Source organism: Grampus griseus (assembly GCF_964374135.1).
Source record: "Grampus griseus genome assembly, chromosome: 19".
Classification (NCBI taxonomy): Eukaryota; Metazoa; Chordata; class Mammalia; order Artiodactyla; family Delphinidae; genus Grampus; species Grampus griseus.
Genome location: NC_139013.1, coordinates 58,001,912 through 58,479,389, shown reverse-complemented (window position 1 = coordinate 58,479,389; position 477,478 = coordinate 58,001,912). Strand labels below are relative to the sequence as shown.

General features: G+C 55.1%; 9 protein-coding genes and 1 pseudogene across 13 annotated transcripts; 4 read left to right on the top strand and 6 right to left on the bottom strand.

Moving 5' to 3' along the window:
* Window positions 1-12,821: 12,821 nt before the first annotated feature.
* Window positions 12,822-19,695, top strand: CHMP1A (charged multivesicular body protein 1A). The gene is made up of 7 exons (XM_082676595.1): window positions 12,822-12,950; window positions 14,678-14,697; window positions 16,399-16,476; window positions 17,078-17,224; window positions 17,481-17,609; window positions 17,882-18,069; window positions 18,320-19,695. Exons 1-7 carry the CDS (start codon window positions 12,944-12,946, stop codon window positions 18,339-18,341), a joined length of 591 nt encoding a protein of 196 aa, XP_082532721.1. The 5' UTR covers window positions 12,822-12,943; the 3' UTR covers window positions 18,342-19,695.
* A 2,674-nt stretch (window positions 19,696-22,369) lies between these two features.
* On the bottom strand, window positions 22,370-28,421 carry DPEP1 (dipeptidase 1; the record flags this gene model as incomplete). Its single annotated transcript, XM_082676192.1, has 10 exons — window positions 22,370-22,537; window positions 22,614-22,749; window positions 22,851-22,926; window positions 23,000-23,084; window positions 23,174-23,350; window positions 23,670-23,739; window positions 23,884-24,034; window positions 24,185-24,317; window positions 24,533-24,665; window positions 28,318-28,421. 10 exons carry the CDS (start codon window positions 28,419-28,421, stop codon window positions 22,370-22,372), a joined length of 1,233 nt encoding a protein of 410 aa, XP_082532318.1.
* Window positions 28,422-53,918: 25,497 nt separating this feature from the next.
* On the bottom strand, window positions 53,919-65,487 carry CPNE7 (copine 7; the record flags this gene model as incomplete). Its single annotated transcript, XM_082677847.1, is given in 22 exon segments — window positions 53,919-53,984; window positions 54,502-54,513; window positions 54,517-54,541; window positions 54,543-54,733; window positions 57,248-57,393; window positions 57,514-57,565; window positions 58,004-58,058; window positions 58,447-58,494; window positions 58,496-58,578; window positions 59,194-59,244; window positions 59,619-59,705; window positions 59,990-60,088; window positions 60,314-60,403; window positions 61,065-61,148; window positions 61,652-61,726; window positions 61,869-61,943; window positions 64,345-64,373; window positions 64,376-64,618; window positions 64,621-64,748; window positions 64,750-64,788; window positions 64,790-64,814; window positions 65,295-65,487. Coding segments are annotated over 22 exon segments (1,896 nt in total).
* Window positions 65,488-67,578: 2,091 nt separating this feature from the next.
* Window positions 67,579-69,835, bottom strand: RPL13 (ribosomal protein L13). Its single transcript, XM_082677786.1, has 6 exons — window positions 69,771-69,835; window positions 69,474-69,594; window positions 69,207-69,348; window positions 68,833-69,006; window positions 68,291-68,347; window positions 67,579-67,762 (listed from the first exon to the last, which is right to left on the bottom strand). The coding sequence occupies exons 2-6, from the start codon at window positions 69,575-69,577 to the stop codon at window positions 67,604-67,606; spliced, it is 636 nt and encodes a 211-aa protein (XP_082533912.1). The 5' UTR covers window positions 69,578-69,594; window positions 69,771-69,835; the 3' UTR covers window positions 67,579-67,603.
* A 5,109-nt stretch (window positions 69,836-74,944) lies between these two features.
* On the bottom strand, window positions 74,945-105,695 carry SPG7 (SPG7 matrix AAA peptidase subunit, paraplegin). Its single transcript, XM_082677410.1, has 17 exons — window positions 105,503-105,695; window positions 103,294-103,396; window positions 101,910-101,999; window positions 94,808-95,049; window positions 92,425-92,564; window positions 91,320-91,422; window positions 90,092-90,217; window positions 89,679-89,841; window positions 89,274-89,447; window positions 83,147-83,271; window positions 81,934-82,036; window positions 81,258-81,368; window positions 79,925-80,040; window positions 78,632-78,788; window positions 77,698-77,864; window positions 77,115-77,192; window positions 74,945-75,632 (listed from the first exon to the last, which is right to left on the bottom strand). Exons 1-17 carry the CDS (start codon window positions 105,683-105,685, stop codon window positions 75,354-75,356), a joined length of 2,460 nt encoding a protein of 819 aa, XP_082533536.1. The 5' UTR covers window positions 105,686-105,695; the 3' UTR covers window positions 74,945-75,353.
* A 14,566-nt stretch (window positions 105,696-120,261) lies between these two features.
* ANKRD11 (ankyrin repeat domain containing 11) lies at window positions 120,262-291,375 on the top strand. 4 transcript variants are annotated; one of them, XM_082677112.1, is made up of 14 exons: window positions 120,262-120,294; window positions 190,817-190,898; window positions 259,994-260,135; window positions 266,229-266,367; window positions 273,227-273,323; window positions 273,748-273,918; window positions 274,032-274,235; window positions 274,927-275,069; window positions 277,635-277,782; window positions 278,108-284,568; window positions 286,743-286,841; window positions 286,913-287,056; window positions 288,378-288,470; window positions 290,463-291,375. In XM_082677112.1, the coding sequence occupies exons 4-14, from the start codon at window positions 266,341-266,343 to the stop codon at window positions 290,646-290,648; spliced, it is 7,773 nt and encodes a 2,590-aa protein (XP_082533238.1). In that variant the 5' UTR covers window positions 120,262-120,294; window positions 190,817-190,898; window positions 259,994-260,135; window positions 266,229-266,340; the 3' UTR covers window positions 290,649-291,375. The 4 variants fall into 4 exon arrangements, with proteins under 4 accessions (XP_082533238.1, XP_082533235.1, XP_082533236.1 ...); XM_082677109.1 differs by lacking the exon at window positions 273,227-273,323; XM_082677110.1 differs by lacking the exons at window positions 120,262-120,294; window positions 190,817-190,898; window positions 273,227-273,323 and adding exons at window positions 204,196-204,208; window positions 206,364-206,658 and having other exon boundaries at window positions 259,991-260,135.
* A 5,250-nt stretch (window positions 291,376-296,625) lies between these two features.
* LOC309837160 (small ribosomal subunit protein eS6-like) lies at window positions 296,626-297,934 on the top strand (annotated as a pseudogene). Its single transcript has 2 exons — window positions 296,626-297,092; window positions 297,617-297,934. The product of its transcript is annotated as a small ribosomal subunit protein eS6-like (transcript).
* A 23,158-nt stretch (window positions 297,935-321,092) lies between these two features.
* Window positions 321,093-344,781, top strand: SLC22A31 (solute carrier family 22 member 31; the record flags this gene model as incomplete). Its single annotated transcript, XM_082677846.1, is given in 16 exon segments — window positions 321,093-321,117; window positions 339,900-340,040; window positions 340,161-340,681; window positions 341,996-342,099; window positions 342,189-342,218; window positions 342,220-342,350; window positions 342,606-342,644; window positions 342,647-342,773; window positions 342,956-343,101; window positions 343,201-343,212; window positions 343,215-343,308; window positions 343,417-343,424; window positions 343,427-343,630; window positions 343,991-344,102; window positions 344,476-344,549; window positions 344,552-344,781. Coding segments are annotated over 16 exon segments (1,998 nt in total).
* A 371-nt stretch (window positions 344,782-345,152) lies between these two features.
* CDH15 (cadherin 15) lies at window positions 345,153-366,307 on the bottom strand. The gene is made up of 14 exons (XM_082676594.1): window positions 366,184-366,307; window positions 359,471-359,629; window positions 359,170-359,325; window positions 357,956-358,100; window positions 350,682-350,842; window positions 349,828-349,956; window positions 349,229-349,414; window positions 348,063-348,316; window positions 347,267-347,409; window positions 346,870-347,106; window positions 346,423-346,662; window positions 346,178-346,314; window positions 345,901-346,068; window positions 345,153-345,680 (listed from the first exon to the last, which is right to left on the bottom strand). The coding sequence occupies exons 1-14, from the start codon at window positions 366,223-366,225 to the stop codon at window positions 345,456-345,458; spliced, it is 2,382 nt and encodes a 793-aa protein (XP_082532720.1). The 5' UTR covers window positions 366,226-366,307; the 3' UTR covers window positions 345,153-345,455.
* Window positions 366,308-377,735: 11,428 nt separating this feature from the next.
* Window positions 377,736-435,145, bottom strand: ACSF3 (acyl-CoA synthetase family member 3). The gene is given in 11 exon segments (XM_082677979.1): window positions 377,736-377,948; window positions 377,950-378,076; window positions 381,273-381,384; window positions 381,825-381,959; window positions 389,285-389,411; window positions 405,053-405,165; window positions 412,891-413,036; window positions 414,605-414,759; window positions 426,718-426,873; window positions 428,028-428,727; window positions 435,101-435,145. Coding segments are annotated over 10 exon segments (1,920 nt in total). The 5' UTR covers window positions 428,682-428,727; window positions 435,101-435,145; the 3' UTR covers window positions 377,736-377,753.
* Between the last annotated feature and the right edge of the window lie 42,333 nt (window positions 435,146-477,478).

The following is a 477,478-nucleotide window of genomic DNA, read 5'->3' as shown; positions in this document are numbered from 1 at the left end:
CCCAAGGGCTGCCGGTGAGGATGGACAGCTGAGGCTGGGGGTCCCCTGAACAGCCCCTCCCCACCAGGAGCCCTCAAACACAGCCAGAAAGAGGGGAAGTTGTCAGTTCAACTCACCTTCTCCCAGGGCACTCTGACAAAGCCACTTCCACAGTTCTAAGTGCCATGGCTGCCACCACTCCTGCATCCACATTCTTCTTCTGGATCCTATAATACCTTGCATCCCTAATACTCAAGCTAGGAGCCCTTGGACCCTCCAAAGTGACTGTGCACTTCCCTGTTCTGGGACCTAACCACCTTAAGGTTTCATCCTCAGAGTCCGACCTTTTGTTCAAGGGTGGGGGACACCTCCTCCACTATAACTGCTGAGTGCTTACACCATGCTCCTTCAGAAGCGAACAGGAAGGGTTCTAATGCGCATCCAGAGTCAGCAAGAGATGCTGCCTGCTACCAGTTCATCACTCTGCACAGCCAGACAGCTCCGACAGGGTCATCTCTTCACCGATGACCCCAGAGTCACTCTTGCCCTCTGCCAAGCTGCCTGCGGCTTTGGAGAAGCTGGGGAGAGCCTTGTTTACTGAAGGGGCACCTGCAGCCCTTTGCCATCACCTCTGAGACTCAGAGCACAGGGAGTGACTGCAGCTACTGGGGTGCCTGTTTATTCTTCGGTCTGTGAATTATAGGCGTCTACCGTACTGGGGTTCCTGTGTCGGTAGAAGGGGCCCGGTTCAGCCCTTTCCCGAATGGTCCTCTGCTCCTCCATTCCTGTGGAACCGTAGCTGATCAGAGTCTCTTTTGAGGCTGTGGTGATGACAATCCGGGGGATGGCAAATTTCTTCTCTTCTGAATTTACATCAGGTTTCTCTAGAAGGAAGGAAACATCCGGGTATTTCATAAGTCTGTGGAAAAACTCTTCTGTAAAACAGACAATGTCTGTGTTAGGGCCAGAGCAAAGGAATTAGGTTCGTGGCTCAGGAAAAGAAATGGGTGAGGTTGAAAGCAGTCAAAACCGTGAGTGAACATTCCAAAGCTTACACCAACCGGCAACGCAGCCACGCAGTGGTGACCCTAGAGGCCTCCTTCCAGGAGGGGAACGGACAGACACCCGCACCATCCCCGTGGAAAGCCTGAGGTGCCGGGCAGCCAGGGTGACAGACGCAGGAGCGAGACCTGGGAAAGGCAGGGTCTGCCCCAGAGGTGAAGGTTCAGACACACAGTGTGCAAAGGATTCTCTGCACAGAGCTTTATCAGGCAGGGCACTCTAGAAACGGACACCACAGCGTTTTCTCAAACTTGTCAGGATTACCAGGAACACACGGGACGTGTGAAACGTTACAAAGTACAAAAGCAGAAGCCCCTTCACTGCCTCCACCGCCTCACTTCCCGGCCTGCTCCCTCCGTTCAGGCCTGTGTGTGCCCGTGTGCACACACGTGTACTGCACAGAATTAGAACACTGAACACCCCAGGAACTCAGCTATACGGGGGATGAGCAGGTGCCCGTCCCGTGCTAGGCGTTGCTCTGAGCCCTAGAATAACCACCGCACGTTTCTGAGGTAGGTCCTCTTAAGACCTACGTTTTACAGACGGAGGAACTGAGGCACAGAGGGTTGGTTCAGTCACATGCCCAGGGCTGGTGGGAGAGGGAGACGCCGGGTCCCAGGCAGTCGGGTCCAGAGCCACCTCGACCTTCAGCGCTGCAAGCATGGCTTCAGTCGTTCTAACCCGCTGCCGATGGCCCACGGCCTGCACTGAGCACTGACAGTATCCTTTCTTTTCGTTTTTATCATTAAGCCAAATGTGCATTTCATCGTATTTTGGATTTAATTTATTTTTTTAAATTTATTTATTTAATTTATTTTTTGCCGTGTTGGGTCTTTGTTGCTGCACGCGGGCTTTCTCTAGTTGTGGTGAGCAGGGGCTACTCTTCGTTGCGGTGCATGGGCTTCCCATTGCGGTGGCTTCTCTTGTTGCGGAGCACGGGCTCTAGGCGTGCAGGCTTCAGTAGTTGTGGCACAGGGGCTCAGTAGTGGTGGCACACGGGCTGTAGAACACAGGCTCAGTAGTTGTGGCTCATGGGCTTAGTTGCTCCGTGGCACGTGGGATCTTCCCAGACCAGGATTTGAACCTGCGTCCCCTGCGTTGGCAGGCGGATTCTTAACCACTGTGCCACCAGGGAAGTCCCTTTTGAATTTAACTTAAATTGAGATCATTTTTTCATGTTGATTTACACAAGCATTTTTATATGTTAAGACTACTTAAAAGGTTATGAATATTTAATTTAAAAATAATACATGTTGGTTAAATGGGGGAAAGTGATGGGGGTGGGATGGACTGGGAGACTGGGATTGACATATATACACTAATATGCATAAAACAGATAACTAATAAGAACCTGCTGTATAAAAAATAAAGTTAAAAAAATAATTTAAAAATAAAAGTAATACATGTTGGTTAGAGACTGCACATGGAATGACGCTTCTCCTTGCGGACACTTCATACGCACACGCATACGTGCAGCTGGGATCACGCTGTGCAAGGCTGAGTGTTGCAGTGACCACGCAGTAGGCTGAGCCCCACATCCACACAGGTGCGGCCCCTCCTCCACGGCAGCCTGCAGTTCACTGTCGGAGGCCCTTCATGTGCGTAACCAGCTCCCTTTGATGGACATAATTTAGGTCATTTCCAATTTTCTTCTTTGGACAATGCTGCAATGAACATTCCTGCATTTATGTATTTATACACTTGTGGAGCTTTATCTGTCAGGTAAGTTACTAGGAAAATTTTGGCAAATATTGTCAAACTGTTTTCCATAACGATTATATCAATTTTGGGACTTGCCTGGTGGTCCAGTGGCTAAGACTCCACGCTCCCGATGCAGGGGGCCCAGGTTCAATCCCTGGTCAGGGAACTAGATCCCACATGCTGCAACTAAGAGTCCACATGCTGCAACTAAGTGTTCACATGCTACAGCAAAGATCCCATGTGCCTCAACTAAGACCCCGTGCAGGACTTCCCTGGTGGCGCAGTGGTTAAGAATCCGCCTGCCAGTGCAGGGGACACGGGTTCGAGTCCTGGTCTGGGAAGATCCCACATGCCGCGGAGCAACTAAGCCCGTGAGCCACAACTACTGAGCCTGTGCTCTAGAGCCTGTGTGCCGCAACTACTGAGCCCCTGTGCCACAACTACTGAAGGCTGCGTGCAGCAACGAGGACCCAACACAGCGAAAAATAAATAAACAAGATAAATACATTTATTTTAAAAAAGACCCTGTGCAGCCAAAAGATTATATAAATTTATCTTTCCTCTAGGAGGCTATCAGCAGAACTTCCCTCCACACTCTCCTGCTTCTCACTTTTCTAAACCTTTTCCCAGGTTACACTGACAGTGGAAGTGCTGACTCCGCCCCCGCTGGTCACCGGTCACCGCCAGCTTCCCTGAGCCTTGGGCACCCTCGCCATGGGGAGGCTGAGCATCTCATCTCGTTGTCACTCGTTCATGGGCCCGTGGCACGTATCCTCCTGTGAATGCATGTCATTCTGCATTTTCTACATTGACTGTTTTTTTTTTCTTTGGTGAGCTTTTTTATATTTGGGAAATTCACCCTTAGTGACTTATACTACAAGTAGCCCCTGGCTTTTAGCTTCCTTTGTTGCTTTCTGCAACAGATTCATCCATCATTCCTTAATGGCCTTTAGAGTTTGTCAGACTGGAAAAGGCATCCCCTGCTCCAAACTTATAAAAACATTTACTCATTTCCATTTCATACTTTCATAGTTTTACTTTCCATGTTTAACTGTTTGTTTTCTCAGTTGTCGACTGAGTTGCCCCAGCACTCGGGGAACATCCGTCTTTCCCCCATGTCTGCAACATGGCACTCCTCTGGGACCCCATGCACGCATGCTGTGCTACGTGTTCACCACTGTGAGACACCCTTCCATGTCAGAGGACTCGATCCCTCTGCTTTTCCAGATGTTTCCTGCCATTCTTACATTTTTATCCTCTTAGGTGACCTTTGGGATAATTTGGTCTGGCTCCCAAATCGACCTGTGCTCTTTTGTTTGGGGTCATACTGATTTGTTAGAATCAGGGAGAATTAACAACTTTATGTTACTGAGACTTTCTAATCCAAAACAAGACTCCTTTTATCTTCCTCAGAGGTTTAAAGCTTCTTCATTTAGAAACATGAATCTTTGGGGACTTCCCTGGTGGTCCAGTGGTAAAGAATCTGCCTTCTGGGCTTCCCTGGTGGCGCAGTGGTTGGGGGTCTGCCTGCCAGTGCAAGGGACACGGGTTCGATCCCTGGTCTGGGAAGATCCTACATAACGTTGAGCAACTAAGCCCATGCACCACAACTACTGAGCCTGTGCTCTAGAGCCCGTAAGCCACAACTACTGAGCCTGCGTGCTGCAACTACTGAAGCCCGCACGCCTAGAGCCGGTGCTCCGCAACAAGAGAAGCCACCGCAATGAGAAGCCCGCGCACCGCAATGAAGAGTAGCCCCCTCTCGCTGCAACTAGAGGAAGCCCACACGCAGCAACAAAGACCCGACACAGCCAAATATAAATAAATAAAATAAATTAATTTATTTAAAAAAAGAAACATGAATCTTTTGGGACTTCCCTGGTGGTCCAGTGGTAAAGAATCCGCCTTCTGGGCTTCCCTGGTGGCGCAGTGGTTGGGGGTCTGCCTGCCAGTGCAGGGGACACGGGTTCGAGCCCTGGTCCGGGAAGATCCCACATGCTGCAGAGCGGCTGAGCCCGTGCGCCACAACTACTGAGCCCACGAGCCACAACTACTGAAGCCAGCGCCACTAGAGCCCGTGCTCCACAACATGAGAAGCCACCGCAGTGAGAGGCCTGCGCACCTCGGCGAAGAGTAGCCCCCGCTCGCCGCAACTGGAGATGGCCCGTGCGCAGCAACGAAGACCCAACACAGCCAAAATTAAATAAATAAATTTTTAAAAAATTAAAAAAAAAAAGACAAAAAAAAAAAAAAAGAATCCGCCTTCCAATGCAGGGGACGCGGGTTCGATCCCTGGTCGGGGAACTAAGATCCCACATGCCACGGGGCAACTAAGCCCACGTGCTGCAAACTACAGAGCCCATGCACCCTGGAACCCGTGCACCACAACTAGAGAGAAGCCCGCGTGCCACCGCGAAGATCCCGCGTGTCGCAACTAAGACCTGACACAGCCAAAAATAAAAACAAAAATTAAATAAATAAATATAAAAAGTAAAAATAAAATAAGAAACATGAATCCTTTTAGGGTTCTTAATACACAGGACGTGTTCTATTTTTCAATTACTGCCTAATAAGTTACCTTATTTTAGTGGCCAACTTAAAACAGCGCACACATCACCTCTGGCTCCACGTGTCTGGAGTCTAAGCTACAATCCAGCTGTCGGCCCGGCCGTGCCCTCATCTGGACCTGGGGACCTTCCACGGCCACTCAGGTTGTAGGCAGAGTTCCTTTCTTTGTGTGCCAAGGACGAAGCCCCTTTCCTTGCTGGCTGGCGGCTCTCACATCATGGGAGCCGACTTCTTCACAGCCACGTCTCTGACACTTTCACCTTTTTCAAAGGCTTCTCTGATGAGGTCAGGCATGCTCAGGAGAAGCTCCATTTTGATTAAGTCAAAACCAACGGGTTACTACCCTGATCCCAGGAGCCCAGCCCATTCCTACTCACAGGCTCTGCCCACATGTAAGGGAGAGGCTCCTACAGCCTTGTTCAGAGGGCAGTGATGGGGCTCTGGAATGCTGCCTTCCATGCTACCACACTGCCTTCAGGAAGGAGTCTGACTTCCACCAACAGTGTGTCCAGGCTCTCCGTCTATCATGTGTTATTCTCTGGCCTCTCGTTTTTGTTGCAAATACTTTTTGAGCTTACCATTCGTTTTACATTTGTTTATAGAGGGCTTAGGGAGATGTTTTACATTTTAATGTAGGCAAATCCTTCAACATTGCTCTGTAATATCTTTGCTTTGAGGAATCAGAATAAAATTTACGTCTTATTTTTTGCAGCCACCTTTTTTTTCCAGCAAGGAAATTTTTTTTTTAGATGACCACACACTGTCATCTGGAAGATGGTTCTAGCCGTTCTTTCCCTCTACCCTTTGAGTCACCTGTATCAGCTGATAGTAAGTCTACCTTTTTAAAAAATTTAAGTATAGTTGATGTACATGTAATCACTTTTTATATCCACTCTTAAACCATCTGGAATTTATCAGAGCATATAGCAGGAGGTTACAATCCAGCTTACGTTTTCTCTTAAAACGTTACGCCGTTTTTCTAGCACAATTTATTATATAATCCTTCCTTTTCCCACTTACTTTTGGTGCCAGGTGTATTGTACTCTGATTATATATAAACATACATAATGTTCATACACACACACTCTTGTCCATGTTTTCTATTTCAATGACCTGCTATTCTTATATGGGAATCATGTTATTTTAATTATTATAATTTCTGATGTATTTTTATTTATTTATTTATTTATTTATTTTTAAAGAATCATCTTTTTTAAAAAATTTATTTTTGGCTGCATTGGGTCTTCTTTGCTGCACACAGACTTTGTCTAGTTGCGGGGAGTGGGGTCTAGTCTTCGTTGCACTATGTGGGCTTCTCATTGCAGTGGCTTCTCTTGTTGTGGAGCACAGGCTCTAGGAGTGTGGGCTTCAGTAGTTGTGGCACACGGGCTCAGTAGTTGTGGCTCGCAGGCTCAGTAGTTGTGGCTCGCGGGCTCTAGAGTGCAGGCTCAGTAGTTGTGGCTCACGGGTTTAGTTGCTCTGCGGCGTGTGGGATCCTCCCAGACTGGGGCACGAACCCATGTCCCCCGCATTGGCAGGCGGATTCTTAACCACGGTGCCACCAGGGAAGTCCCTGATGTATTTTAAAACATTTTACTTTAATATTATAAATGCAGAGAAAGTTGCAAAAGTAGTCCAGAGAGATCCCCGTACCTCCGTCCATTTTCCCTCAGTGGTAGCACCATAAGTAACTGCAGTAGAATAAGGCTCCGTGTGGCACAGTGTGTGTTCTGTGCCATGTGATCACATGTCACCACCACCACGATCCAGACACAGGACTGCTCCAGCATCACAACGATCACGTTCATGCTATACTTTGAAGTCACACCCCCGGCCCCCGCCATCCCTAACCCTGGCAGTCGCTAGTCTGTTCTTATCTGTATCATTTCGTCATTTGGAGAATGTTACATGAATAAACTCGTACAGCATGTGGCCTTTTGAGATTGGCTTTCTTCAGCATAGTTTTTGACAGTTAAAAATGAAAGGATAAAGAAGATGTGGCGCATATACACAATGGAATATTACTCAGCCATAAAAAGAGACGAAATTGAGCTATTTGTAATGAGGTGCATAGACCTAGAGTCTGTCATACAGAGTGAAGTAAGTCAGAAAGAGAGAGACAAATACCGTATGCTAACACATATATATGGAATTTAAGAAAAAAAAATGTCATGAAAAACCTAGGGGTGAAACAGGAATAAAGACACACACTTACTAGAGAATGGACTTGAGGCTATGGGGAGGGGGAAGGGTAAACGGTGACAAAGCGATAAAGAGGCATGGACATATATACACTACCAAACGTAAGGTAGATAGCTAGTGGGAAGCAGCCGCATAGCACAGGGAGATCAGCTCGGTGCTTTGTGACCGCCTGGAGGGGTGGGATAGGGAGGGTGGGAGGGAGGGAGACGCAAGCGGGAAGAGATATGGGAACATATGTATATATGTAACTGATTCATTTTGTTGTGAAGCTGAAACTAACATACCATTGTAAAGCAATTATACTCCAATAAAGATGTTTTAAAAAAAAAAAAAAAAATGCAGTACTTCGGGCTTCCCTGGTGGCGCAGTTGTTGAGAGTCCACCTGCTGATGCAGGGGACGCGGGTTTGTGCCCTGGTCCGAGAAGATCCCACATGCCATGGAGCAGCTGGTCCCTTGAGCCATGGCCGCTGAGCCTGCGCGTCCGGAGCCTGTGCTCCGCAACAGGAGAGGCCACAACGGTGAGAAGCCTGTGTACCGCAAAAAAAAAAAAAAAAAATGCAGTACTTCTTCAGAAAGAGAAAAACAAATATCGTATACTAACGCAGGTATGTGGAACCTAGAAAAATGGTACAGATGAACCGGTTTGCAGGGCAGAAGTTGAGACACAGATGTAGAGAACCAATGTATGGACACCAAGGGGGGAAAGCTGCGGGGGGGGGTGGGGATGGTGGTGTGCTGAAACGGGCGATTGGGACTGACATGTATACACTGATGTGTATAAAACTGATGACTAATAAGAACCTGCTGTATAAAAAACCAAACACACAAACAAACAAGAAATGCAGTACTTCTATCAGATGAGGATACTTCTTAGCATAACCACAACAGCACTGTCACATCTCAGGATATTATCGTCAACTCTTTGTTATCACCTAATACCCAATTGGATTTTCTCCAGAATGACTCAGCCCAGACACACACACGGCTTTCTGCTCATAGGTCTCCCAAGGCTCCTTCTAACAGTCCTCTCTGCTGTGACTGAAAGGCTGTATCCCCCGAATTCATATGTTGAAGGCCTAGTCCCCAGTGTGCTGGTATTTAGAAGTGGGGCCTTTGGGAATTAATCAGGTTTAGATGAGGCCATGGCCACGTGAGGACACAGCAATCGGGCAGCTGTCTGCGGGCCAGGGAGGGGTTCTCACAGGAGCACAGCCAGACTGAGGGCCTCCCCAGCCTCCAGAACGAGGAGAAACAAAGTCTGTTGTTTAAGCCCCCCAGCCCATGGTATTTGGTTTTTTTTTCTTTCTTTTGTGTTTTTTGCGGTACGCGGGCCTCTCAGTGTTGTGGCCTCTCCCGCTGCGGAGCACAGGCTCCGGACGCGCAGGTTCAGCGGCCATGGCTCACGGGCCCAGCCGCTCCGCGGCATGTGGGATCCTCCCGGACCGGGCACGAACCCGTGTCCCCTGCATCGGCAGGCGGACTCTCAACCACTGCGCCACCAGGGAAGCCCAAGACACCACCTTTTTTACAAGTCATTTATTTGTAGCAAAATCAGTTCTTTTTTCAGAAGAATCCGCAGCGCTTTGGAATTGGCTGACTGCCAGCTCGTGGTGTTCGGTCTGTATAATGTATGTTCGTGGGTTCTGCAATGCGAAATTTGAAGCACAGACAGAAGCAGTGGGAATAGGACAATACAACTCATCGCCCAGCTGCCGAACTCCTCGCAAACCCCAGGCAGAGCTGACCTCACTCCAGCTCTGCCCCTGTGTGCTGCTTACTACGGCTGAGTAGTGGCTCACCCCAGACCGCAGCAGCTTGAAACCACCATTTTCTTACCGTTTTATGGCTCAGGAATTCAGGAAAGGTTCTACTGCAGTTGTCACCTGTGGTTTCCCAGGGGCTGCAGTCAGATGCTGTCTGAAGGCTCAGCTGGGCTGGACACGTGGATGTCCACTCGCAGGGCTGCTACGTGCTGTGCAGTGGCTCGGCTAGGGAGACTCCAAGCCTGGGGCTGGAGTCACGACAAGCTCGTCACAAGCCCGGCACCTGGGCTGGACGGGCTGCGAGATCAGGACCGCGGGCTGCGGCTCCCCTGTGGCCTGCCCAGCAGCCGAGCACTTCCCAGCACAGTGGCTCCCAGCACAGCCAGCGTCCCCGTGAGCCCGGCCAGGCCGCCCAGCCCACAAGTCACTTCCACCACTCCACTGGTTACAGGAGAGTGTCAGGCCTTCAGAGATTTGGAGATGGGACGTAGACCCCCAGGTCACACCACAGGACCCGTGGGCTGAGAGGGGCTGTAGCACCTGCAGAGACAGGTGCACCCCTTCCCGTGGCAGCAAATCCCCACCCAGCACGTCCATTTGCCCTTAAAATACTTCGGGTGCGGCTCTAAGAGACAAGGGCTCATGCGTATTCCATGCTGTCCACGGCATAACTCACACTAGACAAAACGCAGGGTCCTTACTCTTCAGCGGGAGAGTTTTCCACAACTGTACGCACCCGTGTCATCACGCAAACGAGATGCAGAACTTTCCTCCACCCCACAAAGCTCCCACGGGCCCTGTTCCAGTCAGCTAGCCTGCCCCGGCCCCAGCCCAGCAATCATTTTCTGATTTCTACCCAACAGTGGTAAAACCTACTTTTTAAATTGTATAACACACAGAATTTTTGACTTGTTGACCTTTCTATTTCTCTGAGGCTTTTATGGCATTAGGATGACTTAAAGAAACGTGACTTCCGAAAGTTGTCACTTTCCCAAATCTAATAGGGGAATTCCTCAGCTTTAAAACCAGAATGTGGAAGAGAAGATGCTCCTGCCCTACTTGAGGTGTTGCTCCTGGCAGACCAGGTCCTGTCCTCACTCCTGACTCCCAGTGCCTCTCGCTGCAAGGCCAGCAAGACCAGCTGCTGGTCTCATTCGACAGTCTTCTCTGAGTTTACCACCTCGCTGCAGCATTCAACACTGCCAGCTAGTTCTCCTTTCTTAACAGCTTTCTTCAGTACAATTTAAATACCACAAAATTTACCTGTTTAAAGCATGCAATTAAATGGAATTCAGTAAACTTTCAAAGTTGGGCAACCATTGATTCAGTTTTGAGACTACTTCCATCACCCTCAAAAGGGCCCTTGTGCCCTCTTGTGACCGATCCCTGTGCCCACCCTTAGCCCAGGCTTCCCTCCATATGGATTTGCCTTTGCAGGACTTTTCATATAAATGGAATAGGAATCTATATCTGGCTTCTTTCACTCGCATCATGCTTTCGGGCGTCGTACACAGGGCGGCACATTCCTTGTGACTGCAGTCTCCACTCGCTTTCTTGAAACTCCATCCTCGCTCCACCCCCGAAGTGAGAGTATGACACACACTGTTGGTGGAGTCCCCTGCCCACACCTTCCCTTGCTGGCAGAGGTCCAGCCCATCCTGGAGACACCGGGCACACAAGGCTTCTGGGGGAAGATTCTCCTTGCTGACACGAAGCAAGAAGTAACGCCTCTCACAAACTAGACGCAGTCCGACGTGTGTGACACCAAGAGCCGTCCAGCCCTCTGCGGACCGTGGACACAGAGGATGGCAGAGTGTAGACACACAGCCCGTGATGCTGCCACGCCGAGGGCCCTACCTCTGACCTCGCCTCTGTTTGGGGGGTACCGAGCCCCTCAGCACTAAAGCTGTGTCTGGATGGCTTTTCTGTGACTGACAGCCAAAAGCCTCCCGACAGACTAGTAGCAGTTTTCCAAACGTCCCCCCAGGACTCTGGCCCTTCCTGCACTCTTCAGCCCTCAAGTAAGGGCTCTTAAGTCGGGATCTGAAGTCCAGGCCTTGCCCCCAAGGCAAACGCCCTCATCTCAAACGTTTCCTGCCCTTGGTGACCCTCAGGGGGCTCGGTCTGAAGCTGTCTGTGCCCAGCTCCTCTCCCCTGCCAGGCGGGCATCCATCCTGCCCTTCCTTGTCTGACCCACCGGCCATGCGTCCTCACAGTCACCGAAGCCCACGGCCATGGCTCCCTGCTTTGCCCTCACACCCTATCACTCGGCAATTCCCGCCGCCGCAGCCTCACTGGTTCCTACCCAGTTACAGCAATGGGCCTGTGAGAGGCCTCTGTGCTGGAGACACAAACCCCATCGTTCCTCCCTTGGTTTAATTACCTAACAATTCCGTTTCCACGACCGACATGATAAAACTGATGAACGACTTCACATTCTGCTGCTTCTGTGGCTTCAACCCCGACCCACACCCAAAGGCTGTTACGGTGAGTAACTCTGCCCAGCTGTTTCACCAACATCCTATCCCCTCCGTGATCTCTGTGGCCAGGCAGAGGGCTCCCACGGGACCGTGCTCCGCAGGGGAGCAGCTTCCCAGGCTCTGTCCCAGTCTGTGGAATGCCGAAGGAACGACACTGGGGCCAAAGGCGTCCAGCCCTCGGGAGGACAGCAGCCCTGCTTGGGATCTGCGCACTGCTTAGCCCTCTTGACTGTGTGTTCCGCATCTACCACGTGGGAACTCACCTAAACCTTGACTAAACTTATTACATCTTCCAACTAGAACTCTGATATTAAAGGTCCTAAAACCCCCTCCACCGTTAGGGCACGCCCCCTGCTACTAGCATCCCACCACAGGCTCCTGTGCGCCCCATCCCCAAACGCACCTCAGGTTCTGTACCCTCCTGGGTGTGTCCTACCTTCCGCTTCAGATGAAGGCCACTGCCGCTTGGCTGCCCCTTTCTTCTCATGGAAGCTCTCTGCAGGCTTGGTGTCTAGAGGCTTCTCAGACTCTTGTGAAGGCCTGTCCACCGGCCTTTCCGTAGCCTCTGGGATTGAACAGGTGCGCCCCGACTTTGGCTCCTCACCTGAAATATATGGGTAATTAATTAGACCTATATTTTACTGAGTCTAGGGCAAAGGATTCCATCCTTCTTCAGTTGCCTGCTTTGGTCCGGAATGAAGTAAGATAGCGTGAAAGACTTGGGTCACTCCATTTCCCTACACGTGGATATTCCCCGGATGAAAAGGTCCCCGAGGCAAGATCATCAGAGAGGACCCGGCGCAGGAGGATTTGTGGGGGCGGGGCCGCGCCGTGGAGACCGCGGGGCGGCGGCCCTTTACCTCTCCGGAGTTTGTGTTTGCTTTTGGAAAGTCCCATAGGTGACTGCCCCGCGACGCAGGCGCGGACCCTGCACCTCAGTGGGAGCCCAGCCCACTGACTCACAAAAGGCCCGGCCGCCGCCTCCCTGGCCCGCGCGGTCGCCACGGCAACGCCACCGCCCGCGATACCGAACCGTCCTCTCGCGAGAGCTCCCGGCCGCCGGAAGCGGCAGCGACCCGGCAGTACCTGCCCTCCAGCCCGCCAGCCCGCGCCGGTCGGTTCGGTTGACGCCGCCGGGAGATCCAGTCCGTCCGCCTCTGCCAGGGCTGCCGCTGCCGGACCGGCCATGGACGGTGAGAGGCCGCCGCCCTCAGGGGCCGCGCGGGGCGGGGCCGCCTCTCCCGTGGGCGGGGCTCAGGCGGGTGCCCCTGGCCTCGATCCCGGACCCTGGGCCCTGATCCCCGGTACCGGATCCCGGGGTCTCCACCCGGGACCCCGATCCCCGACACCATACCCCGGGACCCAGGACCCCGACCTCGACCCCGGGGCCTCGACCCAGGACTCCGATCCCCTTCCCTGATCCCCGACCCCCTTCCCCGGCCCTCCTCAGCCACCGTCTGCCCCTGCCCCACCTGCCCCTGCGGTACTGGTGAGGGACATCGGCCTTTGGGGGCCCTGGGATGCCGGGTCAGAGGGCACCCGAAAAGGAGACAGTTGCACCACTGCCCCCAGAACACCGCTAAGAGAAATAAGAGCTCTGGCAGAAAGCCCTCACTACGTACAGGCACAACAGCTCTTGAGATAGGAACCGTATGCGCCCATTCTGCAGATGGGAAAACAGGTTGAGGAGTCCGTGCAGGCACAGGCCCCAGGAGCCCTGGTCCTCCACTGCCTGCAGCACCCCCTCAGGGCCCTCTGCCCTGCTCTCCTCCAGAACAGGAGGCATCAGTGATAAAATGAAGATACCGACATTTGCCAGGATATGTAAGTGCTAGTGTGGTAGAAAGGCTGTGCGGCGTTATTGTCATGAAGGAAGTCCTATGCAGATTGCCGCAGGGAGAAGAGGAACAGCTATACCCCCACCCCACGCGCGCGCACCTTGGGTTTTGCCTCACAGCTCACTCGGCTTCAGCTCTCCAGGGAATTGTTTTGCCTGTATCCCTTTTCTCCGGGGTTAGGTTTTGCCCTTCAGAGTCTGTGCTTCCCACTCAAGTCTGGGCCACACCCAGCCCAGCCTTGCTTTCCCGGCAGTGAGCACACTGCCTGCCACCTGTTTCTCCAGAGATGCAGACAGCTCTGGCCTTGACTAGGGCCCGCAGTGACAGGTGAGAGCTGCACGGAGCTCCACTGGGCTCGCAGCTGGGAGCCTTCACATACCTTTGTGGTCCTGGATTCTGGTTGCAGGACTTCGTTTCTTCATTCCGGGCTAGTGTGGTACACCCTTTCAGAAATCATTCCCCCAATTTAGGAATGGGATATACACTGAGATAGTTTTAAGATGAAGGAGAATCTACCGAGCTCTTGAGTTTGGGCAAGTGAGCAGCAAGTTCAGGTACCGAGGGACTTAGCCAGTAACACACACAGGTCTCCAGTTCCTCATTGAGGGTAGGGGGGCACCTGAGCCTGATTCGATGGCTCAGAAATGGCAGCTCCCATGGAGAGCGGTCTCTGTGGGCCAGCTCTTTTATGGCGTAAGAGTCATCGCCGTGCTGTTTTATCCGTAAAGAATAGACTGTCGAGTACTAAACCTCGTTAAATTGGGGAGGGCTCCCAAGGGTCCTTTGGAAAGCTGCACTGATTACAAACCATCTCGAGTTTTCATCATGGGCCACACGCTGCACCCATGACATTCCCCCGCACGCTAACCCTTAAGGTCAGCTGGTACTATCCTGGTGTTTTCCTGAATCGGAGAGTCAGGGAGGCTAAGGAGGGGCAGAGCTGGTGTGAGCAGGCCTCCCTGAAGGCCCCAGTTCTGTTCCAGCTCTTCACGTCCAGGAGGGTCGTAGTGCCCCCACCAGCTGGTTAGGAGCGTTGCTTCTCACATTTCTTAAAATCCTCAAACCATCTCCTCTCTTTGCAGATACCCTGTTCCAGCTGAAGGTATGTACTGAGTGGCCCTTCACCCCATCCCGGCCTGCTGGTTGTCAGTGGGGACAGATGGTGTGAGTCACACTCAGGATCGTGCTCAGCCAGACTGATGACCGAGGGGTCAGGGAGGTGGTGTGCTAGCTTGTCTCGGGCTGAGCGGAAGCAGATCATTTGGCCTCATTCATGAGCGCGCGCGTGTGTGCGTCCCTTAATGTTCCACGAGGCGTTTAAAACGGTTGCCTCAAGTCCTTCAGAAACACGTGCAGGAGAGCATTCCGGGCAGCTGAGCAGTCCCCCTGCCCGGGGTGGTGTCGGCAAGCCCCTGCCCCAGTTCCCGTAGGGCCCTCCTAGGTGCCCATCCATGGTGGGTTCCGAAGGACGGGAGGAGTGCCGGGCATCGGCCCCCGACTGTAGCAGCTGCACTGCCTCTGCTGTGGGGCCTCCAGGCCAGATTCCCAGGTCAGGAAAATCTGGACTTTTCCCTGAGGAACGTAGCTGGTCGGGGTGGACAGACAAGAAAGCTTTTTTCCACAACAAAACGTCCCAAGTGCATGGGGGCACCCAGGGCTGTGGGAGGGGCCCGAGGGCTGGGGACCCTCCCAGGTCGGTGAGTGACGTTGGCCGAGAGAACAGTGTTGACAGGACCAGAGTTAGGAAACTGGCCTCTGGAAGGCTGCTGTTCCCTTGGGTCATCTGAGTCTTCTCCCTGCCAGCTTCTGGTCACCTGAGGCCTGTGGAGGGCCACTGACCAGGGCTGGGGTGTGCGAGGTCATGCCAGGCGGTCCCTGCTGCAGCTGAGCAGCGGGTCCCAGGGCACCTGGCCAGAGTGGTGGACTTTGTTTAGAGGTGGCGGATGGTGGCCCAGTGTGTACTTCAGGCTGTGTGTGGAGGGCAGTGAGCGGGGGGCTGGGCAAGCCTGGACGCAGAAGGCAGAGGACAGAGCAGGCCACGGAGCCTCTGACATGAGCGGCCCCGTGTGGGTGGGGCAGGAGTGGGGCTCTGGGCGCAGAGCCGGGCTAGGGTAGCCCGACATGGCGACGCCTGACACCGGCCCCATCAGACACCTGGAATGTGGCTTGCGGGACTGAATTTTTACTTTCACTTAATTTTAGGTAATTTAAGTAGCTACGTGTGTCTAGTAGCTACTGCACTGGACCGTGCAGGAAGAAAAAAAGGTCAGCGAGTCAGGTGCTGCAGACATTGATTTAAAGGCCCCTCAGAATTGTGTCTGATGACCGGGAATCGGGGATGACTTTGGAGAGAGCGCCCTGTGCCCGTGAGCCTGAGGTTAGGGAAGCGTTGATCTGCACAGAGGCTGGACCACGGGAGCAGGGGAGACATTAGCCTGAGGCCTGGACACCAAGGCGGTCAAAGAGGGAGGGGTTTACGGTGGCAGCATCTGTGTGACGCTGGCCAAGGCCTGTGGGCAGTTTCTCAGTGTGCCCCCAGCTGCTGACCCGTGGAACAGGGAGCCGGTGTGTCGTGCTTCAGGCTGGTGGAAGGAGGGGCTGAGGCCGCTGGGAGCTGGGCTGTGTAGAGGGGGCACAAGCGCACGGACGGGCACCGACGTCCTAGTGGGCAGCGGATTGTCCAGCAGAGGCAGCAGTCGTGAGGGATCAGTGATGTCCACCCTCGGAACGAACTTACAGCCCAGGAGGGCGGGGAGCAGGATGGGGGGTAGGCCGGGTGGTGACCCAGCCTCCTGTCCGTCAGTTCACTGCAAAGCAGCTGGAGAAGCTGGCCAAGAAGGCGGAGAAGGACTCCAAGGCGGAGCAGGCCAAGGTGAAGAAGGTGAGTGCAGGCGCTGCCGCAGGGCCGGGCCCTTCCTCCTGTGGGTCCTGTGCTCCTCGGGCCTGGGCAGAGGCCGAACCCCTCTGTGGGGCGGGGCAGGGCTGGAGGCTCCTGGGGTTGCTGTGCTCTCCGTGGGGGGCTTTCTTACAGCTGGTTAGCGGCTAGAGTAGCTCCTGGGGTGCTGGGTTTGGATGACTCCTCAGCCAGACTGAGGCTCCCAGGGCAGAAGGGGAACGCAGCCGACATCCCAGTCTGAAGCCACGTCACCGCCATAGTCGTGATTCCTTTGGAATCAGCATTGCCTGCGCTGGCTTTTCCAGCTCTGCTGCTTCCAGGCGGAGCTATGTCGTGTGAGGGCAGCTGAGTGTGTCGGTGGGAGTGGAGAGGCCTGGAAAGGTGGCCGTGTTTTCCTGAGCCCGGCTCTCTCGTCTGACTTCCTCTGAGGGCTGGTCGGGGGCCCTGCCCCTGGACACCCTCACTCCCGAGACATTTCTGATGAGAAAACCTGCAGAGAGGCTGAGAAGGGGCTGCCCCACAGCAGCAGACGGCGCCCCAGGACTGGCCGGGGCCGGCCCCAGCTGGCATTCCCCCTGCATTTCAGGCCCTTCAGCAGAAGAATGTGGAGTGTGCGCGGGTGTACGCCGAGAATGCCATTCGCAAGAAGAACGAAGGTGTGAACTGGCTCCGCATGGCGTCCCGCGTGGATGCCGTGGCCTCCAAGGTGCAGACGGCCGTGACCATGAAGGGGGTGAGTGCTAGGCCGGGCGCCACGTGCCCGGGGCCGGCTCCTGCTGGCAGAGTCGAGGGGGTGGCCCGGCGCAAGCGGTCAGGCCGGCATTCCCTCCCTACGGTAAGGGCGGTGCTAGAGCGGCAGACGCACCCCAAAGGCTCTCTCCAGTGTCCGTCCTTCCATTGACGGCGCCATCTGGGGACGTGCCGTGCCGGGGGCGGGGGTGCGGGGGCCCTGAGGGCCCTGCCTGCCTCCTCACTCCTGCCTCTGCCAGGTGACCAAGAACATGGCGCAGGTGACCAAAGCCCTGGACCGGGCCCTCAGCACCATGGACCTGCAGAAGGTCTCTGCGGTGATGGACAGATTTGAGCAGCAGGTGCAGAACCTGGACGTGCACACGTCGGTACGTCGGCCCAGGGCCCGGGTGTGCGGGTGACGGCCAGGCGTGTGGCCCCTTCCCCTCCCGGTAACCTGGCTCCTCGTGGGGAGTCCAGACCGGCCCGCAGAGGTCCAGCAGGGGAGAGGGGGGCCTGGGGCCGGGGATGGGTGCGCGTGCAGGCAGCTGTGCCCCAGGACCAGCACGCCAGAGGGAGTGCGCTGGAGAGAGCGCCACAAGGGGGCTGGCGGGGGGAGGGAGCCACAGGAAGCCCTGACCGCCCGGCACACAACCCCCAGGTGATGGAGGACTCCATGAGCTCGGCCACCACGCTGACCACACCACAGGAGCAGGTGGACAGCCTCATCATGCAAATCGCCGAGGAGAATGGCCTAGAGGTCCTGGACCAGCTCAGCCAGCTGCCCGAGGGCGCCTCTGCCGTGGGCGAGAGCTCCGTGCGCAGCCAGGAGGACCAGCTGTCTCGGAGGTGGGCCAGGGGCACCTGTGCTGGGCGGGCAGAGTGCTGGGCGGGAGCTTGGGAGGGACGCAGAAACCCCGGCCTCGGTGCCTGCAGGCCCAGGAGCAGCTCAGTCCCCGCCCCTGGTTCAGACCCTGCTCACCGTCTATAGCTCCCCCTAGAAGGCGGGGGACAGGACTACGCCGGCCTGGAAAAGGGCCTGGGAAAGCCGGGGTGGAGCCATTGCCGGGGCCTCAGGGAATCCTGTTGTCCTTTGCAGGTTGGCCGCCCTGAGGAATTAGCGGAGCCAAGCGGCAGCGTGCTCCCTCCCGGCCTCATAGGGGAAGGGCTGGGAAGGCCGCCTCTGCCCCCTCCCCACTGCTCTCCCCCTCTCACCTGCCAGGCCTGGGACTCTGCCTCTTCTCTGAGCACGGGTGTGGGTCTGTGTCCGGCTGGGCGAGTTTGCACAAACTTCTGACTTCTGTGGGTAATTTCTGTGACTCCGGGCCACCAGCTGGGCGATCTGCAGGCTCCCCTCCGTCCACCACCACTGAGAAACCCCCAGGGACTGGCTGGTGGCTGCCACGTCGATATGGGGGCTTTCAGACTCCATGTGATGGCACATGCACTGGAAGTGGTCAGCCAGTGGGGGTCAGGGCTGCAGGCTGTTGCTAGGGACCCCTGGAGGCCCCCCGACTCCATTTAGAACCTGGTCCTGCCAGCTGCACGGGCCCCGCTCGGGCTCCCCAGTGTAAGGCGCCTAGCTCCCAGTCCAGCGGGCCCCCGGGGGTCTGCATCCTCTCTCCCCTGCGCCTCTGGAGGGCTCGGGCCCTGTGGACTCTCTAGGGAGCCAGAGTCTACGCTGAGGCCCCTCCCAGCCAAGGAGCAGGCGCCTCCCCCTCCTGGGTGGGATGCTTTGCTCCTGTCACTATAAATGATGGGGTGCCTCCCCCATCTGGCTCTCGCTGCCTTGTGGGCTCACGCTGTTGACCTTGAAGCTGGAGCAGCTGATGGAAGAGCCGCCCTCAGTGGGGCCAGCAGTGGCAGTGCTTCTGACGCCGTGCTGGGCTGGCCTGAGGGGAGCTTCAGACAGGCTGCACTTTTCTGTTTCCTCCAATTACTGAAGTTTACTTCGTTTTCCTGAAGCTTCCAGGGATTTTTTTTTTTTTTTTTTGCCAAAAAGAAGGAGCAAGTAGATCGGGAGCATTTGGTATGAGCCCCTCCCCAGCGTCAGCTGGAGAGCACTGCTTGTCGGTGCTGACCAGAGGCCTCTGGCTGGCCGCTGGCTGTCACGGACAGAAACGTGGGAGAACTTTCCCTGGCTCTCTGCGTTGGATTCTTCCTGGACTTGGAGCCCTTGGGTGCTCTGTACAGTAAGTTGTGCTGTGGGCTGCCTGGGGCTCTGGACTGTGGTGTGAGGCCGGAGAGAATGGGCTTCAAGAGCCACCTGGTTTTTCTTCTGTGATGCCGACCTCGCCTTACTCCCTGGCCATCATCCCTTGGGGCTCCCACGTGCCGGGGGTTCAGAGAAGGTCCCCAGGGGGTGCAGAGCTCCACGGAGACGCCCGCTGGGGGCAGAGGCCACACTGCATCAAAGGGCAGCAGGCGAAGTTTGCCTTTTCCTGAAATGCTGTTGTGAATAAAGAGGTTGATGCCCGAGAACTGTCTCCATCTTTGCTTTAGTGGCCTGGGGTGGGGTGGGGGCCTTAAGGGGACGGTCGGCTTGCAGTCCAGCCCGCCAGTAGGAGGCTGACGGGTTCCTGAAGGAGGGCAGCTGGGGTGCTGTGAGGAGTGGGATCCCCAGGCCCTGCTCGGTGAGGCCGAATCAGATCCACAGTCCCTCTACGACTTTACCTTGAAATACTTTTAAACTCATGTAACAGCTGCGAGCCAAGTACACAACTTCTGTATACTTCCCTGTGGGAGCTTCCCTCACGTCAACCTAGTTACCGTAGAACCGACCAGATCAGGAAACAGCCCTCACGTTATTACCCTGTGGTCCCTCCAGCCCCGAACGTGGCACAGGCCCTCCCATTTCTCTACGTGACCGGGACGGTCTCGAGGCCAGTGGGTCTGCACCGGTGTGCTCGTGGGAACTACGTCCGGGCGCCCCCCACCCCGTGTGCCCCAGAAACCGCTTCCGGGCAACCTATGTGTGCGCCAGAAACCAAGTCCCGGTGCCCCGCTGTGTGCACCAGAAACTACATCCGTGCGCACCCCTATGTGCCCCCAGAAACTACCACCGGGCGCCCCTCTGTACTCACGGGAACCACATCTGGTCACCCCGCTGTGTGCACTGGAAACCACGTCGGTGCGCCCCTCTCTGGACACGTGAGCCACGTCAGCGCGCCCCCTCTGTGCGCGCCGGAACCATGTTGGTGCACCACCCTATGTGCACCAGAAAGTACGTCCGGCCACCTTCCCCACAACCCACCGCTCACACGAAGCACGTCTGTGGGCCCCCCTCTGTGCTCACGGGAACTACGTCCGGGCACCCCACTGTGTGCACCAGAAACTATGTCCGGACACACACCGACACATACACACACACACATGCCCCGTGGGCACGGGGACCACAGGTTTGCACTTGTCAGGCCTCCCCCTCTGGGTTACTCCTTGGGCAGGGAAAACCCCGTTTTCAGGTTCTCAGCCCCTGCTCCCCACACAAAGTTCTAGTTTCGGCACTGCTGGCTGCCCCCACCCCCGAGAGACGCCCTTGCCCACCAGAGGACTGGGTTTGTCGCAGGCCTTGCTGGGCCCCTCGATGTGTCGTCTCTGTTAGATTATTTGCCTTGTGTTTCACGCTGGTGCTTCGCGGCCTGGATGGTCTTGACCAGGGTTTTGGGGCGTGTGATCCGTGGCCAGGGTTGTAGAGTCGGAACCACAGTGGGGTCCATGCCCCTTGTGCCCAGCCCGCCTGTCAGAGTGACCACCTGTGGCTCTGGGCCCCCCTTGTCCCCTCAGAGCACGTCTGGGTTTGAACAGGGCCTGGGGCCGCTTGTTGCCTGGTTGGAGAACCGCTGATGTGGGCCCTGCCTGGGGAGACAGCCCTCCAGGGGCTCCTGAGCAGGCTCCACGCTGCTGGGTGGGCCCGGGTGTGGCACCCGCCTCCCTGGAGCCCCTTACCAGGCCCCCCAGGAAAGGCCTGCAGGCCTGTGTCTCCCAGGGTGAATGAGGGGTGAGCAGAAGGGTCCCCAGAACCAGATGCTGGGGATGACACGTGAGGTGTGGCCTCGGGTGTGATTCTAACGTGGTTAAGATTATTTCAGACGAATATTACAGCGTTTCTTATGGGAAAATCCCTCCCAGTTAGCAAACTCAGGCGTGCCCGCCTGCGGCCCACCAGGGGGCCCTCCAGCCCTGATAAATCAGCCAGCCATGGCAGGCTGGCGTGCTGGGCAGGGTTCAGCCAACTCAGGACAGAAACCCTTTCTTCTCCTTTAACGTTAAACTGATCCTAAGTGATCAGCAAATACCCACAGTGTCCCTGCTGGTGGCTTTAGGTATCCCTGGAGAGAGTGCCTGCTGGGAGCGAGAGGCAGGGCCACAGCCCAGAGGCCCTCGCTGGCTCCCACGGCCCAGGCTGGCAGGCACCAGTGGGTAACGGCGCAGAGGGGCATCCTCAGGGGCTCTGGCCTGGAAAGGGGCCAGGAGGGATGCGTTGGGGGTCTTGTCCAGGGTCTGTCACCAAGTTATTCATCTCAAGACACATGCACCGGATGACCGGTGGCAGGGGGAACGCTACTGAGCCCCCCTTGGGCGGAGCCCTGCCCTGCAGGGTCCTTGTTCATGGTGTGTGAGGACACCCTGCAGGGCTGGGTTCCTCCCTGCTCCGGACCTTGCTTTCCTGTTTGCCAAGGGAGGCTGGCCCAAGGGGTGGGCCGTGGGCACAAGCGTGTGTGTGTGTGTGTGTGTGTATATGTGAGAGCATGGGTGTGCACCGGTATGAGGATATGGGGTGCAGGTGTGCACACGTGTGCATGCCTGTGTGTGTGCACGCACCTGTGTACAGATGTGCGTGGGGAGGTGGCAGCCGGAGCCTGGACTGTGTGTTATTTTAAAGACCCTCCAGCAACGTCCACGCAAAGCCTCTCAGACCCTGACCCCTCTGGCCCTGACCTTCAGGACTCAGGCACTCCTGTGTCTGGTGTCCAGCCAGGAGCCCCCTCCAGGGCCAGGGTGCTGATGACACAAGACTCAAAGGATCGGCGACTTTATTGAGGGTCCCGCCGTGCCTGTGTTTTGTGCCGCCCAGGGGAGCGCAGGTGCCTGCCCAGGACAGGCCAGTCTGAGCGCACGGGAAGTCGCTGCCGTTCTAGCACCCAGGGTGTCAGAGGCGACACAGGCAGAGGACGAGGAGTGCAAGGGAGGCCAGCAGGGCCCCCGGCTGGAGGTGGAGGCTGGGGGCCCCTGAGTAGCCGTAGCTGGTCCTGCAGGAGGCCTCCAGCTGGCCCAAGGGGATGGGCTCCTCGCCGGGAGCCTGTGTGTGACTGCGCGCCTGGGGAAAGATGCAGGTCAGCTGCCTGCCTGAGGGCAGGAGGTGGTCGGCGGCGCGGGGATTGCGGGCCGCTCACCTGCTCCACCGCCTCGAAGACCCTCAGCAGGTTGTCTGCCAGGACGCCCTTGACCTCTGCCTCGGTCCACTGTCTCCTCAGCAGCTCGGCGGCCAGGTCTGGATACTTGGACACGTCCTCAAGCCCCGAGGGAAGCCTGAGATGCGGGTGGAGAAAGCCAGGCTCGGCATCCCGGGGGGCAGGGCCTGGGCGCCCCCACCCCGCCCCTCACAGCACGTGGAGGGGGTGTCGCCTCACCTGGACACACCATCGTAGTCCCCACCCAAGCCCACGGCTCCGGCCCCCGCCACCTTCTTGATGTGGTCCAGGTGATCTGCGGAGAGGCGGCACGTGAGGGCCCTGAGAGAGGCCCCGGCCTGGAGCCCCGGCCGCTCAGCCCCGCCCACCTGCCACTTGGGACAAGTTGGCCTCCGCTCTGCAGGAAACGTAGTCACTGTAGAAGTTCACCATCACCAGGCTGCCCGTCTCCTTCTGCTTGGGAGAGAGGGCGGCACCGTGGGCAGGGCGGCCAGGCCGCGGGGGCCAGCCCAGGAGCGGACGGCCCCGGCCCAGCCTCTCACCACCAGCTGGAGCACGTCGTCGGGCACGTTGCGCCGGTGCTGGCACACACTGTAGGCCGAGGAGTGGCTGAAGACCACGGGGGCCTTGGACAGCTGCAGCACAGCCTTCATGGTGGCCATGGACGCGTGGGCCAAGTCGATGATGATACCCAGTCGGTTCATCTCCTTCACGACACTCTGAGGGGGGACGGGGCTCAGGGGACCCGCACAGCCTGGAGGGTCTCAGCCAGCACCCTGGGACCAGGCAGGCTGTGCCGTGCACGCTTGGGTTCACACGACCTTCTGGGGTTTCTGGCGGCCGCCTGGGAAGTCCAGGTGTGGGGAAGGGCACTGGCCAGGTGTCAACAAGCCCTTCAGGGGCTGAAAGACTGGAGGCCACTCTAATGACCAGTGGGTTCCAGTGGAAGGCCCGTCCTGCTGGCCCATCTCACAGTTGAGGAAACAGGTGACATGCCGGGTCCTCTGAGGGTGACCGAGGCCCCGCCCCCCCACTCACCTGCCCAAAGAGTGACAGGCCTTGGCTGCGGGCCTCGTCCTCTCCCGTGTCCACCAGCCAGTTGTCGGCCCTGGGAGAGCAGAGGGCAGGCGCCCGAGGGGCAGAGTGGTTGCCCGGGCCCACCCACCTCAGGACCCTCAGGAGGAGAGACAGGTGCCGGGGCGGTCCCTGCTCTGAGACCCTCCCGCCCGGCCGGCCCCCCGGGGCTGCTCACCAGGGCGTGTTGCAGCTGTGGGTGAGAGTCAGGTACCGCATGCCCAGGTGGTAGAGCGCCCGCAGGACGCCCAGGCTGCTGTCGATGGAGTGGCCGCCCTCCACGCCAACCAGACTGGCCACCTTTCCCTCCCGGAAGGCCCGCCGGATGCCTGCAAGGAGAGCCCGGCCAGGGGCAGTGGGCACCGGGCGACACGTGTGCCTGGGTGTCGGGTGTGGGGACTGGCTTCCACGTGAAACAAACCGCAGAGCAGTGCAGCAGCCCCTGCTCAGGACCGGGGCTGGTGGGCGCTGGCACCCACCTGTGCTGTCGGTGACACACAGGAAGGTCTCGGGGTACAACTGGCACATGCGGTGGATGACGTCGATCTGCTCCAGCGTCCTCTTCACGGCATCCTTGTTCTGGGTGTCGCAGGGCGTGTACGCAGACCAGAACTGGGGGGGTCACGGGGGGGAGGCGCTGGGAGCTCAGGAGCTGGGCCCCAGGCACACGAGCTCTGGCTTCCCTCTAGCCACGGAAGCCCTCCCCGCAGCCTGAGTGGCTATCGGAGCCCCCTCTAAGGGCCCGGGGCCGTACGCCGCCACCAGGGAGGGGCAGCAAGAGAGGAGGCGATAGGCTCCAGCGCCTCAGGCTCCGGGCCCGACCATACCTGGGCACCCACAAAGCCAGCCCTCAGCTTGGGGATGTTGGTGTGCGTGTGGGCCAGGCTGGTCAGGTTGGCCCTCGGGTCCTGAAGCTGATTGTTGAACAGTTTCAGCAGTTGCCAGGGCAGGTCATTGTGCCTGGAGGGGCCAGGCGGAGGGGTCAGGGGCAGGTCAGGAGGCCCCTTGGACCCGGGCCCCCCGAGCTGCCTCCCGGGCAGGCTGTGCCTTCTCCAGCTCCTCTTCTCATGGGCTGAAGACTAGGGAGGTCGCAGGGTGACTGCTGTCATCTGAGCACACCTGAGCACAGGTGAGCTTCTCAGCTGGCTGCACCCCCAGACCAGGCCACTGAACTGAGCCCTAAGTGGACAGGTCTTCCCTCCCGGAGCCTTTCACTGGGGGGAGAGGGAGGGCAGATGCCGGCTTGGCTTCAAAATCGTGGAGGGAGGGGGAGCTTGGGGTTGAGACAATCTCCACGAACAAGGCTGTTGGCGTGGGGCTGCTGAGCGCAGGCCTGGGGGGATTCACAGATGAAAGATGGAATCCCGGGCTGCCCCGGTGGCGCAGTGCTTGAGAGTCCGCCTGCCGATGCAGGGGATGCGGGTTCGTGCCCCGGTCCGGGAAGATCCCACGTGCCGCGGAGCGGCTGGGCCCGTGAGCCATGGCCGCTGAGCCTGCGCGTCCGGAGCCTGTGCTCCGCAACGGGAGAGGCCACAACGGTGAGAGGCCCGCGTACGGCAAAAAAAAAAAAAAAAAGATGAAATGCTTCTGCTGCAGGGAGAGGGTGGGGAAGTGTGGGGCGTGGCCTACCCTGGGGGGCAGCCATGGGAGCAGGGCACCAGTGCGGGATTTGGGGGCCCCAGAAGCCCTCTGCTGCCTCTGTCCCTGGGGACAGTCCTGCACCATTTCCAAGAAGATCCCTCTGTGCTTCCAAAGGACAGGCCCTCTGAAGTTCTCCCAGGAGCTGGTAGGCGGTGAGTGCATTGGAGGAGGAGGTGAGGTGCGGGGAGAGGAGAGGAGGGGACTAGACGGGCAGGACGAGGGGCAGGGGACAGGGAGGGCTCTCAACAGCTGCTGGGGGTCTTCCGGGGCAGGACCCGTGGGGCACGTTCCTCCCTGCATCCAGGAGCAGCCCCAAGGGGAGAGACTGCTGGGAGCCATGAGCTCCAGGTGCCGGCAGGGGCCTCGGCCCCTGGGAGCTGATTAGAATTTCAGAGTCTCAGGCCCAGCCCTGGCCCACCAGTCGGCATCTGGCTTTTACCAGCCAACGGGCACACACGCCCGGGACGTGCAGGGAGCCGACCAGCGGATCCCTAGCCTGGTGACAAAGGGGCTGTGAGGACAGCCTGGAGGGGGCTTTGCTCCCACTGCGGGCCCTCCCATCCACCCCTCCTCCCCAGCCCAGCAGCCATGCCCACTCTCCCCAGGACCCTCGCCCACACCTAGTTCCCACCCCCAGCCCTGGCTCCCTCCCCGGTGTCTGTTTCCTCATCTGTAACACACACACACACACACACACACACGGGGCTGCCTTGTGAGGCTCACTGACAATGTTAACGCCGTGACGGCCTAGGTCGTCCGGCCCCCTGGGGTGGGCTCTTCCACAGCAAGGTGGCCATGGCCCCCGGTGTGAGGTTTGACTGCTGGGCATGGGCTGGTGGTCAGGACGCCTTTGCTGACTGAGGGGTGGATGAGCTCCAGGGAGGCGAGGTCACTGCCTCACTGCAGAGTTGGGGGGGGCTGGCCCTGGTCACTGTCCCCAAGGCAGCGCTGAGCAGGACTTCACTCCTTTGCCCCTCTAGGAAATCCGGCCCCACGCTCCAGCTGCCTCCGCTTTGCTCTTCCCTCCTCGCCTCAGCCTGTCCTCCCTTTGTAGGTATCCGCGCTAAGGTCAACACCACATCTTGGAGTCTGTTCTGGAGGCTGATGGATCTGCCCTCCTTATCTGTGTGGCCTGGGTAGCATCCTCAGCTGTGACAGAGGACCCTGCCACCCTACCCAAAGATGAGAGGGGAGGATTCCGAGTGCTGGGAAGTGCTAGAAACGACAGCCAAACACACACTGAGGCCAGCTACGGCTTACAGATGTGATGGCTGGAGCTGGTGCAGCCATATTAAATCATGAGGTAACTGTGGGAATGGTGGCCACACCATTATGGAATGCCATGCCAGGACTCCGTCCGGACTGCTCTGTTGTTGAAGCTACTTATTTGGGTCTCTCTTACCCACAGGAGTAGCTAATACTAACTGGTTTTGATTCTGTCAGCCTAGTCTTGGCCTTCTAAGACTTTGGATAATCCCAGCTCCCCAAATCCCAGCTTCCTGAGTACTCCTGGCTGTCTGGGCTCTTTGAGCCATCTTACCCTCACATGGACATCTGGACAGCTCCCAGCACCTAAACTCGGAGCCCCTCTCCGTGTGCCCAGCCACCCTGAGTCCCCCGGAAGGAAGGAACATTCATTTTGTTGGCATATTCTACCTGCCCTTGCTGACCTGGGATGCCCGGTCCCTGAGCCCAGACCTGCCAGACAGCAGGGCCTCCCGGATGCGAGCAAAGGACAGCGGCCTCTGCAGCAAACTTCTTATGCCTGTGAGGAGACCCAGCCATGTGAGGACCCTCAGAGGCAGGCAGGGGGATGGGAGGTCCAGGAAGGAGGGGGAGGGGAGGGACCAGGGGAGGACTGAGGGAGGGAGGGAAGGGTGCACTCTGACCCCTGATGGCCGCTTCCTTATCTAGGGCTGCCCCTCATTTCCCTGCCAGTCTTATGTGATGAGACACCTGTTTTCTCTGCTTTTCTTGCAGAGCTTTTGTCCCATAAAGCCTGGGCAAGTGGGTACCCCAACTTTCCCAGCACCCGGTGGGAAAGAGCAGGTGGGGCGGGAGTGTGTGTGTACAGGTGGCGTCCTTCCCAGGGCTGGGAGAGCCCCGAGGAGTTGGGGGCGGGAGCGGCAAGGGCAGTGCCAGGCCTGCCTGCAGCGTCGAGGGGCCCTGGGGGCCGCTGGAAGGACTCCGGCTACTGCTCTGAGCTCTGTGGGAGTTGGAGCTGGAAGGGCAGGGGCTGGTACTTGTGTCTCCAAGACTTCCTCTGGCTGCAGTGCGGAGACCTGACCTCAGGCCAGGGGCAGGAGGGGGCAGTCAGAGGCACAGGGGCGGGGGTGGAGGGTAAGTGAAGGGGGCAGGCGTGGCCAGGTTGGCTGTGACATCAGGGAGAGAGTGACAAGGTGTCACCAGGGTCTTGGCTGGAAGAGGGGCAGGGGGAGTGGGCACCCAGGAGCTTGGCCTGGGGCACTGAAGCGTGAGATGCCTCGGTGAGGTCAGGCCGGGCGCACAGGCCTGATGGGGTCACCCCAGGTGGATGGAGCGAGGGGTGGGCTTGACGAGAGGGTCCCCCAAGGGCCACAGCAGACACCACCCTCCCCTGCACTTCCTGTGACACAGGACCCTGGGCCAGGCCCCAACGGCCCCCAGCCCCAGCCCCACTCTGAGCTGGGATCCAGCCCCCAGGGGTCCAGGCTGTGGGCTGTCCCGGGAGATGCTGAGGCCTTGGGGGCCTCACTATTCACCTCCTTCCTGCCGCGTTCCCCACAGGCCCTCATGTACTGAAGTCTCTGGGGCCCTGAGAGAGCCCACAAAAAAACTGAGTCCAGCAAAGGGCAAAGGCCATAGTGCAGTTGGAGAAACTGAGTCCCATTGGAGACAGGGCAGCTCCTGTCTCAGGTCAAGGGCACATGAGCCTCGACCCTAGCGCCCCCCGCCCGGACCCCCGGGGCCGTCACACGGGGGGGCTGCTTACCCGTCAATGACAGGCGTGCCCTGCATGATCCTCTCCGCTGTGTTCCGGAACTGGTCCGCAGTGCAGACGGCCACCAGGGGCCAGAACCACCAGCTGGCCCACATGGCGCGGTCCCCAGGGATGCGCTCCCCTGCTGCTCCTGTGCGTGTGTCCTGACCCGCCGTCCTGGGCGCCACAAGACAGAGGGCTTTGGTCCAGGTGATTGCTGCCAGGACCTCCCCTGTTTATCAGTAATCAGCACATTCCCCGCGAGGGTGGATCCATGGGAGTTCCTAGCCCCTGAGGCTGGGCGCCGCTGTCTGGGCCAGGCCAAGTGTGGTAAAACCCCAGGGGCGGGACTGGTGCCCAGAAGTGGGGCAGAGGATGGGCGAGCGCAGGGAAAGGGGCCGCCAGTGTTTGTCGTGTCCTGCCCCCAGGACCCGGTGTCTGAGGTCTACAAACGAGATTCAGTTTTGTGTACTTGAATGTATCCCTTTGTTTGCCTGGAGTTTTTTGTTACTTTTCTTGCAAGGTGGAGCACAGCCCGGCAGGGGCACTCCTGCCACACTCCACTGCAGTGCTGGGGGCGTCTGCACACTGACCCGCGCTCCGGCTGCAGGCTTCTGACCGAGCCTGTTGGATGCTGGGGCTTGGGGTCGGAAGCTTAGAGCGTTTGCATTTCCTTAGAGCTGGGGGCGCACACTCAGGTCTCCCGGAGGAGGCAGGGGCTGGAGGGTGGGGGGCACGGTTCTGAGAACCCGATGCCCAGGCAGCGCCGGGCCCAGTGAATCGTGAATCCCGGCCCCAGGGCTGGGCCAGCATCCAGGGTTCTGCTGGGCACCTGGGTGACCCCAGCCCACTCTGGATCCTCAGGGCAGCTGAGCTGTGGAGACCCTACCCCCTCGCTGGGCTCCCTGGCACCTCTGTCCCTGGATGGCTTTGGACCCTCACGCAGAACTGCCCTGTGGAGCCCAGGTCCCAGGCCGGTGGCCTCCCCGAGCCCCGACCTGGCCCCAAGGACAGGACGGGCCCAGCTCCAGGCCCTTCCTCCCGCCTGGGAAGGGGTCACGTCCGAACCCTGGCTCTGCCGTCATTAGCTCTGCATCCCGGGGCCTGGGCCTCCAGCCCCGTTTCCCTCCTGTTGAAACGGCAGCTCTCAGGGGAGACTGCGCAGAGCGGGGAGCTGTCTACCTTCCCTCCCTCCACCCACCATCACCCCGGGGGGAGGGGCTCCAGGGCGTCCTCCACCCAGATGCTCGGGGACGAGGCCACCGGCCCCAGACCCCATCGAGGACTTGCCCCCGCTCCCCACAGGGGCATCCTCAGTGCCAGGCCCTGGGATTCCACCCTCTTCACCACTCTGTGCACAAAAGACCCCCTTGAAGAGTGAGGAATCCAGGACTCTGCCCACGCTGCCTGGGAACCGTGGCCCAGCAGGTGCTGGGCCAGGACACGGGCTTTAAAGCCGAGTGTGTCCCTCTGCCCCCCCGAGCCAGGACCCCGTCTGCCCTTCGCACTGTCCCCATGGCCCCAGCACCTCGGCGGTCCTCCGTGCTCTGTGTCCAGCCCCCTCCACCTCCCCGGCCTGTCTCTGCGACCCGACGCTGCTGCTTTGTGGCGGGCGATGCCCGTCTGCAGCTGGGGGGCTTCTCCCCGGAACCCTCCTCTCTGACATGGCTGTGAGCACACGTCCCCCCTTGTTCACACCGGCCTGCTCCATTTGACTCTCCGTATTTTCAACCTTTTCCCCTTATCGTTTTTGTTTCAGAGTTGGCTTTTTTTAAGAGCATGTAATTGTATATTTTTTAATTTTCTTTTTTTTTTCATGTGGACCGTTTTTAAGGTCTTTATGGAATTTGTTACAATGTTGCTTCTGTCTTCCATTTTGCTTTTTCGGCTGCGAGGCTCGTGGGCTCTTAGCTCCCGGACTGGGGATGGAACCAGCACCCCCTGCGCTGGAAGGCGAAGTCTTAACCCCTTGACCGCCAGGGAAGTTGCAAGAGCGTATAACTGTATTTTATTTCTTCACCTCATCTGAGCGCCTCTGTCTGTAAACGTGACCGTTTCAGCCAGTACGACGGTGACAGCACTGCATCCCCCCTTGGCCTCGCTGCTTCCCAAGCGCCGGCCGGCCGTGCTCCCCCGTTTCTTGCTTCTGCCGTGCTCTTCGTGTTACTTCCACCCCTTTCCTACCGTGGTCAGGAAGTGCCTCATGGAGGTAACTAATATTTTAACGCAATATTTTTAAAAATCAAAAATTCCTGCCCCCCCATGAGGAACGAAATGTGAAACTTTTAGATAGAGTCAAGGCCACATCTGACCTTTCCTCTGGTCCCAGCTCCCCCCGCGGTTCCGCACAGCTGGTCTCACCGGGCCATTCACATTAGGTTTCGTGACATCAGCTGCAGGACTCTCTTGCAAGTTGGTGACAGAGGCCGGCGTTTCTAGGAGCTAAGCTGAGGGCGTGACCACACTTCCCAGGGTGACCCGAGCATGAGAAGACTCAAGGCTGGGTGCACCCTTGTTCAAACAGGAGAGGATGTCCAGGACGACGGCCCCGGAACATGACACCCAGAGGGCCCAAGTCCACGTCCAGGAGGGCTCGGGCCGTGCAGCGTCTGTCCCACACACTCTCCGGTGACTCACAGCCTGCGGCTGGCCGGGGCGCGCAGGGTCGGGCTGCTGTGTAAGTGCTCACGCTCCTCAGCCGCAGCGTCTGTCTGGAACACAAGTCACCGTGGTACCTCCTGCTGGGATCGTCACCCTATGGACTCGCGGGTCAGGCCCCCGAAATCACCCTTGAACCTGTGTGCTCTGGAGTCTGGGGTCTCTGGTTGCCTTTTTCTCCTTCCACTGGGTGCTGTTACCATGTCCTCACAATCTTCCAAGCTCTGGGCCTCCTACCTCACCGCCCCTGGCTTCGGATCTGTGGTTCCCACTTGATTTCTGCCCTGAGCCCTCTGCCTTTCAGTTTATGTCCTTTTTGGTAGAGCTGGTCCCCAAACCACCGCTAGCAGTGGGTGTGCGGGAAGTGGATTTCCAAGTCCTGGCGCGTTTGCACGTGCCATTATTATGCCCTCATAACTGAGCAGCAGTTTTACCGGCCATGCAGTTCAGGGTCATAAACCGTTTCCTCTCAGAAAGTGAACGTTCTGGGGCCGTCCGCACCGCACTGCTGTCGGGAACCCAGTTCTTTGTAGGCGGCGTGTTGCTTTCTTGCACAATCTCCTTGAATCCCCTCTTTCTCCGTGGGCTCTGCACTTTCTCAGTGTCGTGCCTCCTTGGAGACTCTGTTTCATCCGACCGCCCTGCACCCACGTTCACCAGCTCTGCCTCTGGTCCCGGGACACGCCCTGGAATCCCTTCTCTCCTGCATCCTCTTTGCCCACTCTCCTGGGCACGGCGCTCAGTCAGATGCTGGACATCCCACGTTGATCCTTTTTGTCTCTTGTGTTTTTCTCTCCTATTTTAGGTTTCCTCGTGCTTTTATTCTATGCGTTTCTGTTCTGTGAATTTATGAATAGAATAGAGATTCTGTTCTTTGAATTTATTCTATGAATTTCCTCAGTTCTGAATTCGAGCACTTTTATCCAAAGTTTTCTTTCAGGAATTATATACTTAATCTCCCAAGAGTGCTTTCTTGTGTTTCTGTTGGTGGTGGGTTTTTTTTTTCCTTTGCACCTTGTTCTTGTTACAGAAGCCATATTGTCTGATATCAGTGAGAAGTTTTGTTTCCTCTGGACCTTTTTTTCTTTCCATTGTTTATCTGGACCTTTTGTTGCATGTGCAGGCTGGAGGTCTTTGTCACTTCAAACGTAATAATTAAGGATGTAGCAGTAGCGAGGCTGCGGTGCTGTGGATACACGGGCAGCCTCCCAGGTTCAAGAGGGGGGCCGCCATTACAGTGGGGGCCCTTAATGTCAGCATCTAACATGACCATGTCAATAGCAGCCCTGATTCTCAAAACAAATGGTCTTTTAGGGAAGGACCCACTGGTGCCTTTTCCCCCAGAGTCAGCCTGGCCGTGGGCCAACCAGGGTTGTGCGTTTGGGTACTTGGGCGCTGGGGGTCAGCTGGTCCACGATCCAGCCGTCCACAAGCCCGATTTCAGCCACGTATCTCACTCCCACCCCCTCTCGTGACGTCTGAACCGAGTTCCTCTCCGATTTCTGCTGGGTGGCTGCCCCCTGTCCACCTGCCGCCCCCTCTGTACATGTTCCCGAAGGGGCCACCTCCGTCCCGCTTCTTATCCCCAGAGACAGGCTGAACCTGACTGCTGAGGGTCCTGCCTTTCTCTGACACAGCAGGTTCTGCTTGAGTCAAGTCCTCCCACCTTGACAGACATGGCGAGGAAATGTCCATCCCAGGCCGACCTTCTGACCTAGAGGATGCAGTGGGTGTCGCTATGGAGGATTCTCACAGGGCTTCTGCTTCTAATTCCTGTTTCTTCCTCTTGTGCTGGTAGCTGGCACCCAGGGACGTGAGCCTCAGGGACAGAGCCGCGGCCCGACGGCCTGGCCCAGGTCCTTTGATTTCAGAGACTGGCTCTCAGGAGGTGGGAACAGGCTTTGTTAAGAGCACGAGCTTGGAAACCAGGCCACCCTGGGTTCAAACTCCCGTGTGGCCAGCTGCGTTTTCCGGAGCCGGCAGCCCCCACGTCTCCATCCATGCGCCCTCCTAATTGTCCGCCAAGAGGGGGGACACTTGGCTTGACGCGCAGAGAGAAGGCGGCAGGCGTGACTTCCATGCTGCCGCCTGGCTCCTGTGCTGGACACTCCGTCGGGAAGGCAGCCACCAGCCCAGCTCCCTGCCGGCTGGCTGACCGCCGGCCCCCCTGCCAGCTCCTGGCTGAGGCCGGATCCGCGGGCCAGAGACCAGCTGGCCCCGCCGGGCCCGGAAACGTGAGCGATGGGAGCCCGCCGAGGACGTATTGTGCGGCGGCGGGGAGCTGACCTGCTGGCCCTTCTTCCACTGCCGGTGACCAGTGTCCTGGTCTGTAAAACGGGGTGAGTAAGCCGAACCGCCTCGGCCTCCTGGAGGTGGCTGCACCCCACTGTCGCCTTAGTAACAAGAAGCCCCACATGGGTGGCGGCCGAGGACACGTGCTCTCCCCGGCGGGTCCCTGGGAGGACGCCCGAGGCTTGCAGCCAGCTCAGCTCTCAGCGGGGCCACTTAATAGTTTGCTTTAAAGCATTATCACTTTTTACTTAAATAAGGAGAATAATATTATTAACTGGAAACATCAACGTCACTTGCCGTAAACAGAAGGAACACAGGAAAATAAACACACAAAAACTAAACAGTGCTGTTCAGTTTTGCCCAGAGCCACAGAGAGGCGGCAGATTCCGCGTCCAGGGAGCAGTCAGGGCCCAGCTGCATCCTCACACACCCGAGGCCCCTGCACGGCAGGCCAGGCGCTCACCCGAGCTCCCAGGACCAAGATTGGGTCCACCGAAACTGCCCCCACCCACGTGGGCCGTGCTGTCAACCAGCCAGGAGGGACCAGAGCCCAGGCCCCGGCACAGCCCAGAGCAGCACGGAGGGCCTGAGTCCACAGCCCACATCCCTCAGGAATACACACGCTATGTGCGTGAGCAAACACACAGAGAGACGTGCAAACACAGCCAACCACACACCCACCCAGGCTACAGAGCACACCCACATCCAATGCACACACAGGTGTACACGCACAACCACCTGCGTGCAGACGCCTGTGCCCCCAGAGACACCAACACAGAGAACGTGCAGACACACCTACCCGTGACCCCCATACCTGCACACGTACGCACCTGAACGTCGCACACGAGAATGCTCAGACATGTCCCACACCTGCGTGTGCAGACACAGCACATGCTTACAAGTACACACATGAAGACTTGTACATGTGATCAGCACATATGCAGACGTTCACATACAGACACGCATACTTAGCATGTAAATATAAGTGCACACACTCAGACATAAGTACAAAGATGTGACACACACACACTCAGACATAAGTACACAGATGTGATCACACAAACACTCAGATGTAAGTACAAAGATGTGATCACACACTCAGACACACACTCAGACATAAGTACAAAGATGTGATCACACACTCACACACACACACACTCTTACCAGGCCTGTCCTGTCACATACGCAGCACACAACACACATGCTTAGCCTTGCAGACGCCCTTGTATCTGTGTCATTGTGCCCACCCGGCCCCCACGCCCACCTCGGGGCCGGCAGCCATGCCCTCAGCCCGTGACCACCCACAGAGCCTGGCACACGACCCGGCTACATCTGGGTTGGGCTGTCCCCAGGCCCCTCAACCTTCCATGCCCAGCCATGAAGCCACCACCGGGACCTCTGCCCCCAGATCTTCACTGCCCAGTTTCCTCACGGACGACACCCCGTCCACCCAGCCCCCAGAAGTGGCCTTCAGGCTCGTGGCTTCTCCACCAGCTTCTCCACAGCTCCCTGACCCAGGCGGCCCGCGGTGGCAGGAGGAGACGGCCATCCTGCAGCCCAGACAGCACTGCGCCGGGCTCCCCGCGAGGCCTGGGGCTTTGTTTCTGTTTTTCTCAAGTTCCATCTACCCCTGAGTTCCGCAGGCGGCCTCACCTCCCTCACACAGAACAGCAGCTCCCCCGGGGGCCTTCTCGACACACCTCAGAGCACGGGACAGAGGGCCGAATGCCGCACACGTGTCAGCTGGTCCGCGTTTCCGCAGACACGTGAGCCAGGCGTGCCCGGCACACACGGCCCACCGGGTCTCAGCGCCCTCTGACCCTCGGGCTGGGCCTCGGGCCTCGGGCCGGGCGGTCGGGGGTGGGGGCCGCCTCCGGCAGGCTGCTGGCATCGGTGGGAGGGCTGAGTTAGGAGCTGTGGGGAGGAGGCTCACGGGGGACACCTGGGCCCCGGGTCCCTCCCGCCTGGCGCACAGCATCCCAGGCAGAGGGCAGCCTGTCACCTGAGGGCCCGGGGTTCCACCCCTGCCCACCGCCCTCACTGCTGGGGGAACACCGCTGTGTCTCAGGGCTGGAAGGCATCCTCGGCCGCAGCGGGGCCCAGAGGCTGGGGGCCCTGGTTTCTATATATGTAACATCCCCAGCTACAGGAGCGTCAGAAGCAGTCAGGGATCGGAATGTCCTCTGGCAGAGACACGGGACTTCCAAACCCAGGGGAAGGTCTGGGTGGTGACCCAGCCCAGCTGGGGGCTGGCTGCGCTAATTGGTTTCAGGGTTCTGCGGTTAGCATGGGAGGTGGGGAAGAGCCCGGTCGGCACTGGCAGGCACCTGGCAGTCCCATCGCCATCCGGGGAGGGCACACACAGCTGGGCGCACCCTGGCTCCCCGAAGCCCGGGCGGGGGCACAGTGGGGCGTGCACAGCCGCACTCCCGCCTGCCCTCTGCCCTGGCCCCCTCCTGGGCCGCAGACGCCGACTCTGAGTGGGGACAGCCCCCTAGTCGGGGCAGTGCTGTGATGAGCTCAGATACCAGAACTGTGAGGAAGGGGACGTGGCCGTGGGGCCCGGGTCGGGGGCTCTCCCCACCTCGAAGTTCAAGGAGATCCAGAGTGTGAGGAGGGGGTGGGGATCTAAGCAGAGGCTGCGGAGCTAGGAGGCCCCCTGCTGAGGCTCTGGAAGCAATCCACTCCCTCGACCCTCCCCTTCCCGGGTGCAGGGTGAACGGCACCGGGAGGGGAGGGCCCGGGAGGAGAGCCGGGTCAGGGTGGCGAAGGGCTGAGTGGCCCCCCGGGCACTGCGGACCAGGGCCGGGGGAGGCAGCCAGGTGCAGGCCCTCCCTGGAGGACGACGCCCCAGTTCCACCACTCTGGGGGCACCAAGGCTGGAGAGCAGAGCTTCCCCACTGGGTCTGCCCGGGTCCTGGCATAGCCGGACGGCCGGAGGGCCAGAGGCACTGAGGACAGGGTGTGGGAGGGAGAGTTCTGCTTTTGATGTTATTACTCTTTGTACTGTTTGAAAATGTTAGCATGTGCATTAACATGGAAAAATCAAATTAATTAAACCAGAAACAGAGGGTTCAAGCGGGCTCTGCACAGAGATGGGGGTCTGGGCACCTTAGGGCCCCAACCCAGCCCTGAGCCCTCCGTTCACGGGGGTGTCAGGTGAGACCCTACAGGCAGGCTCAGGCTCCCCCCTCCCCCCACCCCCCCCCCCCCCCCCCCCCCCCGTGCAGCTGACCGGTCAGGAGTCCCCAAGGGAGGAGGCCCAGGGACTGCCAGCAAGTGTGTGGAGCCACGTCTACTACACTGCACCCTTCCTGCTTCCACACCTGTGACCCTGGGGGACACATCCGTCCTTCTGAACGTCCCCAGAGAGAAACCACGCCTAGTCAGGCTGAGCCTGGGGAACATAACGTTCAGATGGGTGAGTCAGCAGTGATCTCCGGGGGACGCCCCTCAGGGAGGCTTCTTCAGGAGGCCTGGGGTCAAAGGGCGCACACCGCCACGGCCGGCTGCCCTTCCTTCTGAGGTTGGGGTGCCCTGGGCCCCCAAACGCTGGCCAGCATGGTCCAGCTCACCGAGCCGGCACCTGGGCCTGGCAGGGGGACATCTCCATCTGTCCCAGGGTGGCTGCTGGGGCCTGGGAAGGGCTGCCAGGCTCAGACAGAGGCCGCGTGGCTCGCAGTCAGAAACAGGCTGTGTGACGCTCGCTGACATTCTTAGTCTTGCCTTTGCCACGGTCTGGCAGGATGTGTGATGGGCAGGGACTCCCCGTTTGTTGCCCCCGAGGCCCCATCCTCACTAGGTTTGGTTTGTCTCACTCTCTGGTGTGTCCCCAGCTTCCAAGACAAGCCAGGACCACAGAGTGTGCGGCAAAGCAAAGGCGGGCACAGGGGTGGGGGCAGACTCCAGTGGGCTCCCTCCTCCAGGCTGGCCTCCGGGCTCCTCCCCTCCTGCGCCTGTGGCCACTGGATGAGCTCCTGTGAGGGACACCGGGTCTCCTGTTGGCTGGTGGGCTTCTGTATTTGAGCATGAGACATCCCAGGAACATTTAGACAGTGCCCGAGGGCCCTGCCCGGGGCTGCCAGGCCACCCTCCCTGTGGGCCTCACAGGCAATCCCGAGGCTGGGAGCGCCTTCCGCAAGGGGGGTAGGTCTGGGGGCCCCGCCAGCTGTTCCTTCAGCAGATCCCTGTCCCTGCAGAGGCCCCCGTCCTGGGGTGCCGCCCGTTTACACCCCCTGTCCAGCATGGCAATAGGGAAGCCGTGGCCCGGCCGCCCCGCCCCAGGGCAGGGTAGTCACTGGGCTGAACCTGGGCAGGGCAGGGCAGGGCAGGCGAGGGCCTCCCGCTGGGGCCGGCGCCTCCCTCCCTGAACTGTAGGATGGGGAGAATGGTGCCCGGCACAGGGACCCTCTAGATTTGAAGGAGACGCTCGTGTGAAAATGCTCAGGCTCTCTTAAGCGCTGTGTGAGGGCCGCCCTGTCCTGTCTGTGAAACAGGCCAGGAGCCCCAAGCTCAGCCTGAGGCTGGTGGACGCTCGGGGGTGAGGCCAGGGGCTCGGGTCCCCCTAGGGCCTCCCGTGGTCCTCAGACCCACACCCCGTGACATGGGCCCCAGGTGGCCCTGGCAGCTGTCCCCACCCCGCCCCTCCACTGCTGCCCTCTGGTGGCCGGTCGGGCCATGTGGTGTTGCCCGGAGGTCATGCCTGTGGAGCAGCCCCCTGCATACTCTGAGGGTCCGGAGGGCAGCACAGGTGTGGCCCCCCTTTCCCAGCCCTGGAAACTGAGGTGCGGGCGGCACGCACCCAGGCCATATGGCTCGGAGCTGCAGGTTCCTGGATGGCAGTGGGTAGGGCAGACAGCAGGGCAGCCAGGCAAAATTGCAGAGCAGGAAGGCTTCCTGGAGGAGGAGACAAGCTAGCTGAATCTCGAAGGGCAGGTGGCCAGGGAGGAAGGCTCTAGGCAGAGGACAGCAGAGATGTGGGAGAGAGAAAGCTGCAGAGGCCGGCAGGGGCCTCACAGGTCTCAGTGGGTCTGGACCAAACCCTAAGGACAGCAGAGGGCCTACTGACTCAAGCCCGCTTTGTCAGGCGTAGGGGGGATGTGCATAAACATTCAGTGCATAGCAGACAGCACGCGAGCTGCATCGCAACAAAGCGGTCACAACCGTAGCACAGGGGGCAGCTGACACCTCCACCCCTAGGCGAACGGACCCACAGATTACGGCGCGCCCACGCGTGCAGCGTGACACAGAATGAACGGGAACCGTGGACACACATCAACATGGCTGAATGCCGTGAAGAAGGACACTCAGCCTTGGTCCCTGGGTGCCGGGTCCTGGGATGGGTAACCCGGGCGGTGGGATGGTCGGGAGGGGCTGTGGGTTGGTGAGGGCGCAAGGGAAGTTTCTGGGGGAGACGTGTCATGTCTCATCTACGTAATGGTCGCGTCATGTGTGAACAAGTGAAAACTCAGAGAACTGGACTTGTGTCGCTGGAGCTTTGAGGGTCACGGGCTGATTTTCTCTAGGAAAATGTGAAGGACAGCGCTCAGGAGGCAGCAGCCAGGTCAGGATGCACTTTGCAGTCTGGCGGACAAGGAAGACAAAGCCTGGAGCCCTGCGCCTGCCCTGCGCACCGGGAGGCCAGGGGCCAGCTGCGGGCCACGCCAGCCAGGGGGAGAAAGGGCCCACACGAGGCAGAGCGGCTCTGGACTTGGGCCCCGCCCCAGGGCTGCTTGCAGGTCCAGTCAGAGCCCAAGTCCTCCCCTGCTACCCGCCCCCCGCAGCCCCTCGCAAGGCTGGCCTCCTCCCACCCCACAAACCCAGTCACCCGCCCCCTCCCTCCCCACCAGCCAGGCCCCCAGGGATGCCCGTGCCAGCCTGATTACACCTGCATTTTCCCAAACACAGTCACATTCACAGGCCTGGAGGTCACACCTCTGGAGGCGACCATCCCACCCACTGCAGGTGGGTCTAATTAGTGCCCCATTTCACAGATGGGCTCATGGGTGCCAAATGCCCTGCAGAGGTCACCCAGCTGGCAGGGGAGCTTCAGACCAGGCGGTGCAGAGACCAGTGCAGGGACCCCCCTCGCGGGGACGTGTGCCTCATCCAGGAGGGGCACGAGGGGGCTGTGTGCCCTGAGGTCACCCTGGGACACTGCCCTGCCCTCCACGCAGGAGGGCGTCACACGGAAATGCCAGGCCCAGGAGACTCCTGACACGTCCTTCTCATGGGAGGAAGATGTGACAGGAAAAGGGCAAAGCAGCATGACAGAGGGGAGGGGTGGCAGCCACCGATGGGGGACAGAACTTGCTGAGACCCCGGGAAGCCTCGGAGGCCGGCCTGCACTGGCACCGCCATCGCAGAGCTGGGCTGTCCGAGGCGCCGCATGGACCAGCCCGGGCTGGGTGTCAGGGATCTGGGGGTGGGGGCCGGCAATCGGGGGGCTTCTCTCCAGGAGCCAAGAGCTAGGCTGCCGCCCACACCTCCCGAGGGAAGCCCTGCAGCCAGGCCAGAGAGCCGGGCAACCCTGTCCCCCCGCTTGCTCTGGGGACTTTCTGTTTCTTTTCCTTTTGTCCCGGAAAGTTGCCATCAGATTCCACCTTTTATCTCAGATAATTCTTCCCGAGCACTTCGGCTCCCCAGGACACCTGAGGACGGGGGTGCTGGACGCGCCTGTGGCCGCTCTGTCTGTGAAGATGAGGGTGGGCGGGGGAGGGCGGCACTGTCCCCGCTGGGGGCCCGGAGGGGACAAACCCCCACCCGCTGCTCGCAGGGCCCAGCTGGTGAGACTGTCCAGGCCCAGGAGTGACTTATCCGAGCCACACTGCGAGCTAGTGATCCAGGCGGGGCCAGGGGCTGGCTCTCTGGGGTCACTACAGGAGGGTCGGTTCAGGAAAAATAAGGCTGGAATGGAATTCGGCCTCCAGGCCCTTTAAATGGAAACAGCTGGACTGAATCCGAGTCAGCGGGGCACCAACCGACTGTGGAGGCCAGATTTCAATCAGTGATAACTATTGCGAAAGGGCAAGGATACCACGTTGCAGTTACTGCATTTGTGCCGAGCAAGGGGGCTGGGGGGTGAGCCGGGCTCAGCCACTGGGGGCGCAGGAATCTACAAAAGCGGGAAGGGGCCCCCAGGCACTGGCCTTGGGAGCGGGCAAGGGGCAGGGTGTTTGGGGTGCAAGAATGAGGTACTGCTCCCCAGCCGGACCTCTCCACATCAAAGCAATTCTTGTCTGCTTTGCTCTCCAGACAGTAGAGCATAGCAAACGCCACCGCTCAACAGGGATCTTGACCTCTGACTCCACAGACCCGAGGTTCCCTCAAACTCCTTGGTGAGCGTCTGCTACTGTGGCCTGACCCCCCTTCGCTGGCGAGCCCCCCAAAGTCACGGGCAGTATTTGGTCACAACTGTATCTCTAAACCGGGCACACAGTATACATCCCAGAAGCATCAGTGGACAGACTGCCAACAGCTTTGGTCACCACTCCATCACGTGGAAGAATAGCTGTGGGAAAATGTGTGCTATTCTTTATCCGCCAAACGTCCAACAGTGAGGGAAGGGGTTGGGGGATGGACCCAGCGTTTTCTTTTCTTTTCTTATAAATTTATTTATTTGTTTTATTTCTGGCTGCGTTGGGTCTTCGTTGCTGCGTGCGGGCTTTCTCTAGTTGCGGCGAGCAGGGGCTACGCTTCGTTGCGGTGCGCGGGCTTCTCATTGTGGTGGCTTCTCTTGTTGAGGAGCATGGGCTCTGGGCGCGCGGTCTTCAGTAGTTGTGGCACGTGGGCTCAGTAGTTGTGGCTCGCAGGCTCTAGAGCACAGGCTCAGTAGTTGTGGCGCACAGGCTTAGTTGCCCCGCAGCATGTGGGATCTTCCCGGACCGGGGCTCGAACCCGTGTCCCCTGTGTTGGCAGGCGGATTCTCAACCACCGCGCCACCAGGGAACCCCAGACCCAGCGCTTGCCTCTTTAACGAGCGCCGTGCTGCGTGAGAGAGCTGGGTGGGTGCTGGCTGGGCAGCGGCAGCTCACGACTCACTGCCCTGCTTAGAACACGCGAGAAGGGTCAGCCCATGGAGACAGCAGCCCATCAATCCCGTGGGATTTTAGTAAATTGTATTCAGACAAGGATAGAACCATCCGAAAAACAGGTCAGGTTGGACTCCCCGCCTCATATTCTACAAATCAGAAAGCACTGGAAGGGAGCAGATAGACGGCATTAGAGAAAAATACAGACGCACGGCCAGCACACCCCAGGGGAGCATCAAAGACCAGTGACAAACTAGGAAAACACATTTCTAATAATGCTTACAGCACAAAAGGCCTTAATAAGTCATTTTTTAAAAAGAAGCAATCCAACAGAAAAACGGGGGAAGGGCATGAACGAAGAGATGACCAAACAGACAAAAAAAAGCTGAATGAGAAAAAGGCAGCTTAAACCATGGCAAGATTCTTGTACCAATCTGACTGGCAAACTCCAAACGTCAGCTAAAATCAAACTGCATTTGCCCTGTGAACGAGGAGCCCCACTTTGGGAAACTGACCCCACGGACACACGGCACACACACACACAAGATAGTGTCTCTGCCACACGGTTCATTGCCCCATGTCCACCTGGACCAGAATGATTTAAAAACTGAGGTATTCTCTGCAGCTGTTGAGACTGTAGACTGATGAGCAGAAGTCAGCAGGACGTCCGGAGGGAGGGGTGGACGCACCTGTAATCAGTTACTGCAGATGATGGTACCTGGCTGGATGCCCAAAGTGGCAGGAAGGCCACCAGTAGGACGTCCAGACACACCTCGCCAGGACTCGGATTTCTTTGTACCACGTGAGGGTGTTACTGTGCTCACTGCTTACAACAAATATGTCTTTTAATTAGCTGACAGCCATGGTTTTAGTTGGTAAAGACGTGTCTGTCCTCTCCTGTTCTGGAGACCAACAGGGCAGCTGGCTCTGTGCCCATCCCCCCCGCACAGCACTTCGTGACGGGAAAGCGAAGCCACGGTTCCCTTCTCAATCATCCTCAAGAAGGGGCTGCAGGCTCTTTTGGTCCTGGTGGGGTCGGGGTTGGCCCTTTCCCACCTCCCCTGCAGAGCAGAGTCCACACCCAGGGGGCCGGAGGGGGGCTGTTGGGTGACCCGCCTCTGTCATCTGACCCCAAATACAGCTCAGTCCCAGGCCCCTGGCTGCAAGCCCAGAATTTTCCAGTTTGGTGCCTTTCTGGGCCAACCTGAGTGGGTAAGCCGTCCTCCAAGGCTGGCAGACAGGCAGAGCCAGGAGAGTTGCCTGGTGGGTGGGGTCTCGGACAGTTTGGGGGTGCCCGGGGCTTCCGTCTTCCCCCTGGAGCTACAGAGGGTGTGCGGGCCTCTCAGGGACCCCAGACCCAGGGAGCGCCCTTCATGCTCCCAGACTTCTGTCTTTATGGTGGGCTACTCATGCTGGGGGTCGTGAGACAGGACGAAAAAGACTCATCTTAGCCCCTTCAGCGGGATCTCAGGACCCACCACTCCCCTGCTGAGCCGTGTACAGAAACTCTTGTTATAAATGTTCCTTAAAGACTTCTGACGGGCACAATTATATTGTCCTGTGTTTCGAGCGCGGTCAACGTTGAGCATAAACATTAAAGCCCCTGCTTCTCCTCCTTGGCCGGCCTGGGAAGTGTAGGCTCTTGCCCTCTGAGGGCACCTCGTGGCTGTAACGGGACTGGTCCTGGCCCCGGAACCGCCCCCTCACCAGCCTGTCTCAGGGCCTTGAGCAGACGCCCTGCCCTGCGAGCTCCTCTGCCTGGTCCAGAGTTCACTTCCACCCTTCCCTTAGGGCTCCCCAGACCTCACCCTGGGCTGGGAGCTGCCCCTGAGCCACACTCACCCTCCGCAGGTGTAGAAGCTCACGCGCACGCACACACACGTGCACTAATACACGTGCTCGCAAACAAACATCGGCGGGTTGGGCCGGGTGGTCAGGCCCCCCGGCCTCGAGGGCGACCTGGCTGCTGGAGGAGACCGAGGGGGTGGTACAGGCTGGCTGGAGGGCTCTGCCCGGTCAGTGGGGCCTCTGGGCAAAACGTCCCAGAGCTGCTACCCCCATGCCCACTGCCACCACCGCTTCGGGGTAACCACCGGAGTTCAGTGCCAGCGTGGGTCCTACCGGCGGCCACGGGAGGGAGACTCCAGGAGGACTCTGCTGGGAGGGCCCCACGGCTCAGAGCACCAGCGCCCCCTCCTCCGCAGGGCTTCCCCTTTTAATTTTGGCTTTTGTGTTTGGCTCTTTTGTTTCGAACGGGCAATACATTCACAGGATTCCAAAAAATCAAGATGATTTTAAACGGTACCTGCAGGTGTCTTCTATTGCCGCCGAAAAACCACCACAAACGCTGAGGCTGCCAGAACCTGGTTCTGTGGGTCCGAGTCCGGGGGGCACTGGCCGGCTCTCCCGCCCGCCCTGGGTCTCACAGGCCAAACCAAGGCGGCCCAGACCCGGAGGCCCTGGGGAAGAGCAGCGAGTTCGGTCCCGCTCCGCGGCTGGGCGGGAGTCGACTCCCGATTTCCAGCTGGAGGAAGTGCTCGGTTAACGATGTGCGATTCCATCCGGCCCACCTGGGGCTCCTGCGCCAGGTTCTGCGGATCAGGGGTGGCAGCTCTGGGGGCCGTTCTGTCCCCACGGACATCCCGGGAAGTCGCGCCCCCGTCCCTGGTGCCACAGCGCCCTCACTCCCCGCCTGGCACGTGCACTTCATCCGTACACGCGCTTTGCGTGTGCTCTCTTCCTGTGTTTCTTCAGCCAGGCGCACGTGCGTGTGTGTGCGCGTGCGCGCGCGTGTGTGTGCGCGCCCTCACGCACCCTGCTGTCGGGACGGTGGGTGCTGGGTGTTTGCAGCATACGTACGGAGTGGCTTGGAGCCCCGAGTCGGGCTCCGTCTCACCGGCGCCCGAGGGCGGCTGACAGCGTTTTCTACGTGTGCCCTTACCTGCCTGGTCAGCTCCCAGCGCTATTCTGTGGGTCACACGTGACTGCCGAGACCCTCCAGAAGGCTGCCCCCGAGCGGCGACATCCACGGACCGTTTTGCCATACCTCCTGCGCGTTTGCCAGGCACGCTGAACTTGGACGTCTCCCCCTTCACACGGGGCACCGCCGCCCTGCCCCCACGCACCTGAAGACAGAGGGTCTCCAGGCAGCGTCCACATTTCCTTGGCCTCGATCGAGGCCCCTCAGGGGGTGGGGTGAGGTTTCCGGGTAGCCCGCGAGGTGCGGGCAGGACTCAGGAGTCCGCCAGGAGGGCGGAAGCCGCCGCCAGCCGGCCCGGAGCTGCCCTTGGCCTGTCTCCCAGTCGGCAGACATCTCCACGGGCAAAGAAGGCCCCAGGCGGAGCAGCGATAGGACCCTGGGGCCTGCCCAGCATGCACGGCCCCAGTCCTCACCCCCACCCCCCACCCCGCCGCTGCTGGACCCTCCTGACATCGCCTGCTCACTACCTACCTCCAGTAGGGCCCTGGCCCTGCTCTGAAGGAGTCCAAGGCTGGGGAAGGGGCCGGCCTCCGAGCGGCCCAATCAGAGCCGAGTCTGGGGGTTCTGGGGTCTCACTTCATCCACAAGTCCCAGAAGACAGGGGCTTGGGGGGCGAACATGCAGAAACCTGACCTCAGAGGCAGGGTCCATGCAGGAGCCCCTGCTTTGGCTGCCAGTTCATTGGGTGGGGGGTAAAGGCCTGAGTCCCTTGTCCTGGGAAAGGGATGGTTCCAGCTCCCGAAACTGATGTCAGCTGTGAGAGTTGGTGGCTTTCATGTGGTTCACTGTGCCTTTTACCATTTAATAAAATCCAGTTTATTAATGATACAAACTTTCAACCCCAGTTTCTTACACATTCAGTCTATGAAGTTTAATATTCTATTTATTCATCACTTTTAAAGTCTTTGATTCACGTTTGATTCCATTTATAAACCTAGTCAAGCTCCTATAAACATGTTTAATTGTATTAATACATTCACTCCGTTTGACTTTCTTTTTAGCTCCTACAGTTGTCTCACAGAACAAACAGAAACTTGTACATCTAGCAAATTACACTTGTGAAGCTGGAGCCCCCAAAGCTCTCTGAGCTGGTCCAATATTGTATGTACCCAGTAAGATTTCAACTTTAAATCACACGTTGAAATCAATTTCTCAATCACATGTTTTAAATTGGTTTTACAAGGCTGACCTTTCAGATGTCCACAATCCCTCATCCCAAGCTCTTGGAAACAACTGTGTTTAGGAATTGGGAGTTTACCCATTTCCACAGCTACTGAAATGCCCAGTGGGGAATGAGCAGCAGCTACCACCAGACAACACACATGACTGTTTCTGCCTTGAGATGCTGGAATACTCACTCTGAGACAAAAATTATTATAAATTTTCCCTATAGGAAAAAGAAAAAAAAAAATCCCATTTGTAATAGCATCAAAAACAATAAAAACACCCAGGAATAAATTTAATCAAGAAGGTGAAAGACCTGTACACTGAAAACTATGAGGCACTGATGAAAGAAACTGAAGACACAAATAAATGGAAAGGTATCCCATGTTCATAAATCATAAGAATTCATATTGTTAAAATGTCTATACTACCCAAAGCCATCTACAGATTCAATGCAATCCCCATCAAAATTCCAATGGCATTTTTCACAGAAATATATATAAAAAAAGTAATCCTAAAACTTGTATGGAACTACAAAAGACCTTGAATAGCCAAAACAATCCTAAGAAAGGAGATCAAAGCTGGAGGCATCACACGGCCTGATTTCAAACTATATTACAAAGCTACAGTAATCAAAACAGTATGGTATTGGCCTAAAAACAGATACATAGACCAACGAACAGAATACAGAGCCCAGAAATAAACCCCTGCATATCTGGTCAACTAACATTTGACAAGGGAGCCAAGAATACTCAATGAAGAAAAGATGGTCTCTTCAATAAATGGTGTTGGTAAAACTGGACAGCTACATGCAAAACAGTGAAACTGGACTGCTATCTTACACCACTCACAAAAGTTAACTCAAAATGAATTAAAGCCTTAAATGTAAGACCTGAAGCCACAAAACCCTGAAAAGAAAACAGAGAAAAAGCTCCTTGACATTGGTCTCAGCAACGATTTTTTGGATATGAAACCAAAAGCACAAACAACAAAAGCAAAAAGAAATGAGTGGGACTGCATACAACTATAAAGCTTCTGCACAACAAAAGAAACCATTAACAAAATGAAAATGAAACCTACAGAAGGGAGAAAATATTTGCAAACCATTCATCTGATAAGGGATTAATATCCAAAATATATAAGGAACTCATACAACTCAATAGCAAAAAAAGAGCAAATAACCCAATTAAAAAGTGGGCAGAGGACCTGACTAGACATTTTCCGAAAGAAGACATACAGATGGTAACCAGGGACATGAAAAGGTGCTCAACGTCACTAATCATCAGGGAAATGCACATCAAAACCACAGTGAGATATTCCCTCACACCCGTCAGAATAGCTGTTATCAAAAAGACAAGAAAAAACAAGTGGTGGTGAGGATGTGGAGAAAAAGGAACCCTCCTGCACTGTTGGTGGGAATGTAAATTGGTGCAGCCACTATGGAAACAGTATGGAGTTTCCTCAAGAAATTAAAAATAGGACTACCATATGATCCAGCAATTCCACTCCTGGGTGGAATTTCATTTCCTTTTCCAAAGGAAATGAAATCACCCTCGAAGGGACATCTCCCACTTCCACAGCAGCACTATTCACAATAGCCAAGGCATGGAAGCAACCTAAGTGTCCATCAGTGGATAATGGATAAAGAGGATTGTCTCGCCCACCCCCACCCTCTCTCTCTCTCTCTCTCTCTCACACACACACACACACACACACACACACGAAGAGGAATAGCATTCAGCATAGAAAAGAAGGAAATCCTGCCATTTCTGGAACAAGGATGAACCTAGAGGGCATTATGCTCAGCGAAATAAGCCACACAGAAAAGGACTCTCTGTTCTCACTGTATGATCTCAGTTACACGTGGACTCTAAAAGCCAAACTCATAAAAACAGGCAGTAGAGGGTGGTGGCCGGGGACTGTGGGGGAGGGGAAACGGGGAGGTGTCGGTCAAATGGCAGAAATTTCCAGTCGTGAGTAAGCTCTGGGATCTGATGTATAGCACGGTGACTGCAGCGCACAGCACTGTGTGTATAGCTGCAAGCTGCTCAGAGTCATCTTACGTCTCATCGCCACACACAAAGAACAGGTGGTTACGGGAGGTGATGCTGGTGGTCTAGCCTTGCTGTGGGAATTGTCCCAAAATGTGTAAGTGTATCAAATCATCACATCGCACGCCTTAAACTCACACATATTACCTGCCAGTTGCGTCTCAGTAAAGCTGGGGAAGAAGCTGCCGATTTGCTGTCAGCGCGGAACGGGGTCCCGTGAGCGCCTGGTTTGGGGCGCCCCCTAGTGGAAGCCAGCGTCCTGACACCTCGCGCTCCGTGCAGCGTTGAGGGCAGGGGTGGACGGAGCTCCTGAGGGACCCCAGGCCCTGGACTCCAGGAGGTGGCCGCCCCCCAGGGCCGGCAGGGCTGGGAGGGAGAGTCGGTCATAACTGGTCCCCATCACAGCTCCGCATGCCTGGTATGAGAAAACAGTGTATCAAAACAAAGTGTGGTTATGGGGTCCTTCTGTTTAAACAATAAACTATTTTAGAAAATTTGAAAAATAAGACAAAATGCAGATGTCCCTCGACGCCTCTGACGCACCAAAGCCCAGGCGGCCCCTGGGTCCCCAGCCTCCCCACTTCCTGGGAGCTGCTGCACAAAACCACAAGCAACAGGAGTTCACTCTTTCCCGGTCCTGGAGCCGGAAGTCCAAAACCAAAGTGTCGGGGCACGCTCCCTGTGCAGCCTGCCATGGCGGGGGGGGGGGGACAGCACCTGTCCCATCATTGGCACTTTCCTCCTCTTATGGCGACACCAATCCCTGGACTCAGGGGCCATCCTATGACCTCATTTGACCTTGATCACACCTGCAAAGATCTATTTCCCAAGAAGGCCCCATCTGCGGGACCGGGGTTAGGACTTGATCGTGTCCCCTAAGGACGGGGGAGACGGTTGCTGGCCTTCCCCTCGAGGAGCCCAGGGGCCCCCAGGACCACGGAGCTTTCTCCTCCATCTGCTCTCCCTCCTGACTCTGTGGGGCCTGAACACATTACTCCAGCACAAGCTCGAAACTCAGTGCTGTCTAAAGGCCAAGATGGACGACCCGGCCTCCACCTCCCCTGGACGTTAGACTGACCCCCTCCCTGACCCTCAACCTGCTTCTTCCTGGCCTGCCCTTGGCCACCCAGCCAGGGCCTTCAGTGCTGGCCTGCACCTGGGCCTGACAGTAGGAGGGGGGGCCTGCTCTGAGGACCCCACCCTCTCCACTGTCACCCATGGGAAGCTCACCCCTCATGGAACCAAGGCCCAACCTCTTTTCTGCAGGACAGGACACTGTGGTGATGTCACCTTCAAGATCTGGGGCCACCAGTACAGCTGCGTCAGCCTGGAGGCGTGTAAGAGGGAAGAGCCTTTACTCTATTATGAGTTAATCACTCTGAGGGATATTGCCAGACTTCCCTGGTGGCACAGTGGATAAGAATCCACCTACCAATGCAGGGGACACGGATTCGAGCCCTGGTCTGGGAAGATCCCACGTGCCGCGGAGCAACTAAGCCCATGTGCCACAACTACTGAGCCTGCGCTCTAGAGCCCGTGAGCCACAACTACTGAGCCCACGTGCCACAACTACTGAAGCCCGCGTGCCTAGAGCCTGTGGTCCATGACAAGAGAAGCCACCATAATGAGAACCCCATGCACTGCAACGAAGAGTAGAGTAGCCCCCGCTCGCCGCAACTAGTGAAAGCCCGTGCAGAGCAACGAAGACCCAACGCAGCCAAAAAATATACATATAAATAAATAAATAAATTTATTTAAAAAAATAAAAGAGGGACATTGCCTATAGCTTAAATTATACACGATGGCCCATCCCAGGGAACCCTGCCTCCCAGGTAATGAGCGTTAAGGTAAAATACCTTTGTTTAGCTCCCAGGAAACCTCCTGACCAGCCCACCTGTGAGGAAAGAAATTCACATCCCTCCCGAGCCTGGCCTGCCAGGGTGGGATGGGAGCTGGGATCCTCGCTGGGACCACCTGAGCCTGCATCTGGCCAGCTGCCCCCTCTCGGGGTCCCAGGCTTCTAGGAGCCTCCACGGAGCATCAGACACGAGGGCCCCTGGAAGTTAAATCCCCGGAGAGAGGCTGCCTAGGGCGCCACAGCGCGGTGTCTCCTCTGATTTTCCTGGGTGAGAATCCAGATATAGGTTCCTGTCCAGCTCTGCTGGTCCAGCTGAAGGGTCAGAATGACCAGAATGGCCATGTCCGGGGATAGGGCCTGGGAGGGGGCTGGCCAGCACCCAGGGCCGGGCCGTGGCTGGCAGGGAGGGACTTCTGTTCCTTAAGACGTAACTTGCAATTCCCTGGCTTGGTTCGACCTGGCATTGGGCTCTGTCCAGTGTCCGAAGCCAAATTCCTGGGTCTCACCTCAGCCACATGGCAAGGGAGGGAGGGAGGCCGGGTCTGGCCATCCTGCCCCCTGGGACACGGAGCCTGGGGCACTGTTCCGGAGCCCCTCCCAGGACCGGAAAAAGTTATCACATCTCATGTTCTCAGGGACATCCTGGTCAACGCTGAGTGACAAGTGTCCATGCTGGGCAGGGCACAGAGCTCCAAAGACACGCTCACGGCCACCAGCCCACACCCTGGACTGAATGACTCCCAGCTCGGCGACCAGACAGAGGCAGGGCCCACAGAGCGAGGCTGACACACACACACACACACACACACACACACACACACACACACACGACCCCCCCCCGACCCCTCCCCATGTCCCCAGGAACACACAGACACACACACACACAGACACACAGACACACACACACACAGCTGAGGCCTATTGGCTGTGGGCTTCGGGTCCTGAGAACCAGGCTGGGTGGCCCAACTCAGGACCCTGCTCCAGTGCACCCCAGGCCCAATGACTTCACGTCTCTGAGCTCAGTCCCCTTCTGCGAGATGCCAGCCACCGCGGTCTGGCCCGGGGCTGCTGCTAGGGTCTGAGCCACGCTCGGCAGGCGGCCAAGACCAAGCCCTCACGGCCGGGGCTCAGCAGCTGCTGCAGATCTGCGAGGGTCCAGGGTGCCCTTGCCCTGGGGCAGACGCCAAAGCAGGGGAAGCTTTCGCCCAGAGCCCCCTGGGCCCAAGGCCGCACGCCTGGCATCTGACAGCCCTGCCGTCCATGTCAGTTACGGCACTCACAGCTGCCTGCTGCCGCTTCCCCTCCACAGCAGAGGAGAGAGCAGCCTGGCTGCCAAGCGGCCCCTGTCCCGCTGCCTCAGCCCACAGCTGCCTCTGAGGACACTGGAGGGGAGGGGCCCAGGGCGAGGCAGATGACCAGCAGGCTGGGGCACCTCCACAATCAGGGTCGCACAGAATGAGGAAGAGGCACCCCGCTCCCCCAGGAGACCGATATTTATTGACCAACAGGTGTTTTGTGCCAGGCCCTGTGCACGCTCTCCCATGCAGTCTTTACGAGAGGGTGCAGAGTTATACCAAAACGCGGTGGCTTAGAACAGGGGCAAACAAGGATGAACTCACCCCGTTTCTGTGGGCCGGCCGGCTCCCTCCTGAAAGTGCAGGAAGGTGTCGTGGGAGCTGGGGAGCCCCTACCCAGGCAGCAAGGGACCAGGGCAGTCCTGTGATGTGTTCATGACAGAGCCTTGGAGACACACAGGACCAAGGCCGCCTGGACTCCAGGAGAAGCGGCAGCCACCCCACCTCTCGAGGGGAGGGGCGGCCAAGAACTCTAGGGCCGTGATTTAAAGCTGCCGCGTCCCCAGGTGACAGCAGGGGCTCACGTGCAGGCTGAGGAGACTGTCCAATGAGCACTGGGCCAGGCGTTCGCCTGACTCTGGACCAGTGCTTAAGTCAGTGACCATTGCAGGCTTTTGCAAATCCCAAACCCACCCTCCGAGAATGGGGGCTGCTCCGAGCAGTGTGCTGCAGGCGACTTCGAAAGACAATGAGGCCCACGTGCCTCCGTGGGGGCCCCAGGCCACGGCGCACCTTCTGGGTCCGCCTGCTGAGAACCCCACGTGCAGTGCTGAAGAGCTGGGGGCTGGCCGGCCGCCGGGGTTTCAGCCCAGCCCTTCCTGGGCTTCCCTCCCTGGGATCCCATCTGGATTCCAGAGCCCTTGATGGAGAACCTTGTACTGAAAAGTACAAGGACTTGTACCTCCAGGAATTGCAAGAGGCTGGCGGGTCCTGCTTCTGCCACTGGCCAGCTGTATGACCCTGGGCAAGTCACTTAACTGTTCTGAGCCCTGCTTTTCTTGTCTGTGAACTGGGCGTATTTGCCATCCTTCTGGGCCAGAATCTTCGGGTGGCAAGGGACAGAAGCCCCACCCCCAGCCCCAGCTGGCCTGCGCAGAAAGGGAAGAGCGGATCCACGTGCCCCCAGCATCATTTCTCTGTCCACCTCCTCTATGCCGGCTTCCTCCTCAGGCAGGCCTTGTCCATGTGGCGGCAGTGGTCACCAGCTGCTCCTGGGTCCCATCCCATCAGCTTAGCAACCTGCAGGAAAGTCTCAGGACCCAGTCTCATTGGCCAGCCAGGTGGAGCGCCCACCCAGAGCCAATCACAGTGGCCAGGGAACAGCACACTCGCTGATTGGCCAGGCCTGGGTCGTGTCCACCCTGGGATTTGGACAGTGGTCCAGGCCCATGAAATACATGGACTGAGAGACGGCCCCCAAAGGAAGGAGGTGGGAACGGATGCCGGGGTGCCCGCCTGAACCGCCCCTGGGGCAGTAATCACTTTATTATTCTACTGCCTGTGGGCAGAGCTGGCCACCTTCTCAGGCTGGGCACCGGCTGGTACAATCACCACATCTGTGCAGCTGAGCCAGCTGATACCTTCCTGCCCCCACCTCCCTCGGCGGCCCCCCTACACCTGCACGTGCCCGGCCGAACCACCCACTGGCCAGGCCCCACGACTGCCCCCGTCGTCCTCGCGTCCACACCTGCTCTGGCCCCAGGAGGGCATCCTCTGAGGGCTGCCCCCCACCCCCCTTGACGCCCGACTGCTCTCTGCTTCTTGTTGGCCAGAGGTGAGAGGCTGGGGCCTCACACCTCGGCCCCCTCCCTGCTCCACGTGCTCTGGGAGGGGCTACAGCCCACCAAGGCGACAGCTCCCGGGGCCATCACGGCTGCCCCCGTGCTGTGCATGGACCCCTCCCATTCCTCTTGGCTTCTGCCTCCCCAGGGAGCTCAGCTGACCAGCCTCTGCTGGCTTCACCCCTGAGCCGGGCCCAGGAACTGTCCACGGCTTTCTGCCGCTGAAATGGCAACCCACTCCCACAGGACTCAGCGGCTGGGCTGCTGCTGGCTCACCCTCCTGCTTGGACCACGTCACCGCCGCTCTGCAGCCCTGCTGCCTCCCAGATGTGGATGGAAGGGCTGCTGCTTGGGTGTCCTCGCATCCCCGAAGAGACCAGTATCGGCCCTTCTGGAATTCAGCAGTAGCCAGGTTACCATGGCGATGCCCACTATCCCCGCTGAACGTGAGATGAATCAGGAGCTAAAAATAGGCCCCCAGAGTGGATGGATGGAAGGGTGGGTAGGCCTGGATTCAGGGTCGGAACAGTTTGTTTCTCCCCGACAAGATAATTTAGGGGAAATCTCAATTGGAAATCCACCCCCAGAGTGCTGGGAGGCGCTGGCAGGTGGTGACCCTCCCCTGACAGAGCCCATAGCACGCAGCCCCCAGTGGGTTCTCGTAGAGCCCAGTGTAGGCAGCCGCTCCCCACCCGAGCCTGGCCAAGAGGAGGCTGCTTGGGGCGGGGCGGCCATCGCACCGTCTGGCCCTTCCCACGGTCAAGCAATGGCCCCCCGCACCCTTTCATTCCTGGGAGGGCCCTTGGTTCAGTCCAGGAAGGAGCTGGTGAGCCTGACGAGAAGCTCCCGGCTCCAGTGTGGGAGCTGCAGGGCACACGTGCACCGCTCCATCCCTCCAGGGGTTGCAGGCCTCTGCTGGGGGGACAGTAAAGGCACAGAGCCGCTGCAAGGACAAGATGACACTTTATTCTGCCTAACCCTCCTGCCCGCACCCCCAGAGACCCCACAGACACAGAGAGACATGGGGATGCAGCTGGGACAAAGAGGGATCTGGCTATAGGGATGGGTGTCCGGGGGGGGGTCTGGGTTTTCTCAGAGACAGGACGCTGCCTGCTGCCCCCTCCCCCATGAAGATCAGATGCAAAAGCAGGAATCCCCCAGACCCCCCCACCCACCCACCCGGCTCAGGCAGGGTCAGGCGTGCCCAGGGGGACCTGTCCCTCCTTCAGCCCTGGGGCCCGGAGGGAGGCTGGCCCACCGGGCAGCAGGGTCACAGGAGCCAATGGTGGGTGTGGGCTGGGGGAAGGAAGGCCCCTGGGCAGTCGGGGTGGAGGGTGCTAGAAACAGATGGTGGACACAGTCCTGGCCGGCCCCCTACCGTGTGTCCTCACGGAGTGGAGCCCGGGCTGGTCTCGCCGAGGTCTCTCAGAGGCATTCCTTGTGTCTAATACTCAACCAGCTGCCTGGGCACCTCGGCAAGCACACTCTTGGCCAGCGCCACGGGGGACGCCTGTGGGTGGGGACAGCGTGCCTCCAGCCGGTTTCCCAGCCCCCAGCCCCTCCCCTAGAGCCGCCATTCACACCGTGACCTCCACCCCCTATGGCTTGTGCACCAGCTCCTGGGACCACGACCAGGAATTCACCCAGTGGGCGGCTGGGTGAGCTTGCACTAACGATGAGAACGCGGTCGCTGGGCAGTCCGTCCGCGCTGGCACTGCGGGTGGCACAGGGGGGCCCCTCTGGATCGGTGTGACCCTGCTCTGGGCACAGGGCAAAGTGGCTGAGGCAGGAGGGAAGCCCAGGTCCCCAGTGAAGCTGTGAGTGTGTGTCCACGGGACAGGCAGTTCTTTCCACGTCACAAAGGGAGCGGGGAGCTGCCTGAGAGGAGCCCTGCCCTCCAGGGCACCCATGTGACACTTCTCTCTTGCAAAAGTTTCTAGGGGCCGAAAGCTGCTCAGAACGGCGAGGGGCCCGGGGCCCCAGTGCGCTGCCCGAGGGGCCCGCCCGACCACCCGCCCAGCACTCACGCTCTTGAGCTCCTAGAAGGGCACAAACTTCAAGATGTGAGAGGGCAGGCTCGCCCCGTGGGGAGCACAGGACACCGCTGTCGCCGTCGAGGACCTGCATGTCGGTGAAGTCGGCGTTGCCCACCCCCACGATGATAGACACGGGCAGGTGGGAGGCGCGCATGATGGCCTCGCGTGTGTCCGCCATGTTGGTCGCCACGCCGTTTGTCAGGATCAGCAGGATGTAGTATTGCTGGGGCCACAGGGACCCTTCAGGGCAGCTGCGTCTCCCCCTACTCAAACTCCAAGTCCACCAACCAGATGGCCTGGGGGTGACCATGGTTTCCAAGCTTTTCTAAAAGCGTATTTGCTGAAGCGTAACCCACACACGCACGCACGCGCGCACACACACACACACACACACACACGTAATCACAATGAACTGTGAACACATGCTCTCTTTGACCCTGAAGCAGATACTGGAACGGCCACACCTTATAGATGGGGAGACCGCAGCTGGGGGAGCCGGGGTTGACCCAGGTCTGAGGCCAGAGGAGGAGAGGTCTGTGGGCCCTGGGTAGGAAGGGGCTCCCACACCCTGAAGAGTCGCTGAGATTCAAGGAACAGAGTTTGGAAAGGACACAGTCTGGTCCAGCCTGGCCCGGTGCCCAGTGCATCTGCAGAAGACAGACTGGGACTTGTTTCAAATAAAGGTCCATTTCCAGTGTGAAAAAAACAAAACGACTCAGAAATCGTTACTAAAAATCTGGATGAGAGAAAACATACAAGAGAAGAAGGAATCACCCTGGAGGTGCAGCCCCTGGAAGGCCGGCCGGGCTGTCCACCAGTTGGCCCAGTCCCTGGCCCAGTGGGCACCCAGCACCGTGATGTCTCCAGAGAAAAGGAGCCAACCGAGAGCGCAACAGGGGCACCCTCTCCCAGAGGGCTCCTCTCTGAGCCTGCAGACCAGGGGGATGGGCAGTCTCCTGTCCACGGCTGGAGCACCCCTGCAGTGCCCAGCCCAGCCCTCAGCCCTACATGCCCTCCTCCTGCCCCCCAGAGTAGGGCCAGTTCTCCATTAACATCTCACAGCCCTGCGTTTGCCAGTAGCGCAAACTCCACACCCTCACCGCCTGGAACAGAAGCTTCACCTGAGCCCGGGGACCACTGCAGTCAGGGTCCCCGGAAGCATCAGCAAGGAAGGACAGGGCTTCTCCGTGGGACAGAAAGACGGGTGGGGGCAAACTTCAGGTGGAGGCGCAGGGAAGTGGGTCCCGCGACACGCGCCCAGCATCCACCCGCATCCACCTTGCTCGGCTAAGATGAGGGGTCCGAGCCCCAGCAAGGACAGAGGCAGGCCTGAGTGCCCCCAGAGCCTGGCAGCCCCCCCCCCAGGGGAATGAGAGGGGATATGGAGGCCACCACAAGGGCAAGGTCAGCAGACTCCAGCCAGGGGCCCTACTAGACACACACGCGGGTTTCTTCAGCAAGGGGACCGCGTGAGAGAAGGCAGGGGTCCCCAGCAGGACGGCCACACCCACTGTCAGGTGGAGGCCCTTATCTTAACCCTGTTCCTCCTGGAAAAGCCACCAGGACGTGGACGAGGCAGCTGGACACTTAATACTCGGGAATGGACATCGTCTTTAAGTGTGATGATGGCATTGGAACCCTACTGCTTCTCTTTCAGAGATTTATACTGATGTTTACAGATGAAATTATGTGTCTGGGACTTGGTTCAAAACAATAGGAGAACATGACAACTGAATGTAACCCTTAACTCCAGACTGGATTCTGTGATAGAAGTAATATTGTGATAGACTTATTATGGGGGCAATGCGTGAAATTGGAGTATATTCTATAGGTTAAAGTATTGGATCTAAATTAAACTACCTGAAATTGATATTTGTGTCGCGGTTATAGAAGAGAACTCCCGGATCTGAGGTATAAAGGGCAATGCTGCAACCCTGGCTTTGGGGCTCCATGCCGGGGAGAGCTGCCCCCACGCAGGGCGAGGGACAGTCGGACAACCGGACCACGGGCGATCAGAGGCTGGGCGATGGCAAGTCACGAAGATGGAGCAAGGCTGAGCGGAAGAGCCCAGATCAGGAGACCAGGACAGAGGATGGGCAGGTCCTGGGACGGCAGGGAACGTGGACACGCGGGGACAGATGGACGTGGGGGAGAGACAAGAGGACGGGGTCGCCTGCAACGTGGGGCTCGAAAGCTGGACCGTGGTCATGCACAGAGTGTCCTGGCCGCGAGCAGACCAACGTGGAGAACGTGGGGCGGGGGCGTTCAGGTCAGCAGCCTGCTCTCAAATGGTTCAGAAAGAAGACAATAGTAGCAAACATAGGTGGAGGCGGGAGGTGGGGGGAGAAAGAGAGAAGAGGAGGAGGAAACAGGGCAGGGAGTCAATGATGGATGAGTCTAGGGAAGCAGGTGCCAAAGGTGCTGTACTGAAATTATTCTTCCATAAATTTGATGCTTTTTTTCAAAATAAAGTTAAAAGAAGGCAACAGGGTAGCCGTGCCTACAGCAGCATGAACAGGTCTACAGAAGGTTCTGCAGCAGAATGCAGCCTGTAGCACAGTATTATTTGTGTAAATTAAAAATACAGGGAAGTCCCTGGCAAAGCAAACAAAATGACAATATATGTACGACAGAACTGTGAAGAGCAAATCAGCTTCCAGGGTGAGAATTCTGTGCCTGAGAGCAGAGCTCAGCCGCTGGCTCTGGGGCCCTTGGCATCTCCCAGCCGGGTCCTCACTCGGTCCAGACACACCGGCCTCCTGCCCGCTGCCCCGGTTCCCTCAGCCTCCTTGCCGCCACTCCCCATCTCGCCCACAGTGGACCCTGGCCCTGCCCTGTCCCCCAGCAGCAGGCAGCCCTTCCTCATGCGCCCAGCCCCGGCACCTAGAGCTGGACCCTGGGCAGGCAGTTCCAGCAGGCTTCCTCCACGCCCCGGATTCCGGCGGGGGAGGGGGGTGAGCCCAGCCCCGCTGCAGCCCCACCCTGGGCGCCTCGCGCTCCTACCTTCACACTCATCATCCTCAGGGCTGAAACTGATGGCAAAGTCATGGGACACCTGGGCAGGCACAGAAGGGACTGGTCAGTGGGTCCCCCTCCCAGGACCCCACACCCCCACCTACTGGGAGAGGTAGGTCTGGAGCCACCAGGGCCACCACGTCAAAGATCCTTCGCACAGAGGGCGGAAGGACAGACCAGTGCCGGGCATCGCTCCAGCCCTGGATCCAGGGGGACCTGAAGCTTCTGAGTTGCATTAGCCAATAAGTCCGCCCCCCGCCCCCAAGTTTTCTGCTTAAGCCAGTTGAATGTCCTTTCTAGCTGGAAGGTTCCAGACTAATGATCCCCTCTGCCTGACAGGGCTGCAGTGCTGGGAGGTCAAAGGTCAGCCCTCTGGCCAGCAGGCGGTCCCTGCAACCTGCCCACCGCCGGTCACATGGTAGCTGGTTCCCAGCAGGAGAGGCAGCAGCCAGGGGTCCTGGGACCCGGGCTCTCCTACCTCACATTTGGGAGGGATCCGGGCTCCGAACCCCAAAGCAGAGAGCCTCTTGTCGCTGGAAGAGAGACGGCCCCATCAGCCAGGGTCCCTGATCTCCCTCGGGGTGGGTGCGGGTACTTTGGAGAGATACCGACAGAGCCAGGAGACCAGGATGAAACTCTACGGGGTCCAGGCCCCGCCCCGAGCCACATGGGGGAAACTGAGGGCCAGAGCCGTGAAGAAGCCACCCAGCGTGCAGGCCCCCATCACCTCCCAGGCGAGGGCTCCGCCCTGCCACAGTTCACGGTCTGTGAAGTGGGATTCGGACGGCATGTCTGTGTGAAGGACCAAGGGGACCACGGTTGGGGAGCGGCCCCACCTCCCATCTCAGGCCCGGCAGCAGCTGACCCACACTCCACGCAGAGCCTGGGAGGCGGTGGGCTGGGGGCGCTGGGATGGCGCACCTGTCGTAGTCCTGGCAGGTCTCGCCCACAGCCGCCAGGGCCTGCAGTACTCGTGGGGCTGGAAGGGTTGATGTAGTGCAGGGAGCAGCTGTTCCTGGGGTCCCCAGTGGAGGCTGTGAAGCCAACGGCCACCTGCAGGGGCCACAGTGCGAAGACCCAGGAACCCCTCCCTCCTGGGCTGGGGTGGGCACCTGCACCCCCATATGACAGGTAAGGGAAACTGAGGCCTGGGGAGCCACTCGCCCAGGGCTGCAGGGAAACCCGGAGGTATGAGCCCGAGGGCCCAGCGCTGTGTTGGCGGGATCACAGAAGGGACGTGCCAACCCCAAAGCTCCTGGGTCCCCAGGGTTGGCCAGCGCCTCAGGGCAATACCAGCCAGCAGCTGCAGGGAGCCAGTGTGGTCACAGCGGACCCTCGGCACCTCCTTCTACAGCGGGGGCTGTGGAGGCGGGGTGGGGGAGGGGCTAGGCAGGGCTGGGGAGGAGCAAGCCCTGAGCTGGGGTCCCTGTGTGCCCCCCGCCCAGTCACTTTCCTCAGGGCATTCTGGCTGTCACGAGAAGGAGTGCAGAGGCCACACAGAAGGGACCTGTAGGCCCTGCCGAAGGGCCTTTTCTGCGCCCATCCACCCTGGGTGCCAGACAGGCTCTGAGTTACACCCAGGGTGGGGAGGGGCTGCTGGGAGCCCTGGCGTGGGGCCCGGGCGCTGACACCCATCCAGCAGGCTGTGCAGACAGTCCGTGGACTCACCGTCTGGCAACCGCCCATGATGTAGTCCTGGAACAAGTACGCCCTGTAGAACATCCGGGATCCCCACCCTGCGAAGACTGAGGCCAGGGCTTCAGGGTCGGGACCTCTGGGGCTCCTGGGACATGCCCTCCTCCAGGAGCCCAGCAGTCTCAGTCCCCTCCTCTCAGGCCCTCAGGCCGCCTGAATGCCCATCTTCCCCCAACCATCTATTCTCTTCTGTCTCCCCCTCCCCTCCATCCCTCCCACCTCCACACACTGGGGGCACCAGACCTCTGGGATGGGGGCCCTTGAAGGTCCATCTGACTACAGGGGGTTCCAGGCAGTGGCCGGCCACCCCAGCCCGGATCACTCTCTGCAGAGCTGAGGCAGGAGCACCCCCTCCACCCACTGCGGGGGGAGGGGCTGCAGGCTGGGCCGAGGCTCACCTTCAGGTCTGCCAGGATGACCACCCCAGAGTTCTTGGAACTGCGCTTCTCCTGCGTGTACTTGAGGTTTACACAGTCCCACTGGGCCTGGGGGACAGGGACAAGCAGAGACCCCCACCCCAGAATGCCAGCACCCAACACCCACCCCAAGGGGCAGGGGAGGACTGAAAGCCCTGCCCCACCGGCATTTGTCACTTCAACTTTAACACAGGCTGGTGGTCCCTACTCCAGCCACCTGGTGGGTGTGGGTGTCCTGCTCTGCCACCATCTTTAGCCTCTCTAAAACCATCACAACAATTTCTGGGGCAACCCAGCGCAGGGCCAGCGCCCCAGCGCATTCTGGGGGACAGGCGGGCCCTTCCTGCTGTCACCTGGTCCTCCCGGAAGGCATTCTGCATCTCCACGAAGGTGGTAGAGAATTCTGCGATGAAGTCGTGCTTCCCGCGGGAGTCATAACCCCAGACGAGGCCCTGGGGACCCCGGGACCCCTCAGCCCGCCTGCCCCTCTGAGGCCCCCAGCCTGGGTGTCTCCATGCCCCTGCAGCAAGGCCGCCCCCTTCCCACCATCCTTCCCCACGTACCTCAACTCCAGGAAGGTGTGGTCTGGGGGGACTCGCCCCACCCCAGCCCCGCCCCCAGCCGCCCCATCCCCTCCCCAGCACCCACCCTCCGCCAGCCGGCCCCGCCCCGCCCACCTTCAGAGGCCGAGGCTCCTCACAGCTGCACAGGCTGCTCAGAGACACCTTGAAAGGCTGCCAGGTGGGGCTCAGGTCGTTCTTCACCACCTGCGGACCGGGAGGGGCGGCTCAGGCGGCCCTGCCTCAGGCTCCGGGCAGGACCCTGCGAGCCCAGAGCTGCATCTCCGAAGCTCGTTCCTTCCAGAGCCACCTTCCTAACCTCCCACATTCCTGGACCACCTGAACTTCTTTTTCCTTAAATAGCCTATTTTTTACTCAAATTAATTTATCTCAAAAAGAAACGCCTTCCGGGGCTTCCCTGGTGGCGCAGTGGTTGAGAGTGCACCTGCCGATGCAGGGGACATGGGTTCGTGCCCCGGTCCGGGAGGATCCCACATGCCGCGGAGCGGCTGGGCCCGTGAGCCATGGCTGCTGAGCCTGCGCGTCCAGATCCTGTGCTCCGCAACGGGAGAGGCCACAACAGTGAGAGGCCCGCATACCGCAAAAAAAAAAAAAAAAAAAGAAATGCCTTTCCACTGGTGTAACTGAAATCTTGTTTTACGGGCAGGTAGTGACAGCAAATCCGGATTCTTGATTCTAGGACGGAAGCTCCATGCTCACCTGGCCGCTCTCTGTTCAAAGGGGTATGGCGGTTTTGGAGGTCAAGATGCTACAGCCGTGGGGGGCCAGGGAGGTGCAGGGAGGGCCGGGGTGACTCCTTCCCCTGTCCTTTCATGCTCTCCCTGGGTGCTGGCCAGGGACCCCTCACCTCCGTCCTGTACACCAGCTGCTTGCTCTGATCATCGTTGATCCGGTGCAGCTCCAGGAGGGGGTCCGGCTTGCTGAAGAGGCCCTGCAGGAGGAGCAGAGGGTGTGCTTGGCAAGCGGTGGGGTCCAGGCTCTGCCACCTCCTGGCTGTGAGGGCAACGGCCTCCCCTCTGGAGCGTCCCTGCCTCCCCAGTGCCCAGCGCCCAGTTCCCATCCTGCCCCCCACCTGCCCCACCCCCACTTCAGTTTCCGTCCAGGGGAGGCAGCAGGCAATGCCAGGTCAGACCCCTGCTCTGTGCCCCTACCCCACGTGAGAAGCCAGCAGGACCAGAACCGAGTTCAGATCCAGTTCCTCCACTGTCTGGACGGGGACCTCCCTGAGTGCCCGTCACAGGGAGCTGAGGATGAGCTGACGGCAGCGACACATACAGGACCCTGACAGCAGCACAACCGCCTGGACGGGCAGCCCCACCCACGGCTCTGAGTGCGTCCCACTCCTCAGCTACCTGTCTCCCTGTGGACACAGTGTAGCTCTGTCTACACCTCCTCACAGGAGGGAAAGCTGGGCCCCAGGGGGGCGCCCCTCACCTTGTCATCCAGCTTCATGGCACAGAGGGCGAGCTCTGCATGGCCTTTATTCCCAGAGATGTCTCTGGCTATCACCTGGGCGAAGGGAGAGCGCCAAGGCTCCCGGCTGGGCAGGAGGGGTCTGACCCCACCCTTCCCTGCCCAGCTGCAGCCCAGCCTCGGGGAGGAATGGGAGGGGGTCTGCAGGGGGCGGGGCTGGTGGAAGGCGGGGCCTCACCGTGCTGGGGGACTTGCCAGCGTTCCTGCTGACCTTCAGCAACAGTGCTGGGGTCACCTTCTTCTGGGCCACGATCTGGAAGTCAGAGGCTCAGGGAGGGGTACGCACCTGCTCCCCTGAGGACCCTAACCCCGTCCTGGGTCTCCCTGTCTCCTCCCCAACGCCCCCACTCACCCTCGGTGGCCAGGTTCCCCAAACCTACCCCCCAGGGCACCACGCCCTCGGCGCCTGGCAGCAGCCAGCCCGTGACCCTCTCGCTCCACCAGGCCCTCAGCTCCACCAGGCCCTCAGCTCCGCACACCTCACCGCCTCCTAGGCCCTCCCACCGCCCACGCATCAGGTGAGGAAAGGGAGGCTCGGGAGGAGGGAGTCACGCTGGTGAGCGCGTGTGTGCAACCTGCAGCAGAAGCCGCGCCCTGGGAACCCATCACCCTCTACGGACCAGGCCGAGGACAGCACAGCCCCTACCACAGCCCAAGGCCAGCGAGCGAGCGGCCATGGGGCTTCCCAGCCCCATCCAGGACCCCCAGGCTGCTCCCTCCCTGGGGTCTCAGCCCCCTGCCCAACCCTCCCCCTCCTCTCAACAATCTCCCCGGGGGCTGCATTCCTCATTGGCCTATAAGCCCCTGACTGGGCTAAGAGTTGACCCGGGAATGCCGTCTGCAGCCAGCAACACCGGCTCACCAGGGGCAGCTCTCAGACTGGTCTGCATACAAGACAGAGAACGACCACCCTCATGGCTGCTGGACGACCAGGTACTTTGTATGTGTGGGGACTGCCTCCTTCCACTGGCCAGCGAGTCCTCAGCTGTGGCCGTGGTGGGTGAGGGCAGTGCTGACCCTCTTCGCCCTGCCCCACACAGGATCCTGTCTGACAAGCTGAGACAGAGGGACAGAAGACACCCCCCCGCCCAACAGGAGGTGCCTGGCTAACAGCTCAGAGCACACAGGAACATTCTGTGCAGAAGAGAAACCCATCCCAGGTGGGGGAAGTGGAGGCCAAAAAGGGCCACGTGCCAGGCCCCCCAGATTCTCCCATTTGCAGACTCACTTCTGGGCTCTCCTGTTCTGAGTAATGGGATAGTTGCTTTAGCTGGTTTGACAAGTGACCATGCTTCCTGAGAGCCCCGCAGTTCCCACGGAGGTGGCCTTGTCACGGTCCCAGTTTCCCATATGAGGAAGCAGAGGTCAGGGACTCGCTCAAGGGCGCACCACTGGAATCTGAAGACAAGGTCCTAGCCTTTGGCCACTGATGGTAGCGCCCCTGACGGCCCCACAGATCTGGCAGTCCTGGGGGGGGCCCTTCCCTAAAGTTTACGTGTATGTCCAGATGTGTGTCCATACATGTATCTGTGTATCCATGGATCTGCACCCACATGTGCATGCATGCCGATACACGTGTGTCCGTGCATGTGTGTCCCTGTGTGTTGTCCTCTTCCACGCTCATGAGAGCAGGTAAGAGGCCAACACTGGGTAGAAGCCTTCCCTGTTGCTTTCACGTGGGGCTCTGCCCTGCCTAAATCTTGGTCCTCTTAACTGATGGAAGGCTCTACCCTGCTGGCTCCAACCCAGGCAGCGATGGGGATGTCACACACAGGCTTCACGCTGGGTGAAAGGAGTTGGACACAAATGAGAACACACTGTGTGATTCACGGACATGAAATTCGAGAACAGGCAAAACTATTGGGGGAGGGGATTGAGAGGAACAGGGGACCTGCTGGATGACAAAAATGTCCTGTGTGATCTGGGTGATGGTCAGGTGTATACAACTGTCTAAACCCATCGATCCCAACCCTCGAGGTCTACACATCTTACTGTACGTAAATTACACCTCAATAAAAGACAGGCACCCCAGAGCACTCACGAGAATCTAACGTGACACATCGAGTGTTCGGCTCAGAACCTGCGCTAAGCTGTCCGGCTGGTGGCTGGTGGCAAGAGCTCCCGTTACACTGACCACGGTAGAGCTAATTGGGAACGACCTCACCAGAGCATGCAGTGTCCCTCGGGTGGCAGCTGGACCTCAGACCGGTCACTGCCATGGGGAGAGACGAGGGAAGGGCTCCCTTATGTCATGGAAGTGAAAAAAAGCGAACTGCAGAACAGTATATGCCGTTTGTGTTTTTAAAAGTGTATCTACAGAGAAAAAACTATGTTCCTTTGCTCAGTGAAGAATAAATCTCTCCAGAAGGATGTAACGAACCTGGGGACGGGGCACGAGGGAGATATGTGGTCCAGGGTGTACCTGTTATACTTTCTGAATTTAGACCCATATGAACGTATTACCCAGTTCAAAATTACATTTTTTTAAGTAAAAAATGTTTTACGAGAAGGAGCTATGGAGTCAGAGCAGCTGGTACACGGTCTGTGTGTAATCACGCTGTCCCCAGGCCACCGCCATCGCACCGGCCCTCAGGACCAGCTGAGGTCTCCATGCTGCCCTCCTCCCTCTCCCTCCCAAGGGGACGGGCGCCCACCTGCCCCGAGGTGCACTCCATGCCCCCCAGAAGTCGTCATCCTGGCAGCTGAGGCTGCTGGGCCCGTGGGTGTCGTAGACCTCAAAGCACAGCTTCTGCACCTCCTCAAAGTAGTCCAGTGTGAAGACCTTGGAGAAGGCCGGATGCAGGCCGCTCCGGACCACCTCGGTTCTGTCCACCTGCAAGCAGCCCTGGGTGAGCAGACCCCCGGGGTGGGGGTGGGATCTGTCCAGCTGAGCACTCCCCAAGGCCCTGTGCCCCGGCTCTATACCTCAGGGTCCCCCCTCTCCCACCCATCTGCCCTCGGGTGGTCTTGAAGGACTTGCTTCCAGGACCTGCTGCGGGAAGACAACCCCTCCCCCTCGCCCCACCCGCCACCTGCTGCTGCGATGCCCCAGGGGGGCATTGCCCAGACCCCTGGGCACCTCCCTCCCTGAGACAAAGGCAGTTCTCTGGCCCCCACAGAGGGCCTGCTCCATCCCCACACCACGGATGCGCAGGCAGGCTTAGAGGGGAGGGCGTGTCCAAGGGCCTTTGTGAGGTCACTCACTCAGCAGGGGGATTCCACCTGGACCCCCGTCTCCACCCAGAAACCAGTACTCTCACCTCCCTTGACCCTCCAGGCCCCAGGTGTCTCTGCAGCTTTGCTACACCAACCCCTCCCCTCCCAAGTTGGCAGGGCCACCCGAGCCCCTGTGAAGTCATAGTCAGGACACCTGCCCAGGGCCAGATGGAACAAGGGACACTGTCCAAGTCTGGCTGTCCCCCTCCTAGGTTCCCCTGACCAGGAGCCACTCTGCACAGGGCTGGCCCTGGGCACCCAATACTGCTGCTCCCAGGATGGTGGCCTGCTTCCCTGGGGGAGTGAAATCTTTCATAACCCAACCTCAGCCCCCGATCCTTCACTTCTGTTCCACTCAGGCAGAAACAAGCTGCTGGGTCCAGCCCACACTTCATGGACCGCACAGACAAGGACACAAAGGTGGGACCTCGGGCCAGGGCAGGAGGGGGAGACCACGAGGACAGCTGCCCAAAGTCCCCAAAGGGGTGATGGCAGTGCAGCCAGGGAGGCAGGTGGCAGCAGTGTCCACCGGGTGGGCGGTCCAGCTGAGGGAGGCCTGGTTTTACTCGTGCCTGGCTCATCTGGGGGCTCTGAGGATACCCTTGGCAGGAGCCGCCTGGATGCTGCGCCCAGCCCCTCCACCCTCAGTCCCTTTCAACAGTGACCCAGCTTTACCTCCTCTGCCGGAGGCACCATCCTTCCTGGGGAAATTTTCAAAAGGGCAGGAACTTACCACGCAGCACCGTTTCATCAGTTCGTCCCCCAGCACTGTACAACTGGGGCTTACAAAGGAGGGGAGCCCAGCTGAGGCACCACAGTTGGAGGGTGGGGACCAAGGCCTAACACACACCTTCCCACTGCCCCTCAGGTCCTCAGGCTCCCCAGATGTAACCCCCGAGAAAGCTCTGAGTCGTTCCCAGGAGGGTGGGCCCAGAGGTGAATCTGGAAGGCCAGCCCTCTCTTCCTGGGCTGCAGGCCTTCACCAGGCCCTGGACCATGGTCCTCCTGTTGAGCAGTCCTCACCGCTACCCGAGGCTGACACGCACCCAACACGCTGCAGTGAGAGCCAGAGATCTTTCAGAAAGAAATCTCCACAAAGGTAAGATAGTTTGTTTTGGTTACTGCCATGTCCCTGCAACCTGGGACTGTGCCTGGCCCACAGCAGATGCTCAATAAATACTTGAACAAGTGCCCGTTCTCTCTTCATCCATTTGTTCTGAGACGATTCCCCGCACATCGCTTTCTACCTTCCCTGGCCCACCCACACCTGCTCCATCATCAGCTTCCACCATCCAGGTCCTCAGGACGGTCACGCCAGGCAGGCCCTGGGCCAGAAGTGGGTCAGCTCATTCAGTTTCCTCTGGTCTGGTTCTAAGCAACTGAGAACTGAGTCTAGCTGAGGGAACAAAAAAGAACAAAGACACCGGGAAATTCCTGGAATTGGGCATGAACTGCCCTGGACAGAGGCTGCCGTTAGGAAAGGGAGGTCCTTGCCTCTCCTTTCCTCTGGACCTTTTGTGACGCAAAGACTGTGTTTTCCTCTTGTAACGCCCAGAAAACATACAAGGAGAAAAAAGGCAAGTGCAACCACCTACGCGAGACATCAAGGAAAGAGGACTGTTCGCCCTTTGCGCAGCTGCCCCTTAGTCTACTCTTTGGCTTGAACTAAGTTGAGTAAAGTGGGAAAAAAACCGAAATAACCTAAAATGACTACAGTTTCCCTGTAAACTACAACAATTTGAATCAACTGGGAGTTAGAATTTCCATTTTTTAGAAAAATATCACAATTATCTACATTTTAACAAAGCAACTACAGGATACAAAATCAAATTAAAATTCACTCTGGAGGGGTGACACTCCCATGGGTTAAAATGCAGTGATGTATACCTTCCCTCCAAAATAAAAAATACCATGTAACTTGAATATTAAACAAAAATTATTTGCAACTACCCAGACCGACGCTAGTCTCCTACAAATGCCCCAGCACTCCCTGGTGGCCACTGCAGGCACTGCGGGTGACACCAGCACACGTACTTTGGTATCTGTCCAGGAGATGCACCTACAACCCACAAACAGCTCTGCCCAGATGGACACTGGCACAGTAGACCCTGGCCCCGCACACCCAGCCAGAGGCCTCTCTGCCCCCCCAGCCTGTGAGCACCTCAGCCGGGGCTCCAGCAGACGGGCAGCTACCCTGCCCTCGGGTAGCTTAACTCCTTGCCAGGTCTCTGAGCACAAAGCAAATGAACCAGTGTCTCCAGGCTGTCCAGAGGCAGCCCCCCATGTGCCCTCTCTCACAGATGGCCCATCAGGCTCCAACCCCCAGGCCTCCACACCAGCTGACCTTTCTATGGCTCATGACTTCCAATACACAAAGTGAGCATGGACGTCAAATCAGTACCTCATAAACTGTTAGCTTTAGAGATGAGAACAGTGGTTTAATAGTCCTCCAAATTGCCTGAGGTAGTTGGTACCGAACGCACAGCACCTGCAGGGGTGGAGGGTTCCGACAAGGAAACTCACTGAGCACCTGCCTCCCAGGCCCCGAACCTGCTCCCCTCACAGCAGGCCTGCTGCGACGAGGGACAAGGACGTGCTCCAGGTTCCCCTCAAGGAGGAGGCTCTCCAGGCCCCAGTTCCTTACACAACGAAGGTCACATGGACACTGCAGGTTTATCACAAGTTACCAACAGCACTTTATTTTTTCTTTTCAACATCCTGTTCTGCAGCTTCCTTGGCCCTTTTTGCCCGGATGCCAAAAAGCCGGGCGTTGGCACGGGCCATGCGGAGACTGGCGAACGCCTTGAAGTTCTTCTCTTCCTCTGTGATGACTCTGGCTTTCTCCTTCTTGTAGACCTGGAAGGGAGCACAGGCCCAGGAGCAGCTGTCAGCAAACTGAGAGGCCTTGGAGGGGCATCTGCCCACCCAAGAAAGGCTACAGGGAAGGCCACCAAAAGATTGTAACAATCCCCTGTGGATTTAAAACAACCCCAAGTCATGTGAAGGGTGGGCGGGGCACTGTGCTTGGACAGGACCTGGGGAAGGGGAGGCTCAGGCCCACGCCCCACTCGCAGGAGCCTCAAGGGCCTGGTCAGTTGCCACTCAGGTTACAGGATCACCAAACATCCAGGGCTGCCTACAGCCTGGCCTTTCCAAATAGGAGAGAAAAAGAGCCCAACAGAGGGAGTGGTGACAAGTAAGGGTCCACAAAGCTTCCCTCAAGGAGTCCATCTGTTAAGATGCAGGAGGCTCTCTCCAGGGTGGAAGGAAGGTCCTTTCCACAAACTTGTAAATCTCAACATGGGCCCCAGATGCCAGGCTGACTCCCTCCGACCCAACCCCCGCCCTGTCATTCAGTTGCTCCCTCCAAACATGCCCACTTACGTTCCGTATGGGCATGACTGGTCCGGTCAGCTGGGTGGCCAATTTGAGCTCTTCAGCCTGTGTGCAGTGAGAAGGGAGTTAGGTGGGTTCAGCTCATCTGCCCAAGCCTGTAACCCCTGGCTGGGTGTCTGCCAACGGATCCCTGTCCGTCTAGCCGATGGCAGGCACAGGCAGATGAAAAAGCGCCAACCACGTGTGCAGCAGAGACACAGGTAGAACAACTCTCAGAAACCCATAGCGATGGACTGTTAATTTGACACAAAGGTCAGTAACAGGAAAAACACTTTCCCAATTCTACAACAGCTGGCTCCGAGTCCCACAGCTCTTGCCCACGGTGAATCTCGGCAGTCCTAGTAATTAGTTTGTGGACTCTCAGAGGCTTTCTTCTAGTTATCTACCAATTCTCTACTACCCTGCATGCAGACCCAGCTTTGGATGATAAAAAGCTACAGACAAATACGTGCTCTTCTCAAGGCAGCTAAACCCACAGTGAGACCTCCACGCCCTCACCCGGCTGGGCACAGAGGGACCCCGGTACTCACAGAGCTGTCTCCCTTCTTGGGGGCCGAGGGCTTCCTGGGGAAGAGGATGAGCTTGGAGCGGTACTCCTTGAGCCGCTGCACGTTAGCCTGCAGGGACTCCGTGCACTTGTTCCGCCGCCTCGGGTCCACCGAGATCCCAATGGTCCGGGCCACCTTTTTGTGGATGCCGGCCACCTGCCCCGAGACAGACACAGATGAAGACCCGAGGGCTCCCCGGTCCCCACCCCCTGCCGGGAAAGCCCAGCCGTCAGATGGAAAAGGGTTCAAGCACACTTTCATCACAGCGGTGCAGCGATTCCGGAGAATGTCATCACTTGGCTGTGGGCCACGAGGGACAACCCGTGGGACTCAGGACGCGGGCTGGCGACACTCACCCTCAGCTCCTCCAGGCTGAAGCCCCTGCCGGCGCGCACCTTGGTGTGGTACCTGACCGTGGGGCATCTCACCACCGGCCGGAGCGGGCCGGACGCGGGGCGCGGGGCAATGCGGCGCGCCTTGGCCTGCCGGGCCTTGCGTCTGCGCAGACAGAAGCCGAGCGGCGGTCACCGGCCGCCCCTCCCGCAGCGGGCCGGGAGCGCGAGTCCCGGCCGCCCTCCGCGCGCGGGGAGAGAAGGGGGCGCGCTCGCCTCGGGGCGGCTCACCTGCGTATCTTGCGCGCCGGCTGGTTGAACCATGTCGCCACGCGCCGCTGCCAGTCCTTGTGGAAGTGGGGCTTCAGGATCATGCCATTCCGGCTGGGCGCCATGGCTGAGGCCGACTGGCCTAGGGAGCAGGGAGGACGCGGAGCGAATTAGGGCCCGGGCACGGTGGCCCGCCGGCGCGCGCACAGAGCCCGGGCCACGGCCCAACGCCGACGGCGGCCGGCGGATCCCAGGAACGATAGATGGGGCCGGATGGTGTCGGATAGCAATGATAGCGCCACGCTCGGGTATACTTACCTCCTCCGCGGGTTCACGGACGCGGAAAAGAAAGGGGACCGCAGAGCACCCTGGGATGGTACTGGGCCCGGCCAATCAGAAGCGACGGAGCGTTCTGACCAATCAGAGCCAGGGCCTCCGAGTGACGTACAGGCCCCACCCCCACCCCGGCGGCCCTAGCTGCACGGACAGACATGGCGCCGCGTTTCCCGTGTTACGGGAGTCCCGCGCCCCCGCCCCCGGCAACGCCCGCGCCCCCGGCCCGCGGACGGTCTGGGTCTCGCGAAGCCTGGGCCGGCTGGCCGGCCTGCTTGTGCATCACGGTAGGCCTCGCCCTCCGCGTCCTGGTCTGCGGCCCCGGCCACCACGTGGAGCCTGCTTGCCCTCCCTGTGGGCGGAGCACACACTTAGGAGCGGGCCTTCCAGAGCGCCCTGCGCGTGTCGCACGGAGGTCTGCGGTCGGGCCGTTGGTGGCGAGTACCCGGCAGTGAGTGTGGAACTAAGAACCGCGTGGCGGGTCGCGGCTGTCCCGCGCTCCGCTGTGCACACTGCCACCCACGCAGCTGAGCGTCGTGAAAACACCAAGTAGCCAGGCCACCTGGGCTGTGGCGCCTCCAGTTCCCGGGACAGCCTGGGACGACGCCAACACATCCTGCCATCTTAAGCCTTGACACCCAGCAACCCCTTTACGTTCCCAGCCTCACCCCAGTCACCAGGCTTCCTCCCCTGAAACCTAATCAACGTTTTATGAATTTCATGACAAAATAAGAAATTTGGAGGCCTGTGTCCTACACTGAGTAAACAGGTAGCTGATACTAATGCTGATAGCTTTCTGCCCTACTGAGACACCCCCGGGTATTAGAAAAATCAGGGACTCATTGAGGAATTACAGGGTTATGGTTGGGGAGACCAGAACATGTGAAAGGGCAGAGGAGGATTTTTAACACATAAGTGCCAAGGCTGTGTGGAAGGTTGGAGCCCTGCCACCTAATAGGTACCCGCTCAGCTCTGACGCAAGGGCTGTATCAGTCCTGCTTGGCCGACAGTTGTTAGCAAATGCAAGAAAGCACTTTTCGGTAAACTCGGAAGTGGTGTTTATCTGTGAAGTTAGGGTCATAAACTTTTATTTTGGAATACTTTTAGATACACAGCAAAGTTGCAAAAGTAGTAGAGAGTTCCATTATATTATCTACCCAGGTCCTTTTAATATTAACATCCTACGTAGCAATGGTAAGGTTGGCAGAGCTAAGAAATTAGCATTGGGACTTCCCTGGTGGCTCAGTGGCTAAGAATCTGCCTCCCAATGCAGGGGACACGGGTTCGAGCCCTGGCCCGGGAGGATCCCACATGCCACGGAGCACCTAAGCCCGTGCACCACAACTACTAAAGCCCATGCACCTATAGCCCGTGCTCCGCAACAAGAGAAGCCACCGCAATGAGAAGCCCCCGCACTGCAACGAAGATGGCCCCTGCTCGCCACAACTAGAGGAAAACCCACGCACAGCAATGAAGACCCAATGCAGCCAAAAATTAAAATTAAAAAAAAAAAATCTGTGCATCCTTTCACAGACACAGACGGCTAAACTGGAAGGTCAGTGACCCACAGTTAAGTGGCTGTGGAATTAGCTAGTATAAAATCTTTGTACTAGTTTTGAGACTTTGGGCAAGTTATTGGTGTGAAATGGGAGGAGCTGCTGTTAGGACACAGAACACAGCGCAGTGCCCGGTGCATGGTAAGTCAAGGTCACACAGCTCTGCTTCCAGGTGACAGGGAAGGGAAGGCAGTGCAGGCGAGAAGGGAGCGGGGGAGAGCGAGGGGTCATCATCTGCCTTGCAAGTCACTTTGTCCATTGGAACTGAACCCACGCTCACCCCACCTGGCAGCCTAACTGCAGCAGAGAGGCCCTGGAGGAGATGTCTGTTGAATACACGGTTGCCTTGGCCTGGGACGTATTTCTTCGGACACAGACGTTAGCCCACACCTCCCATGTCTATCTCAGACGCCTTTCAGTAATCCCGCTATGGACCAGGATACCTTGCTATTTTCTAATCTCAAACACATTCCTGTCCCCATCCCCCCTTTCAGACCCACAGACTCATGCAGCTCAGTCTGCTCATAGGGTGCTGCCCGGGGTACCGGGGGAGGGTTTGAAGTCTGGAGTTAGTGGTAAGAAGCTGAAGCTGCAGTTCGAGGACCTCGGTCTGCTGCATACAACCCGGCAACCCGGCCACACAGTTTTTCGACACCTGAATGGTCCATACTTACATCCTTGAGGAATGTGCAGAATTAGCAAGGCCCGAAGTTCCCATGTGATGTTCTGCTGAGAGCTGTTTCCCAGCTGGGAAGATGAAAGAAGTGAACTGTTATGTAGGCATCCTTCTTGACACACAGACTTGTTGGCTCAGGGTTTTAAAAGTCTTCAGCTAGGGACTTCTATGGTGGTGCAGTGGTTAAGAATCCGCCTGCCAATGCAGGGGACACGGGTTCGATCCCTGGTCTGGGAAGATCCCCTGTGCGCCACAACTACTGAGCCTGTGCTCTACAGCCCAGGAGCCACAACTACTGAGCCCACATGCCTAGAGCCCATGCTCCGCAACAAGAGAAGCCACTGCAATAAGCCTGTGCACCGCAATGAAGAGTAGCCCCTGCTCACCACAACTAGAGAAAGCCCACGTGCAGCAACGAGGACCCAACGACAAAGAGCCAACGGAGCCAAAAATAAATTAAAAATAAAAAAGTCTTCAGCTAGAGGGACAGCCCCTGCCTCCTTGCCACAGAACTCCACGGCACAACTCTGCAGAGGGGCTTTTGTCCCGGGCTTGGGCCTGCAAAGGCCACTGAAAGGACTGGCTAATGCCGCTGGACTTAGCACTCACTGGGGTCAGGGTTCCTGGAGGAGCGCCCTGGAGGGGTGGGGTATGCACAGCCTCCCAGAATTTCCTTTTAATTGTGCCCCAATTGCTTGCCCCACACCTACACCTGACTGGCCCCCTCCAAAGATAGTCAACGCTAGCTCCTGGAGCCCTCTGACACACAGTCTTTATTTATTTATTTATTTGACAGCACCAGGTCTTAGCTGTGGCACATGGCATCTTTAGTTGTGGCATGTGAATTCTTAGTTGCAGCATGTGGGATCTAGTTCCCTGACTGGGGATTGAACCTAGGCCCCCTGCATTGGGAGCACCGAGTCTTAGCCATTGGACCACCAGGAAAGTCCCTGACACACAGTCTTGATTTTTAAAATTAATCTTAGGGAATTCCCTGGCGGTCCAGCGGTTAGGACTGTGTGCTTTCACTGCCGAAGGCCCAGGTTCAATCCCTGGTGGGGGAACTAAGATCCCACAAGCCGCTGGGCACAGCCAAAAAAAATTAGTTGATAAAAAAAAATTAATCTCACAGCGGCAACGTGTTTTTATTGTGTTTTGACACACACACAAGTCATGTTCCTAGAGCACTTTGCAAAAATTAGCACGCTGTCATAAATATGGGCTGCTGGTTGAATTAGGAAAAGCAGGAGCCGAACAACTCAGCAAGGACAGGATAATTTTACGGTGTTTCATCACAGAACTCAACCACCCGGCCTCTCAACTTACCAAAGTCGCAGCCAGCACGTAAACCTGATAGAGGCTGAGAGAGTCCTGTAATATGAGGGACACCTAATGTAAGTGAGCACCTGGAAGTACGTTATTATAATCACAAGTATCTTATCTGAAAGTTGCTAAGAGTGGATCTTTTTAAATTAATTATCTATTTATCTTTGGCTGTGTTGGGTCCTCGCTGCTGCGCACGGGCCCTCTCCAACTGAGGTGAGCAGTGGCCCCTCCTCGCCACGGTACGAGGCCCTTTCATTGCAGTGGCCTCTCCTGCTGCAGAGCACGGGCTGCAGGCGCACAGGCCTCAGTAATTGCGGCACTTGGGCTCAGCAGTTGTGGCTCGTGGGCTCCGGAGCGTTGGCCCAGCAGTTGTGGCACATGGGCCCGGCTGCTCCGTGGCATGTGGGGTCTTCCCGGACCAGGGACCGAATCCGTGTCCCCTGCTTTGGCAGGTGGACCCTCAACCACTGCACCACCAGGGAAGTCCCAAGAGAGTGGATCTTTAAAGTTCTCATCACAAAACAAAGCTTCCGTAACTATGTGTGGTGACCAGTGTTACCTGACTAACCGTGGTGATCAGGGCACAAACAAATAGGAGCCGCTGTGTTGCACACCTGAGACGAATACGAAGTACCCCAACAATGAAAGCGCACGTTTACGTGGGCACAGGCGGGGGGGGCGCCTTGTGTGGTGATGTAAGAGCTCTAAGTTACTTCATCTAACAGTCGCCACTGGCCTTCTGGGGCTCTGATTGCATTAAATGTACATTTACCGTCAGGCCACGATGTACCCGCTCTGCTGGGCAGGGGCAGGTTGCCCAGCGCGGTCTGGCTGCTCCAGGGGACCACGAGCTGCTATTGGGAGAATCCCCTTCACCTCCGGGAGCCCTGTAAGGGAGGCGTGAGAGGCAGCAGAGGTGCACAGGCCCTGTGCCCAGTGCGCCCTGCGGGTGCCATGCCTGAGGACTGGCAGGCCACGTCACCTAGGACAACTCCCTTCTGTCCATCAGAGCACCGTCCCCGCAGCCCTCCCTGCTGGGCGGCCGTGAGCCCACTCGCTGGCCAGCCCTGGGAAGCCAGGCTGCACCTTCCTCCACTATAGCAAGGCAGCCCGCTTCACGCCACTTCCATCCTATTCCTGGCTAAGCGTCACCAGACGTGGGCCATTTTAATGGTAAACCACGAGGGGCTGAGCACAGCCACATCCGTGTGAGATTACAGAGGCCGCCCCATGGCGAAGACGCCAGCCTCACCCTCTGAACCCTCGGCCGATCTTTGGGAAGGAACCTGGGGAACTGGGGCAGATGGTGAAGCATCTCTTGGGCCGCTCGCCCCCATGAGCTTCCTCGGGGCACCGATGCACAGGGGAGGTGGAAGCAACGAGGAGCAGGTGGGAGCCCCCAAGTGGGTCACACCGCCGGGGACTCGGGGGCCGACTGCAACCCGTCCATCTGTCCCACACCCTCCCTCCCAGAGTCCTACAAGAGGGAGGGGTCCCAACTGGTCACCTCGCAGCTGACATCACACCGTGTGAATATAGTATCCGTGACCCAGGACGGCCCTCGGGGCAGAGCTGACCACGCAGGAAACAGAGGCCTCCATCCACAGCATTTATTAGTGGTCACAGTTCCCAGGTGTCCCCCCAGGGCCCCTTGTGTGCACCCGTCCACGCGGCAGCAGGTGACGGTGCTTCACTCCTCCAGGCCCAGTGCCTGTCCCTGTGACCCACTGATGAGCGAGCCCAGGACAGGGCCCCGTGGAGGACAAGCAATGAGGGGCTTGGAGGCCCTGTCACGGCGGAGCCCTGAGCATCCTGACCAAGTCTCAGGAGCCGGGAGGAGCCCGGCCCAGGCCCCGCACCACGAGGCTGTTCAGGGCCCCCACAAGATGGGGCGCTCCGTGCGCACCGGTGACCCTCCCACAGGCAAGAACGACCCACAAACATGAATGAAACCGTGCGTCTCTGCAGAGACATTTACTTATCCCGGGCAGGGAAGTCAACAAATAGATCTCAGGGGCCTTGAGCTGAGACCTGCGAGGGCTGAGAGGAGGGACCGTCTCGGGCGGCCAGCAAGGTGGTCCAGCTATCGGGGCCAGGACTGCTCCTCCCCCTGCAGGAGCTGCTGCCGGCCGCCTCCGCCTCCGCCTCCCCCGCCTCCCGCTTCTCCCTCTGGGCGTCGCTCCACCTCTGCGGTGCAATCCTCTTCTTGGGCCCATGGGGGGGCGGGCCGATGAGGGCCTCGATGTCCTCGTAGTTGATCACTTCCTTTTCCAGCAGGGCGTTCGACAGCTGCAAGAACAAGAGGCCAGTGTGAGCAGCTGACGAGCGCCCGGACAAGAGCCCTTTGAGAGCAGGGCACGGTGGAGGGAGGGCCCAGCCCCCGGACCCGCCAGCCGGGCGGGCGGCTGAGAGCGCAGAACCGCTCCCTGACTCTGCCTTGGAGAAAAGGCCAGCTGCCAGCCTCATTAAGCTTTCTGCTTCCCTTCCCAACCCGTTTATTTGGGGCAACTTCAACTTCTTTCACAAACACGCGTGAGCGTCAGCATGAGGGCAGTGGAGCTGGCGGGCAGGACCGCCTCGATGGGACCAGGGGAGGGGCCCACGAAGAGCCGCCACACCCGCTGCTGAGGGGTTCCCATCGCCCCCACGCCGGCCGCTCCGACAGCTGGCCCTGGGCAACACGGGCTTGAAGTGTGCGGGTCCGCTCCTACGCGGATTTCTTCAGTGAACGTGACTGCAGGACTATGAGACCCACGACCCGCAGATGCAGAATCGCGGGCAGGGAGGGCCGGCTGTGAAGGTGGCGCTCGGGGGCCAGCTCTATGGTGCTCAGCCCAGGCACGCCCGGACGGCGCAAGCAGGTCCCAGCGCACACAGGAGCCCCACACGGCAGCGGGCCGGTCCTGGTGGGTTCCGCACGGCTCCCGGCGGGCAGGCGCTGCTGCTCTCGGGGCCCCACAACACGACGCCCACAACATCACGCTGAAGGAACAGTGTCCTTCACAGGACGGCCCGTCCACAGAGAGCTGCACCCCCTCCGGGTCCACGGAAGCTTCACCTCTGTGGTCGCCTCCAAACCCAACAGCTCAGGCTGGCGATGAGGACACCAGACAGAGCCCAACTGGGGGACGTTCCACACACACCAGCCCAGCCCTCCTGCACTGCCATCAGCAACAGGAGGGAGCCGTGCCAGCCAGGAGGGCCTGACGGACATGACGACCAACCGGAAGGCGGGGTAAGCGCTGGGCGAGGCGGCTGAAGCGTGGACTGCGGTTAACGCCGCCGTGTCCGCGTCGGCTGGTCACTGTGTTGTGGGGAACGCGCCCCACTGATGGGAGATGTTAACACAAGGGGATCAGCTGGGGGCAGAGGGCTCTGTGCTGTATCTGGCGCTTCCATGGGCACCTAAAACTATGCTAAGCTTTACAATTTAGTTTAAAAGTTCCAGGAGAAGGGTAAGAGCTGGAAAAGGACTACACAGCGTCGACCAGACCCCACTACTGGCTGAAACTGGGTAACGGCCCAGGAGGGTTGGCGATGTCCCTCCGTCTCCTCTGAAGGAACTGGCCTGAGAGGTTCAATGATACAAAGCTAAACGAGGTACAAAAGGTGCTACGTTCAGTTGAGGTGGGTGGGCCTCGCTGGTTATGTCGTTTTCTGGAGTGCTGTGCACGGGAGGGGTGAGCGGCTGCGTCAGCAGGGCAGTGACGGCAGGCCCAGCTCCTGGCGGGACAGGCAGGCACAGGGCCCCGGGGAGTGGTGGGGGCTCACCGCCTGCAGCTTGTCCAGGTTGTCCCGAAGCACCTTCTCAGTGTGCCTGTAGGCCGTGGCCACCAGCAGCCTCGCTTCCTGCAAAGGGAAGAGAAGGGCCTGTGATGGGCCAGGGCGGCTGGCCACCACGCGCGGGGTCCCCTGCAGCCCGGCCCTGGCGCTAAGGTACACAGAAGAAACACAGGTTCAGGAACACGGCCTTTCGTGTCTTACAACGAACAGGAGAGCAAGGCTGTCAAGGGCCTCCTGCCCCCACCCCAGCCCCGGGAATGCCCTGTTCAAGGGGCCTGCCCAGCAGACAGCCCACCAGCTCCTGGAGCCCCGAACCCACGTCTGTCCTCCACGCCCACGGCTGCCTACGTGCCAGCGACACTGCGGTCATCTCCCGTGGGCAGCTGCAGGGCTCACAGGTGCTGGCTCCATCACTGGAGACATATACTTATTTGACGTCCCTCACAGTCCTGTGTTGTCTACGGTCCCACTGGGCGCCAGCAGGCCCTTGCACAACTTCACTGGGCACACAGCCAGCACACACGAGGCCTGTCTCCCACCCGCATGCAGCTCAGGACCAGGGAGGACTCACATGGTCCATCATCTGCTGGAGGCCCTGGCTGAAGGGACGCCGTCCGATGCCTGGGATGCCGTCCTGGGCCTCAGGGAAGGAGATAGGCCCGATGCTGGGCGCCATCCCGAACTGCTTCACCATGGAGTAGGCGATGCGCGTGACCTTCCTCAGGTCGTCCTGTGCCGCTGGAGTGAGGGGTCAGAAAAGGGGGTTCTTTCCTGGAGGTGTAGGTCGAGGCACCCGGGGCCCTGCCGACCCCTGAGAGCAGAGCAGGGTACCCGGGGACAACTGTATCCTGTCACTGGTCCTTAAAAGTTAAAAAAATGCTCTTTTATTTAAAAAACAACTCCTCAGGGGCTTCCGCAAAAAAAGCAAAAACAACAAAAACAACTCCTCGGGGTGCATCTCTGGATTCATGGCGCCGGCAGTGACCTGGCAACATCCAGGTCCGTGGGGCCCCGAGTCTCCCAGAACCTCCTCCACCTCCTGACGGCCCAGCGAGACCACCTAGCTCCGCTTACAGTCTGCACGTGGGGAAAAGCTTTTTCTTTTTTTTCCGCTGTGTGGGCCTCTCACTGTTGTGGCCTCTCCCGTTGCAGAGCACAGGCTCCGGACGCGCAGGCCCAGTGGCCATGGCTCACGGGCCCAGCCGCTCCGCGGCATGTGGGATCTTCCCGGACCGGGGCACGAACCCGTGTCCCCTGCATCGGCAGGCGGACTCTCAACCACTGCGTCACCAGGGAAGCCTGGGAAAAGCTTTTGTAACAACTAAATCATCTAGAAAGTCTTGCTTAGTTCCAAACATCCTTTGACCACAGCTCATCTTTTAGAAACACTTAATGGAATTCAAAACTGCATTTGCACCTGCTACTCAGACCCCTCCATCGGATTCACCACCCCTCACGCAGAATGGCTGCAGGGTGTGGAAGTCGTGTGGGCGCCAGCCCCTCACCGGAAGTGACCCTGTTGAAGGAGATGGACTCGGACGCACGGCCGCCGAGGGCCATGCACATCCGCTCAAACAGCTGCTCCCTGGTGAAGAGGTGCTGGTCTCTTGGGAGAATCTGAGTGAAGCCCAGGGCTGCGTTGGTCCGCGGCGTGATGGACACCTGCAGAACAGAGGTGGCCCCAGTTAGTGGGCAGGATGTAGGCCTCAGAGATTGGGGGGTGCAGTAAGACACTCTTCAATCAGAGGGTTCAAAGCAGGGAGCAAATGTGACTGTCCCCATGTTTATAACAGCATCACGGAGAAGGGCTCCCACACTGTTGGGGCGTGAAGCAGCTGCACCCAACCACGCGTCCGCGAGGGAAGGAAAGGTGACGAGGACGGGACAGCCCGCCAAGGGCCCTGCGCTGCCCATGCTCCCACCCACAGCCCGCGCCTGGTGAGCCCATGGGGCAGGGTTCTGGCAGCAGGAGGCCACCCTGAGGCTCCGAGGAGGACACGTCCCCACCTCGCCTGGCGGAGTGCCGAGCATGGGCAAGGGGCTTTCTCGGCACGACTAGTCTGCCTGACTCTCTGTCGTCGAATGGAAAACCCTAAGAACAGGCAATTTTAAATTAGGGTATTTACTTCACCATGGACTTTCCCATGTTAATTTTTTGAGATACTGCATGAAAACATTTATCTTGATCCCTGAGTCTTCTCGGCGGGCAGCTCCTGCACACACAGGCCTTCGCCACAGCACTCTGCCCAGGACACAGCGGGGACCGGCCTGAGCAGCAGGACACCGGCCGACGAAGCCCGACTGGCAACGTGCCGCTGCAGCCGTCACCCCCGGGGAAACACCACACGCGGGCTGCAGCTGCCGCACAGCCCCGTCTTCGGGGGTCACGGAACAAGGAGCAAGGCAGCTCCTCCTCAGCTGGGGGGACCAAGCCCCCGGCTCAGGCCCCTGTGGAGGGCACAGTTACAACCCTCCACATGGGGCACCCACGTCCCAAACACGGGCCCCGTCCGCAGGGGCCACTCAGGGACCCCTGGTCACGAAAGCACACAGCTGAGGGGGCGTTACGACGGTACGCCTGCCAAATACACGATGTGTGCTCACCTCACTCCTTTCTAAACTCAGGAGTCACGAAATCAGCACGTCCCGGAGCTGACGGCAACCCTGGCAATCCTCAGCTCCACGGGCGACCGCGGCCACCCCGCCCCGTGCCTGGGCCGCCGACCCTGCACCCCCTCCACGCACAAGCGTGTGGGCCTTCCACAGCGGGCTTGGCCAGGCCCAGGCGCCGCACCCACCTTCCCCACGGCCTCCGTGTGCTCCAGCAGCCAGCCCACCAGGGCGTGGCCTGACTCGTGCAGCGCAACCACCTTCTGCTCTTCCTTGGAAAGCACCTGGCTCTTCTTGGCGGCCCCTGAAAGAACACCCAGGAAGGTGAGCTCAGGCGCGCGGCCACCCCGGATACGCGGCCAGGCGCGTGCTCTTGGCACCAAAGCGAGGCCTCGCTCGCCCCACTTGTGTATATGCTGCCAACAGCAGCCCCTCAGGCAAGGCCCTCACAGGGCTGCGGGGCCGACGGCACGAGCTCGGGTCTCCTGCCGGCCCCCAGACCTGGCAGGGCAGCCGCAGCCCCCGCTCTCCGGTCCCCCTTACCTCGCAACCTTACAGGCATCCCCCTCAAGTCACTGCTGAGGTCCTGCCCGCTGTCCCCAACCGTCCACACAGCCGCATGTTTCCACCTCTGCACCCTGAACAAGCTCTAGGCTCAGGGTACTTGGTAAATCACGCGACCGGGACTACCCCCAGCACCCGCTGTGAGGGGACACGTCCTGAGACGCACTGGCTGTGGCAGTCGGATCGCCCCACCCAGAGCCGGGCCCAGGAGCAGCCGCTGCAGCTCGGGAGTACCCTGCTCGAGGCACCACACACCCAGGCAGGACTCTGGACGGGTTTTCTCTAGTCTTTCCCGTTCGGATACTCTCGCTGTAAGCGCGTCACTTTCCACGTAAAAGAAATGGCTTACACAAAACGTAATTTACAGCGAGAAACTGTGACGCTGGCTTGTGCCCAGGCTGCAGAGGCACCTGTCCTAGGTCTGAACTCAAACTGCGGGTGGCGGGCCCACCTGTGGGAGGGGCCTGCTCCTTGGTGCCACCCTCAATGACTTGCTCTAAACCCTGCGGGAGGACGAGGCGCACTGATGGCCTCTGGTGTTGCCCCCGGGCTGTGGGAGCTCGTCCTGCTCTCCTCACAGAAGGCCAAGGACCCCTCCTACGGCAGCAGGTGAGCACAGCTGCAGGCGCCGGCCCCGCCCAACACAGAGCACAGAGCCTCCTGCAGAGCAGGCCTCCTCCTCGCCCGGGGCGCAGCTGCCAACCCCTGGCGATGTGGGCAGGGGCCTGTCCGGCGCTCAGGCCCCGCACGTTGGCCGATGGGCTGAGGACACTCACATTTGAGCTTGTGACACCCTATGATATTTCTGTTTGCACAGTATCTTAAACTAACGAGAGTAAGTCACACTGTTAAGGCCTGACGTAAAAACAGGAACTCTTGACCTGTCTTCCCTCTTGGGCAGTAATTCTGTCGCGCGGCGTCTAGGTCTGCCCCCCACCCGTGGGCGGGTCCATGTACCGGCAAAGACGCGTTCCACCGCGTAGTCCAGGTTGGACGTGTGCACGGCCGTGTGCCCCTCCCGCGCAGCGTGCAGTGCGGCCTCGTTACAGATGTTGGCGATGTCAGCGCCTGTGGGCACGGGGGTGGCACTCAAGCAGACGCAGAGAGATGGGGGGCGGGAGGAGGGGGCTGCCCCATTCCCCTCGAGCGGCCACAGGGCTGAGGTCAGCCGCCTCTCTGGACCCCTGCTGGTTCCTTCCACCTAGTGTTCCACACAGACGTCGAGGGATGAGAAAGGCTCTCTGACACCCATGAGGTTCTAGTTCAGAACGTTAAACAAAGTCCAAAGGGAAGAAATTTATACCACGATAAAAGGGGTTTCTACTTATATTACCCTGTAAAACGAGAGCCATACAGAAAAGAAACCTGATTTGTGACAACACGGAGACCGTGGGGGAGGGCAGTGGGGGGCCCGGGAGGAGACGTGGCCTTGCAGGTCAGCCCCCAGTGGGGAGGAGCGGAACAAAGGCAGGACCACCAGGACTGCCGGGGGTGGGGGGGCGTGCACAGGCGACAGAACCTCGGGGAGGAGAGTCCTCTTACCTCTGCCTGCTGCGTGTACACCTCACTCCCACCCCGGCTGTGCTGGCCCCCTCCGCCCTCTCCAGCCCCAGACAGAGACCCGTGCCCCTACCGCTGAAGCCCGGCGTCAGCTCCGCCAGCCGCTGGGAGTAAAAGCTGCTGGCCCGCGTCAGCTTCAGGCTCCTCAGGTGCTGCTCAAAGATCTCCCTCCTTTCCTGCGGGACACGGGACAGGGGACACGGGTCAAAGGACACGGGTGCAGGCTCCCGCCAGCTGACACTCGGGAGCCACCGGCCGAGAGGTCAGCTTTTGCTCCGAGAAACCAACTCAGGGCTGCAGGCAGCGTTTCAAAACCGGAAGGAAAAAAGGAGACAAGAGAAGATAAAGCACGTCACACATCACAGGTAGCAAAGGTTATTTTGTATCCTGTGTGACACGTCAGGAAGACGGGAATCCAGGCCTTCGGAAGCAGTGGCAGGCCACAACCTACGACAGGACAAAGCTGGGTGTTCCCAGGCCCGGCCCTGACCCCCACGTCGGTCTTTGCAGGAACGTTAACCCACCAGCCACCTGCCACGCTCACCCTCCAAACCCTCCCCTGCCCCTGCTGGGTCCTCAGCCACGCTAGGCTCCTGCTCCCTGGGCGGCCACCACAAAGGCCCAACCCCCTGGAGGTGGACGTCCGAGCAGAGGCCTGAGGAAGTGTGGCCAGAGGGGCCGAGAGGTCCCTGGGGCTCACACCCTCCACCCCGTCAAGGCAGCCGTGCAGCTCGTGCTCCAAAGCCATGCAGCACACGGCTCTGAGGCTCTGCGAAGACTGTGCCGCAGGACTCGGCCCAGACGTTTCAGGATAAAGAGGAAAACAACAAGGATCAAAACCAGGAGAAGAGGGGCTTCCCCAGTGGCGCAGCGGTTAGGAATCTGCCTACCAGTGCAGGGGACACGGGTTCCAGCCCTGATCCAGAAAGATCCCACACGCCGCGGAGCAGCTAAGCCCGTGCGCCACGACTACTGAGCCTGCGCTCTAGAGCCCGCGAGCCGCAACTACTGAGGCCATGCGCCACAACTACTGAAGCCCGCGCGTCACAACTACTGAAGCCCATGCACCTAGAGCCCGTGCTCCTCAACAAGAGAAGCCACTGCAATGAGAAGCCTGCGCACTGCACGAAGAGTAGCCCCTGCTTGCCGCAACTAGAGAAAGCCCGCGCGCAGCAACGAGGAACCAACACAGCCAAAAAATATGAATAAATAAATAAAATTTAAAACAAAAAAACCCAGAAGAGCAGGGAGCCGAGGCCCGGAAAGGCCAGCCAGGCCGCACTGACCTGCAGCGTGGGAAGGTCGATGAACACGTGTCGGTCCAGTCGGCCTGGCCTCAGCAGAGCGTTGTCCAAAATGTCAGCTCGGTTGGTGGCCGCAAGGACGATGACATGGTCGGTGGTGCCCATTCCTGAAGGAACAGACAGCAGCTGTTAGGGTGGGGCCCCCAGCCCGGAAGCTTCCCCACAGGCCCCCTTGAGGGACATGGGGCGGGAGAGGTGGGGCACCTGAACGCAGAGCTGTGGACCCACCCGGGCCCGTCCCTCCTGAGCGCTTCCACCAAAACCACAAGAGCAAGAACCCACCACTTCCTTCCCAGGCCGCGGCCCAGAGGCAGAATCGCAGGTCAGAACTCGGTTCTGCCCTCCAAGGCCATCCTCCACATCCAGGAAGAGTGTTCCCGGGGTGCAAGGGGCACCTCCCCACACCACTGCCAGGGACATCGGGGACATGTCCCCTCCAACACTGGGACTGAGGGCCCCAGGTCTCTCATGAGAATTTAAAAGCAAGTCCAGAAACCATCACTAACGGCCCACACCTATGTGTGAACCTGGGCTGGATGCTAATTTGAATAAAGCAATTGCAAAAACGCCCCACGAAGCAGCCGGGGGGATCTGACCCCGACTGGATGTTAGATGCTAGTAAGAACAAGTGTCACAATGATAGGGAGTTATTTCTCCTAGTGAAGGTGCAGAACTCTGGGTCTGCTTTAACCCACGGGGGAAGAGGCAGGGGTGTTGGCAGACAGAACTGGCCGTAGTTACGACAGGCACCGAGGCTGGGCTGGGGCACGGCACTCAAAGCAGGCTCTCCCCAGCTTCGGAAAAGTTCCATGACACAAAGTTTAAAAAATAAAGATGCCAGGATCCATCTTTTGCTAACTTAATCTGTAATAAACTGACATTGACAAATACAATTTCAAATCACCTGTACAAAGTCTTTCAACGGAAGTGAAATCAGAGTCCTTCACTCTACTGCACGATCCCAGGACAGCGGCCAGGGGCCCAGGTAGCCCCGACCCAGGGAGGGCACCCACCTCGTCCAGGGGTTGACACCACCAGGACAGCCCAAACCACACCCAGCCCCAAGGAAATCACTCCAGAACTTCAAAGAAATGTCTCCCAGAGACCAGGCTCCCAGCCTGGGCTCTGCATTTTGGGATGTGGTGAGCCCAGACACCTCATGGAGCCTGGGCCCACTCACATCTCGAGAGTGGACAGTGCAGAAAAGCGTCTGCTTCCCAACACAAAGGCAGCATCTTAAAATAACTCAGACTTTTGAAATAAACTCGGACAAAAGCAAGCACCCCCCAGCATACGTGATGCACCAGCCCCTCTGCCCCGACTGCCTATGCTCAATTTTAGGAAAAGCGAAACTCTGAAATGGAAATGAGACGCCTGCTGGAGGGAGGGGCCCTGGGCAGAGCTGGCCGGGTCCACTTTCCGGGACACCTGGGGATGGAGGAGCCCCTCCACCTCGAGTCCCAGAGCGCTACCTGGGACACCTGCCGGGGCTCCCCACTCAGATTCCCCAAACGCCTGCCTGCCATAGGCCGGGGCTGTGAACACAGAATCCTGAGATTATACAACAGTGAAATAACGTTGAAAAACAGTAGGAATAACGGGTGCAGAAGACAGCAGCAGCCGGGCCAGGGTGAGCGTGAGCCCGGAGCTCCAGGCGGGGACTCCCGCAGGACGGCCATGGCCTCTGCGTCAGCAAGCAGGGACTGGCATAGCTCTGGGCACACCGCAAGTGGCAGAAACTGTACAGATGTCCCCGTGGCTGCGTGTCAGGTTTGCTCCCACGTGGAGCTGAAGCTGCCGCAACCCCGTCTGACGGGCACGCATCTCTCTGCGCGGTGCCCGGCCTCCACCCCAGACGGAGGCAGATCCCACCGCCACAAAGATCTCCCTGCACAGCCTCGTCCCCTCCTCGCCACTCGCGTGTTCTCCTTCCCAGAACTGTCATTTACACGGTCTCATATAAATTGAAGCAGACCTGTAACCTTTTGAGGCTGGCCTTTTCACTCAGCATAAACCCCGAGACCCAGCCAGGCAGTCGGGCATAACAACAGCGAGCGTCTCTTCACTGCTGCCTGGTACCCCCATGAGAACACATCAGGGCGTAGGCACGCACCCACCGCAGAACACACGGCCTCTTTCCAGGTTTCAGCTGTTACAAGCGAGTGAACACTGGTGCACGCGTGTTTTGCGGACACCGGGTCAACGTGCCGTGTGTGTCCAGCGTGTTCAGAGCCGGCCGAGCTGTCTCCCGGGAGGCTGCACGTTCTCCCTCTCCCGCCGCAGGGGGTCAGGTTCGCTTCCCCTGCTGCTTCACAGATGCGTCATCACAGCTGCTTCACTCAAATCAGAGTCCAGGTTCACGCACAGACCTGGGATCCAGTCTCTTCACATCCTCCCCATGTCTGCTCTTGCCACTATTTTGAATGAAGTGAGAGGAATGACTCTACCTTCAGGAATGAGTGCTCAGCTAAGTAACAGGGACGTGTGCGTGAGGAGGACAGAGTCGTGGACCAGCAGCCGGGGGCCGAGAACATGCTCTCCAGAGGCGCCCGGCTGGGCTCACGCAACGCTGAAGGCTCAGCGCAGGAAGGACAGCACTTCAACAAGAGGTGCTGGAGCGGCTGGACGTCCACACACAAAGTGAGCTGTGACCAAGCCTCACACCTCACACAGAAATTCACTTAACACGGGTCACAGACTAACACGGAAAAGGCCGTGTGAGCGCTACCTGCGGTTTCCTCTTTTTCCTTAATTAATTTTCGCTTTCTTAATGAAGTATAGCTTATTTATAGTGCTTCAGGTGTAGCACTGAATCACAGCGCAGTGATTCAACTATTCTTTCGTATATACGTATACATATTCTTTTTCAGATTCTTTCCCATCAGAAGTTGTTACAAGATGCTGACTACAGCTCCCTGCGCTGTACAGGAGGTCCTTGGGGGTTAGGTACCCAGGCCTTTCTACAGACTCCAGGCGGAATCGAGGCCACGGGGGTGTGGACGGAGACGCCCATGGTGGGGGGCGAGGAGCGAAGGCCTCCTTGCGCCCACTGGGCTGTGAGAGGGAGCGCAGGCGCCCCGCCCCTGCCGGCTTCCCACTGCAGCACCAGGTCTACTGCATGCTCTGCACTTGGTGCATGCGCTGCACTTGGATGAGCAGACACTGCTCCTCCCTGAGGGGTGACAAAGGCTCCTCAATGCTCAGCTATGTCTGTGCACAAAGGCCCGCGGGCGGCGGTCCAGCCCTGCCAGGGCCTCTGAGGGGTGCTCCACGGCCTGGGGGGCGGGTCCTGGGGGGCCCACGGCTGCAGCAAAGCCGGTGGAAGCTGTTCCTCTCCTGGCGGCACAGAGGGGCCCGTCAGAGAAGGCGCCAGCTGGGAACGCTTCCTGGGGGTGCACATCACCCGGAAGGGTGGTCTCTGGCTTCAAGCGCAAAAAGCAGCAGGAGCAGAGAGAGGGGGGTACTGCTCCCGGGGCCCAGGTGCTCGGCCACAGCGGGCCACGAGGGAGCCCCACCGTCACGCACACACGGTCACAACTATGGGTGAGGTCGCGCATCAGCCTTACTCGACACGTCAGGAAACCCCGGCTCGGAGGACGGGAGGGGAGGAGGGGCGCGCACCCCGCCGCGTCCCCCCATGGCCCACAAGCCCCCCGGGGCCAGCACTCGGGCGGGCAGCCGCAGGACAACATGAGTCTGGCACGGCCGCCAGGGCCGTGGAGCTTGACGGTGGCTTCCAGACACGCTCTGCCGTATCCCGCGGCATCACCAAGGTTCCCCACGGCTGAGATGCAGCACTTCTGACAGTACGCTCATCTAACTCTGCGATGGGGTTTCTGGAGACTCGGAGTCTAACTTGCAGACGACCAGACGGGGCGCTCAGGGTCCAGCTGCTCACAGCCCAGCACACGGGGAGGGGCTGCTCAGAGCGGGGAGCAGCGGGGGTGGGTGAGGGGCCCCAGGAGGGCCCATCTCCAGGGAGCGACCCCCAGAGCTTCATCTCAGCTGCACAGACACCGAGTTCCCAGGCATGTCCTCCCCAGGAAGCTTGCTCCTCAGACCCTGACCACGGGGCAGAGTCCCTGAGCCATCCTGACGGACATCCGGACGAGAGGGAGACGCAGGTCGCCAGGGGCAGCTCCAGATGCAAACCATCCTCAGGACCTAACGAGGCAGCCCTTTCCTCTGCCGTGAGAAACCACACTTTGATTTCTCACACATCTGAAAAGATGACGAAATGCCTCCCCTGCATCAGCGCCCGACCTGCCCAGCGCTGCAGGCCCGCGTCCCAGCACCAGAGTCGGGGCACGGGGGCACCGCCGTGCACAGTGATGCCACCAAGGCTGTTGAGCGGCTCCTGCCACACACGCGGGGCTCAACCTCACTCGGAGGACACAGCAGCCTCACAGGGGGTGTCCCTTCCAGGGCCTGGCCTGGAAGAAGTGCCACAGTCACGAGGACAAGGACATAAAGACAGGCCCAGGCTGGAGACCAAGGAGACAGGACAAGTAAGCAACGCGAGGCTGGGCTGGACCCTGGGCCAGAAAGGGCACATCTGCAGGCCAGAGGCAGCTGCTGGACACCTGTGTCAGGCCTCATCCACGTCGGCCTCTGGGCTGCGTGGGGTAAGGGAATAGTCATAGGAACTCTGACTGCTTTTCCATTGTTTTTGTAAGTCTGAAACTCTTTGAAAATGAGAGGCTAAATAAAAAAGTTTCACCCTTAGCCACACACAATCAGATTCCACTGCCCACACGCTGGCCACCAGATCCACCATCCCAAACGCTGAGAATACTTTAAAGAGGAACATAAATACACGAATAGGGACTTCCTGGTGGTCCAGTGGGTAAGACTGCGCTCCCAATGCAGGGGGCCTGGGTTCGATCCCTGGTCAGAGAACTAGATCCCTCACGCACGCCACAACTAAGAGCCCACATGCCGCAACTAAGACTGGCGCAGCCAAAATAAAAGATAAATATTAAAAAAAAAATACAAATAAATGGTTCTCTTAGACCAAAACTACTTTGAGAAAAAAGTGTTTTCCTTACCTACAATACCTAAAACAGCACTGGAATTCTGATGAAAGAAAAATTAAAACTGGGTCCTACGCGGCTGGGACTTGAAAAGAGATCTGTGTGCCCATGTTCACAGCAGCATCATTCACAACAGCCAACAGAGTCCATCGAGAGACGAGCGGATAAGCCAACCGTGGTCCATCCGCACCTGGGAACATTACTCAACCTTAAAAAGGAAGGGAATTCTGAGACTTCCTGGCGGTCCACTGGTTAAGGCACTGTGCTTCCAATGCAGGGGGTGTGGGTTCGATCCCTGGTCAGGGAACTAAGACCCTGTGAACCTTGAGGACATGATGCTGAGTGAAATAAGCCAGTCACAACAGGACAAACCCTGTACGTTCCCACTAAAATCAGACACCGATGGGAGGATGGTGGGGCCAGCGGCTGGGGGAGGGGAGAATGCCGAGTCGGTACTTAATGGGGACAATTTGTGTTTGGGAAGATGAGAAAGGTCTGGAGACGGATGGTGGTGATGGTCATACAACAATGGGAATGTACTTACTGCCACTAAACACTGCATTTAAAAATGGTTAAAACGGTAAAATTTATGTTTCGTATATTTTACCACAATGAAAACAAACACAATATCTACACACACGCGCACGCGCACACACACAGACACACACACACACACACACACTCCAAAGAGGATCTTACAGGAGTAGCTCAAAAAAAACCAATTCCGTTAAAAAAAAAAAGAAATTGTGTGGAAGCCAGTCCACAGGTCATCTCAAGGGCAGCAGACACAGCACCCCCGGCCGTGCATCTGAGGCACCGGCCGCACCCACGCCGGGCACAGAGACTCTCACAGCAGCAAGACTCCCTGGGCTCCTCTGAGACTGACCACCACCGTCGTGACCCAGCCCGACACGGCATCCCCACCTTTCTTCCTTTTTCTTTCTGAACTACTGCCCTGACTTTGGGAAAGTGAAAGCTGTGTTTCTGGTGATCACCTGCCGGAGGAAGAGTTCCCAGTGCTGACAAACCCTCAGGGCGCACAAGCAGCCCTGCGACCCGGCCCGAGCAGCGCTCACCGTCCATCTCCACCAGCAGCTGGTTGAGCGTCTGCTCCTCCTCCGTGTTGGAGAAGCCGGACACGGTGGTGGAGCGCCTCTTGCCCACAGCGTCGATCTCGTCGATGTACACGATGCAGGGGGCCCGGGCACGGGCTTCCTTGAAGAGGCTCCGCACACGGGCCGCGCCGAGGCCTGAGGACACAGGGGATGGGGAAGCGGGCAGGTCAGGGGCATGGACCCTGCTCTCGGGGAAGCCCCAGCAGGCGGACCCTGCTGCACGTGTGCCGGCCCACTCCCTCCTGGACCCCCCAGACCACGGCTCCCCAGAACGTCAGCGCCCCGTTCCCTCCACGCCCACGACCCCCTAAGGCAACCAGCCACTGCAGAAGGAGCGCGCCCTGGACACGTGGTCAGGGGGCCCACCTCCAATGACCTCTACGAACTCCGGGCCAGCCATCGCGAGGAAGGGCACCTGGGCCTCTGTGGCCACCGCCTTGGCCAGCAGCGTCTTCCCACAGCCGGGGGGGCCGAGCAGCAGTGCGCCCTTCGGGACCTTGGCTCCGAGCTGAAGGAAGCGCTCTGGGCTCTAGAAAAGCAGCAGAGGACACACACTGACCCCTGGCGCTCCAGAGAACCTTCGGGACATGACTGTCGGGGGCCTCGGGCGATGTCCACGTGGCTCTGGGAAAGCAGAGTGCTCTGCGGTGACGGGTGACAAGCAGCGCAGGGCACCGTGGTCACGGAAGCCACCACTTAGGTGCCGGCCAAGCAGGGGCAGCGCGGCACCGGCCAGGCAGTCCGCCCCGCCCCCTGCGCTGCAGCCGCCACCCACTCACCTTCAGATAATCCACAAACTCCTTAACCTCCAGCTTGGCCTCATGCATTCCTGCCACATCTTTGAAGCTGACTCCTTTCCCCGTCTTGCCATCCACAATCGTGAAGCGAGCCATTTTAAGCTGATTCTGGGCAGAAAGACAAAGGGCGGAGCCCTGTGCAGCCCAGTAGGACATGGCGGAGGAGCCCTGGGCGCCGGCTCACCTGCACGTCCTGCCCCACCGTCCCCACTCACTCAGACGGCAGCTAAGGGCACGGTCCAGACACACGAGGGCGCTGACAGCTAGAAAGCCGCCCGGCGCCCAGAAATCTGCCTTAAAGGAAAACACTCCCCGCGTCAACTAGGTGACTCAACGTCTCTGCATGAGCCATCTTACTTCTCCGTGTGACCTTCCCCACTACCGTGTGACTTCTTTTTCTGATTATAAAAGTTATGTAACAACACGCAGTTCCGGGGAGTGGTGGTAAAAAAGTTGCTTGGTCAATTTCTGGAGCGCAATCTGGCTGGACAGACAAGCTCTTGGCGAGGAGCTCAACCTCGGCCACGATCTCCTTCAGGACAGGCTCAAAAGATGCAGCTGCGTGGGATTTGCCCCAGCACTATCTAAATACAACGATAAACAGCCCACAGTGTGCAAGAACTACCAAACTGGCTGAGCCAGGTCCGGCGCACCCCATGAGACACCATGCTGCTGCTGACAGTGTGCGTGCACGTCCTGAGCTACCGAGGGCCCCAGTCCAGGGGGAAACTGGGGCGCTCTGTCCCCCCGGCCGGTTCCCAGGAGGGGCTCCTCCGCGGCCCTCTGCTGATGCGGCTGACAGGCCAGGTACGACTTGAGGGGGAGGGAAAGTGCACGTTACAGTGAATGCCATGACAACAGAAGAATACTTCTGAAGTCCATAAAGGTCGTCCTTTTCCAGACAACCTTTAAAGCTGTCTCGGCTAGCAGGGGAAACCCCCCAGAGAGCCAGGTCCAGCCGAGAGTGCAGAACGCAGGACACAGTGCAGAGGAAACCCCTGGGCTCGGCCACCCACGTGCCGGGAGCGAGGCCTCAGCTGGAGCCAGTGCGACGCCCCCCAGGTCAGCCAAGCGGAAGGAAAGAGGAGCTGCCGGACGACGTCCAGGCGGACGTCCACTGTGCACTCATCCTGCAGGTGACGGGAAAGGGTCAGCACAAACAGACGAACCCCAGGACCACAAGCTTGGGGAGACGGTAAGTACAACTTACAAAGGCACTGAATCCGCCTTCCCGTCCTGTCATTCCAGCCAGACGGAAAACATACCACAGGATGGCCAGGCCCACGGCTGTCATCCCCAGGGCGTAGAGGGCGCTAGCATGAGAGAGAAAGGGGGGCACAGCCTCAGGCCCGGCCGCCGGGCAGCCGACACACACGCCTCACACAGGCTGGGGCCCGCAGACACTCCCAAGATGAGAAGGGCTCCCTCACTCTGAGATCAGCCTGTGGAACCAGCACTGAAAACGGGCTTCCTTGTCCCATTCGCACCAACCACTCCTCCTGCGTCAAGTGCTCCCGAAGCCTCAGACCCGGCGCACAGCAGCGCTGGGCACGCAGACCCTGACCGTGGCATGAAGCCAGAGTGCCCCCCGCCTTCCAGAGCCCCGGGGAACTCATGCCTGCCGAGAGCAGCTCTTCACCTTCCACGTATTTTGTTTTCAAAAGTGGGCCGTCAATTTTGCTCACTAAGGCAAAATCGGTGGAACAGTGAAGAGAGAAAACCGTAGGGCATCACCCCCCAGATGAAGAGGGGGACCCATCCAGGTGTGCCCCCCCATTCCCTACAACAAGCAGAGGTGCAGCCTAGGGGCCCTGCACCCTCAGGAGCCAGAGGCTGTGGGACAGACACACAGCACTTCACAGTCGCCGCTGGTCACCACGAGGGGACGCAGACCTCTGCACACAGTAGCGTCCAGATACATGGCCTGCGACCCGCTGATGAATGTGCTCCCACCAAGGAGTCTGCAGGCCCTGCCACCCACAGGCCCTGCATGGTCTCTATGTCTCTCTTCAGCACGGAACCAAGAAGTTCCACTGGACACCCTGCTTCTCCCTTTCCTGCCTCATCTTCCTGTTTGCAGGCAACAGCAAACCCAACCTGGGCTGAATTCGGAAACACCACACACAGCGGAAGTGGTGCCTAAAAGTGACTCCAAGCTGTCCCACCTCATGCCACCCCTCACGCGCCCGCCTCCCACGAGGGGCTCCAGGCTCACTGCAGGCACAGCCAGTGTGAGATTTTTATTGGGGTTTGTTTCTCACATTACAAAGTCAAGCCTGGTTTAGTTTAGAGGCATACAGAAATGACCAACCTACTTTCCAAAGAATCCCGTCCGCTTATAGGAAACCGGAATCCTGTCCTTGCCTTCGATATTCAGCTCATCCTCAGCTGCTCGAAGCTTCTCTTCAAACTTGTCGATATTTGCCACCTGCATTCGGTACATCAAGGCCAGCCGCTGGGGGCAGAAAGCAGAGGGACCGCGAGAATGATGTACAGGTCAGACCACTGACCCTGAGGACAGAGAACGGTGCCCCAGCCACAGTGTGTGGACAACTGCAGGACTTCAGAAGCAGAGGCCTGCCACTCAGAGACCCTCTCCACGTCTAGGGAGTTTTCGTTCTCTCAAACACAATTACAGTGACACGTTCACGAAAAAACATTTTAAGCAAACGAAGGGCAGCACGTGCATCTTAAACTCAGCACCCGGGTCGCACTCCGCTGTGAGGGCACAGCAGAGCCTCGGCAAGGAACCCGCAGTGCGGGACCAAACCCACAGTCACCCTGAGAAGGGTCCCTGTTTAACCATCGGCTGGATCTGACAGTCAACCGAGTGCGCTCCTCCGTCCTCAGGCAGACGAGAAACTAAGGAATAGGGAGCAGGCGGCGTCTCCCGGAAGTTGGTGGGACAGTCTCATCGCCTCCACCCCAGTCCCACGTCAGTCATGGTTCTGGCAGCCGGGCCCATGCTTTCCAGAGTTAAACTGTTCCAGGCTCAGATTCTAAGCACACTCTCGGAATCTAAATGGAGCAACCAGATTTCCCCCGCTCTGAAGTCTCTTGAAAGTCTTGCGGGTCAGGCTCCACTTTGTGGGCTGAGAAGGCCAGATGGAGGGCACACAGGGGACCCACCAGTCACAACCAAGCTTTGCACTGGAACGCCTCTTGGCCTTAGTGGCTGGATTAACCTAACGCACCCCAAACACTTGTTCTGAACTTCATCGATCCTTGATCACTCAAACACCTGCCCTGGCCAATTTGGATGCAAGGGAAAAACGTAGAAAGGACCCTCTTTCTATTTCAACATCCAAAGGCAAAAGGCGTGACCCCAGAAGTCCCTTCAACCCCGCGCCTTGTGAAGCCTTCTCTGATCCCCTGGGCCCCTATCAGCCGCTGCAGCAGCAGCCACCAGGCCCCTCACCCTGGGGCCGGCAGCGGCTACCATTGCCCCTGGCCTGTCAAGCGCACTGGAATTTCACTTCTACCATCTGCCCAGCTGTGCAGACGGAGAGGCTCGCAGGGCTGGGCTGCGCCCATGGCCGCACTTGCTCGGGCAGGATGAGCCCCCTCACCCCAGCACCCGCCCAGCCCAGAAGCACAGCAGCGCCTGGGGCGCCTGTGGGGCATGCTCTGGGGCACCGTGTGAGTGAGCCATCAGGGAGCAGGCACTCCGCCCACAGGAGCAAACCTGGGCTCCCGCGAGCAGAGCGAGTGCAACCAGAAAGCCCTGTCTCCTGGCGTGGAGAAAGGTGCCTGCTTTTCCCACTGTCTAAACTGTTAACAGAAGACGGGAAGGATGCTAAAGTCAGAATCCTTGATTGGATCCTGGATTAAAAGTATTAGCACAAAAGGCTCTCAGGCCAGTATAGAGGCACCTGGGAAACACAAACAGGATAAGTGTGTTAGAAAATATTCTGGGGGACTTCTCTGGTGGTGCAGTGGATAAGACTCCACACTCCCAATGCAGGGGGCCCGGGTTCGATCCCTGGTCGGGGAACTAGATACCACATGCATGCTGTAAATAAGAGTTCACATGCCACAACTAAGGAGCCCACCTGCCACAACTAAGACCTGGTACAACCAGATAAATAAATAAATAAAATATTAAAGAAAAAAGAAAATATTCTGGTATGGATGTCACCTTTCCAGGGCCTCAGGCTGGCATCGTGTTCCTGGGGGTAAATGAGAGGGGTCGGAGATGGGAAGGCAGGCGGGACAGTGACTCCTCCTCACAGGAGGGTCTACACAGCAGCTCTCCTTGCGCCCACCCACCTGCTTTGCTGGGCGTGTCTCCCCCTCCCTGACGCCCAACCCTCTACCTGGCACAAGCCTGCAGCCTCCCCTCCCCCTCGCAGGGCCCCTCTCCTCCGCCCCCTTTCTTTCCTCCTCCTGCCCAGGGCCGGCCCTTGCCCACCGGTCTCTCAGCCACCTACTCCGGCCCCAAGGGGTTTCCACCAGCACAGTCCCAGCCCCTCCCTCCCCCGCCTGCTGGGCTCCAGCCAGCCACATGCCGGCCAGAGCCTGGACGCCCGCTGCCCCCTCTCCCTCAGCCCAGAGCCCCTGTCGCCCTCCCACCTCCTCTCTGCACAGACCCCGCTGGGACCACACTGCCTCGCCCCCTTCTCAAAGCCTCCAGGCCTCCTCCTTAAATCAAGACACTCACAGCTTGCTCTAAGCAACCCCACCAGGCCCGGTACTCACAGGCCGCCCGAATACCACGGCGCCGGGGTGCAGGTACACCTCCACCACGTCGCTCTCGGGCACCACCTGCACCCGCTGCACCTCGCCCTTGGCCAGCATCTCGTGCACGAAGTCGCTCCAGGAGATGCTGCCGCCGCTGGAGCCGAGCGCGTTGAGCAGGCTCATGACCACGGCGATGACAAAGAGCGTGCGCAGCCGCTCGCGGTACATCTGGTCCTCGCGCTCCCGGCGCCGCCGCGCCTCTGTGGGGTGGGGGGGGGCGGGTGTAAGACCAGGGTGGAGCCCCCGCCCCTGCCCCGCCCCCCCACGTCAGGGGGCTCGACGTCCCCGCACGCCGTTCAAGGTCACCAACATCCCATTCCTGGGGTCCCACCTGCTGGGATAACATGAAACCATTTTTAAAGTCAAAAGCTTCCCAGGACCAGCACAGCTCCACAGTGATGCCACATCTCACTGACAGCACATCTGCCCCACTACGACCCTCGCTGGCCTTCCAGGCTCGACCAGATACCGACCCATCCCCAGTGCTTGTGGCTCACGCCCAGGTCCCTGTTAACAACAACCTCTCCACCACCACCTGCCCTCCCCCCACACAACCACCTGGGACTGACACTCAAGCGAGCTGCACAGCATTCATCACAGAAACACTGGACAAGCAGCACACTTCGAAGTGTAAAACAGTCTGGAGACCCGCTCTTTATCAGAACCATGAGATAAATTCCCCGGATTCACACCTGACATAGGAGCTCCTGGGGGCGGCACCTCCCTCCAGCGCACAGCACAGACGGGAAAGAGTCCCAGCAAAGGCAAGGCCACAGTGCTCCTCCCACCAATCACACGGGGGCAGGGGCTGCGTCTTACTGACACAGGGCTGTCGACCCAGCACTTCACATGGTCTCGCTAGCCCACCGCCCCCAGGAGCCCACCTCCCCAGTCCTTGCACGCACCGGACACCTCATCCACACCCCAGGAGGCCCTGGAACAACCCGGCCTCGCTCACCTGTGCAGGGTGGGCCCATCCTTCCTAACACTCCACGCAGCTTTTGCAAGACCTGCAGTTAACAACGCCTTTTGAGAAATGTGTGTGCAATTCTTCACCAGCTCTGCCCAAGACAGACCTGTCTCAGCGACCAAAGCTTCCACCGTTCACTCACCCTCCCCAGAGGCCATGCCGGCACACACAGCAGAGCTGGCCATGGTCACCTCTCCAAGGACAGACTGTGGAGGGACTCAGGGCCCCCTGCCCTCTGCACAGCCTGGAGGTGCAGCCACCCACACATACCACCTGCTTCTCCAACGGGCGGCCTGGAAGAATTCGAAAGCATTTTAAATCGGTTTAGAAACCTGAGGCCTGAGGGACTTCCCTGGTGGTCCAATGGCTAAGACTCCGCGCTCCCAACACAGGGGGCCCAGATTCGATCCTGGTCAGGAAACTAGATCCCACATGCTGCAACTGAAGATCCCGCGTGTCGCAACTGAGACCCGAAGGAGCCAAATAAATATTTAAAAAATAAAAAATAAATAAAAGGAAAAAGCTGAAGCCTGAGAGACCGTCACAGCAGCCATTTTGAAAACACATTTTAGGTATCAGCCCATCTTACGATAGCGTACAACAGTGTATCCGATATTTCAAGCTCATAAAGGTGACCACTTGTGATTGTGGACAGCAGATTCATGTTCGCAGGTGAGAAGCCGTCTCTCTCAAATATTTAACCTTCAGCCTTGCTAACAACCCAGTGGGGGGCAATCAACGCTGGCAGCCGCACCGCCCCACAGCCCTGCCGCGCCAGCCTGAACTGGTTGAACTAGTTCTGTTTCTGAAACTTTAACATAAGGAAACCAAATGTAACAAAACATGTATCCGTAGTACTGACCAGGTATGAGATCATGAGGGCCGCTCCAAGAAAGACAACGGGAAAGCAGTAAGGGAAGATACGGAAGTGAGACGTAGGATGGGCTAAGCAGATGGAAGCTTCCTGAGCTCTAGGAGATGAAACGAGATCTGACCCTGAGACTCTATAGAGAAAAGGCATGTGAACACCCTGGGCAGAAAGGACATTCCCTCCACTCCGAAGGCCCCGTCTCCTGCCCACCAAGTCCATCATCCCCACAGACTCGGGGACACGAGGCTGCCGACTGGTGCCTCTGCCTGTGCCCTGTCTGCGGGGAGTGAACCCGCCTTCGTGAGCACAGCTCCTCCCGCCGGCTGCTCCTCGTATATCCAGCTCACGGAGAGCTGAGGGTCACCCCAAAATCTCTACTGCCTGGGGCACCCAGGAAAGGCTGCTGCCTCCTAAGCCGTTAGACTGTCTACCCGCTGGGCAGCAGCCTGCGGGACCGCTGGAAAACTATGGTCCCACGAGTCCTTCTTGGGGGTCGGAGGATGTCAGCTGCTGCGGTGAGTCACCTGAACCAGCCACCTGAAGACAAATGAACGAGTTACGACGCTGCTGAACGTGCAGGAGACCACGGCAGGAGCCCTCCAGGTGTTCACCCCAGCCGTGAGCACTGTGCCGTGAACACTGGGAGGATGCGGCGATACCCCGGCTCTCGTTAATACCACCACGGGGCTGGTCCTGACCCTCAGCCCGGAGAGAAACGTGAAGATGGAGACGAGGTGCACCTCACAGAGGATAAAGGGGCACCATCCACAAAACGTGTTCTGGAAATGCCAGCCATCGCTGTTTGTTAACCTTTCACGACGAGGTAACTGTAGGCGCCACGTACTCGTGAGAAGTAACAGAGGCCCCTCTTCCGCGTCTACTGGGCTCAGGGCCTTCCAACAGTCAATCTGACAAAACCGGGAACAACATCACAACCCAAACGTGGACAACACTGACACAGCCACCCCTTGCGACCCGCGCTCCTGTGTGGCTCTAGTTCTGTGCAATTTCACCACAGGTCAACGTCTGCGTATCCATCACCAGTCAAGCCACGACAACTCCATCACTCCAACCGCTAATCTGTGCTCCAGCTCTGTAATCTTGGGTTTGGAGAAGCGAACGTATATAATCTCTCAGGACTGGCCTTTCTCATTCAAGGCTCTCAGAGGGCAGGTCTGAGCGTGACGCTGGGCTGTGCTGCCTGCATGCAGTCCACAGAGCTGAGAGCTCACGGGCCAGTCAACTCCCTCACAGTCCAGAAGACGCCCTCATGGAAAAAAAACCTTTGGTTTAGCAAGCAATTATCGTCTAATGCAAATATAACGGACATGAACTTTATCCCGCTTTCTCGAGGCAAGCTATAGTTCACCCCAAAATGAACAAATATACAACCAGCACGTGAAGGAGGCGGGGAGGCGCAGACCCGGCCCAGGGCCGCCACCTCATCGGGTGTGCGCCAGGCGTGCAGGTGTGTGGCACGGGCGGAGGGAAGGAGCCGGCGCGACCCTTTCTCCAGACTGACTCTGCCTCTGGTCCCCGGCGCTACAGTGCCCGATGGTAACTTGCGATGGGATTCAGCGGGGGGAGCACGTGTCCGCAGCCACGGCAGGTTAGAAGCTGCAGAAAGAAAGTGGCCATGGCCACTCCTCCCAGAATCAGTATCCGCAGGACCATGCACCAGCTTGAGCGATGGGACACGGGCCAGGCAGACGCAGAAGCTGCTCCGGCCCACCTACCTTCTCCTTCTAAGAAAAGGCTTTACCCGTTTCAAGTTAAGGAACGGTCCTCTCTGTTTTCTCCTAATTCTTTTCCAATTCTGTTTTTTAAATTTAATGATTCAATCCACTCAGAATTTATGTTGGTATATGAAATGAGAGTCTAATTTAATCTCCTTCCAAACAACTAAGCAACGGTTCCAAACCATTTCTCATACAATCCACCCTTTCTGCCACCGTGTGAAATGCCACTTTAGTTACTTGCTAATTCTTAGACAAACTAGACTCTGCTTCTGGATTTCCTACTTTGTTCCATTAAACTACATGTTACTGAACCCAGAATTGACTTGTTGGGAGGAAACAACGTTCACATCTGCCAGTATCCGCCTCCTCAGGGTTTCTTTTCCGTATTTTCTCAGGAAGCAAAAGCCCTCACCTTCCTCCTCCAGCTCAGAATGTCTCTGAAATGAATGACACACTTCAAGACACATCACATATCTCAGAACATGAAGACACATGTGTTCAAACAATCAGCTTTAAAGGAAAACTATGATCTCGGTGATAAACTACAAGTTATTACTATTAAAGTGCTGCTTGCCAAACGCCGAGCAGAGGGCACCTGACTGGGACCTCCTTCAACAGTCAGGTGCCTACAAACCTCAGGGAAAGCTGGGACTGCCAGCACTACACCCCAGGAAGGTAGAAGAAGGAAATCTACAAAGTAAATTCACATGGAAACGTGTGGAGTAAGAGACCTGGAACTGCTGACAAGACCAATGAAACTGTAGGAAAAATATAAAAACATAGTATCAAAAAAAATTGTAGGAGGGAATTCCCTGGCCCTCCCAGTGCAGGGGCCACTGGTTCGATTCCTGGTCTGGGAACTAAGATCTCACATGCCGCACGGTGCGGCCGGGGGGAAAAAAAGTAGGCAAAATAAAGAAAGATACCTATGGTCAAAGGTCATGCAGTGAAATGCTTAAAAATGCATGGGGGGGACTTCCCTGGTGGCACAATGGTTAAGAATCCGCCTGCCATCGCAGGGTACATGGGTTCGATCCGTGGTCCGGGAAGATCCCACATGCCGTGGAGCAACTAAGCCCGTGTGCCACAACTACTTAGCCTGTGCTCTAGAGCCCGCAAGCCACAACTACTGAGCCCATGAGCCACAACTACTGAAGCCTGCACGCCTAGAGCTCATGCTCCACAACTAAAGAAGCCACCGCAATGAGAAGCCCACGCGCTGCCATGAAGAGTAGCCCCTGCTGGGCTTCCCTGGTGGCGCAGTGGTTGAGAGTCCGCCTGCCGATGCAGGGGACACGGGGTCGTGCCCTGGTCCGGGAAGATCCTACATGCTGCGGAGCGGCTGGGCCTGTGAGCCATGGCTGCTGGGCCTGCGCGTCCAGAGCCTGTGCTCTGCAACGGGAGAGGCCACAACAGTGAGAGGCCCACGTACCGCAAAAAAAAAAAAAAAAAAGAGTAGCCCCTGCTCGCCGCAACTAGTGAAAAGCCCGTGCACAGCAATAAAGACCCAATACAGCCAAAAATAAACAAATAAATAAAATAAAAAAGAAAAATACCCATGGTCAAAGGTCATGCAGTGAAATGCTTAGGAATGCATGGGGGTGGGGTGGGGAACTTTCCTGGTGGTCCAGTGGTTACGACTCTGCATTCCCAATGCAAGGGACTCAGGTTCGATCCCTGGTCAGGGAACTAAATCCCGCATGCCGCAACTAAAAGATCCCACATGCCGCAACTAAGACCCAGCACAGCCAAAGAAACAAATAAATTAAAAGAAAAAAAAAAAGAATGCATCGGGGTACCTCCCTGGTGGCGCAGTGGTTAAGAATCCGCCTGCCAATGCAGGGAACATGGGTTCGATCTCTGGTCTGGCAAGATCCCAGACGCCAGGGAGCAACTAAGCCCGCGTGCCACAACTACTGAGCCTGCACTCTAGAGCCCGCGAGCCACAGCTGCTGAGCCCACATGACACAACTCCTGAAACCCGCGGGCCTAGAGCCCATGCTCCGCAGCAGGAGAGGCCACCTCAATGAGAAGCCCGCTCGCCGCAACTAGAGAAAGCCTGCGCGCGGCAATGAAGACCCAACACAGCCAAAAATAAATAAATAAATTTATAAAAAGAAAAAAACAAGAAGAGCCAAGTCCCCTGGGGGCTCTCCCCCGGGGTGATGATGAAGGAGGCCTGCAGCACACACACTGCCTGAGCCTGCAGCCAGGAGGTCGACAGCCAGAAACATCTAATCTGAACCCAGTCAAGGGCACCATGGGAGTCGAGACCAATGGAAAGTTACAGCTCCTCTCAAGGTAAACGAAGGGGCCGCCAGCGAAGGATGGACATGAGCATCAGGAAAACGCAGCCCCTCCTAGAAAGTCGAGCACAAGGGGCTTCACCCCATAACCAGGGGGCTCTGGGGCCGAACCTCCAGACCCCCAGCTCCTGAAGACGTTTCTGGACCAGACTAGGGAGGAAGGTCCTCCCCACGGTTACCAAAACCTGGTCGGGAAGCCGTCTTGTTCCAACTAAGCTGCCAGGGTGGCTGCGCCCTTCTGGAAAGATGAGGCCTGGGGAACGGGACCAGTCTGTGTGCAGCTCTGGTGACAGGCCCAGGGTCCGATAAAGAAAGCGTTTCTCAGGCTGCCGTCCCCCCTGAGGCGTCTGGGGCTCACAGGAGCCTGGTTCTGAGCATGGCTGGCCTTTGGGTAAAGTACCTCCTCCAGGGCCCCCGGGCCTCGGGTCCCGCACCACAACCCTCTGCAGCCACATCAAAATCAGCGCCACAACCCCACGCATGTGTCCCTCCCTGGACCAGGCAAAGAGCAGGCATCCAGCGTCCTCATATGTAGAAAGGGCCAGTGACAGGGTCACTCTGAAGAGAGAGTGCACAAATCACTGAGCACAGTGCTGGGCACGCTCCAACCATTCCTAAGGCCTAGCGAGTTCCATGTGTATCAGCTGCCTGCAGCCAGCTGTCATCTTAGAGGTCAATTCAGTCCAAAGTTCCCTTTTCATTTCCCTCCCCTTCACACAATCATCGAGTCCTAATTCCAGAGTCCAGAGGAGACTTGCAAGTGAGTTCGCTGTGCCCCGGGGCTTGGGGCCCCACTCCTTCCCCAAGGTCATGCCCCGTACCATCCTGTCCTCTGGGGCTGCTCCTCAGGCCTGGAGGCAGTGCCAACACCAGTCAGGTGTGCACGAGAGCAGGGCTTCGGCCGGGGAGTCCTGGAGCCTTCCTCCCCCAGAGCTCTGAGTCCAGGGCGGATCCGAGGTCCACCCTCTCCACACAGAGCACAGCAGCCCCACCCGCCTTCAGGTACCCTGAACAAGGGACACAGGTGCTGATGATGCCGTCCCTAAAAGGATGGGCAGGAAGAATCCAGCAACTGCATTAGGGACGGGGGGCAGGTGTGATCCCAGGATGGGCTTCCTGTTCCTTAGACTAGAGCACACGTGTGCAGGCAGCGCTTAAGATCTCATGGATATACCTTCGTCATCTTCAGGGCTCCTCCCTTTGGCTTTATCGCTGCCTTTAGTCTTCTGCTTCCACCCTGAGGTGTTAAAGTAGTGCATGCCTCCTATGAGGAAGAGGGAAAGTGTTTAACGACAATCAGGCTTGCAGGGGAACCCTCAGGAGAAGGGGTATTCCCAGACAACCAAAACAAAACAGAAGCTATCTGAAAGCTACGTGCACAGGATCTAGAAGCTGGGGTAATCATTCTTACTCTAATAGCTACTCATTGTAAACAATGAACTACTTCAACTGAAGTAAGTATTTCTGTAATTTAAATTAGCCAACGTGAGGGAATAAAGATGATGAACACAGGGCTTCCCTGGTGGCGCAGTGGTTGAGAGTCCGCCTGCCGACGCAGGGGACACGGGTTCTGTGCCCCGGTCCGGGAAGATCTCACATGCCGCGGAGCGGCTAGGCCCGTGAGCCACAGCAATGTCCCCTGCGTTGGCAGGCAGATTCTCAACCACAGCGGCACCAGGGAAGCCCTTGACATGCAGTCACTTTAAATGAATTTAAACAAATGAACAGCGGGAAGCGGCTTCCGCACGATGCAGCAGCAGCGGCCCCGGGCCACCACCTTCACCCAGACGCGCCCCGGACCACTCCTCACACCAAAGGCTCTGACTTGTCCAAGGTCTGAACCAACCACCGCTTAAAACGGGGGAAAGCGTCTCACAACGTGACTGGCTGCACCCTTCTTCACACACATTAAGAGAATCACAAATAAAACTGCCTCGATGTCCACCTGACACGGGGGTGTCTGGAGGTGACGGCTGTGCCACTGGGGGTACGTGTAGGCTGCTATGACCGGGGGTGGGTACGTATGTAGCAGTGGGAGATTTCACCTTTTCCCTGTTCCAACTGAATAAAGGGGGGAGTAAAAGTACAGGTGTCAACCCTTACGATCCTTTGACCTAAGATCAAAAGAGACAGCCGGATGTCACAAGATCTCAATATACGGTGCGACTCCAGTGTAAGAGCACATTATCTGCAGGCTGTGTTTACTTGCCTTCTGTACGCAAGACATACACAGCCAGTTTGCAGCTCCTTACTAAACGTTCCTGGAGTTGGGTACAGCACATGGAAAACCTTTGTCAAGCAGCCCAATTATTACCAGAATTAAAGAGAAAAAAGAGAGAGACAACTCAAAAGAAGCAAAAATGGCTTGTTCAGACCTCAGACAAATTTCCTCCTCATAAACCTCATTTCAGAGCATCTGAGGGCTCACAGCGAGTAGCAGCCGAAGGTCCTCTTCGCGATTTCGTTTTTCTGATGACGTCAAACAAGCAACATTCTCTGAATTTACTCACAAATGCCATAGGCTCTGCCTGTCACCTCTGTCTTCAAAAGATACACACCTAGAAGTTTCCAGAGTCCGACTGGATTCTGGACGAGATGCTGTTTCACCAACAATCTGCTGATCCCTTCGAATGTAGGGGTTAGCAGTCGCAACTGGAAACTCTGCAAAGAGCGATAGAGAGAATCAGTCCCACCAACACCACAGCACCCCAGGCAATGCAGACTAATTCCCTGCTGCACAGTCTCTCCTAAAAGCTCTGGTATTTATTCGCTTGTAAGATTAACACCGCCCTGACATGTGAAGCAATAGTCTGCGCATTACTGCAAAGTTCTAACATAACATCAAAACCTTAAAAGCAGTGCTCGCTTCGGCAGCACATCCACTAGAGTTGGGACGATACAGAGAAGATTAGCATGGCCCCTGCGCGAGGATGGCACGCAAATTCGTGAAGTGTTCCATATTTTTTGGACTTGAGGACACGGGAGGGGGAAGGGTTAGGTGGGACGAAGTGAGAGAGAGGCATGGACATATATACACCACCAAATGTAAAATAGAGAGCTAGTGGGAAGCAGCCGCAGAGCACAGGGAGGTCAGCTCGTGCTTTGTGGCCGCCTAGAGGGGTGGGAGGGAGACGCAAGAGGAAGGGGATATGGCGATACATGTACACACATAGCTGATTCACTTTGTTACACAGCAGCAGCTAACACAACAATGTGAAGCATTATACTCCAATAAAGATGTTAAAAAACAGTTTAAAAAAAACTAACTAAAATAAAATGGGGATGTTGATTAAAAAACAAAACAAAACAAAAAGCTTAAAAGCAAGCGAGCAAGTCAAAGAAATGCTGAACTCAAGGTGCGGAACACTGGCTGCCATTCTGTGAGCCGAGGCTCACAACTGTCCTGCAGGACCCAAGGAGCAAAGGCCACAGTGGCTGCCTAAACCCTTTGCTCCCCACAACTGCAGACGACTATTCCCTGTAGAACGTTCCCAGGTAGTCCACCAGTTTCCCGCCTGAATGTGTTTTATGTTATGGTCAACGGTGCATCTTAATTTCTTCTATCTCTGTGGCGGCAATTTCTTCATTTGTTTTATTTACTTATTTATTTTTAATTTTTTTTCCCTTAGTTCATCCTTGGTCTGCTGTTATTACGGAGAAAAGTAACTCCTTACTAAAGGAGTACGTTACATGTAATTTCCTGTTAGCAGCAGGTTAAAAATTCCTCGTCCATACAATTACTGTCCCATTTAATTAATACCACTATTCTTGGCTCAGTGATGACCAGGAGGCATATAAGGGAGGACCATAGAGTGTGGACTGGGCCCAGTAACTGAGAAACGTCAGCGTGTTAGATCGAGTGGGGGGAAAAAGTCATTCTTCAAAGTCAGCTCTAAACACTGCTTGTTTAAACCAGATGACTTTCTTTAATTACTATTATAGCCACTGGTGAGGTTATCTGTTTAGACTTCACAAGTATGTGTGAATTGCCTACTTCAGTCCTTATTTATTTTCATAGAATAATCAAAGAATCTGATTAAAAATAATAAATTATGATTTTCCTTCTCAATAGAACTAAACAGCAAAAACAAAAACAAGTGTAATGCAGCTATAGTTGTCCTCAGACTCAGGAAATGTGGCCAGGAATCTAGAATAGGATTATGATATGAAATTGGTTCTCAAGTTATGGTAAAATACAATAACAATAATACATTATAACCTAAAATGTGAGAGTCGAGGTCCTAAGAGAGGGCTAAAAAAAATCGGCGAAAAAGGCTGATTTTTCAGCTTAGAACTTAGGGTCTTTGTTTTCAGAGTGAAATGTTAACATTAACAGTGCCTGGAACACACCCTTCACACAGAGGGTCTCTGAATTTGAATCCATAACATGTCAAGCTACACGACAAAAGTAAAACACAGTTGCAAGGTACTTTGCTCACACGAAAAACTTTCTGACAGCCCACTTCGAGCATCTGGAAGGTGCTGGAATTCATCTGGGTGGGATCTGATCTATATGAGCTAATAGTTCTCTGCCAGAAATTGATGAAACTCTTACTCGATTCAATTTCAAAACGCCAGGAAGACGGGCAGAAAATACCAACACACGAAACAAGGACTAGAAAAGTCCAAGCAGGAACTGTGCGGCCTCGCCCCCCGCCCCTCCCTCCGGCTGCCCGCCCGCCTCGGCCCCCGCTCCTCCGCCGGCAGCCCGGGGCCTCTCGGACGACGAAGACCCGGCGGCGGGAGGGCATCTTCCCCACACATTACTTGCAGGACTCGGCCTCCAGGCCCGACGACACCCATGAGAGGCCTGTGGACAACATACGGCCACCTCCACCCGGTCTTGGCGGAGCTGCCTGGACTCCAGCCAGAGTAGGGGCCCCGCAGCCGCCCCGGCCCTGGCCCGGGACCCAGGCGGAGGGCCCGCAGCAGCAGACACGCAGCCGCCATGTTGACTCAGAAGCGGCGCCTGCGCGGTCGGGGCCTCTTCGGGGCGCCTGCGCGGTCGGGCGGGGCGGGGTGGTGGTGGAGGGTTTCCTCGGAGCGCCTGCGCTGTGCGGGCCTCGTTGCGGCACCTGCGCGGTCAAGCTTGCCAAGCCTCAGTCCCCTGCTCGCGGATTCCGGCGCCGCGCGCGGCGTCAGCGGCACCCCTAATCCGACTGGCGTTCTCTAGCGGTTTGAGGTGCCACCTTGTGCGGAGCGCCTCGAGTACAGCTGAAGCTAAGGAGGGCATCGGAACGCCGCGCCGAGCCGCCGCTCCCGTAGGGACTTGGCGCAGCGGGTCCCGGGACTTCAGAGCGAGCGAGGGAGCCCGAGGGGCGCGGAGCGTGCGCAGATGGCAGGGCCGCCCGCGGCCCTGACCCCGACTTCGACCCTCAGACCCGGATCCTGACCCCGACTCCGACCCTCAGACCTGGACCCTAACCCCTACTCCGACCCTTGGACCCCGGCGCGGTCTGGGCGCGAAGAGGGTGCTGCCGAGGGGAGGAGGGCTTCGCTGGTCCGGGCTCTGGCCGCAGAGCCTGCCCGGGTGGTGCCCGGAGGGTCCTGCGGACGGAGCGGACGAGGAAGGGGCTTAGGGTAAGAGCAAGGACTCCAGGAGAGGGTATCTGAGCCCCCCGGCGCAGGCGGCTGGCAATCTTGGCCTACAGATGCTTAATTTTGGAGAGGTAACCATCTCGTCCACTGTTATTTTCTCCTGGAGGCAGGCTGACTCCCTCTGGAAGTCGTGCCCAGCTCTGGAGACCAGGATCACAGCCCGGGGGACTTAGTCCGCTCTATCCCTGGGAGGCGGGGTGGAGGTGGGGGGCTGTGGTTTTATCCCTGGGATTCCGGACCCCAGGGTCCCCGCCTCTTTCCCAGCCCCCCGGAGGTCTGGTGCTTGAACCCTTAGCCTTGAGACTGCTGATTGTGTTATGGTGACTTAAGTTTGTTTGTGTGTTTTTCCGTAATCCCCAAATTCCTAAGGTCATTAGATGATAACCAGTCTTACTGAGGGCCAGCTAGTGCCTGACTGTGTATCAAACATACGTTTAATCTTCACAAGTGTGCAAAGTAAATGCTTTTACATCTATTTTACAGGTAAGGAAACAGACTCAGAACACTTTAAAGTAACCTTTCCAAGGTCACAGCTAAGAATTAATGGCACAGAGTTTCAGAGATGGTCTGACTGGTTTCAGGGCCTGTGCTCTTCGCCCTATGGCTGTAAAGGTCATATGTGTCCCCCCCCCCCCCGTCGGTCCTGAAGCTGCAAAGGTTTAGGGACTTTTTTTTAATGCAGCGTCCTGATTATAGGTCCCCCCCTGGCAGCCAGGTTCTCGAGTGTGGTTGATTGTGGAGAGGGGGCTGCCCCTGTCCTGCACAGCTGGACTGCCTGCCTTCTCACTTTCTCTCTCAACAATCCATCCATCCTCCCCGGTGTCCTCCTTCACTGTTTCACTGTTTTTCTTTCACTGGTTAAACTGTCCCACCCACATTCTCCCGTCCACTCTCCCCAGACCAGTCCCGTAACCATGACCAGGCTTCCCAGTAGTTTCTGGCCCCCTTACACCCTATCAGAGCTTGTGCAACGCCGCCCTAACAGGAAGTGGCTGAGCCCCACCCTCACCCGGTTCCCTTCTCACCCAGCACAGAGAATTTGTGACTCACAGCCTCTGACAAATTTGAACGTGTTTCGGGAGAGTGTAAGATGCAGTCCTGTTAACACTGTTTGAAGTAAAAAGTGGTATTGGAATCTAAGCTCTTTGCAGGAGGTTCATTTGGAAGCAGTGCAGGGTGATAGCAGGAGCTGGGCTTTGGGAAAGTAGTGCGGGCTTCTGTCCTTCTGAGTCTGTGGCCTTGAGCAAGTGATTACCTTCTCCAAGCCTCAGTTTTCTCATCAGTAAAATGGGGATAAAGTTATCTGCAGAGTGAGGCTGATACTGGGTGTCCCACGGGGTTGTTGTAAAGATAAAATGCAATGAAAATACATGAAAGCGGCTCATCAGCTGGGAAGCCGTCCACATCCAGGATGTCGTGGGAAATGAGGTTCTGGGAAACATGAATTCACTCATCCAAACACATTTACTGAACAACTGTGCTTTGAGAGCTGGCTGCAACCCAGGCCTCAGGTGAGAGGTGGACCTTGACTCTGAACCCCGCCCTGCTCAGTCCCGCCACTGCAGTGGCCTCGGGCGATGGGGGTTCAGTTAGAGAATTCAGATGCCCAGTGGCCTCAACCCTGGCAGAGAAGGACCTGGGTGGGGGGAGACCGGCTCCTCCCGGGCCCCACTCCTGAGGCACCGCCTTCACTTTCCTGAGCCACTCCTGTCCGTCACCTGCTCTCTGTTCTTTCTGTACCTTGTGACTTGTGTTTACTCCGTTCTGCTTCCTCAGCTCTCGGAACCCTGTGCACATCAGGACCTTTGGGCTTGGCTTCCCTTAACTGTGTCAGAGGCCATCGTGGTGAACTGACTGCGGCCCAGGCTTGTCTGGGCCTCTGTATCACCTCCCTGTCACCAGGCGGGAAGGGCAGGGGAGCAAGGCGCCTCGTCCTGCTGCCGTCCCTGTGGCCCTTGCTGGGCTCCTGTGCCGCCAGCTGGCAGCCGAGGGGCTTCAGGCGGCTGCTCTGAGGACATCTGTCCGTCCCCTTGTCTGTAAAATAGGAGTGACACTTCAGCAGTCCGGGACAGAGGTTGGTCTTTTGGGCCGTCTTTGGTTTTCAGATACAAGCTCTGTTATTAATATCAGAAAAAATGATTTTTTGCTTCTTCACAAATTAGGCAGCTTGGCTGCAACTAAAGTGCTACACTTTTTATTTAAATCACAGTTCCAATAAGGAGCTACTGTATAGCACAGGGAACTATATTCAGTAACTCGTAATAGCCTATAATGGAAAAGAATCTAAAAAAAGAATAGATAGGGACTTCCCTGGTGGTCTAGTGGTTTAGAATCCACCTTCCAATGCAGGGGGTGGGGGTTCAATCCCTGGTTGGGGAACTAGATCCCACATGCCTCGGGGCCACTAAGCCCGCGGGCTCTGGAGCCTGAGTGCCACCACGAACACTAAGACCCGACGCAGCCAAATAAATAAATATGAAAACAATAAAAATAGAAAAGAATGTATATACATATACATATATATTTATATATACACGTGTATGTATAACTTTGCTGTGCACCTGAAACTAACACAACATTGTAAATCAACTATATTTCAATAAAAATTTTTAAAAAAGCACAGTGACTCCACACTCGGGCCTGGTCTTTGGAACCCTCTGGCTGTTGCATAAGGTAATGACTAACTGTACCCATAATGGTGAGCTGCTGGGCTGAGGCTGTCTTGCAGCTTTGAATGACCTGGCCTATACCTAGATCTTTGCAAAATGTTAGGTTGTCATCTATAAAATACACTCCCCTGTGGAATGTTTGAACAAAGTCATCTGCATTTTGGTAAATTTTGTTTCTGGACTGCACATCTTTCTTAGGAAACGATTTCTTCTCGTGTGGCTCACTAATTGGGTTTTACTCACACGTACAACAAGATTTCATAATATCAGATTTGTTCTTGAAAGGAGAAAAGTCCATTATTATTAGCAAAAAACCTGTCCAGGAACTCGCACATGACTAAGTAGCTATGTATTCCTCAATAGTTCTCCAGACGTGGGCGTGGGATTCTGGACAGACATTTAGGAGGGGCCTGGAAAGGGCAGGTCTGTGCTAACACCCAGAGTTCTGGACACACATGCCAAATTCATTAATTTAACCACTTGCTCTGTTGATTACATCAGTTATCCATTGCTGTGTAACAAATTACCCTAAACTCAGCAAGTTAGAACAACCAGAGTTTATTGCCACATGGTTCCTGAGTGCTTGGCCTCTCACCAGGCTGCAGTGCAGGTGACGCCTGGGGTTGTGGTCACCTGAAACTTGCCAAGTGTCCAAGGTAACGCCCTTGCCTGGCTCCTGGCCCGTGGCAGCAGCTCCTCACCGTGTGACTCCATGGGCTTCTCACGTAATGAGGTGCCACATGGCAGGGACAACCCAAGGGTATGAATCCCAGGGGGCAGGGGTCATCGAGGGCCAGCTTGGAGGCCGCTGCCCGCAGTGATGGTTGGAGAAGATGTCTGCTGTTCATACCTCTCAGTAAAGCCCATCCGCTGGGTTCCTCACTACCCATCGTGTGGCCCTAGCCCTTTGCAGCGTCACGCTAGTCACCACATTGGGTAGTTCAGGGAGAGGACAGTCATCCCCCAAGTCCTTCCTTAGGACTCATAGGTTTTTTTTTGGCCGAGCCACATGGCTTGCGGGATCTTAGTTCCCCAACCGGGGATTGAACCTGGGCCCCGGCAGGGAGAGTGCCACATCGTAAGCACTGGACCGTGAGGGAGTTCCTAGGACTCGTGTTTGCAAACGGGGAGAGGACTTTGCCTTTGGGGTCACGGAGTAGAGGCGTGAGTTGACAGTGCTGCCAGCACCCTCCGAGCTGTGGTTGGAGCGGGCGTGGCCACAGCAAAGGGGGAGACTGCAAGGGAGCCTCCAGATCCATTCGCAGCGAGTGGGCACCCCCATCGTTCCCCTGTCAGGGGCCAACCCCTTTCCTACAGTGTGAGTTTGCAGTGGCTTTTCTGTCTGTTCACATTGGGGTTTGCCTGTCCAGGTCCTTTAGCCACTTGGGAGCCACAACCAGACACCCAATGTTCACCTCCACGCCCTGGCACCTGTTCAGAAGCCTTGTCTGGGTCCCGCTGGCAGGAAAGAGGGATCGTGTCTGGATGAAAGTTACAGGCTTGATATGTCTCTGGTCCCTCGGGTTACCTGTTAGGGGGATGACAGGATAAGGAAAGAAGGAAGGCCTCACTGTTCTGTGTTTTGTCTCCTGGGAGCTCCCCATTGGAGGTGCCCTGCAGCCAACAGGATGCTCTGGGATCCTGTAGCCACTAGTCAGATTGTGTGCCCACAACACACAGCTAGCAGCTGTCACGGAGAGGCTCCGTTTCACCCACTGGACAGAGCATGCCGTCTCCCAGAAGGAGGACGGTCCTAGGCCTTCGTGCTTTTCCATATTAAGACACAGAGTGGCCACCGGCTGGCTGCTTCTGGACCCCAGAGGTCTGTGGCTGTTAACGGTTTATCAGCACATCAGTGGTGGGCCTGCCTCTGCAGATGTTCCACAAACCGCATTGAAGTTGGACAGTCACAGCAAAACGGGGAAAAGACAGTGACAAGCGAGTGCTTGCAGAGGTCCTGGCCTTTCCTGCCAGCCCACTGAGGAAAACCCACCTTCCTCCGAACTCCTGTCCCGTTCCCTCAAACTCAGAGGTGGCTGGCCCATTCTCGATATTCTGTAGGGCAGAACAGAAAGACAAAGGGCAAAAATAGCTCAAAAGAAAGGATGAAAGAGGCAGAGGATGGGGAAAACACACCAGTGCTGTTACTGGTCCAAAGCAAAGCTGATGGGGAGATGGGGTGGGAGGCTGGAGTTTCTGGGGGCGAGTTTTGGGGAGATTGGTGACAGGCCTGCAAAGAAGTTGCAGAGAAGGAGGGAACTGGAGAGAAAGGGAGATTTTTGTGGTATAAACTGAAGTTGCCTTTGACAGATGTTGCATGGCTGTGTCCTGGGTGCTGAGGACACACCCATGTCCTCACACTCCCAGGCGGGAGCTGGGAGTGTGCAGGTGTAACGTAAATTCTGCTCTCGTGGAGGGGGAGGGGAAGGCGGGAGCTGGGAGTGTGCAGGTGGGACACGCTCTGTGGCCAGGTTGGGTGGAGGGAGGTGGAGGGAGGCAGGGCTGGGCTCAGGCCAGGGTCAGAATGCCCAGTGGTCAGGACCCTTCCTCTGTGCTGGAGCGGCTGGAGGGCTTTGAGCCCAGGACCAACTGCTCTGTTTTATAAGCATGATTTGGACTGCTTCGTGGAGAGCAGACTCTAGGCAGATGGGAGGTGGGGAAGGGGAGGGCAGGAAGACCCTGCGTGGGCGGATGGGAGGTGCGGTGACAGGGGTTGGTCTCCAGGAGGCCCTGGAAACCTGGGGAGCTTCCAGTTTCCCCCAGTGGCTGGCCGCTTGGCTTGCCTCGCAGTCCCAGGGAGGCCAGGCTGGCCGAGCACAGCGTTAGCACACAGGACAGACTCAGCGCAGATGCGGTGCAAGGCGAGGGCTGAGCGCTCAGACAGGCCTCCTTCCAGGACAAGCTGCTGCGGCAGTGGCCACGAGGCTCAGGGGTGCAGGCACGGCTGCCTTTTCTCTGTGATTGACGGGGTTGATTTGACAGAGGAAGAGGTGGCCGCTTCTACATAGAATTTCAACCATGGCTCACATACTCCGCCCTCTCCCGTGGATCGTTGAAAAGATAGACCAGCACAGGCGGCTGGGCACCAGGATCTCCCAGCAGCTTCCCCCAAGGGGTCCTGTGTTTCCGGAATTCCTCTTGTGGCCCCTCCAGCCAGCCCTGGTTGGAGAGGGCACAAGAGTTGGTCAGGTCAAGCTGGAGATTATTCGGAGACAGGAGGATACTTGGCTTCACAGATGCCTCAGATCACAGCGTGCAATTTGGGTTTTGCCGTCGCCACCCCTGCTGCTTTATGTTTTATTTCGTTTGACAGTTTATTTGTTTCTTGGGCCCTAAGGCAATCCTATGTGAGGTTACAGTTTAATAAACAGAATAAACAAAACAAATCCCGTAGACTGTGCTTACAATCCGTCTCTACTGGCAGAAGGGAAGAACTGAAGCACCGTGAGGATGGACGGGGAGAAGCTGGCCTGGCCGGAACTCGCGGTTGCCACAGGGGTCACAGCCCCGAACACAGGAGCCCAGGGGCAGCTAGAGCACTTCTACGTGCACGTCGGTCCTTTTAGAACCCCTTTAAAGTTGGGACGTAAATCTGGGTTTCAGTGACAAACTGTATTAATTCCTGTAACACCGAATGCCCACGCTGTCCCCAGATTACCATATCGTGGGAGTTAGGTGCACGAGCACAGCACCCGCCCAGGACCCCGAGAAGCAGGCAGGGACTGGTTCTTAGGCTGAGGTCAGTGCAGGAGCTGGGCGGCTGGCGTCCAGGCCCTGCAGCCCGGGCCTGGGCAGGGCACGTCCTCCACAGCAAACCCATCGGCAGGTGCCTGAGTGATGTGCGGGACAGCTCCGGGGCCATGTGCGAGCCCACGAGCCCCTGAGGCTGGGCTGAGCTCCATCTGTATGCGCTGCTTCACCTTTTCCCATCTCCCCGTGATCTCCAGGGCCGAGCCTCCTCTCTCCCTCCTTGCTGTGTTCCCGCCCGCCCATGTGGTGGCACACAGCTCCGTCTTCTGGACCGCGGCACTGTGGGAACAGCAGTCCCCACAGCCCAGCCACGGCCCCCAGGCTGCCGAGCATCTGTGCACCCTGCTCGCTCCTGTGGGCATTCAAGAACTGGAGCTCGATGCAGGGCAACTCTAGAAATCAAATACGGGAAGGACGATCCCAGCACTAATGTGAGCATTTCCTTAGGTTTGTGGTCACGGTTAACAGGTGTCGGCTGCGTTGTGCAAACCGTGCTGGGTGGGTTATTCTTCGTGAGAATCCGGCCAGGTAGGTTCTCTCATCCCCCATTGCAGGTGGGGAAACCGAGGCCCTGAGTGAACGCGCTGCCCTGGGTCACAGTTAATAGGGGCAGAGCTGGGGTCTGAACCCAAGCAGTCTGGTGCCAGAGTGTGTGCTCTTAACGACTACTGTCGTGGGAGAGGGATCCGTGGGATCTTGTCTACAAAAGATGGAGCACACGCCCGCTCTGGAGTCCGTAGTCATGGTCATCTTGCTGTTCATGTATTAAATACACATTATGCATTATTTTATTTAATTAATTAATTTATTTATTTTTGGCTGCGTTGGGTCTTCGTTGCTGCACGCGGGCTTTCTCTAGTTGTGGCAAGCGGGGGCTACTCTTCGTTGAGGTGCGTGGGCTTCTCACTGCGGTGGCTTCTCTCGTGGAGCAGAGGCTCTAGGCACGCGGACTTCAGCAGTTGTGGCACATGGGCTCTAGAGCACAGGCTCAGTAGTTGTGGCGCACGGGCTTAGTTGCTCCCTGGCATGTGGGATCATCCCGGACCAGGGCTCGAACCCACGTCCCCTGCATTGGCAGGCGGATTCTTAACCGCTGTGCCACCAGGGAAGTCCCTATGCATTATTTTAAAATGTTTTGATATTCTTTGGGACTTGACCTTGGCATGACTGGTGCTTGGTCAGTGCAGGCCTGGCGCGTTCACAGCTGCACCACCCTCTCCTCCAGCCAAGCCTTTAAATATGTAGATTCTGCTACGTAAGAGCCCAAGACTTTTTGATTATGTGGGTTGTATCTATTGATGTTTACCATGTTCATATCAAAACCGAGAAATGTTTAAGACACAGGAAGGCATGTTCCTCAGCTGTCAGAGGGACGTCGTTGTCTCACGTCACGCGTGTGCACTCAGGAGCAGAGGGAAACAGACACCTCCTAGTATTGTCAGGAAGAGAGTTTTACCTTGCTGACACCCACAAAGAGTCTTGGGGACCTCCCCCGAACCTCTCTTTGCAAGCTGTGGTCTAAGGCAAACGTGGCATTTCTTTTTTTTTTTTTTGGCGGTACGCAGGCCTCTCACTGCTGTTGCGTCTCCCGTTGCGGAGCACAGGCTCCGGACGCGCAGGCTCAGCGGCCATGGCTCACGGGCCCAGCCACTCCGCGGCGTGTGGGACCTTCCCGGACCGGGGCACGAACCTGTGTCCCCTGCATCGGCAGGTGGACTCTCAACCACTGCGCCACCAGGGAAGCCCAAACATGGCAATTCTTATGTAACTAGAATTATTTTTTTACCAAAGATATCTATGAGTGTCATACTTTTTTCTTTTTTTTTTTTTTTAGCCACACCGTGTAGCTTGCAGAGTCTTAGTTTCCTGATCAAGGATTGAACCCGGGCCTGGGGCAGTGAGAGCGTGGAGTCCTAACCACTGGACCACCCGGGAATTCCCCATGAGCATCATACATTTAACAAGGGAACTTAGATTCAAGATTATTCTTTGGATGGACCTAGAGATTATCATATTAAGTGAAGGAAGTCAAACAGAGAAAGACGAACATCATGTGATATCACTTATATGTGAAATCTAAAAAATGATACAAATAAACTTATTTACAAAACGAAAACAAGACTCCTAGACATAGAAGACAAACTTACTGTTACCAAAGGGGCTGGGGGGGGGAGGGAGAGATAAATTAGGAGTTTGGGATTAACACATACACACTACTGTATATAAAATATCTTGTAATAATCTTTAATGGAAGAGAATCTGAAAAAGAATATGTATATGTATATATATGTATACCGAATTACTCTGCTGTACACTTGAAACCAACACAACATTGTAAATTAACCATACTTCAATTAAAAAAAAAAGAAGACCATTAAAAAAAAAAAAAGATTATTCCTTTTGGGCCCTTCTCCAGCTAAGACAACTTCAAGTACCAAGGGACAATTTGGGGAGTTTGTTTTTAATATAGTCTTTACTGAATTCAGCATTACTAAAAGTTTCTGAATTTACCATCCTGGAAAATAAGCACTGTAGTTAGTTGCAGAACTGGTACCAGCCAGCGGGCTGCTGTCCTATCCACCATCACCAGCAGAGCTCAGCTGCATCTCCAAGGGCTGCTTTCCAGGGATGGCGAGGAACACGGCCTCCCTGAAGGGACGTCCATGGCTCTTTCACAAATCCAAGGAGAGGGGCTGCAGGCGGTGTCATGTCACTTACTTGAACGTGTCTGCCTAGCATAGCTTCTGGCATATTCTACTCCAGTTACGTTATCACCAAACGGTGCTTCAAGTCCTGACTGACTGTGAAAGTGTTAAGAGATCTTCGTGTTTTGTTGTGGCTGTGACACTGTCCAGCACACAGCAGGCACCTAGTTGTTTGCTGAATGAGTTCACGTTCACCTCCCAGCTGAGCAAGGCCCCAGCCTTCTGCAGGCTGAAATTCATCACATAAAACATTGTGCAAGTGTGGGACAGCCTTACTAGGAACAAAGTCTTAGGAAGACATTTTTACCCTCAAGCTTCCTACTTGGATTTGTGATGAATTCATGAAAGAAAAGAATACATCATGACATTTCGACTCTAACATGACATCAAAACAGGTAGGACTGCAGGAAAAGTACTGGGTACAGAGTTTTACAAATTGGCGGGTGGTTCTGGTGGTCCCAAGGTCGGGGACCCCAGGAATACCTGAGTGCTGCTTTTTGCCACAGTTCCTCTTCCTCCTGAGGTTTTGGGGAAAACACACCACAGAGCTATGGTAACTGGAAATCAAAACGCATAATAATTTACTGTGAAATGAGCTTGGGCTCCAAATTCTAGTGCTGAGAATGCTGGCAAGCTGGGGTCGAGCACAGGGCTGAGGCTGGGCCAGCTGGGCCCAAACCCAGATGTCAGTTCTTATCACATGGCCGCAGGGAAGAGAAAGAAGCGAGGTGCCAGACTGTGGGCCTGCTCTGGCCACTCGGCAAGGGAGAGAGGAGCCCAGCAGGTGCAGCAGCCCTGCGGCTCTCCCAGGCCACGGCACAGGGGTGTGGGTGGGCAGGGGAGCGTGGAGAGGTGATCTGTGCCATCGCCCAGGGGGGGACCAGGTAGGACGCATCATTTCTAATGCGGGAGGGCATCCAGCATTACCGGGCCTTTCTGGAGCCATGAATGGCTTGTGTCTGGTCAACAATTAGCTCCTTTTGGTTCCAGGGACACGGACATGCTGGAGCGTGAGTGCCTTTGGCAGGAACCTGGTTTTGTTCATGGCTAAATCCACAGCTCCCAGGTCAGTGCCTAGCAAACAGTAGGCCCTGTACGAGTGTTTGCAGGATGAATCCAGGTGCTCTGTGTGGGGTGCGGATGGGCCGTGATGAATCCAGTCGAGGAGCAGTATCAGAGGAGATGTCCAAGCGCAGGCACTGTCGGGGCCAGGCCTTCCTCACTGGGCTGGGGGACGCTCTGGGGACGGAGGATGGCCCCTGGACTATGTGGGTGCACGCTCTGGATTTCGCTCCAGAGCTTCCGAGTCAGAACCTCGGGGTATGCGCAGGTAACTGCACTAAGGAAAGCAGGCTTCCCAGGCAAGGGCTGGAGAACTACCCTTTAGGGATCAAAATCAGGAATTTGTAGATCTAATGTTTTGCTTGGCCACACGATGTTTGGCAAATTAAGTCCTTTTGTTGAAATGTCCAATAAAAATTTAATTTCCAATAAAAAACTGGAAGATGTGGCAATGCTGGCTCTGGCAGCCCCCTTCTGTCCCCCTGGCCCAGCAGGCGGTTGGCCCCTGACCCCTGTCCCACCACCCTGCCATCGTCCGCCTTCACTAGGTCCCTGTTATTCTTCCTGTGTCTCTTTTCTCTGGAACTGCTGTGACAGCTCCCCTGTTGGCGTCCTGTCCTGTTCACACTGTTTCAGCAGGGCTGCTGCTGAGCCGTTCACTGCAGGGGCTGCTTGCAGGCTAAGACACACCCCTGTGCCCGGACGCCTTGCAGGTCCTGGTCAACTCTCTGCTGCTATCCCCCTAGAGCCCCACAAGGAGGCCCAAGCATCTCAGACTTAACTGTACAAAACTAAGCTCTCCCCCGCCACGTCTTTCCTGCCAATGTCGATTCCATCCCAGACATCTCTCTTTCTCTTACAGCCCACAAAATCTTGCCTACTCTATCTTCAAAACACATGCCAGATCACACTGTCTCACCAGTCCAGACGTCACTGCCATCTCTTGCCAGCTCCTCTGGGCTCCCATCATCTCCAGAGAGACTCTTTCTTTCTCTCTTTCTTTGGCTGAGCCAGGTCTTAGCTGTGGCCCGCAGGATCTTCGTTGCAGCACGTGGGAGTCTTAGTTGCGGCATGTGGGATAGAGTTCCCTGACCAGAGATGGAACCCGGACTCCTGCATTGGGAGCGCGGAGCCTTACCCACTGGGCCACAGGGAAGTCTGGCGACCCTTTCAACAGTAGGTCCCTTCACCTCCCTGGGACCTGCTGTGGCTTACTTTACATTCAGAGTGAAATCCTAACTCTGAACTGGGACCCTCACCAGCCACTTCCCTCATCTCATTTGCTTCAACTTTGCTCTGTGCTTGTCGGGGCTCCTTCCTGCCCCCTCCTGGGGTGCTCTTCCTCAATTCACTTGCCTTCTCCCCCACTCTGTGATTCAGCTCAAAGGTCATCTTATCTGAGTCCTTCCCCAGCCCCCATTACTCCACATTTAATACAGGCCTTAGAATGGTGCCAGGCACACAGTAGGCACTTAAAAGCCCTCAATGTGTTCTGAACCAATGAGTGCTATCCCTCCAGACACCACGAGAGGAGAGGTGCTGTCCCTCTCTCCACCTTCAGGACATGGGTTAGTCTGCCCCTTTGCCCAGGGCTGTCCAACAGAAACAGAATGCAGCCAGTGTATGATTTAAAATTTCCCAGTGGCCACAATTAAAAAGAAAAAAGAAACAGGTAAAATTAATTTCAACACTATATTTTATTTAATGCAACTGTCTCAGATACTATCATTTCCACATGTTGTAAATACAAAAAATTTACTTTTTTTTTTGTGGTACGCGGGCCTCTCACCGCTGTGGCCTCTCCCGTTGCGGAGAACAGGCTCCAGATGTGCAGGCCCAGCAGCCATGGCCCACGGGCCCAGCCGCTCCCCGACATGTGGGATCTTCCCGGACTGGGGCATGAACCCATGTCCCCTGCATCGGCAGGCGGACTCTCAACCACTGTGCCACCAGGGAAGCCCTACTTTTTCTTTTTTTAAAATTTATTTTATTTACTTTTGGCTGCGTTGGGTCTTCGTTGCTGTATGTGGGCTTTCTCTAGTTGCGGCGAGCGGGGGCTACTCTTCATTGCAGTACGTGGGCTTCTCATTGCAGTGGCTTCTCTTGTTGTGATGCGTGGGCTCTAGAGAGCAGGCTCAGTAGTTGTGGCGCATGGGCTTAGTTGCTCCGCAGCATGTGGGATCTTCCCGGACCAGGGGTTGAACCCGTGTTCCCTGCACTGGCAGACGGATTCTTAACCACTGCGCCACCAGGGAAGTCCCCAAAATTTACTTTTTTACATTTTACATTCTTTTCTTCTTAGTACTAAGTCTTCCAAATCCAGTATTTTATATTCACAGCCCATGTCAACCTGGACTTGTCACATGTGACTGGGGCGGCCTCACTGGATGTTCTGCACCACATCTTACTTGGTAGTTCTTCTTTAACCTTCTGTCAGCACTTTGAGTGTCAATACTTAAGTAGGGAAACCTGCAAGCCAGACAAGACCTGATTTTCACTCAGTATTTTTAACTCCCCACACTGCTCTTTCAAAGCACTTATCATAGCCTGTAATTAGATCCCTGTATGGCTATTTGATGAACTACCTTCTGTTCCTGGTCGTTCTCAGTGCCTGATTTAGTGCCTGGCCCATAGCAGACACTCAGTAAACATTTGTGCATTAATGTATTCAGTGGCTTAATTCTTTCCTTTTCTCTACTGTATATTTTTACCACATAGGTTCTGCTTCTGTGGAACTTCGCTTTGCTTTTGCCTTAGTATGTTTTCAGATTATTTCAAAGCAAATTGCCTCCTTATTCGTATTTCCTACTTTCAATTCTCTATTTGGTTGAGGTCAGTGTTTTTCTTTTTGTTTTTTAGGCCGCGCCGCGCGGCTTGCGGATCTTAGTTTCCTGTAAGGAAGCAGGTCTGAGAGCTGACTAGGTTGGCGGACGGTTGGTCCAGCACCCCTTGGACAGCGGCAGGTGCAGCCAACGCAAGACGGACTCGTTGTGAGCGGACAGAGCACCGATGGCCCCAGCCCCGGGCCCTCTCTTCGCGGGCGCGCCTCCGGACCAGCTGGCGCCGCGGCTGCACCGCAACACCGCGCCTGCACCGCAACACCGCGCCTTCAGGCGCCTTCCGCCCAGACCCGCTCCCGACCATTCCCCTCGCCGCTTCCGGCACTTGGGACGGCCAATCGTCACGTCTGAGAACAAAAGACCCGCCTCCTCCGCCAGGCAGGTAGCCAATCCGGCTGCTCGCTACCCCAGCGTCCCGTGCGCCAGGACGCAAGACCTTGCCCAATCCGTCCGCGGACGTGCTTCTGGTCCCGCCCCTGCCTGTGGTAGAAGCTGTCAATCTCGGCGTCCCCCGTGGCCCCGCGCGCACTTCCTTCCCGACGCCGTGACGTGCGCAGCCCTGTGCCCGACGGCGGCGGGCCAATGGCGGTGGTGGATACGGCGGGCCAATGGGAGGTAACGTCTCATGCGGCCCGCGCCGCCGCAGCCGCCGCCGGGTCCCGGAGCCAGAGGCCGCCCGAGCCGGAGCGCGATGGAGCGAGGGCCCCAGGCGGGGAGGCGCGGCCGAGCGCGCGGCCCGACGCCCCCTCAGTGAGCGCCCGACCGCCGCGGCGCAGCCCGAGGGCGGGCTCGCGTCTGCCCGCCTCGCCGCCGCGCCGGCGCTTGGAGCCCGCGCCGCCTTCCCGCTCGGGCCGCGGGCCGGGGACGGCCCGGGGCTGCATGGCCTCGCCCGCGCGCCGCCGCTGAGCCCTGGGCCGGAGACGGAGCCGGAGCCGGTGAGAGCCGCGGTCGCGCCGGGGTTGGGGCGGGCGCGGGGCGTGGGGTGGCCTTGGGGCCTGCAGGCCTTCCGCGCCGGGCGGAGCAGCGCAGTGGGCTTCGGCGGGCCTGGGGGCCGGGGTCCGGGGCAGCCGTGACGGGCCTCCAGGGCCTCCGGGCGGGCTTGTGGGGGGGATCCGGGTGGGCCTGAGAGCCTGGGGGGTAACCGGGAGGGACGACGGCGGGTTTCGGACGGGCCTGGGGGCCGGGGGCAGACGGGGGTTTCAGGCTGGACTGGGGGGCAGACAGGGGCTGAGGGTGGGCTCTGGGTGGGCCTGGGAGGCCCAGAGGGCCGACGGGGGACTCCGGGTGGGCCTCGGGCCCTGGGGGCCCTACCGGGGTCCTGGGACAGCCTTGAGGGGCAGAGGGAGGGCTCTGGACGGGCGGGGGCCGACGGGGGTCTTCGAGGGGCCTGAGGAGCCGACGGGGGCTCTGGGCAGGCCTGGGGGGCCGACACGGGGCTGAGGGTGGGTTCTGGGTGAGCCTGGGGAGCCGGAGGGGCCACGGTGGGCGTGGGGACCTTGGGGTCCCGGGGCAGCAGTGAGGGGCAGACGGGGGGCTGCTGGGGGCTCCGGGCGGGCCTGGGGGGCCCGGGAAGCCTTGAGAGGCCGGCCGTGGGCTGTGCAGGGCCCCGGGCACCTGGGGAGCGGGGCGCCGACCTCTGACCCGCGGGAGGGGCGCCTTCGCGGTGTAGGCTGTAGTTGTTATTCCCAGCGTCCTATTATTATCGCTGTTTTGAAATGGGAGCAGGCGGCTTCGGGCTCTAAGCCGGAGGGGGAGGGCGAGCCGGGGCCCTGGAGGGAGAGGGGGCGTTGGGGCCGCAGGAGGCGCGTGGGCCCGCGGAGGGGCAGGAATGCGGGGCAGCGGTGCGGGGGTGTTTCGGGGGGAGGGTAGGCGGGACTGGGGGGCGGGTGGGAGGGAAGCGGCGGCGGCGGCTGCAACAGCAGCCCTTGGCCTCAAGGAACAATGTGAGACGTTGCCTGAAATGTTAATTTCCGTTCCTCATTTCATCATCCCCTGGCAGGGCGGTAGCTGTGAGAGCGCGTGCGTGTGTGTGGTGTGTTTGTGTGTGTGGTGTGGTGTGTGTGTGTGGGGGGTGTGTGTGTGTGTGTGTGTGTGTGTGTGTGTGTGTGTGTGTAGGGTTGGCCCTGCCACATGGATTCAGTCCCCTTTCAAAGAGGGATCGTGTTGTTGAATCTTGTGTCTCTGCCGTTTTGGGGGGAGTCTTAATTTTTCTTGAGGGCTGCTCTTTTCCTGGTGTCCCATCAAGGTTTTCTGCTTCTGTTGTGTTGTGAAAGCTAGTCTTGTATCCCAACTTCCGAAGAGTTTTGGAAGAGGCTTTGGGAGATTAAGCTGTCCTAAGAGGGCCCCGTGCTTCCAAAACCATTTTCTTTCTAACAGTTCAGATGCAGCAGGCTTAGGTTTCATGGTTTCTGTAGGTTATGAGAAGTTTTATGTTCGTTTGCAAGAACAGGATTTCTCAGCAGAGAAGTCAAATTTCAGGCTTTCTTATATGGGGAGAGAGTATTCTGAAGTGATTTTGCACAATGTCCTTAACATTCCTTTTCCACTGAGCAGTGAGAGTGTGCGCAGTTGTTGAATTGGGGGGTGATGAAATGCCCTCAGCCAGAAGATGTAAGATGATACTGCTTGTAGAAGAAGTGCCATTGAAACAGTTGCTATTCTTGGTTTGTGCAAACCCAGTCAATGGCATAACTTGGATAGTTCTAAATCAGAGACCCTGAGACTGTGTTTGATGCCTTTAGGACCTTGATTGCGCTTACTCAGTGTTGCTGTCCTGGAAGACCTGGAGTTCTGTTTGTGTTTTTTAGAATGATTGCACAAGTACTCTGGTATTACTTTGAAACTGTAGTTAGAAAGGAAAAAGGGAACACATCTTGCTCAACTTAGATTGTGACCCTTCATCCCCCGCCCTCCATTCAGCTGTTGTCCTCCCTCTGCGGTGTCACGCTCAGGAGCGGGCTCGCCTTTGATAGGCTGGCTCTCTGAACGGAGGAAACAAAGACCAAGTTGCTGTGACATTTTCCTCTGTTCTTTGTGTGTGCCTCTTGAGTTAGTTAAAAAGCTACCCACAGATAGTGCCAAATTTGACCCAGCTTTGAAACTTTGAAAAGATCTTTTCCTTCTAAACGTTTTTTTTTATCGTGGGAAAATATACATAACAAAATTTACCAGAAGTTTGTTTTTAAAGGTGTCACATAGTCTTGAATTCCTCCTTTGCAGTTGTACCTTTGTGCTGCCACTGTTGGATGTTTTCCGTTGGGCGTGCTGTGGGCCAGCCATGATAATCACACTGCACAGCAGGCCTTTCATCTCTCCAAACCAGATGGGCTGCTTGTGACTAGTGGCTGTCATCTTAGCTCTAATTACAGTGTTGATACAGTGACAAGTAGAACTTTCTACAAATAGAGTTAAAGAAGCTGTGCTATTGGTACTGGAGAATATTTTTCAAGAGGCGTTGCGTTGCGTGCCTTGAGTTTTTAAGTACATTTGACACAGTAAGGTTACGTTTCATCCAATATGAGAGGAGAGTTACTTTGCATAGGTTGGCAATGAGCCCATCATCAACTAAATAACATAATTAGAGAGCGTCAGTAAATGCTGGTTCAGAGCATGGTCTGCATTTGTTGCCAAAATAAGTGTTTTGATCTGTCCATTAGTCCATGTAAGTCCCTTCATCTCTCATATGTAAGTATAATGGATGAGCTTCCTTGAAGAGCATGATACTTGCTAGTTAATAGGTGCGAATGACGCTGCACTGCTTGCCTGGCTGTGTGCTGGGTCAGTTCACTATTGCTGTTCAGTCAGTGCTCTGTGGGGACTGAGTTTGGCCTGTTTGATAAACTTTGTACAAAAAATCGAATGAACGCAAATAAAAGTTACTGTCTTGAAATGTTTTCATGTGTGTTCTGTTAATTTGAATTTCAAATGGAATTTCTATGCAATTCAACTTTTTCAGTTTTATCTTAAACTCTGTGAAAGATGGCGTCAATCCCCAGCACCTGGAACGCAGGCAGTTAGAGATAATTGGTATAGAAAGCCTTTTTAAAAAGGCTTAGGAAATGATCCACTTCAACAACTCTCTGTTAATTCTTTTTTGTTGTTGTTGTTAATTCTTATAGAGATGTTTCTGTTTCTAAGCGGTTCTGTTTTTTGTTGTTTGATGCATCTTACTCTTGATATCTTTTAAGCCAGAGTCAGACTCAGCTGTGTGCGTAAGTGTATGTTTTTGTTAGTGTTCTTCTGTGCTTTTCTTAACTCCCGCTCCTTTCTCCCCATGTTAAAAATTTTCTTTAACTTCACCTTTCAACCAAATAGTGTTTTATATATATGCTAGAACTACAAGTATTATTATTATTATTACTTTTGCGGTACGCGGGCCTCTCACTGCTGTGGCCTCTCCCGGTGCGGAGCACAGGCTCCGGACGCGCAGGCTCAGCGGCCATGGCTCACGGGCCCAGCCGCTCCGCGGCATGCGGGATCTTCCCAGACCGGGGCACGAACCCGTGTCCCCTGCATCGGCAGGCGGACTCTCAACCACTGCGCCACCAGGGAAGCTCTACAAGTATTATTTTTATAAAAGTGTCCCAAAGGATTATTAACTGGCCTAACCCTGATTGTGTGACCCCCTGCCCCCACCCATGTCCTTCACTCAAGTCGTCTCAACTCTTCATGCTCCGGTTCCATTGGCCTTTCATTTCCTAGGTGACCCTCTGCCTGGACCAGGGTCTTGCTGAATGTCCATCATTGTCTCCCTTGCAAATCCTCACCGCCCCCCCCCCCCATCAACACAGTTGATCAAATGTGTGATCACAGGGCTCTAAGCTGAATGAAGAGAGGCACGGTCTCTTTGTCACCCAGGGCCCAGCCTAGGCATGACCCTGGGCTTAGAATTGGCTCAGGAAGTATTTGTTGAATTGTTTAAAGGCAGTGTATGGAAGTGTTTGAGAAATTTTGAAAGGACATACTTAGTATCATGAACATTTATTTGATTGACTAGGAATTACACTATGTACATTTTAGCCATTTTCCTATTTGTTGTTATTACAGGTTTACTTGCGAAAGGTGTGGGGCATGGCTTTTAAAATTGGCACAGAACGAGAGATAAAGGAAATAAAGTAACGGTTGTCTTTGTGGAAGAAAAAGAATGCTTTCTGTGAAAGCAGCTTTAGTAGGACTGCGGTGCGGGGGCCACAGTCAGAGGCTCGCCAAGTGTGGTTTGCTGCTGCTGCTCATGGTGATGAGTACTTCGGGCACCTTCTGGCCGCGTGTCATGTGAGCAGTGTGGAGTCCTGTGAAAGGTTTAGAATTTTTTGATTTATGTTTTTTATTTCCTAAACGGTTGTAATAAAGAAGGCCAAAGCAATATAAATTCTCCAGAATGGAGGCAGGCCCCTTAACATTATTTATTTATTTTTGGCTGCATTGGGTCTTCGTTGCTGTGCGTGGGCTTTACGTTGGGGAGAGCGGGGGCTACTCTTCGTTGCGGTGTGCGGGCTTCTCTTTATGGTTGTTTCTCTTGTTGTGGAGAATGGGCTCTAGGCACACAGGCTTCCGTAGTTGTGGTGCATGGGCTCAGTAGTTGTGGCTCGCGGGCTCTAGAGCACAGGCTCAGTAGTTGTGGCACACGGGCTTAGTTGCTCCCCGGCATGTGGGATCTTCCCGAACCAGGGCTCAAACCTGGGTCCCCTGTGTTGGTAGGCGGATTCTTAACCAGTGCGCCACCAGGGAAGTCCCTAGTTTTGGCATTTTAATGAAGAAAAAAAAATCTCTTTGGAGGGAATACACCAAAATGGAGTTGTGTTTTATTTTTTTCCCCCTTATGTTTGTGTTTTCTAAAATTTTAAAAATGAAACTTATGTATTTGGGAAAAGGTTGTTATTGAAAAGCCTAATCGTGGGCATAATTTGGGTGATAAAGACTTGAGTTCTTGGTTTAGATAACAGTAGATTTGTGTGGTTTTTTTTAACATTTTAGGTGGTAAGAGGTGAGGGGAATTGGTGGTTGTCAAAAACGTTTAAAGACATCATTCTAGAACTTGAGAAATCCTGCAGTTCACACTCTGGTCCTTTGAATAAAGAGTTAAGTGGGTTTTCAATGTGAAAATAGAAGAAGTCTGGCCTATTAATATAGCTCAGATTTTTCCAAGGCTGAAAGGACTGAAAATCCTTCTGTGATGCCCCCTCCGCAGCCAGGATGGAGGTAGGTGGCCGTTGGGAGCGGTGCTGAGTTAGAGCGTCCTTGCTGCTGGCTGAGGGCGAGACCCACGTGTCCAGTCTTGCCTTTGGCATCTGTGCAGTGAATTATTTATTATCCTGAAAATCTGTGGGTGCTCTTTTTCCACTTGCAAAGAAACCAATGTGCACCTCTTCACAAAATAAGAATGTTGGTCTTTGCTCAACTGAAAACTTTTTTTTTTGCAGTACGCGGGCCTCTCACTGTTGTGGCCTCTCCTGTTGCGGAGCACAGGCTCTGGACGCACAGGCTCAGCGGCCATGGCTCACGGGCCCAGCCGCTCCGCGGCATGTGGGATCTTCCCGGACCGGGGCACGAACCCGTGTCCCCTGCATCGGCAGGCGGACTCTCAACCAGTGCACCACCAGGGAAGCCCTCAACTTAAAACATTTTTGATCACTTAGGTCAAAGAAAAGTATTTTGTCAAGGTTAAATAAAATTCATAAAATCCCCCCTTTTTCAGTTACTTGTTTAAAAAAAAACGTGACCTTTAAGAATGGCTGGGGTTGAAATTTAACTTGTAAATGCTTAATAACTTTGTGATATCAGAGATTACTTTTCATCTAAAATGTAGCAAATAGACTTCTTTTCTCAGCTCATTAGTAGTTAAGTGTCCCTTCCTCTCCCCCTTCCAGTGGCAGTCTTCAGACCCAGAATGCGAATGTCCTGGAATAAAGAACATTTCTAAATAGTGAGAACATTTTGGGAAGGTGCTTTGTTCATAAGGTTTGGGGTAAAGTTATGAATAGTGGGCTTTTTTTCTTTTAACTGCATTCATATCCAGTAAAATAAAAAAGACTTTCATTTAATTCTCGGTGATAATGTAGACTTGAGAATATTATGGCTGTACTGTGTAAACTTATCTAAAATAGAGAGCATGAGAAAAGCAGAGAAGAACCTTATTACTCTTAAGAAATTAAGCCTTGCTGGTATGTACCATGTTTCTAAATGCGGTTGTACATCCTGTAAAACAGGAAGTAAGAATAAAAAACAGCAAAACCCCAAAGCAGCACTCTTGAAGGAATTAACTTTAAAAAAAGTTACTAAAACACTGGACTAATTAAAGGATGTGCAGAACACTGTAAGAAATCTTGGCCTTTTTGGATGCTTACAGAGGAGAAAAGCCAGTCTTTTTTTTAAAAAATAACTTTATTTATTTTTGGCTGCGTTGGGTCTTCGTTGCTGCGCGCGGGCTTTCTCTAGTTGCAGCGAGCGGGGGCTACTCTTCATTGAGGTGCACGGGCTTCTCATTGCGATGGCTTCTCCTTGCGGAGCACGGGCTCTAGGCGCGTGGGCTTCAGTAGTTGTGGCTCGTGGGCTCTAGAGCGCAGGCTCAGTACTCAGTAGTTGTGGCGCACGGGCTTAGTTGCTTCGCAGCATGTGGGATCTTTCCAGACCAGGGCTCAAACCCATGTCCCCTGCATTGGCAGGCAGATTCTTAACTACTGTGCCACCAGGGAAGTCCCGAAAAGCCATTCTTTAGGGGTCTGAAACTGTAGCCCTCAGGTGATTCTGATTTCAAAGAATTTATAGACTTTGTGAATTCTTTCTTTGCTGAGGTGTATGATTTGTTCCGTTTAGCTTTAGCTTACCTCCATAGGTATTTCCATTACCTTGAGAAGAGTCCATCTGGAATTTGAAGTGTTTTAGTCTAGAGGTTAGTATGTTACATATGCTAAAGCTCAGAATGTTTTCCCCTCAATACTTGGGAAAGGTGATCTTTGAATTGTGTCTCTTATCTTTTAGTATGAAGTTTAGAAAAGGGATCTGTGCTTTCACTCACAGCTGAAGTAATTTTCAGCAGATATACCCTTAATGAGATTTACGTGTGAACTTTGTTTTTCTTTGGTGAAGTGATTAGATCTGATTCTGCTGAACCTGGGTTCTCATCAGATGACTAACTTTTTAAAGAAGACAGTTTAAGCAATAACTCTAATCTTTAAAAAAAAAAGATACTAAATTAAAGACTAAGGGCACAATGAAGTTTTAGAACACTGGGGAGGGAATCTCTTAGAATTTAACCCACAGCATCTCGTTTTCCTCGCCTTGACAGTTTTCTTCTAGGCTCCAAATATGTTGTCTAGAGGGAGATGGGAAACAGGGGAGACGGAGGATTTGAAGAGGTACCACAGGAGGGTGTGAAGGTTGGAAGGAAGGCATGCTCTCACAATCTGGAGAAACCCTTGTGGTTTTTATATTTCAGTGCTGTTACTATTTTCTATGGCTGCTGTAACAAATGACCAGAAATTTAAAGGCTTACAACAATACAGATTTTTTCTTACTTACAGTCCTGCAGTTTAGAAGCCTGGCATGGATCGTGCTGGGCTGAAGGCAAGGTGTCAGCAGGGCTGGTTCCTTCTGAAGGCTCCGTGGAGACTTCATTTCCTTGCATCTTCCATCTTTGGGAGGCTCTTCACATGACCCCTTCCTCCGTGTTTGAAGCCAGCAACCTTGTGTCTCTCTGACCTTCCAAGGTGGATTTGTTTTGTTTTGTTTTTTTTAAAACACAGGACGTTTATTTAAACTGTTACTTTTCATAATTCATTGAAACTTATCACAATATCTTCATTCTGTTACCTTATTGGGTACATTCATTAGTGTTATATAAACCTCCATATAAAATGAAAGAACTAAAAGTACAGCTAAGAACGTAGCTCTTCTTCTGACTGTCTTCGGCCTCCATCTTCCACTGTTAAACACACTTGTGATTATGTGGGGTTCACCTGGATGATGCAGACTCGTCCCCCGTCTGCTGATGAGTAGCCTGAGATATCTAGAGGCTCCAGGGATTAGGTCGTGGAGCCCTTGGGGACGTTATTCTGCCAGCCACACCGGGAGTGCATGGCGCTGTCGTAACACGTGAGGTTGGGCCGGGTCCGTGTGCAGCAGGCTCTGGTGCTTGGCATTGGTTCCCCAGAACTGCCTTGGCTCTCGGAGAGACTCAGTGCTGTCCGTCAGCCAGCAGAACTTGGCATTGATAGGGGATTAGTGGATATGCTGGAAACACATGTCCTGGACAAGGTTTTGTTTTATTTTTTATTTTATTCTTTTAAATTTTTATTTAATTGTTTTTGGCTGCACCACATGGCATGGGGGATCTTAGTTCCCTGACCAAGGATTGAATCCGCACCCCCTGAAGTGGAACTGTGGAGTCTTTACCTTTGAACTGCCGGGGAGGTCCCAAGGTCTTGTTTTAAATAAATTTTTATTTTGGAATAATTTTAGATATACAGCAAAGTTGCAAAAGTAGTACAGAGAGTTCCGTTATATTCTTTACCCAGGTCCTCTAAGGTTAACATCTTACATAGCAGTGGTAATTTTGGCAAAACTAAGAAATTAGCATTGGGACTTCCCAGGTGGCGCAGTGGTTAAGAATCCGCCTGTCAATGCAGGGGACACAGGTTTGAGCCCTGGTCCAGGAGGATCCCACATGCCGTGGAGCAACTAAGCCCTGCGCTACAACTAGTGAGCCTGAGCTCTAGAGCCCTCGAGCCACAACTACTGAGACTGCGAGCTGCAACTACTGAAGCCCATGCACCTAGAGCCCATGCTCTGCAACAAGAGAAGCCACCGCAGTGAGAAAGCCCGCACGCAGCAACAATGACCCAGCAACGATGACCCAACGTGGCTGAAAATAAAAAAAAAAATTAGCATTGATGCGTTATACTGTTAATTGAATCCCAGATTCGTTTAGATTTCATTCCCACTAATGTCCTTTCACTGCTCCAGGATCACACATGGCATTTAGTTGCCTGTCTCTTTGGTTTCCTATCTGTAACAGGTTTTCGGTCTTTTCCTTGTTTTTCATGACCTTGGCAGTTGTGAAGAGTACAGTCTTTGTTTTTTCTGTCTTTGTAACCATTCACCCATTTGGCACAGTTGTAAAGCAACTGTGTATAGGCAGTTGTGTAGCTGACTTCTGGTTTCTTTGACTGTTTTCCTGAATGTGGCCTGCTGTGTACGGGGAGAACAGTTTGGTGTCTTTTTGTAACTGGAATGCGTAACATGCTTTAGGGAGGGGCTTCTAAGACTACACAGACAGCTTTCCCCACGTTCCACTGATTTAGTCAGATGTTTGTTGGTTGCTCACTGTGTGCAGGACTGTGTGGGGGAAGCACAGAGATGAAAGCAAGGTGTGGGGCAGGAGCTGCACGCAGGGACGAGGGCATTTCTGGCTCCGGGTCTGGGGGTTGATGCAGGAAGTGCTCTGGAAGCATGGTGGGCGTCGGTGGGTGTGCAGAGAGCAGGGTCAGGCCGGCAGACTGCCGGAAGGCTCTGGACAAGGACCACGAGGGCGGGTTGTAACGTGAGAATGTCAGCTTGGCTTGTTTGAACACGGAGCCCATGAAAGAAGGTGGTAGCAGATGAAGCCAGGGAAACGGAGTACAGCCGAGTGTGTGGGACTCAGGATGAGGGCCCTGGCCATGGCCTGCTGAGGGACGGCAGCGGCCGTGCGTGGGCTCTGCTGGTGCCAGCGGAAGGCCAGTGCCTGGTGATGCGTGAATCTGGGCTGCCAGGAGAGGGGTGGCGTTTAGGGCTTGGGTGGAGGGAGTGAGTGCCAGCCAGGGTGGCCACTGCTCATGAGAGCCCCCTGCCTTGTCTTCTAGCCTGTTCTTTCAGCCCCGCCATCCTCTGCTTTTGGATGATGTCTGGTTTAGAAAGGTCTCAGTGGAAACTGTTACAGGAAGTGGGAACACCATTTTCTAGGGAAATGTACGGTGAGTGGTAGAAATGGATGATGGGATTGAGATTTTGTTGTCGGAATGATGCCTGAGTTTAAATGACTGGCAGAGGTGCTGTCCCAGGGAAGTGGCTGAGGAGCGAAGTGTGTCTGCTGGAGCCTGGCCTGAGGCGAGGCTGGGAGGGCCTCCCATCGAGGCCGCCCTCAGAGCACCTGGGGATCTTGAGAGTGGGCTGCCTGGACAAGATGCGAAGACTATTCATTTGGTTGCACCGGGTCTTAGTTGTGGCAGGCGGGTTCCTCAGTTGTGGCTCCAGGGCTTCTTAGTTGCGGCAGGTGGGCTCCTCAGCTCTGGCATGCGGACTCTTAGTTGCGGCATGCATGTGGGATCTAGTTCCCTGACCAGGGATTGAACCCGGGCCCCCTGCATTGGGAGCGTGGAGTCCTATCCACTGTGCCACCTGGGAAGTCCCTGCTGACAAGTGTTGATGTAAATACTTGAGGGTCAGCTGAGAGGGATGGCCAGTTATATAAAAGGTCCCCTGCCTTGTGGAGCTGTGACAGACCCAGCCCCAGTCTCTGGTGCTTGCCCCCTGCAGGGAGGGGTGGGCACCTCCCCAGGAGCCTGTGATTGGCTCCTACACGTCTTATTCCCAGACAGTTAAACTGCAGGCCAAGGAGAGTAGCTCTGAGTCTGGGTAGGAGGGGCTAGAGAACTTGAAGCTGGAGAAGCAGCCTGCGATGAAGGCGGGTGGGTGGAGAGGAGAAAGGCCACGATATCTCAGGCTTCTCTTGCACGCCGTCTGTTTTGTATTTCCCATAGTTCTATGCACATGTTGTGCACGTATGATCAGATACCTAGTCAGTATTTGCCTGAAAGACGGATCTTAAAAGTTAGGCTTGGGCTTCTCTGGTGGCGCAGTGGTTGAGAGTCCGCCTGCCGATGCAGGGGACACGGGTTCGTGCCTCGGTCCGGGAGGATCCCACATGCCGCGAAGCGGCTGGGCCCGTGAGCCATGGATGCTGAGCCTCTGCGTCTGGAGCCTGTGCTCCGCAACGGGAGAGGCCACAACAGTGAGAGGCCCGTGTACCGCAAAAGAAAAAAAAAAAAAGTTAGGCTCTAGGCTGAGGAAGGAGTGGCACCTGGCAGGAGATACACAGCCCTGTGTGCCTGGAGCTCGTCGTCCAGTGAAGCTGCGCCGGTGTCTGCTCGCGTGAGAGTCGGTGCGGTTTGCTTCAGGCCGTCAGAACGGAGCCTCTGACCTGCTCTGTCACTGCATGCTTGTCATGTGCTGTGTCACGAGGACTTTGTCCTTTGGTCGGACTGTGGGCGGCAGCAGTTACGCTCAGGGCGTCTGGCCCTGGAGCCTTCAGCGGGGGATGGCTTTACTGGGCCAGCAGTACAGTCAGGGCCCCGAATTGCATGCAGTCTAATTGCAGATGGAGAGATAAACGGAGAGCAGAAGTGGATGTTTTGGGCCGCTTGGCTGTGTGGTGCTTGGCTTTGAACGTTCACTCTCACTTAAACGCTCGTAGCTCTGCCAAGTCCCTTTGTTACCACCCCTCCATAACATTAAAGCGTTTCACCATTTTACTGGCTGACAACCGCCCTGCACCTGAGGGAGAGAACAAGTTGCTATAGTTGTTTTTGTGACCCTGACTGCAGTGTTTGATGGCTGCACCATTATCACGGGGGTGGGGGATCCGGGATGGGGCAGGGACTCAAGTGGCTGTGCTAGTCTCTGGCCTTTTCTTACCCTCCCCGAGGCTGGCCTGGTACTGTTTCTTTGTCCAGGGATGCTTTTTTTTTTTTTTAAAGTATTTATTTATTTATGGCTGTGTTGGGTCTTCGTTTCTGTGCGAGGGCTTTCTCTAGTTGTGGCAAGCGGGGGCCACTCTTCATCGCTGTGCGCGGGCCTCTCACTATCACGGTCTCCCTTGTTGCGGAGCACAGGCTCTAGACACGCATGCTCAGTAATTGTGGCTCACGGGCCCAGCTGCTCCGCGGCACGTGGGATCTTCCCAGACCAGGGCTCGAACCCGTGTCCCCTGCATTGGCAGGCAGATTCTCAACCACTGCACCACCAGGGAAGCCCCAGGGATGCTTTTGAGAGCTAAGAGGGTTCTGTAAAAATAACTTAAGATTAACGGGCGAAGGCTACTTCGTTTCCAGGTGTTTGCAAGTGGGCTGTTGGTTTAAGAAGAGAAACAGTCTGTGCTCCCCTCATTCTCAGACTCTGCTCTTTCTGAGTTGCTTGCAGGTTGCAGTCCTGAGAGCAGTAAATAACAGCTGCAGGGGTGCCAGGTATCTACTACTGGGGGACCAAGCTTCGCTGCATCCCTCTTAGGGGAGGCTGGAAGTGGGTTGTGGGCCTCTAAAAGGAGGCGGAGAGATTTGTAGCAAACAGACTAATGTTGATGAGTTTATTTCCTGCGTGGCCTGGTGTCTGCGTGTTTAACTCCAACCCACACCTCTGTTTACAAGGCAGCCGCTTGAGAGTTGGAACGGGGACCTGTGTCCTCATCAAAATCTAGGGTACTTTCTAAACTTCCCACACAAATAATATCTTTCGTTAGTGGCTACATTTCCTAAGCTGTAGCTTTACGGCTGAAAATATAACTAACTTGTCACCTAATAAGATTTAGAGGTGATAGTCACATAGATGAGACTCAGCGCACATGCTTTTTTTCCCTTGAAATAAATTCACAATTGGTCTTGGAAGCCTAGCATGTCATTCAGAGAAGTAAGCCCTCATTGTAAATTGTTGATATTGTCTGCTGAATAGATTCTCCTGGTATTGTCACTGCATCAAAGGGGAGAAAAGGTTCTCCTGGCCCCCCTCACAGGGGAGAGCACGCCAGTTTCCTCGTCCAGAGGCCCCTGTGCGCTGGGGGCCCAGGTAGGTAGAACGTGGTGTGGGTGAGGCGGTGCTGGTAGGTTTCATGCCCATGGGCCTCTCTTGCAAATGTTACAAACTGATTACATAACGAAAACTACTCTTTGGGATGTAAAATGTAAAAGTCACGTTCATTCTAGATGATAGTGAATTTATATTAATAATTCGATTAACAAAAGAAAACCATTACCAAAGTGAACAAAACCTCTGGAGTTGGGAGACAATACTTGTAAACCATGTATCTGATAAGGAGTTAATATCCAAAATACAAAAAAGAGCTCATACAACTCAATAGCAAAAAGCCAAATAACCCAAATAAAAAAATGGGAAGGGACCTGAGTGGACATTTTCCCAAAGAATATAATGAATGACGAACAGATAACATGAAAAGGTGCTCGTCATCACTAATCGTCAGGGAAATGCCAATCACAACCACAGTGAGATCATCTCACACCTGTCAGAGTGGCTGTTATCAAAACGACAACAAATAAGTATTGGCGAGGATGTGGAGAAAAAGGAACCCTCGTACAATGTTGGTGGGAATGTAAATTGGTGCAGCCACTATGGAAACAATATGGAGGTTCCTCAAAAAATTAAAAATAGAACTACCATATGGGGACTTGCCTGGTGGTCCACTGGGTTAGAATCTGCGCTCCCAATTCGGGTGGCCCGGGTTCGATCCCTGGTTGGGGAACTAGATCCCATATGCATGCCGCAACTAAGAAGTCTGTGTGCTGCAAGTAAAAGATCCTGCGTGCTGCAACTAAGACCTAAATCAATCAATCAGTCAGTCAGTCACATAACTGCCGTATGATCCAGCAGTTTCACTCCTGGGTACTTATCCTAAGGAAATGAAAACTCTAGTTTGAAAAGATCTGTAACCTCCATGTTCATTGAAGCATTATTTACAACAGCCAAGGTATAGAAACAACTTAAATGTCTGTTGATAGATGAATGGGTAAGGGAAATGTGGTACATATATACAATGGAATATTATTCAGCCCATAAAAAGGAGGAAATCTTGCTGTTTGCAACCACATGGATGAACCTTGAGGGTATTATATACGGGAAGTAAGTCAGAGAAAGACAAACATTGTATGATCTTACTTATATGTGGCATCTAAAACAAAACAAAACACTAAAGTCATAGAAAAAGAGATGAGACCAGAGGCAGAGAGTGAGGAGAGGAGAATTAGAGGAAGGTGGTCAAAAGGCACAGACTTGCAGCTACGAGACAAATAGGCCCTGGGGGTGGGGTGCACCACTTGGTAGCTATAGCTGCCACTGCTGCACAGTGTGCAGGAGAGTTGTTAGGAGACTAAATCCTCAGGGTCCTTCTGAAAAGGAGAAAGGTGGTTTTCCTTTTCTCTCCTTTTGTTTTTATTGTGTCTATGAGAAGACGGATGTCAGCCGAACCTGTGGCAATCATTTCACAATGTATGTTAATCCACCCATCTGGCTATACACCTTAAATTTATACAGTGATGGAAGTCAATCATTTTTCAGTAAAACGGGAAGAGAATACAGAAGTTCACTACAAGATGTAGTCTGGGGGTACCGTTGAAACCTCCTGCACAGGGTGAGGCCCTTCAGCGCTCTGCTGCCCCCCACTGTCCCTGTGGTGCCCCACGACCACTCTGCCCCTGCCCAGTCCTTGTTGCTGGCATGTTAGTATATCTGTACATGCATTCACTTAAAAAAGTAAAAGGTAAACACAAGTAGTTCATAAACTGAGTTTATACAAAAGCAAATATCAAGTGCTGATTAATGTAGGGAAGTAGGCTGCTTTAAATAGCCTTCAGGTTCATTAAAGTCACTTCTGAGTAGTGAGATATTTTTGTATCAGGTTATATTTGTTTCTTGCAGGAGCAAACCTGCCTTCTAGTGACCCTACACTTTCCCGAGGTTGGTTATCTGACACCAAAACCCTTAAGGACTGATCCTCCAGGGACTGAGTGTTGGGTGGGGGACACACGGGGAGCAGGGGACGCGGTATCCATGCAGTTACCAGTGGTGGGATGTTTATCTGCTTGGAGTCACTGAATGCGAGGGCTCAAGTGTGTCACTGTGGGATGTCTCAGTTCAGGCACGTTGAGCTTTCCAGGCTACCTCATCCTGGAAAACTTCAGAATAACCAAGGTTTCGTTCTGTTGAGGTGTGGTCCTTTGAGGTTAGAGTTATAGTTACAATAAGGGGTTTTCACTAAGCATCCAGGATTGTCGATGACAAAGGTAGGAAGCAGCTGCTGCTTGTTGGCAGACTTCACCAGGAGTGGGTGCGCGTGAGCGCCGCTCTCCACCAGCCGCGGTGGAAGGGGAGTGGGCCAGGGTGCAGCTCCCCGAGGTGTGACTGTCCTGTCAGCAAGGATGCTGCTCGTGGGGGCAGGACACCCAGGTTGCTTCCAGGGGGCAGCCAGGTCATGAGTTCCCATGTGGGATGCAGGCAGCAGGTTGGTTAAGGGTGTAGGGTCTGTCTTTTCTACTGAGATATTTGGGATAGGATGTCTTATTTTTAGACAGATTTGAGGGATTTCAAAAGAAAAACCAACTCTAGAACTTTGGTTTTACTTATCTTCCAGTTTTTGTCTATCCCTCTCTTTCATTTTTGCAGTCAGAGTGTGCGTTAGGGTGATTGTTCATAGGTGCCCGCCGGTTTGTCAGACTTGGCCATAAAAATAAGGCCCTCAAGTCACGGGGACCTGCCGGCCCTGAGGGCCCCGCATGTGCTGCTCCCCAGAGTCCACATCCAGGCTGGCCAAGCAGGCCACCGCTGCTGCTGTGCTGTGTCCTTGGTGTCTTAATAAAGACTGAAGTTAGGTTAGGAACTCTTCCTGAAAGAGGAAGATGCAGAACCAGTTTATCAAGCACTCCCCGTAATGAGCCATTTCCGCCCCTCTTTCCTTGGATTCTTTTGAAGCCATAATAAATTTGAAATAGAAGAATACATACCAAGAAGCGAATATGAGGTCTAATTTTTTTTTTAAATTAATTTTTGGCTGCATTGGGTCTTCGCTGTACGAGGGCTTCTCATTGCGGTGGCTTCTCTTGTTGCAGAGCACGGGCTCCAGGTGCGCGGCCTTCAGTAGTTGTGGCACACGGGCCCAGTTACTCCGCGGCATGTGGGATCTTCCTAGACCAGGTTTCGAACCCGTGTCCCCTACGTTGGCAGGTGGATTCCTAACCATTGTGCCACCAGGGAAGTCCCGAGGTCTAATTTTTAACATTTAAAATATATCAGCCATATTTAATATTTCCAAAACTATTTTACTGTGACCTGTTTTGCCATGGAGCCCAATTAATCACATTCAAAGATGTACAGTCACCAGTGTTCTGAAAACTTGGTGAAGGAAAAAGAAAAGAAATGAAAGTTGGAGAGAGAAAGGAGTTCTGGCTCTGCCCACAGTTCCGCTACATCCAGGGAGGTCAGGGTACAGTGACTGTAGGCAGTCATTCCTGGTCCTCCGTATCAAGGATGTTTTCATGTTTCCTACTCGTGGGTGAGCACTTTGTATCTGGCGTGCGGATTCAGTGAAGAAGTATCTTCAGCTGCAGTGGAAACAAGCTTGTTAGGAAAGGGGCGGCCCTCGTCTTGGGTACTGTAGCACTGAACCGTGTTTTCTGGGAGTGGCTTAGGAAGCTCTTGCATACTGTGTTGAGTTTGCCTTTTATGTGTTCATATCTAGCTGCAGTCCTCTCTAGGCACTCTTTGGTGTAGAGTTGGGGGTGTTACCTTGATCTATATGTTCTTAAACTTTTCTCATCCTTCTTTTATTGTGATAAAATGTAAATAACATAAAATTGACCATTTTAACCACTTTTAAGTGTCCAATTCAGTGGCATTAATTACATCCGCACTGTTCCTATGACCATTACTCCTATCCGTTTCAGACTCTTGCGCCTTCCCTCACGGAAGCAGTCTGTCCACAGAGACCCCTGGACATGGACTCTGCACATTTACCCGTTTGTGCCTGGCCTCTTTCGCTTAGCGGGATGTTTTCATGGTTCATCCATATCGTAGCATTATGTCCTTCCTTGTTAAGGCTGAACTGTATGTATATCACAAGTTTTGTTTATCCATTTCTCCGTTGATGCATGGTTAGGTTTCCATGTTTTGGCTGTTGTAATGCTGCTGTGAACATGGGTGTGCGAATATCTGTTCAAGTTCCTGCTTTCAGTTCTTTTGGGTGCACACCCACAAGTGGGATGGGTGGATCATATGGTGATTCTATGTTTAACTTCGTGAGGAACTGCCGGAGTGTTTTCCACAGCAGCTGTACCAGTAACACTTTTTTTTTTAAAAGGAACACTCGTTTTTGACTTTTTGCTATAAAGTGCAGAAAAGAGGACAGAATGGTAAAATGAACATCCTGTGTATCAGATTTAATAGGTAACATTTTGCCATGTTTGCTTTATTATTATTTTGTTGAAGTATTTTACCCTTTTTAAAAAAATCTTTTTGGGCACGCCGTGGCATGTGGGATCTTAGTTCCCTGACCAGGAATTGAACCCGTGCCCCATGCGTTAGAAGCGCAGAGCCTTTTTTTAAAAAAAATACATATGTATTTATTTATTTGGCTGTGTCGGGTCTTAGTTGCGGTACGTGGGATCTTCGTCGTGGCATGCGAGATCTTTTGTTGCAGCATGCAGGCTCTTCTCTGTGGCGCACGGGCTTCTCTAGTTGCGGCGAGCTTCTCTAGTTGCGACATGCGGGCTTCTCTCTAGTTGTGGTGTGTGGGTTTTCTCTCTGTAGTTGTGGCTCGTGGGCTCCAGGGCACGTGGGCTCTGTAGTTCGCGGCATGAGGGCTTTCTAGTTGAGGCACACGGGCTTAGTTGCCCCGTGGCATGTGGGATCCCCAACCAGGGATCGAACCCGGGTGCCCTGCATTGGGAGCATGGATTCTTACCCACTGGACCACCAGGGAAGTCCCTAATACCTAGCGTAAAGAGTATTTTTAGTTGATTTTGTAAGTACCTCTTATTAGTCCTGCAAACTTGAGCACAAAAAACGAAGGTTTTAGTTGTTCTCCAGTTTTTTAACATGACAATTTTCAGAACTATGGAGAGGCAGGAAGAGCACCGTGATCACCCACGTGCTACCATCTGGGTTCAGCGCTTGCTAAGTTTGCCCTGTTTGCTTCGTCTGGGGGTGTGCGCGCTACCCGACAATTTGGAAGCAAGATGTAGCCTCCTGACATGTCCCCCTCAGGAGCGCCTTCAAAAAATGACAGTCTCCTGCGAGCAGCAGCGTTGTGCGCCGTGGGGCAGGCTGCGGGGCCGCGCTCAGGACCTGACAGACTCCGTGCTGTGTTTGCCCCTTTCCTTTGGGTCTTTAGCGTCAGCCTCCCCCTTTGTTTCTTCTTCCTGAATTGAGACCAGTCACCCATAGATGGAAGGGCATTCTTTTTTGTTTGTTTTGCGGGCCTCTCACTGTTGTGGCCTCTCCCGTTGCGGAGCACAGGCTCCGGACGCGCAGGCTCAGCAGCCATGGCTCACGGGCCCAGCCGCTCCGCGGCATGTGGGATCTTCCCGGACCGGGGCACCAACCCCTGTCCCCTGCATCGGCAGGCAGACTCTCAACCACTGTGCCACCAGGGAAGCCCCTGGAAGGGCATTCTTGAGTTGTCTGGCTTTGTCCGGGTTCTGGGGTCTTAACTGGTTCCTCCTCTGTCCTGTGTTTCCTGTTAACTGGAAGTTAGGTTGAAAGGCTGGATTAGAGTTGGATTAAACCTTTTTACCTTCGTGGGTAAAATTTTTGGTTCAAAGTATTCATGTACTGACAAAGGGTCACCCCATCGATGACTTCTTGGTTGTAGAAGGACTCATGTGTCGGTATAGTAGGAAGACCTGCTGGTCCCACCTTAGCCAGGTGATCTAACTCAGCATCACTAATGCCAACTCTCGGCTTTGTCTGTGAGCTGTTCTAACTGATGTTTATCCTGCATCTGTGTTAGTGACCACAGGCACTGAGGAAACCTTGCTTGGATCCTGGTTTGGAGGGAGCGGGCAAAAGGGCTTAAAAAAAAATGTTTTGGGCTATGTGTCAGATCTCAATTTAAAAAAGTGTTTTGGGGGCTTCCCTGGTGGCGCAGTGGTTGAGAGTCCACCTGCCGATGCAGGGGACACGGGTTCGTGCCCTGGTCCGGGAAGATCCCACATGCCGCAGAGCGACTGGGCCCGTGAGCCATGGCCGCTGAGCCTGCGCTCCGCAACGGGAGAGGCCTGCGTACCGCAAAAAAAAAAAAAAAAGTGTTTTGGGGACACTTGGACATATAAATATGAACCAGATGTCAGGTGGTAATGGGAATTGTTAATCTGCTTAGGTGTGAGAATGATTTCGTGGTTTGTAGATTACTCTTTGCCGCCATGATTTGTAGGCGGGGAAGTCTGGCAGGGGACTGTGCAGTGTGTGTGTGGGCCTTGCTGGCCTCTCGTGTTGGAAAAACCCTTTGTAGGTGATGCTTGTCCACGTCATGTTGCATCCACATCCTGCGACATCCTTTGTGCTGACCTGCTGCCCCCTCTGTGGTGGAGGAGGCCAGGGAAGACACTTAGGGGGCAGACTTGCACCTGTTTGACTGGCTTTGTGTGGTGCAGGTTGCCAGCCTGTGCACCCATGTGCGTGCGTGTTGTGTCTGCCCAAAGAGGCTCTGGGGACTTCCCTGGTGGTGCAGTGGTTAAGAATCCGCCCACCAATGCAGGGGACATGGCTTTGATCCCTGGTCTGGGAAGATCCCACATGCCGTGGAGCAACGGAGCCCGTGCGCCACAACTACTGAGCCTGCGCTCTAGAGCCCGCGAGCCACAACTACTGAGCCCACGTGCCACAACTACTGAAGCCCACGCGCCTAGAGCCCCGTGCTCCACAACAAGAGAAGCCACCATAATGAGAAGCCCGTGCACCGCAACAAAGAGTATCCCCTGCTCGCCGCAACTAGAGAAAGCCCGCACGCAGCAACGAAGACGCAGCGCAGCCATAAATGAATGAATGAATGAATGAATGACTCTGAAGTGCATACCCACATTTGGTCTCCACCCAGCTCTGCTAATGCCCTGAGAGACTCCGGTTCACTGGGACTTGAGGCCCGCTCTGCTGTGAGCACAGTGAGTGAGGAGCTGGGGACACTTCCAGAGTGTGTGTCAGGTGTGTCATTAGAGGGAACATGTAAGTAACTCCAGCAGTTGGACAGATAGAGGTGGCTAGGGTTTTCAGATCAAATAGGAGAAAACAAAAATTTCTCTGCTTCGGACTGTTAAGATCCATGGTGATGGAGTAGATTGATCCTGCTGTGATGACTTAAAACTGTACATTCTTTTATCCTCCCACAGTTTGTTTTGCTTTTGTCTTTATGCTTGGTTTTCCACTGAAAACAGTGGTTTTGTCTGTAGGCTGGCATGGGAAGCCTTGGCTCCTGGCCCCCAGTGCCGAGCTCCAGGCCACTTCCTTCCCATCCCTTGGGTGTCCTTACAGGGGTGGCTCTGCGTATACAAGTGTATGAGTCTGTGCAGAGTGGTTTACATGAGTGGCAGATATATGTTCTTCTGTACTTTGCTTTTTTCCACTTATTCTTTGAGTTTGTTCTGTGTTAATACTTGTGGAGCTGCTTCAAGTTTTTCCATCATCATAACACATATGTGCCACAATTAGCTAACCTGCCTGTTCCTGACGGACATTTTCTTGTCTCCAGCATATCACTGTGACAGAATGGCATCCTTGTGCATCCATCTGGTGTAAGTGTCATCTGTTGGTTCCGTCCCTAGGATTCCATGGTCAGGGTTATGGGCATTTGATGTTTTGGTTGCCCTCTGCTGAGCCTGTGCTGGCTCACGCTCACCAGTGAGGTCTGAGTGCTTCTGATTTGTTTTAAAGCAGCACAATTCTGACCTTTTGAGAGGAGCGTCGGGGTGGCCAGCCTTTCTGAATAGGTGGAAAGCTTTCATACATTGAGGGGCTGCTGTTTGGTGGGTGTTGGTATCTTACAGAGATTTCTCTTTCTGTCTAGAAAAGGCTGAAAAAGTTACTGGTTAGACAGTTAATCTTATTAAAAGTCGTCATGGTTTTAGTTTGTAGTTACGCCTGGCAGCATCTGCACATGTGTCAGATCGTGAAAGTCCTTTTGGACCACAAAGAGCATGTAACCATGGTGAGTGGTGTGTGGTTCATCCTCTCCCAGATTTGGTCCCCTTTAAACCAGCATGTCGGTCAGGAGGAAGGGGAAGGCATCTCGCAGGTACCTTGTTCTCTTTGGGTCAGGGAGTTTGCAGAGGCGCAGGTGGGTCTGGGGGAGGAATACCAGTCAAGGAGGGGTGGTGGGCCTTGTGTTTGGTAAGGGGGTTGTGGGTGGCCCTGGCCTCTTCTCTGGCCTGTGTGAGGACTGGCAGTGGTCACGGTGCTCTTGGCAGGCGAGATGCTAGAACCTCTTTCCGGAAGGATCGGTCACCCCCAGTCAGGTGGGGATTGGGGAGAAGAGTCTTTCTGGGCAGCCCAGTCGCCCGTCAGCCGCCGCAGTGGGGAGGGCTGCTTGGAGGCAGGCGTGGCCCAGCAGGGCCTGGACCCCTTTCCTGGTGTGCCTGGGTGTTGCTTTGTAGTTCTTCCTCATGTTAACATGTAAATAATCATTTTATCGTTACAAAACAAATCACTTTCTGTTCTGTGAACAACCTAAGAACAGAGGATACTGTGAAATACTAGCGTTCTGATCTCTTTCCAGGACGGCGTGACTGTCCCCACTGTGCTGAGTTCCTCAGATTGTGACACGTTAGCAGTAGCTTTAGGGATGGCGAAGACAGGGGCTTTTGAATTTGATTCCAGTTTTTGAAAATGGGTTGATGCGCCTCAGTTGGATTTGGAATTTGGTGGTTTTGATGTGAGGAGGCCTTGGCTAAGGGGGTTTTGTTCTCAGAATTTACTTGTTTCTATCTTTTCGTCTTTGTGTTGCTCAGCTGTTTTTATGTTCCTGATCTTTCTTCAGACTTCTGAGGGTATTTCTTGCTTGGTGTAGATATTAGAGCAAAGATCAGAACTTTGATTTGATTGTATTTTTGTACTTGTTGACTTGCTCTTGTGCTATCTTCTGCCACTTTTTCCTGATTTAAAGATGGAAGACCCAGCGTGCTTTAATTAATTAATTCATTTATTTGCGGTGCGCGGGCCTCTCACTGCTGCGGCCCCTCCCGTTGCGGAGCACAGGCTCCAGACGCGCAGGCTCAGCGGCCATGGCTCTCAGGCCCAGCCACTCCGCAGCATGTGGGATCTTCCCGGACCGGGGCACGAACCCGCGTCCCCCGCATCGGCAGGCGGACGCCCAACCACTGCGCCACCAGGGAAGCCCCCAGCGTGCTTTATTGATGGTAATATTTAGTGCTCATAAAATAGCTTTCAAACTTCTGGTGTGAATAATATAAAGTAATTTTAGAATTTAAGGAAAAGTTGTACGGATGGTGAATAAATAATTAGCATTAATGTTATTGATGTTGCCTACCTAGTTTGTCAAAATGCTTTTCCTGATTGCAGTATTTTATTGTAATGGAGAATAATTTCCATGCAAAACCGGTTGACTTAGAGGTCCTCTCTGGTTGCTTTGGAAACAGTCCAGCTTGGTAGTGAGTACTAGTCGAGTGCCGAGTTGCCAGGCCTTCATTACGGGCTCTCCGCAGCCATGGCGCAGCTCCGTGGGGAGGGCCCTGGATTGTCTGCTGTTCTCGTTTGGTCATGAGAGCATCAGGTTCTGGAGGTTAGAAGGGCGTGACTTTCTTTCTCTCCAGCTTAAGTGCCAGAGGCTTTTGTTATTCAGCTGAGTGGTCATGGATTTCCTCCCTACCTGAATTGATCTGTGCGACCCCACCTGCTGCCCAAGACCCCTCCAGCCTCTCGGCCTGGCCTGGAAGATTGACTCCCAGGGAGCATTCAGTGATTTCTTGAACAAGAAGTGTTCACATCTGTCCTGAATTGTGCAGGTTCCCCTGCTGAGCCCTCACTGAGGTCCTTGTGCCACTGCAGCAGCGGGCAGGAGGTGAGGGCAGGGATGGCCTCCCGCACTGCTGGGGTGGCAGTGGGGGAGACCGCCTGACAGCACCAGCGCGGCTACACTGGAGACGTAAGCTGGGTTCACTGGGGTTTCTGTGGACTACGGGTGTGTATATTTCGGCCTGTCACGTGTCACTCTGTGGTTGGAGGTGGTGGCCCGCTTCCCCCGGAGAGCAGTGTTCTGTTCTGTTACACACAGCTTGAAGTGTGGTCGCCATTGGAAGCTATGAGGTCAGTTGTAAAGACCTTGGTCTCCCTTTGAATGACAGCCTGTCGAGAATACTTTTGGTTCTGACGTTCTGGTCTTGAACTTAGCGTCCGAGAGGCCCGCACGCTTCTGGCAGCACCTGCCTGGTCATTTGCGTGTGTGAGCAGGTGGCAGCTGCAGATACTGGCTTGCTTGCTGCACGGTGTCTGGGATCCTCTGCTTGGGCCTCACCTGGTCCTGGGCCGGGCAGCGTGGGGAGCGGTCCCCTCCCTGTGTCTGAGAAGTCCCTGCTTCTGTGCCGCCTCTCCCTGTAGGCTCCTGGCCCTGGAGCCCCCCTCCCGAGCCCGTAGCTCGAGCCTCAGGCCTGCCGCCTTGCCCCAGGAGGAGTCCACACCAGTCCCGGCCATGTGCTGGGCTCTCTGCCCCTGGTGGCCCCTGGGATGGGGGCCTTTGAGAGCCCATCCCAGGGGCATCCTGGGATCTGACTGTGGCCTTGGTGCCTGTTCTCACTGCCCTCTTGGGCCTGCTGACACACGTGGGATTGGGCGGCTTGAGTGTGCACCTCGCAGGGCCGGTGGAGACGGGTGGGTGATGGGGTGTGTCAGGGAACCCTGGGCAGGGCTCTGGACTGAACCCTCCTCTGTTCTCCTGGCTGCGGTTGGTCCTTTTCCGGAGTCAGTGGAGGGTGATTGCCCGGCCGTGGCTCTCAGACCTCCCGCTCCTCCAGCTGGGGTCGGCGCAGGGCGTTCTCTGAAACCTCTCTCTGTTCTCCCTCGTAAACACCTTCCTTCCCGTCTGTCCACCTAGGTCTGTCCCCATCGTCCCTCTGTTACTGTTGGTCCTTTTTTCCCTTTTGTCACCAGTCACTGGCACTTCCACACAATTTGCACAGTGATTTTCTAAAATGAAGATCTGACTCTGTTACTCCCTTCCTTAAGGAAACTGCCCTCTTCCAGGTCTTAAAAGGGCTGCTTCCTGCCCGGGAGTCCCTTCTCCCCAGTTTCCCTGGTGCCTGACGCTGCCCGCTCACCCCCAGGCCTCTCACGGCTGCCCCTTTGTCGGGTGTGCCCTTGGCCCCTGTTGGCTAGATTCTCATCCTCCGTTTCCAGGGGGATGTCTCTGGTCATAGTTTATTGTCCTATGTTGTAATTGTCCTCTACTTAGCTGTCTTCCCACCCGATGAAGCTGTCTTGGCGAGCGCGGTGGGTTCCTGCTGGAGCAGGTGCCTGCAGCTCCTGGCCATGCCAGCTGCAGCTCCTGGCCATGCCAGCTGCTGTGCCTGTCGACTCTGGCTGTCTGGACCCGCCGTGCCTCTCACTCGCTTCGTGTGTCAGTTAGGCTCCTTGTTTCATTGCTGGGTTTGTTGTGTGAGTCCAAAATGATTTCTTCTTTTAGATATTGTCCGCATCTTCTAAATATTGCACCCAACTTAGAGATGTTGGTACCCTCTTCCCACCTCTGTGCAAAAATAAGAACGTGTTTTGTGCTCAGACTTGGCACGTGGAGAAGGGAGCTCATGGCCTTCGGGCTTCCTGCTGAGCTGTCGCTTCTGTGCCCTGGGTGTGTTCACGTGGCAGCTTCAGCCTCAGAAAGAAGGTGGGAAACCTGCCGTTGGATCTGGAGCAGGTGCCTTTTTCCATCTCTGTCCCCATCCCCGTGCTCACTCCTGCTTGGGCAGGTGGCACAGCTGGAGGAGGCCTCAGCCTGGGTCCTCCGGCCTCTTGTTTTACAGAGATTTGTCTCTCTTTCTGTGAGTGATGACGTACGCCTGGTAAGTGGGAAACAGTGCTAATTATTTTCAGTTTACCACTCAGCCATGTTTTGGCAGAGAGTTTAAAAAATCAAGATAGGGCTTCTTTGGTGGCGCAGTGGTTAGGAATCTGCCTGCCAATGCAGGGGACGTGAAGCCCTGGTCTGGGAAGATCCCACATGCTGCGGAGCAGCTAAGCCCGTGCGCCATAACTACTGAGCCTGTGCTCTAGAGCCCACGAGCCACAGCTGCTGAAGCCCATACGCCTAGAACCCGTGCTCTACAAGAGAAGCCACCGTAGTGAGAAGCCCCGCACATTGCAACGAAGAGTAGACCCCGCTCCCCGCAACTAGAGAAAGCTCGTGCGCAGCAACGAAAACTCAGTGCAGCAAAAAATAAATAAAAAAATTAATTAAGAAAAATTATTATAAAAATCAAGATAAAGTGAGATGTCCTAGCGCTTGGCAGGGACCTGTGTACACCGCCAGCTGCCCCATGCGTGGTGGACAGGGACCGGCAGTTAGGGTGCCAAGTCCTTAAAATACACGGTGAGAGGAGTGTTTCCTTTTTCCCTCTTCTGTGTGGTGCTGCATGGGAGTTGAGTGTGTGACTTGGATGGTGAGTTGTACCTTTAGCACCTCCCCGGTGGCTTCATCGTGACTGCACGCTTTGCTCAGAGCAGCCTCTGGCAGAGTCCCTTCCCGCAGGGCTCCTTCAGGCCTCTGGGGCAGTTTGCTGCCTTCTTGCTGTCTTGTGAGCTTTCCCTGACTTGCTGTAATCACCTGTCTCCGATGAGTGTTTCTGAGGGTATGAAATATGGGCACTCAGGGACTCAGGTTACCAGTCCTTTCAGTTTTGTGTTCAGCTGCTCGAAGGCTATGATGGGACATCGTTAGCATTTCCATCGAGTCTCTGGTTTGGAGTTCAGTAGTGCTTTTAAGTTTAGGATGTAGAGGAGAGATGATTGGTCCTCAGAGGCTGCTGTTCTGCCTTTGCTTTTCCAGCTCGCAGACTAACCAGTTTCCCTCACCTACGTTTAGTCTGGACACACAAAGCCCATGGCTGCCTGGCCACAGCCTGGCCACTCGGTGCCCTCGCCTAAGACTGCCGTGCGCCAGCTGTGGCTGGAATCGCGGCGTGTGTTTGCCCTGTGCCGCGTGCCGTGGCATCTCGGCCTTCTTGTGAAGGAGTTAGAGGCAGGGTCAGAGCCAGGACTGAGAGCAAGTCACTGCATCTCTCTTGTTGTTGTTATGAGAATTGAGATTACATCTGCCTCTCAGGGCTTTTTTATTTTTCTTTCTCTGATTCAGTGAGCTGATGACTGTTAAAGCAACCAGCACAGTGACTAGCACATAAGCCCTAAACAATAATTTTACTTATTTTCCCCCCATTTTGCTTGGCCAAGGGTGACATTTGATGCCTGGTAACTGCTATTTTTTTTTTCTCCAGCTTTAGTTTGGTGTTACTGACATACAATAAACTGTACTTATTAAAGTGTACAATTTGATACATTTTGGCACACTCAAGATAACGGATGTATCTACCACCCTCCCGAAGTTTAGGACCCCTTCATAATCCCCCCTGCCGCAGCCCTCCCTTGCTCCTGATTTTCTGTAGCGTACTTTGCATATTCTAGAATTTTATATAAATGTAATCTTTTTTCTTCACTGACTCGGTATCTTTGTAGAGAATCGGTTGTCTGTGTGTGGGTGGGTCTGTTTTTGGACTCTGTTCTGTCACATTGATCTCTTCGTCTGTCCCCGCACCACAGCACCCGTCACGACGGTTCCTGTAGGTGTACAGTGAGGCCTGCCGTCCTGGGGTGTCAGTACTGCAGACTCGTTTTTCTTTTTTCAGACTTGTTTTGGTTATTTTCTGTCTTATGTCACATTGCACAGAGAAGCCTGCTGTTTTTTTTTTTTCTTTTTCTTTTAAAATTCATTTTATTTACTTATTTTTGGCTGCATTGGGTCTTCATAGCTGTGCGCGGGCTTCCTCTAGTTGCATCGCGAGGGCTTCTCGTTGCGGTGGCTTCTCTTGTTGGGGAGCTTGGGCTCTAGGTGTGCGGCCTTCAGTAGTTGTGGCACGAGGGCTCAGTAGTTGTGGCACGTGGGCTTAGCTGCTCCGTGGCATGTGGGATTTTCTTGGACCAGGGCTCGAACCCATGTCCCCTGCATTGGCAGGCGCATTCATAACCACTGCGCCACCAGGGAAGCCTGCCTGCTGGGGTTTTGGTTGGGGTCGCATTGGCTCTCGGGTGAGCAGACCAGAGTCTCCCGGCCTTGGACACTGGATCTCTCTCTGCTGGCTTTGTCCTGCAGTCTCCCTCAGCAGGGCTTCACTTGTCAGGGTTAGAATACTGTACATCTTTTGTCAGATTTTCCCCTAAAGTAGTTCGTATTTTGATGCTGTTGTAAATGTTTTTTTTTGTTTGTTTCTTTTTTGCTGTGGGGGCTGTCTTGTGTGCTGTAGGACTTTTTTTTTATATGTATATAAATTTATTTATTTATTTTTGGCTGCGTTGGGTCTTCGTTGCTGCGCAAGGCTTTCTCTAGTTGCGGCGAGCGGGGGCTACTCTTCATTGCCGTACGCGGGCTTCTCATTGCGGTGGCTTCTCTTGTTGTGGAGCATGGGCTCTAGGAGCGTGGGCTTCAGCAGTTGTGGCTCGTGGGCTCAGTAGTTGAGGCTCGCGGGCTCAGTAGTTGTGGTGCACAGGCTTCGTTGCTCCGCGGCATGTGGGATCTTCCTGGACCAGGGCTCGAACCCGTGTCCCCTGCATTGGCAGGTGGATTCTCGACCACTGCGCCACCAGGGAAGTCCATAAATGTTGTTTTTAAAAAATTTCTTTCTTTTTTTTTTTTTTTTTTAAATTCGCTGCTCCACACGGTTTGTAGGATCTTAGTTCCCTGACCAAAGATCGAACCTGGGCCCTCGGCAGTGAAAGCGTGGAGTCCTTACCACTAGACCACCAGGGAATTCCCAAAATTTCTATATTTTGTAATAGTAGAGATGTCAAAATTTTTTTATTAACCTTGTATCCTACAGCCATGCTAAACCTCACTTGCTAGTTCTGATGTCTCTTTGCTAGGTTTGGTTGGCTTGTCTCTGTACATAGATGATGATGCTGTCAACATGTGAAGTCAGCTTTACTCCTTCCTCTCTACTCTGATACCTTTTCTTTCTTTTCTCTTGGTCTGACTACCCTGAACAGACCCTCCAGTGCAGTGATGAAAAGAAGGGGGAGAGTAGCTTCCCGTCTGAGGCTTGTTTCTTTTTTTCTTTTTTTCTTTTTTTTTTTTTGCGGTACGCGGGCCTCTCACGGTTGTGGCCTCTCCCGTTGCGGAGCACAGGCTCCGGACACGCAGGCTCAGCGGCCATGGCTCACGGGCCCAGCCGCTCCGTGGCATGTGGGATCTTCCCGGACCGGGGCACGAACCCGTGTCCCCTGCATCGGCAGGTGGACTCTCAACCACTGCGCCACCAGGGAATCCCTGAGGCTTGTTTCTGACTGGGGAAGCCGTCAGTTTTCACCGTTAACGGGGTTTTCATAGGTTGAGGAAGTTCCCTTTTACTCCAGATTTGCTGAGTTTTTATCGGGAATGAATGGTGGATTTTAGCAAAAACTTTCTGCACCAGTCGAGTTGGTCCTACGGTTTTGCTGCTTTAGTTTGTAAATTCTGTGGATTACACGGATTGTTTCTCGAGCGTGAAACCAGTCTTGTATTCTAGGGTTAAAGCCTTGGTTCCGTGTGCTGCTAGGCCATCTTGGTGGCTGGCTGACAGGTGACTGGGCTGCGCCTCTCATCACCCTGCCCAGGACAGTGGACTAGAGGGCAGGCACGGCGTGACCCCTGAGGCCCAGAGCTGCACGATGTCACTTGTGCCCCGTCCTGCTGGGCCCAGCTCATCGTGAGGCCAGCCCAGGTTTATGGGGTGTGAAATAGCTGTGGCCACGCAGCCTCTTGACGGGAGGAGCTGGGAGTCACCCTGCAGGTGTGGATGGCGAGGCAGGGAAGGTGCACTGTGCACAGTCCACTGTGGGGCACAGTCGTTTGGACGGCCCACACCCAGATCCTCTCATTTTTGCTGTAGTTTTCCTAACAGCTGTCTAGTTCTCTGCTTTGGTTTTCCTTTTCAGGTTAACACTAATGGTTCCTTCTTGCCAGGTTTCGTGACTACAGAGTCAGGGGTGTTAAAGAACATGAGTTAGCGGGACTTCCCTGGCGGTCCAGCGGTTAGGACTCGGCGCTCTCACTGCCAGAGACCGGGTTCAGTCCCTGGTTGGGGAACTAAGATCCCACAGGCTGTGCGGCATGGCCAAAAGAACATGGGTAGTAAGTAACTCAGTTGTTGGGTGTGACTTTTATAAACATACAGTATTATCCTGCATTGTGTATCCATGTGTGGATATGTGTATATCTGCACATGTGTGTGTGTGCAGGTGGGCTGGTGGGGACAGGCGCTGTTCATGGCCCTGTGCAAGGCTCACTGTTACTTCTAATCTGATAGCTGCTTTGATGCTGAATTTATCGAGGTCAGAATGTTCATAGAGGGCCTTGGTCTGGCTCTCCAAAGCTTAGGGAGCAGTTAAGCTTTGTTTTTTTCCCTTTGATGTCAGTGTGATTTTCTTCCAAAATTTACTTAGCTTTTAGCCAACACATAATGCTAGCGTTTGTCAGGTGCTTTGTTGTTTGTGTGCCGGGCATCATCCAGGTACTCTGTATCCCGCGATGATCTTGTGTGGTTGGCAGGATGATTTCTGCTTGACTGACGACCAAACCGAGGCTTAGTGAAGAGGTTAAGGAGTAAGGCTTTCAGGTTTTAGATAAATCAGAGAATCATTTCTTCTTCAGACAATTGAACTGTCAGCAAAGTTGGGCTCGTTACAGAAAGAGCATGAGGGTGTCCTTTGTGTAGCGACATGATGTGGCTGCCCCACAGCCAGCGGGAGGCTCTGCCGGCATCTTGCCAGGCTCAGGTACAGGCTCATTCTCCTGGTCCCTGCTGTCGTTGGCATCCTGACATTTCTGAGAGTGTGGCTGGTGACTGGAGCTGTCACCAGGAGCCACGTGGTTGTTGCTGGATCTGGGCAACCTGGAGGAGCGTGGAGCGGGAGCGCGGCTGCCCGCCCGCCTGCTGGGGCGGCTGTTCTCCGGGCCAGCACGAGGCTGTGCGGCCCCAAGTGGCTGAGCACCGGTACCCTGAACGTCAGAGCTTTCCAGACCCCTGTTCTGTGTCATGTGGCATCTGACACCAGTCTGATTCATGATCCTCTGTAGGTAACCTTTTAGGATTTTATGGTAGCTTGTAGGGTTTTCTGCCTTTTTGTGGGAGTCTGAAATTTCACTTATTTGTTAGGGTTTGGATTGGACTTTTTCATCTTGTCAGTATTTAGTAGCTCTTTGAATATGCAAACTTGTCTTAATTTATTTCTCTCTCCAAGGTTTTCTATAAGGGGCCTGATAGTAACTTGCAGACTTTGGGGCTGCATGGTCTCCACTGCACCTGCTCAGCTCTGCCATGAAGGAACCATAGACCATATGTAACAAAGGAGCCTGGCTGTGTTCCAGTAAGACTTTATTTATTGACACGGAAATTTGAATTTCATGTCATTTTCTGTTGCCACAAAATATTCTCTTCTATTTCAATCAGATACAAATATAAAACCATTCTTAGATTGTGGACTGTGTCAAAAGCAGCAGTGGGACAGATTTGGCCTTCTGGCGCCAGTGTGCAGAGAGCCCTGTCACACCAGATGAATTTGGAAGTGCATAAATTCACTGAGTTTTGTCCTTGCAGCTTTCTTTTAACTGCAGCAGTGTCTTGACTTTGGTCTTTCTATATAGTTTGATCTGTGGTTTCCCTAGATGTGGGTTATTTGTCCGTCTGATCTGGTCAGCTACTGATACATCATTGTTTTTCAGTGCTGTTTTAGATTTATTTTTTCTACGATGTTTGTCACTTTTAAGAAATTTTAGGCTAAGGGGATACATTCCACCATCGTGATCTACTGGTATTGATCTTTTTGTAAACACAATTGCGCTCTGAACAGGAAGCACTTTCCCCAAGTGTGTTTTGACTTGTACAGAAGAAATGAATTTTTTCCTTAAGTAGAAAGCTGGGGGAATATTAAACTTAACAGTCATCATGCATGTATGCCAGCCTAAGGAATTAATTTTGAATTAAATGTGAACTGAACACTTTGCTGTGGAGTAACACATTGGGATGAAGTATTTATGGTGATTGAGTTGGTACTAACGAGGCTGCTTGTGAAGTGAAGCTGTGATGAGTGGAGTATCCCACTGATGACAGAGATGCTGAGGGGCCTTTGCACATCCTGGGTGGCGCCTCACGACTGGACGGCGGTGGGGGAGGGGCTGGGACTTGGTCCCTCTGGCATCCAGGAGCTGCACTGCTGGTCAGTGACCATGGCGTAGAGGAGACCCTAGTGTTCACAGCTTTATAGTGTAGTAGAAATGACCATGGTAATTAGTTAGAGGAGGCATTTGTCCTTATTTTCCTAGATTAGGGGAAAAAGTTTGGAGAATTTAGGCAACTAAAATAGGATGGTACTGTTCATGGTTCCGTGAATTTTTCTTTATTTAGTAAAACTGCATTAAAGTTGGATTATTGCCAACTTGAGTTTTCTTTTTATTGTGGTACAGTACACGTAACATAACCCATTTTAGCCATTTTTTAAAAAAATTTATTTTTGGCTGCATTGGGTCTCCGCTGCTGCACTTGGCCTTTCCCTAGTTGTGGCCAGCGGGGGCCACTCCTCGTTGCGGTACTTGGGCCTCTCATTGAGGTGGCCTCTCCTGTTGTGGCTCTCGGGCTCTAGGCTTGCAGGCCTCAGTAGTTGTGGTGCACGGGCTTAGTTGCTCTGCGGCTTGTGGGCTCCTCCCGGACCAGGGCTCGAACCCGTGTCCCCTGCATTGGCAGGTGGATTCCTAACCACTGCGCCACCAGGGAAGCCCCATTTTAGCCATTTGTAAGTGTACAGTCTTGTGTCCTCATATTGTTGTGCAGCTCTCGTCACCACCCTCCATTTCCAGAACTTTTTCATCTTCCCTGACTGAAGCTCTGTCCCCAGGACACTGTCAACTTGCCCCCCGCCCCGGCCCCCACGCTGCTTTGCGTCTGTGAACGTGACTCCTCCAGGGACCTTGTGTGAGTGGGGTCACATGGCATTGTCCTGTGTCTGGCTCGCCTCACCAAGTGTACTGTCGTTAAGGCTCGTCCAGGCTGTAGCATACCGTTCTCTTGCGCGGATGGACCGCGTGGAGTGTGTGTGTCGTCCATCTGTGGGCCGTCGGTGTTGTGAGCAGTGCTTCTACTGCTCTTGTGTGCTGTACTTCATTCTTCCCCTCTAGGTCTCTGTGTTATTGCTGTGACACATCTTCTACATGTTATAGAATACATGCTACATTATTTTTACTTTAATGGTTAATTTTCTTCTAAGTAGATTTAAATAATAAGTTGAAAAAACTTTAAAACCTAGACTTGAAGAGTTTTTTAGACAACCTAAATCATATGGTATAGTTTGCAGATTTGTAAGTTTAAGGAGTAAAACTGCTTAGAAACTGGGTGGTTTCTGTTTTTTGGTGTTCTTCATTCCTCTGTGTGGTATTCTCACAGTGGACTCAGGCATGAGCTCTTCCAGCTTCTGTCTGCCTCACCGTGTGTTTCTTCTGCCATTGTTTTGAGAGGTGTTTTGCAGGCTGACCCTGTGTTCCGAGTGCTTTAGTCCTGTCACTTCACTGATTGTGACTTGTACTGTTTACAGCCAGAAATCTGCTGTCCCCCTGGTACTCAGACCTCTGTGTGGAATGTGGCTGTTTCCTCTGAAGCTGTTGAGAGTTCAAGTCACTTGGTTTCTGATGCAGCGTAGAGCAAGTTTTATTCATGTTTCTTGTGCTTGGGGTTTGTTGAGCTTTGTGGGTCTGTGGGTTTATAGTGTCCATCAATTCTTGGCCGTTATTTGTTCAGATAACTTTCTTTCCCTCCCTCGCTTTTGGAGACTCCATTTTCCTTCCTATGGGATTGCCTAAAATGTCACCCAGCGCGGTGTGCCCCGTGCCCCCTCTCTCGTTCGGGGCGCTTGCTGTTGCTGTGTCTCTCAGCTCACTGCTTTCCTTCTGTGATGTCTACTGTGACACACATTCTCGTCTCAGGAAAGTTTACCTCATACATTGTAGTTTTATTTTGTCAAGAAGTTGGATTCGTTTTAGATCTTCATCTGTCTGATCAGCACATGGGTCTTCAGCATCCAGGTCCGTGTCCATCCGGCGTGGCTGTCCTCTCACTTGTGCGTGGCTGCTGTCCTCTGTTGTTGCCCACACTCTCCTGCTCCTCTGCGTGGTCATTTTTGATTGTGTGCCAGGCATTGTTAATGGTACCTTGTCGTTGCTGGATATTTTCGTGTTACTGTAAACATCCTTGGGCTTTGTTCTTGGGGGTAGTTAAGCTCCTTTGAAGCAGTTACTTCTTTCAGTTCTTTACTTGCAGCTTTGCTAGGTGGGACCAGAGCAGCGTTCAGTCCAGGGCTGGTTTTTCTGCTCCTTGGAGCTCTGTCCCTGTACAGGTCCCCCATGTGCCCACCCGGACCCAGCTCCGTCCTCTTCAGGCTCTCCTGCCCCTGCCGCGCCCTCTCCCTCTCCCCACTTCTCATCTCTTGGGGGGTCACTCCTCACCACCTGGTGTCCAGAGTCTGGAAACTGTACTTTTGTCCAGGGCTGAGGGGATGGTGAATGTGTTCCTTTTATGCCATCTTGGTCAGAGTGGAAGCTGGCATAGAAATTTTCCAGAATTTTAATATTTTTTGCTTAAAAGCTTAGATTTTATCATTGACAACAGATACTGACAACAGTTGTTTACTTGAAAAACTAGAGTTTGTCAGTTGTTTGTTGGAGTCAGATTGGGCTCCCCACAAGTAGTTGCAGCTCAGACAGCAGCACGAGGGCCTGGTTCAGGGAACCCTTGTCCTGTGTCTTCAGTAGGTGTGCTTCATGCCCTCTTTAGTTCTGTCACAGTATTAAGCCAGTGTGTAGCTCAGTGTCGAAGTTTAACAAAGTGAAGGTTTACTGATTGATCCAGAAGAGGAAGTGTTGTTACTGTAAAGTGACACTGCACGTAGAGTTGCGACTGCGGAGCAGCAGTGCTGCACCCGCCTTGCAGGTGTCGGCTCCGGGAAGACGTCTAGTCCTTTCTGCTCTGACCTAGTTCTGATCTCAGAGCTCCCGCCTGCTGCACATGGGTGAGACCGTGTCTAGAGGCAGTAATGGTGGAACTGGACCATGGAGGGCTGGTGGTACAGCCGAGGGACTGGATGGATTTGAGATATTTTTAAGATGGAGAAGATACACTGTAGGTTTATTTCCCTTTGTGGGAATTTTAATCAAGTTTTGCTACCTTAGGTAAGACAAGTCTGGATTTTGTGGAAAGAAGTGTTGTTGAATGCAGCGGCTTCTTTGTGGCGGCAGCTTTGGAGATGAGTGGGAGACGTCTGAACCCAGCAGGGTGATGGTGTGTCTTCTAGGGGAATTGTGACATCAGTGAAAGCCCTGTCGCAGACCTGAATTACGTAACATGAGTGCTAAATTCATGCAGGAGCGGGGGATATACTTTGAAGAACGAAGTTGACTGGAATTTATTTTGAATAAACTTTAAAAAATACATCATTTCAGGACTTCCCTGGTGGTCCAGTGGTTAAGAATTTGCGCTTCCAATGCAGGGGGCCCGGGTTTGATCCCTGGTCAGGGAACTAAGATCCCACATGCTGCAACCAAGCCCACGCGCCGCCACTATAGAAGCCTGCGCGCTACAACGAAGATCCAGCAGAGCCCCAAAACCCCAAAACAGCAACTTTTCAGAAAACTCTTTTCTGTTAGCATCACTGTCTTCCCTTGGTTGCCTTGCAGCAGTGGTGTCCCTCTCAGGACAGACAGCAGCTGTGCTGGTGGGCTGTCTTCCAGGGAGGAGAGTCTCCAAGGCTCTGGCGGGGGGCATTCTGTGGGAGCAGCCGTTCTTAGGTGGGGCCTCTGGCCCTTCACTTGATCCGACGTTAACCAGAGTGTGTCATTTCTCATGTCCATCCGGCACGTGTTTGTGTTGCTCAGGGTAATCACTAGTGTGCCTGTGATGGTTTTAGTGACATTTCCATGGGTATAGTCTCGACAGTAACAGTGCTGGTTCTAAAATCTATATAGGTGTGTTTTTTTTAAAATAAATTAATTTATTTATTTTTGGTTGCGTTGGGTCTTCATTGCTGTACGTGGGCTTTCTCTGGTTGCTGCGAGCGGGGGCTACTCTTCATTGCGGTGTGCGGGCTTCTCATTGTGGTGGCTTCTCTTGTTGCGGAGCACGGGCTCTAGGCATGTGGGCTTCATTAGTTGTGGCACGCAGGCTCAGTAGTTGTGGCGCACGGGCTTAGTTGCTCTGTGGCATGTGGGATCGTCCGGAACCAGGGCTCGAACCCGTGTCCACTGTGTTGGCAGGCGGATTCTTAACCACTGTGCCACCAGGGAAGCCCGGCTAGGTGCATTTTGACAGTTGTATTACCCCATGTGGCCAACAGTCAAAATTGATGTAGAACATGTCTGTCACCCCCAAAAGTTCCTTGTCACACTTAATGCCCCAGGCCCCGCTCAAGCCACCACCTATTCCGCTTTTGGCATAGATTAGTTTTGCCCGTTTTAGGGTTTCCCATAAACAGTCACTCTTCATGCTCCCCTCCCCCAGCCCCTCACAACCACTCACGTCCTTTGGTTCTCTGTGGATTTGCCTGTTCTAGACATTCCATGTCAAGGGAATCTTACAAGGTTGGTCTTTTGCATCTGGGTGTTTTCAGGGCTCATCCTTGTTGTAGCAGGTAGTGGAACGCCATTCTTTTACATGTTTGGAAAGCATTTCATTGTACTGATATAGACATTTTGTTTACGTTTATCTGTTGATGGGCATGTGGGCTCTTTCCACCTTCTGGCTATAATGAGTAGTGCTGATGTGAGCAAATGTGTATAAGGTTTTGTTTGAACACCTCGTAGGTGTGTGACTGGGAGTGGAATTGTCGGGTGATGCGACAGTTCTGTGATTGATTTTTTTAACTTAATTTTTATTTATTTATTTATTGGCTGTGCCGAGTGGCATATGGGATCTTAGCTCCCCGACCAGGGATTGAACCCGCAACCCCTGCAGTGGAAGCGTGGAGTCTTAACCACTGGACCACCAGGGAAGTCCCTAGTGATTAAAAAAAATTTTTTTTTAATTTGTTATAGATCTGTTATTAACTTTTTGAGGAATCACCAAACTCTTTTGCACAACAGGTGCACCGTTTTACATTCCTACCATACAGGTCAGAAGCACAACCACAGTCCTTTGGGGATCGGGTGTGCGGTGCCCTGTCTGGCGTCAGCCGCCTGCACGAAGAGTGTGGTGAGTGGGTCCGTCCCACCACTGTCAGTGCTCTGCCACAAAAATCAGGAGCTTTCTCGGTATGTGTCCCCGTGGATGGAAGCTTTTGATTGGATCCCATGGTTACATAGTTGTGAAGAAGTTGATACTGATGGTTTTTGCCACCTTGTCCACTGCTTTCTTTTGAGGGAGGGACTTGTTGGGTTCCCTGTTCTGCCTTTGTGGTGACATCTTCACCTGGCCTGTGTTCTGAGATGCGTCTGTGTTGGTACTTTGTGACTTTTTCTTGTTGAGGAGACACACATAGCTGTGTGGCTCACGTGGAGCCGATTTGAGGACCCTGTGATCCTGGTCATTGCTGAGGAGTCTTGCCTGGAGCGTTTTTCTGTAGAGGCTGGTTTAAGCAGGTTGGGTTATGGTTTGTGAAGAGTGCTCATGGAAGGATCGGGCTCTGGTCTGGGTGAAGTGCGGCTCTCAGGTGCTGCCAGTGCCGGGCCAGGTGCAGGCCCACTCCCCACACAGTGCCGCCTGCTCCATCTGCCCCCGGTGGCACTGCGCTACATCCTGACCTCTGGCCCCTGGACGTGGGTGGCTGAGAGCAGCTCTCCATGTGTCCGCGTGGCAGCCTGCGTCCAGGCCTTTGTGAAGCGGCGTACCTTGTGCATTTAGTGAGCACATCATTTCCATTCGTTATCGAAGGAACAGTTATAAAACATGCGCTCCTTGCCGGGGGCTGTTCTGCGTGCTTCGCAAGATCAACTCATTTACTCCTGGTAACTCCTGAGGCATAGGTAGACCTACTCATCTCTCTGTTGTTGAGGTGAGTAAACTGAGGCACAGAGAGGCTGGACCACATGCCTGGGGTTACACAGGTCATGAGTAGCAAGGCCGGCATTGGGCCCTGGGCAGCCTGGCTCCAGAGCCCCACCTCTGGCCACGTTCTGTAATAAGCCACCCCACTCCCCGCACTGTTTTGGACGGGTAGATAGCGTATGTTGTGTTGGCAGCTGTATCTCCAGCAGGTAGTAGAGCGCCGAGTGAACGTCTTCTCACAACATTGTGGTCTCGTGCTTTCCCACTTACACTCTTGCTGGCGGAAGGACGACTTGTGCTCTTACAGAAGTAACGTAACATCTCTTTTGGCTCCTGGGTTGGCTATGCTTGTGGACGTAGCCATGCTGCTGCCCTGAGCTGCTGGGGACACTGGCTCAGGGGGTCCTCAGCAGCCGGTTCCTGCTCAGGGGAAGGCAGCTTGGCTTGTAGAAGGGTCTTTTTGTAGAGGGAGAGAACTTATTGGGCTGATTAGGACTTCAACTCAGCTATAAGTTGTTTTTAGAAATGTTAGCAGGGATGTAGGTGCTGTTTGAGGGCTTCCTGCCTCAGTTTGTTTATTTATTTGAACTGTAGTTGATTTACAATAGTGTGTGAGTTTCAGGTGTGCAGCAAAGTGTTGCAGATATGTATATATATATCAGATTCTTTTCCATTATAGGGTGTTACAAGATACTGAATATAGTGCCCTGTGCTATGCAGTAGGTTCTTGTTGATTATCTATTTTATATATAGTAGTGTGTATCTGTTAATACCAAACTCCTAATTTATCCCTCCCCCCTTCTCTTTTGGTAATAATAAATTTGCTGTCTATGAGTCTGTTTTTGTTTTGTAAACAAGTTCAGTTGTATTAATTAATTAATTAATCAATTAATTTTGGCCATGCTGCACAGCATGCTGGATCTTAGTTCCCTGACCCGGGATCAAACCCATGCCCCCTGCAGTGGAAGCTCGGAGTCTTTAACCACTGGTCTGCCAGGGAAGTCCCTGTATTAATTTTTAGATTGCACATATAAGTGATATCATATGGTATTTGTCTTTCTCTGACTTAGTATGATAATCTCTAGGTCCATCCATGTTGCTGCAAACGGCATTATTTCATTCTTTTTTATGGCTGAGTAATATTCCATCGTGTGTATAAATACCACATATTCTTCATCCATTCATCTGTTGATGGACCCTTAGGTTGCTTCCATGTCTTGGGTATTGTAAATAGTGCTGCTATGGACATTGGGGTACATGTATCTTTTCAAATTAGAATTTTCATTTTTTCCAGATATATGCCCAGGAATGGGATTGCTGGATCACATGGTAACTCTGTTTTTAGTTTTTTAAGGAACCTCCATACTGTTCTCCACAGTGGCTACACCAATTTACATTCCCACCAACAGTGTAGAAGGGTTCCCTTTTCTCCACACCCTCTCCAGCATTTGCTGTTTTTAGACTTTTTGATAATGGCCATTTTGACCTTTGTGAGGTGATACCTCATTGTAGTTTTTCTACATTTCTCTCATAATTAGCATTGTTGATCATCTTTTCATGTGCCTCTTGGCCATCTGTATGTCTTCTTTGGAGAAATGTCTATTTAGGTCTTCTGCCCTTTTTTTTTTGCAGTATGCAGGCCTCTCACTGTTGTGGCCTCTCCCGTTGTGGAGCACAGGCTCCGGACGCGCAGGCTCAGCGGACATGGCTCACGGGCCCAGCCGCTCCGCGGCATGTGGGATCTTCCCAGACCGGGGCACGAACCCGTGTACCCTGCATCGGCAGGCGGACTCTCAACCACTGCGCCACCAGGGAAGCCCTTCTGCACATTTTTTGATTTTTTTTTTTTGTTTGTTATTGAGTTGTATGAGCTGCTTGAATCTTTTGGAAATTAAGCCCTTGTTGGTCGCATCGTTTGCAAATATTTTCTTCCATTCTGTAGGTTGTCTTTTCGTTTTATTTACAGTTTCCTTTGCTGTGCAAAAGCTTGTAAGTTTGATTAGGTCAAGTTAGTTTATTTTTGCTTTTATTTCTTTTGCCTTGGGACACTGATCTAAGAAAACATTGGGACAGATTTAAAAAAAAAATTTTATTTGTTTATTTGGCTGCACCGGGTCTTAGTTGCCGCACTTGGGATCTTTAGTCGTGGCATGCGAACTCTTAGTTGTGGCATGCATGTGGGATCTAGTTCCCTGACCAGGGATTGAACCCCGGCCCCCTGTATTGGGAGCACGGAGCCTTAGGCACTGGACCACCAGGGAAGTCCCAATATTGGTACCATTTGTGTCAGAGAATGTTTGACCTGTGTTATTTTCCAGGAGTTTTATGGTGTCATGTCTTATGCTTTAAGTCTTTAAGCCATTTGAGTTTATTTTTGTGCGTGGTGTGAGGGAGTGTTCTAACTTCATTGATTTACATGTGGTTGTCCACCTTTCCCAGCACCGCTTGCTGAAGAGACTCTCTTTTCTCCATTGTATTTTCTTGCCTCCTTTGTCATAGGTTAATTGACCGTAGAGGTGTGGGCCTGCTTCAGTTTTAAGTTAGAATTTTTTTGATATAAAAGTGGAGTATTGGGGGACTTCCCTGGTGGTCCAGTGGTTAAGACTTTGCCTTCCAATGCAGAGGGCGTGGGTTCAGTCCCTGGTGGGGGAGCTAAGATCACACATGCCTTGCGGACAAAAAAACCAAAACATAAAACAGAAGCAATATTGTAACAAATTCAATAAAGACTTAAAAAAAAATGGAGTTTTGGGACTTCCCTGACTGTCCAGTGATTGAGACTCCACATTTCCACCGCAAGGGGCGTGGGTTCAATCCCTGGTTGATGAACTAAGATCCCATATCCCACATGCCAAGCAACGTGACCAAAAAGAAAAAAAAAAAAGTGTAGTATTTACCTTTAATGATAATCATCTTATTTCCTGGATTTGAAACATTGATGTCAGCAAAGTAAAACAAAATTTGATGACAAAGGATGATTTTTTAACTACTAACATAGTAGAGGATATTTAAAATGTGCTGAAGATGTGTTTCTCCTGACGAAGTATTCTTGACTTGTGACAGCTAAACGGCTGTGTTTACCTCTGTGGTTACTAAGAGCGAGGCGTTATTTGGTTAAGCCAGGTCCAGAACGTGGACACCCTAGCCCTCGAGCACTCGGGTGGGTGGAGGGTGGAGAACTGGGGGTTCACGGCGGCACTGGACACCGGGGTGGACCATGCGCAGGCTGCCTGGCCGGGATGAGGGCGCACGTGTGCTCCTGTCCCTCCAGCCACAGTGAGCTGCGTGCTGTCACAGGGTTAAGTTTTAGGACACATGTTTGGGAGGAATCTGTAGAGAATTACTGTGAATTGCACCCTGAGCTTCAGTCTTAGATGACAAAAAGCACGGTTATACAGATAACTAACTTAAAATTTTTCTTTAATTTATTGAGTTGTAATTTTCATAGCATAAATTGACTCATATTAAGTGTATAATTTAGTGATTTTTCCTGAGTTTACTGAGTAAGATCCCTCTTACCTATTTCCAGTTAGTTCCTGTTTCTGCCCCCACCCCCAGGCAGTTGCTAACCTACTTCCCATCTCTATAGATTTGTCTTTACAGATAATTAACTTTGAAAATGAAAACCCTTAAACACCCTTAAAAGCAGCAGTAGCACCTTCCTCAGTTGTCTGTATGAAGACACACTTTATCTTTGGTTGAGTAAAACCTTGGGATCTGACATAGAGGACCAGATGCTCAGTATTTTGGACTATGTGGGCCACAGGTGTCTGTCAAAGGTACCCAGCTTTGCCGTTGAACCACGAGGATAGCCGTGGGTAACGGGGGAGGGAAAGAGTGTGGCCGTGTTCCAGGAAAACCCTTTACAGAGCCAGGCCCTGGCTCCCCCTGATCGTGGTCACACGTCCGAGATGGAATGGGCCAGCAGGACTTCCCGCAGAAGCTGAGCTTGGACCTTTCTCCAGTCATGTGACATGCTGGTGGCTGATGGAGAGCGTACTTGGTTTCTGGGGGATATATGAAATTGTGTAACATGTGAGGATATCTGGGAAGATAAAGCAAGCATTTAGATGGTCCTGATGATTCAGAGAAATGAGGAATTTAGGAGTGCATGTATAGTAGTAAGTTTTAGAAAGAGAATTTGTAAATGATAATCAAGAGAAAGGATTTGGGTTTTGTAGGATCATAAGCAAGCATTCATCAGCAGTAAATGTGAAAATGACTGGGTTTGGAACATAAAACCTGTTAATTTTATTATTAATTAATTAATTTGGCTGCGCCATGTGGCATATGGGGTCTTAATTTCCTGACCAGGGATCGAACCCCGCGCTCCGTGCAGTGGAAGCGCAGAATCTTAATCACTGGACCGCCAGGGACGTCCCCCAAACTTGTTAATTTTGAATATTGCTTAGTCACATTTAACTGGGAGAACGAGCCCTTCTGTGCTGTCAAGTGTGGGTTTGGGCCTGCAGCCCCTCTTCCCGGGGGAGTGTGGTTGCTGTGGGAGTTGCCCCACCAGCCGGGTGTGCTCTTGGTCTGTCTCAGAGTCTTCAGTTTATATTTACTTTTTTATAAAGTGGAAAAATTCCCTTCTCCAATTTGTGAAAGTGCTGTGTTCTGAGCAACAGTGAGGCGTATATCGCACATACCGGATCTGCACACGTGGTCCCACCACAGAGGGCGCAGAGGGGGGTTGGTTGTGTCTTCCTGTGGAGGCTGCAGTGCCCATCCCGGGCCTGTGAGAATAGGTGTGTGTATATGTTAAAATGTAAGTTTAAAAATGTGAACGAAAGTCACAGGCCTTTGTATGCTAAGACACCCTGTTTTCTCTTTTTTCCAATCTTACTATATTGTGCACATCTCTTCACCACATATTGAATTGCTAGACATTCAGTTGGGATCTGAGGAAAGAATGCAGAAGTTTCCCAGGATAGCATTAAAAACAGGATGATTTTTTTAAAGTCAGGGAGGGCAGCGTGCCCCTCCTCACCTCACAGGTGTCTCCCGTTGCAGGTTGCTGGGGCAGCGACCCCGCTTGCAGGGAGCTGGGTCCTTGAGGAGGTCTCCCCAACTCTGTGATCCTCCCACCCCTGCCTGGTGGCTCCTGGGACACACAGGCCATGGGACATGACTTAGGCTTTAATGCACACGCTTACGCTTTCCCCGGTGCTGGGGCTCTTTGCAGCCGCTTCCTGCAGGAGTGCTTTGCTGAGCTGTGTTTATAGAGAGGTTTTTGATGAAGGTGGAAGTGAAGTGAGAGTGTAGACCTCCGAGTTCGTCACCCCCCCCCCCCCATCATTTCAGGGTGTTAGGTTTCTGGCCTTTGTTTTTCTTAATGTGGCGTTTGGAGGACGTTGGGAGTATCACTAACAGCGAGGACGCTGTGTAAGTCGGCTTCCACTTTGTGACTAGAGACCTGGGTGGTTTCCTGACTGACTTTGATTTGTTTCTGCTCTTTAATGCATAATGCAGCATTGGGTGGGACTTAGGGCAGTTGGCTGTGTGCTGTAGAATTGAGACTTGCTTTGGGATTTTCTGGGTCTTCTTTGGGGGCAGAATTTAATTATATTCTGATGCAATTCAAATATTTTAACTTTTCCCTTCTGATAAGTTCTTGTGTCTAAGGAACTGCGCGAAGAAGATGAAGTGATCTTCATCCGTTTTTATCTATACCTGAATTTCTATAAAAACACGTAAGTAGTCATCTTGGGCACCTGCAGTGATTCCACTTCTCACCAAAGTAGAGCTTTTTGTGATGTGTGCACTACTCGTAGGTCCTCTGGCATCAACCAGCGCCCTCTCAGAGTTGATGCTGACTGTCCCTGGAAGACAGCACAAGTGAGGAAGGTTTGTGATTCTGTCAGCACAATAAGATGGGATTATCTTACTGTTAATCAGTGAATTAGAGGTAAGTTGTGTAGAACCCATAATGCAAGGAAACAGGAAAGTGAGGCATGGAACTGAAAAATGGCTTTGACAGATACTGAGAGGCCTGATCCCGGCCCCACAGTGTTTGTAATAAGTTTAAGTTTGATATGTAACAGTGTAACTTCTGGGTGAATTTTTTAAGTATTGGAATTTCAGATGTTTAAAAATAATTTACTTCATGTCCTTCAGGTAAAAATTTTCGTGATAGCTCAGTGACTGAGATGTGTGGGGCTGGGTCACGGTGAGGGATCTGCCGTGATTGTGTGATGCAAGATTTGGGCGTGGAGCGGGAGAGGAAAGGGATCAAGTTAGAATCGCCCGCTGTTTTATCAGCCGTCTGCTTTCCCTGTAACAAGGAGGGAATAAATGCACGAGTGTGGACCAAGCCTGCAGTCAGGTGCTTCCCACCCCCATGGCAGGGGTCACCCTGTGGGTCAGCAGGTGGAGGGAGCCAGGAGGGCTCCTCACGCAGCCTGGTCAGCCCGTCCCTGGGACTGAACCCGCCACCTGCTCCCTCTGCTTCACTTCATGCCTGACCTTGTGCAGGAGATGTGCTGTGCCTTAAAAGATGCTCACTTCCTTTCCAACATGTAACACGTGTGTGGGTGTACATGCAACACATGTGAGTGTTTATGTAACACTTGTGGGTGTATATATGACATACATGTGTGGGGTTTATATGCGATGTGAGTGTATACGCAACGTGTGGATGTACGTGTAACACATCTGTGCAAGTAAATGACGTAACGTGTTGGCACACGTAATGTGTGCAGGTGTATATGGAACACGTGTATGTAACACGTGTAGCGCATGTGTGGGTGTATATGGAACACACGTGGGGTATGTAACATGTGAGTGTATATGTACCGTGTGTGCAGTACAGTTTTATTATTTATTTACTTATTTTTAAAAGAATCAGTTTCATTCATTTATTTATTTATCATCATGAGTCAGTTTTATTTATTTATTTTTGGTTGCACTGGGTCTTCGTTACTGTGTGTGGGCTTTCTCTAGTTGCGTTGAGCAGGGGCTACTCTTCATTGTGGTGTGCAGGCCTGTCGCTGCAGTGGCTTCTCGTTGCGGAGCATGGGCTCTAGCCATGTGGGCTTCAGTAGTTGTGACATGCGGGCTCAGTAGTTGTGGCTCACGGGCTCTAGAGCGCAGGCTCAGTAGTTGTGGCTCACGGGCTTAGTTGCTCCATGGCATGTGGGATCTTCCCGGACCAGGGCTCGAACCCGTGTCTCCTGCATTGGCAGGTGGATTCTTAACCACTGCACCACCAGGGAAGTCCCATATCTAGTATTTTCTAGATATTATTATATATATTTTTAATTTCAATGTTTGGTTTGAGAGGACTGTGTATGTTAGTTTTGTGGTTGAGAAGGTCTTAAGGAGACTGTCTTGGTTTGTGTTTTCTGTGCAGTATATGCACGTATTTGCTACCTAAGTCCAAAGGTAACCCGGCATGAGTCCCTGGGCACCTGTAGGGTGGATGTTCTGTCGGTGGGCCCGCCTGGACTCGCGCAGTGGGGCATCAGGCCCATGTGGCTGTGCCATGCTTCAGCGTGGGGACCTCTGAGAGGGGAGGCCCAGTTTTCCACCTGCAGGAGTTGGCTGCCTGTCTGTGGAGACGCACTTGATACCAGACAGCTGGAAGGTTTGGGAAGGATGAGGAGAGACGTGCACAGGGCTGTGGGGACCCCTGGGCCGGTTGGGTGAGTCTTGGAGGCCCACATGCCTTTGCCACCTGGGCACTGTGTGTGGTGGTGATGGGGGCCTAGGGCTCAGCAGCCCTGCACTCCTTCCTGCAGCTCTGGAGCGTGCTGAGGCCGTGCCGGGGCGTGGAGGTTCTGGGGCCTGGGGCCAAGGGGCTCACCTGAAGGGAACGGGAGGGCTCTCAGGGCTGCTGCCAAGTAGGGGGCGCGGCTGTGAAGGTGAGGCGCACGGCACAGTGTAGAGTTCCGTCTCTGTACAGAGTGGTGCTCGTTTCCCATTCATCATGGCACGCTTATGAAAGGAAAGTTACTTTCGTTAAAATAAGAAATTTATTCTATTTAAAGAAAATACTAGATATGGGATTTCCCTGGTGGCACAGTGGTTAAGAATCCGCCTGCCAGTGCAGGGGGTCACGGGTTCGAGCCCTGGTCCGGGAGGATCCCACATGCCGCGGAGCAACTAAGCCCATGCGCCACAACTACTGAGCCTGCCCTCTGGAGCCCACAAGCCACAACTACTGAGCCCACGAGCCACAACTACTGAAGCCCTAGAGCCTGTGCTCCACAACGAGAGAAGCCCGCGCACCGCAATGAAGAGTAGCCCCCGCTCGCTGCAACTAGGGAAAGCCCGTGCACAGCAACAAAGACCCAATGCAGCAAAAAAAACCCACAAAAAACCACAACTAGATAAATGGTGGCATGGGTAATGAATGCATGATTATGGCAAAAACTTAGGGATACGGTACCTAGATGAGTGAGTTTGCAAACATTGACTGCGTAGGGCAGAGGATAGCACAGCTGAGTGGGTCTTGCCAGTTTTTAAAAATTTAAGGTAATAGACTAGAAAACATCAGAGTGTCACACATACTGTATGGAAATAATGTCTCTATTTTTGTTTTGCTTGGGCGTGGTATATCCTGGGTCAGGGTGTCAGTTGTGTTTCTCACCATTGATTGTGTGTGGAAAAGTATGAGAGCTCCTGGTCTGAGTGACCTTGAAGGGACTTTCCACCTCTTGAGATTCTGCTTTGCTTAGCTTCTCATCAAGTATGTATTCAAAGCCCACTAGGTGCTCAGGTGCTGCCCTTAAGGAGCTCTTTGCCTGTTATCAGAAAACAGTTTTTATAAATCCATCACTGCTGTTTTTTCATGTTGATTCCAAGATGTGTGATTTTTTTACAACTCTGGAAGGGGATGTCTTGGACATCAGCAGCGATCCTAACTAGTTGTAATTCCCTGCACTTGGCTGGACCTCGTCATTGCTGTTTAAACAGCTTAAATTTAGTTGTTATGTATATTTTGGTAGTAAAAGTCTTGGTACAGTTGATGTTGGAATGTCTTCTGAAAGATGACACGAATATTGGGCCTGGAGGCGGGAAGTTCCTGTGCGTGCAGAAAGGCGCCGGTTCCTGCCAGCAAGGCACCGGGCAGCGCTGGCCTGATGGCGGCAGTTCTCTGTGTCTTACAAAGCAGCGATTGAGCGCTTTATGGAGCCCATTAACCAATGTTTGCTGAACTTTGTAACTGAAGAGTGCCCGTGACACCCCAGGACCACCACCATGGACAGGAGGAGACAGCCGCTTCCCTCGGGGCGGGTGAGGGGAGCAGAGGCTCAACGGGACTGTCCTGAGGGCACGGTTGCGCGTGTTTGGCAGCCACATCCTCCATGGAATCTTCAGACAGATGCATGTGGTGTGTGACATTAGAAACGTCCTAGAAATGAGCATAAGGCAGAGTAGTGGCCCAAGGCAGGGGCGATCACCTCAGCTTAGGGGCTGTCCACATGTGTCCTGAGGAAAGGGGCTCCTGACCTGGGCTCTGTGGGATGAGTAAGGAGGTGACCGGTGGACAGAATGGCCGAGGGGCCTAAGCATGCAGAGGGACCAGGGTTGGTCAGCGTGGAAAAGAGGACAGTGTGGTGAGCGCTAAGGGGGGCGGGGGAGGCGTACAAGGCAAAGCAGCGGGCTCTGAGGACTGTGGGGAGGATGGAGTTAGTTACAGAGGCCCTGGTGCCACGCGTTAGGGTGGTGTACGTGTAGCACGAGGTACAGAAGGCGAAGCTTGGCAGAGGAGGCTGCTGGGGAGGCTTGGCCTCAGGCAGGAAGGGTCCCTGTCCTTCCTGGAAGAGCACAGGGCGAGCCATCATGGAAGCGAGGGGCCTGCATGCCGCTTGCTTAGGAAGAAGGAGAGGAGGCGGCGCCTGGGCTGAGTAGGGCGACGCCCCTGGGACTTCCTGGGGTGTGACAGGGGCCCTGGGGCCAGCAGGAGTCCTGCTGTGTGGGTGCCCGCACGGTGTGGACGCTGCAGTCTGCACTTGTGTGACGTTCCTGCAGCCCTTTGCCAGGCCCTGTTGTTGACATTCGTGCCAGTTCAGTGACAGGCAGAGGAGACCTCGGGGTGTTTGCTGGTAAGGGTCCCCCGGGGTAAAGGGCATGGGTGATGCTGGGTCGGAGGGCGGGAGCGTGGACTGGAGGTGGGCGGGTCACCGGAGTTGAGCACGGAGCATGTGGTGGCCAGCTGGACGTGCCTTTCCTGTGGGGACAGCTCAGGCCAAGCTGGGGCCAGGCCCAGTCGGGTGCTGTCGTCGGTGGCAGCTGGACTGTGGGCCGGGCCTCACGTTGTGTTCTTCCCAAACTCTGCTCCCCGGAGGCCTTAACCAGGATGAGGGCCAGGAGGAGGGGCCACTGGCGGCGCACACGTGCGCGCACAGGCGCAGAGCATGGGTGTGGGCAAAGGCCGCGTGCAGGGCCCGGTGTGGGGGGCTCTGCCTGGGCAGAGCTTCGGGGGTGCCCTCAGTGTACCTCCAGGTTCCTGCTAGAGGATTTCATGAGCTCATTTGAAGCCCTTAGTGACCTGGTTGCTGGATTGACTTTGTCTTAAAAGTTCCTTTTAGGCGCGAGTGCCAAGGAAAACCTCACCTCTTTTTCCTTATTCTCACCACTCGTGATTCTGGCCCAAGCTTTAGGGGACTGTTCAGAGCTCATGTGTTAGACCTTTTCTACATCTCAGCTGTTGTTGTACCTGGAAACCTCAGGTCTGGCTTCTGGTGCCCCCTCCAGGGTCAGTGCAGCCTGGGGGGCCTCTGCCTGCTTCCCCTTGGCTCTCCGTCCTGGCGGTGCATTCTTTAAGATCATGTCTGACTAGGAGCTGAGCACGCGCTTCTTACATCCTCCACAAATGTGGTTAGGAGGCCCTTTGAAAATTACTGTAAAGCTGTAAGGGCATCATTGTTCCTCAGGACAGAGGTTTTAGGTAGACTCTTCTCAAAAACAAAACGTCATATTCTCTTTGCTGTTCACTTGTTGCAGAACATATGCTAGGTTAGGCTAGTCCTTCCTTTTTAAAAATATTTTAAAAAATCTTTCTTTTTTTAAAAAAATGGGGACTTCCCTGGTGGCGCAGTGGTTGGGAATCTGCCTGCCAATGCAGGGGACACGGGTTCGAGCCCTGGTCTGGGAAGATCCCACATGCCACAGAGCACCTAAGCCCGTGTGCCACAACTACTGAGCCTGTGCTCTAGAGCCCACGGGCCACAACTACTGAGCCTGTGAGCCACAACTCCTGAGCCCGTGTGCCACAACTACTGAAGCCCATGCGCCTAGAGCCTCTGCTCCGCAACAAGAGAAGCTACCGCAATGAGAAGCCCGCGCACCGCAACTAGAGTAGCCCCTGCTCGCTGCAACCAGAGAAAGCCCACGTGCAGCAACGAAGACTCGACACAGCCAGAATACATACATACATACATACATACGTACATACATACACACACACACCTGTTTACTGATTTTAGTCAAGAGGCTGTCAGGATATCAGCCTAAGAGTGGGGATGGGATGTGAGGCGACATGTCGTCACTGTGCCTATGATGACTTCTCTTTTGTTTCTGGCAGTTGGAGGAGGTGGGGGTGATCACTGGGGGCTCGGGCAGTGGTCTTAGGGAGGCTTGGGGGGTTAGGGCTGCCTGTGCGTAGTAGGCCATGGCTCCAGGGGCAGCATCTTGGGCTCCACAGAGCTGGCCGGTTCTTCCCTGGGCTTGCGGAGTCAGCGTGGGACTTGCGTGGCGGCCCTGGAGCCGTCTTATGCTGGGGCCTCCCTCCGTGACTCCCATTGTTGTTCCCCGTGTTGTGTCCTGGCGTTGGCCCCACATCCTGTCCACCTGGGTCCCTGCCTGTCCCCGTGTTTGACCGAAGAGGCTGTGTCGTCGCTGCTTGGGGTGTGGGGAGATGCGTCCCCAGCTGGCAGGTGCGGGGGGCAGCGGCCTGGCCGTGTGGGCGCAGGCGCGTATGGGGTGTGTGCTCCCTGTGCATGTGGGCCTGCGAGGCTGGCGCTCCGGGCGTGGGGTTGGGCGGCTGGAGCGCTCGAGCCAAAGCAGGCGCTGGGTGTCCGGTGGAATCGTGGTGCTCCTTGCCCTGTCCAAGCAGCCGGGTTTCCTTTGGCGAGCAAGCCACACAGATAGGGTCTCAGCTTACCAGGGAGGAGTCAGTTGTTTGCATTCTCCTTCGCTGGGCCCAGCCCACTGTGCAGAGATACTGGTTCGAGAAGCTAGAGCCTGGGCGCCCCGTGCCGCGTCCCGGCCTCGGAGCTCGGCCGGTGCCGTGCGGGTGCCTGCGTGGTCCGGGGCCTGTCTTCCCATGGACGCCCTGAGGACCCACTCGGCCAGCCCGATGCGTGCCTTGCAGGGACAAGTCTAGCCGGGGTCTCCGGTCGGTGCTCAGTGGTTGATTTCTGTTTGTTAGAGTTCGGGAAAGAGGGCTTGCGTGCTGGTGAGTCCCCTGGCGGCCCACACCAACCGGCCTCCTCTTTTACCGCGTTTGGGAGAAGAGGCAGTGGACAGAGGGTGGTTGCTTGGCTCCTTTGGTGCTCTCGGTCTGGTCGGATTTCAGGTGCAGTCCAGAGACGGACGGGGTTCTGGGCCGAGGTCCAGGCTTTCGTAGTGGGTAAAGCTGCTGATGCTGGCAGCTGGCCCCCCTGCACCCCGCCTCCCAGAAGTAGGCTGTCTGAAGAAAGCATGTTTTCACGCTCAGCTGCCCTTTCCAGCAGAAAGCCTTTTATGCACAACAAATGTCGGGCAGGCAGCCACTTGCAGTTTTCCGTCTGTTCAGAGTTACATTTCAGGGGGAGTTATAACTAGAGTATCTCTAGGCATGAAAACCTTTTTTACTGATATTCTTGTGCTCACTGCTTTTTGACGTGGAGGCTTGCAGTACAGTGTGTTGTTTATTTTGTTTGTAATTTAAAAAGTTGCACAGTCCTATTTCTCTTTTTCGAGTCTTGTTACTATTTGATGCAGGAGTATAAAGCTTATTAAACTACTTTCCTTGGTAAAATAAGCGAGTTATTACTGATTTCAGATTTAAACTTTCCATCAACTTTTGACCCAGCCTTGGTGCCCTTGAATGTCTCCGTAAGGCCGTGTACCTGACCCTGAGACTGGATCACCTGTCCAGCCCGGCAGGTGCTGTGTCCTTGCTTACTCCCTGCACAGCAGTTACACGTTAGCACAGTTTTGTTTCATACTGTCCTCCAGGGACAGACCTCTGTTCTCAAAGTGCGTTCACTCTGCACCCATGTGGTTCAAGGTCCATCCCTCACCAGCTTCTGAACTTGTCTAGGTAATAGGTCATTGTTTTGTGCCCCCATTTAATTCGTCCCATTTGTATATCTTTACATGTAAAAAAGGGTGTTTCTCACTCATCCCTACAGTGTCCTTAATTCATTTCTCTTGGTTGTAAAGCTTGTTGAAAGGTCTTAACAGGTCTCGTTGGCCCTGGGTGGGGAGGGTGTTGCTTACAGAGTTTCCCCGCGCAGTGGGCAGGTAGGGAGGGTGTGTGGCTGCGTCCTCACACACGTGCGGGGTGGTGCTGGGGAAGGGTGTATGCCTTGGGGACCCACCTGCTCCCTGGGTGTCAGCCCCCGCTGACTGGAGGGCACCTGATGCCCTGGCGTGCCAGGTGCCTGTTCGTTTTTGCTGACTAAGGACAAGCCTAGTAGCAGATGCTTCACCTTTGACACGTTTCCCGGCTAGAGTGAAAATTCCTATTTATCCTTCCAGTGAAAGAGGGGGAGACTGGCTCTTGTGGTGAGGTGCTGCTAACAGTGGCCAAGAGCCAGCGGCGAGGAGTGGTGGTGACAGCTTGGAGGCTGCTGGGAGCCCAGGCCTTCGTGCTGCTAGGGGTGGGGTGGCGCGGGCACACGCCAGCACCGCAGAGCGGTCTCCTGTGAGAATCTGGAATCCACCAGCAATCCTGGTAGATGGGGTGGGGGGAGGGGCTGAAGCAGCCCCAGTGTGCCCTTTTTAAGATGCAGGCTTCTCTCCGCGAGCTGCTGACAAACGTCTTTTGGAAGCAAGTCTTAGGGTGTGTAAAACCGCTGCTGAATGACACGCTCCAGCTCAGTAAAAATGGATTTGTTTTGGCCAAAAACCTAGAGGAATTGAGAGAGAGAGATGAAGACAGCCTTGCAGGATCTTAGTTCCCCGACCAGGGATTGAACCCTGGCCATGGCAGTGAAAGCGCTGAGTCCTAACCACTGGACCACGAGGGAATTCCCTAGAATTTTCTATATGCAGCATCAGTTTTGAGCAAAACTCTAGGGAAAGGAAAAGGAAGAGTCCTAGAAGTCTTGGTCTCTTGTTAACAGGCAGCTTTCTGAGATAGTTTACAAAGTGTTGTCTAGATAAGATCTATCATGTCCAAAAACATAGTTTTAAAGAGTTAGAGGAGAATGTAGACTGTTGAGATTCAGCCCCGGTGAGAAGGACGGAGGCAGGGCCTGGCACCTTCCCCCGGCACCACTGTCTGTAGGTGTCACTTGGGCCCTGCGTCTGCCCAGCCACCTCCCTCCCTGCTCTGTCCTTTACGGTCCCTGCACCCCTTGTCCTGTGCTGTGCCCTCGTGGTGTCCACCAAGGACATTCAGGCCTATCTAACCCTTCACAGATCGGTGAATTAATGCTTTATCACCTTAAAAAAAATGTATTTCTAGGCTCTTAGTCACAACTCATCTTGATTTTGCTTCTAGTGCAAGGATTTGTAACTGACAGACTTTCAATTTGGAGTTATTTAAACTAGAATAAATTGTTTTGAAATCTTCCAACAAATGCACTGTCAGACTGAGATCTCGGCTGATTTTAGGAAAGCATTTTGCAGGGAGGATGTGGGAAAGGCAGCTTTCCGTGAGTGGCTGTAATTGGCCAGCGCCAAGGGCTCACTATGGCAACACTGGGTTACATAGATTGCTGCGTGCGGCTTCTGTTTAATTATGCAGGGTAGGTTTAATTTTTTAGAATCAGATTTGCACATCTTTGAAATAATTCTTCGTTTGAAGATTGATTCTTTTTATGACTTTGCATTTGTTATTGGGTGGCAGAATGTATTCTGACATTGGATTTGCAAGATATTAAAAAAAAATCTGTAATAGACTCTGTTTTGAGAATTTCTTTAGTCTCTTCAGAATGAAAACTCATTTAAATATTTTAGGACTTGCCTCCCAGGGAGTTTTAGCACATGCACAGTGCTCTGGCGAGACTACAGGAAGTGCTGGCGGGACTCGCAGCCCCCAGAATGGGCAGCCCTCTCCAGGGCTTTGCCCCTGTGGCTATTTGGGTCCGACTTTTATGGGCCCTTAGTTTGGCTTGCTGTTGTCTGGTGGTTGTCTTTTCTCAGTTCTCTGTTCCCATTTGCCCCTCCCCTGGGACCATTGACATTTATTATTGATTGATTGATTGATTGATTGCGGTATGCGGGCCTCTCACTGTTGTGGCCTCTCCCGTTGCAGAGCACAGGCTCCGGACGCGCAGGCTCAGCGGCCATGGCTCACGGGCCCAGCCGCTCCTCGGCGTGTGGGATCCTCCCGGACCGGGGCACGAACCCGTGTCCCCTGCATCGGCAGGCGGACTCTCAACCACTGCGCCACCAGGGAAGCCCCTAATATTAATTGTTATTATTATTTTTTTAACATCTTTATTGGAGTATTAGTTTCTGCTTTATAACAAAGTGAATCAGTTATACATATGCATATGTTCCCACATTTTATATTAACGTATTTGTTAGCTGCCCGTTGTTCAACAAGGGCACGCTGGATTCTTTGGAGGAGGCCTGTGGTGTGAATCATTCCATTGTCCCCTTGAGGACCAGAGAGTAGAAGGAGGCTGGGAGAATGACGTAGGAGAAAGAACGCAGGGCTGGAAGCGAGGGTACTTTTACGTTGCGGACCTTGGTCCTGGTTTGCAGTGAATCCCTCTGCGGCTCTTTTTCTGAGAGTAAAGTCACAGATCACAGAGTTGAAATGGTGGACTTGACGCAGCTCCCAAACCAAGGACAAGCAGAGGGCGTGGGCCATGGTGCCGTGTCAGAAAGCCGTGTGCGGTGCCGCACAGCCTGCCTCCTTAGGCTGGCTGTGGGTCCAGACCCAGCTGACCTCTGCCGTGGTTACTGCTCAGCTTGCCTGGGGTCCGTGTGTATCAACGTGGCGTGGACGTTGCACAGGGCTGGCTTTGCCTTTGGTGCTGCGTGTGGCCGATGTGGGTGCCGAGTAGGACAGGTACTCCTTCGTGGACGGTGTGGTCATTTTCACAGTCCTGCGTACTGACGCTCTCTCCTGTAGGTTTCAACTTCATGTTGCTCTGCATTTCAGATGAGTTTTCGCATCTCCACCCCCACCCCACCCCGCTTTTTAAAATTTTATTACTAACAATTTAATAACCATGTCAACCCAAACTTGGGCCAGCAGCGAAACCCCGCCCTCCCACCGTGGCACTGCGTAGCTTATGGGATCTTAGTTCCCCCAGCAGGGATTGAACCTGGGCCCCTGGCAGTGAGAGTGCCAAGTCCTAACCCCTGGACCTCCAGGAAATTCCCCTCACTTATATCTGTAAATCACTGTTTTACATGGAGACCTTCATCACTTGTTTTTCCCTTTGGTGCAGTTTTTAGCACTAAAAGGGCATATGTATTTGATTCTGTCTTCTTAGAAATAAATCCATTCACTTAGTGTTATATATTCAGAGGTCGTATATCATTGTGCTCATGACTCATACATAGAGATGCTTATACCTAAATACTGTCCATTTTTTCAAAAATCTTTTCTGTTTACCAAAAACAATGGGACTTACTTGAACCTTCAGTGCTGAGTAGGAAAGATAAGAGTTTTGTTGTTGTTGTGCCTATACGTGCATTTTGAACAACACCTGTCATGCATTAAGGTGATGTTCTGTCGTGATATTTACCCCTGAGATAAACAGAAAAATGTACTTAGATTTGTTGCCTAAGATATTGGCAACAATACTGAATCCTTTTATTTAGAAGGATCTGTGCCACATCCTCTAGGACAGTGTCTTCAAACTGTGGATCATGAACCATCACTCCTATTTAAGAAATGTTTTCCTGTGCCAAGGACATAGAGGTAGCTTCCTGCACCTTCTGAAAACTTTGAACTTCTGCTCTTTACACCGAAGCCTTTAATCTGTCCCGGACTGAGGTCTGCGTACGAGCCGGCTGCTCGCAGTCTTCCCTGCGGAAGCCAGCTGGCCCAGCCTTGTCCTTGACTGGGCTGTTCTTTGCTCGCTGACCTGCATTGCTTACTGTCACGAATCAGGTCTCCCCATGTGTGCCCACGTGGTGTTGGAGCTTTTGTGTGTCCCATTGGTCAGCTTGTCTATCCTGGTGACACTGTCCCCTGTCTTCATCATAAGTTTTGATTGTTGCTGGTGTCTAGAAATGCAGTTGGCTTGTGTATATTCATTTTATATGTTGTATCCAGGAACTTCTCTTTCTACAGATGAGAAAACTTAAGAATGACAGAGGCTGTTAGAATGTACCCAAGGTCACTGCCAAAACAGTGACAGGGTCAGAATTTTAACGACAGCCATCACACTCCACTGTCCCTGGTCTGAGCTTGGCCCACGTGGATCTTCAGGAAATTAAGCTGGCTGCAGCATGAAGGGGCATCGGAAGGCGCCTTGTAGGAAGGGTACAAACTGGCGCCCGCAGAGGTGTCAGGGGCAGTAGAGGCAGCAGAGCCATGGAAGTGAAGCCCACAGGCCGGGAGGCCTGGGTACGAGCTCTGTGTCCGCAGAGCCAGTGGAGGTGTGTAGCCGGACTGGGAGGGACTGGGACCTCCCAGGAGGGGCTGCTTGCTCAGAGGTGCCAGTGGGGACTTGGTTGGGGGGGTGCGGGGGCTGGTGGAGGAGAGAGCAGTTGCTGGGAGGAGGCCCTGGGGGAAGCGCTTCACTTCCGGGCCTGGTGCCTGCTGCTGGGGAGGAAGGTAGGCACCAAGGCAAACAGTGCTCCGGTTTCGGTGTATAATGGAAGACTTCGGGCGGACTTTCTCTTGGATTCTCGCTCACAGGATCCATAAGTGTCATTTTTGGTTTTGTTTAGTTAATTTATTTTATTTATTTTTGGCTGTGTTGGGTCTTCGTTGCTGTGCGCAGGCTTCCTCTTGTTGCGGTGCGCGGGGGCTACTCTTCACTGAGGTGCGCGGACATCTCATTGTGGTGGCTTCTCCTGTTGCGGTGCATGGGCTCTAGGCACACGGGCTTCAGTAGTTGTGGCTCGCGGGCTCCAGAGCACAGGCTCAGTAGTTGTGGCGCACGGGCTTAGCTGCTCCGTGGCATGTGGGATCTTCCCGGACCAGGGCTTGAACCCGTGTCTCCTGCATTGGCAGGTGGATTCTTAACCACTGTGCCACCAGGGCAGCCCTTGTAGGTTTATTCTTGCTGGATGATCATCCTGAGGTCTGAGTAATACTTCTCGTTAGGAAACAGTGTGTGTTTTCTACTGGAGTTTCTCTTGTCGATGAGGGTCATCTACCAGGAAAGAAACTTGGATTTTTATGTTTTAACAGAAGAAAAGTTGACTCCGCTTTTCAGAATGGAGACTCTTTGCTTGAGGGGTTTCCTGCGAGACTGGGGTGGTGGGCGAGGGCCAGCGTCTCCCTGCTTGGTAGCAGGCCCTGCTGGCTGGTGAGCATATCACTGTAACAGTTCAGCACTGTCACTGGAACAGAGCTGTTCTTCTGGAAATTAGAGGTGGTTTAGAGATGAAGAACAGCGCCAGCACACTGAATTAAACGTAGAAAATGAAGTAAGGAAGACGCCTCACTCCTTGACTTGACAAGTGGAAAGCACGTTTGTGCAGGGATGGTGACCAGGGGCTGGCGGGAGGGTGTTGGGCTCCCGGGGGCGGGTCAGCCTGCTCACGCACACACCCGCTGATTAGACCGCACCCGTACCCTGCAGGCCTGTGCAGAGGCGTTTCAGGGTGCTCTTGCTGTGCTTGTGTGTCTGTGCAGTCATCAGGGTGGGGACACCCTCTCGTGCCCGGGATCACAGCGTAGATCACTCATCACACATTGAATCACTGGAAACCCAAAGTTGATCTCGATTCAAGTCCTAACTTCACAGGAGTGGTTTGGCCATAAGGAGTCTATTTAGCCCGTCCACATTCCACCCTTTAATAAGGAAGGATTGGATCTTGCCCCTCAAAGCAGATTTTGGGCCCAGGAGATGTCTGTCGTGCATGTATAGTGTTAGGCTGTTGGATACGCCTTTGTTTGGCCAAGCAGCATGGTCGGTGGACCGGCAACTAGCAGCCCTGTGTCCTTGTGTTGACAAACGGGGCTGTGGCTTACCTCTGAGCTCGGGGCAGCCTGGGCTCTGTGGGTGTGTGGATTCTCACAGCCCTGCTACTCCTGCTTCAATGACTTCTGTGGAACCTTCTCATTTCTGTGGTCTTCCTTCTTAAACTAGTCCTCTCCAACTTACTTTAGAGGGTGAGGGTGGTAAGAATTCTCAAGGCTAAGAAACACTGCTTTCTGGTGGCCGTCTCCACAGTTTTGTAATTGGGGTTTGGATGGGCAAATGAGACTAGATCAGTGATTATTTATTAGGTTTGCTTGGAAAGCATTAAAAACAAAACAGTACAGTTTGGCAACGCTTACCCCAGACACACAAAAGCTGAAGCATCTTTCGGGGGTGGGAATGTGTAAGAGACAAGTCACGGGTGATTTAAGTCTTTGAAATACAAGGGCGTATCTTCCGAGCAGCCCTGTTCTTTCTTCTGGGCCATGTGTTTACACTTGGAGTGTGGAAGAGGTCAGGTGGTGGTAGGATCTTAAATTCCTGGTGGGTGAGATGCAGTATAAGTGGTGGGAGCGGAGACTCCTGCCTTTAGAGGCCAGTGTCCTGTTTGTGTCATTCGCCCCAGGTGCTATGGTTAAAGAAGAGAACAGGTATATATTAAGTAGCTGTTTTCTTACCCAGTCCTTGCAGGCCGAGCCGGAGGTGGTGTCCCCTTGCCTCACACCACCCCTCACTGCTCCCTGAGGGACAGCTGTCAATCTGAGCGTTTAATCTTGCTTGAATTGGGGCTAGTGAACAAAACTTGTTTTGCATTAGAGAATAATCTAGTTTGGAAGGCTCATGGCAGTAGTGAGGTGGAGGAGGGATGTAGTGTGTGGGGTGGCATACAGGGAGGGCTGTGCAGTGCAGTCAGGGATTGGTGAGTGTGCGAAGGAGAACGTGGACGCTTCATCCTGGAAGCGCACTGATGTGGAGGAGAGGCAGCACTGAGCCAGCGACCTCGAGCGGCTGCTCGGGAGCCCACCAGGCATGGCCGCTCGGCTGGGGCTCGCAGGGACACACGCTGGCCGGGGAGGGCTTCTTATTGTCCGTATTTTTACCTCTGATTAATTTTGTCCGTAAACCACATGGATTTGAGGTGAATTTTTATCTGTGTCAAAGGGTGACTGTGAGCTGGGTGGATTGAGAGGGCACAGATGCTTGGAGGTGCGGGGCCGAGCACTTGACCGTGCCTCTGGGAAGCGGCCTCCTTTCCACACCCGCTTGCCCACTGATCAGCTGTGCTCTTCCGGTGCCCCTGAGGCCCACGGTCTCCTCCACACGGGGCCTCCCGTTGCGTGCCTGCCGGTGACCAGGGTGCAGCGTGGGGCCTGCAGCATGATCGTGACATGACGTAAAGACAGAAAGCCGGCCTGGACAGTAGCGACAGGTTAAGGAAGAAAGTGAGGGCCTGAGTATGCTGTTGGAGGGTGGAGAGGAACCTGCCCAGATGGGCAGCGGGGGAGAGGCAGCCTCCTGTGAGTGACACGGGATGTTTCCAAGAAACTTGGAGAGATTTGGAGTTGCCAGGGTGGCAGCTGGGGACAGCATCCTTCAGCACCTGTGTCCCTGGGGCTGTCCACCAGGGTGGTGGCACTGATGGGCTGTGAGGTCATCTTTAGTGGGTGCACCTGCAGCAAGAGCTGACCCCCACCAGCTCCGGGAGCGCGGCAGGAAACGCTGGGGTGCCTGCCGTGCAGGACGGAGCTTCTGTCCCATGAGGCCTTTTCCTCAGCTGTGTGTGTGCATGTACGTGTGTGCTCTGCCATGATGGTCTGAAGTTTGAACACGAATCTGTTCCTCGTGAGCTCAGTGACTCCCGTGGGCAGAGTGAGGTGTGCATAGGGATGAATCTAATGTGCCACGTTCACTTCTCAGCAGTGCGGTGGGAAGTGGAGAGAATCAGGTTGTTGTGATGACACAGGTGGAGAAATACTGCACCTGAGTCAGGAGTTGGGCCAGTGCGGAGGGAGGGGGAGAGAGTGATGACTTGGAGCTGGAATGGACTGGGTTTCGATTGTGAGGGGGGCATGCCAGGTTGCTGGCTTGGAGGATCGATCGTCTAGAAAGTGGTACCCTGAACCAGGGCAGGAAATATAGTCATAATTCCCTTGGGGCTCCATCTGTGCACTTGTGTGTGCTGTGGATGTGTCTGTGGTGTGGCTGGACTTTGTGAGTTCCGTGGGGAGCTCTGAGCTGGAGAATGGGGATTGAGATCTACCCATATGGTTGTTAGAGCCTCAGAGGCAGGTTGGATGGCCCCGGGAGAGCCGGGAAGACCCACACCGCAGGAGCGGGTGGAGTGACAGCAGAGAGGCTGGGTGGGGTGCTGCCTGACGGGATGGGTGCTGCCCAGAGGCCAAGGCAGGGCAGCATCAGTTATGATCCTGGCTTGGAGGGAGGAGGAGCTCAGCGTGCCCTGGGTTTCTGAGCTGAGAACTCTCTTGTGAATACCAGCCTTGTGTCTGTATTTTGGGTCAGAAGGGCTTGGTCACTTTTAGACTTCAGCTGCGTCCCAGAAGCTGTGAGTGCACAGTGGGGTTGGGGGTGGTAGTGTGAGTGACCTTCGTGGATACAGGCTCTGCAGCCTGACTTTGATCCTGACTTTGAGGCAAATGATTCAACATCTCAGAATCTGGTTTCTCAACAGAAAAAAGGAGCCGATCCTGTTACTGTCAGGGTTGTCATGAGGGTTAAATGAGCCAGTGTAGGGAGAGCAGGTGCAGGGCAGGGGTGGGCAGCTGTGGGGTGGCAGGGCTACCCTTCTGTGCAGGACGCGTGCCAGAGTGTGTGCGGACGGCACAGAGACATGCTAGGCGCGTGGCCAGCTGGCCCCTCCGCCCACCGTTGCTGCTCGAGAGCTCTGTGACCACTGCGGGTTCCTGGGAGGACAGGATTGGGTGTCAGTCCGCCGTCGGGAAAGCTCTCCTGAGAGGCTGGGCTGGGGCTGGGTTCCTGCCTACGCCTCCCTGCCCAGCGGCTGCAGGTCCCCTGCTTGTGATGCCCGCGAACATGGGAAGGTGTGGTGGGCACCGGCTCCCGTCCTGATCTCCAGAGAGACGCTGGAGAGCTTCCAGACAGTGTGCACTGCCTTCTGTCTGTCTGAAGAGAGCTGTTCATTTGGGTGCTGTCCCTTTCTTTCCTGTCTGGGCAGCTGGTGCATTGGTGGAACTGGCAGAGGGTGGGCCTTCCAGCAGGACTGGGGTGGGGCCTGCAGTGTGGGACACCTGGTACTAAGTCATCCATTCAGCAGTTCCTAGACTTGGTCCTTGTTCTGTGCTGGGCCGCCTGCCCCCGCTGCATCTTGGTTCTACAGTGTTAGGGCTGCTCATCCCTGCCAGCTCCATACCGCCCCCCCAATCAGATTCGTTGCATTTTAGATGTTAACCTGTACAGATTATTGGTGTGAGCTCACATTCTCCATGAAAAGAGTAGCACACATTTAGGGAAAATGATGTATTTTTAAAGGAAACAATTTTACATTGGATATCGAAGAACCTTAAACTTTTCAAATGAAAGGTGTGTTAGGGATTATCAAACCTAATCCCCTTGTTTTATGGATTAATAATCTCAGGGTTGTTTCCTGGTATTTTTTTTTTTGAATTTTATTTTGTTTTGTTTTGTTTTATTTTATTTATTTATTTATTTTGCGGTACGCGGGCCTCTCACTGTTGTGGCCTCTCCCGTTGCGGAGCACAGGTTCCGGACGCTCAGGCTCAGTGGCTGTGGCTCATGGGCCCAGCCGCTCTGCGGCACGTGGGATCCTCCCGGACCGGGGCACGAACCCATGTCCCCTGCATAGGCAGGCGGACTCTCAACCACTGCGCCACCAGGAAAGCCCTTGAATTTTATTTAATTTATTTTTTTATACAGCTGGTTCTTATTAGTCATCAATTTTATACACTTAAGTGTATACATGTCAGTCCCAATCGCCCAATTCAGCACACCACCATCCCCACCCCCCCGCGGCTTTCCCCCCTTGGTGTCCATACGTTTGTTCTCTACATCTGTGTCTCAACTTCTGCCCTGCAAACCGGTTCATTTGTACCATTTTTCTAGGTTCCACATACATGCGTTAATATACGATATTTGTTTTTCTCTTTCTGACTTACTTCACTCTGTATGACAGCCTCTAGATCCATCTGCGTCTCAACAAATGACCCAATTTCGATCCTTTTTATGGCTGAGTAATATTCCGTTGTACATATGTACCACATCTTCTTTATCCATTCGTCTGCCGACGGGCATTTAGGTTGCTTCCATGACCTGGCTGTTGTAAATAGTGCTGCGGTGAACATTGGAGTGCATATGTCTTTTTGAATTATGGTTTTCTCTGGGTATATGCCCAGTAGTGGGATTGCTGGATCATATGGTAGTTCTATTTTTAGTTTTTTAAGGAACCTCCATAATGTTCTCCCTAGTGGCTGTATCAATTTACATTCCTACCAACAGTGCAAGAGGGTTCCCTTTTCTCCACACCCTCTCCAGCATTTGTTGTTTGTAGATTTTTTGATGATGCCCATTCTAACTGGTGTGAGGTGATATCTCATTGTAGTTTTGACTTGCATTTCTCTAATAATTAGTGATGTTGAGCAGCTTTTCATGTGCTTCTTGGCCATCTGTATGTCATCTTTGGAGAAATGTCTGTTTAGGTCTTCTGCCCATTTTTGGATTGGGTTGTTTGTTTTTTTAGTATTGAGCTGGATGAGCTGTTTATATATTTTGGAGATTAATCCTTTGTCCGTTGATTCGTTTGCAAATATTTTCTCCCATTCTGAGGGTTGTCTTTTCGTCTTGTTTATGGTTTCCTTTGCTTTGTAAAAGCTTTTAATTAGGTCTCATTTGTTTATTTTTGTTTTTATTTCCATTACTCTAGGAGGTGGATCAAAAAAGATCTTTCTGTGATTTATGTCATAGAGTGTTCTTACTATGTTTTCCTTACTATGTTTATAGTGTCCATCTTACATTTAGGTCTCTAATCCATTTTGAGTTTATTTTTGTGTATGGTGTTAGGGAGTGTTCTAATTTCATTCTTATACATGGAGCTGTCCAGTTTTCCCAGCACCACTTATTGAAGAGACTGTCTTTTCTCCACTGTATATCCTTGCCTTCTTTGTCATAGATTAGTTGACCATAGGTGCTTGGGTTTATCTCTGGGCTTTCTGTCTTGTTCCATTGATCTATGTTTCTATTTTTGTGCCAGTACCATATTGTCTTGATTACTGTAGCTTTGTAGTATAGTCTGAAGTCAGGGAGTCTGATTCCTCCATCTCCGTTTTTTTCCCTCAAGACTGCTTTGGCTATTTGGGGTCTTTTGTGTCTCCATACAAATTTTAAGATTTTTTGTTCTACTTCTGTAAAAAATGCCATTGGTAATTTGATAGGGATTGCATTGAATCTGTAGATTGCTTTGGGTAGTATAGTCATTTTCACAATATTGATTCTTCCAATCCAAGAACATGGTATATCTCTCCATCTGCTGGTATCATCTTTAATTTCTTTCATCAGGGTCTTATAGTTTTCTGCATACAGGTCTTTTGTCTCCCTAGGTAGCTTTATTCCTAGGTATTTTATTATTTTTGTTGCAATGGTAAATGGGAGTGTTGCCTTAATTTCTCTTTCAGATTTTTATCATTAGTGTATAGGAATGCCAGAGATTTCTGTGCATTAATTTTGTATCCTACTACTTCACCAAACTCATTGATTAGCTCTAGTAGTTTTCTGGTGGCATTTTTAGGATTCTCTATGTATAGTATCATGTCATCTGCAAACAGTGACAGTTTTACTTCTCTTTTCCAATTTGTATTCCTCTTATTTCTTTTTCTTCTCTGATTGTCATGGCTGGGACTTCCAAAACTATGTTGAATAATAGTGGTGAGAGTGGACATCCTTGTCTTGTTCCTGATCTTAGTGGAAATGCTTTCAGTTTTTCACCATTGAGCATGATGTTTGCTGTGGGTTTGTCATATCTGGCCTTTATTATGTTGAGGTAGGTTCCCTCTGTGCCCTCTTTCTGGAGAGTTTTTAACATAAATGGGTGTTGAATTTTGTCAAAAGCTTTTTCTGCATCTATTGAGATGATCATATGGTTTTTATTCTTCAGTTTGTTAATATGGTGTGTCACATTGACTAATTTGCATATATTGAAGAATCCTTGCATCCCTGGGATAAATCCCACTTGATCATGGTGTATGATCCTTTTAATGTGTTGTTGGATCCTGTTTGCTAGTATTTTGTTGAGGATTTTTGCATCTATATTCATCAGTGATATTGGTCTGTAATTTTCTTTTTTTGTAGTATCTTTGTCTGGTTTTGGTATCAAGGTGATGGTGGCCTCGTAGAATGAGTGTGGGAACGTTCCTTCCTGTGAAATTTTTTGGAAGAGTTTGAGAAGGATGGGTGTTGGCTCTTCTGTAAATGTTTGATAGAATTCACCTGTGAAGCCATCTGGTCCTGGACTTTTGTTTGTTGGAAGATTTTTAATCACAGTTTCAATTTCACTACTTGTGATTGGTCTGTTCATATTTTCTGTTTCTTCCTGGTTCAGTCTTGGAAGGTTATACCTTTCTAAGAATTTGTCAGTTTTTGTTTTTTTAAATCACCCTTTTAGGGAGAAAAACTGGCAACTCAGGAGTACTAGACGTTTCAGCTGTGTCTTCCTTGCCTGCTCTCAAAAATCCTTTCACAGAACTTTTGTACATCTGTAAGTTGCAAGCGTCTGAGATATTTAAAGGAAAGAAAGCATTGATGACACTTGGGTGTGGCTGTGAGGACCTGGGCCAGCTTTGGGAGAGGCCGTGTGGGCTCCTCCTTGGCGAGGGCTGCCCTTGTAACTGTCTTGTCTCCCAGCCCAGACACAGGGCTTTCCCACTTGTTCAGGTCGTCTGTAATTTCTTTCACGAGTATTTTGTGGGTTTTCATTCAGTGTACAAGTGTTGCATCGCTTTGGTTAAATCCATTCCTATATATTTTATTTTTTTTTGATGCTGTTGTAAATGATGTTGTTTTCTTAATTTCTCTTTCAGAGTGTTCCCTGCTGGCATGTTAGAAGTACCTCTGATTTTGCACATTGATCTTGTGTCCTGCAGCTTTGCTCTGCTGCACTCTATTGTTAGCTCTCATGGTTTCTTGTAGATTCTCTAGGGTTTTATATTCTTTTTTTAAAAAAAATATTTATTTATTTATTTTTTGGCTGCGTCGGGTCTTAGCTGCAGCACGCAGGATCTTTCTTTGAGGTGCGTGGGCTTCTCTGGTTGTGGTGCGCAGGCTTAGTTGCCCCACGGCATGTGGGATCTTAGTTTTCTAACCAGGGATGGAACCGGCATCCCCTGCATTTCAAGACGGATTCTTAACCACTGGACCACCAGGGAAGTCTCTGTGTTCCTTTTTAAGGTCAGTTTTCTAGCTGGACAACCTGGTTGAGTTCAGGCTTTAGTTGTGTCCTGTTGTGGTAGGTTGTGATTTCTGTCTGCGTTCCTGAGTGGTCGGTGGACCGCTTCTGTTAAGCACTGTCATGTGGATGCTTGCGGTGAGACTCGTGGGGCACGGGGATGGCGACTTCATGGAGCTGGACTGATGCTGCGCTCCCGTTAACAGAAGACAGGGTGGTGCCCAGTGTCCTGTGGTCTGTCCTCCTTGGACTGTTCCTTTTGGAGAAGTGAAGCAGATGGGAGTGGTGAGAGCCTGAGATCGATCAGTCGTGATTGTTGACACGAGTGAAGTGGGGAAGCCACAGCCCTGATTCCTGTGACCTTGCGTGTATCCATTGCTGGGGTCCCAGTGCACCCCGACCACGGTGGGTGACAGCATCCTGTTGTCTCTGGAGAGCATGATGCTGACTGGGAAGTCTGAGTTTGCTGAGAGCTAGAGACATCGGTCATCTGTTTCCTGACTTAGACCCTCAGGAAAGGAGTCTTCGTCTTGTTAGTCAGGATTTCAAGTGTGTCTGTGATGTCCGAAGGACTGCTCTCCATGTGGATTGTTGTGTGGACGGTGCGTAGGGAGCGAGGAGCCTGTGAACTTGAGTGTGGACTTGCTGACCCAGAGGCAGGCTGGTGAAGGTTCGGTGGTGTCCATGTCACTCCTGCCGCGAATGGACAGCTTGTTTAGCCAGGCGCAGCACTGTCCCCTGCTCCAGTCGTTAGGGGCCTGCTTTCCCAGTCTGCTCCCACTTCCCCTAGTTTGATTCTGTGCTCTTATCCCAGCTTTCAGGAGTTGCCCAGGCCCTGGTTTACAGTTTCCCTGGGGTTTCTCTTCATAGCTGTGTGGCTTGATATCTGAGAAACCCCTTTCTGTCCTCCCCTAGGTTTGGCGGCTCAGTGGGCACTGGTCCCTGGACAGCAGCTCAGGCTCTCCCGCCTCCCCGTGTGCCCGTGTCTGTTCATTCTGCGCTTTCTTCTGTTCAGGGGCAAAAAGCGAATTCTCTGGAAACATTAATTTCCTGTTTCCTGCTTGCTTTGTCCTCTGGTGAAAAGAAGCATCTGAGTTGAAGAGAGAAGTTGTACATGGGGCGTTCGTTTTCCCTCCAGCTCCTTCCCCACCTGCCTCAGCTATGCCCCGCGCCCCCCCCCGCCCCCCTTGTTCTCTTGAGCCTTCTCTCCAATCTAGCCAAGGAAGCAGTGACAGATAGCACCCATCCTAAAACAACACCAAAAATCAGCCCTCCCTCCCGCCCCCCGGCAGAGTGAGACTCTGGGCACTGTGGCGGGCCGGGGTGGGGAGGCTTTGTAACTCTGCAGATAGAGCTCAGTCTGTCCTGTCCTTCTGTGACTGAGACCCGGCTGCCTCTGCGTTCTTCAAACAGTGCCGTCAGTCCTCTTGGTTACATTTTAAGGTTTATTTCTGTTTTGTTTTTAATTAACGTTTTTTTGTTTTTGGCTGTGTTGGGTCTTCATTGCTGTGCGCGGGCTTTCTCTAGTTGCGGCGAGCGGGCGCTGCTCTTCGTTGCGGTGTGCGGGCTTCTCATTGCGGTGGCTTCTCTTGTTGCAGAGCACGGGCTCTAGGCGCCAGGGCTTCAGTAGTTGTGGCACGCGGGCTTCAGTAGTTGTGGCTCGCGGGCTCTGGAGCGCAGGCTCAGCGGCCATGGCTCACGGGCTTAGTTGCTCCATGGCGTGTGGGATCTTCCCGGACCAGGGCTCGAACCCGTGTCCCCTGCATTGGTAGGTGGATTCGTAACCACTGCACCACCAGGGAAGTCCTTAAGGGGGTTTTTAAAGCTTCAGTGAGAACAGCAGGGACACGTGTTCTCCGTTTCCAGTTTCAGGGAGGTGGTGGTTGAGTGTGGGCTCTGGAGTCAGCCTGGGTCTGAGACCTGGCCCCCCATTCGGGGTGACCTTGGTGAGGCTGTGCACCTTCACAGGGCCTCAGAGATGAGGTTAGGCCAAACAATATGAAATTGTTAATATGAGACTTTTTTAAAATCGAGATCATTGTAGATTCACATGCAATTGTAAGAAATAATACAGAGAGACCCCTTGGCTACTTTGCCTAGTTTCTTGCGATGGGAACATTTTGTCAAATTGTAGTATAATATCACAACCAGAGTACTGACATGGATACAGCCGATGAATCTTAATCTTATTCAGGTGGGCCTTCCTTGTACCGTGTGTGCGCACAGTTCTGTGCATCTCCATCACATCTAGGTCCCTGTATCCACTGTCCCCACCAGAGACTCTCCTGTTTGCTTTTTCATAATCACACCCACTTCCCTTCTGCTTCATTGCCTCACCCTTGTCCTTAACCCTGACAACCACCAATCTGTCCTCGATTTCTAAAATTTTGTCTCTGAGAACGTCATGGGAATGGAATCATGAATGTAACCTTTTGGGGTTGGCTCAGTACAAGCCCCTTGAGATCCATCAGAGTTGTTGCCACACTGGTAACAACTTTCTTTCCTTTGTGTTTCTGAGTGTTGTTCCCCGCAGACCACAGTTTGTTCACCATTCACCTGTTGCAGGACATCTGTGCTAATTCCAGTTTTGGGGAATTATGAATAAAACTGCTATGAACATTCTGTGGAGGCTACTGGACCATTTCTGACGTACCAAAATGGCGGTCTCTGACAACGCAGTCCAGTACCCAGAGGCGCCCTGCGCTCTGCTGGGTGTGTGGATGTGTGGACCTAGCTGGTCTGTGCACAGACCTCAAGACACATCCTGCCTCCTCCGTGCCATTGTCTGAACTACGGAAGAAGTTCCTGCTCTGGAAGGCTGAGCTCTGTGCTGGCCGCCCGCACCCGGCCCCGTGCCCCTTGACCTGGAGCGTTACCACAGGAGCCCGCGGCTGCTGTCTCTGGGGAGCAGGGAAGGGAAGGCAGACATGCACTCAGCCCCACCGCCCTGTGGGTATGACCACCCTCCAGCACCTTGGTGTCCTGGCGCTGGTTCTGTCCACGGTGTGTGTGGAGCATCTGCCCACACGGGGCTCCGCTGTCACTCGCATCCACACTCCAGCTTCTGCCAGGGAGCGTTGTGGTCCCTGGGAGCTTGGGCTTGGAGAACTGGTCTGTGTCTTCAGACCTCCGGCTGAGGCCAGTGCAGCAAGACCAGGCTTTGGCTACTTGGGGCTCCTGGGATCTGGGGCCTCTGGAAAGGCCGCACAGGAGGGCGGTCAAGGAGGCCAGGGCGGTGCTCGGTGCTTTAAAACCCAGAGTGTGGGCCAGCCGAGGGGACCGTGCTTTCCGTGGGACTGATTACAACTGTCTAGTGCTCATCTCATGCTGAACGGAAACTGCGATTAGCAGTCACAGGCCTTTGAAAAATTAATTAATTAATTAATTGGGCGGCATTGGGTCTTTTTAAAAATAAATTTATTTATTTAATTAATTTATTTTTGGCTGCGTTGGGTCTTCGTTGCTGCACCGGGGCTAATCTTCATTGCGGTGTGTGGGCTTCTCATTGCAGTGGCTTCTCTTGTTGCGGAGCACGGGCTCTAGGCGCACGGGCTTCAGTAGTTGTGGCACGTGGGCTCAGTAGTTGTGGCTTGCGGGCTCTGGAGCGCAGGCTCAGTAGTTGTGGCGCACGGGCTTAGCTGTGGTTGACACTGGCTTCATGTTGCCAGGGTCTGCGTCTGCACTCTGTCCCCACTGGTCTCTACTTCTGGGCTGGGAACGTGCTCTTTGAATGCTGTCGTTCTGACAGTAAAGTGTAGTCTGCTGTGTTTCCTTGTGAATATGTGGCTTGATTATAGTTGTGTGTTGGTTCTGATGTGAACGTGTGTGCAACACGAAGCGTTTTTCATATTTTTAGGGTGTTTCTTCAATGTGCATTCCCCAGAAATGGGATTACTCTGTCACAAGGTATAAATATTTTAGAGGCTCTTAATTTGTGTTGTCTTCTAGGAGTAATTGAGTCAATTACTAAGTATTTTCTCTTAAAATGAAAAGACCTTTAGACTAGAATTTAGAAGCCCTGGATTTTGTTTCCAACTGGCTTTTAATTCCCTGCATGACCTCAGACAACTTGAAAATATATTATTTTTTAACGTCACTTAACTTGGGCCCAGTAGAGCACTGGTTCTCTACCCATGTGATTTTGCCCTTCAGGGGACTTGGGACAGTGTCTGGAGATGTTCTAGCTGTCACAGCTTGGGGAGGTGCTCCCGGCATGCAGTGGGTAGAGGCCGGGATACTCAGCACCCTGCGGTGCCCAGGACAGCACAGGATGATGTGGCTCCAGGTGGTAAGTTGTGCTGGGTTTGAGAAACTCAAGTTTCCTTCAAAACTGAATAGTAGTTGTATAATTTGTTGCATTCCGAGTGTAGACATTCATCATAAACTCTGCGTTGTTCCGTCACTGCCTTTATAGGAAAATTGAAAAGCTTAGTGAGTTGTTGCTTTTCAGTAAAACCAAGGTGTGGTGATTGGAAGCTGCTTTTCTAGTCCTTGAGGTTAATAATGTCAGCTTCAAAAAGTCCTGTACCAGCAACATAAGGACAGAAAAATCTAAAACCATCTTTGCAAAACACACATACACATCTGTAAGCACAGGTCAGGAAACCACTTAGATCTTTTGGAAACCGAGTGCAGACCTTGGAAATCTGCTCTCCATAAGCACTGTGTCCTGGCAGCTGTGCTTGTCTCCTGTGTGCCTGTGCGTGTCCGGTCCTGATGCTGCACGGCTGGTGCGTTCGGAGGTGGGAGCGAGCTTGATGGGATTGTGGAACAATAGGTGTGAATGGAATAATGCTGGTTGTTTTGTTCTTGGGATCTCAGTTCTCTTCAGGACCCTGCAGCGTCACTGTGTTCACATGGCCAGGCCGCAGCCTTGCTTGATTGGTTGATTGATTTCGGACATGGAGGTCTTTGGAGACGCTTTGCAATAAAAGCTCTTCTTTTTATAATGATTTTGGAAGATTGTATATTGTGCCATTTGCTTTTCTTTTGATACTGTACTTTGGGTTTACTTTCAAAGAGTTGAAATTGCTACATTTTGATGTAAAAATATTTGATGGATGAAAAGATGTTTTTAGTTGTCTCTGTACCTTTAAACTCCTAGTTTTGAATGATGGAAATAAATTATTTCAATTAATGACAAAATGGAAGGGTGCCCAGTTACACAGTTCCAGGAGCGGGCATGGTCCTCTCATCTTCCTCTCCGGTCCTTGTCAGGGCAGCAGAGGGGGCGAGGTCGCTGCTGGACCCGGGGAAGACTCACGGTGTAAACGTGAGAACCAGCTCTCCAGGCCCTGGGCCCTGGCCTGCCTAGCTTGAGCAGTACTGCTTAGACTTCGGGTGTGCTTCCTGGTTGCTATCCACCCCACCCCGACTTCCAAGAGGAACCGTTATTTTGAAATTTATAGTTTATGATTATTTGCTTTTCATTGATTTTTTTTTAAGATTTAGTTTTATTTATTTTTGGCTGCATTATGTCTTCGTTGCTGTGCGCGGGCTTCCTCTGGTTGCAGCGAGCGGGGACTGCTCTTCGTTGTGGTGCACAGGCTTCTCATTGCGGTGGCTTCTCACTGCAGAGCATGGGCTTTAGCTCGCGGGCTTCAGTAGTTGTGGCTCGCGGGCTCAGTAGTTGTGGCTCGCGGGCTCTAGAGCACAGGCTCAGTAGCTGTGGCACATGGGCTTAGTTGCTCTGCGGCATGTGGGATCTTCCCGGACCAGGGCTCGAACCCGTGTCCCCTGCGTTGGCAGGCGGATTCTGAACCACTGCGCCACCAGGGAAGTCCCTTTTCATTGATTTTTACTGTATACATAGTAAATCGAATATATTAAGTTTCATGTACTTTTGAAAGACACATACATTCAATATATTCCTCTGAGACCTTTTCTCACTCACTGTTAACGGTTTTTGAGATTTGCTGATGTTGATACGTGTAGCTGCAGCTTACTCATGAGTAACGGGGTTGTTTGCCCATGGCGGGCCTGCCCACGAGGCCCCTGTGTGCTGCCACCCCCAGACGATATCTCTTAGTCATGTTGGCGAAGTGTGCCAGCCCTTGTGGGGCCGCCCCAAACCTCTGGTTTCTCCTGCCATGGACGCTGGAGGCATGTCTCCGACCTGGGATCCCGGGAAGCTTATGTGGTCTGAGTTACGGTCCTTTGCCTTTGAGGATGGATCCCTAGGTGGATAGAGAGAGGAGTGGAGAGGATACAGGGTGGCCGGGACCAAGCCCATCTGGGCGCCGCAGGAGCACAGCTTGAGGCTGGGAGAGGGCCTCCAGGCGGAGCGAGGCGGACGGGCCAGCCGTCGGGGCTTTGTGAGCCAAAGGAGAGTTCACACTTTACTCTGAGTGTGACGGGGGTCCGTAGGAGACGCAAGTGCATAACGTCGACAAAGGTTTACTGTCAAACTCCAAGTAAGGTGAAAGTCTGTGGACGGCCCTTCCAGGGCCCCAGTCCTCAAGCCCCTTCTCTGGGGAGAATGACCGGCCCATCGGAGTGTTCTTTCCTTAACTGGGCCTTTCTGGGCACTGCCGTCCAGGAACCATGATCAAGAACAGAGACTTCCACCTGGGTAGCGTCCTCCCACAAACCACCAGGTGTGAGTGCCTCTCCTGGTGTCCTCTCCCTTTATAGCCCAAACCAGCCAGCCAGACATCCTAAAAACCTCTTGCTTGTCTGGAGTTCCGTGAAGTAAAGGAAGGTTGTAGTGTGGTCCAAATGGAGAGAGACTGACATTATAAAATGAACTGAGTAGAAATTATTATTTACATGAGCTAACTTTACTCTCTTCTTTCAGAATACCCTCAGTGCTGCTCTGGGACACGCCTCTGTTGGATTTAATTTACAGTCATCAACCTCGGCTTTTAGCGATGGACTCGGTAAATATTTTATTGTATTGCCTCTCTCATCAGTTTGTGTTATTTTCATTGGTTTGTAAAAAGAAGTATCAAAATATTTCTTAAGTCTTCACATTGGTTTTCTTGAGCTTGATAGAGCTTTGGCTAAGTGTTCTGGGTTTTGTCCTGGATTTCACTTAACTGAGGGTGCTTCAGGGCGGTGGTGAGCTGCGTGGTGTCCCAGCGAGAGGCGTTCTGTGGACAAATTAAGACAGGTTGGCAGCCTGGTCTGTGAAAGAAGTTGGTTTCTTGTCAACTTCTGTTGTCTTACTGGCTCTGTCCCCAAGTGGTCTGGAGCCTGTAGGACCTGCTTGCGGTGCCTGTTTTGTGCTCTGGGCGTGTTGCACACACACCATCTGAGAACTGCCCCTCCTCCTCTGGGGAGGCAGGCTGCCTGGCTGTGCTCTGCTCTGTGTCCCGTGTGTGGGCCAGCTGGTAGCCACACGTGGTTTTCTTGAAGTCCGAGGCCAGCGTGTGTGGGTGTGGAGTGGGCTCCTGGCTCGTTTGCCCTGAGCCCTGTGTCCCGCTGGGAATTCCTAGCACGGCTGTGCCCGGAGGGGCAGCTGCCCTCCTGCAGCCTGGGGCCCGACTGGCACTCGTTGCTCTAGGACAGAGCCCTCCTCCCCTGGGACACGTTGGAAAGAAAACTCTTGGCTCCTTTGCATGTTTCCTACCGTGGCCAGGTATTAGTGTTTTAAAGCGAACAGTGCCAAAGTGTATTTTCTATTTTGTGTTGTTTCTAGCAGACAGGAAAGAAACCTTTCCTGCTACTTAATCTCACAGACCCCGTCCTCTATCTCAGCCGTCATTGTATCCGGCCACTTTGAAATGCACCTGGCTGGACTCTTTGACTTGAGGAAGTGTTTCCTTGGAAATGGGGGTGAGGTATGATGGAAAGATCTTAGTCTGCAGGGTGGTCTGGGATTAGAAAGAAGCCAGCCTGGCCAGTGGGGTGTGGTAGTGAGGGGCCGTGGTGGGCCCTGTAGCATGCTGGGAGCGCTCCCACGGCCGTCTTCCAGGATGAGCCCATGCATTCAGCTTGGCTGTCACGGGCTGTGGGGCAGCCATTGAGAGACTCAGCCCAGCAGGGGGTGAGCTGGGCGTGGAGGGGCAGCCAGGCCCACCCACACTGCAGGCTTGAGCCTGGCCTTTGTTTGGAAATGATAACATTGGCCTTAATTTATAACGAGGAAAAAAAATGCTGCTTAAATTAGGTTATTAACAAGCATTTGGTGATTGCTGCTTAAAAGGAAAGAAGTTATCAGCAGCTCTGCTGAGAGATCTGGGGCTGGCCCAGTTGTTCTGGTGGATTGTGAGCAGTAGGTGTGTTAACGTTGGCAAAGTTTCCTGACACGTGAAGGGCTGGCTGTTTGACGGTAAGTCCCATGGCAGTAATCCACGGTGTCTAATGCCGTTTATCACTTTTGTGAACCATAAATATTCAGTTAATATTGACTGTAATTGTCTTTAAAAAATCCACAGTGTATGGAAGGAATAGAGATAAAGGTGCTACTTTGACTGATCACCAGGGGGCCCCTCCCGGGTCCGGGGCCTGCGTGTGTGGGCACAGGTGCCGGGGTCTACGATCCATGACCTTTCCTGGCATCAGAAGGCACAAATATAAAAACAGAATAATTTTGCAGGCTCTCTAATAATTGTTCATTGTTATTTATATCATTCATTATTTTATTTTACTTTTTTTGCGGTACGTGGGCCTCTCACCGTTGTGGCCTCTCCCGTTGCGGAGCACAGGCTCCGGACGCGCAGGCTCAGCGGCCATGGCTCACGGGCCCAGCCGCTCTGCGGCATGTGGGATCTTCCCGGACTGGGGCATGAACCCGTGTCCCCTGCATAGGCAGGCGGGCTCTCAACCACTGCACCACCAGGGAAGCCCCATTCATTATTTTTAATTTTCATTTTGACCACGTAAGGTAGAACAGGAAGCATTTAGATCACATCTGAGATCACTGTTTCTGACAGAGGTGGGCTTGTTAAATATCCTTCAGTGCACACTGCTGTGCTCTCGGCCCTGCCCTAAGGTGATCCAGGTGTGGTTGTGGCTCCAGGGTCCGGGAGGGGGCGGGCCGATGCCAGCTCTGCACGTGGGCCCAGGTCCTGCTGGGCCTCGGCTCCCCTGCCCTGTGAGGCGGTGATGGCCATACTCATCCGAAAGATTTCCCGAGAGCTTAAGTGACCCTGTTTATGGAGGTAAAGCTCAATGAAAATAGAAGCTTTAAAATAGTTACTTTCCTTTCTCGAGCATAAAACACTAGTTTCACCTGATGGCTGGTGTAATTCTCGCTGTGTTAACATCTTTCTTGGTAAAGCGCAAGGGTCGGGGCAGAGGTGAGCCTTAAATGGCTCTCGATGGCACGCGTTCCGCCAGGGTTCGGTGCGGGTGTGGCTGCTTCCGCCGAGGGTTGTCAGCAGCAGGGACCCCAGGGCAGCGCAGGGTGGTACCGTCGCTTCCTATGGACAGGAGTTCTGAGTGATGTTTCCAAAAACAGAGTGGCTTCTGGAAGTGGCTGTTAGAGTAATAAAGGCAGTGTGTCTATTTGAATGGAGGCTTGGATCTAATGGTTTATGTTTCTAATTGAACACCTCCATAAAAAATAGAAAAGTGATCACTTTCTAAAATTGAAGTACAGTTGATGTGTAGTATATAAAACTTACGTAGTAAGTTACAGTATAGTGATGCGCAGATTTAAATGTTACATTACAGTTACTGCAGAGTGATCACTTTTGACTTGCTGGGGTGTGCAGAGCAGTGACACGCCCTGTCTGTGGCATCCTGGCGCCCGGAGCAGGCTGTGCTCACTGTGGAGCTGTGAGCGCGAGAACTGCAGGTCTTGTTAGCGGCAGAACCAAGTCCCCCTCCACCTGCTGTCCGGATGCGGGCTGGGGGCGTGGGGGAGGGCGTCCTGTGCCTGGGGCCCCTCGTGATGGGGAATGTGTTGCCGTTTGGTGATGCAGCTCTTCTGGGTAGGTCTCTCTGTGCCCCTCACGTGGCAGGAGTGGCGATTTGCTGACCCTGCCACCACCCAGCTAGTGGTGGCCACTAGTGACTGTGGCACTTCACAGTCACAGCACACGTGGCTGGGGGGGGCTACCGTCTTGTGCCTTGGCTGCAGGGCGGAAGGCTGGGTTGGATTTGCAGGTGGTAAGAAGCTTGTAGATACTAATGCTAATGATACGTTTGCCTTTTTAACAAGGATATTTGTCAGGATTTAAAAATAGGTAACAAAGCACACTTTTGCTTCTTTCTCTAAGAAATATGTCTAGCTAATTACACCAATAAAACTTATGTATTCCGGATTTTTGAGTATAGTAAATTTTTATTGTAATTTTAGAGTTCTGGGGAATATTCATTGTCTAGGCTCCCTTAAAATACATACAAAGTATGGAATATTAGATGTCATTTAAATTAGATTTCATTAAATGCATGCTTTTTGTTCATATAAAAATTGGCAGTTGTGTTCACACACCTCCCCAGAAGGCTCTCGCTCTCCCCACCACAGCCCTTGTTGGTCAGTAGGACTTGGGTCCTTTTATTCCAGGACACGGGAGTTGCCTGGAGAGTGCACATGCCCAAGAACAGGGTTTGGAAAATAGGCAGGGCAGAGCAGAAGGGACGGTCTGAGCCCAGGCTGTGCCCCAGCTCCTTTCCCTCTGGACGTTTCTAGCTGAACTGGCCTCTGGGCTCTGGTGCCTCAGCTGTGCTGGGCAGGAAGGCATGTGGAGATTCTGCTTGCGACTGGAAGGGTTTGTCGGCTGTTTGTAGCACCACATTTGTTGCCTATAATATTGCCAGTGTTTTCCCTCCATCGTTAGCTACAGGGATTCTCATGGAGCCAGTGTTCATTTTATTTTTTTAACTTATTTTTTATGTTTTTATTTTTCTGCTTGTACCGCGAAAGCTTGCAGAATCTCAGTGCCTGGACCAGGGCTTGAACCTGGGCCACGGCAGTGAAAGTGCCGAATCCTAACCACTAGACCACCAGGGAACCCCCCATTTTATTTTTTTAAATATTTATTTATTTGTTTATTCATTTTTGGCTGCGTTGGGTCTTCATTGCTGCACAAGGGCTTTTCTGTAGTTGCGGCGAGCGGGGACTACTCTTCGTTGCAGTGCGTGGGCTTCTCATTGCGGTGGCTTCTCTTGTTGCAGAGCACAGGCTCTAGGCACACGGGCTTCAGTAGTTGTGGCTCACGGGCTCTAGAGCGCAGGCTCAGTGGGTGTGGCGCATGGGCTTAGTTGCTCCGCGGCATGTGGGATCTTCCCGGACCAGGGCTCGAACCCATGTCCCCTCTATTGGCAGGCGGATTCTTAACGACTGTGCCACCAGGGAAGCCCATCCCCATTTTACTTTTAATACCTTCAAATTTTAAAAGCTGGCTAAAGGGATTTCCTCCAAGTTTTATATTTGAGGGTGAAGAGATTTGCCTGTATCTGGCTCAGAGTAGAGCTCCACAGGTTGTTAAAACTGAGCTGAACTTGACTGCTGGACCAACCTGAAATCCCACCTTCCCTCCTGCTGCTCCTTGCTGGGCCTCACGGGACGAGGGCTCTGTGCAGTTACGGATGTTTGCTGCGGGGGGGATTCCTGTGCAGCCCACTTGGATCTTGGTGGGGGGAAGAAGAAGGCAGGGGAAAGGCGATGCAGGGCTGTGGGCCGGTGGGCTGTTCTGTGGGGTCGACCAGGACAGAATTGGGGAGGCGCCTTCATGGCTTGGCCTTGTGCACTCTAGGTTAGGTACCTTTTTTTTAAAATTAATTTGTATTGGAGTATAGTTGATTTACAATGTTGTGTTAGTTTCTGCTGTACATCAGAGTGAATCAGTTATACATATACATATCCATTCTTTTTTAGATTCTATTTCTGTATAGGTCATTACAGAGTACTGAGTAGAGCTCCTGGTGCTATACGGTAGGTCCTTATTAGTTATCTCTTTTATATATAGTACTGTGTGTATATCATAGAATATGTACCTTGATCATTATTTGTGTTGCCCGTTGGGAATAGGGATTTGGGTATTCTTAGTGCCAAAAAAAGAAGGGTGATAGTGAGGTTTCCGGTGAGGTTTGCAGTGTACTGCGTTCTGAGAGTGAGGATGCGGTGTTTGGTCCGGCAGGGTCGTCTGCACCATCTCGTGGTTGCCACTGAGGCTCTTCCAAGCTGTGTGGGGAACCCTGCAGATGGAGCTGAGGGCTGGCCAGGGTAGTGAGTTTGAAAGGGGAGCAGAGCAGCAGTCTGGTCCCTGCCCAGGGCGGGGCAGAGTCTGCTCCCATGGCCCTGGATGTGTACACAGCCGTGGCCCGGGGCAGCGTGGGCCCCAGGGCTTGCCGGCAGGAAGGCAGGGAAGGCAGTGCACACTCACCTCCCATCTCAGCCCCGTGCCCACTCCCTGCTTCTGTCCACGCAGAGGCCCTGGGGCGGGAGCCCGGAGCACAGGGGAGGAAGGGAGGGAACAAGAATGGGGTCTTGGGGAATCACATGACACTTACCGTTTCTGACTTTGTGGACCTTTTGTGGATGGGTAGTTTGCTTATTGGAAGAAAGAAGCCCCGGGGCCCTCATCCACCTCAGAGGGCGTTGTCACACGTGAAGACCAGGGCCTCCAGGGCCGCTGTCTGGATCCTGGGTGTTTGTGGGGGTGGGCCCCGGAAGGGGGTGGGGCCCGGAACTGCGTGGGCAGCGCATCTGCATCTGGCTTGTGGCCCCACCTTCTGATCCTAGCACACCCTTCACACGTCTTCTTTTTCTCCATCTCCTGGTTGTGGTCGACCTCTGTTGAAAATTTGTTCTTGTGGTTTTTTAAAAAATTAATTTATTTGGCTGCGTTGGGTCTTCGTTGCTGCGCGTGGGCTTTCTCTAGTTGCGGCGAGCGGGGGCTACTCTTCGTTGCGGTGCGCGGGCTTCTCATTGTGGTGGCTTCTCTTGTTGCGGCAGAGCACGGGCTCTAGAGCGCACGAGCTCAGTAGTTGTGACTCGCGGGCTGTAGAGCGCAGGCTCAGCGGCCATGGCTCACGGGCTTAGTTGTTCTGCGGCATGTGGGATCTTCCTGGAGCAGGGCTCGAACCCGTGTCCCCTGCTTTTGCCAGGTGGATTCTTAACCGCTGCACCACCAGGGAAGTCCCTGTGCTTGTTAATTTTTTGAACAAGGATTTTTTTTAGATTTTGAATTTTCCTGTTCTTTTGAAAAGTTTACCATCTAGCTCACCCGCCCCCGCCCCCGTGCCCTGCACCCCCGTGTATTTTCATCTTGGGCAGAGTGGTGACTTATGGAGGAGCCGCACGGGCTGCAGAAGTCGGATGGTGAGGCCCCGCCCCCGTGTTTGGGGGAGGGGGTCTCTGGCAGAGTGTGTGTGAGTTGGGTGCTGGAGCCTGTGGAGTTGGGCTTTATTGCAGCCCAGTCTCACACTAGCATCCCAGATACAGTCTTTGGGCTTGAGGCCCATGGAGATAGGTGGGTCGGGGGTAGGACAAAGGTTTGCAGCCAAACCTGGGGTGGTACAGCTGGGAATGCTCAACCCTCTTTTGAGCATTTTTTATGGGAAAAGCTATAATCAGGTGTGTAAGCTCATCTAACCTCCTTAAGCTAACACCTCACTTTTCTTTAAAAATCCCTTTTCTTTGTGTTTGAGCCTCTTCTTTTTACCCTGCCTCACAGGACGTCTCTCAGGCATTCTTCATCTAGTGACGGCTGCTCTTCTAGGTCTCTGTGCAGAGGGTCTCTGGGGGGCCCCTGTCTTCACGTGTGACAACGCCCTCTGAGGTGGATGAGGGCCCCGGGGCTTCTTTCTTCCAATAAGCAAACTACCCATTCACAAAAGGTCCACAAAATCAGAAACGGTAAGTGTCATGCGATTCCCCAAGACCCCATTCTTGTTCCCTTCCTTCCTCCCCTGTGCTTCGGGCTCCCACTCCAGGGCCTCTGCGTGGACAGAAGCAGGGAGTGGGCACGGGGCTGAGACGGGAGGTGCGTGTGCACTGCCTTCCCTGCCTTCCTGCCGGCAAGCCCTGGGGCCCACGCTGCCCTGGGCCACGAGGAAGGGATCCCACTCGGGAACTGGCTGCTGGGTTGCATCTTCCAGGAACGCTGAAGGTCTGTGAGAGGCACGAGAGGCACGGGCTCTCCACATGCTTTCACTTACATTCTTTTTCTTCCCCTACGAAACGCAAGAAAGTAGGTGGCATTTTCCGCATTTTTATTAAAAGATTCTAGGCGTCGAAGATGTTGAATAGTAGGGTTTTCCAGGTTCCATAGCTGATCAGCGGCAGACTGAGTACGTCCTGGGGTCCTTCTTACACTAAGGCAGGAGATCCCTGTGCTGGCGTCTGACTTGAGGAAAGGGGCAGGAAGTGAATGAAGTAGCGTGCTGGTGTATCACCTCCGGGCGATGGCACTCCCTGGGCCCCCCTTTACACTCGTACCATGATTGTGCTGCAGGGAGTATGGGGGTGTGTGGTGGGTGGGTGAGTGAGTGTGGGTTTATGGTGGACTGTGTGCGGCGGGGTGTAGTGTGGCACTGGCGTGTGTGGGGTGGGGGGGGGGGCGCCTCTGGCCATCACCCAGTGCTTGGCTCCGGGGCAGAGGTCATGTGCTTGAACTGTGCCGGGTGCAGGGCGAGGCCTGGGCACAGTACAGACAGGACTGGGTCCACTGCTCTGGGTCGACAGCAGAGCCTGTTTTCTAGATTCCTCGCACCTGCCATCCTTGTCCTTTTCTTGTCCAAGGAAGAAGTTGCTGTTCTGTTCACTCTCGACCCTTTCACACTTTTTCCTGAGACTTAAGTGAACTGCGGTCTGTGTCCCGAGGGTAGTGGCCTCAGAGGGGTCGTGGGGCCTGCATCCCCCGGGGAAGGTGGCCAGTAGAGGCTTGCCAGCTGGTGACCACTCGGGGCTGCTTGGCCACCAGTGTGTGAGGCCCGGCGCCTTGGCAGTGGGGCAGTGCCAGGGAACCCTGCTGGGGTGGCCAGGAAAGGACAGCCACAACTCCCAGGCCGCTGTTGGTGCCCTCGTTTGTGACCTGATAAGTTGTCAGCTCGGCGGAAGATGGAGTTGTATAGTATGCACAAAGGATATGGGCTTGGTACTCTCGTGCTGCCCGGTGGCCCAGACGCTGGCGAGGTGGACACTGCCGCCCTTGGGGTTGGGGCAGGAGTGGGGCTGTGGCTGGCGGGCAGGCTTGCTGGTCTCCCGGGGAGCTCCGAGAGACGTGGAGGCCTGTCTTCAAGGAAGGCTCTGTCCTTCTTCTCCATCCAGGCAGACTCTCCGCCTGGGGACTCCGCGCCTGCTCTCCTCGTCTGTTCTGTCCCCCAGGCCCCCCGCGCCGGAGCGCATCTGTCTCCGTCTCTGCAGCTGTCCTCTTACCATGGCTCATGTGGCACCTTAGCCCCTCGGCTTCTTCTGGGCACTGCGAACCTTCACTTCTCCAGGACCACCTGCAAGTGCCTATGGCCTGGGCCTTCTGGACTGGGGCCCCTCCCCGCAAGGAGTACCAGTGTGACATGTGTGTAGCCTGGGGACAGTTCTGCTTGGTGCTTAGAGTGGGCATGAACGTGTGTGCCTGGAGCCCATCACGCGGGAGCTGCAGTCCAGAGCACCTGGTCTTGAAGGGTGTCCTGCTCACAGCGTTCACCCGTCCTGTGCTTTAGAGTCAGGAAAGGGGAAGCGAAGTGCATGACTGGGGTCAGGACCTTGGTGATTGTCTGGCTGAAGTTTTGCTGGAGATCCGTTGAGGTTCACTGTGGTGCATCGTGTGCGTCGAGCAGTCCTGGGAGATCATGTGAGGAATTTGAGCCCTGGGTGCGGGCTCTGTGTGGGTCCTGAGGACTCTCTGGAATTCCAGTAGTGCATTTCCTGATAAGGAACTCAGGGCAGCCTGGCCTTGGACGTAATCAAGTCTGTACTCGGGAAGCTGCTTGGAAAGTCACTGTGTGAGGACAGGCTCCTGCCAAGGGCTGTTTTGCAAGTGTGTGCTACAAAATATTTTCTCTTCCCCTTATTACTTAAGTAGGGCACCTGTCATAAGCTAGTGAAAGTTATTTGAGAGCACAGATTCTGGCGGGAAGAACTTCTCCGAAACTCGTTTAGAAATAGCCATAGAGAAGTATTAAATGAGAGCGTTTTTCCCAGCAGCCTCACCAGGCCTACCTGTGGGTGGTCGTGCCCGAGAGCCTGTGACAGTGGCCTCGGGCTGTGGTCTTAACCGTGACCCTGGGCTGGTGTGTGGAGAGGAGAGACCGTGAGATGTTTCTTTTTGGAAGTTCGATTTCGGTTTTATTTAAAACAACAAACTGTGTTTATGGTGTGTGGTTTCCACTCGGTGGCTCACGACTTCGGTTCCCCCTCCCAGTGGGCCCGTGGGCAGGCGTTGGCGGTGCGAGCACAGGGCGGCTGTTGGTGGGCTGCGCTTTGAGGAGTGCATCTGCACAGGGCTGCACAGAGTCTTGGGTCCTAGGACAGCCCCCCGAGGTTGGGAGAGGGGTGCTGGCTTGGCTTTCGTTCTCTGGAAGCGCTCCCCAGGGAAGGGTGTGGTGACCGCCCCGGACTGAGGCTCAGCGGCTCAGGGCTGCTGCCATTCGCTTCCCTGTCACCCAGACCCTTCGAGCTGAGGCTGCGGTTTCTGCAGGACACTAGGAGGACAGCGTAGTGTTTTATGACTATTAACGTTTACATGGGAGGCTGCGGGGAGGGACCACACCCGTGGGCACGGGGTCAGCCTGGCAGAGCGCATGCTCGGTCCCGGAGGCCATGCGCTGTTAGATATTGCAGGATGGACAGCTCTGAGACCGGCCAGGTGGTGGGCTGAGCTCACCCGGCAGACATTTTTCCTGTCTGCGGTCTGATGCGGAAGGGGTGAGGGCTCCGCCTCTCAGCGTGGGGCTGCCTCGAGGTGCTTGACCTGGGAGGATGACGGCGCTTGAGCATGTGCCGCGCAGGGATCCGCGTGGCCTGAGGGGCAGGTCCCCCCCTTCAGGTGCCCGTTCACGGCCGTTGGGGGTCTTCTCGGCCGGTGCCCAGTCACAGAGGCTCAGCTGAGAGTTGCTGGGGGTTTAGTGGGGAGCGAGCAGGACCCTCAGTGGGCCTCCCCCTTCCCTGACGCCGCTCCCATCCCTCTCCAGGGGCGCCGTTTGGGCCGCGCTTGGCCTCATCTCAGCTCTCGAGGCTCCTTTCTCACGTGCTGGGGCCTGGGGCCTTTGGAGTTTGCCCAGGCTGTTCCCAGTTGTTACGCGTTTAAAACAAATAAGTTTTTGGCTACTGTTGGGAGGTTGGGGGTGAGTGGAGTCTGGGGCAGAAGGAGGACTTGGGGTTCGCGGGAGCAGAACTGCTCCCAGTAATGAGCTCTGTCTTTTCACCAAACAGCTGACACACTCCCCTGCACACACCTGCCTGTCAGTTGACAGCAGCCTCGCTCTCGGGCTGTGTTGCACTCTGAGGTTGCAGGGAAACTACTGTCAACAAGAGAACCCCTACCTTTTCTACAAAGAGCGGATTAAAGTAAAGTGTAGGTCACCGAACATAATTGTACACGATGTTGCTTTCTTTTGTTGAAAGGGTAGTTTCTTAGTGCAGTGAAGTGTAGAAATCTTTCCTTTATTCTAAGAGTTACGCTATTCGGTGTCTTAGAGAAAAGTTAGGGCTCCCATGATTCAAGTAGTTCGTGCACATTATCCAAAACTCAGTGTCAGTTCGCTGGGGCGGCCGCAACAAACCCACAGAGACAGACTCCTCCACAGCCCCGGAGGCCAGAAGTCCGAGACCGAGGGGCCGGCCGGGCTGGTCCCTGCCGGGCCGAGGGAGAATCTGCCCCAGGCCTCTCCCAGCTGCCGCATCTGCTGGCGCCTCTGATGTTCTGTGGCTCGCGGAAGCGTCACGCCCTTCTCTGCTTCCATCTTCACGTGTGCGTGTCTGTGTCCGTGTCCAAATTTCCCCTTTTTATAAGGGCACCAGTCGTACTGGGTGAGGACCCACCCTGATGATCCCGACAACATCCGCAAAGACCCTGTTTCCAGATGAGGCCGCATTCGGAGGTACTTGGGGGTTACGATCCCAAAATAACGTTTTTTGGGGGGGACACAATTTAGATAATAACACCAGTAAATAAAGTTAAATATAAAGAATAAAATAAAAATCATGTGTAATCCTATCCCTCAAAGATAAACATACAAATTAAAAATTGTGAATATGTTACATTTCACAAAACAGGGATCAGATTGTATATAAACTTTCGTGTTCTGCACTTTAAAACCTAGCATTAACTTCCGATGACGTGAAACTTCAAACTGTGACTTTTAGTGACTACATAGTCTAGAGAGCAGTGTATATGATGTGCCTGATGAAGTTATGATTTTCACGTTTTCTGGAAAAGGGGCCTTGTCCCCTTGCACACTGTCCGCCCTCACACAGCAGGGGGTCCTGCTGAGCGGAGCCTGGGGACTGGGTGGGGAGCAGGTGAGGTGGGAGGGGCCTCAGGAGGTGGGAGACTGGGCTGGAGGTTGGCGGCCCAGCCTGATGTGGCCGCCTTTGTTTCATAAACCAGGCGCTCTGTTCCTGGGAGCCTCCCGGCCCAGCATGGTGAGCTTGTGGCAGTTCAGTCACCTTTTTTATTAAGCAGACTTTATTTTTTAGATCAGGTTTAGGCTCACAGCAGAATCAAGCAGCAGGGTACAGAGATTTCCCATATACACTCCACCCCCACCCACCCAACCCGGCGGAGTGGTTGATCTATTGAAAGCAGTGAACCTGCACAGACACGGTGTCACCCAGAGTCCACGGTGTGCATTCTGCTTCCCTCTCGGTGCTGTCGGTCCTGTGGGTTTGGACGAGTGTGTGATGATGCGTCTCTGCCATCACAGCCTCACACAGACTCGTCTCACTGCCCTGAAACCCTCTCCCTCCACCTGTTCACCCTTCCATCTCTTCACTGTCTCCACAGTTTTGCCTTTTCCAGAATATCATGTGGTTGGGCTCGTACCGCCTTTTCAGATGGGCTCCTTTCACGTAGGAATGTGCATTTAAGGTGCCTCCGTGTCTTTTCATGGCTTGATAGCTCATTTCTCTTTTTTTTTTTAGCGCTGAATAATAGTCCATCGTCTGGATGTCCCACAGTTTATTTATCCATTCACCTACTGAAGGGCATCTTGGATCACTTTTAATTGTCTCTCTGGTCTTCTCTGATGGGAAGTAGACAGTAAACAAAGCCAGCTGCTGACCTCTGACCTCTCTGTGAATTGCCTGGAAGAGGGGGTGTTGCCGCCCGGATGCTTGTGCCGTGTTGTCCCCCAGTTCCGAGAGCCCTGGACTGTGCAGGACGTTGCTCCAGAACGATGCAGCCTTCTGTTCAGGGAGCACCTGAAACACTTCGCGTGGAAACCATCCCCACAGCGGTGACACTGCGGAGTTGGTGATGGGCGGCAGGGAGAAGGATGGCCTCGGGCTGTGGTCTCCTGGGGTCCGAGGGTGCGCACCCCAGTCCAGAGGCGGTGCAAGGCCCTCGCTGGGCTCCTTGGGAAGTCTGTGTGCCCATCCAGCCAATGCGCCTTTGCCCACACCACTTAATTTTCCTTTCAGAGACAAGACCAGTAATTCTTAACCTGGGCTTAGAACACATAGAGTGTCATGGGGTCTGTAGCTATTTCAGAATGCCGCCAAATTCTCCACACGCAACCCACACCCTGCATTTTTGAGAGTGAGCTCTGCCCCTGGACTCAGCAGTAGGATTGACGCTCAGGGCCCTGTTCTGAAGCAGAGCCCCGCCCGGAGGTTCTGGTAGCCAGCTTGGGGGCTGCTTGGACCTGGACCTGGTCTGTTCACCCCTGTGCTGCAGCCTCACCGCTAGGCCTTCATTTCCCCATCTGTAAATGGCATGATTTTGGATCCTTTTCATCTTGACATTCAGAGGATAGTACTGGGTCAGGGTCTACAAAAGATTGCTGTAAAATCTGGAATAGTGCATCTTACTCTTGCCGAGCAAAAAGGACCAAGTCCCAGTCATGCCCCAGCCCGGGGCGCATGGGCCCCGCGTGTCGGTGTCCGCGTCCCGCAGCCGGCGGGCACTCTCAGCTGGCCTCCACGAGTCTCCGGTGGAGCTGAATGGACAGACAGGCCCACCAGGCGGGCCAGGCCCTCCACCCTGCTCCAGTCTCCTCTGTGCTCCTGAGGTGGGACCACACGGCCCTGGGCGTCGGCTGCCACCAGGGAGACAGACAGAAAGCCAGTGCCTCTTTGAGAGAAACGCTCAGACTTTTATATGTTCATCTTTTCTCTCTTCTCATCTAGTTGACGGTGATCATGGTGGGATCCAGGGAGTGGGGCACACGGATTAAAGGGTCTTGTGGGTGAGGTCTTGGCGGGGTCTGTGATAGAGCAGGGGCCTGGAGTAGCTGTCTCTCCTGCACGCCCATGTTCCTGGGCCCTGTCACGTCAGGAACTCCTCATGTTGTAAACACGGAGGGGCTCAGAAAACTTCTGTCTGTATAGGGGCATCTGTCAATAAAATGCTTATTTACTAATTTCATTTAAAAGTAGGAGGAATAAACCCATTGCATGTTACTCTAAATCACTGTACTTTCCAAAATGAAAAACTGTCATGTGTTGCTTTGGTTAAAGTATACCGCCCCCCCTCCCAAAAAAAATGTAGTTGGAATAGGGAAGAATATTTGAATAGCTTTTTTTTTTGGGGGCCTCACCGCGCAGCTTGCGGGACCTTAGTTCCCTGACCAGGGGTTGAACCCAGGCACCGGCAGTGAAAGCGCCGAGTCCTAACCACTGGATGGCCAGGGAAGTCCCTTCAATAGCTTTTTGATAAAATTTTGGAGGTTTTATTTGATATGACACTGAAACCCAACAAATGGTCATGTGGTGATGGTCACTGGCAGTGTGCGTCCTCCATTGGGTCACACGCGTTTCTTCTCAGCTGTATTCGACCCACTGGTCTTTCTTGCACTGTAACTGGACCTTTTTACCTGTGTTGGATTTTGCAGCATTGTGCATTGGCAGTTGGTCAACTGTGGTTTGCTCAGTTATTTCCGTCTTCCAGATGCTGATGTATTTTATTTTGCTACTTTTGTTTCTGTTACCACCAGTCTCATCAGAAGAGCCTTTAAGCCATCAAAAGCTATCTGCTCATGGCGTTTTCCAAAATTCTAATATTTGACCAAATGCTTGAATTTTAGCGTTGGCAATAAAATAGGTCAGGTGCTGGGACTTCCCTGGCGGTCCAGTGGTTGGGACTCTGAGCTTCCGGTGCTGAGGGCCTGGGTTCGATCCCTCGTTGGGGAACTAAGGTTCCGCATGCTGCACGTCGTGGCCAAAGATCAATAAATTAGGTCAGGTGTTTTCCTTGAAGTGGCAGTCTCATTTTGTTCATTTGCTAGAAACACTCTGCCACATCCCCTCGTTTGTAGAGCTTGTATATCAGTCACTCTTCCATATAAAAATGCCTTTGCTGGGGACAGCTGTTGTTTGGTACACAGCAGAAATGCTTCATGTACGTTTCACATTTTGTTACATAGAATATGAAAAAGACAAGTACGGAAAGGCTTGGTATTTAATGAAATTAATAATTCATTAATTAGTGGTTCATCATGAAGGTTCTTAAGCAAATTGGGCCATCACCTTTGCATCATGAGTGCAAATACCACCCCAGCTAAAAAGGCAGTGTTGCTATGAAAAAAGTTTCAAAAGGGCTGCAGGAATTCCTAAGGGTCCTTGGACCACATTTTGTAAACAGCTGTACTAACAAGCACTTCAGCATGTATGAGAAATCGTAGTTGAACAAATCAAGTCAGCCTACATGCTTATCGGTCTCTCAAAATTCCACAGCCTTAGGAGAATCCGATGGTGTCCATGACCTCTCCCTAGTGCGTAAGCTCACGAGTTCGTGTGCATTTTCAGAGGGCTCCTGATTTGGTGGACCCTTGGTAGTAAGCACCCCTCCTGTAGTTCTCACAGAAATGTGAACATTGCCCCCCCCCCCCCCTTAAAGTAGGTCTGTCTGTGCATGTCTTCTGGCGCATGCTCACAGACTCAGCACACATCCTCAGCTGTGTGTCGGTGCCCTAAGCTGCTTCCCCTTCCTCTGATTTCCTCTTCCGGAGCAGACCAGCAGCAGAAGGCAGTGCTGTGCGGCCAGGCTTCCTGTGTGCCAGCTGCTCTTGGGGGTGTGGACTCTGCTCCCAGGACAGGTTGCTGGGCGAGGTCCAGCCCACTCCTCTGGCAGCACACAGCCCTTCCCTGGGCCTCATCTAGTTTCCTTGCGTAATTCTTCCTGCTGAGACGCTGCCTCCAAACTGATGGTGCATCTCGTAGTTTTAGACCCTGATTCTCTTGGATCATTTGAGCCATGTAGCTTCCTCTGGGGTCACTTTGGTTTTGTCTTCTGTAGTTCAGCCTGGTCACTTGATCTAAAAATCTGTCTTTGTTTTTCCAAATTTTGCAGACCTTTTAAGATGATCTGGATTGCAGTGACTCGAAATATATCGATTGGTACACATTTGCTGGTTTGGAGAACTTTTTAAAGTTATGGAGTTCTGTATACTCAACTTTTATTAGTCTTCTAAAAATTGCTGTCTCTGAATTGACTGTGAAGGGACCTTGAGACTGACGTTCTAATAATGCTGGGGCCGATCTGCTTTAATTGGAAGTGAGGACGCTGGGCCTTTTCCCAATAACTCAGTAACCTCCTGGATGTAACTCTGCAGGCCGTTTACTATGAAACTCTGATGTACAACCCGGTAAGCATCTTTAATGAAGTTCTTTATCATAAAACATGACTTCCGTATGTGAAAGTGATCTTTTTCAGGTTTTATTGAGATGAGGAGGGGAAAATACTCTTAATTGTCTGTCAGAGAGATTTTTGTATCGGGAGGCGTCTCCTGATTATTGAGAGGAGTACAGCAAGCTTGGTGGAGTCGAGGCCCTTTGTGTCCAGGGACGCGGAAGCCGGTTGGACTGTAGTCTGAGAGCGCGCCTGCGCTGGGGACAGCCGGGCTGGGAGCACCTCACTGCGCGCGGGCCCTGCCCGGCGCTTTCTGCTCTGGACTGGCTCCTGCTCTGTGGGCTGTGGCTTTGCTGGACCTGTGTGACCACAGCTGTGTGTCAGGACCCACTGCCACTTTTGACACATTGTGGTTGGAGCTTCCCTTATTTTTGGCCCTCAGAATTAAATCGGTCTGTGCCATAACTTTCTTGGTGATTCTTTTTTGGCATAAACTTCAAACTTATGCAAATCAGAATGGTACTTCTCACTGTCTGACGTATTTCCTTTTATTTAGTAAATATTTAGCGTTTGTATGTGCAAGATGCCATGTTAACACTCAGCTGGATTTCCAGCATGAAGGGTAATGGCCTAGCTGGACTGCTTACTGCCCATCAGCACTGGGCCAGCTGCTCCCCCTTTTAATCCGGAAAGGCCCCCTGTGGTGGGCGTTCTCGCTTTGCCTGCAGAAGGAAGGTGGAGTCTCGTGTGTGCGTGGGACTCTAGCGGCTCCGGCGGGTGCTCTTCCATGAGGCTGTGTCGTCACCAGTGAGCACGAGTGAATCTCAAGGCATTTGAGTCTCGCAGAAAGATGTCAGACGCACAGAGAGATCCCCTAGAGGCACGTGTGGGAAGGGGGAGACTGTTTCTCTTGTGGCTCGAGCTTGCCCAAAGCTCCGCGGAGGAGGTAGCTTTGGGTGGGCTTTGAGTAATAAGTATAATTAGAACAAATGGCCGTGGTGTTTAAAACAGGGCTTTCGGGTGAAGGAATCAGAGTGAGTCTGGAGCTGCGAGTCCAGTGTGTCTCAAGGTTGGGGTGCAGGTGAGGTTGGGCTACCAGACCAAGGGGTGTCTTGGAAGGGGGGCGGGGAGGAAGCCCAGCGAGCGGGCGTGGACCCATCCCTGTGGCTGCTCTGGGGCTTGGGAAGTGGGGAACCAGATCCTCAACTCGGTAACTGGAGGGATGGCAGCGTCGCTGCAGAGACAGGGGACGCAGAGAGAAGGGGCTGATGGGAGGAGGTATGTTTGGGCACGAGGGACTCGAGGTGCTGGGAGGAGAGTGACTGGGATACCCAGCAGGCAGCTGAGGCCGGGGGTCCCCCTGGGTGCGGGTGTGTGCGCACCGGGAGAAGGGCGGGCAGGAAGAAGGAAGCTGCACGGAGCAGAGCAGCAGAAGCCCCCGAGCGCAGCGCAGTAGTCTTCAGCGGGCAGGCTTGCTCTGTATAAGACAGGAAATGGAGAGAACATCTATAGAAGTGACTTCTCCACTGGAAGCCGTAGGTCCTTTGAATGGATGACGTGTGGTTGTCTAGGTCACGTTCCTGTTTTGGGAAATAAGGTGCCTTATGTTCTAATCTGTACATTATTATGTATTTAAACCTCATAGTAAGCATAGCTCACATGGACTGCGTGTTACTTTTTTTACTAGCAATTTTTGGGATTTTAAATGGTCTGAAGGACCAATAACAATGAGGTGCTTTAGACTGAAGCCTTCACAGAAGAATCCAACAAGTGTGGTTTAATTTCTAGATATTTGTGGTGAGGCTTAAGCAGTTTGGAACCCCCATGTACTGGTTGCTGTTTGCTTCAACTTGAAATGGGTTTGTACTCTTTATCAAGCACCTCCCTGCCTCTGTAAAGCTCCGGTAAAGCTGACCTCCTTCAGTTTGGGGGAGTGTGAAGGGTGAGACGAGGTGAGCCAGAAAACAGCAAAACTAGTGAACGCGAGCACTCGCAGGCAGGTAGGACCAGAGGCCTGAGAGCGCTGCCCCGAAACCTGGAGCCTGCAGGTTTACCGGGCTCTCCCCTGGGCCGCCGTGCCAGGTGGAGCGGGTGGCCGCAGAGCAGAGCGCACTCGGCCTCCAGTCCCCACGGCTCTGCCAGGGCTGCTTTAGACCTTAGGGGACGTCCCTTTTCTAATTCAGTTGGCACATTTGTGTGTCACCAAGAACAGATGTTAGTTTTTTTTTACAGAGCCGTGTAGATTAAGGTACACTTTCACTCGTCCTCTCCGTGATGCCGGCTCGAGCAGCGTGGGCACCGGAAGGGCTGGACAGGGCTGTGCAGCGGGGTGGGCATCCGGAATCGGGTGCCTCTGCCTGACTGGGGCTTGGGCACCACTGCCTCTCGGGTCTTCACAGTTGATGTGGGAGCATTTTGTAGATTTCTTGGCTTTAAACTTTGTGAGCTGGGGACAAGGGAAGGACTCCGTGGACAGGAAGGTGCCCAGGTCAACTGGGTGAGGGTGATGGGGAGGGTCACCGGTGGGGATTCGACACAGGCTCACTCAAAGAGGTTTCCTTTCTTCTGCAGTGGAATTGCTTAGAATCTGTTTCCGGTGTTCCTCGTCTCTGACATGATATTCAGAAGAAAGCAGCCCCGGGCAGTTTACTGCTCCAGGAGTTTGATGGTTCAGAGGCGCAGGCTCTGGGCTCCTTGGCAGCCCTGCACACGGGGCTGTCGACGGGCCTGTTTGCATCGTCGGGTCGGCGCTGCCAGTCTGTCCTCCCGGAACTGGCCCTGGTGCGTTGTATTAACTCGCACTCCGACTGTTCAGCCTCACTCCTTGCCCAACGCCCCCTCTGTCCCAGGGCCCTGCCCAGCACACCCCATCGCATTCAGTGGTCCTGTCACCTCAGTCTCTTCTGTTCTTCTGTGACCTGGGCAGTTTCGAGGACCACCAGTGAGGTGTTTCTTAGAGAATGTCCTCCATGTGGGTTTCTCTGATGTTTTCTCCTTAGACGGGATTGTGGTTTGGGAGGCATATGGCCGCAGAGGAGAAGTGCCTGCTCATCATGTCCAGTCGGGGTGCTGGCTGGCCCCGCGGCCGCGTGGGTGAGGAACGCCTGCAGTCCCGTCGGGGTGGAAGCGTCTCCAGGCTTCCATTTTACGAAGCGTTCATTGCATCATGTGAGAACGTCTGAAGCGTTTGTTTTGCTCGATGTCATCCATGCTGTCAAGATTATTATTTTCTTAAATGAACGTTTTATCACTTGGGAAACGATCTGCTTTCTCCACTCACCAGAGGTAAGAGGTAAACTGTTTCAGGTCATGACTTGCAGTTTTATCACTATTATTTGTGTCCTGAAGTTCTTTCAGATATACTGTTCCCTGGCAGGTACCTTTTGGGATAACAGTGTCAGCAGCTCTGAGCCCCCCTCCCCGAATTGCAGCCCTCCTTCTGCGGGGGCCATCTAGACTAGACCATGGTCTCAGAAAGCCTCGCCCTGCCCGGGAGCTGTGCTGTGCTGTCACAGCCCAGAAGAGAGGCCGGGCTGCGAGCGTCCAGAGTGGCTGTGTGTGGCTGTGACCTCCTGGCCAGGCCTTCCTGGGGTGGAGGGTGGAGTGGCTGCCTTGCACGCTGCGTCTGGGGAACTGGCTGTGCGGCTGTGACGAGGCGGACAGGCTCCATGGACCGTCCTGCTCGTCACACTGTTAACAGTGCGACGCCCTGCTTTGCTGTACAGCAGACATTAACACAACGTTGTGAATCAACTATAGTTGAGTAAAGTTTTAAAAAATGTGACTTTCTAGGGCTTCCCTGGTGGTGCAGTGGTTAAGAATCCGCCTGCCAATGCAGGGGACATGGGTTCGAGCCCTGGTCCGGAAAGATCCCACATGCCGCGGAGCAGCTAAGCCTGTGCGCCACAACTACTGAGCCTGTGCTCTGGAGCCCACGTGCCACAACTACTGAAGCCTGCTCTCCTAGAGCCCGTGCTCCACAAGAGAAGCCACCACAATGAGAAGCCTGCGCACCGCAACAAAGACTCAACGCAGCCAAAACTAAATAAATAAATTTATTAAAAAAAAATAAAGTCCCACATTATGTTTTCCAATCAGTAAGGGCTTTACTTCAACAATTATAATCCGAGAAATAGGAGAGACCCCGGCAGCCTCTTTGCTTCTTTTGCTGACAAATACGACTGTGTTCCTTAAGTTTTTAAAGTCGATTGAGAGCTTAGAGTGACTTCTCTCCTTAAATAAGATGGGTTAAGTATTTTTTATAATTTTTTTATTATCTAATTTATACATGTGAGTGTCTCTATGTCAATCCCAGTTTCCCAAGGATTAGTTATTAAAATTTACCGTCCATGGTTTGTCGATGCAGGTTTGGGGCCCAGGCGGTAGCTCGGGGGATACGACAGCTGCCTATTAAGTGGACCGGTGTCCCCATGCGTGATGGCCTGGAGGAGGGCTTCCTGTGACACGGACGGACAGCGCCGCCGCCACAGGGGGTGGTCTTCTTTCCAGGCTGTGGTTGGTAGGCTGTACCTAAAGTGAATGTAATTGCTGAGGAGTGAAGACCTGGTCCTTTGGTTTTGTTTTCTTGTCGGGACTGGTCGCTCTGCCTCCTTTCTCACCACGGAGGGCGGCCCTCGGCCAGCCCAGGACACGCGGGCCGTTCCGAGCTTCCTCGCTGTGGGTGGGGACTTCTCCGTCTCCGGGCCGGCGGGGAGGGCTCTGCTGGGCTCCGAAGGCCGAGACCTTGCAGTGCGAGTGCCACCTGCGTTGCCGTAGCGGCCGTGGTCACTGGGAAAGTTCTTGGTCCTTGTGTCTGTAATGGTGCCGTCTACTCAGGCCTTCTGAGTCTCGGCCATGGAGAATTGGAATTTCTTAGAAGCTTCTCTTGGAACCTGTTTTCATAAAAGCTACAGCAGAAGAATGATAGAAAGGTTTTGTTTATAAGGTTTTAGCTTCAGGGCTGCCTACAAGGCATTTAGTTGGAGTTTTCTCAGTTCAGTGGTCCGATTAAAAAAAATGAAGAGATAGCATAAAACATCTGTTTTGTTTGTTGCTTAATAGCTGGGAGTTAACTGCATTTCTGCAGGCAGAATTGGGGGTGGCTTTGGGTGCTGTCGCCTTCCCTTACTTGGTTCATCTCTTGCTGGAAACCAGCCCGACTTCCTGGGAAGGCGGGTCCTCACCATGGGGAGGGCTCTGGCCACGCTAATTCCCACGTCACACGCTTCCCTGGTGCTGGAGGACGTGAACACGGGACTGTGCTCGTTTTGTGAAGACTGATGAGCAGACAAGTCCCGAGTTTCCTTTTTAGGGCCTGGAAGCTCTCTTCTCTCTTACAGACTCTGCCGTGAAAAGCTGCCTCTTGCTGTGCACTCATGTGTATGTGCTCACATGTGTGCTCACACACAGGCACTCACATATATGCCAACAAACTCCTCACTGACCCTCCCTGATTCTGCCACCACGGGGCTGTCGTTAGGATTGAATTCTGTTGATATTAAGTGTGGGTTACCGTAAAATGTTGTAAGATCAAAAGGCCACCTGATTGAGGTAAAAGGAAGGAAAAAATCATTGCCTGTCCCTTTCTAATTTTAAAAATTTTTATGTTTTATTTCCCCCCCAGTGTGATTGAGACATAATTGACGCGCGCGCACGCGTGTGTGTATAGATAGACGTTGTGTTCTGGATCTCAGCTCGATTTCGATACAGAGCTGAGCCTCACTGGCTCAGAACAACTTCAGAGCAGGTGGCCTCCTGCACGTGAGGGGAAGATGTTGCAGGCAGGATTCGCCTGCTTCCTGAGGTGTGCTTGGCCTTCTGTCCTGCGTGAACCGGCAGCCCTGCAGCCTGCAAGCCTGTGCCTGGTGACTCCCTGACCCTTACAGGCAGGCTTTGTGTTTGGCTCAGGGCTAGATTTGCAAACGGGTCCAGCCGTGGGCCTGGTCCCTCTGTAAGCCCCCTGTCCCAGGGTCTGAGGGTGTGGGACAGGCCTCAGCTTAGAGAATACTCTCTTTCCGGAGGGGGGAGTTCAGGACTCAGGACAGAGGAGGGTGTTTTAGATTCTTTACGGTGGAGCACCTCCCTCCACGGGAGCGGAGTTCCTGCAGGGTGCTGGCGGGTATGACCACAGCCCCCTTTCCCCGTGGCCGCCGAGCGCGGAGGACGGAGGAGGGTGGAGGCAGCTCTCCAGGGTCAGTGCGGTCCACGCACGTGCCCACTTCGTGTCAGGTCCTTGACTCTCGTCCATGGGGCTGTCCACCCGCTGCATCTGGCCTGTGCTGCTTCTCATGCACCTTGTTCCATGGCGACTCTGTCACTGCAGACACACAGTAATCAGCAGGTGTCCACGGAGCGGGACGCAAAGGTTTGGAATCAGACAGAAAGCAGCTCTCAGGGCCGATGCAGTGCCGTCTTGTCCCCGCTGTTCCAGCAGAGGTGGCGACGTCCGTGGTCCCTCAGGAAGCAGTAAGGGGAGGACTCACTGCTGGCACCTTTCTGTTCTGTTGAACCTTTCGTCCACAGACTAATCCTTTCCTCTGTGGCTCCTCCCCACTCCCATTCCCGGAGACCTTGGTCCTCAGCCTGTCTCGGACCTTAGCACCATGGTGTCTTTTTTGCCTTAGGTCATAGGTATGCATTTCCAGGGGGCAGAGGCTGCTGGCCCGTCTCATTTAGCAGCTGCCCACAGAGAAGAGAATCAGAACGGGTCGGGGGTGGTGGTCCCAGGAGGGAGGGCTGGGCTTGTGCAGCCCGCGTGCCCCCTTCCCTGGGAGGAAGTGTTCCCTGAGGTGGTCATTCTGGATTGACTGTTGCGCCCTCTGCTCTGCAAGGCAGGAGGTGAGCGCCGTCTGTGACTTGCCGCTTTTCTGCTCCTAAACAGAGCAGTAGGGGAAGATGGGCTCTGATTACAGGTCCTGCAGTTTTATAAGTTATTGTGGGACCATGCACAGCAGGTTTGGGGAATCAATCGTGGGTTTCTGTGTTAAGTTAGGGAAAGTTTGCTCATGGGTAACACTTGTAATCTTAAACGGAGGCGGGGGAGTATTGATTCAGTGTTTGGCTGGAGACCCGATGGTAGGGGCTTGTCTTTAGTTTTGTTTTGTCTTTAGTTACTTTTAAACTTTCTTTTAGGGTATCAGTGTTATCTAAACTTTTGCAAGAAAAACATGCTGCTCACATTATGGTTGTTTAAAAAAAGACAGACCCTGCCTCACCCCTCGTCCTGTCCCCAACCCCTGAGCCCGGAGCCTGGACTGTGGTGCAGGGGGAAGGGGTCCAGAGTCATGCCTGAGTTAGTGTGTCCATCGAATGTATTTTAGTAACTTTTATTAACTGTTTTAAAATAACTGACAGTGGTATGAAAGTTGAAAATCTGGACAAGAAACAGTTATTTGACAGGGCATAGTTGAATAAATACATGGCCTTGTGTGTGTGTGTGTTTTAATAAATTTATTTTTATTTTTTTAATTTTTGGCTGCGTTGGGTCTTTGTTGCTGCGTGCGGGCTTTCTCTAGTTGTGGCGAGCGGGGGCTACTCTTCGTTGTGGAGCGCGGACTTCTCCTTGCAGTGGCTTCTCTTGTTGGGAACACGGGCTCTAGGCGCATGGGGTTCAGTAGTTGTGGCTCGCGGGCTCTAGAGCGCAGGCTCAGTAGTTGTGGCGCACGGGCTTAGTTGCTCCGTGGCATGTGGGATCTTCCCGGACCAGGGCTCGAACCCGTGTCCCCTGCATTGGCAGGTGGATTCTTAACCACTGTGGTACCAGGGAAGCCCTGGACTTGTGTTTTAAAGACTGTACTTTTTATTTCTTTGTTAGGCTGTAAGGCAGGGACAAACTGTTGATTTCTAGCCTTTGAGAGCCCTGGTGTGCAGAGGCGGAAGTAACAAATTGCTTTCAGCTTTGCCTGGGCCTCCCCTGCACTGGGCACTGTCTGAAGCTTTTGGGCTAGCTTGCTGGGTTCCAGGGGCCGGAGGAGGTGGGTCAGAGCAGGGGGCCTCTGCCTACCGCTGCCTTCCTGGTCCTCCACAGTACTGCTGCACGGCACTTGGACTTGAAAGGTCTCGAGTTGTCTGGGGGAAGAGAACAGACACGGTGTGAGCACTGCTGGGAGGCCACGGCCCAGAGAGCTTGCGTGGCTGCATTGTGGTCACCAAGTGAAGGACCCAGGCCGGCCAACAGTATGCCCTGAGCCCAGTCTTCTCCCCCCGCCCTGTCACATCCATTTGTGGGGCTGAAAAATGTTCACTAAACTCTGGATGATAAAGTGAGTAAATACGGGGTGTGTGTGTACGTACATACATGTATACTGACAGATATCCTCCAGGCTGAATTTGACTAGCTGAAGGCCATTCGTTTCTTGCCATGAGAGTTCTGAAGGTCTGGCTCTGTGGACCGTGTGTCCTGACGAGCCTGTGGGCAGGGTTCCGTCTGGTTGGGACGGGGGCCGAGGTTGTCCGGAGGGCCCCTCGGACTCTCGTATGCAAGCAGACCGTGGGGGCCGGGCTTCAGGCCCTTCGCTGTGTGCAGTTTCAAACCCGAGTCCTGCTGGCCACACTGGAGCGAGTCCCTGGTTTGGGCGCTCGGCAGTCGAGGGCAGCGGATCTGGGTTCAGGTGCGGTTTCCCCTTTGCCCGAAAGGCTTCTTCTGGACACATCCTGAGGCTGCTTCATTCACATGGAACCAGCTGCCAATGCAGGGGAGCTGTGGAGATTAGACGGACAGGACCGAGGGCAGAGGGGCTGTGGGCGGGCGTCCGCCATCTCTTGGAAGCCGGGGCTCTGTGCTGACTGTCCCCCATGGGCCTCGGCGCAGGATTAAGTCCATCTTTTTCTTAGAGTTGGCAGCGGGTCACCCCATGGAGTCCTCTCACCTGGTTTATAGGCAGAACGCTTGTCACATGTGGCTTCTTGTTGATGGCTTAGGGTTCGGGGTCGTGCAGCGTGGGAGACGCTGCCCCTTCGGGCCGCACGCCCAGGCGTGTTGGCAGTTTCTCGGTGGCTTTCCTCCTGCGGTCCCTGCTGTTAAGGTTGATGGCTTGCCCTCTGTTCGGGGCTGGGCCCTGGGAGCCGTCAGTGCCGGGCTTGGCGTGTCTGTGCCGAGCTCTCCTCTGGAGCCTGCGCAGGGGAGCTGCGGGCATTTGTCACTAGGGGGACGTTTGGGGCCAGAACCTCACAGCCTCTCTCCTCCTTTAGACACCAGGCCTCGTGCTGGTCACTTGGCATGGAGACTGGCGGGCGTGTTTCCCGGGTTCTGTGCTCCTCCCTGGAAAGCACGCTGGGCGGCACCTGCAGCGTCAGTTCAGTGCCCTGTTCACGGCTGCGGTCATCTTCTCTAGATTGCCTGCTAGTGAGCCCGTGTGCACCGGGTCGTTGCCCTTCAGCAAAGACGGCTTTGGCTTCCAGCACCCACGCTGACTCTCCACCACCCAGAGCGCCTCCCTCCGGGGCCCCCGAGGACGCAGGTGTGGCCATGAGGGCCCTGGAATAGCCCGTGGCCCGGCCCTGGAGGTCGTGGCACTCGAGCAACCTGGGAGCAGAGGAGCTAAAACCGCATTGGCATTCTGCACCTGGGGTGCCAGAAATAACATCTCTTCAGAGTGAATTTCTTGGTAGAAAGGAGGAGTTTTTTATACACCCATTTATATTTGGACTTGAGTTGAGTAGTTTCGAGATGCAGGGTTTGGTGAATAAAGATGAAAGTGTGTGTTTTTGAGCGACGAGGAAACTGTGACATGGCAAGCGTCTGTAGCAGGCTTCTTCCTAAAGGTTGTGTTTTCTGTATTTACAAAAAGTTTTGATGAATACTTCTTGGGCAGTTACTGAAAACAGTTACAATGTGAGTGGAACAAACAAATGACGCCTCGTTTGCCCTCCACCTTGGTGCCCGCTTCCTGAAGCGTGAGTGCGCACACCGCACATACACCCGGGCCAGCAGCGATGCAGCGGCCTGCCCTGCTCAGAGGCCGAGCGTCTGGAGTGCTTGGTCAGCGCGTCCAGGCTGTGCCTGTCCGGTCTGGCGGCCTCCTAACCCCACGTTCAGTGTTCAGGTCATATCGGGAGCCCCGTTCACTGTTGACATTTGATCTGTTTTTTTTTTTTTTTTTCCATTTCACTTAGAAACTGCTAGTCCCCCTATGTGCCCCGCCGACTGCAGGCACTCCTTGAACTGCCTCATGGCTAGTGTGGGGCAGGTGTGGGAGCTGCCCCACCTTCCTGTACCCAGTCGGAAAGCCTTTCCAGACATGTCCTGCCTTTGCACGTTTTGGGGCCAGCTGTTTTAAGGACACTGGTGGGCACGGATGAGCCCCCGCGTTGAGTCTGTCTCTGTGTGTTGGTCATTGTCAAGGAGCACCAGGGTTCTCAGTGATGCTGTTCAGTGAGCGCCGCCACCCCACCCGGGTCTGGGCTTGGCTGTGGCTACACGGGCGCCTCGACACTCCTGGGTGCCGTCCACGCCCTTCACGATGATCTGGTTCTGAACAGACTTTAAACTTTACACAATCCTTCCCCACCCACTACCCCTCCCAAAAAAACATGTGCCAAAGGAAAAAAACCAAAACAGCGCCTAAGAATGCCTCCTCCGTCCTCCTGTGTCTCCCGACTGCACCTTCTCTCCTGTGCTCTGCTTTTCCAAGTTGTGCTTGTCGCACAAGTGATTCCTAACCATAGCGGGGTGGCCACAGATCAGAGGCTGTGGCATGCGTGGTCCCTGCCCTGTGCGTGACGGGGAGCCCCGGGGGTGCTGTGCACACGGAGGCTCAGCGGGGCGTAGTCCTCATAAAAGTGATTCAGCGGTGGGTTGGTTGAGCCTCTCTGAGCTTCTAGCCACTTCTGAGCTCCGACTGTTTCTGCATATTTTTAGGCTTGTAACTCAGGCTTATAAATAAATTTAGATGCATTTCGCTTGGCCTGTTAATATTCAGGATCTTTGTATACAGCAGTGTCTTAAAGAAAGCCTGAGAAAATATGCTAGTTAACCAGGCTTTATAATCCTGTTACTGTTATTTTCAACGTGCTTTATCTGTGGCCTAATAACACACAAACTTAGTTTGATATCTTCTTAAGCTCTACATTTTTGTGATTTTCTATGGAGGTCATTATGGTGGTCAAGCTTAAGTGTCGTGATTTGAAATTGGTATCAAGAATTGGGGCTAAATCACTGTGATCAAGATGGTAGGCTTACTTTTCCAGTAAAATCGTTATACACATGCATGTATACATGTTAATCATGTGGTTGTAAACGTGAAAGGATAGGTGTTTGCCCGTGCCTTATCCGGACGAAGCTCCTGAAGGGCTCTTCTCATCTAAGCCGAATGACCTGAGTGATGGTTTTCTTGGTTAGGGTGCTGCCGGGATGGCATGGTCTGGAAGCATACGGAGAAGTTAGCTCATTACACACGGTGGTGTCTGATTCTCTCACGGAACTGCGTTGAGGAAGGCAGCCCTGAGCAGGCCCGGCAGGCTCTTCCGTCTGGGCCAGTTGGCTTTGCTGGCCGAAGAGCCTCTGTTGGTGCAGAACAAAAGTGGCCACGGCGATGTGTGTGCTAGTGAGCACTGTCACTTGGAGCCGTGCTCACAGATGGGCACGGCGGCCAGGGTTGCGGGCCCTGCTCTCGAGGGGCCTTACTTGGTGAAGAGAATGTCTAGGATCAGAAGCACAAGATCTGGAGGATTTCTGTTAAAATCCTCTTACGTTTGCAAAATCTGATATTAGTGTTTTACAGAGTTTTTATGTTTAAAGGATGTCACGGGGAGGAGAGAAGGTGAAGGCAGTTACCAGTAAAATAATTATTTACAAGTTTTGTCTTTCTTGCACCCCCTGCCCCCATCATTCACTTGTAAGCAAATGAGTCTCTCACTGCAGCTTTGTAGAAGTGTGGGTAGAAAAACGACCATGTATCAGTCCAAGTTTGTTGCAAAGCCCAAAGAAGTAAGAGGGTCCAAGAGGACCGGCACCCAGGACTTGTGTTGTGTAGCCTTCAGTCATCAAGTGTGTTCTTTTCTTGAATACTTGCTGAGTGTTAAGTGCCGTGTTAAGTATTTCTTGAGGCCCCGGATTCTCACGCTTCAACAGATTAGTTCATGAAATGAGACATAAAATACCAGCACTACAGGTATGTAAATAAGTACACTAATAGTAAACACGGTTAATAGAAGAGGTTCAGAGGAAAGGGGTTTCCAGAGAGCTCCTGAGGGCTTGGGGAGGGACCGGCGGGGGTGAGAGAGCACGTTGGGGCACTTCGGACCCGGAAGCCCTAGCCACCAGAGGCGCGCATCTTGCCCCGTGGGTGAGGCCGGGAGGGCGCAGGCTGGAAGTAGGCAGGGGTTTGGGGGATGGCTCGCACAGCCCTCCTTTTTAGATGGGAACGCGTAGAGCCCTGCCGGGAAGCAGGAGTGGTCACCTTTGGTGTGCCCCCTGGGTCTGGATGGACAGGTGTGAGGGCCTTGGTGGCAGCAGAGCTCACCCTGAGCCCCCTTAGTTTCAAGACCCTGAACTTGGGTGCCCCATGTCCTGGTTCAGCCTTTCTGGCACGGGATGGAGAAAAGGTGTCTGTGGCTGAAAGGTGGGAGGTTGGTCGGGGAGCACTGCGCCCTCGGGGACGTGTCCTAGGTCAGCAGGTGCTTGCTTGCCGCGAAGGCGTCTGTCCAGGGCGGGGAAGAGGCCCTGACGCTCTCCTCCAGAGGCTGATGGGCCTGCATGGGCAGTCAGGCCGCTTGGGCCGGGACTCAGGCCTCCTGCCCAGCTGGTACCACCTCCCGAGACTTGAGCCCCACCTCTGTTTCTGTGAAACGCATGGAATCAACAGACTTCATCACAAGTAACTGTACTGACCGTGTCGATCTGGTCACTGTAAGAGGTGTACAGACAGCTGGACACGTGTGTGTTCCGAGCTGCCTGTGGCTCTTGGGTGAACGTGAGAGTTACTCAGTGTTTTGATTTTTGCTAAGTGAAGCACCTCATGGGAACACAAATGTCAGGTGCTGGTATGGTCTCGCACCAGTTTCTTTCTTTCCGGAGTGGCTGGTTTCTGGCAAGGCCATGTCTTCTGTCGGTGGCCGTGGTGTTGCCCCGTGACCAGGAGGGCAGTTCAGCATCCCTCCCCCCCGCCCCCAGTTACGCGCCTGGACTTGGCAACTGAGGTTCCCGTATCTGCAGATTACCCTCCTCCTGCTCTCCAGGAAGCCCCTGGGGGGAGCATGGCCGTGGTCGTGGTGCCCATGGCAGGTACAGGTGCCACTTGTCCACGCATGTGTTATAGGGACCAGAACACACTCCTGCGGCCGCTGCTGTCAGTGCCACTGCGGCGCACAGGGCTGGCCCGTGAGGGTTCCGGCGGCCCAGACCCAGGGTTGACGTGATGTGGGTGTTGTCGTTTACCTCACAGCCACATGACTGACTTTGGTGTGATTTTGGAAGTACGGTTTTTCTGTTCAGGCTAACCATTAGCTTGCTTTAGGATCGTGGGAAAGTAACTGAACTGTTTTGGGTTAGACCGAATGACCTTTGAAGGCCTTCTCCACCCACACTGTGTGACAGTGCCTTGTCCCCTGCCCGTGATCTGGTGGCGGGGCAGGAGAGCCCTTTAGGGTTGTGATGTTGAGGGAGGGCATGGCTGGGACCTCAGAGTTCATTTCCTGTAGTGAGAACATCGACTGGTTTCTCTGGTCCTCCAGAGGCGTGCACACGTGTGTGTGCATGCGTGTGCACGTGCGTGGAGGAGCGTGCATGCGGCCATTCTGTGAATGACTCTGAAGGTGACTGGGTCGTTCAGGAAAAGTCTAGGGATGGACAGACAGCTCTCGCCGCCTGAGGGTGGACGGCGCATTGTCAGGAGCCCCGGCATGTGCGGTCTCACGGCACACGTAAAGGTAACATTTTTATTTCACCTTCCGTTTCCCAACACTCCCAGAACCTGAGACAGTCATACACACTCTGTGTACAGTTTCAGCAATTACCAGCATTTGGTTCTCTTTCTTCCCCTGCTTGTGTACGTCTTTGTTTTCCTTCTTTTTAAAAAATTTTTAAATTTTAGTATTTTAAAGTAAATCTGTGATGTCATATCACTTTACCTGCACATACTTCAGTAGTAAGTCTCATAATTAAAGACTTAAAATCTTTCCCTTGGATCTTGTAGCGATGGCTGGTGAGAGTGGCTGGTGTCGGTGATTCCGTCCTTGCAGACTGCTGGCGCTGTGCTGCGGGCCCACAGACGGCGTGCAGGGCTTTTTCCTTAGACTTCGAGTGTTATGGTCTGTCTTGCAATGCATGTAGTTGCTTTTTCCTCATAAGGGTGTGAACTCTAGTGGTAATTTTTCTCAGAACTGAATTTAAAATCTTTTATTTACGTGAGAGTCAGGTGCCATCATTGGTGGTCTTCGTGTTCCTTCAGTTTGCGGCAGGAGTCGGTGGGAGGGGCCCTGGGCTCCGTGCAGACCCTCACTCCTGCCTTTGCGTTCGTGAGTCCATCATCCCTCTGGTTTCACCTTTAGAGCTTTAATAGGATTTTTGAAAAAGTGGTTTTCAGTGACCCACCTTTGGCGTTGCGTATGGCCCGGTTTGTAGGGCGTGGGAATGCCGATGAGACCCCACAGCGGCTGTTGAGGGGCTCCAGGGTGATGGCTGGACCACCTGGAGACTCGGCATCGCTCCCTGGGCTGGGGCAGGAGCTGCTGTCCCACGAGCACCCTTAGGCCAGGGAGCGGATCGGACTGCCGGATGTGGCAACAGGCCCTTCGGGAAACGTCTCCACGTGGGCCCCCACGGCTGTACGCATGTCCTCAGAGCTGCTGTGGGGATGCACGCTGGCCACCCTGGGATGCAGGTCCTTTCATTTGAGTGTGCTGAGCCCTGAGAAGAAAGCCTGTGATGGAGCACACAGATTCTTTTTTTTTTTTAATCGTTTTATTCTGCTTTTCTTTCTTTCTTTTTTAATTGTTGGGTCTTCGTTGCTGTGCGTGGGCTTTCTCTAGTTGTGGCTAGTGGGGCCTGCTCTTGGTTGCAGTGCGTGGACTACTCATTGCGGTGGCTTCTCGTTGCGGAGCACGGGCTCTAGGCATGTGGGCTCAGTAGTTGTGGCACGTGGGCTCAGTAGTTGTGGCTCACAGGCTCTAGAGCGCAGGCTCAGTAGATGTGGCGCACGGGCTTAGTTGCTCCGTGGCATGTGGGATCTTCCTGGACCAGGGCTTGAACCCATGTCCCTATTGGCAGGCAGGTTGGCAGGCAGGTTCTTAACCATGTCCCTGTTGGCAGGCAGGTTCTTAACCACTGTGCCACCAGGGAAGCCCAAGCACACGGATTCTTGCAAAGCGAGAGAAACTGGTTTTACTGATTATAGCACTTTGACCACCAGTCCCTTCTCACCACACCTGATTGAAACGGCCCCTCCCTTTCCCTGCTCTTCCTGATGCTTGAATCTAAACAAGGTTTGCTTTCTGCTCATGAGAGCCTCTCAGAGCTCCAGACCCCACCTGGGACCTATCGGTGGGGCTGGGGGTTGTGCGCTCGTGGTGCCTGGGTGTTGAGATGGGCTGGCTCCTTGTGGCTTGTGTGTGTGTGTGTGTGTGTGTGTGTGTGTGTGTGTGTGGATTTTCTTGAGATCTTTGTAGAGTCACATGCAGGTGTAGGAAATAACACAGAGAGCCTTGTACAGTTGGCCTGGTTTCTCTCACGGTAACATTTTGCAAAACTGGACAGCATCACAGCCAGGGTAGCATACCGGCTTCGGTCAAATCCCCTGATTACACTCAGACTGCCTTGTTTACCTAGATGTGTGTGTGTCCTGGGCTCCCTGCATGCAGCACCGCAGGCGGGACACGAGAACAGCGGCCGCACCATGAGGGCCTCCTGATGTTGTTTGTCACCTGTAACCGCTGACGCACTTCCCGTCTCTGTGCATTTGCCCATAAACGTCCTCTGTGTCTGGGAGCTTCCACGAGCATCGTGTTTGTCGTTCACCCGCATCTCGTGTAGCGGCCGCCGTTCCTTTTTGTGGCCGACTCATAGTTCACCGTGTGGCAGTACCCACATCTTGGTGATCCATTCGTGAGTCGACAGACCCCTGAATCGTCTCCTCCCCTTGGCGACTGTGAACCGTGCAGCTGCAGACGCGAGCACTTAGGTTTGTGTGTGCGTGTGTTTGTCTCAGGCTACGCCAGGAGTGGACATGTTGCTCTGCTCTTTGCTGTGACTGGAGCCTTTGGCGGTGAGAGAGTCACATTCTCTTTGGGGAAGCCCGTGGAGGTTGGGGTGCCTGCTCACGTTGCCGAGTCCGGCGTGGGCTGCCAGGGCCGAGGGGGCTGAGGGAGGCCTTCAGGGGATCTCCCGCCGGTGCTCGCGTCCTCCTGGAAGACGCTAGGGCGCTCTGCTGCCATCCTGCTCTGAAGCATTGTACAGTACATCCGTTGCTCTGAATTCTCCTGTTGAGCAAGAAATTAATTTGAGAGCAAGAGAAAGTGCTGAAGAGAGACGCCTGGACAAGATGTGTGCTGAAGGGGTGTTGGAAGCTGGTTCGAGGGCCTGCTGGCGACACCGCTGAGCGCAGGCCTTGTGAGCAGGGCTGGGAGCCAGGGAGGGGCGGCCCCTTGGTAGACAGAGACATTTGCTGCAGGTGCAGCATCTTCCAGAGAGACCTCTCCACGTGGGGCTCACTTTTGGGCCCCAGGGGGCTGCCCAGTAGCAGATGAGGAACATCTAACACACGGCAAGTCTGTCTGCTTCCATATGAATGAAACAGGGAATTTACAAGTGCTCTCTAGCTTTGGATTACTGTTTTAATGTTACTTCCCTCAAAGAGAACTGGTTTTAGTCCAAAATAAGGAGTGAGTAGTAGCATACAATGTGTGTCTAGGAGGTGTTTTCTAAGCTCTGGACTGGGGTCTGAGGGAGGTGGCATGGGGGCGTGGCATGTGCGTGGCCACCGGCCATCATCAGGACGTTGGTGGGCGGGGAGGCACGACTGAAGGCAGCGTGCAGGGGCCGTGGGTTGCCTCAGGCAGCCACGCTTCTGGGGGGTATGTTTTGAAAGCCGGAGCCCGCTCTGGTTTCCTTGGGTTGCCGTGCAGGGCGGTCTCAGGTTTGGCCCCCAAGGAAGCTCGCTCTGCAGAGCAGGGACCCTGGACTCAGCCTCGGCCCGTGAGTCTGGGGAGCCCGCACACTCTGGGACCCCAGGGTCATGTTGGATGTTGGGCCGGGCTGAGTGCTCTCAGTGTCCCTGCGCACGGTGCCGGGAGTGAGGTGCCCCTGGTCATCGGGAGGCCCACGGTGGCAGTGGGCTCTGTTGGGTCTCCTGGTGGAGGGCCCCGGTGGGGTCGGGGGGGCGAGGGATTTGGGCTGCACGCTAGTTGGCCACAGGCCAGCGTTTGTATTTGTGGCCTGAGTTTGTACAGCCAGATTGATGAGGGTGGTTTCCACGTTTGTAACGAGTTCTTCACAACAGCGCAGCTTGCAGAGGCCAAAGGCCCTCCATCTGGCCCTCCCCAGGGTCAGCCTCCTGGGACCAGGCTTGGCACGTGGGGTGCCCGGAGCTGGGGGGCCAGCTCCGGGGGCTTGCCCTGTTGAACTGACGTCGTGGGTTCTGTCCCGTTAAGTGCCCCTGGCCTACCTGTGAGCACGTGGCCCAGCTGGGACGGGGCTGGGCTGGGGCTGCAAGTAGCAGCCGATTTGCCATGAAGGCGGGGTTGTGCTGTGTTGGGCTCCCCTGAGCACAGCCCCCTGTGTCCGCGGGCGCAGAGCGGGAGGGGTTGGGGCAGCACAGTGCGCACGAGCTTGGGGTGTTTGGGAAGGCAAGTTCCGGAAAGTCCGGTAGCCACCGCGCATTGCAGGGCCTCTTGGCCGGCAGACACCCGCCCTCCCGAAAGGTCACCCCACCTGGGTGGTCTTTCCGCTGGTCCTGCCAGAGGTCACTGCAGCGACAGAAAGCTGGTGGGTTGCCCGGAGTGTCCCCCGAGACCTCTGGGGCCCAGGCGCTGGGGAAGAGGCTCCCTTCCCTCCGTGATGGGCAGGGGTGGGAACCTGGTGGCCCGTTACCCAGACTATGCTGGGGTGTGTGACGGAAGTAAGTGCAGGCTGTTTGGTGTGTAGAAGTACTGAGCCAGGCTTGGCACAGAGATTGCATGTGAATTTAATAGAATGCAAAGAGATTTTGGGTTGATTTCCCTAAATTCTGGACATAGAATTGTAGACAACGTAAGCGTGGTTTTCCTTTCTTTCTTTCTTTTTCTTTCTTTCTTTCTTTTTTTTTAAAAGAGATTTCAAAACTTAATAAGACTGTCTTAACCCTTGCCTGGCATTTAAGCATATTAACAAATTTGTACGCATTGTCAAATTACAAGGTAAATTTAGAGATTTTTTCATTCACTGTACAATGCTTCAGATTGTAGAGTGAGTGAAAAACGTTGGAATGAAAATCTACCTTTTTTTTTTTTAAGTTTTTAAAAAGTTATTTATTTTTGGCTGCGTTGGGTCTTTGTTGCTGCAGGCGGGCTTTCTCTAGTTGCGGCAAGTGGGGGGCTACTGTTCGTTGTGGTGTTGCGGGCTTCTCATTGCGCTGGCTTCTCTTGTTGCAGAGCATGGGCTCTAGAGTGCAGCCTCAGTAGTTGTGGCATGTGGGCTCAGTAGTTGTGGCTCATGGGCTCTAGAGTGCAGGCTTAGTAGCTGTGGCACGCAGGCTCAGTAGTTGTGGCTTGCGGGTTCTAGAGCGCAGGCTCAGTAGTTGTGGTGCACGGGCTTAGTTGCTCCGCGGCATGTGGGATCTTCCCGGACCAGGGCTCGAACCCGTGTCCCCTGCATTGGCAGGTGGATTCTTAACCACTGCGCCCCCATGGAAATCCCGACAATCTACCTATTTCTGACCAGAATTCTTTAGCCTGGAAATATGGTATGTCTTAAAGAAATATCGATAGATATATTTTCCCAGCTTGGATTTGGGTCACGTTTGGCGAATATTTATTGTGTTTCATTTCCTTCAGGGCTCAGCATTGTGCTTCATTTTGCAACTGTTATCTCTTTGATTTGGTTCTAAATAGACACGGGACACTGCCCTGGTGCTGCTGGGTGGAGCCTTCCGGTGGTGGGCGCTTCCCTGCTGACGAGGAGACCATGGGATTTGACCTGTGTATAACCAAAGAAGATAACACCTTCAGTGTTTTCAGCTGTAACTATGGGGGTGTGCCCTGGGGCCTGGGTGGGCCTCAGGCGGGGCTCCCCACCTGTGCGGAGAGGGCCTCAGACTTGGAGGAAGAAGGCAAGGCCCAAGGGGGTCTTCAGGGAAGAGGTGGGTGGCTGGTGCTGAGCAGCACAGGCAGGGCGCCCAGCTTTGGAATAACTCAGTCTGTGCCGTAGTGGGCTGCATGGCCCTGGGAGGCCTAGCCCAGGGCGCCCCAGGCCGGCCACGGGCCTTGCCATGTGGGTCAGGCTCTAGGCCAGCTGAGCAGCATGCTTCACTACCTGGGCCTCTCCTGTGGGAGTTCTTGGTGTATGTGACTCTGTTCCTCTTCTCTCCATAGCCCCTCAGCGCACACACGCACGTGGGCGCACGTGCGCGCGCGTGCGCGTGCAAAGGGGGCCCTTGTCCATTAGATGAGGCAGCTGAATGTTGGTGACATGCATACTCTAGGCTGTGTGCAGTTCATTTTGCCCAAGGGTGGCTGTCCCTGGAAGCCTTTTCACTGCCATTCATGCTGTGTTGCTGTTGTACCCAGAGGGGTGGGAATTCTTGGAGCGCCAGCGCTGGCAGGAGGCGGGCCCAGGCCTGTGGGCCTTTGGTTTAAGACACGCAGCTCTAGAGTCTCGTTGCACAGCACAAGTGCCGCTCACGCCAGGCTTGTTGGTCAGGTGACGAAAGTCCGTGATGCTGTTTTTGGCATCTGTGACACGCACTTCGGGATTTTGTAGCTTTTACGCAAAACCGTGCTGAATGCCGTCCCATCTTCCTCTCTGCACCACTGAGGGTGTGCTGTGCCTTTCATTGTGGGTGTGAAGGTGGATGCAGGTGGCGCTTGCGAAATTACCTTCCAGCTACACTTTCAGGATGAGGGGCGGAGGGGCGGACGGTGGCCTTTGTGGCATAGAAGGCACTGAAACACAAAGACGGGTTCTGGCGGCCTGGCCTCGGGGTGTGGGCTTAGCGGACTGTCCAGACGCTGGACCCGAGGGAGGAGGTGGGAGGCCCTTGTCAGGGAAGGTCTGGTGCGGTGTCCGCAGCAGCGGGCTCCTGGGTGATCTTATTTGGTCTTTGCTGAAAATAAGAAAGAATCCTGAGCCCTCGGCGCCTGGCACTCGCTTCCTGGCGGCACGGTGGTATGTGTGGGCTGCGCCCGTGGTCTGCTTTCTAGGCTGTGTTTTCCGGAGGCGTCCTCAAGGGAGGACGCGGGCAGTGGCGCTGTGGGGACCTCGGGGCGCGTGGAGCAGAGGACGCGCGGAGAAGGGCTCGTGTGCGGGACACGGGACTCCTGCCTGTGGACGGACAGCTGGGCGGGTGTTGTGTTGCAGGTGGAGGGGGTGCCGTGTGCTGCCTGTGAGGGTCGCGTAATCCGGTCGCTGTTGTCCCCATGTGTGCCGTGTCTGGTCGTCTGCGGTATTCCGGAGAAGCAGAGTCGATGGCACCTGCATCCTCATTCAGCTGCCCGTCCTCTTGTGTTTTACTAGCAGAGATTTAAAAGGCTGTGAACAATGTTCCAGAATCTTAGTCTAAAAAAAGGAGGGGGGCGCAGATACTAACCCTAAAAGTAAAACTCTCAGAGAGACGTGGAGTTCGGTGGGTCAAGGAGGCTGGCATCCAGGCCTGCCGCGTGCTCTCCAGTGTCGGCCGCGAGCGCCCGTCTCGGGCAGAGCGCTCCTGGCACTTTTGATGGCTGTGAAGTTGGCTGCAGGCGGCACCCTGTGTCCAGGTAGTTAAGCTGGCGATTGCCCCGGGAAAGTGCCTTGGTGTCAGGCCGTCTGGTTGTCCATTGTCCGAGGCTGCCTTTCTTCTTCACCCTCTGGGGCTTTCAGAGCATCCCCTTCTGAGACCTGCAGGGAGCGAGCGTTGGTGTCAGCGGGGGCGGGGGCGCGGCGCCCTCCTAGCACGGAAGCCTCTGGGCCTGGCTGCTCTTGCTTAAGAGATGAAGTTTAGAGAATGTCCACGCAGGTACCCCTGCTGGTAAAGCCGAGGCGGCTCCAGGTGCTGCGTGTTCTGACCTTTCTGAACACCCGCTTCAGCTGAAACAGAACCTCTGAGCGAGGCCCACGGGAACAGTCGTTACGGGGAGGTCTTACCCAGGTCGCTCCCAGGTGTCGGTGACGAACCCAGCGTGGAAACCCGGTACCCGTGGCCGAGGCATGCCTGCACTGCCGCCTGTGCTGTTGCTGCGCTACACACGCGTAGAAGCAGGAAGTGGGTGTGGGTGACGTGAAACCCGCGCTGACGTGGGCAAGAGCTCGGCCCTTCATAGTGACCCGTGATAAGGGGTTAAAAGTTGCATCTGGGGCTTCCCTGGTGGCGCAGTGGTTGAGAGTCCGCCTGCCGATGCAGGGGACACGGGTTCGTGCCCCGGTGCGGGAAGATCCCACACGCTGCGGAGTGGCTGGGCCCGTGAGCCATGGCCGCTGAGCCTGCGCGACTGAAGCCTGTGCTCTGCAACAGGAGAGGCCACAACAGTGAGAGGCCCGCGTACCGCAAAAAAAAAGAAAGAAAAAAAAAAGTTGTATCTGATCCCTCAGTTTCTTCGTCGCTAAAACCAGCGGTGGACAGGGGTGGGGGTGGCGGTCTTTGGGACCCAAGGCTGTGGATGTGCTTGTCCCTGGTGGTGTTCGAGGAGGGCACATAGCTCCGGGCGCCCTGCCTGGGGAAGCCCCCGGGGGCCTGTGATTGTGGGAGTGGGCCTGGTCTCACAGGAGGAAAAGGACTAGCCACAGGACCGGTTTTTGCTTGGGTTTTTGTTTTAATGTTTATTTATTTACTTGGTTGCTTGGGCTCTTAGTCACAGGCGTGCAGGATCTAGTTCCCTGACCAGGGCTTGAACCGAGGCCTGCTGCATTAGGAGTGTGGAGTCTTACCCACTGGACCACCAGGGAAGTCCACAGGACCATTTTTAAAGATAGATGTCAGAAGTTGAGCATAGTAATGATGCCTGACTTGTGTTATAAAGACTTCCTGCTTCTCGTTACTTTCACTGCAGTGTTGTTCTTTTTTTTTAGATTCATTTTATTTATTTATTTATTTTGGGTGCATTGGGTCTTCATTGCTACGTGCAGGCTTTCTCTAGTTGCGGTGTGCGGGCTTTTTCTTGTTGCGGAGCACGGGCTCTAGGCATGCGGGCTTCAGTCGTTGTGGCGTGTGGGCTCAGTAGTTGTGGCACATAGGCTCTAGAGCGTAGGCTCAGTAGTTGTGGCGCACGGGCTTAGTTGCTCCCTGGCATATGGGATCTTCCCGGACCAGGGATCGAACCCGTGTTCCCTGCATTGGCAGGCGGACTCGTAACCACTGCGCCACCAGGGAAGTCCCATCACCCCAGTGTTCTTTACAAAATTAATAGAAAGGAAGGTTTCCCTGAATGGAGCCTCCAGCTTGGCGAGCAGGAGAGGGCTGCTGGGGGAGGGCTGCTGGGGGAGGGTGGGGGTGTCGTCGGCCCCACCCCAGGGCCCCCCTCCCCTGGAGTGCCGGCAAGGCGTGCTCTCCGCTCTGCCCTCCCAGATGCCGCCACAAGCAGGAACAGCCGTGGGCCCTCCCCAAAGAGGGGTCCAGGGGGCTGGCTGCGGTGACCCCCTGGTTTACTCTGTCACGGGCATGGCCCCTTCCTGCCTCCCTTGCAGGGGTCACCCTGGTGAGGACCTGGGGCCGGAGGACCTGGGCTTGGGTACAGCGGGCCTTTGCCTGGCGTTTGTGCTTCCCCTCTGAGGAGGAGAGGGCCATCTGTTTGGTGGGGGGGGGCGGGGAGGAGGCGGGCCGGGATCGGCTGTGATGCCAGCGGTTACAGACGGCCCCTTGTCATCCCCTCTACTGTGTGTCTCTGTGGGTTTGACACTTCCAAGGACCTCATATCCGTGGAATCTTATAGTATTTGTCTTTCTGTGACTGGCGTATTTCACTGAGCATAATGTCCTCAGTGTTCTGAAGTCTGTGTGGTAGCATATTGCAGAATTTCCTTCCTTTTTAAGGCCGAATAATGAATATTCCATTGTAGAGATAAACCACGTTTTTTTCCATCCATTCATTTGTCGATGGACACTTGGGTTGCTTCCATGTTGTGTTTGACTCTTGTGAGTAATGCTGCTGTGAACATGGCGGAGCAAATATCGCTTTGAAACCCTGCTCTCGTTTGGGGGAGGGTGTATGCGCAGAAGTGGAGTTGCTGGGTCACATGGTGACTCTCAGTTGCACTGTTGGAGGCCTTGCCATATTGTTTTGCACAGCAGCTGTACTGTTGTACGTTCTCACCAGCAGTGTACCGGGGTCCAGGAGTTGACCCCTTGGAGATGATGGCTGAAGGGCCTCGGAGCAGCCCTGGGAGGTGACACCCTGGCTTCTCTTGACGTTTATTATGTGCAAAATGTCCTTTTGGGGAGGTCCCCAAAACTGCACTGTACCTTTCTCACAGAGCTGGCCCTTGACTCAGCAGTGTCGTTCCGGGAACGTGCTCCTGACTCCTGACTGAGTCCTGGCTGTAAGGCCTGTTCTGCTCCTTCCAGCTTCCTGAGGTTGTTTCCTCTTCTGACCAAGGTCAGCTGACAGCCAGTGTCCCCGGGGCCAGTCGATGGCGGCCTGGGGAGCCTGTGCTCATCACTGGAAGTTTCCATTTCACTCCCTTCACAGGAGACGTCTCATGTGGAGTTGTTGAGAATCAATGATGAATACTTTTAAAAAATTCACAACAGACTGGTATTTGCAATCTATAATGTCATATTTTTTAAAAGGTAAGGATCAGAAACTTGAGAATAAAAAAAATACTGTGCTTTGTTAGTGAAAAGCAGCCCCAGCTCATGGTAAGGTTTTCCAAATGCTTTTGCAGTCATCTGTTTGCTCTCTGCAGTAGTAACATGAGGGGCCTTGAATTATTTATCAAAAGCTCACCACACAGGCTCACACTGGCTGTGTCCCTCTGGTGGGTGGGGCCGTCCCTCCAGTGGGCGGGGTCAGTCTGGCTGTCGTCTTTGCCCTGGGCCTGCCCAGGCCAGTGCACACCAGCTCCGGGTGCGGAGGGATTAGGTAGGAGAGGCCTCGCAGCTTCTCTGGGTTCCGTTTCTTGTGATCTTGGGCAAGTCACGGATCTCCCTGCTGTGGATGAGAATGATGTGTTTGTTCCCTGTCTCCTTACTGCTCGGGGTTATTTAATGGCTCCGTGAGGCAGCTCCACAAGGGACCTTGCCTCCCATTGAGTGGAGCACGAGTGCTCATGGTGAATCGGTCCTTAAGAAACCACCCACCCTCAGTGTGTCTCTGCGTATTCCAAGACTAAGTAAAAATAAGCATCTTTGCGTTTTCTTTTGTTCATTATGGAACAAAACAAAAACAAACCTTTGCTTTTAAAATCCCAGAAGTGGGACCGTCAGCTCTTCCCTGCTGTGGCTGCTCCTGTGTGTGTCATCCTTGCAGGCTTGTCGAGGGTGGCAGCAAGGCCCGCTTGGGCTGGGAGGAAGCTGGGAGCGAGTGAAAGGGTTGGGGGGGGGGGTGTCCCAGACCCCCTGCCGTGTGGTCCGGACAGGTGGGGCAGAGGTGGCCTCGGCCACAGATTTGGTGCTGGCCTTGGGCTCACAGGCAGCTACACACACAGCCAGTGTCCCTCTGCCTGGGAAGACTTGGTAACCTTTAGATTTTTCTAATGTCGTTAGATGGAAACAAACTGCAACCCCGAGCTTTCCTTCATGTATTCTAGTGAATCTGCAGCGCGTTGCTCTCTGAACCCCTTGGAACTCTGAGGGTCCATCCCCCACTGCCCCCTCCTGCCACCAGGGCTTTTCATTCTTAAAGGAAGTAGAACGGACCTTGCCATGTCACCCCGCCACAGCTAGATGACAGAACAGCTGCAGATTGATCAACCACCTGGTTCCTGCAGCCCCGCGGTGGGCTGCCCGGGCCCACCCGGCCCTCTGTCCGAGCTTGTGGTGGCCCCGGCACCTTCCCTGATGCTGGGGCTGCTGGTGCAGGAGACCGGCTGCCTCACAGGGTCGGTGCTGCTCGGCCAGGCTCCGCCTGCTGAAATACTGACCGTCTTCAGCCTCTTAAGCATTTGGTGACTTGTCTAATATTCATGAAGTCATGAAGTCATTTCTCAGAGTTTCCTTTCACTGAAATTCAGAGGGAGCAGGCAGCAGGACGCTGTCAAATCTTAGGGTGAGATACTGTGCTTCAACAAGAGCATTTTTTTGTTTGCTGCACGTAAGGTTAATTCTTCAAGATGCATATGCCTCGCAAGACGTGCGGGAGGGGAGCTGTGTGTTTCAGCCACTGTGCCACGTGTTACTGAAAAGCAGTGAAATGACGCGGCGGGTGCACCGTGAGGGCGGGGCGGGCTGTCCCCCGGCGGGGGCGGCGCGGGGCCCTGCCTGTCCTTACGGGGGGGCGCCCAGCTGAGGAGGCTACGCCCGGCCCCCCGCACATCCTGCCGGCCTGGCAGCGCGCTCAGGGCCTTGTTGTGGCGTCGCAGTGCCGCCGGGTGTGCCGTTGTGTTGGCCGTGTGTCTGTCATTAGAAGCGCTATCTGTACCCAGCTCCGTCCAGCTGCCCGGGACTGGTGTTCGTTTGTGAGGAGTCTTCCTGCTAATGCTTATGACCCTTCGAGATGCTCTTCAGAGACAGGTAGAAGCTTCCTGTTTACTTTCTCTTGTTTTATAACTTTACGTGTGTGTTCACGTGAAGTAAATAAGCCCTGTAACAGTAGTATTTCCATACTGAAGGTTTAATCATTCCACCTCCTTCCTCCAAACTCGGGATTAAAAGTAAGCGGGTTCCGATGGTCCCCTTTGCTGAGCAGCCGCAGGGCGTGAAAGAGGCTTGGGGTCCGGGGGTGGGGTGGGGGTAGCCACCCAGCGTGCTCCTCTGAGCGCCTGGCACCCCGTGCGGCCCGGCGGGGCTCGGCGTGCAGGCTGGGTCATTCGGTGGACGGGCCACCACGGGAGGCATCCGTGCTGAGGAGTGGCGTGGCCGGAGTTGGGCTTTCCTTGGGCTTTCCGAAGATAATAAGCTGCCGTGTGGTCCCGACAGGTGGGGCAGAGGTGGCCACGGCCCCGGGGCGGGGCGGCCCTGATGGCAGGGGCTGCGGGCGCCGGGGCTCTGCTGAGGTGCGCGGTGGCCCACCTGTCACAAGGCCCTGTCTCTTTGACCCATCCATCTCTAGGGACCCTCGTCTCATGGTTATTTTTGAAGAAGGTAACAGCTTTGCTGAGATACAGTCGGCACACCACACAGCCCCGCCTAGCCTCTGTGTCCCCACAGCTGCCTGCGCACATTCTCACCACCTCAGCAAGAAGCCACGCCCCTTGGTCATGGCCGCCCCCCACCCCCCACCCCGGGCAAGCCACCCACCTGCTCTCCGTCTCCGAGGATTTGCCCCTTCTGGACCGTGTGTGTGCTGGAATCATACACTCTGCTCCCACGGAGAAACACGCACGTGTGCACCTGGGCACGTGTCAGGAACGCGTTGTCTGTGACGGCAGAAACATGGAAAGAACCCAGATGTGCTGAATGTAACTTGCAGGCATGTTAAAGAGATTATATCTGATGTTTCATTTAAGAACTGTGGTCTGATCCTGTTTAAGTGAGACTGCATGTGTGCTCGTAGCACCAGCCATTCACTTGCTGAGCTGAGAGAGGCGGCCTCCTTCCCAGCCCCCCAGGCCTCGGCCGGGCCTCTGCTGTGCCCCGGACCCCGGCTCCCGCTCCTGTGGGGCTTCCAGGAGACCCCCTCCCCGAGCCCCCTGCTTGTCGCTGGAGGGCTGAGCCTGGAGTGCGCATGGGCACGCAAGCTGCTGTCCTTTCCCCTTCTTTACCGAACCCTCCAAACCCACTGTACTGCCAGCTATACCCTGTTTCTTTGCTCCCCTCCACAGCAAAAGTCCTCTTCAAGAAGTGGTTGGACCTTTGTCTTCAGAGCCTCTCCTGCCCCAGCTCTTTGAACGCTTTGTGGAGACAGAGTTTAAATATAACGAAATGCACCAGTTTTAAGTATACAGTGCGCAGAGTTTAACAAATCATCGGAGCCACGTTCCTACCACCACAATCCTGACGCAGAAATCGCTGTCATCCCAAAGTGCCTCTTCAAAGCCAACACCTTCGTCCCATCCCCTGGGCCCAGGAGACGACTGGTGTGCTTTGGTCACTATAGGTTTTCTTTCTCTAGACTTTGCTGTGAACGGAACCACACCGCTCCATTCATCCTTCCACTCAGCGCCCATCCCATGGGTTCCATGCAGCACCTGTCAATGTCTACAGACATTGCACTGTTTCCAGTTCTTACCTCTTATGATCAGAGCTGCTATGAACAGCTGTGTACAGACACTGTGCCTGTGTTTTCCTTTCATTTTGGTTAGTGCCCAGAGCTGGGATTTCCGGTAGGGGAATGGTTAACTTTTAAAGAACCTGTGAGACTGTTTTTCAAAGTGACTGTACAATTTTGTGTTCCCACTGGCAGTGAATGAGAGTCCATCCAGTTGCTCGTAGCCTCACCGTCACTGGGTATGGTCGTTCTTTCTAATTTTGGCCATTCTAGTGGTATACTGTTGTGGGTTTAATTTCTGTTTCTGTAATGACAAATGATGTTGACTGTCTTTTCTTGTGTGTGTGTGTGTGTGTGTTCCTTGTATGCTGTTTTGGTGAAGTATCTATTCCTTCATATCAATTTTATTTGGTCCATTTAAGAACTGGGTTGTCTTACTGAGAATCCTCTCTAATTCTATACTTTAGAGAGTTCTTTATATATTTTAGACACAAGTCCATTACCAGATTTATGTCATGCAAATATTTTCTCCCAGTTTGTGTCTTGTCTTTTCATTCTCAAGTATCTTTTGAAGAGCCAAAGTTTTTATTTTAGTCCAAGCTAACAGTTTTTTTCCCGATACTTCATGCTTTTGGGGTCTTAAATTTTTGTCTAACCCGGTGTCACAAGATTTTCTCTTATGTTTTCTTTTAGAAGTTAGGTAGTTTTGGCTCTTATATTCAGTTCTACAATCCATTTTGAGATCCTTTTTGTATAAGGTTAAAGGTTGTTTGTTTTTGTTCTTTTTCTTTTTTTTTTGCACGTGAGGATATCCAGTTATTCCAGCACCACCTGCCGACCAGCTGACTGTTTGCCACGCGGTGGCTGTACCTTTACTGAAGATTAGCTGCATGTATATGTGGGTCCATTTCTGGGCTCCCCGTTGTGTCCCACTGATCTGCATGTCAGCCCTTAGGTCAGTGTTACACCGTCCTCATGACTGTAGCTTTGTAGTAAGTCTTGAAATGAGGTAGTGTACGTCTTTCCACATTGCTCTTTTTCAACACTGCTGAGGCTACGCTGTGTGCTTTTCTTTTCCATGTTCATTTCAGAATCAGGTCATCAGTTTCTACCAAAAAAAAAAAAGTCAGCTGGGATTTTGATTGAGGCTGTGTTAAGTCTGTAGATGAGTTTGGAGAGAATCAGTATCTTAACAACATGGAATGTTACGTGTATTTAGAGAGGACTTGCACATATTTTATCCCTAAGTAATTTCGGGGTGCTATTGTAATTGTCTTTTATCTATCTATCTATCTATTTATTTATTTATTTTTCATTATTATTTTTTCTTTTGCGGTACGCGGGCCTCTCACTGTTGTGGCCTCTCCCGTTGCAGAGCACAGGCTCCGGACGCGCAGGCTCAGCGGCCATGGCTCACGGGCCCAGCCGCTCCGTGACATGTGGGATCTTCCCGGACCGGGGCACAAACCCGTGTCCCCTGCATCGGCAGGCGGACTCTCAACCACTGTGCCACCAGTGAAGCCCCCATCTTGCTTTTTTAAAATTTCAGTTTTCTAATGTTGATTGGTACTGCATATACATATAATTGATTTTTTTTTTTTTTTACAGTAGCGACCTGTTTTACATATTTGCTAAATTCAGTTATTGTGATAGGTTTAAAAAAAAAAAAATATGTTCGGGCTTCCCTTGTGGCGCAGTGGTTGCGAGTCCGCCTGCCGATGCAGGGGACATGGGTTCGTGCCCCGGTCCGGGAAGATCCCACGTGCCGCGGAGCGGCTGGGCCCGTGAGCCATGGCCTCTGAGCCTGCGCGTCCGGAGCCTGTGCTCCACGATGGGAGAGGCCACAACACTGAGAGGCCCGCGTACTGCGCAAAAAAAAAAAACCACATTCTATAGAATTTTCTGTGTGGTTATGTTCATCACGTGAGTGGAGACGGTTTTACGTTTTCCTTTCCATTCTGTGTACCTTGTATTTCTTGTCTGACTGCACTGTCTAGTACTGAAGCCCAGTACTGAAGGGAAGTCTTGAGAGTGGGCACTCTTGGTGTGTGCAGTCTTTCACAGTTCAGTGGGTTACTGTTGAGTTTTAGTAGGTTCCCTTTATCAGGTTGATGAGGTTTTCTTCTTTTCTTAGTTTGCTCAGAGTGTTTAAGGCAAACAGGAGTAGAGTTTTGTCCTATGCTCTTTTTACCTATCAAGATGATAATTTTTGCAAACGCAATAGAGAAAATTCAGTGAAACCAAAAGTTGGTTCTTTGAAAAGAAATAAAATGGATAGACTTCTAGTGAAACTGATCAGGGAAAAAAGAGGACACAGATTTTCAATATGAAGCATGAGAGAGGGGCCGTCACTGTGATCCTGTGGCTGTTGAAAGGGTGAGGGAAGGCTATGAACAACTTTATCCCAATAAATTTGACAACTTCGATGAAATGCACAAATTCCTTAAAAGACAGAGACTACCTCAGCTCACTCAAGAAGAAATGGATCACCTTAGTAGCCCTGTATCTATTAAAGAAATTGAATTTTTAATTAAAATCTTGACGCAAAGAGACCTTCAATCCCCGGTGACCTCACTGGTGATTTCTGCCACCCCTCAGGGAACAGGAAATGTCTGTCATACACAGGCTTCTCCACCTGTCCGTGAGGAGGATGTGATGAGAAAACTACAAGCCAGTTCCCACGTCAATATGGCTGTAAAAATCCTTGCTTTGGAGCAAAATTGATTTAGCAATTTAAAAGGATAATAATGCAGGTAGGGTTTATCTCAGAAACTCACATTTGGATTAACATTCAAAAATCAATTGCTGTAAGGTGCCATATTGACGCAATGAAAAAGAAAAACCGTAAGATCTTCTCGAAAGCTGCAAAAAAAAAAAAGAAAAGAAAGTGACAAAATTCCATACCCCTTCACAATAAAAAACAGTACAAAGTGAGAACGGAAGGCGCTCCCTCAGCCTGATGAGCAGGTGTTAGGGGTCCCCGCAGTGGCTGCAGGTACTGCAGTGTGAACAGCTGAGTCCTCTCCTAATGCCAAGTGCAAGTAGGTTGCTGCTGGCATCTCTTTTGTTCTCTTTTTAGAAATAACCTTTACTGCTGAAGCAATACTCTGCGTTGTGGAAAGTTAGGAAACACTGATAAGAAAAAATAAAGCATACAACACCACGTTTTCACTGCCGAGAAAAGAGATCTTCTGTGTGTGTGTGTGCTTACACGTGTGCATGCATGCATTGTGTGTGGGAGGCTCTGGGGCCCAGGTAGCCCACGTGGTCCAGGTGCTGCTGTGGGGCACTTGCCCCGTGGCCAGTGGTCAGTGGCTGGAGTAAAGGTGGCTTGATCCCACGGAGGGGCCGTGTTTGCCGGCCTGCGAGCTGATTGCTTGCAGTAAGTCTCTTAGTATGTGTGTCTGTGTCTCTGGCTGACCCTGACTGACCTGATACGAGTGTGTAATGTATACTTATTAATTTTATAGAATCCCCTCTTTACAGTCAGTGACTGCCGCCTTCCGTGTCAGTGAGCCCTGTCTTATCCACTGCGTGGACCACAGAGAGACCTCCTGCCCCTGCTCCTGCCCACGGAGCCGCCCTTTCTGGTCCTGCCTTCATGCTCTCCTGTTGCACGAGTACCTCGTCCTGTGCCGTTCAGTTTGCCTTTTTTATGGGTCATTAAAATGAAAATCCAGGGGCTTCCCTGGTGGCGCAGTGGTTGAGAGTCCGCCTGCCGATGCAGGGGACGCGGGTTCGTGCCCCGGTCCGGGAAGATGCCACATGCCGCGGAGCGGCTGGGCCCGTGAGCCATGGCCGCTGAGCCTGCGCGTCCGGAGCCTGTGCTCCGCAACGGGAGAGGCCACAACACTGAGAGGCCCGCGTACCACAAAAAAAGAAGAAAATGCTCCTTTGACTTTGTCTGGGCTCTGTTACACGTTTGCTTTCTATTGGTTTTGTGTAATTACCTTTATCACATGTTCCTTCTGTGCTTTGAGGTATATTCTGATTTGAAAGCCTCTTTATCGAGATACCTTTTGAAAATAAATACATTTTCCTTTAAGAACTACTATGCTGCTGTTTCCCAGTTTACTGTGTAGCGTTTTGTCATCCCCAGTTTTGAAGGCTTTTAGTTCCCACTCTGATTTCCTTTCTGACCCTCATCCTTAGAAGTGCATTTCTTAATTCTCAGATTTAAGGTGTCCGTGGTCTCTCCGCCCCCCATCTAAACTGTATTGTGGTGTAAGAAGTTGGTCCTTTCAGATGTTAGACTGCTCTCTGGGCTGTGTGTGGCCATTTTTCATGACCAGTTGTCCTGTGTCCTTGAAAAGAATGGGCACTGAGCGATTACTGACCGGGATGTTTTGTATGTGCTCATTGGATCAAGCTGGCTATTGTGTTCCAGTCTCTTGTGTTCTAGTGTTTGCTGGGCTTGTCTCCTTGGCCCGTTAGCTACTGAAAGGTGCTTTAAAGCCTGTTCCTGTGATTGTGGCTCTGTCTGCCCTGTGGTGTCAGTTTTTGCTCTTTACTCTGAGGCTGTCTTCTGTGTTTCGTGAAAGGAGCCTCTGCTGTGAGGTAGTGACATACCTCATCACCTCCTGGGTTGGGTCGTGTAGCAGCCTCAGTTCCTCTGCTCACCATTTAAGCAATGTATCTTTTCTCTCCTTCTCTCGAAATCCTTCTAGGTTGTTATGTTCTTGATATCCCTTGCTCATTCTGAGCTAGGTGGATTGCTTTTTCCTTTCCAGTCTGACAGACTTCGTCTTTTAGCTGTATTTCTTAGTCCTCTTACTTCTGTACTTAATAAACATGTAGTTCTTTCACATTGTACTTGTTTATTCTGACTTTTCTGTCTCTTTTTCTCTCTTATTTTGCCTTTTTAGATCTTCTTCGGTTCCCTTTCTATTTCCTCTACGGGTTTGGGAATTACACGCGGTCACCTTGGACGTGAGAGTGGTGTGTAGCAAGCCAGCCTTTTCAGACCGCCTGGGACACCCCCCAGGTTGCCTGTCCTCGGCTTCGTGTCCATTCTTGTTTCGACTGCGTTGTGCGTGTGTTTATATATTTTCACCTGTAACTGCCACTTCTTCCGAGTGGTCTTCTTCACTGGGTTCTCTCATGAGGACCTTCGTGATGAAACCGGAGAAATGGACCTCGGTGTTTCCTTGCAGGTGAAGACAGGGCCGAGGGTCGGGGCATCTGTTGTGTGCAGGCCTTGGCCGAGCCTCCGCCGGCCCACGACCCTCGCTCCCCGCTGTGGTTCTCGATGTCTCCCAGACACCTTCTCCGGACTGCGGAGAAGTGCCCGCCTTTGTCCTCAAGACGCTGAGGCAGCTTGTAGACGAGGGAAGGACGCCACTCCTTTTGTTCAGGGGCCGTCTGGGAAGATGGAAGCATTTTACCCCTGAGAGGGTAAAATCTGTGTGGGTTGGCTCACTCGGAGCCGCTGACCCTGTGGCCGCGGCCCTGCGAGACGGCCCTCCGAGGCCCTGCCGGGCACCCCCGTGATTGTCTGAGCCCTGCCTGCCTTTGTAAAGTGGAGACAATACCATCTGTTCAACTGAGGCTAGGTAGGGCTCTAAATAAAATGACATATGAGAGTAAAGCACCGTGCAGATGTAATTGGAAATGGATCACTAAACCCAGTCCCTTACTGAAGGGGGTGGGGCGTGGTCGTTAATTACAGTTGCTGTGTGTACCGGGCACTTGCCTGGGTTCCATGTGGCCCTGCAGGACAGTGGTTCTTTTCCTGATTTATACACAGGGAGACCGAGATTGCTCACGATTTCAGCCAGTGCGCACGGGTTGTTTGCCGCGTGGTCCACGGCCACACCACGCCACAGGTTGTGAGGGTCTGACTTGCAGGTGCCCTGGCTGGAAACAGCCCTGTCATTGTAGTTTCCCGGAGGCCTGCCTTCCCTCTACTACATCAGCTTTGGGGCAAGAACGGGGGGAGGGGGAGCCTTCCGTGGCCCTGGGGTCCCTTTCTCAGGGCCCAGGGCGCTTCCTTGAACACCAGGAGCAGTGAGCTTTGGGAATGACGCTGGTGCAGGGCTTATCGACGCTTCTCGTCAGGCAGCACCTATGGACACGTCTTCACTCACGTGAGTTTACTCCCTGGAGTGGATTCGGGGCCAGGTCCTCTCTCTGTAGCAGGCTGTCGAGAGGAGACACAGGGCTTGCCTGCACCCGCCCCCTTTCCCCAGCCCTGGGCAGAAGAATACCTGCGTACCGTGGCTTTTAAGGAAGTTCACAAAAGAGACAAATCTGAGTTGGTATTTACTTTGAAAGAATTTGCCACAGATGCAGGATCTTTAAAACAGAGCACTGGAGTTTATAAATGTTGTTGTGTGTATCTGTTCAGGAACTTAGATTTGCACACGGATGTGACTGCAGTTTCTCCTGGTTTTGCATCCTGAGTCCAGGATTCTAAACATGTGATGGCCCAGGCCTCCTCGCCTCGCACCTGCTCCCTTTCTTCCACCCCTTCGCCATGTGGGTGGAATCAGTGCGGGGGACGCTCCGAGTAAACGAAAGTTTGCTTATTCTGTAAAAACAATTTCTCGGAACATTTTTAACATCTCTGTTTTAACTTGCAATTGTTTTTTTCCTTGGAATATTTAGTATTTAATTTTAATAATGACTGTCCTGAGAAGTGTATCTGTAGGGCCCATAAATAGATTGTTGTAACACAAAATATCAAGTTTGTTTTTTCTCTTAAAAATGTCAGCTCATGATTGGGGATTTAGTTGCCTAGTTTTCTGTACGATGGTTTAAAAATATGGTAGGAAGAAAAAGGGGAAAAGCATGTTCTTCTCACCGCGTCCCGTGCTGGAAGAAGACCAGAGGTGGTGGGGTGAATGCTGACAGTCCCAGAGATGGCGCTGCAGCCCTGCCAAGTCACGCCCTCACACCTTCGGCTGGGCTCACGTCAGCCGTCTCTCTGCAGGCCTGTCAAGCGCACACCTCCTCATGCTGCTGCTTTATCCTGGACTGCACGATTTGCTTCCAGAGTCTCAAACTCGCCAAAGATGAAATGGACTGTGTTCTTCAAACCAAGTTGGAACTGGGTTCTGAGGCCGGAAATCTTGGACTGTCTGGCCTGGACCCTCCCTCGGGTCTCCTCCGGCTGCGGGCCTGCCCCCACTTCCACCTCTTCCTTTGAAGCCAGGTCTGAGTCAGTCCTAGGAACCTTGGCCCCGAGGGCCCCGGGGAGGCTCAGGTGACCGTGTGGGGAGGACCCAGAGATCCCTGAGGTGACTGCAGCCACTGTGGGCTCACGCCCTCTGCTGTAGACGCTGCCGTCTCGTGGCCACTTCATGTCCGTACACGAGTTTGCACAAAGCTGATTAATCCGGGGGCCTTATATTTTGCTTCTCTAGGTACATAATTTTGCAGTGTTTGGTATATCCGGAGATTAAAAGCACGTTTGCATACATGGAATTGCTCTGAGAGGTACCAGTGGGATTTAAGCCGTGGGCAGGGTAGTGAGGGGAGGGGGTGGGTGGTCCTTGCTTTAATCTGGAATTTTTATGCCATTATCCTCTATTTACAGCTTTCAGGAATCATCTGGTATCACTGCACATATGTTTAGAGCTGTTGCCAAGGTGACGAGCCTCGTCTCGCTGCCCACACAGTCCTTCCGGGCGGGGGGACGCTTGGCGGGATCTGTTCACACAAGGGTCCCCAGGCTGTCCCATTGCAGTCACGTTGTCTGCCCCCTTGTAGCTTGATTGCCTGGTTGCTTTCCCTGCAGTGTGTTTCCCATGGAGAGAAGGGGACCCGCTTTGTTTCTGTGGTTGTTTTCAGCCGACCTCCTTAGAGATACAATGACCAACTCGGGCTTCATATGTTTTTCAGTGGAAATATCCATTTAAACATTTTTACAGTAGTGCATATAAACAGCTGTAGTCATATGACCTGGGTTATGATTTATGGGTTTTTCCGCTGGGTTAAAGAAGTCTGAAGTCACGTATGTTATAGTGGTGCTCCTCCGGGTGTGTTGGTAACTTCTCCGTCTCTCTGAAGGTTGAATTTGTACAGTGAAGCGTCCTCGTGTTTCATTCGGGGCCGCCTTCTATTCACCTGCCATGTCACTGTGCACTTTCAGGAAGAGAAAACTGTCAACCTTCTTTGGGTCATGGACTCCCTGGGGATCGGTTAAAGCTGTGGATCCTCTCACTTTTCCTGCACGGTTTCTGGAGCCTCAGGGCTCTCCAGACCCTTGTCCCTTCACCTCAGCTGTCCCTGAACTTCGTCTCAGAGGTTTGGCCCAGGAAGAGTCTCATATCATCACTCGAATTTACAGTTTCTATTTAGATGAAAGTTCCTGGTTATTGACTTTTGGGGTAGAGCCTAGTCACGTTCCACAGATGACTCTGTCACATGCAGGGTACCTTTCCCCCTTTCTCTGTCAAGATCTCTTGATAATTTTACAACTGAAGACGTATGCCACCATCAGAAGTGACAGGGCATGGTGTGAATGACTGTGCAGTGTGAAGCTGCATCAGGTTTTTAAAAAGAATTTAGTTAGTTTCTTGCAGTTCCATTTCTAGTTGTGAACCCTAAAAGAAAGTCTTAGGTATACATGTACAGAAGCGTGAAGACAAATGTTCATTGTAGCACTGTTTGTACTGCCAAAGAGCTGGAACAAAATAAATGCCAGTCAATAAGAGAATTTTTTTTTTCCTTTCAGACAATGAACACCACACTGCAGTTGTAATAAAGCAGAGCTGCATTGAACAGAAGCATAGATAAATCCCCAAAGCATAATCTGGGGGGAAACGGTTTATGAAGGTCCGCGCAACGTGTTTCTTGTAAAGATATCCCGTATCATGTTTACAGGTGTACAGTGTAGCATGTAGCACGAGTGTGAGAACATGTATGGTGATGATTAGCATCAAAATCCAAAATCTGGGCTTCCCTGCTGGCGCAGTGGTTGAGAGTCCACCTGCCGATGCAGGGGACGCGGGTTCGTGCCCCGGTCCGGGAAGATCCCACATGCCGCGGAGCGGCTGGGCCCGTGAGCCATGGCCGCTGAGCCTGCGCGTCCAGAGCCTGTGCTCCGCAGCGGGAGAGGCCACAACAGTGAGAGGCCCGCGTACCGCCAAAAAAAAAAAAAAAAAAAAAAAAATCCACAATCTTCGGAGAGGAGGAGGAGGAGGGATGATAGCAGGATTCATAGGGGCTCCAACTATGTATGTAATATTTTTATATAAAAAAATTCCAAACCAAATATGGCAAAATGAACAGGCGATGGGATACATGAATGTTTCTTACATTATTTCTCATACTTTTCTGTATGTTTCTACATTTTAATGAAACTTTTAGCCATTGTTACTTTGTTATAAAATGCCAAGGATAGAAAATATTTGCTGTGAGGACATCATAAAATGTAATAACCCATTTTAAACATATTTAGGGGCCTCCGGATTCCTGGAATGGTTTGAAAAGGAACTGCTTTTCCCCTCGACACTGTGAAAACATGACTCAAACAACGTGTGCCATGCGTGGGCTTTGGGGATTTAGAACTTGACCTCAGTTGGCTGCTGTTGACTGGCCTGCCCAGTCTGTAATGTTTTCATTACAGTTTCATTGGTGAGGTTTTTTGTTTGTGATTGTTTTTTGTGTTTAATTGGCAGATGGTAGGGTTCGAACTGAGCTGGCCACTTGTCATGCCTTTGGTTGTGTCCAGGGGAAGCCCACTGGGTCCTTTCATGATCCAGTCCAGGCTTTCACCACAGTGGTCAGATGTCACCTTCTGTTCTGATCCTTAGTGGACGGGACTTGTGACAGTGGCCCTGGAGGGAGTTTCTAGGTGGGACGTGGGTTCTACTCCGGACTCTCCAAGCATCCTGCTTGCTAGTTCTGGGCGTGTCATTCCCACCATGGGGATTTTGGTTTTCACCCTGTAAAATATCTGTCCTAGGACAAAACTCGTAGGGTTTTTCCAGATCATATAGGTAAAGTGATTAGTAGAACATGAAATGTTAAATAAGGTTTGTGGATGCAGTTTGCAATTCCCTATGTCTGATTCCGTAATCAGATGATAGAGGCAGTGTATGTGCATGGTGGAAAATCATAAAATACAAAGAAGACTGAAAGCACATTCCCGCGGGCGTCCCTGTGTTACTAGCTTCTGGAATCTTGTTTCGTGGATTAATTGTATTTTATTATCACATGGTATATTTTAGCAAAAATTAGAGCCTCCTATCTTGTAACTGGTTTTACCTTTCCTTTCAGATCTCAGAGCTGTTGTGTGGAAAAAGGCTTTTTCTCCGCGACTGCTGATATGACCTGCTCTTTACTGTGTCTGCCAGTGCCTTGGTTTAGCACAGCGTTGGCTGTCTTTTTCTTAAAGGGCCAGAGAGTAAATACTTCAGGCATCGCAACCTTAAGGGGCAGTGTTGAGGGTGTCACGTGGGTACTTGTATCGCTGTTCACAGGTGTCAGCACTGTCGGTGGCTCCGGGGTGGGCCCAGCAGGGAGGAAAGCCTGCGCTGGCAGTGCGAGGACTGTTAGGAGGGCCCCTCTGGGTCCCCTCCCAGCCATCCTCCTCTCCAGGGAGGGGCAGCAAGTGCCCACCAGCTTTTTGCCTTGGGCTCAACTGAGCCTTGTTGAGTTTACTGTGAACAAATCCCGGTTTCTGTGATGAGCATTCCCTGGCGTGGAGCCACCACGCTCAGAGTCCATTCCCCTGGGTGAGGGGAGCAGCCAGCGACCCAGGCCTGGGGCCCTTCCTCGCGGTGGAGGTGACCCCTGAAGCTGGTGTGCCGCCTTCCCTTAGGGGTCCGAGGGGCCACACCACGCAGGGTGGAGAGCGGGGTGCAGCCTCTGTTGGTCTGGAGGACACAGCAGGAGGTCGTTTATCTTGGCTTTGGGGAGCAAGTGGCCAGTCGTAGGACACTCCACGAGTTTATCTTGCGTAGGTGTTGTGTTAGTTCCTAGGGCTGCTGTAAGTCACCACGCACTGGCTGGTGTAGGCAGCAGAGGTGCGTCCTCACAGTTCTGGAGGCCAGAATTTTAGGCTGCGGTGCTGGCAGGACACTCCCTCCCCAGACCCCTGGGCAGCACCCCCGGGGTGCTGGTCTCCTCCAGCTCCTGGCGGCCCACGCCTTCGTCGGCTCGGGGCCGCGGCACTGTCTCCCTTCTGTCACGGGGACGCTTGCCGTCGGGGTGAGGGTCTGCCCCGAGTATCCAGGAAGGGCTCCTCTTGAGGTCCTTCACTTAGTTACCTTATCCCAAATAAGGTCACACGCACAAGTGCTGCGTGGCAAGATCTTCGGGAGTGGGCCTGCCGTTCAGCCCACTGCTGCTGCTTCCTTGAGGCAACCGTGCAGCTTTTCTCTTTCCTCTTTCAGATGTAATGTAGCCATGAACAAATGCACAGGTCTTAGGTGTACAGTGTAAGTGTGCCCACCCCTGGGGCTCTCAGCGCCCCTGAGAGGGCACTTCTGTGACGTGGCGGGGACCCCACTGGGGGGGGCCTGCCTCTGAGCAGCGCTGCCCTGTGGGCACGGTGCACCCGGCGCCGCTCGCTCGTGGACACGTGCTTTGCAGTTCGCGGCTGTCGTGCACAAGGCTCCCTCCCACAGGAAGTAGGGTGTCTGGGTAAATGCATTTTCAATATATTCTCTCAGTGCCCTCTTGCTAAGGAGAGGCCGCTCAGTTTCTCCAGGAGCCCTGCTGCTCCACCCAGGAGAGGATTTTTGTTGGGTTTTGCCAAAGTGAGCAGTACAGGGAGGAGGTGGGTCCAGGGCGAGTGTCAGCGTGTGTTGCGCTCCGAGTGGGCGGTGCCAGTGCCCAGGAAGGGCTGGGAGACCTGGGAGTGGTGCCCTGTGCTCCCGGGACCCTGGAGGCGGCAGGCCACGACCTCCACCTGCCCGCCGTGGGGCCCACGCCCCCCGTTGTCACAAAGGCACCCAGCAACAGCGCGTGAAATGTGGCCGACCATCACTACAAACAGGACTTGCGACTGGGGTGTGTGTTTAGAGTTACTTGTTTCTGGTGCGTGGAAACCTGTTTAGAAGAAGGTCGCAGTGAGTGTAGTTGCCCCGAGCAGTTACCGGAACGTCCCTCTGCTCAGGTTCCAAGGTGAAGCGTCGGGAACCGTGGACACGCGTGCCTCCCTGGTTTTTCATTCCCAAGTCGGATGAGACTTCGGGCACAGGCCAGGTGATGGTGACTTCTGGGGCAAAGGAGGTGGCTTCATGATGGGTTTATTTCTGGATGACTTTGTTACTAATTTAAACTTGTTTTGCTCCAAACATCCCCTTGGCAAACTTGCCATTCAAAGAGGGAAATTACCAGCTGATTACTTAAACGTAAGGGAAGTGGAGAGGATCGTTCTTTTGGTAGCCTTTTTCTGCAAAAGACTTTCTGTTTCAGGAACCAGAGAGTATGGTGGACACAGTGTCGCCAGCACAGACAGGTCTTTTCCAGGCTGCTGTGTGAGTTTAGCCGCTGTGTCCCCTGTGACAGATGACCGGGCTGGGGTGGGCTGTGTCCCCGGGAACCTCAGCAGCACACGATGGGGTGAGCGGCCTCGGCGGTGCCCGGCCCGGGCAGGTGGACGTGCAGGGCTACAGGGGACAGTGTGCCATGGGGAGCAGCGGAGGACGCGTCTGGGGACGTCGCCCACCCTGAGGCGGGTGCTGGTGGTTGTCCTGTGTCACTGTGGGGCCATGTTGTGACGCTGCTGCACTGAGCATGTCCGGCGGCAGGTGCGCCTCAGAGGCTGCGGTCTCTGGGCCCGGGCTTGTGCTGTGGGCTGAGAACAGAGGGAAGGGGAGGAGGCCTTCTCTGGCTCTGGTGGCCGGCCAGGGCGCCCTCCTGGGCTGGCTCAGAGGCTGAGCTGCAGTCCTTCCTAAGACGCTGCGAGTGCGCGCACACACCCGCGCCTGCGCATGCGGAGCCGATAACCAGCTGCCGGGCCGCCAGCCACACGGGCCACGTGCGCCCGTAAGAGCGTGTGGCCCAGCAGGCTGATGTGAACAAGCTTTTTTAAAAAGCAGTTTTGGAGGAGCAGGGCCTGGGCGCCTCACGTCCTCGGTGAGGATGTGCTGTGGGACACACTGCGGGGCGTGGGCTGCAGGACAGGACATGTGGCGCCCCGGTCTCCTGAAACGAGCCCCTGCTCAGAGTTGCCCGTGTGTGGGCACCGGGCCGAGACCGGAGGAGGAAGGAGACAGCCGGGGTCCCTCTCCTGGATGCATCTGCGCAGCAGGAGGTGTGCGAGCACCTCGACTTTGACCTTGATGCTCTGCTTGGTGTCTCCATCCATCTGTCCGGTGTCCTGATGGGAAGATGTCCCTTTATATGCAAAACGTTACACTTGTACGAAATCCTTTTGTCACCTGTCCTTTGGTTTTTCTGGCCACATAGACCATCCTGGGGGGACACAGAGGTGCTGAGGGTTGTGCAGAGTGGGAGGGCTCCCAGGGCCACGTCAGCCACGGCCCCCTCCCTTTCCTGGGGAGGCACCTTTGTAGGCAGGGTGCCCCCAGCCTCATGGAAGTTTGGGTTCCCACGGTGGGGGTGGCTGTTATTTGAGCTCTGTGTGACGGTGCCGGGAAGTGGGGAGGGGGTAGCATTTTCACACGGGGCCTGGCTCTCCAGCCTTCAGGGGTGAGTGTGCTGTGTGCTCCTGCGTGTGTGTGTGTTCAGCCAGGCTGCTTCAGGCTCTGGTGGAGGCAGTGTCCTTGGCCTGGGCCTTCACCGCCCTGAGAATGGTGGTTCTGTGTCTTCAAGCCTCCTGGCTGCATGGTCACGTGGCCAGAAACCCATTATCGAAGTAACAATTAAGGCCTTTTCGAACCAACTGGCAGGAAAAGTGTCGAGTTTCCTGTGATGTTGCCATCACTTCTTAATTTAGAAACTGATAAAAGATCTACCCACGGGTGTCATCAGGCAGAGGGGGACGTGTCCATGGTTGCATTCACAGAGATGCACGGCAGAGGCAGCGTCCAGCCACCGGCTGCTGCGTGTCTGCTCCCCACCATCTGTAGGTGCAGGCCTGGGGCAGACACGGGCGATAAACCACCGTGAGGGCAGTGGGCGGAGCCTGTGCCTGCCCGCCCCTTGTCACTGCCGCGGCTGTGGCTCTTCGAGGAAGTGACGGGACCTCGCCCTTTGGGGGCAGGGAGGTGATGGCAGGAGGAGACTGGTTCCTCAGAGAGGGGGGCACACCTTGGCTCTCAGGCAGAAGCCTATAACCGGGTGTTCCTTCAGGAGAAGCATCTGAAGTGCCCTGGAGGAACACTGGCTTCAAGGGCTCCATCCTCAGCCCCCACCTCCCCAGCCTGAGAGACTCAAGGGCCACTGATAAGAGCCCTGGGCAGGTGTCAGGTATCATCCTGAGCTCTTAACATGAGGAAGGTTTACTTCCATATTTTACAGATAGAGAAACAGATATATCCAACCACAAACCCAGGGCTCTTTTTTTTCTTCATTGAAGTATTATCGTTGATTTGCTGTGCTATATATATTTCAGGTGATTCAGTATTTTTGCAGATTACACTCCAGTTAAAGTTATTATAAGATACTGGCTCTAATTTCCTGTGCCGTCCAATATATCCTCGTAGCTTATTTATTTTATACATAGTAGTTTGTGTTTCTTAATCCCCTCTCCCTGTCTTTCCCCTCTCCCTTCCCGCTCCCAACTGGTAATCACTGGTTCGTTCTCTGTATCTGTGAGTTTGCTTCTTTTTTGTTATAGTCACTAGTTTGTTGTATTTTTTAGATTCCACATGTAAGTGATCTCATACAGTGTGTGTTTTTGTCTGTCTGACTTATTTCACTTAGCATAGTGCCCTCCAAATCCATCCATGTTGCTGCACATGGCAAAACTGCATTCTTCTTTATGGCTGAGTAATAGTCCATTGTGTGTATAAACACCACATCTTCTTTACCCATTCATCTATTGATGGACACTTAGGTTGCTTCCATGTCTTGGGTATTGTAAATAGTGCTGCTATGAACATTGGGGTGCATGTATCTTTTCAAATTAGAGTTTTCATTTTTTCCAGATATATGCCCAGGAGTGGAATTGCTGGATCATATGGTAGCTCTATTCTTGTTTGTTTTTTGTTTTTCTTTGCGGTACGCGGGCCTCTCACTGTTGTGGCCTCTCCCATTGCGGAGCACAGGCTCCAGACGCACAGGCTCAGCGGCCATGGCTCACGGGCCTAGCCGCTCCGCGGCATGTGGGGTCCTCCCGGACCGGGGCATGAACCCGTGTCCCTTGCATCGGCAGGCGGACTCTCAACCACTGCGCCACCAGGGAAGCCCTATTCTTAGTTTTTTAAGGAACCTCCATACTGTTCTCCATAGTGGCTGCACCAATTTACATTCCCACCAACCCTGTAAAGAGGGTTCCCTTTTCTCCACACCGCCAGCGTTTGTAATTTGTAGGCTTTGGTGACGGCCATTCTGACCGGTGTGAGGAGATACCTCATTGTGGTTTTGATTTGCATTTCTCTAATAATTAGAGATGTTGAGCATCTTTTCATGTGCCTGTTGGCTATCTATGTGTCTTCTTTGGAAAAATGTCTGTTCAGGTCTTTTGCTCATTTTTTGATTGGGTTGGTTTGTTTTTTTGATATTTAAGTGTGTGAGCTGTATCTACATGGTGTGTGTGTGTGTGTGTGTGTGTGTGAGTGCATGCATGCATTCACGCACACACGTATTTTTTTGCCGCGTCATGAGGCTTGTGGGATCTTAGTTTCCCGACCAGGGATTGAACCCACGCTCTCAGCAGTGAAAGCGCAGAGTCCTAACCCCTGGACTGCAAGGGAGTTCATGTTTATATATTTTGGATATTAACCTCTTTTCAGTTGTATCATTTGCAAGTTTTCTCCCACTCAGTAGGTTGTCTTTTTAATGGTTTCTTTTGTTACACAAAAGCTTTTAAGTTTAGTTAGATCCCCTTTGTTTATTTTTGCTTTTATTTCTTTTGCCTTTAGAGACAGATCCAAAAAAAATATTGCTATGATTTATGTCAAAGAAAGTTCTGTCTATGTTTTCTTCCAGGAGTTTTATGGTTTGTGGTCTTAGGCTTAGATCTTTTAATCCATATTTAGTTTATTTTTATATATGGTGTGGGGAAATGTTCTAATCTTTCATCTTTTATGTGTAGCTGTCCAGCTTTTCTAGCGCCATTTATTGAAGAGGCTGTCCTTTCTCCATTTATATTCTTGTCCCCTTTGTGGTAGATTGATTGGCCATAGGTGCATGGGTCTCTATCCTGTTCCATTGATCTAAGTGTCTATTTTTTAAAAATCAATTTATTTTTGTCTGTGTTGGGTCTTTGTTGCTGCGCACGGGCTTTCTCTAGTTGTGGCGAGCGGGGGCTACTCTTCATTGTTGTGCGTGGGCTTCTCATTGCAGTGGCTTCTGTTGTTGTGGAGCACTCACTCTAGGTGCGCAGGCTTCAGTAGTTGTGGCACGCAGGCTCAGTAGTTGTGGCTCGTGGGCTCTAGAGCACAGGCTCAGTAGTTGTGGTGCACGTGCTTAGTTGCTCTGCAGTATGTGGCATCTTCCCAGACCAGGACTCAAACTTGTGTCCCCTGCATTGGTCGGCAGATTCTTAACCACTGCCCCACCAGGGAAGTCCCTAAGTGTCTGTTTTTGTGTCAGCACCGTACTGTTTTGATTACTGGAGCCTTATAGTATGGTCTCAAGTCAGGGAGCATGATACCTCCCACTTTGTTCTTTTTTCCCTCAAGATTGCTTTGGCAATGAGGCAAGACTTGTGGTTCCATGTAATTTTTAGGATTGGGTTATTTTAGTTCTGTGGAAACTGTCATGCATATTTCGACAGGGATTGCATTGAATCTGTAGATTGCTTTGGGTAATGTGGCCATTTTAACAGTACTAATTCTTCCAGCCCAAGAGCATGGGATATCCTTCCATTTCTTTGCATCATCTTCAAATTTCCTTTATCAGTGTTCTGTAGTTTTCAGAGTATAGATCTTTCACCTACACAGTTAAGTTTATGCCTAGGTATTGGATTGGCCAAAAAGTTCGTTCGGGTTTTTCTGTAAGATGTTATGGAAAAACCTGAATGAACTTCTTGGTCAACCCAGTATTTTATTCTCTTTGATGCAATTCAAAATGGGATTTTTGTTTTCTTTCTCTTTCTGATAGTTCATTATTAGTGTATAGAAAAGCAACAGATTTGTGTCCTTCACTACTTAGGCCAGTGTTTCTGAAGTGTCCTGACAGCTTCTCATAATTTAGGAAAACAGTCTATTTCTGTCTTTGCCCTTAACACACACCCTGGAAACATGTTCACAAAATAACTCTTCATGAGATGGTGTGTGTGATGCCTCCTGATATTTTCTGTTCTGTGTTATTTCACTTTCTAACAAGTGGCTATTGAACATGCTAAAACAATTGTGGGACTGAGTGTGGTTTTGGAAACCCCCAGTAGGTGAGCTGTGTCTGCAGGGCACGTTCCCAGAGTTGCTCTCACTCTCATGTTTCTCCTTTGATGAAATGTCTCTGCACGTCTTTTGTCCATTTTCTAATTGGATGTTTGTTGTTTACAGTTGTTTTGATTGTTGTTTATTTTTTATTCATACGAGTCCTTTGACTTGTGATTTGCAGTTTGCCTTTTCATCCTGTGAACTAGGTCTTTCATTGAGCAGAAGGTTTTAATTTTGCTGAGATACAGTTGACCAGTTTTTCCCTTTGTGAATGGACGGTACTTCTGGTGTCATGTCTTAAGAACTGTTTGCCTAGCTTGAGGTCTTAAAGATTTTCTTCTTCTTTTTTCTTTTCCTACAATTTGTACAGGTTTTCATACTTTTTTTAAATTTAGATTTGTACCTGAGCATTTCAGTTTTATTTGGCGCACTTGTAAATGGTATTGTGTTTTAATTCTATTTCCACGTGTTCTTGCTATTCGTAGACATGTGGTGGGTTTTCGTGTGTCAATCTGGTATTCTGCAACCTTGTTGAGCTCACTGTTTCCAGGAGTTTGGTAGATTCCTTGCAGTTTTTTAGATAGACAGTCACATCATTATCACATAGCAAGTTTTATTTCTTCCCTTCCAGTCTGTTTGCCTTTTATTTCCTTTCTTCCTCATTCACTGGATAGTGCTTCCAGTAAGATGTCCAGAAGCAGTGGTGGGAGGGCAGCCGTGTCCCGTGTCTCACTGTTCGGGGTGATGCTGGCCGACGATGCTGTCCACCCTCCTGCTCACTCTGAGGGGTTCCCTGGACCCCTCTTGTGCCGAGAGTCTTCATCATGAGGCTTGATGTGTGTTAAACACTTTTTCTGCACCGGTTGTTAGGACTGTGTGATTCTTCTTCTTTGGCCTGTTAATGTGGTGGATTGCGTGCATCGGTTTTCAGACACAGAGCCAGGTTTGCATGTTTCTGACACAAGCATAGCTGCACCGGCCTCTCTAGTCGCTTTCTCCATGTGGTGACCCTGTGGGGCCCCCGCTGGTCCCAGTGCTGGGTCTTCCCCCCTTTTGTCCTGCAGCCGCCTGGTGGGTGGGTGTAGTGCCCGCCCAGGGCCACTTTTCCTATCCTGTCCCTCCGCAGGGCTGTCCTCCTCTGGGTTCTCAGTCTGCTCTTTCTCTGGCTTGTGCTTTTGTCTCCGTGGAGCAGCCATGGAGGCGTGTGGACTCGTCCCGTGCTGTGCTCTTGGTCACCACGTCGTGGGGCTCTCAGGGTGCCGGCCTGTCCCTGTCTTCTCCTCTCATTTATTCTGCAGCTTGGTCCCTTCTCTGTAAGACATCTTTTTCCTCCTGTTTTAACCATCCCCTCCTCCAACCTTCCTAGTTCACCGTTAATTGATCAGGTTTTCATTTCCATTCTGGCCGCGCAGTTCCAGTGGCTTGTGTGCTCTGTGCAAGGGAGGGTGGGTCTCGCCACAGGCTGGCAGCCTTGAGCTGCTGCCCCATAGTGTCCAGGGAGCTGCATTTCTGCACAGGGCATGGGGCCCCGTGAAGGGAGACTGTCCTGGGACAGGGTCTGGTAATTAGCCCTCCACTTTCTAAGCGCCTGCCAGGGTGTAGCAGGTACATACCCCGTGGTGTTTTTTTTTTTTTTTTCCGGTACGCGGGCCTCTCACTGTTGTGGCCTCTCCTGCTGCGGTGCACAGGCTCCGGACGCGCAGGCTCAGCGGCCATGGCTCACGTGCCCAGCCGCTCCGCGGCATGCGGGATCTTCCCGGACCGGGGCACGAACCTGCGTCCCCTGCATCGGCAGGCGGACTCCCAACCACTGCGCCACCAGGGAAGCCCTACCCAGTGTTTTAAACTTTACTATTGTGAAATGTAACATAATATCCAAAAGTCTGCAAAATAAAAATGTACAATTTCATTCTCACAAAGAACACACGCATGTGACTTTTGTGTAGAAAACTCCAGGTCACACTCCCAGGCATGACTGCCCATCCCACCCTCCTTCAGACTTTTACTTACAATAGTCACCGCTTGATGTTTTTAATAGTCTTGTCAGCTGAGCAGTGCATCCCTCAGCACTGTTTTCAGAAACTTAGGGAAACATACAGTGTAACTTTTTTTTGCCTTGACTTGTGAGATGGTTGGGTTGTTGCAGGCTCCCACAGGGGCTGCTGGCGTGTGCGGTACAGGCCTGCGTCCTGCGCTGGCGTGGCCTCTGGGTGTCGCCCCAGGCGCTGTGGGCTGTTGGGCGCGCGTGCGCGGTGGGTCCGTGGCTCCGCTCGCGCTCCCATCAGGATGCGTCGTTTCCTCTGTTCTGCATCTTCGCTGATGTTCTATAGCTTATTTTGGTTTTCGTTTGCATTGTCCTGTTGGTTAAAGAAGCTGATCAGTTTTTCATCTGGATTTCCTCTTTTGTGAAAGGCCTGAGTCTCACTTCCATCTTTTGTAGTGGACGTTTTCTCTTTTCCTTATTGATTTGTGGGAGCTCTTTATAGATGCTGGATAAGAGATTTTTGTCAGTTATGTGTGTAGAAAATTCTTCTCTTTTGTGGGAAGGTGACCTTTAATGAACAAAACTTGTTGTTTTTAAAGTGTTAGAATCTGGGCTTCCCTGGTGGCGCAGTGGTTAAGAATCCGCCTGCCAACGCAGGGGACACGGGTTCGAGCCCTGGTCCGGGAAGATCCCACATGCCACAGAGCAGTGAAGCCCGTGAGCTACAGCTACTGAGCCTGTGCTCTAGAGCCCACGAGCCACAACTGCTGAGCCCACGTGCCACAACTACTGAAGCCCGCATGCCTAGAACCCGTGCTCTGCAACACAGGTTCTAGGCATGAGAAGCCCGCGCACCACAACGAAGAGTAGCCCCCGCTCGCCGCCACTAGAGAAAGCGCGCGCGCAGCAACGAAGACTCAACGCGGCCAAAAATAAATAAATAAAATTTAAAAATAAAGTGTCAGAATTTTCAGACTTTGCCGTTATGGTTAGTGTTTCCGGTTTTGCGGGCTCTTTCTTTACCTTGAGGTTGTGAAGGTGTTCTCTACCCTGTTGTCCAGCAGCCTGTTCTCCTCTGGTCTGCAGTGTCTGGACTTGGGTTCTGTGTGGGGGTGAGTGGGAATCACCTTCATGTCTCTGCATGGACTCTGCCGGGGGGCTCAGGTCGGGGGCTCCTTGGTCGGAACGTGGGTCACCGTGCACGTGCGCTTGGCCTGCTGGTTGGCCCTTGTCAGCATCAGGCGGTGTCAGTACTGTTCTTCAGCTTTTTAACTTTGACTTTAATTTTTTAAATTAATATTTATTTATGCAATTTGAAGTCCTTCCCTTTTCATTTTAAGTTTATTAGCATGAGTTCTTTTTTTCTTTCTGCTTTTTTGGAAGGAAGATTTATTTATTTATTTGTTTGTTTTTGGCTGCGTTGGGTCTTTGTTGCAGTGCGCGGGCTTCTCATTGGGGTGGCTTCTTGTTGCGGATCACAGGCTCTAGGTTCGTGGACTTCAGTAGTTTGTGGGCAGTAGAGCATAGGCTCAGTAGTTGTGGCACATGGGCTCAGTGGTTGTGGCTCCCGGGCTCAGTGGTTGTGGCTCACGGGCTCTAGCGCACAGGCTCAGTAGTTGTGGCACATGGGCTTAGTTGCTCTGCGGCATGTGGGATCTTCCCGGACCAGGGCTCGAACCCGTGTCCCCTGCGTTGGCAGGCGGATTCTTAACCACTGCACCACCAGGGAATTTCCAAGTTCTTTCTTTTTTAAAGACCTTTTCCTTTTTTTTCTTATGCCAATTTGGGCTTCTGTACAGGAGTCATTTTATGGTTCCCAGCCCCTGCTCCTGGTTTGCACTCATTGTTTCCTGACAGCAAGTACTTCCATCTGGGTTCCCTCTGCCCAGGAGCCTCTCTGTACTGGTGCTCAGCTGCTGGGCCCTGAGTCCCTTACACACCTGGGGGTTTGCAGTGAGGACCCCACAGTAAACTTTACTGAACTTTTACTGAAAAGTAACTATTTTATAAAAGAAAACAGAAGTTTAGTGAGAAGAGTGGCATTGTTTCATATAGCTGCAGCTCTTTCTAATACCTGGCACCTTTACTCCATCTGTTGCATTCTGCGGTTTTGCTTAAAGTGTGTGAAAACGATCCAGCCTCTCACAGACATGTATAGGGAACAGGGAGTCGCCTGGGAGCCTCCACGTGAGGGTGGGTTCTCCTCCGACTGGACTCGGGGGATCTGAAGACCCTGGGGGCTCCCTTGTGAAGCATTGGTCCCCTGAGGTGTGTGGGTCTCCCAAATGTGGACGGTCCATGATCACCACCAACCTCATTTGACCCGTCTTCAGGCTGGGTGCTAGGAAGCTAATGGAAGGGATACAAGTTTCCCAGAATTCATGTGAAAGCTCAAATTTTATTGCTGGCCACAACTACTGTTAGTTTTCCTTGAAGCGATGGCCTCATTTTGTTCATTTTTGAGAAAACACGTACCAGTCCTTAATAATCATAGCTTGTCTGAGAGAGTCTTTCAAGTAGCCGTTGTGCCCCATGAAAACGCAGCCGGCGTGGCCACAGCCCCGCCGCAGGGGCTTTTCCAGAGCCCAGTGCAGTCCCGCCAGCCCCACCGTCCATCTGCTCAGTGTCAGGAGGGCAGGGAGTAGGGTTTGCAGAGCGACAGAGTGGACGACGTTTGCTGCTTTATCGAGGCAGCGCTAGGGACGCCGGCTGGCTCACCGCGGCCACGTGCCAGCGGGTGCATGGCCACGCCGGCCGGAGAGGGCTTGGGGCGTCTTGGCGCCCTCAGGTGACACCGATAGGCCACAGTGTCCCTTGTGGAGCCCACGATAGTGCTCTGGGTGTGGTCTCTGTCCAGGGAGACCTTACTTATGGACACAGAAATTCTAATTCCATGCAGTTTTCCTGGTTTACAAAATATTAGTCTTGATTTTCTTTGTCCCCCAAGGATTTAAATTCAGACCATTCTTGGAGCTCAGCTCTGACCCCACAGGAGAGGCCGGGCTGTGCCGCCTGCGGCTGCCCTTGCCCAACACCCCCCCCCCCCCCCCCCCCCCCGCCAAGGCCCGCAGGAGGGGGAGGGCCGGAGGACTTTGCTGCAGGCTCGCAAGTGCCTTTCTTTTGCCGTTACCCTGGTCGCCAGTGTGGCTACATTTGGTGTTTGAGTCTGGAAATCGTTTTTCGGGACCGTTGCTGCGCTGTGTCCGCGTCCCCTGCACAGAGGCCCCCGTGCGGGAGAGGCGGGGCTCAGTGGGCTCCTGCCCTTTGGCTGGGGTCCTGTCCTGGGCCGTTGTCTCTGGTTCCTCCTCGGGCAGCGTCTTTGCCTTGCTGTGACAGCGGGCTTTCTGGATTGCTTCTCTAGGACTTAGCGTATCCTCTCGTTTTAAAATTTGTGAGTCTTTTCTTCTGTCTCTGAATTTTTCTAGACTCTCCTGAAGCCCAGGTTGCTGCTGACCCGGTCTCTCTCTAGCCCCTGCTCACCCTGCTCCTGTGTGTGTTGTCCCTCCGGGCCCTGCTCTGAGCCTCCCTCTCAACTGCCTTCTCTGCCCCTGTGGTTGCAGCTTGCGGGGATGAGGCCGCTGGGGTGGGGGTGGCTGGCACAGGTCGGCAGGCGGTGGGCCCTCGTCCCGCCCCATTGCGCCTTCCCTCCTGGAGCTGCGGGGCCGGGCTCTCCCTGTCCGTGGATTTGGGGCCCACGGTGCTGTGGCCTTTTCCACTCAGGTTCCAGCTTTGATCCCCACGAGGCCAGTAAAGTTGCCTTCAGGTTCCCCCTCGTGTCTTGCTTTTAGCTTGTCACTCGCAAAGGCAGGAGTTTGCTGAACGGCGGGTGTGGCAGGGGTGCAGCCACCCACCTTCCTCAGGGTTAGTTTGGAGGGAGCCTCTCCTCCGAGAGTTGCGCCTCTTGCCCACGGAGAGGGACTCGCAGGGCCGAGTTGTGTCGGGAAGGAGGAGGGTGCCGTGGTCGGGGCAGTCGCTTGCTGCGGTGCCCGCGGGGCTAGGTCTGCCCATGGTGCTCAGAGCGCCTTTGGGGAGGGACACGCCTCGTTGTGACACGAGGTCTCTTGACAAGGATGTCTGTCCCGCCAGCCCCTGTGAATGGACGTCTCCCTGGGCCCAGGACAGGCAGGCGGGAAGGAGAGGCTGCCCAGCGGAGGGGTGCAGGGTGGTGTGGAGCCCGAGGGACTGGGCAGCCTCAGGGAGGGTCCTGCTGGGCACGTAGGGGAGAGGACAGAAGTGTGCCTGTGAGACCGGGACACAGCTGGGGCGGACCTGGACCCATCGAGCCCTGTCGCTCCTCAGGAATGAGTGGAGACCTGGCACTCGGGGCCAGCTGCCAACACAGACATCCTGGTGAGGCGCGGGCCTCCTCCGTCAGCTAGTGGATTGCGCCCAAAATGACGGCAGTGGCGAGTGTCTCCTGGTGGCAGGGACGTGCCAGAGCCCGGGTCGGAGACATGCACGCGGGTGTAGTGTTGAAATTTCACGTCGACGACAGCAGCGGAGCAGGAGGCGCTAGAGGAGCTGCAGGGTCTGCCGGTGTTTCCAGAAGCTGGGGGTGCGCCTTGGGGGGCCGCCGTGGGCACCGAGGCCCTGGAGGAGCGGGCCCCCCTCTTGCCCCCAGCCTCTGGGCAGCTCGTGCAGGGCTTCCCAGGAAAGGCCAGAGCTGCCGTGGGGCACTTGGTGACATCAGCTTTTGCGGCCTGGGCTGGCCGTCCACGCGCCCTCCTGGTTTGGATGCGGCAAGGTCGGGGTCCGGGACTCGTGGGTCCGCCCGGCGTGCGCTGCCTGGCTCCACACACTCGGGGATTCGCGTCTGGGGGTGCGAGCGTCGCGCGTCCACGGCTCCGTGGCCTGAGTTTCCATCTTGGGAGCAGGCAGTCAGGAGGTTTTCAAAACATTAACTTCGGATAATCTTTAAATTTCTGTGGAAACATTGCTGATGAGTTCCCAGGTAGCCCTGAGATTCAGCAGCTGTCCTGAGTCAGGCTCTGACATGCCATTCCTCAGGCTGAGACAGCCCAGTTTGGTCGTGGAAAACTGGAAGAGAGCTTGGCGTTCACAGTTTCAAGCGCAGATAGGAACCATCATTTACGGCCGCAGCCACGGGGAACGTGTGGAGGCAGAGCCCGGCCCACCTGCGTGGTGTGCTGCGGAGGCGGTGTCAGGAGGTGGTGTGGTCCCTCCACTGACTACAGTTAGATGTGTGTTGGCCAGTGAATAAGCAAGGGGACACTCGGGGAACCTTTGATCTGTTAATGTGGAAAAGGAGACAGGTTCTCCAGAGGCTGGTGAAGAGCAGGTCGGAGCTGCCACTCCAGAACGCTTCTGAACAGCGTGTTTCCAAAACCATACAGGGTAGAGGCTGTTTAATTCCAGGTGAGCTATTTACAAAACCCCTCGTCCAACATGGCAAGGCGCCAGAGGTGTGATTCGGTTTGTGTGAACTGTTCTCTGACCCTGTGAGGAGGATGTCTGCGAGGAAGGCTTTCAGGAGGACGGAGCAGACGCGCTTTTCCCTGTTCCCTCTGCTGAGCGCAGCACGCACCCTGGATGTGATTCGTGGAGCAAGCACAGGAGGACCGGGGGGGTGGGGGGAGAGCTGTCCACATCGGGCAGGGGCGGGTCGGGTCAGTGTGGCCACAGGCAGAGACGACTCCACGCACAGGTGCAGAGCGCCTGGCTGTGCCGGCACGGCCGCCAGGGAAGCACCGGGCTTGTTGGGAGCAGCAGACAGGATTGAGAGGCGAGTCGGCCAGCATCTCCCCTGGGGTCTCCATGGGGAAGGCGGTGGGTGGAGTGGACAGTTCCGCGGGCTGTGGGGTGGTCTCTGGTTACGTGGTACCTGGGATGCGTTATGTTCGGGGGAGTCGGCGGCTTGTGTGTGAGAGGTAGGTGGGGTGGTGGGTGGTTTTGTGGGGGGTTCTTGGCCATTGCCAAGAAAGGGCTGGCCCTGGTGGGAGGGCGGTCTGTCCCCAGAAAGCAAACTGAAGATGCCAAAACATAAAATACAGAAAACACGATAACCACAGCATGTGTCCTGGGAAATGCAGGGGCGCAGGCCTCAGGCCCACGTGCAGGAGTGGGCGCCACAGCTACCTGACATCCTCCGGGCGTTCCCCAGCGGCGTCACTTGCCTACCTTCTGGACATTTGACTTGCGGGAGTTGGGGAGTTCGGGGTGCTGGGTGCTTTCTGAGTGGCAGAGTAGCCCTCATCCTGACCTTCTGTTGGGGGTGGGGGCAGGGGGCCGAGAGGGTGGTGGGCGTGATCCCCTGGACCTCGAGGTATGACCCTGCCCGTGGGCAGAGGGTGCTGCCACCAAGCGTGTGTGGCGCCTGACGCCCGGAGCAGGGCCCCGCGTGCACCCCGGGGTTCTGCTGTTCTCCCTCGTGGAGGGGGACGTGCCGCTGCCGGGGCTGCCAGCCGGGCCGGTGCCTCAGGAGCGGCCCCTCAGAAGGCTGCTGCGTCCATGCATCGTGCATCACTGACTGGAGGCGGCACCTGGGTTTCATGTGGGGTCACTGGATCTTAACCCCTGTCCTCTGTTTTTAAGCAGACGGTTGACGATGAAGCGATGGCGGCGTGAATGAAGGCCTGGTGAGGAGGAAACGATGCCCAAGGGTGGGTGTTCTAGAACCCCACAGCAGGAGGAGCGTTCCCTGAGCAGCGACATGGTGGAGAAGCAGCCCGGGAAAAAGGTGAGCTCGTCCTCCCCCCCCCACTCCGCGTGGGCCTCTTCCGGGCCCGGGGGAGGGCTGGGGGTGTCACTGTCGCTTGTCCCTCTGCAGTGGGCGACGTCTGTGCCGCGAGACCCTCTTCGGGCGGCAGTGGAGGAACTGCTGTGCTGGGTGGCTGTGGAGGACACGTCTGGCTTTTTTTAAGGATGTTTGTTATTTGGGGGCCAAAGTGGAGCTTTAACCACTAGGTCCGTGGACGGAAATTGCTGTCTGAGAGAACCCCAGTTCGGCCCCCCCGTCTGTCCCTCAGGACCATGGGTTCCTGCCATATGGTTGCTGGCAGACCAAATCTGACGGTAGCCGTGCGAGTGGTCCTGACTTGAAACGCTGCTGGGTAATTGTACTCCCCGTTTGCTTGTTGCCAGTGTGAATAGGAAAATGGGTTGTAAATCTGCCTCGTTGTGTCCTGTTAATGTGCTGGCGCCCTGGGCTCGGGGTGTGTGCTGTGTGCTCCACAAGCTGTGACACCCAGTGTTCCCTCCAGACTGTTCTTAGCGGGACCCCCACGCTGGTCTGTAGGAGTTACAGACTCACAGGCTTCCTGAGGGAGGGCCCACCTGCAAAGGTGGCCTCGCCCGTGCTCTGCGTGGGGTGCTGTGGCCTGTGCCCGGCCCCCCTTGATCCAGGAGGAGGACGTTCAGAGAAGCCCTCCGTGTGGAAGCTGGATGTGTGGCTCGTTGCTGCTTTGCCCCGTGGTTTTACGAGCAGGTCTGGGAAGAGGCCTCGGGCTCCATGCTCCTCCCAGCGCTGGGAAACTCTGGGAGCGCTGGTTCCCGGAATCCCAGAGGAATCCACCGAGGAGAGAGTAGGAGGCCGCGTCCAGATGCTGAATTCCCAGGAAGGGTGGCAGGGGTCCATGGATCCAAAGCCCCTGGGAGCCCCCGCTCCTCTCGGGGCTCCAGACAGGCCTTCTGGTGGCAGTGAAGGGGTCGGGGTATTGCCGTCCCAGGTGGACTCCTGCGGTCCCAGTGACGCTGGGGATTGCAGAGAGGGAGATAGAGAAAAAGGGCCGAGGAACAAGCTGTGCCTGGCCGAGGAGCCAGCCCCGCGCCCTGCCCCGCTCTCTGCGGGACGCCGGCTGAAGCACACGCCACCCGCTGCGACCCCCTCCCCTCCACAGGATGCTCCCCGGGCATGGCTGTGTGACACCACAGGTGTCCACGCAGGTTTCGCAGGGGAGGGACAGGTCAGGCCTTGAGAGAGAGGAGCACCCTGACTGGAGCAGGGAGGGCAGCTGCGTTCCCCCAGACGACAGGGCCGTCTGTAGAGGAGGCCCAGGAGGTGTGCGCAGAAGCGGCGGGGTGCAAGGCCTGCGGAGCGAGGCTGTGGCCGGAGCAGCGTGCAGAGTGCCTTTTCTGAGCGCTGTTAGCCAGCGGTCGGGTGTGTAAGTTTAAAAACACGTGTGGGGCTTCCCTGGTGGCGCAGTGGTTGAGAGTCCGCCTGCCGATGCAGGGGACATGGGTTCGTGCCCTGGTCCGGGAGGATCCCACATGCTGCGGAGCGGCTGGGCCCGTGAGCCGTGGCCGCTGGGCCTGCGCATCCGGAGCCTGTGCTCCGCAACGGGAGAGGCCACAACAGTGAGAGGCCCGCGTACCGCAAAAAAAAAAAAGGCTACAGACTGTTTAGGGATTAATTTGATGAAAGATGTGCACCCTGAAACCTGCAGAACTTTGCTGTGGGAAACTCAGGCAGTGCTGAGCCGCTGGAGAGGACCAGGGCCTACGGGCCGAGGGTGTCTCCATAGTGTTCAGATACCAGCGCCCCCCAAGCCAGTCTCATAGAGCCGTCGCGATGCAGGTCCAAGCCCCTGAGGGCTCTTGGGGAGAAACCGATAAGCTGCTTCCAAAGTGTGTTTGGAAATTCAAAGGACCTGGCGCAGCAACAGCCACCTTGAAAAGGCAGGAGGGAGTCGGAGGCCCTCGGCCTTGGCCGTGAAGCTGCGGGGCAGTGGAGACAGGCGCACACCTGTCCTGGGGAGCAGGGTCCCCACAGGCACCCACGTGTGTGCTCAGCTGCTTGTCTACAAGATGCTGAGGCTGCTTCGTTGCGAAAGGATCATCTTTTCAGCAGACGAAGGTGGGACAGTCAGATCAACCTATTTGTGCTGTTTTTGGTGGCTGATAGAGTCCTCATTCCTACTGGCTTCTGTCGTTGTTGGTCATTCACAGATAAGACTCAGTTAGTCATAGTCGAGGGGGTTCCAGGGCAGGTGTGTGGGGTGCGGGTTAAGAGCCAGCCCTCCTGTCTCTGTACGTGGTGTGTGGGAGCTGGCTGAGCGTCCGTAGGGGACGCTGGTTGCTGGGCCACAGCAGTTTTCAGGGTGTGCCACGGTCTGACATGGAGGTTGAACTGATAGAGGTTGAACCCGATAGAGGTTGAACTTGACGTCTAGACATCCTGTTAGCATTGAGGAAGTAAACACACTGTGGAGTGTGTACGGTTGGTCCCTGTGACGGTGCCTGGGTACTAGTGAGGGAGGCTCAGCGAGGTCTGCCCTGCTCTGCTCTGGCTGAGGGTTAAAAGCTTTCTGTGAGCACTTTTAGTGAAGTAGAAATGCACATTTCCTTTCTAGAACCTGGGATCACGATGATCCAGACCAGGCTCTCGGGACACCCCCCTCCCCCGCGAGCAGTCCCCACGGTAACACCCCACCCCCACCCACAGGGGATGCGGACTCATGGTGGGGATCTCTGCTTCCTTTCGATGGACAGGCCCTTGCTGTTGGAAGGAGGCTCTTCCTCTGTGGCTGTGTGGTGTCCATCGGATGGACGTTCAAGCAGCTTCTCTGCCGATTCCTGTGCTGATACACATCTGGGTTCTTTCCAGTCCAGGTGTGACATGAACATACATACATTGGGGTTTTTCTATGGAGGCAGCAGATAGGGTTTAACGGTTCGTCAAAGTGACTGCACAGTTCTGCACCCCCAAAGCCTAGGTCAGGCGGACCCATCCGTGCTAACACTTGGGGATGTCAGTTTAATTTGCCTTTTTCTGTCGTCTACTGGTCTCCTGTACCGTCCTCTGCAAGCTGTCCGTCTGTGATCCATCTGGACTCATTTTGTGTTTCGTGCTGTAAGGGAGGGTCAAGGTTTATTTTCTTCCCTGTGGATGTCCACATGGTCATTGTCACTGGGAAGACTGTCCTTTCCTGCTGGGTTGTAGCGGAGCCCTTGTCACCAGTCAGGTGGGGCTCAGCTTCTGCTCTTTGCTCTGAACCTTTGGCCCTTGGGTCCAGGACTACCTGTTGTGACTATAATTGTACAGTCTTGATACCTGGCAGTTTAATTTGCCCATCTTCGTTGTTCTTCAGAATTGTCCTTGCTACTTGTGACCCTCTGCGTTTCCATGTACATTTTGGAAAAAGCTGGTTGATCTCCACGCAAAGCCTGCTGGGTTTTGATTGGATTGCTTTGAATGTAGAGACGAGTTGGGGGAGATATGCTGTGCTAACAGTATTGAACAGTGTCCCGTAAGTGGGCCTGCATTTTTATCAGTCTAATTTCTGTTCTCTCAGTAATGTTTGTAATTGTCTATGTAGAGGGCTTGAACACCTTCTGTTAGATTCATTCCTGTGTATTTAATGTCTTTGGATATGAATATGTAATATTTCAGCATGATTTCCTAATGGTTTATAGTATATAGAAACCAGTCACTTTCCGTGTGATTGAGCTTCTCATTCACTTACTAATTTGAAGAGTTTAATCGTAAATTCCTCTGGATTTTCTCCTGTGTAAAAACACAGCGTCGTAAGATAAATTACTCCTTGTTATCCCTCAGGAAGAAGAGGGGGGCGGGGCTGGCCTGGTCTGACCGTGGAGGAGACCGCCCCCCTGAGGCGTGTTGTCACGGTGGGGCGCAGCCCGCCGGCATCTTCCCGCAGCTGTGGAATGTTCCGTCTACGGCTGCACTGGAGTGGATGCACCCATTTGCCTTTTGATGGGCGGTTGCTCTTTCTTTTACTGTTATGAACAAAACTGTGAGTTCGTGTGGCATGTCACTCACTCCCCGGACTTTGTTAGAAACTCTGAGTGGCCCCAAGCAGCGTCCGAGGCCCACTGCTCTGCCGGTCCAGTCAGCGATTCTTGTGAGAGTACTGGTGTTGCCTCCTGGTTTTAATTTGCATTTTCCCAACGCCGAACACCTTTCCAAACGTTAACTGGCTGTATGGATATTTTTTTCTGACAAGTGCGTGTTCAGATCTTTTGCTCATTAAGAAATAGGTTTAGTTTTTCAGTAGATGTGGTGAGTATAGGCATTCCTGCCTTGAACCCCCTCTCGGGGGTGGCACCCAATCTTCTGCACCAAACCTGTGTCAGGTGGGGGACGTCCCTCCCCACAGTGTGCTGGGAGTTGGTCTCAGGACCTCAGGGCTTTTCTGCAGCTGTGGAGATGATCATAATTTTCCATCCTTTTTTTTTAAAAAAAAGCATTTTTAAAATACTTATTCATTTGGCCGCGCTGACTCTTAGTTGCAGCATGCGGGATCTTTAGTTGCAGCATGCGAACTCTTAGTTGCGGCATGTGGGATCTAGTTCCCTGACCAAGGATCGAAGCTGGGCCCACTGCATTGGGAGTGTGGAGTCTTAGCCACTGGACCACCAGGAAAGTCCCCGTCCTTTATTTTCTTAGTGTGGTGAATTACATTGATTTTTTAATTTCTTGCATTTCTGAATGCGTTGTTAGTGTGATTTGTGTTATCTTTTTTTGTGTCTGTCGATCAGATTAACGAACTGGACCAGGAGTTTTTTTGGTGGCAGGTTGCTTATTACAGTTTGGGGCTTTCACTGGTGGGTGCTGTTCTCCTGGCAGGGGCGGCGGGGGGCGGGGCGGAGGTGCGTGCAGGTGGTGACAAGCGGGCCTGTGTCCTGGTGCCTCTGGCACTGGCTCGGCCGAGGCTCGGGCTCTGCCTGCTGGTCCCTCTTCGCGCTCCGGGTGCCCTCGGAGCTGGCGGTGTGTTGTGGCGGGGTCTCCCTGGTCACCCAAGGGTGTCTCGTTGCCTGCTGAGACTGGAGGGCACGGCGTGGCAGTCAAGTGGAGGACTCTCAGGGCCCCGGGAGACAGGACTTGCGCCGCTCAGGGTTGGGCGTCCCCTCCCAGGAGCACCCGACGCCCCAGTGCCGTGAGGGCTGCTGTGAGGGCCGTGTGTTTGCCTCCGCCTCCCCGGGGTGGATTCCAGAAAGGAAGCCTGCTGCTGGAGAAGGGGCCGCCTGGCGGTAGCAGTGCCGTCCTCCATGTCAGCAACGCAAATTGGCTGGCCCGTGTGGTGCGGTGCGCTGCGGGCAGACGAGCCGGGGCGCTGGTTAGCCTGAGGCTCTGCTGAGCGCCCGCACCCCACCCTCAGGGCTCTGTGTGCTGCCCTTTCTGTGAGGGGCGTGTCACATCCCGATCCCCCCGCGCCCCCCCCCCCCCCAAGGTGGCGCTTCCCCCGGTTCTGCAGACGGTGGCAGGCGAGGCAGACGCCCGGCTGGACCTCCCAGTTTGAGGCTGGAGTTCGGGCTCCCGGGTCCTTACAGGTCAGCAGGGCTGGGAGCGATGGCCACACCCGGCCGCCCTCTAGCCAGCTCCTGCTCTGGGCTGGGTCGCCCGCACTGGGCTCTGCTCCGGGGCTGCTGCGGCTGCAAGATCCGTCCCAAAGACGGCCCTGCAGTGTCACAGGCCTGTGGTGACCAGAGGTGGCTCAGGCCCCGGGCAGGCGAGGGACGACACGCTGGAGGGGAGCCAGCGTCTCAGGGCAGACATTCTCTCCCGTTCGGTGCGAGGCCGGGCCCCTTCATTCACGGTCACGGGGAGAGTTTCCAGTAGAGGGCAGGTTCCGTCTGTCAGCAGGCCCCTCTGAAGGTGCGTTTTCCCCGTTACTGAGTCCATCTCTGGGAACACGAGGCAGGAGGCAGCGAGGTGGTAGGGCCGTGGGTGCCTCTGAGCCTGGTGGGCAGGAGCGGTGTCCATTGCCCAGATAAGAGACTTGCTTTCCGGGCACGTGAAGTCCTGCTAGACCTAAGGACTTTGAGAGTCTAACTTGGGGCCAGCGTCTGAAAGCGTCACTCTCTTTTCCAGGATAAAGATAAAGTTTCTCTAACCAAGACCCCAAAGCTGGACCGCACTGATGGTGGGAAGGAGGTGAGAGAGCGAACGACCAAGCGGAAGCTGCCCTTCACTGTGGGCGCCAATGGAGAGCAGAAGGACTCGGACACAGGTACCCACCCGCCCCCGGCGCCCCAGTTCTGCTGCACGGACCCGGGAGGGGGTGACTCACAGCTGACAGGGCAGATTCCCAGGCAGAGGATTCCCGCAAGTGTGCACAGAAGCCACGTTCCCCCAGCCCCAGCCTGCCCAGGGGCCTCCCGTGCGTGTGAGCACGGGCTCCTCTCTCTCAAGGAGAGCCTCTGGAGAACTTCACATGGGAGGATAAACGTGTTTCCCCTCAGGGCTGCAGAAGCACATAAATTAAACCCAGTTGTTTGAAATGGAGGCCAGAGGGAGCTGTGAGAATGAGCAGGAGGCACGCAGTCCCCCTGCGCGTGCGCTGCGGGTGTGCCACTCACCACCACGTGGCGCGTGCGCGTTCAGGTTGGTTCCATCCGAGCTGCCTGCAGGGACATGTGCTGGGTCCAGGCAAGAACCCGGCCCCTTTGCCAGCCGGCTCACACTCCTCCTCTTGGTCCTGGTGTGCTGGGCCTTCCCCGCCTGCCGGTCATCTGACTGCAGACCCCCTAAGCCAGGGGCAGGTGTGGGGTGGATCCACAGAGCCGCGAGGGGGCCTGGGTCCCCCAGGATGCAGCCACGGGGGACGGAGCAGAGGTCCTGCCAGGATCGGGCGGAGGGCAGGGGGCTTTGCTGCACATGAGGGTTTGTGTCAGGTCTCAGGAAAATGGCAGGTACGGGAATGACATAAATGTGAGAGAATTGGGAGAAATGGCAGGGGGAACAGCCTGAAATGAACGTCTTCACTCACAGCGCCTCCTGCACGGGGCGACCCCCAGGCGGGTGCGCCCCGGGCTCGCAGCCACTGAGCATGACCTGGGGTAGTTGCAGGCTGGTGAAGCAGGTTGGCGGGGTTGGTGGTGCCGGCTGGGGTATGGCTGGGGTCCGGGGCAGGCGGCTCGACCTCCGCGGGGTCCTCCGCAAGGGGAGGGGTTGGGCCGGGGAGGAGGGCAGAGGAGGTGGGAGTCCTCGCAGGGACCCTGTGCCTCAGGCTCTGGGTGCAGAAGAGACAGGCCCAGCTCAAGCTTGGGTGCCCGAGCCAGCTCTGGTACTGGAGGGCGTGGCGTCGCTGTTGGGTGCGGCTTCCTGGGTGCTGGGGGCCTGCAGGTCGGTGTCGTCCTCTGGGATGTCCCTGCCCGAGCACAGGCGGGCGCGGCGTCCTCGGGGGTGTCTGCGGGGTGCTGGCCGTGAAGGGGACGGTTGGCATCTCAGCACGGGGCGCCAGGCAGGTGGGAAACTGAAGAACGTTTTGCAAGTGGGATTTTCCAGGCAGGGACAAAGTCTAAATACATGGAAAGTCCAGCATTTGTCCTCTTACTGTTGAGTGGCTATCCCTTTGGGGGCCAGTTTTGCTGTACCATTGACCCTTGAACAGCACGACTGTGAGCTGCATGGCTCCGCTTACGTGCCAGCTTTTTCAGTAGTACACAGTGTGGGAGGAGGGGGGCCTTCGACTGGGTGACTGTGTCCTGCCCACCCCACCCCCCGCCCCCGGGGTTCAGGGGCTGACCCTGCAGCTTTCTTGTACACCTGCTTTGGTCATGTGGCAGAACTCGTCTCCAGTAACTGGGAGCGTCTCATCCTTCGGGCCAGGACTGGGCACCTCGCCTGCAGCCCTGGTCACTGACCCCTCCCTGCCCTTCCTGGTGAGCGGCCGCCTGGCCAGGCAGAGTGAAGCTCTTCCTCTGAGAGGCCTCGCTTCCACCAGGTGCCGCCTGCCCACCCGCCCCAGGGCAGATGGGGAGGCTCTTGTACAGAAGTGCCAACTCTGGTGAGCACCAAGCTAGGGAGGCTGAAGGTCCCCGTGTTCCCACGTCCCCTCCCTGCCTGCTGGCTCCTGCCGTGTCCCTCCAGCGCCCCCTGCTGGGAAGATGCAGCCTGGCACTCACGGGACGGTTGCAAGTGGCCAGTAGTTTCTCCGGCTGTGCTCCCTGAGCGGGGGAGGCTGGTGAGCATCCCCCAGAGACCCTCGGGCTCCCTGGGAGCACCCTCCTGTTTCCCGGTCCCCAGGAGGCCCGCAGCGCTTAGTCAGGGCTGGGGCGTCCTCCCTGGAGCTCAGGCCACCAGCGGGCGGGTGCCTGCAGGCAGGGAGAGGGGGCCCTCCTGCCCGGTGCCAGTCTTGGTGGGACCAGGACCTGCTTCAAATTATACTCTGCTGTCTGCTTCTTATGTGTTTAATTTCCCCGCAACGTAAGTGTACGCACACCTCCTGCTGAGGTCCGTGTGGATGAAGCCCTGCAGGCTTCTTGCTCAGTCTGACAGCAGCCTTCCCGCCTCCCACCTGGAGCCCCCAGGGCCCTTCAGAGAGGGGCCTGTTCTCAGCTCCCAACGTTTCTTTGCTTCTACTTTGTGCTGGCTCTGCAGTGAGGATGTGTGAGCAGCTCACCCGTCTAGGGCTGGGATTTGGGGACGGAGGCGGCGGGCACGCAGCTTCCCTGGTGGGCAGGGCCTGTCGGGACTCCTGCTCAAGGCTGCCCTGTGTGCGGGGATTCACTGGCGCTGGGCTCTGAGCATGCCCCCTGCCAAATGCTGGAGGTCACGTGGGTGACCATGCAGGGGCTTGGCCGCCTGCCAGGCGTGACACGCTGTGAGTCGCTGGTTGGGAGGGCACATGCCACCCACACTGTGACCCTGGAGCTCTGGGGACCCCAGAGCGGGCAGGACTGGTGTAGTACGCTGGCCACCTCCATCCCAGGCCAAGTCGAGAGGGCGTGGCTGGGCCCGCTTCTCTCTGGTCTGGGTCAGGGTGGCCGCTCCACCCGGTGAACTCCCGGGTCTGGGTGTGGGGAGCTCGAGGGGTGGTCAGAGGCCCCCAGGCAGGCTGGGGCCGGCGGGATGGATGCTGCTGTTCGTGCGCTGCTGGCGGTCTGGATTATGATTCACTGCTGTCGTGAAAGTTGGGGTCAGTGGTTGGGAACCCCTGTTGTCCAGGCCCTTTATGCCCACCTCACCTCCATGGATTCTGGCCTCCTGATCACGGTCACCTGGGGGACGGCTCTGTGGTCGCCCTTACCTGGAGCTGGAGCAGCCTCTGCCGGGGGAGTGAGACGTGGGGGGTCCAGCCTGTCCCTCTCAGGCCGGGGACTTGCTGAAGGCCACACAGACCGCTCTTTCTTTAAACGATCAATGCTGGAAATTTTTTTTAAAAAGGAAAAGGAGGAGACACAGAGCAGGAAACCGGAAGGGAAGCCGTTTGTCACCACAGCCTGAATGATGGTGCCCATGTGGGTCCAGTGGCGCTTGGAGGGTCGGAGTGTAATGCGGGGAGGACCCCGTGCAGCACGTCACCTGACGGGGTATCTGTCACATGTGGACTGTGCCTGGGCCGGCTCCTTGGTCAGAAGCCTGTGTTTGTGACTGATCGTGGAGGTCAGACCCTGTGTGGTGTGGGAGGTGTGCTCTGAGGCCAAGGGACGGGCCGCTCTTGGGACAGCAGGTCCCAGTGCCGACCACCCACCTCCCATCAGCCTGCCGTGGGCCGAGCCCTGCAACTTCATGGGAGACCGAGGACCTCCTCCGCCCCCTCCCCACCACAGGGCGGAGCCCTGACGATGGTGACATCTGAGGAGAGTCTTAGATTTCCCACTTTCGGCAACGTGGTACGCCCTGGTTGTCAGCCACGGGGCGTCTGGTGGCAGTGGACGGGCTGAGGGCAGCCGTGCCTGCCGACACCTCCGGCTGGAAGATGCCATCCTCCCGCCTGGGGGCCGAGAGGGCTCCCCAGGCTCACGCCGTCCTGCCCCCATGGGGCTGGCCCTCCCTGGGCCTCTGGGCGCCTTCCTAGCCCCAGAGCGGAGACGAGGATTGGACCCAGAGATGGCCGCCACAGGAGGAAGACACCCGAGCAGACACAGAACAGCGTCCAGAAGATCAGGCAGGGTTTTCACAGTGTAAAACAGAGCATGAGGCAGCAGAAACGATTGCTGAAACGAAGCATTCGGGCGGGGGACGGGTTCTAGCGCTTACTGGGTCCACCATGAGCAGAGTGAGTGAGCTGGAAGCTGCTGAACCTGAAGACGCCGCCTCGGCTGACGCACAGAAGGAAGAGGGGAGTTGCCGACCGGGGTCCAGGAGGAGCACACGGGGCCGCCGGTGTCTGCGCAGGGTGCAGGCTCCACGCAGCGCGTCGTGTGGAACCACGGGACCGCCCGAGGGGACACAGAAGGCGGCCGGGAGAGTGTCTGCAGACCACGTCCCGGAAGCCAGAGGAGACCTTCTCCCAGAAGCTCACTCTGTGTCTCTGCTGCCAGGATTCGCCGTGACTCGGGGAAGTTCTCCACTGGACGCCGTCAGTTTTGCTGGGGAGTGAAACTCCCCAGGAGGAGTGGACTCTGGGTGCTGGGTCCTGAAACAGAGGCCCTCAGGGCTGCGCCCTCCGCAGGCCCAGCCCCAGCAGAGGCCACGGGGGCTGTGGGAGGAGAGCAGAGGCGTGTTCCGGGGGAGACAGGAACGCATTTAGGGGGAAACGCAGGGATGGCCTGGGGGGCTGGGGATCCTTGCATCTGCTAGCTGGGTGACCGTGTCCCAGGAAGAGATGATAAACGTGGCCCCGATTTCACGGAGGACCAGCGAGGTGATTGAGCGTGAGAATCAAGGCGCCAGGGACATACAGGCCGAGTCACACGGCTGTGCTTTGCTTTCCTCACGGCGAGGGGACTGTCCAGGCTCGTGAGACTGCCTTCCCCCCGTTACCCTGGGAAGATGGCACGGCTGGCGTCCCCGGAGAGCGAGGGGGCAGGGTGTGCCCCAGCCCCCGCGCCCCCACAGCGCCCTCTGGCCTTGCTCGCCGCTCGCACGGACCTGCCGGTTTTCCGGCCTACAGCTTGACACGCCGCCTGGGCCTCGTGTACCTTCTGTTCTGCTTCCGGTTGGATGTGAGAGACAAAATGCCGGCAGAGCGCTGAGGGAGCTGGGCCGTTGCCCGGGCACCTCCTCTGCCGTGCCCCCATCCCAGCGCTGGCAGGTGGGGCCGTGGCCCACCTCAGGGCAGGGCAGGAAGGACGTTCTGCAGGTCTCACCTGGGTTGACCCCCGGCTTGGCCCCTGCCGACAGGACGCAGTGGCTGGGCAGGAAGGCCCTTCAGCAGCACCAGCGCCCCGGCCTCCGCTCCTCTGTGGCCCGGGTTCCGTGGGCAGCCGCTCCACCTGCGACGCCCAGCCCGGCCAGACGTGGGCTCTCCAGATCCCGGCAGCCGCGGCACCTGTAGAGAAGTACACTCCACCACCGAGAAGTTGGCGTCTCAGGAGATGGGATTACATTTGGGGTTTTTCCCTGTGTTAAGCCTGGGGAGACCAGAGGGTTGGGTTAGTCTGTTCTCCTCCACGTGTGGGGTGAGCAGGGCCCCTAGGCAGGTGTGGACTCGTGCTGGGGTTGCCTGAGCCTTACAGCTCTCCCAGCCCCTTCCTGAGACCACAGGCCGGTGCCACAGGGCCCAGCTCTGCCGCCGACATCAGAGTCTCTGGGTAGAAGTTGCTTCTTCGCTGCCACTCAACAGCAGCGCAGGCAAGACCCTCGAGGCACCTCCCTGGTCCTGGGCGTCCACTGGCTGCACGGTCACTTGAAGACAGAGGTGGCTGTGGCCCTTCTGCCGGGCTCCTCTGGCATCTTAAATCACGGGCGCGTCTGTCCTGGAGACCCGTGCGCCGCGGAGAGGGGGCTGCGCTGCTTGCTTCCACCCCCGAGGTGACCCAGTGTACTCGGCAGGTGCCGCCCACAGCCCGCGGGAGGCCGCGGGGTCACGCGCTTCGCTGAGGTTCTGCTTCCGTCCTCTCCTCTGGAGGCTTCGTGTCTCCACCGCCCCTGAGAGGCCAGACACCCCAATTGTCTGAGGCCAGGCTGTGCTTCCCAGGAGGTTGGGCAGAGCAGGGCCCCACGGCCTCCCCCTGCCCCGACCCCCAGACCCATCCGTGTGGCGCTCAGCTGTGGGAGAGCTTCTGAGCCAGGCTCCTGCCCAGGCCCGGCCACTGCCCCAGCGTGGCTTCGTTTCTCGGGGCTCCTTGAAGCTGCTGGGTGCCAGCTGTGCCCTGTGCAGAGGCCTCCTCGAAGAGCCGGGGCCATGTGCCGCCCTTTCCTCACTGCTTTTGCCGGGTCGTGGGGGAATTGGGGGCGGGGGAGAAGGCGAGCGGGGTCCTTGGTCACCCCTAGAGGAGCGTCCTTTCTGAGTTTCCTCCTTGCTTGGGCCTATGCCTCGTGCGTTGGTTAGAAAGCAGTTGTTGCTGGCGGGGTGGTGTGTGGTGCTCGGGGGTCATCACCTAAGATGCACGGATCACCGTTGTCAGCAGATCGCAACTTCAGTTTTTAAAAAGGCAGTTTAAGGTACTTTTTAAGGAAATAACTGTTTACAGAAAACGCTTTGTAAGAAAATGGAAAGCGTGACACGCTTGTGGGGCCTGAGGTGGAGAGCAGCCCAGGGTTGTAGTTGTGGGAGTGGAGAGGTCGCCCCAGCCCGGGGACGCGGAGGTCAGGGAGAGCCCCTCAGACACCCGGGCCCCGTGGCGACCCAGCTTCCCTCCCCGTGGTCCGCACCCGTGACCTAGGCCCCCCCATCCCCGGGCTCCCCAGAGCACACAGGGCAGCAGGGGAGGGGTCTGAGACTCGACGGAGCCCCAGTTCCTGTGAGTAGGAGGGTGAGTGTGGAGCAAGGTGAGCTTTTGGCTCCTGGTCCGTGGAGTGGGGGGTGTCTCTTCTCTCCGCCCCCCCTGCCCCTGTGAAAGACACGCGCAGTGTTTCTGCCTGAGGCCGGCAGGGTGTTAGGTGAGGGGCCAGAGGAGCACAGTATGCTTGTCGTGAGGAGGCTGAGGGGCGCCGGGCCGGCGCCGTATCTCGTTAGTGCTCTGTGTTGATGCCTTTAGATGCCTCCAGCTCAGTCCACGCCGTGGTACTGCAAGGCTGGTTCGCTCCTCGAAGCGCCGTGGCATGAGATGGAGGCTCCTAGAAGCAAGAAGAAAGGTACAGTACCGCCCAGCCAGCCTTGGCCTCCCCGCGGGTCTCCAAGCTGCGCTTGCGTTTACATCTGAACTCTTCGGAGGCGGGGTGGGGAGGAGGACCTGGACCACAGACACTAGGAGTTGCTAGACCGAGGCCCGTCCTGAGGGAGCCGGGACTCGGGGTCGTCCGTCCCTCCGCCTGGCGCGCAGGGCACGGTCTGGGGAGGCACCTGGAGCGGTGGACGGTCGGTGGGGGCCAGGCTTGGCTTCAGTGGCTGGTGCCGAGGTGTCGGAATCGTGTCCCCAGCACAGCTACTGCCGGAAGAGGTGATGACGGGCAGCGTGCGTGCTGCCAGCTGTCCCTCCCCTCCCCCGCAGGCTGTGCGGCCCCGGAGTCAGAGGGCTCCGTGGCATGAAGTCTCCCCTCTCTCCTCCACGCCTCACAGAGAAGCAGGGTCCCGAGCGGAAGAGGATCAAGAAGGAGCCTGTCGCCCGCAAGGCCGGGCTGCTGTTCGGCATGGGGCTGTCCGGGATCCGCGCCGGCTACCCGCTCTCGGAGCGCCAGCAGGTGGCTCTCCTCATGCAGATGACGGCCGAGGAGTCTGCCAACAGCCCAGGTGAGCCCTGGGGGCAGGTGGTCCTGGGGCCTGGGAGGCCCTCCTTTGGGACGGTGGCCCAGCCCCGCAGGTCCCTCCCGGTAACCTCCGCCCATCCTCTCCTCGGCCTGCAGTGGACACGACACCAAAGCACCCCTCCCAGTCGACAGTGTGTCAGAAGGGGACGCCCAATTCTGCCTCAAAAACCAAAGATAAAGTGAACAAGAGAAATGAGCGTGGAGAGACCCGCCTACACCGGGCGGCCATCCGGGGGGACGCCCGGCGTATCAAGGAGCTCATCAGCGAGGGGGCGGACGTCAACGTCAAGGACTTCGCAGGTGAGAGCTCGGAGGGAGGGCCGTGGGGCAGACCCCCTTTTACGTAGGATGATTTGCTCTTTTTGTGTGTCCAGAGCTGTGCACTGAGAGAGGAGTGTTTGTGAGACCAGGAGGCCTTCCTGTGTGGAATCCTAGGTTTTCCCACGGCCCTGGGTGTTGGACCCAAACCTAGTTTAGCACCTTTTTTTTTTTTTTAAAGGAAAAAAAAAAAGCGATTTTCCTAAGTTGCATTTTTCCAAAGCCCTGGGATCTGTCCACGGGGCAGCTCTGTGTGCGTGCCGACGTGAGCAGCTGCTCCCCGAGAGGCCTCAGCGCATGCTCACGGAGGCCCTTCCAGACCTGCGGCCGTGGCCACGCCCTGCCTGCTTCCCTGTCTGCAGACAGGGCACATCCTCCCTGTGTGTTGACAGGTGACTTGGGCTGAGGCTGCCCCTTGTGACCCTGTGTTCATTGATCCTGTACCCTTGTCAGCTCGGTGGGCCACGTCACCCTCTCAGATTCTTAGTCTGTAAGGTTAACCGCTAGAGGTCACGAGCAACCCAGAGGCGCCCAAGTAAAGACCACTCGGCATTTCTAGTCTGGGTGCCCACCAGGCCTCTGTCCCGTCCTTAGCGCTTCCTGAGTGCCACCCAGCAGCGGGAGTGACCTTCCTGAGGGTTAAATCACGTACGTGCTGAGTGTCTGTTTCCAGGCTGGACTGCGCTGCACGAGGCCTGTAACCGGGGCTACTACGATGTCGCGAAGCAGCTGCTGGCCGCCGGCGCAGAGGTGAACACCAAGGGCCTGGATGATGACACCCCCTTGCACGACGCCGCCAACAATGGGCACTACAAGGTGGGCGCCTCCCCGCAGACCCCACGGTAGGCCTGCCATTAGACTGTGCACTGGTCCGCAGCCACCTGTTTCTCTGTCCTTCCTGTGTGCGGGGTGACCAGGAAGTGAATCTTTGACAGGCCCCGCCTCCCCCCCAGCCCAGCTTTCTCACTCTGGGTCAGCACCTGGGTGGCCTCTCGCGCCGTCTGTGGCTTGTGTGTCAGGGCCCTGCTCTGGCCACTCAGGTGTGGTCAGCCATTAGGAGGTGAGTGGTCATACCCAGAGGCAGGGGGGCTCTGCCTGTCCTCGGCCCTGTGCTGCCGCCAGACCCGGCAGCCTGGACGGGGGTAGACAACATGGGGTGAGCAGCCCAGGAGCCGCGAGCACCTGGGGCACGGCCCCTCAGGTCCAATGCAGGAGCCGCACGTGTAGGTGAGGACCTGGCTGCGGTCACCACCACACTGTCCAAGAGGCCCCTGGCCAGAGCTGGGGTGGTGCGTGATGAGGACACGTGGCAGCTGTTTGAGTGCATCTGGTCTGTCGTGGCGGCCCCGCTGGTCACTGTAGGAAGGTGTCAGGGAACCGGGCAGTGTGGCCAGTGTGAAAATGACGCATTGGCGCAGGGAGAGATTGGGAGGTGCTCTGAGCTCAGGATGCCGAGACACCTGGGACACCCGAGTGCTGATCGCAGAGCTGACGTCAGGAATTAGTTAACGTTTTAGGGAAGACGATGGCATTATGGGGTTTTCGTTGTTACTGCTTTTTAAGAGCCGTTTTAGAGAAGAAGTATGCTGAAAAACTTTATGAAATATCTGGGATTTGCTAAAAAAAAAACCAGGGCAGGCAGGGACTTCCCTGGTGGTCAGTGCTTAAGAATCCGCCTTCCAACGCAGGGGATGCAGGTTTGATCCCTGGTCAAGGAACTAAGATCCCACATGCCATGGGGCAACTAAGCCCGCGCGCCGCAACTAGAGAGAAGCCCACGCACCGCAACGAAGAGCCCACACACCGCAACGAAAGGTCCCGCCTGCCACAGCTAAGACACGACACAGCCAAAAATTAAAAAACAAAAAGATACCCGGGGCAGTGGGCAGGTATGGGGTATGGGTGAAATGAGGCTGGCTGGCTGGTTGGTAGGTGATGGAGCTGGGAGGGAGAGGACCGCCGCCTGAATCCCCGCTTGTGTAATTGTCTTTAAACAACTTGTTATTAGGGAGCAGTGAGAGACAATGGACACGTGGCCTCAGGTGTGGGCTCTGCAGAGGGGAGAAGGCTGAGGGCCAGGAGATGGGAGATGACCCAGGACTGTCCGGGTGGGCTGGTGGCCTTCGGGGCTGCATACGGCAGAGACCGTTTCTCGGCCGGAGGGAGGACGGCATTGAGGGGACTTAACCTGCGTTGCTGGTCTCAGAGGGAGGGGCCGTAGCCAGGGAACGTGGTGGCCTGAAGCAGCTGGGGTGTTCGTCGGCTGGCAGACAGCAAGGACACGGGACCAGAGCCCTGACTCTGGCCCCAGGACTGTCCAGCACCGTGGTGATTTGCCAGAGGGCAGGGGAGCGCCTGCCCAGGAAGCAGTGTCCTGCTCCCGCCATGCAGACCCAGGTACACCTGCGTGCAGCCCGGGCTGAAGTGGAGGCCGCCGTCCCGTTTGCCAGGCACCTGGGGGAGGCTGTCGGTTCCGCCCCGGCCACCCGAGTGAAGCGAGGATCGAGATGGAGTGAGTCACACAGAATTCTTTGGTTTCCTGGTGCATCTGAACGTTGTCTGCACCGGACAGTTGCCGTTGGGTGTGCAACAGCCGTATCTATAAACAAGTTGCACTCCTTCGTTAAGAAATACATTATCGCGGGACTTCCCTGGCGGTCCAGTGGCTAAGACTGCACGCTTCCGCTGCAGGGGACACGGGTTCAATCCCTGGTTAGAGAACTAAGAGCCTGCATGCTGTGCCATGCGGCCTTAAAAAAAAAAAAGAAATACATCAGTGCTAAAAAATGTAACTGTCACCTGAAGCTCCAGGAGTCGTGATCTTTTTGCTGGTGGAGGGTCTGAAATACCGCGAGAACTACCAAAATGTGACACACAGACACCAAGTGAGCAAATGCTGTCGGGGAAATGGCGCCAGTAGACTTGCTGGGTGCAGGCTAGGGTCGCCGCAGACCCTCCGTCTGTAGACAACACGGCATCTGAAGCGCAGTAAAGTGAGGTCTGCTGTCCTTGCGTTCAGTGGGTCCTGGGCACGGATTAGCGACAGGTGATCTTACTTTCCTGCAATAAACAAACATGCAATAAACCTGCTTGCACAAGCTTGGTCTTTGTTTTCTGTACTGTGTAACACGCCCCCGCCCCCACCCCCCACCCCCCCCATAAAAGCCTTCCCCGCAAGTTGCGGGAACCCGGCGGCTCGAGAGGAGCAGCCTGTTTTGAGTGGTGGGTCTTTGGTGGGAGAGGCCTCGCGGGCAGCGTGAACAGCCTCCAGCCCTTGGCCTGGTCGTGCTCAGGCCCTGTGAAGGGGCCGCAGTCGCGCATCAGCGTGGCGGCCGCTCTGTGTTTCTCAGGGTCCCTGACGGGCCTCTCACTGCTCCGCAGGTGGTGAAGCTGCTGCTCCGGTATGGAGGGAACCCTCAGCAGAGCAACAGGAAGGGCGAGACGCCGCTCAAGGTGGCCAGCTCCCCAACCATGGTGAACCTGCTGCTGGGCAAGGGCACCTACACGTCCAGCGAGGAGAGCTCGGCCGGTCAGTGCTGCGGGGGCGCGGGCTGGGCAGGTGGCGTCACCGCGGTCAGCAGGGCTCTCCCGGCAGCCTCCTTGGATGCCTGCTGCTGACGGGAGCTTCTGGCCCGTGAGGAGTCCCCCACCCTGAGCCGGGATGGGGCGCTTCCGTGCGGGGTCTCCAGCCGCGTGTCTGTGCAGACCTCTCTGTAGCCCCTCTGCCCGGGGCCAGCCTCAACCTGAACTAAGCCAGGTGACGCGCCTGTTGGACGGGCGCCTTCCCCTCCCCTCCCCAGGTGCCCGCAGCCCCTGCCTGAAGCACCTCTGACCTCCTGCCCCTGTCCCCGCAGAGAGCTCCGAGGAGGAGGACGACGCCCCATCGTGCGCACCTTCCAGCTCAGTCGACGGCAATAACACGGACTCCGAGTTTGAGAAAGGTCTGAAGCGCAAGACTAAGAACCCGGAGCCCCAGAAAACGGCGACCCCCGCCAAGGACGAGTATGAGTTCGACGAGGACGACGAGCAGGACAGAATCCCTCCCGTGGACGACAAACACTTGCTGAAAAAGGACTACAGGAAGGAGACTAAGCCAAATAGTTCTATTTCTATACCCAAAATGGAAGTGAAAAGCTACGCTAAAAACAGCACGGTTGCACCAAAGAAGGCGTCTCACCGCATCTTGTCGGACACGTCAGACGAGGAGGCCGTCGGCGTCGCCGTGGGGACCGGGGGGAAGCTGAGACTCTCGGCTCCCACGATGCTGCCTGGCAGCAAGACACGGGAGCCTTCCAACTGCAAGCAGCAGCAGGAGAAAAATAAAGTGAAAAAGAAGCGAAAGAAAGAAATCAAGGGCAAAGAGGTGCGGTTTGGCAAGAGGAGCGACAAGTTCTGCTCCTCCGAGTCCGAGAGCGAGTCTTCGGAGAGCGGCGAGGACGCTGGGGGCTCGGCGGGGAGCCCCGGCTGCCTCAAGGAGTCCCCGCTGGTGCTGAAGGACCCTGCCCTGTTCAGCTCCCTGTCCGCCTCCTCCACCTCGTCCCACGGCAGCTCCGCCCCCCAGAAGCATAACCCCAGCCACGCGGACCCGCACGCCAAGCACTGGCGGACAGACAACTGGAAAACCATCTCCTCTCCAGCCTGGTCCGAGGTCAGCTCCTTATCAGACTCCACGAGGACGAGACTGAGCAGCGAGTCTGATGGCTCCTCCGAGGGCTCCAGCGTGGAGTCACTGAAGCCGGTCAGGAAGAGGCAGGAGCACAGGAAGAGGGCCGGCCTGCAGGGCGCGCTGCCCGATAGGAAGAACTCCTTCCATCCTGGCGGGGACGGCGCCATCCCCAAGCTGGACAAGGAGGGCAAAGTCGTCAAGAAACACAAGACGAAACATAAACACAAAAGCAAGGAGAAGGGGCTGTGCTCCGTCAGCCAGGAGCTGAAGCTGAAGAGCTTCACCTACGAGTACGAGGACTCCAAGCAGAGGGCAGACAAGGCGATCCTCCTGGACGACGTGCCGGCTGAGGGCAAGCTGAAAGGCCTGAGGCACGAGAGAGACCCCTGTAAGAAGGAGGAGAAGCTCAGCAAAATGAAGGCGGAGGAGAAGGAGTGGCTCTTCAAGGACGAGATGATCAAGGTCTCCAGAGAGGAGAAGTCGCTCAAGAGAATCAGGGAGCTGAACAAGGACGGGGGCAGGGCCTTCCGGGAGGAGAAGGACCGGTGCAGCAAAGCCGACAAGGAGAAGCTGCTGAAGGAAAAATCTCCAAAAGAGGAAAAGCTGAGGCTCTACAAGGAGGAAAGAAAGAAGAAGTCCAAAGACAGGCCCTCCAAGTTAGAGAAAAAGAATGACTTTAAAGAGGATAAAATTTCAAAAGAGAGGGAGAAGACCTTCAAAGAGGATAAAGATAAAGAAAAACTCAAAAAAGTGTATAGGGAGGAGTCTGCTTTTGATGAATATTGTAACAAAAGTCAGTTTCTGGAGAACGAAGACACCAAGTTTAGTCTTTCTGATGACCAGGATCGGTGGTTCTCTGACTTGTCAGATTCATCCTTCGATTTCAAAGGGGAAGACAGCTGGGACTCTGCAGTGACAGACTACAGGGACATGAAGAGCGAGTCTGTGGCCAGGCTGATCCTGGAGACGGTGAAAGAGGACAGTAGGGAGAAGAGGCGGGAGAACAAGGCCCGGGAGAAGCGCACGGACAGGGACATCTTCTCTCGGAAGAAGGACAGGGACTGCCTGGAACGGGGCTCGGAGCGGAGGAGAGAGCACGCTGCCGACAGGCACAGGGCCGTGGCCGGCTACCTCTGCGAGAAGGACAGGAGGCGGCGGGAGTGTGCGGAAGGCGGCCGGGACAGGAAGGAGCCCCCCGAGGCCGCCAAGGAGCGGAGAGATGGCCGTGCGAAGCCCGAGGAGGCGCACAGGGAGGACCTGAAGGAGTGCGGCTGCGAGGGAGTCTTCAAGGACAGGCCCGACTGCGACTTCGGGAAGAGCCTGGAGCCCTGGGAGAGGCACCACCCGGCGAGAGAGAAGGAGAGGAAGGAGAGGCTAAAGCTGGAGAAGCACAAAGAGAAGCCCAGTGACAAGGACAGAAACGAAAGACTGACGCTCGAGAAGTGCCAGAAGGACAAAGAGCTCGAGAAGTGCTTCAAAGAGAAAAAGGACGCCAAGGAGAAGCATGGCAAAGACAAAGACAGAAAAGCATCTCTCGACCAAGGTAAAGACAGACGGGAGAAGGCTTGCCCCGGAATGCTCTCCGAGGACTTCTCTGAAAAAAAAGATGAAAAGAAGGGTAAAGAGAAAAGCTGGTACATTGCAGACATATTCACTGATGAAAGCGAAGATGAAAAAGATGATTATGCGGCGAGCGGATTCAAAGTCGGGGAGGCCGGCGAGGGGCGGGGGGATGGCCCCCCCGAGAGGGAGGACGGGCGGGAGCCGCACCCCCCCGACAGGCACCGGAAGCACTCGGCCGACAGGCAGCATGCGGAGAAGCAGAAAGACAAAGAAATCAGAGAGAAGAAGAAGGAGAAGGGCGCCACCGACGGGGGGAAGGACAAGAAAGAAAAAACCTTGGAAAAGCACAAAGAGAAGAAGGACAGAGAGTCCACGGAAAAATACAAGGACAGGAAGGACCGAGCGTCGGTGGACTCCACTCAGGACAAGAGGAACAAGCAGAGGCTCCCCGAGAAGGGGGAGAAGAGGCCCCCTGCGGAGGACAAGGCCAAGAGCAGGCACCGGGAGAGGCCGGACCGGGAGCAGGGCCGCGAGAGAAAGGCGAGCAAGGGCACCGACGCGGAGAAGAGCCTGCTGGAGCGGCTGGAGGAGGCGGCGCTGCAGGACTTGCGCGAGGACTCCAACGACAAGGCCAGCGACGCGTCGTCGGACGGCTTCCCCGACCGCGGCCACGACCCGGGCCTCGGCGCCCTCCTGGAGGCGCCCTTCCCGGAGCCCCCGGAGGAGCGGGCGCGGGAGAGGGAGCGGCACCGGCACGCCTCATCCTCCTCCAAGAAGAGCCATGACCGAGAGCGGGTCAGGAAGGACAAGCCCGAGAAGAAGGAGAAGAGCGACGACTGCAAGGACACGGGCGGCCGGAAGGACAGCGGCCAGTACGAGAAGGAGGTCCTGGAGGCCGACGCTTACGGCCTCTCCTACGGCATCAAGGCCGACGCAGAGGACGAGTTAGAGAAAACCATCGAGTTGTTTTCTACCGAAAAGAAGGAGAAACATGATCCTGAAAGAGAACCTCCCAAGAAGGTAGAGAAGGAACTGAGGCCTTACGGCTCTAGCACCGTGAGCCTCCTGAAGGAGAAGAGGCGGCGGGAGAAGCACCGGGAGCGGTGGCGGGACGAGAAGGAGCGGCACCGGGACCGGCACGGGGACGGGCCCCCGCGGCACCACCGGGAGGAGCTTAAGCCCGCGGCCAGGGACAAGGACAACCCTCCCGGCTCCTTCCGAGACAAGCCCAAGGACGAGGGCGGGAAGCTTGGCGAGGCCAAGCTGAAGGAGAAGGTCAAGGAGAATCTGGAGAAGGACAAGGGCGACCCCGTAAAGCTGAGCAATGGGAACGACAAGCTCCTCCCGGTTAGAGACCCCGGTAAGAAAGACATCCGGCCGCGGGAGAAGCTCCTGGGCGACGGGGACCTGATGATGACGAGCTTCGAGCGGATGCTCTCCCAGAAGGACCTGGAGATCGAGGAGCGCCACAAACGGCACAAGGAGAGGATGAAGCAGATGGAGAAGCTGCGCCACCGGTCTGGTGACCCCAAGCTCAAGGACAAGGCCAGGCCCGCCGAGGACGGGCGGAAGAAGGGCCTGGACGGCCCGCCGAAGAAGCCGCTGGGGCTGGACCCTGCCCCGAAGGACAAGAAGCTCAAGGAGTCAGCCCCTGCCGCCCCTGCTGCCGAGAACAAGCCCCACCCGGGACCCGCGGTGGACCCCCGAGACTGGCTGGCAGGCCCCCACATGAAAGAGGTCTTGCCCGCTTCCCCCAGGCCGGACCACGGCCGGCCCACCGGGGTCCCCACCCCCGCCTCGGTGGTGTCCTGCCCCAGCTACGAGGAGGCCATGCACACGCCCCGGACCCCGTCCTGCAGCGCCGATGACTACCCCGACCTCATGTTCGACTGCACAGACCCCCAGCCCGTGTCCAGCACGTCCGCCAGCGCCTGCTCGCCCTCCTTCTTTGACAGGTTCTCCGTGGCCGCCAGCGGGACTTCAGAAACACCGGGCCAGACACCTACGAGGCCGCTGTGCGCGAACCTTTACCGCTCGGTGTCTGTGGACATCAGGAGGACCCCTGAGGAAGAGTTCGGACTTGGGGACAAGCTGTTCAGACAGCAGAGCGTCCCTGCGGCGCCCAGCTACAGCTCGCCGGGGCAGCACCCGGAGGACAAGGCCCCGGGGCCCCCAGCACCCACTGAGAAGTTCGCCTGCCTGTCTCCGGGGTATTACTCCCCGGACTATGGCATCCCCTCCCCCAAAGCGGACGCCTTGCACTGCCCGCCTGCGGCCGCAGCCAACATCACCCCCTCCCCAGAGGGCGCCTTCTCCGGCTTACCAACAAAGTCCCCCCCTTCACACAGAGACGAGCTCTTGGCCCCGTCCATGGAGGGGGCCCTTCCCCCTGACCTTGGCATTCCCCTGGATGCCACGGAGGACCAGCAGGCCACCGCGGCCATCATCCCCCCGGAGCCCAGCTTCCTGGAGCCCCTGGACGAGGGCCCTTTCAGCACCGTCATCACAGAGGAGCCGGTCGAGTGGGCACACCCCGCCACCGTGGAGCAGGGCCTCCCCTCTGGCCTCATCGGGGGCACCCCCGAAAACCCGGCCAGCTGGCCTGTGGGGTCGGACCTCCTGCTGAAGTCCCCACAGAGATTCCCGGAGTCCCCGAAACATTTCTGCCCTGCCGAGTCTCTCCACTCGGAGCCCCCTTACCCGGTGTCGCCCGTCTCATACCCTCTGTCGGTCCCCGAGCCGGGACTGGAAGTCAAGGACGAGGCCGGGGAAGCAGTCCCGGCCGCGGTCTCTGCTTCAGAAGAGCCAGCCGCGTTCGCCCCTCCCTCCAGGCTGGAGTCCTTCTTCAGTAACTGCAAGTCCCTTCCGGAAGCGCCCCCCGACGCACCCCCCGAGTCTGCGTGTGTGACGGCCGTGGCTCAGGTGGAGGCCCTGGGTCCCCTGGAGAATAACTTCCTGGAAAGTGGTCACAACCTGTCTGCCCTCGGCCAGGTGGAGCCGGTGCCCTGGCCCGGTGCCTTCCCCGCCACCGAGGATGACCTCGACCTGGGGCCTTTCTCGCTGCCGGAGCTTCCTCTCCAGACGAAGGATGTTTCCGATGCCGAAGCAGAGCCTGTGGAGGAGAGTCCTCTCGTTCCTCTGGACAACACCCCCGCGCTCCCGAGCGGCGGGGACGTCCCTGTGGGAGCTGCTGACGAACAGCGGGTGCTGCCTCCTGACCAGGTGGCCGCCCGGCTCACAGCCGAGCCTGCGCCCGAGCCCCCAGAGGAGCCGAAGCCAGTCGCGCTGCCCGAGGCCACAGTGGAGGCCGGGGCCGGGCCGGAGGGGAGGGCCCCCGAGGACTCCGACCCTGGCTCTGGGCCCACGCCAGCCCCCTCAGAGCAGCATCCACCGGGGAGTGGGGACGAGCAGGCCGAGGGCCCAGACCCCTTGGCCACGCCCCACAGTGCTCCCGACGCCCCCGGGGACGGCTCGGCCCAGGCCCGCGCAGCGGATGGGGCCGGCCCCCAGGACAGTGCCGGGCTCGAGGGGCCTCCGGACGGCGTCCAGGCTGAAGCCCCCGAACCGGAACCCAAACCGACAGCCGAAGCCCCAAAGGCGCCCAAGGTGGAGGAGATCCCCCAGCGCATGACCAGGACCCGGGCCCAGATGCTGGCCAACCAGCAGAAGCAGAGCTCGCCGCCCACCGAGAAGGAGGCTGCGGCCGCGCCCACCCCCAGGGCCAAGGGCCGCGGCTCTGAGGACGACGACCCCCAGGCCCAGCACCCGCGCAAGCGCCGCTTCCAGCGCTCCAGCCAGCAGCTGGCCCAGCAGATGCACACGTCCACGCGTCAGACGCGGGAGGTGATCCAGCAGACGCTGGCTGCCATCGTGGACGCCATCAAGCTGGACGACATCGAGCCTTACCACAGCGACAGGTCCAACCCGTACTTCGAGTACCTGCAGATCAGGAAGAAGATTGAGGAGAAGCGCAAGATCCTCTGCTACATCAGCCCGCAGGCGCCCCAGTGCTACGCCGAGTACGTCACCTACACCGGCTCCTACCTCTTGGACGGCAAGCCCCTCAGCAAGCTGCACATCCCCGTGGTGAGTGCCTGCCCGGGGGGGGGGGGCGCCCCCCAGGCCCAGGACCCGCTGCGCCGTCCTCCCCGTCATTCCCCGTCTGCCCCATGGCGGCTCCCACCCAGTCCGCGCGCTTGGACCTCGGCTGACCCAGGCTCCACCCACGTGGGGCGCGCCTGGCCCCCTCTCTGGTTCAGTGTCCCCTCCATCCCCTTAAATAGCCCGAGGGCTCCCCAGACTCCAACCCTGGCCCCCAGCGGCCCCACGGTGCCAACCCAAGGCCAGAGCCCAGACCTTTTCCCCTAGAGGCCTGAGGGCCCCTCTCCTGCCCCCTCAGAGCAGGTCCTTCCTTGGGTTTCTGGGCTTCCCCACCTGCCCAGTCAGGCCCACGCCCCGCCTCTCGGCCGTCTGTTCGCGTGCCCCGTCCCCTGGTGGTTCGCCCCACGTCTGTGCAGACGTGACCTGTCCGAGCCCCGCCGCACACACCCCACCCCGTCTTGACGCCCAGACGCGGGCCGTTGGCAGGTCCTGCCACATGAAGAAAGCCACGCGGGGAGCGCGCATCCTCCACGTGCTGCTGCCCCGCCCGCCCCCCCCCAGGCAGCAGGCATAGGCGTCGCGGCCAGTAAAGCTGATCTCAGCCACCTGTGCTCAGTGGTAGCCAGAGCCGCCCCGGCCCCCAGGCTTCGCGGTGCTGCCCAGGTGCTGCCCATCCACCCCTGTGTGGCGGACTTGCCTCATTTTTTGACCAGCCCACCCCACCGCCACGCCCGTGAGGAAAAAAGCCCAGCTTTCGGCTTGTTCTGTCTCTCGGGCCTGGGAGAAGCCCCCGTAACGGTCGTCGGTGCTGCACGGGATGCGTCCTGCGCTCAGACCTCGGCCTGCGCCGCCTGTTCCCAGGCAGGAAGTGGAGCCGAGAGGGGGAGCCCGAGGCACTGGATGCAGGGGAACCTGGCCTGGGATCCCCGGTCAGTGAGACTTTGCTGCTGTTTGGTTTCAGTAACTAAAATTTAGACAAACAGCACCGTGGCCACCTAGAACATTTGGAAACTAGAGAGAAAGCCGTGCTCCTGCCTCCCCCTGGACCCCCGCCACCCGAGTTCACCCCGCAGCAACCTGTGTGTCTCTTGGAGCTCAGCCCTTTCTAGCGGTGGGCTCCGGTTCACAGCCTGTCGCCCCGCAGCCAGACCCAGGCTGTTGGGGGTGAGGGCAGGCCAGGGCCTCATTCCCACACCCTCTGGAGCCGGGGAGGGTGAAATGGAGGTGACCTCACACCCACAACAGCCCCAAACAAGACCCCTATACAGAGACCACCGCAGGCGCCCAAGAGGCAAGGGGAGGCCGGCGCCCTGGGCCCCCGGGGCGTGATGGGCAGGACGTGCAGCCAGAGACCCGGCTGGGTGGCTTCATCTCGGGTTTTGAGAATTTTGGACCGAAAAGTTGCAAGAGAGCATGTACCTTGAGCTTGGGCCTCGAGTCCAGCCCCTCCGAGGGTCTTGTCTGTGGCGGCCACTGTACCGTGGGCATTATTCCTCCCCTCCAGCCCGAGGTCGTGGCCACATGAGCCACTGCACCCTACTTGGCCTCGGCCACCAGGGAGGGGCTCCTCGGCAGTCCCGTGCTTCCTGAACACGCTCTTGCTTCCTGGCCCCACGAGAGGCTCCAGCCCGTATCTGGTGCTGTTGTGACATGCTTCCTGTGTGTTTCGGAAGCACCGGCTTCTTCTCCTGGGAGAAGCGCCCTTCTGGGTTCAGGGGTGGCCTCCGGCACCTGGGGGTAGTGCCCCGGCGAGCCCTCTCCCTCACTGACGCCCTGGGAAGAGGGGCGGGCCCAGTTGTCCTGTTCGTGTGGCTTCTGGGCAGCTGTGTCCCAGTGGGTCTCAGGGTGCGTGAAGCCTGCGGTAAACAGAGGACACCCTGCCCCTCCTCCATCCCCTCTTGGCTGCGCAAGGGCCGAGGTGCAGATGCCCTCTGTTCTTAGCTTCCCTCGCCTCCCCCACCTCTGCCGCTCCCTCCCCGGCCGCCCTCCTCCCAGCCACACGCAGGGGACGGGTGCTCGCTCACCTACTCTTGGGGACAGGCATCCCCCAGCGCGTCCGCGTCTTCATGGGACCGTGGTCTCTGGGGTGACTCCTGCAAGTGGGGCGGCTGGGGTGATTCACGGCCCCCGCTGACCCCCGTCTCCCCCTGTGACCGCAGATCGCGCCCCCTCCCTCCCTGGCGGAGCCCCTGAAGGAGCTGTTCAAGCAGCAGGAGGCCGTGCGTGGGAAGCTGCGCCTGCAGCACAGCATCGAGCGGGTAAGCGGGCAGCCGCGGGCCCAGGGCGCCCGGCCCGGGTGGCTCTCAGCTCACCAGCCCCTCTCTTCCAGGAGAAGCTGATCGTCTCCTGCGAACAGGAGATCCTGCGGGTTCACTGCCGGGCGGCGAGGACCATCGCGAACCAGGCGGTGCCGTTCAGCGCCTGCACCATGCTGCTGGACTCGGAGGTGTACAACATGCCGCTCGAGAGCCAGGTGGGCGTCCGGGTGAGAGGGCTTGCGGGGGGCTGGAGCGGCGCTGGGGTCACGGGCCCCTGGAGACTCACGTGCGGTCTGCCCGCGCAGCGGCTGGAGCTGCTGCACCAGGGCTTCCTCACCGAAGGCCCCAGAGAGGCTGTCACGCTGGGGACCACAGGGCTGCTGCCCCCGACGGGCACGCGGGCCCAGGGCGCGCCCTGCAATTGGACACACGGTGTGCCTCGTCTGTCCACCAGAGTCCAGCCCGCCTCCTTCTGCCCCCAGGGCTGTGTTTGTCCCATGAGGTCACACCCTTCCCCAGCTGAGCGCCGTCCCTGTGGTACCTGTGCTCCTGAGGGCCCCACCCGTCGGCTGACACCCGGGAGATCTGAAATGTGCAGAAAGCAAGTCGATTCCCGTCCCCCCCCCCCCCCCCCCCCGGAGCCACCGTGGCTCTCAGCCAGAGCGCGCCATTCTGGGCCCGGCCTCGGTGCTGAGTTCCCCCCTGACGGAGGCCCCTAGTGACCCCAGGCCCACAGGTGGGCCACATGACCCCTGGGTGTCTGAGCAGCATTCCCAAGTTGGCCGCATGGTGACGTACGGTGGTTCAGTTAAACCTGATTTCCTGTTAGTGCGTTAGAGAGTCCTCACACGTAACCTTTAAGGATACCTTTAAGTTTCTACTTGAACGTACTACGCATATAGCAACGAATTTTCCCTGAAGTAAAAACATTTGTCCACAAAGTATTTTAGGGATTGGGTGGAAGCTTTGCTTTTTTTGATTTTTGCATCTGAAAGAAAAAAGAATCTGCTCACCTTCAAGGGATTGCTGCGTTTCCTCTGAATGTCACGGAGACAGACAGGACTCTCAGGCTGCAGCCTCCTCCCCTCAAGCCCCTTTGTAGTGGGGGCCTGGGCTTTCCCCAGGCAGGTGGTTGCGTGTGGCTGGGCGAGAGGGAGACTTTCCTGCCCCGAGACCCGGGAGGCCCTGCAAACCCAGCCGGCAAGAGCCTGTGGGGACCTACTGCTCCCGAGGCTGCCCTGCCTGTAAACCACAGTCCACCGTGGGCGGCCTGCAGCCACCCCAGGCCTCGCAGACGTTCTGTCAAAGGAAAAGTCACTGCCGCTTTTTACCCTCGCCGGCTCGCCCTGGGGCCTCCCCAGGAGACGGAGGGGAGCCTGAAGGCGCCGCCGGGGTCCCGAGTCACCACAGGGCAGCTCCCCCCACGGACGGCGTGGAGAGCTGGTGGGGGAGGGAGCCCTTGACTGGGGGACCCGGGGCTTGGCGTGCCAGGCCCACCCCTCCCGGACGCCCACACGTGCTTCACTCTCCCGCCAGGGTGATGAGAACAAGTCAGTGCGGGACCGGTTCAACGCCCGCCAGTTCATCTCCTGGCTGCAGGACGTGGACGACAAGTATGACCGCATGAAGGTGAGCCCCGGCCCCGGCGGCGGCGGCGGCGGGGCCAGGGCTCTTCTGGGCGGGGGCGGCAGGGCCGTGTTCGGAAGAGGCAGCTTCAGACTCGCTCTGAGCCCAGCTGGCAGTGAGGGAGCTGAGGCCTCCCCGCCCCCATGTTGCCTCTTAGAGTGTCTTCCCTCCTGTCCAGGTGTGCGGGGAGCAGCTCCTGTCACCAGCTGGCGGTCAGACCTCTGTGGGACCCCACCTTGAGCCCTCCTCAAAGGTCACAGCATCCACCCATCACCCCTGCCCCTGGCTGTGCTGACCAGTGCAGCGGGCAGAGGATGGGGGGGGAGATAGAGAGAGATTAGCAAGTAAGAAGCAAGTCCTTGTCTGCAGGTGCGAGGGTTGCACCCGGGGTCCCCCGTGAACACTGACCGGCAGTGACGTGCCCGTTACAGAATTAACACCTAGAAGCCGGCACCACCGGGAAGCCCCAGGAGGCAGGGCCTGCTGCGTGGAGCTGATGGAGGCGTGACCCAGGCTCCCACGCTGGGCTGCCAGCCTCACGCCTTGCCTCAGTGACCCTGCCTCCGGCACTGCGGCAGCGCACCCAGAGGGGCGGCCAGGAGGCCAGAGGCCAGAGCAGAGAGGAACCAGCCTACAGGGCGTTCAGGCCCAGCTGAGGCCGGGTCCAGGCCGTGTTTCTAACAAGCTGCAAAGGTGACCGTTCGGGGGTCCCACGGTCACTCCTCCCACCACCAGCCAGCCTGAAGGGAGCTGCACGGGAAACTTACAGGAGAGAAAAAATTTCTGACCGAAGTAAAGTTAGATTTGGTACATTACAAAGACAACGTTAAGTCTCATTTCCTTAATGTGCCAAGAACTTACAAACCAATAAGAAAAATAGATGGATAGAAAAAGGAATTGGTGAAGTACGGAGAGTGCAGGGGCACGAAACGGCCACCCGCGTGGCCACTGGTCTCAGAGCACAGGGTGGACGAGGTCCTATTCAGGAGACAGGCTGCCCACCCTCAGTTCCTGCAGCCCTGGGACAACTCTCCGGACATGCCGGTCATGTTTCAGGGGTTTAGCCCAACAAACAATTTCATTTTAGTAACTGAAAACTCAGGGGTACGTACAATTCTAGTCAAGAACGCTCTAAGTTAGATGAAAGCAGCTGGACTCCTGAGGGTGTCTGAGCTGCCACGCCTTTGTTCAAGCCTCCCTGAGGATGACAAGCGGCCCGGGCGTGCCGAGGAGGACGCGGCTGGCCGCTGGGGCCTGTGGGGCTTGTTTCCAGAACACTTTTTTTAACTGAACTATTTTAAGCAAATCAGAAATTGTGATACCTGGCCCTACATGCTTGTGTGCACGTCGAAGAAAATAAGATGATCTTCCTGCACACTGTCACGCCGTTAACTCTGTCCACATGAAGGCTGGTCTTTTCGCCCGCTGTGCTCTGTGTCACCTGCCTTGTACCCCAAACGCCGCCCCCCCCCCACGTGCTGTTGGTAACCCAGGTACCGTCATTATTTCAGTTTCAACATTCTCCCTTCTCAGCATGAAATACAGAGTATGCCTTTAGTAGTATAACTGTTTACCTTACTTAGTACCCGCTTAAGAGTAAACAAACACGTGAACATTAATTTTTAAAAACTAAGTGCATTTCTAAAAGGCATAATTTCCACTGTGAGTGCAAATGAAGCCAATGTCACCAACCATAAATAAGATAAATGGAAAATGAAAACAGAAGAGCAAAGCTATTATGAGTTCTGACTAGAGGCTGTGCTGAAACCCCCAGGGTGGGGGCACAGAGCAGGGATGATGGACAGACCCCCGTGTGGTCAGCAAGGCCACTCACCGCGCAGGACGAGACCCAGACGCAAGAGGTCGTCCTGAGGCCAGAGCGCGAAAGGGTCCCCCGCCCCGACCTCCCGGGAGGCGCTGCGGCAGGGGGAATGGGTGCGGGGGGCGGCCGGGGTCTTGCCTCCCCTCCCCTCACCTGCTGCGTTTCCCGCGTAGACGTGTCTCCTGATGCGGCAGCAGCACGAGGCCGCGGCCCTCAACGCTGTGCAGAGGATGGAGTGGCAGCTGAAGGTGCAGGAGCTGGACCCCGCCGGGCACAAGTCCCTGTGTGTGAACGAGGTGCCGTCCTTCTACGTGCCCATGGTCGACGTCAACGACGACTTCGTGCTCCTTCCGGCCTGACGCAGTGGGACAGCTGCCCGGGTCACAGGCGAGCCCCCCAGTCCGCCGCCGAGTCCGGGCGGTGGAAGGAGACCACGTCCCCGGTGGGGACATCCAGGGAGAAGCCCGCGCTGGGCCTCTGGCGCGCGGCTCTCTCACATCCGCCGCCGCGGGAGGACGCAGAGCCGGGGACGCGGGCACGGACACGGCAGCCTCAGGCTCTTTTCCGGCGGCTGCACAGGCATCTCAGGAGCTGCAGCAGGATGGAGAGCGTTTTTTTAAATTCCTTGTTTCATTTCTGATCGACTAAAGAGAATAAAAGTTAAGGCGTCCACCCCTCACCAACAGCGGCCTCCGGGTCAGAGGGTGGGGAGAGCTTCGGGCCGGCAGCCGTCCTGTCGCCACGAAGCTGCCGACGGTGCCAGCCCGAGATCTGGGCCGGGACGCTGGGCCGGGTGAGGGCCTGGCTGCGCCGCCCGCCCGCCTCACAGGGACACGCAGGCAGGACTCCGGGTTGTGTTTTTAATGGAGTCAAATCCACGTGGTTTGTATATTTTTTCCTTTAATCTTGGGCATTTTGTTTCTCTTTCTGAGAACATAACTTGAAACACTACAGAGCCAATAATCATATAAAAAGTGTACCCGTAAACGCTGTACAGTTTTATACACGTTCACAATGTACTTTTGCTGCCTTCTAGATAATTTATTTTGCAACACATTACTGCACAGTTGTAAATAACTTATGTACTGTAACATCACTTCAGTTATGTGTAAAGAAATAAATAAATTAATTAAATGCTCTTTGTACACGACAGCCCCCTCAGGAGGGTGGACGTGGCTGTGAGGGGAGGGTTCCCACCCTGGAAATCCCACTGTCTTCCACTTTTTTTCCTACCAAATGAGTAGCTTATAATTCTGAAACAAATATACTCACCCCCGGCTTTCCTGCCCTCCACGCAACGGACGACTGGGGCTGCTGGCCGGGACAGCACGGGTTACCCAGAGGCTCTTTCCCAGGGCCCATCAGAGCGGGCAGGAGACGGGCGGGGCATGTGCTGGGGCAGCAGGTCCCCTGGGTGGCACGGCTACGGAGGGACCACTGTCTCCCGACTCCCCGTGGGGCTGCCACGTGGGAGTCCCCACCCGGGATGTGTGTTCCGCCTGAAAACCGGCTCGCGGGGCAGGAGTCGGAGATCTGAGCCCAGCGTGACCTGGGGTCTGTGCTCCTCTCTGAGGGGGGTGCGCACAGGGCCAGGCCAGGGGCCCCTTCTGAGCAGAGGCAACCGTCCTGCCTGCTCCATCCACAATTCCCGTCCAACGGCTGGCTCGAGCTGGAGGGCAAGGGGTGGAGGCTGCAGGGCCAGGCAGGGGGTCAGGGGTGGCCCTAGCCCTTGCTGGAGTCCTCGGGCACCTCGCTCCCTCCCCCGTGCTTCCTGTACCTGGCACAGGCGGGAGCTGCAGACGTGACCCCACTTGGGAGTGAGAACCCAGCCCTGTGCCAGCAGCATGCCTCACAGAGCAGCCTTGACGGTGCCCCAGACCAGCTGGAGGTGGTTTCCTCTTTCTGGGCTGCCTGGCCCGACCCAAGCTCTCGGTTTCTGCCTCAGAGACGCCCTGACTCTGCATTCCCCTTTGTGCGAATCCCTGCCCCCCACCACCCCGGCCGGTCCCACCTCGAGTGACCCTGGGGCGGGGCCAGAGCCTGCACTGCCCAGCGTCTTTCTAAACAGCATGAATTAGGTCGCACCTGTTCATCGGGCACATCCTGGCGTCAGCAACTTCAGGCCACCCCGCAGAGACCCTGCACTCAGAGAGGTCCCGCCCGTTGTAGGTGCTGGTCCTGCTGCAGCAAGCGCGTCTGGAGGTGTACCCCATGCTCTGGCGCGTCTACACCACGATGACATTGTGACATCATGACGTCCCTTTCCTGGCTCTGCGTGGGACTTCCTGCCATGAGAGACAACGGCACAGATGCTCTCGTCACATGGCTGTGCAGTGGTGGGCCCCAGAGAACAAAAAGGGATTAGTATCCAGGATATAAAGAGAGAACCCGTAAAACTCAACTGCAAAAAAAAAAAAAAATTTCAAAAATGGGCAAAGGACTTGAATAGTCCTTTCCCCACAGAAGATACACAAGTGGTCAATAAGCTCATGAACAAATGCTCAACATCACTAATCACTAGGGAAATGCAGATGAGAACCACAATGAGATACCCCCACGCTCATTAGGATGGCTACTAACACCACCACCAACAGAAAACAACAAGCACCTGGGGAGGGTGTGGAGAATTTGGAACCCCCGTGCACTGCTGGTGGGAACGTACAATGGTACAGCCACTATGGAGAACAGTATGGAGGTTCATCAAGTATACTTACCATGGGATCTGGCAATCCCCCTTCTGGGTACATACCCAAAGGAATTGAAACCAGGGTCTCAGAGACATACTTGTACGGCCCACGTTCATCACAGCACTATTCACAACGGCTACAACATGGAACAAACCCAGCTATCCACTGACAGATGAATGGATAAAGAAAAGGTGGCGTATATACCTGATACATACTGACAGATGCTAGAGCATGGATGAGCCTTAAGGACGTTATGCTAAATGAAATAAGACAAATACTGTACAATTCCACTTATAGGAGGTACTGTGAGTAGTCAAAATCAGAGAGACAGAAAATATAACGGTGGTCACCTGGGCTGGGGGTGGAATGGGTGCTGAAATTCAGGCCTCGGAGGTCAGACCTGGGGAGAAAACTTGGGGTGATTGTGTGGAGACAGCCTGGGTGGTAGGGCTGCAATCTGGTGCAACTGCAACTGAGGGTGTACACAGAGGAAGCCTGGGTTGCCTTGGAGGCTGGGCACCATTGTTTGGGGGGTGCCTGAGAGGGGAAGCGGGACCTGCAATCATAGCCTTTTCCCCTGCGTGTGTGATTGCCAACTGCACGGGCTCCAGGAGGCGTCATGAGCCACCTCCACTCCCGTCGCATACTCCCGGGGTGTGCCTAAGCTGCCACCACTGTCGAGAAACCCAGGACTGGTCACCAGCCGCCACATCTGCACACCCCTAGCAAGGGGATTAACCACCAGCACACACTGAGGAAAGAGCTGACAGGCATCCATACTAAGAGCAGCCCTGGTACCAAATATATTAAACCCACGAGAGCTACACAGGGATGCCCCCACGTGTCAACAGCCCTCCAAAACCACAGCTGACAATTGTTTCTCCTAAACGCACAGAGTAAGAGAAATAAGAAGAGGAACCACTCCAGTTAAAAGACCAAGAGAATTCTGCTGCAAGAAACAACACAGACCGCTTCGCTCCAACAGACACTGAGTTCAAAAAGGAAAGTAAGGAATTAAGAAAGGCTATCGGGGACTTCCCTGGTGGCGCAGTGGTTAAGAATCCGCCTGCCAATGCAGGGGACACAGGTTCAAGCCCTGGTCCGGGAAGATCCCACACGCCACGGAGCACCCAAGCCCGTGTGCCACAGCTACTGAGCCTGCGCTCTAGAGCCCGCAAGCCACAACTGCTGAAGCCCACGTGCCTAGAGCCCATGCTCTGCAACAAGAGAAGCCACCGCAATGAGGAGCCTGCACACCGCAATGAAGAGTAGCCCTCGCTCGCCGCAACTAGAGAAAGCCCGCGCGCAGCAACAAAGACCCAATGTAGCCATAAATAAATAAATACATTTTTTTTAAAAAAAGAAAGGCTATCGACAGAAATGCAGAGTACTATAAAAAAGAAACAAACTCTGAAGGGTACCCAAAAAAATTAGCAAACTCATTTGCAGAGACAAAAGCTGAGCTAAAGGCAATGAACAGCAGAATTAATAATGCAGAAGAATGAATAAGTGAAGGTAGACCAATGGAAATGAGGAAATGACCCAATCAGAAAAGCAGAAAGCCAAATGAAAAAAAAAAAGCAATATAAGAGGCCTATGGGAGAATATAAAGTGTGCCAATCGACACATAATAGGGATCCCAGAATGGAAAGAAAGAGAAAAGGGTACCACAAATGTATCTGAAGAAATGACGGCTGAAAACTTTCCAAATCTAAAGAAGGAGACATACCCAGGCAGAGGAAGCACAGGGGGTCCCAAAGCAGGGAAAGCCACACAGACCTACAGCAAGACACACTGCAGTAAAAATGGCAAAAGGTGGGCTGCCCTGGTGGCGCAGTGGTTGAGAATCCGCCTGCCAATGCAGCGGACATGGGTTCGAGCCCTGGTCTGGGAGGATTCCACGTGCCGCGGAGCAGCTGGGCCCGTGAGCCACAACTCAGCCTGCGCGTCTGGAGCCTGTGCTTCGCAACAAGAGGCCGCAATAGTGAGCCCATGCACCGCGATGAAGAGTGGCCCCCACTTACCACAACTAGAGAGAAAGCCCTCGCACAGAAACGAAGACCCAACAGCAAAAATAAATTAATTAATAAACTCCTACCCCCAACATCTTCAAAAAAAAATGGCAAAAGTTAAAGATTAAGAGGATTCTAAAGGCAGCAAGAGAAAAACAGAGTTAGTGACAAGGGAACCCCCATTAGGCTGTCAGCTGATTTCTCTACGGAAACGCTGCGGGCCAGAAGGGAGTGGCAAGACAGTCAAAGTCCTGGAAGGGAAAAATCGGCAACCTAGGACATTCTACCCAGCAAGATTATCATTTAGAATAAAGGAGAGAGAAAGAATTTCTCAGACAAGCAAAAACTAAAAGAATACAGCAATACTAAACCTATCCTAAAGGAAATACTGAAAGGTCTTCTCTAAATAGAACAGAACTAAGAATCTACAGGAAAGAGAAAAATCACAATTGGAAAATAAATCACTTAAATAAGCCAGTACACACATTTTTTAAAAATCAAAAAATTTCTGTGAAACTGAATGATAACCAGAATGAACAGCAAAAGGATGAACATGAAGATGTAAAAAGGGACGTCAAAATCATAAAATGTGGGGGGAGGAGAGTAAGAAAATGTAGACTTTTTTTCATTTCCTAGAATGTGTTTGAGCCTATATGACTACCAGTCTAGGGCAAGCAGATATAGGAAGGGGTTAACATACTTGAAAACCAGGGCAACCACAAATCAAAAACATACAATAGACTCACAAAAACCAAAAAGAAGAGGACGTAAGTATAATTCAAGAGAAAATCATCGGGGAATTCCCTGGCAGTCCAGTGCCTTAGGACTCCGAGCTCTCACTGCCAAGGGCCCGGGTTCAGTCCCTGGTAAGGGAACTAACATCCCTCAAGCCACGTGGCACGGCCAAAAAAAAAACATCAAACCACAAAAGGAGAAACAAAAAGTTGTCAATAATTACCTTAAAATGTCAATGGACTAAAAGCTCCAATCAAAAGACACAGAGTGGCAGATTGGATTAAAAAAAAAAAAAGAGCCTACAATATGCTGCCTACAGGAGACCCACTTTAGGGCAAAGGACACACACAGATTGAAAGTAAGGGGATGGAAAAAGATATTTCATGAAAACAAATGACAAGAAAGTGGGGGTCGCAATACTCATATCAGACAAAATAAACTTCAAAACAAAAGCCATGAAGAAAGATAAAGAAGGACGCTATATACTAAGAAAGGATGAACACAAGGAAAGGATATTACACTCGTCAACATATATGCTCCTTATATAGGAGCACTCAAATACGCAAAACAAATATCAGACATAAGGACAGAAACTGACAGGGATACAATAATAGTATTGAGGCCCCACTCAGGGCCTCTAGACAGAGAATCAGTGAGGCAAGAGAGATCCCCAATGATACAACAGAACAGTAAGACTTAACTGACATTACACCCAAAACAACCAGAATACACTTTCCTTTCAGGGCACATGGAACATTATACAGGACCGACCACATACAAGGGCACAAAATAAGCCTCAACAAATTTCAGAGTATAGAAATTCTATCAAGCATCTTCTCTGACCACAATGGCATGCAACTAGCGATTAACCACAGAAGAAGAAACGAGCTCTTTCACGTGGTGCCTCGGGTGCAGCCGGCCACTCAAGGATGAAGCTGAAGATTTCCTTCCTGGCCACTGGCTGCCAGAAACTCACTGAAGTGGATGATGAATGAAAACTTCGTACCTTTTATGAGAATCCTATGGCCAAAGAAGTGGCTGCCGACACTCTGGGTGAAGAATGGAAGGGTTATGTGGTCCGAATCAGTGGTGGGAATGACAAACAGGGTTTCCCCATAAAGCAGGGTGTCTTAACCCATGGCTGCGTACACCTGCTACTGAATAAGGGACATTCCTGTTACAGACCAAGGAGAACTGGAGAAAGAATTCACAAATCTGTATGGGGTTGCACTGTGGATGCCAATCTGAGTGGTCTCAATTTGGTCTTCATAAAAAAAAGGGAGAAAAATATTACCAGACTCACCGATACTACTGTGCCTCATCGCCTGGGACCCCAAAGAGCAAGCAGAGGGACTTCCCTGGTGGCTCAGTGGTTATGAATCCGCCTGCCTGGGGCTTCCCTGGTGGCGCAGTGGTTGGGAATCTGCCTGCCAATGCAGGGGATGCGGGTTCATGCCCCAGTCTGGGAGGATCCCACATGCCGCAGAGCGGCTGGGCCCGTGAGCCATGGCCGCTGAGCCTGCACATCCGGAGCCTGTGCTCCACAATGGAAGAGGCCACAACAGTGAGAGGCCCGCGTACCACAAAAAAAAAAAAAGAATCCGCCTGCCAACGCTTGGGACACAGGTTCGAGCCCTGGGCCAGGAAGATCCCACATGCCTCGGAGCAACTAAGCCCCCGAGCCACAACTACTGAGCCCACGTGCTGCAACTACTGAAGCCCACACACCTAGACCCCGTGCTCCACAACAAGAGAAGCCACCTCAATGAGAAGCCCACGCACCACAACAAAGAGTAGCCCCCACTCGCCGCAACTAGAGAAAGCCGACGTGCAGCAACGAAGACCCAAGACAGCCAAAAAATAAAAAATCAATCAATAAATTAAAAAAGCTAGCAGAATCCACAAACTTTTCAGTCTCTCCAAAGATGATGTCCACCAGTATGTTGTGAGAAACCCCTAAACAAAGGTAAGAAATCTAGGACCAAAGCCACAAGGTTCAGTGTCTTTTTACTCCATGTGTTCTGCAACACAAATGTCGGTGTACTGCTCTGAAGAAACAGCATTCTAGGAAAACTAAGGCAGAGTGCAGAATATACTAAACTCTTTGCCAAGAGAATGAAGAAGGCCAAAGAAGAATGCCGGGAACAGACTGTCAAGAGATGGAGGCTGTCCTCTCTCAGAGCTTCTGCCTCTGAGTCCAGCCAAAAATGAGACGTTCGGACTTCCCTGGTGGCGCAGTGGTTAAGAATCCGCCTGCCAATGCAAGGGACATGGGTTTGAGCCCTGGTCCAGGAACATCCCACATGCCGTGGAGCAGCTAAGCCCGTGTGCCACAACTACTGAGCCTGTGCTCTAGAGCCCACGAGCCACAACTACTGAGCCCACGTGCCATAACTACTGAAGCCCGCATGCCTAGAACCTGTGCTCTGCAACAAGAGAAGCCACTGCAATGAGAAGCTTGCGCACTGCAACAAAGAGTAGCCCCTGCTTGTCACAACTAGAGAAAGCCTGTGCACAGCAATGAAGACCCAACGCAGCCAAAAATAAAGTAAATAAATAAATTTTTTAAAAAAATGATTTGTTCTAGGAGTTCACTGGTGGCACAGTGGTAAAGAATCCGCCTTCCAATGCAGGGGATGTGGGTTCAATCTCTGGTCGGGGAACTAAGATCCCACATGCCACAGAGCAACTAAGCCTACACGCCACAACTATTAAGCCCACGTGCTCTGGAGCCCGTGCGCCACAACTAGAGAGCGCACACACCACAGCTACTGAGCCTGCGCGTTCTGGAGCCCATGCGCCACGACTAGAGAGCCCACGTGCCACTAGAGAGAAGCCCGTGCGCTGCAACAAGGATCCCGCATGCCACAACCAAGACCCGATGCAGCCAAATAAATAAAATAAAAATTGAAAGCAAGAAATAAAGCTGAGAAAATATTCATCATCTAACATGAAACTAACCAAATAAATAAAATAAAAATTGAAGGCAAGAAATAAAGCTGAGAAAATATTCATTATCTAACATGAAACTAACCAAAGTTTTAAAAAAATGAGATGTTCTAACAAATAAGATCAGACATTAGAAAGAAAAAGAAGTGGGAAAAAAACGATAACATGCTACTCAAAAACCAATGGGTTAATTAATGATGAAATCAAAGAGGAAATTTAAAAATACCTTGAAAAAATGAAAATACAACCATACAAAAATAAAAAAAAAAAGAAAAGAAAACAGAACCGTCCAAAGCTATGGGATGCAGCAAAAGCAGCTGTTACAGGGAAGTTCATAACAGTACAGGCCTTCCTCTAACAACAAGAAAAACCTCAAACAACCTAACCTACCACTTAAAAGAATTAGGAAAAGAAGAACAAGCAAAATTCAGCAGAAGGAAGGAAACAGTAAAGATCAGAGAAGAAAGAAATAAAACAGATTAAAAAAATAGAAATAAATCAATAAAACTAAGAGTTGGTTCTTTGGAAGGATAAACACGATGGACAAACCTCTGGCCAGGCTCACCAAAAAGAAAAGAGAGAGAACCCAAATAAAATAAGAAATGAAAAAGGAAACATAACAACTGATGCCACAGAAATATAAAAAACCGTAAGGGAAACTACTATGAACAAGGGTATGCCAAAAATTCAACAACCTAGAAGAAACTGACAAGTTCCTAGAAACATACAGCCCACCGAAACTGCATCAGGAAGAAATAGATAATTTGAACAGACTGATCACTAGAAGTGAAATAGAATCTGTAATTTAAAAAAACTCCCTACAAACACGAGTCCAGGACCAAACGGCCTCACAGGTGAATTCTACCAAACATACAAAAAAGAACTTATACCGATCCTTCTAAAACTCTTGCCAAAAAAATGGAAGAGGAGGGAACACTCCCAAAGACATGCTATGAAGCCACCATCACCCTGATAACAAAACCAGACAAAGACACCACCAAAAAGGAAAGTTACAGGCCAGTATCTCTGAAGAATATAGATGCAAAAATTCTCAAAATATTAGCAAACCGAATCCAACAACACATAAAAAAGATCACACACCACGACCAAGTGGGATTCATCGCAAGTTCACAAGGATGGGTCAACGCATGGAAATCACTGCGATACACCACATAAGCAAAAACCACATGATCATCTCGCCAGATTCAGAAAAAAGCATTTAACAAGATTCAGGGAAGGAGGGGAAGATGGCGGGAGAGTAAGACGCGGAGATCACCTTCCTCCCCACAGATACACCAGAAATACATCTACACGTGGAACAACTCCTACAGAACACCTACTGAACGCTGGCAGAAGACCTCAGACCGCCCAAAAGGCAAGAAACTCCCCACGTACCTGGGTAGGGCAAAAGAAAAAAGAATAAACAGAGACAAAAGGATAGGGACGGGACCTGCGCCAGTGGGAGGGAGCCGTGAAGGAGGAAAGGTTTCCACACACTAGAAGCCCCTTCGCGGGCGGAGACTGCGGGTGGTGGAGGGGGGCAGCTTCGGAGCCGCGGAGGAGAGCGCAGCCACAGGGGTGCGGAGGGCAAACCGGGGAGATTCCCGCACAGAGGATCAGGGCCGACCGGCACTCACCAGCCCGAGAGGCTTGTCTGCTCACCCGCCGGGGCGGGCGGGGCTGGGAGCTGAGGCTCGGGCTTCGGTCGGAGCACAGGGAGAGGCCTGGGGTTGGCGGCGTGAACACAGCCTGCAGGGGGCTAGTGCGCCACGGCTGGCCGGGAGGGAGTCCGGGGAAAAGTCTGGAGCTGCCTAGGAGGCAAGAGACTTTTTCTTCCCTCTTTTATTTCCTGGTGCGTGAGGAGAGGGGATTAAGAGCACCCCTTAAAGGAGCTCCAGAGACGGCGCAAGCCGCGGCTAACAGCGCGGACCCCAGAGACGGGCGGGAGACGCTAAGGCTGCTGCTGCCGCCACCAAGAAGCCTGTGTGCGAGCACAGGTCACTCTCCACACCCCCCTTCTGGGGAGCCTGTGCAGCCCGCCACCGCCAGGGTCCCGGGATCCAGGGACAACTTCTGCGGGAGAACGCACGGCGCGCCTCAGGATGGTGCAACGTCACGCTGGCCTCTGCTGCCGCAGGCCCGCCCCGCATCGTGCCCCTCCCTCCCCCCGGCCTGAGTGCGCCAGAGCCCCTGAATCAGCAGCTCCTTTAACCCCGTCCTGTGTGAGCAAAAAACAGATGCCCTTAGGCTACCTAGACGCAGAGGCGGGGCCAGATCCAAAGCTGAGCCCCCGGGAGCTGTGAGAACAAAGAAGAGAAAGGGAAATCTCTCCCAGCAGCCTCAGAAGCAGCGGATTAAAGCTCCACAATCAACTTGATGTGCCTGCATCTGTGGAATACATGAATAGACAACGGATCATCCCAAATCGAGGAGGTGGACTTCGAGAGCAAGATTTATGATTTTTTCCCCTTCTCCTCTTTTTGTGAGTGTGTATGTGTATACTTCTGTGAGAGATCTTGTCTGTATAGCTTTGCTTCCACCATTTGTCCTAGGGTTCTATCCGTCTGTGTTTTTTTTAATTTTTTTTCTTAATAATTATTTTTTAATTTAATAACTTTATTATATTTTACTTTATTTTATTGTACTCCATCTTCTTTCTTTCTTTCTTTTTTCCTTCCTTCCCTCCTTCTTTCCTTCCTCCCACCATCCGTCCCTCCCTCCTTTCTTTCTTTCCTTCTTTCCCTCTTTTCTTTCCTTCTTTCCTTCTTTTCTTTCTTTCCTTCCTTCCTTTCTACTTCTACTAATTCTTTCTCTCTACTTTATCTCCCTTTTATTCTGAGCCGTGTGGATGAAAGGCTCTTGGTGCTGCACAGGAGTCAGTGCTGTGCCTCTGAGGTGGGAGAGCCAACTTCAGGACACTGGTCCACAAGAGACCTCCCAGCTCCACATAATATCAAACAGCGAAAATCTCCCAGAGATCTCCATCTCAACACCAGCACCCAGCTTCACTCAACGACCAGCAAGCCACAGTGCTGGACAACCTGTGCCAAACAACTAGCAAAACAGGAACACAACGCCACCCATTAGCAGAGAGGCTGCCTAAAATCATAATAAGTCCACAGACACCCCAAAACACACCACCAGACGTGGACCTCCCACCAGAAAGACAAGATCCAGCCTCATCCACCAGAACACAGGCACTAGTCCCCTCCACCAGGAAGCCTACACAACCCACTGAACCAACCTTAGCCACTGGGGACAGACACCAAAAACAACGGGAACTACGAACCTGCAGCCTGCAAAAAGGAGACCCCAAACACAGTAAGATAAGCAAAATGAGAAGACAGAGAAACATACAGCAGATGAAGGAGCAAGATAAAACCCACCAGACCTAACAAATGAAGAGGAAATAGGCAGTCTACCTGAAAAAGAATTCAGAATAATGGTAGTAAAGATGATCCAAAATCTTGGAAATAGAACAGACAAAATGCAAGAAACATTTAACAAGGACCTAGAAGAACTAAAGATGAAACAAGCAACGATGAACAACACAATAAATGAAATGAAAAACACTCTAGATGGGATCAATAGCAGAATAACTGAGGCAGAAGAACGGATAAGTGACCAGGAAGATAAAATAGTGGAAATAACTACTGCAGAGCAGAATAAAGAAAAAAGAATGAAAAGAACTGAGGACAGTCTCAGAGACCTCTGGGACAACATTAAACACACCAACATTCGAATTGTAGGGGTTCCAGAAGAAGAAGAGAAAAAGAAAGGGACTGACAAAATATTTGAAGAGATTACAGTTGAAAACTTCCCTAATATGGGAAAGGAAATAGTTAATCAAGTCCAGGAAGCAGAGAGTGTCCCATACAGGATAAATCCAAGGAGAAATACGCCAAGACACATATTAATCAAACTGTCAAAAATTAAATACAAAGAAAGCATATTAAAAGCAGCAAGGGTAGGGCTTCCCTGGTGGCGCAGTGGTTGAGAGTCCGCCTGCCGATGCAGGGGACGCGGGTTCGTGCCCCGGTCCGGGAGGATCCCACATGCCATGGAGCGGCTGGGCCCATGAGCCATGGCCGCTGAGCCTGCGCTCTGCAATGGGAGAGGCCACAACAGTGAGAGGCCCACGTACCAAAAAAAAAAAAAAAAAAAAAAAAAGCAGCAAGGGTAAAACAACAAATAACACACAAGGGAATCCCCATAAGGTTAACAGCTGATTTCTCAGCAGAAACCCTACAAGCCAGAAGGGAGTGGCAAGACATACTGAAAGTGATGAAGGAGAAAAACCTGCAACCAAGATTACTCTACCCAGCAAGGATCTCACTCAGATTTGATGGAGAAATTAAAACCTTTACAGACAAGCAAAAGCTGAGAGAGTTCAGCACCACCAAACCAGCTTTACAGCAAATGCTAAAGGAACTTCTCTAGGCAAGAAACACAAGAGAAGGAAAAGACCTACAATAACGAACCCAAAACAATTAAGAAAATGGGAATAGGAACATACATATCGATAATTACCTTAAATGTAAATGGACTAAATGCTCCAACCAAAAGACACAGATTGGCTGAATGGATACAAAAACAAGACCCTTATATATGCTGTCCACAAGAGACCCACTTCAGACCTAGAGACACATACAGACTGAAAGTAAGGGGATGGAAAAAGATATCCCATGCAAATGGAAACCAAAAGAAAGCTGGAGTAGCAACTCTCATATCAGACAAAATAGACTTTAAAATAAGGACTATTAAAAGAGACAAAGAAGGACACTACATAATGATCAAGGGATCGATCCAAGAAGAGGATATAACAATTGTAAATATTTATGCACCCAACCTAGGAGCACCTCAATACATAAGGCAAATACTAACAGCCATAAAAGGGGAAATCGACAGTAACACATTCATAGTAGGGGACTTTAACACCCCACTTTCACCAATGGACAGATCATCCAAAATGAAAATAAATAAGGAAACAGAAGCTTTAAATGATACATTAAACAAGATGGACTTAATTGATATTTATAGGACACTCCATCCAAAAACAACAGAATACACATTTTTCTCAAGTGCTCATGGAACATTCTCCAGGATAGACCATATCTTGGGTCACAAATCAAGCCTTGGTAAATTTAAGAAAATTGAAATTGTATCAAGTATCTTTTCCGACCACAATGCTATGAGACTAGATATCAATTACAGGAAAAGATCTGTAAAAAATACAAACACATGGAGGCTAAACAATACACTACTTAATAACGAAGTGATCACTGAAGAAATCAAAGAGGAAATTAAAAAATACCTAGAAACAAATGACAATGGAGACACGACAACCCAAAATCTATGGGATGCAGCAAAAGCAGTTCTAAGAGGGAAGTTTATAGCAATACAAGCCCACCTTAAGAAACAGGAAACATCTTGAATAAACAACCTAACCTTGCACCTAAAGCAACTAGAGAAAGAAGAACAAAAAAACCCCAAAGTTAGCAGAAGGAAAGAAATCATAAAAATCAGATCAGAAATAAATGAAAAAGAAATGAAGGAAACAATAGCAAAGATCAATAAAACTAAAAGCTGGTTCTTTGAGAAGATAAACAAAATTGATAAACCATTAGCCAGACTCATCAAGAAAAAAAGGGAGAAGACTCAAATCAATAGAATTAGAAATGAAAAAGAAGTAACAACTGACACTGCAGAAATACAAAAGATCATGAGAGATTACTACAAGCAACTCTATGCCAATAAAATGGACAACCTGGAAGAAATGGACAAATTCTTAGAAATGCACAACCTGCCAAGACTGAGTCAGGAAGAAATAGAAAATATGAACAGACCCATCACAAGCACTGAAATTGAAACTGTGATTAAAAATCTTCCAACAAACAAAAGCCCGGGACCAGATGGCTTCACAGGCGAATTCTATCAAACATTTAGAGAAGAGCTAACACCTATCCTTCTCAAACTCTTCCAAAATATAGCAGAGGGAGGAACACTCCCAAACTCATTCTACGAGGCCACCATCACCTTGATACCAAAACCAGACAAGATGTCACAAAGAAAGAAAACTACAGGCCAATATCATTGATGAACATAGATGCAAAAATCCTCAACAAAATACTAGCAAACAGAATCCAACAGCACATTAAAAGGATCATACACCATGATCAAGTGGGGTTTATTCCAGGAATGCAAGGATTCTTCAATATACGCAAATCAATGTGATAAACCATATTAACAAACTGAAGGAGAAAAACCATATGATCATCTCAATAGATGCAGAGAGAGCTTTTGACAAAATTCAACACCCATTTACGATAAAAACCTTGCAGAAAGTAGGCATAGAGGGAACTTTCCTCAACATAATAAAGGCCATATATGACAAGCCCACAGCCAACGTCATCCTCAATGGTGAAAAACTGAAAGCATTTCCACTAAGATCAGGAGGAAGACAAGGTTGCCCACTCTCACCACTCTTATTCAACATAGTTTTGGAAGTTTTAGCCACAGCAATCAGAGAAGAAAAGGAAATAAAAGGAATCCAAATCGGAAAAGAAGAAGTAACGCTGTCACTGTTTGCAGATGACATGATACTATACATACAGAATCCTAAAGATGCTACCAGAAAACTACTAGAGCTGATCAATGAATTCGGTAAAGTTGCAGGATAAAAAATTAATGCACAGAAATCTCTGGCATTCCTATATACTAATGATGAAAAATCTGAAAGTGAAATCAAGAAAACACTCCCATTGGGCTTCCCTTGTGGCGCAGTGGTTGAGAGTCCACCTGCTAACGCAGGGGACACGGGTTCATGCCCCAGTCTGGGAAGATCCCACATGCCGCGGAGCGGCTGGGCCCGTGAGCCATGGCAGCTGAGCCTGCGTGTCTGGAGCCTGTGCTCCACAACGGGAGAGGCCCCAGCAGTGAGGGGCCCGCGTACCGCAAAAAACAAAAACAAAAACTCCCATTTACCTTTGCAACAAAAAGAATAAAATATCTAGGAATAAACCCACCTAAGGAGACAAAAGACCTGTATGCAGAAAATTATAAGACACTGATGAAAGAAATTAAAGATGATACAAATAGATGGAGAGATATACCATGTTCTTGGATTGGAAGAATCAACATTGTGAAAATGACTCTACTACCCAAAGCAATCTACAGATTCAATGCAACCCCTATCAAACTACCACTGGCATTTTTCACAGAACTAGAACAAAAAATTTCACAATTTGTATGGAAACACAAAAGACCCCGAATAGCCAAAGCAATCTTGAGAACGAAAAACGGAGCTGGAGGAATCAGGCTTCCTGACTTCAGACTATACTACAAAGCTACAGTAATCAAGACAGTATGGTACTGGCACAAAAACAAAAGATAGATCAGATAGATCTATCTTTAGATGGAACAGGATAGAAAGCCCAGAGATAAACCCATGCACATATGGTCACCTTATCTTTGATAAAGGAGGCAGGAATGTACAGTGGAGAAAGGACAGCCTCTTCAATAAGTGGTGCTGGGAAAACTGGACAGGTAAATGTAAAAGTATGAGATTAGACCACTCCCTAACACCATACAGAAAAATAAGCTCAAAATGGATTAAAGACCTAAATGTAAGGCCAGAAACTATCAAACTCTTAGAGGAAAACAAAGGCAGAACACTCTATGACATAAATCACAGCAAGATCCTTTTTGACCCATCTCCTAGAGAAATGGAAATAAAAACAAAAATAAACAAATGGGACCTAATGAAACTTCAAAGCTTTTGCACAGCAAAGGAAACCATAAACAAGACCAAAAGACAACCCTCAGAATGGGAGAAAATATTTGCAAATGAAGCAACTGACAAAGGATTAATTTCCAAAATTTACAAGCAGCTCATGCAGCTCAGTAACAGAAAAACAAACAACCCAATCCAAAAATGGGCAGAAGACCTAAATAGACATTTCTCCAAAGAAGATAATACAGACTGCCAACAAACACATGAAAGAATGCTCAACATCATTAATCATTAGAGAAATGCAAATCAAAACTACAATGAGATATCATCTCACACTAGTCAGAATGGCCATCATCAAAAAATCTAGAAACAATAAATGCTGGAGAGGGTGTGGAGAAAAGGGAACCCTCTTGCACTGCTGGTGGGAATGTGAATTGGTACAGCCACTATGGAGAACAGTATGGAGGTTCCTTAAAAAACTACAAATAGAACTACCAGATGACCCAGCAAGCCCACTACTGGGCATATACCCTGAGAAAACCATAATTCAAAAAGAGTCATGTACCAAAATGTTCGTTGCAGTTCTATTTACAATAGTCCGGAGATGGAAACAACCTAAGTGCCCATCATCGGATGAATGGATAAAGAAGATGTGGCACATATATACAATGGAATATTACTCAGCCATAAAAAGAAACGAAATTGAGCTATTTGTAATGAGGTGGATAGACCTAGAGTCTGTCATACAGAGTGAAGTTAGTCAGAAAGAGAAAGACAAATATGGTATGCTAACACATATATATGGAATTTAAGGGGAAAAATGTCATTAAGAACCTAGGGGTAAGACAGGAATAAAGACACAGACCTACTAGAGAACGGACTTGAGGATATGGGGAGGGGGAAGGGTAAGCTGTGACAAAGCGCGAGAGAGGCATGGACATATATACACTACCAAACGTAAGGTAGATAGCTAGTGGGAAGCAGCTGCATAGCAGAGGGAGATCAGCTCGGTGCCCTGTGACCGCCTGGAGGGGTGGGATAGGGAGGGTGGGAGGGAGGGAGACGCAAGAGGGAAGAGATATGGGAACATATGTATATGTATAACTGATTCACTTTGTTATAAAGCAGAAACTAACACACCATTATAAAGCAATTATACCCCAATAAAGATGTTAAAAAAACAAAAAACAAAAAAAACCAAGATTCAAATCCATTCATGATAAAAATTCTTACCAAAGTGGGTATAGAGGGATCATATCTCAATATAATCAAAACTATTTATGACAAACCCATAGCCAACATAATACTCAATGGTGAAAAGCTGAAAGCCCTCCCGCTAAAAATCTGGAACAAAACCAGGATGCCCAGTCTCACCTCTTCTATTTAACATAGGATTGGAGTCCTAGCCACAGCCATAAGACAAGAAAAGAAATAAAATGTAAACAAATTTGAAGGGAAGAGGTAAAATTGCCATTATATGCAGATATGACACTATATATAGAAAACCCTAAAGACTCCACACAAAAGCTACTAGAACTGATAAACGAATTCAGCAAGGGAGCAAGATGCAACATTAACACACAGAAATGGGTCACATTTCTGTACACCAGCAATGAAATATCAGAAAGGGAATGAAATATCAGAAAGGGAATTTAAATAAACAACACCTTTTCTTTTATTTTGGCTGCACCACCTGGCATGCAGGATCTTAGTTCCCCAACAAGGGATTGAACCCGTGCCCCCTTCAGTGGAAGCATGGAGTCATAACCACTGGGCTGCCAGGGAAGTCCAACAATACCTTTTAAAACTGCACCCCCAAAAATAAAATACTTAGGAATAGACCTGACCAAGGAGGTGAAAGACTTATACACTGAAAACTATAAAACATTAATAAAGGAAATTGAAGCTGATTCAAAAAATGTAAAGATACCCCATGCTCTTGGATTGGAAGAATTATATTGTTAAAATGGCCATTCTACCCAAAGCAATCTACAGATTTAATGTGAGCCCTATCAAATTACCCATGACATCTTTCACAGAACTAGAATGAGTAATTCTAAAATTCACATGGAACCATGAAAGACCCAGAATTGCCAAAGCAATCCTGAAGAAAAGGAACAAAGCAAGAGCCATATCCCTCCCAGACTTCAGACAATATTACAAAGCTACAGTAATCAAAACAGCATGGTACTGGCACAAAAACAGACGTATGGATCAATGGAACAGAATAGAGACCCGAGAAATAAACCCACACATCTACGGTCAATTAATCTTCGACAAAGAAGGCAAGAATATACAATGGGAAAAAGGCTCTTCAGCACGTGGTGCAGGGAAAGTTGGACAGCCGCATGTAAATCAGTGAAATCAGAACACACCCTCACACCATGCACAAATATAAACTCAAAATGGCTTAAAGACTTAAACATAAGACATGACACCATAAAACTCCTAGAAGAGATCACAGGCAAAACATTCTCTGACATAAATCGTACTATCGTTTTCTTAGGTCAATCTCCCAAGGCAATAGAAATAAAAACAAAAATAAACAAATGAGACCTAATCAAACTTAAAAGTTTTACACAGCAAAGAAAATGATAAACAAAGTGAAAACACAACCTACAGAGTGGGAGAAAATATGTGCACGTGATGCAATCGACAAGGGCTTAATTTCTAAAAGTTACAAACAGTTCATACAACTCAACAACAGCAACAACAAACAAACCACCCTATTGCAAAAATGCGCAGAAGACCTAAACAGACATTTCTCCGAAGAAGAAATACAGACGGCCAGTAGGCGCGTGAAGAGATGCTCAACATCTCTAATGATTAGAGAAACGCAAATCGAAACTACCGTGAGGCACCACCTCACACCGGTCAGAACGCCATCATTAAAAAGTCTACAATAACACATGCTGGAGAGGGTGTGAGGAAAGGGGACCCCCCCCTGCACTGTTGGTGGGAATGTAAATTGGTGCAGCCACTATGGAGAACAGTATGGAGGTTCCTCACAAAACTAAAAGTAGAGTTGCCGCAGGATCCAGCAATCCCACTCCTGGGCATATGTCCAGAGAAAACTATAATTTGAAAATATACATGCACCCCAACGTTCACTGCAGCACTAGTTACAAGAGCCAAGACACAGAAACAACCAAAAGGTCCACCGGCAGATGAACGGAAAAGAAGATGTGGTACATGTATACAATGGAGTACTACTCAGCCATAAAGAGGATGAAATAATGCCATCTGCATCAACACGGATGCAACTAGAGATTATCATATGAAGTGAAGTAGGTCAGAAAGACAAATACCATCTGTTATCACTTATATGTGGAATCTAAAATATGACATAAATGAACCTTTCTATGAAACAGAAACAGACTCACGGACATAGAGAACAGACTGGTGGTTGCCAAGGGGACGGGGGCTGGGGGAGGGATGGAGTGGGAGGTTGGGGTGAGCAGATGTGAGCTTCTGTATACAGAATGGATAAACAACGTGGTCCTACCGTACAGCACAGAGAACTACATTCAATACCCTACGGTAAAGCGTAATGGAAAAGATTATGTAAAAACAGAATATGTATGTGTGTGTGTAACTGAAACACTTTGCTGTGCAGCAGTTATTAACACAACACTGTAAATCAACTAGACTTCAATTAAAACACATACACACATAAAGTGGGAAAAAAAAAGGAAGATCTGGGGAATAAAATGCCCACAAATACTCTTAAATGCGCTGACATACTCCTGGGGACACAGAAGTCCATGCACACGTGCAGCTCTGTGTGCGTGCGTAGGACATAACTGAGAACATCCTATTTTCTCATTTTTGGTTAACCGTGAGGCCTTGTGGAAGCAGGAAGTCAAGGCCAAGGCAGAGCTGTAACCTGCTGGGACACTGAAGAGCCTCTGGGTAAAGGGCAGCTGACTTACTGGGTCATGGGCTTTAAGGAAATCATTAGCTGAGTACCAAGCTAGGAGCACAGAGACTTCACAACCCACACACCACAGGGAGCTCAGACTTTACAGAATTAGTTCAGGAAAGTCACTAAGCACGGCAGCAAGAGCAACCAGCAACAGCAACGGCAGCAAGTCTGGGGAGTAGGAAACTGGTTTCTCGAGTCACCACATTATATTTTGTACAGTGTCTACTTTGGGGACTTCCCTGGTGGCACAGTGGTTAAGAATCCGCCTGCCAATGCAGGGGATATGGGTTCGAGGCCTGGTCCGGGAAGATCCCACACGCCGCAGAGCAACTAAGCCTGTGTGCCACAACTACTGAGCCTGCGCTCTAGAGCCTGTGAGCCACAACTACTGAGCCCACGTGCCACAACTACTGAAGCCCGCGCGCCTAGAGCCCGTGCTCCGCAACAAGAGAAGCCACCACAATAAGCCCGCACGCGGCAACGAACAGTAGCCCCCACTCGCTGCAACTAGAGAAAGCCCGCACACAGCAATGAAGACCCAACGCAGCCAACAATAAATAAATAAACAAACAAACAAACAAATAATAAATGTGTGTGTGTATGTATGTAAATTTATTATTTTTTTAAATCAACTAATAGGTATTATCTCTGAGTAGGCCCAGATGTTAAACATACTAGATAAGTCAGTTTTCATAAATCATGTTCAAAGAACTAAATGAAATTATGTCTGAGGAATTAATATGACAGAATGGTTCTCACCAAATAGAGAATACCAGTAAAGAAAAAAATTATTTCAAAAAGAAAATGGAAATTCCGTGGTTGAAAAGTACATTAAATGAATTTGAGTGGGCAGAAGAACCAGCAAACTTGAAGATACGTCAATTGAGATTATCACATGTGAGGAACAGGGGGAAAAAAACGCATGAAGGAAAATGAACAGTTTCGGAGACCAGCAGGGTACGATCAAGGGCACCAATGACGCTTAAACGGAGTCCTAGAAGGAAAGAGAGAAACGGGAAGAAAGATGGTTAATTTCATCTAGCCTAGTCAGTTTGGCTAGGCTACAGTACACAGAATTTCAGTCAAATATTACTCTAGATGTTTCTGTGACGGTATTTTTTAGATGTGGTTAACATCTACATCACTAGAAGTTGAGTAAAGCAGACCCTCCTCCATATTATGGAGGTCACAGGAAGGCCTCATCCAATCATTTGAAGGCCTTAACAAAAAATGACTGATGTCCCCCAGTGAGGAGGGAATTCTGCCCGCCAGCCTGCTTGAAGACTCAAACTGCAGCATCTGCTGGCCCTGGGTTCAGCCTGCAGCCTCCACAATCAGAGAGACTAAGTGCTAACCAGCGAGCTATCCATTCAGCTATATATCTTCTGATGATGCTGTTTCCTTGGAGAACCCCAATACATCAGACAAAGACAAAATCAGCTTTTATATGTACAAATAACTCAGGGAAATCATGTCTAAAGAATTAATATGACAGTTAAGAGAATAGTATCTCACCAAAGACAGGGTACCAATAAAGAGAGAGAACAAAAGTTTTTAAAGACACAAGGGGAAACTCCATCATGGAAAAGTACAAAAGCTAAATGTGAGTTGGTAGAAGGAAGAACCAGCAAATTTGGAGACAGATCAACCAGTTTGGTCTAATTTGAGGAAAAGAAAGAAAAACAGTAAAAATGAACAGAGCCTCAGAGACCTGTTGGTTGCTATCAAGTGTACCAACTTAGGCACAGTGGGAATCCTAGATGGAGAGGGAGGATGGGGCAGAAAGAATATTTGAAGAAATAATGGCCCAAAGTTACCCCAATTTAATGAAGAACATTACTCTATCTCCAAGAAGCTCAATAAACTACAAGGAGACCAATTCAAAGAGCTCCACACGGAGCTGCGTCAGAATCTTACTGTCAAAAGCAAAGCACGAAGAATATTGAAAGGAGCAAGAGAAAATCAGTCCAGGCCACCGGAGGGACCCTCAGTAGGATTAACAGCTGACTTCCAGTCAGAAACCATGGAGGCCAGGGACTTCCCTGGAGGTCCAGTGGCTTAAGATTTCGCCTTCTAGTGCAGGGGGTGTGGGTTCAGTCCCTGGTCGGCGAGCTAAGATCCCACATGCCTCGCGGCCAAAAAACCAAAATGTAAAACAGAAGCCATATTGTAACAAATTCAATAAAGACTTTTTAAAAATAATGGTCCACATTAAAAAAAAAAACTGAAAAAAAAGAAGAAACCATGGAGGCTAGAAGACAGTGGGATGACGTATTCAAGGTGCTGAAAGACTGTCAACCAGGAATTCTCTACCTGCTGAAACCATCCTTCAAAAAATGAAGGAGAAAGCAGGACATTTCCAGATAAACAAAAACAGAGAACTTATTGCTAGCATATCTGCCCTTCAAGAAATACTAAAAAGCGCCCCTCAGGCTCAAATGAAAATCACTAAATAAAAACTTGAATTCACATAAATAAAAAACACTGCTAAAGACAACTATACAGGTAAACAAAAGACAGTGTAAATGCATTGTTGTTTTCAACTCTTCTGTTTTATTTAAAAGACAACCACATAAAGCAGTCATTATAAAACTGTTGCTGCAGTTACAATGTATAAAGATGTAATTTGTACGTAATCTGCGGCACAAAGGCGGGAAGGAGATCACTACGTTGGAACAAAGTTTTTGGGTACTACTGAAATTCCCTTACTGTTCAATTAAACTAGGTTATTTTAGTTAAGATGTTAATTGCAAGCCCCACACCAATTTTTTTTAACATACAGTAAAAGAAATGGGAATTTACATGGAATACTAGAAAACATCTAACAAAACAAGGCAGTGGTGGAGGAACTGACAAAGAAAACAGACAACACACAGAAAGAGCAAAATGTCAGAAGTCTTATCAGTAATCACTTTAAATGTACATGAATTAAACTCTCCAATTAAAAGGTAGAGATTGACAGAAGTGATTTAAAAAAGAATATGACTTAACTATATGCTACCTACAAGACTCAGCAAAAATTGGCCGTCTAGAAAGGAGAACTAGACAGACAACAGTCATAGCTGGAGACTTCACTCCTCTCGTTTTTCATAATGGCTGGAGTAAGTAGGCAGAAGATGAACAAGGAAACAGAGGACTTAACACCATAAACCAGCTAGACATCTACAGAACACCCCACCCACAGCAGCAAGTATACAGTCTTCTCAAGTGCACGTGGAATGTGTCCCAGGAAGGACCATATGCTAGGCCATAAATCAAGGCTGTGTAAATTGAAAAGGACTGAGATAATATAATATAAAGTATGTTCTCCAACCACAATGGAATAAAATCAGGAGTCAATAACAGGAGGGAATTTGGAAAATTCAAAACATATGTGGGAATTAGACATCTCACTCATAAATATTCGTAGAAGTTACAAGGGAAATTAGAAAATACTTTGAGGTAATTGGACAGAAAAGAAATTGAGCTACTTCACCACATAATTAGCAAAAGAAGTATGTGGGTGGGGTGCCCACTGAGACCCCTGAGCTAATAAGGCAGCCAGAGCAGGACCTGGGCTGGAGGACATCCTTGGGGCCAGCACCGCGAACGGAGGCTTCGAGTTCCAGGTGAGATGGGGCAGACACACTTTGCCCTTCTCTGCGGCTGAATACGGCGCTGGGCCAGAGCAGAATGTCAGCACAGCTAGTTAAGGACGGAGAAGTGAACAGCAGCGGGTGCAGCTGGGAGATACCGAAATCTGCAGCACTGCTGGCCCGGCACGGAGTTCACGACTGTCTTTTCTTCCAGCCTCAACTTAATACAGTCTGAAACCCAGAAGGCAGTAAGTGGCGCAGAGAGATCCAGGAGAAAACTTTCACTTCCGGCTGGAGGAGTGAACAGGGGGATTCCCAGTGCTCAAAGTGAGCATGGAATCCCTCCATCCTCTCACGTGGCAGGTCCAGGCCATTCTGTGGCAGGACTGGCGGCAGCTGGCGCAGGGGCGCGGGCGGGGGGAGGGTCAGTATTCTGAGGAAGGAAAACTTCTTCCGCTCAGAGTAGCTCTGAGACCAAGAGGGTGGGGTCAACTCCCACTGTGCTTTTCCCTCTCCCTCCTCCCACTACGTGGGCCTGGATGTGGACCCAAACATAGTTCAGGCAGAGCAGGGTAACTAGAGGCCCAAGTTTCTGCCCAGAGGATCAAAAAAGGGCTGGTGCAGAAAGCACCAGGAGACCGTGGATAGCAAGCAGCTCAGGAGTGATCCATAAAACGTCTTCTTTCACTCCAGGGCTCAGCCCACTCACACATGCATGAATTTGTTTCTAATTAGCACACTACAAACTCTGGGAACACAGAGTCCACGCACACCCAGAGCACAGACTGCCATCACGCGATGCACACCTGGGACAGTTCAGAAGAAAACCACAAAGGCTCTGAACTGAGTTGACAGTGAACTACCGCTCACGGAAGCAGGTTGAAACTTACTGCTTGAATCTATCCAGGTGGGCTGCCTGATAAAACATAAGTACCTGTCTCCATCGTTTAAAAATAAGACCCAGGGTCTCACACACCTGGGATACAGTTAAAAAATTCTTCAGCATATGAAAACCACAAAAATTCAATTCACATAGGAAAACACAATCAACAGATACCAGTGCCAAAATGGCAAAGATGTTGGAATCATCTGACAAATATGATGTTTATTATGCAGATACTCTCAAGAAGCAATCGTGAACGTTCTTCAAACAAACGCTACAAACAGAACAGCTCATAAGAGAAATAAAAGACACCAAGAAAACCCAAGCTGAAATTTCAGAACTGAAAAATAAAGTAAGCACAATAAACTCACTGCATAGACTCAACAGCAGGGCGGAAAGATTCAGCGAACGTGAAGAGAGATCAATAGACATTATTCAATTTGAACTACAAAGAGAAAAATTAAATGTTAAAAACGAACAGATCCTCAAATACCTGGGGGACATAAACAAAAAGTCTAACATTCATGTGACCAGAGCCCCAGAAGGAGAAGAGAAAGAAGATGGTGCTGGGGCTTCCCTGGTGGCACAGTGGTTGAGAGTCTGCCTGCCGATGCAGGGGACGCGGGTTCGTGCCCCGGTCCGGGAAGATCCCACATGCCGCGGCGTGGCTGGGCCCGTGAGCCATGGCCGCTGAGCCTGCACGTCTGGAGCCTGTGCTCCGCAACGGGAGAGGCCACGACAGTGAGAGGCCCGCGTACCGCAAAAAAAAAAAAAAAAAAAAAAAAAAAATCCTCAAGTGAAATAAAGACATTTATGTAATACAAAAGTAAAAATAATTAGTCTCAAACAGACCCACACTACAAGAAGTCTTAAAAGAAGTCCTACAGACGAAAGGAAAATAATATGAGAGAATTCTGCATCTACGTAAAGAAACAAAGATCTTTCGAATTGTTAACTACATGGCTAAACAGATAAGACACAGCTCGTGTACTCCTTTAAAACATAACTGCCTGTTTACAAAGTAACAGCAATGCACTTATTGATTACAGCACAAGAAACACAAAATGTTAACAACAGATCAAGAAAAGTGTGGGAGAAATGCAAGTGTGTTACTGTAAGGTACTTAAAGGTAGAATTGGGACAGCCTGGGACCTGGGGCCTCTGCTGCAGGGCCTGCACCTGGACACCCGTCTCCTCCAGCAACAAACACAAAGAGATTACAAGGGACTAAAAATAACGGCGTGCATGCGCAGTTGGGGCAAATTATGAACTAGATACAAAAAGACCAAAACCCCCAACTGCCACGTCTGCAGAGCCCAGAGCAAGAGCAGAGGTCGGGCGCAAGAGCGGGGCACTGTGCGTGCCCCCTGCACTCGGCACCACAAAGGGGTGGGCAGACCACCTAAGGCACCCCTCCGGCCCTCCCCCCGGCACGCCCCTGCCCTCACCCCACAGAAGGAACCAGCTCGCCCCTCCCCGGGGAGGCAGCAAGGCAACCTGTTAGTACTGCTTCTCCCTACCCGCTTCTGTGGCAGGGATCCCGTTAGAGCCTTGCCTGAAGTTCTTCTCTGGCCCCTGATGAGTTTCTACTGATTGAGGAGGCCAAGAACCCTGGCCGGTATCAGACTTAGCGGCGCCCATCGTGGGGCAGTTGTCCCCTTCTGGGGAGAGGATCTGGGCACCTCGGGGACCACCGAATGCAGCCTCCCTGTGGCTGACAGACGGCCACCTGAATCTCCTGTTTCAGCATCACGTTTGCTAAGTCTGCCTTCCTGGCCTCTGGGGGCCTCCGGCCCCTCATTCAGGCAACGCTTTCCCCTCCCCCTTTTCTTTTCCCCTCTCCTGCTCTCTGTCCTCTCCTTCCGGGAGAGTGGATGGCAGGCAGCTACAGCATCACTCGTCTCAGCTTGTGAGACCTGCTCCCTCTGGCCGGCCACGGCTCACTTTCACGGGTGACAAGCAGAGCGGGCAGAGGCTCGCCTTGCACCGTGCAGACCCTGGTCCAGCGGGCTCCCCTTGACCGGACAGTCATGGCTGGAAGTCCAATCATCCCAGCGTTCTCACCTTTATTTTCCTGCTGTCTCTCCTTTGCAGTCTTTTCTGTCCCTCCTCCCTGTACCTCTCCTTTGACCCTTATACCTGCACTCCTGTCCCCTTTACCCTGATAACTTCTTGTTTGTGTCTTTAAGTTTTTGTCATTGGTGTTTCTGTTTTATGTAGTTTTGTCTGTCCAACTGCTCCTACAAGCCTCTGCTGACGCTGTGGGCACGATGGAGCATTTAAGCCTTGAAATGCAAACACAGCCCACGTGGCCTGAGACTCCAGCCTTGGGTTACTTAGTGGGATTTTAAAGAGAAAAAAAAAAAAAAAGGGAGAGGGGCTTGCATCTCTCTCCTCTGCCTTTGCAATGTAAGTGTCCTGCCTGGACTCTCAGGAACTACCTGATCCATCTGTAGTCCCCCAGACTGAGGGAAAAAAGGGGCCTTTCTAAATCCAAGTGGGAAAACTGAGATCTCTGATTCTGTCTTTATGTAAAAATTAACTTATAAATGAGCTGTATTTAATTGGCTTAAAGGAAAGTGAGCACTTATAAACATTCTCAGAAATATAAAAGAAAACTCAGCAGAATACATTTCAGGTTCATGTGATCTGGGAAATATTTGATATTAAATTAATATCTGGTATTAGAGCTAGCTTAAGCTTGTGGGTTTAATTAATACAGACCTGTTTTGGTTTTTGTTTTGGCCGTGCCGCGTGGCTTGCAGGATCTCAGTTCCCCGACCAGGGATTGAACCCGGGCCCCCGGCAGTGAGAGCGCCATGTCCTCATTTGGGAATTCCCAATACAGACCTGTTTTTAGAGGCATCAACATTAAGTATAATGCGTTTATTGTACCTACGGTTACTGGAAGTCAACAAGAGCGTATTGTTTGTTATAAAATCTGTCAAGAGGGAAAATAACTTGACACAATTAAATTTTTAACTAAATGTAACTGAGATGAGTGCTTTTTGGTAAACACTATAGGAATACTTATGTTTTGGAAGTGTCCATCTAGATAATCCCTCCAGGGACTTCCCTGGTGGTCCACTGGGCAAGACTCCACGCTCCCAGTGCAGGGGGCCTGGGTTCCATCCCTGGTCGGGGCACTAGATCCCACGTGCATGCCTCAACTAAGAGTGCGCGTGCCGCAACTAAGAAGTCTGCATGCCACGACTAAAAAAACATCCTGCATGACGAAACGGAGACCCAGCACAGCCTCAATGAATAAATAAATAATAGAACAGTCCCTCCAAATGCTGGTAACTTGAAACTAAATTAAGTTAAGTGACAGGAATTCCCTGACTATTCAGGCTGTTTCAAATAAGATGAAGTATTGGAACATGAATTGCTAAACGGGTCTAAAGTTACCCACTTCCGTCTTCTCGTGGGCGAGAAACCGAAGATGTTTGGTGCCACCTTGAGATGTTCTCTACCAACCTGTAGAATGCCAGTGCAGAAGACAGTCCACAGTTGCCTAAGGGAAGTAGCACATGTGTTTCCAGAAAAGGTATGAGGAATGGAAATATATTTTGTTGAAAGGAAAAAGGGATGATTTTTGTCCTAAAACTGGTTACTTCTGAATGGAAAAAAATAAGGGACAAACTATGGTTACAGAAAGTTGCAGGAGGTTTGCAGAAAAGGACCACTGGGAAAAGACTTTTGTACGTGGTCGGGATTTTCTAAGGTTGGATTAAGTTTCTTTAGGTAAATGGATTTTATGAGTAGGCTGATGTAAGACTGGATTTGGTTCCCCTCCCTCAGAACAAAATTCTCCTGGAATGCTGCTTTTGATGACAGATCGTGCGAGTTTCTGTGCCTTTAAGGGATCTGTACTAACGTCTGGAATCTCTTTTTCACCTTACTTGGCGCAAGGAACAATTGTTTCACAGCGACCCGTGATTCTGTCTGACCAGGTGTTTTAAAACTTTTGACAGACTTCCCAAATATCAAATTCTAACTAAAGTTCTTTTGATCTCCAGCTAACATTGGGGTGCTTCCAAGGGCCCCTGGAGCACCCCAAAGAAAGACCCTAAACTAACTGGGTTCGTATGTTAAATTACATGGGAGACACTCCGAACTCGCTGTTGCCTGTGTCAGATGGAACCACCAGGCTCTCCCCAATTTTATCACAGACACCAAAGAGGTAGGGAAAAGGGTTTGGGGTTCTTCCGCTGTCTAGTCTCTCACCTTACTCTATGTCCAAAAAATCCCCAGTGGGAATACGCCCACTTCTAGGCCCTCAGGTCCTGACCCCTGTGGCATCTTCCATTGCTCCCAACTCCAATTCCTCCAGGAGTTCCTCTCTGTACCTCTAGGACCCCCTTCACTCCAGGCCTTGGCAGCCCCATACACTGTTACAGACTACCTACTGGACTGGCCACTTCCAAGCAGCCCACATCCTAGGCTTTATAGACGCTCAGTCTCGAGGAATACACCCCAGCACAGGGAAACTTTACAGACCGCAGATCCCCCTCAAGGAGAGTCCTGGCAACGCCCTGACACTGGTTCAAACGTCCCCTATTGGGGACCCCTTGAGCGAGGGACGGGGTTGACCAGAGACGTCTGGTTAGGCAATGGGAGAGTACAGGATGCTCAACATCCCATTAAGTCAGGAGGGAATTCGGAGGACGCTCCGACCCCCTTCCGACAAAAGCCTCCTAGTAAACGTCTCTGAGACGGTGGACTTTATTTCTAGGAGCACTCTTTCTAAGTTGCAGGTTCCTCAACATGGGAGGATCCTCTAAGCCAGAAGAAACACCTCTGGAATGTATCCTTAAAAACTGGAAATTTTTTAAAATAAATGGGCTGAAAAGGGAAAAACTTGAACTTTCCTGTAACACTGCCTGGCCTTTACACAGGTTGGGGGACCGAGCAAAATGGCCTGCAAACGGGTCTCTAAATTACAGTACCTTCTTGCAACCAAGATGGGAAAATGGACTGGGGTTCCCTATCTTCAAGCCTTCATGGTCCTTTACCAAAACCCCACTCTACGCTGCTCCTGTAATCAAAAGCCAGGGGAACCAGAAAACACCTCCGACATTTCAGATGACCCCCTTTTAACCTTCCCCAGTTCTCAGGGGGGGAACCAGGTCTCCAGAGGCACCTCCTTCTTCAGATGCCTCTGAGCAACCTACATTCCCTACGTTTCTTTATACCCTCCGTTACCCCAGGAGGGAGAGACTCGTCCCTCCGGGGTAACTCGCAGTGGAGCCTCCTATCACCCAGGATAGGGGAATTATGCCCTCTTAGGGACGTGGCAAATGGCGAAGGGACAATCAGGGTGCGTGTGCCCTTCTCTTTAACCAACTTAGCCCAATGCAAACAGAGACTGGGCCGGTTTCCGGAAGACCCTAGGAAGTCTGCTGAAAGGTTTCAGGCCCTAACTCTGGCCTTTGATTCAACTTGGAAGGATGTCCAAAGAGTCCTGTCTATTTGCTGTACCCCTGGGGAGAAACAGAGAATTGGGGGGCAGCCCAGGGGCACGCTGACCAGCTTGCCAGGGACCAACCCGAACATTCTGGTATGGGTGGAGAGGCAGTCCCAGATCAGGAGCCCTGCTGAAACGATAATTCCCACGAGGGAGCAGAAGCCAGGAAGCACATGATCCAGCGTACAGTAGAAGGGATGAGCAAGTGTACCACAAAGCCAGTTAGCTACGGAAAGCTTAAAGGAGTGACTCAGGAAGAAAAGGAACGCCCAGCCCTCTCTCAGGGACGGCTTGTGGAGGCTTTCAGAAAATGTACTAACACTGACCCCTCCACTCCCGAGGGTAAGCCCCTTCTGGGACAACATTTTATCAGCGAATCCGCCCCTGATAGCAGGCGGAAACCCCCAAATTACGATTAGGCCCACCAACACCTACGTCCTAACCCCTAGAGGTGGCCTCTGGGGTATTTAATAATCGAGGTCAAGCTGAGGAGGAAGAGAGAACACGACGTGAAGACAGGCCAGCGCTCAAGCTCAACTGATGACCACGGCCGTCAGCCGCGCCTTGCGGCCTCGGGACGACCCAAGGGGCCAAGGAAGCTTCCCACCCGCCCAGAGGTATCAACCAGCAAGGGGGAATGCGTCAGATGCAAGTCGACCAGCCACTGGGCCCAAAGTGCCGAAAAGAACCCCCTGGTCCACGCCCGCTCTGCAAACGAGCAGGGCATTGGAAGTGGGACTGTCCCCAGTCCCGAAGGGGAAGGCGGGCTCCCGCCCCCGAGACGGCCATGCTGGACGACTGAGGAGGCCTGGGGATTCCGGCGGCTCCCCGCAACAAGATGTCTATCTCCATCAAGGAGCCAGGTAAGAAAATCCATTTTTTAATTAATACGGGAGCCACTTACTCTGTCCTGATCTCCCGCACTGGACCTCCTTCCTCCAAGAGCTGCGCAGTGACTGATGTCAATGGACGGCCTCACACCCGCTTCTTCACTGGGCCTCTCGCTTCTCAACTTGAACAGGGTTTGATCTCACGTGGCTGTTCAGTTGTGCCTGAGTGTCTTACCCCACTACTGGAGAGAGACCTTCCGGGCTCCCTCAGAGCCATATTACAGTTAGGGGGCCCCAAGCAGCCCCTTTTCTTGACTCTAAAACAAATCAGCCGGAAGAACAAGGGCCTCTTCCCAACCGTATTCTACACGCAGTAAACCCTGCAGTTTGGGACAAAGGAACCCCTGGGAAGGCTGCACTGCCCAACCTGTGAAAATTAGCCTTAAGCCTAACAAGAGACGGCACGCCACAAAGCCGGGAGCAAGGAAACGTTTGCAGCCCCTCATAAATGCTTCAAACGTGGCCTCTTAGTGTCCTGTCAGCCTTCGTGCGGTTGTTAAACCAAATGGGGAATATCGAACGGTACGGACCTTAGATCAGTAACCGAGGCAGTCCCTACACATCTCCTCATGGCCAGTCCTCATACTAGTCCAGGTTCCTGGAGATGCCAAATGGTCTACTGGGCTTGACCTCAAGGATGCCTTCTTTTGTATCCCAGTTCATCCCTCATCTCAGTACCTGTCAGCCTTGAAGTGGACTAACTCCCACTCAGGCCAAATGCAACAATATACCTGGAGAGTACTGCCTCGGGGGTTTCGGGACAGCCCACACTTGTCCTCCCAGGCCCTAGGAAAAGAACTAAGGGAAATACACCTAAAAGAGGGCCATTCTACAGTGTGTGGATGATATAGTAACACGTAGCCCCACCATGGAGCCCTCAGGTCAAAATACCATTGAAGCCCTTAATCTGCTTGGGGCCCGGGGCTACAGGGACTCCCGGAAAGAGGCACTAACCTCAAAGGAACAGGTTAAATATCTGGGGTATATTACAAATGCCGGAAGTAGACAGTTATCTCCAGATAGAAAACAAGCTACCTTAGGCCTAAGCACCCCAAAGACAAAAAAAAAAAAAAAAAACAATCTTCGTACTTTCTTAGTCACGGCCGGATTTTGCAGAATTCGGATTCCAGGATTCAGGCTAATGGCTAAGCCCCTATAGGAAGCCACTGAAGGCCCAGATACAGAAACATTACTTTGGACAGGGGAACAAGAAAGGGCTTTTAATAATATCAGACAGGCCCTCACCAGAGATCCTGCTCTGGTCTCCCCAGCTGAAAATAAAACCATTTATCTTGTACGTAGCTGAAAAGCAGGGGACGACTCTGGGGGTCCTTGGACAAAGCTAAGAGAAGTTCCTCCGCCTACAGGCTATTTTTCCAAACCACCAGACTCCGTGGCCCGAGGCTGGCCTGGCTGCCTCTGGGGGAGGGTAGCTGCCCCTGCTTTATTAGTGGAAGAAGTTGACAAGCTCACCTTCGGACAGCCACTGAAGTCCAGAGCCCTTAACACGTGCAAGGGATTCTGCAGATAAAAGGCCACCACTGGCTAACTGGAGGCCGCCTTACTAAGAACCAGGCTTTACTCCTCAACTCCGCAGAGGTAACCCTCAAAACCTGCTACACCCTCAACCCGGCTACACGGATGCCTGCTGAAGGCCCAGAACTAACACGTTCCTGCTGTGAAACCCTCGACCAGGTTCATGCCTGTAGGCCTGACCTGACAGACCAGGCTACAGAAAGCCCCGAGGAAGAAGGGTTTACTGACAGCAGTAGTGTCGTTAAAGATGGAGACAGGAGGGCGGTATGCCATCGTGAGCACTCATGGTGCCACAGAAGCGAACCTCTGCCACCTAACACTTCACCCCAGAGACCTCAACTGACAGCCCTAGCCTGAGCCTTGAGCTTGGGGGAAGGAAAAAGTATAAACATATACAGACGTGAAACACGCCTTCCTGATTTCACACGCCCACGCGGCCATCTGGAGAGAAAGAGGACTTTCGAATGCAGTGAATTCCCCTGTAAAACATGGGGCTGAGGTTTCACATGTCACAGAAGTGGTTCAGGGACCAAAACTAGTAGCACTCATCCACTGCCATGGGGCCAAAAGGAAGATTCTCAACTTACCTGAGGGGACAACAGGGCAGACCGGGAGGCAAAGACAGCGGCCCTGACGCCCACCCCAGAAACGGCATTAGTCCCATACCCACCTCTTCTAACGTTACACCCAGGTACTCCACTTCCAAAGAGAACTGGGCACGAAACAGAGGGGGAACTAAGGGAACGGATGGCTGGTGGCACACAGACCCGAAATTGCTCGTAAGTCTCTCTGACCAATGGAAAACTATTAAAGGGCTACATGATTCTCTCTATCTGGGGAGGGATGCAATGTCTACAATCATTTTCCGGCTTTTTACAGGAAAACGGCTCCCAGAGACAATTAAAAGAGTTACTCAAGCCTGTGCCCTTTGTGACACCCAAAATGCAGGGGGCAACCTCAGCCTCCCCTTCTTGCTAGCCCAGTCCAGTGACGGGGGACTTCCCAGGAGAGGACTGGCAAGTGGATTTCACTCAGATGCCCTCTTCCCAGGGTTTCAAATACTTACTAGCCTTTATAAATACTTTCACTGGATGGATAGAGGGCTTTCCCACTAGGACAGAAAAGGCAACTGAAGTGGCTAAGGTGCTTTTAAAAGAAATTATTCGAAGGTTCAGGTTGCCCCGCCATCTCCAGAGCGACGATGGACCTTCACTTGTAGCAAAGGTCACTCAACAGTTTCTGCAGGCTTTAGGAATTCGTCCTGGAGACCTCAGTCCTCAGGAAAAACGGACCGGGCCAGTCACATTCTAAAGAAAACCTTGAGCAAACTATCAGGAAACATGAGTAGTGGTATCGCCTGCTGCCAATAGATCTCTTAAGCGTCAGGGCAGCCCCTGAAACAACTACTAAGTTGAGTCCCTTCGAAATGACATACGGGAGGCCACTTCTCACTCTAGACGTGCTGACTGACCCGGAAACCTAAGCCCATCGTGAATACATTACGAACCTACGCCAAATCCTGAGGGCTATCCAGGAACATGGCAAGAGTCCAGGCCTGCCCCAGGTAACAACCCCAGTCACTCCACCGTAAACCTGGGGACTGGGTGCGCTCAGAGACCTGGAAAGACGAGTCCCCGGCGACCTGCTGCTCCCGAAACGGAGGGGCCCTTACCAAGCCTGCTGAGCGCCCCAGAGCACCAAGCCTGCTGAGCGCCCCAGAGCACCAAACTCCAGGGACTCATGAGCTGCGCACACATGTCCAGGCCTAAGCCTGTCCCCACCAGTATGTCCCAGGAACCCGAAGGCACACGTCCCAGCTGTCCCCACCAACCTGCCCCACTCTGCGTCCTCACAAGACACAGAGGACCCTGGGCAACTCGAAAAACCCAGGTGGACACGCGAAGCTCTTCAAGGCCTGAAGCTCTTCGTCCGGAAAAAGGACAAAGAAACTTCACAAACCCAAGGCTGCGTGCCCATAAGCACTACTTTCTTTTCTGCCTGCCAATACTCCAGCCCACTCACAAAATAATTACCAGGCTCTGGCGGGTTTGGGTAATTACTGTCCCCCTCGCTCTCGGAATCTTCCACGAGTGTCGCTACCGTCCGGCACCCATACCCCAGAGGCAACTTCTTTGCCCATGCTGGGCGGTTTAATGTGAGTCACCTTAAAACCTCAGGACCCCACACTTACCCCCGGGTTTTAAGTCACTATAGCATTTCTCTTAACACTCGTTTGCTACCTGCTCTCTGGTTCTCTCTCAAGATCAAACCTCTGATTGGTGCAACTGTGGAGCTACGAGCTACGCTCCCCCTCCCTGCTTCCTTCCCTCATCTGCAGGATGGATGCATAATTCCCCGGTCCGCACTGCTCAGACTCGCGCTTCCTCCACGCGGCGGACTGAACGCTGGGTTTGCTTGCCTCGAGCTAAGTCTGTCACTGACCACAGAGACCCCTCTGTCCATCCTGAGGGAAAATGGTTTTCCACTGAAAACCCAAGAGTCAGTGCGGTAATGTACACAGTCAGAATTGTTCTCTTCCCTGCTGAAGAAAATTCTACTCTCTTGCTTAACTCTTCCCTTAGCAAGAGAAGCAAAGTATGAAATCACAATGTGGGGATAAAGAACTGGCATTACAGCTCCCCAACATGTTACTGTGGCCCCCTCCCAAGCCGGAGCTCCAGCTGCCCACCTGCGCTCAAACCCCAACGCGCTCCCTGACGGAGGGAGGGGACACGGACACAGCGGACATGGATGGACCGTGTTGGGTGTGTGCGGGAGCGTATTGCCACAATAGGATTAGATGGCTAGGACTTAAAGCCTTGGGCCCGCCGGTCTGCTGTGCCCCGCCAGGACACATTTTTGTGTGCCAGGTAGATAAACAACTGTGGGTACTAAGTGCCTAACACAATTATTCCACACCCATGCAACGTATGCTGGGAACTTTAATTACCCCTTCCCTTTCTTGATTCTTTCCTTAAAGGAGCCCAAGCATTGGGCTAGTTCATTAAAACCGTGCACCCAATTAACTCGACATTTTTACCCGGAAACATCCCAGATGGAGGTACCTATTTCTTCGGGTACACGTTGCTACCATGGTGGGGGGTAGCTGCCCACCAACATGTCCTTTGGAGCTTGTCTCACACCCTCACCACCCTAGCCAACAAGACTGCTGAATCTCTTGCTACTTCACAACACGCGTCTCCAGACTCCCTGGCCAAGGGGTACTTGGCCACCGACTGGCCCTGCGTTATCTATTAGCAGAACAAGGAGGGGCTTGCGCCACTCCCAGTACTTCTTTTATTTATTTTTAATTAATTAATTAATTAATTGTTGGCTGCTCTGGGTCTCTGTTGTTGCACACGGGCTTTCTCTAGTTGTGTCGAGCAGAGGCTACTCTTCGTTGCGGTGCACAGGCTTCTCATTGCGGTGGCTTCCATTGTGGAACACGGGCTCTAGACGCGCGGGCTCAGTAGTTGTGGCGCACGGGCTTCAGTAGTTGCGGCTTGTGGGCTCTAGAGCGCAGGCTCAGGAGTTGTGGCGCACGGGCTTAGCTGCTCCACAGCATGTGGGATCTTCCCAGACCAGGCGTCAAACCCGTGTCCCCTGCATTGGCAGGTGGATTTTTAACCGCTGCGCCACCAGGGCAGTCCCCATTCCCAATACTGCTTGTGGCACATATGTCAACACCTCTTCCCAACGCTGAGAAAATTCGACAACAAGCCACGTGTCTTCAGCAGACAGTTAACCGACGATCCTCACTGTTTAATACGGGCGGGGAAACTGAAAGCTGGTTCTCTGGATTGCTCTCCTGGATCCCACGAGGTATAAAAAGCTTTCCAGTAGGAGGTTTTCATTTTCTCATAACCCCTTTCGGTCATGCTGATTTATGCTATATTTCGCCTAGTGCTCTATTGTCTTCCCTACTGTTGTAAAACTGTGACTAAGCCTTTGCGGCCCAGGAAGGAGACCTGGGACCAACAGGTCCGGACCTTCCATTCTATAAATCGAGAAACATGTTAAACTTTAACCCCGAGATTAACAAAAATACATGCCCAAGCAGAACGGCTTCCTGGCAGGGGCACCACCACCGCCGTCTGGTCGGCACTTCAGGAAGCCCTCCCGCAGCTAACCTGGGTCCTGCCCTTTCCAGGCCCTTTAATGGCTACTGTTGTTCTTCTCCTTTTAAGCCCTTGTTTGTTTAACCTTCTGGTTAAGTTTGTGTCTTCTAGGCGCCAACAGTTCCAAGTGAGGCTCACGACGGCTCAAGGCATTCAGCCCATTCCAGCGGAGGGTGGCCTAGGTCCCTACAGGTCCTTGGGACAGTCAGCGAGGGACTTCGACACCTCCAGGGTAGGCTACGCTCTGTGGCCCCTGTCCAGCCGGAAGAAGTTTAGAAGAAGAGACCTTCAGGCCCTTACTCCTTAAGAATAGGGTGTACGGGCTTCCCTGGTGGCGCAGTGGTTGAGAGCCCGCCTGCCGATGCAGGGGACGTGGGTTCGTGCCCTGGTCCGGGAAGATCCCACATGCCGCGGAGCGGCTGGGCCCGTGAGCCATGGCCGCTGAGCCTGTGTGTCCGGAGCCTGTGCTCTGCAATGGGAGAGGCCACAACACTGAGAGGCCCGCGTACCGCAAAAAAAAAAAAAAAAGAATAAGGGTGTAGAGTCTCTTGGGAGGAATGAGACAGGCCTGGGACCTGGGACCCTTTGCTGCAGTGCTTGCACCTAGACACACCTCTCCTCAAGCTACGGAAGACAAAGAAACTATATGGGACTAAAAATGACTTGCGAGCACGTGCAGTCGGGGCAAATTCTGGACCCAAAGGATACAAAAGACAAAAAAAACCCAACCCCAACTGCCATTTCTGAAGAGCCGGGAGCAAAAGCCCGGTACCGTGCATGCCCCCCTGCACTCAACACCACAAAGAAGTGGGCAGATCACCTAAGCCACCCTCCAGCCCGACCCCTGGACACACCCCTGCCCTCACCCCATGTAAGGAACCGGCTCGCACCCCCCTCAGGGAGTGAGAAAGGGAACCTGTTACTTGTTCTCACTCCCCCCTGCAGCCGGTGCAGGGCCCCAGTAAAGGCTTGCTGGCTTTCTTGTCTAGCCTCACGTCAACTTCTATTGCTTAAGCAGGCTAAGGACCCTGGTCAGAATCATGACTACCCGTCTAAGGCAAGTAGATATAGGAAGGGGTTACCATACTTGAAAAACAAGGTAACCACAAATCAAAAACATACAATAGATTCAGAAAAACCAAAAAGAAGAGAGCACAAGTATAATACAAAAGAAAATCATCAAATCACAAAACGAAAAAGAAAAAGAAAGAGACAGAGACGAAATATAAAATCAATGGGAAAACAAGGTTTAAAATGGCAATAAATACATATCTGTCAATAATTTCCTTAAATGTCAATGGACTGCATGACAAATCAAAAGACACAGAGTGGCAGATTGGATAAAAACAAAACAAAACAAGAGCCTACAAGAGACCCACTTTAGGGCAAAGGACACACACAGAGTGAAAGTGAGGGGATGGAAAAAGATATTTCATGCAAACAGAAACGACAAGAAAGCAGGGGTCACAATACTCATATCAAACAAAGTAGACTTTAAAACAAAGGCCATAAAGAAAGATAAAGAAGGACGCTATATACTAATAAAGGATGAACACGAGAGGATATTACACTCGTCAACATATATGCTCCTTATATAGAAGCACTCAAATACATAAAACAAATATCAGACATAAGGACAGGAATTGACAGGAATAAAGTAATAGTAGTAGTAGGAGACTTTAACACCCCACTCAGGGCCTCTAGACAGAGAATCAATAAGGCAACAGAGATCCCCAATGATACAAGAGGGCAGTTACACTTAACTAGGGTACAAATCAAGCCTCAACAAATTTAAGACTATGGAAATTCTCACAATCATTTTTTCTGACCACAACATCATGAAACTAGAAATTAACTGCAGAAAAAGAAATGAGAAAATAATGATTACATGGAGGCTAAAAAACATGTTACTAAAAAACCAACAGGTCAATGATGAAATCAAAGAGGAAATTAAAAAATACCTTGAGACAAATGACAATGAAAACACAACCATACAAAATCTATAGGATGCAGCAAACGCAGTTCTTAGAGGGAAGTTCATAACAATACAAGCCTTCCTCAAAAAACAAGAAAACTCAACCTAATCTACCACTTAAAAGAATTAGAAACAGAAGAACAAACATACCTAAATTTAGCAGAAGAAAGGAAATAATAAAGATCAGAGAGGAAATAAATAAAATAGAGATTTAAAAAACAATAGAAAAAAATCAAAAAAACCAAGAGCTGGTTCTTTGTAAGGATAAACAAGATTGACAAACCTCTGGCCAGGCTCACCAAAAAGAAAAGAGAGAGAACCCAAATAAACAAAATAAGAAATGAAAAAGGAAACATAACTGATACTGCAGAAACACAAAAAACCATAAGGGAATACTATGAACAATTATATGCCAACAAATTCGACAACCTAGAAAAACTGGACGAGTTTCTAGAAACATACAGCCCACCAAAATTGCATCAAGAAGAAACAGAGAATGTGAACAGACTGATCACTAAAAGAGAAACAGAATCTGTAATTTTCTTCCCTTTCTTTCTTTCTTTCTTTATTGGCCTCACCATGCAGCATACAGGATCTTAGTTCCCCAACCAGGGACGGAACCCATGCCCCCTGCAGTGGATGCATGGAATCCTAACCACTGGACCACTAGGGAATTCCCTAGAATCTGTAATTTTAAAAAACTCCCTACAGGGACTTTCCTGGTGGTGCAGTGGTTAAGACTCCACACTCCCAGTGCAGGGGGTCTGGGTTCAATTCCTGGTCCAGGAACTAGAGCTCACATGCATGCTGCAACTAAGAGTTCACATGCCACAACTAGAGAGCCCGTGTGCTGCAACTAAGGAGCTGAAGAGCTGCAACTAAGGAGCCCTTGAGCTACAACTAAGGAGCCTGCCTGCCACAACTAAGGAGCCCACGTGCTGCAACCAAGGAGCCCACGTGCCACAACTTAGACCCGGTGCAACCAAATAAACAAAATAAATAAAAATCAAAATTAAAAACTCCCTACAAACACAAGTCTAGGACCAGATGGCTCCCCAGGTGAATTCTATTAAATATATAAAAAAGAACTTCTACTGATCCTTCTCCAGGTCTTCCAAAAGAAATGGAAGAGAAGGGAACACTATGAAAGACATAGTATGAAGCCACCATCTCCCTGATACCAAAACCAGACAAAGACACCACCAAAAAAGAAAATTACAGGGCAATATCTCTGATGAATATAGATGCAAAAATTCTCAACAAAATATTAGCAAACCAAATCCAGCAACACATAAAAAAAGATACACCTAGAACAAGTGGGATTCATCGCAAGTTCACAAGGATGGTTCAGCATGTGCAAATCAATGTGATACACCACATAAATAAAAGACAAGACAAAAACCACACGATCATCTCAATAGATGCAGAAAAAGCATTTGACAAAATTCAGCATCCATTCATGATTAAAACTCTCACTAAAGTGGGTAAAAAAGGAACATAACATAATAAAAGCTCTTCACGACAAACCCACAACTGATATATCATGACTTTCTTTTTTTTTTGGCTGCGCCAGGCATGTGGGATCTTAGTTCCCCGGCCAGGGATCGAGCCTATGCCCCCTGCCTTGGAAGCGCAGAGTCTTAACCACTGGACCGCCAGGGAAGTCCCACCCACAGCCAATATAATACTCAATGGTGAAAAGCTGAAAACCTTCCTGCAAAAATCTGGAACAAGACAAGGATGCCCACTCTCACCTCTTCTATTCAACATAGTATTGGAAATCCTAGCCACAGTTATGAGATAAGAAAAGAAACAGAAGATATTCAAATTGGAAAGGAAGAGGTAAAATTGTCATTATATGCAGGTGATATGATACTATATATAGAAAACCCTTCAGACTCCACACAAAAACTACCAGAACTAATAAATGAATTCAGCAAGGTACCAGGATACAAGATTACATACAGAAATTGGCTGCATTTCTTTACACCAACAATAAAATATCAGAAAGGGAATGTAAAAAAAAAAAACATTTAAAATCTCACCCCCAGGGACTTCCCCGGTGGTGCAGTGGTTAAGAATCCGCCTGCCAATGCAGGGTACACTGGTTTGATCCCTGGCCTGGGAAGATCCCACATGCCACAGAGCAACTAAGCCTGTGAGCCACAACTACTGAGCCCTCGTGCCACAACTACTGAAGCCCATGCACCTAGAGCCCATGCTCCGGAACAAGAGAAACCACCACAATGAGAAGCACTTGCAACACAATGAAGAGTAGCCCCCGCTCGCCGCAACTAGAGAAAACCCGCACGCAGCAACAAAGACCCAGGGCAGCCAAAAATAAATAAACAAAATAAATTTATTTTAAAAATAGCACCCCCAAAAATAAAATACTTAGGAATAAACCTGACCAAGGAGGTGAAAAAGTTATATACTGAGAACTATGAAACATTAATAAAAGAAATTGAAGATGATTCAAAGAAATGGAAAGATATCCCATGCTCTTGGACTGGAAGAATTAATATTGTTAAAATGGCCACACAACCCAAAGCAATCTACAGATTTAATGTGATCCCTATCAAATTACCCATGGCATGTTTCACAGAACTAGAACAGGTAATCCTAAAATTCACATGCAACTATAAAAGTCCCAGAACTGCCAAAGCAATCCTGAAGGAAAAGAACAAAGCAGGAGGGATAACCCTCCCAGACTTCAGACAATACTACAAAGCTACAGTAATCAAAACAGCATGGTATTGGCACAAAAACAGATATATGGGTCAAGGGAACAGAATAGAGAGCCCAGAAATAAACCTACACACCTACAGTCAATTAATCTTTGACAAAAGAGGCAAGAATATACAATGGGAAAAAGACAGGCTCTTCGGCAAGTGGTGTTGGGAAAGTTGGAGAGCTGCGTGTAAATCAATGAAGTTAGAACACACCCTCACACCATGCACAAAAATGAACTCAAAATGGCTTAAAGACTTCAACATAAGACCTAACACCACAAAGCTCCTAGAAGAGATCACAGGCAAAACATTCTCTGCATAAATCGTACCAATGTTTTCTTAAGTCAGTCTCTCGAGGCAATAGAAATAAAAACAAAATAAACAAATGAGACCCAATCAAACTTACAAGCTTTTGTACAGCAAAGGAAACCATAAATAAAACAAAAAAAACCACCTACAGAATGTGTGAAAATATTTACAAATGATGTGACCGCCAAGGGCTTCATTTACAAAAGATACAAAGAGCTCATACAACCCAACAACAACAACAAAACAGCCCAATTGAAAAATGGGCAGAAGACCTAAATAGACATTTCTCCAAAGAAGACATACAGATGGCCAATAGGCACGTGAAGAGATGCTCAACATTGCTAATGATTACAGAAATGCAAATCGAAACTACGAGGTACCACCTCACACCAGTCAGAATGGCCATCATTAAAAAGTCTACAAACAACAAATGCTGGAGACGGTGTGGAGGAAAGTGAATCCTCCTACACTGTTGGTGGGAATGTTAAGTTGGTTCAGGCACTGTGGAAAACAGTATGAAGGTTCCTCACAAAACTAAAAATAGAATTACCATGTGATCTAGCAATCCCACTCCTGGCCATATATCCAGAGAAAACTATCATTTGAAAATATACATGCACCCCAACGTTCACTGCAGCACTAGTTACAATAGCCAAGACACAGAAACAACCAGAAGGTCCACCGGCAGACGAACAGAAGATGTGGTACATATATACAATGGAATATTACTCAGCTGTAAAAAAACAACAAAATAATGCCATTTGCAGCAACATGGATGCAACTAAAGATTATCATACTAAGTGAGGTAGACCAGAAAGAGAAAGACGAATACCACATGAGATCACTTCTATATGGAATCTAAAAGATGACACAAATGAGCCTATCTACAAAACACGGACACAGAGAACAGACTGGTGTTTGCCAAAGGGGAGGGGTCTAGGGGAGGGATGGAGTGGGAGGTTGGGGTGAGCAGATGTAAGCTTTTCTATATGGAATAGATAAGCAACATGTTCCTACTGTATAGCACAGAGAACTATACTCAATATCCTGTGATAAATCACAGGGCAAAAGAATATTAAAAAATGTGTGTATGTATATATGTATACATATATATATATATGTATATATACACATATACACATATATATATATAACTGAATCACTTTGCCGTACAGCAGAAATTAACACAACACTGTAAGTCAACTATACTTCAACAAAAAATATATCGATAAACCAAAAAAAAAGAATGAAAGAGAAATTAAGACACTTCCAGATAAACAAAAGCTGGAATAGTTCACTGCCACCAGACCTGCTCTACGGAAATGTTAAAGGAGTCCTTAACGGTGAAATGAAAGGATGCTAGACTGCGATTCAAAGCCATAAGTAAGATAAGGAACACCAGTGTCTTAGTCAACTCGGATGCCGCAACATTTTATCACAGGCTGAGGGGCTTAAACAACATTTACTCCTCAGTTCTGGAGGCTGGGAAGCCTGAGATCAAAGTGCCGGCAGGTTGGTGAGGGTCCTCGTCCAGGATGGAAAAGGCCAATTTCTTGTTGTGTCCTCACATGGTGGAGCGAGAGAAAGAGATCTCTCTTGTGTCTCTTCTTATTAAGAGCATTAATCACATCCTGAGAGCTCTACCCTCAATACCTAATCACCCCCAAAGGCTCCGTCTCCAAATACCATCCCATTGCGGGTTGGGGCTTCAACACATGAATTCTGGGGGACACAATTCAGTCAATAGCAAATAGTAAAGGTAAATACATAGGTAAGCATAAAAGCCACTATTATTGAACTTTGGTTTATGACTCCACTTTTTCTAATATTATTTAATAGACAAATGCACACAATAATCATTATAAATCTTTGAACACAATATATAAAGATGTAATCTGTGAAAATAACAATCTAAAGGAGGGACAGAGGGGCTTCCCTGGTGGTGCAGTGGTTAAGAATCCGCCTGCCAATGCAGGGTACACGGGTTCGAGCCCTGGCCCAGGAAGATCCCACACACCGTGGAGCAACTAAGCCCGTGCACCACAACTACTAAGCCTGCGCTCTAGAGCCCGCGAGCCACAACTACTAAAGCCTGCATGCCACAACTACTGAAGCCCACGCACCTAGAGCCCGTGTTCTGCAACAAGAGAAGCCACGAAAATGAGAAGCCCAGGCACCGCAAAGAACAGTAGCCCCTGCTCGCTGAAACTAGAGAAAGCCCGTACACAGCAACAAAGACCCAACACAGCCAAAAATAAACAAATAAATTAATTAATTAAAAAATAATTTAAAAAATAAAGGAGGGACAGAGATATACAGGAGCAGGGTATTTGTATATTATTGAAACTAATTGGTATTATTTATATAATACAAAAATGGTATTTTTAAATGGTATTATTTAAATAAGTTTAACCTAGGTTGTCATAAGATGTTAACTGTAATCCCCAAGGTAACCACAAACAAATAAGTAAAAAGCATATGGGAAAAGAAAATGGAATCAAGATGGTATACTTAAAAAAATTAACTAAATACAAAAGCAGACAGTAATGGAAGAACTAAGGAACAACAACAACAAAGAATCATACACACAGAAGACATACATAAAACAAATAAATCCAAAAGAGGGCTGGGGTGGCTATACTATTATCAGACAAAACAGAATGTAACTTAAAAATTGTTACAAGAATCAATGAAAGACATTATATATTGAATTTTTTTTTTTTTTTTTTTTTTGCGGTACGCGTGTCTCTCACTGTTGTGGCCTCTCCCACTGCAGAGCACAGGCTCCGGACGCGCAGGCTCAGCGGCCATGGCTCACGGGCCCAGCCGCTCCACGGCACGTGGGATCTTCCCGGACCGGGGCACGAACCCGTGTCCCCTGCATCGGCAGGCGGACTCTCAACCACTGCGCCACCAGGGAAGCCCTATATATTGATTTTTAAAAAGACATTATATATTGATGATTTAAAAATTGTTACAAGAATCAGTGAAAGACATTATATATTGATTTGTTACAAGAATCAATGAAAAACATTATATATTGATTTTTTAAGATTATATATATATATATATATATATATATATCTCCATCAAGGAGATATAAAAATCATAAACATATACACACCAAATTACAGAGCCCCAAAACGTATGATCTAAAACCTGACAGAACTGAAGGGAGAAATAGATAGTTCTGTAACAATAGTTGGAAACATCAATTCTCTACTTTCATAATGGATGGGACAACTGGACAGAAATTCAGTAAGGAAATGGAGGACTTGAACACTATAAACTAGTTAGATCTAACAGACATACACAGAACATTTCACCCAACAACAGCAGAATAAACATTCTTCTCATGTGTACATGGAACATTCTCAAGAACAGATAACTCACTAGGCCATGAAACAAGTCCCAGTAAATTTGAAAAGACTGAAATAACACAAATGATCTTCTCTGACCACATCGGAATGCAGTTAGAAATCAGTAACAGAAAGGAAAGTGGAAAATTCCAAGCACGTGGAAGTTAAAGAACACACTCTTAAATAACCAATGAGTCAAAGAAGAAATCACGAAGGAAATTTTGGAAATTCTTGGAAACTATAGAAAATGAAAAACGTATAGGATGCAGTGAATACAGTACTCCAGGGGAATCTTATAGATGTAAATGCCTGCTACACAAAAAACAATGAAATCAATAACCCAACTTCACACCGTAAGGAACAAGAAAAAGAAGAGAAAACTAAACCCAAAGGCAGTAGAAGTGAGGCTTTGGGTTTAGCTTAAAGGATAAAGACTGGAGTGGAGATACATGAAATAAGAGAATCAGCAAAACAAGCGGGTTCTTTGAAAGGATCAATTAAGTGGACAGTTCTTTATGGAGGCTAAGAAAAAAGAGAAGACTCAAATCACTATAATCAGTAGTGAACAAGGGGACATTACTATGGGTTTGGCAGAAATGAGGAAAGGTTCTACAATAAACAACGGCAGTATATTAGAAAACCTATATGAAATGGACAAATACCTAGAAACACACAAATTACCCAAACTGACCCACGAAGAAATAAGAATAGATCTGTAAGAAAGAAAGAGACCGAGTCAGTAATCAAAAACATCCCAAGAAAGCAAGCCCAGGAACAGACGGCTTCACAGGTGAATCCCACCAAACATTAAGGAATTAACACTAATCCACTCCAAACTCTTGCAAAAAAGCAGAAGAGGAAGGAACACCTCCGAAGTTATTGTACGTGTGCCCTATTGGATGTGTCCTAAGTTATGAGGATAGCATAATCCTGATTCCAAAGTCAGACAAAGACACCAAAGAAAAAAACTACAGACCAGTATCTTATGAATAGATGCAAATGTCCTCAAGAAAATACTAGCAAATATCACTCATATGCGGAATCTAATTTTTAAAAATGATACAAATGAACTTATTTACAAAACAGAAATGGACTTACAGATATCGGAAACAAATTTATGGTTACCAAAGGGGACACAGGGTGGGGGGATAAATCAGGAGCTTAGGATTAACATACACACACTACTGTATATTAAATAACCAACAAGAACCTACTGTATAGCACAGGGACCACTATTCAATATTCTGTGATAATCTCTATGAGCAAAGAATTTGAAAAAGAGTGTATATGTGTATATGTATAACTGAATCACTCTGCTGTACACCCAAAACTAACACAACATTGTAAATCAGCTATAAATCAATAAAATATTTTTTAAAAAAGAAAGGAAATACTAGCATGCTGAATCGAGCAGCACATTAAAATGATTATACACCATGATCATGCCGGATTTATCTGAGGAATGAGAAGGGTGGTTCCACACACAAAAATCAGTCAATGTAATACACCACATGAATAGAAGGAAGGGAAAAAATACCACATGATCATCTCAATTAATGCAGAAAAAGCATTCGATAAAATTCAGCATCATTTCATGATAAAACATGTTAAAACCAGGAGTAGGGACTTCCCTGGTGGTCCAGTGGTAAAGAATCCGGCTTCCAATGCAGGGGACGCAGGTTCGATCCTTAGTCACGGAACTAATATCCCACATGCTGCAGGTCAGCTAAGCCCGCGCGCCACAACTACTGAGCTCGAGCGCCTCAACTAGAGAGCCTGCGTGCCACAAACTGTAGAACCCACGCACCCTGGTGCCCAGGCGCCACAACTAGAGAGAAGCCTGTGCACCGCAATGAAGAGCCCACGCACCACAATGAAAGATCCCGCATGCCTCAACGAATATCCCACGTGCCGCAACTAAGAACAGACGCAACCAAAAATTAATAATAATAAATAAATAATAAATCTTAAAAAAAAAAAAAGGAATAGAAGGAGAATACCTCAGCAGGCCCCAAGCTAATATCCCAAATACCCAAAGCTAATATAATAATCAGTGATGAAAGACTGAAAATTCTTCCTCTAAAATCTGGAACAAGACAAGGATGTCCATTTTCACCACTTCTATTCAATATTATAGTAAAAGTTCTAGTCAGAGAAAGAAAGAAAAGGCATTCAAATTAGACAGGAAGAAGTAAAACTATCTCTATTTGCAAATGACTTGATGTCATGTGTAGAAAGTCCTAATAAAGAAATCCAGCAAAATTGTCGGACACCAGATCAGTAGTTTTTAACGACTTGTACGTCTATACACTAGCAATGAACAATCTGAGAAGGAAATTTATAAGGTAACCTCACTTACAATAGCATCAAAAATAATAAAATACTTGGGAATAAATTCCATCAAGTCCAAGATCTGTATACCCCAAACCACAAAACCCTCCTGAAAGACGTTAAAGGTGACTTAAATAAATGGAAAGACATCTTGTGAAACAATATTGTTAAGATGGCAATATTCCCCAAGCATTCTATAGATTCAACACAATCCCTACTAAAATCCCAACATTCTTTTTTTGCAGAAATAGAAAAAGTGATCCTAAAATTCATATGGAGTTGCTAGTGAAAAATAAACAGCCGAAACAATCTTAAAAAGAACAGAGTTGGAGGACCCACACCTCTCAATTCCAAAACACACTACACAGCTCCAGTTCTCAAGACATTATGCTTCTGGCATGAGGTCAGACACAGGGATCCTTGGAATAAAATTGAGAGTCCAGATATTAACCATACAACTGGCTTCATCAAGGGTGCCAACACAATTCAATGCGGAAAGGACAGGCCTTTCAACAAATGGTGCTGGGAAATCTGGATATCCACATGCAAAACAATGAAGTTGAACCCTTATCACATACCATATAAAAATTAACTCGAGGGGCTTCCCTGGTGGCGCAGCGGTTTAGAGTCCGTCTGCCGATGTGGGGGACGCAGGTTTGTGCCCTGGTCCGGGAGGATCCCGCGTGCCGCGGAGCGGCTGGGCCCGTGAGCCATGGCCGCTGAGCCTGCGCGTCCGGAGCCTGTGCTCTGCAACGGGAGAGGCCACAACACTGAGAGGCCCGCGTACCGCAAAAAAAAAAAAAAAAAAAAAATTAACTCAAATTGGATCAAAGCCTTAAATCTAAGAGCTGAAACTATAAAACGATTAGAAGGAAACACAGGTGTAAATCTTCATGATCTTGAATTTGGTAATGGCTTCTTACATATGACACTGCAAGCATGAGCATAAAGAAAAAATTAACTGAAACTCATCAGCGTTAAAAACTTTTGTGCATCAAAGGACACAATCAAGAAAGTGAAAAGACAACCTACAGAACGGGAGAAAATATTTGCACATCATGTATCTAATGCTGTCTAGTATCCAGCATACGTAAAGAATTCTTACAACTGAACAACAAAAAGGCATGCAACCCAAGTAAAAAATGGGCAAGGGATTTGAACAGTGACTTCTCCAAAGACAAACGCACATCCAACAAGCACATGGAAAGATGCTCAACATCACTAGCCACTAGGAAAACGCAAATCAAAACCTAAGTAAACTTTCAACTGCTAGGGCCCGGGTTCGATCCGTTAGGGGAACTGTAATCCCACAAGCCTTCCCACCTGGCAAAAAACAAACAAACACCTCAGTGAGATATTTCACACCAACCAGGATGGGGCTAGTTCTGTTTTTTTTTTGGCTTTTGTTTTTTTAAGAGAAAACAGGTGTTGGCGAGGAGGTGGAGAAACTGGAACCCTCATATATTGCTAGTGGGAATGCAAAATAGGCAACCACTGTGGAAAACGGCTTGGTGAGTCCTCAAAAAATTAAACACAGACTCACCACATGACCCAGCAATTCCACTCCTAGGTATACACCCAAAAGAACTGAAAACAGGGAGTCAAACACTTGTACAGAAGTCACAATAGGCAAGAAGTGGAAGCAACCTAAACGTCCCTCAACAGATGAATGGATAAGCAAAATGTGACATATAATGGAACACTATTCAGCCGTAAAAGAGAATGAAGTCCTGACACCTGCTACAATGTGCGTGAACCTTGAAAACATTATTCTAAGTGAAAGAAGCCAGATCTCAAAGGCCACGTGTTGTATGGCGGGCGGTTGCCAGGTGGCTGAAGAAGGAGGGCTAGGGAGTGATCACTTAATCATTACTTAATGGGTACCAGGTTTTCCTCCGTGGTGGTGATAATATACTGGAACTTGATAAAGGTGGTGGTGGTACCTTAAATGGTTAGTTTCATGTTATGTGAATTCTTCTTCAATTAAAAACAATTAAGCATAATCTATAGGACCTGTTTTACCTTTCCTCCCTGCGAAAACGAAAAGTGAAAAACAAACGCGATTTACCTTGTTCCTGGGATGGAGACCCTCCAGGGTGACGGTGTCGGCTAAGCCGAAGTGCAGCGTATTCCGAGCCAAGCTCACAGGAGGACCAGCGCGGGATAAAGTAACTTGGAAGCTCGTTTTGCCGAATAACCCTACGATAACCCTCAAACTTCTGAGGACGCGCAGCACCGAGTGGGGCCTCTCCTTTCCGGCCACCACGCTCCGCCGGGGCTGCAGACCGGTGGCCACGCAGGACGGTCCCCGGAGGACGAAGGGAGCTGGACGGGTTAGGGTTCGAGCTGGACGGTCCGAGCTGGACGGCCGGAGGCGCTCCCTCCCTGGCTGCAGCGCCGCGGCCGGCCGCCGGGGAGCAGTGGTGGCCCGCGCTACGCAGGCCTGGCCGGACCTCCTTCCTGCTCCGACGCCGCTCGGACCTCGCGCGCTCCAAAGCGCCCCGAAGGGCGCGGCCCCACGCCACGCTCCGTGCTAGTACGTCTCGCTGACCACGCCCCCGCGTCCACGGCCAGGCCCCTCACCTGCCCGGCCCTCGATGGCCCCGCCCCCAGCCCGCTCCAGGCCGCACCCCATCCGTCCCGCCCCTCGGCCCAGGCCCCGCCCGGCGGCCTGCTTTGCCTTCCAGGGCTCCACCCAGCCGATACCGCCGCTCTCCGGCCCCGCCTCTCTCCGGGCCCCGCCCAGGCCCCGATCCGCCGGCCTCCAGAGCGCAGACACCGCCCCTATGGGGCCGCGCCCTCTCAGGCCCCGCCCCTCAGGTACCGTCTCTCTCAGGCCCCGCCCCGCCGGCAGCCGGAGTGCAGAGCCCTGGGACGGAGCTGGAGGCGCGGGTGCTGCGCGCGGCGGGCGGCTTCGGCCGGTCCCGGTGCCTGCTGGCCGCCGCCTCGTGGCTGCCGTGCGTGGCGCTGGGGTTGGCGCTGGGCTCGGAGCTGCTGCTCACCGCGCTGCCCGCAAACCACTGCGGTCCGGACCCCGCGCTCGCCCCCGGCCCCTGCCTGCCGCTGAGCTACCCCGAGCCCGCGCCCCGCGTCCGCCCCAACGGCACGCGGTCCTGCACGCGCGGCTGGCGCTACGCGCTGCCCGCCGCCGGCCTGCTGCGCAGCCCGGTCACCCAGGTCTTCTGCACCTGCCCCTCCGTCCCCCGCCCCGTCCTCTGCTTCCCTGCTCTGTCTCCCCCTCCTTCCGTCCCCCTGCCCTCAGCGCCCTTCCTCTGTTCCCCCTCCTCCAGTCCCGCCTCGGTCTTCGGCCCTTGATCGACCGGGGCTGTGGTACTGGGGCTTTCGACTGCGCGGGGCTCAGCCCCCTCCTGTCTGACGGTGCAGCAGGTGTCCATAGGCAGGGTGCCGGGCCTAAAGGCAGAGTCCGAGGCTGGGTGCTGCCAAGGTGGGCAGGCAGTCCGGGAGGGGGGCGGTAAGCTGAAGGTTTGAGCAGGTAGGTGCCCAGCGGTCAGCAGGGCCTGGAGTTCCCTTCGGTGCCATGAACATTCTAGCAACCTGTGGCTTTGGGCTATGCAGGTGTTCAGGCTGGGCTCCCAAGACTTTGAATCAAGAGAGTGATTGGGTCACTTCCGTTTTTGAAGAGCAGACCTCCCACCTGTAAGGTGTGTGCAGGCTGGCCTAGGGGCAGGGACGCCAAGGTCGCGGAGCGGGTAACGGGGCCTCCCTCCCCCTCCTCTGGCTAGGCCAGCCCACCCTGCCTTCCTCTTGGCAGCCTCTGTCCGCAGCCCCACCCCCTGCCCCTGGGAGGAAGGGCCCCGGGTGGAAGCTTGGACAGGGTTGCCACATCCCTGCCGGGCCCACCTGGGGCCCTGAACCGGCTGGGCTTCCTCCTTCTGGCCACCTGTTTGGTGTAGTGATGGATCCTCGCCCACCAGCTTTCACAAGCAGTCGGATTTTAAAATAAAAACTCTGACGTAGTGTGACCCAAAAGGGTGTGTCAAGCTTGAGGAGAAGACACAGAGTAGCCCGGGAAAAGGGCCCTTGGCCGGGAAAAGCCGGTGGCGTGGCCCTGCAGCCTGTTCCAGGAGTGGCTCTCGAGGTGCACAGGCCAGGGGAAGGGCAGGAGAGGCCCTGGGGCCAGCCTGGCAGCAGAGTGATGGCCGGAGAAAGGCAGGTGCAACCCCGTGCAGAGCAAAGGAGAAACCAGACTTGGGGCTCCATGCGGGTGTCCTGGGGACCCCAGGCCTCTACCACCTGGGGGCTCAGACCAGGAATTGTCCAGTTCCATGTGAAGACCACCAGGGTCAGGAGGCCATGCCGTGTGATCCTGAGTCCTGAGCAAGTAAGTCCCTGGTCTCTCTCCCTGTTTCCCCTTGTCTCCAGGGAGGAATCGGAACAGGATACCTAGGGTCCCTTCCAGCGTGATATTCTGGGAACTCCAGCGGGGGTAGGGGTCCTGGCTAGCTGACAGGTGACTGGTATCCCCTACAGTGGAACCTCGTGTGTGAGGACGGCTGCAAGGTGCCCCTGGAGCAGGTGGACTACCTCCTGGGCTGGTTGCTGGGCTGTGTCCTCCTGGGCCCAGGCTGTGACCGGTGAGGCGCTGCCCCTGCCCTTCTGCCCTGGCAGCCCTCCCCTGAGCCCTCCTGACCCAAATCCACGTGTGTCCCCTGCTGCCCACTAGGTTTGGCCGCCGGGCTGTGTTTGTGGGCTCCGGTGCTGGCCACGGGCCTGGGGGCCAGCAAGGCCCTGGCCACTGGCTTTGCCGCCCTACTGGTTTTGCAGCTGCTTCGTGGGGGGGCCTCAGCAGGAGCCTCCCTAGCCTTCTATGTGGCTCATGAGTACCGTGGGGGGCTCTGGGGGCCGCCCACTCAGGCTAGGCCTCTGGCCCGCTGGAGGGCGCCTTTCTGGCACTCCAGTCGAGGGCCCTTCTCCAGAAGGTGGGCGGGGAGCTGTTTGCTCTGTGGGCTCTGCTCTTTGTGGGCAGGCCCGGGTGCCTCAGATGTCCAGGTCCTGGGCAGGCCAGCGACTGATCACCACAGCCCTGGACAGGGCAGCCCTCCCGAGAGGCCTGGGCCCCAGGCCGTCTGTGTCTGCCCAGGCCTGGAGCTGGGTGACGCCCCGCGCTGCCTGGCATTCTCCACGGGGGCGGCCTCTTCTCTGTGGCGGGCATGCTGCCGCTGCCTGGCCTGGCCCTGCTCCTGGAAGACTGGCGCCTGCTGCAGGGGCTGAGCTCCCTGGCCACGGGACTCCTGCTGCTGTTTTGGGGGTGAGTGAGAGGGGTTCACATCCACTGTGGAGGCCACGTGCGTTGCTTCCCTCTGACCTCCATGCAGCAGCAGGAAGATGGGCACGGGCCAGGGACCCAGGGACACAGAGCCATGCACTGTGCTTCGCCACTGGGTCCTCTCTACCGGGAGGTCCCCTGGCATCCTCACCCCAAACCCGCAGGTCTCCAGCCCTGTTCCCCGAGTCTCCCTGCTGGCTGCTGGCCACAGGCCAGCCGGCCCGAGCCAGGAAGATCTTGCGGCGCTTTGCGGAAGCCAGTGGTGTGGACACCAAAGACAGCTCAGAGGAGGAGAGCTCCCTGGCTACGGGTAATGGACCAGCCAGGGAGAAGGGAGGCCTGGGTGCTGGAGGAGGGAGGAGAGGTGTCATCCCCTCCTTCATGCCCCATTATGTCCCCGGGGCCGCAGAGCCGGACGTGCTGTGTGCAGGGAGCCCCAGCCCCGACACCACTCGGTCCTGGAACTCTGGCATACCCGCGTCGCCTGGAGAAACGGACTCATCCTGGGCTTCAGTTCGTGAGGAGGGGAGGGTGTGGGTGGAAGGGGAGGGAGGGATCTTGGCCTTCCCCACGGGGTGAGAGTCCGCGGCTCTGGCTGGGCCTGCAGCTTTGCCATGCCTCCCAGGCTGATCGGCGGGGTATCAGAGCCAGCTTCCTGCGCAACCTGGCCACGCGTGACCCCGCCTTCTGTTGGCCCTACTTCCTGGAGGCCAGCCTGGAGGCAGCGGCCGTGGTCTTCCAGCTCCTGACAGCAGATCTCTGGGGGCGCCGCCCAGTCCTGCTGCTGGGCACCTTGGTCCTGGGCCTGGCACCCCTGCTGCTCCTTGCAGGGGCCCAGTGTGAGTGTGGGGCCCTGCAGGCTGGCAGGGTTGTCATGTGTGGCTGGGGGTTTGCCCAGTGGTGGTGGGGATCCCGGAGAGGCAGGCACAGGGCATGAGGCATTCGCATGAGGTTGCTGTTCTCTCCCCACCCACCTCCCCACTGTGCACCCGGGGAAACTGAGGCCCAAAGAGGTGAGGGCCAAAAAGATTCTATGTGAAGGGGCTTAATATAAGGGCTTGGTGTGGCCGGGGGCAGCCTGCAACTCCTGACCCCAAGTGCAGGAGCAGAGGTAGAAGGCTGGGGAGGCCCGGATCCCTGAGACACAGGTGAGGGGAGGGAGGGAGTGTGGGCAGCGTGGGGCCTCTCCTCCTCCCCAGACCTGCCTGGCTGGACGCTGCTGCCCGTCTCTGTCCTGGGGCTCCTGGCCTCCCAGGCAGTGTCCGCCCTCAGCAGCCTCTTTTCAGCCAAGGTCTTCCCCATGGTGAGCAGGTGAGAAGAGTGCAGGGTTGGAGGGCAGGGCCCTGCCTGTGCGCCCCGCGCTCCCCACACCCCAGGTCCATGCCATCGGGACCAGAGTTCAGGTGTCTCTTCCTGGGTGGCGAGGGGGACAATGGCCGCAGAAGGGTCTGCACATCAGCTCATGAGTGGAGCGGTGGGTGGTCGGAAGTGATAGCCCCCAGGCAGGGTCGGATTCCAGGGCAAAAATGGACTTTCAGTTTCCTAATGGAAAGGACAGCGCTCGATCCAGGGCAGCTTCCCCTCCCCCGACTCTGCAGGTGTCTTCCTGGGGCCTGCTAAGGGCCATCCACCCCAGGAGCGCTGGGTGCCCCGCTGGGCCGTGTCCCACCGCCCCCTCTTGCAGGGGTGCCGGGCTGGGCCTGGTGCTGGGAGCTGGGTTCCTGGGCCAGGTGGCCGCCCCGCTCACCGACACGCGTGGCAGCATGGCTTCTTTCTGCAACACGTGGCCTTCCCGTCCTTGGCCGTCCTCGCCCTGCTGCGCGTCCTGCTGCTGCCCGAGAGCCGTGGCCGCGCACTGCCCCCGTCGCTGCAGGACGCCGACCGCCCGCGCCGCTCCCCGCTCCTCTGGGGCCACCCCCTCCAGGACCACCTGCCCCTGCTGCCAGCCTCCCTCCCCAGGGCCGGGACACAGCTGGTCCGGGAGGGGTGACCAGGCTGCACAGACACGCCACCCGCCAGTACAGGCAGACGGGTCTCGGGAAGGAACGGGAGGGTGGTGGGAAGTGGGCCTCTTTGCCGGGGGCCCTGGTTCCCCCTCCACGTGGGGAGCATAAAGGCGTCCGTGGAACCTGGCACCCTCGCTGGTTCTTCCCTCAGGCCGCACCCCTGGCTGAAGGGGGCTTCTGGTGTCCACCTCCCCCTCACAACCAGGCATCCGCAGCCTCTCCAACTGCCCCCACCCCCTCGGGGGCCAGCCCACTGCTGCGGCTCTGGTGAGACTGAGGTGCAGAAAGGCCCTGCAAGTCGCCGTGCCAACCGTGCGGAGAGATGAGCACGTTTTTAATTCATGTTTGCCCGAGAGCTGCTTCCTTTCATACAGAGATGAGCTCAGCGTGGGTGGGAAGCAGAGCTGGGAATGGGGCCTCTGACCCCATTGGAGACAACTGACGGGGCAGGAGGGGCGCCTCCTTCTAGCCACTCCGCTCTAGGCTTTGGGCCCTGACTTCCCCTGGCTGAGACCAGGCTGGCCAAGGCCCCAGGGCGGGGCGCAGGGCCCTCTGTCCATCTCGACACACAGCCGAGTCCGGCGTGTCCGCTCAAGCGCCTGTGGTCTGCCCTGTGTCCGGGAGGCCGTGCCCTCAGCAGGGTGGGTGCAGGTCCCCATCAGAAAGCCTCTTCCCTGGTGCCCTCACGGGGCCCGTACAAGTCGGCCAGCCGGGCAAAGCGGGGCCCCCAGTCCCAGAGGCAGCTGTAGTCTGCGTCCTCATCACCCAGGCTGGACAGGATGGAGCTCAGCGTGCCTGCCACGGATCCGTCCCCCTCGTAGTCATAGATGAGAGCCGTGTCGTAGGGAGGGACGGCGGGGTCGCTGTCCACGGCCTCTAAGCCCTATGGAGAGGCCTGGGGCTCAGGACCAGCACGCGCCGACCAAGTGCCCTCCACCACCAGCTCGGCCAAGGCCTGGCCCCAGGAGCCGGGTTGGGGGCAAGGTTCTCTCTGGGCGATTCTCCTCCCTCGGCAAGAACCACCACCCCTGTCCAGCCCCAGAGCGATGCCTCAGGCTCGTGGGGTGGGGGAACGGGGTGCAGGGCGCCCCTGGGGCACCCACCTCGTTGATGAAGTCAGCGATGTCAGAGGGGCTGGTGGGCAGCACGCGGGGGGCCTGGGGGTGCGATCGGCCGAACGGGGCGTCTCTGCGCAGAGAAGGCCGTCCCAGCGGGGCGCCCAGGGCCGCCAGCTCTGCCGGGTGGCGCAGCTGGTCCATGTCATAGGCATCCTGAGAAGGGACGGACAGAGCGCGTGGGGGTGAGGGTCGGGAGGCGGCTGGCCAGCTGGGGCCCCTGGGGAGACCCCCCAGCACTTGTAAGCCACCCCGGCCCCCTCACCTGGTCCTCCTCCCCGCCCCCCTGCTCGTCGTAGTTGAGGATGTTGTCCCGAAGGTCGTCCTGCAGCCCGTGCAAAAGCCTCTTGTCACACGACTGCTGCCGGCACCGCACCAGGAGGGCCACCAGCAGGGCGAGCACTGGGGGTGGGGGGGGGCAGCGGAGGTCGGTGTGGGGTGGGGGCGGGGCAAGGCGGGGCTGCCAGGCGGCGCGGGGCGGGGCAGGGATCTGCAGGCGCGGGCACTCACAGAGCAGGAGGATGACACTGGCCAGCACGATGACCAGGGCGCCCAGGCTGATGCCCGCGCCACCCGCCCGCAGCGCAGCGGCCCCCGGCAGGCAGGCGCCGTCCAGGCCGCAGCGGCACACGGTCACGTTCAGGGGCTGCTCGCGCTGCTGGGGCGGCTGTCCCGAGTCCTGGAGCAGCAGGCTCAGGCGGTGCAGCCCCTCCTGGACCTGGAGCCTGGGCCGCAGGCGCGCGTGGCTCACTGCAGGGGGTGCCGGCGGTCAGCAGGGGCAGGGGCGGCCACGCCCCTCTGCGCCTGTGCTTCCGGCGGCAGCCGGCCTGGGTTCCCCACCTGTCCTGTATGTGTGATAACTGATCCCTGCGGGCCTGAGGATGCAGTGCACTGAGGTGGGAACCAGTGGGGACCTGCCCCAGGCTCTGGACCCCCAGGGGCGTGGGGCGAGCTCACCGTTAACCTGGCTGAGGCTCCAGTTCCGGGCCAGCTCTGGGAGCCTGGGGCTCAGCTGGAAGTGGAAGGGGGCCCCGTGGGGGGGCAGGTCCTCATCCGTGGCCCCCAAGAGAAGACCGGAGCCCTGCTCTGGTGTGCTGCACAGGCTGCCCCACGGCGGGGACAGTTCAGGGGCGTGGTCGTTGACCTCCAGGATCTCAACAGACAGGGTCCCTGTGGCCGTGCTGGGTGGGGAGGCTGCAAATAGGAGAGGTCTGGTGGGCCCCTTGCCCCTGCAGAGCCCCCACCCACCCCTTAAGTCTGCTCGGTGGAGTGCCCGCTCTCAGCCCTTGGGCAGCAGCAGGGGCCCCAGCCAGGGTTAGGGAGCCCTGGAACCCAGGCCGAGCTCCACGCTCACCATCATCTTGGGCCAGGATGATGGCCCTGTACCAGCCGTCCTTGAGGAAGGGGGATGCGGGGCTGAGCACGCGCTGGGTCTGGACCCGGCCAGTGGCCCCGTCCACTTGCAGCCAGTCTTCAGGGTCATAGTCCTTGGAGTAGCTGTTGGCGAGGAGGGGAGGAGGGGCCCTGAGCCTGAGCCGGACCCCCGGAGGTGTGGTCACGTGTAGACGTGCACACACGCACACATACGCAGGCCTTTAAGGATAGTCCTTCCACAGCCCTAAGCTGGTATTTTCCATCCCAATCAACAGATGAAAAAACTGAGGCTCGGGGAGGGCAGGTGAGCTGCCCAGGGCCCCGTGGCCACTGAGTGACAGCTAGGATTCAACGGTGGGCACCATGTTGACAGACAAGGGTACATAGGGTCAGGGCAGGGGGTGAAATCCAAGACAGTGACAGCCAGTCCTAGTGGAGTAACGGCTCCCTGGAACGGACAAGGCCGGACACTCAGAGGCTGGCCAACAGACGGGCCACGTCAGCGTGCGCCAGATGCAGCCCAGTCCTGCCTACAGGACGAGGTCACGTGAACACGCACGCGCACGCACGAACGCGCACGCACGAACGCGCGCACGCACGGTACTTGAGAGCCCCTGGGCTCTCGGTGACGCACACAGATGAGCCCTCTGCCCTCCGACCAGGGCCCTAATGGGAACCCTCAGGGCACAGGGCTCAGTACCCTTAGCTGTGCTGCTACCCTGGCTGGGAGGTGGACTGGGGCTGTGAGTTCCCCCTGCTCACCCCGGGGCCCCCACCTGAGCCTCTGCGGCTGCTGTGTGTCAGGGTCTCGGGCAGAGAAGGTGGCCACGGGGGTTCCTGGGGCCGCCCCCTCGGCCAGGCTGGTCCGCAGTGGGTTCTGCTGGAACACGGGCGCCTCGTTGACATCCCGCACCTGCACGCTGACCCTGGCCTGGCCCCGCTCGGCCCTGGGGGCCGCCGCCTGCAGGGGAGCCTCGTTCTGCGCCGCCACTGTGAGGTCGTAGTGCTCCCGACTCTCGTAGTCCAGCGGCTGCAGGGGAAGCGGGGCGGCCGCCCGTCAGGACTCCGGCCCCCTCCCCCCATTCAGGGAAGCCTGAGGCAGCTGCGGCCGAGAGGCCTCTTCTGCTCTGTCCTCAGAGCCCCTTCTTTCCTTCTGCTTTTTAGCCTCGGAAAAACAAAAATCACGCAGGACAAAAAGGCACAAAAAATAATGCCAAAATGACGGCTACTCATCACGCAAACGTATTTGCTGGGTGTTGTGAGGCCAGTTTCCCGTCCCCTGGCCGGGCGTCCTCCTCGGTGCCCCAAGCAGACACTCGCCTGGGTCTTGCTAAGAGGGTATTTGGTGGACGTGGTTGAACTGACCCGTCCAATCAGCTGACTTTAAATAAAGAAGATGGTCCTGGAGAACCTGGGTGGGTCTCATCTGTGGGTGAGAGTCTCTGAGAGCAGACCTGAGGCTGCCCTGGAGAAGAAGGGCTCCCACCTCCAGATGCAGCCTCAGCTCCTGACTTTGCAGCCTGTCGCAGCCCCGCAGACTCCGGACTTGCCAGCCGCCTGCACGACGGCCGGCGTGAGCCAGTCTCTGGCAATAAGGCTCTTCCTGTGTTGACAGCTCATCTGCATCTCTATGCACGTGTATGCACGTGTGTGTATGCTCAGGGGTGTGCGTGCACACGTATGTCCTGCTGGTTTTGTCTCTGGTCTCAGTTTGGCCGACATGTGAGGTCTGTATTTGTGCACGTTGATCATATACTTTAAGTGGCAAGACACTGGAAGTAACGTGGGCTTGCCCCCTCCTTCCAGCCCTGTCCCCCTGTGGTCAGCGTGGCCCGAGCCCACAGTCCTAGCGTTCTTGGTCCCCTTCGCTCCCTTCCTAAGGATGCACAGAGGGTCCAAACGGGGTCCCAGGGTGTGAGGAGAGGCACCCTCCTCAGCTCACCTTCACCACAGACAGCACACCCTCGTTGGTCCTGGGGTCGGTGCGGATGGCGAACTGCCCGTCAGGGTCGCCCTCCAGGATGGTGAACCTGGCCACCCAGTTGGGGGAGCCGGGCAGATCCCGGTCCTCTACCTCCAGCCGCCCCACGTCCACTCCGCTGACGGCCTCTGTGGCCTCCAGGAAGAACTGTGGGAACTCGGCCCCGTTACCCACGGGTGGGCCGGGGACGGTCCCCTGTGGGGTCACCCTCCCACTGCCCACCCACGAGGAGTCCAGGGCACCAGGAGCCCCCCCCCAGTCTCGGCCATGTGCTGGGCACATCCTCCCCGGAGGGCAGGGCTGCCGCTCGCTCCCACCCAGGAAGGCTTGGGGACAGGTCCCACCCCAGGGTCTCTGTGGCTTCCCCCCAGGGCCCTCTAGCTCCTGACATGCTCACAGCCCCCCGCCCCCCGATGCTGGCCTCCGGCAGGGTATCCTGCACGGTCCACACAGGATGCCTCCTCTGTGGAGCACCGAGCCTCCCACCCACCAGAAGCCCCGGGATCGGGGGGAGGTCAGCCCTGAGCAGCGGCCGGTGGGGGTGAGGACGGTGGCAGCACCTGACCCCTGGTGAACTCGGGGGCGTTGTCGTTGACATCCTCCAGTGTGATGATGGCCAAGGCAGTGGCGGTGAGGCCGTCTCCAGACATGTCCGCCACCTGCAGGGTCAGATTGTACACGGCGACCACCTAGGAGCACAGTGACATGGGGTCAGGAGACCCAGGTGGCGCGCAGGGCGGGGCTGGTCAGCCACCTTAGGGCCTGGGGGCAGGGCCGGCAGACCCCAGGAGGCTCCGGCATCTGCCCTGCTCCCAAGCTCTGGGGCAACAGGCTGCCTAGCCTCTCCGGGTCCGACGGCACCACTGTCGACCCCAGACTCTGCCCCAGCCTGTGAGTGGGCAAGAGGACGGTTGCCGAGCCGGATGAGCACTCACGGGGCACCTGCTGCACTGGGGTGTGGGGTCCCTGCCCTGGGGAGCCAGGTGCAGCTGCCGAGAGAGGGGACAGAGATCAACTAACGCAGTGAGTGGCCCTGGGGAAACCAAGGAGGGCTTCCTGGAGGTGAGGTGCCAATGCCACACAGAAGCCCGGCAGCCAGGGGCCGCAGGGGCCCCACAGGGGAGGAGTGGGCACGGCCGGCTGGAGGGCGACTGTTTCTCTGCAGCATGCGTGGTCGCTGTGGGCCCACCCCAGGCCGAGGAGCCCTACTGCTCTGCAGGCAACAGGGTGGGGGAGGTCTCCGGCAGAAAAACACGCTAAGGGCCCCTCACACCATCTCTGGACCGAACCACACAACCACCCGCGGGGCAGGTCTGCTGGAGCCCAGGGCCACGGACAGTGTCCGCGGCACTCGGACCCCTCGTCTGGGGGGCTGCCCTGCCTCAGCTGTCAGGGTGCAGCTGCATGGCCTCACCTCGCGGTCCAGGCCCACTTGAACCGTGCGGATCTCCCCCGTGTGCGGGTCAATGCTGAAGAGCTGGGGGCCGCCCTGCTCCAGAATGGAGTATCGCAGGGCCGCGTTGTCCGTCTCCGGGTCGTCCGCATCCGTGGCCTCAACCCTGGTCACGAAGGTTCCTGGGAAGGGAGGGGACATGTGGGGGTGACACCCATAGATGCCAGGGCGCGTCGCCCACTCCCCCGCGGCCCGCTGCACCGGGTCCAGGCCCGCGATCAGCCTTGCACGTGCAAGCATCCCGGCGTCCTGGCTTGCGTCGCCAGTGGGGATGAGGTCAGGTGTCCGATGCACACTGCGGACACCTGTCTCCTACAGAACCCTGAGACAGACCAGGCGAGCCCGCTGGGGAACCAGCCCCAGGCGGGGCGAGGCAGCGCCCAGGGCCGCACCTGCGCTCTGGGGCAAACAAGGCCCTGGATCTCGGAGAGAAGGGCCTCTGCAGGGGTCCTGGAGGTGCCCCAGCACCTGTGCCCACCTGTTTTCTGGAGCAATTCAGGTCTGACCACCCCTCCCCACACCGGCCCAGATCAGGTGTACTAAAAGTTATCCCGGTGAGGTGGACCAGCCTCGGGCCACCCGAGGAGCTAGCCCCCCCTCACCTGTGACTGGGCTCATCCCAGCCCCTCCTGGGCCCTGACGGGTCAGCTGAGTGTCATGCTGGTGTCTGATGAACGGTAGTGACCCGGCCACTGACCCAGCCTTAGAAGGTGGGAAGCTACCTTAGCAGGTAACTCCTGGCATGATGCTGGACCCCAGGCTAAAGCCAAAAACAATGTTTAGAACAGGCACCCTGCCACCGGGATGCAGACAAGCGCTTCCAAAGGCACCTGTCGGGCTCTCTGTGACTGAGCAAGTGCGCAAACTCCTGGGGTGACTGGAGCCCAGCTTCTCGCCAACAGAGAAGAGGACCCCAAAGGAACCCTGCAGAGCTGGATCAGAAGTGGAGGTGCCAGAGAGGACTCGTGACTTGTGATGGAGGCACAGAGCCGTGTTAACACAGCTGTGACAGTGCGTGCACACACGACGTCTGTATGTATGTGAGCTTACTTCCCAGCCCCGGCTGCTGAAGGGGCCTGGGCCAGTTTGATGAGCTTCTGATCAGCCATGATTTGAGCTTCAAAACAACGGTGCAAAGAAGCACAAGCCACTGAGCGAAGCAAGAATCCATAAATCCAGACACATCCGTGTGAACAAAACACATACGAGACAGGCTGGGACCCGGGACCCTTTGCTGCAGGGCTTGCGCCTGGACACAGGTCTCCTCGAGCCACAGAATACAAAGAAACTACAAGGGACTAAAAATAACTATGTACGTGGCAGTTCGAGCAAATTCTGGACGACATACAAAGAGACTAAAAAGCCCAACGGCCACTTCTGAAGAGCAAACACCAGCCGGGAGCAGAAGCAGGGTACCTGTGCGCGCCCCGCGCACACACCACCACCTAAGGTGGTGTCTTTCCCGGCACCGTTTGCTGAGGAGACCGCCCTCTCCACGCTGAATGGTCCTGGCGTCCTGTGTAAAGTCACCTGCCCGTGATGTGAGGTTTATTCCTGGGCTCTCTATTCAGTTCCATCGGTCTATGGTCTGTGTGTCTGTCTTGAAGGCAGGTGCACACTGATTACTGTACCTTTGCAGAAAGTTTTGAAATCAGAAAGTGTGTCCCCCAGCTTTGTTCTTTTCCAGGATGGTTTTGGCTATTCAGGGTTCCTTGAGATTTTATAGGAATTTTAGAATGAGTTTTCTGTTTACGGCAAACCCCCTAAGCCACCCCCCGCGGCCTGACCCCCTGGACACACCCCTGACCCCTGGACACACCCCATATAAGGAACAAGCTCGCCCCCCCTCAGGGAGCAAGCTAGCAAGGGAACCTGTTTCTTGTTCCCACTCCCCACCGCTGCAGCGGGGGCCCCAATAAAGCCTTGCCTGAATTTCTTGTCTGGCCTTTGATCGATTTCTATTGATTAAAGAGGCCAAGAACCCTGGTGGGTAACACATACACACATATTCATATACAGGGGTACTGAAAGTCCTATCATACAATAGAGAGCCAAATGATGACCAAGAAGAAACAATGAAGAAACAACAGCTGACGCAGGCAAGAGCCGCCAGAGATGCGAACGCTGCTGGGCGGCAGCTTGAGGGGCAGCAGGACACCTGCACAGTCTCAAAGGGTCTCCCACAAGACACCTATTAATTACAAAGGGGAAAGGAGAAAAGCCAGAGCGAAGAAGCTTGGCGGACACCCCCTGAACGACAGACCCAGATCGGCATCTCCAGGAACGGGATGTGCACGCCTCCAGCCACGCAGACTCACGCAGGGACAATCATCACAACAACCGCCTAAATGCCTCAGGATGTCAGTGTCGTGAGCAAGGAGCTGAGAGGCTTTCGCAATGAAAACTACAAAAGATCAGTGAAAGAAATTGAGAAAACACAAATAAACGGACAGACAGAAGACTTGTTGCTAAGACGTCACTACCACCCAGAGCGACCTACAGATGCAGTGCGATCCCTACCAAAATCTTAAGGACAGTTTCTTTACATAAATAGAAAACTCATTCTAAAATTCCTATAAGATCTCAAGGGACCCTGAATAGCCTAAACCGACCTGGAAAAGAACAAAGCCAGGGGACACACTTCCTGATTTCAAAACTTTCTGCAAAAGTACAGTAATCAGTGTGCACCTGCCCTCAAGACAGACACACAGACCGATGGAACCGAATAGAGAGCCCAGGAATAAACCTCACATCCACGGGCAGGTGATCTTACACAGGACGCCAGGAGCATTCAGCGTGGAGAGGGCGGTCTCCTCAGCAAATGGTGCCGGGAAAGACATCCACAGGCGGAAGGATGGAGCTGGACCCGTAATTACTTAACAGCATATGCAAAAGTCAACTCAAAATGGATCAGACCTACGTGTACAACGTAAAACTAAAACTCAGAAGAAAACACAGGACACTGGTAATGTCACGAAGGCAATGATTTCTTGGATATGACACCAAAGGCACAGGCAACAACAACAAAAATAGACAAACCGGACTTCACGAACATTTAAAAATGCATCAAAAGACACTAACAACAGAGTAAAAAGACAACTCACGAAATAGGAGAAAATATCTGCAAATCATTTATCTGATAAGAGATTAATATCCAGGATATACAGAGAACCTGTAAAACTCAACCAGAAAAAAAAACCAACAAGCAACTCAATTCAAAAATGGGCAAAGGGACTTGAACAGGCCTTTCTCCAAGGAAGATATACAAATGGCCAATATGCACATGAACAAACGCTCAACGTGACTAATCATTAGGGAAATGCAGATGAGAACCACGAGACAGCCCCTCACGCCCATTAGGATGGCTGCCAACAGCAACAACAAAACAAAACAGAAAGCAACAGGCGCTGGTGACAACGTGGAGAAGCTGGGACCCTCCTACACTGTTGGTGGGGATGGAAAATGGTGCGGCCACTGTGGAAAACACCATGGAGGATCCTCAAAAAATTAAAAATACGGCTTCCCTGGTGGCGCAGTGGTTGGGAGTCCGCCTGCCGATGCAGGGGACATGGGTTCGTGCCCCGGTCCGGGAAGATCCCACATGCCACAGAGCAACTAAACCCGTGCGCCACAACTACTGAGCCCACGAGCCACAACTACTGAAGCCCGCACACCTAGAGTCCACGCTCCACAACAAGAGAAGCCACCGCAATAAGAAGCCCGCACGCTACAACGAAGAGTAGCCCCCGCTCACCACAACTAGAGAAAGCCCGCTCGCAGCAACGAGGACCCAACACAGCCAAAAATAAATAAATTTATTTAAAACAATTAAAAATAGAACTACCATTTGATCTACCAGCCCCACTTCTGGGTACATACCCAAAGGAACTGAAAGCAGGGTCTCAAAGACATATCTGGACACCCATGTTCACTGCGGCACTATTCACAACAGCTAAAAAGCAATCCAAGGGTCCACTGAAGAATAAACAGATAAACAAAGTGTGGTATAAACATGCAATAGAGTATTATTCTGCCTTGAAAAGGAAGGTGACTCTGACACGGGCTACCACACTGACGAGCCCTGAGGACAGGACGGTCAGTGAAATCAGCCAGACCCAGGAGGACAAGTACTGTACGATTCCACTCACGCGCAGACAAATCATAGAGACAAAAAGCAGACAGTGAGTGGCAGGCACTGGAGGGGGAAATGGGAGTTAGCGTTTAATGGGGACAGAGTTCCAGTCTGGGAAAATGAGAAAATTCTACGGATGCTGGTGGTGGTGCACAACGATGTGAACGGGCTTAAAACCACCGACCCGTACACTTAAAAATGGTTAAGATGCTAAACCTTGTTGCATGTATTTTGCCACAATAAAATTTGGCAGAACAGAAGTCAGTGTCATGAGCTCCTGGCGGCTGAGGACCCGTCCCCACTGAGGGGGTGTGAGCAGGCGGGGGCCTCAGTCCTGCCACCATGACGAGAACGGAGGGGAAGATCACACCTGTGTGAGCCCGTCAGACGGTGACGCACAGGCGACCTGACACCCCCGAGTCCAGGCTGTGACCCCCCAGGAGGTGCACACGCTGGGGCTCCCCTGGTGGGGCAGGTGCAGCGACCCCACAGAAGCAGGAAGAGGGGCCGAGATTGGCACAGCTGCTGGCGGTCCCTGGGTGCCCACACGGGGGCCTGTGCCCTCTCCCACGCGCCCACTGACTGCTCCCAGGGAAGGCGGGGTGGGAGGAGACCCGGGAGGGCCCCTCGGCTGAGGCCACAGGGCAGCCCAGGTGTGGGGAAGGCCATCGGTGGTCCACAGTCACAGGGTGAGGGTGGGGCTGCTGGGCTGGAGGGACGGCGCTTTGCCTTTGGGGGAGGAGCAGGGACCCTGAAGCAGCCCCAGCCCTGGGGCTCAGGGACCACCTTCGACTGAGACTGCCCACCCCCCAGTACCCCAGGAGCCCTGCCAGGTAACACACAGGGGTTGTCACCCCGCTAGGGGCCCCTCTGCATGCAGGGCTGCGCTGCCGTGGCGGGAACGCAGAGAGGCCCCCGGGATCCGAGCTCAAGCAGTGGCAGAGGCTAGGCCCGTCTCCTTTCCCCACCGTGGGCTGGCCCCCACCTCTGCTGTGCTCTCACACACAGGGAAAGAGGGGAAAATTCCACCCTAGTGATTAAACAGCCAACAGAACCAGATGCACGGCCAACCAGACACTTGGGCTTTTATCTGACAGAACTGAAGCAGCCACCCTCCGCGCGCAAAAGGCCCTAAAGGAAAAGGTGGACGGCATGCAGGAGCAGACAAGGCTCAGACAAGCGGCAGAGACTGTGGACAGAGGCAGGACCGCCTTAAAGGAAAAGGTGGACGGCATGCAGGAGCAGACAAGGCTCAGACAGGCGGCAGGGACTGTGGACAGAGGCAGGACCGCCTTAAAGGAAAAGGTGGACGGCATGCAGGAGCAGACAAGGCTCAGACAGGCGGCAGGGACTGTGGACAGAGGCAGGACCGCCTTAAAGGAAAAGGTGGACGGCATGCAGGAGCAGACAAGGCTCAGACAGGCGGCAGGGACTGTGGACAGAGGCAGGACCGCCTTAAAGGAAAAGGTGGACGGCATGCAGGAGCAGACAAGGCTCAGACAGGCGGCAGAGACTGTGGACAGAGGCAGGACCGCCTTAAAGGAAAAGGTGGACGGCATGCAGGAGCAGACAAGGCTCAGACAGGCGGCAGGGACTGTGGACAGAGGCAGGACCGCCTTAAAGGAAAAGGTGGACGGCATGCAGGAGCAGACAAGGCTCAGACAGGCGGCAGGGACTGTGGACAGAGGCAGGACCGCCTTAAAGGAAAAGGTGGACGGCATGCAGGAGCAGACAAGGCTCAGACAGGCGGCAGGGACTGTGGACAGAGGCAGGACCGCCTTAAAGGAAAAGGTGGACGGCATGCAGGAGCAGACAAGGCTCAGACAGGCGGCAGGGACTGTGGACAGAGGCAGGACCGCCTTAAAGGAAAAGGTGGACGGCATGCAGGAGCAGACAAGGCTCAGACAGGCGGCAGGGACTGTGGACAGAGGCAGGACCGCCTTAAAGGAAAAGGTGGACGGCATGCAGGAGCAGACAAGGCTCAGACAGGCGGCAGGGACTGTGGACAGAGGCAGGACCGCCTTAAAGGAAAAGGTGGACGGCATGCAGGAGCAGACAAGGCTCAGACAGGCGGCAGGGACTGTGGACAGAGGCAGGACCGCCTTAAAGGAAAAGGTGGACGGCATGCAGGAGCAGACAAGGCTCAGACAGGCGGCAGGGACTGTGGACAGAGGCAGGACCGCCTTAAAGGAAAAGGTGGACGGCATGCAGGAGCAGACAAGGCTCAGACAGGCGGCAGGGACTGTGGACAGAGGCCGGACCGCCTTAAAGGAAAAGGTGGACGGCATGCAGGAGCAGACAAGGCTCAGACAGGCGGCAGGGACTGTGGAGAGAGGCAGGACCGCCTTTGCTCTAAAAGGCTTCGCTGGGCCGCTGAAGCGGAACAGGTATGCAGGTGAGATGTTACTATGTGTTAGTGCTAACCCCTGACTTTGAAGTTACACTGAGTCCCTGGTGTGCTCTGAAGGCCTCCGGTCTGCAAACAGCCTGGGATCTGACCAGAGCCCCGGGGACCCGGTGGGGAGGGAAGGAGCAGATCACTGTCTGGAATGCCTATTCTGCCTGGAACAGAATCAGGCCAGCGAGTCTGCCCTGTGAGGACGCAGAAGGGACAGAGGGTCAGCGGTTTCTGCACTCAGTGTAGAATTAATAAGCGGAGAGAGGCATCGACTGATAACGGGCAGGGGGGTCGCCTCTCGGGGGATGAAGGAGACACAGGTGTTGGTTGCACGACACTGTGAATGTGCTAACTGCCACTGAAAAGCTCGTTCCAAAATGGTTAATTTTATGTTATGTGAACGTCACCTCTATTTAGCAGGAGGAGGGGGGAGGAGGGGGAGGGGAGAGCAACGGAAGCCACCGGAGCTCTGCCATCCAGGAATCCTCTCTGAACTCTGGAGGATTCGGGGGTTGACATTTATATCGCAATGGGAAGAGGCTTGAGTCGACTTGTGGAAATTCCCTCCGTCCTGGAGACTGTTTACGTGTTTTTAGACTCTCTGAAGGACCTCTGAAGTTCTTGCTGAAGGGGAATCCTGGACTTCTGACCTACCCAGCGCCCTTCGCGAAGCTCCCTCCCCCACCGGGAACCCACTCGGCTCACCTGGGACGGCGCCCTCCAGCACCCGGCCAGTGAACACCTCCTGCCGGAAGACAGGCCAGTTGTCGTTCTGGTCCACAACCACGATCTCCAGGTCCGTGGGCTCCTCCAGGGTGGACCCCCCCAGGTCCAGAGCAAAGGCCCTGAGCTAGTCAAGCAGAGAGCAGGGGCTGGCACTGCGGCCCCCACGAGGGCAAGAGCAGCAGTGAGTGCACTCTGTGTCCTGCTGGAAACAGGTGAGAAGCGGCACGGGGACGGGGCAGTGCCGGGCAGGTGGGACTGCGCTCGAGGGGAGCCTGGGTTCTCCCAGCAGGCGGGGTGGCCACCACACGCCCCCTCTTGCCTGGGCCACCAGGAAGCCCACAGCTGTGCTTCGAGCGTGGCTGCAGCGACGCTCCCCCTGGCGCCCCTGGTCTCTCTTCCCCTGGCGCCCCTGTTCTCTCTCCCTCTTTCTGTGAACAGTTGTGGCTGCTTTTGAAGTTTCCGCTCCACACGTGAAATTGTAACTTCAACCATCTCCTGTCCCTTTGGAGAACAGACTTGGTACGACTTCCAGGGGAAACACACCCTCTAACTCTCTGTGTAAGGGAACCAAGAGCTGGTTCTCAAAGTCTGAGGGAGACTCCGGGCACAGGAAAGGCAAAGGCTGCAGCCCCCTGCCCGGGGCAAGTCTGAACATCACCTTAGGGTGGCCAGGATGGGGGTGGATCATCTGTCTGTAGGGGACTCAGGCGAGTTCCAAGCTCCCCTCCTTGGCCCCTCGCTCACCCCCTCCCCACGGCCCTTTCTCTCAGACCTGACAATCCCAACGCCTCCATTGGGCAGATCCCGTCCCACCTCCCCCGACGTCCCACCCTGACAGTCACGGGGCAGCTGCCGCTAGGGGCGGCCAGTTCCGTGGGATTCCTCATGGCACCCCTTCTTCAACTCACATAGCAGGCTCAGGGGAGAACCGGCCACACCAGTGTCTGGTGTTGCTTTCCTGGGAAGGCTGCCGCCCACCCTGAGGCCAGCTGCCCAGTCCTCCTGGGCAGGACCCAGTGTTCAGTCCGCTCACGCACCTGCCGAATGAGCCTGTGACCCTGAACACCTGCTTCCTGGGGCAGCCGGTCCCAAATCCCACCCCTGCCCCCCAGTTAAGGATGCTGGGTTTTGCAGGTGGAGGTGTGGCCATGGCCCCCATGGGGCGGGGTGGGGCGGGGCGGGGCGGGGCCCACCCTGAAGCGGTCTGTCTTCTCTCGGTCCAGCACGGCATTCAGGGACACCTTCCCTGTGAACTTGTCTATGGAGAAGATCCCCCGGGGCTCCTCGTCCACGCCGGGCCCCTGGATGCTGTAGATGATGCTGCCCAGCTGCTGCCTGTCCGACTTGATCTGTGGGACAGGTGATGGGCTGGGGAGGTGCCCCAGGGGAGGGGTGTCCCCTCTCTGCAGCCCTCGGTCCCTCCCCCAGCTGGGATGGGGTCGCTCAGCCTGCGGCCCCAGGGGTGTGCCCGCCCTAAAGCACGCGGCCCCCCACCTGCACCAGGGGGAAGGGCAAGCGCTTGTGGTTCTCGGACACACTGATGGGAGGGATGACCCAGGCTCTCCGCACGCGGCCCGGTGCCGGCATCCGGTGCCAGGGGTACAGGGTATGCGGCCTCCTCAGCCCGGGGACCCCCACTGACAGGCACAGGCTCTGCAACAAAGAAAAACCTCCGTCACCACCACAGCAGCGCCCAGAGCTCCCCCACCAGGGCCGGGACGTCCCCTCCCCGACTGCCAAGCCCTCTGTCGTGTGGCCCGGGGAGGTTCGGGTGCCAGGACTTGGGGGGCATGGGGTGCTCAGGGGGACAGGAGGCAGCCTGGCTCCCGGGAGCCCGGGGATGGGTGGCAAGGCCCGGGAGGGAGGTGGGTTGAAGAGGAAGGGCGGCTGGGCTGGGGGCAGTGGGGGGACACGCGGCCACCCCAGGCCTCCTGGTGACGTGAACTCTTGAGGGCTGGTCGAGGTTGACCAGGCAGCGCTTTTGTCCTCAGAGGCCCAGAGAGGGGGCCACCTGGGGGCCAGAGCGCCCACCCCTCCCACACAGGGCAGCTGTTCACACGGCAGGTCTCCTCTGCCAGGCTGGGGAGGGGGACACTCCACACGCCTCTGGGAAGCAGGCGGTGGGGCTGTCTGTCCCAGGGCTGCTTTGTGGAAATGAAACGGAGCTGAGCTCCCAGCTCCCCGCCCCCTGCGGCAGCTGCCTCTGCCTCTAGGGACCGGCGGGGTGGGGTGTGTGCAGCTGTGAGGCTGAGGGGCCGGCGGGAGGACGGGGCAGCTGGAGTGTTTTGGGCCCTGATCCCCCAGAGCCCAACCCCAGCCCGTGCTGTTTTCCCCCCAGAACCGTGGAACCAGGTGTGACCGTGTAACCAACACTTTAGTACCTGGAACCCGGGACGCTGTCTCCGGCTCCGCACGCCCAGGGGACAGGGGGGCCCTGTGTGCAACGTCCCCGAAGCCCAGCGCTCGGGGCCTGTGGGGCTGCAGAGGCAGGACAGAGTGCGAGGCAGCCGTGTCCCCCGACACTACCCCACAGGCGGGGCCGGGGATATGCACCCACCGCCCTGCCACCACCCGCTGAGCTCTGGGCTCAGCACTAAGGCTAGTCAGGAATGCGGCCCGCGGTGCCGAAACCCTCCCCAGACCCACTGTCAGCTCGTCCCCCCCCACCTCTCAGACGGGGAAACTGAGGCCCAGAGAAGAAAGCCACCTGGCGGGGTGAGGGCAGAGCTGGCGGCAGCCCCAACAAACACCCAGAGTCTCCTGGGACAGCCCTGGTTTAAACACGTGGTCTTCGCATCCCACGCCTCGATCGGCCAGTGGCTGGTCTGAGCGTGGGCTCAGGCACTGTGGCCGGCTGGGCGTGGAGGCACTGGGGGCCCTCTGTGCTCCCCGAGTCATGAGTGGGGCCGACGCTGGGGCACCCTTGGAGGGCACAGAGCCTGGCTGGACTTGGATAAGGGCTGTCAGGGCTCAGGGCGGGGGCAGGGATGCTACTGGGACCCAGCTTGGCTTGGCTATAGGAGAACGTGAGCAACGCGTCTTCCATGGCCCTTATGACCCCCCCAATCCCCCTGCGTTTGCAGCTGCCCCCTGCCCAGCCCCCCTCCAAATCCAAGGCAGGGCAGTGCGGGAGATGCAGTGGAGCTGCTCCTGCCAGGCGCCTCCCCAGATCTCTGTGCTGCGGGCTTCCTCTGCCTCCCATGGCCCTTCCCCTCCTCGACCCCTCGACCCCGCCCCTGGCCGGTCGGTCCACCGACTTCTGCTGAGGTTTCCATCCCTTTCCCCATCGCAGTCGGTAGAAGGACCAGGCCTGGGCTGGTGGCCTCAGGGAAAGCGGGCTTGGTGACTGGTGAGTGGGGGGACTTAGGGGGCAAGGGAGGGAGGAGAGGCCCCTCAGCCAGGAGGCCGCTCTTCCGGGCAACCTCTGGCCTGTGCCCCCCTGCACGGCCTCCCTGTTCTGCCCGCCTGGGTCCTTGTACACTTTGCTGACAGAACTGCACTGACATCCAAACTAAAGTCAGTCTCCCTGGGGGGCCCCGGGCCACCTCCCCAGTGCCCAGACCTCGTCCTGCCACTGCACTTGAAATGCCAGGGGCCTGGGGTCCAGGCAGCAGCACACCCAGCTTGGAGGAAGGGCCGGGCGGTTCACCAGGCCCCCGAGCTCCCCGTGGCCCGACAGATGGCAGCACTGCCTCCAAGCCTCCCGGGCAGCTGGCTTCTCACCAAGACGGCCCAGCACAGGCCAGCGTGGTGTTCCCGCCAAGCGGAGACCTGCCGGCCTTTGTCACAGGCTCGGGGGGGGGGGGGGATAGCGTCTGTTTCCTGGGCATCTTGGGGCAGCAGCTCCCTTGCCCCCAACCTCGCCGTTCCCCGCCCCTCCCTCCGCCCCTCCCCAGCCCCTCTCAGCCCTCAGGGAGCAGCAGAGGCGGGAGCCACAGGTCCACCAGCGCTGAACCTCCATCGCAAGGAGCACTTCTGTGATGCCCAGTGACACAGAGGCACCGCCCTGACCTCAGCAGGGAGTGAGGGACAGCCTGCAGATGCTCCCGGGCCTCAGGCTCTTGGAGAGGCACTGGGGGACACACTGCCCTGTCCATACCTGGGCTGGCCCCTCCGGCCCTGCAGCCCCCCACCGAGCCTACGGCTGCCCCCGCCCTGCCAGCAGCCTTGCTGACACTCCAGGACGCCCACCGGCTTGGCACAGGGCATGTGGCCGGGGCGGAGCCTGGGAGTCCTGGACCCCAGACTCTCCACGGCCCAAGGTCACGAGGTCAGCAGGAGCCGCAGAGCCTTGGCAGGGGCCCTCGCCCAGATCGGAGGCTGCAGTAGGTGGCGTGGCCAGAGTGGGCTGCAGCCAACCTCCGGCTCTCGGGACGCTTCTCAGTTTGTCCCTTGTCCTCCCGCCAGCCCCTTCCCAGAAGATGCAGGTGGCCGTGGAAGGCCTGGGAGCCGCCTGGGAATCCCAGGACATTGGAGCCGGGACGAAGCCACGTGCACAGAGCCGTGGACGTCGAGCGCACATCGCTCACAAACGCTGTCACCCTCACCGCCCCCGCACCACACAGAACCAATGGGCATCAGGGACCCACTTCTCCCAGCGGGTGCCCGGTGGCATCCCCATGCTCACCCTCCGCCGCTCCCTTAGCCAAGAGCCTGAGAGAACAGCCTGGAAGCCCTAGAGACGCCGGGCCGCTGCCCCCTCGCTGTGGTCCCAGCCCCGGCCCCCAGCCCCACGGCTGCCGAGTGAGAGAGCTCCCCGTCTGGTTCGGAGCTCGTGGGGCCCAGCAGCGCGGTGAGCACCCTACAAACCCACTGCAGGGGCAGGAGTGGCCTCACCCCCCCCAGACCCAGGCAAGGGCCCGGGTGGGTGATACTGTGTCGCTGCAGGCCACGGTGGGCAAGGCCCTGAGCCCGAGAGCAGCTGGCCAGCTCCTCCCGATGCCCCTCTGGCCTCCGGGCGGCTCCCGTCCCCTGGGATCTGAGATGGCACCCGCTGCCCTCAGGCCCCCGCAGGGGGCCTGGGCTACTTCACCACCGCCGGGGCTTCCAGACTTGACTCACCATCACAACCAACCAAGGTCAGGAAAAATAGATTCCACCAGTTTACCCCCGGCCTACTGAGTCAGACCTCCCAGGGGGTCCCGGAGCCCCCAGGTGAGCCTTGGGAACATCTGGGAATCAAGGCAGGCGCAGGGCCGAGAGGCGGGACTTGAGGGTCACACAGCCCTGCCCTGGCTCCCACCCCACCCCTCGGAGGCCCTACGCGTGGACGCACCCCACCATCAACTGTTCAGAAGCGAACAAGTGCCTGAGCCCTGGAGGGAATGCCTGCCGCCCTTGCCCGCTGCAGGGGTCTGAACTGCCTGGGCGCCTGGGGGCAGCCCGCAGAGCTCTCTGCTTCTCTCCACCAGCCCTCGGTGGGATCGGAACAAAGAATTACGAGGCACGGCCCCGTCTCCTGGGAAGAAAGCTGATGGCTCACCTGCCCTGGATAGAGAGGCTGGTGACCAGGGCGGCCAGGGGGACGGCAAGGAGAGCCTGCTTCAGCTCCTGGCACTACGGCCTCTGGTGGCCCCTGCGAGTGGCAGGCAGGAGGCCCGGGTGCATCCTGGTTGACTGAAGGGTAGCATCTTCCATCTCCCTGCAATCGGGCAACCCTTACGCAAGGAGGCTGCCACGGCTGGGGAAGGGGCTCTGGGGCTCTCCTGAGCACGTGGCCTCTGGGAGGAGGCCGCAGCCACACTCCTGGGGGCTTTGCAAGCCGTGAAGACCCCCTGAGGCAACGGGAAAGTCCTGGAACAGGATGGGCCCCACGGCAGACACGCATGGTCCTCTCCAGAACACACTGTCGGTGTGACAGTAACCGGGGCCGCGGAGGGAAGCCAGGTCGGGGCGCTGTCCTCTCAAGGTGGGCAGGACAGCCGGGAGCATGGTGCCTGCCCCAGTCAGCGGGGGTGGGGTGGGGGGGAGGCTGGAGAAAACAGCTGTCCCTTCGCCTCGCCATCTTGCCCCTCCTCTGAAGCCCGCAACAGCTGGAGGGGGCTCAGGGGAGAGCCGCAGGGGCCTCTCTGGGCCAGGCGGACAGCTGGGTCCATTCCTGGCGCGCCTGATGCCTGCCAGGCCGTCCAGGAACAGGGCGGCCTGGATTCCAGCCGGGGGTGGGGAAGGGGCTCAGGCCTGGGGAGCTTGTGGGGCCTCTCCCTTAGCCCAAGCAAACCCCACCCACGTTCCCCCGGGCTCCAGGCCTCGCACCTGCTTCCTGGAATCTGAGGGACCCAGGCCCGGAAGTGATGCTGGAGGGGTGTCCCCGCACGTGAGTGCACGGGCAGCGACATGGCTCAGCGGAGCCGGACGCAGGCTTGGGGCCCCTTCCAGCAGCACGTGGGTCTGCCATCTGGGCTCCCCACCCCCAGGCAGGGGGGGTCCCAGTGAAGGCCCAGCTACTGGGGACACCACGGGCACAGGTGAGGGGCCGATAGAGGCCAGTTCCGAAAAGACACACGCTAAGCCCCCTGGCCGACATTTCAGGCAACACAAGGGAAGGGTGAGCCTCGTCCAAGGCCACCAAGCAGATGACGGGCCTGTGCGGAGTCTGGTCAACAGGCCCCCACCCCAGGGGCCCACCCGAGACAGCCCTGCCGGGGGGCTCCCGCAGGTGGAGGAAGGTGTGTTGGGAAGCGGCCGCAGGACCCGTGTGGCTGGACAGGAGAGGACAAAAGTCTGAAAGCTGAGCTGGATGGGGGAGGGCCGTGCGAGGTCCTACGCAGACACACGTCGGCCAATCCCGAAGTCGCTCCCCTCGCACCGGAGCTAGTTTGAGCCGCGGGGAGCGCGGGAACATGAGTGGCCAGGCCCGTTGGCTGGCCTCCCAGCGCCACCAGAATTCCCGCAGTCCCCGGCTGTCTGGGAGCGGGCGCATTGGGCATGACCCTGGGGGAGGGGAGAGGCATCCGAGAGGGATCTACTCCCCTCCCCGCAGCAGAGGCCCCCTGGGGCCCGGTCAAAGGATGACACCCCCAGACCCAGGAGTGGGCCTCCGAGGACATGCCGCCTGATGCGGGGCAGGGGCAGGAATCGTGGGAGGGGGCGTTGCAGCCTGGAGCCTTCTGGAGCGCATGGGGGCGTCCAGGCCCTGGGGTGGGGGCAGAGAGCCCGCTGCCCCGGGTGGGCTCCCAGCAGCGGGCCGAGGGGCACAGGCCGTGGGCAGCCACGCTGTGCTGGGCAAGGGTGGCTGCGGCCTCCCTCTGGGTCAGGTGGCCATGGCAGTGGGGAGCGGCCAGCACCGCCTCCATGGGGTCAGTGAAGGCCCGGAGGCAGGGGTGTGGGTAGCTGGGGCGGGGGCTGGCGGCACCTAGTCAGCTGCCAGGGGCTGAAACCCGAGCCGGAGCCGGGGGCGCCGCGGGAGTGAGGGGCGACGCTCGCCAGCGGCCGGCGCTGCGTGATGGCTCTGGAAGTGTAACAGTGAGTGATGATTCGTGGGCGCAGGGCCAGGCCCTGTGCTCATCACCTGTCAGGTGTAAGAGGCCTGAGGCCGTCCTCCTGGCCCCCGGCCCTCACCAGTGACCACCGCTCAGCTCAGTCCCCCGAAGCCCGGAGACCACTGAGGTCACACGCTGCACTCCTGGCCCCAGCCTAGCACCTGCCCAGAAGCCAGGGGCCGAAAGGATGCGGTCCCAGCCACCCAGGGGTGCCCGTGTGGCGAGTGGGGCGGCCTGTGTTTCCTGCCGCCCGTCCTGCTCCCACCAGGGAGACCAGGGCTCCCCAGGGAGAGGGGGCTTCTGGAGGGCAGAGCCCACAGCTGCCCCTGCCGGCCGGACACATGGGGGCTCGGACTCCACCCAACTAGACTACGGAGAATCACCTACCAGCTCACAGGGGTCCCTAGGGACCAGGCCTCCAGGCTTTCCCAGCTGGGGGTGCTCCTGCCGCCCCCTCTCCCTCGCCTCCCGCGAGACTGAACACTCCCAGACCCCAGCAGGGCTGAGGGGCGCCCCTCCGGAGTGAGGGCCCGCCTTCTGGGTGCTCTCCTGGCCGTCCCCGAACTTGGCTCCCCGTCCGGTCCAGCGGAGGCGGTTACACTCCCCCCTGGACAGGGCTGCCCCGCACAGAACCCTCGGCTCTCGGTCCCCGAGGCCGGGACGCCCCACTCTAAGACGCCGGCGCTCAGTGCAGGGGCCAGAGACCCCCGCGCAGCGCCCGTGCCTTACCTGGGCCAGCAGCCCGAGGGCGAGGAGGAGCGCGGCGTCCATGGGCCGGCGGCGGGCAGCGGGCCGAGCGTCCGGCGGCGGGAGCGACGCCTTCTGCTGGGACAGGACCCGGCTGAGTGACAGCACAAGTGCGCGGGGCGAGCCTGGCGAGGGAGTGATAATGTGTGCGGGGGCGAAGCTGGGCGGGGCGTGGGGGCTGAGTTACAGCACGTGGGCGGGACGGCGCCTGGGGCTGAGTGACAGCACGTGTGTGGGGCGGGGCGTGGGGGGGCCGAGTTACAGCATATGGGCGGGGCGTGGGGGCGGCTGAGTTACAGCAAGTGTGTAGGGCGGGGCGTGGGGGCTGAGTGACAGCACATGGGCGGGGCGGGGGGCGGGGGGGCGGCTGAGTGACAGCACATGTGACTGACAGCATGTGTCGGGGCGGAGCAGGGGTCGGGCACCGTCCCAGGCTGGATGCGGGGCTCCAGGAAGGAGGCTGTCAGAAAGGCAGCGGCGGGTGGGGGCTGGGGACTAGGGTGGATTCCCTCATTCATTCTGAGCACCAGGCACTCTCCTGCCTCAGTGCCTTTGCACTGGCCGGCCATGCCCTCGCCAGGACTGCCTGTCCGGCTCTCCCCAAGGCCAGCCGCTCGCTGCCTTGAGGGCTTGGATCACATTTGCTGTGTCCCTTTACTGTCTCCCGCTCAGGGGTGGAGCCCCCCCAGGGCAGGTTGTCCACTGCTGACCCCCAGGGCTAGCACACAGGAAGGACAGGCACAGACCTGGCCCGGTGCCCAGCTCTACCCGCCCCTTCCTTCCTCCTCGGTTGGCAGTTACTTGGTTGGTAACTACCTGGTGGAAGGGGGAGGCTATCTCTCCCCTCCAAGCCCCTGCGCTCCTGGGCAGCCTGCGGCTCAGAACCAGGGGAGGGCGGGGAGGGCGGGGGCGGCCCTGCGGACCTCGAGCCGTCTTCTGGGCAGGGAAGTGGGGAGTGTCCTCTCCGAGAGCCGGTCTTCTCTGCAGCAGGAGCAGGCACGGGGGCCTCTGCTCTCCTCTCCAGATTGCGGGGCAGCTGAGCAGGTGCGGCACCATCTGTGCCCTAGGCCTGCTTGGAAGGAGGCCAGGCTGCCGGGGATAGGGGTGAGGGCAGGGGCTCCGGCAGAGACTGTGTCCCTGGCACTCACCGCTCCAAGGTGGGGGTGGAGGGCGGGAGACCCTTCCAGCTGCAGGCTCGGAGGCCCTGGGGCTGAGCAGCTCCTGGAGGCCACGTCCTGCCTCTGAGGTCAGACCCCAAACCCGGGTGGAGGAGCCCTCTGAATGTTTTTGGGTTTCTGCCCCCTGAACGGGTAGAGGGTGAAGTAGACGGGGGCAGGGGCTCAGCTAGGCCATCCCTCCTCTCGGCCATCTGTGTCCCCCTCAATAACCTCCCGGGTGCGGGGGTGCTCCAAGGGGGAGTGTAAGCTGGGTCTGGTCATGGGAGAGCCCGGAGAGCAGGAGGAGTCCCTGGGGGAGGGGCGTGGTCCCCAGGCTGGTTAGGATCCCCCCCCCACGGCCTCGCCCCCCAGTCTCGTGCCGTGCCCGGGCAGCTGGGGCTGGGGACGCGGAAGCCTGGGGTCCAGTCTGGCTCTGGGCCCTGTGCAGGAAGTTGTCTCCACTGACCTCTTGTGTCTGAGCCCCGAGGTCCCGTCCGGCGCTGGTCCACCCCAGGCTGCAAGGGCCAGTTGGCCTTCCTTGCCCGTGGACCGTCTCCTCCAGAAGAGCCCTTATTCCTGGTGGACTCAAGGCGACGGACCCTCCAGGCGCCCCCTCCGCTTACCCGGCCGCCAACCCCAGGGTTCAACCCTTCACCACCAGCGGACCCTCCCTCGGGTCCTGTGCGAGTGGGAGGGGCCTGAGGTGCGGGTCCCGCCGCCCAGCCCAGTGGGGCCATGACCTCCCCTCCCTGGGTGGCCTCCTCTGTCTCTGGTGGGACACGGTTGGGCACCTGTGAGCTGGGAGGAGGGCAGTGGCTCCACCGGACTGGGGTAGGATGGTGAGGGAGCGTTGGGTGAGGGGGTGTGGGGTGTGGGAGGGGGCGTTCCAGCCCTGGAGGTTCATCCACCCATCTAGGGATTTTCAACTTTCTCTTGATAAAAGGGGGGCACCGAGACTTTCAGCAGAGAAGTGAAGCTGTTATAACTTTAGAAATAAAGTGCAGTTACATTAGAACAATACCGTAATTGTAGTGTAATAAGAATCATTATGGGGACTTCCCTGGCGGGCCAGTCGTTAAGAATCTGCCTTCCAATGCAGGGGACGTGGGTTCGATCCCTGGTCGGGGAACTAAGATCCCACATGCTGCGGGGTAACTAAGCCTGCGCACCACAACGAGAGAGAAGCCCGCGTGCCACAACTAAGACCTGACACAGCCAAAAATAAATAAATATTAAAAAAAGAATTATGTGTAAAAGTGTGCAGGCTTAGATAAAATTGCACACAAATACACCCCCAATAAGGCCCAGTGTTTAGTCCCCATAGTCCTATGAAGCAGGGGCCTCAGTCCACGTGCAGATGAGGACACTGTGGCCTAGCAGGCATGACAGGGATGGCCTCCCTGAACCTGTGAAGACGTCACGTTCCTTGACAGAGGGACCCTGAGGTGGGGAGGGGGTCCTGGATTGCCTGGACCAGCCTCACCTATTCACAGAAGCCCTTAAGAGCAGAGAACGTGCTGCCCCTTAAACGGTCAGCTGGAGCCAGAGAAATGCAGCAAGAGAGGAAACCAGAGAGATTTCAGGTGCCAGGCGGACAGACACGTGGGTGCAGGAGCGGGAGACCCACAGTCAGCGGAAATGGGGCCCTCAGTCCTACAACCCTGAGGAGGCTGAGTCTGCCAAGGACCTGGAGGAGTTTGAAGAAAGTTGTCCCCTGAGCTCCAGGTAAGAGCCAGCCCGGCAGACACAGAGCCTTCACCCCACGTGACCGGGAACAGACGACTCGGTAGAGCCCACTCAGACGACGGACCTAAAGAAACAGTGAGGGGCTTCCCTGGTGGCGCAGCGGTTAAGAATCCGCCTGCCAATGCAGGGGACACGGGTTCGAGCCGTGGTCTGGGAAGATCCCACGTGCCGCGGAGCAACTAAGCCCGTGCGCCACAGCTACTGAGCCTGCGCTCTAGAGCCCACGTGCCACAACTACTGAAGCCCGCGTGCCTAGAGCCCGTGCTCTGCAACGAGAAGCCACTGCAAGGAGAAGTCCGCGCACCGCAATAAAGACCCAACGCAGCCAAAAAAAAAAAAAGAAACAGTGAGATAAAGCTGTGGTGTTTCAGCCGCTAAGTCTGCAATAACTGTTCTGGCGGTGTGGCCAGGTGAGCACCTGGGCCACTCAGCTGGTATTCAGCAGGCGTTTGCTCGCTGGGCTCACTGGGATAATCGCATGACCCCGCGCCCCAGCACAGCCCACCCGGGGCTCCCATGCACACACCCATTGTGCAGGCGAGGGTCAGCTAGCGCCGTGTGGCCAGGGGACGGCCAGGTGAACGCAACTTCTCGGGCTGCGCGCCCGGGGTTCAGGCTCCCATGTCCAGGATGAGACACAGAAGGGAGGGAGCAGAATGCCTGGGGGTTCAGGAGGACCGAACAGGAAGGACGTGACCCAGACACGAGGCATTGGCCTGGGCGGAGCACAGGGTCCTCGTAGATATGAACTGGGTGCCTGTGCTCATCCGGGTGGAGGTGCCCAGTGGGTAGCCGCAGGTAACCACAGTCAAGGGTAGCAGTGTGCTCCGGGAGGCCCAGGCACTGATCTCACCCCACACGTGGACTGTCCCTCTGGGGCCTCATTTTACCAGGCAAGGACCCAGAGGCCAAGGTGACACGGCCAATACAGGTGAGGCCTGGCCAGGAGCCTGGGCAACTGGCTTCAGGGCCCACGCCCTTTCCAAGTTCAAGCCCGGTCTGGAGGTCAGGAGAGAGGCTGGGTGGAGGCAGACACTCCCCCACAACCTCTCCCTCCCCTCCTCCCCACTCCCATCCCTCCCTCCTTCCGCAGTTCCCCTGTGCCAGGCCCCTTCCAGGCCCTGGGGCATCAGCCCTCATAAGTCTGCCCTCCCAGGGGAGTCAGGCACCGACAGACCCTAATGTGATGAAGCGGCACGAGCGGGGGTCCTCAGTGGAGGCAGGCAAACGTGGGGCGGATCTGGAGGGGCCCTGAATCCCCGCCTGGCCCCCATGGCTTGGATGGAGCAGTGGGGCCCTGCAGAGGGTTTCCTGTCCCTTAAATGGGTCCCAGGGTCAGAGGGGATGGTGGGGTGGGCTGGAGCGTGGGGAGTGCAGAGTGTCACTGCCTGGGTCCTCTGGTGGCCAGGGCACAGCCGGGCGGGGCCTCCCAGGACAGCAGAGGTCTGGGCTGCCGGCAGGTTTGGGGGCCTTGCCTGTTCAGCAGCCCGGTGATGGGCGCCCCCCACCACCACCACGGAACAGTCATTCTCAAACTACGCTTCTAAAGTCTTGGGTGCTCAAAAATACGGACGGACAGACAGACAGATGGACAGAGACAGAAGAGAAGCTGGGTGTACCGGCGGCCCCCACCGGCCCGGCGGCCATGAGAACCGGAAGCCGGGCTGGAGGCCCTGGGGCGGCAGACTCTGTCCCAGCCTGCCCCAGGGCTGTACCTGAGCTCCAAGCCCCCACATGCTGGGGCCGGGGTCCCTTCCTGCCCAGCAGCCCTGACTCGGGGGATGGAGGGTCCCGCCAGGCACCGGAGCAGCAGGAGACCAGGGGTCCTAGCGGCTCCCGCCATGCCCGGAGGCACCAGCAGAGGGCAGTGTGGCTCCAGGGAAGGCCGGGCGGAGGCAGTGGTCTGGTCCTCCCACGTGCTGGCCCTGAGGTCTGGGGGCATGGCCTCGGCCAGGCGGCACCTTCGTTGGCCGAGCCAGGCTGCCCCGCCGGAATCCCGAGTTCCTGAGGGCCGTCCAGGCCCCGGGCCACGGCAAGGACCCGCGAGGTTCAGGGGCGCAGGCCTGGCCACACTGACGGGGGTTCAGGCAGGGCAGAAAACAGAGGTCTCTGGGCTCGGGTGGTCAAGCTTGAAGGCAATTTGTAAGCATAACTGTCACCCCCAGAGGGTGGCTTTCATGGAAAAACCCACTGCAGTAAAAACCTTCACCAACGTGGGCCGGGGCCAGGGCACCCAGGCACGCATGCACCCCAAGACTCCAGGGCAGGGATGTAGGCCCCCGTCCTGCTCATCCCAGGGTCTCAGGGCGCTGAGGACCAGTAGAGGAGGCTGTGCCGGCTGTGCCTGAGCTGGGATCAGGGAGGGCAGGCACAGGTCCTGCGGCGGGTGCGAGAGCCCCACAGGGCGTGCACACCAGCCTGGGCCTCCATCATCACCCACTCACCAGCGTCTTCACTCCCAGCTGGCCTGGGGGGCAGCCTGTGCCCGTGGGCCCCGGCAGTAACTGGTGGAGCAGGGCATGCAGGAATGTCGTCGGGGAGACCCGCGGAGCTGCCTGGGACCTGGCAGCTCTCGGTTTGGATTTGGGGCTCCTGGGGCCGTAGGAGAGGCCTCAGTGAGCCTGTGTCCTGCACACACATCACGTCACAGCCCTCACGCGCCAAGTCACATCTGCACCCTGGTGCATGGCCCGGGCTGCGGAGGGTCCTTGTCTGGAAGAAGCTGGGGTGATGGGCTCCGGGCAAATGAGGCCGCCCAGGGGCTGGTCTTTCCTGGTCTGGGGGGAGGGGAGGGGAGGCGGGGGGCTGTCTCCCAGCACTGCTGGCTCCTGGGGGCTGCAGGACAACCGCCCCCCTCATCTGCCTCATGGCTCTTCCCATGCGGCCCAGAGATTCCACCAACACAGCTGCTCCTTGGCACCTCCCCAGTCAGAGTGGGTGAGAGCTGGGAGGGGTGGAGGGGTGCTGGCAGGGGAGGGGGACATGTGGGGCCCCAGGGGGGCTCCAGAAGGAACGTGTCCCCAAGCCCGCCCAGGCAGCGCAGCCCCCGCGCATTCCCCAGCCCGCCCCACTGGGCACCAGCACCACTGTCTCTCAATCAACATCAAGGGAGCTGGTGACAAATTTGGGAGCAAAGAACCCCGAGCAGCCGCATAAATCACGTTAATGACCGTTCAGATTAGATCGGGCGCTGTAACAGACACGCTGCTGCCTCTCCGGTCCCCTCCACCCCTGTGCGCGGGGGAGGCGCACTCAGCAGGCACCGCCCACGCGCAGGCTCTCCTGGGCCCGCCGTGCGTCCCTCTCCAGGGGCGGGCTGAGGAGGAAGATGCGGGCTGGGGGGCTCAGGAGCCTGGGCCCTTCCTGCCGGCCTTTCTCCTCCAGACAGAGGGCCTGGGCAGGACGGCCAGGGAGAGGCCTGCACAGGCCGGGGGCTGAAGCGCCGGCCTCGCCCAGCCTGCGGCCTCCTCGCTTCTCTGGGGAGAATCGCACGTTTCAGCCACTCTCCTTGGTCCTAATGCCCGGATCTCTCCTGAATGCTGGGAGCTTGTGCGCACCTTGCAGGTGCCCCCGAGCCCCCGCTCCTCCCCCCACGCTCTCCATCCAGGCTGCTGAGCTGGAACCCCGACCTTCCAGACTCGAGTGCGCTCTGGCTCCCCCTCTGGCCAGTCCTCTCCCCGGTCCCGCGACCTTTCCAGAAGTGCTCTGGCCCTGCCCCTGCCCCAGGCCCTAGGGGCTCTGTCCTGGGGGCGTGGGAGTGAGGCAGACACTTACTGGCCTTGAGGACAAAGAAAACCTCTCCGGCACGGAGGAGCAGCGCCGCGTCTTATGCCCAGACAGCCTGTCATTCGAGAGTGAGAAAAAGTAGAGACTCACCTACACCTTCCGCGGCGGTTACTGAAACAGCTACTGCAGAGAATTATTCATTAAAATGAAATCCGGTGAGCCAAGAAGTTGATCAAATGTCAGTAAATTTAATGATTGACCGTGAAAACAAAGCCTATTAATTTTTGTGTCCAAAACAAAACAAAACTGAAATGCTACAGAAATATCAAGACCGCGGAGGAGGAACTTCCCTGGCGGTCCACTGGTTAAGACTCCAAGCTCTCACTGCAGGGGGCGCCGGGTCGATACCTGGTCGGGGAACGAAGATCCGACATGCTGCACGGCATGACCAAAAAATAAATAAATAAAGATTAAAAAAAAAAAAAAAAAAAAGATGGCAGAGGAGCAGGTATTGGGAGCCTCATCCCAGCCGTAGGGGAGCCCCGTGCTGCATTACTGCGAACAACTTAGACTTTGTAGCAAGTATCTAAACGTTTTAAGGCGCTCAAAGAACAGAAATTTAGTTTATAATTTCCAAATAAGCAAAAAGAAAAGAGTACAGAATTTTCTTAAGTCTTTACGGAATTTGTTACAATATTGCTTCTGTTTTATATTTTGGCTTTTTGGCCATGAGGCATGTGGGATCTTAGCTCCCCAACCAGGGCTCGAACCCGCACCCCCTGCATTGGATGGCGAAGTCTTAACCACTGGACCGCTAGGAAAGTCCCAAGAAGTTTATCAATACAATGAAAGAGAAGGCAAAACAACAAATGCCATATCCCTAAGGTGGTGGCAGAAAATGCAAATGGGGATTGTAGAAATAAGTCTAAAGACATCAATAATCATAATAAATGGACTACATTTGCTCACTGAAGGAGAGACAGAGGGACTTCTGTCGCAGTGGTTAAGAATCCGCCTGCCAATGCAGGGGACACGGGTTCGAGCCCTGGTCCAGGAAGATCCCACATGCCGCGGAGCAACTAAGCCCATGCGCCACAACTACTGAGCCTGCGCTCTAGAGCCCGCAAGCCACAACCACTGAGCCCACGCGCTACAACTACTGAAGGCCACGCACCTAGAGCCTGTGCTCCACAACAAGAGAAGCCACCGCAATGAGAAGCCCGCACACTGCAACGAAGAGTAGCCCCCACTCGCCGCAACTAGAGAAAGCCCGCGTGCAGCAACGAAGACCCAACGCAGCCAGAGATAAATAAATAAAATAATTAATTATAAATAAATAAATAAATACCAACCCCAGAAGCCGGATAGCGGTACTGATCTCAGAGAACGTGTGATTTAACAGGAAAACGCAAGTCACAATCCATCAGAATAGATAATAATAAGGTATAAGCGGGGCCTGGGCACCTAGAACTGGAATATCAAAGGAAGAGCTGCCTCCTGAGGAAAGAAAAGCCGCTGTGTAGGGGCACAGGAGGGCCTCAAGTTCCAAAGCTCAGGAACCCCTTGGCCAGTGGGGAAACAGGGAGCAGACAACGTGCTCCAGTCACTCCCGGTTTAAGAAATTAAGTCAAAGAAGAAAGGACCCAGAGTTTGGAGCCGGGTGAGGACGGGGGTGCCCAGGTGGGCGTTAGGAGAACAGCTAGGTGGAGGCCCGTGAGGGCGGGTCCAGCCAGCCACCAGGAAAGGAGAAGCTAAACAAAAGGGTACTTTAACCAGATGCACAGGCAAGATTGATAAGGGACTGTGCAAATAAACCTGGAACCTGGATGAAGTGCACGGTTTTACAGAAGATCCCAGGTCATCAAATGGAAGTAACGAGTTTGAATAAACCAGTAACCACTGAAGAGCCCAAATTGGTCACCAAAGACAGCCCGGCCCGAGGAGGCTGCCGGCCCTGAGGGTCCCAGGGCCCACCTCCACCTCCTTCCGAGCCCTAAGTAAGATGGGCCCAGTCTCACATCCAAACGCCCCCGTGAGAAGCGTGTCGGGATTCAGAGTTTTTCAGATGTTTGGCACACGGAAAGCAGCCCTTTCCCCCCTTTCCTGTTTGCCCACTTCTGTCCCCTCTACACTTAAAAGAACCTAATTATAGGAGTGAGATCACCAGGCAACTGAAAGTAACTCCTGACTTGTGCTCTCCTGAACGCACACCTCGCCTTGTCTACTGCGCTGATTCTTTTCCTAGATGAAAAGAAGTAAGAATGAAGAAGTAAGCAGTGAAAGAATGACCAGCTCTCTACCCCAGCAGCCCCCTTAGCAATCCTGCTGGAGACCACGCGGGCAAGAGAACGTGTGAAGAGTCAGCCAGCCTGCTCGCAATGAAGGAGGCAGAGCCAACCCCCCCCCGGAGAGGCTCACGGCCGCCTCAAGGCCTCCGCCCCGCCAGTGGGCGGCCTTGGCGAGGGCTGCGGAGCCCTGCAGGGCATACCCCCAGCCTGTGCCCAGGCCCTCAGCTCACCCGCCAGCCGCCAGCCCGAGGCCGGAGGGTCTGGAGAGCCCCGGAGAGAAGGCCGCCACCCGCCTCTTACCTCGCTCCGCACCGGAGGCCCGCCGCCCCGCCGACCGCCGGCCTAGCGGGACCGCTAACCACCGCTCTGAACAGCCCGCGTCAGCGGTCTCGCGGTAACCGTCGCCTAGTAACTAGGCGCGCAGCAATGGCCGCGTGCCAAGGGCTGCGCGTTACTGCACTCCTGCCCCTCTCCACGGGGGTGACACTGGGCCTGCGTAGGGGGCCAGGACGTGGACAACTCTGGGGGCCTCACGGGCGGTCCCAGCATCCGAGGGCGTCTGGGGGACCTCAGGCACCGGCAGAGGCAGGCCCGGCTCCCTTGGGACAGCCCTGCTGTTGTGGCGTCCACGCTCCCGACCAGCCCTGGGGTGGGCTCTCTGTCCGGGGACACTGGTCCGGGCCTCCCCGAGATGGGCTGTCGTCGCTCGTGGGGCCTGGGCTCCCCCTTCCTCCTCGCCACGCCCTCCCTGGGCTCCGCCCCCTCACAGCACAGGGTCCAGCGGGCAGCTGCCCACCTTGGCTCCCACGGGGAGCTCAGGCCTCCGTCCTCGGGCGGAGCCCTGAGGGGGCAGCAGCCTCACGTCACAGAACAGGGGGGCGGGGCGGGGGGTGGCGCAGGGGGCGCGTGGGCCCTGAGGTGTCGCGGTGTCAGCCCTGACATTTCTGCGGCCGTTTCAAGCCCGCCCGACCCCCGGGGTCTCCTCAGCGGGCCCTCTGCGCATCTCACGCGGATGCTGAGCTCTGGGGAATAAATGCAGGCAGACGGCAGCAGAGCCTTGAACACCCGGCAGGTTTATGTCCGGAGGGAGGGACGTGGCAGGTGCGGACCCTCCACCGCGGGCCTTCCCCCTGCCCCCGAGGGAGCGGCGTCCGAGGAGCAGCCCCTGCCAGGCGCCCTTATCTTCCCACTGCCTCTCAACATGTCCATTCCCGCTGTGCCCAGGAGGCCAGCCAAGCGAGATCCAAGCACTACGGGTTTGACAGAGCCCAGGGTGCCCGCCCCTGGCTTTGGTTTGGGAGTCGAGCGCAGGGCAACACGGAGCCGCCAGGCTGAGGCATCTCCAGCCCCGGGAGCTTTCCCAAAGCCTCGGGACCTTCAGCCATGCTGGCTTAGCAAGTGGGTCTCTGTCTGTCTCCAGGGCCAGGCCAGGGCCCCCGCCAGGCTGGGCTGGACCCACGTGAGGAGCGGCAGAGGATGGACCTGGCCCGAGGGCGCCGAGGAGGCAGGTTGGGCAGGGGCCAGGCCACGTTCTGCATCCTGAGGGACGTGGTCTAAGAGCCTGTCAGCGTCCCAGGCCGGTCTTGTTCTCGGTCAAAGATGACCATTATTCTTCGGAAAGTATTTTGTACAGACGATAGCAGAAGGCAGATGATGGCGTGAACGTTTTCAGGAATCACATTTTCAGTATCAAGACAGACAGAGTCAAACCAGTGGGATGAGGTAAAGATCTGGGGACGTGGGAACTGATTCTTCCCAGGAGCTCGTGGTCCCCAGGTCCCAGGACACGAGGACAGCAGGAGCCACAGTGTCCGGTGCTGCCCTGAGAGTACTGGGCTGCGGGCCAGCGCCAAGCCCGGAAGTCTGGCCTGCTGCACAGGCGGGTGACCAGTGCGTGTCCAGGGCTCGGGCAGGAGGGCGCTGGGGTGGACGTTCCTCCGAGCAAACGCCGTGCCCAGGGCCGGCCTCGCGGAGTCACAGGCCGTGCGCACAGGGTGGGGGAGCAGCCCTGGCCCCCACGTGCTGCCCACCAGGTCCTCGGCTCTGTCCTGGCTTCCGCCTATCCTCCCCACGACACCTGGGCCTCCAAGGGCGCCTCTGCCCTTGGCTGGGGAGGGCAGGGAGCCTGGGGGCCGGGCAGCAGGGGCAGGTGTGGGGGGGTCTGGGAAGGAGAGGGAGACATCCAAAGACCAACGGGGGCAGGGGGTGTCGTGGAGGGAGCAGTACAGGGGAGGGGAGGGAGGTCTGTGGGGCCCGGGCTGCGGCCTCGACAAGAACACTGGCCCCAGAGCCCAATACTGGCCCCCTGGCCCGTCCCAGAGTGTGCCGACCCCTGGTCCAGGAGGCCCCCTCTGGGGGCCAAGGGTCCTCTGGTCACATGAGCTGCGTCCCTGGCCCTGAAGGCCTAGAGAGCCTCTGCCAGGGCTACAGGTGCCGGACACCCCAGCAAGGTGCTCGTGTGGTGGGAAACGCCCTCCCCTGGACGCCCAGGACCATCGTCCGTGTCCACCAGAGAGACCCCCGCCCTGTGCACCGTGCACACGCGTGCAGACCGGGCCCTCCCTGTGCCGTGGGCGGGGACCACGCAGGTCCTGGGAAGGAGCGCAGGACAGGTGTCTGCTTCTCTGTGGAGCCTTTATTGAGTCTCCAGGGAGACCTGCTTCCCCGGTGACACCTCCAGACCCGCGGGGACCTGGGAGGCGGGGACTGCAGAGCACATGGAGCTGTGCGGTGTGCCGTGGCCACGAGGCTGGGACAGAGGGCACGAGGCGGTTTCCTTCCGGTCAGGCGTGGCCAGGCGGGAAGCCGGCTCACTGGCGCCCAGTCTCGGGGGCAGCCCAGTCGCGCGGGTAGAGCTGCCGGACAAGGTCTTGCTTGTTGACCTTCCCCATCTGGTTCCGCGGGATCTCCTCCACCAGCAGGAGTTCCGAGGGCACCGCGTACGGGGCCAGGACACCACTGCAGAGACAGGCCAGGCCTGAGGGCAGGAGCCACGGGCGCGGGTGGCGCCTCTGCAGCAGGTCGGGGCCTGGTCCTGGGCATGGAGACGCCCCTCTGCCCACTGGGGGAGAGGGTGAGCCTCACCCAGGGCCAGGCCTCCCGAGACCCCGCCCCGGAGCCCCTGAGCTGGAAAGAACTGGTCCTACCTCGCGGCCCATTCACTGCAGCCCTGGCTGGACAGCTGGGGGAGGTGGGTGGGCACCTCACAGACCCCTGGGTGCTATGACCACACACGCCGGCTGGAGCCACCCTCCCACCCCAGAGCCATCTGGGTCCAGCAGCTGGCCTGCAGCCGCACCCCAAGAGGAGCACCGTTAGACAATGCTCCCTCCTGTGAACGGCCACGTGGCGGGCCCAGCCCCAGGCAGCTCTGCACACCACGCCCAGGCTTCTCCTGAGCAGAGCTGCCTGCTCCTTGCTCGAGGGCCGCACGTGGGGCCCTTCAATACGGAACCAGCAGGTGCACAGGATGCTGCCTGGGGTGGTGGGGAGAGGGGCCACCCATCGTGGCCTCCCGGCCCACAAAGGCTCCTGTGGCTGCTGCCAGTGACGCAGACAGCGGGGCATTGGGCAGTGGGGCTCTGGACAGCAGCACCGCGAAGTCTGCTCGGAGCCCGCAGGAGTAGGGACAGCCTTGGCCACTCGGGACGTGTGCAGCAAGGGGCCGGCGAGGGCGGGCAGAGAAACCCCATCCCTTGGCCTCAGTAGCTGGTGCCTACATCCACCTGCCCACAGATGGAGAGAAACGCTGTTACCTCGGGGCAGCTCTGGCGCAAATCACCTGCCCCAGGCCAAAGGTCACGGAGGTTCCCCCAGGGACACCCGCTCCCCGCCCCCCGCGGCACAGCACCGCCTCCCAGGCGGCACCCACCTCCTCTCCGCCCACCAGCGTGGAGCGGGTCAAGGGGCAGCCGCAAGGATGCAGGCCCTGCGTGAAGAGTAGGTGAGGTGGGAGTGGAGCACGAAGGAAAAGGAAACCCCGTCTGTCTAGAAGCCCAAACCCGGAGAAGGTCTCCTCCAAGGATGAAGATGAAGTTAAAGGCTTCAGACACAGGAGCTTGGGGTCCCCAGCAGCTGACCCACTCCCCACACTTGAGGGTCTGTGGTGGGAGGGGCCGCCATGGGGGGAGAGTGCCAGACAGGATACGTGTCATCTTCCTTATTCGTGAATCCTCCTTGAGATAACCGTTTGAACAAAAAGTGGGGCTTGTAACGACATAAAAGGTAGGACGACAGCGCACAGGCGGGGTGGGGTCACAGCAAAGGCAGGACACACAGCCGGAAGCCTAACTCACAGCCACCACGAAGAAGCAGAAGCTGAGGACGTAGAGGGATGCACCCTAAAGCCTGCAGACCCGCGGATTCTGAGAACAAACCCTGTTCTCCTACGAGGGGCGTCAGCTTAGCAACTGGTCTCATAGGAAACTGTCAGAGCAGCTCCCAGGCCAACTGAAGCCCTGGGCAGGAGCACAGCAGGGCTGAGTGGTTTGTTACAGAGCCAGCTTCCCTGTGGGAAAAGCCCCGTGGGCAGCGGTGGCCTCAGCTCCACCGCTCAGCCCCGTGGGGAAGGGAGGTGGCCCGGGGGCCCAGCAGCATCTCCCCTCCACGGTCTGATCGGACAGCAGCACCTGCGCCATCTGGACACCGGATTTCTGAATTATCCCCGGGGTGTAAGCCCCACGTGGGCCACTGCAACTGGACAGTTTGGTGGGCGGGCCACGTCCCAGACTGGGAACGTGGTGCTGCCACCGAGCCCAGAGGCCACGCCGGCCCCTCCAAGTGTCGCGGTGCCTGAGCTGGGGCGGGGGTGCCAGCCCCCCCCAACTCGGCTGGGAGCACAGCGCCGGGTCTGCAGCAGGACGTAGGACAGCCCTTTGCTTGGCAGTCTTGTAAGATTCAAGAATCTTCAGAAATGAAAAAAATGGCAGCAAAAGGGAAGACATTATTAAAAAAACAACACCCTTTAAAAAAGACCCCCCAAATGGCAACGAACAGGACACAGAAAGAAAAAGCAGCTTCGCTGAGCCAACGTCTGAAAGCTTGGAGGCCCCTCCCCCACTCCCCCCATGAGGGGGCGGAGCCGGCCCTGCGCTCTGAAAGGAAGGTCCCTGCCCTCCCTCCAGGGCGTGGGCAGCCGCGGGGTCACTGTCCAGTGACCGCCCCGTGGGAGGACACAAAGCCCAGGGAACCGGCCACGTGGAGACTGCAGGCTGACCACCCGCCCCAGGCGCGCCCTGCTGGGAGCATCTCCCCAGGGACCTAAAGCCTCAGCACACAGCGCAGCGCTGCCCCAGCCGGGCCCCTGCGGTGAGGGGACGACGGGAGCCCCGGGCGTGGCCCAGGAGACCTGCTCTCAGCACAGGATGGCAGGTTCTTTCTTTAACAAAGCAACTGCTTAACCAAAGCGGCAAAGCCGACTAGAATCTTCTTCGTGCCTTTGTGAAACTGCAAAGTTCCCACTGTGATTTTGCAAATCCAGGGGAATCTAATCGCCCAGCTGTGCTGCCCTGATAAACAAGGATTCCTCCTGTTTGTGAAATCACGGTGGCTGAGCCACAAATATCTTCAGTGCAGAGGAGGAGGCAAGTCGGGTAGGGGGTGTGGGGAGAGAGGACCAGAAGGAGGGACCTCTTGGATCTAAAATAAAGGCCTTGGGGATGTAACTCACAGCTCCTTTCTGAGCTCTGGCCTGGGGCCAGCAGCGGCGCCCAGGGGCCCGTGTGATGCCCTGCGCTCTGCACGTGCTTCGGGCCCAGCAGCGCCCGGAGCCTGCTCAGCCCACGCCCTGGGGTCCCATCGGGATGGCTCTGAGCTCAGCTCCTGGGAACGGACCTTCCCTGACAAGGCTCCTCCTACACCCAGGAGGGGACGCACTCACTCACCATGGGACCCCGTCCACCTCTGACCCGGCCTCGGAAGCTTACACCTGAGTCAGGGGTCGGGGTCCTGCATCTGCTCCCATCGTCACGACACAGCTTCCCTGGGGCCCTTTGCACGCGCGTATGAGTGTGTACGTGTGCATGTATGTGTGTGCGTGTGCGCGTATGCGTGTGTGTGCGTGTGTGTGTGGTGCGGGGAGCGCAGCTCCTACAGGACCACGTCACCTGGCCCTCAGCCCCCAGCCCGAGACCCCGCCCACCCGCCCGGCCCTCACCTGGCCCACTCTTTGAGCTCCCTGTGAGACAGCGAGTGTCCCTCTTGAAGGGTCGCCACTGCAGTGACCCGCTGGCCCCACGTCACATCTGGAACTCCGATCACAGCCACGTCTGTGGAGAAAGAAGAGGGTGGGGGACCTCAGAAGCACAAGAGGGCGAGCACCGCAGGCTGCAGGGCAGCGGGCACCTGCGGGAAACACCTGGGACCCGCCGCCCCAGGGAAGCCCGCCTAGTGGCCAGAGACAGGGGATACGGAGCCTCTGAGGGGCCAGGACGTCCCAGGACGCCACCACTCCTGAGCACGGGGTCCCGGCCTGCACCTGGCCAGCCTGGACCCAGGCGGGGGGCGGGGGAGCAGGCCGACTGTGGGGAGGGGTGGGGAGGGGATGGGAGGCAGGCCCTGGTGCTGTGCCCCCTCATGGGTACCTGGTCCCCGTTTTGTCAACAACACACACACAGGAAGACACATCTGGACTGGTCCCGAGACAGCCCGGGTGGCCGAGTGCAGCTGTGTCATCCAGAGGTCAGGGTCCGGGCACCTGGCCGCTCACCCGTGATGCTGGGATGGGCCAGCAGGAGCCGCTCCACCTCCAGGGCGCTGACCTTGTAGCCGCCACTCTTGATAATGTCCACGGACGTGCGGCCGCGGATCCAGTAGTTGCCGTCCTTGAACACGGCCGTGTCACCTGGGGAGAGGCTCGGGTCGGTGGGAGGCACCTGGCTCGGCCGCAGTGGGCGCTGCACACGCATGTGAGTGCCACCCTCCCCGGCACGTGTGGGCCCCGCATCTGGGAGCGTCAACGCCTTTCTGGGACGAGGCAGCAAGCAGCAGGCGGACGGCTGGGACCTCGCATGACGCCACGCCAGACGCCTCCGTGGCCCTGCCCCGAGGCAGGTGGCGGCGTCCCACAGGGCCAGGCAGGACCCCCGTGAAACAGCCCAGGGCCACGGAGGCAGGAAAGAAGAGCTTCAGGGCCTCCCTGGGGTCCTGGCCACAGCAGGCCCTTTCCCAACAGGGCTCTGGGCCATACGCCGTGTCACACGGGGGTCTGGCAGGAGGGACGGACCCCGCCCCCCCACCCGCCATGCTCAGCGCTGGGGCTTCCCCTCCCACTTCTCCTGGACGTGGTCCTGGCGGGAGCCCTGCCCAGCTAAGGACCCACGCGGTCCCACCTCAGGAGGCACTAGAGACCTGAGCGGGGGGGGGGGGGTGACGAGCTCAGTGAGGGCGGGGCCGCACGCCAGACAGGGCATTGCGGTCGGGGGGGTGGGGCTGAGTGTGAGGGTGCACACACACGTGTGCACGGACGTGTGAGCCTGTGCACGTGGGGACGCCCACCGTGCACTCTGCGAGCGGCGCTGATGCTTCACCGTCTGCTGTCACACACCCCAGGCTGCACACGGGTGAGTAGCTGGAATAAATCATCAATACTTCATGATACATCACACCGTCCAGCGCAGGAGGCCCCTCCGTCAGCTCGCACTCCTGGCGACCTGCCACGCGGGGCGTCCCAGCCTAGGAAATGATGGATGGCACTGCCTGGCTGGCTGCGGTGGGCTGTGATGCAGCAGGAGCCGGGCTCCTGCAGGTGTTCCGGACAGAGGGATGGAGCAGGTGGCCGGCTGGCGGGCAAGGATGCAGGCGTGGAGTAAAAGGCGGGCCACAGGGACAGGACGCAGTCTGCCCCCATCCCATGAGGCCCACCGGGGCCCCTCTCCCATTCCTGCTGTGCGGCCCCGGCTCCAGCCATGTCCCCTCCACACTGGACAGCCACTGGGTCTCCTGACGGCTTCCCAACCACTGGACACCAGCCCCTTAAATGCACCCAATGGCCCAGCCAGGCCTCCGCCGGCCAGAGACCCAGCAGTGTTGGGGGTGGGGGTCACTGCCCTGCCCTGGTCCTGCCAGGGATGCCCCCATTGCCCATACCAAGGCCGACATGGCTTCAGGGCCTCTGGCCATGTCGCCTGCACCCTCTTTGCTCTGTGTGACGCCAACTTAAGTCAGGGTGAGAGTTCCCCACGGCTGCACCCACACGCCCTACGGCAGGGCCCCCAGCCACGGTCTTCACCCCAGGGGTGCTCACACCCGCTACCCCATCTGCGGCATCTGGTTCTCCATCTGCCCGATCCCCTTCACTGTCCCTCTGCCCAGACATCACTTCTGTGGCATCTCCAGGTGCCCCTCCCCACGCACCAGCTCACAGTTCCAGCGGCTTCCTTGCACTGTCTCCTGTCACCAGCTCTTATACTGACCCTCACCCAGCCTGATGAAGAGCAGTGAGAATTAGGATCTTCTCTGAGAAAAGCCAGGCACCGCAGTGGTAGGGATGGCGCTGAGGACACACGGACACTGTCCCGGGGGAGGCCTGGGGGTCTGTGTGCTGAGTGAGGAAAAGCCCCGCGGGAGAGCCCTGCTGCTTCCCGGGACCACCGTCAGGCAGGGTCGCCGACAGATGTCAACACCACCCTGGACTACCCGGTGGCCTCAGTGTGATCACACACGTCCTCGTGAGGGGGCGGGGCAGAGGGATATTAGAGACACAGAAGACCCAGGAGGGGCCCCGTGGAGACGGAGGGAGGAGGCCCCAGCGGCTCTGTGCCCCTCACACGTGGCGGTGCAGGAGGCCAAGGAAGACGCTAGAAGGAAGACGAAGACACGACAACCTCCCAGAGCAGAGCCTCGCCTGAGCACACAGCTTGGTTCTCTCCCTCTTGGAGTAAAATCAACAGCAACTGTCGTTTTCAAGGCACAAAGCCATGCACAGGAGACAGGAGAGGGCGTGATGGTGAGGGAACTGGCGGCTGGAAAGCAAGCGGACAGACCCCGCGGGCTGGAGGGAGGCTGTGTGAGGCGGGTTACGGCCAGGGTGGCAGGCGCCCTGCAGGAGGTGGCGAGGACGGGCCGAGCGAGGAACAGCGGCACCGGCCCCCAGCGCACGGCCGCCGGTCCTTCTCTGCGGACGGAGGAGGGTGGACGGCGACACGGGAGCCCATGGGCCCTGAGCAGCGGTGGCTGGGCCTCCCCACCCCCTCTTCTTGCTCTCAGCCCCCGGACCCTTGCTGGGCATCAGAGGGGAGAAAATCAGCCATCAACACCCGGAATTACAAGACGTGGTCTCCAGAGCCCCCGGGGTGCGTGCCTGTCGACTTCAGGGCTCCCAGTGCAAAGGGAAGATTCTCTAGGACCTCAAGAGGGGAAAGGTCACGACGCGCCAGGAATAACGCAGCTGCAGCCGGCAGCACACGTGGAGGCCTGACAGCAGTAAAGACAATTTGTAGCCCAGACTCCTGTACCCGGCCCAGCCAGGACGAAGACGCTGGCAGACACGAGCTCTCCAGAGCTCACCTCCCACCCGCCCAGCCTCAGGAGGCTCCTGGGGAACGTGGCCGACAAGGAGAAAGGAGGCCGGTGGGAGCTGTGCACTGGCGTGGGTGGCAAGCACGGGGGTGTCTCCCAGGAGGACTGGAGGCCAGAACAGATGGGCCCTCCCGCCTCGGGAAACACTGCGGCTCCCACGTGGCTCAACCCTGAACGGTGTGTCCACAGGCGTCTGGCAGCCTCCAGGTGGCCAAGATGGGCACGGCTGGGGTACGAGGGCCACGCGTCCTTCTTCCCAAACCAGACAGACCGCTGGAGCCTTCCAGCTGCGCACATGGGACCTTGATAAAAACAAAGATCTTCTGCCCAGAGGTCTGAGGCCGACCAGGGTAGACACAGCGGCCAAAAGGCAGCGTAGGGACTTTCCTGGCAGTCCGGTAGTTACGACTCTGCGCTCCCAATGCAGGGGCCCAGGTTCGATCCCTGGTTGGGGAACTAGATCCCACATGCCGCAACTAAAGATTCTGCACACCACAGCTAAGACCTGGTGCAGCCAAACAAACAAACAAACAAACCCAGAAAAACAAACAACAACAAAAAACAAAGGGCAGCGCAGAGGCCCAGCAGGAGCGCGCAGGATGGGGACACGCCGTCCGCACAGAAGCCACTCCAGGTGGCTCGGAGACTTAACTCCAACAAAGCCCGGCGTTTCAGAAGAACATGGAGGAAAAGCTCTTGACGACCGCTGGGGAACAAAGGGACGAGCAGCAGACAGGCCCGCGACACAGCCCCAGCCTCCTGTTCACAGGGCGCCTCCACACAGAGCCCAAGCCCCGCGGGGCGGCGGGAGCCGGCGGGATCAGCAGCCTGACCACACCACACGGCCTGGGGGGCCTGGGGGGCCTGGGGGCCCTGCCCAGGGCTCTGGTCGTACGCGGTCAGCAGACGTGAAGGGGTCGACCACCTCCAGCTACACGTGCTGTCACACCCCTAACACGAAGCCCTGGGCGCCCTCCTTTCAACACGCTGCCTGATTCCTAACTATTGTTGGTCAAAATAAAAGCACTGCTTTCTGGAGAACCACGTCAGAGCTCAGCATGGCTCTGAGTGAGCGGCTGGGCAAGAGGACGGAGCTCACGCCTGGGTCCACCCTGGGGCCTTCGTCACATGACAACTGGGAAGATTTTATGCTTCTCGTCCGTGTTTGTAAGGGAATGAAGCTTACTGAGGAAACGCTGGCAGAGAGAAAACAAAGGGACAGACGATCACAGAGACAGCAGCGAGCGTCTGTGCCTGGCGGTGCAAACCCGCATGACGGCCACACACACACACACACACACGCGTGTGGTGCACGCCAGCAGGGGCTCCCTCAGGCCAGGATCACTCGAGTCGTGGCTGCAAAAGGCTCACGATCCTCCTGGTCTGGATGCACCACGAGGCACCCACAAGCCCAGCGCAGAACAACGGACTCCAATTTCCCACTTTATAAACATCGTACGCGTCGCCCCGCACCCGGTTTCCTTTGAACGGATTCCCAGGAGCCCTCCTGACACACAACCCGCCCGCGGGTGCCAAGCACCTGCCTCACAGCACCAAGTGTCAACTTCGGGAGAATCTCTGCCAGTTTGGTGAAAGGAGACCGTTTCCATACTTGCTCTTTCACCACCAGGAAGTAAAACGTTTTCCGTATTTTTATGTCCAATTGCACTTCCTCTCGATCTGCCCGTGGCCGTGGCTCGTTTTTCCTACTGGGGCTACTGGGCTCAAGGGGCCCACTCCCTCGGCCCCAGTTGGCCCTCACCGACTTCTCGGTGGACTCCACGTTCCACCGAGGCTGCAGACCTCGGCCACGTGTGCACCCAGGGCTCTCTTGTTTCCTGCTATATAAATAGCCTTTTATGTTTTCCCCTGATAACATCATGTGCTCATTAGAGAAGGAAAAAAAGGGAGTAAACTCAGCACCAAGAGAGCCCCGTTAACGTTCTGCAGGGTTTCCTTACAGACCTTTTCCCCAGTTACCTAAATTTCTTCTACGACTGTGTTGACGTGTCGTTAGGTGTGTGCAGTTTACTACGTCACTTCCTAACGGTAAACGGTGCAAGGAAATCTTCTTTAGAATAAGGCAGAGCTACCATTTCTGTTTCCTCGTGTTCAGTCACAGTCTTTCTACCACGTCCAGAGGGTAGGAGCTGTAGCCCAGCTCAGCCCAGTCCCTGCATCCCTGTGTCCTCAGCTCCGTCCGCAGGGTCAAGGTAAAGCCCTGAGCAGAGGGGGGCTCCCGGCACTGCCGTCTCCCTGCCCCGGCCGCCACTGGGCCCGTGTGCGTGTGGAAGGTTCTCCCCAGCCTGGCGTGCGCAGGTGGAACACGATCAGGGTCGCCATCGGAGGTGCTTCTGGATAGAGAGCTTTGGTTTCCGGCCTGAGCTGCAGCCAGGACCCCTGGGGCTGGCAAGGAGCTCCCTGGCGATGGAAACCAGGCTTCACGCAGGGCAGGGAGGGTGGCCATGGCTGGCACGGCCGAGGGAGGCCTCTTTCCTCTCGTCCAGACACGGAGGAGGCCTCTGAGGAGAAGCCGGCCGGGTGCGGCCCCTCTCCAGCCCGGGCCACAATCTGTGTGGCAGGAAGGGCTGGCCAGGGAAAGGGTTAAGTTTAATTCATCCTGATTTCTATTTAATATCACGCTCTCCCCCGGAGGAGCAGCAGCTGTGAGCTGATTGCCGCGCTCATTATGCAGCCTGTATCGCTAATGGCCTGTGACAAAGGCACGCGGCTTCCAGGCCTCACCCCCGAGAGCCAATTAAACACACAGACTCCCTTCCTGTTTGCTGCGCATTACAATGAAATTAAACTGAATTTCAAAATCATTTTCTCCTAAAGACATCTCTTTACGATAATTAATGCATGCTATTCCTTTCAACTGAAATATTCATCACGACCAGGGACTAAAATGTTTTACCGCTGACTGCCCTGCACTTCGCAGCGCTGCCGGCCCAGTATTCAGCGAGCCCTGCTATCTGCAGAATCCACAGGGCTTTGGTTCCTGTGCTTCAAAAAAAAAAAAGTTGCAGCTCTTTAGCTGCATTTAAAAATGAAACAGGATGGCCACCAGGAAGTCAGATTTCCAAGTCAGGACACTCGGAGGGCTACAGGAGGGACCCACAAAAAAGCAAGATTAGCTCAAAAGTAGTATTGCTTAAATACTGCATTTAAAGGACAAATGATTGTGGTTGGCTGCCACCAGGCTGGCCGGTATGAACGCGGAGTTTACAAAGGGAAGCCAGGGCGTGTGTGAATGTGCCACACGGACAGGTGGCCCGGGCTCCTGGGCCCCAACCACAGAGCCCTCTGCTGGCGCTGGCCAGGGCTCCTGGCACAGGCCTCTGCTCTGGGGGGCCCGAAATGGAGCCCCGAGGTCCCCCAGGAGAACCCCTCATGTGCCCCTTCCCCCTCAAGCCCCACCCAGCGGAGCCCCAGCACCCCGAGACCTCGGGGGGTCTGCACGTGACCGCCGGCTCTGTCACCTGGTGACCTCAGGCCCACGACGGCAGCAGATTGGAGGTGATTTCTGCCCTTCCTAACCCGTGCGGCCTGAGCCCGTGGAGAAGACACGTGTGTGCTATCGGCCGGCCGCAGTTCCCCAAGGCGTTACCAGGCCAAGGACACAACCACTGCGCGCCTCCTTGCCCACCCCCAGGTGCGCCCGGCACCCCGTCACGGCCGCCCCCCTCACACAGCGTTTCTCTTCAGCTCTGTGGTCCACAGAAGACCTGGCAAGAGGTGCGTTTCTAATTATGAGGCCAGCACATGACGGACGGGGGAATAGGCCTTCCTTTCTGGAAAATACTGCTTTAAGATTATTATTATGAAATAATGCATTTTCAGTACAAAACTTTTAGAAATACAGACAGGCAATAAGAAAAAGAGAAAGCCCAGAACCCCACCTTCTGGCTGTCACGAGCTGCTGTTCCGGCGTGTCGTGTGAACACAAACGCAGTGAATCAATGCAGCTGCAACCGTGAGTACACCCAGTACCTGCCGAATCGTCCACATGGATGGGACCGCTGGGACCAAGGAGGGGGGCGGGGTGGACGGAAGGGGTGGGGCTCCTCAGAGCGGGCCCGGGTGCGCCTGCGGTGAGAGGGCTCCGAGGTTGGGGGGTGGGTGCCTGCCTGCCCACGCACAGACCCTGGGCTCTGGCTCCACGGGCTGCTCTAGCAGGCGAGAGAGTGCAGGGCAGGGAGTAACGTAACGAGGGACCCAAACCAAAGTGCAAACCAACCTCCTTCTATGAAAACGGGGGCGGGGTTACAAAGCAGGGGGTGGCGGCGGCGGGGAGGGCGGGGCGCCCAGGAGGGTCTCGGAGGCGGAGTGCAGTGGTCACTCGGGAAGGAGAGTCTTGACCCACGAGGGGCAGAGAGACCACCTCGTGCAGGGCTGCTGGGCTAAGGGACAGGACGGGAGCCTGGCCACAGGGCTGGGGGCTGCTAGCCCCCCTGCGGGTCATGGCCTCGGGACCTTCCTTCTAGAGGCCTCAGGGGGGCTGGGGTGCAGTATGGGAGGTGCAGCCTTTAAGACGGGAGCACAAAGTGTACCCCACCCCATCTCTGCCCGCCAGGGAGGATTGTGGGGACGTCCCGGTGCGGTGGTACCCGGGTGACCCTCCCGTCCCCTCTGGACCCTCCTTCCTACCTGTTTTGAACCAGCCGTCCGAGGTGAAGGCGGTTTTTGTTTCTTCCGGCTTGTCCCAGTATTCCCGGAACACAGAGGGCCCCCTGACCAGGAGCTCCCCTTCCTTCTCTTCAAACCCTGGGGTCACCTGCAACAGGAGAGAGAGGTGGGCGTCAGAGCTTGCCCCTCCAGGGCACGTCTCCACCTGCCCCCGCCCCTCCCGAGGCCCACACGCTCTCCTGAAATTAGACACTTGGGTGGGAAAGGCGGCAAACGCAGCTTTCCGTGCCCACCTCGGTCACGCCGGCCGCCACCTCCGCGCCTGCCCCGCCCGGGGGGCTGTCCACCTCGCTTCCCCAGAGCTCGCTGCTGGGCCCCATTTGCCTGACTGTCCACCTCCAAAGGCCACGCTCCCGTGAAACTCTGTCTTCAGGGTGACTCTTGGACCGACTGCGGACACGGGAGGAGAGGGCAAGCTGCCCACACCTGCCATGGCTGCTGGAGAAGCTCGGGGTCGGCAGCTTCGGGGTAGGAAGGGAGCCCACAGGGCAGCCCGTTAAGGAGGGAGAGCCGGGCGCCTAGGACAGCGAGGTGGTCAAGAAGCAGGGATCTCAGCGTTTCCCCTGCTGGGAGCACAGCGAGGGCGGGAAGGGGGCTGTGTGTTAGAGGACACGGAGTCGATGTCTGTGATGCCAGGAAAGGATACAGCGAGGCGGCACCACACGCCGCGGGGCCCAGCGAGCCCCTCGGGTGCACCGTCGCTGGCTCCGTGCTCACAGAGTTGGCTGACAGTTAACTGTGGCCCATGAGATCAAGTGCCGTACAGGCCTGTTCAGCTCATCAGCTCCCACCTGGGATGAACTTTCCTGGGGAAAGAATATCCCCCTCTTTTAAAAAAAATCAGAGCCCCTTTGAAACGTGCTGTAAAATCGTCTGAGTTGTTTGAGGCCTGGACGGCAAGCTGGATGCCCCCGGGGCCAACCCTGCAGGCAGAGGGTGAGGAGAGTCTGCCCCACAGCAGCTCTGTTCCCAAGCCTTGCTGTCGACTCATCACCCTGGTTCTCACACAGGAGTGATGTCACCGAGGGGACCGGGCTGCATGTTCTGGGCCCAGCCGAGCTCCTGCCATCAGCCTGCTCAGAGGAGGTGTTTGTTTGTTCAACTAAACTGCAGGCTTTATTTGTATTTCACCATTTTTTCCACTGCCATCCTTTATCTCCTCCACTGCCAAGGTCAGCCTGGCCATGGGGTGGCACACCTGCCGGGCAGGTATACACGGCAAGGCAAAGGCTGTGAAAATAATCTGACGTGGAAACCAGCCCCAGAGATGGCAGGTTGGAACTGGCAGGCTTAAGTCAACTAGATAATAGTAAAACAAAAATACCAACACCCTCCACTGGAACTGAACAAGGTCCAGAGTCTCATTACACGATGTCCAAAATGTCTAGGACACAACACGAAATTGCTCAGCACATGGAAAGCCAAGCAATTGTCCACCTTATGGAAAAAGGCCATCAGTGCAGGACAACACCAGACGGCACAGATGCTGGGAGTGCCTGAGAAAGACGTGAACGCGCGTGTCATCAATGTGCTCCAACAAGTAAGGGAGAAAACACTGCAAATAAGCGGGATATAAAGTCTCAGCAGAGAAATAAAAGGCACAGAGCAGAACCAAATGGAAATGTTAGAACTGAAAAACACAACAACAGAAATAAGAAAAACTTGCTGGATGGGCTCAAGAGCAAAATGCAGATTACAAAGCAAAGAATCTGAGAATTTGAAGACAGAACAATAGAAGTTACCCAATCTGAACAACAGAGAAAAAACTATTGGAAAAATTGAACAGAGTCTCAGAAGCCTACACCAACACCACAAGGGCTAACAGTCACACTATTGGATTCCCAGAAGAGAAGCTAGGGGCAGAAAGATAGTTGATAAAATTTGGCTTAAAACTCTTCAAGTTTGGTGAAATACATTAATGTGCAGATTCAAGAAGCCCCATGAACCCCAAGCAGGACAAGCCCAGACACATCATAATCCAATCACTGAAAACTAAAAAGAAAGACAAAAATCTTGACAGCAGAGCATAACTCAGAGGCATTCCAACGACTACTGACTTCTCAGCAGAAACAATGGAGGCCAGAAAAAAGTGGAATAACATATTTTTTAAGTGTTGAAATAACTGTCAACCCAGAATTCCAAATCCAGTGAAAATAACCTTCAGGAATGAAGATAAAGTGAGGACATTCTTAGATGAAGAAAGAAGAGAATTTGTCGTCAGCAGATCTGACCTAAAACAAATGACTACAGAGTTTTCAGTCAGAACAGAAATGACACCCGAATGAACCTGGAAGATCAGAAGTAAAGGAAAAGCAACAGAACTGGTAAATATCTGGTTGAATAAAACTGACTATTCTTTTCCTCATGAGTACTTTAAAAATATTTTGACCATTGAAAGCAAAAATTGTAACATTGTTTAATGGAGCTTACCGTATACATAGACGTTACGTATGACAACAACAACCTAAAAGGGAGAGGGCAAAGTGACCCACAGAGTGGTGACAAAGATTGGAACATATGTATATGTATAACTGATTCACTTTGTTATAAAGCTGAAACTAACACACCATTGTAAAACAATTATACCCCAATAAAGATGTTAAAAAAAAAAAACTAACCTCATTTCCATAAAGACAAGCAAAAGGAAAAAAAAACCTTTAAAAAAAAATCCAGTTTTAGCAAGAACTTGGCTAAGTCAGTGTAGTAAGAGGCCCCCTCCACCCTGATATCTGCTCACCCTCATATCTGACCAGGTTCCTCATCCCCCACCATCTCGCAGTTGATGTCTGACCACCAGGCTTTCAGAGATCCTGTTAGGTCGGTTTAGCCAGAATCCCCCTGACCCTTGATGTTTCCTCTTTGCAAATTTCCATCCAATGACTCCACCTGCTCCTTGGCTGTGAACCCACACTTGCCGACGCTGTATCTGAAGTTGAGCTCAATCTCTCTCCCCTCCTGCAAATCCCACTGCAGTGGCTCCTACACCCATCGTGACGGTCCTGAGTCGGCCTCATCATCTTTTTTTTTTTTTGCGGTACGCAGGCCTCTCACCACTGTGGCCCCTCCCGTTGCGGAGCACAGGCTCCAGACGCGCAGGCTCAGCGGCCATTGCTCACGGGCCCAGCCGCTCCGCGGCATGCGGGATCCTCCCTGACCGGGGCACGAACCCGTGTCCCCTGCATCGGCAGGCGGACTCTCAACCACTGCGCCACCGGGGAAGCCAACCTCATCATCTTTAACATGAGTGATGATTAATTTTTCTTTGACAGTACATGTAGTAGGAGTTCTGTGTTCTTCTGGAAGTGTCAAAATGTTGAGTCTAAGTAGATTTCAAAAAGTGAAGTATGTATTTTGTAGTCCCTAGAACAACTACTAAAAAACTAGAAGACATGTGTTCAAAAACTCAACAGATAAATTAAAAGGGAATACTAAAAGATTGACCCCAAAGAGGGCAGTTAGAGGGAAGTCAAGCAATGAGAAACCAAGGGACAGAACAGTAAGCAAATAACAAATGAGAGGCTTAAATTCAAACATATCAATAGTCACATTAAATGCACATGGTCTAAACTGGCCAATTAGAAGACAAACTTCAGATTAGATTAAAAAACATACATCATGCAACTGTGTGCTGTCTATAAGAAACTCATTTCAAATACAGTTACGTGGTAGGTTAGAAGCAAAGGGATGGAACAATATATACCATACAAACATCGATCGAAAGAAATGGAAGTGGCTATATTAGTACCAAACTAAATAAACTTAACAGCAGAATGTTAGCAGCAGCAGTACATGATGATAAAAGTCAATTCACCAAGAAGGCATAGTAATTATAAGTGTGTGTTCACCAAGCAACAGATTTTCAAAATTCATGAAACAAAAAACTGATAGGAGGGGGCCTCCCTGGTGGTGCAGTGGTTAAGAATCCACCTGCCAATGCAGGGGACACGGGTTGGAGCTGGGGTCCAGGAGGATCCCACATGCCGCAGAGCAACTAAGCCCGTGCGCCACAACTACTGAGCCTGCGCTCTAGAGCCTGTGATCCACAACTACTGAAGACCGTGCGCCTCGAGCCCGTGCTCCACAACAAGAGAAGCCACCGCAATGAGAAGCCCGCGCACCGCAATGAAGAGTAGCCCCTGCTCGCCACAGCTAGAGACAAGCCTGCGCACAGCAACAGAGGCCCAACGCAGCCAAAATTAAATAAATAAATGTATAAAAAAAAACTGATAGAAGAAATAGACAGATAATTATAACTGGAGAATTCAACACTCCTCACTTGGTGCTTGAACTAGTAGTCAGAAAACCAGTATGGCTTTGAGAGACCTGAACACTACCATCAACCTTCTTCATCTAACTGACATTTACACCCCAACCAAAACCAGCAGAATACACACTCTGTTCAAGTGCACTAGAACAGTCACCAGGAAAGACCACATTCTGGGCCATAAAACACAGCTTAACAAATTTTTAAAAATTGAAATAATATCAAGTATGTTTTCTGACTGTAGTGGAATTAAACTGGAAATCAATAACAGAAAAATTGAACAACACACTTCTAAATTATCCATGAGTCAAGAAGAAGTCTTAAGGAAAATTAGAAAATTAGAAAATATTTTGAACTGAATGAAATTAAAACACAACATATCAAAATTTCAGGGGTAAAGCTCAAGCAATGTTTAGAGGGAAGTTCATATCATTAAATGCACATATTAGAAAAAAAGAAAAAAATCTCAAATCAATAACCTAAAGTTTTACCTTAAGAAACTAGAAAAAGAGAAAAAGAAGCCAAAAGCAAGCAGAAGAGAAGAAACAATTAAGATAAAAACTGAAACCAATAAAAATTGAAAAGAGGGACATCCCCGGAAGTCCAGTGGTTAAGGCTCCGCCTTCCAATGCAGGGGTGCAGGTTTGGTCCCTGGCCAGGGAGCTAAGATCCCACATGCTGCCGGTTGTGGCCAAAAATTAAAAAAAGAAAAAAAATTGAAAAGAGAAAAATAATGGAGAAAATTCAATGAATCCTCAAGTGAATTCTTTGAAAAAAGATTTTAAAAATGGATAATCTTCTAGCAAGAATAACAAAGAAAAAATAAATAGAAGACATAATTTATCAACATGAGTTGTGGGAAGTGTATCACTTCAGACTATGCAGACATTAAAAGGTCAATAAGGGAATAATACTGTGAAAAACTCTATGCGCATCAAGTATTCAATTTCTCAAAAACCACAATCTACCAAAACTCACCCAAGATGCAATAGATGACCTGAATAGTTCTTTAACTATTAAAGAAACTGAATTCATAGTTAAAACCTTCCAAAAGAAGAAACCTCTAGGCTCAGACGGTTTCAGTGGAAATTCTATAAAATACATAACACCAATTATATGCAATCTCTTCCAGAAAGTAAAAGAGGAGGGAATACCTCCCAACTAATTTTATGATGCTTACATTACCTTGATACCCAAATCAGAAAGAATTTGCAAGAAAACTACAGAGCAAAATCCCTCATGAAGAGAGATGCAAAGATCCTCAACAAAACGTTAGTAAAGCAAATCCAGTACTGAATAAAAAGAATGACCCCCCCACGGCCAAGTGGGGTCTGTCCTGGAATCACCAGGGAAATCATCCGTGCCATCCACCATACCAGCAGCCTAATGAACAAAACCCAATCAATGCAAAAAAGACATGTGAAAATATCCAAAATCCATTCATGATAAAAAACACTCTCGGACTTCCCTTGTGGTGCAGCGGTTAAGAATCCGCCTGCCAATGCAGGGGACACAGGCTCGAGCCCTGGTCCGGGAAGATCCCACATGCCGCAGATGGAGCAACTAAGCCAGTGTGCCACAACCACTGAGCCTGTGCTCTTTGCCCGTGAGCCACAACTACTGAGCCCATGCACCACAACTACTGAAGCCTGCATGCCTAGAGCCTGCGCTCCGCAAAAAGAGAAGCCACCGCAATGAGAAGCCCGTGCACTGCAACAAAGAGTAGCCCCCGCTCGCCACAACTGGAGAGAGCCCGCGCACAGCTACAAAGACCCAACTCAGCCAAAAATAAAATATAAATAAATAAATTTATATATTAAAAAAAAACTCTCGGCATATCAAAAATAGAATGGAATCTACAAAAAGCCTATAGCTACTGTCATGCTTAATAGTGAAAGACATTTGGTCTTTGCCCATAAATTGGAAATAGGACAAGGACATCCACTCTCACTATTCCTATTTGGAATCATACTGGAAAATCTACTCAGGACAATTAGGCAAGAAAAAGAAATAAAAGGCATACAGATTGGAAAAGAATAAATAAATCTGTTCTATTTGCAGAAAATAATTGTGTATATAGAAAATCTCAAGGAATTAAAAAAAAAATCCTCCTAAAACTGAAAAACAAATTTACCAGGATTACTACAGGATACAAAGGCAATACACTGGAATCAACTGTATTCCTATACACTGGTGATAAACAATTAGAAACAAAAAATTCTATATTTACAATCATTGAAAAAGAAGAAGAAGAGGAGAAAGAGATGGAGGAAAGAAGAAATACTTAGGTATAAACCTAGCAGAACATGTTCAGGAGCAGCATGCTAAAAACCTCACACATCCACTCCCCCACCCCCCGCCAAAGCAGACCTAAGTAAATGGAGAGGGGCACCGTGTTCATGGATTGAAAAGAGTCATCGAGGTAAAGATGTTAATTCTTCCCAAATTGATCTATAGGTTTAATGCAACTGTGACCAAGATCCCAAAAGGATTTTTTGTAGATACAGACAAGCTATTTCTAAAATTGGTATGAGCAAGCAAAAGAACTAGAATAACCAAAACAAAAAACAAAAAACCCTGAACAAGAAAAAGGTTGGTAGAATAACAGTCCTGAGGCTCACGATAAAGCCACAGGAGTCAAGGCTGTGGTGTCGCAAAGGAACAGACACACACACCAGTGGAGGAGAATACACAATCTATACATGAACCTGCTGAAACATGTAAAGTTGATTTTTGACAAAATTGCAAAGAAGAAAGGGTAGTCTTTTCAGCAAACGGTATTTGAACAACTGGATATGGAAAAAAAATAAGCTCCAACTAAATTTCATATGTAATGCAAAAATTCACCAAAATGCACAATAGATATAAATGTAAGCCGTAAAACTATAAAACTTCTGGGAGAAAACCTTTGTAACCTGGAGTTAGAGATAACACCAAAAGCGTGATCCATAAAAGTAAGAGAAAGAGAGAAATTAGACCTCATGAAAATTAAAAACTTCTGCTTTATGAAATACAAGACAATGTAAAGACAAGCCACAAACTAGGAGGAAATATTGGCAAATCAGATATCCGACAAAGAACTCTTGAAACCCAACAGTAAGAAAGTAACCAGAGGGGAAGTGGGCAGAGCAAGAAACACCAGGAATCCAGCTCCCACCTGGACAGCAACTGCACAGGCAGGATCTGTCTGATGTAACTATTTTTGAAACCTGGAGTCTGTTGAAGGCTTGCAACTTCCAGGGGAAGGCTTGGAGGGTAAACTGTGGTTAATTTTGGTCATTTTCAGCTCTTAGCTCTGTAGCAGCTACCGCTCCCCCCGCCCCCACAGGCAGCTGTGCATGTATTCCTAGAGCAGCTTGCAGACAGACTGTGGAAGCCAGGGTGGGCAAAACGGACGCAGATCTTCAATAAGATTATGTCAGCAGATTTCTCATCAGAACTTTGGAAGCCAGAAGCAGTGCACCCATATATTCAAAGTGCTAAAAGAAAAAAAAGTTGACAAAGAATCCGATATCCACTAAAAATGTTCTTCAAAAGTGAGGGAGAAATTAAGACATTTCCAGATAAACAAAAGCTGAGGAAGTCTGTGACCACTAGACCTGCCCTGCAAGAAATGCTCAACTGAGTCCTGCAGGTTAAAAGAAAGCACCTAGTCAGTACACCGAAGTTGTATGGAGAAAGAAAGATCTCAACAGAAGTAAATACACTTACTATGACACATTGTTTTCTACATGATTTAGGAGACTAACACATTAAAAAAATTATGTGTAAAAACTAGTATTACAAACTCTGGTTTGTAACTCCAAATCTTGTTTTCTACGTAATTTAGGAGACTAATACATTGAAAAGAATTAACTTATGTTTTAGGGCACAGAATGTATAAAGATGTACTCTTGTGACATCAACAGCTGAAAGGGGTAAGGACACAACTGTAAAGGAGCAGAGTTTTTGCATGTTATTAAAGTTAAGCTGGTATAAATCCAAATTAGTGTTAAAATTTTTAGAAAGATAAATGTAATCCTTGTGGCAACCACAAAGAAATTAGCTGGAGAAAATACACAAAAGGAAATGAGAAAGGAATTTAAACATTTCACTACAAAAAATCAACTAAGGGCTTCCCTGGTGGCGCAGTGGTTGAGAGTCCGCCTGCCGATGCAGGGGACGCGGGTTCGTGCCCCGGTCCGGGAAGATCCCACATGCCGCAGAGTGGCTGGGTCCGTGCGCCATGGCCGCTGGGCCTGCACGTCCGGAGCCTGTGCTCTGCAACGGGAGAGGCCACAACAGTGAGAGACCCGCATACCGAAAAAAAAAAATCAACTAAACACGAAAGAAGACAGAAATGCAGGAAATTAGGGACCAAAAAAAGCTATATGGCACATAGAACACAAATAGCAGAAGTAAGTCCATCCTTATCAGTAATTACTTTAAACGTAAATGGATTAAATTCTCCAGTCTAAAGACAGATTGGTGGAATGGATAAAAATCCATGATCCAACGACAGTAGACCCTTGAGCAATGTGGGAGTTATGGGCAGAGACGCACCACACAGTTGAAAATCTGCATATAACTTTACAGTCAGCCCTCTGTATCTGTGGTTCCACATTCATGGATTCAACCAACTGTGGATCGTGTAATACTGTAGTGCATGTTTACTGGAAAAAAAACCCCACATATAAGTGGACCCGTGCAAACCCATGTTGCTCAAGGGTCAGTTGTATAGCCTTCGTACAAGAAACTCACTTGAGATCCAGAGACACAGGTGGATGGAAAGTAAAAGGATGGATCAAGATATTCCTGCAAATAGCAACTGACCAAAACAGACCAGGGTGGCTGTACTAATATCAGAGAAAAGAGACTTTATTCACACACCTAAGGACAAACTGTCAAAACATATGAAGCAAAAACCCTGACAGAACTGAAGGGAGAAATGGGCAGTTCTAACTGAGTTCCATTCTACCTTAGAAATCCACATCCCTGTGTCCTCTTCCTCAGCACTCCCCAGCACTGGGTGCCCTACAGAGACCTCTTATCACAGTCACTCTTCTGTCTCAGGGCAGGCATTCTGGGTATTGCACATCACCTGTTCAAATCACTGTGTGCTTGTGTCCTGACAATACCTACTGTGTGTTAATTTACAGACACGATCACCCAACCCTGTGCTGCGTTCACTCCAGCTCCTGTCGTCTGTGGACTCTCCCTTTATTCCTCCATCATGCTGGACCCACAGCCAGGTGCATGCTGACCGCAGGCGAGCAGGCCTGTATGGTGGGCAAGAAGCGGACCAGAGCTCATCCAGTCAGAGCGGACTTCCTGCCCACCCCCAGCACTGAGTCCTAGATTCCTGATTTCACATGGTAAGAAAAGATATTCACAAGCTTCTTCCAGGCAAGTTGCATGAAATGCAAGATACTAACTTTTGAACTCCACAGAACACTTTTTCACGTTTAGCATCTCTGAAATTGGGCTGTGCCTTGCCACGGATGGGACATGGATTTGGCGAACAAGGATGACCACTGTCCACGGACACTGCTCTGCCCCTTCCCTTCCCGTGACACGCAGACCAGCCCCCGAGCTCGGGAGCTGCTGGCATGCAGGCTCTGTGGCCACAGACACGCGGAGCATAGAGTCAGGGTCTTCTGGAACCGGAACCAACTCTCTGAACGGAATCCCCTCAAGACCCCTCGCCTACCCAGCGCCACCCACTCAACACTCCATCTGAGCGTGTTCCTAGGTTCACCTAATACGCCCATCCTGGGTTCAATGCCACAAAGACACACCTACCCCCCAATTCTAATTTTTGTACAGATCTGCCAGGGAGTCTCTGGTCTACAGAAAGCAAGTATCAAGAAACTAAGACATGGGACTTCCCTGGCGGTCCAGAGGTTAGGACTTCACCTTCCAATACGGGGGGTGCGGCTTCCCTGGTCTGGGAGCTAAGGTCCCACATGCCTCACAGCCAAAACGCCAAAACAGAAGCAATACTGTAACAAACGCAATAAAGACTTAAAAAATGGTCCCCTTCAAGAAATCCTTAAAATACGGAAACTAAGACACGCCACCATTTTCTTTATGCCAGAGAAGAACAAGGCATTTTTTCATTTCTTCAGGGAGGGGGAAAGTGAACCACCAATTCGAAGTTCTAATAACAAACAACCTAAAATAATGCGTAACCATAAACGCTGCCTTCCACTCAAATCCGTCCTGCGTATCACCAGGTCACAGGCAGAGCCAGGGCGCTGCAGGTTTCTGCCGCCATGCCTCAGAACCACGTGGAGTTACACTACCCGTCCATGGCACTGGCGGGCAGTCCCCGTACTCTGGGGACCCAGCTTGGGTGCAGGGGGCAAGGCACGCATCCAAAACCCGGACTCCCGGCGACTGCGTGGCTTCAGACCACACCTGCCATCCACCCTGCAGTGAAAAGTCTGGGTGCCCTCACAGGGGACCCCGTTCGGGTGCACAGGAACGTCTTGACCCAGGGCACCCACACCTGACACATGTACTCCTCGTTCGAGGGCCACTCTGTCATTGGGCGGCCAGGGCCGTGCCCAAGAGCTGCCGGTGTGAGAACACGTGCTTCCTCATCTGAAAGCATCTCAGAGGCGGGAGTTACTGTAAAGTCCCCGGTGGAACCATGACCCAAGCTCCAAGGAGGGGGAGTTGAGCTGGCGGAAGGTGGGAGCCCAGGTGAGGGGGCAGGACCGGGGCAGGGGCAGAACCGGACACACGGCAGAGCCTGTCCCCAAAGGCCTCGCGCCTCTTGGGCCGTGGGCCCCGCTCCCAATGCATCCCGATGGGAGGGCTGTGTAGCTTACTGCCCACTGCCCAGCCCCAGGACAGGAGCCGGTCCTCACAACACAGAGGATGAAGCCAACAGAGGGGGCGGGGTGGCTCCAGGGGGACATTAAAAGCACAGTTGGGGGCAGGCAAGCGGCACAGGGTGCTAAGTGCTCCAGATGCTCACCTGGCACGTCAGGGGGCCTACTGGACCCGCTTTCCCATGTGAAAGTCCTCACTTAGGGTCCTGCCACCTCCTACCAGGCCCTTGGAAAAGAGGTAGTGGACCCACCTCACCCTAAGAGGCAGAAGCACACGGCTGACGACGGTCAGCTGCTTGTCTGAAGTGAGTGCCTTTGTGGGGACAGCGCCCCACCACTCATCGCAGGGCAGAGCGTGCCCAGGCCCCACAGGGCCCCTGTCCCCGTCCCCACCTCCACGGTCCGTGCAGCAATCCATGGTCCATGGCAGCGACAGGGGAAGTGGCGAGAGGGAGCACGGGAGAGGCGGGTGGCGGGGGGAGCACAGGCACCCACACATCAGCCCACTGTCCAGGGCGGCAGCTTGCACGTCAGCCACACGAAGTAACTGATTTTTTTTTTTTTTTTTTTTTTTGCGGTACGCGGGCCTCTCACTGTTGTGGCCTCTCCCGTTGCGGAGCACAGGCTCCAGACGCGCAGGCTCAGCGGCCATGGCTCACGGGCCCAGCCGCTCCGCGGCACGTGGGATCTTCCCGGACCGGGGCACGAACCTGTGTCCCCTGCATCAGCAGGCGGACTTTCAACCACTGCACCACCAGGGAAGCCCAAGTAACTGATTTTAAGGGGATAAAAGAAAGCGGCGCTCGCTGCCGCTGTCCTCCTGCCCCAGCTTGTCCCACACCCCACGTGGGTGTCTGCATCCTCTGCAAGACAAGAGGATTCCACGTGAGGCCTGGTCACCTCTGCGTTACACGGCAGTGTGGCCCGTATCTGTCAATGGACCCGTCTCTGCTGGCTGGCATTTGGGTCTTACGTTAAGTGAGCAAATTGAAACAATAAATAAAGAGACAACTACACCTCAATAACTAAATTTAAAAAAAAGAGAAAGACCACACCACGTGCTTGCAGAGTTTGCCAGCTGGGAAGAGGGACAAAGCAGCATCGCAGCAAACAAAGCCCCCTACCCCATCCCCAGGGCCTCACGGGAGACGGCAGAGGACACCGTGAAGCTGGAACCACCTCACCAGGGCCAGGGGACCCTCACGCTGGGGGGAGGCTGCCCGCTCTTCCAGCCCCTGATGTCCCGCCGGACGAAGCGCAAGACTCAGGAAGCGATGGCTGCAGAGCCGTGGAGGCTGCGGCCAGGGCACCCGCACGCTGGGAGACACAGACGGGGATCCACGGCAGGAGCCCAGCCATGCTCTGCAGGGTGCGCAGGGGACCCTGACCATACCCAGGACAAGGGAGCATCCCCTGAGCGTCGGGCATCCGGCCTCCACAGCCTCCCCCTGCCCTTGCTCTGGGCTGGCAGGAGTGGACCGGATTCTCCCTGCTGCCTGGGAGCACCCCTTTTTGCAGGGCTCCTGTCCTCCCCTGGGCCTCCGCTTTGCGGGGCAGACACAGGCCCGAGAGCCCCCTGCTCACCACTCCTGATTCTCGGCGGTCGGTTCCTGCCAGAGAAGCAAGAGCTCTCAGGCTTCAGAGGCGGGGGACCCTGACCGCAGCGCCGTCACCGCTGCTGCGCTTCCTTCCCCAGGCTCCAGCCCGGGGGGGCTCCCCACGTGCGGGCTGGAGGAGAGGAGTAAGGAAGGGAGGATGGAGAGGCCCCAGCCACAGACCCCACAGAGAGGTCAGCCCCAGCGAGGCTTTGGCGCACCACCAGCCCTGCTGCCCCGCCGCGGGCTCAGCGCGCACGCCTGCCACGCTGCACACATCTCCTTGGTCAATGCGCCTGCGCTGACCTTGCGCCTGCCATTTGGGTCAAAGGGCCTGTGACCATCAGGCTTAGGGGGTACTTCCAAGTTCAAGATGTGCCCTTAGGACAAGCAAAGAGGACCCTGACCCCAGAGAGCCTGCAGTGGAGGGAGTCGCCACGCGGCGTCATGGGGAGGGGCGGGGCGGGGATAGCGGCAGGCAGGCAGTGAGAGGAGGACGGACGCTGCAGGAGCCCATGCTGGCCCGCATGGCGCCCTGACAGAGGGGAAGGGCAAGTGCACCGGGAAAGGGCGCGCGGGCTTTCTGCACACTGGCATTTTTGCAACTTCCCTGTAAGTTTGAAGTGATTTCCAATTAAATGTTAACAAAAACCTTGAACCACACCGCCTGCAGCCCCCAGATTTCAGAACATGAAAGAGTTCCTGCCGTCTGGACCTGCCGAGCGTGGGCGGCGATCACGAGAGCGGGTGGGTTTTCCCTGCGAGTCCCCCTCAGGGACAGAGCCAGCACTTTCCAGGCCAGGCGAGCAGCCGGCGTCCTCCTCACCGCCACCGTCAGCAACGGGGAGTGCCTGTGACGTCACAGAAGCCGAGCGCAGGCGCTTCCTCAGCAAGGCCTGAGCCCGGTTCTCCTGCCTTCGGGGCGCACCCCGTCCAGGCCCGTCCTGCGCAGCGCAGGGACCCAGGCGGAGGCTCCACGGAGGTCTCGCCCGCCTGAGTGTGGAGTCTGGCCTTGTTCCCCTCTAAGGGTCCCGGGGGCGGGGCGGTGAGCAATACCCCAGCCGGGAGGCGGCTCCTGGGGAAAGCCACGGGAGGGGGGGAGTGCCCCTGTCGTGCTCCCGGCAGCGGGGAGCGGGGGACCGCGGTGGCCTCTGACCAGCCGGGGAGCGAGCCCAGGCCCAGGCCCACCCCAGCCCCCGGGGGCAACCGGCCTGTGATTGCGCTCTCCGCCCCGGGCCGTCATCGGCCATGGAGACGGCTCCATTCTGGACCGTGTGTCTCACTGACCCCTCGACTGAGTTGGAAACGTTCTAGAACACGCCGCCGCGAGCTCCAGGTCTCCTTAACTTCACGTTTATGAGGCCTCGCTTGTGGCCAGCAGATCGTCATCCCTGCCCTGTCTCCACCGCCCCCGAGCCCCCACACCGTGGACCACGCGCTTCCTTCTCAGACCGTCAAGATGCTCAGGGCCAGGCTGCCACCTCCTATTCTGAGCGCGTTTCACTGAGGAAACCCCTACAGCCCCCAGCAGGAGCCGGGTGAGGGGGCGGCTGCTTGCCCCAAGTTGCTAAACTTCAGTGTGACTGAGGAGGGAGACGCTGTCCACCCACACCTCCTCTCTGGTAGCATCCCTGCCGCACCCAGCATTACAGGTGCTCAGGCAGGGCAGTGCAGGAGCCCCCCTGCCATCTGTGCTGCTACTGCCTGATGGACCCACATGCCCCCGACGCTGCTCTGCTGGGGACCTCCTCCCAAGCGGGGTCCCCGGAACGACACCCAGAACCGACGGACCGAGCATCCAGCAAGGGGAGGCAGCCTCATTACTGCAGGAGGGCTGGACGCTGGGACAGGTGACTCGGGTGTGAGCACGAGTCCCCGAGGGGCAGAGAGGACCGCAGGGCACAGGCCAAGAGCCAGAAAAGGACCCTAAGCCATGGGCATGGCTGACGGCCCTGGACCAGCTGGGCTGACGCAAGAGCCCAGGCAGCAGGCAGCCAGGGAGCGAGAGCCACGGCTGGGGACCTTGAGGCCACCCTGAAAGCTGCCCACACAGCGTGGGCGGGAGCAAGGCTGGTCTGGAGGGCCATCACGTGTGGGAGGAGAGGCCGAGGGGGCACGAGCCCAGCAAGGGGGTCCAGGTGAGAGGTTCCTGCGTAAACGGACACATACTTCTTGGTGTCATTTTTCATAAAATTACAGTAAAAACCACCCAAGTTGCGCCTACGTTCTCGAGCTAAGACATTCAACAACCATCTCTTGAATGCTGCCGTTTCCCACTGCAGACCGAGGCCCACAAGGGCAGGGCCTGTCCGCCGCCCCTCCCGGCACAAGTGAGAGGCAGGGTCGCTGCTACTTTCAGCTTTTAAAACTTCTCAGGGTGACAGAGGTCAAGAGTATGTACATCCTCTGTGGAGAAAACAACCTCTCAAATCAAAATGCCACCTCCAGCAAAACCCGAACCTCTGCTGTGACCCTGATCACCCGTGACCAGCAGGCCTGTGGCTGTGAAGCCCTCACTGAAACGAGACAACAGTTCTCTCTTCCCGTTGCCCCCCGGAGCTTAGAACAGCACAGAAAGCAGGGAACAGTGACTTCCCAAGCGGGGAACCTCAATTTACAGCTTCCGTGAATCTGTCCAAATGGGCGACTGCAAGGCTGGGGGCCGCTGACACTGTCGGCGTCCACTCCAAGCGGGTGCCAGCGTCCCGCCAGCGCAGAATTTTTAACAAGATCCTGCCGACAATGATCTCTGCTTGAACTCGGGCTCTCCTAGCTGAGGCTATCAGGACCCATCTCAACGTGGCCCAGAGGACAGAGCCCAGGAGGAGCCTGGCTGAGCGCGGGGAGCCCTGCTGGGCCTCACTCTGCACTGCACCGTCCACACGGCAGGCAACGCCCCAAACACCAGCACTGCCCTGAGTCGAGGCCCGCCAGCGGCGCCGCAGTTCAGGCCCGTCCCCGAGCGGTGGGGACTCAACCTCTGCCATCGGCCTCCTGGGTGGTCGTGGCCGTGTGATGCCCACGTGCCGCCAGAGAGAACACAGGGGCTCACCTTGGTGTCCTCCTCATTTCCCTCTGCGTGGACAACGTAGGGGTAGCCGTCCTTCTGCAGGTTTTCTGACACAATGCGCACCTCGACGCCGGGCAGCGGGGTCCCCACAGAGCCTGCAAGGGGCGGGGAGGCGCGAGGGAAAGAGGCGGTCAGCAGGATTCTGAAGGACAGAGCTGCACGCTGAGGTGCTCGGGTCTGCCTGACGTCACGTGCACACACGGAGGTGGGGGGATCCCGCGTGGGTGTCACGTGCACACACGTGGGAATCCCGCCTGGACATGACGTGCGCACACAGGGGTCCTGCCCCTTCTCACGTGCACACAGCGGGGTGAAGCCCCAGGAGCCAGTAGCACAGCCTTAGGCGGGACACGCAGAGCGGCAGCCAGGGCTCTGAACACCCTACAGGGCCTCCAGGTCACTTCGGGAGGGCCGCCCGGCGCCCAGGGCAAGATGCAAGGGCACTTCTATCTCACTGGAGCGCCTGGCTGAGCGGTCAGGGCACTGATGACCGCAGTTTGTCGCTGGCGAGGGACTGCAGTGGGCCAGATGCCAGAGGGCGAGCGGGTCCTCACGGCAGGGGTGACACAGCCAGCGTCCCGGTTCGCTTGTTAGGCGCCTGTGCGTGGCTCAGCGTCTTCACCCCTGTGTGGCTATAATCAGCTTTTGAACCTGCAAAGGTTAGGGCAGGTGGTGCCCTGGCCGCAGTGGAGTCCCCGTGGCCACTGGAATGAATAGCTGAGGCGGGGCAGAGGTTCCAGGGCCAGACGCTTCACTTCAAGGTCTCAGGCCCTTTTTTTTTTTTTTTTTGCGGCACGCGGGCCTCTCACTGTTGTGGCCTCTCCCGCTGCGGAGCACAGGCTCCGGACACGCAGGCCCAGTGGCCATGGCTCACGGGCCCAGCCGCTCCGCGGCATGTGGGATCTTCCCGGACCGGGGCACGAACCCGCGTCCCCTGCATCGGCAGGCGGACTCTCAACCACTGCGCCACCGGGGAAGCCCCTCAGGCCCTGTATTTTAACTGTTATCAATGAGGACTTGTCACAGGAGCAAAGTCCCGGGAAGCCCACTTGGCAAACTCCACGAGCTGCTTAGTGCTCTGGGATCCACACGCCTGGAAAGGTCTGCGACACAGGGCTCCGCTTGCTAGATGGCGCTGCCCTGTCCTCCTCAGCCCGTCTTCTGTCTGAGGTCCTGGGGGCCGCCCCCGCCGCATCTTCCTCCTCCTTCCTCCCCTCCTTCTCTTTTGCTTCCAAAGATTTAAAAACTGCAGTGAAATCCATATATGATGCAGCTATTCATTATAAAGCCTAGGATTCAGGGGCATTAAGCACATTCACAACATCGTTCCATTATCACCTCCATCTAGCTCCAGAACTTTCCATCAGCCCAGAAAGAAACCTGTCTCCGTCAGCTGTCGGATCTTCCCCCGACCCCAGCAACCACTAACCCATTCTCTGTGGACTTGCCCCCGGATGTTGTGTATGAAAGGAACCGCCAGGCATGTATCCTTCTCTCTTCCTGCTGGGGCCAGTGGCTGCACGAGTGCCAGGATGCTCAAGACGGGAGACAGCCTGGAAAAGGAGGTGTTCCACCTCAGCTGCAGACAAGACACGAGGACCCGAGACAAGACCTAGGCTGTGAACGTGAGCTGGGGCCAAGCCCTGCCGTCCTGCAGGCTCTGCAGGACCCGGGGCCAAGGCGGCCACAGTCCCGACACTCGGGATGTGTTTCCCAGCGGACCTCAGCGTCGTAGCTTCCCTCTGGATCTGTCTCCAGTGAAGCGTCTGGCTCAGCCCTGTCGTCTGCGTTGCTCCTCCTTGGACCTCACGTCTGATAACGACCGGCGGGGCCACAGCTCTGACTGCTTGGTTACAGACCAGGCCCAGGCATCTTGGAGATTTTCCCAGGTCTTCACATCACTCCCAATTGCTCATATTCCATGGCCAAATGTCAGCAGGCTGACCTAGGATTTAGCCCTCGGTGTGTGTGTAAAAGCCACAGAACAGAAGGTCTAAGGGAAGAAATGGGTTGATAAAGTGCAGGAGAGAAAGGCCGTGTGTAAGAGGACATTGGTCGGGCCCACTAGGCTGATGGTCCTTTTTCCTGGGCTCCCAGGCAGTAAGAGGATTTCTTGCTGTGTGAATTGATTTATCACTTTCTGAGACTGGTCAGGGTGATTCCTTTAGTATGTGGCAGAAGTAAAGCGTCCCATGAACACACCTAGAGCCATCAGGCGGAACGTGATGATTTCATCAGGAGTAAAGCGTCCCATGAACACACCTAGAGCCGTCAGGCGGAACGTGATGATTTCATCAGAAGTAAAGCGTCCCATGGACACACCTAGAGCCGTCAGGCGGAACGTGATGATTTCATCACAAGGCACTTCATTAAACCAAGTACAGAATCTTAAGCACGAGCAGCCGCCTCGCTCAGGAGTGAAATCTGCTCCTCCTCCCGTTTCCTCTGAGCTCTCGTCCCTGCAGTGGTGTGACGCCTGCTCAGGGCCAAGCCCTCCAGACGGCGACTCCTCCTGAAGTGTGAGCCCTGGGGATCCTCGGAGTACGAAAGCCCCTCCACGTCCCTCGTTTCGTGTTTGTAAAAAGACACTTTAGTCTCCTAAACCTTCCCTGAGATCCAGAGAGCAGACGGAGGCAGTTACTAATTAGAGAAACAGAGGAACACAGACACAAAGAAAAAGCAGTTACCTCCGAGCTCAAACAATAAATCGGTAATAAGACAGAGTCATACCTCCTCCTCAAGAGACGTACACACTAATCTGACGCACATCTTGGAGTTGTTCCACGTGAACTAAGTCCCCCACCCAGGTGGAGGATGGTGGCTACATGCTGAGACCCCCAGACTCGTTGGAACCAGAAGGCTGATGACTGATATTCCTGGGACACCACCCTGTTACCTCACCACCAACCAGTCAGAAGAATGTCACACATCCTGCAGCCCTCCCCGAAAATGTCGCCTTTAATAGCCCTTCCCTGAAAGCCATAAGGAGTCTGGGTCCTTTGAGCACCAGCCAGTTGCTCTCCTTGCCTGGATCCTGCACTTTCCTTCACCACAACCCAGTGTCAGTAAATTGGCTCAGTTCAGTAACACTTACAGAAAGGAGGAAGCAGAGGCTCCATCCAGGCGCTGGGAACACACGGAGATGTGGGGAGATGCTGTGGAGAAGGGAACCCTATGGGATCTGCTGTGGCCTCCAGGGAGGTGAGTGGCTGCCCTCAGTCCCACAGGACTGACAGTCACAGGGGCATGTCCCCACTTACCCACAACTTCTGTACAACTTGGCTGCAAACTGGGGGTTCCCTGGGCCCCTCCTGGGATTAAACGGTTTGCTAGAGCGGCTCGCAGAACCCAAGAAAACAGGTCACTTCCTAGAATATCACTTCATTACAAAGGATACAAGGTGGGAACAGCCAGATGGAAGACACACCTCTATCAAGTATGCGGGTGGGTGGGAGTCTCTAAACTGGCACACTCTCCAGGCACATCACACTCCAACACCAACCCGTGTTCACCAGCCTTGTTTTGGGTTTTTATGAAAGTTCTATTATGCAGGTACAATTGATTAAATCATTGGCCACTGGTACTTGATTCAACCTCCAGCCCCTCTCCCATCCTAAGAAAGTCAGGACTGTCCAGCCTATTCAATGAAACCTGAACTGCTAAGAATGTCTATAAAGAAAACACTGACAGGGCTTCCCTGGTGGCGCAGTGGTTAAGAATCCACCTGCCAATGCAGGGGACACAGGTTCCAGCCCTGGTCCGGGAAGATCCCACATGCAGCGAAGCAACTAAGCCCGTGCACCACAACTACTGAACCCACAAGCCACAACTACTGAAGCCCGCACGCCTAGAGCCGATGCTCTGCAACAAGAGTAGCCACCGCAATGAGAAGCCTGCGCACCACAGTGAAGAGCAGTCCCTACTCGCGGCAACTAGAGAAAGGCTGCGCACAGCAGCTAAGACCCAACACAGCCAAAAATAAATAAAAGTAAAATAAATTTATATATAAAAAAAAGAAAACGCTGACAGAATTACAGCACCAGTACCACAACGGTGGCATTAAAATCGCCACAGAAACACCTATGATTTGTTAAAGTTAGGTCTACAAACGGCAGAGACTGCTGTTAGGGCAGGGCAGCTGCTCAGACCCCAGAAGACCCCGCCCCTACCCCAGTGGGTGGAACAGAGCAGGGCCAGCCTCCTACACCCAACTAGATGGAGCCCCGCCCACGCCAAGTGCACGCTGCCCGTCCCATGCCACGTGATGCTACACCGCCCACGCCACGTGCACGCTGTCCCTCCAACACCGCGAGAAGCGGCCCCGCCCACACAACGTGCACGCTGCCCCGCCCACACCGCGTGGACGCTGTCCTTCCCACGCCGCGTGACGCTGCCCCTCCCAGGCTGCGTGAGGCTGCCCCTCCCACGCAGCGGGACGCGGACCCTCCCAGACCGCGGGTTACGGCCCCCCCCAACGCGTGACGCGGCCCGGCCCACAACGCGTGACGCTGCCCCGCCCATACCACGTACACGCTGCCCCGTCCACACCGCGTGACGCTGCCCCTCCCACGCCACGTACACGCGGCCCCGCCCACACAACGGGCACGCTGCCCCGCCCACACCGTGTGGACGCTGTCCCTCCTACGCCTGACGCTGTCCCTCCCAGACTGCGGGACGCGGCGCCCCCACACCACGAGACGCTGCCACGCCCACACCGCGTGACGCGGCCCCGCCCACACCACGCGGCCCCACCCACACAACGTGCACGCTGCCCCTCCCACACCTGACGCTGCCCCTCCCAGACTGCGGGACGCTGCCCCGCCCACGCCACGTACACGCGGCCCCGCCCACACCGCGTGACGCTGCCCCGCCCACGCCACGTACACGCGGCCCCTCCCACACCACGTGGACGCTGTCCCTCCCATGCCTGATGCGGCGCCCCCACACCACGAGACACTGCCACGCCCACATCGCGTGACGCTGCCACGCCCACACCACGTACACGCGGCCCCGCCCACATCACGTACACGCTACCCCGCCCACACCACGTGCGTGCTGCCCTCCCCACACCGCATGCTCGCTGCCCCTCCCAGACCGCATGACACGGCCATTCCCACACCGCACAGACGCGGCCCCTCCCACACCGCACAGACGCGGCCCCTCCCACACCGCGTGATGCAGTCACTCCCAGACCATGGGATGGGGGCCTTCCCACCCCCCGTGACGCTACCCCTCCCACGCCTAGCGCACATTGCCCCGCCCACACGACGTGCATGCGGCCCCTCCCACACCGCGTGACGCAGCCCCTTCCACATCGCGTGCACTTTGTCCCTTCCACACCGCGTGATGCTGCCCCTCCCACACCGTGTGCACGCTGCCCCGCCCACACCGCGTGACGCAGTACCTCCCAGACCGCGGGATGGGGGCCTTCCCACGCTGCGTAACGCTGCCCCGCCCACACCTCGTGACGCTGCCCCTCTCACACCGCATGCACGCTGCCCCTCCCACACCTCGTGCCCACTGCCACTATCACACCGCATGACCCGGCCCCACCCACACCGTGTGACGCTGCCCCTCCCACGCCTCGTGCACGCTGCCCCTCCCACACCGCCTGACGCGGCCCCCACCCACACGTGCACACTGCCCCGCCCACACCGCGTGACGCGGCCCCTCCCCCACCGTGTGGACGCTGCCCCTCCCAGGCCACGTGAGGCTGCCCCTCCCACGCCGCGGGACGCGGCCCCTCCCAGGCCGCCTGACACTGCCCCTCCCACACCGTGTGACGCTGCCACGCCCACACCACGTGCACGCGGCCCCGCCCACACCGTGTGATACGGGCCCCACACCGCGTGATGCAGCCCCGCCAAGACCGCGTGGATGCGGCCCCTGCCACAGCTCGGGACGGGCCCCTCCCACACCCGCAGGGACTGAATGTCCTCCTGGTGTCCACTGGGCAACAGGCTGGCTGCAGTCAGTAGGGCAGGCTGTCCTTCCGCCTCCCTTTAGAACGGTGTCATCAGTGGCCAGGTGACTTTAATTGTCCTGTGGCTCTGTCCGGCCTCCTGTGACTGTGCCTCACTGGGTCCTGGAGCGCCTGTCTGGCAAGCCCTGTATCTGATAGCAACCTCCGATCAGCGCATGTCAGGCCCAGCAGTTAAGGTCACCACCCCGGGCCTCAGCCGAGCAAACAGTATCCTTCAGGCCATGCGCCCCTCCGGGCCGCCAGGGAACCTGTGATGGGCCAGGCTGGCAGGATGTGTCCCCGGAGCAGTCCAGAGTCCCGGCTGGAAGGAGCCCGGCCCAGGAGTCAGGGGCACAGAGGACACAGCCTGATTGCTCCGGAAGCGGCGCTCAGGGACTCACTCCCGGATTCAAGGTTGACGGCTACTTCCTTCATTGTTTCTAAACCAAAGAGCCGGCCGTATACCCACTGTGAGCCGCCTGCTTCACGGGCGAGAAAAGACCCCGGGCGCTTGGTTCCGGTGTCGAGAAGAGGCCACGCACAGCCACGGCAGAACCCTGAGCCTGAAGAGCTGCAGCCTATTAAGATTCGAGAATTTCTGCCCAGAAGCCTCGGGTTTAGGGCCCGGGCGCAGGTCCCTCTGTCCCGGGGCCTTTGCCCCCGCCCGACAGAGGGTGTCCTGGTCCGACAGTGCGAGCACCTGCTCCGTCTGTGTGACTTCTCCAAGGCCGTCAGAGGGGTAAGACCAGCCCAGTATCGGGGCTGTCGTGTGGACAGTTTGCAGCTTCTTAGAAAGTCAAGCTCACGCCCCCTTCTGACCCAGCAGTTGTACTCTGAGGCGTCTGCCCACGAGACGTAAAGACGCATTCGCACAAAACCCTGCACACAGACCTTCACGACGGCCCGACTGGGAGCTGTCCGAGGCTAGACACGACCCAGCGTCCTTCGGTGGCGGACAGGTTAACGCCGAAGATGCTGCTCAGCACAGGATGTGTCTCACACTTGTCCCGCCAAGTGAGAGAAGCCAGACCCAAAGGCAGGTCCTGGAGGCTGTGCCTCTGTGTCGTTCCAGGAAACGCACAGCTACAGGGAGAGGAACCAGGGACGTGCTCGCCGGCCTGGGGCAGGAGGCGCTGACCGCGAAAGGGGGAAGGTCTGGAGGTGATTCAACTTCGTCTGCCTGAGTATGACGGCAGACACACCGAAAACTCACCGACCTGCCCACCAGAAGGGTGCCTTTTACTGTCGTGCAAGACACGTGGATGCACAGAGGCAAGTACAGGCACACGATGACTTAACGTTTATTTCCAGACGCCTACTGTGTTTTGGATAAGCTGGAGGGTACTGACCGGGAGGGCTAGAAAAGGGCCCAATACAGAACAGACTCACGTCTCAGGCCTCAGGCTCCGCCTGCAGGTTCCCTGTCAGGGACCCGGGACGTGAAGGCTGTTTATGTGGAATGGCCTAGAGAAGGCGGGACAGGAAGATCAAAGGGCAGGAACCCGTCTAGAGCAGCAGGCCCTCCAGACGCGTGCAGGTCCCCGAGCACAGGCGGGGTGTCCCTCCTCCCTTGCCCCCGACACCTGCCGTCTCTCCCGCTGCCACCGGCCTGTGTGGCTCAGGGCACCTGCATGGGAAACTCTGGGCCACGGGAGACCTGGTCTGGACGGAAGCAGCCCCCAGCCCGGGAGGTGGGGAGGGGGGCGCCCTGCCAAGCACACGGCGTCTGGGTCACCTGGGAAGGACACTGCCACCCTGAGAACGTGACCGTAGCCCAGCAGGGGAGCATCCTCCACAGAATGGCCTACCCGAGGACCCAGAGCAGAGGGAGGACACGGCTGGCGGGCGCCACTCGTACCTGGCAGGCGAGCTGCGGTCAGGGGGTTGGACAGGGCCATGCCGATCTCCGTCATCCCGTACCTCTCCAGCAGAGTGTGGCCGGTGATGCCCTTCCACTTCTCCAGCACAGGCAGGGGCAGGGCGGCCGAGCCCGAGACCATCAACCTGCCCGGCACAACCACAGGCTCCTGAGCTCTCGGGAGCACGTGGCTTCTTCAGCCCGGTGAGAGCCACACGCGCCCAGCACCCCAGTCACCGTCACCCTTTAACTCACGGCTAAAAGTGCAGTTCGGGCTGAAATTTAACTCTGTTCTTTGGAAAGAATCTTGGGTATATTTTAGAATGCAAATAGGTCAAGGGGTAATCACAGTAAAAGGAAAAGTGATTTGAGGGTCCCTGGTGGCACGCTCTGCAAACAGTCAACGTGCTGTCCACAAACAGCCCCGAAAAGAGCAGTGATAAGAGTAACGTGATGACAGCTTGTCTGCTTTGGGGACAAAGCACCACCGGGTCTGAGGCGGAGGAGGGGGAGACGGAAGCAGGCAGTCTCCAGTGAGGGGCGCACGGGGGCTCCTCCACGAACACTGCCTGGTGCTGACGGCTCACTGACGATGACACCGATCTGATATGAGAGCCTCGGCATGCGCCAAGTCCCGAAAGCACTGTGTGCAGGAAGGAAGGTGCTTCCGCTTGTAGTGGGGGCGGAGCAACGACCACCCCTGTGCTCCCCCCCCCGGAGGTGCAGGCACAAGGAGCCCCCCCCCCCACCAGGAGCCCGGCTGCTGAGGTCTGAGGGCCTGTCACCCAGAGTCACCCTCATCTCCCCTCTCTGATCTCATTCTTGCCCTTGGCTCCTGAGATCCGGGTACATCGTGCTACCAGTCCCACTCTTGTCCTGGTGGTTGGGCTTTGGATCCCAGCCCCACCATGGCGCCTCGTGGGAGGCCAGTCCAGGGAGGTGCTGGCCTGGCACCCTCAGAAAAGGGCTCTAGTTCCATCAAAACGTCTTTACAGAAAAGGCGCAAAGAGTGGTTGAATGGGAGCAGAACAAGATGAAATGCTTTTCTTGGGTAACTGGAAATTCTCTCCAGGAGACGAAGGGCTTTCCTGAGCTCCTCTCAAGGACTAGGAATCAGATGCACAGAGGCCATGAAGCTCGTGGCTGTCCAGCGCCAACTCGCTGCCCTGTTAAAGGCTGTCTCTGCCACAGACACACGTGTCACACCTCTTGGGCGCACGTGTCATCATGCCTGCAAAGACCTGCCAAACCGCTCACTTCCGTGTGCTCTGCAGATGAACCGCTTGATCACGAGCAGAGAGGAGCTGCAGTCGGCAGGCTCGTGGGAACACGCAGAGCAAACCCCATGCCACCGAAGGGGCCAGACAGCCACACGTCTGTCAGGGAGTGTGTCTGCATGGGGTCAGGGAGGGGGCAGGGCTGAGAGCCAGCAGGTGTGGGGTCAGAAAGGACTTCCCCATCCTCGTCCTTCAGACTCTACCGGAAGACAGGTGGACAGACAGAGACAGAGGGACAGAGAGACCCAGAGATAGAACAGAGACACGGATACAGAACACAGGCAGCTGCGTTGGGAGCACGGATACGTAGAGAGAGATGTAGACACACATTTTAAAGCAAAGAAAAAATACTGCTTCCCAAAACTTAGTGGAACTGACTCACTAAAAAGAAGTTATACTTGGCTTTCTGGATGGGAAGGTGGACTATTTTCATTTACCTGATTTTTTCTTCACAAACCGCACGCACGAAATCCTGGACATGAGGGTGGGTAAAATGTTTGTCGTAATAGTCCATCAACTTGCTGTATATGGTAGGCACTGCCATAAACACATTAATCCGTGGAGTTTCAGAGCTTAAGAACTTTTCCCAAACCTGAAAAGAAAAAAGGAAGCACACAGCAAGAAGATGAGAAGACACGCATGCACAGACACGCACGGACCCTCGGTTCCATGACGAGTGCTCCCAGCAGAGGACCCCCCTTTTCTTAAGCATCAGAGTCTGTAAGCGGCTCCCGTCTCAAAGGGGGTCTCACTTTGACAGGGTGACACAAGCTCCCGGACCTTCCTTGGAGTCACTGTGCACGGGACACTGGCGTCTGGCCTCAGGGGTGGCCCGTGAGGAGGAAGAGGGCCGGGGGGAGGAGTGGCCCTGGGCCTGGGCACCGGCCTCGGATCTGCTGTCAGGGGAGACGTGGCGCCTCAGACTTTTCCAGCCACGCGGACGAGGGTGGACAGAGCTGCAGGAGGGGCCAGGTGGGCCTGAGCACAGCGTCTGGCAGACGGGCGTGCACGCACGGGGAACCGATGGCGTCTGCTGTTTTGTCCGAAGAAGTCATGTGAAGTTTGTATCTTACTCTGTAACGAATGCTTCTCGTTTTAATATAAAGATGCTTCAAGTTTCCCAGCTTATGCTGAGAACGTGCTCGTGTGTTAGCCCTCATCTTCAGGAGAAGGGGCTCTCTCCGTTCAGCCACCGCATGAGCCCATGGTCAGGGCGGGACGGGGAGCGCGGGGTGCTGCGTGCTCAGCATACCCCACAGACAGCCTTCCCCCTCAAGGCATCCAAAACGCTGCAGCCAGCCCGGCCTGCCCCAGTCCCTGATCGCACACTTGCAATTACCTCCTCACCACAGCTGCTTGACAGAGCAAAGGCACTCCTCTTTGGGGGGAAAATTACATCGTTCTTTTAAAGACAACCCCGCCCCCATTATAAAGCATGTATGGGGCTTCCCTGGTGGCGCAGTGGTTGGGAGTCCGCCTGCCGATGCAGGGGGCGCGGGTTTGTGCCCCGGTCCGGGAGGATCCCACGTGCCGCGGAGCGGCTGGGCCCGTGAGCCGTGGCCGCTGGGCCTGCGCGTCCGGAACCTGTGCTCCGCAGCGGGAGAGGCCACAGCAGTGAGAGGCCCGCGAACCGCAGGAAATAAAAAAAATCATGTATGAAAAGAGAAAAATGTGACCCATAACTGAGAAAAAAGCCAACAGAAGCAGCCCCTCAATACGGATGTTGGACTCATACAAGGAATTTAAATTAATAAGTAGGTTAAGAGTCAGAAAAGGCGAACGAAATGGGGGACGATCAAGGATTTCATCAGAGAAGTGGAACTGCAAGAGAACCATTACAAGCTGGAAAGTACATTATGTGAAACTAGGAATTCACTGGATACGCTGAACAGACTAGACGCAGCAAAGACAGCAGTCAATGGAAATGATCTAAACCGAAGTACGGACAGGAAAGAGGAGAAAGAGAAGAGTGTCACCACGTGTGGGACAAGATGACACACTCTGACCTGTCAGGAAAGACAGACGTGCTCGGTCAGTGGAGACACATCCACGTCCACACATGGGAAGACTCAGTGTTGCTAAGGTGGCAGCTCTCCCCAAACCCCAGCAGCTGTGTTTTCTGGAAATTGACAAGCTGACCCTGCAGTTTACAGGGAAAGGCAGAGGCCTCGGAAGAGTCACAGCAAATGTGAGAAGGAGGGAGGAAGGCGGAGGACGCACGCTTCCTGACCCAAAACTTACTCCAAAGCACCAGCATTCAACGCCGTGTGAGGCTGGCGTAAGATCAGACACACAGACGAACGGAGCAGATGCCCAGAAACAAATCAATATGATGATGGCCAATTGAGTTTGACAGAGGAGCCAAGTCACTTCCATAGGATAATCTTTTCAACAAACAGCGCTGGGACAACTGAATATGCACATCCGAAAGGATGAACTTTCGACCCTTACCGCACCGTACCTAAGAATTAATCCCAAGTGGATCAGAGACCTAAACGTATCAGCTAAAACTATAAAACTTTCAGGAAAAAACATAGGTGAAAGTCTTCATGACCTTTGGTTAGGCAAAGATTTCTTAGATACGACAGCAAAAACATGATCTATGAAATTAAAAAACTGATAAAATAGATCTCATCAAAAGTTAAAGCATGCGTGCTTCACAAGATATCATTAAGAAAATGAAAAGACAAGCCCAAATGGGAGAAAATATCTGCAAACCATCTATGTGATAAAGGACAGGATCCAGAATATATAAACTCAATACTAAGAAGACAAATAACCCAATTTACAAATGGGCAAACATCCCAATAGATAGTTCAGCAAAGAAGATACATGGACGCACTCACCGTCCTCAGTGACTAGGGAAATGCAAATTTAAACCACAATGAGATACCACGTCATATCCACTACAATGACCATAACAATGGTTTTAAAAACCAACAAAACAAACGTTGGTGAGGATGTGGGGAAACGAGCCCTCACGCACTGCTGATGAGAACGGGGACGAACAGCCACTGCGGGAAAGTGGGGCAGTTTCTTACAATGTTAACAATCAACATCGCACACCCCAGCAATTCTCATCCTACTTATCCACACAAGGTAAATGAAGAATGTCCACACCAGGATTTGTACGTAAATGCCCAGAGCAAGAACTGGAACTGACCCAAATGCCCAATAAATGATAAATGGGTGAACCAAACGTGGCCCGGCCACATGCTGAAGCACTAGCCAGGGGCCAAAGGGACAAACTACTAATACACATGCTACAACGTGGACAGAACTCAGACGTTCTACAGAGTGAAAGAAGCCAGACCCAGAAGGCCACATGTTCTATGATTCCATTTACACACAAAGCCCAGAAAAGGAAACGCTGTGGAGACGGAGGACAGACAGTGGTTCCCAGGGCCTGGGTGTGGGAATAGGGACTGAGATAATAGTTGAACAAATCCTATAAATTTATGTAAAATCCCTACATCGTTCACGATAGGTGAATTTTATGGTATGTGAATTACATCTCAATAGAGCTATTTTTAAAAAAGGGCAATGCAATGAAAACATTTTCAGTGAAACAAAGCTGAGAGAATTTGTCTTCAGCAGAGCTGCACTACAGGGCTTCCCTGGTGACGCAGTGGTTAAGAATCCACCTGCCAGTGCAGGTTCAAGCCCTGGTCCAGGAAGATCCCACATGCCGCAGAGCAACTAAGCCCGTGCACCACAACTACTGAGCCCACGAGCCACAAGTACTGAGACCGCGTGCCTAGAGCCTGTGCTCCTCAACAAGAGAAGCCACCGCAATGAGAAGCCCGCACACCACAATGAAGAGTAGTCCCCGCTCGCCACAACTAGAGAAAGCCCGCTCGCAGCAACGAGGACCCAATGCAGCCAAAAATAAATAAAATAAAATAAATATATATATTTTTAAGCTGCACTATAAGAACTATCAAAAGAATTCTTCAGGATTAAGGGAAACGACCCAAGAGGGAGACACAGATATGAAGGAAGAAATGAAGAGCGCCAGAAAAGGAAATATATGGGTAATTTAAAAAAATTTTAAGGACCCCTGACTGTTTAAAACAACAATAGTAGCAGTGTGTCATGAAGATGAAGGAAGGGAATAATAAGAAACAGAAGGAACAGGAATATAAAGCACAGGTGCATTAGAGAAAAATCAACACAGTTGGTTCTTAGAAAAGATAATAAAGTTGACAGGCCTCTAAGACAAGAGTGATCAAGAAAAAAGAAAGAAAACATAAACTACCAATATCAGACACCTAAAGGAGACATCACTACGGATCCTAAAGATATTAAAAGGATAATGAGGAGAAATTATAAACTACCCTATGCCAATAAATTTGACAATTTTGATGAAATGCACAATTATTTTTTTAAAGTACCAAAACTGACACAAGAAACAAAATAGAAAATATTCGAAGTCCTACATCTATTAAAGAAACTGAATCCTTAATTAAAAACCTTCCCAGAAAGGTTGGCCCAGATGGCTTCGATGGAATTGTGTCAAAGGCTGAAGGAAAGAGTACTTCCAGCCACACAGAAACTTCCAAAGAACGGATAAGGGGGGGAGGGGTGGCTGCCACGCTCCTTTCACAGACGAGCAAAGCTCCCATACAGAAGCCTAACAAGGATGTCACAAGGAAACCACAGACCTGTGCTCCTTGTAAACACAGAAGCAAACACCTTAACCGAGTATTAGCAAACCAAAGCCAGCAGTATGTGAAAAGGGCAATGCCTCACGGCCGAGAAAGTCTGCTAAAGGAAATTAGAAATATTCAAAACTTTAATCAGTATAACTAACCACATTAACAGAATAAAGAGGGAGACAAATAAAGGGGGTAACTTTATACAATCAATTCAAGAGGTAAAGAAAACCCGTTTGATAATATTCAACCCACCCTGTAATTCAGCTCTCAGAAAACAAGGGAGAGGAATGTCCTCAAGCTAATATACGGTATCTGCAAAACACTATAAGTAACATCATACTTAACAGTGAAATATTAACGTTTCTCCAAGATTGAGAATAAGTCAATGATGTCCACCATTACCACTTCCAAATTAGACTCACCAAAATTTAAAATTCTCTTTATCAAAAGACTATTAAAAAAGTGAAATGAGAAACCAGAGACGGGGCAGAGATTCACAACACGTATTTCTGACAAAGGCCTTTTATCCATAATATATACGGAACACCTACTGATTAGTTATAAAAAGACGACCCAATTTAAAAATGGACAAAAGCCTTGAAGAGGCATTTCATAAAAAGAAAATCTCTGAATGACCAGCAAGCGTGTGAAAAGTGCTCAACACGATCACTCATCAGAGAAATGCAAATCTTATGAGGCCAGTGAGGTAGCAGCATTACACACCCACTAGGATGGATGAAATCTAGAAAGCCCGACCCAGTTGCTAAATGGCGGGGCACGTTGCAGACAGGAGCATAGAACGGATAAGCACTTGGGAAAGGGTTGGGAGCTTCTTAAAACATTTCACATACGTGATCCTGTGACCCACTAATTCTAACCCTGGGTATTTACCCAGAAGAAATGGAAAAGTGCATCTGTGAAAAGACATATGAGAATGTTCCCAGCAGCTTCATTCATAAAGCCCAAACTGGGAAAAGCCAGATGCCCGTGAACAGGAGAAGGGATGACAACTGTGGGTCCTCGGTGATGGAAGGAACCCGCCGCTTCCACACGCAGCACAGATAAACCTCAAAGGATGCCCAGTGGAAGAAGGGAAACACAAAGCCTACAGACGCGGATCCCATTACATGGGAATTTCAAGAACAGGTCAGCTAACTTATAGTAACAAAGACCAGAAGACGTGGTTGCCTGCAGGGGGTGGCTGGGGGTTGTCACGAAAGCACTTCTGGGGCAATGGGAATGTTCTCTTTCCCAGCCTGGGTGTGGCTTATGCAAGTGTAGCCGTAAAAACGCGCTAAACTGCACACTTAGATCTGTGCATTTCACTTCATGGAGGCGAAAACTCAATAAAAGGAAACAAGCACCCTCACTGAGATGCCTAGAATTAACAAGACTGACCACAGTAAGTGTGGGCAATGACCTGGAGTAACCAGGACTCACACATGGCTGCTGGGAGGGTAAAACATGCACCCACTCTGCAGAACTCTTTGGCACTTCCAACCAGAATTAAATATACATCCAGCACCAGCAGGTACAGATCCAAGAGAAATGTCCACGGAAAGATCCTTATGCAAATGTTTATAGCAGCTTTATTCAAAATATCCCCAAACTTGAAACAATCCAACGTCCTTCAACAGAAGAATGGATAAATTGTGGCGCTTTCATACAAAGGAAGGCAACACAGCAACACAAAAAGAACGAATTACAATTGATGGAACTCAAGAGTAAATCTTAAAATAGTACGATTAACTAAAACGCACAAAAGGACACATACTATCGGGTCCACGTATATGAAGAGCATGAAACTCAGCTATGGTGCAGCCCCGACTAGGAGAGAACACTGTGGGCCATGTAAACGTGCTCTGTCTTTATCTGCGTGGTGACTGTCACACAGACACATACTCAGTTTACATACATTTTACTGTATGTAATTTATGCCTCAGTTAAATAAAAGAAGGTGACAACATTCCCCACTTTACAAACCCTGGTGAGTTGACAGCTCTAGGCTATGAGCATCAGCAATGCTGACGTCAGAAGGAGAGGGACAACTGGGCGTTATGTGCCCTGCTGGACAGGTACACACACTGCCTGTGAAGTCTCCTCCCTGCCAAAGCAAAACAAAACCCTGAACCTCATCACGCCTCTAGACCTAACTACCAACTTTCAAGAAGTATAAGGGATAGCGAAACGTGTTAAACGACAGCACAGGGACGTAATCCACAAGATCAGACTGGGGGAAGTGTACAGGACACACAATTTCATAAACAAAAACTGCGAGGAAAAGACTGAGGAGAAACTGAGGAAGTAAAACCATGTGCACGAGCAGTGGTCCAGCCGCCGAGAGCAAAGTGCCTGTGAGAATCCCCGGGGCACGGAGGCCTCCTGATAGGCCTTCCCGCCCAGCTGTGGCTGTGACCTTGACCAGGCCCTGCAGCTTTCTTGCTATCTTCTCACACCACTGTGTTAATCTGGACAGAATCCCTCAGCTCCCTTCCAAGGTCTGACGTGCAGATTTGCTGGAAATCCTGTGGGGCATCCTACTTCCCACTGGCTTGTTAAAGAAACTCTGTCCGCCAAGTCCGCGCTGGCCTGGCCAGGCCGCTCCCCGAGGTGGAGGGCAGTGCCCTCGCTGCCACCTGGCACCAGGGAAGGCATGGGTCCTTGGAGGACACACCGGACAGCACTCGGGCATCTCCGGGAGCGTGGGTATCCCGATCTGGCTAACCAGGAACAGCCTCGAGCCCGTTCCTTCTCACTCATGGCGGCAGCGTCTGCAGGTTAGCGCCCGCAGTGTGCAGACCACTAGAGTGCAGACTCCGCCACTACCCAGCCTGGCAAGTCCCGACAACCGCCTCACGGGGCCCCTCACGGGGGGTGCTTATCCTGCTCACCAGGGCTCGCCCGTCGCCACGAGCACGAGGACAAGGAGACACAAAGCAGCGCAGACCGTACCACGTCCAAGGTGAGGTGCAGGGCCCTGGCCCGAGAGGAAAGGGGGCAGGCTGGGTGAGGTGGCCGTCACTCTGGGAACCTATGGTCCTGGCCAGGCCTCTGGTGGACGCATATGTGGTCCTCACCCAGGCTTCCCACCGGAGGCTGAAGTAAGGACAGAGCTCACACTCAGCAGAATGAAGGGGGAGGGCCGGCCCTAAGGTCATCAACTCAGACACTTGACCCCTGGCACAGAAATGGCATCTGCCCCGGGGGCTGCCTCCGAGAACTGTCTGCAGCCGGGAAGGCTGTGAGAACTCACCCCCATTGGCAAAGAGAACGGCAGCACCGCCACCGTGCCGCGTCCCCGCTGCTTCAACACGTCCATACACTTCAAAGTTGAAGGTCGGGCGATCCCGTCAAAAGCCTCTCTAGGGCCTGCGTCTTACCAGTGAAAACACTCCTGCGGCAGCCAGACCGCAGAGCCCAGACGGATGTGAGCAGCTCCCAAGCGGGCAGCACACAGGAGCCCACACCGGATGCAGCAGAGCAAGGGGCCGGGGCCTTTTCACGCACCAGCTCCCCGACGTGACCCTGCAGAGCATCCGGGACTGGAACCTGGGGCTAGACCCCCAGCAGGACTGCCCTGCCCAGCAAAAGCCAGAACAGGGTTGGAGCACAGCTGCCACGGACGCCTCCTCAGCTTGAAGCAATGGCCAGGGGTTAAGCCCTCACCCGTTTCTGGCAATTGTAACAACACACGGGAGGGCTCTTATTCTGTTTTTACGGTGCTCTGGCCAAAGTCTGGCAATGACAGAGGACACTCCACAATGAAAGGCTGGAGACAGGAGAACAGATGCCTGTTTATCCCGTTCCACCGGCCTGTGTGCGCGGCCCCGCCCAAGTGGCCCCAGGCTGTGGGTCAGATCTGAGACGCACTTGAGCTTAAGAGCTCTGCTTCCCTCCCCCAACTCCGCCTGCAAACACCTCCACCCACTTCAACAAGACGCAGATTTCTCAAAGCCCTCTGCGGCCACAGGTGTGCCAGGCAGCAGGCTTCACATGGGCACCGCAGTCCCGAGCAGGGCACTGGTCTCTACAGAGTGCCCTGGCAGTGGCCCCAGCGGCCTGCACCGCCGAGCCGAAAGCAGTGCCACGCGCCGGGGTCTGCGCCCTCCTGCCTCACCGGCCGGGCCCCACCCTGACTCAGTGCCTCTCCGAGAGCCACCGTGATCCCGAGAAGTCACCGGAGCACGTATCTGCGACAAGGAATCGATCGCAGCCAGGCAGCCTAATCAACAACCAGACTGCATTCCGCGGGGCTGACGGCGGACAGCCCGCCATCAGTCTTCCTGCCGTCCCCGAGTCACCGCCACCGCATCAGTCAGCCTCGCGGGACGCAGACAGCCCCTCACCCCACTGTCCACGGAAGGGCTTGAAGCCGCCAGGAGCTGAGACCGTGTCAACACCAGTGCAGGTTTCTGGGCCCCGCACCTCTTTACACTCATTTCTTTGTTTTTTGTTTTCAATGAATGGTAATACTCTTTTTTTTTTTCTTTTTAAATATATTTACGTATTTGGCTGCGCTGGGTCTTAGTTGTGGCAGGCGGGATCTTCGTTGCCCCACGTGGGATCTTTACTTGTGGCATGTGGGATCTAGTTTCCCGACCAGGGATCGAACCCAGGCCCCCTGCACTGGGAGCGAGGAGTCTTAGCCGCTGGACCGCCAGGGAAGTCCCCATGCGCATTTCTCAAACACAAGCGTAGACAAGCCCCGATATTTAATAATGGTGAAGGTGGGGTTTTCCTATCAATGGTATAAGCAGATTCACAAAGCTCTGAAGCTCAGGGCTGCGTCTTCTATCAACCACAGCAAATGTGTTGGACCCTTCAGCCCTGCTGTATGGTTCTGAGAAACCCCAAGTCAGTGCCTAGGATCGGGAAGGTCTGAGCTGACTGTCCCAGCAAGCCGCTCTGCAGCCTCTGGTCTCCAGCCCCCAGGCAGGAGAGAGGCAGCATCCCAGGGTCTCGCTCTCAGAGGTGCAGGCTGAGTAGTGACAGTGAGGGGCCACTGGAGTGACGGGAGACAGCTGGAGGCCAAAGAAAATAAATGGGACCTGGTGGCCTGGGAGCAGGTGGGAATCCCTGAGGTTTGTTTCCCTGTTGAGTGCTTCCTTGTCCAAAATCCGCTCTCGTTTTCACAGTATCTAAGCTACACAGGTACGTGTTGAACAGAGCCAATCCCGTTAGGCTTTACACCAGCAAGACCTCTCGGGAGGGTGAACACCAAGGCCGTCAGGTGGAGCTGCCCACACCCCAAGGATGATATTCCACATGGAACCCCCGGCTCAGGGACACTGACAAGCCCGCCCGTGTAACCCGCCACCTGCGGCCAAGGGCGGCTGTGGAGAGGGCTCAGGGCCAGCGCCCCCTCACGGCCCACGGCCGTAAGTGACAGCCGTCCGTTCCATCTACAACAGCTCTGCGCCGCCTGCTCTAGGCCCTGGGCACAGGCCTGCACCCCTGCCTCGCCCACCAGGCACTCACATGGGTCAGGACCGAGGAAATCAGGAAGCTGGGACTGTAGCCGGCTGGTCCGCCACTGCCGCTCCGCCTGTCTGGGTCCCTGATCCAAGCTCAGGGTGGGGCACCCCTCCGTCCTCCTGTCTTTGTGGTGCCCTGCAGGGAGGCCCTCCGAGTGAATGAAGCATTGGGGGGAGGGCAACTTGCATTCTGTGGAGACCCCAGGGCGCTCCTGCACTCCTGCTGCACAAGGCCAGACAGTCACAAAACCTCCCTGGGACTAGGGGACGAGCTGGCTGTCCCCACTTGCCCTTAGCAGTCACTCCCGATAGCCTCAGGGCCCCCCTTTCTCCCCCTCCCCGCTGCCCAGTCAGTTCAGTCAGAGCCCCCTCAGGAAGCCATGTGTGCCGGGCCAGACCGACCCCTTTGGAGAGTCACTGGGACTTGTGTTAAGAGGCAGACAGCCCTCTGTAGACCCCGCTGTCTAAATCCTGAGGCCCTGCAGCTGAAAAACAAACAGCAGGATGGGGGCGGAGGAGGGGGCTGGCTGGCTGGGCAGGGTCTGAACGGGCTGCCCTGGCCCTCTGACTGCCACTTCTACTGTTCGGCTCACCGGTCTGTCCACAGCGCTCACGCCGGATTTTAAGCTACGTTCTCTAAACGCAACAGCATCGCCTGTCAGCACACAGGGTCCCCAGCTTCCCTGACGCTGGTCTGCACGCAGCACCCTTGCAAACAGGAGGAGAAAGGGTCCCTGCTTCTCCCTGCTTTGCGTTGCTGGGATTGGGCTCAGTGCCCACCCTGCGCCAGGCTCATCGCTCCTCCGTTAAGAGGACGAGACGGAAGGTCAGGGAGGTGCGGGGCTCGCCCGGGACCAGCCTGTCTGTAGCACCTCGTCCTCTCACTCTGACCTGGCACCAGCACCGATGTGAATTAAGGCTCCAGGCGTGATGTGAGGACGGGCCGGAGACGATCTATCTAGAGCTGCCTCTTTCTGGTGGAGACAGAGGAGGCCGACTTCAGTGAATGATGGATTCTGCAGACCAGGGACCCCAGGCCTCAGGGACCCCTCGTGAGGAAATTCACCCTGGAATAAAGTGACTAAACAACAAGCTCTGTGCTGCGGGCCGAGCCTGGGCACCTCTCCAGAGACCTCACTCGGCAGCCCTGCTGTGCAGAGGTCTCCAAGCCACTCCTCTCCTGGGGCTGCAGACCTGCAGGACAGCAGCCAGCACAGGAGCCCCGCCCCCACAGGAGCCCTGCCCCACCTGGAGCCCATCCCCCAACCGGAGCCCCGCCCCCACAGGAGCCCGCCCCCACCTGGAGCCCAGCGCCCACAGGAGCCCGCCCCCACCTGGAGCCCGCCCCCACCTGGAGCCCCGCCCCCACAGGAGCCCTGCCCCACCTGGAGCCCCGCCCCCAACCGGAGCCCCGCCCCCACCTGGAGCCCAGCCCAGGTGCTTCCTGGGCTCTCCCACTTCGCATTCCCATGCTGTATGGGTTACAGCGTGAGTCAGTGACAGAGTAGGGTCTCGTTCAAGCCCTGTGCTTCCTGCCGGCCCCACGGGGATGTGTCACTCCGGCAGCCTCTCCGTGCAGTCAGCCCATCACCACCTCAGAGCCCTGCCTTCACCTGCCCCAGGCACCTGTCCCCACCAGTACATGGGACACGGAGGCTGGGATGGGACTGCTGCAGAGCAGCTCACCACGTGCCGGGGGCAGGGGCAGCGTCTGGCCAGGTCGCTCCCCTCCTTCTGCACTCTGCTCTGCAGTGCCCGCTCTGCCCCACCTCGTATCCACTCGGCCTCCCTGCCCCGCTGACCGCAGGGCAGTGCTGGGAAAGAACCCCCTGCTGAAAAGAGGAGCCGGTGGGGAGGCTGACACGGAGCCCCCAGCTGGGCCATCCATTGGGACCTTGAAAGCCAGCAGTCAGCTGCACAACAGCCCCAAGACATCCACGTGCTCACCCCCGTGGACGCGCCCCTCACGCGGCAAAGGGGACTCTGCAGGGGTCTGGAGAAGGTGCGGTTGCCCTGGACACTGGGTGGGCCCGACATGGCCACAGGGTCCTCATGTAGAGGGAGATCTGGCCACAGAAGAGGCAGCGGTCACGAGAATACAGAAGCAGAGGCGGGGGTGATGCAGCCACAAGGCAGGGCACACAGGCACCTGCAGCAGCTGGAAGAGGCAGGAGCGGATTCCGCCCCGCAGCCTCCAGACAGAATCAGGCCTGCGGCGCCTGGCCCTTAGCCCCGCGAGCCTCACTTGGACCTGGCCTTCCAGAACCGAGAGTACACTTGTGCTGTGCGAAGCCCCAGTGGCGACCCTCTGCTCCAGCAGTAACAGGAAGCTCGCCGCTGGGACTCTGCACCCCAGAGAAGGGACCTAGCCCGGGGAGGCCCGGAGCCCGCGACGCCGAGAGCCCGGCCCTGACTCACCAGCTGAGCGCTGAACTCGGGCAGCATCACGCAGGTGGCGCCCACCCAGAGCGGACAGAGCAGCTTGTTGACCACGCCGTGGACATGGTGCAGCGGGAGGACGTGGAGGATCACGTCGTCCTTTGTCCAGGCCCATTTGCGGACCAGCCCCGTCACCTGGAGAACGGCAGCACAGCCTCAGAATAGGACGGCGCACACAGCCGGCCGCGCCAGCCGAAAAGGCGGGAGGAGACGGCCACTGCCCCGCCCTTGACGGCATGGGAGGACATGGTAACAGAATGACCTGGGGTCTGACCGCGGGGCCGTCTGTCCACCACTTACCCTCCTGCCAGAGAACAGGGCCGCATGTAGTCAGGGGCTTCAGCCAGTTTGAAAGGGCCTTTGATTTGGGGTCAAAGGCCTCTGCAGACGCTGGGCAGCTCTCCCCTCAAGCGGCTCCGACAGGCCAGGCTGGAACCCGGCTGTCTGTCTGAGCCACGTCTGTTCTGGCACCATCCTCGCCCCGGCTGAGCCAAAAAGTCCCCGATCACTGCCGAGCCTGCCTGGTGCATGCCGCGGTGACGGCCATGTGCGAACACAAGTGAGATGCCCACCCCGCAGAGATACTGGTCCAGAGATGGCCTCTCCAGACAAAAAGCACGTCTCCTCCGCGGAGACAGAGACGACGTGTAATCACGCCTTGCCTGCAGCCGGCCCGACTCAGTTCATGCTGACTTATGGACTGAATTAGCCTGAGTTGATGGCGTTGACCTCTGACCTCCCTCTTTGTGGGTTTGAACTTCTCTCTTATTTTCCCACTCCTGCTGTGTAAAAGTCTTCACTGTACGTGCAAATGCTTTTTGGAAGCAAGAAGAGTATAAACTGCAGATAGATACAGCGGCTGGGGAGTTTCACAGAAATGGTAACTGAGGCCACGGAACACAAGCTAACACCTACGATGCGGCGCACACGAGTTCCTGCTTCTCGTTTCCCAAACCAGCCGCACTTAGGTGCTGACGGCACATCTGGATAATCGCTTTGGGGCTGGTTTCCTTTAAAACCTCAGCGTCACATAGAGTGGCCCGTTCCATGCTCCACACGCCACGCCTCTGGAGGAGCCCGAGGGGGCCTGTTACCCCCCGGCACCTGGGCACTGCACCCCCTACACCGCCAGTGGGGCTGCCGGTCACGCGGCCCCGGGGGTGGGACGATGAGAGCTGTGGCTGGCCCTGCAGAATGAACAGAAGGCCGCCTGCCGTGACTGCTGCTGGGACTGGCCTGCGGGGACACAGCTTGCACCTCCCAACCGTGGCGGCCCCAGAAGCACTCACCACGGCCCTGATGTTCTGATGCGTGCTCAGGACGCCCTTGGGTCTCCCCGTGGTCCCGCTGGTGTAGATGATCATGGCGCCCCGGTCTCTCCAGTCCCACTCTGGCAGCCGGCCTTCCCCGGGGTCCTCGGCTGCCCCGTGGTAGACTGCGGGCGGGAGAGGCAGGAGCGGGACCCCCAGCTTCTGGACCACCGGGCTCAGGAGCTCCACGTGCTCCGGGCCGGCGAGGACCACGGAGCTGCGCGAGTCCCGGATGAAGTACTCCAGCTGGGCCTGGGGGTGCTTCCTGCAGAGGGGGACGGCGATGCCGCCGCTCATCCACGTGGCCCACTGCGCCACCACGAAGGAGACGTCATTGCTGCACAGGAGGGACACCCTCTCCTCCCGGAGGTCCCTGTCGGCACAGCCACGGAGCCGGCAGATCTCCCGGGACAGGCAGAGGCTGCGGGAGTAGAGGTCCTTGTACGTGTGGCTGCCGTGCTGGTCGACGAGGGCGATCCTGTCCCCGAAGCCCAGGGCGCGGCGGAAGCCCAGCGTGCTGCTGTCGGAGCGCGCGGCCGGGGCCGTGTGCAGGGCGCCGCGTCCTCTGCACCTCCGGGGGGCTGGCCACCAACACGGCCCAGGCCAGGCCCAGGCCAGGCGCCGGAGGGACATCACCACGCGGGGCAGCGTCGCAGCAGCAGACACAAAGTGCCGGTACCTGGCGGGAAGAGAGGGCACTGCGGTCACTGCCCTGTGCTGCCGGACCCCCACGGCGGCCGGAGAGGTGGCCTCACTTCCAATCACGGGCGGACATCCCGAGACCGGAAATGCTAACGATCTCACAACACACACCTTTGGAACTTAAATGACCAAAGTTTCAGCTTTTTATTCAATCTCATTGCTTTAAAGGTTTTAAAAACATGCAAGATTCTAAAACAATGAACTAAACTAGGGGAAGCCAAGGAGAAACAAACAGAACTCGATGCACTTCAGGTAAACTCTGAATAACGGTTTTCAAACACCTGAACCCGGAGAAGTACGAGCCGAGAGAAGTACGTGCCAAGGGCCCTTGGACAGCACGGTGTGCACGACGCGGGTCCACGTACACGTGGCTTGTTTTCACTAATCTGCACTGCGGCACATACACGAGTGTGAATACGGAGGGCGGGGGTGTGCAGGAAGGGCCGGCTGTGAAGTCACTCGGATTTTCGGCTGTGGGGTCGCCCCTAACGCCCACCCGACCCCCGCCTGGTTCAAGGGCTGGCTGTGTTCCCTCCCCGCCAGCAGCGGGGCCTGGAAATTCCGGCGAGCGGAGCACAGGCACTGGGCTCGCTTCTGCTCTGGAACACGTGCCGAGCCATGGACTCCTAGGAACCTGTCTAAAATAGAGCAGAGACGCAAACAGGGCAGGTTCACATGTCTGCAAAGCGTCACTCTGTTTTTTAAGCCAAAACATAACTCTTCCCTCTCTTCCCCACAGCCTAACTACTAAACAATGACCAAAACAGTCCGTCCGCCAGGAGGAGGGCTCCCCAGGAAGGCTGTGAGCCACGACCCGCACCTGGAATTCTCCAGTGTGCTCTAGAGGAGGCGGCCTGGGAAAGGGGGGCCGGGCGCACCCCCTCCACGCTGCCACCCCTCCACTCGAGAGGTCAGGAGCCCTCCTGACCCCCAGAACCACGGAAGACGGTTCCTTCCCAGCGCCAGGGCGGCCAGCAAGATCCACGGGCCCCCACCTGCCCTGGCTCGGAGTCCCCACTGCCGTGCCCTCCCCACTGCAGCCTCTGCCACCTCTGCTCCGCCTGGGCGCTCTCAGCCAGAGCAGCATCCCTGACGGGGAGCTGACGGGTGCACCAGCTCCCCCGGTTGTTCCTGAAGGATTTTTAATGAGTATTATTTGGTAACAGACTTAATATATTACGTGTGTTTCCACCTTCGACCACCCTGTTCAATCAGCAAGGCAAGCACTGTTAACCCTATCTCACCCACGAGAAAATTCAAAGTCCCCCCTCCTAAATCACAGCCAGGAGCCCAGCCGGAGCCTTCCCACCCGCAGCCATCGTTCCCCACCAGAGTCACCACGCCAGACGCCCACGGCCACCCTGGCCCACGACAGCACAAGGAAATGGCCTGATGCTGGCTATGCCGTGGCGGGGGGGGCGGGGGCGTGTCTCTCCCTGTTACTGGGGCGGGGGCTGGGGGGGGCAGACTTCACAGGGACCCTAGAGAGCACTTCTGAGTGTCAGAGGCTGATGAGGACGCCTCCAAGGCATTGTCCAACAACATCATAAAATAAAACTTGTAACTCTCGTTCCCGTTCCAGCGGGCCCAGCAAAGCAGGGAAGGTGGGGACTGGCGGGCGGGCAGCCCCGCACCTGCTGCCAGGAGGCTGCTTCTCCCGGGCTCAGCGCATCCTCTCCCCGACAAGCCTCACTCTTCCGTCTCCTTCATTAACTTGCTACGGGGGGAAACAAATGTGCTATGTTTGTTACAGGTACCAAACAGTTTTGCTCTCGGTTGTTAATTTAAAAACAGACTACACACAACACTTTATAATTACCTAACAAAACCAACGGCCCGCAGCAGTAAAGGTCGGGACTGAGCTCTCCTCTGTCCTGAGATCCTCCGCGTGCTGGCTGCCCCGGGTGGCAAGGGCTCTGACACAAGGTCTCCCAGCCTCCCGGCCCAGCAGGCGGAAACCTGGCACCAGAGAGATGCCCGCCTGCCTGACCCTCCTGCCTGCAGGGGCCTCGGCGGCCCCATCTCCTCCCCAACGGCTGCTCCGAGGTCCTATGGAAACACTCCCAAAAGCTCCAGGCCTCCCCCACCGGTAGGCTCTCCAGTACACGTGGCCCACACCCCTTCCAGATGAAGGAGGCCAGAGTGTCTTGTGACGTCCTGGGCTCTGTCCTCTACGCAAGGTTCAGAGGCGGGCTCGCAGTTGGTTTCACACCTCTGGATTTCTGTTACTATAAAGAAACCTGACAAATTGTAAGAAAACAGCTGGGCTTGACCAGAGAAAATAAGAAATGTGATAAACATGTGAGATGTGCCAGTTTCAGAAAGAAAATGAGCTAGTGTGGGCTTCCCTGGTGGCGCAGTGGTTGGGCGTCCGCCTGCCGATGCAGGGGACGCGGGTTTGTGCCCCGGTCCGGGAGGATCCCACCTGCCGCGGAGCAGCTGGACCCGTGAGCCGTGGCCGCTGAGCCTGCGCGTCCGGAGCCTGTGCTCCGCAACGGGAGAGGCCACAACAGTGAGAAGCCCGCGTACCGCAAAAAAAAAAAAAAAAAAAGAAAAGAAAACAAAATGAGCTAGTGAGAAGCAAACCAGGGGCTTTAAGCGCTTCCTCTTCTCACTTCTAGCAAATTCTTCTCTATTTGCTTTACAGACAGGAGAAACTAAAACAAAGAGAATCTATAAACAGAAAACCTACCACACAACGTTTCTGGGTTACGGCCTGAGGCCTGAGTCTTGTTGGTGACCACGCAAGACAGATGTTCGGGGGTGCCCGCTGAAGTGACAGCATTTTCTGGGGTGTTTAGGAGCACAGCACTCAGGCACTGGGTGCCGTGGAGGACAGACAGACGGACAGCCAGGAGTGGCTGCTGCTCCCACCCCTCTGCCTGGCAGGCCTCACAGGGCTTCACAGGCAATGTCACAGTTGCTGCCGGCGACACCCACCGGCTCAGCCTTCCTCTGTCCAGACACCCCGTGAGGGGCCTAGGAAGGGCAAGCTTTCTGCCTGCTCCCCCTGGGGCCCCAGGGACTGGACCACACTGAGGGGGGCCAGTCAGAGAGAAGCTGGGGTCTGAGAACTTGAAATGAAAACTGGAAGACAGGCTGACCGCCACTTCCCCTCCCTCCCTGGCCAGGGGTGGGAGGGCTAGCTGACTTCTGACTCCATAGCAGCGAATCCACAGTGGGCTGGGGACGGATGCCGGGGGCAGGCAGTCAGAGCAGCACCTCCAAGAAAAACAGAGAGGTGAAGCCACCTGCCCAAGGCCACAGAGCAACTGGAGAAACAGCATCGAGACCCAGGCCCGGCTGGCTGCAGCACACCGACCCACTCTGAGACACCACAGGTGGTGAGGAAGGCCCTGGGCAGGGAAGGCCAAGTCCGTGCTGGGAGCTGCCCCAAGAGACACCACACGTTAACTGGGCGGCACCCCCAGCCTAGTGACGGCTCAGCCGTCCAAAGAGGGCACTCAGCAGTCCCTTCTAGATGCGACATGAAAACAGGAAATGCAAGCCCTCTGTTCCCACGGTTTTGTTTTTTAAATGTATCCTAAGGAAATAATCAGCCGTGGACACAAAGGTTCACTGTGGGGTGTTCACTGCAGGGTTATTTCTGCTATTGAAAAACCATGGCTAAGCCAGGTGGTCCGGAAGGTCTGAGGAGGCCAGGGCACACACACGCGTGTGGGGCTGGGCCACGGCCCGACTGCACCCGCCCCCGCAGCGCTGCTCAGGGGAGGGACGTCCCTCCAGAGACAGGAAGGTGAGCCTCCAGGTGGACACGAGGCAGCAGGGCCACACGTGGCTTTCGTGTTCTTCTTAGCGCTGCTCAATTTGCTCCAGATTTTCTGCAATGAGCACGTACGACTTTTGTAATCAGATTTTAAAAGTCTAATAAATGACATTTATATTTTCAAATGGAGGTATTGCAACCTCAGCATTAACATTTTCTTTGGTACAAAAAAGGAAAAGGAAAAAAAATAGAAAAAAAGAGGAAAATATTAAAATTATTTGTTCTGGATGGTGGACCTACAGGGTATCTGTAATTTTCTGTAGCTCTTTAATGTCTCAAAACGACAGAGGCAAATAAAAATGAGATAGCCTTCTTCTCGCAATTAAACCTAGTGGTTCACGGAAGGCTCATGGGGACAATGATGAAGTCCTCACAGAAGCAGCTGGAACGCCCGCTGCGCTGGCCCTCAGAGCACCGCAGGCCTGGCGTCCGGCAGCAGTGACCTGGCCCCAGTGTCCCAGTGCTGGGAGGTGGCAAGACCGCCTGGCCCCGCGTGGGGACGGGTGTCCCGAGGCAGGGTGGGGCAGGTGGCTGGAGCTCGGGGGACGGGGAGCCTGCCAGGTGACCTGCAGGGAGGGAGGCTCAGGGACACGGAGCTGTGCTCACACGGGGGTGTCTGTGGAACAGACGCTGAGGAGGGGCCCTGCCTGCTCACCACGGAGCCTACAACCCAAATGACTTTTAACTGGGTAAACGCTGCCAGAGCGGCCGCCAGAGAAGCTGCACTAATTTTTTCTCCCACTGAACACGTGGGAACATGGGGCCACCCCTTCGAAACAGCTTTTAGGTGCTCCCGAAACCACCCATCATCGAGCCATTCAATACAGAGCTAAAATCTCCAAGGTCAAGGGGAGCAAGGCCCTGCCTTGAACAAGCAGAAAGAACGAGGTCAGGTCAGATGACTGTCCTGAGCAGGTCCAGGTGCAGAAAGGCCAACAGCTACCTCAGGAAAAGAGGCCACGCCTTCCAACCACCAGCCCCCTTGGCCACGGGGCCCCCCATCACTGCCGGTGGCACAGCCTGGAGTGATGTTGCCGCCCAGTAAATGCAGTTCGGCCACGGATTTCTCCCCATCTCGATTAACCGACGTCATGAGGTCAGCACCACCGTGCAGCAATGTCAAAAAATCCCGGCCAAGAACACGGAAACCTGAATTCTGGAGAACCGGACGCCTTCTCCCGGGCAGGCCACGCCACGCTCAGCTCCCGCCGGGAGGCCGGAGCCCAGGCAGAGACCCAGCAGAAGCCACTCAGTGCTCTGACCATCAGGTTCCCAGGCCAGACCACTTAGGTTACTTAGGGTAACCACGGCCCTCTCAGGACACACACCCAACGCCGGGAAGATGACATCTGTCACGTCCTAACCGGGGTGCTGGTTGACAGCACAGATTCTAGAGTCAAAACAGGCCCAGCCTGGAACGTTCACTGGTTTTTCCGAGTTTTCCTCAGCCGTCTAAGCCTTCGGCTCCTGTGAGAACCGCCCAGCACACACAGTGGGAAGCACACGGCCCAGCCACGCTCAGCCCCATGCTCACCACGGAGCCATGTGACAAAAATTACGCGATAAGAACGATACTTGCATTCAAATGAAGGCGGCTGGTTTCGAAATGAATCAAATGGCACCTGACGGCTCACCACCACCCGCCGCCAAGCCCGCCCGCTGTCTGCGGACTCGGGGAAGGTGCGCGGCTGGGGAGGGGCCCGCACCCTCCCTCTGCGCCGGACACTTGTCTCAGCACGCTGCCTGTGGTCTGGGGAGCCGCTTTCAAAGTTACATTTTTAAGTAACACTCACACTGCATTCAAATCAAAAACACCAAAAGGGAAAAGCAAACGCTTAAACCCATCTCCATATTAGGACGTAAAATACTATTTTAAAGATGCCATCTGGAGGGATGAAGCTTACAATCTTGGGCCGTGGCTTAATCCACAGATGCCGTCTGCCTTGAAGAGCGGCTCTGGGACATGGGGTGGGGGCACAATAGGGACTGAGGAAAGCTCGCTAGACTCGCTGGGCTTTCACGTTTCACATCAGAACCTCCGGGGGCCCCCTGAAGCCTGCTGGGGATGTCTGTGTTCCTGGGCCCAGCACCGGTGCCCCCTACCCCCACCTGTCCCTGCCTAGGTCTCCAAACATGCCCCTCCTCGGGATGGAAGCCTACAAACTCCCCAAACACGGGATTCCTGTTCCCACCTCCAATTGTCATCCTTCCCCCTTTTGGCAAACTCCTAAGCATCCTTCAAAGCCCCGCTGAGTATCACCTCCTCTTTAGTGCACAAAGCAAACAAAGAAAGTGCGGGGGGAGGGGCGTGGTGCTTCAAGGAGGATTCCTGCGGCCCAATGAGGCCGGAAATGGATTTGTTTCCGACAAGGCAGATCAACTTCCCTCCAACTATGGCTGAACGTGGACTTGACTCACTCCTACACCCCGGGGGCCTGGACGTCGCCGCCAGCGCCGCGAAGGGAAGGCAGGGTCCCCACTTGACGCAGCCCCTGCGAGGGAGGGGGCGGGGCGGGACGCGGGGTGGAGGAGCGGGGGTGAGGGGTGAGGGGGCGGCCTCTACCTCCGCAGGCCGGACTCGCGCTCCTCCTCCTTGCCGGGTCGGAACCGGAACCGGAACCGCGGCTGCGCGCGCACCCCGCGTCCGGCGCCCAAGCGCGTCCCCCGGCGCGGCACCGCGCCGCGGGTTCCGGGCGCGAACGTTCCCCACGACCGGTCGTCGCGGCCCCGGGGCCCGGGCGGCTGCGTGTTCACCGCTCCCATCCCGAAGCGGGTTGGGAACCGGGCGCCTCAGGTGTTCTAACTCCCAGTTGGGCGGAGCCGGGCACAAGCCCGCTCGGCCGAAACGTGAGATTTCTCTGAAGTAACAAATCAACCCCGGACACACGGTTCGGGCCAGCGCGTTTCCCGCCCGCCTCCCGGGGCGCCGCGAGCCGGGCCGAACCCGGGCTGGGCCGCCGCCCCACCGCCCTCGGTGTCGGCCGTGAACCTCCGGGGGGGCTGAGGACGCGGAGCCCGAGGGAAGAGGGGCCGGAAATCTCCGAGGAGCAGCAAAACGACTGAGATGGAAAAAAGATGAGAAGATCCCTGGGCCCTCCGTTCGGTCCAGTAAGAAAAGTATAATAGTTTCAGGAAGGGACCGCAGACAAGACAGGGGGGGAATCATCGAAGAAATTCAAGAAAATCAGAACTTCCCTGTTGCAGTGACTGGCAGGGGCCCACAGCACTTGGCAAACAGCGGGGGTGTTCCCGAGCGTGGGTGTGGGGACGCCCCTAAGCGCCCACCTGACCAGACATCCACCTGAACGTGGGCTCTTCTCTGCTATGGTCTGAATATCTGTGTCCTCCGAAAGTCCGTTGTTGAAGCCCTGACTCCGCCAATGTGATGGTGTTAGAAGGGGGGCCTTCTAACCTCACGAGGTCATGAGGGCAGAGATTCCATGAATGGGATTAGTGTTCTTAGAAAAGAGACCCCACAAGGCTCCCCGCCTCCCCTTCTCCAGGTGAGGACACAGCGAGAAGACGCGGCCCATGAACCAGAACGGGGGCCCTCACCAGACACAGACTCTCTTGATCTTGGATTTCCAGCCTCCAGAACTGTGAGAACTCAAGCCCCCCAGGCTGTGGCATCTGTCACAGCAGCCCAGATGGACTCCGACTCACCCCTGAGGTTGTCCGTCAGCGTTCCCATCCCATCCATCATTCCTGGGCTGTCGTGCAGACTCCCCTCCTTGCCTCCTGCCTTACCTCACATCCAGTCCTGCTGGTTTCTCCTTCAGCATCTTTCAGAAACCAGCCACTTCCCACCATCACCACTGCAACCAGGGGGCGGTGGGGAGGGTGCTGGGAAACCATGGTCTCACACCCTGATTACTAAAATAGCCTCCTCCTGGCTTTCCTGCTTGCACCTCCCTGCCCCGTCAGTCTGTCCCCAGCACGGCAGCTGGGTGGCCCAGTGACCACTCTTGTCACATCCTAGCATCCTGGACTCTGGGGTCCCCCACCTGGCAGACGGGAGCAGTCATCCTGAGGAAGATGAAACTGGGGGAATAACTGTTGTGTTTGCTCTATTGAGAGGAGATTTGAACCACTGAGGGAGAGTTTGGGGCTAGAAGAAGGATAAATACCTAGAAAACTGATCAAGAGGAAAATAGGTGAGGGACTTCCCTGGTGGTCCAGTGGGTAAGACTACGCGTTCCTAACGCAGGGGGCCCAGGTTCCATCCTTGGTTGGGGAACTAGATCCCACATGCCGCAACTAAGGGTTTGTATGCCGTGACTAAAGAGCCCATGTGCTGCAACTAAGACCCTGCGCAGCCTAAATAAATACATAAATATTTTTAAAAAGAGAGAAAAATAGGCGATAGTTAAATACTGGGAGAACAGCAGCAAAGGCAAAGTATCGCGTGGCTCTAGGACGCTCGGCTCAGACAAGCATTTACAGAATTGCAATAATGTAAACACTTACAATGCAGACATTGACGTTGGTCTAACGAATTTAGGCAGTCTCCCTCTCCCCCTCCCCCGTCCCCCTCTACCTCCCTCTCTCCCCATCCTTCTCTCTCCCCCCCTCTCCTCTCTCCCTCCCTCTCCCCTGCTCTCCCTCTCCCCTGCTCTCCCTCTCCCCCTCCCTCCCTCTCCCTCCCTCCTTCTCTCTCCCTCCCTCTCCCTCTCTCTCCATCTCTCCCCCTTTCTCCCTCTCTCCCTCTCTTGGGCAGGGATGGGGGCACAGGAAGGGTGTGGCGTGGAGAGAGACGCTGAGGCTGGGTGTCCATCACAGGAGCAAAGAGCGCCGGGGTGGACACGTGGAGGTAAATATCAAAGGAATTGAAAGCCGTCTCTGGTGATTGGGAAGGGAAGGGGGGGTTCCTTAAACTGTGTGGCTGGATAACTGTGTGTACCTGTGATAAAGATAAAAGTTAAACTAGACTATAAAGTAAGTTTTAAAGGGGGAGGAGACAGGAAACACCTCAAGGATGTCCACGTGGATGTGGCTCCTCTCCACCTGCAGGCAGCCCCTGCCCATCACTGAGTCTCCTTGGCTGCTGTCTCGCCTCTGGTCCCAAACACTCCAAGGATTCCCAGGGGTTTGCTTTCCACCAGGCACACAATGGGAACAGCAGCCTGATCAGCAGCCGTGGCAAATCCTAATCATGGCGCCACCACCTCTGCTGAATAACCCAGGACCCTACGGCCTCCCGCAGCTCACGACAGGCAGCTGGGTGTTGGTGCAGGTGCCGACGTGTCCCCAGGTGTGTTGCAGGCACCGGAGATGTAAACACAGCCCCTGCCCTCCGGTCACTTATGTGCTCGTGGGGGAGAAGGCAAGGGAATAGTTAGACAAGTCATATGCCATTGATGACATTATAGACTGAAGTTTTTGTCCCGCCCCCCCCCACCAAATTCACATGTTGAAACCCTGCCCCTAATGTGATGGTGTTAAGAAGTGGGGTCTAGTGAGACAATCAGGGTTATATGAGGTGATGAGGGTGGAGCCCCCAGGATGGGATTAGTGCCCTTACGAGTCACGAGAGAGCCTGCTCCCCTCTCTGCTCTCCGGCCAGTGAGGACACAGTGAGAGGATGGCTGTCTAAAGGCCAGGCAGTGGGCTCTCATCAGACACATCCAGCCCCCAGACGTGTGAGAAAGAGGCACGTGTCGTTCAAGCTGTCCAAGCCGAGACAGACAAGTGGTCTGGAGGAAGATCGAGCCAGGCCAGGTGATGGGGGCCCTCAGAGGGCTGCGTGGAGCCGGTGTCCGAGGCTGGCTCTGACCACAGGAAGTGAGGAGACTGAGGCTCCGAGTGCCTGTCGCTCTGACAAAGTGACAGAGCAGGGTTTGAACCCGGAGCTCTGCTTCCTGCTCCCTGCCTCGTGCCCCTCACCTTTTCATGGCTCTGAGATTCTTGAGCGAACAAGCAGACACGTGTGTCCTCGTGCTTAAGACCAAAACTCTTCCCCACACAAAGCCAGATAGCTCCTTCCGACAAGAATAAATGGTCTCCACGGCGACATCCTCAGAGGTGTTCCCAGCAGTGTTGCTGTTGTAGCCAGGAAACAACCTAAGTGCTGCTCGGTGGGGGCTGAGTTAGGACAGAGGAAATAGCGAGATCACAGGGCCCCACGAAGTACAGTAGTGAAGCTGTATAGAAACAGTAGAGGGCTTCCCTGGTGGCGCAGTGGTTGAGAGTCCGCCTGCCGATGCAGGGGACGCGGGTTCGTGACCCGGTCCAGGAAGATCCCACATGCCGCGGAGTGGCTGGGCCCGTGAGCCATGGCCGCTGGGCCTGCGCGTACGGAGCCTGTGCTCTGCAACGGGAGAGGCCGCAACAGTGAGAGGCCCGCGTACTGCCAAAAAAAAAAAAAAAAGAAAAGAAACACTGGAATTGCTCATAGCAGTCTACGGTTGAATAAAAACAGCATAAATAATTTCCTAGATCCTCCCACTGGAAAACTGGAACACAAAGGCACGTGCACTAGGATTTCCCGCTGTGCACTCAGACAAGCTCTGAAGGATGGGACAGCACCCAGGAGGGAGGCACCTGTCCTCTGAAGAGACGGGCTCCTGAGATCACCGCCGCTTTGGTCTCCCATGGCCACGGGTACGGTCAGGAGGGAGCGGCCCTGCATGCAAAGTGCTGGGGCCGCCTGGCACGGCAGGCCCTAGAGCCGGGAGGCCACAGGAGGCGAGTGCCTCCCTGCTCCTGGGGCATCCGGGGGAGCCCTGCTGTTCCGGACCTCAGCTGCCCTTGGATCTGACCCTGGGAGGAGAGCCGTCCCCGGGAGGGGGTCTGGGGGCGGGGATGGCCTCAGCAGGGCTGTGGGACGCTAGGGTCCACGTGCTCCTGTCTATGAAATGGGCAATGACAGCTCCCACCGCGGTTCCCAGCTTAATCCCACTGGGAAGGTCAAAGAGCCGGGACACTTAAAGCTGTTCATAAATATTAGCTGCGGTCACTACTGTCATCATCAGCATCTTTATCGCCCGCCCCTCAACAGAGACCCTGAGCAGGTGCTCCGTCAGTGGAAGTGGAATGAATGGGCGGCTTCTCCCGAAGGCAGATAAGAGCCTCCCTACCTGACAACTTGCCCTGAGGCCCCCTGTCCACTCCCAACCCCCAGCCTTTCCCAGGGGAAACCCTTCCAGCTGGAGCACCCAGGAGCCGCAGGAGACCAGGTAGGAATCTTTCCCCTCACTGATTCTGTTCACACCTCTAGCTTGATGAGCCCAAGCTGCTGGGGGCGTCTGGGTCACACCTTTTCACTTGATTAAAGCAAAACACAGATGCACTGGCAGCAGCGTCCTCGAGAGCACGGAGCTTCCCACCTCACAGGGACGGCTGCTACACGAAGAAGGGGCTCAAGGGCACCGAGTCAGCCCCGGGAGCACTTATGCAGGACGTGCCAGTCAGAGCTGGGGTTAGGGTCAGGCAGCACTTGGGTTCCGCCCTGCCTTTGGCCACCAGCCTCCACGACGGAGGTCCAGCCCCACTGTGCCCGCCTCCTGTGTCCGTGCCCACGTACAGTCCCATCCCAGCTGAAGAGGCTGACCTGGGCAGGAATGTGAGTGACTCTGGGCAAGGTCGTGACCAGCACTGAGCTTCCTCCTGCCTCTCTGATCGCTCACCCCGGGGGGAGCCACGTTGTGAGGGCACTCAGGCAGCCCCGGGGAGAGGCCACACGGGAGGAGCTGAGGCCTCCTGCCCACAGCCAGGGGAGGAGCCTCCTTGGAGGCGGGTGGAGCCTTCAGGTGAGACGGGAGCCCTGCCGACACTCCAGCTGCAGCCTCACTCGAGTCCGAGCCAGGGCCGCCAGGCCGAGCCACTTCTGGGTTCGGGACCCACAGAAACTGACATCATAAGTGTGTTGTTGTAGCTGCTAAGTTTGGAGTGATTTGAACATAGAAACAGAGAGCCAATACCCTGCTTCTGCTAGCTACAGTTGTGTGATAGCAGGCAGATTAATCTGAGTGTCAGCTTCTCACCCGAGAATAAGAATGCCTACCTCCGATGGATGTTATAAAAATTAAATAAGCTCTTGGCATTGGGCCTGGGATACAGCAAATGCTGAAAAACTAGCTGTCATCATTATTATGAAATATTTACATAAATATATCACAAGATGCGAAGGGCTCAGGAAGACCTCACTTCAAACAGGTGGGTTCAAGGAAGGCTTTGTGGAAAAGTAATGTTTGACTTGGTCCTTGAAGGAGAAGCAGGATCTGGACCCGAGGAGATGGCGGGAAGGGCAGGAGGGTCCCTGTGGGCAGTTCACGCTCAGCGTAAACTCGGGCAACAGGAGGTGAGACTGTGAAGGCTGGCTGGGGTCAGATTGGGCTGCTGGCATTAAGGGGTCTGGAATTTACATGCTGGGAAGTGAAGCCACCGGTTCTGAGTCAGTGGAAGTGGAATGAATGGGACGGCTTCTCCCGAAGGCAGATAAGAGCCTCCCCACCTGACAACTTGCCCTGAGGCCCCCTGTCCACAGGAGCGAGAACCCCAGGCATGGCCCCCCAGCACACAGGAGCCCTTCGGAAGAGGTGCTGAATGAATTGAATTCTCCCCGACCCCCAAAGCATCCCCTCTTGGATTCCGGCAGGAGCAAATATTAAAGAGGGTGCCTGGGGCTGGAAGAAACGGTTGTCAGGCTGCTGCTGCAACTGATCGTTTTCTCCCAAGCCCAGGATCCAGCTCTGTCTGCTGTCTGACAAACGTTTCCACTCGACCTCCGTTCTTCCCTCTGAACCCTGAGTTTGTTCATGTTCCCAACTTCCCTGCGAGTCATGTGGGGAAGAGAGGTGGGTCCCAGACCTCCAGCCCCAGAGGGCAGATCATGATTGGCCTAAACCAGCCACAGGGGTCTCATCCCCTTGCCAGAGAGTCTGGCCCAAGGATGTGAGGGCAAGTCTGGGCAGGTTCTCCTCACGAAGGAAACAAGATGCGTTGGAAGAAGCAGCCCCTCTTTTTTCCTGGCGGACGCTGTGTCTGTGTGTGATGTCTGGAATTGCCACAGCCATCCTGTAACCATGAGGAGTGCCGTCCTGAGAGTGAGCCAGTGGGAAGCCAGGCGGACAGAGCCTGAGTCCAGGGCGATATCCAGAGCCACTGCGCTGACATGTGGAGCCCTCCTGCCTCCAGACTTCTGCTTGGGTGAGCCTAGGATTCTCCTTCCTCTCTGATCATGTTGAGTTTGGGTTTTCACACTGCAGGTGCCAGAGGAAGGTGGGAGTGGGAGGAGGGATAGACTCATGACGAAGCAGTCAGCTAATCAGAGTCTTGTTGAGCACTGGTTAGGGAGGAAAAGGTGAAGAGGGAGAGCTAGGTCACCACACTCCAGGGGCTTCGCCACACAGCTGGGGTTCAAAACCGGCACCCGAGACCAGAGCAAGTGAGTGAGGAAGGGAGAGTCCTCAGAAGGCCAGGGCTTGGAAGTGGGGAGGCCCCTGGCTGGGGCAGGTGGACACTGCATTACACGAGGAGGCAGTGGGGTAAGGGGGCGGGCGTGAGTGTTCCCCCTGGGAGCTTGAACTGGGTCCCCTGCGCCAGCCCACAGTCTACCCCCCAGGGCCCCAGCCCTTCCGGGGTCTGTGAGGTCAGACCCGCCGCATAACGACACTGCTGCCATCTGCCTTTGTCACAAGGTGACCTTTGCACTATGGCCTCAGCCCCGACTGTGCTCATATCACCCAGTCCTCACGGCTCACACTCATGGTCAGAGCAACACGGCTTCCCCGCGGCTGTCCTCAACGAGGCAGCAACGAATACCAGTGGTGTTAAATCCCAACCCCAGAGTAATCATCTTTCTAATGTCTTCTGTGGCAAAGTGGGAAGTACACATAAGCCACTTGTCTTGCTCTGGGGTTTGATTTTATGTGTCAACCTGACTGGGTTCAGGCAGGCCCAGGTGGCTGGTAGCACATTATTTCCGGGTGTGTCTGTGAAGGTGTTTCTGGAAGAGATTAGCGTTGGAGTCGAGTGAAGATCACCGTCACCAACGTGGGCGGCCGTCGTCCGATATGCTGGGGGCCCAGATGGACAAAAAGGGGAGGAAGGTCAAATTCTCTCTCTTCTTCAGCTGGACATCCATCTTCTGCTGCCCTTGGACATTGGGGCTTCCGGTTCGCAGATGCTGCTTTGGACTGAATCACCCTTGCAGACGGCGTATGGTGGGACTCCTCGGCCTCCGTGACCACGTTGCTACTTCCCATAACAAATCTCTTCTCACGTGTATCTATATGTACCCTACTGGTCTGTCTCTCTGGAGAACCCTGACCGAGCACAGGGTGGTCTCAGGGAAGCTTCTCTCGGGACACCTTTTTAATGGGAAAGAATGACACAGATGGCCCGTCCGTCACCCAGACTTGGGCATCTGCAGACAGTTCCTTGAAAATGAATGAAGTAAACCTGCCAGTTCAAGAAAAACACCTGACGGTATTTGTGTAAATGGTAGCAATTTGTCCTGCAATCCCACTCCTGTGCATGTATCTGGAGAAAACCATAATTCAAAAAGATACACGCACCCCAGTGTTCACTGCAGCACTGTTGACAAGACATGGACACAACCTAAGCATCCATTAACAGATGAATGGATAAAGAATATGTGGTATTTATACACACGATGGAACACTACTCAGCCATAAAAAAGAATGAAATAATACTATGTGCAGCAACATGGATGGACCTACAGATTATCATACTGAGTGAAGTTAAGTCAGAAAGAGAAAGACAAATATCATATGATAGCACTTATATGTAGAATATAAAAAAATGATACAAATGAACTTACTTACAAAACAGAAATAGACTCATAAACATAGAAAACAAACATGGTTACCAAAGGGAAAAGGGGGGAGGGCTAAATTAGGAGGTTCGGTTTAACACACACACAATACTGTGTATGAAATAGATAACCAACGAGTACCTACTGTATAGCACAGGGCACTGTGTTCACTATCTTGTAACATAACGGAAAAGAATTTGAAAAAATATCTATACAGAGATAGATAGATAGAGGTGTGTGTGTGTATATATGTATGTATGGAACTGAACCACTGTGCCGCACACCTGGCACTAACACGACATTGTAAATCAACTCTACTCCAATTTAAACATGAGATATTTACCGGGAAGCAAACAGGGAGCATTTGAACTCACACGAGAAAGTTCTGATTTTGGAAACATTGTGCTACTTCTTTAGTCTTAGCCGCTTCCCAACACTTAAGGACATTTCTGAGAGCAGGGATAATATTAATAAATGTGAACTTTTACATAAAAAAGTGTCAATATCTGGATGCATAACTCAATGAACCAATATTTTCCAGTGACCCACGTGGGACGTTATGAAATCATTCCTCGGGGAATGATCCACTCAGAGTGCAAAACACACCAGTAGATTTTCATGGAACAGAGTAGAAAAGGGTCGCTGAGTTGGCGTCAGACTCCACATTACAGCTAACCTTTAAGAAAACACTACTTGTTGAGTTTTGGTGTAGCATCAAAGAAAAAAACATCCCACATTCTCTGTTAATAAAATACTCCACAACACACACCTGTGTGAGGCCGAACCTTCTCCACGTATTTCACCCAGGACAGTGTATCACAGAGACCGAATGCAGAAGCAGACGTGAGAATGCAGCTGTCTCCTGTGAAGCCAGGTGTTACAGAAATGTGCAGAAACGTAAGATAACGCCAACAATGTACAATAGTGAAAAATACATAATAATAAACACAAATATAAAAATATATAACAATAATTTAAAATAAATGTAAAAGTGTCTAGAATTGTTTTTTTAATAATAGTAAAGATGATGTTTATTAAGGGCTAGATACTATGTTAAGTGGGTTTTTTTTTAAGTTATTACTATATTTTATTAATGAAGCAAAGTGACTAATTTTTCTACAGTTACACATCTAGTAAATGACAGAGTTAGATTTTTTTTGGTTAGTTTCTGCTTTATAACAAAGTGAATCAGTTATACATATACACATATCACCATATCTCCTCCCTCTTGCGTCTCCCTCCCTCCCACCCTCCCTATCCCACCCCTCTAGGTGGTCACAAAGCACCGAGCTGATCTCCCTGTGCTATGCGGCTGCTTCCCACTAGCTATCTACCTTACGTTTGGTAGTGTATATATGTGTTTTTGAAAATATAGTTATTTTCATTAAAATGTAATTTATATTACATTTATTTATGGTGATTTTTAGTAAATTGATAAGTAAAGATTTAACTTTTTCATTTTAATTTTTAATATGGTATGTATGTATCGATAGCTAGTGCTACATAAAGTAAAGCTTTTTGGGGCCCCTGATGATTTTTAAGGCTGTCAAGGAGCCCAAGACCCCTCAGGAGCCAGCTGGACTTGAGCAGCTCAGTGCAGGACCTGATCCCAAGCCCAGGTGCAAGGGGCAGGCTGTGCAGAGCCTCGCTGGCCCCCTGCCGTCTGCCTTCTCTCACCTGTGATCCATCAGACGTCTCCCGAAGGCCTCAGCGCAGAAAGGCGTGAGCCAGGAGTCCTGGGAAGCCGAAGGACTCTGCTAGCCGGAACGTGGGTGTGCGGGAGCCTGCGAGGTAGGCTTCCAGCCAGTCGGCTCCATACTCAGTTGTCCTGGAGCCTTTCCTCCTGCTGCGTTGGGGCCCTGAGGACAGGGCACCAAGGCCACAAGCCAGGCCCACACGGGGGATCATCCTTAGGTCCTGTCTTTCAACAGGAGATGTCCTATTTCCCCCATTTTGTAGGAAAAATCACCCTGAGCTCAGATCACAGAGGGTATGCGAGCCATCAGGGTGCACAGCGCCCAGCCCTTTCTCCAGCAGGGTGTGGAGCCCGGGAACCTGCAGGGACGGAGGTGGCAGGTGAGTGGTGCTGGGAGCCTATGGAGGACGGAGCGGGGAGGAAGTGAGGCAGGTGACCCAGACAACGCACGTGGACGCCTGCGGGGGCCTTTCTCCCGCCGTCAATCACGAGCTGAGAGTTCGTGCCTGAGGCTGGCAGCCGAGGGATTCGTCCACGAGGCCACGGTGCCCCCAGGTCCAGCAAGATCTTGGGTTGCCCAGGGCAGAGCCATGGGGCTGGGGGGCTGGTGTGTCGCTTGGGCTCCAGGCTCGCCCCAGCTCCTCAGAGCAGCTTACTGTCGGGAAAACCAGAGGCCCGGCAAGGTTCTGGTTCTGTCCAGGGCCCAGCTCTGCCATAGTCTGAACCCAGCAGCTGGCCCTGGAGGGGGTCCTGCTCGGCTCACGTCCGCATCGGCCTGGAGCAGGCGGTCCGCTGAGCCCAGCCTCGGCGGCAGGCCCGGCCCCTCCCACCCAGGCCCCGCCCCTCAGGGAGCGCAGGCCCTGAGAAAAACAGGTGCGCTCGCCGCGTAGTCCATCCGGCCGTGTGGCCGCTCCTGCTGGGGCCAGGTCTCCCGTCCCCATCCTGGGGCCTGGACTCGGCCTTCGCTCCTGGTCTCCTCTGCTGTTCTCTGTCGGAATGATATGCGAATTCAGGTCACTTTGGGCTCAACGCCCCACTTCCAGACCCAGGGCAGAGTCCTCAGAAGACAGGGGTCGGCCTCCACCCAGGCATCACCCAGGCAGCCTGGGGCGGGGCAAGGTGGCCTGGGCCCATTCCCAGCAGGCAGAGGCTGGAGGGCCCTCGCTGCACGGGGGCCACTGGCCATGGGCGAGCAGCGGGGGGCTCCACAGCCCGCTCTCCCCTTCCCCCTCTCCCCACGAAGCAGGTTTCCAGGAACTCTTCTCCGATCCTTGCGCTTTTCATTTAAATGCTCCCGGGGCACACATGCACCGGTAGGAGGGACGTCTGGGTTTAATCAGAATGACAGCTGAGCGGCCTGGGCCCCCCACCCCGGGCGTTCCTGAGTGGGCTCGGTGCCAGCCAGTCTGCAGCACAGCCGTCCTGTCCTCATGCTCCTTCCCGCCGCCCTACCGGCCCCTCGGTGCCTGTGTCTCCCGGCCTGCAGAGCAGGAGGTGGGCCCAGGTTCCTCTCCAGGACCCTGACCTGTCCCCTCAGACAGGAGCTGCCCCCCGGGGCACCTGCGCTTGGGAGAGGCCACAGAGTCAGGCCTATTCGTGGCCCAGGAGGCGGTCATATGGACTGGGCCCTCGGGGGCCTGCAGAAGCAAGGCGAGGCAAGGTGACAACGATGTGAGAGTAACGGTGGTGACAACAGTAACTCACTGAGCTCTGTCTCGGGGTCAGCAAGGGCCAAGCAATGCCACGAAACTGCCCAGTGCAGACCTCTCAAGCCCACGGAAGGAGCTTGTACAGTGGAGGAAGCGGAGCGGGGGTGGGGGCCACACGTGGTGAGTGACGGGCAGTGGACGCTCTTCGTAAGGGAAGCATGGGGAGACAGGCCCTGTGGGTGGGGGAAGGGAGCCCTGCTGGACAGGAGTAGCCGCAGCCCGGGCCCCAGACTCCCTTGGGGTCCAGAGAAGGGAAAGCAGCCCCAGGAACTGGGAGGGGCAGCAGAGGAGAAACACAAGTGCTGGGGTCCCGGCTCCATCACTCACCGCTGATGCCTTACGGAGCCTCAGTCTGCTCAACTGTGAAATGGGTCCAGTGACGGCACCAGCCTCAGCGGTGGGAGGATCGAATGAGAACATCTGAAGAGGCAGGCGTGGCTGACAAACGTCGTTTCTGTCTCTCAAGCAGAGACACACTGGAGAAGAGCTCCGGGAAGAAGCCAGCAGGGCCCAGCCTCCCAGAGCAGATGGCGTAGGTGTCCCACTCCTGTCCCAGCTGGTCCTCAGGACAAGAAAGTGATGGCGTGAGTGACCACGGGTGCAAGCAGCTGAACGCCTGACTCACTGGTCTAAGAGGCAAGAGCCGGGAGACTGTCCCGCCCTCCAGCCGGGGCAGCTGGTCTCCCCGGACTGTTCCCTGCAGAAGCAGAGAGACAGAAGCCCCCGGTGGACACCCCAGGCCTTGCCGCCCCCCAGTCCTGCCAGCAGCCAGGTGAGCCGGCGGCCACACTGCCACCTGAGCCAGGGCAGGTCACTCCAGGGGGCAGGTCTGGGTCCCGTTGGTGAGGGACAGAGGGACAGCCAGCGGTGTCTGCCGCATGCAGGGGCACATCCAGGAAAGGAGCCACGGCGGGGTTGGTGAGCAGTTTGCCTGAGTCTGGGCCTTCCCAAGTCTGGACTTTGCTGGCCACGTCCTGCGGCGCGGCCGGGGGAGCAGTGGGGATGCGGGGCGGAGGCGGCAAGTGAGGGCTTTGGCGAGGCAGGGGCTCCAGGCCCTGCCCCTGCTGCCGACCGAGGGCCCCTCACCCACCAGCCGGCCGTGTCCCCTCAGGAGGCCCAGCTTTCCTCCCCGAGTCCTAGAGCATCTGGCGCATCCGGCACCAGGTGTAGCCCTGCTCAGTCCTGAAGACAAGACTCTTGGTAGATGGGAGGGTTGAGGCAGAGAGGCCCTAAGGCCCAAACCCAGGAGGGAACCTCCAGCGGGACAAGTCGCGGAGGGGGCGCTGCAGCTCCCTGGAGCAGGACTCCGTCCGTGACAGTCGGTCAGAGATCCCCCGCCCCCCCCCCCACCAGTCAGACCCTCCCACCTGGCCCCTATACGCGTCCTTCAAGACACAGCTCAAACCTTGCCTCCTGCACAACCGCAGGCCCTCCACGGGGGTCTCACTCTCTCCTCCGGGCTCAGCCCTGTGCCCATCTCACCAGGTACCTTTGTGGGAGGCAGGATGGCTTCACGGGGCAGCTAGGGGCACAGACTCCAACCAACTGTGTCACTCTGAATCCGGGCTCTGCCACTGCCTGGCTGTGTAGCTTTAAGGAAGTTACTTACTCCCTCTCTTCATGCCTGCCTATCCTCATCTGTAAACTGGAAATGATCACTGGCCAATTGTGAGAATTAAAAGAGTTAGTATGTATAAACTGCTAGAACAGTGCCTGGCGTGCAGTACGTGCTATCTCAGTGTTAGATATCACCACCACCACCACCACCCCCACCAGCATCACCACCATCACCACCACCACTATCACCACCATCACCCCCCCCACCAGCACCACCATAATCACCCCCCACCATCACCACCACCGCCACCACCACCGCCACCACCACCACCACCCCCACCCCCACCACCATCACCACCACCACCACCACCACCACCACCCCCACCAGCATCACCACCATCACCACCACCACTATCACCACCATCACCACCATAATCACCCCCCACCATCACCACCACCACCATCACCACCGCCACCACCAGCATCACCACCATCACCACCACCACTATCACCACCATCACCCCCCCACCAGCACCACCATAATCACCCCCACCATCACCACCACCGCCACCACCACCGCCACCACCATCACTATCACCACCATCACCACCCCCACCAGCATCACCACCATCACCACCACCACTATCACCACCATCACCCCCCCCACCACCAGCACCACCATAATCACCCCCCACCATCACCACCACCATCACCCCAACACCATCACCACCACCACCACCACCATCACCCCAACACCATCACCACCACCACCACCACCACCATCACCACCACCACCACCACCACCCCCACCATCACCACCACCACCACCACCCCCACCACCATCACCACCACCACTACCACCACCACCATCACCATCACCCCAACACCATCACCACCACCACCATCACCACCACCATCGCCACCACCACCATCGCCACCACCACCGCCGCCACCACCACCACCCCCACCCCCACCACCATCACCACCACCACCACCACCATCACCACCACCACCATCACCCCAACACCATCACCACCACCACCACCACCATCACCACCACCACCACCATCACCCCCACCACCATCACTACCACCCCCACCATCACCACCACCATCACCACCGCCACCACCACCATCACCACCACCCACCATCACCACCATCACTACCACCCCCACCACCACCACCACCATCACCCCCACCACCATCACTACCACCCCCACCATCACCACCACCATCACCCCCACCACCATCACTACCACCCCCACCATCACCACCATCACCCCAACACCATCACCACCACCACCACCACCACCACCATCACCATCACCACCACCATCACCACCACCACCACCACCACCACCGCCACCACCACCACCACCACCACCCACCATCACCACCACCATCACCACCATCATCACCGTCATCACCATCACCACCATTATCACCACCACTGTCACCATTACCGTCACCATCCTAGTTGAATCTCCAGCTCCCTTTTCTACTAGCTGCATGGCTTCAGGTGAACTGCTAAACCTCTGTGCTGTTCCCTCTCCCATAAGTGGCAGTAACAACACCTCCATTCCCAGGTGCCTCTGAGGATCAAAGCTCCTGGCCTCTGCCGGTGACACCATAGCACATACTGGGTGGCCGTCTTCTCATCTGATCTTCTCAAGGACCTAGGAGGGTGGAAGTACTCCTATCCCTATTTTACAGATGGGGAAACTGAGGACTGGGGAAGGCAGAGATCTGCCAAAGCCTTGGAGCTGGTGGGTGGTGCAGCCGGGAGACCACCCTGGGGCTGGCCAGGGCGGGGCTTGCTTGTGCCCCTTCCTGTCTTCCTGTCGGTGATTCTCAGCTCTGAGCGCACGTCAGTGAGCCTGGGCGCTTGGTGACAAGAGTTCTCATGGGGCTGCTCTGGCTGGGCTGGGCATCAGGACTTCTCAAGTGCACCAGCTGTGCTGAGAGCCCTGCACGAGCTCAGTTTTGGAACTGGGCCACCCGGACCCCTCCCTGGGTCGCCCACGTACCTGGAACTCGGTGACCGCCCCTCACTGGCCAGCACGTTGGGCTGTGTGAGCAGCTGGCGATTCCCGTGTGGGAGGTGGCCTGACAGCCCTAGTAGAGGACAGGGTGGGTAAGGGCTGAGCTGCCCGTTAACGCTCAGCCTCCAGCCCAGGGCGATCGGGAGCAGCGCTGCCACAGTGAGCCCCAGCCGCTCCAGGCAACACACTCTGCAAACAAGAGCCACAGCTGTGGGTCCGTGCTGGGCGGCTGCCGTCCACGTGTGCCTGCACGGCGCCGCAGCAGCGTGGCCAGGCCCCCTGGCGCTGGGGATGCACACCAGGTGACAGCCTCCACGGCAGCTGCAGTTCCAGGGCCTGGGCACTGCTTTGCCATCGTTAACATGGCCTGGTCAGCCCCCAGGGCTCCCCCAGAGGCCGTCCCCTGACCAGCTCCTCACCTTGCTTTAACCACAAGGCTCATGGAGAGACACTTCCTCCCGAAAAACAAAACAAAATGCCCCTTGAATGAGACTCCCCTGGGCCAGCCTTTCACACGGGTGACCCACTTGCCTCCACTGAGCACGCTGCCCCCATTTTACAGGTGCGGACACGGAGGCTCAGAAGGGTCCAGCAGCTTGCCCAGGGGCGCACAGCAAGCCCATGGCAGAGCGGGATCCAAGCTTAGACCCTCAGGGCAGGTGCCCACAGCTGCCCAGCAGATATTTGCTGACGGCAGCGAAGAGGTGGGTGGGGTATGCCCATGTCCCCGTGCAGTGGAGGGAGGGCCTCCAAGGCGGGGGCAGTCCTGAGCTGCAGATCGGGCCACACCCGCTACGTGGCCAGCACACGATGACATCTGTAAAGTTTGATCTCTTTGGTAGGGTGTGCCCTCCTTTTGCCCCCGCCTCCACTTACCTCCCGGTCTGCACCTGGCCAGGCCCCTCCACTGTCACTGCTGCTGGTTCTGGGCTGGCAGGTACGGAGTCAGAGGCCAGGTGTGAGGGACGGGCTGGACTCCTGTCACCTGCCCCTCCCCGACCCGGGCGATTCCACACACGGGTCCTGCTCCCCTAAATGTGACAAGCACCTCGAGACACAGTGACAGTCCCCTCCCAGTGGAGGGGACCTTGATCAGCAGTCCCACGTGCAGACGCAGAAGTGCTACAAAGGACGACCGGTGTCAGGGGCTGCAGCTGTGAGCTGGAGGGTGAGTCCTGAAGAGCCTCCGGCCTGCAGGGAGCCCCCCGAACCCGACTCCGGGACCAGCTCAAGCCTGTCCGGCCAGGCTCTGAGTGACAGGCGGGGGACGTGGACTCCCGGTAGGCCCTGCAGGAGCTCCCGCTTGCTCTTGGGGCCTGTTTCCCTTATGTTGAAATATGGGGTTGGATGAAACCCATGGTTTGCATTTTCACCACATATAACTCTTTGAACCTTCTTTCCTCCAAAAAAAAATTTTTTAAGCATGGAACCTCAATATTCACTTATTTCAAACGATATTGACCACGAGTATGTACACTAGAATTGCAGTTTCTGGGGGTCGGGTGGGGAAGCCTGGGGGTTTTGCTTGGCCACCCCCCAGGGCAGCCTCTGCGAGGCCCACGGAACCTGCTTCTCTAGGGAACCCAGTCTGACAATGTCTGGACTGGGCCACTTCAGACCTTTCCAGTTTGGCCTGGGAGTCCCTGGCAGTGGGTCTCGCCCCTGGGCGCTGAGGGCTCTGCAAGGCTCAGTGGCGCCCGCCCTTGGTTAATGCTCGCCTGTCAACGTCCTGAAATGCTTCATACTTTTTAAATAAGTGCCCGAATGTTCATTTTCTATGGGCCGCACAGCGAGGTAGCTGGCCCCAGCTCTGAGCCTCTGTTTCCTCATCTGCAGAAGAGGTGGGGGAATGACGCCGCTGCAGGGTTGTGAAGAGTGACACGTGCTGGGCGCTGCGTACTGAGGTTGGCGTCTGGCCAGGTGGACCCTCTCCCTTAGACCCACCACGCAAGATGCCCGACCGGCAGGGGACGCTCGTGCACGGGCGCCACCGATCCGGCTGCAGAGTCACCTCTTCCTCCTGGCCGGCGAGCAGGTGGTCTGTGGCATGGGGGTCTCTTGGCAGGTCCGAGCCTCCAGATCCCGTGCCGAGGACACCAGCGTCCACCCCGGTGCCTGGGCAGAAGACCAGCCCCCACGCTGCCCTTGACAGCCTCGCCCGTGGACCCTCCCACCCCTCGCCCATCCGCCCAGCAATTTCACTTCCCAGTCCCGGTGGGCGGGGCGCGGCGGGCGGAACATCGCTGCGCCCACGCAGAGTCCGCATCCGCTCAGGTGCAGCTGGGCCGCAGGCCTCGGAGCCCACCGCGCCTGATGGAGCGGCTGCCAGCACGTGGGCCGGGGGACTGCTCTCCGCTCTCACAGGCCTGGGCTGCGGTCGCACACGTGGTCACTCACCAGGGCCCGGACGAGCTGCAGAACGGCCGTACTGGGGGAGGGACGGCCGGGGCCTCCAAACCAGGCCCTGGGCCTGGGACACCCTCCTCGGACCACTGGGCAGGCTCAGTGTGTGATCAGAAAGGCAAATGGCTCATCTGAACAGGCCGTCAAGTTCATGGAAATTTCCAGAAGCAGTGGCCGAGCAACCTGGCCTGAAGTGAGCCCTCTCACCGGTCTCGGCCTTGGCCACCTCCGGGCTCTTCAGGGTAACTCCTGCAAACTCCTGCATCCTCTAGGCCCTCCTGGCCCCTGGAAGGAGGGCCTCACCAGACCGAGGGAAACCCTTGTATGAGAGGGAAGCTGGGTCCTAGCCAGGTGTGGCCAGAGATCTGCAGGGGACGAGGACAAGCTTTCACCCTCTCTCGGTCACCAGGGAGGGGCAGCAGCGGCCAGGCTCCCTGTAGGCTGGCTGTCTTGGTCCTGCACTCGCCGGGGGCAGTGGTGGGGCCCCTGGGCCAGGCTGTGACTTTGCTGTTCCCACAGGATCAGGGACGCCCAGAGCTGAGCGTCCACCCAGAGGTCAACTCGCCCAGGCCTTGGGACCCCAACCCTGCAGAGGCCAGCTGGATCTCGGCAAAGGGGGCCACTAAAAGGGCTCTGAGTGGGTGTCTTAGGAATAACACTGGTGACACTGCATGGCACTGACACTCGAAGGTCTGTAAAGCTCAGAGGGTCAGATGTAATGGGCACAGAGGCGATGCTTGCTTAATAAATGTTTTCTCCTCGAATCACCATGTGGCCTCCCCAAGAGGCTCTTCACTCTTGCGCGGAGAGAAGGGACAGCTTCCCATGCCCCTGAAATGAAGCCTGTTCAGGGCAGTGAAGGAAAAGGAACTAGCACAGGGGCATCTCAGATGGACCAGGTGTGTTAGGGACCTCCATTCCCAGCCCGCAGATGAAGAGACTGAGGTTCAGAGAGGAACACATGCAGCCAGCAGGCGGCAGGTCTTGGACTCCAGTGATCACCTGCCCAGCTGAGCCCCACCCTGCCCAGGGCCCACTTAGGGGCCTGGTGGGAAGAGCTGGACTCCTTGGTCGCTCAGGGGCCGTGCCTTCCTGCAGAGCCCTCCAGACCCTCCCTCTCTCTAGCTTCCAGCAGGCTCACTCCTTCCCTGGACTTCCTGGGGCCACTCAGTCATCGTGGGCCCAACGACCACACACAGGGGCCACTTTTGTCCTGCTCGTCCCACCTGGCTGTGTCCACGGCACCCCCCGTGGTGCCCATCTCTGGGGATGGACTCCCGGGACCCTGGACTCTGCGCCCTGGACTCCCGGGACTCTCTCCTCGTCCCCTCCACAGCCTCCTCTCCCCCCGCCCCGGAGGTGGGGGGAGGGGCCCCAAAGGTGCACAGGAAGGTTGGTGGGTGACGGACATGTTTGGTATCTTGGTTGTGGTGATGGTTTCATGACTGAATGCAAACGTCAAAACTTAAATCGCACATTTGAAATATGTGAAGTCTATCCTGTGTCACATATGTCTCAGTAAAGCTGTTAAGAAATGGACAGCAAAGGGGGGCAACTGGGATTCCAGGAGAACGGTGAGGGAGGGGACGGAGGAGCTCGGGTTGGGGGCAGGTCTGGGGCGGGGGGGTGGGGGGGCTGCCATCCCGGAAAGGGTCAAGAGCAGGGGCAGAAGCAAGTCTGTCACATGACAGGGGAAACTTCCCATCAAGGTGAAACCCCTCATGTTGCAGCTGCTGAAATTAACGAAAGGAAAAAAAACCTTAGATGATTCTCAGAGGAAAAAAATATTTTCAATCTGGAGACTAAAGAAATAATTCTATTAACTTCCAGGAAGAAAAAATTTACATTAAATTCATCACTTCCTTAAAATAATAAATTCTGAGAATAGGCAGTACACTCTGAGAGCTCTGAGAGAAAATGATTCTGGTCCAAGATTTTATGTAAAACCAAGGTGTTATTCTGTGTGGCAGCAGCAGGAAGACTTTCCCACTTACGCAAAAGCTCTGAGATTACACCCCAGGTGACCACAGTCCAACGAGAGGTTGTACCCATAGGAATAAGGAAGCGGGATAGCTGAAGACAGACAAAATCTACACTTAGAGGCAAATCCAAACAACCATTAAGATGTGGTTAAGAAAACAGGATACATGGGCTTCCCTGGTGGCGCAGTGGTTGAGAGTCCGCCTGCCGATGCAGGGGATGCGGGTTCGTGCCCCGGTCTGGGAAGATCCCACATGCCGCGGAGCGGCTGGGCCCGTGAGCCATGGCCGCTGAGCCTGCGCGTCCGGAGCCTGTGCTCCGCAATGGGAGAGGCCACAACAGTGAAAGGATACAATTGCCATAAGTAACTTAAAAAGAAAATGTAATATGCTAAAACAAATAATGTCAACCAACGGGGCCTTCCTTTGCCTAGTGTGCCAATAAAAACAAGGAAGGGTGGGGCTGCAGGAGCAGGTGGCAACGTGGGTGAATTTCCTCAAATCACCTAGAGAGGATTCACAACCGATACAGAGAGTCAGAAACCCAGGAGGGCAGAGACGTTTTTTAAAATGCTGTAACCACAAGAACATGAAGAACAGGAAGAATATCTCTCAAGCAACTAGTGAAACTGAATAAAAGATGGTCAATCCGCCAATAGTTAGAAAACAAAGAAAATAAGCAAACACACACACTCATACACACAGGGCAAAACCAAAAGCAGAACAACTACCCTGAGATGAGATGAAGGGGAAATGACAAACATCACTGGTTTGTATATCGATAACTAGAAATAGATCTGATCCTTTTTGAAAAAGACAAAGGCTCTTAGATTTGGTAAAAAAAAAACCCAAAAAACAAAAAAACACATCAAAATCTAACTGAAATCTATAAGAAAACACCTAAAAGAAAGGAAATCAAGGAATTCTCTGGTGGTCCAGTGGGTAAGATTCCATGTTCCCAATGCAAGGGGCCCGGGTTTGATCCCTGGTCCAGGAACTAGATCCTGCATGCCACAACTAAGAAGCCCACATGCCACAACTAAAAAACAAACAGGGCTTCCCTGGTGGCGCAGTGGTTGAGAGTCCGCCTGCCGATGCAGGGGACGCGGGCTCGTGCCCCGGTCCGGGAAGATCCCACGTGCCGCGGAGCGGCTGGGCCCGTGAGCCACGGCCGCTGAGCCTGCGCATCCGGAGCCTGTGCTCCGCAACGGGAGAGGCCACAACAGTGAGAGGCCCGCGTACCGCAAAAAAAAAAAAAAAAACCCCAAACGATCCTGCATGCTGCAACTAAAGACCCTGTGAGCCGCAACTAAGACCTGGCGCAGCCTAAATAAATAAATATTTAGAGGACAAAAACAGAAAGGAAATCAGAAAGGTTAAAATTTAAGTGAGACAAGACAGGCCAGGAAGTGCAGAGCACAGGAGATAAAAGTTCCAGTGTTAAGAGTGGAATTCCACGCATAGGATAAGAGAGACCGCTTCTTATTGGTGAAGCGTATTATCTACAACAGTAACCCTTTCAAAGGTGCTCACCGATATCTATCGAATGGACAAACGAGCTGCATGGACCACACACCTGTGTTTGACAGTCCTGACGGCAGAGTCCCCAAACCACCGCAAATGGACTGTTCTCGAGGTTCTCTAGTCCTTAAGGCCATTTTTAACCTAAATGAACATTTTTGTTTTTGAGATCATTGTAGATTCTCGTGCAGCTGTAAGAAATGACACAGAGACCCTGTGTGGCCTTTATCCCAACGTGCAAAACTACGGTAAAACGTCACAACTGGGATGCGGGCATCAATGCACTCAGGACCCAGAACATCCCCACCCCAGCGGGGGCTCCTCCTGTTGCCCTTTGTAGGCTCCCTCCCGCCCCCACGTTCTCCATGACCCCTGGCAACCCTGAGTCTGCTCTCCACTGTCTGTCATTTCAGTGATGAGGCACCAACGGACCCTGCAGTACGTAACCTTTGGGGACGCCCTCAGCATCCGTCCGCGGTGCTGCGTGCACCCGTAGTTGGTTACTTTCCTTGCCAGGTGGCGTTCCTTGGTGCGGACGTACCGCGGTTGGTTTAACCATGCACCTGCGGGTGGACATCTGGACTGTTCTGGTTTTGGCTGTTGCAAATAGAGCTGCTGTGAATATTCATGTACAGGTTTTAGTGTGAATGTAAGTCTTCATTTCTCTGGTATAAACGCTGGAGAGTGCACTTGCTGGGTTGTGTGGAATCCGCATGTTTCAGTTCATTGTTTCACAGCGGACTGCCCAACTGCCCTCCTGAGAGGCTGCACTGTGTCTGCTCCCAGCAGCAACATCTGAGAGAGGAAGGTTTTCCGCATCCTCACCAGCGTTCGGTGTGGCCGCTATTTATTTTAGCCATTCTGATATATACGTGATATATACATGTGCAGTGGTTCTAATTTTCATTTCCCTAAGACTAATGATTTGAACATCTTCTCATGTGCTTATCTGCCATCCTCTCTTCGGCGAAATGTCTGTTCATGTCTTTTTCCCATTTTCTAATTGGACTGTGTTTGTAGTGTTGAGTTTTCAACGTTGTCTGTATATCCTACATACTAGTGCTTTGTCAGAGCTGTGGTTTGCAAATATCTTGTCCAGTGTGAAGCTTGTCTTTCCATCCCCTTAACAAGGTATTTCATAGAGGGAAAACTTTTAATTTTGATGAGGTTCAACTTATCAATTTTTTCCATTTATAGACTGTGCTTTTGGTGGCAACTCTAAGAGCAAAAACTCTCACGTAGGCCCTAAGAGATTTTCTCCCATGTTTTCTGCTACAAGTTTTATAATTTTACATTTAAGTCTGTGATCCATTTTGGGTATTTTTTTTAATTCTGGAAAAGTGCACATAATATAAAATGTACCATATTCAAGCACACAAGTCAGTGGCATTAAATCCATTCACAATGTTCTGCAGCCGTCACCACCAACTAGTTCTTTTTCCTCGCCCCGAACGTAAACTCCGTACCCATTAAGCAGTCACTCCCCGTTCCCTCCTCCCCCCGCCCCCCCACCCCCAGTCCCTGGCAGCCACAAACCCACTTTCTGTCTCTATTCTGGATAGATTTGGGGTTAATTTTTATATAAGGTGTGAAGCTTTTATATATATACGGTATATATAATTCACTTCTGTGTGTTGGTCTTGCATCCTGCTGAACTCATTTATTAGTTTTAATTGTATTCTGTAGAATATTTTTTACATAGACAATCACGCCATTTGTAAATATGGACAGTTCTTTCTTCCTTTCTAATCGATTGCCCTTTCTTTCTTTTTCTTGTCTTATCTCACTGGCTAGAACTTCCAGTACTATGTTGAACAAGAGTGGTAAGCGTGGAATCCTTGCCTTGTCCTTGGTCTCAGAGAAAACGATTCATTCTTCACCGTTAGGTATGTAGGGTTTTTACAGATGCCCTTTATCACACTGAGGTAGTTCCCCCATTAATCCTGTTTTGCTGAGAGGTTTTTTGTTGTTTTATTTTATCATGAATGAGTGTTGGATAGTGTCAAATGCTTTTTCTGCATCTACTGATATAATCACACAACCTTTTCTTCAGCCTGTTGATTGATTTTTTTTTTTTTTTTTTTTGCGGTACGCGGGCCTCTCACTGTTGTGGCCTCTCCCATTGCGGAGCACAGGCTCTGGACGCGCAGGCTCAGCGGCCATGGCTCACTGGCCCAGCCGCTCCGCGGCATGTGGGATCCTCCCATACCGGGGCACGAACCCATGTCCCCCGCATCGGCAGGCGGACTCTCAACCACTGCGCCACCAGGGAAGCCCTGTTGATTGATTTTTTAATGTTGAACCAGCCTTGCTTATGGAATAAGTTCTATTTGGTTATGACGCTTAATTATTTTTATACATTGTTGGATTTGATTTGCTAATATTTCGTTGAGGATTTCTGGATCTAAGTTCATGAGACATATTGGTCTGTAGAGTTTTTTTGTTTGTTTGCTTCTGTTTTTGTACTGTCTTTGGTTTTGGTAACCAGGTAATTCTGGCCTTATAATATATGAGGGAGAGTATTCCTTCTTCTTCTATTTGCTGAAAGAGTTTGAGAAGGATTGATGTTAATTCTTCATTAAATACTTGATACAATTCTCCAGTGAAACATCTAGACTTGGAAATTGATTGTTGGGGACTTTTTACGTTATGATTTTGATTTCTTGAATGGTTACAGGGCTATTCAGATTACCTGCTTCATCTTGGGTGAGTTCTGGTGGTGTCCATTTCTTCCAAGTTGGCAAACGTGTGCATGTAAAGTTCTTGCTAGAATTCTTGGATTACCTTTTTTTTAAATTTTAAATTTATTATTATTTGCCTTTATTTTTTTTAAGATTTATTTATTTAATTTATTTTTGGCTGTGTCGGCTCTTAGTTGCGCAATGTGGGATCTTCGTTAAGGCATGCGGGCTCTTCGCTGTGGCACGTCGGCTTCTCTCTAGTTGTGACGCTCAGGTTCCAGGGCACATGGGCTCTGTAGTTTGTGGCATGCAGGCTCTAGTTGAGGCACAGGAGCTCAGTAGTTGTGGCGTGTGGGATCTTAGTTCCCTGAGCAGGGATCGAACCTGCGTCCCCCGCATTGTAAGGTGGATTCTTTACCACTGGACCACCAGGGAAGTCCCTGGATTATCTTTTTAATGGCTACAGCATCTGTGGTGGTATCCGATTCATTCCTGATATTGGTGATTTGAGTTTTCTTTCACTTTAGTTTCATCAGTCTTGCTAGGGGTTTATCAATTTTACAATGCTAACCTTTTTTTTTTTTTTTTTGCGGTACGCGGGCCTCTCACTGTTGTGGCCTCTCCCACTGCGGAGCACAGGCTCCAGACGCGCAGGCTCAGAGGCCATGGCTCACGGGCACAGCCGCTCCGTGGTATGTGGGATCTTCCCGGACCGGGGCACGAACCCGTGTCCCCTGCATCGGCAGGTGGACTCTCAACCACTGCGCCACCAGGGAAGCCCAACAATGATAAAGTTTTATGTGAAAAATAACAGCAATGAAATACGTAAGGCAAAATCTGTTTGAAAAACTTGACAGACAAAACAGTGGTGACATACTTTAATGTACTTCTCACAGTTTTTGACTAATCAAATTAGCAAATGGATAGATATTGAGGAACTGAGAAATATTATTAAGTTAATTAAGTAAATCTAAATTTAAATTCTGCACCCGGAAACATATCCTTTTTCAAGTTCCTTTGTAGCAAGTGCTAAAACAAGTCACACTTTAGGTGACAAAGAAAGCCTCGGGGACTGGGTTTACCAACTTGTGCCGGTTTGCCCGGCATCATAGGACTTGGGTCCTGAGAAGCCCCTCAGTGCCAGAAAAACCAGGACGGCTGGACACCCAGACACTATCCAGGCAGAATCCAGAAACCACAGCACATTAAAATTAATAATTAAAAGTTTGTTACAATTCCCAACTGGAATTTAAAACATAACCTAATTGACTACTTTAACAAAAAGAAAACCAAAACTGTGATTACAAGGTATCTAGAAAATAACATCATGGAATTCCTGGATTTTTATACCTATGGCATACAATTCAAGCTGAACTAAAAGGTATATGCATGGCCTGAAATATTTTCATTGTTAAACGTGGGGTATCAGGCATTCAAATCAAGAGTTGGAATAGAGAAAAAAAACCCAAAGAAAGTACAAGAATGAAAGATAAAGCAGAAAAAAATAAATTAGGAGACAGAAAAATGCATATTGGTAGATTCAGCTGAGAGATACTTTTTTTTTTTTTGCGGTACGCGGGCCTCTCACTGCTGTGGCCTCTCCTGTTGCGGAGCACAGGCTCCGGACGCGCAGGCTCAGCGGCCATGGCTCATGGGCCCAGCTGCTCCGCGGCCTGTGGGATCTTCCCGGACCGGGGCACAAACCCGTGTCCCCTGCATCGGCAGACGGACTCCCAACCACTGCGCCACCAGTGAAGCCCCAAGAGATACTTTTTTAAAAAAATCTTATTATTTTTTAAATTTTTATTTATTTATTTATTCATTTATTTATGGCTGCATTGGGTCTTCATTGCTGCGCACAGTTTTCTCTAGTTGCGGTGAGCAGGGTTTACTCTTCGTTGAGGTGTGCTGACTTCTCCTTGCGGTGGCTTCTTTTGTTGTGGAGCGCGGGCTCTAGTTGCGCAGGCTTCAGTAGTTGCGGCATGTGGGCTCAGTAGTTGTGGCTCACGGGCTCTAGAGTGCAGGCTCAGTAGTTGTGGCACACGGGCTTAGTTGCTCCGCGGCATGTGGGATCTTCCTGGACCAGGGATCGAACCTGTGTCCCCTGCACTGGCAGGCAGATTCTTAACCACTGGACCACCAGGGAAGTCCTGAGAAATACTTCTTGATTAAACAAGCAAACAATAAAATATCTTAACTTCTAGTTAATCTAATCCAGAAAATAAGAAACTGGGACATAGAGTGAAGCATAAGAAAGGGGGTATAATGACCAATGAGAAGACTTTAAAAATTACAAGACAACAGGCATAATCCTATACTAATATATTCTAAATATTATTGAAATACATAATTTTCTAGAAATATATGTGATCAAAATTGACCTAAAGAAGTAGAAAATCCAGGACTTCCCTGGTGGCACAGTGGTTAAGAATCTGCCTGCCAATGCAGGGGACACGGGTTCGAGCCCTGATCTGGGAAGATCCCACATGCTGCGGAGCAGCTAAGCCCGTGCACCACAACTACTGAAGCCCGGGTGCCTAGAGCCGGTGCTCTGCAACAAGAGAAGCCACCGCAGTGAGAAGCCCACGCACCACAGCGAAGAGTAGCCCCCACTCGCGGCAACGAGAGAGAAGCCCTGCGCAGCAATGGAGACCCAACGCAGCCAAAATAAATAAATAAATAAAAATAAAAAACAAGTAGAAAATCCAAACAAACCAATAAAAACAACCAAAGAAGAAACTGCAAAAATAATTTGAAAGTTACTCCAAGGAGGGCCTTAGGCTCAGAAGGTTTCATAGTCAAGTTCTTCCAAACACTCAAGGAAACTTGATTCCCAATTTATTTTACAAGGATAGCTTAACCCTGATAGCAAAACCAAAGGTAACACAAAAAAGAAGAGGAAATACAGACGCCTCTTACTCTGGCTTTGAAAGCAACCCACTGGCAACAAATACTAGAGACTGAATCTCACAGTATAAGAAAGAACACTGCACGCTGACCAAGTATGGTTCATTCAGAAATCCAAGGACAGTTCCATTTTGGAATTCCTCACATCAACACACCAAAAGAGAAGAACCCACTCGAGAGCACTGTCGTCCATTACTTCTTCTAGGGGCAGAGTGTGTTTGTGTGTTATTTTGCAACTTTTTATTTTGAGATAATTTCAAACTGACAGAAAATTTGGGGGAATCGCAGGAAGAACGTCCACACACCTTTTTCCCGGTTCCCTCAATTGTTAATATTCGATGACACTTGCTTATCGTTCTCTGCTACACTACGTTGCAGACATGATGCCTCCTTACCCCTAAATACTTCTACGGCACCTCCTTTCTTAATGAAAATCAACAACTTAAACTCCCAGCACCGGCATGACTGCAGAACCAGCCCAGGGTAAAGTCACAAAACGTTCCCGATGGGCATAAAATAAGGTCGAGAGACTCACAGCCAGATTCCAGAAGAGGCGATCCCACCTTCGCGTGCACGGTGACAACCACAGGCAGAGCCGCTCCGGAAAGGGTGGCGCTCATTCTCCCCTCCCCGAGTTCGGTGACCTCACGTGCGGCCGGACCCCTGCCAGGTGGGGGGACTGAGGCCTCGGAACCTGGCAGGCACCGCCAAGCAGCACCTGGTGGTCCTCGGAGGCCGGCCAACCTGCGTGCTCTCCAACACAGCGCACCTGACCTGGCACGCTTGTGCACATGCCCACCCAACCCAGCCGGGGGCGCGTGGCCCCACCCACCACGGAGGCAGGGCGTGGGGCGTGTCGTAATCAGGCCCCCTGGGGTTAGAGTCGCGGGCACCTTGTGTCCGCAGCTCGGTTTCCTCGTCTGTTTAAGTGGAGACGGCAGTATGGGCATCGCCGGGCTGTTGGGGAAGTGACTGCAGGCAACGACCACCTGAGGGGCCTGGCGCACAGAGAGCACCCCAGGTGGTAACTGCCACCCAGGAGCTGGCGCTGGAGGCCCGCCCTACGCCTCTGGTCAGTGCCGGGGCTCGCCAAGCAGGCCTCAGGGCAGGCCCCGAAGGCTAACCTGTGGGCCTCACCCCGGCCAGTGCCAAGGCAGCCGCAGTGGGCACCAGAGGCCTCCACCATCAGAGGGCAGCTGATGGATGGATGGGCAGGGAGGGGCAGGGAGCTCCCTTCCCGCCACTGCTTCTTTAAACCACCATGTGCAGCTCCTTCTCCGACCGTGGACCTGCCCTCACCAAGCTGCTGGTCTCTTGGGGGTCAGTAACACAGCACTCCGTTAGCTGCAGCACTTCAGAGAAAAGGCAAGTGGGGGTGGGCCTGCGAGAAGTGCTCGAAGGCTCCCCCTGGGAAGCGGTTGCTGCAAAGCTGGCGTATGAACAGAGACCTGCAGGAAGCGTCTTCCAGGCTGATGGAGTAGCAAGTGCAAAGGTCCTGGGGCAGGAGCCAGCGTGGGTTCCCGGAAGAGCATGGAGGCCGGAGGGGCCGGAGGGAGAAGGCAGGAAAGGAGAGGGAACACATTGCATTCATCTCCAGGACTTACTGTGCTAGACGTTTCCTCAAGTCGAGGGCAAATCGGGACAGGAATGGACACGAGACCACACAGTCAGGCCGACTGGAACTGTCTGGGGTGGGAGAGACCGGGCCGCACCAAGGCGCTTGGGGCAGTGTCTCACCCACATGCTGCTGGTCAGCCCTGCAGAGCTGGGAGGGCCGCGGGGGCCGCAGGACTCACAGTGAGCTGCAGGGCTGACCCCGAGATCTCTTCCAACCCTTGGGGCCCCAATGGTGGAAAGGGGGCCGTGGAAGGAGGACTCTCCCACTCGCCTACCCCCAGACGCGCCCCATGGGTCCACCCGCAGCACACGTGCTCACGTGGGTCCACAGCACTCGCAGGCGGTCAGACACGCACCTACACCTGCTCCCCCCTGTGTCCGAGCTCTGCCGAGGCCTCAGGAGCCTGTGACCAGCACTGCAGTATCCGCCAGGAGGCCGAGGCACGGAGGGTCCCAGAAGGCACAGCACTGCGGGGCCGCACCCGGGGGCTGGCTCTGCCCCCTGCACAGCCCCCAGGAACGCCCCTCCTGCAGCCGGACCACCAGAAGCCCCTCTGCCACAGCAGGCGGCAGCAGGCGGCACCTGGCCAGGGTTCCGGGGGCTGAGGGGGGTGGGTGTGGCATGGCCCCCCGCCCTGGCTGGGGAGGGCCCGGGGGCGAGAGGCACTTAGCACCCCCTTGGCAGCCTCCGAAGTCATGCACTAGGCACTCGCGCAGCTGCCGCGCCCGGTCTGCCGGTAGCCCCCAGTGATGAATGAGGCATGAGTCCCACAGGCAGTGGGGTGCTGACCCCAGCTGGGGGTCCCCTGGCTCGGCCCATCCATCAGCGTGACAGGTGGAGCCCCAGGGAAGGTGGGGCTGGGCAGGTAGGGGAGGCTGAGCCCCCAGCAGCTGTACACGCGGGCATCCCCGGGAGGACAGGGCTTGGAGTCACTCTGCCTGGTGCGGCTGGGCAGTCAGACCATGGCTGCGGGTCCACCTTCCTGATGGGCTGCGCTCCCGCTGACCATGCCCTAGGCACGCCAGTCCAGGCCCACAGTGGACACCTGGTCGTTCATCGTCCCTCGGCCACACCTGCCCTCCCCAGCTCAGGTCAGCCAGCTGACTGCTGCGTTTTAGCAGGACGGCTGGAGCCTTCCTTCCCCGACTTCTGCGTGGCCCAGCTCCGACAACCACGCCTGGATGGCAAGTGTCACCTTACTGGGTGCAGCGGCGGCTGCTAGGGTGTCTGTGGGCCTTGGGCCCCACAGCCCCGGGTGCACCCAGCAGGGCTTAGAGCGTAGTGGGTGGTGGCGTGGCCCTGTCCACGGGGCGGGGGGCCAGGGCAGGGTGACCCCCAGCCCGACCGAGATGGGGACCCAGCTTGTGTTTAGGGGAATTGTGTGTCCTCCTCTCCCACAACATCCTGAGTCACTAAAAAGCTTCATTCTCGTCAAAGCGAGTCTGGCCCCACCCGGTCACACCCTGCGGTCACCATGGATGGAGCCACCGGCGCGCAGGAGGAGGCAGGGCCATTGAAGAAGGAGCCAAATCAGCCCCCAGAGTCGGGCAGCCTCGCCGCGGGCCACAGCCTGGAGCAGCCTCGAAGCACGTCACAGAGAGGAGCCGCGTGCGGGCGGAGCCACATGCGACAGCCAGAGCAGGGGCCCCAGGTGGAAGGCGGAGGTGGTGGCCGCACAGCCTGGGGACGTGCTGGATGCCACTGACCTCTGCTCTCCCACGTGGTTCCAATGGTGACCTTTACGTGTATTTGAACACACTTTAAAAAGGCATGGTCGGGGGCTTCCCTGGTGGCGCAGTGGTTGAGAGTCCGCCTGCCGATGCAGGGAACACGGGTTCGTGCCCCGGTCCAGGAGGATCCTACATGCCGCAGAGAGACTGGGCCCGTGAGCCATGGCCGCTGAGCCTGCGCGTCCGGAGCCCGTGCTCCGCGGCAGGAGAGGCCACAACAGTGAGAAGCCCGCGTACCACACACACACAAAAAAAGGCATGGTCGGGGGCTTGCCTGGTGGCGCAGTGGTTGAGAATCTGCCTGCCAATGCAGGGGACATGGGTTCGAGCCCTGGTCCGGGAAGATCCCACATGCCGCAGAGCAACTAAGCCCGTGAGCCACAACTGCTGAGCCTGCACTCTAGAGCACGCGAGCCACAACTACTGAGCCCGCGTGCCACAACTTCTGAAGCCCATGTGCCTAGAGCCTGTGCTCCGCAACAAGAGAAGCCACCACAGTGAGAAGACTGCACAACGCAACAAACAGTAGCCCCCGATCACCGCAACTAGAGAAAACCCACGCACAGCAACTAAGAACCAACAACGAAGACCCAAATATAAATGCAGCCCAAAATAAATAAATCAATAAATAAATTTATTTTTTAAAAAAAAGGCACGGTCATGGGACTTCCCTTGCAGTCCAGTGGTTAAGACTCTGTGCTCCCAATGCAGGGGGCACAGGTTCGATCCCTGGTCAGGGAACTAGATCCCGCACGACGCAACTAAATATTCCGCACACCACAACAAAGATCCCACGTGCTGCAACTGAGACCGGGCGCAGCGAAATAAATATTAAAAAAAAAAAGGCATGGCCAGGGAAGACCCCCTAAGGAGGGGGCACGTTGGCCTCTCAGGAAGGGAGGGGATAGCAGTACCTCTGCAGGAGCTTCCGGAATGTTCCAGAGCAGTGAGAAGGATATGGAGGAGTGCGGTCCTGGCTCACCGTCCAGAGAGGGACACCCAGTGGCCTCGAGGTCAGAGCTTGCCCTGGAGGTCACCTCGGAGCCACCTGCATGGGGCGTAGGGCCAGGCCCAGGTGGCGCAGGGAGGCCGCTGGGCCCCAGCCCCGCAGAGCAGGACTGTCCAGTGGCAACTTTTCCTGCTTGTCCACCTGGGGCACTTCAAGGAGCTTTCAAGCCAATTACGGTTGTCAAGCGCTTAGAATAATTGGTAGGAAAAGAATTCACACAGAGAAGAGCAAAGCAAGGCCTAGAGACGGAAGGTCAGAGAGGTTCCTGCCGAGGCCGGCCGCTCAGGGGAGGGCAGGTGGTTGGCTTGGGTGACCTTTGACCCAAACGGACACCCAGCCAGACGACCAGACCAGGTCCCTGAGAGGGGCAGGGAGAGTCCCGAGAGCTGCTGGCCTCCCACCTGCGTCCGTGGGGGCCGTGGTCTCTGTGGGCTCGAGGAGGCCGCCCCGTACTCGCCCAGCTGGCTGCCCAGCACGAGGCCCGCGCTCAGCCCTCCGCGAGTGAGCATCCCTCAGGGAAGGACGGGGAGTGGCTGCAGTCACCGCGGCAGCACGCCAGCGGGACGGACGTGGCCAGGCCAGGCCGGGGACAACGTGGACCCATCTGGAGGCTCTGAGCATGTGTGACTCTGAGTCCGTCTCCTTTCCCAAGGTTGACGTAAGAGAGAGGCGATGGCAGAGGCAGCCGTGCAGAGGCTGGGTCTCCACCGCCCACCACCGGGCTGCCTCGGCTGGAAGTGCTCCCGACAGACGGGCTGCGTGTCGTCAGGAGTGGGGGGCCTGGCGTGTGCGCGTGCGCGTGTGCCAGAGCACGTGTGTGCGTTCAGAACATGGAAAAGGGAAGCGTGGCTGCACTCAGCTGTGAGAGGCTGGCCGGCTCCGTGTGAGCTGGCGCCACGGGGACAGGAGGAGAGCGAGGCTAGTGGATGCTGCAGAGGGGAAGATGGACGCCTGCCATGGCCAAGCGGTAGGGCTGGCGCCTCCCGGGTGCCAACCGGCGCACGGGGCCAAAATTCACAAACAAAACCCATGGCAAATTGCTGGCAGCCCGTCCCGAAGGCGCCAGCCGCTCGTTAGAGAAGCCACGGAGGACCGGCTGGAAGCGGGCAGCCAGCGCAGCACAGGTAACGGCCGCGTGGGGCTCGCCGGGCAGGCGGCTGGGTCTTAGCCTGGGCGCGGGCGACATGGCATGCAGCTTGAGGGGACAGCTGCGTCCAGTGTGGGCCTGGACCCTCCCATGTCCAGGCCAGCGCAGTTGGCCCTCTCACTCGCCAGTTCCCCGAGCACTGCCCTGGGTGCAGGCGAGGGTCCGCCACCCCAGGGCCTGTCTGTCCAGGTGGCACAGGAATCGTTCCTGCACCGGAGAACAGAGATGCCAGCAGCCACGCCCAGGGTCCCTGGCTCTGCACGGCGGCGCCTCTGGCTCTGGTGCTCGAGCCCTCCCTCCGGGGTCTTGTGGCTGTGGCATCTCCACCCTGCGAAGCCCTGCTGGCTCTCAGGGCTGGGTCCTGTTGTCCCCCGTTTTGGAATGTGTCCCCCAACCGTTCTTGAATGTCTGTTTCTTCTCGCAGACCAACCTGGGGACTGGGTTGGGAAGAGGGATTAGAGGGCAACACCTGGAGGGACTGGGAGATCCCAAGATCTTCCCTCCCTCCCATCTGCACGGAGCCCCACAGCCGGCTTGGCCCGGCAGTGCCGTGTGCAGACCCGCGGGAGCACAGCCAAGCGTGCCCGTCAGAGGAGCTCGGGCGGTGTTGCCAGCTGTCGAGGGCACGGGCTGGGGGCGAGCAGCCTGGCTGGGGAGGACCCGTGCCAGGGGCTCACTGGACAAAGCCCTCCCGGGCAGAAGGGGCCAGGCCAGCCGGCAGGCGCCTAGCCACCCCTCCCTGGGTGAGAACCATGCTTTCGGGGGAGGGAAGCCTCTGAGCACCTCGGCCGGGGGCACAGGAGCAGACGGGATGCCACTGCCGCCCCAGGGGCCCGAGGCTGGACACTGTCCACTTTGACGCTTGGAGCTCCCAGTATAGACCCAGAAAGAAAGCACATGGGGCGCGTGGCCCAATAGGGTGTGCGGTTCTCCAGCAGCGCCTGCGCCCCAGGCAGTGGCCGGTCCCAGTGCTGCCGAGTCGGTAGGAGCTTGAAAAGCCAAGTGCAGGGTCTGGCTGGGCTGGGGGTGCCTGGCCCTGGGAGGCAGAGAGGGGTCTGGGCTCTGGGCAGTCACTCGGGCAGGGGGAAGGGGCTCCCAGCGGCGGGCCACCCACCTCACCAGGCAGGTAATGGGGGCTCTGAAGAGGGCGCCCAGCCCAATCCCCATCTCTGGGAACCAGGCCAGCAGTGCGCAGCCTCGAGCACTGGGTGGACAGCACCCGGGGGCCCCCAGAAGCAACAGGAGAGCAAGGTCCCCCAGCCTCAGTGGGCGGCCCCCTCGGTGTGCGGCCAGTGGGACCAGGGGGTCCTGTGGAGAGCCTTCCCCGCTCTGCCAGGGCCACGCCCTAGCCCTGGGGTGGGTTTGCCCTGGTCTTTGAGGCCAGAGATGTCACTCCGTCCCAGCCCCCAGGCCTCTCCATCTCTGGCCCTGACACTCTCACCAGCAGGGCAGGTGCTGGCCTGGCCCAGGTGAGCCCCGGTCTGAGCTGTCAGATTTCGGAACCCCAGGGGCTTTGGGAAACCGTGCCCGTCCACTGCGCCCCCAGTGAAGGGTGCAGGGACCCCCGCCCCACCACAGCTCCCCTCCCCCTCAAGCTCCAGGTGGGCACTCTCTGCCTCCCTGGGCGCCCCTGGTCCCATGCTGCCCCAGCTCTGTGGCTTCACCTAGAGGTTCCGACCCCAGGTCTAGCCCCCCTCTGGGGTCCCCTGCCCCTTTAGAAGCTCTGACCTGACCACGGGCCCGAGTGGAGCAGCACGGGCCATGGGAGCTGTGCTGGGGGAAACGAGGAAGCTGGCCCAGGACGTCCACCCCCATGCCAGCAGGTGTTTGTCCACAGAAATGGGGTGGTGGCCCACACCAGCGTGGTGACAGACAGAGCACGAGGGACTCCGGGCGGCTGGACACGAGAGCCACCTTTGGTGGCAGAGGCTGGTGTCCCACCCGCTGCCTCCGAGCCCCCCGCCCCGTCACCCCCATTTCACTCTCCTGCTTCCTGCACCGGCTCCCAGCGCCCTGGAGACCCTGCCAGACGTTCGTCGCGGTCGGCACAGCACTCCCCTAATGAAATGTTCACGGAGTCTTTCTGTTTCTTGACAGAAGCCTCGCAGCTTCCCACACCTCGGAAAGCGAGCCTCGGCGCCCAGCCTCCCAGAGAAGTCCCGGGAATGAGCAGGTGACTGCCAGGGTGCCCCCTCCCCCGCATCAAACCTTGGCCACCTTTCGTGGGCACCAGCTGCCCCATGGGGACAAGCTGTGCTGCTCTGCAGCCCCAGCTGGAAAGGGATCTACAGCTTCCCTTGAAGACTTGCTCTGGTGTCTGATGGCCCACCTACCCCACGCCAACACGACCAAGCCACAGCCCACAGAGTCTCACCCGCTGTGCGCTGGCCACACTGTGGTCACCTGCCAGCCAGCCATCCACTTGCTCACTCCGTATCAGCTGAAAACCTATGTGTGGTTTCTAGGCGTGGAGATGGGGCTTCATAATGGAGCAAAACAGACCCAACCCCTGCTCTGGGCCACACACACTGACATCACCCACGCTGGTCACGCTGGGCACCCCCAGACCCTTGCAAAGTCCGTAGAGAACCCCAACTACAGTCTGCAGCCTGCAAGGGGCCCCAGGTCTCCCCATCAGGTGCCTGAGATGCAATGGAGAACGTCACAGTCGCTGTGCCCCCTTCCCAGCCATGCCCTGTGGGAGTAAGTACAGGACGGCGGGGGCGGGGGACCCAGCCTGGGGCCTGGCCCTGAGCGGCCTCAGCCACTGCTCACACAGGTGGGCCAGGCGCTCCACGCGCGTGGATCCTGGCCCCCGGCCCCACTGTAGCGTTCCACGAAATGGGAGAACCAACCAACCCGGCCAAGCCCCTTGGGATGGCTGCGGACCGCCCTGCTGTCAGTGCCAGTGGGCGGCCCCCAAAAGCCGCCTGCCGGCTGAGCCCTGGGCAGACGCTCTGCGATGGTGCCAGGCACACCCACGACAGCTCTGAGGTCGGCTGCCTGTGCCGCCGTCCCACCTGCCCGGCCCCTCAGCCTGCACCTGTGCAGCTCCGCATAGGCAGGGACTACCCCTGCGGCGTCCCTCCTCTGCTCCCCGATCTCACTCGCGCTCCCAGGTGGTACAGCACTCCTCCTGACCCCTGGATACACGGGGTATGTGTCTGCGCTCGAAGCCAAGGCTCCGTTGGTCCTCGAGGCTGGGTCGCTGGGTGAGAGGCAGGGGCTGGATAGAGAGGAGAGGAGGGGGAGGTGGGTGGGGCTCAGGCAGCGTGGCTGGTGCCTGTGTAGCCTGGCGCTCTGCTCATCAGGAGCGGGGGATGGAGTGGGGGGTACAGGTGGCGGTGCCACATGCTGAGCCCAGCTCCGACCTCGCTGTGTGACCTTTGTCCTCTCTGAGCCTCCACTTCCTCATCTGTAAAATGGGTTGATGGTCCCAGCCACATGCGAGTTCACGGAAGGGTGGTGCTTGGCCCCAGCGGCCCCCAGGAAAAGCCAGCTGGCAGTGACCAGGATCCAGTCGGCCAAGGCCAGCCGCTGCCATTGGCCACCCTGGGTCTACGCAACCCCTCTGCCACCTCTTCCCCCAGGGACCATCCTCATGGTGGGCCAGGGGAGCCCTATGGAACCTTCTGGTCCAGCGGCCTCCATGAAGGAAGGTGCTACTGGCAGGCAAAGGAGCTCAGAACCTCCGGAACTCTGGACTCAACGTTCCTTCCCTGAGGAGACATCAATGGCGTTTCCCCTAATCGGGGGGCTGGTCTGGGGGACCAGCGGCTTCTCCACGCAGCGTGAGCTCCCCAGGCGCACCTCCCTGGGGCTCCAGCCCCCGAGGGACAGAGCAGGCGACTGGAAAAGCTCGCGGGGGGGAGAGGAGAGTCCAGGACGTGTGTCCCACGGGAGGGGGCCCCGTGGCCCCAGGTCTAAGCTGGGAAGCCGGCGCGTGGCAGGTCTTCAATGAAATCCTCCCGGTGCTGGGTTCCTCTGCTTGGCTGGGTCTCCCAGGTCTGGAGGGAGGGCTGGTGGGGCAAGTGGCTGCCCCTGAGACCCCATGGAGGCGGAGAATCATGATAAGAGTAGCCCTGTGAGGGGTCTGTGTGACCCCAGGCTCCGGTGGCAGGCTGTGGCCACAGGGTGGCTGTGCCCCGCCGGGCCTGAGTCCTACCCCCCAGGCTTTCCCTGGGCATCACACACTCACCACCCCCCACCCTTCCCCCCGTGCTCTCAGCATCCAGTCCTGGAGACGCCACCCTGGATCAGAGCCAGGCGGCCCACCCCTGGGCTCACTCTGCCACACGCAGGGGCTCCAGGGCCGCCCAGCTCCCCCTGAATCTGCACGAGGCCTCGCCCGCCTGTCCTGGCCTCTGGGTGGAGACTGTGTCTTAAATGCCTGCTCTGACCTTGACAACCGTCACCTACAGTAACAAAATAGACTCGGTGCCTTTTACTGAGAGGTGAGCTCCAGCTTCACCAACTGGTTTGTCTGATTATCTGGGAGGCCGGTACGGGGACTCAGAGAGGTCAAATCACCTCCCCAAGGCCACACAGCTGGGCGGTGCAGGAATGAAGTTGCCAGGAGTGTCAGGCCGGAGCCCTGAGCGTTGTCACCCGACCCTCCCTCAGAAACGATTCCCAGAGCCCACGAGCCTTCCAAGTTCACAGTCCAAGGATCCGGCACCAGCGCCCTCCCTGGTCCAGGCAGTGCACTGGGGATGGAGGAGCTGGAGGGGCCAGCGCCCCTCCTGGAGCTGCCGCGAGGTAATGAGCTCTGTGTGGAGCGTAGAAATAAAGCATGTTCTGCAGAACAAACGGTGTTAATTTGCACCGCAGCCTGGCCGTGCCGATCGCTTGGGGGTGGGGGGCAACAGCTGCGCCAGAACACACAGCCGCACGCACACAGCGAATTACTGGGGCCATGCATCACCGTCAGAGGGACAAAGCCCCAGCCCCGACGGGGCAGCCCTCACCTCCGGGAGAGGCCGGCTTGGGAAGCGAGAGGATCGGCTTTTCAGGCTCTCCCGGACGTCCCTGCTCAGAGCGGCCAGCGCCCACCACTGGGTCAGGAGTGGGGTCCAGGGGGCGCTCAGGCGTGGCTGGCCACCTGGACCCCCTCCTGGCGTCCCACCCGCTCGCGGTCGGCACAGCGCTCCCCTAATGAAATATTCATGGAGTCTTGGTGGGGCAGGCGGCCAGTCCTGCCTTGGACCCTGTGCTCTTGGGCCCCTCTCCCTGGCGGCCTCGAGGACACCGGGGGTCCCCTCCACCCCGGCCTAATCAGCCCCTGTCCATTTGCTCTATCACCGCTGAGGCTGCTCAGAGCTGCAGCTTCCTACTGACATAGCGACACTGGAGGCTCCGAGACGTGCTGCCTCCCCCGGGGGATCTGTCTTCCTCAGCCGCCACGGCCCTCTGATTGGCGAGTGCCCACCTCCAGGGTCAGGGAAAGCTGGACCACACTCCACACCCCTTGTCGCATCCGAGCCCAGTGTCTGACGTCACCCGCGCACCCACCCATCCATCCCTCGCCCCCTCCCTGCCGCCTGTGCTCCTGCCTCCCTGACTCTAACTCTGGACACCTGGGCTGCCCCCGGGCTGGGCAGGGAGAGGGCAGGTGCGCAGGGCGGGGGCGTCGGCCTGCCTGCTGGTCCTCTCTGCCCTCCCGACTCGTGTTCTCTCCTCTGTGGGGAAGAGGGTCGCCCTGGAACTGTGCATCCGCTGCTGAGGTAGGCGCTGGGCACCCAGAGGCCTTCAGTGGGTACTTAAGGGGCGATGGATGGACGGACAGATGGACAGGTGGCATGACAAGGCCCTGGACTCGGAACTGTACACGGGGAAGGATCTTGGGAGGGCATCTAAGCCAATGGTCCATGTGGGGAAACTGAGGCCAGCGCAGCAGGTGTAACCTGACCCACGGCACAGCCCCAGGACTACGACCCACGGGCTCTGTCCACTGCCCACTGCTGTGCCCTTCAGAGCCCAGCACACACATCTGCTTCCAGGTGGGGGAGAGCGGGGGTCTGCACCCCTCTCCAAGCCAGGACAGCCCCGGGCCCTGGGGTATCCCTGTCCTGCCTGCCTGGCAAGGGTGCCAGTGCCCACCCACCCATCTGCCCACTCTAGCCTCCCAACCTCCTGCAGTCGCTAAACCCCCACATGGCTGCTCCCTGCCCTGTGCTTCCAGTGTGTCCGGCGGAGCAGGGCACCCGCTCAGCCCGTTCACCGCTTCCCCCGGGGCAGAGCTTCAAGCCCTGAGCCGAGGGCCAGGTGCCAGGAGAGCCACAGAGCCCAGCACAAGGTGTTGTCCTGCAGGGGCCTGGAGGCGAGCTGGGAGCGCCTCTCAGACTTTGCGAGGCTTCTCAGGAGAAGTGGCCCAGGGAGTGGGGGGCTCGGGCACTCGACCTGAGCTGGGCCCCGCGGGGGTAACCGAGGTGGAGGCCGGGAGGAGGGGTCTCGTGTGAGCACCCGAGAGGGAGGGGCAGTGTGTGGAGGAGGCTGCAGCGGTGGGTGGGGAGGGATGGGGCTGACGGGCAGAGCGCCGGGCCCCGAGAGTACAGGAAGGACCAGGAGGGGGGCCAGGGTCTGGCCCATCTTCAGCTCCTGGGCCTGTCTGCTTCCTGCTGACACTGTCAGATGACAGGGAACCGCTGGCGCCTGTCCCCTGTTCTCCCCTGTTGTCCAGACACCCACTTTGCAGAGAAACACCTTTGGGGATGAAGCTGAACCTGTAGCCACAGTATACGAGGCAGCTTGCGAGAGCTCCGTAGAGGGGGGGCTGGAGGTGAGGCTCTCGCTCAGCTACCCCTGCTCGCCCTGCTCGGAGACCTCGTCCACCAGCGGAACTGACCGCCCTGCCCACTTCGCCGTCATGGGGCAGCCAGCACTGCAGCCCCCCAGCCCACGGGCCTGACCCCGGGCACCTGCCCCACGGGGGTCTCGGGGGGATGCTGCCTACAGGTGGGAACGTGGGGTTTGGCTCGGGACAGTGCATGGGGTCTCCCCTCGGCCCCTCCCCTCGCTGGGGGCGAGTGTGTGGAGGACGCTAGTCCTGAGGCCCTGCCTGCGCCTGGGGGCCGTGGCCGCTGCCGGGTCGCATCTGGCGGCACAGGAGAGCAGCTCCAGATGCAGCAGGGGGGCAGGCTCGAATGTCATCCCATCTTCTCACAATCATTTCAGCATCCTCTTAGCGCCCGGCGCAGCCCGCTCGCTTGAATGCATAATTAGCCTGCACATCCTACCTCGCTAATTTCAAGGCTGGGGAAGGCAGTGGAGGGGGGTTAGGAATTTGCATATTAATTTAGCCCAGGGAGAGAAAAATTGTTTACCACTTCTTCCTCCCAGCCGCTCACAGAGGACTTAACTCTTTCCTGCTTGCTGCCTGGAGCCTCACCCGCAGGGCATGCCTGGGGTGAAGCCAGCGTCCCAAACCCCCACCCCCACCCCCACCCCCGCCCCAGGCCTCCTGCTGTATCCCACCCTGGCGGCCCCTGCACATGCCAGGCTGCAGCTTCCTCTCTTTGCAGGGCCCACATGGGGCTCCTCGGGGGCCAGACAACACAGAAACTGGTGTTTCTGGGAGTCTGCTGATGACCGCGAGTTCCCCTTCTCACTGACCCTCACCTGTGGTTTTCCGGGACTACAGATCCCCGAGTCCCCGGAGCCACCTCGCCACCCTCACCTATTTACTCCATAACCTCCACGGCACCCCGCGTCCAGTCTCCGCCCAGTGCCGGGCCGGTGGCCCCGCCCCGCACTGGAGCCGGGAGCTGGTACTCACAGAGGGTGGGACTCTGCGGGGAGCCCTCCGACTTCAGAGGGGAGAACGGGCTTCCGGGTGGAGGTGGCGTTTGCCCTGGGCCCTGCAGGAGGGAGCTGGTGGGAGGAAGGGCCTTGGGGCAGGGGGCACCTGGGAGGGAGACGTCTGGGGAGCTGGGTTGTGAGGGCTTGGAAGCTGGAAGGGATCGTGCAGGGCCGCCGGTGAGGGGCCTGGTCTGTAGGGGATGATGATTCCAAGGCTTGTTGCGGGGTGGAATGAGATGCTGTGGGCAATCAGCACAGGTGGCGCGGCTGGCGTCCTCAGGCGACACTGCCCTGAGCTGTGGCCACGCTTCCCACTCAGATGGACAGCAGCGCATCCGCTGGGAAGGGCGTCATGCTTCAGAGCCGTGCGGGCAGCTCCAGTTCCCCAGAGACGATGCTTACTGGGGGGCTGGGGGCGTACATCTCGCAGAAGGCCTGCTCTTTGCCTCGTCAGAGGCCCGAGGACACATCCCCGGGCCTAGTGTGCACCGCAGACGCCGGTCGGCCCACCACGCACAGTGAGCGGGACAAGAGCGGCCCCCGTCACGTGCCTGATGGCAACCAGGAGCTCAGGCCGCGTGTGCGGCGACACGAAGCAACCCGTAAAGTGTGTAGACACCACCCAAGCCACAGCTGGCCATGCAGGATTTCATCATCTTCAGAACTGGGACAGGGTGCCCATGTCAGGCAGTGGGCAGGTGGGGGACTTGAGGGCAGCTGCCAGGGCCCCTGTGAGCCACAAGACCTGGGAGACCCGGGTGGAGGGCTGACCCCAGAGATACAAACTGGTGCCCGCAGGGAGAGCTCGGGCCAGGGCAGCTACGTCCCCCCTGGAGACCCAGTTTCTCCGTCTGTACCGAGAGGCCTGGCCCCATCCTGAGCCAGGGCAGACATCACTAATCAATCACAGAGCCTCTCCCACAACCCACGGGAATTCCAGGGAGCCGCTGTCCACCAGCTGTCTGCCACCTGGATTGCATGAGCTCCAAGATGACCATTCAGGGTAAATCTCTGCCCCATGTGGCAGCCAGCACAGTGGAGACCTGGCACAGACCCGTGAACATCCTGCTCCCACCAAGCTCCCTGGAAGCCGCCAGACCCACCAGCAGCTGGTGAATGGTGCGTGGATGCGCGGTCTGCCCAGCACTCTACCCGGGGATCTCCGCAGCTAAACGCTGCCTCCGTCCCTGCTGAGCTGCGCACTGTGACCAAGAACACAGACCCTGGGGCCACAGATGATATGCCTCCATGGGGCACACTGCACGTGCTCGGTAAAGCATCGACACACGCCCACACGTGAAGCTGACAGTGCCAAGAGCTGCAGGGCATCGGCCACGACGATGGACACAGGGCTGCGCACCTCCCAGTTCCGGAGGCCCGAGGACACAGGACATGGCTGAGATCAGGGAGGGAGGGTGGTGGGTGTGCACCAACAGGCTAGAGGTCGCCCTGCTCCTGGAGCTGCTGGCTAAGAGGAGGGGGTGGCCACATGCAGTAACGAGGCACCCAGAGCCAGCGCAGGGGATCCGGGCCCCTGACAAGTCCTCGGACCCCTCACCGCGGGCCCCCACGGAGCCTCCCCGTTCAGACGAGCTGCCGAGCCCAGCGTCTGCGGGAGATGCCGGCGCCGCAGGTCTGTGCGTGGGAGACGCAGGCGCCGCAGGTCTGTGCGTGGGAGACGCAGGCGCCGCGGGTGCAGGAGCCTCCCAAGCACAGCCAGCACCGCGCGGCGGCTGCCTGCCCCCAGCCCCTCTGGGTCACTCTGCGGAGACTCTGGCGGACTCAGAGAAACTAGCTGACCCCCATAACGTGGGGCCCGGAGACAGCTGCTCCAGATAATTCGGGAGGACGGAATTCAGTGCTGCGTCTGGTAGCCGGGAGGGAAGAAGCCCCAAGGCTGAACCCCCTCTCCCTCTCCCTCTGCCTCCAACAAAAGGTGGCCACGAGGCCCAGGGGCTGAGGGCTGGTGCAGGGCTCGCCCTGGGACCCCAGGCCAGTGGCCCATCATCCTTCTCAGGGTGGTCCCGGCGAGCCTCACCTGTTCCCAAGGCACCTGCTGAGAATGCAGATTCCCTGGCTCGCCCTGGCCCAGTGAATCCAACCCACCCTCCAGGGTCCCACTGCCTGACTGTTGGGGTCCTCCCAGGGTCACTGGCCACCCAGGGTCCGAGACCCCAGTGCCCTCGAGCCTCACACGGGGGCGACAGCCTCCCCCTCCTGCTCTCTTCCTTCAGGGAACCTGTGAGGTGAAACAGCAAGGGACCCAAGAGGCAGAGGCACGGCAGAGGCGAGGGGCTGTCACCCGGGGAGCACAGACACGCGCGTGTGCGGACACCGAGCAGCAGGGCAGGAGGGGCTGCAGCCAGGC

Coding starts and splice junctions, on each gene's coding strand:
- SPG7 (XM_082677410.1), bottom strand. CDS start 105,685: ATGGCGGCTGCGTGTCTGCTGCTGCGGGCCCTCCGCCTGGGTCCCGGG. Junction 90,218..91,319: donor AAGGCGGATTCAGTGCCTTT/GTAAGTTGTACT, acceptor CTTTCTGCCCAG/AATCAGCTTAAAATGGCTCG. Junction 75,633..77,114: donor ACCTGGACAAGCTGCAGGCG/GTGAGCCCCCAC, acceptor TTGTTCTTGCAG/CTGTCGAACGCCCTGCTGGA.
- ANKRD11 (XM_082677109.1), top strand. CDS start 260,049: ATGCCCAAGGGTGGGTGTTCTAGAACCCCACAGCAGGAGGAGCGTTCC. Junction 275,070..277,634: donor CCAACAATGGGCACTACAAG/GTGGGCGCCTCC, acceptor ACTGCTCCGCAG/GTGGTGAAGCTGCTGCTCCG. Junction 277,783..278,107: donor CAGCGAGGAGAGCTCGGCCG/GTCAGTGCTGCG, acceptor CTGTCCCCGCAG/AGAGCTCCGAGGAGGAGGAC.
- CHMP1A (XM_082676595.1), top strand. Junction 14,698..16,398: donor ATACCCTGTTCCAGCTGAAG/GTATGTACTGAG, acceptor CCTGTCCGTCAG/TTCACTGCAAAGCAGCTGGA. Junction 17,225..17,480: donor CGGCCGTGACCATGAAGGGG/GTGAGTGCTAGG, acceptor TGCCTCTGCCAG/GTGACCAAGAACATGGCGCA.
- RPL13 (XM_082677786.1), bottom strand. CDS start 69,577: ATGGCGCCCAGCCGGAATGGCATGATCCTGAAGCCCCACTTCCACAAG. Junction 69,007..69,206: donor TCAGCCTGGAGGAGCTGAGG/GTGAGTGTCGCC, acceptor GTCTCGGGGCAG/GTGGCCGGCATCCACAAAAA. Junction 68,348..68,832: donor CCAAGAAGGGAGACAGCTCT/GTGAGTACCGGG, acceptor CACTGCACACAG/GCTGAAGAGCTCAAATTGGC.
- CDH15 (XM_082676594.1), bottom strand. CDS start 366,225: ATGGACGCCGCGCTCCTCCTCGCCCTCGGGCTGCTGGCCCAG. Junction 359,326..359,470: donor TGCCCTTCCCCCTGGTGCAG/GTGGGGGGCCGC, acceptor CCTGTCCCACAG/ATCAAGTCGGACAGGCAGCA. Junction 347,410..348,062: donor CAGCAGCCGCAGAGGCTCAG/GTGGGGGCCCCG, acceptor CCTCGCCAACAG/CTACTCCAAGGACTATGACC.